Source organism: Eublepharis macularius, chromosome 13 (assembly GCF_028583425.1).
Source record: "Eublepharis macularius isolate TG4126 chromosome 13, MPM_Emac_v1.0, whole genome shotgun sequence".
In the NCBI taxonomy this organism is placed as follows: domain Eukaryota; kingdom Metazoa; phylum Chordata; class Lepidosauria; order Squamata; family Eublepharidae; genus Eublepharis; species Eublepharis macularius.
The window spans coordinates 59,378,643-59,955,358 of NC_072802.1; the positions used below are offsets into that span (position 1 = coordinate 59,378,643).

Below are 576,716 nucleotides of genomic sequence, written 5' to 3' on the forward strand. Positions count from 1 at the left end.
AATGAGACAGAGGGCAGCTCATATGGCAGCCAGCTGGCAGATTAGTGGCTGCTGTAACTTGGTGCCCCTGATAATAATAATAATAATAACCTTGTGCTTATATATCGCCCTTCAGGCCCACAGTTTACAAAGTGTTTTGTTATTACCCCCACAACAATCACCCAGTGAGGTGGGTGGGGCTGAGAGAGCTCCGAGAGAGCTGTGACTGACCCAAGGTCACCCAGCTGGTTTCAAGCAGAGGAGTGGGGAATCATACCTGGCTCTCCAGATTAGAGTCCTGCTGCGGTTAACCACTACAGCAAACTGGCTCAGGGGACAGGGAACCCAACGCTATTACTGGATGGTATCAGGAGGCCGTGATGGAAACATGTGGGCTGTGGAAGTGAGCCATGACCTCTCTGGTTTGCACCAAGCACGGCTAGCCTCTTAGCAGCTGTGTGCTTGCACATTGCCTCCTGCTAGTCAAACAACACTCAGCTGGTGGACTTCCAGCAACCTGTACTTGGCCCAAAGCCCTGAACCCTCGCCTGCTTGGGCAACCCTTCAGAATACACTAGCCTTCCACTTGAAGAACTTTGGAATTACCCATGTTCCCCTCTTCTCTTCCACCTAGAAGGTGTGTACATCGGGACATGTGCCTGCTGGGGCAGCGCACTTACTACATTTTTGACACATGGGCACTCTCCTCGTATCCTCAGAGGAATCTTATTTTCCTTCCGATTTGGTACAGATGCTGACCAGCAAGTCTTTGGGTTAGCTGCGAGTGAAACTGCTCTCCCTAATCAGAAAACCCTTTTCTCCCATTTCTTGGGATCGTTATTAAAGCCTTAAAAAGCGAGTTGTTAGAAGCATGAAATGCAGGGGCATGTGCTTGGAGGCAGGGGAAGAGATGTTAATGAGCGACCCACCTGAAGCCAGGGAGGGAGGGAGGGCTTTGTGCCGGAGCTAGAGTCTGCATTGGGGTCCTTTGCAAGAAATGAAGACGGGGGAAGCATCGCCCCCATCCCTGCAACGGAAGAACCCACCTTTGTCACGCTTAAGATGGCTGCCTCTGCCATTGTAGCCTCTCCAAGGGAGGGTCCTTAGTGGAAGAAAAGGAAGGGGGTGGCCTGTGTCTCCCCCAAAAGCCAGAGATGAGCTAGAAGCAGAGCTACACTGCCCAGCAGCCTTGAAAAGGTAGAGAAGAACAACGCCAGCCACTGTGCGTGCTTCACCCCCTCGTCCCCCAAAGTAGCTAGCCCCACACTTCAACAAGGTCCACACAGCGATGCCTGTGAGATTTGACAAGCAAGCTGCGTATCAGAAGAAAACATGGACCTTCATCGTTGCACAACAGCCAGCAGCTTCTCTGTACTGGAGCACCCGAACTCCATAAGCTGCTAAGACCCTGCCAGAAGTCTGTTTTCTGCAAAGCTCCTGTTGTGTCATTCTTAATCTCTCTGCCTGCTGTTCGGGATCAAGGTGTGCCGTGCTACTGAGGCACCATACAGCGCTTCCTGGATGATGGGTGAAAAATTGTGCCTTCTTGTCTATATATCCTTCTGCTTCGATTAGCTATTGGCACTTTGAAAGCTCTGCGCATAGTCATACCCCAGCGTCATGATGCCCACCCGGTGAGACACTCGGTCTACCCAAAGGTTATCTAGTCAAGCACTTGCTGAGTTCTCCCTGTCCAAAGATGACCTGTTTCAGAATAATAAATAAAAATAGTTCCTCCCCCCAAATATAATCGACTTGTGTATTGCAGAACTTGAATGATTGATGCCTGTCCTCATTGGTTCTCTGATTTCATTGTCAAAAACTCTGGTAGATTAAAATGCCACTTAGTGTTGCCAGTTGTTCTGGAACAGAAGTTTGCTATGCAAAGCTCAGTTGGTGAAGGCCTGTATCTTGGTATTAACAGCACCCGGTTTGCTTGCAGAAGGCCCCAAGTTGAATCACTGGCATCTCCTGTTGAAAGATTCTCACGGTTATGGTAAGAAGACCTTTCTCTGCCTGAGACCCTGGAGAGTCACTGCCAGTCACAGTTGACAGTACCAGGCTAGAGGGACCGATGATCTGGCTCTGACTGGATGTAAAGCAACCTCATCTGTTCATGGTTAGAGATGGGCACGAACAGCAATACAAACAAAAAAAAGCCACAAACAGCCCAATCTGCTGTTCGCGAACAAGCTGTTCATGAGGCCCCATTCTAAATGAACAGGTGGTCGTTGCAAGCCTCGGTTGTTGCTGTTCGTGAAGCCAGACAGTCTGGCACCTGCAATCAGTTCCCTTGGCAACTGGAGGCAGAGACTGCCTGAACTCTGTCTGAACTCCTGCTGTTGCCCTGGAAACCCCAATCTAAGCCCAATTTAGCTTGATAGGCAGGTCTTCCTATCAAGTGTGGAGCTCCAAATTTGTTACAAGGGAGCAAAGAGCGGGGGGAAGGGGGCTCCTAGCTCTGGTTTTGCAGACAGTGGAGTGGGAGACAGCTGCTGTTGGCATTTTGATAGAGAGAGTACATTGGAGCTTGAATTTTGTGTGTGTTGGAATAGGGATCTACCCCTTCAAGTTCCAGGGCTGCTGCCAGACTCTGGGCCAAGCTATTATTTATTATTGTTACCTTTCCTGCTACCTGCTCAGGTAAGGTTTCTGGGAGTGGTGCAATAGGGATCTTGACTTGGATGATGGCTGGAGGAGAGCCTGCTGGCCCTCACGAACAGCCAACCACGAACATGTTCGTGAACAGGGCCCATGTTCATGGTGGTTCGTGAGTCCCTGTTTGTGGATGGCAACAAACAACGAACATCATGTTCGGTTTTTTTTTCTGTTTGTGCCCATGTCTATTCATGATCTCCTGCAAATTGCTGCAATCACATGCGCCAGCCTAAATGAAGACAAGGTAAGGTGAAAAAGACTCCATGTTTAGGGTCTGAACGTGCACACTCCCCCCCCCCAGGCGAAGAGCCGCACCACCATTTTCACAGCCCAGTTATCAAGAATCCATTCTAATGAGAGAAATATGTTAATTTTGTAAGTGGCAGTATGGGTTTCAGACAACGGATCCCCAATGATCCTAATTAAGATCAATTAACCAAATGAGAAATATTGGCCAGGCAGAGCTGGTAATGATCTGCTAGTGCAAGAGCGAGAAATAGAGGTCACTTGCAGATGTGTTTTTCTCATTTACTCAATAGAACCTTTTTGGATTTAATACACTGCACCAGAAAAATGCCAGGAGAAACAAGGAAGAGTAGACTCAATTGCAAGCACAGAAAGAAAGAAAGTAGGGGGAGCTGGATGCTTTTTTTTTCCCCGAGGCAAGGCACCTATCAATGTTTTAAGAATCTTAAATGCGCTTGATGCACATACGTGAAGGCAGGTTTTGCGGGGATGGTGATTACACATGGCCGTAAGAAGCTGCCCAATATTCCAGGGCCCCAGACAGAGATGGGTCTTTCCCAGCACCTGGTCCTTTCACGGGAGTTCGAACTTGGGGTCTCATGAGTGCAAACCTCATATCCTGCCACTGACTGTCAGCTCCTCCCCTTTTGAGTCACACAGTTCTTAAGTCAAAAAGAGTCCAGTAGCACCTTTAAGACTAACCAACTTTATTGTAGCATAAGCTTTCGAGAATCACAGTTCTCTTTGTCAGATGCATGGAGGGCAAGAAGAAACTGGTCAGATATATAGGTGGAGAGGGGAGGGAGACTTCCTTAACAGAAGCAAACTGATCTCCATATCAGAAGCTACTGTTTGCATCTACTCCTCCCCCCCCCCACCGATATATCTGACCAGTTTCTTCTTGCCCTCCATGCATCTGACAAAGAGAACTGTGATTCTCGAAAGCTTATGCTACAATAAAGTTGGTTAGTCTTAAAGGTGCTACTGGACTCTTTTTGATTTTGCTACTACAGACTAACACGGCTAACTCCTTTGCATCTATGACAGTTCTTAAGTAACTCTGCTGGGGATTCGGAAGACAAAATAGCTCTTTTTCTCCAGCCACCATATGGTGAACAAAAGTAAGCCAAACAATCCCAGCCGCTGAAGTTTAAATCGCCTTAGGAAGGGGAATGTGCTCATTGGGGTTATGGTCATTAGTGGCTTTTCTTTCCAAACGCAAATGCCGGACTTTTACATAAGGTTGCCACACCTGCAGAAACCTTGGTAAATTTTTGAGTGATCCTTTTTGCTGCAGTGACTACCAGGAAGAGCGATAAGCAAACACTGTCCCCTGAAAGCTTGCTGTTCCGTGTGGCAAGCTAGAGCACCTCTGCATATGGAAGCCTTTTTGGGAGAAGGCCTGCCATTGCAAGTGGTGCGTTGTCTGTCACAGTGTCACTCAATCCCCTGGGCTTGGCTTTCAGTCTAAGAAGGCCTATACACTGCTGTGCCAAGTCAGAAGTAAAAACCAAACCAAACCCAGTGAAAGGTGCGAGTGGAGCTGTAGGGCAGCTATTCCTGGCCATGAAGCTCTCCCTTAAGAAATGCCCAAAGGACTTTTGCAGACTCCGCTGGAACCAACAAGCAACACAGTAGAGACCCCGTCATATTCCAACATAGGCAAAAGACTCTCGTGCTCAGGTTACCTTTTGACTGCCAGAACACCATTTTCTGATATAACCAGACTGTGATGAGCTCAAAGTCAACAGTTTGGACAGGTGTGGAAGGTCAGCTTGTGGAAATAACTCTGTGGTTTACAGGCAGCATTTGTGGTTTAAGGCTATGGTAGTGCATCTTGGGGGGGAAACAATGCAAGGCACCCTCTAATGTGGCAGAACACTGAAATGTCCAAATGGCAATAGGATAAGGCGCATAAGCACCACACCATCAGCATGCATGCACCACTTTTACAAGCTGTGAAAAAAATCACAGAAACAGACACTTAGAGCTCACCAAGAAAGTTCATCTGTACTGATCCAATTCTGAATGGCACCAAGGAGGCTTCCCTCATCCCTGGTGAAAACCATCTCTGAATTATCTGATTAATGCATGCATGTGATGAGAGCTGCTGTAGCACAGTGGTTAAGTGGTTCGGCTGCGAATCAGCACTCTACTGGTTCGAATCCCACGACTGCCACATGCTCAGTAGGTGGCCTTGGGTAAGCCACTCCTCTCAGTCCCAGCTTCCCAGCTGCATTGTGGGGATAACAACACTGACTTTGTTCCCCGCTCTGGGTAAGGCACTAATCTGTCTAGAAGAGCAGTATATAAGCGCAGTTATTATTATTATTATATTGGTAGAAACATTCTCAATTTAAGAAGGAAACTCTCTTTTAATCCACACAGACCACCCAAAATAATCCACACCACACGTATTTATTCCAGGCATTATTTATTGAAAACACACCAAAATGGTAACCTACACACCTGGTTGAAACAAGCAATTCTACTTGTCTGTGTTACGGAAAGTTCCTAGAATAATATTAATACATTCGGGTTATGTTAACATTGGTTCTCTGAAAGCATAATCCATCCCCCCCTCCCCTTTTGTCATAAAATCAAACCGGTCTGTTTATAGTACAGTGTAAATACAATGCAAAAGGAACCCCCACCACCCTCCCCAGTCTAAAACTACAGCGAGCATGTCAAGGAAGATTACAGAAACACACATTGTTGATTTCTTTTGTTTTAGGTTTTGGATTCCCACCCCCCACCATGAAAATTTTAAGGCACATGATTGTTACAAACACACTGGCTACTAATTCACCAGTAAGCTGCTGAAATCTAGGGCTTTTGTTTTTACACAATAAGATTCCCTCCACTGGATCCGATGGGCTTTGCAGTCCACACGCTCCGACTCTGCTGTCGTGTTCTTTGTATCTTACATCCACTCAACCCTGAGCCAGAACAGTTTCCCCCATTCATGCACTCAAATTGCGCTGCCTTGCGACATGCATTTTCAAAGACATGAGAGCACAAATTCGGCTGTGCCACCTTAAGAGACCAGCTGGTTTTACTGCGGCACAAGCTTTTGTGGTACATGCCCATTAGTGGCTTGAAGTGGATGGCAAAAAATGGTGGGCATACATCTGCTTAGCTGAGGCAGACTGCTAGTTCACTCACACACACACACACACACACACACACACACACACACACACACACACTTTTTCACTTGACAACAGACTGTGTGTGGGATCTGGTCCGCAAAAGCAGCCAATCGAGGTGGTTGGAGCCCTGGACTTTTGCATTTTTCAAATATTCTGCTTTGTAAAATGTAAAACAAATAGTAGACGGAAGGAGCAGCACAGCAGGCCACGTTACAACATTTCTTCCTAATGTACCAGGATATTTTTTTTCTTTTTACCAGCTTTACAACTTCTCTACTTGGTTCTGTGTGGTCATTGTCTCTTCATTCCCTCCGAGCTAGGATCTTTCTATTTGAAGTGCACATTTTTTTTAAATTCCAGGGAGTTTTTAAAGTGGGGCAGCCTCTCCCTGCCATCTGAAATAATGCCACTGACGCTAGTATGCCACCTACACCAGCACCAAAAGATTCTGCCTGCATAAGACCAAGCCCAGTAATACCTTGCTTGTGTGCAAGAACTGCCCCCCCACCACCACATGTCACAGGGAGAGTCTTGCTATAGCCACACCAGGCCCTCTACACATAAACTAAGGCTGTGAGACTTTATGTGAACAGACGTGATGCCCATACAAATGTGAACCGAATCATACTTAACAAGGGCAGAGCTGGAGGTAACAAGAATGGGATGCACACATTAGGAAGGGGTGGCGGTGGCTGGAAGCTCTCCCCATCAGCCTTGGAGATGAAAACACATGAAAAATGTCATCTGAACATAGTCAATATTGCACATTCAATTTTGAGCCATGGAAATGCATCACCTTCAGAACTACGTGTATGCTGTCTTCAACTTCTAAGATGCACCAATTGATTCCCAGGCCAATACTTCTCTCAAACTATCTCCAGGGTTTTTTTGCTGGGAAAAGAGGTGGTGGAACTCAGTGGCCTCAGAGAAAATGGTCACATGGCTGGTGGCCCCGCCCCCTGACCTCCAGACAGAGGGGAGTTTAGATTGCCCTCTGCACCGATCTCAACTTCCCTCTGTCTGGAGATCAGGGGGCGGGGCCACCAGCCATGTGACCATTTTCAAGAGATTCCAGAACTCCGTTCCACCACGTTCCAGCTGAAAAAAAGCCCTGACTATCTCAGAAATCCAGATATAGTTCCAGATTTTGAGGTACTTCTCCAGAAAACCCCGTAAGGGTTCAAGGAGCAGGCAAAGAAGGCACCCTTTCCTCTAACAGGCACACACGCCGAAACAGGGATTTCCTCTGAACCTGATCAGCAGAAAATAATAAAGCTATGATTATGGGTCCCAAACCCTTCCCTCCCGGCCAGTTCTGCACAGGTGGCTACAATTATGCCAGCCTCTCTTTGGCACCTAAGTTAGCTGGCACTGCCGGATGCTCCTTAGAAGCACCCAAGGGGGGAAAGATAGCATCCCTGATGTGCTCAGACCCACACTGAGGGTTTAGTGGAATGAGATGGAAACACTTTGCCAGGCAACAGTAGGCAGCCAGACATGGATGTTGCATGAGTGGGAATTAAATCTCAGTTCTCAGCTGTCTGTGCCTCCCTTGGTGCGGGGGGTGGGGGAGTGGGGCGACCAGGATTCTTCCAGGAGCTCCAAGCTGACTCCTTTGCAGAGTTTCAAAAGCACCAAGAAGGCAACAGCCCCCCCTCTCCTCCTAGTGGCAAGGGCAGGGGAGAGCATCCTTTAGGTGGGCGTTGTCTATCTTGAAGTAAACCTGACGATTTTGGGTGAAGATGTGATCACAGGCAATTGTGGGGCAGAGACTTTATGACCACGCAGAGTTGCTGAGTCTGACCTTCCTGCCATCTAGCAACATGGTGGCTGCTCTTTGGGGGTCTCAAGAGGTGAAGGCTATTTCCCACCTGAGACCCCAACTGGAGATCTTGGGTCCTGTACCTGGGGCCTCCTGCTTGCAAAGCAGGTGCTGTACCACCAAGTCATGAACTTTCTCCTAACCCACGAGGCTACCTTGTACTGAGACACACCGTCTAACTGACTGCTGGCTGCTCTGACCCTCTGCAGCTCTCCAGAGTCTCGGGCATGCAAAAAACTGTGATCGGAGACTCTTTAGTGGGAGATGCCAGGCGCTGAATCTGGGACTTTTGCATGCACCGCCCCTCTTGGGTTAGTCCAGATCTGGGGCTGAAGCAGCATTCCAAAAATTGCGTGACTAAGATGATGGCTTAAGGTTATTCAGCAGGCTGGCTGTGTGGGATAACAAAATAGCCAATAGACAGGGCCATGACCTAATAAATATTCTGTGACAAGAAAATCAAACTCTAATTTGCACACATTCCGGGTATGAAACAAGAATTCCTCTCTGCTTATTTTGCACAACTGTTTCTGCCTCTGCAATTCAGGGGGAAGGGGCGCTGAACTAGGCGCTGAAGCCCTGCCCCAGACCAACATCCCCTCTTCATCCCATCTGTAACTTCTGAGATTTTACCACACATTGACCTTAGAGTTCTGAGGGTTTTCTTCTTCTTTTCTCCAGCCATAGGGATAAAAACTAGGTCTGGGTTCTTCTCTTTTGTTTTAAAGATAGATGGAAATGTCAGGATGATGCTAGTAGATCATTCTTTTTCCTGTGCTTGCATGAATTATGATACAGGCACTGTTGCACTTTTGATTAGAGTAGATCCAGTTCCACTGGACATCCTTCCCACTCCTGTCCAAATACCATTCTACTTCTTCACTTGCTCTTAACACTCTAGAAATTTCCTAGAAACTCTATGGCAAAACCATAGAATTTTCAACAATTCCTGGAGAGCACTGGCATCATTTCCAAGTTTTTCCTGGAAGTGATGTCACACTATCATCAATGCTCTCCCTCCGTCTCTCATGAGACCTGGCAACCCTATCACGGGGGGATGTGCCCAAGCCTAGAGACCCATGTTGCTTTCTGCTCATAGCTGTTCTGGTGCAGATCAGACTGCTCCCTATTGCTCCCATCAACCCATTTGGAGTTCCCAGCAGTGGGGGAGACCCGATCTGGATGATAACAGTGGCAGAAGCTTCAGAGGTCTCAGCACAGACCCTGTTGCGGTCTATTGCCACCTGCTCCAGTGTGGATTGGGCCTTCCCACCACCCCACATTAAGTTTTCTTGAGCACAAGTATGTTGGGTCTGCCCCCGCCCACATGCGATCGCCAGCTTGTAACCACAGTGCCAGCATACAGAGGACACATAGATGTCATCCCCGTGATCAGGAATGCTGCTTTTCAAACCGTCCCAGAAATGTACTTCTTCTGCATGTAGACTCCACACTCAGGGCCAAGCTAGAAGTGACAAGTTACACTTGAATGGCAAGTGAACAGACTTGCATGTATTCCTCCCTGTTCACGTGCACTCCACGTGCACATAGTGATCGAGTGGAGTGCAAGTGGAGCACACGTGAACAGGGAGGAAGTGGAGTGCAAGCGGAGCGCAAGTGAACAGGGAGGAATACATGTGAGTCTGTTCACTTGCCATTCAAGTGTAACTCGTCACTTCTAGCTTGGCCCACATAGGCTGGTGAACAAACGTTGAGCGGTGGGTTAGGGTGGTCATTCAAACCACGGGTTGGGTACTAAAAGGAGTGTGCCCATGCTCAGTCAACTAACGAGAATTCCGTGACCCACAAAAGTCTGCAAATAAAATAAATTAGCATCCATCTGCATATTTTGTGTAACTTACTCTGCTTCTGCCGGTCAGGAGGAGAGTCAATGAATGCCTACCCCATTGCCTTTGGGAATTCTGTCCGCCCCCTCCTCCCAATAGAATTTGGAGATCTTATCAGACTAAGCCCATGCACTTTTGAGCTTAACATAAGATCTAGAAACTTGCTTTAGAAAAGACAATGAAGCCTGGGTTTCTCTGGATGAGGAATTCTGTGCCCAACATGAATTCCAGCACTTTGTCTAAGCTTGGTCAGAATAATGAAAAATATGCACACACACTCCCCCGGTATATTTCTGTAGGAACATTCCCTGTAGGGAAGTTGACCCACATTATCTCTGGAGAACTACTAGGGACCACTTTGGTTGGCTCAGACAATGATGATCAGAGGTGCTACATTTTTCAAATTAGAGCCACCCGCAAAATTCAAAATATAACCAAGCTAAGTTTTGCCATTGACCCACAAGAATTGCCTTATTGAATCAGACCCAAAGTCCATCAGACCTGGGCTCTGCTGCCAAGAGGGGCTAGCCTGAAACCTCCACAAGCTAGATAAATACGGCATTGCATACAATTGTCCCATACAATTGTCCCGTGCCTTCTGGTTTAGGGCACCTGAAAATATGGTCACTCTAAAGGCTGAGATTCCCTTTTAAGTCACCATGGCTAGTGGATGACTATTGAGAGACTGATCTAACCATAAGAATGGAAAGGCAAAAGAGCTGTGCTAAAACCCATGAAAAAAGCAGCTACTCATGCTTAGCTTGCCTGCCAGAGAGCTGTATCCCTTGCAGATACTGCACAAAGTAAATGTCTACGGTTTCTTTTCATGGGCTGCAGCATAGTCTAAACACATACTCAGGGCTTTTTTTCTGGGAAAAGAGGTGGTGGAACTCAGTGGGCTGCCCTCGGAGAAAATGGTCACATGGCTGGTGGCCCCGCCCCCTGATCTCCAGACAGAGGGGAGTTTAGATTGCCCTCCGTGCCACGGCGAGGAGGGCGATCTAAACTTCCCTCTGTCTGGAGATCAGGGGGCGGGGCCACCAGCCATGTGACCATTCTAAAGAGGTTCTGGAACTCCGTTCCACCGCGTTCCAGCTGAAAAAAAGCCCAGCACATACCTATCCAAAACGGCACAGGAAAGCTCTTTTGCCTTTGCCAGTGTTATGTTTAAACTGAGCCTCCGATCGGGCTTTTACCACCTGTAGGAGCCACATCCTGGCAGTACTTAATAAGTTCCCTGTGATTTATTTACACCCATGATGACTTACAGCTACGCACAGAAAGCTCTTCACTGGGCAGAGTTTGGAAGGAGCGGCTGCCTAGCTCCTTGTCCCTGTACTGGCACATGTTGCTAAGGATTTCCCCTTCCCCTTTTATACAGGACACAGAGATTACTAATATCAGTGGGATGCAGCGACAAGAAGCTCCAGCACACCACAGTGACATACGGAACCAGCAGTCACAAACACGAAGAACAAGCAGGGACAGGGGAGTCGAAAGAGCAAGTGATCCTCGCCGAGGGCAAGGCCATTGGGAGACTGAAGCTCCTCCGACATGTTAAGTATTACGGACAGACCGTCACTGCGGCCACTGCAGACGAGTCAATCAGTGGCACGTTTGCCTTTGGAACTGGGCCTCTTCTCCAAAGGGAGGACGTTTACACAACAGCTTTCAACAGGGGTCAGGAAAACCTGAAATGATGGTACCAAGAATCAAGATTACAAGAAACAAGTCAGATCAGACCCAGGGTCCGATCAGCCCAGATTTCAGCTGCCACTGGGAAACCACAAGCAGAGCCTAAAAGCAACTGTCTTCCCTTGTGGTTGCTTCCCAGCGGCTGATATTCAGAGGTACACTGCCTCTGAGCCTGGAGGTTCCATTTAGCAATCAGATCTAATAGCCACTGATATGTTTATTCATCAAGAATTCAAGTCCTCTGCTTTTAAAGCCGTCTATGCTAGAATTACGTAAGAAATCCGTAGATCATTTATCGTACAACAGCTCTCCTTAAGAAAGAGGCTGTGATCATTAAAACGGTCAAGGCAAGGCTGTGTATAATTGGCATATAAAAATGGCCAATGTGGCAGTTTAAACCGATTGTGCAAATTAAAGCAAGTCAAATTAAAGCTTGGGTTGTGTAAGTCGTTCCACTTCTGCTAGACGTTGGTCAGGGCCAATGAGTACTCAGAGCAGCCGTAAAGCTCCTTCCTTTGACCAAAGAAAATACAGCACAGCCCTTCCTCTCGTTTCAGAGCAGCATTCTGCAGGACACAAAGCCCTGGTGAGGCTTGCAAGGTCGCTATACCCACGCTCCAAACTCACTTATCCACTACTGTGCTCCACAGCCTGTGCACGTCTGTCCCTGGCAATCTTCCCCTTTTGTTTGCCATTTTCTCTTGCCTCCTGACCTCCCAGTGGTATTGATCTTTTGTTTGAACAACTGACCGATAGCAAGGTCTCAGGTAGGGCTTCTTCCTGCCCTGATGTCTGAAAGGTACAAAAGCTTCGGGACAGTCAGACGGAGATGGCAGCAGCATAATCAGAAATGCCACTGAACGTATGCCTCTAGATAGGTTGTTTTTCCAGAGGTGTTTTGGCTCCCAGTCCTTTGGTAAATAACAGAGAGCAACAGAACCAGCCATAGACTGATGCCGGGATGATCTAGACCTTTCCCTTGTAGCGGCCTAATAAACTACAAAGCGGACTCAGCTCGCTATTACTGGCAGACAAGCCTTTTTTTAAAAAAAAAATCCCTTTGTATACAAAAAGAATTACATAAGATTCTTAAAGATGGTATAAAAGTGTTTGGCATTAACAGCCCAGTTAAAAGGATCTTCACTGATCGATAGTAGAAGTATGAAAGAGCACCATAGTTAGAAGCTAGAGAAGGTTTGGATCTGGATTCAAACTCTTTGTTATTTAGATGCAAAGATGCCTCCAGTTAGAAGAATTCAAACAGAGCAACCTGCCTTCGGTTCTTTGGCCAGAGTTCTTTCGGCCAGCTCGGCCTCCCTCTTAGAGGTCACTGTGACCTTCCTTTGATTCGAAATTGCCTCTGCATTCTTAAAGACCCAGGGGGGTAACCTCAGTAGAATGACTGAGATGGGAAAGGGGGGAATGGGTTGTAGCTGCTTGTGTCTGTACCATTCACATTTCTGAATAGCTTCTGGCACCGGTCTTTCCCTGAATCGATGCAAAAAATGCTTTCCAGCCATAAACTTTACTTACATGGTTTTGGCAACCTATTTTCTGCACAACAATATATAGATATAGATATATATTTATATATGTAATTCATGTCAAATTTTATTTTCTTTATACTCCAGAAGATACAAAGCTCTTGATGCTTGCTTTTTTTAAAAAGGATTTTAAATTTTTTTTACAAAAAAGTTAGATGTTTAACTAATACAGTAATTTTTTGTTCTGTTTTATCTCCCCCCCCCCCCTTTATCATTTTAAATTACAAAGGAAACAGCAGGCACTGAAAAAAAAAACCCAAATTAAATTTTCTGGATTCAAAAACATGTGCTTTCCAGACACGCCATAAGTGACTGTGGCAACCAACCAATTTTAGTGAAAGAGAAACAGAGAGCGGGGGGGGGGGGCAGATGTTATCAATGGGTTTTAAAAAACTCAGAGTCCTGCTTTCATTTCCTGTCTACTCCAGACCAAACCCTAAATTAATATGGCGAAAGCACAAAGAATCACTGTATATTGTATGGGGGAAAGAAGGAATATGGTTAAATCCACCAATGGCCAAAGTCTTGCGCCAAGACTCGTACAGGAAAGAGACCTTCGAGAAAACTTTGCCCGTAAGTGGGATGTCTTTGTTTCGCAGTTGTGAAATCCTGATTACAGACTAAAGAACCCACACATGTGTGGCCTGAAGAAAAAAAACATGTTACAGTTCCCTTTGAAGCACAGTTTGTTAATATCTTAGCCAAAATCATAGAAGCAGTCCAGCAGTGGGCGATTATTTTCACATAAAAAAAAATCTGAAGCATACAGTTGAATTCTAAACAGATCTCCTTAAAGAAGGCCGCTTCCACTTCACTCAAACGTTATGTGAACAGACCTTACCCCTCCCCCAGCATTGGAAGTTCAATTGCTACTGATCCAGCACTGACATGCTGAAAATGAAGAAGGGAGGGGGGAAGTCCCCTTCTAACACATTATGAATGTCAGCAACAAGGAAACGTCAATGCGCTCCAGATTTGTCCAAGGTTTCTGAATGAGGACAGCAAAAAACCTTGGATGAACCATTTATATGTTTGGAAGTACAAAAAACAAGAGCCATTACAGAAGTCAAAAAGGCAGAACTGTACACCAAATTGTAATGATAACAGAGAGAGCACAGTGTGAGATCGCTTACTCCAAAAGCAGATTATACAGCCCACGTCAGTTTCGGCTACCACGTGCTGAGCCATTCAACCAAGATTTCCCCCCCACTCTCTTAATCCTTTCAATAAATCCCAACAAACAACTCAACAGTTCCTCACTTCCCAAAGAATAAAAACTCAATTATTAGGCCACAAAAAATAATTAGAATCACTATTTAAAAAACAAAACAAAAAACAATTCACAGTTCAAAAAGAAATGAAGAAAGAAAAAAGTGCTATTTCTCAGTCATGACTATACCTAAGATATACTTTTGAATTTTTTTTGCAGTTTCTCTTTCGCTCGTCTTTTGCTTTCCTTCTCCATCTCATGACCTTCGCCTCCTACTTGGCACCATCCACATAGAAGAGTCAGCTAAGAACCTAATCTGTTAGATGTAAGCGTGGATCCTGACTCCGCTTTCTCCCATGGGAAGGGGGCTGTCGAACGGGAATGTAACTGGTTCTCCAAAACCCAAATGGCCCTGCTTGTAAGGCTGCTCAAGGACTGACCGATGGAGGTCTCCCTGCCCCGCGCACACCCCGTGGAATCTATAGCCTGTTTGGTTCCACTGATGCAAAAAAAAACTGCAAGGCCTTCCGAATCTGAATGGCAGTGATGAGTAATGAGATCCTGTGTGTTGATTTCTTCTTTTAGTCGAGGAAAAAAATATAATAAAACAAGCGGCTGGACTTTAGCCCTGAAAGAAAGAAAAGTCATAGCCAATTAATACAGAGAGGGCGGGAGGGGCACAGCCTTTGCAACTGTGTAGCTCACGCTGAATTCCCCAGCCTTAACGGGAATGATGGCCACAAGTTGTCTTTTTCTCTCCTCCTGGAAGGAGTCCCTCCACTTAAGAGAGTTATCGTACACCTTCTGCATTTCTGCCTCCAAAGCTCCAAGAATGGTCATGCAGATGTTCCCTTGTGCTGCCTCTTGTTGAGGCTCGCTCTCTGTGTAAATTGAAAGCATGCCCTGTTGCTGTGCAGAGGTTCTGGGGCACACACACAGTTTGTGCCGGGAGGCCACCACACTGCTTCTCCTAGGATGTCACAGCCTCTCCTTCCAGCTGTGCTCGTTGGCCATCTTTGGACTGTGGCATTTTCCTGAAGCGGCAGGCCTCAGCTTCTGCTCCCAGAACCTCTTTACACGTTAAGAATGCTCACCAATGCAATTTTACAATTTCCTCTGTCACGGCAGCCTAAATATCTGAAAAGAACAGTTGACTTTGGCACAAGAAAATCTCCTTAACCATGTGGCAAAGTGCGCCGTTTGAATGGCTTAAGCAGGCGATAACTCTGCCATTCGGAGCCATTGAAAGTGGTCCTTAAGATGGCCCCTTCCAAAGTACTCTTAGAATCATCTGGGGAAGGGAATGAGAACCCCAAGGCTGATCCCAAGATTGCAACCAACTATCTTCTCCTGCCACAGTGGCTAGTGGCTGATGGCAAGTGTGGCACAGTGCTTAAAGCATTGGACTAAACCAAGGAACAGCCCGGTTCAAATCTCTGCTAGCTATGAAACTCGTTACTGACCTTGGGCTAGTCCTAAACCAAACTTACATTGCAGGGTTGTTGTGAGTATAAAATAGATAAAGGGAGAACCACATACGGTACCTTGAGTTCCCTAGAAGCAGAGTGGGTTAAAATTTACTAAATAAATGTGCATCTAAATAAATGTGCATCAAAACCATGCTGACCTCTCTCCTTCAGGGAGGAAGGCAAAAAACTTACCTAACATATTTCATACATTGCAGTGCTGCTGTGCTTTTAAATTCGTGTTTAGCCAAAAGGAAAAGGCAGTAAGAATACCTTAAGGTGGCAGCATGATGGAGAGGAAAAGAACATTTTACATGATGGATGGTGTTGGATGGGCAAGGTCGCAGAAGAGCAACAAGAACAGGCCAAGGACAGAGCTAAATGTGAGTCAGCTGCCGTCCATGCGATCACACACAGAAAGAGTTGGGAAGTCCTAATTTAACAACAGGAGTGTGCGGGAGAAGGGCACACACACACCCTTGGCCCCTGTCCAGTTACTTTTCTTTTGGGTTGCCAACTGCCTGGAGAAAAAAATGTCCCAAATGCAGTGTGATGTCATTTACCTCCATAAAACTGCCCATTTCCACTCCTTACATCTCTAATAAAGGGACAGGATAATTCCCCCCAGGTCTGTTGGCCACCCTACTTAATTTTGTTTTAATTATTCCTCAGCAAGAGTGCTTCTTTGAAAGGTTGAAAAAGTAATTCAAATGTGCACAGAGAGAAAAGTGGGAAGGTTTAAGGGAATGTGCTAGGGTTGCCAGCTCCAAGTTGGGAAATTCCTGGAGATCTGGGGAGTGAAACCTGGAGAAACCTGGAGAAAGTGGGGTTTGGGGAGGGAAAGGACTTTAGCATGGCATAATTCCACAGAATCCACCCTCAAAAGTAGCCATTTTCTCCAGGTGAACTGATCTCTGTGGCCTGGAGACTGGTTGTAATTCCAGGAGATCTCCAGCCACTACCTGGAGGCTGGCAACCCTAGAATGTGCTCTCCAATCCAGTCTGATTATAAGGCAACACTTAAGCAGTTGACTAATTTAGAACTCTCAATAAGAAGCAAATTTTGGAGGGGGAGCGTTTGCAATCGTGGTGCGATTTGTGATTTGAGAAAAGGGTCGTTCGCCCATCGCTAAAAAAAAGGGGAGGAAAGGAAACAAACACAGAGCAGTCACTTGGGCCCAGAGCAACCCCTGGCATTTCCCACAGCTGCGCACCACTACATCTGAGATCATAGCATGCATGGAACCAGCATGGTTTAATGGCCAAAGCATCAACTTGGCTGTGGAAATGTATGTTTAGATCCTATTATGAGAAGGAAGTGGTTACATCAAAGAGAATAGGACGACAGTGACAGAGCACAGCAGGTTCTAAACTGGGAGCCAGTTTGGCCCTGTTGTGGGAGTGGGCCACAGACCAGCAGGGGCTGCTTAAACATTTAGGAAATCAACAATGAATAAGAAATGACACACAACCAAAAAGGGGGAGGGGAAACTGGAAGTAAAGCTTGAATTGTCCGTTCATGGTTGAACAGGTGAGTAACTGCAGTGGGCAGTTAAGGGCCTTATGGGCAGTTTATCTGCACGGCTGCTGGGTCCGAAGTCTGATCAAATTCCTTGGGTTACCCCCCGTTTCTTAGATTACTACCTGCTGGAGCTGCTTGGGCTAACATGCTGCAGTGGTGTTGCGCACAGACTACAAAAAATGCAGCGTTCAAGAATCGTCATGGTCGAGGGGAAGGAGTGCTTAGAATGAGCACAGGGTTCATCTCTGACCCCCTGACAGATCAGTGCTATGCCAGTTTTGCTCTTAAGAAAAGCACGGGCATAGCTCTGCACCCCTATTTAGTTACCTATTTAAACATTTATATCCCGCCTTTCTTTATTGCTCAAGGAGGCTTCTGAACCATAATCAAAAACATCACCATTTAAAACCAACAAGCACAAAACTTCCAACAAACCCCCCCTCCCCCTAAAGATATCCGCAGTGGATGCCCTATTAAAAGCCCTGCATATCTAATGGAGTATTCAGCTTTTGTTATCACTTAAGACGGTCTTCAATCTGTGAATTAAAAGAAAAAGATCACGGACTTGATTCAATGCTCTGGTTTCACCAGTTGGAGTTCTTACGATATATACTTGATCTGTATTAATATATTTATTGTATTTATTATGTTTATTGTATTTATTGTATTGGCACTTAACATTTATGCACTTTGCACACTTAAAAAACTAAAAATTTGAAAAAATTCAATGATTGTTTAGTAATTGCTGTTGTTGTTCGCCCGGGTGTATTTCTATTAAAAGCCCTGGCAAACAAAAAGGCCTTGCATCACCTCCAGACGGTGTCTAAAGATGCTGCTGCTGTCACTGTACTCGGAAAGCCCATTCCACAGACCATAAGAAACAGTGGAGAAGGCATAGGCTCTGTCTGATGCCTGGAGGTGACCTTATATAGGAGTAGGTGGCAGGTAGGTGGCAGTCTGAGAACCACAGCTGGCTGATGGGGATGTATGGGAGGAGACAATCCTTTTGATTGACATGCAAAGCTGCCTTGCACTGCATCAGAACACTGGTCTATCAAGGTGAGTGTTGTTTACTCTGACCAGCAGTGGCTGTCCAGGACCTCAGGTAGAGCTCTTTCACATCATTAACAGCGCAGTCCTCAGAAGAGTTACTCCAGTCTAAGCCCATTGATTTCAAAGGGCTTAGACTAGAGTAACTCTGAACCTTTAACTGGAGATGCTTGAGACCTTCTGTGTGCAGAGTGGACGATCTGTCACTTAGGCACAGCCTCACTCCTCTGCTCCTCTTGGAAGGGCTGTTGCTGAATAGAAATGCATGGGCTTCGCCATGCAGATGGTCCCTGTCATCTTCTGTCAAAAGGATCATGGATAATTGGGCTAGCAGCTCTCTCTGCATGAGATCACGGAGAGCTGCAGCCAGTCAGAAGAGAAGATGCTGTGTTGGATGGACCAATGGTTGGCTCAGCATTAGCCACTTGCATATATTCGTCTTTTGCAGGAGAAAGCGCCCGGATTCTGGGGTGAAAGGGACAGCCGGGACTGATGAATCAGTGCTGCCATTCCTACATTGGTTGGTGGGAGAGGACTCTGAGGGCCAAGCTACAAGTGATGAATGACGCAGGTTGGACACTTGTCAGCTTCCCTCAAGTTTTGATGGGAAATGTAGGCATCCTGGTCTTGCAGCTTGACTCTCTGACTGCTGTCCAATGGACTTTTCGACTGTTACTTGTCCAACATTCCGCCAAGCTGCCTACATTTCCCATCAAAACTTGAGGGAAGCTGATAAGTGTCCAACCTGTGTCATTCGTCGCTTGTAGTTTGGCCCAGAGATCCAAGCTACAAGTGACGAATTACACTTGCCTGGCAAGTGAACAGACTCACGTGTATTCCTTCCTGTTCACTTGCGCTCCACTTGCGCTCCACTTGGTCACGTAGTGATCACGTGATCAAGTGGAGGGCAAGTGAACAGGGAGGAATGCACGCGAGTCTGTTCACTTGCCAGGCAAGTGTAATTCATCACTTGTAGCTTGGCTCTTAGTTTCATTAGAACATGGCTTTTTGACTAGCTAGGCTTGCAAACTACATAACAGGGCAAATAAGTAAAATCCCATCAATTGGTTCTCGTGGCTGAAGTGCAGCTGGTTTGAATTAAAGAAGGAAAATGAGAGAGAGAATCTTGATTGCATTGCTTTTATTTCTTGTGGTTTGAAGGTACATATTCCCAATACTTTCTTCTTTTTGAAAAAAAAGATGGGTATGGAATAATTTTGCACTGTCTCAGGTTCACCCATAAGTAGGCGAGGGGGGGGGAGAAGGGCAAAAAGGGCAGCTGCTACCACAGTGGGGGGAAGTGTCCTGTTTGATAGAGGTGTCCAGTTCTGCACATAAGGGGATCAGTTTTCACATGAGACGTTATATAGCCACCTGTCCCTCCAAGGGCTCAACTGCACATTATGAGGACAGATTCTCCAATGTATTTATTCCTTTAAAAGCTACTCTGCACTTGTGCGGGTACTGAATCGATGCTAAAACAATGGGGAGAGAGGGGTTTAACACTTCCCCCTTGTCACTGTTCCAGTATCAATCCCCACTCCACACCTGAGCCTTATTTAGCTTTGGTAAGTAGAAAAAGACAGGTACTCTAAAGATGCCTGTCTTTTTTACCCTATCAGCGCTAATAACAACTTAGAGGCAGGGGCTGGTTTCTAGTGGGAAAATGACATTGAGGGGAAAGGATCAGCTGCCTTTAGCCAAGAGGGGGGAAAGGGTATAAATGTTTAAATAAATAAATAGCCCCAGCATTCATCAGCACCCTAGCCCTGATTATTCAAATCATGCTCCCCTGGCTGTTTATTAATGTAAAAAAAAATACATTGTGGGACCCAGTTACAGATATGCAGGAGCTCATAAGTGTGACGCAGGGCTTGATGTAAAAGCCAAGCCCTGCGCCTAGAATGCTGTATTTTAATATTTATATCCGTCAACTGAGAAATTTTTATTGTATATGGAATAGTTTTGTTTATTTATAATGCTTTTATTGTTTATAAACTGTATGTTATGAATTGTATGTTGTCACACCGCCCTGAGCCCATCTGACGGGGAGGGCGGTCTAGAAATGCAATCATCATCATCAATCATCAATCATCATCATCATCATCATCTACATATGTGCAGTTGAACCTCAAAGACTTGTATTGATGGACAGGCCAGTTAGTCCTTAAGGGCACTCAAACGGCATCTCTGGCAAAAGCAAGGATGAGACATAGCATGGACCCGCCATATAGCCTTTTGCTTAGTATCCCTTCCCAGAAAATCTGGGCCAGGATTTCTGTTCCAAACAAGAAGCTCTGTTGTTCAGCCACTTACAGTGCCAACCAATGCAGAGTTGGTGGTAAAAGTGCTGTCAAGTCATACCTGACTTATGGCGACCTCTGGTGGTTTTCATGGCAAGAGACTAACAGAGGTGGTTTGACATTGCCTGCCTCTGCAACTCTGGTCTTCACAAGAGGTCTCTCATCCAATTGCTAACCAAGGCCAACCCTACTTAGCTTCCAAAATCTGATGAGATCGGACTTGCCTGGGCTATCCAGGTCATGGCAATGCAGAGTTACTCCCATCTAAAATCAATGGGCTTTGAGTAAACTAACTTTGCATAGAGTTGCACCGTCCATGCACTTCCATCTAAAAGGCAGAGTTTGTGAGGTCTATTTTTTTCCTAATGAAAATGAAGTGTGAGGGGCGCTAAACCCAACTCGTTCCTGCATTTTACTTCTGTGCTCCAGTAACTGAAACTATTTTCTCCCGAATCCCAGAAGTTAGCCTGAGAAAAACAGTAAGGAGAAAACAAGAGGTAGAGAGGGCAGAAAGGGTTGCATCAATGCTTAGTTCTTGTGGCCCCTTCTTACATGCCCAGGGTAATGAATGACGATCGCTACTTTGGGGTCAGAAAGCAATTTTCCACATGCCAGTTTGGCTAGGGAGTCTGACGGTGTTTTGCCATCTTCTGGGCATGGAGCAGGGGTCCTTGGGGGTACGGGGGGAGGTAGTTGTGAATTTCCTGCATTGTGCAGGGGGTTGGACTAGATGACCCTGGAGGTCCCTTCCAACCCTATGATTCTGTGATCCTATGTGGGAGGAGACAGGGTTTTACTCCCGTTATGTGCATATTCTGTTTTTTGTTAAAATGAATAGATACTCCTCATCCTCTGCTTTCAACATGAACATGGTAGATACACATATAAACACATGGATTGTCTGCCGCATCCACATCAGTCCTCACTCCGCTGGCTGTATTGTGCAGCATTTTATCCAAAGGAACTGAGGGAAATATACATTAAACAGCACACATATACACTCACACGCCGTTTTCTTCAGGTGTCAGCTTTGGCCTGCAAAGGAACCAGGCAGCAGGAGAAAGCCCCCAGCGATGCAGATCATGCACAAACAAGACAAGTTAATCACAAGCCCCAATTACCGTGAAAAGAACCTACCATGCATGCAAATTAGACCCAGGAGTCAACAGGCTGGGGTTTAGGGTCACGGACATCCACCAGAGTCACCGAAGCCCTGTTACTCCTGTTAATGGTTTTCCTATTTGTGTCATTCTGCAGCAAACAGGGCAGGCGTTAAAAAGGCAAAACAGCAGATTAATCAAACAGACAAACGGCAGTTCAAACGTGTTGCAAGGAAGCATTAGTGCAGAGAGAGAGAGAGAGAGAAAGAGAGAGAGAGATTCAGAAATGATGCTTCATTGCAGAGACCAACAACATCCAATCCAATCCAATTGTCGTTTATGAAAATGGTTTGGGGGGTGGGTGGGGATATAGCAGTTGAGCCAGAGGACTGCAAACTGCTTGGAAATCAACATACACTTCACTTCTTAATTCTGGGTATGGTTCACACTTTCAGAGCAGGGAGACCAGCTGTAGTATATATTGCTACCTTTTTCAGAGAGCAAAGTGTGACAGCCATAAATGTGGTCCAAGAGTATTACCTGGGAGGAACATGGGATAAAGGGACAGAGTGGGGAACAAAAAAGTTACCTCCCACAGGAAGTGATGTCAACTTAGGTAGATACCGAGTATTATAAATCCTGGGCTCTCATAGGCTGACTTACAGGCGACTTTCCCATAGTGACAGTTCTATTGGGATTTCTCGCTGCTGCAGCAGATGCCAATTAAGGACAATGGCGATGGATCTTCCAGGTAGCTGGTTTCCCCACATTTTCCATTCCAATTTCCCCCTGCCCCATGCCACTATGGGGCTTTTGGGGCTATAGAGATTTGTCAATTGCTGATTAACCCCTGCTCCAAAAAAGCTGTCTCGTGGCTCAGGTGAGGAATAGCTATCACGGGAACTGGGCCAGGGAAAATGACACCAATATGAAACTGGGAAAGACCTGGACTTCCGCCATCCACAGGGCAGCCACTCTAACTTTTCTGGGATCTTTCTAAAAAGCAGTTTAAGAAAGATTGTTGAAAAGTCTAGGGAAAGCTGGAAGGTGCAAAGAGCACCACAATGCTGTGGGAAAACGAGGAGGGGGATAGGATTGGCCCGTCCCCTGGACAGCTGCTTGAGTGCCAGTCCAGGACAGAGTGGGACAGTTTCACGATCGGCATTTGGAGCAAGGTCCTCCCTGCTCTTTTGTACTGGTGAGAAAAATGGCCAGCCGAGCTTCCCAGAAAATTAATCAAACTTCTGTGTTTTAGCTCTATGCCTGTGATTTCAATTGGCCCCAAATCACTTCCATCACGTCTGAATTCAGTTTTGGTTTTCCAGGGGAGGTGGGAGAGAAATAAGCCATTCCACACACAACATTTGTTTGAAGTGACACACATCACTCACTTTCTCTGCAGGAGGAAAGGGGCACTAAATTAGATCTCTGACAGAACTGAATGCCAATTTTGGCAATCAACTTGACATTTTCTTCTAAGGTTTGTGGCAAGTTCTAATAACCTAACAGGCATAGTCTGTTCTTTTCCCATCTTGTACCTCATCAATTCTCTGAGTTTTACAATCCTCCCTTCTCTTCTATCCTTTGCGTCGACCTCAATTCTTGCCACTCTCTGCTCCCATCAAGCCAAGATTAGATTTCCCCCTCCCCCAACAGCCCCTATTACAGTGTAAACTGGAGTAAAAAAATGTACCATTATTTGTCAGGCTCTCCTCAAAAGCCTGTTCAGACAAATGAAGTTCTGCTGTATGTGTGTAAGCATGCTAGCGAGGGCCACTAATTTATTTGTTATGCTGGTACGCTTCTCTCCCCAGACTAGTTTGCGAGTCTTCCATCCAAACAGAGCTCAGCGATGCTCGATAAGAGTTCTATAGCAGGTTTGTGTCGCGTTCCCCCAGACTAGGATTGTAAATGGCAAGGAACCACTAACCAAGTTTTTCACTACATATCCACGTACTGGGAAATTGCAACAGGCTCTATACTCCAAGGGCTTACACACAGTCGAAAAAAACCATGGGCAGTTCTGCATTACAGTCGACGCACAAGGCTTCGGGTTAATTCCTGTGCAAAAACATCTTCTGTGTGGGAATGGAGGTAAGATTTGAAGAGGCCCCAGTTCTTGTGGTAAAATTGCAGGGGGCCTTCACATAAATGCCGGCAGGAGAGACTCCACATATCGAGATGCCCAGCATTTCAAAAGCGTGGTCTGCTTCCACTCAAGGATTTTTTTCCCCATTTGGAAAGCACCAAATCCCCAGAGTAAAGAGGAACCTTCAAATGATGTGTTCTGCTTCAACGTTCTACCTTCAGCCCTCCTGGAAGGCAAATGCCATCACGGCCCACTCCCCCAGAGGCTCAGTCCGTGTCATACAGGGAAAGTAGAGTCTATTGAACATGTATTGTCGAAGGCTTTCACAGCCGGAGAACGATGGTTGTTGTGGGTTTTCCGGGCTGTATTGCCAAGATACAATGCCAAGACCACGGCAATACAGCCCGGAAAACCCACAACAACCATCTATTGAACATGTTCTTCTGCACTGTACTTTCTATCTCAATATAATGCTCCAACCTGGTCAACTTTACCAGGAAGATCTGAACAACTTTATGCCTCCTTCCTTCTGGCAGATTCTTTCCAGAGATAACTAACAAAGTTGCTAAATTTTGCCTTTGGGCACGTGGGATACATAAACAGCGGACTGAGCTTCAATAATGTTGGAGGAAGGTACTATCTCGCTGTCTCCCACCATTTGTGCTCATTGTTTTGGGCTTGCTACACTGTAGTACCTCCCCTATTTTATTTTTTTTACTTCTCCTTCATTTCTATTTTTACTATTACTGTTGATTCTCCGGAGCTGATTTTGTATCGAAATAAACTTTGATTGATGATGTGTTCATTTTCAGCATTCCCAGGGCTTTTGTCTTTAATATGGAGGGGGGAAAAGCAAACCAAACCAGCCCCCCCCTACTTTAAGGGGAATCTTGGGAGTAGCTGTGACCATGGGGACACTCTTTCAGTCCGCACTGTGGGGGAGAGGAGCTCTCTCTACTTTAAAAATGGCAGCGGGCAGATCGCTGCAGCCTGCTACTCTGCTTTTTAGCCTTTTAAAGAAAGGGCTTTTCTCCCTTTCCCTGTCAAGCCACACTGCAAAATTACAGCGCCACTTGGTACAGAATGGGAGAGTGAGGGGAAAGGGGGATACGAAGGCCACAGAGGAGATTGCTGTCATGCCTATGCAAGTCATGATGGGAGGAAAGGAGAAAAGCGGGGCTCGCGCAGTGCTGACAGCAGGGAACGGATTGTGCAGATGCTGTTCCTGCCTGCTTCCTTAGTGCTTGCAGCGGCTGCTGCTGTGGTGCAGACTCATTCTTACACCTCGAGTGAAAGCAGCCTCAGTCATTCAGAACCAAGATACATGACAGTCAGAAGCAGTCCAGATAACGTAGTGGAGGGCCGCGTGCACAGGACAAGCATCCCAAGAATTGGCCCTGTAGAGGACAACGTACAGCAGCAGCAAGATCTACAAGTTCTGTCTGCTTAGCACAGAGATGCCTCTTCTTTTCCCTATCATGAAACCCAGTTGCCTGTCTCTAGTGGAGAAAGGGGGCACAGACCCATGGATGGATACAGGTGGGTTATATTCAGGGCACAGACCAGGGTTACCAGCTCCAGGTTGGGAAATTCTGGGAGATTTTGGGAGTGGAGTCTGGAGAGAGTGGAGTCTGGGGAGGGGAGGGACCTTAGCGGGGCATAATGCCATGGAGTCCATCCTCCAAAGCTGCCATTTTCTCCAGGGGAAGTGATCTCTGTGGCCTGGAGATCAGCTGTAATTCTAGGAGATCTCCAGTTACCACCTGGAGGCTGGCAACCCTAGCACAGACTTTAGAGGCCAGTAGAAGATGGATTGTGGTAGGCTGGTGGATGGTTAGCCAATTTCCAGGGGTCCCCCTACTACCTGCTGGGATTCCGGCAAAGGAGGCTGGACTAGGAGGGTATTGGTTAAATACCCTTTTAACCTCTTTCATTGCTAACTCAGGGTCACCTAACAGATCAGTTATGCCTTCACTGTTAGGAGATTTATTCGTGCTTTCATGGTTTTTGAGTGCATTTAGTGTTGTTTTATCCTTGTGAGCCAGCTCGAGCAAGTCTGGCAAGAAGGCATTCATTTCCCAAATAATTCTGAGCACAGCTTGTAAATTTAAAGTACACAGACTGACTTGGGTGGGTAGGTGGGTAGAAAACAGTCAGTATAGCTTTGGTGGGGGGGGGGTAGGTAACGGAAGACCAAATCCAGCCCACCCCGGATTCACAGAATGTCTGTCTAGCTGCAGTCGTGCACTTAGAATAAGAAAAGGCGCCACCATAACAAAAGGCACCACTGTAACTTTCAATGAAACAAAATGAAGTTCTGTGCTTTGAAGGAGGGCTGGCATGGTCAGGGATCAGCATCTTCAGGCACCCATCAGGGACAGTGGCACAGCAGAAGGCTCACTGCCAACGCTCAGAACCCCTGGGGCTTGCTGCTGCTTTTCTTTGCTGCTTCTGACTGCTTGCTTGCTTGAGAGAAAGCTAAAGGTGGCAGGAGAGAAAGGGGCAGAAACTGCCCCTCATTGTTCCCAAAAGGAAGGATTTGGACCCAACAAGAGCGGGCAAGCAGGTGAGTGGTGATGAGGAGGAAATAGCCCCACAGAGGGAGGAGTCAACACGTCATACAACGGGCCTCTAAAATCCGCTGCAGGCCCTGCTGCAAGACTCTGACGTGGTTACCATTCTACTCTCCTGGACCAAAATGTAATGGCTATTAAGTCCCATTAAGAGCCATTCCCCAGGCACAGGCTTATGAGAGGCACAGACTTAAGCTGTCCTGGGCAGACGGGATTGAACAACATCTTCATTGTAGGGCCAGCCACATGGGTCATGGGGGTCTCATAGCTCAAGCTCATACGGCTCATAGCTCGAGCCATAATCCTTGCCCTTGTGCTTGACTGCGCATGCCCAGTCGGATTCCATGAGCCAACTGGAGCAGGGAGTAAAGAGGGCAGTGTGTTTCACGGTCATGGCACAGCTGCAAGATTTTTAGGGGCAGGCCTGTCTAAATACATCATCCGGCTTATTGGATTTGTCACTGCAGGGTGATTAAGAGACAATGGATTACATTAACAAGGCAGGCAGATTTTTTTAAAATTCTGAAAAGGAGCAGGGCTAAAACAATCCTTTCAGGTCAAAGACAAAGGGGGGGGGGATAATCTGCTTGGGGCCCCAAGTAAGGGCAGTAATTACAAAACTACAAGGACAGAAAGGATAATTGAGTCCAACCCTGCAGTCGAACAGGCAGGAAATAAAGCGTTTGGAGAGGGTGGAAGAAGATTTAAAGAGAGAGAATTCTCCTGGAAGAAATTGCGTGGATTGTTGAGATGAAAAGCCCACAATGGCACCAGCAAAAGAGTAATATTGCTTAATGTGGAGCTATTTGATCTAAGGGCACAGCAGGTGGGTTCTACATATTGGGTTGGGCTGGCTTGGTGATTTTTGCAGCCCATATGGGTGGGGTTCAACCAACACCAGCTTCTGACCAGTCTAAGTGGCTGACAGGGAGTGGTATGGGGCCACCAGATATTGTGACAGTCACACTGCTGATTGCCCAAGTTATGGGCAGAGATGTCCCAGGAGAAAGGAGAACGTGTTAGCCTTCCCATGTGCTTGATTGCACAACATGGATCATAGTCACAACAGTGAGAAGTTGCCGTGTGGGTATGCCGCAAGCTCTTGGTGTTCTGTTAGTGGACAAGTGGGCCTAAGGATTCCTAAGCTGGGTGGCACTGGTGGCAGACCATATTATTTTTTGGTCAGGGCTTTAAGCAAAGGAGACAAAGACAGAAAGTATGTAGAGAGAGAGAGGGAGGGGGAAAAGGATAAAAAGAAAAAAAATAATGCAAGAAGAGTAGGAAAGGGGGGAAAGGTGGAGGTTCAGTTCAGATGTAACGTGAAACAATGGTTTAATTAAGATTAATCTGTGATGTCAGGATTTGGTTAGCAGATAATCATTCAAATCCTGTTTTGCCTCAACCAGTACTGGTTGCATCGCCTTCACTCTTTCCACTGACTATTCCAGAAATGCTCACCAGGTATTCCAGTATGCATGACAGTACAAGGTTATTAAGCCAGCAGTCAGTTAAAGTGGTCAAACACGGTTAAGTCTCACTACGGTTAATAAACCAACTTCAAACATTGGTTTCAGATCCTGATTTGACCCATCCTAACTAACCATAGCTGGGCTTGCTTTCTGATGATCACACTGTGTGTAAAGTGCTGTCAAGCTGCAGCTGATTTATGGTGACCCCACAGGGTTTTCAAGGCAAGAGACGAGCAGAGGTCATTGCTGCCTCTATGTACTACCCTGGACTTCCTTGGTGGTGTCCATCCAACTACTAACCAGGGCCAACCACGCTTAGTTTCCAAAATCTGATGACAGCGGGCTAGCCTGATGTTGTTAACTACTACCATTACTGGTAGTGGGAGAGGGCCTTCAAGTCATAGCTGACTTATGACAACCCCTGGTAGAGTTTTCATGGCAAGAGGCTAACAGAGGTAATTTGCCACTGCCTGCCTCTACAATCCTGGTCTTCGTTGGAGGTCTCCCATCCAATTTCAATTCAATTCAATTCAAGTACCTTTAATGGCATACAAAGATCTAAGACAGCAAACAAGTCACTATAAAATTACATAAATTTCAGAAGTCAATATATTTATACAAAACTTGTATGAATCTTAAGCACACCCACTAAAAACTCTGCAACCACTTTAGGGTCTCCCATCCAATTACTAACCAAAGCTGACCCTGCTTAGCTTCTGAGATCTGATGAGATCAGGCTCACCTGGGCTATTACTACCATTACCATTACTAGTAACTACTAAATTACTACTAACTGTAGTTAATTGAATTAAACCATGGTTTCACATGACAGGTAAACTAACAGAGAAAAAAGGAGAAAATATATAGCGAAGAATAAAAATGGGAACCTGGGGAGAAAAACTAAGAAGCAGTTGCTCTGGCTTCAAGGACTTTGAAAAGGCTGAAGACTATCGCTCGAAGCCACTGGCTAAGTTTAAATACATCGTCCCAGATGTGTTGCACGTAGGGGGGCATGTGTGAATGATAAATATGTAGGGCAAAATATGTAGGGCTGCACACAGTTTGGCACAGACACTCGCACACGTTCCACTCTTCCTCACCATGGTAACCACAAAGAAGCAGAGGTGCTTGAAGAGACTATTCTCAGAACAAAGTCTCCTGCACAGCTATAGACTTGGGGTGTGGGGCTGGTTCTTAGAAGGAGGCGCTGAAAGCAACAGAACGAAAAAACAAAGACACAAACCTTTACATACAGACATCTGTTAGGAACTTCAGCACTACAAAGAGACTCTTGAAACGAATGGTACATCTCCAGTCATATGCACCAAGTCCTCAAGGCAAACCATATTTCCCCATTTACCCAAAAAAAGGGGAAATTACTTCCAGCTGGACCCTGAATGAGTAAAAGTCACCAAATCATCTTAATTAGCTGGTTGCTCTGGACCGCTAAGGATGAGTTGGTGGGAAAGTGACCAAAGTGCTAGGGACTAATCAAAATGTCTTTTTAGAATTTATTAAGGGAAAATAGAGTTCCCTTGAGAGAAAATCCGGGCACTAAGAAGGCATCTATCAGGAGCCCTTACTCTCCCTCCCTAGTTAAAAAAAAATCAGGAATCTCTGCTTTCCCACAGGAGAATGTGGGGCAAATTGCTGCTCAAAATCTCAGTTCCGGTTTTTTTATCAGGGCTTCCATTGCGAAGATACCGACCAGTTAGAAACTTCTGGATGCTTGTATGGAGGGGCTGGGAGAAAGTTAAGTGAAAGCATTTAATCCCTGAGGCTGGAAGGAGATGAATGGAGAGGAAGTAACACCCCATGGACCAAAAACAATGGCAGGGCAAGGTGATGGACAAGTAGAGTCTGGAGGAGTCATGACAGCGGAGTCCAGCCATTCAAGTAACTGGACAAGAAGTCCCAAGAGAGATCTCTGAGTCTCCAGAAGAAGGTTTAGGAAGCATATTGAAAACGCCTGCCTTACGAATTCCCAGCATCATTGTTGTAAAAGGCGAAGACACTAAGTGAAGGAAACAGGACTCCCTCTACCAGCTCCATCCAAACTTGCTTCTTCCCAAATGGTTGATAGCACACACCTGCCCCATTTACTGCACACCCTGAGCCATATCATTCAACAACAGCAAAAACAGAAAAAAAATGCCCGCTCAGGAGGACACCGCTTACTTTTAGAGGTTCTTTCTCTGACGCGTCCCCCATGTTGTCATTGGCTTTGTACTTCCGCTCCTTTTCCCGGTGATCGATGGTGGAGTAGCCATCTGTGAAGAAATGATGAATGACCTGTGAAGGAAGCTGCTGTCTCAACAATATGGCAGCATGAATGGACATTTGTTCTGCTTCGTTCCGTTACAAGAATGGAGATAATGCTTCACCACCCCAAAAAACAAGCCACACTTGGCTACACCACAGAAGGCTGATGGGAATATGTCTTTTCTCCAGGTACAATGTTTCCTCTCGCAGCCCCCGTGGCAGTGCCTGGAATCCCACTAAAGCAAGAGTCATATTTCTAGCGTCCAGCGTGTGCCTTCCTTGCTTCCAGGGGTGATAGAAAGGGCCAGGGCTTTTTTTCTGGCAAAAGAGGTGGTGGAACTCAGTGGGTTGCCCTCAGAGAAAATGGTCACATGGCTGGTGGCCCCACCCCCTGGTCTCCAGACAGAGGGGAGTTTTGATCGCCCTCAACTCCCCTCTGTCTGGAGACCAGGGGGCGGGGCCACCAGCCATGTGACCATTTTCAAGAGGTTCCGGAACTCCGTTCCCCCATGTTCCCCCTGAAAAAAAGCCCTGGAAAGGGCTATAGCAAGTTCAGACTGTAGGTGGGAAGAACAGCAAGATTTGAGTCCCTTCTTCCTCAAAGGGTTTGGTTCCCCAATGCTGGGAAACCTCCAGGACTCTCCTTCTAAAGAGGTTAGTGCTTGCAGGCAGATTCTCCCTCTGGTTATCCCTGTGGGCCTATGTCAAGACAGCCTCATCTCTGTAACTGAGATGTTCCTTTTCCTAGGGTTATTTTTTTAATCACCATGCCCCAAGTCCAGGGGTGACTTGGGGCATGGTGTGATGTGACACTCTCCAACCTTCTTTTTCTGAAACTTCATGCTGGCCTCATGCTGTATTTGGAAGATACCCCCCACCCCCAGAAATCCTTCTTCGACCCACAAAGTGCACCAAGCAATGGTGAACATTTTACTCTGAATACGTAAGCAATGTCTTCCATCCAAGGAACATTCGGGCAACAGTTTTTTGCTGTCAGGCTCAGCCACCCCGGAGAGTGATCTCATTTGAAACTGTTTTCTTCCAGCTGGGAGGATGTATGTTCCTGCCTTCCCTTAAGCAAAGTACATATCGGCAGCTTATTCATGCTGGCCCAGGCGTTTGAAGTATGTGCACAAGAAATGAAAGGCAATACATTAATTGGGAGGGGGGACTATTTTTACTGTTTTAGCAGCTAGTCTTGGCCTGTAAAAGGTATCTAACCTAGCTTTTCACTGTTGACCAAGTTGGATCCAATCTTTTTGGACAGATATTAATTCCAGGAGCAAAAAGACAGTATCTTGAGGTCAGCTTTTGCAGCCCCATAGTTGCAAGTTAAGTACATCAAGGCAACCTCTTCTCAGATCGCTCCATATGTTGGAGCAAGGTGCTACAAAAGATCAAGCTGTCACATCTCCTGGTTAAAAACGCGTGCTGTACTGACGTGTGTGTATGCGTGCGTGTATTAATACTATTGATCTTTGGGAAAGAAAAGTTCTGTTTAAATGTCAGCTCGTCCGCTTGAAAGAGTTTCTCTCTGGGAAAAGACTCAATTTCTTCATGAGTGACAGGGAGCACAATCGAGAAAGACAGAGGAGGTTTGATCCATTTGATCCATTGCATTTACCTGGCCCAAGTTCATCCATAGGAATCATGTCCCGACTTCCCGACTTTTCATTATCTACAAAAGAGGAGAAGTGAAACCATTGGTCCGTGTGATAAACTAGCCAGGCCTGAGCTTAATCATAATCTTTACAGAAAGAGAGGGAAACAATTCACTGAAGCGCATGTGCGCGCACGCACACACACACACACACACACAAGAGGACTGGTGACTCTAAAGTGGAAGACACAAATTAAATCTTCTAAGAATGTACTTTCTGCTCCCATATCTGCTTTCCGTAGATTGGAAATCTGTTCCAGAGGACTTCTCTAGGTGTTCCCATTTTCAGAAAACAGGTGTGTGGAGTACAACAGGGCCTCCATCAATGGCCGCACGGATGGAGTACCCTTCCCATACAGAAGCATGAAATATCAACATTATATTATTGTAGGCATCCAGTTAAAGCTCGTCTCATGTCATTGCCCAGCCAGCTCAATACAAACTTTCTGATACTAATGGGAATGGGGAAGGTCCATGTAGGCTGGCTGAGCCAGCAACCATGTACAGGGATCAACTAGTGTTAACTTGTGAGGGGGGGCAGTACTTCTACAGCCAAATCCCAGAACCAGCAGTCCAGAGTTCCCTATATGCAACTTCTTTCTCCCCTTCTCAGCTTGGAGGTCACCACCACAAAGCCTCAATCAAGCAGAAATACCAGAGAATCAGCGAGGGGGGGGTCACAGATTGCTGGAAACATATTTGAATCCAAGTGCATGCATGGACCCTTTAAGAGACATCCATTGCACAAGGAGGCTTGATCTTTCTGGGACTGCTCCAGTACATAATACCTCAGCCTGTATCTGGCAGCTGTTGAAATGGGCTGCGTCAGCTTTGGAGCTATCCAAGGTGCTGCAATTTGCATCCAACCCTACCTGGCTTCCCTGGATGGGACAGGTGGGTTGGGGCAGGAAAGGGCAGGGCAAGCAAACTCGTTTTGCTCCTTATCCTTGTTTTACAGCTCTATAAATGCTGAGGGTTTTTTATTGATTTACATATTTTATGTTTGTATATGTACAACAATTTCACTTGTGAGTTGTTTCAGATGAATTTTTTATTATGGAAAAGCGAGATTATCCATATTCAAATACCTAAATATAAGCTTAAGAGTACGAGGTGGGAAAGGTTTTCAAAAGGGGACCCCTGCCTCTTTATTTATTTATATGTATATATATGAAATTCGTATATTTGCATATTTGTCATTTTAATGATTAGATGTAGAGTTTTTAAAGTTTTTAGTGATATTTAATATGTTGAATTGTTGTCATCCGCCCTGAGCCTGCTGATGCGGGGAGGGCGGAATATAAATGTAATAAATTAAATTAAATTAAATTTGGGCTCTGCACTACCATCATAATTGGGGATGGAATGTTCCCTTTTCACACCAACATAGGCTGCCAATCTGTATCCAATTTCAATAGCTGTCTGTAAGTAGCTGGCTGAATCCCGAGAATGTACAGCATTCCAAGACGAGAAATCTCTCTCTGCAAAACTGCAAAGCTGCTCGGGGAGAGGCCACCTTTCAGGCAGGCACAGACCTTGACTTTTATCCACAAGTGGGAGAGTGCTATCATCATAGCCAGATTTGCAGGAAGTGCCTTTGGATCCTTTAGGAGTGGCAGATGCAGTCTGGAACAGGGGAAAAAAAGCCAGTCAACAGCTTGCAAGAGAACAGAGCAGAAAGCAAAATCCATTTTAAGAAGTTCTTCTAAGCCCGTTGTTCTATGAAGACTGATCAGCATCCTACTTCCTATTTTTAGAGCGGTGAGACTCAGCAACAAAACAGACATAACAAAACTTTTTTTCCAGGGTAATGGGATTTTTCCTGGGGTTTGAGCAGTGGGAGAAATTCCTGCCAAAAGAACTAACAGGTGAATATGCTATTTTTAAAATTAAAGCAGCTGCTCTTAGGACAATTGTTTTGCCATCGGGAACGGCATGCTTGGGCCCAGTAAAGCTCCATAGTCAGGTTACGTGCACCCTCCCATGTCCCTGGGAGCACAATTCAAGCTCTAACATCTCATTTTTAAAACCTTGCACTTTAAGGATTCAAGGGGTTTTTTTGTAGTTAAAAACACACATACACACATGTTGGTTCTGGACAAAGGATTTGAAACATCGCCGCAGGCCAAGTCCCGGATTGAGGCAGTTAGAATTTCCTTTCCTACACCCAGGGTTTAATCTGAGCAAGGATTCCCTAGAGGACTTTCTCCTAGAATGTGTGCCTGGGTAATGAAATATGTGCCTCTGAACACATGCAGAATGCTTCTCCACCACCACTTGAGTGCACACAGAAATCACAGATGCACACAAGTGGCATTAAGCAGAGCCTGTTTTCCTGACTCATTTGAGTTCTGGCATTATTAATGAAGCACTGCTAATCTCCTGCTCCTTTAAATAACCCTGCCCCTTTTCCCTTCCTGCCGTCTGTGCATGAAAATAATGTCCGGAAATGTATGTGGTGCCACTTCTCCCCCTTCTTTCAGATCCATCCCTGAATTCTCATGTAGTTTTTGACTTATCCCCTTATTTCCAACTGTAAATGAGCTTCAATTACATGTAACTTCATCTGCCAATGTTTGTCTCTCCCTCCCCTCTCCCTGTACTTCTCCTCATTTCATTAGATAACTCTTTCAGGGCAGTGATTCTTAGACCCAGCTATCTAACCCCAGTTTCCATAATATCTCCCACCACCTCGTATATGTATGAACATGGTGGTGGAAACTGCTGTCCAGTCATAGCCAATTTATGGTGATCCCTGCTGGGGTTTTCAAGGCAAGAGACCAAAAGAGGTGGTTTGCCATTGCCTGTCTCTGCATAGCAATGCTGGACTTCCTTGAAGGTCGCCCATCCAATTACTATCCAAGTTTGACCCTGCTTCGGTTCCAAGATCCAATTGGATCAGGCTTGCCTGGCTATCCAAGTCAGGGCATGTATGAACACATAGTAGAACAATTTGTTCTCTTTATGGAGTCAGTGGTTCCTTGTCCCAGAACTGAAAGTGTGTGCATGTGAGCAAAAAAAAATGTACTCTGGGTTAGATCTTTCTTCCTGAAGGATCCTTCCTCCGATGCAAGACACTCTTTGTGCAAGAAACCGGATCTCTGAGAGCCAACCCTTTGTCTTTACATACAAGCTGTTAACATCACAGAGGCCAAAATATAGTGAGCTTGCCCCGCCCCTGGCTCTGACTACCCTTCTCAACTAGGAAACCCTGCATTTCCGTCACCTGGAAATGGGATTTGGTCCAGCCCTCCTTCTGCAAAACACCCCGTAGTTCTTTGTAACTCCAGGTCATCTGAAGAACATGGGAGGCTGCCTTGGTTTCGCGGGAAGATTGGCTGATTTGGTGTGGTTGGGGGAAAAGAAAAACAAAGGTTAGAAGGCAAAGGACATTTAAGACTGTTGCCTATATACAGGGCATTTTTTCTGGGAACAAAGGTGGTGGAACTCAGTGGGTTTCCCTCGGAGAAAATGGTCACATGGCTGGTGGCCCCGCCCCCTGATCTCCAGACAGAGGAGAGTTTAGATTGCCCTCCATGCCGCAGTGCAGAGGGCAATCTAAACTCCCCTCTGGCTGGAGATCAGGGGGCGGGGTCACCAGCCATGTGACCATTTTCAAGAGGTTCCGGAACTCCTTTCCACCACGTTCCAGCTGAAAAAAAGCCCTGCCTATATAACTCATCACAAATGTACAAGCCTCTTCATCTATATCTGATTTTTTCCCTCTAGAAATCAGCCCCACAACCATGTCTGTCATATGTTAACTTTCAGTACCTGACAGAATTATCTAGGCAGTGTACAACATCCTTCCCAGTTGTGTGAATGGTGGCTGTGGACATTATCTAATGCCTGTATGACAGTCACAACCTCATATGCAATTGTATGAACTGGCCCTAAGAAAGAGTTACACAGATCAACCTTCTTAAACCTGCCACAACCCTAAACTTCATATTTCCAGATTTTCTGGGCTAAATCCACAGTTCTAGTGAATACCTGAAAGAGCACCTTCTCCTATATATCCCTTTCAACTCACTGAGGTCAGTTTCAAATGATTTGCTATTATTTCCTGAGAAGTAACCATGTTTGAGAAAGCATTTTCTATACTGGCCTCCTGATCATGGAATCAGGTTTGAGCTGCAGTTGGTTCAATGTGGGATTTTCGAGGTTACTTGGGGCCCTAAAAGAGCCATTTGCTCATTTAGGCCTTTCAGAGGCTGGTTCATTTTTTTTTTTACCATGGACTCTTTTTTTTCCTGTCACATAAAGATTTTAATTATATTGTTTCATTACATTTTATATCTTGCTTTGGGAACAATAAATAAATGTCTACATTGGATCCAATTTGTTTTGGCTATGCCCTAGCTGTTGCGTATATTGTATTTTCAGTTGCACTGCGTAATCTGCCTTGGATCTCAGTAGGAAAGGTGGACTAACAATAACAACAACAACAATAAAGTCTGCTAAGTGTGAAGTATGGCGCTAAGCTGATATTGGAGTGGCTGAATATCCGGCCTTTTGGGTAATTTACAAATGGCAGCTCCTCCCTAAAGCTGTTGTGGCTCCTAAAGGAAGGTGATTTGAGATATTATCACCTGCCTCCTTGAGATCACTCCAGTCGGCCACCATTTTGCTTGTTTTTGTTAACAGTCTTATCGTATAACGGAACGGTTGCAAGGGAGGACAAGCATTTCCCCCTTTGCCAATAAATGTCTGGATTCCTTTAAATGATGATGCCTGAGAAATGCACGCCCAGCGCTGAGGAATTGTGCAGGCAGCGAGGGAATCCGCCCCGAGATGATGGATTGTTTTTATTCTATTGATCTTATCTCTGAAGTCAACTCAACCTATTAAAGGCCCTGATTTACGATACACTGTTCTGACAAGTGCTTCAGGAGCTTCAACGTGGCACAGCTGAAAGGAGCAGAGGTGCATATACCACACTGCAAAGGTTTTAGGGTACACCTGGAGGGTACTCAACCTAATCCAGCAACCTTGCTGAAGTTCAAGAGTGCAGGGATCTCATCAGTGCCTGGTTGGGGAACCTCCTGGGATCTGCCTGAATTCCACAAAGAGGGAAACAATAACAACAGTGTACTGATGTGCCACCCTTCTGCACAGATTAATGCTCACTCAGAGCAGTGAACAAAACCAGTGTTGTTATTAGGGCTCATTTTGAGGGGGAACACACAGGAACGCAGTTCCAGCAGTTCCCCAAAGAGGTCACATGGCAGGTGGCCCCGCCCACCTGACTCTTGGCCATTTGGGCCCGTTTCGGCCTGGATTGGGGTCGAAACGGCCTGGATCGGGCCTCTAACGGGTGGTGGATCACTTTCCCGCTCAGCAGCGGCCCGACCCTGACTATTTTGGGCCCCTTTTTGACCCTTTTCAGCCCCTTTTTGCCATTTTGGGCCCAATTTCGGCCCTGAATGGCCAGGATTGGGTCCAAAACAGCCAGGACAGGTGAGGTCAGGGGGTGTGGCATATGCCAATCAGTTATGCTAATGACACACTTCTGGTGATGTCAAGGGGCATGGCATGTGCTAATGAGTTATACTAATGAGTTATGGTAATGAGTTCCTCCAGCTCTTTAACTATGAAATGGCCCCTGGTTGTTATTATTATTATCTGGGGCTGAGAGGGGTGGTTTACTCAAGGCCATCTGTGGAGCTCATGGCAGTAGTGGGAGTTGAACCAACAGAGCACTGATTTGCAGCCCAACCACTTAACCACTATGGTGGCAGCTCCCAGTCATCTAAGGTGCTTTGAACTGCATTCCTTTAAAGTTTGGTTCAGAAGTTGGTCTCTGGACCATTTCAGCTTTACTCTTTGTCCTGGCGGGGGGGGGGGGAGGATAATAATAGTGACTGTGCTTATATACCTTTCTTCTAGACAGATCAGTGCCCCACTTAGAGAAGTGAACATGATCAATGTTATCTGTACAATACAGCTGGGGAGCTGAGACTGAGAGGAGTGGCTGACCCAAGGCCACCTGCACAGCTCATGGCAGTAGTGGGATTTGAACCAGCAGAGCACTGACTTGCATCCCAACCACTTAACCACTGTGCTGCAGCAGGCTGTGATGCAATAAATAAATTACATAAATAATAGTATAGAAAAAGGCTGCTGCCCACTACAGGTTCTGCTCGGCTTTTCCTTTACTGAATGGGAGAAGTGCTAAAAACTAACCTCGATTTGCTGATAGCAACCAGCTTCTGGATGCCTTGCGTCTGGATCAGGGACCTGGCATTTTCCGAACTGTCAGTAATGATTTCATGGATGGTATTCAGAACTGCCACCACTGTATCTTCTTCCAGGTTTTTAGAAGATCGTTGCTGCCTGCTAGGCAAATTTCGCACCAGTTCGCCCATGGCATAGCTACCTGCAGGACAGAGAGTTCTCTGATTAGTCCCAATCGGATCTTTATGTGCGGAACAGCGCTGGCCCGGGATGTAGGAGCTCCTAGTTGCAGCCCCCAATATTTTTATTTAAAGGATGCCAGGGGGCAGGGCTTAGAAAACTTTGGGGGTATCAGAGTCACCAACAGGGGAACAGTCTCTAATTGAAGAAAAAAGCAAGGCAAAGCCACACAGACCGTTGTACTGCAAAATATAATATTTTTTACTTAATGTCATTTTCCTTGTTCAGGCACAATCACAAGAAACCGCAGTTGTGTTACAAACTGTTGTGTAAATGGTATATTTATTGTATGTATATATGGTTTCAGGCAAATTCACGAAGGCTTTTGAAGAAGCGGGTGTTCAGCGAAACGGGGAACCTAGCCTGGCAAACCCGTTGCCATTCTCCCGTCGGGAGCAGTCCCTAATGGTTGGGCGCTCCTTGACCCAATTAACTGGTTCCAGCATATTTACAACTGTGGTTTCTTGTGATTGTGCCTGAACAAGGAAAACGACATTAAGTAAAAAATTTACTTAGAAAACTTTGGCCTGCAGGCTTTGAAAGCTGTTAAGAGAGTAGGTGGTACTGGGCTAGGTGGACCAATAGCCTGGATCGGCAGAGGGACCAAACTAAAAAAGATGGTGCCAATTATGCTTGCTTAATCAACAATCTGTCCTGTACACACATAAAGCAAGGGATGAGCTCTGATTTTAACATCGAAAGGGACATGCAAGTGAAAGCAGCAGCCCCCTTCCTCAGTTTAACTCTTTGTAGTCTGTCACCCAAAACTGCTTTTGCTCTAACGTTGCCAGGTCCCCTTACCTCCCAGCAGGAGGGGGTAGACCTGGCACTCACCTTCTATTTGCTCCTTGCGTGCTCCTTGGCTGAAATCAGCCTGCTACGAAGTGTGGACGTGCTCTCGGGGTGGTGCGATGACATTACTCCTGGGTGACGTCGTTGCACTCCTGGGAGTACGCCCAGGAGGCCCGTTCTCCTGCTACCCCACAGCCAGGTGACTGGGAGGGGCAGAGGCTGGGAGTGGGGGATCCCCCACCCCAACAGGGGGACCTGGGATCCATATTTTGCTCCCATCTCAGTTTCTGCACTAGGAAGGAGCCAATGGAGACAAACTGGAAGAGGGCTCAGCTTCCCTCACTCCATGTCCCTTTTGATTCTAAAATCAGGCTCGTTTTGCACGTGAATGGGCTGGTCATGTGATGAAACAAACATGTCTGCCACCACTAACACATCTAGCTTGGGACTCAAGACAGCCCCTTATGCCTAACCCCAGTTATGGAATACCCTTTCTATTCATACGGCACTGGTGTTGAGGTATCCTGTTAAGTTGCTCTTATTTGCCTATGAGCCTGATGAACGGTTATCCTGCTGTCTTTGAAATACGCTGCTATGACTATTTTCACTGAACTACTATCTCAACATGATATTGGTGTTTTTTTTTATTTTTTAAAAACTTTTTTACACGTTGATTTTTAAACAGGTTTACAACAACAGAGCGTTGTGGAAGAACAGAGCAGGGCACATTTTATCCAGATGCAGTTCTAAATAAAGAAATATACTATAATACATATGTTATGTGCTGTCAAGTCACAAATGACTTACGAGGACCCCAGCAAGGGGCTGTCAAGGCATGTGAGAAGCAGAGGTGGTTTGCCATTGCCTTCCTCTACAGAGTCTTCCTTGGTGGTTCCCCATCTAGTACCGGCTCTGCTTAGCTTCTGAGATCTAAGAAAATTGGACTCTCTCATGCCACTGTCCGTCCCAATAAATACAACAGACAGTAGTAGTGAACACTGGCATTGTGTTTGTAAGCACTTGAGAACTCATCTCTGAGAACGAGTAGATTATGCAGAAAAGCAGACATTACGGGCATCAGGAAGAGTTTACATCCTTTACAGCAAATTTCACAGCCCTCATATATTACATTTTAAGGCCTTTGTCAAACAGGCACCAGGGAACTGTTACTGAGGCCACACATTAATACTAATGCATGCACACTCGAGGCAGCCTTGGAACAGTCCTGCAGGGCTGAAAAATGCTAACCTGCATCGCTTTGCTTTCCTCTGAACAGGGAACAATAAACAGCATTACCGACACCGCCAGGAAACAAAGGTCCTAACACTCCAAATGCAAAATTTCACTATTCGGCAGGAAAAAACTCTCAGCTGTTTCACAGTTTTGATTCTCAGGGACACCGAGACAAAACTTCTGTATGTGGAATGAGAGCTCATGGATATAGTGACCTCTTCTGAAATTAGGGTGCAACGTGCTTCCAGTTAAGATGTTTCCTGATGAGTTTGGTCTTGAACTTTGGACGAGAGGGATGTCAACTGCAGGGTTAGAAGGAACTATAAATAAACCAGACAGACCAACAAGGAAGACTCTTGAGGCTGCCTTATGTCAGACCAATGGGCTATCTAACACAGTAAGGTCTTTCTCAATAATCCGAGATGCTTTCCTCCCTCTCCGTCCTGGAGATGTCAAGATCTGAACCTGGGTCCTTCTGCATGCAAAGCACACGTTCTACCACTGGGCCACATCCCCCCTTTATCAAGCTTTTCCATTTCAATACTTATGGTATGAATAGGTCCCCAGCACATTGCCATCTCTCATTCGAGGGACCTGCTGATTTGCTTTGGACGATGTTCAGAAAATACCTATGAGATCTTTATTGCGGCGATCCATGGAGAGATTCCGCAGAGCAATGGACACCGCCCTCACCACTTTGTCTGAATCTGACTGAAGGAGTTCCACCAGGACAGGCAAGCCTCTCTCTTTCCGCACGGTTGCCCGGATGTATGTGGACCACTGACCAGGAGGAAGGAAAAAGCACACATTCAGAAAGCATCCAAGTGGAAAGTTAGAGTTTATAGAGTATGATTTTTAAAAGATCTTCAAGAGGCTAAACATATAGCACCTCCTCTTGGATAACAGAATCCCACACCTCTCACCTCCAAACTCCTCATATGGTTGCCAGTCTCCAGGTGGTGGCTGGAGATCTCCCAGAATTACTACTGGTCTCCAGGGGACAAAAATCAGTTCCCCTGGAGAAAATGGCTGTCTTGGAAGTTGGATTATTTGGCATTATACCCAGCTGAGGACCCCACCCTCTCCAGGCTCCACCCTCCCCAGGCTCCACCCCTCAAATCTCCAGGAATTTCCCAACAAGGACTTGGCAACCTTATTAAAATTCCCCAGTGTTATCATAGCAAAGTCCCTTCTGAGACCTTCGCACGGAAGATTCACACAAATTTTGGTAACAGCAGCCAATTTCTCTAACAACAAATTCTTCGGCCATTGTATGTAAAAGCAATGACATACAACCTTGCTTAGTGAGTAGTGTATTTCATGAAACAAGTTCTTTGCCTTCCACATTACCCATCCCACAACATCGTTCCTTTTGGGAAGGACGCCCCAGCCACATTGCGCTATCTAACAGCAAAGTGGTGGGTTGTGCTAATCACAACAGCAACAAGATCCAACCCAGTCAGGGACAATGTAAGGGCTTGTGAGATTTCCTGGGTACAAAGAAAAATATAACGTGGTGAATTAACCAGAAAGAAAAAGGTCCCTTCCAATGGCACGAACAAGATTCAGAAAGTATGGAATGTTAGTGTCACTTTCTGGGTCAGGGGGGAACATGGGGGCAGTTCCAAGGGAAGCAGCAGCTCAGTCAAGAGAAGGAAAAAGCAGGACCAAGCCTCAAGAGTGATTAGCCGTGAAATCCTAAGCAGAGTTACTCCAGTTTAAGCCCACTGAGACAGTAACTGGCATGAGGAGGAAGAGTTAGAGCCAAGCTACAAGTGACGCCTTACACAGGTTGGACGCTTGTCAGCTTCCCTCAAGTTTTGATGGGAAATGTAGGAGTCCTGGTTTTACAGTGTGGCTCTCCATTACAGCTGCAAGACCAGGATGCCTACATTTCCCATCAAAACTTGAGGGAAGCTGACAAGTGTCCAACCTGTGTCAGGCGTCACTTGTAGCTTGGCTCTTAGATAAAACATTGCAGCAGGAGAAACTGGGGAGTTAGATATGTGGCATAAGCAGGAAGGCCCTTTGGGCCTACCTGCTAGGCTGTTTCTGCAATCTGGAGGGACCAGATTCTCCCCAAAGCCAGGGAAGTAGCAGTCCTGGCTAGGAATACAGGAGGCGGCATCACTTAAGACACCAGCTGCCCAGCTCTTCTAGGGCTTAAAGTTGCAGTAAGAGTGAATTGGCTAGAGGCAACCTTAGGAAGGGCTAGGGTTGCCAGCCTCCAGGTAGTGACTAACCAAAGGGGGTCCCTCCGATATACAAACTGTAAAGCTCAAGACAACTCGGATGTAGTAATATCACGACATTGTCCCGTCGGCTCCTACCAACTGTGTGATGTGAATGTGAGAGGCTGGAAGAGATTACACACTGTGCCCATGAGGAAGTTCCAGCACAAAACGGGGATTGGAAATTGCTGGCTTAGACCTGTAGGGCTGTTCTTGGTGTGAGATTCAGCTCAAGGTCGTTTTCTATCTGACCAACTCCTGGTGGTCCTCGAAAAAAGTTCCAGTTCCAGGTTGCCTTCCATCGTCATTGCCTCTTCATATGTATTATGGACTCTTCACCAGTTGTGCTACTGCCTGTACAGACACTGTATGAAGTACTGTCTGAATAGACACTGCATGAACTACATAGATGGCTATATTGCTGCTAGCTCTGTGTATCTTAACTATTTTTGAATGTTATTCATGAGATGTGGCATATGAAATATTTATGATATTGTTTTAATCGATTGTGACACAACACGGTTGCACTTAGCACTTTATTAAATTCAACATATTTCTTATTTCATTTTGCAGTAATATTACTACCTCAGAGTTGTCTTGAGCTTTACAGCCTCCAGGTAGTGGCTGGAGATCTCCCGGAATTACAACTGGTCTCCAGGCCACAGAGATCAGTTCACCTGGAGAAAATGGCTACTTTTGGGGGTGGACTCTATGGAATTATGCCATGCCAAGGTCCTTTCCCTCCCCAAACCCCACTTTCTCCAGGTTTCTCCAGGTTTCACCCCCCCAGATCTCCAGGAATTTCCCAACTTGGAGCTGGCAACCCTAGGAAGGAACCTGGGAGAGGACTTGGGACCTTGGTTGAGGCAGGTGAAGGTGGCGACTGATGTGGGCTTCCTGCCTGAAATGTGGCTGTTAAACTCAAGAGTTTGCTGTGCAATTAAACCAGAATCTCAGCCATTTCCTAGTCTTGGAACGTCACAGGCGAGGCTGGTGGAAGACGGGATATCCTGATGATCTCAGAAGTTTGATAATCAGATAAAGGAAAGAGGGAAAGATAAAGAGAGTTGGGGAAATTAGTCCACTCAAGCTCTTGAGAATTTAGAAAACCCTAGAGGGAAAATCTGGGTAGGGGAGTGGAAGAAATCTCCAAATGTCTCCTTTCTATCACCACTCCATAATTTCTCATGAGCTTCTCCTCCCTGTTTCTAACTTCATTCAAACGGGACAAATGTTACTCACGGTCCAGTTTCCAGCGCTGAGGTTCTGCAACGCACCCGCTGCTGCTTCCAGAGTGTTGAAATTTTGACTTTCGGTGAGAATCGAGAGGTAAAGCCTCACCACCTCTGGCTGGTAGAGCAATTCAAAGCCTAAAAGTGGAAGGAAGGCGCAAATCACAATTAGACTATCTCAACGGTCTCTGTTTGCAGGGAAGGGTCCATATTTTCTGGTACGTATCCCTGGAAAAATCTATCCCTGTTTCGTTTTGCAGAGAGATGATGGGGATGCCTTTTAAAAATGTTGCTAACGGGTTGACATGTGCTGTTACAGGAAAGGAATAATTTCTTTAAAATACATACATACATACATACATACATACATACATACATACATACATACATACATACATACATACATACATACATACATACATACATACATACACACATACATACATACATACATACATACAAGAGTGGCTATAAAACAAAAGAAGCAGAGTGTTCAGCAATGAATAATACAATGAAAGTTTAAGGACTACGCAGAGATAAGACTACCCATGCTCTTATTTTCATCTGTAAATTGTTGGAGGGCAAGATGAACTCAAACATACCACATCCTGCATTGCTTTAATTCTGGCCCATTAGAAATTAGGCAGACTATTCATGCAGGCAGGGCTTTTTTTCAGCTGGAACGTGGTGGAATAGAGTTCTGGAACCTCTTGAAAATGGTCACATGGCTGGTGGCCCCGCCCCCCCGATCTCCAGACAGAGGGGAGTTGAGATTGCCCTCCGCTCCGCTCAGGGGTGGGGCCACCAGCCATGTGACCATTTTCGCCAAGGGTGATTTAAATTTTAAAAACTCCACCCTTGTTCCAGCTGACCCAAAGTGATGTCATTGGCCTTGGGAGCATGCGTGCACTTTGGGTGCGCACATGTGGTACCAGGGGCACCACCTCCCGCCAAGAGTTGCCTCCTGTGCTGGCAACCCCCTGAGCTCCACCACCTCTTTTCCCAGAAAAAAAGCCCTGCACGCAGGTATTCCCTTGGTTCTCTGAAAACACTAAGAGCTAGAAACTTAATTTAAAAAGCAATGAAATCTAGCAATCTGGACTAGCTGAACAAATGCTCTGAGCAGATACTGGGCAGATTTGCAATCCAGGAAACACCCAGGTTTTTCTAGCAGGATGACAAGCGTACACCAGTTCAATGTTAAAATGAAGACTTATTCAGAGTTCTTGGCTACTTCCACCTTCCACTCATTCATCTTCCTTGTTCTCAGCTTATTTAGAACCCTTTTGGACCTCTGTACCTAATTTATTCTTTCACACATGATTCTTGCTCTTTGTTACAGATATTTCTTTTGGTTTTGCCTGTTACCCAACATTTTTAGACACAGTAATTTTCTATTTGGCCTATCAAGTCTTTCTATGAGCTTCTCTTTCAGCCATGTATTAGAAACACAATACAAAACCCTCCTGGTATTTTCAAATTCTGTTGCTATTGTTGGCTTTCTGGCAGTTTTGAGACATAGCAGTGGAGCTTTCTCCCACGCTGAAAGTTAATTTTTCTTTTCTTTTTTTGTTTTCTTTTACTGTGCTCATTCATAGACAAACTTTATGGAAATGATATATACAAATGAGATTCATTTTTTTAATCTTTAGGAGAAGAGCGTTGTTTCCAGCCGTTTGCCAAGAGCCCAGTTTCCTCTTAATAAAAATAATAATAAATAAAGTCTTTTGAGTTTGTAGGCTCCCCCTTCCTCTCCTGATGCATGGTTGGGAAGTGAAAGATTCTGGCTCCAAACTGAGTGCAGTTCTTTGGGTCATCAAAATTGGATGAACTGATAAATATTGATAAGCCAGCACTGAAGTGTAGATTAGAATCCTGGTCTGTGTGATGTTCTGCACTTGGCATGCTTTGAATGAATCCTACTGAAGTCTGAGCTTGCAAGCTGTTTGCTCATTCTGGACCTCTTATTTACAAGTGCAGACTTGGCTCAGGCTGTGCTTAAGTTTCTTTGCTTAAACCAGCCTGAGTTCCTGAATATTGTCCAAGGTTCAATGGAGAAATAACCTTCTGCAGGCATAGGGTTGCCAACCAACCATTTGCAAGCAGCAGGAGTCCAGGTGGGTAGGGACATGGGGGGGGGGGGACTCAGAAGTGATATAACACCACTCTGGGAATTACTGGGAACTCTATGGTTTTACCATAAAGTTTCTGGTGATTTCTAGAGTGGCAAGACATCAGTTCTGGGTTTCCCTGGAAGTGACATCATGCCATTGGTGATTTTTATTTTTTGCCCTCCTGCTGACTTCTGGAGTACCAGCAGGCAACAGGAGATGGGAGCAGGAGATCTCCCACCTCCAGCAGGCAAATGGCGAACCAGTGCAGGAAAAGCACATTCTTTACTACTGTAATTAGTATATTTCAGTAATCTTTACTACTGAGCCAAGGTTGAGCCATGGCCCCTGACACAACCAAAAGGGCCATGATAGACCTCTGATCCATGAATTTGTTCATTCCTCTTTGAAAGCTAGGTAAGCTTTCTATCAATCTACTGGGAGAGGCATATTACAAAACGAAATGCAGAGTCCCTGCCTCATGCTTGCGCGCTCACTGCAAAACAAGGATAGTGTCAGCTGGTAAAGGATTAATGCGGGTGACATTTATGGGCTGTGCCTGAACAGAGACAGGCAGTCAACAATTCATAGAATTCTACCCATATCTGAGGATTGGGTCCCCAGGTGTGCCAATGCTCGCACTTTCCCCTGCAAACATTGTGCCACGTCCTCTGCAGAACCCAAATATCCATGCATTGTCTTGCCACTTCCCATGTCCTCCTAATCAATCCAGCTGCCCCATTTGCAGGAGGGGGTTTTATTTAATTATTGCAATGTTCTTCCAGCTGTGCATGGCACTGTCAAATCCTTCCTTGAAGTACCTTGAGAAACAGATTCCTGCAAAGCGCAGCTGTTCTGGCTCCCATTAAGCACCTGTTTCTCTTCTGAACCCATTTCCTTAATTTCAAAATCATCTTAATTATTTTTTCCTGCAGTACTTGCTGCTTTTGTGTAATATATAGATAATTGTCTGCACTACATTTTAAAATGGAATTTGAAAGAGACAAAAAGGTCAATCAAGGTTGTTAATGAGTGAATGAGACACACAATGCCCACCCCATCTCCACACAATGCTAATTGCTATTTTGCTTGTTCTCTTAAAGGGCATATGCAATTAATGCCCAGACTTGGCAAGAGTCAACTAAGATATGTTTGGTCTAATTTGTGGTTCTGCTCATTTTCACTTGGGAAGGGTTTCTCTGTGTAAACGCTTACCCCATGTTTGACCATTTTTAGAAAAAAAACTGGTTGAAAATCAACAGATCTCTGATGCTCACTCAAGGTACCTTCTCTGGGATCAGGTGTGTGGAATGAGTTGGATTCATGTGGGTTTCTGCATTCTGTAGGTATGAAGCCTCTGTTGAAGTATGGGATGCAAAAGTGTTCTAAGGACAGACTGCATCCTACTGTCTTTAAGGTGGTATAGACCTCCTGAACTCAGAAAGGAGATCAGGAGATTCAAAGAAAGGGTTTCCACTTAAGAGTCTCTCTACACGAGACACCTCGGCGCATGTTTGTCAAGTGTAGGTAGACGCAATGTTAGCTGGGAAGGGTAGTTTAAAAAGACAGAGCTAGCAGAGATCACTCCTCAGAAGGTTTGTTCATTTCATCCTCACCTCCCCAAAGACTCTGTCCATTTCACCTCTCCACTCTAAAACCGTGCAGGATGGCAACCAGAGGGCAACGAGGAATGGAAATGGGCTGGAGCTGCCTTCCAGACCCGGGCTTGGACCTGGAGGGGTTATAATAGGCTGAAGTTTCCCTTCTGGCATTGCACCACCCCTTCACACAGCCCCGGTGTACAGCAAAGCCTTTGCCCTGCCACTGGCTGTTCCCAGCTACCGTTGCATCTCCTGACGTGTTCTTCTCGTGTCAGATGTCTCGTGTAGAGAGATTCTAAGTAGAAAGGCTGGAAGAGTTCTTGGGAACAGACCATGACTGACAGAAGAAGGGGAGGGGACAAAAGGTACAACTGAAACATGTGGCATACAAACCATGATATAAGGTGAACGTGTAAAATTACTTAGATGTCTGCCTAACCATTTAACTTAACAAACTGTTCACTGGGAGGACCAATTTACAAGTGGTCTAATGTTTAAATGTACGTGATCAGCTGACTTCTAATAAATGTGGCAAATGGCATCCTACAATAGACCTGAGCCAAATATCACCAGAGCTGATTCCTTATCAGTATTGCCACTTTTCATTTCATTTGTTTATTTAGAAAACATTTATGCCCCCTCTCCAGGAATCTATTCTTCCGGACCACCTAGCTAGGATTAGACTTGGCAGGAGGACGCTGTTTAGCAATAGCTGTGTTCTTTCGGGGTGGAAAGGCAGCATTATGTATCCAGTGCACAATGGTATGGAAAATAAGACTATCAATGGTTATTAGCCACGTCGGCAAGAACAGGGAGCTTTTAAAGCCAGAGGCGTTATTTTTCTCCTGAGGGTCAGACGCAAGAGACAAGGAGAGGGTGATTCTTGCTCTCTCACTTGTGAACTTCCAAAAACTGGCTGGCCACTGAAGGAAACACAGTTCTGGACTGGATGAAACTTTGGTCTTCTCCAGCAAGGTAATTCAGTTGCTTTTAGTGCTCAGCAGGGGTCCGCCAATTTGTGCTGGCCTTTGGCATCCAGCCTAAATGTGTAGCTTCTGCCTGGAACACAACATTAGAAGCAAGAACCTTCCCTCTATGGACTCAGTAGTCTTATCTCCGATGTTGCAACCAGAGCTTCACTGGCGTCTTGCTGGCTCTGAAGCCCTTTGTCACCTTAGAGATGAATCCTGTTTCTTTCCACACCGATTTGGGTGCCACTGATCTTGACTGGACCAATACGGACCATTGTTTTCAGTCCAACAGGTGAGAACTCACAAGTATGAGAGCCAGTGTTGGACTAGGAGACCCAGGTTCGATTCCCTGCTCTGTTATGGAAGTTCACTGAGAGCCAAGCTACAAGTGACGCCTGACACAGGTTGGACACTTGTCAGCTTACTTCAAGTTTTGATGGGAAATGTAGGCATCCTGGTCTTACAGCTTGGCTGTCTATTTAATTGAAGTTTACAGACCCCCCCCCCCCCACACACACTCAGTGGAGGGGAAGAGGGGCGCCCGGTGAGAGTTCAATGCCTGCACTCTCCTCCCAACCGCATGTTCTCCCTCCCATAGACTGCCGCTCTGTTAACTTCAATGAAATGGAGAGCCAAGCTGCAAGACCAAGATGCCTACATTTCCCATCAAAACTTGAGGGAAGCTGAAAAGTGTCTGGCGTCACTTGTAGCTTGGCTCTCAGTGACCTTGGGCCAGTCACATACTCTTAGCCTATCTTATCACACAGGGTTGGTGTGAGAATAAAATGAAGGAGAGGAGAATAATGCAAGTGGTTTGGGGTCCTTGTTGAGAAGAAAGGCAGGGTACAAATGAAGTTTAAAAATGTATCGGACACCCCTTCCCTTCTGTGCAGACATGGGGGAAGAGTCCAAAGGGTCTGCAACCTTTAGTCCAGTTCTGCGGATCGAGAAAGACGAGCTTCCCTTTCCCGCAGTGTTAGCTTAAGGTTCGCCAAGCTGCAGAGGAGAAAGCGAGCCCTAAGCTCTACTTCAGGATTGTTTTCCTTCTGCCCAGCACCCGAGGAACTCTGAAGCAAGACCCACTTGAGACAAGACAGATGTCACATCCCAGTTCAACTTCAAAAGCAAATTCTCCTAGGTCCGCGAGGTGGGCAAATTCACGGAAGGTGGGTCTGTCAAGAGAATTAAGGAATGTCAGTTGCCTGGGGTGTAAACAGCAGGGGAGGGCTGTTGGCACCCCTGGCAACTTCAGGCTCTGCTGGGATGGTTCCACAGAGACATCTAGCAGTCTGCATAGGAAACAAGGATGCTGGACTAGATGGACATTTGGATTGGTCCAATAGGGCCGTTCTGATGTCCTCCTCCAAATCAAGAAAGGTTGATGCTTTCCCAGGTTAGGGAGGAAAGGGCTGATTGGGAGGCACAGGGGCTTGGCTCCAGCCAGCTTCTCCACTTAGTCTTGCCCGGTTCTCTTTTTGATTATGTACCTTTTGTGCATATAGGTCCCATGGTTCTCAACATAGCTTTGGGGTGTGTGTCCAAGGAGATCCCTCCTTCCTTTTTTAATAGCAAAAAAGTTTATTGAATCTAACCTATGATGTGGCCACCTTGCAGAAGTCAATCCGGATCTAGTTAGAGCCTGCATGGGAGAGCCCTGAGTTTCACAATGGAAAAAAAAGGAATAGAATTCATAATATTTATTTATTTCATTTTGACCCTCTCTGTCTCCCCAGTGGGAATCCAAAGCCGTATATGTAGTTCTCCTCTCTTCTGTTTTAACCTTACAACAACAACTTTGTGAAATAAGTTAGCCAGAGAGACAGTAGCCAGCCCAAAGTCACTCAGCAAGTTTCCATAGCATAGTAGAGATTCGAACCTGGATCTTCCAGTTCCTAGTCTGACACTTTAACCACCACACCACAAATGACAGAGGACTTTTATCTGACCTACCCCCTACCCCTAACCTCTTCTGTTACCAGTGCAGACATACAACATAGCAAAAGGCAGGTGTTGAGAAGGAATCCTTGTTACCCCCTGTCTAGATGGGTAGCCATGTTAGTCTGTATGCAGCAATAGAAAACAGTAAGACTCCAGTAGCACCTATAAGACTAACAAAATTTGTAGTAGGGTATGAGCTGAAGATGTGAGCTGTGACTCATGAAAGCTCATACCCTACTATAAATTGTGTTAAGTCTTATAGGTGCTCCTGGACTCTTGCTCTTTTCTGCCCCCTATACGGTTTCCTTTGGGGTGAGATCTGCATGGAGATAGAACGCACCCATAGTCATGATATCCTGGACATAACAATCACTGATACGGCACATACCTTATTCATCCTATGTGTGTGTATGTTATGTGCCATCAAGTCACCTCCAACCTATGGTAACCCTATGAATGAATGAAGCCATATACTATCATTAACAGACCTGCTCAGATCCTGCAAACTGGAAGACGTGGCTTCTTTTATTGAGTCCAGCCATCTCGTTTTAGGTCTTCCTCTTTTCCTGCTGCCCTCCACTTTTCCTAGCATTATTGACTTTTCCAGAGTCTTGTCTTCTCATGATGTGACTGAAGTACGATAGCCTCAAGTTTATCATTTTAGCTTCTAGGGAGAATTCAGGCTTGATTTGATCTAGCACTCACTTATTTGTCTTTTTGGCTGTCCATGGTATCCGCAGAACTTTCCTCCAGCACCACATTTCAAACGAATCAATTTTCTTCCTGTCAGCTTTTTTCACTGTCCAACTTTCACATCCATACATAGCAATGGGAAATACCATCGTTTGGATTATCTTGATCTTGGTTCCGAGAGAGACATCTTTTATCTTTAAGGATCTTTTCTAGCTCCCTCACAGCTGCTCTACCAAATCTCAATCATCTTGATTTCTTCATTTCAGTCTCCCTTTTGGTTGATGATTGAGCCAAGGAATAGAAAATCTTGGACCATTTCAATTTTCTCATTGTTAAGTTTAAAATTCTAAGATTCCTCAGTAGTCATTACTTTTGACTTCTTGGTGTTCAGCTGTAATTTTGCTTTGGTGCTTTATCCTATACCCTCTTAGTTACCCTTCCAAGACGGCCACATATCTGTGCTTTTCAGAGCTTTACTTTTAATGCTTTGATTCAAAGGGGGTGGGGGAATGGTCCCATTGGCCTTGAAGTTGGGGCTGGAATAACCATGACATCAATCATTCCCCAGAGAAAAGCCCCAGCCAAACTGGGGCTGCTGCTGCTATGACTCAATTATTTGGGAGATTACCAAAGTAAAGAGTGTGCCCACATTGCATTGTTAAAATTCTCCAGCATACAGAAAGTGATGGTGGTTCCCTTGTTTCTAGGCAACAAAGACAGAGCACAGCTTTCCGCTGCAGGAAATGTAGTGGTCAGACTGGCCAGCTGGTAGAACATCCTCTCCCCTGCGGAGGTTTTCTGGGGTAGGAGAGGAGAGGACGTGGTGGGAGGAAGAGCTGCATAAGACCACCATGAAAATACATCATTTCTAATAGATAAGGAAGTATAACTTGGGCCCAAAGCCCAGTACATCATTTTTAATAGGCTTCACTAAACGTTACCCATTTCATTTGTTTTTATATTCAATATATACAACTGATTCAACATAGCCAATCACTGTGTCTAAGCCTCTACACAGCAACTGAATGTGGAGTTCAGACTTTTGAACGAGTTACAAACTAAATGCCATCTAATGTTTTGTCATCAATACTATTCCATAAGTGCCAGATGTTTGTTAATATGGCTAAGAAATATTAGTGGAACTTCAAAAATATTCTAACAGGTCCTGCACAAAGAGCAGGGCTTTTTTTCAGCTGGAACGCGGTGGAACGGAGTTCTGGAACCTCTTGAAAATGGTCACATGGCTGGTGGCCCCGCCCCCTGATCTCCAGATAGAGGGGAGTCCAGACAGCGCGGAAGGCAATCTAAACTCCCCTCTGTCTGGAGATCAGGGGGCGGGGACACCATCCATGTGACCATTTTCTACAAGGGAAACCCACTGAGTTCTACCACCTCTCTTCCCAGAAAAAAGCCCTGACTAAAACCATTCCTCATCCCCTGGTCCTACTCAAGCCTTGATTGGAATATTCTCATACAGGTTGTTAGGAATGCCCTGAGCCTGCTGGATCCGCCCTGAGCCTGCTGGTGTGGGGAGGGCGGAAATTAAACCGAATAAAATAAATAAATAAATTGCTAGCTTGCAATCTCTAACCTGCAAACAGACCTTGTTTTTGCTTCAGCAAATGGTGCAGTTTTCAAGTATAGAGATTAGCAAACTTCCATGTAAAGCTACATACGGGCTTCTGAGATCCTGGACGATCCCCTAAAATGAAGCAACCTGACCATGATCCGTTACAGTTCTAGAGGGACAGTCATGGTAGTCTATTGTAGCAAAATAAAACATATGTCCAGAGGTCGTGTAAAGACTAATAACATTTATTCCAGCATGAACATCCATGAGTCAGAGCTCACTTCCTCGGATCCCTTGCTCCCGTGCAGCTGGTGACAGGGAGGAGTTGCATATCCAGGACGGCCACCAGGTGGCAATCTGGGAATCCGAATCTGGACTCACTGTTCCTCTGCAAGGTCATCTAAATAAAAAGCATGCTTTGTCCAGAAAAGCAAACTGTTCCTTAAGCAACTGCGGATAGCCAGAATTGCAAATAATTATTTCAGCAATGCAAAGCAACCCTTTTTGCAGTTCTATAAAAAGAGGAAAAGTTGGTTTGGGAGCCCTGCCTTACTCTAAGTGAAGCTCTAGTAACCATGTTAAGGATTATCATTTATTTATTTTTTTGCAAACTGAAAGAGTTGCAAATGATTGTTTTCAACAGGAACAGGGTGCTTACTGAAGGTGTGAGCAGCAAAGAGTACCACTACCCTGTCCCCTGCCCGCAAAAGCTCTTTATATTGTCCTTTAAGGATATGGCCTGCAAGCCAGAGGCTCATTTTATAAAACCAGCAGTGCTCCATTCTATTGGTATTCGGCACTTGAGCTCACCATCTGCAAGCAACCTGAATGTCAAGATAAAAACTGAAAGGGTGTCTTCAAAAATGAAGATTGTTTAAAAAGTAGTGCAAATGGAGTCAGACACAGCAAGTTAAGAGCCTGGCATGATAGATGGAAAACGCAGCTCCATGCTGATAAAGACAGAACTAAAATGTCAACAGAGTGGAAAGGTGGGAGCAGAGAGGTCTTCCGGGCAGCTGAAAAATATGAAGAATGAAAAAAAAGATCTGGTAATCCCACCTTGAAAGTGACAAAATCAAGGGCATTATCCTTCAAACCAGGCATGACATCAGACAGCTCTCATCTAGAGCTCCAATTCAACACAGATCCAGGGAACAGTTGAGTATAATGGTTAGAGAGTCAGACTTAAAGTCTCAGGTTCAAATCCCCACTCTGCCATGAAGTTCTTTGAGTGCCCTTATATTATCTTTGTGTCCTCCCCAGGTCCACCATGAGAATTCAGACATGCCCAGAGACTTGAGATCTATGCTAGAATGAGAGCTGCTGTAGCATGGTGGTTGAGTAGTTCGGCTGTGAATCAGCACTCTTCTGGTTCGAATCCCACTACTGCCACATGCTCAGTAGGTGGCGTTGGGTAAGCCGCTCCTCTCAGCCCCAGCTCCCCAGCTGTATTGTGGGGATAATAATAACAGTAACTTGTTCACCACTCATTAGCATATGCCATGCCCTTGTCATGACCGGAAGTGTGTCATTAGCATAACTGATTTGCATATGCCACACTTCCTGACATAGAATCATAGAATCATCACCTATCCTGGCTGTTTTGGACCCAATCCTAGCCATTCAGGGCTGAAATTGGTCCCAAAATGGCAAAAGGGAGCTGAAAATGGCCCAAAAGGGGCCCAAAATGGTCAGGATCGGGCTGCTGCTGAGCGGGAAAGTGATCCACCTCCCGTCAGAGGCCTGATCCAGGCCATTTTGGTCCCAATCCAGGCCGAAACGGGCCCAAAATGGCAGAGAGTCAGGTGGGCGGGGCCACCTGACATGTGACATGTGACATGTGACTGCTGGAACTGCGTTCCTGCACGTTCCCCCTCGAAATGAGCCCTGCTCCCTAAGGCTATTCCCAGTTAAGAAAATGGCACTGGTGGGGGTTGAAGCCCCCTCTCTTCATGCACTACGGCCCGCAGGTACCCCAAATCAGGCTTGCATTTGCATAGGAGTTGAGATCATTGGACTCACAAGGTACATCCAATTGAAAGTCCTTGTGGTAGAACTGGGGAGAATGCAAGCATAACGTAGCATATAGTTAGATTGTCAGCCAAACCTACTTTATAGGGCTGTGGTAAGGATAAAATGAGGAAGGGAAGAACAACCATCCTGAATGCCTTGGAGAGCAAGAATAAAAACGTGAATCTAGCAGAGGAAAGAGAATGCACCCCCACACACAGGTTCAAAGCCACGTACTGATAGCAGTTTGCACAGCCGAGTCAACTGCATCATAATGTTGGTTTCTGCAATGGTGCCAGACTGATGTCCAATAGGCCTTGGATAAGGGCTGGCACTAAGTGGAAGTTACCTCAACACCTACTTCTGCAGTGGAACGGTGGAAAGTTCAGACCGAGACTGGGAGCAGATTCCAAGGGAGAGAGTCAGCAAACAACCTGAAAACATACCCCTGCCCCCCCTTCTCAAAAGACGGCTGTGATTCGGCCTTCACTCCCTGCCTTCCAACCTCTCTGCAAAACCCACCTTTTAAATGAAGCCTGAAGCTTAACCCCCCCCCTCTTCCTCATCCCCTGCTGAAACAAAGTGTTTCTCTCAGCCGAATGTATCTTTCCCTCGTCACAATATCCTCATCTCCTGTTATATTCTTGCACTGGTTTTTACACTACAAGTAAAACACTATCTCCTTTTACTTTCCCTTTCTTTTTCAAGATGGATGTGAAAGGAACTTTGTGCTATTCCTAACAGTTCACCATGCTTGCTGCCCAGGAAACGTAACTTGCACTAGGCTCCAAAGCCCTTTGAATGGCTAAAATGAGCTATTCATGCAAATTGCTTTCTTCCTTAATGGTCTCCCCAAGGCACCTCTATATCCTTGGATTCTTTCATGTACAAAGTATGGCAGATGTTAATTGGCTAGTCGTAGGTATCCCAGTGCCTGTGTATGATGATCATATCAGGAGACGGGTTACTTATGAGAAGTGTGTGATTCACAGATTGCAAGATGGGGAGAGCCAGTGTAGTGTAGTAGTTGGCACTAGGATCTGGGGAACCCAAGTCGTCGTCCGCCACGTGGAAACTCACTGTTGGACCTTGGGCAACTCTCTCTTTCTCTCAGCCTAATCTACCTCGCAGGATTATTGTTGTGAAAATAAAATGGATGAGACGAGAACAATGTTGGAAGCTGCTTTATGTTTCCACTGGAGAGAAAAGCGGGGTAGACATATTGAAATAAATTAAGGTCTGAGCTGAAGTTGCTGTATTTTGCACTTCCTGACAGCATGATGCAGCATGATGGTTAGAGGGCTGGACTAGGATCTGAGAGAGGCAGGTTTGAATCCCAAGAGGAAGCTCACTGGCTGACTTTGGGCCGGTCACGCTCTCAGCCTAACCTACCCCACAGGGTTGTTGTAAGAATAAAAAGGAGGAGAGGAGAATGGCGTAAGCCACTTTGGGTCCTCATTGGGAAGAAAGGCAGAGCATAAATGAAGTAAACAAATAATAAATCAACATGATACCCGCCTCTGAGGCAGCCCCCTGCAATGCAGTGTTGCCCCAACCTTGCTAATTACTGTTCTTTCCCACCCCTCAAAGCTGGAGTTTCCTTTCAGCCCTTTTCAGCTTTGCAAAAGTTATCAGGCATCCTCAAAGGAAGCCTGCGTGCTTCTAAATCCCTCTTAGCTGCTCTGCTGCCACACGGCTGTCAAGCAAGCGATTCCGTGCTGCTCCCAAATAACAAGAACAACAACAACAAAACCCCACCCCAGATGCTCTCCAATGACAAGTTGCTGTCAGGTTGGCACGAAGGAAGGGGGAAGCTGCCTGCAGGCTCTCTGAACACAACAGGCATCTCAGGAGTTCCCCTTCAAAGCTCAGGGATCAAAGAGACGCGCCTGTGTGAGGGAGGCAGAGAGAGAGAGGCTTATGCAGCGAAGGAAACTTCACAGATTCAAGCTGTCTCATCTCGGGGTGAATACTGAAACACAGCGGCTTAATGCATCCGAAACTCCAGTCTTTCCTGCCAAACAGCCCCCTTTGTTTATTGCAATCTGGTAGGTCGATGTTTCCTGACAATCCTAACTTGGAGGCAAGAAAGGATTCTAGAAAGGGCTCTGTGTTTCTTCAGCAATTTCATGACAAGAATTATACAGCTTTTGTATATGCCTGGCACACTCAGAGGGTTTCATGTCATTTTCTTGTAATCTTTACAACATCCTTAGAAGGTAGGCTTTTATTATTTATCCTCGTATTGCAGATTGGGGTGGGTGGACGATAAGAGAATGTGGTTTGCCTAAGACCACCTAATAGGTTTATGACAAACCTACAAATTGAACTTGGGGCCATCCCGATTTGCAGCTTACAGTCCAATCCTAAGAAGAGTTACCCCAGTCTAAACCCACTGAAATCAACAGCCTTAGACTGGAGTAACTCTTCTTAGGATTGCACTGTTAGTGTCTTAGCCACTACGTCAGACCAGATCCTCAAGTGCAGAATTACCTTTCCGCTGCTCTCCTGTCTTGTTGTCAAAGAATTCTAAATGTGACATTCAGAAGGGCCCAAAGACAGCTTTCTCCCTACGGGTCGAATTAGACCAGATGGAGATAATAGATCAGTCTCTTAGAGCAAAATTACAGCGGTGTGGGGCCCCAATTCATACTGCAGCATTACTTGGCTGGGAGGCAGCTAGTGGCAATGAGCACCAAGAGGGAATGCCTGTTGCCTTCTGTGCCACTCATGGCCAGGACTGACAGAACCCCTCTAGCAGCACACACCGTTTTAAAACAGGCATTATCTTCTGCCTGAGACACCTCTTGCATTGATCAAAAGATTTTTTTAATCAACTGAGCTGATTAACTGATGACCAGATCCACAAAATTTAGCAGAAAATCCTGGAGATTGCAGCAATTCTATCAAATATATACGGCTGTTGGGCATAAGACTTCTGAGTCAGGGATCACTCCAGTAAAGCACTTAAGGCTGCGGTTGTGGCTGGAACTATGAAAGAGCTGGGAGCCCAGCAGTATAGCCAATCAGCTCCTGACATTTGATTAACTAAGTAGTCCAGCTGGAGAGCCCAGCAAGCTTGTTTAAAACCCCTTGACCTTTCGACAAATCAATGCACACGTTGGCGCAGACAAATAGCCAAGGGAGGAGATGTTCTGACTCACCACCTCAATTTGGATTTCAGAGCATGGGTGGGTGCGCAGTCAGAAAGAACCTGGCCAAGCAGCTGTTAAATTAAGCTAGAAAAATTGGAAGTCTAGCCACCGGAGCCGTGAATAAGTCACCGAGATCTCAAGCATCCACCTCTTCAACTTTTATTTACCAACAATATCCCAAAGGAAAACTCTCCCTCCCTGGATCCGGCCTGATTTAATTGAGCGTGGCTGATGAGGCTGCATGCTTGTAATAGGCCCTTTTGCTTGTGAAATCCCAGCTCAGGAAAAGCAACCCAACCGCCCATGTTTCCTTGGTACTAATCTCTGCTTGGAGCATCTGCTTGGTGGGCTTTTGCGGGCTCTGCAGCTGCTCACACAATATCCTCAGGGTCACAGAGGAACTGCGGCATATCCAAAAGAGGGGACGAGGAAATTTGCTTTGCAAGGAGTTAAAAGCCTGTATCCCCTGAGCGATTTGAGCAACCATCTTTAGCATGCCTCCACCATCTCTCCACCCTCCTGGTCTTCCCCCCTATTTTTCTTTCCGTGTCTGCTCAGATTTAGTGCAACACTCGAGGCTGTTGAAGATGCCCTTCTTCTTCATCCCATTTTCAAGCTCTCAGCAGGTCACTGTTGTAATTATATGCTTGATCAAGATCACGGCTTTGATGCTTGTGATTTCATGGCAATTGCGGAGGTCCCTGATTAGAATTCATAAGATAAAACATTCCCTGTGTGTCAGCATGAGAATACAGGGCTGGCATCTGAGTGTGTGTGTGTCTGTGTCATCAGCACTGGAGAAGGAAAGACCCAGACGCAGAACATGAGATGCTGCCCTGCAGTTTACCATTGAAAGGAAATGTGAGCCTTCTCATGTTTTGAGATCTGAGGCAGGGTGGGTGGGTGGGTGGGTGGAGAGTTTCCACTGGATGCACATGCTAGAATGGTCCCGATTTACCAGGGCAGTCCTGTGATTTTTCTGAAATCTGTTTCTTGTAAATCATCATTTTTGAAGCAAAATTCCAAACACACTACATAGATAGATTTGTGCTACAGTCTATTAGCAACAGTTAGGATGAGCCCTGGACAGGGTGAGGGTGAGCAGTTGTCACTGCACGAGGTGTTAGGGAGATTTTTTTTTTTTTTTACAATTTTCCCTGGGTTGGTAAAACCACCATCGGGTTTGGAATCCTCATCCCAGAGTTTCTACAAGTTAAATCTCTGAATGCAGCAATTTAAGAGAGTTTTCAAGACGGATTATACGGATTTGTGGAAATGAGGTCTCTCAAAGGCTGAGCATGATGGAACCTCCATGTTTTGAAGTTATACCAATTGCTGGAGGGGGCCAACAGGGGGAGCTGTTGGGATTTTTGCTCTGCTTGTAGGCTTTCCAGGATTTCTGACTGACCACTGAGAAAAACAGGATGCTGGGACTAGATGGGCCATGAATTTGAGGATCAGACCGGGCTCTTCTGATGTATCTTCTCTAGCTCACATCCATATGCATATGAACGCATGGATGCTAGGGTAATGCGCAATGCACAGCCTATCACTGAACATGCTGGTGATGCTCATTTTGAACCGTTGCTAATAGACTGTAGTACAAATCCATCTATGTAGTGCATCTGGAATTTTGCTTCAAAAAGACTATTCTTGCTCATACACACATTTAATTAATTGAATTGTATTATTAACCCTTTAACTGCCACCAATTGCAGAAACTTAACATGCAGACTCGCATTTCTCTTGCCCGTCTTTCTTCTTGCATCCTTTCAAGAAAACTCATTTGTTTACAGCCTAGAGTTTTAAAACAGGCAGATAAAAGCACCATCTCTGTTTCAGGAGCCGTTCTTTCCACCGCATAGAGAATCAGCTGGCTGTTTTCTCACTATAAACAGATCAAATGATCAAAAGCAAACTGGCTCCAAAGTAAACAGAAATTGGACTGATACTGAAATCCAAAGGGTGATAGCTGCAAAAAAAGGAATCCTTTATGCTGAAATCTTAATGAGCTGGTTTGGGTGTCTGTTTTACAAGACATAATGTAACATCTCTGTCTTTCCAAGTTCAAGGTCCCCCCCTCCCTTCTTTTGTTCAACTGACAAATCTGAACATAAGCCATTCTATTGTGATACAAGCCAGGGACACGTTCAAGCCTCTCTGGAAGTGTTTGGAATGACAGGAATGAATTTGGTTTATACAGACCTGGTATTAAATAGGTATCAGGGATAAGTGCAGATCAGAGAAGCTGCAACAAGCGCTTGACCTGCATTGTCTGCTTGACAAACATCTGGGAATCTATCAGGGCAGGGTTTCTGTGCTCAGCAGAGGTCTTAGTGATTCGGTGTAGATGGAGACTCCAGGAGTACTCGTGCCCCTTCACTAGGACCACCCTGGCCCCAAGCAAGGGGTAGCCTTTGCCCCAATGTGAGACAGGTGGGGGCGGCCACCCCTGCAAGCTGGCTGCATGAGCCTTGGACAGGGTGAGGGTGAGCAGTTGTCACTGCACGAGGATGGGGTATCAATCAGCTATACGGCTATGGGAGGGAGGCCCTTCAGCATCCTAGCTGCTGCCCTGAAACTACTGCTGCTCAACATAACTCCAAAGACAGCAGAGAAGCCATGGCAGCTGGGTGGTTGGGGGGCCTTCCAGTGCACCCCCGCAAGTACAAGGCCCAGAACAGCTGGCCTAGTTGCCTTATGCTTAAGACCACCCCTGACTGTGCTGGAAATGTGTTGCCATCCTCCTGATGGTGCCTGTTTTCCTTTACAGAACTGAAACTCCATCAGCGAGGGTTAAAGTTGGGACATGTGCAAGGTCATTTCAGATGGCTGGTGGGTTTTGTTACAGGACCAAGAAATGCTGTTCGTCTGGTGGACTGTGTCCCAGCCCCCTTCTTCTGTGTGCTTTTAAATTATATCATCATGTTTTAGATAACTGTCACCCAAGGTAGCTCACATCAAGAGACACAGATTAGGGGCCTGGATCTCCAGACACAGGGCTGGATCCAATCTCAATTTTCCGCTAATGATAGTGAAGAGGAAATTTCCACCAATTCCCCTTTCCTGCTGCAAACGCTGATTTGCCTCTCTTGCTGTTCCTGAGGATTCCTTGTGCCCCCCAGGGAGGTAAATAGGTTGCAGCAGGACGGGGGTGGGGAGGGAGGAAAGTTGTGCCCCCCTAACAGAAGTGTCTTGTGTTAGTGGGGGTGGGGGGAGAGGGAGAGATAATCAGACTGGACACGGTGAATGTCAGTATCCCATTGGGACCAACTGATCTTCCTTCACTGGGAGGGAAGGGGAACAAACACTCTGTGGTCCCCCAGAGAGAGGAGGATTGTTAGAGGGCCAGCAGAGGCCAGAAGCAGGCAGAGCCAAGTGACCTTTGTGCTGACAGTGCCACAGGGACAAGGGGTGCAGGGCAGCCCAGTAAAGCTTTGGTCCAAACTACATGACTCTTTTTTTAATGAGTCGGGTCAGGATTCCCCCAACCTGACTTACTTTCCCTGCAGCCACCAGGCAGCTGCGAGGAACTTCCCAGAGTGTTGCAAGATGTGATTCAGATCAGCAAATGGTGCCAGGGGAGGAGAGGCCTGGTGTGATAGTGAGGACTCCTCAGGTGGAGAGGAGCCTTGTGAAGCCAGCCCTGACTCAGCAGAGGCCAGTGATCGGGAAGAACAGAGGCCCCGACATCCTCCAGCTCCAACACCACAGGTGAAGCACAGCCAAGGACTCCTAAACCTCCAGATTCACCCAGAGAGTGCAGCAGACAAAGGTAACGTATGGGGTTGCAGGAGAGGTGGCGATGCGTACGCCTCCTGGGTCAACGCCAGCTGCTTGTGGATAGTGATGAGGAGTAACCACAGGATAGCTCACAAGCAGTTGGCTGCAAGCCCAGCTTCACTATAAAATCCAGCCATAGAAGACCGGGAGGCGTGGAAACGATATGTTGGAGTCCTACTCCGACCGCTCCCTTGAACGGTGCCTTGCTCCTGCAACTCTTGGACTGTGCCCTGTCTCTGCCTGCATCTAGACCTGACCTTACCGGTAACTGACCTATGGACCTCCTGACTTGGCTTTTGGACTCTGGACTCATTCCTGGCTTTGGACTCAGGCTCTGACTTTGGACTGGCACTTGACTATTCTCCTTTGGTTGGCCCAGCCTGTGACACCTCGGCTTCCCCCTTTGGGCTATTTTTCTAAACGGTTTTTGCTCTGTTGTGAGTGTGCCCATGCAGTATTCAGTCTTTTAAAAAGAAAAACCCGAAGTTCTAGGAAAACCTGTAATCACAGCCAGACAAACGGTTAATTAAAAGTCATTTAATTAATTAACTGAGATTTCTTTAATTAGGTGTCAACTCTATTGTTCATTTTAATAACTGGAGATGCATTATGAGGAACAATGTAATTTTTACAGTCAAGGAACCTTGTTCAGTTTTTTCCAAACCATCAGAAACCAAGAACAACACATCCCACCCCTAACCGGTGTCTCTGAAAGTCTCCATGTAAAATAGTTATACACCACTTATATTTTTATTTATTACTTAGATTTATATCCTGCTTTTTTGTCAAGAGCCTCCCCAAATGGCTTGCCTCAACAAAGAGACAGGCTTGGGTTGCCAGGTTCCCTTACCCTCCCTCCAACATTCTAATGACTCCACCACAACATACTGGCCTAGGACTCTCTTGACTCCCATTTGGAGGAAATCATCACAAATCAGCACTCCACTGGTTCGAATCCCACTACTGCCATGAGCTCAGCTGGTGGCCCTGGGTAAGCCACTCCTCTCAGCTCCAGCTCCCTGGCTGTATTGTGGGGATAATTATGACTGACTTTGTTCACCACTCTGAGTGGGGCACTAATTTGTCTAAGAGTGACATATGAGGGCAGTTGTTGTTGTTACAGCCAGAGCGGAGATGTCTAGCACTTCTTCTAGAACAGCTTGAAAAACATTCTCAGCAGCTGCACTAGGAAGAGTAGCCAGACATCTTTTTTTTTTTAATTTTGTTTTGACTCGTGGTTCGCAGCTGTCGCCTGTGGGACAGCTCTATGAGGTCCCTATTTTGTAGTGACAAGAAGAGCACTCACTCTGTGACCATAGCTAAGCTGCCATGAGAGTCCTTCTCCACTAGAACGGGAGAGGCAAAGGAGAAAACACCATTTCCATGAGACGCAGGGGCCCCAGGAAAAGCAGTATGCACGGTTCAGTTCAGAACTGAGAGATTTTTTTTAAAAGACAAAGGTTTATTAATTATTTTAATTATCATGCCTTCAGGTCTTCCTCTAAAAGAAATCAAAGTGGTTTACAGATGGTCCCCAGAAGAACTCTGAGCACATCTACAATACAGGCTTAAACTGGTTTGACAATTCATCTCCCCACCCCCCAGAGATCTCTGGGAAATGTAGTACTTGTGTGTACAGAGGGTCAGGAATGGCTAGAGAGGAAGATTAAGATATCACTGCAATTAGACAGACAAATGTTTCCTGCTGCAAGTGCCTGTAAGCTCCCTGGATGGGAGATTTCCTGAGAGTTATATATGAGACAAGAAAAAAGAATATAGTAGGGGTTTTTTTTAATTATCTGAAATCCTGACAGGAAACATAGATAACTGACCCCATACGAATGAATTTAATCAACTGTTCCTCTTCACTCAGCATTGGTTGTTATAACCAATTTAGGGCTTGACTTCTCAGAGGGAGGATGAGGTAAAAATTCTCAGCATCTCACCAAAAAATAATTCCCACGATTCCTTGAGAGAAGCCGTGGCAGTTATACAAAACCCGCTACATGCCAGCAGTGTATAATAGCTCATCTACACAGTCACCTGACAGGGCCAAATCTGCCTAGGACATGGCTCTGGAGTTTAGAAAGTAGCAATCTGGGGTCCTCCATAAGAGAAAAAAAGCATACACACAGAAAAAAGAGACTTTCTTTCCCATTGTTGTACCCATACCTCACTGTTTCACTACCTTTTTTCCTTTCCAAGTATGCACTGCTCCATCAAGTCATTCTACAGCTTTCTCTCTCTCCCACCCACCAGGAGCTCAAGTCAATGTGAAAAACAGTAGTCTTAAAAAAGAGTTCCATTCTTCAAATTCATTGACTTCAATGGGCCGAGAAGAGTGTAACTCAGCTCTGATAGCCCTCCAACTATCACTGCCCCTATTTCTGGTTTGAGGGGATGGCCCTATTAAAATTCTGCCAACACCGTCCAGAAATCATCTCGCTCAACTTATGGAACAATAATGGTGTTTCAAAACAGAGAAAAGAACTTGTTTCTTTATTGTTGTCAGTAGCTAAGAGAGCATTAGCTCAAAACTGGAAGACAGACAAGATCCCCATTGGTTGCGGAAGGCTTGGGACCTGTTGATAATGGAGAAAATAACTGATCAGATAACATCTATGAATAATCCCAATTGTCAGTCTTGGTATATAGAAAAATGGTCCCCATTTTTTGAATGTGTAACCAACAGTGCTGTAACTGACAACGCTGTACCAAAAAAAATAAGGATTTTCTTTTAAATTAATTGTATATGGTATATATCAGGTTGTTTAGCTCAATATCTTAAATGTTGTTATATAAATCACTCGTTTGGTGTTAAAAGTTTACATTTTGTTAATGTTGGGAAAAAATTATAAAATAAAAATAAAGAGTTATTAAAAAAATTATGTCAACCTGAGTTTGCCAGCGTTAGCGTTCAGTCCATTTTCCATGCTGTCTAGCAGTTAAACCTGAGTGGCGGTGGGGGCCCATCTAATTCCTTATATCTGTGTCATGGAGCACGCAGGGCATAGCTCGACAGGTCACATTCCATAGCTGTTGAGGTATTCTTTGCTCTGCTGATAACACATTGTAGGATAATTGTGCTTTCCAATGTTTTTTTTAGCCAAATAACAAAACTCTCAAAGCTTTCCAATCAGTTGAGGGTATGGCTAAGACATGTGAAATGAATGTAGTATACAGAACATGGAGTAGAGCCTTCTATGTTTCATGGAGGGAGAGGGAGATATTGGGCAATTACGAGAATGAAGATATTTACAAGCATGTCCTGTTTTCACCTCTGACATGTTGAAGGACACGTGCCTCTCCTCACGAGCCCTGCTCGCTGAAACTCCTGTTGGGAGGACACAAGAAGCAAGCCAAGTGGAACACCAGAGAATCTTGAACGCCTCCATCTGGGCAGCCCTAACGGAACAGAGTTTAGCGTCTGCCCCAGTCTTTTAAATAGCTTGGTCTGCAGAGAATTTTCACTTATCTGGCACAGAGACGCTAAGGCAACGCTGTGTCATTTCCCTGCCTCAGCTGTTCCGGAGGTTGTTGCCGTTCTCCAAACTTGACAAGCTTCTCTGTCAGCAAAATATGCACTGCAGTGATTTTGACAGACAGCCGAGCTGCCACTAATTCAGCGTGGCTTGCTTTTGCCACGTCAAGTTTTTCATGCAGTGACTCTGCACTACTAGGGTGCAACGATATACCAGCTGCTTGCGCCTGCTTAGTTTTTTGTTGTTGTATTTCTAACATGCTCAGGCATGTTAAAGATCTTGTGCTGGGATAAAGGAGTGCTCTGCAGAAGGGCGATATAATTTTGTGCTGCTGCTGCTGTTTAACTGAAATGGGAGAAAAATGGCATGGCAAGAATCCTTCATAATCCAGCCGTTCTAGATGGACGGGCAGAGCTGTTCGGTGCAGTGACTGAATCCCCAAGATTGAGCCAGCCGCAATGAAGCGGAAAAAGCACTTCCCGCTCCAACTCTTGTTCTCAGGCCTGGCACAAAGCTCGCTTTACAAACAACTCGGCAACTGCATCTTGTGTAATGAACTGGGCTCTATTAGAAGTCTATTCTTTTTTTTTTCTTTTCAGTTTTTGACAGAAACAATAACTGTTATAATTGCTTACAGAATTGAGCTACAAAATGAGACACATAAACACACACACACGCGCGCAAACTGATGAGAAGATGAAAGCTCAAAGCAACATTAACACTCTCACATTCACAGCAAAAGGCACAAGAGGAACACAGCAGGCAAACTGGCAGCTGCCGGTTGCCAATGGTATCTATTTGATGATCGCCCTTGATTATAACAAAAGTGGAGCTCAAACATTTTGAGTCCTCAAAGGAGAAGGAAATGTGAGCACACAACAGTGGCTCCCACTTCCAAAATTACATCTCCTGCCTTCTAATTGCTGGGTTGTTCCTTCTCCGTTAGCTAAGATTCAATATTCAACCTGGGCAGTCAAATCTTCCAAAAGATCTATAATTTTAGAGGCTTTCCAATGTTATGTAGATGTATATTTAATGGCGAGGCTCATAAATAAAACGGCAAGGGGCCTATCTGTAAAGATTTAGAAGACAAAAAGAGTTTGAAGCTTGGCCTATTAATCCATGTGTGCACATGAGAAGCACTTATATAAATAACACATTATCAAAGCAGTCCACGTACCGTAAACCACCCCAATCAATTCTCATAGCATTCCTGTACAGTTAGAGATGTTTCATCTGTGATGTGCAGCACCCAGGCTGGACCCAAATGTTTTGCTTCAGTTTTACAGCACCACTAAGGCTTATTTCAGTCTGAGACGAGGAGTTAGTTGGCAACAGGTTCTCTGTTTTCTGCCATGCCATCCAGGCTTGCCCAAAGTGGGATTAAATGGCACAAAAGTAAACAAACATCCAACTCTGCCGGCAATTCTGCAACAGCTCAAACTAACTGCAGGTGCTCTTTGCACACTTAGTCACTTTGCCCAAGGGTGGTCTGCAACTCAACAGCAAAGGGGACCAGTACAGGAAAGCTCAAAAGCCCACTGCAAAGCTTGCCTTTCCCTAATAATTTTACACAGCAGGAGAAAAGCCTGTCATGGGGGGTTTCGCAACCTGTTTTGTTACACAAATATATTTATGCTGCTCTAAATTGCAATTCTCAATTTGCATTAAAAAAACCCTCTACTTGTCGCATACTTGGAAAATTCAAATGTAGAAATGGCACAGAAATTTGTGGAAGAGGGGGACTAAGTGACCATACCACCAGGAATTTAGAGAGTGCAAAGATCCCACATTATTAGAAAGGATCAAAATTTCATATAAAAATGCAAAGTTGCCTTATACCAACTTGGAACATTGGTCCATCTAACCCAGTAGGGACACCTTTAATGGTAGAGGAGCAGGGCTGGCACGTCGACTGAGGCAGTGCTGGCAGCCACCTCGAGCGCTGACAGGGGCAGGGGTGCGCACCGTGGGGCTGGCGGCAGCAGCGCTGGCAGCTGAACAGGAGGGCTGGTAAGCTGCTCCTGTGTGCCACCCCAGCTGCCTGCCACTCCTGGCCTGCAGGTGCCCGGCCAGGAGTGTGTGCTGGCGGCGGCAGCATGGGGCAACTGAGCAGGCAGCCTCCCAGCCCTCCCACTCAGTTGCCCCGTGCTGCCACCACTGCCACCAGCAAACAGCTGCGGGCCAGCCAGGCATGGCAGGCGGCTGGGGTGGTGCGGGACAACTGAGCGGGAGGGTGGGAGGCCACCCGTGCACTGTCCCAGCTGCCTGCCTCACCAATGGGGTGGCCAGCTTGCAGCAGCATGCCCTCCATTATGACGTCACACGCAGTGATGTCATCACACAGTCTGGGTGTGCATTTGCATGCGAGCACGTGGAGGCAGCAACACCCCTGAAGCTGCCCCCAGGTGCAGGTATCTGGCCTCAGGCACCAGAAAACCTAGCACTGGCCCTGGAGGGCCACAAAGATGCCCCCCATTCCTGGATCAGCTTAGGGTTTCTCATTCTCCTTCTTGGTTCCTCCCTCCACATTCAGAGGAAATAGATGCCTCGATCCATTTTTTTATCCAACTGTTCCTCCAAAGAACTCAGTATGGTGTCGATGGCACTTCCCTTCTTTTATCCCCACAACAACCCTGTGAGGTTGATCAGGCTGAAGGTGAATGACAGCCCAAAACCATCCAAGGAGCTTCATCACTAAGTAGAAATTTGAGCCTGGGTCACCCAGGTCTACTCCATAACACCACACTGGCTCTCAATGCTTTCCATGTGTGTAAGGTTTTATTGGTTGGGTTTCTTTCTTTCTTTGTTGTTTTTGTTGCCTTTCAAATTTTCTCTCCACATCTTTTCTCGCAGGGCCATTTATTATATAATTCTAACTTCTGTATCACAAAATGCTTTCATATATTTTTTAAAAAAGAAATGTTTTGCATTTCACAAATGTTGAGAGCCACCTCAGGGACTCTGCTCAAAAGGGACAGATACAAATCATTAACACACACACAAACAAATACATATTTACCAAGACACTCTGAACAAGGAGAAATATGAAAGATATTAAATGGTTTAGAGTGAGTCAGACCTAGGGTTGCCAGGTGGTCTCACAAGAAGAAACAACCAGCCATGATAACCTAGCTAAGTACAATATATATCCACTATCAGCAATAAAGTATCAAGGTCAGTTTATACACTCAGTTTCTGTTTTTTTTTTAACCAACAAGACACCATATAATCACTGTGGTTTATACTGAGGACAACTGATATTTAAAAACATCAGAGTAAGGCAACTGGAAAGTATAAGTCACATGTACCATTCAAAGATCCATAACATATTAAAGTACACAGTGCTTATTGCTAAAGTAACCAACCAGTATCTGTATAATATCAATCTACTAGCAAGAAAGCCCATTGTGAGGAAAAATACAATGGGCTCTAGAAAGCCAAGGGTGGGCAGGCAGGTATTGCCTCCTCCTCCATGACTGATCCTGGCCGGATAAAGGCGAGAGGGCGAGCATGGCTATGTCCTCTGCGCCTGATCCCAGCTGGCTGAAACGAGGGCGCGCATTGCCACCTGCTCTGCTCCTGATCCCAGCTGGATGAAGGGCAGGTGGGCATTTCCACGTGCTCCCCTCCTGAACCTAGGTGGGGGAAGGTGGGGGAAGGGCATTGCCACCTGCTGCATCATGAAGGTGGGGCATGGGCATTGCTACTTGCTCTGCTCCTAATCCCAGCATGGGCTTCCTGCCATGGCACGCTCTCTGGAGATCTGGCTGCTTCATCTGGTCTTCCCCCCACTGCAGCACCCTCTGGTGGAGCACCAGGGTATGAAGTGAGTCATCTTGAATACGCTTAGCCTTTTATATAGTAGGTTAACACTCTGAAAATGATACAAAAGTACTGGTGCCTTTCTACTATATTAAAGTGACAGTGCTGCTCAGTGTCTTTAGAGCATATGCAACATACAAAATTTCAGATCCAAAATACAGTCATGAATATATACAAAACAGTTGCAGTCTTGATAAGAAGAGAGTCAAATCCTTCAAGGACATAATATATAAGAATTCTTAGTTATGATTGTGATCCAAAAAGTCGAAAAGTAGGGGTGCTTCTTCAAGACTTTTTGGATCATGGTAAGGACTTAGTTCTAGACAGCAGCCAATATTACTCAATCCCAACCAACACAGCCCCACTGGGTGGAAGACGGAAAGTAAGGTGGCCCAGTAGGTGAAAAAAGATGTGTGTTAATAGTACCTCCCACCCCCAACAGGAGACTGACAAGAAAGCTCACTCATATCCCAGCCTCAACGATATGCTTAGCAGAATATCTCTGTCTTACAGGCCCAGCAGAAAGATAACACATCTTGCTGGGCCCAAATTTCAGCAGAGTTCCACCAGGCTGGTACCAGCACTGAGAAGGCCCTGGCTCTGGTCAAGGCCGGGTGAGCATCTCTTGGGTCAGGAACCATCACCAGCTGTTTATTGGCAGATCAGAGCACCCTCCAGGGCACGTATGGTGATGCTGAACAGCCTTTAAAAGTTTCAGGTTGGTAATTGTATTGGTCTACACAGTAGAACAGCAGGGCCTTCAGTCCAGTGGCACCTTAGAGACCAACAAGCTTTTTAGTGTATAAACTTTTCCAAGTCAAAGCTTCCTTCTTGTATCTGAAGAAGGGAACTTTGCCTCTAGAAAGTTTAAACACTAAAAATCTTATGTTTGTTGTGGATTTTCCGGGCTGTATAGCCGTGGTCTTGGCAAGACCACGGCTATACAGCCCGGAAAATCCACAACAACCATCGTTCTCCAGCCGTGAAAACCTTCGACAATACACTAAAAATCTTAGTCTCTAAAGTGCCGCTGGAGTCAAATCCAACTTTTAATAGGAGATTCTGCCAGGAACAGAGCTGCCTTCTGCCTGATCTCTGCTCCTGTGTGTGGGTACTGGTTCCTAGGTACAAAAAATATGTTGACTGACTAGTAAGGACACAAAAAATAGTTTACTGCCCCAGAGGAGCCACTATTAACAAGACTAGAAAGGGCAGGTGGGATATTGAAGACTGCCAAGCTCTTTTTGTATTATGCAAGCTGGCAGCTGTGAAGGATCATGGGGAGGGAAAGGAATGAACTATTTGAAAATCCCTTCGTTTCTTATGCACTCAAACCTTTCCCTCTGGTATTCTACAAACTCTCAGAGGCATAAAGGCACCAAGTGGGTAAATCAGTATAACTCAGAACAATGGTCCATCCAATTCAGGCTTCTTTCCACTGTGGCTTCAGGCAGAGACGGATCTTTCCCACTATCTTCCAGGAGTACTTCTTAGCAGGGCCTTTTTTCTGAGAAAAGAGGTGGTGGAACTCAGTGGGTTGCCCTTGGAGAAAATGGTCACATGGCTGGTGGCCCCACCCCCTGATCTCCAGGCAGAGGGGAGTTTAGATTGCCCTCCGTGCCGCTCAGCGGCGTGGAGGTCAATCTAAACTCCCCTCTGTCTGGAGATCAGGGGTGGGGCCACCAGCCATGTGACCATTTTCAAGAGGTTCCGGAACTCCGTTCCACCGCGTTCCAGCTGAAAAAAGGCCCTGCTTCTTAGGCTGATCACTTACTTGGAGTGCTCCAATGAAGAAGGCACTGATGGATCACAGGGGCTCAGCACATGGCAACCATTAGCCAAAGAGGATGCACCTGCCATCTCCTTAACACCCGATTCCAAGCCATGCCCAGTGGTAATGCTACAAGGGCTTGGCTTGGACTCCGCTAGCAGTGATTGGTGTAGCTTGCATGAGGCAGCACAATACCTTGAATCAGCTCTGTGCATCTGAAATTCTTCTGCATTTAGATGCCAGGGATCGAACTGTCCTTCCATATACAAAGCACCTGCTTCAACATCAGAGCTATGGCCCATTGCTAAATGATAGGTCAATATGAAAGGTCAATATCTACTTGGGCTGGCAGTCTCTCTCTCTCTCTCTCTTTTTCAACTGGAACTCTCAGCAATCAAAGCTGGGACCTTCTGCATGCAAAGCAGAAGTGGCTCTACTGCTGAGCCACAGTCCCTTATTTTAAACATTTAGTTAAATTATGGATGTAATTATGCAAAAAAACCCAGGCTTCAACTGCATCCAGAAAGATCCTGGTGGCCCTTCAATGAAATCCAGACTGTGTACATAATTGAGTGAGTTCAGCACATTGCGCAAAAAACAAAAAGCCACCAGTCTTCACGGTCTGTCCCGAAAGCACAATCATCCCAGTACTGTTTTCACAAGATCACATGCATGAGAAGAAAAAGCTCTGAAATTCCTTTTCTTGGGAGCTTTGCCCCTCTAATAAGGTCTCCTGTTCTCAGGGCTTTTTTTCTGGGAAAACAGGTGGTGGAACTCAGTGGGCTGCCCTCGGAGAAAATGGTCACATGGCTGGTGACCCCGCCCCCTGATCTCCAGGCAGAGGGGAGTTTAGATAGCCCTCCGTGGCACATGGCGCGGAGAGCAATCTAAACTCCCCTCTGTCTGGAGATCAGGGGGCGGGGTCACCAGCAATGTGACCATTTTCAAGAGGTTCCGGAACTCCGTTCCACCGCATTCCTGCTGAAAAAAAGCCCTGCCTGTTCTCATACCTTCTAGCTGAGACACATCCAAGCATAAATGCAGAGGAGTTAGCTGTGTTAGTCTGTCTTCTCTCTCCTCCCCCCTCCTCTTCTATATTTGACCAGTTTCTGTACCATGCATCTGACGAAGAGAACTTGATTCTCGAAAGCTTATGCTACAATAAAATTGGTTAGTCTTAAAGGTGCTACTGGACTATTTTTTATTATCCAAGCATAAGGTTACATCACTATGGGAGGGTTGGGACTACATTCCTCACTGCTGAGCCCAGCAGAATTAAGGCTCCAGTTGGAACTTTTTGTGTTAGAAACACACAACATCACACTCATGGCACATCTGCCTGCAGAAAAGAAGCAAGGCTGCTGTCATGGCAACACCCATTCATCAGCACTCATTGGCAGAAGCCTCTACCTACCTGCTGCTAACGTTCCACATTTGGGGGAGGGGGGCTTGTAAAAAGGTGGGGGGGGAATGCCCCACTGTTTCTCCTTTCCAGGAAAGCAAAGTAATGGGGTAGGTAGCCAGCTCATTTTCAGCTTGTGAAATGAGTATGTGGGGGGGTTGTTTGTTTTATTGCTTATAGATAAGTTTATACAGGGCTCTTTTTCAGGGAAAAGAGGGGGTGGAACTCAGTGGGTTGCCCTCGGAAAAAATGGTCACATGGCTGGTGGCCCCGCCCCCTGATCTCCAGACAGAGGCCAATCTAAACTTTCCTCTGTCAGGAGATTGGGGGCGGGGCCACCAGCCATGTGACCATTTTCAAGAGGTGCCGGAACTCCATTCCACCGTGTTCTGCCTGAAAAAAGCCCTGATATGGTTTTCTTTAACAAGCACATATACGCACCATTGAACCCTGCTGCCAAATCTAGGAGGAAAATGGAAGTCATCCCAGGGTCACATGCGCTCCAAAGGGCAAACTGTTCAACATGTATTAGGTAAATAAAAGTGACAGCCAAAAAGCTGAGCCAATGATTTATATTGCTCAGCATCTGTGGAACAGCGAACCTGGCCCATTGAAGAAAGCCCAGCGGCCTTGGAGGAGGCATATCTTACTGGAAACCTTCCACAGAAACTGAGGCCTAAGGGCCTAATTACACGTGACATGCAAACATGTGCAACTAATTCCAGAAGAGCCACTTCTGGGGTGAGTGATTTGAAGTGGAGAAAGGCGGGGGGGGGGGAAGTGCTGTCAAGTTGCAGCCAACGTAATGGTGACCCTGTATGGGTTTTAAGGCCAGAGACAGAGGTGGTTTGCCATTGCTTGCCTTTACATAGCAACCCTGGCCTTCCTTGGTAGACTCTCATCCAGGGCTGACCCTGCTTAGTTTCCAAAATCTGACCAGCCTAGAACATCCAGGGCAGCACATGCTGTAGGTAGGATGTGTTTAACTCTATGCCTTCCCACCAGTTTTCACTCTACATCTACCACCAACACCCCATGGCTTTTCCTCCCAACTTTTTTGCTCTCCCAAATATGACTCTTGGATCCCAAAATGGAGGGAAAAGCAGATTTAGGGAGGGGGGAATTTAGAGCAGAGCGGTTGTAGATGGGTAAACCGTTAAGCATCCAAGAAGAGGGCAGGTAGCTTCCTGGCAAGGGCCAGCTAATGAGTACAGACCTCTTCCTAGAAAAAAGGAGGTGGCTTTCTGACTGACGAATGCACCTGCCAATCAGCATCAGGCAAATTTGGCTTGTACTGAAAACAGGTTTTCCTTGAGTTGGGCAGAGAAGCGAGTTTGTCTGCCTGAAATGAGGAGACTGTACATTCACAGTAGGCTCAGCATTGGAAGAACATCGGCCTGTAGATATCCTGGTCTTTTAAAACTTAGTTGTTTTAACTGTTTAAGTTTAAAAGCTTGTAAGATCTGGAAGCCTGCCATTTTTATTCAGCTAGAGGGCTCAAAGATACAGTAGCCATAGTTGCTTATTCTTTGATATCTACCTTAATTAGATATATTTAAGTAAATGAGAGTGTTACAAATATGTTACTCAATATGTTACAAATGTGTAACTCAAATGCAAGAGTAGGTTTTTTTCCAAGTAGGTCATAAAAAACAGGGAGTGGGAGATCTTAAATTTGCATACAAGTTACAGGTACGTCCCATCCTAAAAATGTCTTTTGTATAACGGGGGGGTGTGTGTGTGTCTTAAATTCAGGGCAGTCTTCCTTTCAAGTAAATACAGTATCTCTGAAAAGATTCCTCCAGGTGTATGCTTCACCACCCAAGTTTACTGGGCCGAGGAACAGCAAGCTCACTGCCGCTTTTCACCCCAGCAAAGGAACAGGTGGGACGGCATGAATGCCAAACGGTAATGAAAACAATGACTTCATTTCCAAGTTAGTTTTCAAAACATGATAGAAACCACACGGCCTGCTCCTGTATTGCATCCAAAGGCGAGGAGCAGCCAGCTGGTGCCCAGAGTCTGCATTCTTGATGAATGAGGAGAGGTGAGAATTTAATGTACTGAGTAGGGGAAGAAAAAAAGTTTGCCACATGAAAGATCCGCAAGAGAAAACCTCCCATCCAAGGTAATAAAGTTCCACCGACAGAAGACACTGCAAGACAGATGAGCAATCTTTAACTCCTTTGTAAATTATGACCGCCTCGAGGGATTACGATGAGCAATGTACTTAGCAAAGCAATGGAAATATGAGACTCTTAAGCAGCGCTGGTGGGAAGCCTCAAGACAGCATGCCAAATGCAGAGAGGACTTTAATGCACTAATACGGGATGTTTTATCGCACTGGGAGACCTTCTTCCGACTACCAACGGTGCAGGAGAGCGGTGTAGCAGGCAGCGTTAATGAGTCGCTTGGAGTCGCCAGATTTCACCACCAGTGTCAAGGCTAATTGCAAAGTGCAGCGGAGGGTATAAAAACAGTTGGGATAAAAGGAAAGGACGGCAAGAGAAGAGACTCACCGTCTCAGCAACAAGAAGAAGAGGGGCTGAGGTGAGGTTCCCAAAAGCACAGTCATGGAGAAATTTATGATTAAAAAAAAGAATCTTTTCCCTTGGCAGCTGAGCAGCTCTGATGAATCAGGAAGAAACTAGTCACGTTTTCAGATTTTTACACCAGCTCAGCTAAACTGGCTGATTTCAGTTACCTGGAGAAGAGATGGCATGAAGGTTTATTAGGAAAAACTGCTCGCATTTCTGCCGAAGAAACCCATTTTATGAGGATTAAGGGCAAAACAGAAAATCAACAGATACTGGGAGCTAACAAGGACAGCAGAAATTCATTTACTCTAAAATCCATATTAAAGAAAATTCTGCTCCCAGAACTGGGTTTTTGAAAAATATTCTTGATAGCTACCCTAGTTTAATGAATTGTCTTCTGGATAAATAGGTTTCATATAGGTTAACCTTTGCCTTGGCATCATATATTAAATTCAATATAAATTTGTCCAATTGGTTGCTGTACCTTGCCATGAAACCATTTAATATAATTATTCATATGGCGTTCACCTAAATCTAGTTTAATGAGGTCCCATTGTTGTCCCTTGGGTCACCCATTTCTTGCCTCTACACAGCATTTATTGTGAGGGTAAACACAGGACTTGGTTTAGACCTAATGGCAAACTAAGAGTTGCTATTGAGAGTCTCTCTACATGAGACATCTTACACGGGAATGCTCAAGTGTAGGGAGATGCAATGTTAGCCAGGAAACATAGTTTTAAAAGACAGAGCCAGAAGAGATTGCTCCTCAGAGGACTTGTTAATTTCATCTTCACCTCCCCCAAAGGGGAGGTGAAATTGACAGAGCTTTCTGAGAGGTGAAGATAGAATAAACAAACTCTCTGAAGAGCAATCTCCACCCAGTTTGGTGTAGTGGTTACGAGCGCGGGACTCTAATCTGGAGAGCCGGGCTTGATTCTCCACTCCTCCACTTGAAGCCAGCTGGGTGACCTCGGGCTAGTCACAGCTCTCTGGAGCTCTCTCAACCCCAACCACCTCACAGGGTGTTTTGTTGTGTGGATAATAATGACATACTTTGTAAACCGCTCTGAGTGGGCATTAAGTTGTCCTGAAGGGCGTTATATAAATTGAATGTTGTTGTTATCGTTATCATTATCATTATCATTATCATCATTATCATTATCAACATTCCATCTCTCTACACTTGAGCGTCCCCCATCTGAGATGTCTCATGTACAGAGACTCAAGTGAATACTTATGCTCCTTTCCCAAGTACAGTTTGCAGTGTGAGATACTTAACTGTTTCTCAGTTTTCAGCAAAGCACAGTTTGCCATTACATTTGAACTGATGTGTGGCTTGCACAGACTGTACAAACTGCGACTGCAAACTGGGAGCAAAGCATCCTGTCTTGCAACTGTGCGCTATTATTCTGCATAATCGGATGTGACAACAAACTGAAAACAGGGAAATAATTATTTATCTTATCACATTCATGAAGGGGCCTGTGAGCTGGAAAATCCCATGGGCAAACCATGGTTGCACCTGAACCAAACCACGATTGCACCTGAGCCATTCTGGAGAATCATCCCAAATTTGCTTGCTAGCTAGCAGCACTGAAATGGGAATGGATTCAGGCTGTCACTCAATTAAAGAAATCTCAGTCCATTAACTAAATTTAGCTAAATTTAATGAAAAGCAGCATGTCTGAAAAAAGGATACTTTGTTTGTAGATGAGACAGATATGTCACACAAGATCACCCGTCGCAGAAGAGGCATTCCCTACTGTGCAAAGAAGGGGAATGCTTCTCCTTTAACAGCCCATACTATCTGTGGGCTCTGTACCTATTTGTATCTTTTAAAATCTGCTCTACAATTTATCCAGTCTACCAAACAGATGGCTCAATGTTGCAGAAGAGGCATTCCCTACTGTGCAAAGAAGGGGAATGCTTCTCCTTTAATGGCCGATACTATCTGTGGGCTCTGTACCTATTTGTATCTTTTAAAATCTGCTCTACAATTTATCCAGTCTACCAAACAGATGGCTCAATGTTGCAGAAGAGGCATTCCCTACTGTGCAAAGAAGGGGAATGCTTCTCCTTTAATGGCCGATACTATCTGTGGGCTCTGTACCTATTTGGATCTTTTAAAATCTGCTCTACAATTTATCCAGTCTACCAAACAGATGGCTCAATGTTGCAGAAGAGGCATTCCCTACTGTGCAAAGAAGGGGAATGCTTCTCCTTTAATGGCCGATACTATCTGTGGGCTCTGTACCTATTTGGATCTTTTAAAATCTGCTCTACAATTTATCCAGTCTACCAAACAGATGGCTCAATGTTGCAGAAGAGGCATTCCCTACTGTGCAAAGAAGGGGAATGCTTCTCCTTTAATGGCCGATACTATCTGTGGGCTCTGTACCTATTTGGATCTTTTAAAATCTGCTCTACAATTTATCCAGTCTACCAAACAGATGGCTCAATGTTGCAGAAGAGGCATTCCCTACTGTGCAAAGAAGGGGAATGCTTCTCCTTTAATGGCCCATACTATCTGTGGGCTCTGTACCTATTTGTATCTTTTAAAATCTGCTCTACAATTTAACCAGTCTACCAAACGGATGGCTCAATGTGGCAGCCCAGCATGTGCTTTCCAGAGACTGCTTCCTGTTTCAGATATTGCTGAAGTAATGTGGAATGCAGCCACACAAGCGCAGCAATATCATGATCGGGCTGCACATTCTCTTGTTATTTAGCATATTTTGACGGCTGTTCCACCTGAAGGTTCTCAAGGTTGTCTTCAAACTCCTAAAATCAAGATTGAACCAATGTTCTTATGGTTTCAGAATAACCTAATAAATAATAATAATAATTTACCTTTTTACCTAACAATTTACCTTTACCTTTTAACCTAACAACAAAAACATTTGATTTATATACCACCCTTCAGGACAACTTAAAGCAGGGCCACTGAAGATTTAACCAATGTTCATATGGGAGTTGGCAATCTTTCAGAATAACCTAATAAATAATAATAATAATAATAATAATAATTTACCTTTTAATTTAATAATTTACCGTTACTGTTTAACCTAATAACAATAACAATAACAACAACAACAACGATGTATTGTCGAAGGCTTTCACGGCCGGAGAACGATGGTTGTTGGGGGTTTTCCGGGCTGTATTGCCGTGGTCTTGGCATTGTAGTTCCTGACGTTTCGCCAGCAGCTGTGGCTGGCATCTTCAGAGGTGTAGCACCTCTCGTGACACTGAGAGATCTCTGTCTTTTGGTGCTACACCTCTGAAGATGCCAGCCACAGCTGCTGGCGAAACGTCAGGAACTACAATGCCAAGACCACGGCAATACAGCCCGGAAAACCCCCAACAACCAACAACAACAACATTTGATTTATATACCACCCTTCAGGACACCTTAAAGCCCACTTAGAGTGATTTACAAAGCATGCTATTATTATCCCCACAACAATCACCCTGCGAGGTGGGTGGGGCTCAGAGAGCTCTGAGAGAGCTGTGACTGACTCAAGGTCACCCAGTTGGCTTCAAGGGGAGGAGTGAGGAATCAAACCCAGTTCTCCAGGTTAGAGTCCTGCCACTCTTACCCACTACACCAAACTAGCTCCTACTTCGTGCTGAAGGGTAAGGTGCTTCATCAACAATTATTTCCTTACACTATGAGAGTTTAGTGGACTTTTGTGTGGATCTGACCTCGTTTCAGTCAGCCGTCTCCTCACTAGCAGCTTTGCTTCAGTGGCGTCTGATCTCCGCTCACAGCACAGTTCCAGCCATCAGTTCCCTCTGCCAGATCTGTCATGTCTCCTTGAGGGGGAAGACGCTCGGCTTCCTCAGACATTTCCCACCATGACAGGAACATTCTAGATTCTGTCAGAGAGGATTGTGTTCTTTTCTGCCGGTCAGCTTGTGAAGAGGGAGTGTCACTCACCAAAGCCTGCGCATCACTAAGCAGCCTCCATACTGGAAGTGCTCAGGGCTTAATTTATAAAATAGAAAGTGCCAAGACTCCTAACTTGGGATGAAAGAGTCACTCTCTCCTGGAGAAAATTTGCTCTCTGGTCACAGATCCAAGTGGGAGAGCATCAAGGTAATTGAAGGTCAAACTACATAGGAAGAGGAAGTTACTTTGACCTAAGCTTGCCATTTCCCTGCCCCCACCTGCTGCCCCTGTCCCCACTCACCTGGCTGGTGGGGTGAGGCATGGGGGAGCGCATGCTACTTACCCCCTGCGCATCTGCAAAGTGTGCACTCCCATGCTCCTGCATCACACTAGAAAATGTCATCTTTTTTCAGTGCAAACGAGAAGCTGGAGGGTGCACTGAAGCTCAATTCGGTAAAAAAATCACCTGCTTGAAGGCAATTTTTACTGAACTGGGCTTCATCATGCCTTATGGCTTCTCATGCACACTTTTCAGGAGGTAAATTACCCGCTGCCCCTGCCCCCAGCTCCCCCTCTCGCTCTTTGGCCCCTGGCAACCCTACTTTGACCTGTGTGTTAAATGCAGACAACCTAAGGCTATCCAGAGAACTCATAGCTATATTTCCAGCTCACAGCTCATTCTCTTAACCACTAGATTAAGTTGTAAGCGCCGCCCAAGTCATCCCCCAAATATCATAGAGCACCACATGCTTAAAGAGCATCAGGCAACAAACCAGATCTCTCTGCCTTTGTCTTTTTCAAGTCACAGGGTTCATTTTTCGGTTTGTTTCGGATTCAGTGCCGGGAACAAACGGTGCTTTAAACTCAGGATTGTTTAAATAGCACATATTACTGCATATTAGACAAGAGGCCCTTATGTCATTGCATAGTAGACAAGAGGCCCTTGTGATTAAAGTCCCGCAGAGAGCTGTTTGACTTTCCAGGGAAACAGCCACGCACCATTTCCAGTTCCCCAAGGTCATCATGAACATTAGATCCATTCAACTTAACTACTGCTTTTTATGTGAGAATTTTATAAGAGACTCACGACTGGATTCTCTTAATGTGGCTGAGACACATCAAGGAACATGGGCTTAAGAAACGGCTGATCAAAATGCAGGGCATGTACATATTTTTCTTTTTGCAGGCGTACACATTTTTCTTCTTGCATACCGGCCAACTTCTTGCATACCTGCCAGGGGGCATTAAGGGAGGGAAGGCAGGGCACTGCTGCCAGTACACCCAACCCCATCTGCATGGTGTGGACCATATGCAATTTCATTTCAATTATTCCTTCAACCAACTCACAGGTTCCGCACCATCAGCAGCTAATTTATGGAACAAGGATGTAGAGGATACACATGCCAAAAGTACCAGCTATTAATGAAATGTATCCCTCCCAAGGAGCCCACAGTGTCATACATGAGTCCTACTGTCCAATTTTACCCTAACAACAACCTCTTAAGTGAGGCCAAGAGACCGAGAGGAGCTGGGGCTCAGAGGTTGAATGCAGAAGATCCCAGGTTCAATTCTCAGCACCTCCAATTAAAAGCATCAGGTAATGGGTGATGTGAAAGACCTCCACTTGAGAGCCCGGAGAGCTGCTGACAGTCTGAGTAGACAATACTGGCCTTGAAGGACTGATGGTTTGATTCGGTATGAGGCAACTTCGTATAGAGAATGGCGTAAGCTCAGCCACAGGATTTATTTATTTAAGCATTTATAGTCTCCTTTTCTCCCCAAAGAGACTCAACGTAGCTCACAAGAACCAAAAGAAGGTACAGTATCAACCAACCAACCAACTAACAATATGTCATGCATTGGTTGGGATTCAATAGTCAATTCCTCCAAGGGCACCAGGTGTGAACTATGGCCTACAAGCCCTCATTGTTATTCTACAAGCAAATGGGCCAATAGCACTTTGGCCCAAGAGAACAGCTCTGGCCACGCCCATGCTTTATAGTACTTGTAGAGAGAGGAGGAAAGTATCTTCGTGTAGACAGAATTCAGATGCTGCCAGCTTGCCGAATTCAGAAAGCCAGCACAAACTTCCTCATTCCCTCCCGTCTCCCTTCCTGGGTAAGTAGGAATTGCAACCCATAGTTCTATCCTGCCTTCCTACAATAATGCTACAATCCTAAAGAAGACTACACCTTTCTAATCTACTGATTTCTATGGATTTAGGAAGGACGTAACTTTGTTTAGGATTGCATCGTAAGCATCTAAAGGAGCTAACAAGAAAAGTTAAAACAATAAAATGGAGAATCTTAGCCTGAATGATCAAATAAACAAACTAAAACATTGGCGAGAGATGAGTAGTTAATGCACCGCATACCCCTCCCTCCCTGAATGCTTAAAATAAATATGACTGATATAACTTCTGCGCAGAAAAGAACAGGGAGTGGATGCCACACAGACCTTTTTATAGAAAGGTGCTCCAAAACTTGGAGATTGCCGTCCTTCTGGTTGCCAGCCATGTAATCTTTGATAGTGGGGAACACGTGGAGCAGGATCTCAGGAGAATATCAAGGACTTCTGGAGTTGCTAAAGGGACAAAATGCTGAGGCTCTGGTTGCTCTGTGGCTCAGGGTTTTGGAGTGATAAATTTAGTGACCCTTGTATTGGCACAAAGGGAAAAGGGAAGTGTGACCTGTATAAAGAAAATTACAGAAGCAGGATAGAGGGTGGGGGGCGGAGTGGGGCTGGAATAAATGTTGTCAGTCTTTAAGGCACCACTGGACTTCTGTTTGATCATGGTGCCATCTCCAAAAGGAAACAAACAGGAAGGAAGGACTGCTCATCAGGAACTGGTATGATGACCTCATAGCAAAGAATCCTGTTTAAGAACCTTGGTACCCACATTTTGAGCCTGCTGCCGTTTCCAAACCCTTTTCAAGGGCAGGAACACGGAGAATGGTTACAACTAACTAGGCTGCTTCTTCATTAAGATTCCCACTGCCTGGTTTCAAACTGCACCTGGCCGTTGCACTTTGCTGAGACGTGTTCCAATGTAATTAATGGCAGCCAGTTTCTATACAGACACGAGCCATTCTCTAACCTGACTGCAAGCCAGTCTCGGATTCTGAAGCCAGGGGCTGGCTGTAGTAACTGACACAAGAGAGAATGGGAACACCAGAGCCTAGCGTGGTGTCGTAATTCCCACTCTGCCATAAAGCTCACTGAGTGACTGTGGGCCTGTCCTTAACTCTCAGCCTAACCTACTTCACAGGGTTGTTGTGAAGAGAAAACAGAGAGAGGAGAACTGTGAGCCCCTTGACAGGTTGCTGACCACCTGGCCAATTGATAGGTTGCTGACCACCTGTTTTCATATGTTCCAAGGCTGAATTCCTAGCATTCAAACAGGTTGAGACTGGTTAGCCTTGACTCAAATTAAGGCTCGGAAAATAAGGCCCTTGCAACATCTGTGGCAGAGGAGGCAAATTGGCCCTTCTATCTGCCACAATAATAATAATAATCGCCATGTCTAGATTTGCAGAAACCCATTTTACCAGTTCCTGACATTGAATTTGCTAAAAAAATACAACTGTGTAATGTTAATGTTATGTTAAACATTACCATGTAATTTTTAATGTTAAAGAAAGACATCAATAATAATGGCCGATTTTAAAAAAAAAGCAATTTAGCATCTTTTTTTGCTGCCCTCCGAACAATGCTCTGCCTTCACTGAGACCTGATGTCACCAGAAGCAATTAAAGTTCCACGCCACAGGCTTAGGGCTGCCAACCCCCCGCCCGGGGTGGGAGATCCCCTGTTCCCACCTCCTCCTCCCAACCCCACTTACTGACCAGCGGGGGGCATGCCCCCTCGGCGGCACAGCCCCCCAGCCATGGCGCGCTCCCGTGCCCCGCAACGCACCTGTTTTGGGGCCGAATCAGGCCCACGGGGGGGGGACAATTCAGCCCTTTGGCGAGTGCGGGAGTGCACGCCAGGCTGCCCTTTGACCCACGTGATGACATCACTTCCTGGAAGTGACATCACCACACATGCCGGGAGCGTGTACTCTCTGCGCATGTGCAAGATGAGACACCACAGGGCACGAAGGGTGAGTGCCAGGTTCTCAGTCCCCCACCAGGGGACTCAAGGGACCTGGCAACCCTACACAGGCCCGTTCTGTGCTGTTTACCATTTGGAAACTGATATTTTTTCTCTTACTTCTCTACCTGAATAGTTCCAAAATGCCACCATCTCATCATAACCTCACTAGTGTCACCCTAAGCAGAGTTACAAACTTCTGGGTCCATTGCCTTCAGTATAGGGTTGCCAACCTGGCTTGGGAAATTCCTGGAGATTTGAGGGTGAAGCCTGGAGAAGTTTCAAGTTTGAGGAGGGGCTGGAGCTCAGCAGGTTATAATGCCATAGAGTCCACCCTCCAACACAACTATTTTCTACAGGGGAACTGATCTCTATAGTCTGAAGATGAGTTGTAATTCAAGGAGATGTCCACACCCCACCTGGAGGCTGGCAACCCTATTAGGATGGCAAGTAAATAACCATGTGTTAGGGAGCTGTTTGGCAATAAGCATTTCAAAGGCGAAAAATAGAACAAGTGCCCATATTTTCCCCCTTCTCAAAATATGTTCCAGAAAATGTTCTTTCACGCTACCTTGCCTCCATGCAAGACACATAATCCATTACAAAAAAAGGATTTTTTTTTATAACATCCAGCATATGATGTGTGTAAACTAGACTCACAGTTTATCTGTTTTGATTCTGTAAAGTATTCCTCAAAAGTATCAAAGAACACCAGTTCTATAGCACTTAATCAGTGCAATTCAGAACGGAGGCAATCTTCACAGGCAAAGTTGTGTTTCTGAGTGAGAAAAGCACTCGGAATATTGGTACTGTGGTTGTATTGTGCTGAGGTATCTCCTCTTTACCTGGGGTACTGTTTGCTAATCCCTGGGAGCTGGGCACTGGCAGATATGGCCCTACCACAACAGTCCATTTGTTTAAAGGTATGGAGAAAGCATTCAACAAAGTATGTGTGAGTGACTAATTGCTTACTACCTGCTCTACCTGTATAATTTGTAAACAGCTGGATTTACAAAAAGAATCAAACATTATTTAGTCAGTATTCAATCCACATTCAACCCTGCAGTCATGTTGCCGGTTTTGTCACAAGCTATCCCTGTTGTCTTCTACTACAAGGATAAATCTTGTATGCAAATTCTGCATCGTAAGTGAGAAATGGAATCAAAAGTGCATCATAAGCGCAAAATGCAAACAAAAATAAACTCTTCAAAATTGGAATGAATGGACACTGCAGACTCTTTTTTCCTGAAAATAAAATTTTCAGTGCCACACTAAGTAGAGTTATACCATCTAAGCCCATTGATTTCAGTGGACTTAGAAGGGAGTAACTGAGCTTAGGATGGCCCAGTAGGTTTGGGACTGGCCATGTTTGACCAAAATGCTTCATGTTCATTATCTTGATAGGTCTTGATAAAAAATTCAGCATTATTGAACCTGTTTTACAGAAAGGAGGCCTTCCAAGAACTTCATGGCATAGCTGAGTTTTGAACTTTCTTCTGTGAAATCCTATGTAGAATTCTGCACAGAACAGCACTGCTACGCTCCAAGCGCTTGGGTCTAAACCATGGTGCTATGCTATGATTTCAGAAGGCACAGCAAAAGGCTTTTGGAAAATACGGGTTGCCCTCCAATCTTCACAATGGTTGGCACTCTTTTCATTTACTTTATGATAACCCTTGGCTGGGGCCAAGGAGGAAACTTTGGTCTCCACCAGGAGGTCTTGGTACCTCTTCTACAAAGCTATGCCTCACTCTTTGAAAACATGAGGCCTTGACATTTCTAGCTTTTATAACTAAGCTTTAGTCTCCTCATTTAAAACAGAGCAAAAAACCCGAATATAACTGAAGAAGGCTGGGTGCATCTCATTGATCCCAGCAGGTGACTACAGAGAACAGAGAGATGGAGGCAGTTTTAAAACAGTGCACATACCAATGGCTGCCTCTCTGAGGCAAATCAAAGACTCCGCCTTCTGACTATGATGCAAATCAAAAGACTCCGCCGTCTGACCATGATGCAAATCAAAGACTCCGCCTTCTGACTATGCAATGAATCCAAACTCCCCCCCCCCTTTGCTAATCTTTCTAAGCACATCTGTGTGCATTGGTGCATTACCTTTTGCTGATTCAGACCTCTTTGGTAAATCCAGTGTATCAAAGTTCCTATCCACATCGCCATTCTTCTTTCCTGTGCATGAAACAGAACAGTGAGCAGTAGAAAGCTTCAGTACACAAATAAACCCAAATCCATCACTGTCACTTCAAAAAGACAAATACAAATGGAATACATATGTCCACATGACACATAACATGTATCATCACAAATGCATGCACTCACAATTGTGTTTGCGCAAACATCTGAGCAGGCATCTGAGCTACTTTATGGATTGAGATTGAAAATTAATAAATGCTTTTTGTTTGTGTAGCGGTTAAATGGGTTTGTTAGCTTCTAACACTCAGGTCTGATTTTTCTGGAGCGCTCAGTAAAAACAAATCAGTGCTCCTCAAAGTCAAAGGGTGGCAGAGTAAGGACCCGCTCTTCCAAGGGCCTACCAAAGATGTTTTTTGTGCCACTCTTCCAATAAAAAACAAGTGATGTGCAGGCAAAGGCACTCAAACGTCCTATTGTTACAAGTCTTGGGTTTATGCACCTGTGAACACCAGTTGCTGAAGAAGGCTGCTTCCCTCATTCCCTGATTGTAGACTTCTGGGGATACATCTGGTCAGTTAATATGGAAAAAAGGATGCCGGACCACATGGACCACTATCTTTGTCTTCCCACTTGACTAAACAAAGTTGTAAGTCTTCTTCCAGCTTAAAGAGCCTTCCTCCAACTTAAGTGGCTTTTCCCATTTCTGGAAGAACCACTTAAGGTGGAGAAAGGTTCCTTAGGATGGAGGAAGGCTCCTTGGAGGATGGCTGGATCCACCCCAATATGTTTTAAGAAGACACCAAAAACCCTTCAGTCACAAGCAACAGCAATAAGACTGATACAGAGGGAGAGGGGCCAGAAAGTTGGGGATTGATGGCATAAGCTGCAGAGGTGCTGGACTGGGGCCCAACACTGAGCTGAAACCCAATAACCATTAACTCCATGAACTAAAGGCCTCCAAGCTGAAATCCTGTAAGACAGCATCCTCGAGGAGCCGTCATTGCCAAGACAGTCCAGCCCCCACCAAACCCTGAAGCAACATACTGGTGAGAGCAGAATGAAATACAACTGAGTACTAGACTCCAGGACAGCCCACCCCCCGCCCCAAAGGACTGAAGTCTTGAAAGGGTAGTCTTAGCCAGGGTAGGATGAAAGACAGTATTTTCCAACCAGGGTGCTGTGGAACCCTGGGGTTTCCCAGACATCACCAGGGGCATTTTTTAAATACTATGAAAAATTCTAAATATTCCTCAAAATATCGCAGTTATGTAAGCTGAGGAGAGAGAGAGAGAGAGAGAGAGAGAGAGAGAGAGAGAGAGAGAGAGAGAGAGAGAGAGAGAGCTCTTTTCAAATAAATGTTCTTGACAATAATTTAGCAATAACTGAGCTTCACTCCCCACCACCACCTTTTTCTGAATTGTAAATGTTTTCACAGGCAGAAATTCCTTGACAACTGAAAAATTTAGGGTTTCCTCCACAGACAAGAAGTTTGGGAAACTCATAGAAACCCTCATAGAAACAAGCAGTCTGTTCCCAGAGAACTGTCCATGGTGCTGAAGAGCTTGTCTAGTTCTGTACCATGTGACCAATCATTACTCCCTGATCTAGAACTAGATTCAACTCCACTAGCTGTTTATAGGCTACTCTTTGTCAATGACCCAAGAACGGTTGCTGCTTCTGGTCCATCCTACCTTTCCTTCAGCCTGGCCTCACCAGGACTGAAAAATAAGCTGTCTGGTCACATTTCTTAAATCAATTAATGAAAGTGATTCTGCAAGGCAATACTCATCTAAAAACATTTGCCAGTATAAAAATGCATCCAAGCATAGGTGCTGTCATTTTTGTCTTCTCGTAGGATGAACTAAGCTTTGTATCAAACGTTGTTTTGATAAAAGCAAGTATGTCTCTCAGTAATTCAAAGACTCGTGTTCATGAATGACTCTCTCCCTCCCCTCAATTAATGTTGGTCTCCCTCTTCCCATGTCTTGTGGGCTGTCTTCTTTTTAAAAAAATTAACTGCTCCACGCTCTTTGATTCAACTTAATGTCCATTAAGCACTTAAGAAAAAGACTACAATCAATTTTTAAAATGTACAGCTGCTCTGGGGATGGGAGGATAAAGAAGGAACTCTTGATGTCACAGCCACTGGGCAATCACTACTACGAACAGCCAGCTCTGTTGCAATATTAAACATACCTGCCAACAATACAGAGAGCATGTTTTCACAGCACAACAACTGCAGTTTCTTTACACATATTTGTACAAGCTCTTAGTGTTAGATCATAGAAGGTCCTTAATAAGTAGTCATGGAAGGACATTTTTTAAACAGTGATGGATAAACTTCAATGCTTTCTAGGTCAAGTTTGGACTAATTATACCTGAATAAAAGCAAGCAGAGGACAAGAAGAATTTCCTCTTGAAGACTTAAGGGCACTATATAAGTATAAACCAGTTTTAAACATGTTCAACTGTCATTTCCTCAAACATGTGGAATGATAGAGGGTGCTAAGAATTTCAGCAAAAATCTCTATTCCTACTCTATTCCCTACTTTCATATCTGAAGAGAATTTGGCATGAAATCTGAAGCTGTATCCAGTAACTACATTTAAGTGCCAGCAGGGGTCATTTCATAGAAAAAGCTGGAGGAACTCATTAGCATAATTCATCAGTATAACTCATTAGCATATGTCACGCCCCTTGCCACCGCCGGAAGTGGTTCATTAGCATAACTGATTTGCATGTGCCACACCCCCTGGCATCACCTATCCTGGCTGTTTTGGACCCAATCCTGGCCATTCTGGGCCGAAATTGGGCCCAAAATGGCCGAACGGGGCTGAAAATGGCCGAAAAGGGACCCAAAATGGTGAGGACTGGGCCACTGCTGAGTGGGAGAGTGATCCACCACCCGTCAGAGGCCCAATCCGGGCCGTTTCAGCCCCAATCCAGGCTGAAACGAACCCAAAATGGCCGAGAGTCAGGTGGGTGGGGCCACCTGATGTGACCTCTTTGGGGAACTGCCGGAACTGCGTTCCTGTGTGTTCCCCTCGAAATGAGCCCTGAGTGCCAGATTTTTTCTTTGACTGTTTTAGAAAGCTTTTTTTAAAAAAACACACAAAAACACCCTACACATAATTAAACCATCTTTGGCAGCAAACCCCAAAGCCTTTACACCCACTACCATAACTATATATAACAACAACAATAATAATAACTGAAGAACTGAGGGGACGCTGTTATTTTTAAACAAGCCTGGTTACCCAAATCATAAGATACTATCTGGATTCCCCCATGGCTTGATAAGAGGCTCATCACAAATACTACCTCAGGCTTCAATGGATCCCAAGGTAAATTCAATAATCGGCTTTAGCTGGAGAACGGTATTTTTGTGTCATGCAATCCTCAACACCATCCAAAATCCTGCCTCACTTTGTTTATCTCTTCTGGCTCAAACCTTGTGAAAACGGATGAGAGAAATTTGTGAGAGCTTTCCACTGTTCTAACTCTTTGGCCACACAAGTAATCCCCTCCTTCAGAAAGCAAATCACACACACAGGGTAGGACTAGAAGTCAACCATGGCAGCAGGATGTCACATCTTGCGATGACGGTTGATTCCAACTGCTTAGCTAAAAAGCATACTTTGTTTGTCACTTCTTAGGACTGAGGAAATAACTAGATTTCACAACAGGAGGCAAGAAGGAAATGGAGAGAGAGCCAGCGAGTGCAGGCTTGCAAGAAACTAGTTTATGAAGCCGAGAAATCCTTACGCCCTTTTATCCATGGCAAGCTACTGGCTTAGTATTTTCATGTGTGCCCTTAAGTGCTTTTTCTTTATTTCTAAACCTGTTCAGTTTCAACGCTGGGCTACCCTCCTGTGGCATGGCTCTCCAAATCTTTCCAAGGAATGAGTTCCAGCTTATTTGGCCTCTATACAGGATAGCAGGGGCAACAACTGTGCATAAATAAGTTCATGTCCATCAACTCAGCCCTCTCCCCACAAATATTTCCTTAGTCCCTCAGCATCCAGCTTAATTACGCTCTCTTTTTACCCTGCAAGACAGACATTCTCAAACTCCTTAAACGGGTCTTTCAAAGAAATGCAAAATACAGGCAAGGAAATCAAATGCTAGCATCTCTGGATGCAATGAGAATATAAGAGATTGGATACAGTCAGCTGGTTCACTCAATCTCACCCAAGTCCGCTCCTAAGAACAAGCTGTGGGGCCTTTTGTCAGTGTTCAATACAGCAATTGTGTCGGTAACGAAAGGAAGCAATGCTGAGAAGGAGAAATCCATCTTCTTCTGAGCAAGATGGAAGAAACGCAGCAGAAGTCGATGCCTTGCAGTCCAAGATCAGTGATAAGATTTCCACAACATGGACACTGATAGAGAACCAGAACTAGCAGAGGTGGTATCAAAACTCACGCCTAGCATTCCGTAACATCTCACTTAACGGGATGTAAAACTCCCGTTACAGCTAGATGGGTTAGTTGCTGATGCTGGAGGAATTTGGAGGGCCCCGCCTCCTTTAGAGTTCATACACAAGAGTTTTTCAGTTCAACCATCCTGTTCTATTGTGTTTGCCATCTTCTGAGGGTCTATCTGAAGGTTCGGAACAGCTCCCCAATGAGATCTGCCTCCTGCCACCTTCATCGTTGGAAAAGAGAGTACTCCTTTACTGTGTAGATTCCTGAGGCACTTGGGAACTATGCTCAATTCTAAGAGTACATAAATGTGTTCATGTAGGTCAGTTACGCCTCTCCCCACTCTAGTCAAAGAGGCCTGTTCGATCATATCGAAGGACAGCTTTCTGTTTCCAAACATGGCTAGACAGACACTTTCAGGAAATTCACAAGTAGGGCATAAGCTGAGTAGAAATCAACAAGTTCCTCAAAAAGAAGAAAGAAAATCCAGATTTTTCCTGCCTTCTCCCTCAGTCTTGCAAACAGCAGCTTACAATCTCTCAAGCACTCAACAACGGCTAAAGGTTTCTACACACTAGATTTGTCTTTCTGCTACTTTCTTCTTCCCGCTAACTTTCTTCTTTTCAGCCCCTCAGCCCCAAACTGTGGCTAACAATACCCAGCCCTCCCTCTCAACAGGGAAGAAGGTGTCATCCGATGAGAGATTTTGCTCAAAAAGCCCTTGCTGGAAGAGAGACAGCTTTTAAGATGGCTGCTGACAGATCTGCTTTATGTGACTTGGCTATCAGAGCTGGCAAAGTCCTTGGGGAGAGGAAAAGCTGCCTGACAAGGAAAGTTGGTTGTGTAATAAACGATTTGCAGTCTCTCAGGCCGTGAAATTAAAAGCTTCTTTAACTCCATCTTTTCTCAAACAAGGTGCCATCAAACACATGAGACGCCCCGCATATCAACTATTCTCCTTCACTGGAAACAGTGGCTTTTTATGGACATTGGAAGAAGCCAGGAAGGCTTTAAGAAGCAACTGAAAGATTAGGAGTAAAATACTACACTTTTCAGTTTGTTTGACTCAAACTCGGGGTGGGGGGAGGACCCCTCCTTAGGAGGTTATAATTTATACCTCAAGGCTAAAATAACAGCTGCCATCTCCGCCATGGAACCTTCTGGAATGGTCTCATGTTTGGCTATAGATCCAAGGAGCGGCTGATGTGATTATACCACCTTATACATGAAAATGCCTTATAACAGATCATCAGTTCATCAAGGACAGTACTGTCTACTCAGACTGGCAGTGGGTCTCCAGGGTCATAGGAAGAGGTCTTTCGAATCACCTGCTACCTGAATCTTTTTCAAAATGGAAATGCCAGGGATTGAACCTGGGGCCTTCTGTGTGCCAAGCAAATTTGCTACCACTGACCCATGGCTCCTTCCTGTGAATAGATGGCAGGCGCTGGCATGGAAACTCTGTGAGGCTGGGGAATGTATGCGATAAGCAGCTCTCACGTGTAGTGGACTTGGTTGCCAGGTCAGGAGATGGAGCCTGGGAGCTATGAAATAGCGTCTGGGTAGGATCAAGCAGACCTAAACTGCTTATGATGGGGGCAAAGGATGGTGTCTGGCTGTGTTAGAAGGGCTGGGTGTGCAGCGAAGAGTCCAAGCTCCTATGAACAAAGCACAACATGGCCTGTCCCCTTCATTATGGCCTTTCACTTGGAGACTGTACCATTTCTCCTGGAGATCACAAAAAGAAGTCTGAACCCCTGAAACTTCAAGTCTAAGAGCCAAGCTACAAGAGACAAATTACACAAGGAGGAGCACGTGAAGGGAGTTGCAATGTTAGCTGGGAAGCTGAGTTTTAAAAGAGATCGGAAGGCGTTGTCAATTTCCCCTCTCTACAGAGCCAGGGGGATGCCTGCTCAGAGGGTTTGTTAATTTACTCTTTGCCTCTTAGAAGTGGAGGTGAAACTGACAGAGCCTTCTGGAGGCAAAGAGGAAATTAACAAACCCTCTGAGCAGCATCTCCCTGGCTCTGCAGAGAGAGGAAATTAACAAAGCCTTCTGATCTCTTTTAAAACTCAGCTTCCCGACTAAGATTGCGACTCCCTTCATGTGCTCCTCCTCGAATAATTCGTCTCTTGTAGCTTAGCTCTAACTCTGAGAGCTGGCAACCTTCGTAACAACCACTATGTGGAGCAGGATTGGGTTGAAGCTTCCTGTATTAATACAGTATGATGCTTTCAACGGTTTCAGGGTAGCATGGGAAGCTTCTATGCGTGCCCATGCAGAAGGCAGGCACCAACATCAGACTAGCCTGCCAGATCCACAATAGCGCCCACCGGGCTCCCATAAGCCCAAATTCTAGCCCAGTTCTGCTGAAGCCTCAGACGTGAGACTGAATTCCACTTTGGAGGCTGACATCTCTACATGCCAAAGATCTATCACAGTCTACAAAAGGCTGTGTGTTGCTTCCTCAACCTCACAAGGAAGGGCTTTGTTGGTCTGCCACCATGCTTTATAACTAGGGCTGCAACCATTAATCACTCTGTTAGCATATTTAAAACCTTTTCGATGGATGAATAAGGACTCCCCAATCTAAATGGGCAACAGATTAAAATAATCAAACTTTCTGTACCAAAAATGCCCATGAAAACCACCGTATGACAGGCATCCTTTTAGAAGAGGCATTTCATGCATTTTACTCTCTCCCTCCTACAATAAGGAATGTATTTTTTTTAAACCCAATATCCTGCCTCTCAACATGTTTCTGGGAAGGAAAAGACTGTTTTGAGAGGCTGGAACACATGCCTCATCTGAAAAACAGCCAAATTATTATTTTGCTCTTCAGAAGTATTAGTCTATTCATAGGCAGATTAAATAAAATTTAATTGATCAATGAGCAGAGACAAATCATACAATTAATTGACCAAGTTTTCTTTAATCAGGTGGCAAGCCTCATGCTAATGAATCATGTCTGTTCATTGGCAAAACACACTCCTGAGCATTTACCCACAACCTGAAGTGCTGGCGCAGAGAAGATTGCACAAACTTGTACTGGAAACATCTGTGTACACAAAATAAAACATAAAGACGCTGCATGCATCCTCCCACATTACTGTCTCCTTCTGTGCGCATGCATCCCGTTTCAAATACCAATTTGCTATCTGTTTCTATACTCATACACATTGCAATACTGAGGATAGACAGTAATATACATGTCTGCATTTGATGACTGCTTGGAAACTACAGCTGGTGCAGATCATGACAGACCACCTTCTAGCTGTGTTGCACGGCTTAGAATGCCTTCAGTTGCCATGGCCCTCACTGTTCTTGACAGTTTTCCACTAATCCCCCCAAAGAAAACCTCAAAATGCCCCAGAGTTTTGACCTATTATGCTGTGCATATCTCAGGACCACCTCTTTCTTTCCATGCTACTGCGGAATCTAAAATCAGAAGAGAAAATCTGCCCAACCATAGTATCAGCGTTCCAATAACATGCGTCAAAGGCTCTTAAAGAGGTAGACTCGGTGGCTGCCCCACAATGATGGACTTGTTTTCGATAGTGACATACAATAAAATTTGGGCTCATCCTTTCTCTGCAGGCTGATCTTTAGTTTCTGTGGCTGAGTTGGTACAGGACAGTTCTGAATTATTATTTTTTTTTGCGAGAAAACAATATCTTATTTTTAGGATCCCAATTTCATTTGGTTTTTGTGCTGATTCCACCCAGGTTCCCCGAGCAACTTAAAAACCTTCGCACAAATGCTAGGCAGTGGCTTACTCAGAATGAGATGGGCACGTGCCTTGACCTTGCTCTAACATATGCTGAGGTTCCACTGGGAAAAAAACAGCAAGTGATACAAATGCCATTGGATTACAACTTTGGATAGCCAACACAATACAACACAATGTGACCACTGCCCCATACACTTTCCGTACACATTCTGCTGCCTTTTCCCTTAAGATAGGCCTCATAAACATTAACCTTGGCAGCAGTATCTGTTTCCTGTGAGCAGTTCCTACACAGCTGGAATAACATTGGAGGCAAGATTTGAACTGGAGACCTCAGGGTGGTGTATCTTATCTTCACATTTTACCCTCCGTTTTTTACTTTCACAACCACCCTGCAAGGTTGATTAGGGCTGTGAGTGACCTAAGCGGGTGTGGAGAGGCAGCATACAAACTGTATGAATGAATAACCCCATACGTTTTATGGGTGAGTGGGGATTGGAATCCAGATCTTCTCCTGTCTTAGTCTAACACTCTAACCACTGGATCACACACACACAGTGGTCCCTTTCTGTATCTGTTCCATGCCAGCTACCAATCTGGAATGCTCACTCTCTTAAGCAAGCTGCACTTTATCCTCTTCACTTTTGGCGTGATATGTGGAGGAGGATCTCAAGGAAACATGCATGACTTATCGGTACTTCAGGGTGACATGTAAAGCTGTTCTGAGAAGACACCCCCAAACAGACTGGAAAATTCACCCAGATATACCTGAATTAATCACAACCATTTTCATCAATCAACAGAAATGAAATGGAGCAAGCATGGATGGGCATAAGTTACAGAAACAATACATGTTGGGATGCAGAAAGGGGCAGATCTCTGTGGCAAGATCTCATCCTTCAATATGGGGAGGCAGGGAAGTATAGCAATACCAGGAAAGAAACGTGGAAAAGAACATTCTAGAAGGACTCACCTTGATTGAACCACTCTTCTAACAACCAGAAAAGCAGTAAAGGGGGAAAAAAAGACAAACGTTTTTCAGGAGAAAGAAAAGAAAGATAAACAATCACACCAGAAGCAGAATATTTGCAGAGTGCATTCAAAACTGGAGAGCAACAGGTGAAGAAGCAACTTTGAGTTTGCCAAGGGAACATCTGTGCCTTCCCCCCGTTGCCAAAAGAACAGTCCATCTGTGTAGGTTCTGCTCTCTGTTTCATTTTCCATAAACACACTGAAGCTTACCAAAGAAAAAACAGACTGGCTACTATGCTAACAGGATTTGAAAGGATATAAAGACCACGAAAGAAAAGGAGTTAGAAATCAGACTTTATCATCCTCTCAACAGCCATGTAGTAATATAGTCTAGTATTATTATTGGGGAGGGCTTAGAGGATCTTTAACAAAACTATCAAAGGGAGCCCTTTAAAAAGAGAGAAAGGAATAGGAGAGAAAAGAATGCATTGCTATCAGATATAGATACATCAGTTCTGTTATTATCCAAACAATAAGATCTCCAGCAAGCCTGTGTAAACTTGATGGCATTTCAGACAAAGTCATTCTAGATGTGCATTCAAATCAGATCCCTTTTTGATCTGTTTGTCTGGTCACCAGTTTTGATAGGTGAGCAAACGTTCCTGAATTCTGGATTAACCTCTGCCCACTTTACCTTACCTCCATGTCTAGTTACTAGTTTCTGTGTCCAGAACAAATGAGAACACTGTGTGGGATGGACAATTAAACACTCGCAACTGTCTGTGCCCCCCACCCCACCGATCTCCTCCATGTTCTTTTCCAGTAAGGAAAAGTTTCCTTTCCTAGGGGGTCGTTCAATATGTTTTGATGTACCTACATCACGGACTGCTCACTTTGTTGGAAGAGCCATAACAAAGACATTTTTAAAAAAGACTAGCTAGACGAGCTAGGACAATATATTCACGCGTGTACTGTATTTCCTTGCAGTTTCTTATACACTAAAGCAGAGAACCAATTATTTCCTGAATATATTCCAGCACTTCCAGCGTATTATTCAACAAGTAATTCAATGAACTGTGGAAATTCACTGCCAGTGGAAAGAATCATGGCCATAAGAATAGATGAGGTTAGGGAGATTCATGGAGAAAGTTCCACCAATGGCTCCCAGCCACGGTGAGACAGCAAACCTCTGAACACCGGGGCTGGGAGGCAGCAACAGGAGACGGCCTCGTCCTCTATGCCCTTTTTGTTTTGTTCTCTAGGGCAGCTGGTTGGTTACTGTCAGGGCTTTTTTTCTGGGAAAAGAGGTGGTGGAACTCAGTGGGTTGTCCTCGGAGAAAATGGTCACATGGCTGGTAGCCCCGCCCCCTGATCTCCAGACAGAGGGGAGTTGAGATTGCCCTCCGAGGGCAATCTCAACTCCCCTCTGTCTGGAGATCAGGGGGCGGGGCGGGGCCACCAGCCATGTGACCATTTTCAAGAGGCTCCGGAACTCTGTTCCACCACGTTCCTGCTGAAAAAAAGCCCTGGTTACTGTGTGAAATAGGATGCTGGACTGATCCAGCAAAATGTACTTAAATTCTTACGTTTGATGATGCAGAGTATCTGACCTAGATCCATGTTTCTTTCAGTTCTTAGCCACTTGGATAATATTTATATGGTTTCTTTCGGGGGGGACAGAAATCTGTTTATAAGGTTATAAACATGCCACCATTGTGTGCAATTCCGAGAATGTTCTCTTGCAGGCAGCCTCTACCTATGAAAAACCTGTTGCCCTTTTTGGCAGGATCTAGAGACGCTTGGACTGTGAAAGCGATCGGCACGTTGGAGGAAGCCTTCCTGGATAGCAAAACAGCAGCAAATTTCCCGAGCTTCAGAGGCTTGAAGAATGGAGGCACTTAGCAATTTGCTCTGTCTTTGAGTTTTCTAGCAATCTGGGCCAGAAGTGTGCGCTGGCAAGAATATCCCCAGAAAGCAATAAATCATGGCCAGCTACACATTATGCAGGAGATTCAGCACCAGTTCTCCTCTCATGGAGGGAGCCATGGTGGTAGGAGAGTGGGGCTCAGGCCCTTTCCACTTTGCTGTTATGCCAAAGGAAATCACCCCCTGAAGGTGTTACTAGCCATGATAGGGCTAGTAACACTAGCCCATCTCTAGACACACTTGTCTAGAGATGGGGACACAAAGACTGAAAGCCAAGACACACTCAACAGAACTTTGCAGTGCTGCTCTTGACTGTACTATCTCAAGCAGAGGCAATCATACGTTTGAATCCTGCCCACCAAGAGAATACAGCCTCCACAGAGAGGGCAGGACAAAATACACCTAGCATGAGATAGAAAACTTAACAGAACACTTGTAAGACTTTACCATTTGAGCTGGCATCCAATAGCTAGAGCTGGGCACATTTCGGATAATTATAGATTAATCGGTAATTCTTATTGGGATGTTTTATTCACTCTGTAAACAGCTATTACCTATCATACGTGACAACTCTACCCCTAAAATGAAGTTGCAAGCCTATACATACTTGCCAGAAAGGAGGTCTTATTTAACAGTGTGGGGGGTAACACTTTGGTAAGCATACAGAGGACCAGGTTGTGATCCGCCAAAGAGCACCACAGCGGATTTGCAAAGAGAGAATGAGGTCTCGTCTGCACATGCTGCATAATGAGGTGGTAGAATGCAGAGCAGATAGAACGTAAGGCATCACTGAAGACTGAAAGTGGAGGGTTACATTTTGGAATGCTCCCTAGGGATCCCAGGTTGACTGGTGGGGGCAGGGGATCCCATGCTCCTAACCTCCACCTCCCACCACCACTCACTTGGCCGGTGGAAGGGGGGAAGGCAGGGGAACAGGCCTCCCAGGGTGGCGCAACGATGTCACTCCCGGGAGTGACGTCATCACACCACCCCAAGAGCACTCCCATGCATTGCAGCAGGCCGGTTTAGGCCCCAAAGAGGCCGAATTGTGCCTGTTTGGGGTCCAAATCTGCCCACCACGATGTGAGCACATGCTTCCCAGAAGTGATGTCATCATGCAGGTGAGTGTGCATGCGCTTTGTGCACACACAAGGAGCAAAAACAAGGTGAGTGCCAGGGCCCCTCCTCCTGCCAGGAGAGTAAGGGGACCTGACAACCCCAATGCTCCCCTAGGGAAAGAGAAGGGGTTAGGGTTGCCAACTCCAGGTTGGGAAACTGCTTGAGATTTGATGAGGAGAAGCCTGGAGAGGGTGGAGGGGAGGGACTTCAGCCAGGTATAATGCCAGAGAGTCCGCCTTCCAAAATAGCCATTTTCTCCACGCATCTGACAAAGAAAGCTGTGGCTCTCGAAAGCTTAGGCTACAATAAAGTTGGTTAGTCTTAAAGGTGCTACTGGATTCTTTCCTATTTTGCTGCTACAGACTGATCTCTGTGGCCTGGAGATGAGATGAATTCTGGGAGATCTGCGGCCACCTCCTGAACGTTGGCAACTTTAGAGAGGTCAGAACCTTTCTCTCTGTTCTGCTAGTCTCTCCTTTTCATATGAGGACGCACTGAAAGTGGAATCAAAGTGATGCAGTCCTTTCAAGGCTTCTAGTTCTCCACTGGAGGTGGGGGGGGGAATCCCTAGCACCCAGCTCCTTTTTTCCAATGCCGCTCCTCCAACCAGCAGGAGAAGAATAATGCTCTGCTGAAAAATAATGGGCGGAGGAGCCAGCAGTGACAGCATGATGGCGCTTCTGGGGGAAACAAGAAGCTTTCCCAGGAAGTGATGTCAGCATTGCCGTCCTCTCTAGTCCCTTGCCCTGGCTCCTGCCAGTTGCCTGCTAATGGTGGACTTGGTGAACTTATGGAGAAGTTGGGCTTAGCTCACCACAAAGTTTTTGCATTCAATAATGTGTTATTCAGTTGAACTCAGAGAGACCGTCTGTTGTAAGTTTCTGTTCACTGTTAAGTTTTAACTATAAAAAACTTTGTTGCATTATTCTGCATAGAGAGCCAGTTTGGTGTAGTGGTTAAGAGTGGCAGGACTCTAATCTGGAGAACTGGGTTTGATTCCCTACTCCTCCACTTGAAGCCAGCCAGGTGACTGTGGGTCAGTCACAGCTCTTCCAGAGCTCTCGCAGCCCCACCCACCTCACTAGGTGTCTCTTTGCGGGGATAATAATGACATTGACTTTGGAAACCACTCTGAGTTTGGCACTAATCTGTCCAGAAGAGGAGTATAAGCACAAAGTTGTTGTTATTGTTGTTGTTATAGTAGATTTTGAGTTAAAGACATCTTTATTTTAAATTAATATGCCTTGCAAGGTCTGTTCCTGAGTTAACTCAATAGAATCTGCACAGGCCGAGGTGATACTAGCAGAGCTAGTATGTTCTCCACAAGCTATGTTGGAGAACATATTGTTTATGATTACTGTGCAAAGTGCCGTCACCTCCATGTAGATCTCAGGAAGCGCCACCAGCCTCTGCCCTTTTAACAGATCAGGAGATGTGCTGTTTGTAGAAGGCCTGTAGAATTCCAAACGCCTCCTCGGTGACACCGAACAGAAGTTCTTAGCCACCCACCAAGACAGTAATTAACAAGCGACATCAGATCGCATGCCCTAATTAAATGTGCAAGATAAATCACGGAGTGGTGTGCAGAGCATCCTCCTTATCTCTGTGACTATGAAGCTCTATGTAGCCAACAAGGAAAAGATCAAAGTACATAAGCGGTGCAGTACCACCTGGACCTACATCGATCCGGTATGGCTCAGTTCACTGCCCTCATTCTGCAAGTGCCTTGGTGCGACACCTCCGATCCACCCTGCCTTCCTCTTACTGTGCACTGTGGTCCTGACTGCGTAGGCTTCTTTCTAGGAGACTAGTTATGTGAGGTTAGATTTAATGGCATTCTGGTCCTTTTGTGTTTCTATACCCACGCGTTTGTGTGATGGCTCAAACACATAGGCATGTGGGCGGAATTAGCTTGTATACTGTGCGCACCCCATCATCTGTAATGCCCAGTGGGGTGTGTGGTTAGAAGAATGCTGGAGAGTGCAAAGGACATGGGTTCTAGGGCCACAGATCAGTGGCAGAACACATGCTTTGCACGTAGAAGGTCCTTGCTCCAATCTGGGTCACAGTCAGCCACAGCATTCTCAGGTGGCAGGTGCTAGGAAAGACAATCCGAGAACCTGGAAATTTGCTGCCAGTCAGCACAGACAGCACTGGCTTTGAGAGACCAACGATATAAGGCAGCTTCACCTTGGGACTCTTGCCATTTCTACTCACTGTGTGAACCTGCGCATATAATCAAGTTATTTTCAGAGGCCCTGCTAAATGCCCCCCTGATTGAAGGGAAAGGGGCTTCCAAATATATACAGTGTAGGGAAATAGCATCTGTCACACGTTATGACACACACAACAAGTGTTAACAGTAACAGCAGCAGTTTAAAACCATCCTGCAAGGTAGACCAGCATTGTTATCGCATTACTGCAAAGGAAGGGAATGATGCTAAGAGACAAGTGCGCTGTGTCCATCTGGTTGAAGGGAAATTAATTTTTGCACCAGGGATTTCTTGGCTCAAAGATCACACTTTTACCACTAGTACTTAGTAGATGCGTGTGATGTGACACTAACTGTAATGTGTGAAGCTTGCATTTTAGTGTTCAGATAGATAGTCTAATTAGAGGTAAGCAACAAGGGGAGGGTATCACAACATTTCTTCCATGTGACTCTTTTCCTGTTATGTTCGACACACACACCCCTCCAACACTTACTACATGACTGGGTGGCAGATATATAGAGGGAGCAACCTTTTGTCTCCCTATCTATCTATTTTTTCAATATTTATTCAAAACATTTATTAGCCGCCTTTCCCCCAAAGGTGCTCAAGGCGGCATACAAGAAAAAATATAAACAGCATAAATATATCAAAAAACAACAGGAAGTGTGGGGTTATACAGTGTCCACCGGCCGGCTGCCCAACATATGGGTACAGCACGGGGCTAAGTAGTGCCCATTTGTTTGCTGACCCACGTATGGGTTGCAGTACATTATCTTCCCTCCCCCTGTATGCTGATGGGCAGGAATCTGGAATTGACCCCCATCTTGGGACAGTTATTATCTGTTTGTTGATTTTATGATGAACTGTTGTTTTATGAATTGTTTTAATATTTGTATTATATTTTTATAACTGCTGTACCTCGCCCTGAGCCCGCTTGCGGGAAAGGTGGGTTAGAAATGTAAATAATAATAATAATAATAATAATAATAATAATAATAATAATAATAATAATAATAATATAAACAGAGTTAAACCACAGTTAAAAACAAGAGTTGAAACAGTTCCTATACAGCCCACATTTTAAAAAACTGTCCTGTCTAGCACTTTTTATCCCACCCTTCTTCAAAGGAGATCACACCAGTGTACCTGGTTCTCCTTCCATGTTTGATGAAGCATGGGGATTTGAATCCAGGTCTCCCAGGTCCCAGTCTAACACTCTAATCAGTTCCCCATTCTGGCTCTCATAGTTGTAAGAGACTGGGATTCTCTCTATACGAGACGCCTCAGCTTGTGTTCGTCAAGTGTAGGGAAACGCAACATTAGCCAGGAAGCGTAGTTTAAAAAGACATAGCAGGTAGAAATTGCGCCTCAGAGAGTTTGTTAATTTCATCTTTGCCTCCCCAAAGCCTCTGTCTATTTCATCTCACCAGTCTAAAACTGAGAGGGATCACAGCCAGAGGGCAGCGAGGAATGGAAATGGGCTGGAGCTGCCTTCCAGAGCTGGGCTTGGACCTGGATAGGTGATAATGGGCTGAAGTTTCCCTTCTGGCATTTCACAGCCCCTTCTCACAGCTCCAGTATATAGCAAAGCCTTTGCCCTGCCACCGGCTCTGTCTTTTTAAAACTACCTTTCTTGGCTAACATTTCATCTCCTGACATGTGTTCTTCATGTGTTAGATGTCTTGTGTAAAGAGACTCTAGATGGTGGCTAATAAAAAGAGGCTTAATCTAAACAAGACGGAAGCATTCATAGTCAGCAAGTAAGCACACAGCCCAATTTGGGATGGGGTCAAATTCCCTTCTAAGAATCCATCCCATATCTGGGCACTGATCATGGACCTAACATTGGTCCTGGATACTCCAGTGATGGCTATAGGCTGGGGATCATTTGATAGCTAAGCCTGGTGCATCAGCTGCAGTATGGGCCTTGGTAACATCAAGATTAGCAGGATTTGAGTCCAGGGGCACCTTAGAGACCAACAAGCGCTTGTGTCTGAATAAGGGAGCTCTGATTCTCAAAAGCTTACACTCTGAAAATCTTGTTGGTCTCTAAGGTGCTGCTGGACTCAAATCCTGCTGTTCTACTGCAGACCAACATGGCTACCCATCTAGATTATGCTACTGTTTTACATGGTGCTGCCTTCCAAGTTTGTGTAAACCAGCTGGCACAAAGCTTATCTCAAGTTCCTACCAGCATCTCGAGGATCTGCTCCCTATTCCGTTCTGGTGGGTGGAGATATGAGATAGAACTTTCCCAGCTGCTATGCCCAACCTTTGGGGAAGGGGGCTCGGCGGCAGAGCATCTGCTTGGCGTGCAGAAAGGCCCAGGTTCAATAAGGCAGCTTCATGCGCATGTCTGGAACTCTCACCCTGAAGGTCTCGTGGTCTCCTCCCCTCCCTGCCCACACAATTGTTCACCTTCACGCAACAGATGGAGACTCGCTTATCGCAGCAGCCTTTTAATGTGGTTAGCTTTTCCAACGGTCTCAATCATTTTGTCTCGAGAGTGTTCTTTTTGCAACTTTTAGGTCTGTTTGGTGATTAATGATAGACGGCTTTACTGGTTTGCAGTTTTACTTCTGTTTGCCACTTCGGGGTTTTACACAGAGGAATGTAAATATTAGAAAGGAACCAAGATATGCTGCTTGGACGTAATCATCATGGTTTGCAAGCAGATCTACCTTGTCCTGGTCCTGAAGAACAATCAACTTCAGACTCTTGGGAATCCAAAGCTGATGTCAAAGACACTCAACAAAATCTCAGGATCCAGGGGTGGAAGGGACTGGAAGCTGATTTTAAACTATCTGTTTGCTCTCACTTCTCACTTTGTTCTAAACAGATATACTTGTGTGTTGATTTTATTGTTAGTTTTACAGCAGTGCCGACCTTTGCGGGGCGTAAAATTTTTAGGCCATTATACCTTTTTTTTTAAAAACCTGCTGTTATTTTATTAAGAGTGTACTTATTGTTTTTTATGTTACCAACTGCCTTGAGAGCCATTGACGGAGAGCTGTGATTTCTAAATCTCCAAAGAAATGAAAATTGCCATCTCCAGAGAGGCTCACATCTAAAGAGTAGCACATTCTTGAGGGGATCTGAGGGGGCTGCGATTGTCCTCCGTGTTCTCCTCTGTGGTTCTGGCAAAGGCCTTAGATGCAGAGAGACAAGGAGGTTAACCGCGCCTCGTTTTTTCTCCTCTCTTCCCACGTCACTCCTCTGCATCCTAGAGAAGACCCAGAGCCTTCTCACTGGCCTGCCCTTTGACCCCTTATATGGGCGTGGCTTAATCACACACACACAACCAACCTACCCTGATCTCCCCCATCTGTTCCCTGTTTGCCCGATAGGCTGACTGGCCTGGCCCAGCCACAGCTACTGATGTGGAAGAGCTATGTGTCACCTGGCCAGGTGTTATTGGCCCACGTACAGTCGGGCAGCCATACAGCAGTTGACAGCCTGAAGGTAAGGACCAGACCACCTGCTGTGTCCTGGGTAAGTCTGGGAGAAGATTTGATCTTGGACAATTCTAACGCTCTCATTTCTCCTTTCTACACCTGCTAGCCCCTCACCAAGCAATCTGGTCCAAGCTGAACTGTCACTGTTTTTGAAAAATGAAAACCGCCAGCAACTTTGAGGCTGCTGCAGCACACACCTTTCGCCTTCTTCCCTCCAAAGCAGCCAGCATCGTCTTTTTTCTTCTTCTGAGTGCCTCCCAAACTTCCCAATTGGTTTGCTTCTAGTTCTTGAAACTTGTCCGCTCCTGGTACCTCTTTGTGGACGTGATAGGAGAGGTTCCGCATGATGCACACACAATTCTCCACTGACTGTGGCGAGACAGGTATGGGGGAAAGAAAGAAAAAAGTAACCACAGACTGTAATCCTGTGCTATGTAGGGGAAAGACCACCTCTACTACAGAAACCCCCGCTGTGGAAAGCCTGTGTGATTTTCCCGGCGGTTAGGTGCTGCAGCTCACAGAAAGACAGCACAATTTGTATGTACAAGATCGCTCAGGTTCAGTCTCCAGCTAATGAATCTCAGGTGGCAGAACTAGGAAAGACCACTGCCCAAGACTCACAGAGCAGCATCATTTATCAGGGGCTTGTCAAAGCAGGAAGCAAAGAACAAAAAAAGCTATCCAAGCTTTCACATGGTGCTTTTTACTAGGGGTGGCGGTGGAATCTTTCCCACTCTGTAGGCTTTGCTAGTTGGAAGAAAGCCAGTTTGGGGTAGTGGTTAAGAGCACGGGACTCTAATCTGGAGAGCCAGGTTTGATTCCCCGCTCCTCCACAAAGCCAGCTGGGTGACCTTGGGCTAGTCACAGTTCTCTGGAGCTCTCTCAGCCCCACCCACCTCACAGGGTGATTGTTGTGGAGTAATAATAACACTTCGTAAACCACTCTGAGTGGGCATTAAGTTGTCCTGAAGGGCAGTATATAAATCGAATGTTATTATTATTACTAAAGAACACCTCAGCAAAACTAGCAGCTGTGTTTCTTGGGATCAGTATTGTCAATTCCAAGCTCAATTGAGCTTTGGAATTGATAGACAGGATCCAAAGGACGGCACAACAAATCTCAGCCTTCCTCTAAAGAGCTTGGAAAGGTGCATGTGATTTTCTCAACTCCTGTTTTATCCTCACAACAACCCAGCTAGGCAAGTTAAGCTGAAAAAGTTAAGCAAGTTAAGATGAAAATCACCCAGTGAGTAGTAGAACAGGGACTCAAGCCCAGGCGCCCCCTCCCCCTCCCAGCTGTCCTAGTCCAATATTAAAACTAGAGTGTCCGTATGGGGTGGTGCTTGGAGTGTCGGACTAGGATATGGAAGACCCAGGTTCGAATCCCCGCTGTGCCATGGAAGCTTGCTGGGTGTCCTTGGGCTGATCACACATTCTCAGCCTAACCAACCTCACAGGGTTGTTGTGAGGATAAACTGGAGGAGAGAAGAATGATGTAAGCTGTTTTGGGTCCCCATTGAAGAGAAAGGCAAAGTATTAATGATGTAAAAAAAGTAAATAAATACAAACTACTACAGCATACTGGTTCAACAATCCAGTGGTGTGGAGGGGGTGGTGCTCTTTGGATATGTATTTCTCCAAAAGCAGCTCCCCACACTATACTATGCCACAGGAAAGCTGCTTTTGAAATGAACATGAAGTTCACAAAGCAGTTTTTACTTTGATATTTATATCCCACTTTTCTTCCTGATAGGGACTCCAAGCAGCTTATAACATGTTTGTGACATGGAAGTTACTGAGCCAACGTATGAATTTTGTGCACCGAAGAATCTATTTCAGTCCTGCTCCATTCCTATTGAGCAAGATGATTCCGCACACATTGGATAATGCACTTTCAATGCACTTTAGCTCTCGTTCGGAAGTGGATTTTTTGTTTCATACTCGAAAAATTCAGTTCCAAATGATCTCTAAAGAGGACTGGAAGTGCATTATCCAACGTGTGCGGAATCAGCCATAGTGAGAAACAGGACATTGGATCATACGGTTCTTTTTTTGTTTTGAATCTCTGTGCCACCTGCCTCACGGGTGCAAACACTAACTGCTTTTAATATTACTCATTCTTTAAGCATCTGCAAACATCTATCCAAAGTGAACAGAGATTTCCATCCCAACCCCTACTGAAATTAAGCTACATCCTGAAAATGCATCCTTTGTCTTTCACATCAGTGAATGCACAGCTTCACTTTCAATATCAAGGGTCTCCTCTACAAACAAGAAAGGTAAAGTTCAAAGGACAACCCCACAGCTGGTCACCTTGTTATCCGTGTCTTTCTTGCCAACTGCAGACTGCAGGGCGTGGAGGAGGGCATCCACTAAGCCATCGCACTCCCGCAGCCGCCTGCGCGCTTCGGCTCCATCCGAACTGACGTTCCTAGGAACAAGAAGCAGGGAGCGTTAAGGCTATCATTTTTACAACAAATTAAGCAAGCTTCCTTTGTGCTTCTGCACCATCGTTAAGGATCTAATTATCTTGAATTAACCAGCACACAAAAGAAATAATTTTTAGAACCAATGTGGTGCAACTGCTGAAGCACGGCAAGCAGGGGCTCGCTTTGCATGAGGGGTATGTAAAAAACCAAGTCAGTTCCCTGCCTCTAAATTTCCTGAGATCATCACCTGCCAGAGAGGTATAATAGCAAACTATTTAGGGGCGTTATTAGAATGTTAAGCACGAAAAAGCCTTCTTACTTCAGACATTGACTTGATTGAGCACATAGTGGTAGAGCCAGTAGATTCTGGAAAGTGTAAAGGTGGCAATGCAGAGAGGTGCATATAGAGGGCAAGTTCCCCAGGGGTTCCGTGCAGGTCTGCATTATGAAATGCTGCCACGGCATCAGGCAAACGGCAGTTATTGTGGATGCATACTTATGCACCAGGCCTTTTGCAGAGATCCAAACTGTGTTTGCTTAGCATTATTTATTCTGCGTGTTTTTAAAACTCTTGCAGAAGCTGCACTGTTAAACATGTCTAGAGCAAGATGCAATAAAACATAGAGCCAGGGCTGGATCTACAGTTGCTGGCACCCAGGGCAACTGAAGACCGGCCATTTGCGTGTGCTCCCGGCGCTGTGTGATGACGTCACTTCCGTGACATCATCATGCAGTGCGGTGTGTGCCACCCGCAGCAAGCTGGCGGTCCTGGCACACAGCTGGCGGCAGCAGCGCGAGTGGCTGGGAGGCTGCCCGTGCCATTCGCCTGCCACGCAGATCCTGTGGGGCAGGCGAATGGTGTGGGCGGCCTCCCAGCCACCCGCGCTGCCTTTTGCCTGCCCCTGTCCTGCCGCCTGTGCACACCCGGGGCTGGCAGCTGCACCCAGCGCCCCCTCTTTGGCGGCGCCAGGGGCAGACTACCCTCCTTGACCCCCCCGCGTCGATCCAGCCCTGCATACAGCACAAATCATCATAAAATGTTTTTAAAAACCTCAGAAAACCCTTCTCCAAAAACCTCAAGGTACCTTAGTTATAAAATAGCCAGATAAAGGAAATCAAAAGCAAGAACAAAAACAGAGGCAGTCAGTTTTAACCAAAGCTCTGTTTATTGCATCTTTCTTGATCACTTGTATTGAATGGAGCAATAATATTTTATTCACTCCATTTATACCTCTCCTGTCTCCCCAGTGGGGACCCAAAGCAGCTCACCTTGTTCTCCTCTCCTCCATTTTATCCTCACAACAACCCCGTGAGGTAGGTTAGGCTGTGAGAGAGTGGCGGGCTCAAGTTCAGCCAGCAAGCTTCCACAGCACAGTGGGGGTGTGAACCGGGGTCTCCCAGATCTTACACTGATGCTCTAACCACCACACAGATCTGGTATCCATTTCTAGAAATACTTCCTTGGGACATAGGCTTCAATAATAGGGCTGCCAAGTCCTCTTACCTCCCGAAAGGGGGGGGGGCAGCACTTGCCTCTGGATGTCCTCATGCTCCCAGCACAGTGCGATAACACCACTTCTGGGGGTAACGTCATCGCACAGGCCATGGAAGCGCTCCTGCAATTCTTAAAGAATCTGCCTGTTTGAGGCCCAAACTGGCCTGGCGCGTGGCATGGGAGCATGCCCGCGGGCAGCACGATGATGTCATTCTTGGGAGTGATGTCATCACACTGCGCTGGGGGCATGCCCTGTTCCCACCCTTTCCCTCCAGCCAGGTGAGTGCTGGCGGGGGATGGAGGCTGGGAGCAGGGGATCTCCACCCACCCACCAGGGTACCGGCAGCAACTCTACTAATTAATCTTGATGGAATTAACTTTAGGGTTGCATTCAGAGTGGGTTCTGGTTCTTACAACAGTACTGTGGAATGAACAATGGAAACCTCTAATTAACAGATGGGAAGCTGAGCCTGCCCCAAAATGTCTCAGGCTAGCACTGAGCTGGAATTTGAACTTGAATTGGATAATCTGCCATAGTGGCCTGCAGTTAAGCACCTCTGTGCTACACAGATCCACGTGGGACTTACTGCCAAATCTGTTGCTTTTGCCACAGAAAGGTCTGAGAAAGTACAGCATTCTTTTTTCAAGCAACTGGAAAACACCCCTTGCTAATATTTGTCAAGCAAATTGGATAGCTAATACTGTTGCCCATCCTAACTCAAAGATGAACAATATGTAGCCTGCAGGACTTTTGTGTGACACATTTGTGGTTTATTCTTATTACTGTTTATTTTTTATTTATATGCCACTTGTCTCCCAAATCAGGACACAAAGAGTCTTATCACATCATTCTCCTTTCCTCCATATTATCCTCACAACAACCCTGTGAGGTAGGCAATGCTGAGAGATTGCAATGGGCCCAGAGCCACCCGGTGAGCTTCTATGATGGAGCGGGAGTTTACATTTGGTTGTGCCAGATCCCAGGGCAACCACTCCAACCATTATGGAGGCGATCTCGGGATTTAGAGTGAGGTGTCACCAATATGTGGATGACACCTAACTTTATTTCTCCTGAACAGCTCAGCCAGGTGGGTCTGTGGAAGTCCTGAATGACTGGAGAAGGAACCAGGATGGATGAGAGCCAATAAACTGAAGCTGAATCCAGACAAGACTGAAGTGCTGTTAGTCAGCAGAGATGCTACTCAGGGATTGTGGAGCCAGCCTGTCTTAGAGGGGGTTGCACTTCCCCTGAAGGGGCAGGTTCATCCCTTGGGGGTGCTGCTGGTTCCTGGCCTCTGGCTGGAGGTTTAGGTCTTCTCTGTGGCATACATCAGTTCTAGCCAGTTTGCCAACTACAACCCATTCCTTGAAAAGCATCAGTGGGTGACAGTGATGCATACTGTGATTACAAAGGCACTCTACATGGGATTGCCTTTGAAAACAGTCCAGAAACGTCAATTGGTCTATTATGCAATGGACAGGCTACTGTCAGAGGCTGGTTACAGGGATCGTATTACCTCTGTGCTGAAAGATATCTGAACTGATTTCTGAGCACAATTCAAAGTTCTGGTCCTTACCTTTAAGTACTTAAAAGACCATCTCCTCCTGCAATATTCAGCCCACTGGTTAAAATCTGCCTCTCAATCTCTGCTGACCGTGCCTCTGCCTTCAGAGGCAGGGTGGGGGGGGGGAGTAGAGTTGCCAGTCCCCCGCTCCCACCCTCCCCTACTTAAGTGGCCAGCGGGGGAGGCACAGACCTCCTGGGGGCATGCTCCTGGGCAGTGCACTGCTGCAGGGCTGATCTGTGCCCTGTCTGATTCAGGTCCAAATCAGCCTGGATTTGGCTGGAGCAGGCTGCTGCAGAGCACAGGAACGCTCCTGTACTCCGCAGTGTCCCATTCTGGGCCAATTCAGGTGTGATATGGCCCAATTTGGGCTAAATCAAGCCTGATTTGGCCTCCCTGTGAAGCGTGGAAGTGCTCCCAGGGTGGCTGCGGCCCGCGCAATAACATCACTTCCCAGAAGTGACGTCATTGTGTTGGTATGGGAGCACGAGCATGTGAAAAACACCAGAGCAGGTAGGTGCCGGGTCCCCCAGCTCCCGCCAGGCGAACAGGGGGACCTGGCAACCCTAGGTGGGAGGCAACTAGAGACAGGGCATTTTCTGTGCTGGCACCTTGCCACTAGACCGCCCTCCCCCTTGATGCTCATCTGCCACCTACTTTCCTTTCTTTTAGGCGCCAGGCCAAAAGACATCTTTTAACCCAGGTGTTTAATTAGGGATTTTATCTTATCAGCTTTTTAATGGTCAACTTTGATTTTATGGGTAGTTTTTATACTGTTAGGTCCAATGGCTTGTTTTTATATTGTGATGCTGTTTTAGTTGTATGCTACCTTGAGCAGGACTCGGAAGAGGTGGTACAACCCCTCCCCACCCCAATAAACAAACAAACAAACAAATAAGCCATACTGGCATTCAAAAGTAGTTGCAAAAGTACTTTTGAGAATGAAATATATCCGCAGAGTATTACATTTTTTAAATTAGGACCACCCAAAATTCCACAAAGCAAACGGCAAACTTTGAAATCTTTGCTGCTTGTTCACTACTTTGTAACGTTTTGGTTGATATTATACTGCTGTTGGTTTTGGATTTCTTTGAATACCAACATGGCTACCTACGATCTTTGTCTGCCTGAGAATGGATTGACATTAATAAGGAGCCAAGGAAGCCAGCCAAGGGAGAAGATAAAAAAAAAATTAAGCTGTTGTTGGAGAAGCTGAGTTTCGGAGACAACGGAGCTGCTATTCAGTGCACTGCAAACAGGCCTACCCTCTTATTTTGCAAAACATAATTCCCACTTACCATCTGCATTTCCACAATGATATATGATGTAGACAGGAGGAAGTGGTTGACTGAGAAAGGGCCATGTGCCGTTCTGCTTAGATGCCACATTCTTGCAGGGGGTGGGATTTGTTTGCACAGATTTGGAAAGCACCCACCCACTTGAGTACCAACACCGGTACGTAGGGTTGCCAACTCTGGGCTGGGAAATTACTGGAGATTTAGAGGGTGGAATCTGGGGAAGGTGAGGTTTGGGGAAGGAAGGGATGTCAGTGTTGATATAATGCCATAGAATCCACCCTCCAAAGTGGCTATTGTCTCCAGGGGAACCAATTTCTGTCATCTGGAGATCAATCGTAATTCCAGGAGATCTCCAGGAGATCTCACCTGGAGTGGCAACCTTACTTGCAGCTTTCGGGTTATATCTCGATCTTCGTGTAGGTGAAAAAGTCATGCATGTCTCTTTAATTTCTTCAGATTTCTCTCTGTAGCAGAAAAATGCAGGGGCAAAGGGGGACCTTTAAAATAAACTGGGTAAACAATGGACCAGGAAAAAATAACCACTATGCCGAATGCAATACAGATGTCAGTGGCACATAGAAATGTATTAAAATGTGTGTAAAAATCTAACAAATAATATAGAGAAAGATCAAACTAGACTCACAAATTTGCACAACCTATAAGATAAAACGGAGAAGCCGAATTCCAACCACAATTGGAGAGGTAAGTTGAAATCCTCTCTAGCTTCTGGGCCAGCCAGCACAGAAAGATATGGAAATGTATTTGCAGTCTGCACATAGGAAAGAAACTGCAGCGCTGCTTTTTTATTTCTGTTTAATCTTTCAGCATGGCTGACACAACATGTAGAAAGTCACATTGTGCAGAAAAAAGCCTTTGCCGGTTAACTGAGACACTCCCGGAAGACCCAGCTAGCTATGAATCCAGATCTGCAATTCCCAAACTCTGTGAGGCAAGAGAGGCTGAAGAGAGGCCCGAAAATTTAAATCACCCTGCTGGATGCATCCCGCAGTCCATGCACCTGATTTCCCTTTCCTCTACCAATGGCATCACCTGGGAGCTTCTCTGGGCCGACATTACGCAAGTCACTCAAACTGGACTGCTACAACAAAGCACCTCCCCAGCCAATTTTGGATATGAATGGAGCAGACACATGAATCAAGATGGCTGTCCCTCATCATACTTAGTTTGGCCCCCCAAGTGCACTGAGAAATTGCAACTGGCCTCATTCATTTTGGAAACAATGCTCATCCTTAGATGGCCTGTCTCAGAAGGCACTTATCCATCATTTTCTCCCCCACTCCCTGCAATCCTCCTGCATCCATTATGGACAGGTTAATTGGACAGCTAGAAGCAAAGAGTTGCCAAGGGACCTCTCAAAAGTATCAACATACACTGTGTTGTAAATCATGGGTTGACAAGCACAGCATAACTGTTTCAGTTTTCAGGGAGGAGGGCAAGAGCAGTGGAGCAACCAAGAGGACAAGCTATGAGCTGCACACACTATACAAATCTCAGCCAATCTATGGACCCCTTGGGTTGCCTTAGGTAAGCCGCTATTCTCTCAGCCTCTCTTGCCATCTCTAAAATGAGCTAATAACAGAGGGGGGGAGGGGGACTATATGCTCTATTATTGTTTTCCCCCAAGCAGCTGTGGAGCTGAGATATGAAGGACGACATGGGAAGGAGGGGGCCTTATTTAGCTTTCTCCCTCATGTTGTTTTCTTGCTGAAAATGGCCACTTCCCAACCTGCTTTTATGTCTGCTGGAGAAAACAGATGGGGTATCCCTTTTGTCCCTGCCTGAGAGAAGGCAAAAGCAGTGGGTTTTCGGTTGTGCTGGTTTTCAGTAAGAAAATGGTTCAAATGGAATGAGTAAAATATGAGAAAGCATTTCCTCATGAACAGTGATAGTTTCAGAGAGGTAGTGCTATAGAGCCGAGGTTCCTTTCAATCAGAGAATCTAGGGATCTATAGGACGGGGTCTTTGTTATATTCACTTTTGTTTTACAAATGTAAAAGCAGAGCACAGGAAAAGCAGGCAGGCTTCCCGAGGAAGCAGATCCTCAAAGAGCAACCTGTGTGTGCTTCTCACCAGCGCCGGATCTAGGGTTGCCCGTGCCTGGGGCAACCCTTGGCTGACCACCTTGCGTGTGCGTGCAGCGTGCATGCGCTCCCCGCACTGCGTGATGACATCATCACACGAGGCATCTCGTGTAGAGAGACTCTGAGGTCAATAACTCAGCTTCAAACAACGGCTTCGAGACTGGATTTTACAAACCCTAACTAACCCTAACTAACCATTGTTAGTGGAGTGGCCTGCATACAGACCATCACCCCAACCATGGTTGATTTAATTCAACCATGACTTCATGTGGGAAGTGAATCTCCGGCCTGGTTTGCAAAGCCATAGTTTAGTACAAACATGGTGTGTTTGTGAAACTAGGATTTGGCTCACAAATGATCACTCAAATTTCAGTTTGCATAACACCAACATGTCTTCTTCATGGCAAGTTTCCCCATAATTTCCATGCCCCAGTGTTGAAGTAACTATTGGCAGCAACTGGGAGAACAACACATACCTGTCCCTGCGTAGAAAACATCACTTATTCTAATTAGTAAAGTATCTGCGTTCAGAAAACATACATGTTTGGCACACACACACCTTGCAGGAGATGTGCAAGTAGCCATAGCCACGATAAAGGTTAATGTTCTTCCATCAAAGCACTGACCACTCATGAATGGAGATCAAGCCCGCTAGACTCTCCACAATATAATGATACACAAACCGCTGATTAATAGAGAGAATACACCCATCATTTCTCTTTCCCGAACACAATCTCAGCTAATTGTTGCTAACAGGGGCCAACAGAAAGGTACTACATTAAATTTGGGAGACCCAGCTAAATAAGCAATTAAAACCTCAAGCCTTTATTAAATCAAATTAGGGGACCCAAACCTGATGATTCCTGGAAGCAATTGCTGTAATAATGGAAGGGACTGTGCACGTTTTAGCAAAATGGGGCATTTTTAGTTAAAGCTTGAAAGGTGATGCACAAATGCAATGGAAAAGAATCACCTGGAGCAACTTCTCATTAAAAAACCCCCTTCTATTAGAGCATTTTAATTCTCTTTCATTCTCAAGCGCCCTTCATTTAAGGGGAAACTGACAGAATTTTAATGAAGCACAATTCCAGCCTCCCCAATTTCCTCTCACCTATACAGAGCAGAATTTTAAGTGGCTCATTTTGGCTACTATACTTATAATAATGTCTGTTTTTTGCTGAAATTAACAGATGAGGGATGTGAAGAGACTGCTGTTCTAGAATTTTCTCCTATTAGTAAACATTAGTGTTAACATACTAATGGGCTGACAGGGACAAACATACTCAGTGCTTCTAGCAAAACTCCAATACGTTCCTTGTATCATGTACTGATTTTTGTCCAGGGGAAGGAATGGTTGGTTATAACATGAAGCCTTCTTTGAAAGACAGTGTGGTATAGTAGTTAGAATACTGGACTAGTTTCAGGAAGACCCAGGTTCAAGTCACTTCTCTTTAGGGTTGCCAAGTCCAGGCTGGGAAATTCCTTGAGATTTGGGGGGTGGAGCCTGGAAAGGGTGGGGTTTGAGGAGGGGAGGGGCCTCAGAATGGTATAATGCCATAGAGTCCACCCTCCAAAGCAGCCATTTTCTCCAGGGAAACAGATCTTTGTCGCCTGGAGATCAGCTGTAATCCCAAGAGATCTCCAGCCACCACCTGGAGGTGGGCAGCCTTATCTTTCTGCCATGGAAGCTTGCTGGGTGACCTTGGGCCAGTCACACACACTCTGCTGAACCTACCTCACAGGGCTGTTGTGAGGATAAAATGGAGGAGAGGAGAACAATGTGCGTTGTTTTGGGTTCCCACTGAGGAGAAAGGCAGGGAATAAATGAAGTACATAAAAAAAATCCATAGCTCTTTGAGGCAAATGGCTGCTTGTGAAGGAAACAAGTAGAAACCATCTCTTCAAGATGTACTAGAATGTATAGCAAACACCCATTTGTGTCAGTACATACGATATTCCCAAGTTACAGCAACACACCAGAATCAAAATCACTAAAAAATCAGGTTGGCATTTAGCTTGGAATCTGATTTTTCCTCCAGTTTCTGAGTATGGCACCAGGTGCCATTAGCTGGGCCACATTTTCTGATCTGACTTTATTTAAAAAATAGGACTATGGTGCCTATAGATTTAGGCATAAAGTAACACATGCAGGCAGTGTCCTGCCCAGTCTTTTTATGAGAAACACGCCCGCTTTTCCTTCAATAAATGAAGTCACAGATGTGCGTGCTACCCAGGGCTTTTTTTCTGGGGAAAGAGGTGGTGGAACTCAGTGGGTTGCCCTTGGAGAAAATGGTCACATGGCTGGTGGCCCCGCCCCGCCCCCTGGCCCCGCCCCCTGATCTCCAGACAGATTGCCCTCAACTCCCCTCTGTCTGGAGATCAGGGGGCGGGGCCACCAGCCATGTGACCATTTTCAAGAGGTTCCGGAACTCCGTTCCACTGCGTTCCTGCTGAAAAAAAGCCCTGGTGCTGCCTCTTACATGGCTTGGTCAGCTAAAAAGACGCTTCCTTTGACTCTCAGCCAACTTTCTGTGGTAGTATCCAGAAGCAGACACAAAGCGACAGGCACACAATGCAACTAAGACTGATTTGCATAATTAACAAATAATCTGCATAGTGTGCAAATTAGGCTGTCTGTATTGTACTGGAATAAGGCAACCTTACTCAAAGTTACATAATTACGTCAACTCTCAGCCCCACTGATAGAAATTAGCCTATACCAATTAATTAATTGATGTTTCAGTTGGCTGATGCGCCAATTAAAGCTTGCAGCCTCAGTTAATTGGTGGAGAATAATTCTAGGAAGTGGGGCTGAGAATATAAGAACTGTGGCATATCAGCCCATCTTCTTTAGCATCCTGTTTCATGTGATGTTCTCTGGAATGGGTCACAGCAACCATATAGGGTTGCCAGCTCCAAGTTGGAAAATTCCTGGCGATCTAGGGGGTGAAACCTGGAGAAACTTGGAGAAAGTGGGGTTTGGGGAGGGAAAGGACCTTGGCATGGCATAATTCCAGAGAGTCCACCCCCCAAAATATCCATTTTCTCCAGGTGAACTGATCTCTGTGGCCTGGAGACCAGTTGTAATTCTAGGAGATCTCTAGCCACTACCTGGAGGCTGGCAACCCTACAACCATATCAATCTAGCCTCGTTCCATCTGCATGTCATAACCCTACTATTCAATGGAGATTACTCCCAGGAAAGAGTTCTTAAGATTGCACTGGATAAGTTATAACTCAGTATAAGACAGCTTCATTAAAGGATGAGCTGTAGTTCAGTGGCAGAATGAACTGATGGAGCAGAGGTCCATCAGTGGCCATTAGCCACAAGGTATAGATGGAACTCTCTGTCTAGGGCAGCGATACTCTGTATTCTTGGTGTTTGGGGAAGCAATCAGTGGGAGGGTTTCTACTGTCCCTTCCCCACTGGCCGACCTCCTGAGGGCACCTGGTTTTTTGGCCACTGTGTGACACAGAGTGTTGGACTGGATGGGCCATTGGCCTGATCCAACATGGCTTCTCTTATGTTCTTAGTATCTGTTTAGTATGCATAAGCCCCAGGTTCCATCTCCAGTTTAAAAGGATCGGAGAACTGATGATATGAAAGACTTCCACCTGAGATCCCCAACAGCTGCTGCCATTCACAACAGACACTACCGATCTACACAGACTTATGGTCGGACTCACTATAAAGAAGTCAAGCCCAACTGAATGTCAGAGGAAAAATCTGACCAAGAAGCATAACTATAGCATGTTACATGATCAACGAGGGCATTATTTTCTTGTTTTCCTTTAAAACTGCTCTCACTTCTTTATTTCTCTTCTTTTACTGTGTTCTGGGCACCCAATGGAGATGAAAAGGCTCTCTTTGGAGACCCCTGCAATGCCGACAAGCTGCTCAGTTGCTCCTATGCACCTCCTCTCAAAAAACAGATGGTAGCTCTAAGACAGGCAGTGGCTCTCTCTCCGGGGTGTTTACATAGCAAGTTATGGCACCCTGGGTGCTCGGTTCCTGTGGTTGGGCTGGCTCTGACTCTATTACAATAGCTCTGCATACGGAACATGTTGGCAGGTCTATGCAAGGATTTATGCTTTCTCCATTCTACAATTTTGTCACCTCAGACTGCATGGCAAAAGCCTCTATTTAAGATAAACCAAGAAGGAAATACTAAAATAAAGTTACTATGCATCATGCAGAGATCCACAATTTCACTGCACTTGGGGAATCGGAGATAAGTCACTCTGCTGTCATTTAATTATGTTTGGTTCTCATGGCTGCAGGAAAAAAAGCTCCGCCTTAAACGTGAATTCAGAAATCAAGGAGGGACAGAGCAGGGGCTTTCAGTGTTAACCCCCCCCCACACACACACACCAAATTTCTTTTTCTTCTTGCCATCTGTTCTCTGAATTACTAAAACTCCAAACCATTTGAAGAGCCAAATAAATGATCCTAAATAAACAAATCCGCATGTATTTAATCTGCACAACATACTTCGAGAGGGTATTTATTTACTGCACACAGTACACACAGCCCCAATGAAAAGTAGATTTATTTAGTGTAAGTCCTTGTATCCTGCTTTTCTGGCGTGTGTTTGGATTAGCTCCCCCCATGAAAAGAAATTCTTACATACAGAAAACTAGCGTGTCAGAGAGAAGTATAAATTAGCTTGCTGCCTGATACGTTAGTTTTCAGTGTGCAGTGGTATTTCCCCCCCTCCCCCCGCCCCAAAAGGAACAGCATTCAGATGAGTAATCGCCCACAGTCTGTAGCAGTGCAATGAAGTCCAAGGCTTATATCACTCACAGAGGTGTAGGGCCACTGTGGCAGGGTTGGCCACTACTACTTTTGTTGCAACAATGGAAAACTGAGGTTGCCACACTGACCTTCCCAAGGCTCCCCTGCCGCTCTCCAGTTGAACCCAGGTCTAAGTCCAACCGCGTCTAACTGGAATACACCAATTCATATGAAGTTTCTACTAGAGCAGACCAAAGGTTCAGCTATTCGAGCGCCCCATTTCCACTCAGCTAAATAAATATCTCAAAAAAAACAACCCAAACCAACAACTCACAAGCAGGACATGGAGGCCTCTTTATGCCTCCAGCAACTGATAATCAGGATACATGGAGGTTCCACTTAGCTATCATGGCTAATAGCCACTGAGGGACATACCCTCAGTGGCTAAGGGGACTTGTCTAATCCCCTCTAAAAGCTATCTAAACCAACAAATACGGTCACATCTTGTGACAGTGAGTTGTACAAGTTAATTATGCCTTTGGTGAACAAGGACTTTATACCGAGTCTATAATCTATTTCTCAGACACACACAAGCTCCTTCCCCTCCACTTCCCAATGAGGCAAAAATTCAGGTGAAAAAGAACTATCTAAATTCCATCCTCAGATTTCCAACCTCCTTGCCAATCTGCAGGCAGAAATAATGCTAAGAGGATTCATACGGCGGGTGAAATATCTGCTTTCCTTAGGAAAACAAAACGCAGGAGCCCTGAGTAAATGTTAAAGAAAAGTAAATTCCTATCCCTGCAGAAACCCATCAGAAATGGGAATGTGATTTTGTTAGCACTGGGGAAGGGAGGGGAAGAGGGGGAGAGAAGAGATGTTACGAATCCATTCTTGATTTAAAATGAGGATTCAAGGACATCCGAACAAGCCAGGGAATCGTCTCAAGCAACTTCTATTCCCTCAGCAACAAAGAAGCCAAGGTGAACAGACGGATAGCAAAAACTGCTCACACAAATGGTCAAGGCCATACCAGACATCACCAACCAGGAGACATGCCAGGAAATTCCCGGGAGTTTTTCTTTTCACTTCTAAAGAAAGGACGCAAGAATCTCTGCTCACTGTACCTAGAAAATTTGAAAATTAGCCTACTCAAATTTCTACTAAATATCCATTTAAGTTAACCATTCGAGTCATTATATAAAGTAAAATGGAGTGCATATTTTGAGTTGTCTCATCTAGATCAAAGGCAACCTTAGAGGAACTGGCTGCAGGAGGGGCCGTGGCTCAGTGGGAGAGCATCCGCTTGGCTTGCAGAAGGTCCTAGGTTCAGTCCCCAGCATCTCCAGCTAAAAGGATCAGGTGGTAGGTGACGTGAAAGAGCTCAACCGGAGACCCTGGGGAGCTATTGCCAGTCTGAACAGTCTCGATTTTGATGGACCAGCGGTCTGATTTAGTATAAGGCAGCTTCAAATATTCATGGGATCCAATCTACAGTCCTTAACAAGGAAACTTTGATAATCATACACAAGACCCCACTTTAAAAGACCTCTTGTATTCATTTATTTGCAATTATTCATTTGAAGTGCATGTAGAACACATTCCCAGCAATTCAAATCAGTTAACAAACAGCAGTACTTTAAAGCAACCATATATCTGATGGGAAAAAAGAGAATATTTTATTATTTTTTTTCCAGAACCCCCAAAGAGGTGTAAACAGTTTCAGAACTATCGTTTGCGCAAGCCCTGCCTCCAGTTGCACCACTCATATAGCAAACCAGGCATGCGTGCCCTCATCTTAATCAGCACGCAGGCTAACATGAGAAGTGGTTCTTCAAGTTGGTAGTCCCGGACCATGTAAGCACTGAAAGGTTAAAGCCAGAATCCTGAATTGAGCCCAGAACTAAATTGCTAACTGGTGTTAACTAGTACAGAACAGACTGATCTTGAATATCTGGCAAGAGAAGTACTACAGCATTGTGGACTAGCAGACACTTCAAACAGTCTTCAAGGGCAGCCCAACAAAGAGCACATTGCAACCGTCAAGCCTGGCAGTTACAGAAACATGGATCAGCAAAACAAGCAGGTGTGTGCACTTCAAATAATGGTGTGTTAAATTTAGGATCCAGATTTTGAAGAGGACATGCTTTTTGTTATCTTGAAGTTTCCGGACCCTCATTACAGTTTCAAGCATTTTTCAGGCATTTTTCTCAGGGCCTGAAAAATTGAGACCATTTTACCAGTCTCTCCCATTTTCTCCTTCCAGAGGCAGCAGAAGTAGAGAGGGAAGTAGAAACTGGCCCTGCCAAAACAACTCTCCATTGGTGTCTCCTATCCCTTTAAATTTTAAAAGTATTCAAAACTTGTCTAACAGCTGATGCCGACTAACAGCAGTGGGGTGAACAGTGGGAAGATCTACTGGCTATTGAAAATAATGGGGCTATTACTCCCTATGGACTTTAGAGAGGTCAAGTTGAGACCCCAAAATGGCCCTATTATTTCCAATGACCAGTAAACCTGGTCTCTGTTCATCCCACTGTCTGCTACTAGTCAGGGACAACAGCTGACACAGTTAGGGGAAGGGAAATTTACCTGGCAGGCATCCAAAAATGGTGGGTGGGAGTACAGTAGCCCCTCCCTTCTGCAAATCTGGCAGGTACAGAAGTCTTGCAGGAGGGCAGAAGCCCACTAATTACTTCCATTTTCTGATGCTGGCCTGGTAAGTCCCCTTCCCAACTCAGTTTATAGTCTGGTAGATAGATGCAAGTTCCACTGGTCATCAGAAATAACGGGCCACTGTTTCCTATGGGTGGTAGAGAGGCCAGGTCTACCTATAGGAAACCATTGCTCCATTATTTTCTGTGGGCAAACCTGTCCTCTCCAGCATCCATAGGAAATAAGAGCCCCTATGTTTCCAGTGGCAGTAGACCTGGACTAACAGCTGTTGGGTGGGCCAACTTCCTCCCTCTTCCTCTCCACTTCTGCACCTGCCTGAAACACTCTCAAAATTCCAGGAGATAACTTTTCATTACTACCAGAATTTTGAGCGTGTTTTGGGTTATTTCAGATATTTCGGAACCAACCCAAAACAGCTAAATTTCAGGTTTAATTTCAGCCTGGGTATATTCAAATGCATACCCCCCCTACCAACCCAGCCTGTTCAATACTTTGGAGATGGTTGGGTGGTGGTAATTGGAGAAATCTGCTGCTGTGTGTTTTAAATATTTATGTGGTTTTATTGGTTTTAAAGTTATATGTATTGTAAATTACTATACCGATTGTAATCCGCCCTGCGCTTGCTGATGTGAGGAGGGCGGAATATAAATTGAATTAAATAAATAAATACTCCTAATAGTAAGGTCTGGCTTATCTGACAAGAAAAATAGATGCAAATAAAAGATGCCATTCTAACAATTCAATTTATTAAAAGATTCTAAATACACTACTAGATTATTCTTTACAGAACTATGCCAGTTTGCACACATTACAACAGTCACCATAAACATTTGACATAATCTGCCACTTTTATGAACAAATTCCTAATCAGTAAAAAAGTGTTAACAAAAAAAGATTTCTATCATTTTTACAAAGTGCGTTTTATAGAATATTGAATACGCTTTGCAATGCAAGCTCATGTTTACCTTTCAATATGCAAAGGCTCTTGATCATTAGCAGGGCTTTTTTCAGCTGTAATGTGATGGAACGGAGTTCCGGAACCTCATGAAAATGGACACATGGCTGGTGGCCCCGCCCCCTGATCTCCAGACAGAGGGGAGTTTAGATTGCCCTCTGCGCCGCTGGAGCAGCGCAGAGGGCAATCTAAACTCCCCTCTGTCTGGAGATCAGGGGGTGGGGCCATCAGCCACGTGACCATTTTCGCCGAGGGTGATTTAAACTTTTAAAAACTCCCCCCTTGTTCCAGCTGACCCAAAGTGACATTATTGTTCCTGGGAGCATGCACGCACTTTGCGTACACACATGTGGTACCAGGGGCACCACCTCCCACCGAGAGTTGCCCCCTGTGCTGGCAACCCACTGAGTTCCACCACCTCTTTTCCCAGAAAAAAAAGCCCGGCTCATTAGTAAAACATTGTCTGACCATTAAGCTCCTCCATGTTCAAGGACGAGTCTTATGCAATTTTGCCATTTCTGCTTGGTGCCAGTATTTCTATTTCGGTGGGCAACATTTGCCAGAGCTATTTAATTCAAATGCTTGGGCAGGCAGGAAAGTCCCTTTAAAAAAAAAAGTCAGATTTTTATTCCCATAATGGAGAAACATGGAACTCCGCCTGGTCTTGAAAACTGCCAACAGGATTCTTGATATGATTATATTCTGCTTCGGTCCTGACTGAGTTCTGGTTGGCAGTCCTTTCTTATTAAAGTTTTTGACTTGATGTCTACCCAAGGTGACCCATAAACATTAAGAACATCATCAGCCACGGGCTGAATTTCATTTTAGATATTTCCATGAAGTGCTGAAAGCTCCCAAATGCGAAGTGCCGCCTTCTGCACTGTAACTCAATTTCAATACCCCCCACCCCTTAATTCAAGCAGTGAGAGGGCGAGGAATTTCACTTTTCACTGAATCACAAAGTAGGCTGATTTCTGACATTCAGGGAGTATGAATGCTAATAATAGGGAGACAGGGAGGAGGTGTCTGTGATTGGAAACAGGAGTCTGAGACTCAAAGAGATTGTGGGAAGGGGCTGCCAACACTAGAGGGGGCCCTGATGCTGGGGAACTCCATCTGAAAGGACTGGGAGAGGAGCCAGTCACCATGAGGAAGGAAGTCAACAGGATTCCCCCCACCCCCATCTATCTGGGTTAACAGCAGTTTGGGATATGTATGATTTCATTTTATTTATTTATTTATTCATGCATGCATGCATCCATTCATTCAATTTTTAGACTGCTTCTCTGCAGTGAAGATCTCGAAGCGGTTCACCATGATTACAAAGGTTAAAAACAATACACAAATATAATATTCAATATAATCACAATAAAACAGCCTAATACAATAATTAAAAATCACTGTAGTCCCAACCTCAGCCTAAAAAAACCCAATGAATAATATAAAAATTGCAGGTAGATAAAAATGCAAAGCAATTTGCTCTGCCTCACAAAGAATATTAGATAGCAAAGGCGCATCAGAATTTTTACCGAGAAACCAATGTGCAGGGGGGAAGGCTTAAACTTCCCCTCCCCCCAAATCCCTCTCCAATGTTTAAGGGAGAAGAATATCTTGGGAGACTTCATCACAGATCTGCTATGCAATGTGAACTGAGCCCAAAGAAAGAGCCAAGGAGCATGTGCAGATTCCACACACTTACAGCATCCCCTTTGCAGATGTTACATGTGTGCACACTGGGAGCCTGCCCATTGTGAATAGCTCCTCCCGATTCACACAGTCACCATGCCACCTGAACAGGGGAACTGAGTTTACAGAAACCTCTTTGTTAACTAGCATTCATAGGGTATGAGGGGTTGCCAGTTTACTAAATATATCAGTTAACAAATTCAGTGGCAAGAGGGCAGCATAATCAAGCAGGCAGCAGCCATGCCCAGGATCCACCCAGGATCAACAGCCTGCCCCTGCTGCTTGCTCAGGACTGCTGCCCTCTCGCTGTTACCACTGGGCTGGGCTGAGTGGCAGAACATGACTTGCCCAACTTGCCCAGGGGCGGTCTCCCGCCACTCCTGGTCGCCAGATATGTTGGTTAACTGAATTCCAGTTAACAAAACACTTGCTGCATTTCACTTGTGTGTATGGTTTCTGTACATGCTAACCAGAACCCTGAAAAATCTCTAACCAAGGCTATATAGGCATGCAAAGATACTTGTATCTCCCTGCTTCAAACAACTTGGCAACTGCATGTTAGCACACACTCTTGATACAGACGGTTGCCAGGCTCTTGGTATGGGTGGATGTAATGTCTGAAATCTACCCAAGGATTAGAGTTAAAAACTTATGTGGCATAACAGGGGAGGCTACAGAGCCCTACAATTTCTCGTGTTTTTTAAATGCATGTACTCGTGAAACAGGCCTTAGTATTTATCAAGCCTACCTGTGTACTCCATTTAAGTCCTGCCTCTTGAGTAACTGTGCTGAGTTTGAGACAGATTGGAAGTCCAGATGTGTCCAGATGTGTCCAGATCAGAAGTCTTCAACCTTTTCCGACTCGGACCCATCAAAAGACACAACTTGCAATGAGAACCACTTCAGAAAAAACTTCTTCCTCCTCTCTCTCTCTCTCTCTCTCTCCCATCTTCCTAACTTCTCCATCTTTTTTCTTCCCCCTTTCCTACCCTCTCCTTATTTCTTTCTCCTTGACTTAGAACAGGCAAAAAAAAAACAACACAAAAAAGCCATGTGATACTACTAGTGTGAAAAATATTGGGGTCAGGGCACAGTCTGGTTGTGGGTCTTGACCCACCAGCAGAAGAGCAAGGTACTGGATGACATACTTTACACAGTCAAGTCCTTTGATTTTCAAAAAGTAAGGATGTAAACATCTTACTCTGTAGTCTTGCCAAGTTTACTCACAGCTGCTTCCCTGCCTGCCCTCTGCTATTTATTAGCTTTTGGCACATAAAACAGTTTTTAGTCCCATAAAAAAATCTTTTACAGCTATATCTGCAGGTCACCTTAAAGATGACCTTTCTGCAGGAGTCTTGCTTTGCACTCCCGTCATGTCCAGAGGTTCAAAGGACTGCTGCGAGACAGTAAGCGAATGCTCAGGGCTTGCTTAGCTTCCAAATCATAACTCTGCTCTCTGAGATGCTGTGCTTTAGATCTGTCGCAACGTGAAGACCACCTGAAGAAATTCTGAGTTGCCTGCTGGAAGACAGATACAATGTGGCAGGTATTTGTGTGTAAACAAACACACACATACCCACCTTACCTACTTGCTACCCTGCTAAAACTGAGGAGCAAATGAGAAATAGTGGAAATCACAGACAAATTATCATCTCTCAGGCCCTAGATTCAGACTGAAAGCATGTGGAGAGGGATATAGGAAGTTTAACCCATCTGCCCTAACAGTTTAGCTAATTGACTCCATTAACAGTCGTATTTGTCCTATTAACAGTCCTTTCAGGGGAAAAAGGGCATGACCTCTGTTGTAGTAATTAAGCTTTACTGGGTAGTTCCAACTTTCCAGCTTTTTTGTAGCATTGAGCTTGAGATCATAACTAGAGATGGGCATGAACAGCAATACGACCTAAAAAAACCCACAAACAGCCCAATCTGCTGTTCGCGAACAAGCTGTTCGTGAGGCCCCATTCTTGCAACGAACAATTGGTCGTTGCAAGCCTCGTTCGTTTTTGTTCGTCAAGCCAGTCTGGCACCTGCAATCAATTCCCATGGCAACTGAAGCAAGGATTGCCTGAACTCTGTCTGAACTCCTGCTGTTGTCCTGGAAACCCCAAACTAAGCCCAATTTAGCTTGATAGGCAGGTCTTCCTTCCAAGTGTGGACTGGAGCTCCAAATTTGTTATAAGAGGAAAAGACCAGGAGGGAGGGGGGCTCCCAGCTCTGGCTTTCAGGGAGAGACAGCTGCTGTTAGAGAGACAGGGTGAGTGCATTGGAGCTTGAATTTTCTTTGTATGGTGGGATAGGGATCTACCTCTTCAGGTTGCAGGGCTGCTGCCAGGCTCTGGGGCCAAGCTATTATTTATTTATTATTGGTACCTTTCCTGCTGCCTGCTCAGGTAGGGTTTCTGGGAGTGGTGCAGTAGGGATCTACCCCTTCAAGTTCCAGGCCTGCTGCCAGGCTCTGGGCCAAGCTATTATTTACTATTGTTACATTTCCTGCTGCCTGCTCAGGTAGGGTTTCTGGGAGTGGTGCAGTAGGGATCTTGATGGCTGGAGGGGAGCTTGCTGGCCCCCACGCAAAATGAACAACGAACATGTTTGTGACAGGATCATGTTCATCAGTGTTCATTGTTCGTGGATGGCAACGAACAACGAACACCATGTTTGGGTTTTTTTCTGTTCGTGCCCATGTCTAATCATAACCTCCTTGGACAGGGACTCATTTTTGCTTCTGTTACAATCTGGTGGTCTAGTGCCGCAAAAGATGAGCCTGAAATCCTGGAGTCTGCAGTTTGAACTTCACATCTGCCTTGAACTTGCTAGATGGCTTTTGGCAAGCCTAAACCATGCTTCCTCAAAGCCCGATCTGCAGTATAAAAATATTAATCCATGCCTTACAGGGCTGTTGTAAGGACTGCAAAGAGATAATATATGCAAGTGCTTTGAACACGAAAAGTTCTAGCTAAATGCTAAGTAGAGCATACAGATAATACAGATAATAACAATTTATTAAAAATTTATTCATTTCATCAATTTCATTTGCTCATTTTTTTAAACATCCTGCCTCTTTCCCTAATGGGAAAGAGGACCATAAAGGTCCAGACCAGTGAAGTGTTCCCAAAGGATCATGTGCCATTAGCATACAGCACTTTTGGGGCTGTGTGCAAACCTAAGGGGGGTGCTAATCTCTCTTGGTCACATGCACCAAAGGTTTCAGACAGGAGAATCCCCATCCCTAGATACTCAAATACATCATCTAGGTGTGGTCTGTCCCAGGTCATGAATTTTGTTCACCAAAGAGCTGCACACAAAATTGGTCTTTCTTACAACAAAAACGAGTCCATTACAATTACAGCAAAAACTGAGAGATTTGGGGGCGGTGCTTCGGGAGGGCAGCGTTTCCGGAAGCTATGACATCACTTCTGATGACTCTCTAGGAATTTCTCCTAATCTTTATGGTAAAGACCACAGAGACTGAGGAATATTCTTAGAGCTTCATCAGCCAAGCCATTTCCCTCAATTTTTTCTCCAGCTCCTGAAATTATTGAGGGTGGAGGACTGCCTCAGGCCTATTCAGGCCTACTCATCTCAGATCCATTTCTTATCATTCATTAGTGCATTCCACACTGAAAATACATTGACAGGATAGTCTTAAGAGCTCTTTCCTGGAGGTAAACCTCATTGAATAAAATGAGACTTACTTCTGAATAGACTCTCTTAAGATTGCTCCCCAGATGTTCTGAGGTAGAAGTTTCCCTCAGGGGAGGTACGTGTTTTCCTGATGAAAAGACCAATCTTCCCATCAGATGATGCGTATGAAGAGAAAGCACAAATCATTTATAATTCCTTTCCACTGAGCAGCTGAAGCTGTTCCAAGTCTCACAGGGGGTGGGAGTGGGGGGGGAGTGAGAGATATTTTACAATTTCTGAGGTTTTACTCGGTTGCAAAAAAACACAAAACGGGGGCTGGAGTCTTGGAGTACTTTAAATATTTATTTTTATTTGTTTGTTTATTTATTGAAATATTTATACCCTAACTTTCCTATGAAGCTCAAAGTGGCTTACTATTCCAAACTGAAAAGTATACAAAGTGAAAGGAATACAACAGCAGGCACAGACTTTGCCATTTTAAGCTAGCTTTGGATCAAATCCCAGGGTCACAGAGCCAAACACTCTTGCTTGGGAGGTACGGGACTCTCATTCGTTCCAACAGCGCACCCGCAGGCAATAGACCAGAGTACAACTTTTAATCTACACTTCGGAGATGAATGTGAAGCTCAAAAATGTTGCATGTAACTAAGCAATGACTTCTGCAGCTAAAAGCGGTGCATAATTTAGTGCTATTACAAGCTAAACATCAGGAGCTGTCGGGATGAACTGAAACACTTCAACACTGGTAGAAATTAAGCAGACTTGTTCAAGAAAGAAGCCTCGGGACAGCCATACGCTGTGATCTTGGCAAACAGGATTTGGAAGCTAATTAAGAATCTGCTTTAGCTAAGGCCTCCTTCTTATGCCTCCCTGAGAGCTGAGTTCAATGATCCTGGAAACTCAATGGGGAAAAGGAAGACGTCATCCTTTCCTCTCTCGTTGCAGCATCGTGACCTGAATAAAGCAGCTACTAAAGTCAAAATCAGGATTGAGAGGCAGTGAATTGTACAGAAGTCAAGGGTGGTAGTCCAGAATTATGGATCACATTCCCCAAAGAGAGTCACTTGGTTAATCAACCAGTCAGACCCGCCACTACTGTTTACATTCTGATTTGTCAATATTATCATTTTATTATTATGCCTAATTCCAAACCTGTTCTCCAATAAGCAGATCAAAAAATCCACACAATGAAGCCAGGTATGGAATTGGAATTCCAAAAGGTATGGAATTCCAAAAAGAAGGTGGAGGAAATAATATGAGGTTAAGAGCTTGGGGGTTATACTGGATCCGGAGAAGTTAATGCAGTTGCAAAAAATGCCTTCCACAAACTCAGTAACATTGAGACTTCACTACTGTAATGTGCTCTACATAGGTTTCCCCCTCAAAGTCAACTCAGAGACTCCAGTTGGTGCAGAATGCCACAGCTCAATGACTATCAAGAGCTAGGCAGAACATGCAAATTACTCCCATTCTTCAGTCACTCCATTGGCTGCCCATCAGTTACTGGGCTCAGTTCAAGGTTTTGGCTATCCAGACAAAGCCCTTCGTGGCCTTGGCCCTTCATCTCTGTGGGAGTGCCCCTCTTTCTATGCTCCACCACAGCAGCTCCACTCATCTGAACAGGGCCTTCTGTAGGTGCCACGAGGTAAAATCAACAGCTGCCCATAAATGTGCATTCTCTGTGCTGAAAAGATCAGGAAAGCTCCTGCTCTCCTGGCTTCCCACAAATGATGCAAAACTGAGTTATTCAGGAGGGCTTTCTTACAGTAGGGCTGTGATGTAAGGAAATGCTTCAAAGAGATGCATCAATAAAAGTATAAGGACTGTAGACTATATGATTGTGCACTGTCTGTTACTGTTGTTTACTACGTCGTGTCAAATGGCTTATGCTCCATTTTAACATTGTCTCAGCTCTGTAGCAGATTTCATCTTGTTTTCAAACTGTTCTGCAATCTATATCCTATTTGTATTGCTTATTGAATGCCCCAGCTGTAGATCGTATTGAATTACACTTTGTAATCTGTCTTGAGTCTCAGGGAGAAAGGCTAACTATAAATAATGTAAATAACTAAACTATCAACTGAGAGATGAAGAGGAAGAGTGAAAGGCATGAAGACTGAGAAGACAAGTAGATGAAGGGGCAAAGCAGAGCCAGGAGGGAAGAAAAATGGAGCAAAAGGGTGGGAAATGGGGACCAGAGGGAGGGAAGGAAATTCTTCCCTCATGATTCTCACAGGTCCCCCTCTTGTTTAATTAAAATATTTATGTCCTATCTTTCCTGTTGCCCAAGTCAGCTTACAAATATGTTCAAAGGCCAAATAATAGAAAAGGCAAAAAAAAGGTTTACTCTATCTTTAGTTTAAAACCTGCCCCTCGGGAAAAAGGTCTTCTGAATAATATTTAAAAATTTAAAATTTTTAATTACTAAATATAAAAATATTTAGTAATTTAAAAATCCCAGGACTGGACATAGGCAGGACATGGTACACATAGAATAGGGCCCACTAAGAAGGGCGGCAGCCGCCAAGAGAGAGGAGAGTATAATAATTATCATTAAATTGATCATTCTTTCTGCTGCTGTTTTCCACCTGGGAAATACTCTACTGAGAATCAAGTTTCAAAAACTTTCCAAATAAATAAGTGAATGAATGCCCTGTCCAAAAAGAGGCCTCTTTATGGGTGTCCGAGACCCGGCTCGGGGGCCTCGGACTCCACAGACCCCCACCCCCCCGCGACAGCCACTTCCACGCCTGGCCACCTACCTGGGGGTCGAGGAGGGCGCAGGGAGGGGGCAGCCGAGGAGACTCCAGGGGGCGGCGGGTGGCGGGGTTCGCACTCGCCCAAGGCGCTGGCCGCCGCCGCCGCTGCGGCGCAGACCGGAGCTCCGGGTCGGGCGCCGCCGGCCTCGGGGGCCCAGCGGGGCGGCGAACGGAGCGGCCCTCACCCTCCCGGGGCGCCAGCTGCCGCCGCGCTGCTCGCGGGCCCCTTGGTCCGGCCGCCAACGGCCCCCGCGGCGCCGCGGCGACTCCGGCGGCGGCCTGCAAGCCGGCGCAGGGAAAAGGCCGGAGGCGGGTTGCGCCCGGCCGGGCCGAGCAGGCGAGCGCTGACGCAGGCGCTCTCGGCCGGCCCGAGCACACTCCCACCCCAATGGAGCGGGGAGAGGGAGGGAGCCGACGGCGCCCAGCGGAACGCCGGGACAGAGGCGGGCCTGGCCACGCCGGGCCGGGAAAGGCCCCGCCAGCTGTCCATCAGGGAGGGAGAGGGCAGCCGAGGGAAGGGGGCGGGAAACCCTCACGGAGCCCACCAATGGCCTGGGGCCGGGTGGGGCCGGCGGGCGTGGCCACACCTGGCCCAGGTGGTAGGAATGGCCCTGGGTGGGGGCGCTTGGGATAGGGGGTGGAGCTAGAGGGAGAAAGGGTATTTAGGAAGGCTCCTCAGGATGGTCGAGGAGGAGAAGGAAGCCGGCTGCCCTGACGCTAAGGCGCAGTCGGCTGGGTGGAGCCACGTGCTGCCTGGATCCCCAGAGCAGACAAGGGCCGCCCATTTCTGAGGCCACCTGGGAAGGACCCTCCGGCCCTGGGCCTAGCCTTGGCGCCCCGACGCTTGCAGGACGGACCCGCCGAAGGAACCCCCCCCCGCGCCGCCGCCAATCCCACCAGGGGGCGCCACAGGACCTGACATTGTGGTGGAGAATGCAGGCATCGCGGATCCTGCCGTGAGGCGCCCGCGGCCGCACCTCCCAACCCCGCCCGGCTGGACGGGAACCCGAGCCTACCTGCGCCCCGCGACCTTTCGTCCCTCCACCCCGCTGCCCGGCTACACCCCGGCACCAGAGCCCGGCCCGACGATGGACCAGGCCGCCGCCGGGGCAACGGGCGGGGCCGGCCAGCCCACAGCCCCATCCGCGCCGGACCTTGGCCAGCTGGGCCAGTGGATGGCTGAGCAGCAAGTGCGACTCCTCCGCGACTTGACCGCACAGCAACAAGAGGCGCAGGCCACCCTCCTCCGCGGCCTCGCCCAGGCCCTTGGGGCCGGACCGGTGGGACCCGCCCCAGGACTTGGGCGGGGGGCCCCCTTTCAGCTGACCAAGCTGGGTGAAAATGACGAGATCGACGCCTATCTGGAGGCGTTCGAGCGAACGGCGGAGGCCGCCCAGTGGCCCCGAGGTCAATGGGCGTTTATCATCGGACCCTACCTGACGGGGGAAGCCCAGGCAGCTTTGAAGGCCCTGCCAAAGGAGGAGAGTGCAGACTACGCGTGCCTGAAAGCCGCCATTCTCGACCGGTACGAGGTGACTCCGGACTCCTACCGGCAGCGATTCCGGGCCATCACCTATAAGAAGGTCGAACGGCCCCGAGCCCTGGTCAATGCCCTCCGTGACACCGCCTACCGCTGGCTGCGACCGGGCACGGAAGGGGAGAAGAGGATTGTGGACCAGGTTATCCTGGAGCAGCTTCTCAACATCCTCCCCCCAAAGGCACGGCATTGGGTAGCGTGCAGCCGCCCGGGGAGCCTGAAGGAAGCCACAGCCCTCCTCGAAAATTTCGCTGCAGTGGCAGACCCGCGAGAGATGGCCCGAGACCCGGATCGAACGGACGGGCCAGCGGACCCTCACCACGGCCCCAGGAAACCTCCCGCTCGGGACGCGCCAGATCTGGGAACCGAGAGGGGCCGGGCTCGAGGGGTGGGCCGCCCCGACCCCCTCCCCCCGGGATAGGCCGGGAAGGGGGCTGGAACAGGCCAGCGCTGACCCCGGGACCGGAGGCAGGGCCCTGCATGGGACGGGAACCCAAAGAGAAGGGGCCTTGCTTCAAGTGTGGCCAGAGGGGGCATTTTATCCGGGACTGCCCCCTGATGGAGTGCGACGCCGGCTGGGAAGGATCGTACCCGGCGATGTCCCGTCCCCCACGACCGCCCCCGCTGCTGCTGATGGTCGAGGTGGCCGGCCGTCGTCTCTCCGCCTTTCTGGATAGCGGCAGTTCCGTTTCTATGATACGTACTCGCCTGCTGCCCCCAAACCTGCCGGTGCTGCGCTCGACGGCGGTCGCCTGCCTCCACGGCCACTCAGAGACGTACCCGGTGGTGAGGGTCTCCCTGACGTGCCGTGGCCAGACCTGGGAGGTGGAGCTGGCCCGGGTGCCGGCCCTACCTTACCCCATCCTGCTGGGACGCGACACCCCGAGCTTCCACCTGCACCTCCAAGCCGCCCGAGGCCCCGAAGAGGCCTTGCCGTTGGAAGCTACGGTCGGGGACGACACCACTCAGCCGGGACAAGCCCCTCCGCCGCAGGATTGGGCAACAGACACGGAGTTCGTCGCCCACCAGGCGGATGACCCCTCCCTCGGAGGCCTCCGTGATACGGTCGCGGTGAGTGAAGGGGTGGTGAGGGATGCGAGACGGGCGGGGCGAGTCCCCCGGATCATCCAGGACGGGGGCGTGTGGTTCCGCGTCACGACAACAAGGGGTAGCGAGGTCCAGCAGTTCCTGGTCCCTCAGAGGTATCGGCCGACGGTCCTGACCCACGCCCACGACCATAGCTGGGCCGGCCATCAGGGAGCCAGCAACACCCTGGCCCGGGTGCTAACTCGTTTCTTCTGGCCGTCGGTGGCCCAGGACGTGAAAGACCATTGCCGGACCTGTGACGTCTGCCAACGGACCTCCAGCCGTCCTCCACCACAGGCCCCGCTGTCCCCCTTGCCGGTAATCCACGCTCCCTTCGAAAGAGTGGCCATGGACTTGGTGGGTCCCCTGCCCCGGACTGCCAGGGGGTGCCGGTTCCTGCTTGTCCTGGTCGACTACGCCACCCGGTACCCCGAAGCGGTTCCCCTCAGGACCATGCAAGCGCCCGGGGTGGCCAGGACCCTGGTGCGGTTCTTTGCCCAGGTGAGCATACCTCGGAAACTAATCACCGACTGCGGCACCCCGTTTACGGCCTCCGTCACCCGCCAACTATGCCGCACGATGGGGGTGCGGCAGATCTTTACGTCAATATACCACCCCCAGACCGACGGCTTGGTTGAACGGTTCAACCAGACCCTCAAGCAGATGCTGCGACGACTAGCTCACGACCGCCCGGCCCAATGGGACCTCTTTGTCGACCCGCTCCTATTCGCCGTCCGGGAATCCCCCCAGGCGTCTACTGGTTACACGCCCTTCGAGTTGCTGTATGGGCGCAACCCTCGGGGAATCCTGGGGGTGATGGAAGGGCTGAGGGACACCCCGTCACCCCGGCCGAGACAGCCCGCCTCTGAATACGTCCGGGACTTGCGGGAGCGACTGGAGACAGCCCGAACCCTGGCCGTCCAAAACCTGGAGAGGGCACGAGTGGCGCAGAAAACCCGATACGACAGGGGCACCCGGTTAAGGACCTTCCAAGAAGGGGACCGGGTCCTAGTCAGTCGCCGTGTGTTCGGGCCCCACCACCCAGGTGACCCGTGGCAAGGCCCCTTCGTCATCAAGAGGACGCTTGGGCCCCAGTCCTATGAGGTCCAGTGTGGCCCGACCCCCCGCCAGGTCAAACGCCTGCACGTCAATGACCTAAAGGAATGGCGGGACCGCCCGCAGAGAGAATGCCAGCTGGCCGATGACCCCTTCGACCCACCCGCCGGCGACCTCCCCTGGACTGATCGTAGGCCGGAAGAGACCACACCTCGGCTCGATGAAGCTCTGGAACCCCAACAGCGTCAGCAGCTGCGCGACCTGCTGGCTAGTCAGCCCGGCTGCTTCTCCACTCGGCCGGGACGCACGGGGCTGATCGAACACGCCATCCCCACCGCCCCGGGCCAGGTAGCGCGGACAACTTGGAGGCCCCTGCCCCGGAAACAGTGGGAAGTCGTGGACCAAGAGGTGAAGGAGATGCTGAGGCTAGGGGTGATCCAGCCGTCCCACAGCGAGTGGCGAAGCCCCATCGTGCTGGTCCCAAAGCCGGACGGCTCCGTACGCTTTTGCGTCGACTATCGGGAGGTGAACAAAGTCGCGAAGTTTGACGCGTACCCAATGCCCCGGGCCGACGTGCTCATTGACCAGCTGGGAGCCGCCCGCTATCTCTCGGCTCTGGACTTGACCAAGGGGTACTGGCAAGTCCCGATGGCCCCCGGGGACCAGGAGAAGATGGCCTTCGCCACGCCGCAAGGGCTGTTCGAGTTCCGCGTCATGCCCTTTGGTCTGCACGGAGCAGCCGCAACGTTCCAACGGCTGGTCAACCGGGCCCTCGCGCAGTGCCAGGGGTTCGCTATGGCGTACATAGACGACATCCTCGTCTACAGCCCCGACTGGACGTCACACCTTCGCCACCTCCGGCAGGTGCTGCAGGCCCTCCGAGACGCGGGGTTAAGGGCCAACCCCGCCAAGAGCCGCCTGGGTTTCCAGGAACTGAAGTACCTCGGCTTCATGGTTGGCCGAGGGCAACTGCAGCCCCTCCCAGACAAGGTGGCCACGCTGGAAGCCTGCCCGCCACCGAGGACCAAGAAGCAGTTGCGAGGGTTCCTGGGGCTGGTAGGCTATTACAGCAAGTTCATCGCCGGGTACGCCAGCCGAGCCAGCCCCCTGACAGACTGCCTCCGGAAGGACCAGCCCAACCAGATCCAGTGGACCCCGAGGAGGCAAGAAGCCTTCGCAGATCTCAAGACAGCCTTGTCTGGGTCCCCGGTGCTCCGCAATCCCGACTTTGACAGACCCTTCATCCTCCAAACGGATGCCTCGGACGCCGGACTGGGGGCGGTCCTGTCACAAGAGTGGGACGGACAGGAGCATCCGGTCCTGTTCATCAGCCGCAAACTCCAGCCAGCCGAGCGCAACTACGCCATCATCGAGAAGGAAGCCCTCGCCGTTAAGTGGACCATTGGGGCCTTGCAGTATTACCTTGTTAACAACCCCTTCACCCTAGTGACGGACCACGCGCCCCTTGTCTGGATGTCCCGGCTGAAGGACCACAACGCCAGGGTCTTACGATGGTACCTGTCCCTCCTCCCTTTCAGCTTTTCGATCCGGCACCGCCCAGGGAAGCTGCACGCCAATGCCGACTTCCTGTCCCGAATGTTCACCGACGAGGGCCAGCCCGACGTCCCGAAAAGGGGGGGGTGTCCGAGACCCGGCTCGGGGGCCTCGGACTCCACAGACCCCCACCCCCCCACGACAGCCACTTCCACGCCCAGCCACCTACCTGGGGGTCGAGGAGGGCGCGGGGAGGGGGCAGCCGAGGAGACTCCAGGGGGCGGCGGGTGGCAGGGTTCGCACTCGCCCGAGGCGCCGGCCGCCGCCGCCGCTGCGCCGCAGACCGGAGCTCCGGGTCGGGCGCCGCCGGCCTCGGGGGCCCGGCGGGGCGGCGAACGGAGCGGCCCTCACCCTCCCGGGGCACCGGCCGCCGCCGCGCTGCTCGCGGGCCCCTCGGTCCGGCTGCCAACGGCCCCCGCGGCGCCGCGGCGACTCCGGCGGCGGCCTGCAAGCCGGCGCAGGGAAAAGGCCGGAGGCGGGTTGCGCCCGGCCGGGCCGAGCAGGCGAGCGCTGACGCAGGCGCTCTCGGCCGGCCCGAGCACACTCCCACCCCAATGGAGCGGGGAGAGGGAGGGAGCCGACGGCGCCCAGCGGAACGCCGGGACAGAGGCGGGCCCGGCCACGCCGGGCCGGGAAAGGCCCCGCCAGCTGTCCATCAGGGAGGGAGAGGGCAGCCGAGGGAAGGGGGCGGGAAACCCTCACGGAGCCCACCAATGGCCTGGGGCCGGGTGGGGCCGGCGGGCGTGGCCACACCTGGCCCAGGTGGTAGGAATGGCCCTGGGTGGGGGCGCTTGGGATAGGGGGTGGAGCTAGAGGGGGAAAGGGTATTTAGGAAGGCTCCTCAGGATGGTCGAGAATGAAAAGGAAGCCGGCTGCCCTGACGCTAAGGCGCAGTCGGCTGGGTGGAGCCACGTGCTGCCTGGATCCCCAGAGCAGACAAGGGCCGCTCATTTCTGAGGCCACCTGGGAAGGACCCTCTGGCCCTGGGCCTAGCCTTGGCGCCCCGACGCTTGCAGGACGGATCCGCCGAAGGAGCCCCCCCCGCGCCGCCGCCAATCCCACCAGGGGGCGCCACAGGACCTGACAATGGGCACAGCACTACAGTGCAACCTGAACACCCACCTGGACGCAGCCTCAATAGACTCCCTCTGACTCTCTTCTGGGGCTAGTCACCTGATCTTCTGCCCCACTTGTCATGAGGAAAATGAGACTTCCACTTGGTCTAGCAATTGGACAGGAGTTTGGGTGACAAGACCGGAAGCTGAGGAGGAAGGGGAGCGTGGAAAGATAATCCATGGCTGTCTCCTCTTTTTGTGACTGTCTAACCCAAATTGTTCCCCAGCAACCTTACAGACACAAGGACTAGCCATGTGTGTGGATCTTAAGGGAAAGACATCCATGACCAGTAACACAGGCCTTGTGAAATGTGCGACAGACTCCTTCTTGAAACTCAGCTGCTCGTTTTCAATGCCACTTAAAGAAGGTCCTTGTCATACCAAACATTTTCTCTCTGGTCTGCTTTGCTTCCACAGGCAAACACTGCCAGGATTGAAGAGGTTCACCCTATATACATCCCCCGTCCCCGACACCTTTTTTTTCAGGAGATAAGCTAATTTTGGAGATTCATAATAGTCTCCTTCACACACAAGCACACATTCTTTTCTTTTGTCAAAAAGAAAGATTTATGCCTTCCTTTGGCCTTGCGTGTGAAGGAGGATGTGCGTGCGTGTGTGTTTATAATTATTATAAGGGCTTTTTTTTCTGGGAAAAGAGGTGGTGGAACTCAGTGGTGGAACTCAGGACCGCACAATGACATCACTTTGAGTCAGCTGGAACAAGGAGGAGTTTTTAAAAGTTTAAATCGCCCTCGGCGAAAATGGTCACATGGCTGGTGGCCCCGCCCCTTGATCTCCAGACAGAGGGCAATCTAAACTCCCCTCTGTCTGGAGATCAGGGGGCGGGGCCACCGGCCATGTGTCCATTTTCAAGAGCTGCCGGAACTCCATTCCGCTGCGTTCCAGCTGAAAAAAAGCCCTGACTATAATAATAATATTATTATTATATATAATAAAACAATATATAACAATCTATTAGACATTATACATATTATATATATTGGTGGTGGAGAGTGCCCTCAAGTCAGAGTTGACTTATAGCAACCTCATGGCAAGAGACTAACAGAGGTAGTTGGGCATTGCCTGCCTCTGGAAGCCAGTCTTCGTTGGAGGTCTCCCACCCAATTACTAACCAAGGCTGACCCTGCTTAGCTTCGGAGAGCTGACAAGATCAGGTTCACCTGGGCTATCCAAGTCAGAGCATGTTATATATATTGCATATATAATACGTGTGTGTGTACGTATATGTATGTATATGTGTTTATATATAATACTATTGTTATTGTGTGCTATTATCATGCCTGAAAGATTGGATCTCAGCTAAAGGGTCTCAGAGAGCGGGTGTTAGGAAAAGATATTTCTTTGTTGGAGACTCTTCAGAGCAGCAGACAGAGTAAGAAATTAAGCTAAATGTCCTAACTTGGTATAACCCGAGGGGACAAACAGACGTTCCTTAAGTTCCTTAGTGCCAAGCTGAGTCTAAGAAATGGCTCCAAAAGCTGACAGTTAATTTACACTGTGTTGTGAAGAATTTGACAACTGCCAACCCCTCTCGGCGACTTGTTGGGTACATTTCATCAATATTGCAAAATAATAATAATAATCATAATTGAAGTGAACGCAGCTGTGACTATGTAACAGGCGTGCTGTGAACCGGCGGTGCTCAAATTCAAGTTATTTTAAAAGTGCTTATAAAACACAGACGATCCAAATGAATATTCTCTTCCTCCTCCACCTGGTCCCCTGCTTAATAGTAATAATTAAGAATCATTGTAGCTTCCCTTCTTGAGATCAGTCCTCCAAATGAGCATTGCTAAGCAGTTAAGCAGTTGCGCACATTACAAAGTGATACGGAACGTATTGTAAAACCGGCGGATAAAGGAGGTGGTGTTGTAATAATGGATCGAACTATGTATGTGGGAGAGGTGCTTAGACAACTCCGCGACGATACCAGTTATTTACGGTTATCTTCAGACCCAACGGATGATGTTAAACGTTTGATTAAAATTGTAGTTGATGAAGCACGTGAATTGGGTGATATTGATGAACATGTTCATAAGGCCCTCCTAGTCACTTCCCCTAGGATCCCTTTATTTTATATTCTTCCTAAAATTCATAAGCAGATTACACCTCCCCCGGGACGCCCAATAATTTCAGGATGCGGGTCTATTTTGGAACCCTTAGCTATTCTTTTGGATTCGGAGCTCCAGCCAGCCGTTTTTCAGGTCAGATCACTTCTGAAGGATACCCGGGATTTCATTGCACAGGTGGAGGGCAAAGAGTTGGATAAAGACACCGTTTTTTTGACTATGGATGTACGGTCCTTGTACACCATTATACCACATGAAACGGCTAGAAGGGTCATTGAAGACACGTTAAGATCCTTACACAATCTTTCTTATCCAGTTGAATTTTTGTTACAGCTAACAGATTTGATTTTAGAAAAGAATTATTTTCAGTTTGAGAACTCTTTCTTTTTGCAAATTAAAGGGGTCGCTATGGGTTGTTCAGCGGCCCCAAGTATTGCTAATTTATTTATGGGCCAATGGGAGGAGCAATATATTTTGCATGAATCTAACCCCTTCCACACATCTATTCTTTGGTATGGGAGATTTATTGATGATCTATACTTTTTGTTTCAGGGAAATGACAAGGTGGAATCTTTTTGTGAGTGGTTGGACACTAGGGATCAACATGTTAAATTCGAGTGGCACCATCATCCCCAAGAAATTAATTTTTTGGATGTTACTACCTACCGGAGTGTGAATAATAGAGTTCAAGTACGAACCTTTTTTAAACCCACGGATAGAAATTCTTATTTAGAATTTGGGTCATTTCACCCTTATTTTCTTAAAGCAAACATCCCCTATGGACAGCTGTTGCGCATTAAGCGGAATTCCACAACCATACAAGATTTTGAGAGGGACGGCAAGGCGCTCTGCCAGCAATTTATAAATAGACATTATCCATCGCGGGTGGTGCAGTCTGCGCTCTCACGTGCACGGGCTAAGGATAGGGCTTCTCTCTTTCAGACACAGGAACGAACTAACGATAACAGAATTAAGTGGGCATTAGAATTTTCCCCTTTAGCTAATGACATCAAAAAGATTGTTAATCGACATTGGCCGTTAGTCAGGGACATTGAGGGTTGTGCTTCACACCCTTTATGTGGCCTTCGACGTAATAAAAGCATAAGGGATTTCCTGGTTAGAGCGAAAGTAACTGAGATTACTATTGATAGGCATTTACCGGTGGGTATTTTTAAATGCGGACGTTGTGGGATATGCAAAAACATCTGGGAGGGTCATGAACTGGTTATTAAGGGCAAGAATATTTCAGTTAACCAATTTGTCACGTGCCAAACATCTAATGTGGTATATGTAATTGAATGTACCTGTCCTTTGTATTATGTGGGATGTACCACACGATCACTTAAGACACGGATTTTGGAACACATTTCCCGCATTAGGAACAAGGTAATGGAGGCTCCTATGACACAGCATTTTCTCTCCCACCAACACCCTGAAACGGATTTTCGGGTGGCGGTATTAAGTGTTTTGCAGAAAGGCGATTACAAAATGTTATTACAGAAGGAAGCATTTTGGATACACACTTTACAAACCAAGCATCCGTTGGGTCTGAATCTTGATTTATCCTTACAATGTTTTTTGTAATATGAGAAGTGGATGCGTTTCCCTTTAAGAGTTCAAGGAAGTATTGTATTTATACTGGTTCTTTTGAGTTGCTCTGGGTGTGCTAATGAAGATACCGCCGCCTGGTCCTTGGAGCATTTGTAAAAAGTGGTGAAGTGTATGAGAGGTTGATCGCAGAGGTCAGTACTATAAGTGTTCGGTTCTGGTTTTTGATGATGTTAAGATAAAAGAAAAAAAAGGGGGGGAAGTGTTGATTGCTTTGTATTACTTTACTATTTTTATTAGGCCACGCCCCTGAAGAAGATATTCACGAAATCCGAAGAACAGCCGGCCCCGGATTGGGCGCACGGCCCGGATTGCATCGCTCAACACTCCTATGATCAAGAGAATACATATTTGGGACCAATTGGACACAGGACTGCTTTTTTGAACAAGTCTGGGGACTTTGAGTTTTGTGTAAATTGCTATAGGAACTATAAGCATTGTGGACAATGAATAAGATATATAGTAAATAATATTTCAAGTATAAATTTGTGTGTAATAATTTTGACTCTCCCTGGGATATTCCCTCCATTTGTGTTAGCCATTTACGGGAGAGGCCATTCGTTTTTCTTTGTTCTTGTAATATGGCATCATTTAAGGATACACTAGCCTTTTCGGCAGAGGAACAAGAGCAGATTCTGGCAGGAATGACTTCTGTCATCACGGAGACGGGTTCTCCACCTAAGGATGAATGGGATACGCTTAAATTTCTCATGTCTAAGAAAATTAAGTTTGATTTACATGCTTCGACTTTATTTGATTATTTTTCTGCCCAACGCATACCCCGGGGTCTTCGTCTCCAGAAGCCACCGGGCATGTTTGGGTCAGATGATATGTTTAAAACTGATTGGGCTTCTATTTTAAATAAGTGCAGCTTTGATTTAATGCTTCTTATTATTAGAAGATGTAGAAAAGAAAGTGAGTCTTTGCAAGAGGAGATTCAAACTCATAAGGATGCTCTTAAGATACCCCTTTCTGCTTCGGATTACGATGTAAGGATTAATGAAATTGAGAAACAAGTCAAACAGTTTGAAATGCGCACTAAAGAAATTAAGGTACAAAAATTTAAAAGGGACACGTTGGATTATGCTAATAATAGAGTCTATTTTTGGTGGGATCAGACACATGTGCAAAGGGGTGGCCAAAGGAAGGTCTCTTGGGCTGAGCCTATTAGTTCTTTCTCAGATCTTGAAACGTCTGGTGTCTCGGATAGTTCTGGGGATGAGGGTCCAAGCAGTAGACACCTTAGGAGTAGGACTATAACTTCCACTCGAAGAGGTTCCCCATCCTCGTCTTCTTCTTCTTTTTTAGACAGAGGCAGACGGAGAGGCTTTTCAAGGGGCAGAATGAAAATTTAATTTTTAATTTGTCCTCCCGCCCATTAACCCAGGCGGAAATTTCAGTATTGAACAAGGGCTTGGGCTTTGTCCCGACCCCACAGTATAGATCCCTTCAGACACGGATAGATATCTTTAAGTTAATTAGACAACTTAAGCTTCGGGTTTTCTTTAAAGAGTCTGACAAAGGGACGGTGAGTGGGGTTGGAACACTACCCCAGCGGTTAAAGGGACAGTCACAGTTCGTCCCACCAGTAATGGATCATAGGATTGAGACTTTTGAGTACATGGTATTGAAAGACATTAAGGTATTGGAGGAACAGAAACAGACTAATTGGCATAATCTGTCCAAAGTAGAACAAATGGCTTTGCGCACATTACAAAGTGATACGGAACGTATTGTAAAACCGGCGGATAAAGGAGGTGGTGTTGTAATAATGGATCGAACTATGTATGTGGGAGAGGTGCTTAGACAACTCCGCGACGATACCAGTTATTTACGGTTATCTTCAGACCCAACGGATGATGTTAAACGTTTGATTAAAATTGTAGTTGATGAAGCACGTGAATTGGGTGATATTGATGAACATGTTCATAAGGCCCTCCTAGTCACTTCCCCTAGGATCCCTTTATTTTATATTCTTCCTAAAATTCATAAGCAGATTACACCTCCCCCGGGACGCCCAATAATTTCAGGATGCGGGTCTATTTTGGAACCCTTAGCTATTCTTTTGGATTCGGAGCTCCAGCCAGCCGTTTTTCAGGTCAGATCACTTCTGAAGGATACCCGGGATTTCATTGCACAGGTGGAGGGCAAAGAGTTGGATAAAGACACCGTTTTTTTGACTATGGATGTACGGTCCTTGTACACCATTATACCACATGAAACGGCTAGAAGGGTCATTGAAGACACGTTAAGATCCTTACACAATCTTTCTTATCCAGTTGAATTTTTGTTACAGCTAACAGATTTGATTTTAGAAAAGAATTATTTTCAGTTTGAGAACTCTTTCTTTTTGCAAATTAAAGGGGTCGCTATGGGTTGTTCAGCGGCCCCAAGTATTGCTAATTTATTTATGGGCCAATGGGAGGAGCAATATATTTTGCATGAATCTAACCCCTTCCACACATCTATTCTTTGGTATGGGAGATTTATTGATGATCTATACTTTTTGTTTCAGGGAAATGACAAGGTGGAATCTTTTTGTGAGTGGTTGGACACTAGGGATCAACATGTTAAATTCGAGTGGCACCATCATCCCCAAGAAATTAATTTTTTGGATGTTACTACCTACCGGAGTGTGAATAATAGAGTTCAAGTACGAACCTTTTTTAAACCCACGGATAGAAATTCTTATTTAGAATTTGGGTCATTTCACCCTTATTTTCTTAAAGCAAACATCCCCTATGGACAGCTGTTGCGCATTAAGCGGAATTCCACAACCATACAAGATTTTGAGAGGGACGGCAAGGCGCTCTGCCAGCAATTTATAAATAGACATTATCCATCGCGGGTGGTGCAGTCTGCGCTCTCACGTGCACGGGCTAAGGATAGGGCTTCTCTCTTTCAGACACAGGAACGAACTAACGATAACAGAATTAAGTGGGCATTAGAATTTTCCCCTTTAGCTAATGACATCAAAAAGATTGTTAATCGACATTGGCCGTTAGTCAGGGACATTGAGGGTTGTGCTTCACACCCTTTATGTGGCCTTCGACGTAATAAAAGCATAAGGGATTTCCTGGTTAGAGCGAAAGTAACTGAGATTACTATTGATAGGCATTTACCGGTGGGTATTTTTAAATGCGGACGTTGTGGGATATGCAAAAACATCTGGGAGGGTCATGAACTGGTTATTAAGGGCAAGAATATTTCAGTTAACCAATTTGTCACGTGCCAAACATCTAATGTGGTATATGTAATTGAATGTACCTGTCCTTTGTATTATGTGGGATGTACCACACGATCACTTAAGACACGGATTTTGGAACACATTTCCCGCATTAGGAACAAGGTAATGGAGGCTCCTATGACACAGCATTTTCTCTCCCACCAACACCCTGAAACGGATTTTCGGGTGGCGGTATTAAGTGTTTTGCAGAAAGGCGATTACAAAATGTTATTACAGAAGGAAGCATTTTGGATACACACTTTACAAACCAAGCATCCGTTGGGTCTGAATCTTGATTTATCCTTACAATGTTTTTTGTAATATGAGAAGTGGATGCGTTTCCCTTTAAGAGTTCAAGGAAGTATTGTATTTATACTGGTTCTTTTGAGTTGCTCTGGGTGTGCTAATGAAGATACCGCCGCCTGGTCCTTGGAGCATTTGTAAAAAGTGGTGAAGTGTATGAGAGGTTGATCGCAGAGGTCAGTACTATAAGTGTTCGGTTCTGGTTTTTGATGATGTTAAGATAAAAGAAAAAAAAGGGGGGGAAGTGTTGATTGCTTTGTATTACTTTACTATTTTTATTAGGCCACGCCCCTGAAGAAGATATTCACGAAATCCGAAGAACAGCCGGCCCCGGATTGGGCGCACGGCCCGGATTGCATCGCTCAACACTCCTATGATCAAGAGAATACATATTTGGGACCAATTGGACACAGGACTGCTTTTTTGAACAAGTCTGGGGACTTTGAGTTTTGTGTAAATTGCTATAGGAACTATAAGCATTGTGGACAATGAATAAGATATATAGTAAATAATATTTCAAGTATAAATTTGTGTGTAATAATTTTGACTCTCCCTGGGATATTCCCTCCATTTGTGTTAGCCATTTACGGGAGAGGCCATTCGTTTTTCTTTGTTCTTGTAATATGGCATCATTTAAGGATACACTAGCCTTTTCGGCAGAGGAACAAGAGCAGATTCTGGCAGGAATGACTTCTGTCATCACGGAGACGGGTTCTCCACCTAAGGATGAATGGGATACGCTTAAATTTCTCATGTCTAAGAAAATTAAGTTTGATTTACATGCTTCGACTTTATTTGATTATTTTTCTGCCCAACGCATACCCCGGGGTCTTCGTCTCCAGAAGCCACCGGGCATGTTTGGGTCAGATGATATGTTTAAAACTGATTGGGCTTCTATTTTAAATAAGTGCAGCTTTGATTTAATGCTTCTTATTATTAGAAGATGTAGAAAAGAAAGTGAGTCTTTGCAAGAGGAGATTCAAACTCATAAGGATGCTCTTAAGATACCCCTTTCTGCTTCGGATTACGATGTAAGGATTAATGAAATTGAGAAACAAGTCAAACAGTTTGAAATGCGCACTAAAGAAATTAAGGTACAAAAATTTAAAAGGGACACGTTGGATTATGCTAATAATAGAGTCTATTTTTGGTGGGATCAGACACATGTGCAAAGGGGTGGCCAAAGGAAGGTCTCTTGGGCTGAGCCTATTAGTTCTTTCTCAGATCTTGAAACGTCTGGTGTCTCGGATAGTTCTGGGGATGAGGGTCCAAGCAGTAGACACCTTAGGAGTAGGACTATAACTTCCACTCGAAGAGGTTCCCCATCCTCTTCTTCTTCTTTTTTAGACAGAGGCAGACGGAGAGGCTTTTCAAGGGGCAGAATGAAAATTTAATTTTTAATTTGTCCTCCCGCCCATTAACCCAGGCGGAAATTTCAGTATTGAACAAGGGCTTGGGCTTTGTCCCGACCCCACAGTATAGATCCCTTCAGACACGGATAGATATCTTTAAGTTAATTAGACAACTTAAGCTTCGGGTTTTCTTTAAAGAGTCTGACAAAGGGACGGTGAGTGGGGTTGGAACACTACCCCAGCGGTTAAAGGGACAGTCACAGTTCGTCCCACCAGTAATGGATCATAGGATTGAGACTTTTGAGTACATGGTATTGAAAGACATTAAGGTATTGGAGGAACAGAAACAGACTAATTGGCATAATCTGTCCAAAGTAGAACAAATGGCTTTGCGCACATTACAAAGTGATACGGAACGTATTGTAAAACCGGCGGATAAAGGAGGTGGTGTTGTAATAATGGATCGAACTATGTATGTGGGAGAGGTGCTTAGACAACTCCGCGACGATACCAGTTATTTACGGTTATCTTCAGACCCAACGGATGATGTTAAACGTTTGATTAAAATTGTAGTTGATGAAGCACGTGAATTGGGTGATATTGATGAACATGTTCATAAGGCCCTCCTAGTCACTTCCCCTAGGATCCCTTTATTTTATATTCTTCCTAAAATTCATAAGCAGATTACACCTCCCCCGGGACGCCCAATAATTTCAGGATGCGGGTCTATTTTGGAACCCTTAGCTATTCTTTTGGATTCGGAGCTCCAGCCAGCCGTTTTTCAGGTCAGATCACTTCTGAAGGATACCCGGGATTTCATTGCACAGGTGGAGGGCAAAGAGTTGGATAAAGACACCGTTTTTTTGACTATGGATGTACGGTCCTTGTACACCATTATACCACATGAAACGGCTAGAAGGGTCATTGAAGACACGTTAAGATCCTTACACAATCTTTCTTATCCAGTTGAATTTTTGTTACAGCTAACAGATTTGATTTTAGAAAAGAATTATTTTCAGTTTGAGAACTCTTTCTTTTTGCAAATTAAAGGGGTCGCTATGGGTTGTTCAGCGGCCCCAAGTATTGCTAATTTATTTATGGGCCAATGGGAGGAGCAATATATTTTGCATGAATCTAACCCCTTCCACACATCTATTCTTTGGTATGGGAGATTTATTGATGATCTATACTTTTTGTTTCAGGGAAATGACAAGGTGGAATCTTTTTGTGAGTGGTTGGACACTAGGGATCAACATGTTAAATTCGAGTGGCACCATCATCCCCAAGAAATTAATTTTTTGGATGTTACTACCTACCGGAGTGTGAATAATAGAGTTCAAGTACGAACCTTTTTTAAACCCACGGATAGAAATTCTTATTTAGAATTTGGGTCATTTCACCCTTATTTTCTTAAAGCAAACATCCCCTATGGACAGCTGTTGCGCATTAAGCGGAATTCCACAACCATACAAGATTTTGAGAGGGACGGCAAGGCGCTCTGCCAGCAATTTATAAATAGACATTATCCATCGCGGGTGGTGCAGTCTGCGCTCTCACGTGCACGGGCTAAGGATAGGGCTTCTCTCTTTCAGACACAGGAACGAACTAACGATAACAGAATTAAGTGGGCATTAGAATTTTCCCCTTTAGCTAATGACATCAAAAAGATTGTTAATCGACATTGGCCGTTAGTCAGGGACATTGAGGGTTGTGCTTCACACCCTTTATGTGGCCTTCGACGTAATAAAAGCATAAGGGATTTCCTGGTTAGAGCGAAAGTAACTGAGATTACTATTGATAGGCATTTACCGGTGGGTATTTTTAAATGTGGACGTTGTGGGATATGCAAAAACATCTGGGAGGGTCATGAACTGGTTATTAAGGGCAAGAATATTTCAGTTAACCAATTTGTCACGTGCCAAACATCTAATGTGGTATATGTAATTGAATGTACCTGTCCTTTGTATTATGTGGGATGTACCACACGATCACTTAAGACACGGATTTTGGAACACATTTCCCGCATTAGGAACAAGGTAATGGAGGCTCCTATGACACAGCATTTTCTCTCCCACCAACACCCTGAAACGGATTTTCGGGTGGCGGTATTAAGTGTTTTGCAGAAAGGCGATTACAAAATGTTATTACAGAAGGAAGCATTTTGGATACACACTTTACAAACCAAGCATCCGTTGGGTCTGAATCTTGATTTATCCTTACAATGTTTTTTGTAATATGAGAAGTGGATGCGTTTCCCTTTAAGAGTTCAAGGAAGTATTGTATTTATACTGGTTCTTTTGAGTTGCTCTGGGTGTGCTAATGAAGATACCGCCGCCTGGTCCTTGGAGCATTTGTAAAAAGTGGTGAAGTGTATGAGAGGTTGATCGCAGAGGTCAGTACTATAAGTGTTCGGTTCTGGTTTTTGATGATGTTAAGATAAAAGAAAAAAAAGGGGGGGAAGTGTTGATTGCTTTGTATTACTTTACTATTTTTATTAGGCCACGCCCCTGAAGAAGATATTCACGAAATCCGAAGAACAGCCGGCCCCGGATTGGGCGCACGGCCCGGATTGCATCGCTCAACACTCCTATGATCAAGAGAATACATATTTGGGACCAATTGGACACAGGACTGCTTTTTTGAACAAGTCTGGGGACTTTGAGTTTTGTGTAAATTGCTATAGGAACTATAAGCATTGTGGACAATGAATAAGATATATAGTAAATAATATTTCAAGTATAAATTTGTGTGTAATAATTTTGACTCTCCCTGGGATATTCCCTCCATTTGTGTTAGCCATTTACGGGAGAGGCCATTCGTTTTTCTTTAAGCAGTTAAGGAGGGCAGAAAGCTCAGCCTCAAAGGAGTACATTGAAAGTCAGGGATGCAATCAGCCTTCCTCACCAGGTGGGGGTGCCATTTTTCCATCTGGAGTTCCCCCCCAAAGGGAAAACCAGCAATGTCCTCATATCCAGTATAAACTTCTGGTCATCATATGAAAGAGTATTTTATTGTCAATGAATTGTTAGGGATGTAAGATGCTTTGGGTCCCAGGGGAGAGAAAAGCAGGGTATTCATTTCCTCACATCAATAACCATTTCCTTTAGTTACCTCTTACCTATTCTATGCAACTGTCAGGCTCACAGTCATAGCAGTTAAAGGAGAATTTGTTTCAAGATCACTCAGAGATTTTGGAATATCCAACCCCTGACCATGGCAGACACAAGAGGCCCGAAGCGCAGAGTGGTAAGCTGCAGTACTGCAGCCCAAGCTCTGCTCACGACCCGAGTTTGATCCCAGCGGAAGCCAGGTTCAGGTAACCGGCTCAAGGTTGACTCAGCCTTCCATCCTTCTAAGGTCGGTAAAATGAGTACCCAGTTTCCTGGGGGTAAAGTGTAGATGACTGGGAAAGGCAATGGCAAACCACCCCGTAAAAAGTCTGCCAAGAAAACATTGTGGTGCGACGCCCCCCCATGGGTCAGTAATGACTCGGTGCTTGCGCAATAATGACTTGGTGCTTGCACCTTTACCTTACCTTACTTGACCATGGCAGAAGTGGACAGAACACAGATCAGGTGGGTGCCATTTGGAGCATTGCCTGCAGGCAGTAGAGGGTACCAGTCGTTGCTTTTTATTTTAAGCTCAGACATTTTCCTGTTCTAAAAACAGGCTTCCATTCATTAAACAGAAGTTGTAAATTTTTAAGCCTGCTTTTTTTAAAAAAAAATTGTTAGGTGGGTCGAACTAGAGCTCTGGAGGAGGAGTTGCCCATTTGCCCACATCTGGCACTATAGCCCTGCAGAAGGCATATTGCTTGTCACATTAGAAAACACGCTTTATAATTTGCAGTTAGCGCTGTTCAGCTGAATTTCTAGATCCAGCTGCTGCATCAGCGAAGGCAAAAGAGGATCTAACATGGAAGCCAGTTAAACAGATGGCGGAAGAATTTATTCTCAGCTGGTGTTCACCATCTTGGTGATGCACTTAGCAGTACAGAGCAGCCCGTTTCATTTATTTATCACGGCAAGCACTCATCAGCTTCCACAGATCTAATAAACCCCAAGTTCTCGCAGGGCTTTCTTTCATGGTTGCCAACTCTGAGGAGTGATGGAATGCGAGGAGGGGAAGGAGTTCAGTAGTGATGTAATGCAAAGGAGTCCAAAGTTGCCATTTCCTCCTAGGAAACTGATAGGGTTTCCGGGTGGACAGGGAGGAACCTGGCACTTACCTCGTGCCAGCGGCAAGGTCTGCTTTGCACACGCTCCACTGCCTGCGCAATGATGTCACTTCTGGAAGTGATGTCATCGCACTAGCCACAGGAGCACGGGAGCACTCCATGCAGGGCTGATTCAGCCCATTTGGGGCCCAAATTGACCCCAAACAAAGCGCAGGGACACTCCCACGGCTGGCACGATAACATGCTTGTTGGGAGCATGCACGTGGCGCACGTTCCTGTGGGAGCTTGCCACCTCCTGCCGACCACTGGAGGGTTGGAGGGGAAGGTGACAAACCCCTGGGAGTTCATCCACCACCGGCAGGCACTCGGGAACCCTAGGAACGGATGTCTGTAATATGGAGATCAGCTTTACTTTGGGAGATCTCCAGGCCCAGAGGTGGGCATCCCTTCTTGCATTTCTTTTCCCACTCTTATGTGCAAAACAAATCAACAGGCCAGCTCCCAACAAAGGTTAAAACATCACATTTTAAAAAATGCACATGCTCCAACAAAAGCGCCAAACCCAGGCAAAAACCGAGTCTAGGTTTGCCAGGTGTCCAGTTTTTTTGTCCAATTGTCCAGGGGAAAAAAACAGACACCTGCTTGCCAGGCTGACAGCCTGCCCAGCCTGCTGTGGGCCCAGGGAGTAGCCTGCCCTACCTGTCCCATTCGCTCACCCGCTCGCCTGCCTACTCAGCTTGCTGCAGTCCGGGATCTCTTGCTCCTCTGGCCTCTTGCACTCGCATTGATGTCACTCCAGTGACATCATCATGCTGGGCCAGGAATGCACGCGTGCAAAGGAATACATTTAAGGTAGTTCCTCATCTGTGTTTCTGGAGAAGCCATCTAGCAACCCTAACAGAGTCATAGATGTGGTTGCTACCTTTCAAAGGGAGGGCTTGAAGGCTCAGACAAACAGAAGGCTTGGGTTTTCAAATTCCCTCCATTTTCTGTGTGTGTATGTGAGTGTGAGTGAGTGAGAGAGAGTGGGTGTCTCCCACTGCAAGTGATATCTCTGCCTCCTTCGTTGGACTAGTTTAGCTCCAGGACAATTTCCCAACTCTGCATTGGTAAATTCCTGCAGATCTGGAGCCTGAAGAAAAAAGAGAGGCCTCAGTGAAACAGAGACTTCCCAGGTCCCGATACCCTCCCGACAGAAGGTGGGGGACCCAGGACTTACCTGTTGGTGCTTCCTCATGCGCACGCTCCTGGAGATGTTTGATGATGTCACTTCTGGGAAGTGATGTCATCACACTGGCTGACAGCGTACTTCCATGCCTTGTGCAGGGCTTATTCTGACCTGTTTGGGGCCAAAATTAACTACAGCAAAGCCTGGGAGCATGACCACAGCTGGTGCAATGACATCACTTCAGGAAGTGATATCATCACACCCCAACGGCAGCGCACTTTCCTGGGTTGCCCGCCAGTGATGGGAGATCACTGGGGGGGGGTGGCCACCTCCCACCAATCACTATTTATCAGAGAGCAACCGGGCAAACCCCTGGGAGATTGCCCACCAAGCCTAGTGGGATATTATGTCATAAACAGAGATGGGCATGAACCAGTTAAAAAATTAACCGGGCAATTCGTGGTTCGTCACATTTCACGAACCACGAACTTTCACAAACCTGCCCTGGTTAACATAGTGACGATTGTGCAATATATTATTTATAGACAGGGCTCATTTCGAGGGGGAACGCACAGGAACGCAGTTCCGGCAGTTCCCCAAAGAGGTCACACGGCAGGTGGCCCCGCCCACCTGACTCATGGCCATTTTGGGCCTGTTTCAGCCTGGATTGGGGCCAAAACGGCCTGGATCAAGCTTCTGACGTTGATATTCTCACATGTAGTAAGGTCTTCAGGGTTATGTTCTTTGTATTTGTGGATCTCCTACTGTGATTCTTTCCTTTTGGTATTATACTATGACAGACCATAGGTCTATCTAGGTCACGACTGTCTACTCCAACTGGTAGTGGCTCTCCAGAATTTCACATAGTGGTCTTTCATAGAATCTACTACCGGATCCTTTTTACTGGAGATGCCTGGAGATGCTGTACCATTGAGCCATGGTCTGTTGCCCATGTGACATCCTACCTGTCAGGATTGTTGTAAAGACAAAATGGAGCAGTCAACCTTGCACTCCATGGAGGAAGTCAAAAACATGATAAATCTCTCCAACGTAAAATATTCGACATCTTCATTTGATACTGTCTTCTATTAATGCTGGGATGACTCATATATTTCAAGAAAACTAGTAGAATCTAAATCTTTCAAAGTACATGAATCTGATAATGTGAAATGTGACAAACAGGCATAAAAAGCTGGGACGACAATCCGTCCTTATAAACAAAAAGGCATGAAATACTACAGCCTAGGGAATATCATCTCCACTCAGCATCCCCAATGGAATTTATGATCCTGTAATCAGCAATTCTAATAATGTATTACAAATCTTTTCACTAAGATATAAATGTAAGGAAGGCCACATTTGGTCCCCACCTCCACCACACATAAGAATCCATGGCAGTGAAAAAGAATCCCATGTGATCAAGGAGCTACAAAGTAAAATACAGCCGGTCATGTATATATGCCTACTGAATTTCTAGCTATATAAGGAAGTACTCCCTTATCCATTCCAGACACACATCAAAACAGGAACGCTACATGGTGTCAGCAGTGGGATATTCTACTCCTCTTAAAATATATATATGGGAGTATCAGTTGCTAGTGTTCTGTAGGAGCTGACACATGGATACCATGTCTTTCTCAATCTATAACCTCCCATTTAAACAGAGCATGGGATTCTGAACAGCTTCACGGCTTCACATGAACTTATTTGATGCTACTTGTTCCTTCTGAAAACAAGCCTCCATATCTCATTGCAGACACTCACATCAAATTCAAGAGGTTGGAAGCAATTATCGCCGGTACAATGCACCCATATTAATTATGCTGAAGGAAATTGAGTCTCCTGTACTAAAGCCTCCATTCTCTCCTCCTTCGGTAAGGGTTGCCTCATTAAAGATAATCAAAGTTTTCTGGCAACAAAGGAGTCCTCCGCTTAGATCACTGCAAGGAAGGTACCTGCTGCTAATGGAAGAACTCCCAATTTAGATTAAACCTAATCTATTAATGATCAACTTAATGTCTGTAGTAGTTTGGAAATCTAATGTTCATTTTGATAAATCTTTTAAGCTGCACCATGTCTAATATTCTCATTCGGAAGCGAAGAGCACGTAAGGATAAATGATAGCGTCTGGATCCCATTCCAAAGGCCCTGTATCTCTTACAGGACTGCCGATAATTTCAATAAAAGGGCCTTTCGGAATGGTCTGCATTTATAAAAGCTATTCTTGGGAGAACAGCAAGCACAATTTAAACACTGCAAGCCCAAGGAATGGAAATGAACAAACCATTTTGGAGATACATATTAATCAGTAGAAAAGGGCTTGAAGTACACTCCAGTGCACTACAAGGTAGAATGCAGCTTCCTTTATTAGCTTTGTATGAACTATTAGCCCTCATCACAAAGCCTGAAGGATTCAAGAGAACTGCAAAAGGGGGGAGGAAATGCTTCACTTTGCACAGACTATATTGACAAAGGCCTTCCAAACCAAACACTCCTGAAAATGAAAGAGTTTTGCAGCCTGGAACATTGGCTCTTCTGTTGCTATGCACATTCTCTTGACTTGACCTCATCTTTGCTCATCTGTAGACATTTCAAGCAATCCTAGAACTCAAGGATCCTATTGCTGTGTCATCCAAGATGAAAGCACAGCAGGCAAAATTAAATTACAGCAAGCATTATATAGAATGCACCCACGCTTCTTTCTCTCCACTGCAACGTAGCTGGTGGAAGGTGGCCTTACATTGGGTTGAAATCCTTGTTCAAGTTGCGAAGCTCATTGGGTGACCTTGGGCCAATCGCTCTGTCTCACCCTAATGTACCGTCACAAGGTGAAAATAAAATGAGCCACTCCTCTTTTCATGCCCAGCTCCTTAGTGTAAGGGCAGCAACGTATAGGCAAGTAACAGGTTAGATCAAGCAATTTTTTTTAAAAAAAAATTCTTATCAAGTAGCATAACTGTTTAATCCATTACATGTTGAGACAATATTAGTCAGTTAAATCAACTTAATCTGGTTGATTAAAAAAGCACAGGTGTGTCTCGCCCCTGCCCTGCCCCACAACAAAACTGCATTATTATGTGCTTACACAATCACAAATATCCTAGAAGAGGCATTCCCAAATTTTGCTTCCACAATAAGGAATGCCTCTTCTAACACTATGCCAGTTGCAACATAAGTGAGTATAATCTAAAAAAAGATGAGTGCTTTTTTCAGAATTGTTTATTCAGTAAAAACATATGCAGAACTAATGAATACATTCATTCATCGATTATAGTTTCTTTAATCAGGCAATAGCCATATCTGTGAATCAGTTTGATTCAAGGTGAGCGTACATAAATGCATAAAACTGCCTTCCTGTGCTACAACAATATTGCCTGTATATACGCTGTACTATGCTGTAGCGTAGTGGTTAAACGGCTGGGCTCTGAATCAGTACTCTGCTGGTTTGAATCCCACGACTGCTATAGGTTCAGCAGGTGACCTTGGGCAAGCCATTCCTCTCAGCCCAGCTCCCTACCTGTATTGTGGGGATAATAATAACACTGACCTCGTTCACTGCTCTGAGTGGGGCACTAATCTGTCTAGAAGGGTAGTATACAGGGCTTTTTTCCTGGGAAAAGAGGTGGTGGAACTCAGGACCGCACAATGATGTCACTTTGGGTCATCTGGAACAAGGGGGGAGTTTTTTAAAGTTTAAATTGCCCTAAGCGAAAATGGTCACATGGCTGGTGGCCCCGCCCCCTAATTTCCAGACAGAGGGGAGTTGAGATTGCCCAGAGGTGCGGAGGACAATCTAAACTCCCCTCTGGAGATCAGGGGGTGGGGCCACCAGCCATGTGACCATTTTCAAGAGGTGCCGGAACTCTGTTCCACAGCATTCCTGCTGAAAAAAAAGCCCTGGTAGTATATAAGCACGCTGTTGTTGCTGTTGTTGTTGTTACATGCAGGAAACTACGTTTGGGATCGTTCAATTTTGCTCTTGTTCATGCTGAACCAAGAAAGAAACTGCAGCAGAATTAACTTCAGACTATCTGCAATCAGCCTCCTAGCTCAAATACATTTCCCTTGAAGTTTTATGCATACAAGAATATGATATCGTGGGTGCACAAGCTCTGAATTTGTTATAGCATTTTCCCACAATTCGATATACTTGCAATAAGCACACTTAGGAAGTTGTGACTTTTGCACCAGTACAATGCTAAATATGGGACATCCCCTTGGCAAAGCAAACCAAAAAATGAACCAAACAAACCGGCCGAAAGTTCGCGGCAGTTCATCAGAAATGGGCTCTGACAAACCGCTGGTTCGTGAACTGCAAACTGGCCCAGTTCTTGTTGAATTTTGGTTTGTATTTTGGTTCATGCCTGCCTCTATTCTACACTCCTCTGCTTAAAGGCAGCCGGGTGACCTTGGATTAGTCGCAGTTTCATGGAGCTCTCTCACCCACCTCACAGGGTGATTGTTGTGGGGATAACAATGACAGTGGGTATTAAGTTGTCCTGAAGGGAGGTATAGAAATTGAATGTTATTGTTGTTGTTGTTATTTGGATACAGCTGGAATTTGAAAACTAAAATTCTCCAACACTGGGGGGAAATGGCGTGGTGGTAGAGGGATGAAATGAAGCAACAGGGAAATGAATGAAGGTTGAACTTCAAGTTGTTGTTCACAATGGGTGCCAACATGATTTTTGACTGGAGAGTCTGGAGCTTTTCAATAAATCATGTACATTCTGTGAATCTATGGCAAATGAAATGTGCCGCATTGACTCCGAAAGCAGATTGGGGAGTTAAAAAACATAGGAAAAAAATTAAAGTCTACTTATCAATTCCTACCAAACTGGGGCCCTGCTAAGATATTATGATTATATCTGCCCAGGTGAGTTGCTTTTTCAGAGATTCATCTCTGTAGGAGAAGGAGAGGATAAAAATAACCATCTATTTGTTTCTTGCATGGCTGATCAATCACAAATTTGCTAGTGCTCTGTCAGCGTTTACAAACCATTATTATTAGAGGATGCCTCTAAGTGAGTTCTGGAAGCACAAGACAGAGATGCTCGATGATTCTTGGTCAGAAAAACAAGGTAAAAAAGAAGAGAATGTCTGAAAATGAGGTCAGTCATTACCTTTTGCTCAGGCACAGTACACTACTCGACATGCTCCCACAAACACTCCCCGCACAGATGAAGGAACACTTGTCTATTTCCTGCTTCCAGATAGCTGCCAGATACAATTCTCACATTTGGACTAATCCCCTACTAGAATTTTAATAGCTGCCTCCTAAACTAGCTTTCAACATTTCCAATGTAGCATTCAAGGAGCTGATTCTGCAGCTAATTGCAGTGACACAAACTGTAACACAGCAAAAAGCATTATCTATAAGTGCGATGCAGGTATAAACTCTTTCCACGCTATGGTTTCTGTTGCAGGAATACCTGGAAGAAGCACTTGTGTGAATGAGGCACACACCACATCAGGATTTGCCCTCAGACATTTCATGGCTATGGACAGAATGCATATTTGTATGTCCTCAACCACTTAGAACATTGCAACAAATAAATATTACTTCCTGGTCTCTGACCTTGAAGCTATAAAAACATCCTTCTCCTGTAACTCAAGATGACACATTGTGTGAGACAGATATCTGGAAGGGAGAGAAATAATGGGTTGGATCCAGCCAGCATTTTTATTCCAACCGAATCCCTCTCCTTCAATGGCAAACCACCTCTGCTTCTCATTCGCCTTGAAAGCACCTTACTGGGGTCGCCATAAATTAGTTGTGACTAGAGATGGGCACAAACGGAATTACGAACCAAAGCTCGTCACGAACTGGGCCAGTCCGTGGTTTGTGAACTGGCGGTTCATGGGAGCTCATTTCTCATGAACTGTGACAAATTTTAGCCCAGTTCATTTGGTTCATATTTTGGTTTGTCGCTGCAGACAGCCTGGTGCTGATCAATCAGTTTCCTAGGCAACAGGGGGATGGGCTCTCTGCAGACCTTCTGCTGACCTGGAAGTGACGTTTTCACGTACCAAACAAATCAGTTCGTGAAAGTTCGTGCTTCGTGAAACACGATGAACCACGAACTGCATGGATCGGAATTTTCCTGGTTTGTGCCCATCTCTAGTTGCGACTTACATAATTCCCCTCCTTATTACAGCTCTCATCCCATACTGCTTCTGCCCATGCAGGTCCCACAATTACCACCATACCTTCTTGATGGTCAAAGGAGACCATCCTCACACTTTTATACCAACCAAAACACTGGTTGGATCCAACCCAATGAGACGTATTTCCAAACATGTATGGGGGAAACCTGAAATAGTAGCAGGAGACAGGTACACGTGTGTGTGTATGTACACCAACGTTTTGAGCACAGAACATAGGACTTTGTGCACAAAATGGATCTCCCTACAATTTCCGACAATTTCCATGACACTTCTTCAGCACAGACTAAAATGTTGCAAACGCCAACCCCAATCTCACCTCAAACATCCTGACGTGTTCTTGAAGACGGTGGTCCACTCTGCGTCTCGAGGCTTCGAGTCTTCATTTGGCTCACTCTCCCAACCAGAATGGGGGATAATCACTTCGTTGGTCAGTGTCTGAAGGCCGTGGTTAATGATAACCATTTTGAGGGGTTCATAGGATGACAGGTTCCAAAGGGTACCTTTTAACAAGAGAAAATTGGAAAGAAGAAGAGTCAACATAGATGCTTTGTTTTTAATCAGAGCTGCTCAGAGCTACAACAGTATCTGGACAACCATCCCATCCCTAGGGTTTCCTGCAAAGCCTGTGATTGATCCAATCACGTGGGGGGATATTACATGACTTCCTGTCCCATGAGTGACTAGGCCTCCCAGAACGTTGTCCCTCTTTCCCTCCATATTAGCAGTCCTGACCACTCATGCAAAATATAATTTTCTGTAGATCAAAAATATGAAATGTTATTGTTCAAACGATGAGGTCATCACAAAACTCCATTCAAATATAATAGCAAAACTAGGACAGTATGACAGCTATTTAGTGTCTGTAATATTACAGATCTGACAAAGTAAGGAAGGACTAAAGGTTGTTACAACAAACTACTTTAACACGCACGCGGTCCTCGAACTGACACAGCAAATTCTGCAGCTCTGTCAGCAACAAAAGTGTTGCGATTGATCAAGAAATTAACGTGTTTATAACTATCAGAATTAACCTGCATATCTTTCAGCCGGGTCATTACACAAGGGACAATCACAAAGAGGATGACAAATATTTTTAGGTCATGAATCCCACAAATGATCTTTGATCTAATAGGGTTTTATGGTAATGGACTTCCAGGTACTAGAAGGCTATAGTTGGAGTAAAGGCTTGATCTACACATGCAGCTTTTAAAAAATATATATTTTTCTTTTCATCATGGCTGCAGAGACAGGGCTGAAGCTGGGTGTTTGGTGAACTCTCCACAGAACTCTTCCTGTTTATAATTGTTTATATTTTGTTAAAGGTTTTGGTTGGTTGTGCACTTTTTGTTAATGGTTTTGGTTGTATACTGATACACACACATACATATATAAAACACATAAGCAACATACAGTTAACATATATAAGTAACATGTAAATTACAGATGAAATCAGCACAATGTGTACCATGTAAAAAAGTGGATGCCCCCCCACAAAGATTAAGAGGTATACAACCAAAGCCCATACACACACAAAAGATACGATATGACACCAATATATGGCCACACAGATAATGCCTAAAAATAGATAGGAAGAGTTGGCTACAAGAAATCAGCATGAAAATAAAGATTCATGGGCTTGGGTCACCTAGGACAGAAGTGATACCAAAATGGAGATTTTTCAGGTTGAAACAGCAACGATGACAGCTACACATTCATCTCTTCCTGTACAGCAAGATAAAAGGATGCAGGAGAAAATGGTCCTTTTATCTGACCCAGCAAGGATTACCTTATTTTACAGTGGTTAGGAACTTCAAAATACCTCTTTCCTCCATGACTAGTGATTGCAAAATTACATCAAGCAATAACAATAAGCTTGATTCTCAAAAGTGTATGCCGCAATCCATAAAGCTAATGACAAGATGGTATTTGACACCTTCCAAACTACGTTCTATACATCCAGACAGTCCTCCATACTGCTGGAAGGGCTGTGGCAATAAAGGTACCCTCGTGCACTGTTTTTGGGAATGTCCCAGTATTTCTCAGTTTTGGTCTGAAGTAATCAAATACGTTGAACTAATGATTGGTTACCAAGTTCCTCTGAGACCAGAAATCATTTTGCTTAATAATTGGCAAGATGACACTATTCCGCTCCTGCGCAAGATCTCGATAGCAACTTTGCTTTCTACAGCCAAAACCACAATTGCCTCTCTATGGAGAGACAAGAGGTCTCCCTCAATCTCAATTTGGCTAACACACATTTGGGACTGCTTTATTATGCCCAAAATTACTGACCAAATAAAAATTTTAGAAAATCCAACTCTTAAATCAACATTTTTGGAGCAGTGGACTCCGGTCTTGGAGTATCTTTTAAGGAATGACCCAATTGTCAAGAAAGTTTCGTCAAAGCAGTACTTTATGTTTCTTATCCATCTTTAATCTTCAGGTTCATATGAAATGATTTGTCAGCTGTTTGCATTTATTGGCCATATCACTAATAGGGTAAACCATATGTTTTTTATGTATGCTTGTTGCCAAACCTGTGTATTTAGTTTATGATATTAATTCCATTACTCAACTGTTATCTTCTTCCTCTCACTACAATAATACAATTATTGTATTATATTACAATAAAAAACTCAAAAAAAAAGTGTATGCCCTGGGAAATCTCACAAGTCTTTAAGGTGCTACTGGTCTCGAATCTTGTCAAGGAATAACATATATACCATGTCTTTTCAGGTTACCAAGAAAATACAGCTTTTCTTGGTGTACAATCCAGGTTTGCTTGCTACAGAATTGCATTTGATATGTTGTTACTATCACTGGTTTGTAGAGAATAAAGTTTTTTAAAAGTTTTGAATGAGAAGCCTCCAGTAGTATCATCTGCAACAAATGTGGCTTCCTAGCAAAGACTGGAGTCACTGAGAAAGCAAGAGAATATGATTCTTGGGCAAGCCGCTATCTCGGTTCTACATCACTGAAATGGTAAAATAACAATCGCCTCCCCAGAATTACTGTCAGGATGAATGAGATTGAGAGGGAAAGCCATAATCCTTCCTTATATCCGATATAAATGCCAAGTGAAAGCCCCTAAGTGCAAACAATCGATGTGGATATCAGCTTTTCAATATGTTGCAAGGGTAACCCCTCCAACCCCGCCCCCATCATATACTCTTTTGCAAAAGCTCTCAGCAAAACAGCATATGTCAGAGTTAAGCAGACATCCTCTAGGAAATGCATCTAAAACTTTTTACAGACCAGTCAGGTAAATGAATGAGGCTGCCCCAATATCCTAGCAAAAAGTGACACTCTTCTCAAAAGATTCCACTTTCTGAGTTAGCGGCAGGGCTTTTTTTCAGCTGGAACATGGTGGAACGGAGTTCCGGAACCTCTTGAACATGGTCACATGGCTGGTGGCCCCGCCCCCTGATCTCCAGACAGAGGGGAGTTGAGATTGCCCTCCGCACCGCACCCAAAAGATTTTTTTGAGCAACTAAAACCAGGCATCCAAATTAATCAGGCAGAAGATTCCTTTTTTAAAGTAGTATTAGAATTCAGTGCTTGAACATTAATTCATTTTTAAAACATAGAGCTAAGCTACAAGAGACAAATTACAGGAGGAGGAGCACTGTGAAAGGAGTTGCAATGTTTGCCGGGAAGCTGAGTTTTAAAAGAGATTGTCAATTCCCCCTCTCTACAGAGCCAGGGAGATCATTGCTCAGAAGGTTTATTTCTTCTTTGCCTCTTAAAAGGGGAAGTGAAACTGACAGAGCCTTTGGGAGGAAATTAACAAACCCTCTGAGGAGCATTCTTCCCTGGCTCTGTAGAGAGGGGAAATTGACAAAGCCTTTCGATCTCTCTTAAAACTCGGATTCCCGGCTAACATTGTGACTTCCTTCATGTGCGCCTCCTCGTGTAATTCGTCTCTTGTAGCTTGGCTCATGGTTGACACCCAACCTGAACTCAGCATTAGGAGAGAAGCACATCCACATAAATCAGAGCTACGAAATGCACAGTGCCATTCTGATCACACTGACATCCTTGAAAATCCCCTTATCTATTTATTTACCATTTACATAGTTTATTTATTTATTTACAGGATGCTGTGACAACATGCTCGTATCCACCAAAAGCCTTCTTTTTTTCCTTTAGTAATATGCAAATGCCCCATAGCCCAGGCAAGCCCAATCTCGTCAAATCTCGGAAGCTAAGCAGGGTCAAGCCTTGGTTAGTAATTGGATGGGAGACCTCCAACAAAGATCAGGGTTGCAGAGGCAGGCAATGGCAAATCACCTCTGTTAGTCTCTTGCCATGAAAACTCCACCAGGGGTCGCCATAAGTCAGCTATGACTTGATGGCACTCTCCACCACCACCAATATGCAAATATTTGCAGATTTAATTGATTAGTTAAAAGAGATTAATAATTTCCTTTAAATAGGTGGCAGACCCAATATGGGTGTAGTGTTTACATATCTATATAGTTAGGTAAAGGTAGTCCCCTGTGCAAGCACCAAGTCATTACTGACCCATAGGGGGACGTCACATCATGACGTTTTCTTGGCAGACTTTTTACGGGGTGGTTTGCCATTGCCTTCCCCAGTCATCTACACTTTACGCCCAGGAAACTGGGTGCTCATTTTACCAACCTCGGAAGGATGGAAGGCTGAGTCAACCTTGAGCCGGCTACCTGAACACAGCTTCTGCCGGGATCGAACTCAGGTCGTGAACAGAGCTTGGATTGTAGTACTGCAGTTTACCACTCTGTGCGACGGGGCTCATCATCTATATAGTTACTGATATCTAAATATATATGCTGGGGTATAGCTGTCGGTATTGCTTAAGTAGTTAGTATGTTGCACTAGGATTTGGGAGAACTTGCTTTAAAAACCTCCAGCCACGAAGGTCATTAGGTGATTTTGGGCCAGTCTCTCCCTCCCCCCATCCCCCAGCTTAACCTTCCTCACAGGGTTGTTGTGAAGATAAGGTGGAAGAGTCTCTTGTGCACCTCTCTGAGCTTCCTGGATGAATGGCAGGATAAAAATAAGGCAATAGTGCACAAGAGGAGCTTTATTTCTGTAACGAAGAGGTTCAAATATATACATTTTTAAACTGTCACTATTCTCCAAGGAGCTGAGAAAGCCTTCCTTGTTTGTTCCTCACAAATGAGACGAGACGAGACAAAAACTAGAGTAACAGCTCCCAGGTCACTCAGTGATCTTCATGGCAGAATGGGAACGTAAACCCAGGTCTCCCGGATTCTAGGTCAACACTCAGAGCCAAGCTACAAGTGACGAATTATACTTGCCTGGCAAAGTGAATAGACTCACGTGTATTCCTCCCTATTCACTTGCCATTCACTTGTTCTCCACTTGATCAAGTGGAGAGCAAGTGAATGGCAAGTGAACAGGGAGGAATACATGTGAGTCTGTTCACTTGCCAGGCAGGTGTCATTCGTCACTTGTAGCTTGGCTCTCAGACCACTACACCAAACTGGTACTTAGAAAGATGTTGAAGAACAAGTGGCTTGGTACAGTGTTGAGGGATGTGGCTGTCATGGTATTTGAAGGAAAGTTGTTAAAGACCCCCTGAAGAGAGCTGCGGATGGATTTTCTGGCTCTCACATCAAACAATTGCACCTTACATTATTAAGGAATTGAGTGCTTTCCTTGCCTCCACTCTATACATTTCTATACAGTCAATATGTAACGCACACACACCAAAATCTTTGCTCAGTTCATAACAGTATCTGCTACCGCTTTGCTCCTCCAGGCAAGTTACTCTCAGAGCCATCTTTCAGACGTAGGCCAGCACACATCCAATCTTATTTAAACACAAGCGTGCTGCAAAAATATTACTACTGTTAGACTGGCCTGTTTGAAAGAACTGTATCCCATAAAATCAGATAACGAGCAAATCCTTGAGCTTGCCAAATCATGACATGCCAAGATAAGTAACACGCTGTCATTCATATAAGCAAAGGAAACATTCTTAGAATGTTACAAATTTTCTGCATACAATTGCTGGCTTTTCATAAACTCCCGTTTCGCTTGGGGTTTGATGGATCAGTGCTCTTGCTAAACATGCACAGGGATGAAGATTAATTCCAACTCTTTTTTTTTTTTTTGCAAATCAGTATCAAAAATCAGTGTGGCGAAACCCATTCAAGCTAACCAGACGTATCCTGTGAGTCAATAGGGAAAGGATGGGACCAAGTCATCCTTTATGTGGGCTGGAATTTATGCTCAATGCTTTTGTTGTCACAAAACTGATGGCCTCACACATCTACAGCGCAGCTGCCTTCAGGCTGTGATCCTTTTAGGGGCATTGTTAGGTACACAGTGTGTCAATGTCAGGAATTTTATCTCCAGCAGCCCAACACTTAAGCGGTACTTCAACTCTAACCCAAGAGACCAAGATGACTAACAGATCTCTGAAGAGGTGAGATGTTACCCTCTTTCCAATGACCTCTAAAAGAGGCCCAGAGAGCATCGCTCTGGATTTAGCTGAACCCATGGAAACGTGACAGCATTCACCCACCTAATGTTAGAACCTGGCTTTTCTCATAACCTTTTTTTAGGGTACAGAAGTTGTGACTATGAGAACTTCCAGATGGATGGTTTTGTAAATGTCAATTGCGCTGAATGCATAGCTGCCAGACATAGGCAAGCCATAAGGGGCTGACGACCCCTGTGACAAAAAGATAACAGAATTAGCATAAGTGGCAATGTATGCACTCATCGCAATGTGACATTCTGGCTGCATGGACTAGGTTCATTTGATTGCCAGCCAATGAGGACCATGCATGAACCCTACCTCCTATCCCCAGCACACACACTAGACAAATAAGGTATTGTAAACCATATTAAAAGGGAAACTGCTAGACAATTTCAGGTGGGTAGCTTGTAGAAGACGAAGGGAGCCTGGATCTCGAAAGCTTCTGTCTTGGAAATCTGGTCTTGAATATGCTACTGGACTCAAAATCTTGCTCTGCTGGTTGGTTCAAAGTCCGACCATGCGAAATAATCTAATCTCTAACGCATACCTGTGTTAATGCCTGCGCATGTACGCTCAGGTCACCATGCAATGCATAGCACTGCACGTGCTTTTTTGTACTGTTTAAAACTTAGTATAGGGCTGCTGACTCAGGGAGAACAAGTGGCTGTACAGTAAACAAATGCAGCTTGCAGAGTCCAGAGTAGAAATTTCTGCATCCTCTAACGGCAAGGGTGAGGAGGCCTTGAATGGGGATTCTTAGTACAAAAACAGGGGTCCTACAAGCATGGCCCCATTTTCCAGTCCTGAAATGATGGAAAATATGTCAAACACTGACAATTATTCAATGAAGAAGCTTTCCAGGCTCCAACCGAGATGAAGTCATCAATTAAAACCTGCCCTCTACCCCCTGCCCAAACTATTTTACCCTCCCACTATTCTTCTTCAGATAGTTACTGCCAAACAGGGACATTAATCATTATATTTATTTCATTGACGCACTTCACTTACTCCATTAGAGTTCATATGCATACTTAGCATGACAGTAATTATAGGACTATAGTTTTCTTTTTACCCCCTAAGGAAGCCATTCTAGCATTTAAACTAATCTGCACAACAGAAATCACAAGAATTAGCTCCTGAGAGCTACCCATTCAGGAGAAGAGAGAATGAGAAAGTAACTCCAAATCCACAGAAGTGGTGCTTGAAGTGTCCCCCATAGTCTGTATTTGTACATGCTCCCCCTCTTAAGAGTGTTTTACAATGCATCTAATTGCACACGATCTTAAGGATATGCAGGCTGCTCTTTAAAACTCATCTGTCTGGAAAGGTTATGGTCTTCAAGTGCCAGAAATGGGCGGCGGGGAGACAATCTGGGGAGGGATGGAATTGTTAGAAAAGGTGCCTTGCATTTGGAAGATCCCAGGTTCCGCCACCAGCTTAAAAAGGATCACAAGGCCAGGAAAGAACCTTTCGTGGACCAAGACTTTGATCCCTCCCTACCACAAGAAAGAGCCAAGGATGATGAGGAGCCTTGGGTCTACGAATCAGGCTGGGGTACAGTCACCAAGGCACTGACACTCCGAGACACAGGGGCACCTCTCTCTTCTGGGAAGGCAACCCTGCCCCCTTCGTCAGAGCCAGCTCCAGAACCACCTGCAGCATCAGAGAACATTTCCCTCCCAGAAGAGCCTCCTCCACCATTTAGCACAGTCGACTTCAGGGAGGCAGAGCATGAACCACTCACTTTTGCAAAGGTCTTTCATTGCCTCCAGGTCAACACTGGAGCACCAACCTGCTCACCACTGCTCTTGCATCCAGCCTTCATGGTGAGCTAGCCATGGTCCTAACCACTGCTCTGGACTCTTGACTAGCCAGGATCAACCAGCAACCTTCGGCGGTGCTAGGCGGAGCCCCCCTGGCCGGTTGATGAGGGATTGGGCCCTCCCCACCACCAATACCCCCATTTTTAAAAACTCTTTAATGCAGAGGTGCTCTGAAGTTGTTTTAAATTTGATCAGTGGAATTCTGTGCTGCTATGTTGATATTTATAATTGTATTTTAACTATGTAAATTGCATGTTTTTAGAATTAACTTGTGAGGATCCTCCCTCACTGGCACCCTCTCCTGATGGCCTGCCATCCTACCAGCTCTCCAGGCAGGTGTCCTCCGGCCTCAGATGGGCAGGGAAGGGGGTTGCACCACCTTGTTCCTTCTCCTGCCCTGGGAGTAGCAGCGTGCTCCAGCTGTCTCTCCCTGCAAAATCCTCCTCGGCCTTCACAGGAACCTGAATTTAAAGGCCTCCCCTGGCCCCACCTCCCTGGCTCTGGCCCCAATCATCACCCCGTCTCCCTGACTGGCCCTGCTCCCAGCCTATCTGATAGGAGGGCTGGGTAGACTCTGTAGTCTCCTAGCCCCACCCACTCCATCCCCGCCTAGGGTGGGGCATTTGATCTGCTCTCTGCCTGGCTCGCCCCTGCTGCTTCTGAACCCTCCCCAGTGGCTCCCTTGGCATCTTGGGGCCTGCGCCTGCCTGACTTGTGCTGATGGCAACCTCCTGGGAGCCTGGATGAAGTGGAGCCACCTGGGCAACTGCAAGAGACAGGTGAGTCTGCCGAGTGGCTGCAGGCTGCTCCCCAGAGTTGTGCCTGGGCGTCGGCTGCAACTGGCCTAAGGGTGGGAGAGGCCTGGAGGCCTGGAGGGGCTCCTGCAACTGAGGTACTGCCAGAGGCTGTGCTGCAGGGCCTGAAGGGGGTGCCTGCTGCTGCAGGGCTGGTGGTGGGGGTGGACAAAAGGCCGGCGTCACCGGACATAACTACAATAACTGTTCAATATATTTTAACCTTCATGTATTTTGTAATCCACCCTGAGCCTGCTGGAAATGTGGGGAGGGTGGAATAGAAATCAAAAATAAATAAATAAAATAAATAAATAAAAATAGAACTGGACAAACTTCTGCATAAAACCTTTAAAAGCCATTGCCAAAGGAGACAATAATACAGGGCAGGATAGAGTTAATGTTCTGACTCATGGCAAGAGATGGATGAATATGCTTTTATTTTTATTTTTTTTGGCTTCCATATTATATTGCCTTTATGGACAGCTTTAATCCACCCATTTTCATTGCTGGTATCCACAATTAAGCATATTTACACAACGTACAAGTATTTATTTTTTACAATGGACCTTATTTATAAGTGGGTTATGTGCTATATGCCATCAAGTCACCTCTGACTTTTGGAGACCCTATGAATGAAAGATCTCAAAAACTTGCTATCATTAACAGATTTGCTTAGACCTTGCAAACTGGAGGACGTGGCTTCTTTTATTGAGTCAAGCCATCTGGTTTTAGGTCTTCCTCTTTTCCTATTGTGTTCCACTTTTCCTAGTATTATTGACTTTTCCAGAGAATCTTGTCATCTTATAAGGTGACCAAAGTACGATAGCCTCAGTTTTGTCATTTTAGCTTTTAGGGAGAATTTGGACTTGATTTGATCTAGAACCCACTTATTTGTCTTTTTGGCCGCCCAAGTCTTCTCCTCCAGCACCCCATTTCTAATGAATCAATTTTCTTCTTGTCAGCTTTCTTCATTGTCCAACATTGTCCAACTTTCACATTGTTCAGCTTTCATGATCCATACATAGTAGTGGGGAATACCATAGTTTGGATTATCTTGATCATGATCCCAAGAGAGACAGCTTTATCTTTAAAGATCTTTTCTAATTCCCTCACAGCTGCTATTCCAATCTCAGTCTTTGGATTTCTTGGTTGTAGTTTCCCTTTGGGTTGATGACTGAGCCAAGGAAGAGAAAATCTTGAACAATTTCAATTTCCACATTGCCAACTTAAAACTGTGTAATTCCTTAGTAGTCATTACTTTTGTCTTCTTGATATTCAGATATAATCCTACTTTAGTGCTTTCTCCTTTAACCTTATCAGTATTCATTAACAAGTATTCACCATTTTCTGCCAAGTATCATGGTGTCATTGGCATATCTCAAATAGTTAATGTTCCTTCCACCAATTTTCACTCCATCTTCTTCCAGATCTAATCCAGCTTTCCTTATGATATGCTCTGCATAGAAGTTGATCAGGTGGGGAGATAATATGCATCCTTTTCTGACTCCTTTGCCAATTGGAAACCATTCTGTTTCCCCATATTCTGTCCTAACAGTAGCCTCTTGTCCAGAGTAGAGGTTGCCCATCAAAACAAGATGTGGCACTCCCATTGTTAGTAGCCAGATGCCTCTGAAAGGGCAGTTTATGAATATGGAATATTATAAACCCCTCTTCATGTGCCATAAGCACATGGCACCACTAAGCAAGGCAGGACAGTTGCCAGACTGGTAGATGCCAGAAAATTACCAAAATATGAGTCATAGGGGAATGACTAGCTGACGCCCCCATGCACCGGAGAGTGACACATACCTTGGTCAAAGAGGTTTCCCAAGAATTCCTGGCTAATCTCCAGAACATCCTACTTCTCTTCCTCAACCCCCCTACCCTAATCAAAGCTATTCAGTGAACCTGATAGCTCTCCCCATCTGACAATCGGTTGGACATCAAGCCCCATTCATACCTTTTTATGACCTCAGGTAGAACCACTGAGCCACTCCTAAACTTATTGTCCCAATATCTGGACAAGCCATCAAGCCATTGTCTCTGAAGCAGAGACATCAGTTTTGCCCCAGGACATGTTTTGCCTTATAATTAGACTCCCCCAGCCATGTATTCTGTGTGTGTGTGTTCTGGGACCCATCTCTACACCCTCAGATAACGTCTGAGCCCTCTCTTCCTCTTCCGTGAAACACTGGTCGTTTTGCTGCTCCTCCATGGACGTCCTTCTTCAAGAATGGTAACTATAGCCCTCCCTGAAACTGCCTTCTCCCCCTTTCCTGTTTTCTTAGTTAGCACTGTGTGAATGCTGTACGTTTGCCTTTTATTTCTCTGTTAATAAAAAAACCTTTCATGTCGAACATCCGTCTGTTCATTTGACAGATCTCTAAGGGAACAATCTCAATATATATTGGTGGAGATTCCAGTTGCCCCCTCTCGCTGCATCTCCTTGAATGCTCATTCCCTCAACTCGCAAGGAGACCCTCCATTAGGGCAATGCCATTTATTTTAACACTATCCATAGCTTTTCATGATCCACACAGTCAAAAGCTTTATTGTAATCTATAAAACACAGGCTCTTTTTCTTCTGAAATTCCCTGGTATATTCCATTAGCCATCATAAATTTTCAATGTGATCTCTAGTGCCTCATTTTCTGAATCCAGCTTGAACTTCTGGCATTTCTTGTTCCATCTATGGTAAGAGTCTTTGCTGTAGAATTTGACCATTACTTTGCTTGTATGGGGATATGGGAATATTTATAGGTATACAATGTATAATACTGCTTTAAGTAAGTAAAATATATGACATTTATATATTTGCATAGTTGTAATTTTAATTGATTATATGTAGTGTGTTAGATGTAATATTCTTAAAATTTTTAATGGCATTTGATATTTGTATTTCTGTTATCTGCCCTGAGCCTGCGAAAGCAGGGAGGGTGGAATATAAATGTAATAAATTAAATTAAAGTGCCCGTCAAGTCATGGCTGACTTGTGGCGACCCCTGCTGGGGATTTTAAGGCAAGAAACTAACAAGAGGTAGTTTGCTATTACCTGCATCTACAACCCAGGTCTTCTTTGGAGGTCTCTCATCCAATTACTAACCAAAGCCAACCCAGCTTAGCTTCTGAGATCTGATGAAATCAGGCTTGCCTGGGCTATCCAGGTCAGGGCAACCCTGATTTACTGGTGCATAAATAATATGAAAAATGAATACAGCATAGGAGGAAGAGTTTGGTGCATGAAAACCCTAAATCACGTGAAAATGAAGACTCGTGGCTCCCACAGCAGAGAAGCAAATTCAAAATGAGGACATTCAAACAGAACCAGCAAGTTTGTGAAATTGGATCACATCCCTAGTATAAGGAAGCTTCTTTGCTCTTCATTCTGCACCGATCTGGTGGAAGTGAATTTAAGCACGCCAACAGCTTTTGTCAGCTTCTAATGCAACACATGAGGATCTTACTAAAATAAGACTCAGGGCTCAATGCAGAATTTGAAAATGCCTGTTAGATATTGAAGAAATATTAAAAACAGAGCAGAAGCAGTTCCACAATGACGACTGAAAAATATTATCTTACCATTTTTTCCAAAAGCACCCTGAAAACAAACTCAGTGTGATAACATCATGTGTGTAGCAATTGATATTTTCCTGCCAATTGAAAGAAATTGTCACCTAATAGAATTTTCTGAGGATTGAATAGAGAAGGTATTTTCTTGCCTCGCAAGCATTATCTTGATCATGCATAATTTGTTAAGATACGCCAAAGGGCTTTGCGCACTGATCAGGGCAGCTTTTCTTGTTTCTTTCACCAACTGTTATCCCCAAAATCTAAAGATTTCCATCTCAAGACAATTTTAAATCTGCCATTGTAAACATCACACACCGGCAGCCACAATAAGATTTATTCTTTTCAGGGGAAATGTAACAATGGTCGTGCATTGTGAGAAAAAGGTCAGAATCTGAACAAAATCCTCATTTGGCAAATAATTAAAGCCACAGGCCCACCAGCGACAGGCTTAGTCCTCCCATTGGCTGCATACAAGAAACAGGTTTGTTTTGTTACCATTAAAAAAAATGGGTCATCAAAAATCACAGCCAGATGCCTTCTGAAAGCCAGATTGCCCATTTTGTTGGCCTGGAGGATAATTTTGACTGCATGTGTGAGAGATGTATAAAATGCAGTCAACCATCCTTTTTTTTTAAATGAAAGCCGCAGTCATATTTCCCAAGCTGCAAGTGGCCAATTACAAGAGTTGGGCAGAGCCTTATACACAAAAACCGGGGGCACTTGCTCTACAAAGGTCAATCACCATGTTGTTGTCACATATATAAGCTTGGGGGACTGAGAGTGTCTCTACACAAGACATCTTACATGGGGATACTCAAGTGTAGGGAAGCATAGTTTACAGGGGGTAGTTTTAAAAGACAGAGCAGCAGAGATCACTTCTCAGAGGGTTTGTTACTTTCATCTTCACCTCCCCAAAGGAGAGATGGAATTGACCCAGCCTTCAGGGAGGTGAAAATGAAATTAACCAACCCTCTGAGGAGTGATCTCTGCTGGTTCTGTCTTTTTAAACTAAACTCCCCGGCTGACATTGCATCTCCCTACACTTGCGTGTCCCCGTGGAAGATGGCTCATGTAGAGAGACTGAGTTTTGCTATTCTGAAGAGTCTGTGAAGAATGTTCTTTGGCTAGATACTTATGATATCATGAAACATCCTCCACCCCCTCCCCAGAACCAAGTGACAAGTTTTTTAAAAAAAATATGAAATTATGCACCTTCTGATAGTTTTAAGTGTATAAATCTATTAAAAATACTTCCAAATAGATACGTGGGGAGAGGTACCAAACTGGTGAGAACATGCATGGTTTCTGCAGAGGCAGGTACTAGAATCAGGACCTGATTAGACATGATCAAACTTCATGGTGAAATCTAATTCAGCAGTTTCACACTGGAATCTCATTTACCACTATTATTTATTCATTGCGAGTGTTATTTATTGAGTTGTTGTTAATATAGTAATTCAGGCAATCAAAACAGTACTTCTCACGTTCATGCTTCCCATTAGCCTGAATGAAATATAAATACTACACAGGTAATATAATATTTCAGATCTGGTTCATATCAGTTTCTTGTTACTAAATGAGGCATTTGTCTGGCTTCGGATACTAGACCCTCATGACCTCAATTCCACAGCATTTAAAAATAACCCAAAGACATTACATCAGGACGAGAGCCCAAAGAACAAAAAGCTCATTAAAAGCTCCTAACTTCTGATTGTCTGTCCAAGCGCCATAATAGAATCCCCTTGCTTAGAATCTCTGATGGGAACATTTGTTCATCATCAAGCCTTATCGCTCTTGATAAGGGAAAATCATTTGCTGCTTTTCCGAATCAGAACATATTATCAGAATGGCTCTCATTCTTCTCTATATCAAGAATCGACACGGGATCTGCTGGTACAACCTGTTCTGTTGTGTCCTGAGAGATTGTTTCTAACTCAAGTCAAGGGGGGGGAGAAGCACCACAGAAGATCTGTCACAGCTTTGTCTGTAGCACAGTTTGTGATGTGCTGCATAAATAGTGTGAGATTTCTAAGGCTGTTCCTGCAAGACTAGATTTTGTTTTTTAAGGTAAAGGGATGGAACTGTCACAGGAACATAAAAAATTCATTTTATTGCATATATGCAGGGCTCATTTCGAGGGGGAACGCGCACGAACGCAGTTCCGGCATTTCCCCAAAGATGTCACATGTCAGGTGGCCCCACCCACCTGACCCTGGCCATTTTAGGCCCGTTTTAGCCTGGATTGGGGCCAAAACAGTCCAGATTGGGCCTCTGACAAATGGGGGATCACTCTCCCATTCAGCAGCAGCCCGGTCCTGACCATTTTGGGTCCCTTTTCGGCCATTTTCAGCCCCTTTTTGCCATTTTTGGGCCCAATTTCGGCCCTGAATGGCCAGGATTGGGTTCAAAACAGCCAGGATAGGTGATGTCAGGGGGTATGGCATATGCCAATCAGTTATGCTAATGACACACTTCCGGTGATGTCAAGGGGTGTGGCATATGCTAATGAGGTATGCGGATGAGTTATGCTAATGAGTTCCTCCAGCTCTTTTTCTACGAAATGACCCCTGCATATATGTATAACTTATTCAGGCAGCACTCACTCATTCACTGCCCTGCTAAGTATACAAACAAGTTTCTGCCAACCAGGTTTAAACACACCAACCTTCTTCATGCCACTTCTTTCACCTTTAATATTTTATTTTTATAGTCTGGGGAGGGGGAAGATAATGTACTATCAGTAAATAGAAGGTAAAAGGAACATTATTTGCTTTTCAGAGCTATGCATCATGGGTAGAGCCCTATGGTTTGGGTACACATGCTCTGAGCATGAATTCTAGCTATAATACCACCCGGAACCCTGGCTTTTACTGTCAGGTGCTGTGGTAGCAATAACTAGCTATTAGCCACAACAACTAAATGGAACCTCCATGTTCAGAGACAGTACATCTTGGAATGTTGGGGACGGGAGCAACAGTAGGTGAAGTCTTTGACTTGTGTGTTCTGCTCATAAGCTTCCACAGACATCTGGCTGATCACTGTATTGGCAGAACTTGGTAAGAGTTAGTGAATTGGTTCGTGGTAGTAGATTCTTCACACAATGTATAATTAACTTGTGGAACTCACTGCCACAAGCTGTGGTGATGCTGGATTAGATGGAACTTTAGCCTGAGCCATCTGGGCTCTTCTTAAAGGGCGTGAAGGAGGCTTTATTTATTCCAGACACTAACATTTCTGGGATTGATCCCGTTTGACAGTACAACAGCCAAGGGCAAACTTAATTCATTAATTAAGATTCAAAGCCAACCTCCTTCAGGAATAAAAGGGCAAACGCCAGCTTGTTTTGGCTGCCTCAAAGAAGGCTGATTATCATTAATGGCATTCAGGGCAAATTATAGGCCAGCTTTTCTATTATTAAATCAAAAGAATTTTTTTCCGCAGCATTTGGAAAATCTGCTTTGAACAAACAGCTAACTTTTGCTACTGAAAAGAAAAGGGATTTCATTTCTTCCTTTTTTTATTTTAAGGGTGAATCCCCCAAATAAGTTAATAAATATTTCCTTATGACAAAGAATCAATGCAACAAACTAAAAACATGTTTAACGGGAAACAACTAAGCTATATGCAAGAAAAATAAAACAACCATTTGAACTGCACTCTGAAACTTTGATAAAGCAGCAGTCACTACTCTTCTAGGAAGGGGCTATGGCTCAGTGGTACAGCGTCTGCTTAGCATTAGAGATGGGCACAAACAGCAATACAAACCAAAAAAAGCCACAAACAGCCCAATCTGCTATTTGCGAAGAAGCTGTTCGTGAGGCCCCATTCTAAACAAACAGGTGGTCGTTGCAAGCCTCGTTTGTTGCTGTTCATCAAGCCAGACAGTCTGGCACCTGCAATCAATTCCCTTGGCAACTTAGGCAGGGATTGTCTGAACTCTGTCTGAACTCCTGCTGTTGCCCTGGAAACCCCAATCTAAGCCCAATTTAGCTTGATAGACAGGTCTTCCTTTCAAGTGTGGAGCTCCAAATTTGTTACAAGGGAGCAAAGACCAGGTGGGAGGGGGGCTCCCAGCTTTGGCTTAGTTTGTAGACAGTGGAGAGGGAGAGAGACAGCTGCTGTTGGCATTTTGATAAGAGAGAGTGCATTGGAGGTTGAATTTTTGTTGTGTGCGGTGGGATATGGATCTACCCCTTCAGGTTCCAGGGCTGCTGCCAGGCTCTGGGCCAAGCTATTATTTATTATTGGTACCTTTCCTGCTGCCTGCTCAGATCAGGTTTCTGGGAGTGGTGCAGTAGGGATCTTGACCAAACTTGGATGATGGCTGGAGGAGAGCCTGCTGGCCCCCACGAACATCCAACCACGAACATGTTCGTGAACAGGTCATGCTCGTAAGTGTTCGTGAGTCTCTGTTCATGGATGGCAATGAACAACGAACATCATATTCGGGTTTTTTCTGTTCATGCCCATCTCTACTTAGCATGCAGAAGGTCCCAGGTTCAATCCCCGGCATCTCCACTTAAAAAGGACCAGGCAGAAGGTGATGTGAAAGACCTTCACTCGAGGCACTAGGGAGCTGCTGCCAGCCCGAGCAGACAGTACTGACCAATGGTCTGTTTCAGCATAAGGCAGCTTCATGACAGGCTTCTGCCAGTTTTACAGGAAACTTTCAGAGCTGACTAGGCAAGAGGAAGGGCGATCCACGAAAGGATCTCCTATACTTTTAAAAACAGTCAAATAACTGTCAGAGAAGGTGTCAGATGGGGGGTGGGGGAGAAGTGTCCTCTTTTCCTTTGTGCTGTTTTCATGATCCCAAATGTCACTAATCTGCTGAGCAAGATTTAGCTCTAGTAGCATCTTAAAGACTAGCCCATGGGGCGGGGGGGGCAATTTGATGAAAATCAGTCCCGCACACTTGTTGCACCGGGAATGGCACAACAAGGAATTGCTCCAGAAAGCACTTCTATGCACTCTGGAGCTCTTGGGTCCATTTCCCACACTCCCCTCTCCACTGGCCAGGTGAGTGGTGGTGGGGAGCAGAGGCAGGAAACGAGTGATTTCTCACTCCCACCAGGGGAGTGGCAACCCTAAATGATAACCATTCAGGAAGATGCTGTGTAGGGATGAACCCTTCTGTTTTAATTGGGAGAGAAAGCCCCAAAATACACCTGTATCCAAATTTACACTTCTGTAACAGATTCATTTCCATTAATTGTTAACAGTCATCAAAGCTGCTCTCTCTCTCGTCTTATGACTTGGTTGACTATGGTTTCTGTGGCTTGCATGTGTGTGTGTTTGGAAGAGTTCATTGTTTTTATTTTATTTATTTGGAGAATATTATTCTGCCCTCCTTCTAAGAAGGTCCAGGCAGCATACGTGGCTCTCCCCTCCTTCCTTCCACTCTCACAACAACCCTGTGGGAAAGTTTAGGTCCAAGGCTAGATAGTAAGCTTCATGGCAGATGGGAATCTGAAGCCAGGTAAGACTCACCGGGAAAGACAATAATGCTAGGAAAAGTAGAAGGCAGTAGGAAAAGAGGAAGATCCAGCACAAGATGGATTGACTCAATAAAGGAAGCCTTCAGTTTGCAAGGATGAGCAAGACTGATAATGACAGGATATTTTGGAGGTCCTTCATTCACAGAGTCACCAAAAGTAAGAACTGGCATGGCAGAACATAATGCACACTCTTTCAATCTTACCACTGTTTTTATTGTTTTTATTGTTTTCATATTTTAAGTTGCTTTGAATATGTTTGTACAGAAAGGAAAGATATACATATTTTAAATAAATATTCAAACACAAATAGACCGATTTAGTAGGGGACTATACAAATTCATGAATTCGTATAATCCCCTACAAAACCTGTCTATGCTACTGGTCATCACCGAATCCCGTGGTAGTGAATTTCAAAAGATAATGATGCATTGTGAGAAGAAATGCTCCTTTCTGCCTCTGCTTAAACCAACTGCCAATCTGACCCCAAGATCTAATTTTATGAGAATGGGAGAAAAAAATTATCTCATTGCACTTTCTCTATACTGGGAAAAAGAAAGGATTTCTGCAGAAGAAAGTGCAAATACTGACCTGTAATGAGTTCCCGCACTTCCATGTCGTTTGTCTTCCGCAGTAACCTGATTAAAGCTGGGATCCCATCACAGTTCTTTATTGCCACCTTGTTCTCATTATCTTTTCCATAGGAGATATTTCTGAGAGCCCCACAAGCTTTGCGGTGCACCTCCGGCTTTGGGTGATCTAGCAGGCCAACCAGAATTGGAATCCCTTTGAGATGCCTCACGTCCTTCTTAATTTTATCATTCTCATAGCACAGGTGCTGAAGGTACGCTGCTGCGTTGGACTTGACTGGGTCGATTGGGTGACTAAGCATAGCAATAACTTCAGGAAGGTCAGGGTCCCGCCACCTGGGATCTTTGCGGATGCTGTCGATGGAAGGAGAGCGCTTGCCCAGGCGGTCAATGCTGGCCATGCTCCCCCTCTCAGGCTGTGCCAATGGTGCCGCGTAACTGCCATGCAGGTATGGGATCCTCTCGTCGACAATCTCAGTCTCAATTGGATCATCATAGCCTCTGCTGGGAGAGCAATAATGGAAACATTGGGTCATACCTTCACTTTTAAAAAAAGCTATATGTCATGAATGATCATACCATTAAATGGGCTAAGCCAGGAGAGCCAATCAGGAATGGCTGGAGGATTGCAGGCAATGTGGATGGCTGCCAAATGTTATTGTGTAAACTGTTTTTATGCTTTTAATGCTTTTAATGCTTATTTTATTGTAAATTTATTTATCTATGTTGTGATCCGCTCTGAGCCCGTTCATGGGGATAGCAGATAATAAATCCAATCAATCAGTCAGTCAATCAATCAAACAACCAATCAACCAATAAACCCTAATTATGTAAGGTAATATTATGATACCACCCTGACCAGCATAGCCCAGGAGAACCTGATCTTGTCAGATCTCAGAAGCTAAGCAGGATCGACCTTGGTTAGTAATTGGATGGGAGACCTCCAATGAAGACCAGGTTTGCATAGGCAGGCAATGGCAAACACCTCTGGAAGTCTCTTGTCATGAAAACCCCATCAGGGTTTCCATAAGTCAACTAGGACATGAGGACACAAATTCATTTTTTTCAATATTAGGATAATCCAGTATTGGAGGAGGGAAATAATTGTTTTATTGACTTTGTCAACAGTCTAGAATAATGGGAAGGTATTCATACCCCACCCTGACCTGGATAGCCCAGTCTAGCCCAATCTTGTCAGCTCACAGAAACCAAGTAGGGTGGGTGATGGTTAGTACTTGGACGGGAGAATCACCAAGGAAGTCCGGGGTCACTACGCAGAGGCAGGCAATGGCAAACTATCTCTGTCCGTCTCTTGCCTTGAAACCCCCAGCAGCGGTTGCAACAAGTGAGCTGTGGCGGCATTTCACACATTCATATCTCATGTCATACTGGCCATCTGAACTGTAGAACTAAACACAAGTACCAGAGCAAAACTTGGGTCCAATCAAGCCAAATTAACAGGGGACATGGGACACTTTTTAAGGGGCCTATGGAAAAGAAGGTAGGAGGTGATGGGCTGAAACGGACACATTTTCTAACCTGTACATGTGTTTAACAGGGGTGCTACTTAGGAGCAAGTGTCATGGTCCCTCCGCTTCAGATCATACAAGAGTGTTCCTCAGGAACCCCTTTCTTTTTATTTTCCTAAACAGGTATGATGACAGTCTATGAATGACTAACAGTGCAATCCTAAGAGTTACTTCGCCTAAACCCACTGAAATCAGTGGGCTTAGACTGGAGTAACTCTGCTTAGGATTGCATTGTAAGAACATCCTCAGCCACACTGTTATTTAAAGCAATAGGCTTTTGCGTTCCAAGTGATTTTGTTTTGCTAGAATCCACACTGTCATAGTTGATGTAACATCCTGATATTGTCATGACAAAATCATGGGTCCCTGAAGCCAATCAGATCAAGGCCATTTCCACACACGTTGAATAATGCACTTTCAATGCACTTTAGCAATCCTTTGTAAGTGGATTTTTTGTTCCACACATGGAAAAGCAATTACAAATGTTCACTAAAGAGTATTGAGATTGGATTATCCAATGTGTGTGGAAGCAGCCCAAACCAAAGCACAGGCAGACAAAATTGGAGAAGACAAAGGAGGAGGAGGAATACAGCAGCATGGAGAAAGACCTGCAACCCCACAAATGTGCTCACCATGAATGCCAAAAAATGCATATTCAACACTTATGAAAACAGTCACAAAATTTGGTTGGTAGTTCTGGCTCAGGTGAAATTCCTTCTTCCATACGGCAAGATCAAAAGATGGGATAAAAGGGTTACTCCTTGGAAAGCCCCACAACACCTAAGACCTCACAGCTGTTCCAACTCATGAGTTCTGCAATTTAAATTTTTTTTGCATGTCATGATATTACTGGTATAGAAACAGCAGAGAAAGAAAAGGTTGTTTTGCCAGTTTTGCTGTTCCTGCCGGTCTTGCTGGTTTTCTTTCTTGCCAGTTTTGCTGGTCAAGGTCATCATTTGAACCACAGAAACTAAAGTGACACAAACCATTCATTAAAAAGACAAAACAAGGGAAGACACTGAATGACTGCTATGAAATATTACCAAGGTCAGGCAGAGGGAAAGGCAGATCATGAATCAAGGCTGGTGCACTACTCCCCATTCCTACGCACTTAAGTGCCTGTCTGCATTGCCTCCAACAGTACAACTCCTGACATTAATGCCTGAAAAACGGAGTCTAATGTTGTTTTTATGGAAGCGCACTGTTAAACTGAGTGGTGGTGGAGGCAGAGAGGATGTGCGCAGAATAACAGGAAAGGGGGCAAGCCCTCTGGCCTCAATTTCTCTCTTGTTTCAATACCTGAAGTTCTTCATTTAAGGCTATCATCATCGATGAATTTGAGAGCTGCCTTATTGGGTCCGAATGCTGGTCCTTCTAACCCAGAATCTTCTGCTATGGCAGGCAGCCACCGCCAGGCAGACATCTTCCCAACCAATGTTGTCTAAGGGTCTTGGAGATGCTGAACCAGGGACCGTCTTTACGCAAAGCAGATATGCTGCTGTATCACTGGGCTGCTGCCCGTTCTCCTGATATTTTTAGCCACACTCCCATAACTCATTTTCATTGGTCAGTTTCTGGCCACTCTGAGCTTCTAGCAACTTTCAAACTTTATGCTTCTCTGCAATCTATGCCTTTCTCGTTTTGAGGCTAACTGTGAGTCCCCTTATTATCCGGGTATCTCTTCCCTTTGCATTCAACCTGCAACCTCCCTAGAGAGCTAGGGAGAAGTACTGGACATCCTTCCATCCCCCCCACCCTGCAGGTCTTCTGCAAATGCTGAACAGAACCAGGGCTACATTGTATTTAGTGGCAAGGCAGGGAGAGGTTCCATCACTTAGGGAAGGCCACCATTCCTTGATCTCTTTGTCTGTGTTTTTGGCCCTCTGTTTCTGGCTGTTGGTTTTATAGATTTATTTGCATTACATATGCTGGCTGTCCTATTTTAATACACAGCATATGCAATATTTATACATCGATGCATTTAATATAGAGAGCTTATTTCCTAATAATGTTGCGGGGGGAGCATTCATTTCACAGTGGAAAAAAAATCTGTGCAAAGAAACAAAAAAACTGTGCAAATGTACAGGGTTTGATCTGTGCGAGGGAGAGACAAAAGTGAAGCAAGCGTTTTGCAGGCTGAAACAGCAGGGGCGAGAGGAATTCGAAATCACCCCTAATGGATGAACCCATAAACCGGAAGCATGAAGAATGTGGGTCAGCTTTTTAAAAAAAGAAAGAAAGGGAGAAAAGAGATTCTTTTATTGATGCAGTTACTGAAATATGTATAATTCATTAAGTTTTTTTAGGGCTGCAATTTACAATGTCTCAACAGCCATTATGGCTGATTTTATGCCGGGGAGCTGTTTCCATTCTGCAGCATAAAGGAAGATAATAATGTTACATACCTATCAATATTTTCTTGTAAGACTCGAGGATAACGAGCATCTAAAGTGGTGCTTACAATTGCAGGATATTGCATCTCCCTCGTACCCAGAGTGAAAGGGTGTTTCACACTCAAGTCCACCACAGTCGCGTCTGCTCCAGGGTTGAGCAAGAGGCAGCCTCATGACCCCAACAGAAAGGACTCTGATGACCAGTGGGCGCTGCAGCAGAGGGAAGCCAGAAGCTAACCACTGGGCAGACTTCGGGGGCCCTCAGCAAGATGCTCTCTATCTAGTATATTCCATCTTGCCTTTCCTCCAAAGAGCCTTTCCATCTACCCCATTTTATTCTCACAACCCAGTGAGGTAGGTTAAGTTGAGAGAGTGCAACCAGTCCAAAGACACCCAGTATCATAGTAGTAGTGTGGTGTGGTGTCGTGGTTAAGAGCAGCAGGACTCTAATCTGGAGAGCCGGGTTTGATTCCCCACTCCTCCACCTGAAGCCAGCTGGGTGACCTTGGGCTAGTCACAGCTTCTCGGAGCTCTCTCAACCTCACCCACCTCAAGGGTAATTGTCCTGAGAATAATAATGACACACTTTGTAAACTGCTTTAAGTGAGTGTTAAGTTGTCCTGAATGGCGGTATATAAATCGAATGTTGTTGTTGAATCTACAACTTCCAGATCCGAGTTTGACATTCATTAATCCTGCACTGGCTGGCTGTCCTATAGGCCCCTTTCCCAGCCATGTAAATAGCACGATTGCTTCTTGCTCCTCTGTCCAGTTGAATGAGCAGCCACCAGCAGTTCCGCTTCTGTTGGTGTCTGTAGTCCTAAAGCAGTGGCATGACTTGCGTGGGCAGGTGTATGAACCATGGAATGCTGCTGCTGCCGCTGCCTCCTACCCTCTGACTACCTGGCACAGGAAGAGGGGAGGAAGAGGAGGAGCCACTACTTCCAACTGCAGTGCCTGCATGCCAGGGGAGAGAAGGGAGGGGCCTAATCCTTCCAAGGATAGCCAACATCACCTCCTGGAGGAGACAAGCTGTGATCAAACCTGATGCACAGAAGCATAAGGCCAAAAGACACAGCAGATGACCAAATCATTGGTCTGTTAAGGTCGATATTGCCTACTCTGTCCACCAGTGGCTCTCCAGGGTCTCAGGTATCATCTTCTACCTGATCCTATTAACTTTATTTCTTTACTTTATTTGGAGATGCTGGGGCTTGAACCCGGGACCTACTGCACACAAAGCAGGTCCTCTACTGCTGAGCCACATCCCATCTCTCAATAGGTACATTTTTTCAATCTGCTCCAGCACAGCTTGAACTTCTAACATGAGAGGACCCAGGGTTCAAACTTCCCCGGGTTTTGCCTCATTTCAAGACAAGTCTTAATCTTGGTATATAGCAGTAAGTGACAGCTATGCAGTGCTGAGTTTGAATCGAATCAAATACCTTTATTGGCATAACAGGACATACATAAGCACAGACAGCAAGGAGACAACAACAACAACAAAAATCTCTGAGTTTAAAGTGCTTGTCATATGCTCAGAGGGACTAGGCTTTCATAAATTTCAGGAATTATTTTTTTAACCTTGGAAAGAGTTTATGGGCAACATCTGAGCTCAAATTAAGACCTGTAGCAATTCTCTGCTGCCACACTTAATTGCCTATCATTAATCAATGTGGCAGACGGGAGGAAAAAGAGGGAGAAAAACGGTGTTGCTGATGCCATGACATTGATTTTGGGTGAAACCCCAAAAGTGACATCACAGGCTATTGTGATGCTCTAGGAATCTCACCAATTTCTATGATCTTTACCACAGAGACTGTCAGATTCCTAGGGCATCACAGGGGCTGCATCCCTCCTGTGTTTTCATGCAGAAATGACATTGGTGATGCTGTTTTTCCAGTAGTTGCCAGTAATGAGAAGGCAACCCTACCTGTCTCTCACCTAAGACAGAAAAGCAGGTGCAAGGATTTGGCAGGTAAAGAAAAACACAAGAAAACCCTGGTTTTTTTACCTACCAGAGACTTTGTTTGGGCCTCCAGATTTGACCTGGAAGGATCTGAGGACCACATAGGTGGATGTCCATCATCAAAAAGAGGAACAGAAAAACAACAAACTTCCAAGCAGGAAGGGATGTTGGCCAGGAGTGCCCAGAGTTACTAAAATTCAAAGCACCTTTATTGAATTGTGCCTGCAGCTGCTGTCGCCTGGACTTTGTTCCTACCAACCAAAGCCTCTGTGAATGAGCCCATTATTGCAAAACAAACAGGATTACTGACCTGCTGCCACCCCCTTCGCCCTTACAGGCACTTGCCTTCCAATGAGATTAACACTTTGGAAGATTTGCTAGGAAGCTATGCTACACAGCAACAAATGAAGCTGTTTCCGTCCTGTGCCTGAGCATCATTACCAGGGCTTTTTTTCAGCGGGAATGCAGTGGAACGGAGTTCCGGAACCTCTTGGACACATGGCTGGTGGCCCCGCCCCCTGATCTCCACCAGCCATGTGACCATTTTCTCCAGGGCAACCCACTGAGTTCCACCACCTCTTTTCCCAGAAAAAAAGCCCTGATCATTACCACCTCCTCTTTCCAAACGCTTAATCATTGCTGTGGTCTACGTGGATGTCAGTCACAGATGCTTTTAATGTGCAGGCAATAACAAAGAGAGCAATGCAAAAATATTTACCCAGTTCTCATAACTGTCTTCCAAAGTAGCATTTATGGGCTTTCCCCCCCATCTAATCAGATCTAAGCATTTTCCTATGGTAAAGCTTACCCAGTAAAGATAGGGGAATGTCCTGATTTCTGGTTTGATATAACAATATACTGTAGGACAGAATACTACAAGATTTTAAAGTAGATAGTTGAGTGTACCTAGAAAAGTGTACTTGGAAAAGTGTACCTGGAAAAGGGTGGCCAACACATTTTTGAATGTGGGGAAGATGGAATACATATTTTCATTCATTCTCCGCCATTCTTGTCAACCAAAACTGGATCCCGAAGCAGGCCACAGGAGAAAATAAAAATGGCAACTAAAATTACATGGAAACAGCAAAGAGACCTATGAGGAATCATGAGAGGTGGGGAACAACCTGGAAATTTCCCACTAAGGCATCGTATAATCACTTAGAGACCCAAACAGGATAATGTCCCCTTCTTTTAATGGACATATTCAATCCATATCAGAGCAGTTCTGGGGGGGGAGTTTCCTTTTCGTTAATTCACCAAATCATATTTTTCTGCATAAATGGGGGGGGGGCAGGGTATCCTCAAGTATGTAGAAACTCCTAGTTTGGCTGTGGACAGTTCCACAGTTTTGTTCTCAACTCCAGATTGGGAAATTTCTGACTAGGGGTGTGCAAGCCAAAAATTTTCGGCTATAGCCGAAAGTAGAAAGCCGAAAGAAAATTCTCTATCGTTAAAGCTGAAAGCCGAAACAAGAATCTCTTTCGGGATTCGGGATTCGGGATTCTTTCGGCATTATTTCGGCATTCTTTCGGCTTTTTTCTATGGGAAAATGCCTCCGTCTTCCAGGACGCCTGGAGGAGGCATTTTCCCACCGAATAAGCCCAAAATTGGTGGGGACCTTCCTCTAACCCTTCTCTAACAACCACCCAAGTTTCAGACAGATTGGACTTTGGGGGGCCATGTTATGGCCCCCCAAAGCAGGTCCCCCCATCCTCCCATAAAGGAGCATCTTCTTCATTATTTCCTATGGGGAAAAAATGAAGAAGCAGGCTTCCTTTGCCAGGGGTGGCATTTTGCATGCAAAATGCCCCCTTACCCTCAGGGGCCCTTCTCCCACCCCTCCTCCCACCCCCCACCAAGGCTCAGCCTGCTCCCACTTGGGGGGGCCATTTCATGGCCTCCCCAAGTAGGTGCTCTAATCTCTACCACTGACAGCTGGGGGAGGCTTGTGTTGCCAGGGGTGGCATTTTGCATGCAAAATGCCCCCCAACCCTCTGGGGCCCTTCTCCCACCCCTCCTCCCACCCCCCACCAAGGCTCAGCCTGCTCCCACTTGGGGGGGCCATTTCATGGCCTCCCCAAGTAGGTGCTCTAATCTCTACCACTGACAGCTGGGGGAGGCTTGTGTTGCCAGGGGTGGCATTTTGCATGCAAAATGCCCCCCAGCCCTCTGGGGCCCTTCTCCCACCCTTCCTCCCACCCCACACCAAGGCTCAGACTGCTCCCACTTGGGGGGGCCATTTCATGGCCTCCCCAAGTAGGTCCTCTCAGCCCCTAAAGTCCACCCCTTACAGCCCCACACAAACCCAATTCCCCCCCAGCTGCCGCACACAGACCCAAATCCCCACATTAGCCCCTCACAGACCCAAATCCACCCCCACCTGCCCCACACCCATAACCCCAGGAACAGGCTGGCAAAGGCCAGCCCTCTCCCTTTGTTCCCTATGCTGGGAACTTCTAAACTCTCTTTCCCTGGGCAATTCTGCACAGCCCAGGGGTGCCACAATGGTGGGCACACTTCTGAGTGCCAGCTGGTCCCTGTGAAAGAACACCTGAACCACAGACACCCTCCCTCAAATTCCCCCACCACCTACAGAGATAGCTGGCCAGCCAGCCCCATTGTTCCCTATGATGGGAACCAACTGCACAACAAAGAATAAAACAAGAACAACACAAAATAAAGTTTTTAAAAAATTATTTTCTCCCTTCCAAAGTACAAGTAGGCAAAGCATTATGACACATTACACCAGCAGTCCCCCCCACAGAAAAATAACACAACTCACTTAACATCAGAGAATCACAAAGCACGATTCCTGTCAAAAACACTTTATTTCTTGAACAGCTTTAGGTTACACAGCAGGGGGGAACACCAAAGGGCTTGGCAGCAGTATCTTACACAAAAATAACACAACTTACTTAACATCAGAGAATCACAAAAGCACAATTCCTGTCAAAAACACTTTATTTCTTGAACAGCTTTAGGCTACACAGCAGGGGGGGGACACCAAAGGGCATGGAAGCAGTATCTTACACAAAAATAACACAACTCACTTCACATTAAAGAATCACCCCAAAAAATTGCTGTCAAAAGCACTTTATTTCTGTAACTGCTTTAGGTTACACAGTAGGAAGGCACCACAGAGCAGGAAAGCAGTGTACTACACAAAAATAACACAACTCACTTCACATCAGAGAATCACACAAACACAATTGCTGTCAAAAACGGTGAAGTGGGTTGTATTATTTTTTGTAGTACATTGCTATCATGCCCTTTTGTGCCCTCCTACTGTGTAACCTAAAGCTGTTCAAGAAATAAAGTGTTTTTGCCAGGAATTGTGTTTTTGTGATTCTCTGATGTTAAGTGAGTTGTGTTATTTTTGTGTAAGATACTGCTTCCATGCCCTTTGGTGTTCCCCCCCTGCTGTGTAGCCTAAAGCTGTTCAAGAAATAAAGTTTTTTTGCCAGGAATTGTGTTTTTGTGATTCTCTGATGTTAAGTGAGTTGTGTTATTTTTGTGTAAGATACTGCTTCCATGCCCTTTGGTGTTCCCCCCCTGCTGTGTAGCCTAAAGCTGTTCAAGAAATAAAGTGTTTTTGACAGGAATTGTGCTTTTGTGATTCTCTGATGTTAAGTGAGTTGTGTTATTTTTGTGTAAGATACTGCTGCCATGCCCTTTGGTGTCCCCCCCCTGCTGTGTAGCCTAAAGCTGTTCAAGAAATAAAGTGTTTTTGACAGGAATCGTGCTTTGTGATTCTCTGATGTTAAGTGAGTTGTGTTATTTTTCTGTGTGGGGGACTGCTGGTGTTATGTGTCATAATGCTTTGCCTACTTGTACTTTGGAAGGGAGAAAATAATTTTTAAAAAACTTTATTTTGTGTTGTTCTTGTTTTATTCTTTGTTGTGCAGTTGGTTCCCATCATAGGGAACAATGGGGCTGGCTGGCCAGCCATCTCTGTAGGTGGTGGGGGAATTTGAGGGAGGGTGTCTGTGGTTCAGGTGCTCTTTCACAGGGACCAGCTGGCACTCAGAAGTGTGCCCACCATTGTGGCACCCCTGGGCTGTGCAGAATTGCCCAGGGAAAGAGAGTTTAGAAGTTCCCAGCATAGGGAACAAAGGGAGAGGGCTGGCCTTTGCCAGCCTGTTCCTGGGGTTATGGGTGTGGGGCAGGTGGGGGTGGATTTGGGTCTGTGAGGGGCTAATGTGGGGATTTGGGTCTGTGTGTGGCAGCTGGGGGGAATTGGGTTTGTGTGGAGCTGTAAGGGGTGGAATTTAGGGGCTGAGAGGACCTACTTGGGGAGGCCATGAAATGGCCCCCCCCAAGTGGGAGCAGGCTGAGCCTTGGTGGGGGGTGGGAGGAGGGGTGGGAGAAGGGCCCCAGAGGGTTGGGGGGCATTTTGCATGCAAAATGCCACCCCTGGCAACACAAGCCTCCCCCAGCTGTCAGTGGTAGAGATTAGAGCACCTACTTGGGGAGGCCATGAAATGGCCCCCCCAAGTGGGAGCAGGCTGAGCCTTGGTGGGGGGTGGGAGGAGGGGTGGGAGAAGGGCCCCTGAGGGTAAGGGGGCATTTTGCATGCAAAATGCCACCCCTGGCAAAGGAAGCCTGCTTCTTCATTTTTTCCCCATAGGAAATAATGAAGAAGATGCTCCTTTATGGGAGGATGGGGGGACCTGCTTTGGGGGGCCATAACATGGCCCCCCAAAGTCCAATCTGTCTGAAACTTGGGTGGTTGTTAGAGAAGGGTTAGAGGAAGGTCCCCACCAATTTTGGGCTTATTCGGTGGGAAGATGCCTCCCCCAGACGTCCGGGAAGACGGAGGCATTTTCCCATTGAAAAGCCGAATGAAAGACGAAAGAATCCCGAAACGTTTCGGCTTTTTTCTTTCGGCTACCCGAAACGTTTCGGGATTCCCCGAAACGTTTCGGCATTCCCTGAAAGAAGCCGAAACACTTTTGTTTCGGCATTCTTTCGGCATTCTGAATGCCGAAACGCACATCCCTATTTCTGACAATTGGGGGGGGGGAGCCAGAGGAAGTAGGGCTTGGGGGAGGGACTTCACCAGGGCATAATGCCATAGAGTCCACCCTCCAAAGCAGCCATCTTCTCCCGGGGAGCTGATCTCTGTTATCAAGAGATCAGTTGTACTTCTGAGAGATCTCTAGACCTCCCTTGGAGATGGGCAACCCGATTTCTTACTCATAATGAGGTATGAGAAGTGGCCATGTTCCAACTGAAGGAGATTCTTAGCTGCCTGCTGCCTGTGCCTGTCCTCTGGTGGGTCTCAACGACAGCAGTTGGAAACAGGAGGGGGGATTCCTGCCTGCAGCAGGCATGAAGGAGGGGTACCTGGCTGTCAGATACAGGGGGAAGCTGGGCTGTTTTTATACATCTTATCGGCTCCAGTATGTCCTGCAAAGCTCCCGCAAGGACAGCATCTTCCTGGTGTGATTTCCCGATTCTCGTGTGAAATCCCGCCAGGAAGACGCTGTCCTTGTAGGAACTTTGCATGACGTACCAGAGCCATTAAGACATGTGAAAATGGTCCTAGTTTGGTACAGAGGACTGCATGTTGAATTGCACCTAGAGAGATCAGACTTAAACCTCCCAAGTAAGACACAAAGCTCACTGTGAGACCTTCTCCCCTCTCTCAGACAAAGCTACCTCACAGGGTTGTTGTGGGAAAGGCATGCTATAGTGAGCTCCTTGGAGGAAGGGACAGAGAGCATCAAACACATGGATAAATAAAACAGATGGTTGGGAAGCTAACACAGAAAGATATAAGGCGGCATAAAACAAATTTATTGAAATAGTAGATTGGGTAGTTCAGCTAAGCAATTCCAGAAATATAGAGTTCAAGAGGATTCAGTGACCTTAAAGGGCAGTAAATTAATTGTTGAAACACTGTGGGAAAAAATGTGAAGCGGATTGATTGAAATGAAAATATGACTCTGAAAAAGCGGTGGCTGGGATGGGAGAGACAGACAAAAAGAAACCCCAACAGTTATTCATATTGAGACAAATGGTAAGACAGACTGTTAGTTTATTTTTAGCTTTGAGGAGTTAAAAGATTAGGAATATTGGGAGTAAGATGAATGGAGGGAAGGTTGAACAAATGGCCATTGTTGGCGGATGGGAGTGAGAAAGGATGAAGGATGGGTTAGCAAAGCTAAGGGTAAAATTAAGATATATGACATGGGAAAGGCATCCTTATAAACCCTCAATGTGAATTTGGCAGGAGGCAGGAAGGGCTGGCCAAGGGAGAAGGAAACTGGAGGACAAGTGAAACCGAAACACAGGGAAACAGTAAACGGAGAGGAGGAGAGAATCCTACCATCTCATAAACACCAAGCAAGATAAGGCAAGGATTATAGCTTGGCAGCTGAACACCACTGGCTAGTATGGTGTATAGAACTAGTGAAGAGTAGTGGTTAGAGTGCCCAGTGGGCTCGCCAGGGTTCATATCCATTAAATTCACTGGATGACTTTGGGCCAGTCTCTCTCTCTCTCTCTCTCTCTCTCTCTCTCTCTCTCTCTCTCTCTCTCTCTCTCTCTCTCTCTGCCTAACCTGCCTCCCAGCACAGTCGTAAGGATAAAATGGAGGAAGCAAGAATCACATATAAGTCCCTGAGCCCCTTAGGGGAAGAAAGGGATAAAAATGGATAGATGTTTTGCATGTAGGAAGTCCCTGACATCTCCAGTGAAAAATATCTCAGATTGCAGATGTTAGATGTTTGGACCTCTATCCGAGACCCTGGAGAGCTGCAGCCAGCAATACTGTGCTCGGCAGACCAACAGACTGACTCCATATAAGCTAGCCTCATAAATTAGGTAGGTCGGTGTTTTATTCTCAGAGGCATCTACCGAGACTGAAGGGAGAGATGAATGAATCAACTTTCCATATACGCTTCAGACAGAAAAAGATTAACCTTTTTGCTACTTCTCCCCACGTCTCAATTGTTTAAAGTTCAAACCATTGAATTATTATTACCTGAGTGACAGCAAAACCCGAGAAATACTGTCAAATGATACTGTAATCAAGCAAAGATTTTGATTTCCAAGGCTCGAGGGTGAGAGGAGTACAATGAAATTTCAGTGGGTTGTGATGGCAATGTGAGGGGGTTTGAAAATATATCTGACTCCCCCCCTATTCACACACAGAGACACACACAAACAGCCTAGAGTAGTGGGTAGACTTGACCAAAACAAATGCAGGCACACAGACATGTATGAGTGTGTGCAGAGAGAAACTGTGCCTGTGTATGCTCGTTTGTATATGAAGGCACTCTTCCTTCCGTCTTTCCAATCTAAATTCTAATGCAAGTTCTCTGAAACTGGGTCACCAGTGAGAGGAAAGAGAGAGCAGAGCACAGAGCCAGCGACCTGCCCAATGAGATATGTAAGGAAACCAGCAACTCACAATTAGCAAAGAGATTACAGGTTTAACCCATCTGCTGGAATTGCCCGCAAGTAAAATGAGATCACATAGGCACAGTCCGAAATGAGGAATAGGAAAAAAGAAGCAGGCAAACAGTTGCAAACAGAGATAAGGACAGGCTGACTGTTGGAAGCACAAGGATTTTCAGGATTCTTGTATTTTTTCCCCTAGCTTTATTAACAGAGCAGTATAGCGCTGTTAAAGGTAAAGGTAGTCCCCCTGTGCAAGCACTGAGTCATTACTGACCCATGGGGGGGACGTCACATCATGACGTTTTCTTGGCAGACTTTTTATGGGGTGGTTTGCCATTTCCTTCCCCAGTCATCTACACTTTACCCCCAGGAAACTAGGTACTCATTTTACCGACCTGGGAAGGATGGAAGGCTGAGTCAACCTTGAGCCGGCTGCCTGAACCTGGCTTCTGCCAGGATCGAACTCAAGTCGTGAGTAGAGCTTAGGCTGCAGTGCTGCCACTTATCACTCTGCGCCACGGGTGTTACGGCCAGGAATATAGGAGAACAGCTACTGACCTTGACTAAAAGTCATAGAGGATGCTTCTGTACTGTACTATACACAAATTGCATTGTACTGTACTGTTAAGAAGGCACAGCTCAACAGCCATGAATAGAACAACAGATGACAAGATGATTGTTCACGGCTGGCAAACAGTGGGTGTGTCACTAGTCATTGCCAAGGCTACTATTTCAACCATTACGCTGCCTTCTACCATTGGACCACTGGTCCAGCTAGCCCAGTATAGCGTAGTGGATAAGTGACTCAGCTGCAAGGCAGCACTTCGCTGGTTTCAATCTCACTACAGCCATCGCTCAGTAGGTGGCCTTGGGTAAAGCTCTGTTCTCAGCCTCAGGTCCCCAGCTGCATGGCGGAGATAACAACAACACTGACTTTGTTCACTGCTCTGAGTAGACACTAATCTGTCTAGAAGAGCAGTATACAAACAAATTATTATCATCTTCATCTCCTTCATCCACATCTTTTTCTTCATTTTCATCTTCTCTTTTCCCTCCAGGGTCTCAGGCAGAGAAGAAACTAAGCATTGGCTAAAGATGGCTGGATCTATCACATACCTGGATAAAAGGCATACATTATAGATCACAGCAGTTGAAGCCCATGAATGGGAAGACAGGGCTGTTTCCAGACTCTGAAAGACCTTAAGCCAGATACTGTCCAAAGGGCCTCCCTCTCAGGAATGACTGCCATAGCAGAGATAGAAGGCAGGCAAGCAAAATATTTTGGAGTACATTGTGGAATGTGCCAGTTGGAGTGTCACGGGCACCTATTGGATAAGGCCTGTGCCATCTCTGCAGACAAGTGACACAGCTCTTCCTCCCTCCACGCTCATGTGAATGGCAGGCTATGCCCTTTACAGTGCCTTAGTGTTCCTGTGAATGCATTTATGTGGACATTCACTAGAGACAAGATGCATTCACTCCCCATACGAAACTGAATTTTAAGTAGCTCAGGAGAGATAGATAAACCCTGAAGATAACTCTAGCAACTCACTCCGAAAAATTGTAAAAAGACTTCCTAACATCACTTCACCCCTGACTGGGATCGCCCAGGTGAGCCTGTTCTTCTCAGATCTCAGAAGCTAAGCAGGGTCAGCCTTGGTTAGTAATTGGATGGGAGACGTCCAGCAAAGATCAGGCAAGCAACAGCAAACCACTTCTGTTGGTCTCTTGCCATGAAAACTCCACCAAGGGTCACCATAAGTCAGCTATGACCTGAAGGCACTCTCCACCACCAACATCACTTCAAAAGGCCAACATCAGGATAGGGATTTGCTGTGGACAGGTTGCAGGAAAAAGAGATGGTTGGAGTGCATGCTGTTTTCTTTGACTTGACATTGAAGAACTATCCCCACAAGACAGGTCCACTTAAAATGCAGCAGGGCCAAGCTTTGAAGTGGTTGTCAGCATGCATCCACAGTAAAAGGAACAGAGAAGAAGGCAGAGCTCAATTTAAGCTTGGGTCAACATGGAATGCTTCTGCGTCACTCGTCCCATTATGCACACAATGATTTTCCTTCCGCACTATGCCACTGCAGTCACCATCCACACTTCTGGGATTAGAAGGCAGGGCTTCAACGTAAGGACTCCTAGCACATACAAAACCTGGCATAACCTTAAAGGGGGATGACTTTCCATTTAAGCAGCATGACATTGATGCTGAAAAGGATCAGGACTGAAAATTACGGAATGTGGTAGCATGATTAGAATGACAGTGGAGGGAGAGGAGAATCAGGGGCAGCACCAGGGTTTCTGGCGACCGAGGCTGGGGTCAGGTCCATTGCTGCCCCTGGACTGTGTGATAACATCACTTAATGTGACATCATCACGCAGCAAGCAAGCCCATTGGTGCAGCAGGCAGCTGGGATGGCGTGTGGAGGCTGCCCGCGCTCCCAGTCTGGCGCGGTGGGTGGCTGGGGAGGTACGCGTTTGTCCTCCTAGCCCTCCTGCTCTGTTGTTCCTCATGCCGCCCCGGACGCCTGCTGTGCCTGGCCTGTGGCTGCTGCACCTGGCCAGGGGCATGTGTTGGTGGCACCGGCAGCATGGGGTTACAGCCTGCCAGCCCTCCGGCGCCCCCTTTGGCACCTCAGTGCTCAAGGCGGGGGCTGGACCTGCCTCTATGGGCGCGCCAGCCCTGGGAAGAATTATTTCATAGAAGAAGCAATTGTAAAAAGACTGCCAAAGAGAAGAGCAACATGAAGGAAAGCGATTGGAGCAGAGAAGAGAAGAGGTGACCAGGACACAGACAGATGGCATAAATCTAAAAAGTGTCAAGACTCACACAAAGGGGAAAGTCTGCATTCTGCAGCATCATTACATGACAAAATCTCTCTTGCGAGAACTGCCTGTTGCCGGCTGAATTGTTTGTCCATTGGCCGAGTTTCATTTATCGTGAGGATTATTAACCTTTCAAGACTTATTGAAAATCGATGCCTTTCGCTCATTTCTAAGTGGGAGGAAAGCCGCTGGGCTCCCTTTTCATGTCCAGTCTCTGAAGGATAGTTGTTTATACCAGGGGGGAGAAAACGCTACAGTAAATCAGCACAACTTGTCACTAAATGGAGAAATGGATGACTGAACTGTGGTGATGTGGCGAGGGGCAGCAGCAACTTGATGTCTGAAGCAGCTCTGCTTTCAGGCAAGAGCCAGTTTTACATCATAATTGGTGCCCCGATTGTCAAAAGGCAAAAGTAAAAATGTTACTTATCTTAAAAGTGAGAAGCCCTTGGCATAGCTCCTTCTTGGCTGGAAGGAGGGTGTTTATTCCATAAACACCTGCCTGTTGTGCCAAGCTGAGGAGTGCACAGGAGACCAAGTTTAGACAGGCTACAGACTAGTCCAGTATATCAGGATAGTCAATAGTTAAAGTCTGGCAGCCATAGTGCCGATTAGTAAAGTGGCCACTTGGAGTGCTCGGCTGCAGTTTGGTGTCTGGAGAGCAAGGGAGTTTACAGTTTTGCTGTAAGCTAGAACTGGCCTACAAGACAGTTGCACAAGCATTGCTAAGCCCAGGGCTTTTTTTCAGGGGGAACGCGGGGGAACGGAGTTCTGGAACCTCTTGAAAATGGACACATGGCTGGTGGCCCCACCTCCTGATCCCCAGACAGAGGGGAGTTGAGAAACTTACACATTCTTTGGGATATATGTGCGTTTCCCCAACAGGCTGGTTTCAGGCTGGGAAAACGGCACGGGGAAGAGCGAGAAGTTGGAGCCAGTTTGGTGTAGTGGTTAAGAGCGGCAGGACTCTTAATTTGGAGAGCCAGGTTTGATTCCTCACTCCTCCGCTTGAAGCCAGCTGGGTGACCTTGGGTCAGTCACAGCTCTCTCAGAGCTCTCTCAGCCCCACCTACCTCACAGGGCGATTGTCATGAGAATAATAACAACACACTTTGTAAACCGCTCTGAGTGGGCATTAAGTTGTCCTGGAGGGAAGTATATAAATCAAATGTTGTTGTTGTTACATGCACTCCGCGATCCTCATCCTAATTGGGCATCATGCACACAGCAAATGAGGAGAATCAACAACTCCCATGTGATTGTGTTATATCCGACATAGGATGAAACACCAGATCCAACTCATTTACTTTGTAATGTGAGAAGAGGAACTGGAGAAAACAGGAACGGAACCATGAATTTTCTGAATGCCAAGCAGGTGCTCTGCCTCCCAGTCACAAAGAAGTAGGTGGCAAGCACCAGAGGAAGCAAGATTGAAGTAGAAATTTTCAACCCATTGACAGAGCTCCACTAGCAAACAAGTGACATCACCATCTTTATTCTGCCAGTCTCAAGTGTCACCAAATCTACTGCCTTTTACAAGCACAGACTTTGCTTTTTAAAAAAGTCTAAAAAACCAAAAAGCAACCCTGCAATCAAAGGCTAATTACTCGGGGTCTTCATCATTAAACAGAAAGCATTATTTGTTGTCACAGGCGTCTTGCAAATGAAAGACGAAGGCTAATTTATTCGTACAGAAATTGCTTTGAGTCTGCTGGAGAAGACGCTTGAAGTCATAGACCTCGCATACGCCTCTTTATGTTTCTACAAGCTGCATTCAAATTAAAATTCTTGTCGAAGTTCCTTGATCATATTTTTAAAATGGGGTGGGGAGACCAAAAGAAATGCAAAATAAGAAAGGGGAGAGGGAAAGCTCTTGTAAATAAGTTGGCCCTATGGAGATGCCACAGAATAATTAAATCAAAGGGATGTCTCCAGACCCTTAAAAATGCAAATTTATAGGTGCCGAGAGAGAAACCCAGTTGTTCAGTAAGCGTGTAGCTTTTGCAACATTGTAACAAATTTCTTAAACAGATTCAGTAACAGTTTGGTAAATCAATATTTCAGTACCCTCTAGCAGTCAGATTCTTTCCATCCCAGGATACGTAAATATATACATATGAGCTAGCTTATGCCATCCTGGGTAATTTCCAGAAGCTCTGAAATAACTTGAAGGGTATTGCTGAAATCCTCCTCCTCCAAATTCCACCCTGGATTTGGAAGTTCCAAGTGACCTAGTCTTGTTTATGAAATGGAGCCAACGTTCTAGGGACGTTCCATTGTTCTACTATGGATTTCTGTATTTCAGTACAGGGTGCTATAAATTCTTTGTTTGGCACAGGCTTTATTTAAATTGTGTTCTGACCCCAACCCACCCAAGGTCTCTAAGATACTTATTTCTATGTGTGCATTAGCAAAAGCAGAAAACACACTGGTAAAACACAGCAAAAAAAAGAGATGATACTGAGAGTCTTTTTTCTGTGATGCTCAGGAGCTTCAGTTAAACACCCCACATAAAAAGAATCTTGATGGCATAAATTCAAAAAGTGCAACCAAGTGCCCTGTGTAAGGATTAAGGTACAGTCACACTTCCTGGGAAGTGACCACTTAGATTGCTTGATTTTATCTTTTGGTAAAAGGAGACTTCTGCTCATTTAAGCCACAGGAAACCCAGGGCTAAGAGTCTCTCTACATGAGACGCCTCGGGGTGTGTTTGTCACGTGTAGGGAGATGCCGTGTTAGCTGGGAAGAGTAATTTAAAAAGATAGAGCCAGCAGAGATCACTCCTCAGAGGGTTTGTTAATTTAATCTTTGCCTCCCTGAAGACTGTCAATTTCACCTCTCCAATCTAAAACTGTGTGGGATTGCAACCAGAGGGCAGAAGGAATGGAAATGGGCTGGAGTTGCCTTCCAGAGCCAGACTTGGACCTGGAGAGGTTACAATGGGCTGAAGTTTCCCTTCTCGCATTTCACAGCCCCTTCACATAGCTCCAGTGTATAGCAAAGCCTTTGCCCTGCCACCGGCTCTGTCTTTTTAAACTACCCTTTCTGGCTACCATTGCATCTCCCAACATGTGTTCTTCACGTGTCAGATGTCTTGTGTAGAGAGACTCTGGTGCAAAAACGGTTTCTTATCATGCCTTGTGCTGATTCCCAGTGTTCCAGATAGAAAACAGGAATATATGTGCCCCAAATTACCTTTGGCTGGGGTTACCAAGGGACAGGGACAGGGAGTAGCTGTTAATAACAGCAGCAATGAGCAGAATTTTCACGGGCCTACATTGCCGTGTTGAAATGTAAGTTCTTAAAAGGGGAGGAGGTTACTTTATTTATAAAGTTTTATGCCACCTCTCAGAACATAAAGGCTTAGAACAAACACAGCAGTCTAAAATGATATTGATAAAACAGTTCACAGCCTTCGAGCAAAAACACAGGTAAAAAAAAAGATGGTTGTTGTGGGTTTTCCGGGCTGTATAGCTGTGGTCTTGGCATTGTAGTTCCTGACGTTTCGCCAGCAGCTGTGACTGGCATCTTCAGAGGTGTAGCACCAAAAGATAGAGATCTCTCAGTGCCACAGTGTGGAGAAGATATTGGCAGGTAATTTATATCTACTCAGGAAGGTGAGTTTGGGCTGAGTCATCCTGTAAGAGTTTCCCAGGATGTGGAATGCTAATGGAGGGAGGCTTCACTGTATCCTGAGGAGTCTAACTCAGCCTAACATAGCCTAACTCAAACAGGACACAGTATCCTATTCCAGGACACTAAAATACTGGACAACACTTCCAACTACTTCGTCAGATTGCACAGGGAAGCCACTGAAATTCCTAAGCATAAGCACAATTTCAACAGGAAAGAAGAGACTAAGAATGAATACAGCATGGTTTCCAGTCCTGAAAAACACCAGGCTAACAAAATACTCTACATCCTACAATAGCCCTGCAGAGAAGATTAGCATATCAAGCGCCAATACATATGCAAAAGAACCTCCTCAGGATACAGTGAAGGAAGACTCCTAGGACAGCACAAAGGTGAGTGCTGGGTCCCCCCTCCCACCGGGAGGGTAAGGGAAGCTGGCAGCCCTAGCCCTGGACAACAATTCTATCTGCTTCCCCTCCCAAGACCCTGATCCAAAACAAATCACTTGGCTTTCTGTTACTGTGAATATAATAATAATTGTTCATTGGTTAAGTAACCTTAATGGAAAAGCAGCAGGATTATTAAGATTTTACTTATGATTTACGCAGTGCACGTTGCAATGGGATATGGTGCCAAACAAACATACCAACAACAAACAACAAGTGTAAGCAGAATCAGGAAGACTCCCCAGCCAGGGACCTAGCTAGAACACTGAGGTGCACTATTAATTGAATGTAGGTGAGACACAATTTAGCTAGGAATTGAATTAAGGGAGACATCAGTCTCTCTTAAGAAATACTCAGCTGCAAACATGCTTCAAAAATGTTTGTACTAACCTGAAACAAAAACTTATAGCAACTTAAGGATGCTTAAGGGGAGAGGGGAGGAAAACTGGGGAGGATCTGAAAAGTCAGTTTTATCATCCAGGAAGAGGAGGCAGGTAAGCCAAAGAGTAACATTCCTGCTCCTGCACTAACTTTAGAAAGTGATTCTGGTGCCCAGATGCTGAAATCCTCCTCGCTCCAGTTCACCCTTCCGATTGCATTCCCTCCCCTCCTCTCTTACTGCTGCCTCCTTAAAGAGGAAAAAAGAAAACAGAAAAGCAGGGGCAAGTTGGGCAATTGAAATTACCCTGGAAATGGGATTGCCAGCCTCCAGGTGGTAGCTGGAGAGCTCCCAGAATTACAACTGATCTCCAGGCCATAGAGATCCATTTCCCTGGAAAAAATGGCTGCTTTGGAGGGTGGATTCTATGGCATTATACCTCACTGAAGTCCCTCCCCAAGCCCTGCCTTCTCTAGGCTCCACCCCCAAATTCTCCAGGAATTTCTCAACCAGAGCTGACAACCCTACAAGAAATAATAATTATTAATATAAGAAATAACTCTACAAGAAATGATGATGATGATGATGATATCCTGAATGGACCCTTCCATGTTCCTGACCAGTGGAAGTTACAGTTTTAAAAATGCGTTTACTGAATGCAAGAAGATTACAGCTCCAGGAGCCATTGAGAGCTGATAGGCCCAGGGAATTTTATTCCTCTAGCCCGCCTATCTCAGTGGCTCTGGGTATTCCAAGGGCAAGGTGCCACCACTGAAAAAGCCTTGTTTCTGGTCATCAGGACCTGCCTCATCTCTGTAGGCAGCGGGACAGAAAGCAGGGCTTACGAAGCGGATCTTAATTGCTGGGCTGGACAATAAGGGAGGAGGTACTCCTTCAAGTACAGATATGGATACTGTGTGAAAATTGCACAAAAGTAGTTCTCTGAAGTTAAAAAGCAGCAGACTCTCCCTCCACAAATATCCAATATCCTGTTTCTCACAGTAGCCAACCCGGTTCCCCTGGAAATCCCACTGTCCTGGCATAAATGCAACAGTATTCCTCCACAGTTACAACTAAGTTCTATTTATTTACCGTGACCAAATCCATGATAGGCCTCGCCTACATGAATTTATCCCCTCTCAAAACCATCCGTGCTAGCTGAAAAATGCCACTAATCCTTTTAGCAGTAAAACTAGCAGTAAAAAAGATCAGCATATTTTCAGTATCATCTTTTACCTTCCCTTGTGAGGCCTTCCTCTCTCAGGCATCCCAGCAGATGTTCTTCGGTTCACTGTCGAGTACTCTGGGTCCAGTTCGTACCCCTCATCATCAACCCCAAGGCTGCGATTATCATCCTCAAGCCCATACGGCTCTGGTTGGAATCGTTCTGGCTGGGAGCGGTTTAAGTCCACGTTGCTGCCTGTTGGCACCTGAGGTTGAGCAAGCGGGCCATAGTTATCCCTTCTGCTTGGCAAGGTAAAACTACCATCCTCCGGCCGGTAACTGTTCCCAGGGACATAGCCGTAACGTGGACGATAATTGACACCACGGGACAAGCTGCCATAGTTGTCGGGGAGGTCCCCATAACCATCGTGGCCCATGAAGGGACGATATTGGCCATCGTGGCCATCGGGATAAGTATCATTGTAGTTATTGTAAGCTCGTGTCAAGGTGGAAGAGGCTTGTGGTGTTACGTAACGTTCCCCGTTCTTCATGTGTCTTCTGTCTATTGAGTCGGTGTAACTACCCATGGGAGAGGAGCCATCCATCACAGGGAGGCCGTCAGGACCAAGAGGGACCTGGCGCACTGTTCTCGTTGTGACAGTTTTCACCATTTTTGTAACCTATGAAGCAGAGAGGGGGGGGGGAGAAAGAGAGAACGCTATCAATGGAGATCCTTTAAATACTGTACTGAGGCCCAATCCAAATGTCCTTTTAGTAGTATGGCAGCTGCCAACCATCACTTCCATACGGTCAGGGCTCAGAATGGCTTCAAGAATAGTCAGAGCCTCTATGGTTCCGCTATATCAAACGGACAATATCCAAGCTAATAAATACCCAGCCCAGTTCATTTATTTAGGAAATTTACATGCCACCTCTCCAGACCTGCTTGAGGTGGCTCACCATTAACACATGAAGAGATGAAGCTGCCTTAAACTGAGTGGGATCATTGGGCTATCAAGGTCAGCATTATTTACTCATACTGGCAGCAGCTCTCTAGGGTCTCAAACGGAGGTTTTTCACATCACCTCATCCTTTTAACTGGAGATGCCAGGGATTGAACTTGCCACATGATGTTAGATTTGTTGTGAATATACATCAGCAAATGAATGCCATTTTAGGGTGAAACCAGGGCTTTTTTCCAGCTGGAACGTGGTGGAACAGAGTTCCGGCACCTCTTGAAAATGGTCACATGGCTGGTGGCCCCGCCCCCTGATCTCCAGACAGAGGGGAGTTTAGATTGCCCTCTGCGCTGTGGTGTGGAGGGCAATCTAAACTCCCCTCTGTCTGGAGATCAGGGGATGGGGCCACTGGCGATGTGACCATTTTCACCCAGGGCGATTTAAACTTTTAAAAACCCCCCCCTTGTTCCAGCTGACCCAAAGTAATGTCATTGTGTGGTACTGAGTTCCACCACCTCTTTTCCCAGAAAAAAAGCTCTGGGTGAAACCATTTCAATATGACATTCTTAAGCAGAAAAAAATATATACATGCTCTTTAATACTGAGGTAGATGATTTGCTTCCAAGTCACACTGTGACTCTGTCCTATTTACTGCCGAAAACAATTTTTGCTGTCACCATGACTCAAACGTGTTGATTTCATGCACTAGAGTTCAAGTCCCATATTTTTTTTACAGACCCGTTAGCAAATTTATCAAGGACGCCAGCAGTAGCTTGAAGCTGACTGTTTGGTACACAAGCCAGGCGGACAGTTGGCAAAGCTTGTCATTAATCCCAGAAGATCACAAGCAACACTTCACCCTCTCTGTCAGTTTAAACCCACATCGGAGCTACTCAAATGCAACCCAGCACACATGCACAAGGAACAGCCTGGTGTAGGAGGACCAGGGATGTATGTCTCCAGTCAGCATGAGAAAAATCTTGCAAGGCAAATATGAATTCTGGATCACACCTCGCTCACTCATGATGTTGGGGAGAGGCAATATTTATTCATCTAAGTATATTTATGCCACATTCTCACTTCAAATAAATCTCCACCATACAATAAAAATCAAACTAAAACAACATAAGAAGAAAACATTAAAATAAGCAAGAAGTAAAACAGAGTATTAAAAAACTAAAAATAGTAACAGAATCGGGGGGGCAATCTGATAAAATCCAATGAAACAAAAGAAACAAACAAGACTAAAAGCCTTGGAGATATCATATCTATTGATCCTAATGATACTATCTACAATCTACTAAAGGCCATATTAGTCTGTAACTCCCTTGTTCCTTGCTCCTCTCCAAGGCTGTTTGTTCTGTTCTGTATCTCTGTCCCTATTTGGCATGTCTGAGGGCCAAATTAGACAACACCATATCCTTGAGTCTACCATAGGGATGGTTTGGCTCTTGCAAACAGTGCAGGGAGGAAAAAAGGAGCCCTTCATCCCTTTGTGCCATGGTCCCCAACAAGATCAGACTCCTACAGCATTTTTGAAAGCTAAAAATTCAGGCTGTAAAATGGTGCCATGGCCCCGTGGTGGACTTAGGGGTGCAGTATCACCTGGTATGGCCCTCAGTGTTTAGATGAGAGGCTAGGCCAGCTCTTATGCTGGCCTACGGAAGCATCCTCCATGATTTTTAGTTAATACCAACAACTGCTACTCTATATTCCTGGCCATATGTGTGGCACTCTCTCTTTGGTGGGATTGGTTGCCCTCCTCCTTACTGGTGCCAATAGACTGTATTTGTCTAAACACAGGAGTGGCCATTGTGGGCTCCAGGTCCATTATATATAGTCTAAAGGCATCTACCATCAGGGCCAAACTCACACAAGGCAAATGGATAATGTTGTTCAGGCAATTTTTCTGTACATAAAAGATTGCTTTCTCCTGTTTTACAACACTCATGGTTGTGTAAAAGAAATCAATTTGCATGTAAAAATTTTTCACAAATTATAAATAAAGTCTAAATTTTCTGGATAATTTATCACCACACATCCTCCCAGTTCAGGACAGACATACCATTTTATGGGAATACACTTGGTCCCCAGTGGCTATATAGCATCTTACTTCTCTTCCAAGGTCCATAGTTGCAACCAGAATATGAGAGTCTTGGCACTTCTTGGTATCTCAAGTATCCGAGGATGTTGTTCCAGCTTTCTGATCTTTGGCCATTTCTACAGGTCCTTAAAGGGACGGCCTACTCACCAAATGCTGGCGGCTTTCCCCCATGACTCCAGATGTCTCCATTTTCAAAATGCTTGCAGGCTGTTTGGCTTCTGTTTTTTCAGCACCTTTTCTGGGGATGCACTTTCCTGTGGTCCCTGAAAAGGCACCCCAAAAATGGAAGCCAAACAGCCTGCAACGATTTTGAAAACGTAGACGTCTGAAGTCAAAGGGGAAAGCCACCAACGTTCAATGAGTGGGCCGTCCCTTTAAGGATGTGTGGAAACGGCCTTTGTATTGCCGTCTTTTCCAGATTTTTTGTGGGGTGGGGATTATATGCAGAATGCTGCTGGTTAAAAATGTTCGGGGGCTCATATTAGACCCAGTCTGGAGATAGATTCCAGTCATACATTGGCTATCTAAAACTGGCCATTTCTTTGGTATGAAGGAAAAATCAAATTTCCACAGAAAGCCATTCCAGTTTACATTTCAGTTATTTCAGACCCTCTCACCAAAATATTTTCAGTGTAAAAACATATACAAACTACAGGAAGTAGATAGAAAATTTTAGATATTCAGTTTTGTTTCCTATTGAATTACAATGATTACACTCATAGCAGTGCTTTTGTTCACTCTGGGGCGCTGATGACATAGAAACCCTTTTCGTAACTTCAAAAGAAAGATAGGAGTTTTAGACGTATGTCAAAACATCATGACAATGGTTGTCATTTTAATTCAAGTCACAAAGCCATTGAAATTCTTATAGTTGATGCAATCCCTTCATGTGCTTTCCTTCCTTCTGGTTAAAGGCAATCATATGGAAATGCTGCCAACTCGACTTCAAAAGCGGTTACGGTCACCTGACTTACCCGGGCAGACGGTTTGCTGACTGAGGGGCGGCTGGACGGGGTGAGGAGACACAGCAGCCTCTGTGCTGCTTCCCAGGCTCCCCTGGGCTCGCCAGCGGCCAATCAAGTTCAAATCCTCCAGCTGGCCAATCAGCGACGGCGGAGTACGGTTGGGTAGGGGGCGGGACGCGGGCTGGACCTGGGAAGCCCAGTCTTCTCTCTGGTCTGGTGGGCTAGGATTTAAGCTTGGATGTCCAGGTCCCTGCTCAGTTGCGTCCCAGCGGGCGAAGTCCCACCCGCCTCTCCCTGTATTTTAGTTGAGGGGGCAGGCCCTGCTCGGAGGGTTGCCGGGAAAGACTCGCTCCTAGGTGGCAGGGGGACACAAAGGGGTGTACACCCACGTGTACCCTTCTAACTGCCATCCCTGGGTTTCCCCTCCCCAGCGGGGGTCTGTGGGGGCTGGAGGTCATCGCCTGACAGGTGGGTCAGCCGATGTGGGGATCCGATCCCTATGGGTGCCAATGCTCCTACTGTTGTAATCAATAAAGTTGTGTCCCTCTTTTCACTCCATTTACTGTGCCTGTGTTTTTTGTCACCGGGGTGCTTCCCCCCCCCTTCCTGCTGCCCATCGACGCTAGGCAGCAAATCCTTGCACCCATGGAGAAAAATTTGTTGGGATCCAACCCACAGCGAAGGCAGGTTGCTTAGATGGCTTTAGAGAGGAGAATGGGCACATTTATCTGCTGGTGGGCAAGTCCACCAGCAGATACCATAGTATAACATGATAGTGGAGTGGGACCTCCATGTTGGGAGGTAGCGTACCTTTGAATAACTTTTGTCAGAGGACAAGCAACTTGGATCACTGAGGGAAACCGGATGCTGGGCTAAATGGGCCTTTGCTCTGATCTAGCAGGGCTCCTTTAATGTTCATTTTTACTTCAGGCCAGATTTAATTATTATGTAATGGGTTGGAAGTGCCAGGAGGATCTTACACCTAATGCCACATCTGAAGCCAAAGCTTTAAATGCAGTTCTTCTCTCTTAGCTACTAAAAACAGAGCCATGGATGCACAGTATTTGGTATTTGGGGAATGCCTGTAAGGGAAAAATGTAGCCTCGATTTAAACTGAATAGAAAATTCAATTTGGGAGCAAAAGTCAGATCAATCCTAGATTCTGCTTCTCAGCAAAACGGAATGATCAGTGAGGTGACTGAGTGGGCATCAGGGCAAGGCGGGATTCAGAGGTAATGTTTTCCGATCAGTTGTAATTTATATTCAACAAAATAAACTTTTAATAATATATAAAGAAGAAACAAGAGTACGGATTCCTCTTTGACAAGCTCTGCTTCTACTCGTCTGACATGGGGAGCATGGCTTCTTAGACTGTTAAAGGAAGAGGAAAGAATTCTTGGATAACCGCCCCTCCCCCATGAGTTCACCAAACGCAATCCTCTGAGGGGAAAATATCCCCTCAGAAGAAAATATCCCCTATCTGGAAAATGTGTGTAAACAGGGCAGAAAATTTACTTTCAAATAATCCCTGCAGAAGTAACACCAAGATTGTACGTGTATCCCCTCCTTCATCAGTTTCTGGGGGTGCTGATTTCTGTCAGGGAAATGGCACAAGATGGAGAGCTAAGCCTCTTCACTGCCCAGCATTACAACTGTGATCTATACATCCCTTCCCTCATGGCTGCTTTTGAGGTTTAAATTACATTTTAGGGCATCCGTGCTCTTTGGGACTACTGTTTGCTGAGATTCAAATGAACTGTAGTACAGCAGCTAAGTGATTGGACTGTGAATAAGTACTCTTCTGGTTTGAATTCTGCTATTTCCATGAGCTCAGAAGGTGGCATTGGTAGGGCTGCCAGGTCTCCCGAAGCCCACCCTGAGGGACGAGGGGGGGTTCGTGGAGGGGCATTTGGGGGGACTTACCTCACACATGTGCTCTGGAGCTCTTCCTTGTCACGCCGGGAATTATGTCATTCCAGACACAACAAGGAAAGGAAGGCCCCCGCACTTTCCCCCCGCCAGCCAGGTGAGTGGGGGGGGCAGAGGCTGGGAGTAGTAACCCTAGGTCTTGGGTAAGCCACTCTTCTCCTCCCCAGCTGTATTGTGGGGACAATAATAACACTGACCTTGTTCACCACTCTGTGTGGGGTACTAATCTGTCAAAAAGAGTGGTATAGAAGCACAGTTGTTTGTTTGTTGTTGTTGTTACACACAAACAATGCTTAAATCATAACCTGACAAAGAGACCTGACAAACAGAAGTAACTATGGAAGAGGAAGTCTCCAGATCCAATCTCTCCTCTGCCCAGAGCAGCCCAGCTGGTGCTGAGGCACGCTGCAATGTCTTCGTCATTTCCCCACCCCAACTGCCACACAGGGACAATGACGTTTCAGCCCCATACCATCTGAAGTAAGGTGAGCAGTGGCCAAAGACAAAATTACCTCAATAGTGGTACCTTAAGTGTGTGGAGTGCACTCCCCACAGAGATTCACCTGCTACCTTTTAAACATTAGTCACCTAGTGAATTTTTTAAAAAAATCTACATGGGTTTTTGTTAAGGGGCTGGATGATCTTTGTCAGTACTCTTTTACTGCTGAAGGCAGTTTTCTGTTTTTAATTCCCTGTTCCTTGTGTTTTTATGCTGCTGCTATATCCCACTTTTATTAATAAAGTTTTATAGCCTTTCACTGTTCTTTTCATTTAAGTTGCTTTAATCTGTTTTAAGGGTGGGGGGGGGGACAGACAGCAGGCTTTATCAATTAATGCCAGCCCACCTTATTACAAGATGAAAATGTTTGTGGGCTACATTTCTAAGGCACCATATAAATGTAAAGTTTTGTCATAAACATTGTGAGCTAATAATAGAAACACCAAGTATTCTAAAAAGTACATTTAATAGATTTTGAAGATGAGCGGCGATCAGCAGCCCACAGTTACCGGATAATCAGCTCCTAGGGCAGATTCTTTCCCTCTGTTCCATTTCCAGAGATTGGCTTGGGTCCCAAACAGGCTTTACGCAACCACAACAAAATGCTTCATTGTGCCACCCAGGGTGGGAGAACGAAATTCCACAGAGACTTTGCAGAATTAACAAATACACACACACCAAATATGTAGCTGGTATGCATTCAATGATATGCCCATAAAAGGAGTGAAAGAGAGAGTGTTTTTCATTTTTGTTACGTCCAAAAGACTTGGGATGGGGGGGGGGGGTGTCCCAATATATTTGCTTTCACCAGCACAGAAGGACAACCACCACCACGTTTAGGACTGTTTAGAATGATCAGCAGGTGTTTGAAAAATGTCTGCCCATCTGTGGTCCGAACATAAAGCTAAAAGTGTAGAACTTTTATGCAGCGCAAAAAAACACTCCAGCTTCTTAATCTGCATATGACATGTTCAGTTGTTCAGAATTTTTTTTAACAAAAAGGAAGGAGAGAGTTTTTGACCAGCAGCAATGGATTGAAACACTATCGATCTGTCACCAGATTAGCCAAGCTACTGCAAAAACACGAAATAATTAGCACACATTGCTGCAAGCAACTCCAAACATATATGTCCTTTGGTCGAGTATATTGATAGAAAAACAAGAAATAAGAAAAATCCACCAAAAACAACAAGTATCTTTTTTCTGAGACATCTGTGAGTATATGCTAGCCTTCTGCCTAATGAGGTCCAGCGAATTTAGCAAAAACAGCACAACAGCCTCCCCATGAATGGAATAATTAAGCAACCTCTAGTGCAAAGTCATGAGGTGCCAGCTACCAGCACGAACTCCACAGTTCTTCCAAAGGCAGAGATCTCCCTGCATCCCAAGGGCTTCACTGGTAATTAACCGTTTCTTTTCAATATGAGAGAGCTGCTGCCAATCAAGGTAGACAAAACTGATCTCGAGACTTGACCTTCCTCGCCTGATGCTGCCAATCAGAGCAGGCAATCCTGACCTAAACAAACCTATGAACTGACTCCATGGTTGCCAACCTCCAGGTGTTAGCTGTAGATCTCTCAGAATTTTAACCGCTCTCCAGTTGACAATGATCAGTTCCCCTGGAGAAAATGGTTGCCTTGGAAGGTGGACTCTATGACATAACAACAACAACAACAACAACAACAACAACATTCGATTTATATACCGCCCTTCAGGACAACTTAATACCCACTCAGAGTATTTTCCAAAGTGTGTTATTATTATCCCCACAACAATCACTCTGTGAGGTAGGTGGGGCTGAGAGAGCTCTGGAAGAGCTGTGACTGACCCAAGGTCACCCAGCTGGCTTCAAGTAGAGGAGTGGAGACTGGAATCAAACCTGGTTCTCCAGATTAGAGTCCTGCCACTCTTTACCAAACTGACATTATACCCCACTGAGGCTCCTCCCTTTCCCAAACCCTTCCCTCTCCAGCCTCCACCTCCAAATTCCCTAGAAATTTCCCTACCTGGAGCTGGCAACTCTAGTTGATGTTTTTGTACACTAGAGGAAAAGAGAAGAACCATCCTAGTTTTTAAAAAATGGTATCATGGGCTCATTCCGCACACATTAGATAATGCACTTCCAATCCTCTTTAGAGATCACTTGGAACTGAATTTTTCATGTGTGAAACAAAAAATCCACTTCCAAATGATTGCTAATGTGCATTGAAAGAGCATTATCCAACGTGTGCGGAATCAGCCATGTGATCTCACATGAAGCAGCCTACTTTGGGACACCTGCAATGTCAAGGAAAGGATTTGGGGAACATAATAGATCCTTGCCTGTGGCACATCAGTAGGCACACACTTTGTGATCTCTCTCTGATAGGACAAGAACCACCTTCAAGAACGATGGTTACCAACTCCAGCTTGGGAAATGCCTGGAGATATGGGAGTGGAGCCTAGGGAGGGACTTCAGTTGAGTCTAATGCTATTTCCTCCAGTGGGACTGCTCTCTGTAGTCTGGAGGTAAATTGTAATTCCAGGAGATGTGCAGGCCCCATCTGGAGGTTGGCAACCCTCGCTAAGACAGATGAACGAATGGATCACTCCGCCTACTAAAACTGAGCACTGAAAGATTAGGTGTCATGGGCTGTCCACGGCACATCAACTTGCTGCCCACTGTTGAGTCCTCTTCAGAGGACGAGGAACTAGAGGAGCCAGCGGAGCCAGCCGTTATGCCAGAGGAGCCTGCGATGGAGACCGCTGTGGTGCCAGAAGAGCCCCTGAGGAAGCAGCCCGGGACTTCGGAGGAAGCAGCCAAGAGTGAGGGCTCGCGTGAGACAAAGGGGAAATCAGCACCAGAAAGGGCTGAGCCCCCCAAGCCAGCCTCAAAAGGGAGGAACCGGGAGGGGTGGCAGTTTGTGAGTGGCACAAGACTGCTCACTTGCAGACTTAGCACCGGCCAGGATTGAGCTCTGAGAACGAGGCACTGCAATCAACCATGAAGGAAACACCTGCACCGTAGCCTCTTAACTGGAGCAGAGGATAAAAGGAAGACCTAGCAATCTAGCTTGCCACTCCCTGCTACCTTGTGCCTGGAAGATCTTGACCCCACCTTGCACCTTGCTCCCCCTTGGACTAAACTCTTGACTTACAACTTCGGCTTGATTCCTGACTTCACAGCCATCTGCCTTATTATCGGACTGCTTTGCCTGTGTTTGGACTCAGACCATTGGACTTGCTCTTGGTCTGCCTTACTCATGTGTGAACTCAGACTACCTGACTGATCATAAGCTGTTTCGCCCGCCAGCTGTGCCAACTCTCAGTTTGTACCAGAACCTAGCCTCTGAGCGCGACACTATTCTTTGTTTATGAAGTCTTAATATGTTGCATGTGTTTTGTGTTGTTGTTTATATATATATACATTCATACATATAAAAAGGACAAAAATCAAGGCTCATAATCTTTGTGAGGAAGAAAGATATTCAGACTGAAACAGTTTTCAAAATTCAGACTCATCCTTGGACGAAGCATAGTTTCTGTGAACTTATGAAAGGCAGCCAGAGCCAGATCTATAGTTGCTGGCACCCAGGGCAACCTAAGACCGGCCACTCACGTGCACACATGCTCCTGGCACTGTGTGATGATGTCACTTCCGTGATGTGCCCCCTGTCCTGCTGCCCGCATGCTCCCAGGGCTGGCAGCTGTGCCCAGCGCCCCCTCTTTGGTGGTTCTGGGGGAAGACTACCCCCCCTGCCCCCCCATCGATCCAGCCCTGGAGGCAGCCCTGCATGAAGTGCATGGTGATAGTCTAATCTGGACATCACCAACGCATGTGTGGCAGGCAGCAACAACATAAAATTTACACAGTCACAGAGACCACTAGAATCTCAACAAATCCATCCCCAATAACAGACCAACCCACTGAAATAACAAGAAGTTCCATTGCTGCTTTAGTGGAGGCTAGTCCTTAAGAGGAAACAGTTCTACAAGAGCCACCAGTAAAGTCATCCAAGAGTCTGTCAACGTTTGCTCGTCTCACACTGAAGGCACCCTCTGAAGTGTGTGTGCACCAGCTGTTTTCCCTCAACACAGCCTGGGAACGGTTGGTGCCATTCAAATCTCATTCAAATGCTGCCCCTTGCTATGACTCCGTTTCTTGGTGAGTTTGGGGTGGGGAGGAGATTTGGCAAGAAAATGCATTTGTCAGTGAAAAAATATTCATTTTCCCACAATAATCCACACGATATGTGGACAGCATTGTGAGAAATACCATGCCCTTTTCTGTCAGTAGAACTTCTCACAAGGATAAAGGCTATGGCAATATGATATTAAGTAGGAACGAGCAAATGTTCCCTCATTCATTTGTTTTTAATATATTCAGTTTGGGTCAAAAGTTTTGGGTCTCTCACTTCTACTGTTGATTTGGTAGATTTATTTCTATTATATACTATATTTGTACTATACACGGAGGAGACTTTTAGTGATAACCATAGAATCCCCAAAAGACAAATAAATGGGTTCTAGATCAAATCAAGCCTGAATTCTCTTTAGAAGGGAAAAAACTACTGAAGCGATCATCCTTTGGTCACACCATGAGAAGACAAGACTCACTGGAAAAGACAATAATGCTAGAAAAAGCGGAAGGCAGTAGGGAAAAGAGGAAGACCCAACACAAAATGGTGTATCCACTCAATACAGGAAGCCACGATCTTCAATTGGCAAGACCTAAGCAAGGTTGTCACTGACAGGATGTTTTGGAGGTCATTCATAGGATTACCATAAGTTGTAAGCAACTTGACAACACAAAACACAAATATATGCACGTTGCATGGTTTTCATATGCAATTTGAGCAGTATATATTATACTTACAATATATGTCATGATGTATAATGCTGATTCATTGAAGCATGCATATTGGTGGGAAATGTACACATCTTACAGAAATATTCAGTATCAGGAATCAGTCAATGGTGCAAACATAAAGAGACAGGGATTCAATCTGAACCAGGGAGTTGCCAAATCCATATGGGGATTTTCAGGTCAAAACAGGGATACAAAATTGGAAATGACTCTCATAATAAGGGACAGTTTAACATGATTTCTGAAAGTTCTGTATTTTTAATTTGAATTAAATGGACATTTGGAGAGAGGTATTAACTAAACATGGGCATAAACCAGAAAAAAACTGAACCATGGGGTTCGTGGTTCATGGGGTTTCCATGAACCACGAACCATGAACTGGCATGGAACTGGGCCAGTTACGAACCAGTTGGTGGTTCGTGGGATTTAAATGCCCCTTTCCGGCAGGGAAAGTGGCATTTAATCATTTAAAGGGCCCTTTCCTGCCGCTTGCAAGGGGCAGGACCCTTTAAACTATCAGCTGGCAGGTGCAGGGGGGATTGCAGCTGATAGTTTAAAGGGACCTGCCGCTTGCAAGCGGCAGGGCCCTTTAAAAGGCCCAACCCCCCCCCCCTAGAAGTCAGAAGCAAGTTAAAAGAAAAGGTTAGTCTGATTCTCTGGTATGTGGAAATGTTTTTCCGCAGAAGAAAGACCATGAAAGCCCCCTGTTTACAACTGTGCAGAGCAAGAGAGAGAGATCAATTATGAATTTTTATCTCTGTAAAATTCAACACGATACCAAAATGATACCATCCTGATGTAACTTTTCTGGTATCTTACTGATAATACATGTTCATGTGCGGAGAAACACCCTTGTGGTTTCTGGAGTTACCTTTCTATGGGCTGCAGAGGGGAGGGGTGAGTTCTGGAGTGGAATGTGATTGGAGGGAGAGCGAGTCAGTGGCAGTTGGAAGTTGGCGGTTGGTGGCTGGAGAGTGGAGGGAGAGATGGCTCTGAGGGGAGAAGCAGATCTAGTGTAACCCCAGGTAGCAAAGGATTGGGCCTGCCCTACACAACATCTAATTAGGGCATGAGGGAGATAGAGTAGGGGTTTCTGTTTAAGTTTTATTAGTCCTTCCGTTCACTGTTTATTTACCTGTGTATAGTTAGCAGTTCAATAAATGAGTTTTGGAATTGATGACGGAGGAAAGCTCTTCTGTTCCACATAGTCCCCCAACTGCTTGGGCCCACTAGCAGAGGAGAGAGATTAGGAGGCTGTCCCACCTAACCAGGACCCCATACAGGGACAGTGGTGACAGCAAATACCCGGAGACAGGGAAGGGAGACTGCCCCTTCAGGTGCCTGGCCAGAGGCAGAAAGGGAGGGGTAGGCAGAGTGGGGTCTACTAGTGGGAGGAAAGGCCCCATTCCGCCACATCATGTATAATGAAATGAGAGCTAATATGCACCATATGAGACTGAGGGCCAAACTACAAGTGACGAATGACTTGGGCAACCCACTGAGTTCCACCACCTCTTTTCCCAGGATAAAATTAGCGGTGAAGGGGGGTGTCCATTGCTCCAAAATTCTCCTGGAATTAGTTTCCTCTCTAGAGGAAAGGCAGGATAAAAAGCTAATAAAGAAAAATCCAAAAGAATTTAACAATTAACACACCATTCCCTTTCAGTCCTACTTTTCTCTGTCCTATGCTCAGAGATGATTGAATGGATAGCCTCTTAAATCAATATTAATTCTTTCAAGTGCACGAAACACAAATATTAATATTGTACAAAGCTTTTCTCTGTTCAAACGTATCTGCCTGACTAAATAGTTCAGTACTCAAGTAGGCAAGATGGTTGCCCCCTCCCCTTTTCTACCTCAGATGAATTAAATATTTCATAAGAGCAGACAAAACTGGAAAGATTTTTGTCAGAATGGTGCCGTAAAACAGAAAATAGGTAAGGAGAAAACGCTCAAGGATAAAAGCATTTTGACATTTCTCAGTGCTTATTTTTGACATATAGACTGTAAAATTACCAGTCTGAGAAAAGGTACAAGCCATTACCTTGTTAACAGGAGACTATGAAAGAGCTGGCCCTTCACAGGCCTATGAAATGGAAGGTCACTCATCTCCTCTCCCTGATGTCTACTTAGGTTGAAAATGGCTGAGCTTTTCAAAAAGAACCTGAGGAATTGACCCCTTTCCTTCCCACTGAAGTCTAAAAGAAGAGGAGGTGGATTTCTGGCAGTACAAATTATCTGAGGACCGGAGTTCTTAAAAGATTGCCTACTACCACAAATACCTGCCCAGTTGTTTAGGTTGTCTGAGAAGGACTGTCTCTGCGTGCCCATCTTCAGGCATGAAGTTGGCAGCTGCTGTTGATACGGCCTTTCGGGTGGTGGTGCCTCTTTCTTTTTTTCCTTCCCACAGAGGTTTGCCTAGTACTTAGTCTACTGTGGTAAAAATATTTTTCTTTCCTCAAGTTGTTGTAATAGTCCAAGCAACCCCCACTAGCTGAGTTCTGATTTGTCATTTGCTAGTTTTATACTTTCTTAGATCTTAGAAATGTAATATTTTGAGATTCTGGTTTTTATTACCAGCACTGTCTTATTGAAGCTGTTTTATTACTATTTTACTGCCACCCCAGTGAGTACTTTATATTGTTTTAAAAATGCAGACGCTGTCTCAGGCGCTTTCTACACTAAATGCACAGGGTAATCATTCAATAAATAATAATATATAAATGAGACATATTGTAGGTTCTCCTTAATTCCAGCTCATGAGGTACTCAGTTAGGACCCTGTTACGGCACGTGTGAAAAAGGGGCTTCAGTGCCCCTGCCCCCACTGTGGCACCATTTTCCCAACTTAAAATAGTCCCAGCAGGGAGCTACTTGGGGAAACTCACTTGCTCCTCAGGATAAATGTGGGTTTCCCCAAGAGACTGCCCAGGACTGTTTCTGGATGGGGAAATTGCACAGGGGAGAAAGGCACCGGCCAGGTAGAACTCCCTTTCCGTTGAGACTAAGGGCCTATGGGACTTGTTACAGAGATGTTCTGCTTGGACAGAGATGTTCCACCTGGCCTATGGTAGTGGCCAGGGCTTTTTTTCTGGGAAAAGAGGTGGTAGAACTCAGTGGGTTGCCCTTGGAGAAAATGGTCACATGGCTGGTGGCCCCACCCCCTGATCTCTAGACAGAGGGGAGTTTAGATTGCCCTCCGCACTGCTCGGCGGCACGGAGGGCAATCTAAACTCCCCTCTGTCTGGAGATCAGGGGGTGGGGCCACCAGCCATGTGACCATTTTCAAGAGGTTCCGGAACTCCGTTCCACCGTGTTCCAGCCCTGGTAGTGGTTAAGGTTTAGGTGGGCTACTTGGTCAGCCTCTCTACTGTAGCCCTGGTCTGCTGTTTAGCTAAGACATCTGCAACCTGCCCTCCCTAATGAATTCCTGATGAGGTGTATTAACATCACACATTGCTGCTTGGATCTTGTTTTACTTTTATATTTTGTACTGCATTCTTGATTTTAAATTCTATTTTATGTCACTGTAATATTGTTAATGTTGTTACCTACTCTGAGCCTGCTTGCAGGGAGAGCAGGCTAGAAATGCAATAAATTAAATTAAATTAAATTAAAGGCCAAAATTCCTACATGCACTGTGGTCCTGATCCTAATCAGGCACCACGCACACAGAAACTGTGTCCATTTTCACATGCATGTGTAACCCTCCAGAAAATCACGCAAAACTCACAGCATGAAGCATCTTCTTAGCGCGATTTCCTGGCACGATCCCCTTTAATGGTGCGATGATGTCAGAAAACATGCCATTAAAGGGGATGGTGCCAGGAAATCGCGCTAGGAAGACGCTTCATGTTGTAAGTTTTGCACGGTTTTCCAGAGGGTTAGGGCATGTGACACACAAAGGAAAATGGAGTAACCAACTGCTTGGAGAAAAAAAAGTCATGTCCCTTTAATAATGGCGTAATGGGGTGTTATTTATCAGGAGATGTAATTTACCTCCATGACATGAAAAACATCAGCCGCCTATTTCCACACATTAAGTCTCTTTTAAAGGAACAGAATATTTTTCTCCAGGCCTGTTAGCAACCCTGTCGACTCTAATGTATGGAGAGGCAGTCGACATCTAGATCTGATGAAATACTTTAACAGGAGATACTAGAATGTGAACCTGGGAGCTCCTAATGCAAAGCAGGGACTCTTCTCCAGAGCTCCTGCCCCTCCCAAATTGGTTTGCAGTCATGAAATTCATAAGGAAATCTGGCTTTCAAAATGTGGTCCGCCTTGATTCCGCCAAGTTTTTTAAAAGTTATAAGCAAAGAGGTTTATGCAAATCGAGACAAACTCTTAACTTTCCTGGTGTGCCTTTTGAGTGAGCAGGATTAAGTGTTTCAGAGCAGGAAGATAAGAACTGTGATAAAGATCTGGAAGAGAAAGGAATGTAAGGAACTTATTAAAGAGCAGATTTCATCTGGCTTGTTTTATTAAAGAGATCCTTGACTGGTTTGGAAGGGGGGGGGGAGGTTCCTTTATTCCTCCGCAGTGTTCCTCTGCTAGAAACTTAAATGGCTTGGGCCTTCCTTGGCCAAGGTGACCTTCATTGTTTTAACATGCGAAACATTTGGTTTCCAAGAGTGATTGCTAAGCTGAGCAGCCAAGGCATCTGATACACTCTTTTGTGCTTTGAATGATATGCCAGAATCCAGCCAGCAAGGTACACAGATGAAAGAGCAAAACAGGATTTTGGAGAGCAATTATTCACAGAAGCTTCATTTGAAGAGGAAGGAAAAAACCAACCTACATAAAGGGAGCCTCTCGCTCTCTCTGGCACAAAATGGCAACTGTTCAGTTTATCCCAATCCTGTTCTTTTATATGTTGGTTCACTGCAATAGGTTCCTTCAAAAAGAGGAAGAAGAAAGGAAAGGCAACATGACAAGTTTCTGCAAGTGGAGGGCATTTGCTTTAATTAGGCCGCTCTGCGATCTTCTAACGGCAGGCAGGGGGAGAGAAGGCATGAGGGAGAAACTGCACAGCAATGTCCAGCATTTGCATTTTATAGGAGACTTCAGCCCTGGGTTTCAAAACCTGCAAGAATTGCGGTATTGTCAGAGTGGAATAGGAGAGGTTTTCAGGTTTAAGGAGGTTTAACTACCAGTATATTTTATGTTATTAGTTATATCTGACAAACAAGAGCAATTTGGGATCAACAGCTGTATTGCAAAACAAATAGACTATTGAAGAGGTCATAAATGCTGGGATCAGAAAAACAGAAGAGCTGCATTACAGAAAATCAAGTGGTGGTAAGCTCTCTACAGTGTCAGGGCAAAACCCAGATATACTCTGACCAAGACTGTCAGGCCAAGCCTGGCAGCCAGCAGGAGACTTGGCAATGGGGACATGCCCGTGTGCGTGTGCGCTTGTGTGACAATGGCTGCATCACTACGTCACTTCTGGGGGAAACCGGAAAGTGATGTAGGGTAGTTCTAGGAATCGCTAGAAACTTCTATGGTAAAATGGCAGCAGATACCATCATTTTAATTTTTCTTGGAGTGGAGGTGGGTAACTAGGGCTGCCAGTGGGTGGCATCGCACTATGGCAGCCCTAACACTGAGGCCCCAAACACACACACACAACACAAACCCTTAGATTCTTAGGTCTGGCTCAACAAACAAGAGGCAAAGTGGTCAATCTGTATCACTTCTGACTGCAGGTGGGATTTAGACAATGGCACGAACCTCCATGGGGTGGAGGTGGGGGGAATCCTTGCATGCAAGCAGAAAACTAGTATGTCAGGACAATGAGTTTACGCGTAGACTTCTATCTGACAGGCTCGTTTTCTAGGTGGAGAAATCTTTTTTATCCAAGAGGATGATTCTATTGATCAGGCTCTTCCCTGTCCTCTGTAGTATGTAGGTTAATCGCCTCATTTGCCGATCATAAAAGGCCTGAGTAACTTTTGATTCTGCTCCAAATTTTGCAAGGAAGCCAATGGTTTGTATCTAGCCATGCATTTCCTCCAACAGAATGGCATTTTTCTTAGCAGAAGACAAATCCCTTAGTTCCTTCTTCCAGTGTAGACCCTTATTTTGACCTCATGATTTTGAGCATCCGTGCCCCCCAGAAACTATGTCTGCGGGGAGGGAACTCAATGGGCTGCAACTGAAGGGGAATCACAGAGTTCTATTCTGCAAAGCCTGTGGATAGTTGGATGCCCGCCACTATGCCTGGTGTAACCAAACCACAGAGAACAGCATGAGTGAAGAAGCTGTCCAATAGCACCTTAAAGTCCAACTAGATTTCCAAGGTATGAGCTTTCAAGAGTCAAAGCTCCTTTCATCAGATACCAGAAAAAGGGAGCTTTGACTCTCAAAAGCTCATACCTTGGAAATCTAGTTGGTCTTTAAGGTACCATTGGACCCAGATCTTGCTCTTCGACTACAGACCAACACAGTTACCCACCTGAAGCTAAGAAGCTGCCCGTCAAACGCTATCCAGCTGCAAGCTCAGCCCCTATTTCCAACATTCCACTTTCCAGTTCGCAGTACAGAAAAAATAATACTATCCTACCTTGCAGTGTTATGGTAAGGATTACTTGTGCTTATTTGAACACTTGTGATGTACCACAGAAATAGTATTATTACCAACTGGGCATTTGTTCTGGCTTCAAATGAACACATCAAATCAACACAAGATAGGTACCCCTCTATTCAACAGGTACAATGGAGAATATGTGGCTGGAATATATCCCGGACCCTGACATCCCTCTTTCCCTAAAATATGCCAAGTTAACAGGGACAGGCTGCTCAGTCGTTTCCCAACTTCACTCTCTGAATCTTGCAAAAACAGAGGTGGTGTGGTGTAGCAGCATAGAAGCTAAGAGGAACAGAGCCAGGGCTTTTTTTCAGCTGGAACGTGGTGGAACGGAGTTCCGGAACCTCTTGAAAATGGTCTCATGGCTGGTGGCCCCGCCCCCTGATCTCCAGACAGAGGGGAGTTTAGATTGCCCTTTGCGCTGCAGCGCAGAGGGCAATCTGAACTCCCCTCTGTCTGGAGATCAGGGGGCGGGGCCACCAGTCATGTGACCATTTTCTTCGAGGGCAACCCACTGAGTTCTACCACCACTCCCCCCCCCAAAAGCCCTGAACAGAGCTATGATTTGGGATTTCCTTCAATCAAATTTCAACTCGACTTGATGGACACAGGAAAACCATGAATGGACACACGAAAACTGCCCTCTCCAAAGGTAGACCACTGGCCTGTCAAAGTCAGTCAAAGTCAGTCTGGCAGCTGGTTGGTCTTCAGGGTCTCGGAGTTCTTTCATATCATTTATTACCTCATCTTTTAAACTGGAATGCCGGGGATTAGAATCTGCGACCTTCCGCTTGCCAGGCAGATGTTCTACCACTGAGCCACAGCCTCTCCCCACTCCTTCTCAGCATCAGCTTTCCATTTGCAATAACAGGACAATAATACAGACCTGCTTAAAAGCACTGCTGGTAGAACAGCAACTGTATATATTAGGCACGAAGCACTTGGAATATACAGAAGCGCTCTGCCAATGCCAAGTAACTATTTACTGTTCCAACTGAAGACTGCTTTAAGGATGGCAAGCTAGCTTGGGAGTTTGGGAATAAACAGGCTACAGAACAGCTGGCAGGTGCCGCCTCAGAGAAAAAAGTGCCCAGCACATCCAGCGGGACAAAGAACAGGAGTTATGCCAGACTGGGACAGATGGCTTTTCTTACCTGAGGGATTGGGGGAAAGGTTAGACCGGGCAAAAATGCATTTTGTACAACATCGTTAGCAAGCCGGGAGAGAGAAAGAGTTGCCAGTTCAGAAAGGCCAAGGTAACAAGGATGCAGATATGATCACAGGATAATTAAACATATATTGTTTATTTGTTTAGAATAGTTGAATCTTGCCTTTCAGTTTAAAACTTCCAAAGTGGCTAACAAACAAGTACAATGTAAAATACGCCATTTGTATTTTAATGAGGTTTGTGTTATAAAAACAATTGCCATACTTTCTTGACCTAAGAGACTGAGGAAGCATGAGCAGGAGTGAGGGGGAAAGAGAGTATGCAGGGCTCATTTTGAGGGGGAACGCGCAGGAACACAGTTCCGGGAGTTCCCCAAAGAGGTCACATGTCAGGTGGCCCTGCCCACCTGACTCTCGGCCATTTGGGGCCCGTTTTGTCCTGGACTGGGGCCGAAACGTCCCAGATCGGGCCTCTGACGGGTGGTGGATCATTGTCCTGTTCAGCAGTGGCCCAATCCTGACCATTTTGGGCCCCTTTTCAGCCATTTTCAGCCCCTTTTTGCCATTTTGGGCCCAATTTCAGTCCTGAATGGCCAGGATTGGGTCCAAAACAGCCAGGATAGGTGATGTCAGGGGTGTGGCATATGCAAATCAGTTATGCTAATGTCACATTTCCGGTGTTGTCAGGGGGCATGGCATATGCTAATGAGTTATGCAAATGAGTTCCTCCAGCGCTTCTTCTACGAAATGACCCCTGAGAGTATGCAATTAGGTACTGCTGCTGGGCCATGGCAGTTTTGTGGCCCTTTAAACCCCCCCCCCTTTAAAATCTATTGCAGCAGACTTGGCCTCCAGAATCAGCAGGCCGGTAGACCTGGTGCCTGAAATTTTTCTTTCCCCTCTTCTCCCTTGCCACTCCTGCTACCTATGGGTAGGGAGGACACCGCAGGTTCCCAGCCCTTTGGTCCCTTTAAATTTTAAAGGGCCATCATTTTCAATGGAGTGCTAGACATGACCTCTAGACTCCTGAAGCCAGGTCTACCGTCCATTGAAACAGCGAGCCTTTTAAGTTTAACAAGCCAATGCACCACCTGGACAACTGTAGAAAGGCATCCCAATCCCATTCTGGATGTTTCCAATATTGGAGAGAAATATCTGATCGGCTAAATACTGGGAGTGCCTTTCATGGTATCAGATATTGCCGAACTGATCAGATATCAGAAACACCAAGCATTTTATTGGATTGGCAATACCCGATTGCACACCCTTAGTATTGACTACAGATTACTCAATTAGATGAGGCAGGCAGTCTTTGTGTAAACCAAAGCTTCCAGGATTCCCACTGCCAAAGAGGACTCAAGCGTATGTCCAAAGAATATATTGAAACAAGGCAGGGATCTACAACACATTGCACTGGCTAGAAGTAATGAGATAAAACAAGGAAAGAGATTTGTATTTCTCTGGGTTTGCTCCTCCCCTACGTCCTCCTGGAAGGCTCCCCTAGAGAGGCATCTGGCAAAGAAATGAAAGAGATGCGGCTGGCGGCACGAGCAGGCTGGCAACTCTGCATGCCCAGTGGGTTAACAGCAGCTGTTCCATTCGCTTTCCTTCCTCCAAGAAGAGGAGGGAGCAGAGAGTCGACCGTGGGGGCATCACCTGCCCTTTGGAGCAGTGTATGACTAGGTCCTCGGTAGTTCCCAGGGGACAGAGGCTGCGGCTGACAGAGGGGAGAAGGCTGCAGGGTCATCTTCTTCCTCCCTCCCCAAGCTTTTGTGCAGTGGAGCGTATGTGCAGCGGTCTGAGAATCAAGGAGAGTCCCAGTAGCTTCAGGCTGGTTTAAAGCAAAGCTGAACAACAACAAAAGAAAAACCTGTTCCTGTTTCCAGGAACAACTGGTGTCCTTAGGGAAAGTGTGTAAACTGATGGCTGTTTTGAAGGACCAAATGACACACTAAGAGTTCCAATCACAGAAGTTCAGCAGCATATAAAGTCTGGCTGTGTATACTGAATCTCTTATGCGCCTAGTAATTCCCACCGTTTTGTACTTATATCCCTCACTGTTTTCCTTCACCAAGAATGCTCCTCAGAGACTAATCAGTATTCTGGCACCGCCTTTGACTCAGCAACAATGGAGATGCCTTCTTTGTCTGTGAAGCTGTGAGAGCCCCGCCTCACCTCCTCCTTCCAATATTCTGGCCACTGGCCTGTAGGGAGGGCCCATCAAAGTATCACCCCCAGTCTCCGGTGGATAGTGGCTGGAGATCTTACAACTGGTCTCCAGGCCACGGAGATCAGTTCACATGGAGAAAATGGCTACTTTGGTGGGTGGACTCTATGGAATTATGCCATGCCAAGGTCCTTTCCCTCCCGAAACCCCACTTTCTCCAGGTTTCACCCCCCTAGATCTCCAGGAATTTCCCAACTTGGAGCTGGCAACTGTAGCAGTGGGCCCTGTGCTAACAACTATAAATTTGAGCAAGAAGTCACACAAGAGCACCTTGAGCTACTTATGGGATACATCACCCTCAGAGACAAACGAGAAAATGAACTGCCAGAGTCTCATACCACCAGGCAATAGTGTGCATAGACCCATAACATTTAAATTGCCTGTTCCAGTTCCTCCTTCCAGGAACCGGTTCACTCCTAAGTGACACAGGATAATGGACTAGAGGGACACCTGGACTGATCCAACAGGGCTCTTCTTATGTGCTTTCCACCACGCACAAATTTTTACAGTGCCCAAAGCAACTATTGTGCCCACAGCCTCTTTGCATTTCCTCCCAAAGCCCTTTCTGCTCCATGTATTGTCGAAGGCTTTCACGGCCGGAGAACGATGGTTGTTGGGGGTTTTCCGGGCTGTATTGCCGTGGTCTTGGCATTGTAGTTCCTGACGTTTCGCCAGCAGCTGTGGCTGGCATCTTCAGAGGTGTAGCACCAAAAGACAGAGATCTCTGTCTTTTGGTGCTACACCTCTGAAGATGCCAGCCACAGCTGCTGGCGAAACGTCAGGAACTACAATGCCAAGACCACGGCAATACAGCCCGGAAAACCCCCAACAACCACCCTTTCTGCTCCGTTTCCTATTTTAATAAAAATTCTGCATCAGTAGATTGCTATGGCTTTGACTCACTCACTTACCTTGTGTGCCTCCTTCCGTCGTGGAGGATGTATTATTCAAAGGGAAGGGTGGGTTTATCAAGTGGCCCATCCCAGTACATTCTCAGGTCCACCTCCCCCTCCTGGCGACAGGTGTTGAACTAGAGTTTTCTCTGCCATGTTCAGATAAACAGAGACTGAGGGTCATACCACATGAGACAAAATACACTTGAATTACACTCGAATACACTTGAATCACAAAATACTCTCGAATTACCCATGTAATTCAAATGTGTTTTGTCTCATGTGGTGAGACCCTGGGAGAAGGAGGATGAAAGGAAAACTTAAGAAGAAAGTCTGTCAATTCAACCCTAGGAAGAGCCTCTCTCTCCCACTTACTGCTACACCTTCAGTTTCTCATCCCTGTTCGAAAAGGTTTCTCAGTTCCTTTATTGGAGAAAAGATAGCAGATCCAATACACATTTCCCTTTTGATAACTATGACAGCAAACATATTGCTTATCAGCTGTATGACTATTCTGGGAAAACTCTATCATCCACACATGCGCCTGTCCTTTTATCTTGAATAGTGTAAGAGAGAGGCTGCTGCTATTTGCATGGAGCTCAGTGCCCTATAAGGCTCTGCCTTCCATTTTATCTCCTTGTAAGGTTCAAGCTACAGCATCAAAAAACAACATGCCGCAATTACTTTGCTTTTTCAAAAGAGAACATTGCCCTGTGTCTCCACCTCAAATCGTCCTGTTCCTCCCTGTATAATATCTATTTTGGTGTACCAAAACCGCTGAGCCTAATGCATATGATTATAGACGGAAAACCTTTCCACAGACATGTTGAGAATGGCCAAAAGAGCAAAAATACTTTATCTGAGCCACAAGCTGGCTAAGCCCTAAGGCTCTTCTCCTCAGAGAGGCTGCAACAAGCAAGGACCAATCTGAGATAGGGATGCTACTGAATTCTGCTGTTTCTCTGTTTCAATTCGAAAATCTCTGTTCCATTTTCGCTTTCCCCTTGGATGAATCAAACCCACCACTATTAATTTTAACACCATTTCTGCTTCCTCACACTGAATTTTCCCCATAAATAGTTCTTTATATTATTTTTGCATCAGTCACTGTATCTAATTCTAAACAATGACCTCAGATTATGGATGAAAAAATCTGCACAATGGGGCCACGTACAGATAGAACACATTTTTCTATACTCCTAGATGTGCAGGAAAATCTGAAATACAAAAATTACACTGTATGGTTAAGAAAACATCAAAGTATGGAAGTAATCTCTACTTTTTAAAAAAACGCTACTGAGATCTCTCAAGTGTGTTGAGACACACTTTGTCCCTGTAGAGCCATCATAATCCACTTTGAAACCAGATAAGGACTTACTGGATGAACACACGCACAAAGTTGCCTTATACCGAATCAGACCGTCAAGATCATTATTGTTTACTTGTTACTTCCTCAGTCTACTTATTTACTCAGACAGTCAACAACTCTCCAGGGTTTCAGGTAGAGGTCCTTCACACTACCTTTTACCTGATCCTTAACTGGAAATGCTAGGGATTGAAGCTGAGACCTTCTGTATGCCAAGCAGATACTCTAACACTGAGCCACAGTCACTTCCCAACTTTCCTAGCAGCATTTGTTTTATGCAATGTAGTTCTGTGAAAGGTGAGATTAGGTGGGCCCCCATCTGCTTGAGCCTGTGAGCACTTTTGGAACTCTGAGAATGGGTAATGACCGTTATCACAAAATGGATGCCCAAGGATGCCGGGCCAATCACAAAATGTTGTATCCTCTTACAAGCTGATGCCTCCTGAGTTTTTCTGAAGCAATTTTGCTCCAATGAGGTGGGGAAAAGCCAAAACTTTGTATAAGAGATGCTTTATCGGCTTTGGACAAGAGATGTTTTAAGGAAGAAGCCAATGGGTGCTAAGAATCCCACTGGTGAGTGCCATTTGACCATGGTGTCATGTTGAGAACCACTACCCCTAGACTTTTGGCAGAGATCTCAGCCAAAGAGCTTTAGAAAAGATTTAAAACTGAAGACAACCTTCGGGGGGGGGGGGTGGTACCATCACCTGATAAAAGCAGTATATTCATTTGCTTTATTGAGAACGTCACCCACCCATATTCCATGAAGTATATAAACTTTTTCTGCCCCTTACAAAAACCCTGAGAGTCAGATTCAGCTGAGAGGAATGGGTCAGACTGCACAGGAAGCATCACACACAAGCACGGATGTGAACCGGGACGCTATGTAAAGGTAAAGGTAAAGAAGGTAAAGGTAAAGAAGGCCACAACTTTATTGAGATTACAGCTCAGGGAGCAAAGGTGCGCATAGGGCATGGATCCGAGCATCGGCTGACCCGCCTGCCAAGCAGGTGACCCACACGGCCCCTCAGACCCCTGCTGAGGGGGGGAACCATGGGATGACAGTCAGTGGGATGCCACGTGGGTATACACCCCTGTGTGAAACATCCCCTGCCACCTGGGACTGAGGTGGACTGACAGCCCCCGACTGGGCACGCACCGGCCATTCCTCACTCCTCAGACACCTTATGGGGATCCCCATAATAGGGAAACAGCCTGAGAGCCCTGTTTCCCCTGAAACAGATTGGTGCCCAATGCCCAGTATGCAGCCTACTAACCCCAAAGTTGTGACAAAAGGGAGGGCTGGGAGGGATGCCGCCATGGGCCAAGTACTGAGGGGTGGAGGCCAACCGTAGACCAGGGGCCTGCACCAGATGAGCCTGGGCATTCTTCTCCGGCCCCTGGTCATTCCCCCGCTCACTATACAACATGGTGGCCGCCATGCTGTCTCCCCGCCCACTTCCCCCACATCGCCTGCAACCTGGCCCCCAGGTGAGTCTAGGAGCCATTGTTTCCAAGTCCAGTGTTCCAGTCACTACACCACACTTGTTCAAGTAACAATCCTAGGCCTATTCCTCACTCATACTGGCTGTTCAGCATCTGTCCAAAATAAAAAACGGAAAACCACACATTCATTCACCCTCCCCATTGCCCCATTTTATTAAATTTTTGCACACAAAGCTGCCCAACTGCCAAGGGAATGCACTGTGTGTGTGCCGGACAGTGCTTTCCTGTAGAAATAAGCTCCATATACCAAATTCCCTTCCCCCAAGTTATTTTTTTTCTTAGGCCAGTGAAAATTTTATATCTAGAAAGCTGCAGTACTGCATCCCAAGCTCTGCTCACGACCTGAGTTCGATCCTGGCGGAAGCCGGGTGCAGGTAGCTGGCTCGAGGTTGACTCAGCCTTCCATCCTTCCGAGGTCGGTAAAATGAGTCCCCAGGTTCCTGGGGGTAAAGTGTAGATGACTGGGGAAGGCAATGGCAAACCATCCCGTAACAAAAAGTCTGCCAAGAAAACGTCGTGATGCGACGTCCCCCCATGGGTCAGTAATGATTCGGTGCTTGCACGGGTGACTACCTTTACCTTTACCTTTACGTATGCTTTCTTTTCTTTTCTCCCTCTATTCACCCATGCACATTTTACTGCAGCTTTATCAAGCCATACAAAATACATAACCAGCATAAGACAGCAGATCAATAAAAATCAGAAGATAAAAGGTTACACAACACAGTAAAGTAAACATCAACAATTATTAAACAAAAAAGATATTGACAACAATTAACTCAGGAGTAATTATTTACCAAACAGATGAATCCAATGAACTCACAATCATAAACGTTTGGGGTTTATTTTAAAACACAGAAGGATTCTTCGTTTTTAAGCTAATAACAAAATTATCAATATCTTTGATAAAGGTTTTAAAAGATATATTCATTTTAAGTTTCTTCAAATATGTGTCTATATTGTTACACTTTTCATTATTTTGTTATTCCTTATTGCTCTGGTAGGTCTTCTATTAGATGCTCACTGACTTCTGCCTTCACACCATGCTTCCCAAAGTAATGCATGTTAAATGAAATTTCTCAAGTTTAAAAAAATGAGGAAAAAATGATTAACACAAACCAAACAATATTTGGATAGCTCCACGATGCACTTATCTGGGTGAGCTGCATGGGTTGTAAATCTATCTTCTGAGATTTAACAGGTTCTAATGCCCAGAGAGTTTTATCCCACCCTTTCTTGAAGAACCTTGGGGCAGCATAGGGAAGGTTTCTTGCTGGAGCAGTAGACCTGGCCTCCCTAAGTGTGGCAGGGGCTCACCTTAGCTATCACCACACAGTCAGTCGGGTGGGTTCAGAGGAGGTTCATTCACCCCAACAAGAGCCCAAAGTTGCCATTGCCAAACAGCTAGAGGGCATTTAGCATATAGCTGTAGCACAGTTGTAGCATTTAGCTGCTACAACTGTGCTATAGCTAAACTGGGCTCAGTGAAGCGGTGGGCCCGCTTGAGGCTCTTAGGCCTGAACTGTTACCCAACAATGGCCATTTTCACACGTCGTTAACGTTGTGCAACACTCACGGAATGCTAGCGTCTTTATGATGTCATCACACCACGAAAACGGAATCATGACAGTGTGACATCAGAAATTGTGCCTTGAAGATGCCATCAATGTTGCGCAATGTTAACAACATGTGGAAACAGCCAATGCCAACCCCTGACACTGGCCTTGCTAGAGAAGCTGATATTCATCCACATGAATGAGAACTACCATTCTCTTCTTATTATTTAAGTTATTTACTGTAATATTTGGACCTTATTTTCTCAACTAGGGTAAAAAGGTGGAGGACAGAACCATATATACCATCATGAATTCTTTGGGGGATAGGATGGAATAAAAATGTACTCAATAGCTGAAGTCACCTTTATAGTGAAACAGACCATTTGTCTCTGAAGGTTAGTACTGTCTATTCTGATTGGAAGCAGCAATCTGGGCAGAGATCATTCATAGCACCTACTACCTGATCCTTTTAACTAGAGATTCCAAGGATTGAACCTAGGACCTTCTGTAAGCTAAGTAGATGCACTACCACTGACCTATAGCTCCTTCTTGTGTGTATGTGTGTGTGCCATCAAGTTGCAGGTGACTCATAGTGATCCCAGCAAGGGGCTTTTAAGGCAAGAGAGGAGCAGAGGTGGTTTACTATTGCCTTCTTCTGCCGAGCAACCCCAGTCTTCCTTAGTGGTCTCCCATTCGAGAACCGACCCTGCTTAGCATCCGAGACCGGGCTATAGCATACCATTTCACCACCCATAACTCCTCCCTACTAAACAAATAATAACAAATAAAGGTACCAATGGCTTACATTGTCATTTAGAAACAATACAGAATGTCTTTTATGTTATCCTCAACAGGAAATAGTTTAATGAATGGACGCCTCTGGGCTTGGAGAACTCTTCCCAGCAACCGTTCACAAGAATTCATTCATCAACTCTGACCTGCCCCTCCCCACAACTGACCTAGTTCATCTCTCTTGTCAATACCCTCATTGTTGTTCCAATCCCTACAGAATAGTCACCAGGTTAAAAATCACCGAGCCAAGCTATTTAAACAAAAATAGTATTTCCGGTTGAAAGTTGGCACCTTTGAACTTGGAAGCTGATACAGTTTATGTTGCCAGAATTCTTGACTTTGATTCAGCAAAGGAGGAGCCTAGCAGATGATAAGGTAATATATGGAAAAGCGAAGGGGGGGTAGTGGTACATTGCTCACCGTGCAAGATGGGGTGGTTCCCCCAAGACTGGCACAGAATTTGGTGGCCTACTGCACAATGAAACATAACCAAATTTCCTCAAAAGAAATCCATATTGAACAAGATCGTACCAGCAAGAAGGATGAGCTCAATTTCACCAGTGAAAAGGCAAAGTTGGGAATCCTGGAACATCATGGGAAAAAGCCACGCAGGACAGAGATTGTTAAGCAGGGCAAAATACAACAGCAAAAGTGGTAGGATCCGATCCAATCCAATGTCTGCAACTTTTGAAGATGGGTGCCCTGCCATTCTTTGGTATCTTACTTGCTACTACCTTTTTTACAACTTAAATTGATTTACAAATACCTGCCCCTTGACCCAGGGATAATCCAAAGGGCTTTCCATTCTATCCTTTACAAGAAAGTGTTGTAATCTTAGACAAGTCAAAACAACTACAAGCAGTATAGACATGTTTGCTAATAAAGTTAACTGAGACCACAATCTTTGCACTATGTTTTGACAAAACTGCGATTGTACAAAGACGTTGCCAATTCAAACCGATCAACAGCGGTTGGCATCTATTATTGAAAGCTGCCTTGAACCATGAAGAAAGGTGGGGTAAAAATGTTTTAATAAAATAAATAAAAATCACTAGGGACTACTTAGATGAACACAGAACGGTAGGATTTGATGAAAATGCTGCAGTTATTTAAGACTGAGCTATATGATTTTTGGCTGATTTAACTGTCTGTTTAAACAATTGCCTGCTAAGTTATTCAGCAAAGATGGGGGTTTAACAATCAGGTTGTGTGAGAATGCAGATGCACAAAAAGTCAGTTGTGCTGTACTGCATGGTTAGGAAGGAATACAGCGAAGCCACCTGTCAAACGGCCACGAACAGGTCAACAAACAGTCGAGATGATAATTGAAACATCAGCTCCTTGTTTGCAACGGGCAAACAGGACATGAGCCAAACTGGCAGATGTGTGAGCATTCCTCCTCTTGCCTTGGGTATGGCAGCTTCACTCCGAGTCCTGGCCCCAGAAACCCCTGAGCCCTAGCATCCCTTGATACAACTGTCCTCTGTGCCTGCAGTCTTAAGAAAGACCAAACCTAGCAGTTCTTACCTTGGTTTCAGTCCTTCTTGTGGTCCCATCTTCTGAGGTCACAATCGAAACGTGAGACGTTGGGGTGCCCGGGTCTTCCTCTACAGTCACAGTCTCCTCGACCATTTCTTGGGGCTCCTGCATCATGGCTATGGAAGTCTGGTTGCTGGGGCTTTGCTCCTGAAGAAACAAAAATGAATTACGGCCCGGCAAAGGAAAGAAGAGGTCAAAATGACCCAAGGAGGCCAGGCTGTGGCGACCCCTGGAGTCCCAGAATAACATCAGTAAGCGGAGCTCATTTGAAGGTGCCATTTATTGTGCATTTGCAAGAGCTTATTTCTTCATATTTAAAAGGGATTTGCACTCTCTCTGTTCAGCGCACATGGAACAGAACGTGTAAACGCAGAACATCCTTCTTACATTTAGCTCTAAATCTAAGTTGCTAGTGGGTAGACTCAGACAGCCCATCCATTACCCACCCACCCAGTCCCACCTTACATGAATGATGCCCTTTTCAGGCTCCAAGTGGTGAGAGTCAGCTGAAACTGGTTTGGTTTGAATGGGCCTGCCCGACAAACAACAGACTTTGCAGCCACAATGCTTTGAGCAAACTGAAGAACTTTCATGAGCCAGCGTGGAATTGCCCTATCATGGCAGAAAAGCGATAATAGGAATACATGAAACTTAAAAAAAATCTAACTGGCTGGTACCAGAATCTGCTACTCATCAATCTGATTCTGTGCTTTAGCAAGCAGGTAACTGGTTTCCAGCTCTCCTGTTTAATGCATTGAGGTACATGGAGGGTTTCCAACTTTTAAACTGATCTCTGCAGATCTACCTTTAATAGCAAAGTGGATCCCTGTGCCAGGAAAAGCACCACTGGTTGGTTCCTGCAGTTTAAATGGCTTTTAATGGCCCAGTGGCAAGATTGACAGGGCTGAGAAATGCGGGGAAAGAGTCAGCTGGGAAAGTATACAGCAGCAGTTTTAGTTATACAAAATGGCCGACTGCACACTCCATAGTATGCCAGTGTGATGTAGTTGTTAGGCTAACAGAGAAAACGACTGGCCTTAAAGTAAACTTCATGGAAGAATAAAGAGTTAAATTTGGGACTCCCAAATCCTGACCTGTCACTCTAACCATTACGCTATATAGAAAATGTTAACAATACATCCTTTACAGGCAAAAGTAAGGACAGCAATGTTCCAGGCAGGGCTCATTTCAAGGGGGAATGCGCAGGAATGCAGTTCCAGCAGTTCCCCAAAGAGGTCACATGTCAGGTGGCCCCGCCCACCTGACTCTCGGCCATTTTGGGCCCGTTTCATCCTGGATTGGGGTCGAAACGGCCCGAATCGGGCCTCTGATGGGTGGTGGATCACTCTCTCACTCAGCAGCAGCTCGATCCTGACCATTTTGGGCCCCTTTTCGGCCATTTCCAGCCCCTTTTTGCCATTTTGGGCCCAATTTCGGCCTTCAATGGCCAGGATTGGGTCCAAAATGGCCAGGATAGGTGATATCAGGGGGTGTGGTGTATGCAAATCAGTTATGCTAATGAGACACTTCAGGTGCTGGTAAGGGCGTGGCATATGCTAATGAGTTATGCTAATGAGTTCCTCCAGCTCTTTTTCTACGAAATGACCCCTGGTTCTAGGCATGGGAACTAAAAAACAGGGACAGCTGGAATGTTTGGATCCCATGCCATTTGCCCACTTTCAGGTTGTGAATGGTTGTGTGAAGCCTGAGAAAAAGGATTCGAATCCTGACATGATTTTGCTGCATTACCAAAGACACAAGCCACTTTTAACCCTGCATACTAGCTTGTCTCTTCAGCAAAAGGAACAGCAGCACCGAAATCAGGAAGCAAAGCTCTGGTCACACATGCAGTTCTCTCCCAATTCTGGCCCTTCCTGGGATCCTGGCTGTTGTTTAGGATTATTGTCCACCACCTGCCCTTAGGATGGGGCAAGCCATCCATCTGTAAGAGATTCCACTTAGAATCTTCAGAACAAATACCTTTTTTCTTTTTCCATTAGAGAAACACTCCAAAAGACAGCAATAAAAGGACACTATAAACAGCCAAGTGAAAATGGCAGTCAAGACCATAACTGATTGTCTTAAGAATTAAGCTGCAGGCTAGTTAGCAGACTTTATTTTTCATTTCATTTGGAAACAAACTGATGGAAATGAAAATGTTTCTGCACAGGTGGAGAGCACGGCTGCAAGACGTATCATCGCTGAGAAGGTCCTACAACGTTTCAGTCAAGTTTCACTCATTTCAGCTTCAGAAAGAGCCCTGGGCCTGCTTAATTTAAAAGGCACACAGAATTCAAAATGGACACACAGGCTGCCATTCAGCGGAGCTCCTGTGCCAATCTATTGAAGCACAAAACAAACAGGAGTCATGAGGCACTTGAAAGACTAAGGGCAAATCCACATTACTCATTCTAAGTCGCATGTTCCCCGCATTCCCCACGCAATCCCGAGTGCCGGTCACATTACCTCATTAAACAGACGCATTTCATTCGCATTTCTCCCGAATATGTGGTCACAGGTTTTCAATGGGAGTTTCACGGTGGCCGTGAACGGGCCAATGCGCAATTTACGCGTTTTTTTAAAAAAACCACCCCCCTTCCTGTCTCTCCGGCCGTTCCGGGAGTTCCTATTGGCTGATTCAACTTGCAAGTGCTTCGTAGTCTGCAAAAGACTGTTTTTGACTTCATAGCATTGGATTTATTGATTATGCTGTTTCTGAATCAAATCTGGTAGTTTGAAAAATCATTTTGGGGTGAATCCATCCTCAGAACGGACTCGTGAAACTTCCTTTTTAACTGTTTTTTATTTTTTTTATTTTATATTACTGTAATATCAAAATTATGAAATATCAAAATAATGACACTCCAAGGAAGTGAAACTTCAGTAAAATTCAGGCACTGAACTGTCCTGCATAGGAAATGCCCACGAAAGCGTCCCACATGCTTCCAAATTTCCAAAAAAGAAACAGGAGAGAGCCATCAGTGCTGTCAGTGGGGGAAAGAGAGGCATCATTATCTTCAATGATGTTTCTTTATAAGGCAAGATCGAAATAACGGAAAAGTGAGCACAAAAAAATAAAAAAAATGGGCGGGAAAAAAAGGTCCCGCCCCAAAAAGCGGTTTTCGAGCGGCCGTGTGACCGGAGGGACGCGCGAGAAAGACGGATTGGAAGCAGGAATGTGAACAAAGAGGAAAAAAATGCAGATTGGAGGCAAACGGAAGATATCCGATATACATGCGGGTAATGGGTGAATGTGGATTTGACCTAACATTTTATTCTAGCATCCGCTTTCAAGGATTGAAAGCCCACCTTTTCACAAAATAATTTCAGTGGGAGGGTGAATATTGGCTCTACTTTCCTGTCACAACATTGTTGCTCATCTCAGGGTACCACTGTTCTTCAAGTTAAGAAGAGAGGGATTGGAATTGCACCCAGAGCCTCCTCCTCTCTTTGACCCCCTACATGTTTTGTCAGGAACAAGGGGACAGCATGTCTTTATCAGCCAGCTCCTATAACCATCCTCATAGGCTGAACAGGTACCATGTCAGCTCACAGCCACCCATGGGAAAAACCCTCTCCTCAGAGGACAGGGGCAGTTTTCCAGGTGCCTGCTGTGAAGTGCCTTGCCATTGGCCCCTCTCAGCTCCACCTGAGCCTAATGAAGGTAAGCCTACCCTACTGGGGTCCAGCGTATCTCCAAGGCCTGGTCTCCTGGAACTCCTTCCTCACAAGCTGCTGACCAGCTCAGTTCAGTCTTTAAAGGGACAGGGCTTCATGGCACAACTGGTTCCACCCCCTGCCCAGCTGCACAGGGAGACTCCAGTGTTACCACCACAGCTGCTGCCAATAAGGGGTGAGGGAGTGCTCACCCTCTGACAATTTAATTACACTTGGGCAGGACTTTTTTTCTGGGAAAAGAGGTGGTGGAACTCAGTGGGTTGCCCTCGGTGGTGCGGAGGGTGATCTCAACTCCCCTCTGTCTGGAGATCAGGGGGTGGGGCCACCAGCCATGTGACTGTTTTCAAGAGGTTCTGGAACTCCGTTCCACTGCGTTCCAGCTGAAAAAAAGCCCTGCACTTGGGAATTATTCACTATGCATGTGTAGCCTTCTGGTCATGCCTACAAATGTTCACTGGACTCAAGTGTTCCTTTCCAGGGTGTAAAATCTCCTGGAGGTACTTTTTTTAAAAAAATTCAGAAAGTTTAGTTTGTTACATTTAGATCCTGCCCTCCCCATAAGCAGGCTCAGGGCAGCTCACAACAGTGTTTGAATACAGAATTTAAAATATATACCTAGAAACACAATAAAACACATAAAACCAACCAGGGCTTTTTTTCAGTGGGAACGCGGTGGAACGAAGTTCCAGAATGTCTTGAAGATGGTCACATGGCTGGTGGCCCCGCCCCCTGATCTCCAGACAGAAGGGAGTTTAGATTGCCCTCCACACCTCTGAGCAGCACGGAGAGCAATCTAAACTCCCCTCTGTCTGGAGATCAGGGGGTGGGGCCACCGGCCATGTGACCATTTTCTCTGAGGGCAACCCACTGAGTTCCACCACCTCTTTTCCCAGAAAAAAAGCCCTGAAACCAACCAATAAATAAAACCAATCAATATTCACATAAGAGGCTGAAGTAAGACCACAAACAGCAAATAGTGAAAGGATGGAACAATCGCTCTTGAGGTGGCGTGGCAGGGGCACAGACAAAGGTCCCACAGAAAGCTTCAAACAATCTACAATTCATGTTAAGAGCTCATATAAACTTAGTTCCCACTAAAGTGTTAAAAACTTGTATCTGATTATGTTTTGCTTCAGTATCTCTACTATGTCTTGGATCCTTCCTAATGCTATGTCTTTAAACTTGTATATGTTTACCTTATGGTATTGTATTGAAATGCACTTACTTGATCCTGATTGTATTAACCTCATACTGTGTAATCCGCGTTAAATCTCAGTGAGAAAGGCGGACTATAAATGATGTAAATAAATAAATAAATATCTGGGCTGTACCCAGGGGTCATTTTATAGAAAAAGAGCTGGAGGAATTAATTAGCATGACTCATTAGCATATGCCATGCCCCTTGACATCACCAGAAGTGTGTCATTAGCATAGCTGATTTGCATACACCACACCCCCTGACATCACCTATCCTGGCTGTGTTGGACCCAATTCTGGCCATTCAGGGCCAAAATTGGGCTCAAAATGGCAAAAAGGGGCCCTAAATGACCGAAAGAGGCCATTTTGGGCCCTTTGTGGCCTGGTTCGGGGCCGAAATGGCCCAGATTGGGTCAGTGCTGGGCAGGGGAGGGTTCCTCCGCCCGGCACCGATCTCATCCAGGCTGTTTCGGCCCCAATCCAGGCCAAAATGGGCCCAAAATGGCCGAAAGCCAGGTGGGCGGGGCCACCTGACATGTGACCTCTTTGGAGATCTGCCGGAACTGTGTTCCGGCGCATTCCCCCTCAAAACGAGCCCTGGCTGTACCACTTCAGGGGGAAACTCACATGACAGCATACTCCCTGCACAAAAATACTCTTGCATGCAGCAAATGAGATGACAGGAAGAAACCTTCACTTCTTCCTGACACTCTTCTTAAGTTGCTATATGAATGGACTTTTTAAAAAAAACATGGAAGATGAGCCCCCTTGCCTGCAGCCTGAGGTAGGACAGCCTAGATACAGGTATTAGTGAGTACTAGGCCAAAGAGAGGCTTTACAGATAGCTCTCTTCCAATTTATGAAACTTCTTTCCCCTGGAGAATGGCTAGTGGCCTAGTTTGAGCATATACAAGAAGCAGCATAAGGCCCTAAATTTCGGCAGGCATTTTGTGGCTGTCATAAATAGAGGATTATTAACATTTCCTATGCTTGTTTCATGATACTTGTTCTCAGGGTTCATTTCAAGGGGGAACGCACAGGAACACAATTCCCTAAAGAGGTCACATGTCAGGTGGCCCTGCCCACCTGGCTCTCGGCCATTTTGGGCCCGTTTCAGCCTTGACTGGGGCCAAAATGGCCAAGATTGGGCAGCCCAGTCCTGATCATTTTGGGACCCTTTTCGGCCATTTTCAGCCCCTTTGCCATTTTGGGCCCAATTTCGGCCCTGAATGGCCAGGATTGGGTCCAAAACGGCCAGGATAGGTGATGTCAGGGGGTGTGGCACATGCAAATCAGTTATGCTAATGAGACACTTCTGCTGCCGGCAAGGGGCGTGGCATATGCTAATGAGTTATGCTAATGAGTTCCTCCAGCTCTTTTTCTACAAAATGACCCCTGCTTGTTCTGAGCCCGTGAAGGAGAAACTTAAACTCAAATAATTCAGGCATTTCATTATTTATGAGAGGCATACACGACATCTCTCACTTTTAGCCAATTTTGTCCTTCATTTCCCTCCCGGATGGTTTTCAACCCTCATTGTGAAGTCCATAGAGGAAGGGTGAACAGGTAAGCCACAAATATGTCTGTTGTTGAGCCAGAACTGATGAGACATTTGTGAAAATACCCTTTTTTGTGTGCAGCCAAACAGGATGGCTTTGAATGCCCTTTTTCAAAACCCCGCCTGGGAAGAAAACGCTTGCCTTAACCCTCACATGATCGGAAACCTCCTTTGAGTCAAACCAGCTGAGGTGCTCTTGTGAAATTTGGCTTTATTTACAGCTTTAGGCTGACATTTGGAAGAATACTCAGTGTTGCAATTAAGAGCTTAGTTTTTAACCCAGGGGCAAGTTTTGGCTTTTCAAGCAGTGAACACAATAAACCTTGGTACAATACATTTCTCCACAGGCAGCAGCATGTATGAATCAGGACAAATTCATTCCTCATTGTAATGAGATCTGTACTGGTTTTTTCCCACTGACTTGACAAATCAGGATGAAAAGTTGAATTGATGTAAGGATGGCTCCTTTGGATTAAGTATTTTTGGATTAAGTAGTTGAGATGTGATGCCTATAACGAGGGCTTTTTTTTGGAAAAAGAGGTGGTGGAACTCAGTGGGTTGCCCTTGGAGAAAATGGTCACATGGCTGGTGGCCCCGCCCCCTGATCTCCAGAGAAAGGGGAGTTTAGATTGCCCTCTGCTGGAGCGGCACAGAGGGCAATCTAAACTCCCCTCTGTCTGGAGATCAGGGGGCGGGGCCACCAGCCATGTGACCATTTTCAAGAGGTTCTGGAACTCCATTCCACCGCGTTCCAGCTGAAAAAAAAGCCCTGCCTATAACACCCACCAAGAGGAGCCATAAATGGGCCGATGCCCTTTTCACAACTTCCTGTCAGTTCCAGATTGTGACCTGCAACTAAATTGCATTTTGCTTCTGATACCATGTCAGCTGTATGGCCTCCTACCAGGAGTGATGGGCGAACATTTCCAGATGCAAAGTGGACCAAGCAATTTACCAGCAAACTTGTAAGTGAACTTTTAAAGAGAGTGGTAAAGAATTATATCCTGAAAATCCTACTATTCTTTATAATTTCTGAACCCTCTTCAAGAACCTCCAAATTTCTTTGCCTTAGCTGCTGAAGTGGAAGTATAATAATAATAATAATAATAATAATAATAATAATAATAATAATAAAAAAGTAATAATAATAATAAAAGTAAAAATAAAAGTAAAAATAAAAATAAAAATAAATGTTTATGTTCTGCTCTTCTGGACAGATTAGTGCAACACTCAGAGCAGTTAACAAGTCAGTGTGATTATCCCCACAACAGACACCCTGTGAGCTAGGTGGGGCTGAGAGAGCTCTGAGAGAGCTGTGACTGACCCAAGGTCACCCGGCTGGTTTCAGGCGGAGGAGTGGGGAATCACACCCAGCTCTCCAGATTAGAGTCCTGCTGCTCTTAAGCACTACACCAAACTGGCTCTCAAGGGGTACATTTCTCAGACTTCTGGGCACCCTGAATGCTGTGTTTCGCAAATCAATGGAAAAATTAGGGGGGAATCCTTGGGGGGAATTTGGTTCTTTCCCCCTTGAGCTTTCCCATTCTTTTTCTGGGCTTTCACATTTCAAGGCCCATGTGTGTCCCCCCCTTCCCTCCTTCAGTATCAGTGGCTCATGTTGCAAATCTCCCTGTGAATAATCAAAGGATTAGGTTGCCATCAAATGCACTAAAAGTAGTTGTGAATTTCCTGCATTGTGCAGGGGGTTGGAGTAGATGACTCTGGGGGTCCCTTCCAACCCTATGATTCTAAGCCCCAACAAATGCACACCTTGCTTTTTTCTATAGGATGTAAATATAAGAACTACAGGTGAAATTTACCCATAGGTACCCAATCTGTACATTTTTATAAGTATTTTCTAAGTATGGAGTTTATCTTATTTTTGTGAAATCTTAAGAACTCTGAATTCTTTATTCTGTTGTTGTAAATGCTAATTTCTTCCATATCAGGATTCAGTTTTAGGTCTACCAGACTGTATCTTCTTTCATCCTCTTTCTAAATTCTCATGCAGTAAAAGCTGTTTTGTGATGACAAACCTGAAGAGCAAAATAGGCGGGAAAAGGTATTTTATGTTCTTTTCATGTGCTTTTTGTGACTTTAAAAACAAGGCCGTGTGTTTAGAATAAAAATAAAACTCACTTTGTATTCAGGCACGCCTGTGGGCAAAGCAAAGCTTTGAAGCTCTGGCATTTACACATAAGCATATTGCAAACTGGATCATGCTGATTTTAAATTAGTTCTGGAGCCAGTTTTTTATCCAGAGACTGCTTTGAAAATGACAGTCCTGGGAGATGGCTGGGATGGATCTGCATTCCTAAAGTAGCATGCTATGAATTGGAAAAGACTGTCCCAGGAATTGGAAGACTAAAATGCTTGATTAGTTCTCAAGGCAGATTTCACACTCGAGGAAGCGGCTTCCTGGCTCGGTTTCCACAGTTGCTATCTTGCTGTGTATTCTACAATAAAGGCTATCCTGTCCTAGGCTAAGGGAACTTCCTAGGAGTCTCTCCTGGTGCTTATTTAATAGAGTATTAGGTGCCAAGTTGAAACTTATTTATTTAAGTTAACTAATGAATGTTTCCTACACTGCTTGCTGTTTTAGTGCCTTTTAATAGATGCTCATTACTGTTGTGGCTTTATGGGTGTTTGAATGGGGATAACTGGTTTGGGGTGATTTTTTTTAGCTCTATGGAGGTGTTTTGCTATATTTGATGTTTTTTCGGCAGCCTTGGAAATTGCTTGGTATCAAAAGGGGGCTAGAACCAGGGGCAGAGTGGCTATTAAGACCAATGTGAAAAATCTTGGTGGGTTGATGACCTAGGGTGTTGACCTCCCCTACCAAAGTAGTTCATGTAAAGTTTTATCGATGTTTTCTGGTATTATTCCCAACAACATGATCTGGGGTTTCATAGCAAAATTAACTCTTAAAATCTTCTGAATCTCAGCATGTATATCTTTCCAAAATTCACCAAACATTGACTAATAAACAATTAAATCCCTCGGCCACTCTGGCCCCAAGTGAGAGACAGGCCTCAACTTGTACAGCAGGGGTCCCCAATCTCTTCCATCCTGTGGGCATCTCTGGAATTCTGACACAAGGTGGTAGGCGTAACCACAAAATGGCCACTACAGGAAGTGGAGCCAATCACAAAATGGCCACCTGCCATGGGGAGCAGGACACCACCACAGGAGGCAGAGACAAACACAGAGGAAGACCAAGTGCAGGGGACAAGAGGTGTAATTTTAAAAATACACTTGAAAAGAGGAGTGGAGAGAGAATAAAACCAACACTGCAGCGACACGGCCACCAAACAATGTTATTTTAATCTGCATAGCCAATCAGGTCTCTGGTGGCCGATCAGAAGCTGTGTTGGGCAGGAGCCCCATCTGGCCCTAAAAACACTTGGCAGATGCCAGTGTAGCACCCACAGGTGCCACACTGGGACCACTGCTATACAGAAAAGGGGGTGTCCAGCCCCATAAAAGGTGGGGCTGTCTGTGTAGGCTCTTTCTCCCTCCCTTCATAATGGGGAGCAGGGCCAGGGGAAGGTTTAGGGTGGGGCCCTTTTCCAAGCTTCTTGGTTCCTCCTGGTCTGCCTCTGGCTAGGACCGTTTCACATAAATACAGAGGAGGGAGACCCTTCTTTCTCATATTCCTTCTCACTAGTTGAGAACTGCTGGGAATAACCTGCTGCTAGAATTGCCAACTCACACTTGGGAAATACCTTTGGGGGTGAAGCCTGGAGAGGGTGGGGTTTGGGAGCGAGAGGGTCCTCAGTGGGGTACAATGCTACTAGAGTCCATCCTCCAAAGCTGCCATTTTCTCCTGGTGCATCTGACGAAGAGAGCTGTGGTTCTCGAAAGCTTATGCTTCAATAAAGTTGGTTAGTCTTAAAGATGCTACTGGACTCTTTACTATTTTGCAGCTACAGACTAACATGGCTAACGTCTCTGAATTTGTGACCATTTTCTCCTGGGGAACTGATCTTTGTGGGCTGGAGATCAATCGGAACTCTGGGAGATCTCCTGGAGGCTGGCGACCCTACTTGCTGCTCTCCATCTCTCATCAGGCCACTGGCACTTTTGGAGCAAGCGAACTCTGTTGGGGCCTCCCGCATTCATGGAACCAGCCGCCTAGTGTGTTTCACGGGATTCAGGACCCTGCTGTGATTCAGAAGGCCTCAATGACTCTTTATTATTATTATTGTTATTATTATTATTATTATTATTATTCATTTCAACAATAACAGTACAACAATATTAAAGATAATTATAAAATAGAGATTATAAATTACAGTAAGGACTATAAAATTTGTTTAAACAATTACATTATCGGGCGTACGTTAAACAACCACATAACAAGATTTACAAAAAGCTAAGTAAACAGAGGGAATTACATTATCATTATATCTTATTAAATTAAAGTGAGAAATTGCAGATGTTTAGGAGGGTGTAGTTCAGTAACAATGAGATATTCAAAAAACGGAAACCATTTCGTTAAAAAATCACTTTCTTTCATATGATTTTGTGCTTGGTATAAATCATCCCATATTTTGGTCCCATATTTTGCTAATCCAACCTTCCACCGTTGGAGTTTTCGTAGATTTCCAGTTACATGCTATTAAAGATTTAGCTGCCATCAACAGACTTCATATTAATTCCTTTCTAATGTGAGGAATTATAACAGTATCCCATTGATCTAAAAAAATTAGTTTAGGGTCTAATGGAACAAAGTAGCCTGTAATCTCATGTATTTGTCTTAAAATTTCTTCCCAGAATTTTTTCAAACGAGAACATTCCCACCAGCAGTGGGCGAATGTACCAATGGTACCACAACCTTTCCAACAAAACGGGGAGTTAGACGGTGAAATTAATGAGAGTTTCCTTGGAGTTATATAACATCTGTGAAGTATTTTATATGATTGAACTTTAGTTGAACATATATGAATGGGCAGCCCAATCCTAAGAAGGGCACGGAAAGTGAACAGGAACCGAACTAAGGCTTGCGAGGGCGCATCTAGCCCGTACGCCCGCGTAAGTGGCCTTCCGCCCGCGCTGGGACGTGGCGCTGGCCCGCCGGCGGGCCAGCACCGGTGCAAGCCACAGGCGCCCGTGCGGCGGCGCAGAAGTGGCGTAGAGCCCTACGCCGACGCAGGGGGGGGGCGGGGAGCAAGGCGGGGTCAGAGTTAGTCCGCTCCCTAAGCTCCTCCAGAAGCGGGAACGCCCACAGCGGCGCAAAAAAGCTACGCCACGGAAAAAGAAGGCGTAGCCCATAGGCGTCCATGGAACGGCGAAAAATCAGCCCCCTCTCTGAGCGCCCCGCCCCGCCCCTATGGCCCGAAGGAGCATAGGATGAGAACTATCCCGGGGACCAATCAGCGTGCGCGCCCGGCGTGGACGAGCCCCCCTCTCTGCACCCAATCACCTGCGACCGCGCCCTACAAAACATCCGGCCAGCGCCGCCCAAACCCCCATGTAAGTGAGCACTCGGCCGGAGGCTCTGCCCGTCTGCTGAGTGGCATTGCCCCTTTGAAAACCGAAACGGGCTGAGGGCATTCACATTGGCAGGCGCAGAATGCACTCCGGGGACTTTGCGAAAAACTGGGGGAACTTCGCATAAAGGGGAAGAGGTGCAAATGTCTGCCTAACTCTCTTTCTACCGTGATAGAAAGAATGACTCCACAGCTAACTGATGCATGCTAGTTGCTTCTAACTAAGCACAAACAAACTAACCCTTCCGTGGCAGAAGGGAATGACACTTTGCAAATTAACCGCATGCTCTCCCGTTTCCTTGCAGGTGCCCTGACTCTGGTGCTCCCACCTGGTGATGACCGACGGAGCGCTGACAGGTAAGGAGGAGGTGGGGGGGCATTCCGCAGATTAGTGCAAACCGCCCATTCACCTGAACCCACCCGCTCACTTGCCGCTTTGGGTGAGGCCCAGCAGGGGTGGGGGGCAACCATGGCCGCCCCTGGCTGCCTCAGAGGCAGGCGCCTCGAAAACCACATGTGGCCAGGTGTTTGTTGTGACCAGCTCATTCTCTCCCTTAAAGGTAAAGGCTTGCCAAGGCCGAGTGCATCCTCACCAGACCGTCATGCATCAGCTGCTGCCCTCGACCATGTGCAACCCCCCCCCCGGATGGCGGAGTGTGGGGCTTGCCTTGCCAGTGGAATGAGGCAAAGCCCACACGTGTCTTTTTCCCCCACAGGCACGTCCAGGGCATGGCTGCTCCCCCGCGCCCCGCCCTCCCCAAACATCTCTGACGGATGGTTGGCGGCAGCCCAGGAAGCACCGTCGCGCCGCGGCCTGCATCCCAGCCCCGCCCCTCCGAGCGGGAAGGAGGGCTGTGTGGAATGCTCCGGCTCCCTCGCCAGCCTAAACGCAAGCCCGCTCTTTCCAGTGCAATAAAACGAGATGTACAACAACTGTTTTCTGTGTCTGCGAGTCTGACTTCGTCCTCCGCCCCTCCCCCAACACTCCCGTCACATCTCCCCACCTGCACATTGCCACAAATGTATCCGACACACCCCGTCTTGCCTCCCCGCCCCCTCCCTCCCTCCTCCCCTCCCTCCTCCTCTGTATTTGACCAGTGTCTGTACCACCCATCTGCCGAAGAGAACTTGATTCTCAGAAGCCTGTGCCACAATAAAATTGGATAGTTGTAAAGGTGCTACGGGACCCTTTTTGAATTCGCTACCACAGGCTAACACGGCTAACCCCCCTGTATCTATGGCCAGGTAGAGGGTTGGGGCGGGGCATGTGAGCGGGGATCCCCGGTGGGGAGAGTAGCTGGCACACGATAAGCCAGGGAGAGGGTGGTGCGAGCTGCAGCTGCAAGGGGGCGGGAGATGGCAGGGCAAATGGTCCGCTCGCTGGAACCCTAGCCCCCACCAATGGAGAATCCAGGGTGGTGGCAGGTGGATGCCATATCCCGGGCAGGAGGTCTCGCGCGCCTGGGGAGGGTCGCCCCCATCGCAGCCGCAGCCCCAGCAACACAGTCCCATGAGCGGCCGCCTCCCAGAGTGGGTCCAGCCCCTCGGGCGTCTGCAGCAGCCCCATTGGTCATTCCAACACCTTCCACCCCAGGGCGTCCTGCCTCGCATCCAATCCCGTGGAGCAGTTGCCAGCCTCCCACGCCAACAGGCCATGGTTGTTCGGAGGGGTGGGGTGTGCCTCTCAAGTCCGTGCCGAAGCCCTGCTCGGGCGGCTCGTCGCCATCCTCGACCCTCCGGCCCCGCCCGCTGCAGCAGCTCCACCCGCCCCAGAGGCACCCCTCCCTCGGGCCCAGTTGCGTGCGAGAGGCCGGGCCCGTGGACGGCCAAGGGGGTCCGGCCGCCGGCCTCGCCGGTGACCGCCGCTGCCGCCTTGGGGGTGGGGTGGGGTGTTTTGCTGCACAGACGGCTCTCCTACACGCCTCCCCTTCCTCACGTCTGCTGGGGGAGGTGGGATGATATAATAATAAAGGCTGATTTCTGTGCAATGGGTGTCTGTGTTCTTTGCCTTGGGATGGGGACGAGGGGGCAGGCCCGCTGTGTCTGCCTCTTGGTGGCGGCCTCAGGCCAGCCCTCCCCTTCGGCACCACTTGGGGGCTGTCCCCTGCTGCCAGAGACTGGCTGCTGCCCTGGATTCCTCATGGCAGGGCGCCTGCCAGTCCCATGCCAACCTCTCTGGACGCGGCCGCCAGGGACTTGGTGCTACATTGGGCAAACGGGGGAAAGGCTTCTCAGACTACGCCCACCCCTCTCCTTCCCGACTGCGAGCCCCGCCCGACACACGAGCCGAGGCAGTCTGCCAGCATGGGCGCGGTTTGCCTGCTGCTCTGGGGCCTGGCCGGGATCGCGTGCTGCCCATAGGCTGCGCCTTTCCTGGCCCCTCCCCCTGACGCTTGTCAGGAACAGCGCCCTTTGGCTGCGCCTGGCGGCGGCCGTGGATCAGACCCGCCCACAACACTTTCTGGTTCTCCAAAATTGCATCTCTGCGCCGCTGCGGGCGCCGCTGCGGCCACACTTTGCTGGCACAGGATCCGGCCCGGCGCCGCCGCCACACCACCAGTGCAGCCGCGTCGGCGTTGGGGCCGGCCATAGGATTGCGCTGTAAGTATATTAGAAGACCAAATTCTTTCCCATTGGGAAGCTGTATTTTCCAAATTAAAGTCTTGTTGCTCGATGACTCTTTGGTTTACTCCAGCTTATGGTATCCAAGAGAGTCGCTGCTGCTGATTATGGTTTGCCGGCTCTCGATCAGTTTTACCTCCCGTTTAAAACTTGTATTTTGATTTTATAGTTTTGTCGTGTTGCCGTTAACTCGACTCAAGAATTTTTATGTCGAAAAGCAAGTCACGAATCCTATAAGAACCATCACAATAAAGGAAATAAAACAGTCGAGTGGTTCCGGACAAACCCATCAATCCAGTTTCAGCACTAGACGATCAACTCGAACACTCAGATGGTGTAATCCTAAACACAGTTACGCCCTTCTAAGTCCATTGTAGTCATTGGCTTAGAAGGGTACAAATCTGCTTAGGATGGCACTTGGGAGTGACCAGAGGATGCAAAAATAAAAATAAAAAAGAGAGAGTTCCTGTATGTTTCAGGTGCAGTAGACATTTCAGAAGATGCAGGGTTTTTTTCACACTTGGGTACAACAAGCAAGCAAGCTCAACCTGCCAAATCTCTCCTGAACTGCTGTCGAATGAGTAGGAGCCCTTTCCCTCCTCTTCATTTGCAAACATTAGGAGAAGACCCTTCTTCTATTGCCTGGCACTCAGAAAAATGCATCAGCAGCCATAAGAGATAGACGGCTCTCCAATCTATTCCAATCCAGCAGTGTTTTTTTCACCGTTGGATTCTGACGGAAAACGTTTTGCGACGATCAAGACTCTACTTTTTCAAAGCACAACTGGACTGCCAGGATAAACAGAGGCTCTAGCCTTCGAGTGGCAGCACTTGATTCATTAATGATCCTTGCTATTTAAATAATTGGTTTGGCTTCTAATTTGGATACCAACGTGGATCTCATTTAAGCTGCTCTTCTCAAGCTCTCCAAAAAAGAAGCCAGTTGAGATGAGTATACAGAGTCGTGTTGACCTTAAACACGAACTCCTCTGGTCCAAGAGACAATTTGCACAGATTCCATCTTACGCCTCAACGACTCCATCATTCCCTGGCTAATACATGCTTGGCCATTCAACAAAAGAAGGGCTCTAAAATACATGACACATGTGCAATGTATATATGCCCACATACTCATTCATAACTTGGGATAAGAACATGAGCAGGCCTACTGAATCAGATGAACACTCCATCAATTCCAGGTAAAAAATTCTCACCAGTGGCAGACCAGCCATCAAGTCACTGGGAACAGCCCCGGAGGGCCAATGGCCCAAAGTGACCCAGTAGGAGGTAGGTACTACACCTATGTGCTGGTGGTCCCCATCTCACATCAGGCATGCAGCAGCTGCCACTGCCACCATCCCAGCCTCCCTGGAGCCAGTAGGTGCCACCGAGCACAAAGTGAAGGGGAGGTGCTACTGCTTCAACATAGATACAAGCAACCACTGTTGCAAGGCATATGCAGCCCCTGGATCATGGTAGCCAACAGCCTTCACCCGCATGCGAGCGGCTGTTGTGAGCCTCCCCCTGCCACATAATGCAGGAGGGTGCAAGCCGTGCAGGAACGACAAACCAGCGGCGTAGCGTGGGTTGCGAGCGCCCAGGGCAAATCCTGGCAGGAGGTGGGCCCTCGTGTGCTAACATCATTTCCAGGAAGTGACGGCATTGCAGAGGTGCGGCTGCCCCCACAATCGCTCCCAATTTGGGGCCGCTCACCTCCCCACCCCTCCACCACAGCCACTTGCCACAGCTGCCCGCACCACTGCTGCCTGCTCAGCGTGCTCCTTGGCCAGCAGCCACAAAAGGCCAGCTCAGTGTCCAGCAAGCCGGCTGCCCCATTGACATGGCAGGTAGCCAGGTGGCACGGGTGGCCTCCCGGCTCCCACGGACATAGCACAGGCTCTCCTCAGCGGCCGGTGCCCCCTAATAGTTTTGTGCTTGGGGTGGCTGCCCCTCTGCCCCCCTCCCATGCATTGCCACTGCCACAAACAGCCTGCCCTTCTCTCCTCCATTGGGGAGAATGTAGATGGAGCTGGGCCTCTTCCTCCTTCCCTCTGTTTGGGGGTGGGGGCAAACTGGGGCCTTTTCTCGGGGCCATTTTTGCCTCCCGGTTTTCCCTTTTCTCACATTGACCAACCAGATGCCTGCAGGGAAGTCATCATACCGAGCTCAATTAACAACTACGTCTGCGTCCAAAGCCATAGCAACAAGAGATCTCACCCAGACTTCTCCAGTGTCCCCCAGTATATTTAATATTTTAAGCTCTTTACATAACAAATGCTGGCATATAGCTGGTATAGCTGGTGTAGAAACAGAAAAACAATCAAGAGACATGCCAAATCAATAAAAAAACAATACAACCAATACAACCAGAAGTGAAAACAACAGCAACAATATTAAAACTATGGGATAAATCCTAAACTTTCATGTGCACAAGTGACACGTTTCTACGTTTGTTTGTTTGTTTGTTTTTCTGCCTTTCTCACTGAGACTCAAGGCAGATCACACAGCATAAGTCAATACTATCAATGGCTGGTATATTCCACAATGAATACAACAGGTTATGGATTGCAGAAATACGAAAATAAGCAGGGAACCAAATACAAATATGAAACACTGCAGAAACAAAACATAAGTAATTTGACATAAACATATTAAATGACCTGGAACATCCCAGTAGGAGCATATCTACACCAACAGACAGTACCTAGTAGTACAGTCTACAGGTCCTGTCCCTTTAACAAGACATCTCTCTGATCAATTTCTTACAGCCCAGGACTATTTCTTGAGAAAATGTCCTCCTGAATAATTCAGTCTTGCCCAGTTTGCAGAAAGCCAAAAGAGTAAGAGCTTTCTGACCTCTTCAGGCTGACCTTCCCATAAGGTGGGGGTCACCCCAGAAAACAAGCTGTTGATTTTGCCCGTTTGCGGTATCTGCAACTTTCTTGCCAATTTTGCATGTGCAAAATTTCTGCCAATTGCCCCTTCCATTGCAGAGTTCCATATTACATCTCACACTGTTCCCAAGTGTCCACCCCACCCACCTGCGAGGAGCTTCATTTCAGGGACTAGAGCAACCTGCAGTAAAGAGGGGGGAGACAGAAGAGACCTGTTTTATGAGTTCTGCAGCACTTCGGATCCAACCCACTAAAAAGCTAATAAAATTCAAAATGCCTCAATTTAGTTGAACATAAAATATAAAGATTAAAAAAATATGATTTAGCTTAGCAGCAATAAAACCCGAGATTTTAAACAAGGGAGGAAAAACAGTTGCATGCACATGAAAATTAAACTCCAAAAGTTCCGGAGAATATTTTTATTTAAATGGTACCTAACACTTGACAAAGATGGATTATGGCATGCAGAAAGGATGGGCTGGTAAAATTTTTTTAATGAGTTTGTAAATTGTTTCAGTGTCCTGAATATAATAAACGTCAATTTTTAAAATACAGTAACATGAAAGTGTGTTTGTTTCAGCAACGGATATACCAATAAAAGTTATTTTTTTAAAAAATTGTGTAATAAAAATCCACGACAGAGCCTAAGACATTAGAAAATAAAATGTTATATAACCAAGCTTTCAATCAATGATACGATCTTCCAGGATTTTTTCTTAAGATTTTGCAGCAGCCAAAGCAAATTAAGGTGTGTTTGAACAACTTACAGTGCAATCCTATGGTGCGCTACTCCAATTTAAGCCCATTGGAGTCAATTGTCTTAGACTGGAGTAATGCACCATAAGATTGCACTGTTAGCTGTTTGCAAGTAAAGTTTCCTAATTTTTTCTGGTTTGAGGGATTGGCGTACAAGTTTATGCATTGTTTGATTGATCGAATAATCAATCAACTGATTCTCCAACTTTCTTATTGAGATTCAACGCAGAAATCAAATACACAGGTAAGGGGGACATTTTTGCTTTTGGGGAGGGGGTTAGTACTGTGCCAAGAACTAACAAAAAAAGTCAATTGTATAGTTATTTTTTGGCAGCTGAAAGGACCAAGCAAACAATATACATATTACAGCTGGTGAAATCAACATCTGTGTGAACTGTGAAAGGGGGCAGGGGATAAAGCAGAATATGATTTTTAAAAATCAAGACAAAGAAAGGCGGGGAGGGGAGAAAGGCCACATGGGACTTCCCTGGGGATTTTGAGAGATTCTTTCCTCAGGTTGCTTTTTAGGGCTTTTTACACCTTTTCATAAGATACTGCTGCAGAACACAGAAAACTGCATGCACTTTCGTTCCATAGAAAATGGGGAGGCTGTTTGAGCTTAAAAGAGCCAGGCAGCCAACAGGGGACATAATAAGGAAGGGAGGGAGGAAGGGAGGGAGAGAGAGAGAAAGAAAGAGAAAGGAAGCAAGGAAACGAGAGAAAGGGAAAAGGAAGGAAGGGAGAGGAAGGAAGGAAACGATAGAAAGGGGGAAAGGAAGTAAGGAAAGAGGAAGAAAGGAAGGAAGCAAGGAAACGCGAGAAAGAAATGGGGAAGGAAGGAAAGGAAGGAAGGGGGAACGAAAGAGAAAGAAAGGAAGCAAGGAAACTAGAGAAAGACAGGGGAAAAGAAGGAAGGAGAGAGAGAAATGAAACTATCTGGGAGAGCCTCCCCGGCTGCGCTCAGCCATGCAGCAAGCGCCCATCAGAAGGCGGCAATCGACCCCGTCTCGCCAAGGGGGCAAAGAGGGCTTCTATGCCGTTTTAACCGTCTCAAGTGCCTCCGTTAATGGACGCGCGGGCAACGCCCCCCCCCTTCCCGGCGGCCTGGATCGGCGGCTGCCGCTAAGGGGAGAGGCGGGCGGACTCGACTTCACTCTCCAGCGCCTTTTCAAGAATGAGCGAGCTGGGAGGGAGGCAGGCGCCGCGCTGCTCCGCTGGGGAGAAGGAGAGCAGCCAGCAGGAGCGCTTCGGGAGAGGAGCGAAGAACCCGGCACCCGGCGCGGCCCCCTGCATGAGCGGAAGGCTAATGCTCGGCGCCCTGCCGAGCAGCCCCTTCGCATCGCCGCCGGACCTTCGTCGTCCCGCCCAGGCGGCCTCCCCGCGGGGCTCCTTCCACACCTCGCCTCCCGCCAGAGTTCGTCCGCCGTCCCGTCCCCGCCCGCGCTTGGCAGGCGAGGCGCGAGGGCGGCGTTCAAAGCGGGAGAAAAGAGACGCCGCGCCCGTTTATCAGCACCGCGCTGCGCTTCGGCGAAAGGGCAGCGCTCGAGGCGGCCTGCTGACTGGCGAGCGCCCGGTGGCCTTCAGAAGAGAGGCAGCCTGGCCCGTTGCTTTGGAGCCCGGGGAGGGCCAGGCCTCGAGGGCGGCTTATGGCATGTCCAGCCGCACTTGCAGGTCCTCGTCTGACGATGGGCCGAACAGACGGGCTGCCAGAACAGCCCCGAAGGAACAGCCCAAAGGGACCCGCCTGTCTGCCTTTTTGTCTCCCCCGCCCTTTCCAGCCATGCTGGCTGCCCTGACCTTCTCCCCCAGGTGAGATTGGGCTACATTAGCCAATTAACCGCACAGCAGCATTCCTCACTTTACTAGGACAAGACCAGGGAGTAATTGGCCAGGATTATTTATACAGCATAGAGTTGCCAACCTGCAGGTTGTGGCTGGAGATCTCCTGGAATTACAACTGATCTCCAAGCCTCAGAAATCAGTTATCTTGACGAAAAGGGCTATTTGGAAGGTGGCCTCTATGACATTATGCGCCATTGAGGTTCCTCATTTCCCCAAACTCAAACCCTCCCCAGTTCCACCCCCCAAATCTCCAGAAATTTCTCAATTTGGAGCCAGCAACCCTAAGCACCGTTGGGTACCCAGAACTTTATCCATTCCAATTTCATCCCATCTGATGAAAGAAGCTTCAATTGACTCTCAAAAGCTTATTTCCTGAAATATCTTTTTAATTAAGATGCCACTGGACTCAAAGCCTGCTGTTCTACTGCAGACCAACACAGCTACCTACCTGAAATTGTCCAGCCTTCCTTTAAGGAGCTCAGGGAAGCCAACATGATTCTCTCCTTCCTATTGTTTCAGGACTGATTCTGCTCTGTATGTGGATTTCTGTTTATATTCAAATTTCTGCAGTCCTTACCCTATTGCATTGTTATTGATATTGAACGCCCAAGCCACTGAACATATTGACTCATACTTGAGTCTCAGTGAGAAAGGTGGACTATACATAAATAAAGTTTTATCTTCCCAATGACACTGTGACATAGGTTAGGCTGAGAGAGAGAGAGAACAGTTCCAGCTAGAGATGGGCATGAATTGAAATACAAACCAAAGTTCGTCATGAACTGGGCTGTTGTTTGGTTTGTGAATTGGCGGTTCGTTGGAGGGCAATCTGCGACAAACCGCTATGATTTTTAGGCCGGTTAGTTTGTTTTGTTTTTTGGTTCGTCTCTGCAGACAGTCTGGCACCGATCAATCAGTTTCCTAGGCAATGGGGGGGATGGGCTTTCTGCAGACCTTCTGCTGCCCCGGAAGCGACATATTCATGAACCAAACGAATCGATTCGGGAACAGGGCAATTTTATGCTGGTTCGTGAAACACGACAAACTGCAACGAACCGCCATTTTCCCGATTCATGGCCATCTCTATTTCCAGCGAATCCAGAAAGCTTCATGTCTGATTGAGCATTTGAACTGGGGGCTTCCCTGGTCCTCGTCCAATGCTTTAACTGATATGCCACACTTACGCTCCAAGACAATATAAGCAAAACAGATTGTTGGTAATTGTAGCAGAGTGAAAAATGCTCAGCAGAAATAATCAGCATAGACACTTGGGTGTGTTTAGCTTCTATAAAAAGAGTTTGCTTCAAAATCAAGATAAAAGGGTACATGGATAGTAAAATAACAGATAGCCCATCTAAGCTCCATGTTGTTCCTTTTTTTTCTCTATTCTTACATCTCTGAAGTTCAAACTGCAACTGAACACTATAATTGATCCCTGCATACCTGCAAGAATCCTAATTGCCCCCCAATAAAATTGATCACCCGATAGTCAATCTTAGAGTCACCTCACTGAGAATAACACCACCTCCTTTCTGGCAGGATGATTGGCCCTAGCAAATGGGCTATCACTAGCTAAACACAAATGTCAGTTTAACTTTTTCATGACACTTGCTTAAAAAAACCAACCAGGTCCCTCTCTTGAGGATACAGATGCAGGAACAGTGGGGGGGGACAGAGAAAGGCAACAGATGAGGTACGAATGGAGGAGTGGGACGGCAAAGATACCAGTAAAATAATGCTACAAGCACATCTACACAGATGCATTCACGGATGAAGACTAAAGGAGGTGTTAAAGGAGACAAGGATTTCTTGACCTTGTAACATTTGGTTCAAAACAAAGTAGAGATATCACTAAAATTTCACAATCGTACTAATTAATTAATTAGTTACATCAGTCAGGCAACTGCAGTGGGGAGGAGGAAAAGAAAGAAACTACTCCTTCCTTTCTCTTCTTTGAGCAGATTAATTAATTAATTAATCAATTAACTTTGAATTTCTATTCCTCCCTCCCCACGAAGGGCTCAGGGCACATTACATTGAGTTAACACACATTAAAATTAGTTTATCCAATATAAAACCATAAATTTTAAAAGATTCACTTATAAAATATACACTAAATACAATAATATATAATAGCGAGATGGCAGCAATCAGTACAACAGCACATACAGCTCAACAAACTAAGGTGGTGGACAACCCTAATAGGGTTTAGGTCTTATATTCTCAGGCTAGCCCTATCTCAACAGATTTTGGAAGCTAAGCAGGTTCGGCCCTGGTTACTACTTGGATGGGAGACTACCAAGGCAAGTCCAGGGTCTCAACACAGAGGCAGGCAATGGCAAACCACCTCTGTTCATATCTCGCTTTGGAAACTCTGACTTGATGTCACTTTACATACGCCACAAGCTTCTACTGTACATCCTGAGAAGCAAATGTCATTTCATCAAGTTTATAATGGAACAAGGACAGATTTTCAATGTAAATCTACATTCTGTTCATTTCCTGGATCAAATTCATATGGTTGGAGCCTGCATGGTGTGGGAGCAAAGATTGTGGATCTTCCCTTTCTTCTCTCCCCGGATGCCTTTCTGAACTGGGAAAAGTTCATTGCCAAGGTTGATGGACTTGTATGAAACTGATAGCCACATTGGTCAGGCAGTTGCAGTGAGGAGGAGGAAAAGAAAGAAACTACTCCTTCCTTTCTCTTTGAGCAGAGCCCTGCTCACACAAGATTTAGAATGGGTAAGCTTGTTCCTTTTTCACTCCTTGCTATAGTTGCCTTACCAACACACATGAATTCCTCAACCCTTAACCCTCCTCAACCAGGGCTGGAAATGGATAAGGGAATGGAGGCGTAGAAGACGCCAGACTATCAGCTCTTTCCACAGGTGTTTGGCAGGATCCATGCCATATTTTATACACTGCCAAGCAAAAACTCTCATAGGGTGATTTTAAAATTCCAGTGACTGTGAGAAAGCCCTTGTGAGCTCTAAAAGCCTTCGGAGAAAGAAGCTGTGCGATCCTTGAGCTTGTCTGACCAAGCTCCAGGAAGATTTCCAACCTAGACAGCCAAAGGCTTAGCAAAAGCTTTGTTTTAATTAGATGTCAGCAGCAAGGGCAAAGCATTGCCCAGCACAATGACACCACATTCCATGCCATAGGCAATACAGGGACAAGGGGGCACAGTAGGGTTGCCAGCTCCAGGTTGAGAAATTCCTGGAGATTTTGGGGGCGAAACCTGGAGAGGGCAGGGTTTGGGGTGGGGTGGGAGACCTCTGCAGGGTATAATTCCATACCATTCTCCAAAGAAGCCATTTTCTCCAGGGGAACTGATCTCTATGGCTGGAGATCAGTTGTAATTCCGGGAGATCTCCAGCCACCACATGGAGGCTGGCAACCCATGGGCAGAGCCCTTAGGGGAATTCTTTCATTGGGGTGGTGGAAGTGTCTCTTTGATATGACTCAGCTGCCCCTTGGGGCAGGTTGGAGTCTTTGGAGCAAGACGATGTTCTGAAGCCACCCCCTGGAATCTACAACAGAAAGGGCGCCGCGTAGTACAACCAGGCAGAGGAACAATAACCTACAGCGGTAAATTTAAGGACACAGTACCAATTCTTAGAGCATATAATGTACAAAGGCTTAATCATGGTATGTGAGTGACACACAACAATACCCAACACAGTTCAGAAAACTCCAAAAGTTCAAAGTAAATGGAAACTCTTCCGTAAGTCTCTAAATGGATTCCAAAAAACAGGGAAGCAAGGAAACAGCTCCCTGAAGGTGAATCCCGTGGAGATGCTCGCCGTGCTGTAGAAAGCACCCAGCTATCAACAACTCAACAGGTCGTGCTGGACTCCTGTTTCGGTGTTGCTTTTTCAAGAGTGTTGACAACAAGCAAACATAATCATAATTTAATTTCCAAGACAAAACAGTCAGAACATAGTTCTCCTCTCTCTTCCCATATGGGTAATCCATATACCATTATTAAGCCTTTGTACATTATATGCTCTAAGAACGGGTACTGTGTCCTTAAATTTACCGCTGTAGGTTTTTGTTCCACCACCTGGAATCTGGCAACCAGAACCTCCCCAAAGCAGATACACAGCCGAATGCTTTCCCTCTCCCCAAGCACAGTCAGGTTTTGAAATTATGCTGGGGTGGTGGAGTGGTTACAGATCATACTCCGTTCAGAAAGGACTACAGCTGCCTGGAGACCGGAGGACAGGAAGAAGCTGGTAAGAAACCCTTCACTGTAACAGGTTTGTTCAAATAGGTTTGTCTCCATTTACTTTCCTAGTCGTTTAAAAAAGAACTTTCCAATACGACCCACACACCTAGTTTCTTGTAACAATTCGATGATGTTACATTCATTTCTGAATGTAAAAAAAAAGGCTAGCCCCACCATAAGCCCATAATTATAACAGTCATTGCAAAATTGCAAAACAGTCATTGCAAAATTATTTAAATGCACAGACACTAAGACAGTCACAGATTCAAACACTTGTTGACACACACGGCACTCTTGCCCTCTAGACCGTTCAAGAATCAATCCCAGCTCATGTGGACTTTAAAGAAATGGAGTAGGAGCTCTTAAAAAACATTCACCCACGGAGCAAAAAGAACAGGGTGCCTGTCTTGTCCTCAAGGGCTGGATAGGATCCAATTTTTTAAAATGAAAAATTCTGCACCAAAGGAAAAAACCAGTTCTGCAAACAGCATCCATTATGCAAATTAACCCAAGGGCCTAGTTAATTACCTGGGAGCACCTGCTGAAACTAAATTAATTGGTTGTGAATCTGATCTATTCTAGACAAAATGAGATACTCAGGTAAGTGGGAAGTCTCAAGAACTTTCAAAGGAAGGGAAAGACAACAGGATAATCCAATCTAGGATGGGAATTGTGGTGTTTTTTTTTAGAATTAAACTTACAAACCACCTAATTAACATTTTAGCATTTCATGAAAGATGATGATGATTCATTTGTAAACACAGCTTACTCTTACACTTTTTATGTCCCTGGAAAGTTGACATTTTATCCTACGCTAGATCAAGGTTACAAACAAGGTCACCGTCTCAGACTGGGGCTCGTTTCCCCAGAACTGAAAAGGGCAAGGAGTTGACATAAATTTAAAGCAAAATAAATCAGTCATTCCAGTTCTGAAATCTGTAAACCAAAGGAGTGAGTAGAATGAATGTTCAATTTTAAAATGGATCCCTTTTGCTTTCTGTCTTGCTTTCACAACAGGACTAAAAACACAATTCTTTGCATCAGCTGAGAAAATGCCCCGAGTCTTTCTGAATCGACAAAAAGCCCGACAAACTGCATACCAGTTTGGCTAACAAATTGAGACAATTCTTACCTGCTCCCTACGGAGTTGAACGAACACATCAAAAAAATAATAACTTTCTGTTCCCCAAACCGCCTTTGAAACAAATTAGCAGAGGAGACCACAGGAGACCTGTTGGGATTAGGAAACACCAACAGACTACTACAATCTCCTAACTCGGATTTTTCCACCTCTCTCCACCTGCCGCTTACATCACGCTTGCAAACAGACTTGCGGTAAAAATGGATGAGTCATTTGCAAATTCTTTCCCTTGTCAGACATGCCTTAGCCTTTGGCTCGTCTGGTCTTGGTTAGGAATTAAAAATTATAGCTTATGTGAGCATATTCCTCTCTCCAGGTTGAGGATTCCCTGTGCCCAACGCTGCCTCTTGCTACTTCTGAAACTGGCATTTGAGCCACACAATGCATTGTGAACGTTCAGTAGAACGGAAGAATTTTACATTGCAAGAGTCTGCTTTTAAACTGTTGATTGTTTTAAACCCCCATCTGTGTCCCAGATGCGATAAAAATCTTCCTTCCCACTTTTCAGGCTAGCAGAAATGAAGGTGCAGCTTAGTGAATAAGAGCATAAACTGTGGTCTGGAAGGTCACTGGTGAGAATCTCACTTCTGCCGTCAACTCATGAGGTGGTCTGAGGCAAGCCATCCTCCCCCAGTTCCATTCAGCATTTGCAAGACAGAGATAAGAGAACAGCTTGCCTACCCAAGAGGGTTGATGACACTGTGATACTGTATCATCTCAGTTTCTTTTTGTTCCAGTCCAATCACCATAACACAGAGATCCAACATCACAGAGCATAGAACATAAGCAAAGTATCCTCCTACAATAATCCAGAGGAGTTAGCCGTGTTAGTCTGTAGTAGCAAAATCAAAAAGAGTCCAGTAGCACCTTTAAGACTGACGAAGAGAACTGTGATTCTCGAAAGCTTATGCTACATTAAAGTTGGTTAGTCTTAAAGGTGCTACTGGACTCTTTTTGATTTTGCTACAATAATATACATGAATGCTTTGGAAAACTGGAATTGAAATGCTAAGTATTATCATTTTGATTGGGGGTGAGAGGATTAGTTCTAGGTTAGTCTGGTCAATTGTACGGGCTCCAAAATGCAGGCGTTGCAAGAGGATTTTATTTTATTTCTCTTTTGTAAGGACAAGAATGGCAAAGGGCCAAGAATGCAGTACACAGGGACACAAGGTCCTGTGAAGCCCAAAACAAAAAGGTATAGGAAATATTAGAAAATTTAATAGTGACTAGAAACATTCAAGTGCAAGTGCAAAAAGCTACAATTCCAAATTTATGCTAACAAGTTTCCTCTATACAATATTGTTACAGTACTAATATTTTTTACACAATGAAGTAAAAGAGCCCCAAATAGTTCTCCCAAACTTGTACAACTTTCTCAGGGAGAGTACAAAATTTCAAAATGATGTTACATCTGGAACCAATGCAGTTCATACAGTAGTCAGTCTTTGTCAGTTCATTTATAGTGTTATTTCTTTCCTAGGCAGAAGCCCATTGGAAAACCAGCTACGGGGAAAGGTGCTCCAGGACAGATGGCAACGGGAGTGCCAGAACCTTGTAACATCCCATTTCACTATTGCTTCTTCTTAAGCCAAACTTATTCACTTTCTGCTCTTTATGTCAATATATCACGCAATGGTCTTCTCTCTTCAAAGGCTCTTTGCCTGTCTTTTCCCTCCATTTCCATTCCTTCTCCTTTTCTTCCCCATTGGAGTCTTATGGGAAATGCAGACCTGAGGGCCAAACTACAGAAACATTTAATGGACAAAGAGGAACGTCATCGAGACTCAAGGATTCATCACTCTTTTCAGACCCCCGTCACTCCTGACCCATGCCGTGTTCATCGGAACCTCCGGATACAACCACCGTGCATACATACAACTTCCTGAAGAAGTAGGGATGCCAAATTATGTGGAAACAGTCTTACTCACATGCAGCTGTACATAAGTAGGATCCTTTGCGAGTCGTCCTCCACGTCAAGCAGCTCTTCCTGCAGCTGAAGAGCCACTTAAGTTGGAAGAAGATTCCAAACTTTGCTGAGTGGAGTGGTCGGATCCATGCTTCTGTTTTATTCTCTGTACCCATCAACATCTTCGAACTGAGCTCAGCAATTCATGGTCTTTAGTTCATGAAAGCTTTTGCCACCATAAATCTGTTAACCTTTAAGATGCCAACTCTCTTTTTTTATGCTTGAAGGAACAGACTAACACAGCAACCACACTGGAAAACATCTTGAATTTGCTTCTTTGGCATAGGCTTCTGAGTACATTGCCATTCCAAAAGTCCTTCTCTTCAATGGTCCACAAAAGCGTCCCCCTCAATCAGTCCGTTAGCGCTTCAGGATTGCTTTTTATGTACCAGACTCTGCTGCCTAACCTCCACACCACATGCCCAGGCGCAGCTTCCTATGGATTAATGCACAACACTATACAAACAACTACAAGACCAAAAGACTGCATTTTGCATGTAGAGTTTGAAACCGGCACATTTGAGGAGGGAAAGGCACATTCCTCCAAAGGCTTGCAAAATAATTAGAGGGCCCATGCAGCGTTTTCATTATGCGCCTTCCAATTCAAGCTTCAACGGAGTAGTTCATTTTGAACTCATTGTTTCTAGAGCACCGAAGATGCAGTTGGCCCCGGACAAAAAGGCTTTGACAGATAAGGTTAAGAATGGGAACAAGCTTGCGCCTAAGGAACCAATCTAAATTCTCTTCTTGAAATGCTACTCTGGGTCACTCAATATGTTCTTTCAGTATTAAACCAGACAGTAAAAGATAACAGCAAGAAACCACCGGGGGAATTAGGAGCCTGTGGTCGAAAAAATCCATCACCGAGTGTTCAGCCTAGTTGCTAGGGTGGAAATCATATACCTCTCTCAATTTGCTCACTGTTTCCTCCCTCCTTGGGAGGAAAGTAAACATTGGCAATATTCCACCAAAGCTTTTCAGACTGGGAAGCTGCACCAAGAAGCAGGAGTTTCCATCCCTGTAGGAGACCAGAGCCTTTTTGAGCAGGTGTTGAGGAGGTGATAAAGGGGGAATTTCAGCCTCCTCCAAACCCTGTTGCAATAATATTGGAACTAATAGGACATGGCTCTGATATACCACTCACCATGAGATATTTGTTCCACAGAGGGCACATGGGGAAGACAATTGGGCATTCATATAAAGCTGTTTCAGGCCACTGCTTCATCTAGTTTAGCATCATCTAGGCCAGTGGTACTCAGCCCACCAGCTGGGACAATCAGGAGGACACTGAATGCCTCCTGCTGGGTCATGTGAGCTCCAAATTGGGCTGCCGTGGAGCACGGGAGCGCTCTTGTGCTCCACAGCAGCTGGATTCGAGCTGATTCGGGCCAAATCAGGCCGCTGTGGAGTGATGCAGTGCTCTTGCGCTCTGCAGTGGCCAGATTTGGGCCGATTCAGGCCCGAATTGGGCTGAAACAGTCCAATTTGGCCCCCTGTGGACCGCAGGAATATTCTCAGTGACATCATTGCACAGGCCGGGAGCACATGCATGCTCTGTGCACGTGCAAGACGGACATCAAAAGGTAGGTTCCAGGCCTCTGGCCTCCTGCCAGGGGGGTAGGGGGACCTGGCAACCCTAAAAGTAACCCAGTTCCTCATCTATAAAATGACAATTAGCCAAAAGCACCGCTTTGTGTGAATCTCAAAGAAAATTCTAACCACCAGGTCCTTCTGTTAAGATTATAAACCAAAAGTGTGGAACAGGTGTGTGGCCAACTAAACCATTCAGCCTTGTGGAAATGCAGCCCATTAGAACCGGACAAACCTGTTCTCTGCAATCCAGCACACTCATTCCTGATCTGGCAGTTTAACAGTGCAATCCTACAAAGAGTAATCCCCGTCTAAAACCACTGAAATCAATGGGCTTAGACTGGAGTAACTCTTCTTAGGATTGAGCTGTAAATCTTGCAAGCATGTTTTGCTTGGGTTTGTTTGTTTTTTTGGACCCATAATTATTTTTGCAGCGTGCCGCAGCTCTGCCTGCTTCCTGGATGGAAAGATTTTTGCTGACTTCACATATCATTTCTATAGTGATCACAGGCTACTAATAATTTCCCTGGCTAAGGTGTTCTAAGACACAAGCGAGCTGCAAAAACATTTTACAAAAGCTGCATATTATGCATCTGATGTGTTCAGGTTTTACGCACAGCTATCTCGGCAAAATGAGAACATGCCTTTTGAGTTCAAATATACTGACCTGACAATCAAAGATGTTTCCTACAAATAGGAAATGTCATAACAAAATGCTGAAAATACTTTGCATATATTAGTCCAGAAAACTTTACAACAATGCTGTAAAGTAGGCCAGTGCTACTATCCCCCACAGATGCACATCTGTATTACAGATGTGCACGAGAAAGACCAAGCAAACCACTTAAAGAGCTTTTCAGCTCCTCTCCCAGTGTGGGTACATGTCAGTGCACAACAAAAGAAGGCACTTCTAAATGTGCTCATATCCATTTTCTGAACTGATGCATAACCACAAGCTAAAAGCAGTTTGCTTGCATTCAGACCAGTACCAACCTCAGAAGGCAGAGACAATCCAAATACTTCTGCTCCTTAAGTCCCACAGGTTACAACCATGCTCTCCTTACTGATTAAACATGGAACAAATGATGTGGGTAAAAGCTCATCTAACTCAGAAAGAAAGGTGGAATACTGTCCTCTCGTCAAGTGAGACAACTCTTGCAGATGATGCCTAGAGATGACACATACGTTGCTGACTTATATCATTTGGTTTTTTAATGACCTTGGGAGCAGAGAACGTCTAGTTGCCAGGATCAGCTCTGAGTAATGGGGGCTTGCAGGGGGCGGGGGGGGGGCTAGAATTTCTGCTCTGGGGCAACCAAAGAGCCTATGGATGGCAGAATTCGGGCATGCGTGTATGAGATTCCTGAAATCCAAACTGCAGCCAAACTTTACTTATTTTTATGTATTTATTTATGTCATTTATAGTCCGCCTTTCTCTCTGAGACTCAAGGTGGATTACATAGTTTGAGATCAGTACAATCAGGAGCAAGGACAAGGGTAGGCATTTCCATACAGTGTCAAGGACATTTCCATAAACAATGTCATAGGGTAGATGAATGCAAGTTTACAGAGACATAGCATTAGCAAGGATCCAATACAGGGCTGAAGGATTGCTGAAACAGAACATAATCCATTCTAGGATTGGCATTAGACAACATGAAGCACAAGCAGTATATACAAGTATATATTCAAAGCAGCAGATAATATGTAAAGCAACATCATGGTGGAGCCCATGGTTCCCAACTCACTGGCAAAACATCCGAGACCCCCTCCCTACAATACCGCCCTCCTATTGGAGTAAAAAAGCCTTTTTGAATAATTCAGTTTTGCATGTGGAGATGGCTCTTTCTTGGATATCTCATTTGCTTTTAATTCAGAATTAGCAATGCCTATGTTGGTCTGGAGGAACAGATTTCTTTTAGGATGCAGAGGAGAAAGAGATTCCTCATGTTGTTTGAACGTCCACCCTGCAACACGAATGGGATTAGGATTCTGAGGTATGCTTGGTTATCTTGGCCCCCATCAGGAAATGTGATAAACAAATACCAATGAGTTTGCAAATTACAAACCATGGCCTTAAGAGAAACATACTAGCGGTAAAACAATCCTTTCTCCCTTTACTTGAATAGGCACTTGAATAGCACCTGCATTTTTTATATCAGCCATTGAAGACATTCAAGCGGCCATTCGCATATAAAAGCTTTGTAATCCATTTCCGTAGGATCATTATGGAAAATACTTTTTTTTAAAAAAGCAATTAACTCTGAAGAACAGGCGGCACAGCATTTGCAGATCTGCCTTGTCAAATACTGTAAAACAGAATTTACAAGCTAGTTGATTATCCTCCTTTCGTAAGAATTACTTTCTTGCTAAGAGACAGGTGAAGGAGCAGGGAATTCACCACGATTCCCAAGGGCTGCCTATTCTTTTAATGCATTGGATGGCCCAGGCTAGCCCAATCTCATCAGCTCTCGGAAGCTAAGCAGGATCAACCCTGGTTAGTGCTTGGACAGGAGACCACCAAGGAAATCCGGTGTTACTAGGCAGAGCCAGGTAATGGCACAAACCACCCCTATTCACTTCTTGCCTGGAAGACCCTCTGGGGCTGCCATAAGTTCATGCCAATTTATGCATTGCATACATGTATACATGTGGTATAGCACAGGCCTTACGTACCTAAAGTTCAGTCCCTGGCATCTCCACTTGGAAGCATTTCAGGGAGCAGATATTGGGAAAGACCCCTCCAAGGGGTGGAAGTAACCTAATAGTGTAATCTTAAACAGAATGTCCTCCAAAATTTGTTGAACTCAATGGGTATAGAAGGGGGTAAGTCTGCTCAAGACTTTCCCTTGGTCAGCTCAAAGCAAAATATAAGAAGTTCAGTCTTTGGTTACTTTCTTACTGATATTCCGTACTAACCTGCATCCGCTTATTATTTTTTACCCCAGACCCTTCTCTGGCTATAATCCTGCCAGTTGGAAGAGACAATATTTAACTCTAAGGACCAATGGTCTGACTCAGTCCAGACCCAGCTGAAACACCGCTGGGGTGGGGGCGGAAATATTTCCCTCTTTTGGCTGCTCCACATGCAGTATTTTGTGCTCATGGAGCAGCCCAAAAGGCTGCCGCTGTGTGGCTGCGGAGAGAGAGAGTCAAGTGGGAATCTAGACTTGACTCTTCTAAAAATGTAAAGTCTAGTTTGGCCCTAAGGTGTTCACTCCAAACTGGTTAATTACTGTTGCTGTTACTGTTTTTGGAGGATATATCTAACATGTACATTTTTACTCTGCTCGTCCTCCAAGGAACTGAGGGCCTAGGGTTACCGACTCTAAAACTTCTTGAAATTTGGGGGCAGAGCCTAGGGAGGGCATGGGTTGGGGAGAGGAGGGACCCCAATGTGGCAGAATGCCATAGAATCCGTCCTCGAGAACAGCCATTTCCTCTGGGGAAACTGATCTCTGCTGTCTGGAGATCAGTTGTAATTTTGGGAGATCTCCAGGCTCCATCTTGAGATTGGCAACTCTAGTCCAGTAGCCCCTTAGGGACCACCAGAATTTATTCCACAATAAGCTGATATGAGTCAGAGCTCCTTTCATTGGATGCATAACGATGCTGTTGACAAAAAAGGCTCCGGCTTAATTGTCGGTACATCACTTCCAGGTATGCTTGCCAGGTCCCCTTACCCTCCCAGTGGCAGTGGTGGTGGGGAACTGATGCTCGCCTTCTCTTCACTCCTTGCATTCTCCTCGCACATGCCCCCATGCCTGCACAATGACATCACTTCCCAGAAGTGACATCATCATGCAGGCACGGAAGTGCACGTGCACTTCTCAGCAGGCTGATTTGAGTCCCAAACAGGCCAATTCAGCCCAGTCTGCTGCGAAGCATGATGGCATGATGATGTCACTCCTGGAAGTGGTTTGTGCCACCTCGGGAGCATGCCCAAGAGGCCTGTTTCCCTGCCTTTCCCCCCAGCTGACCAGGTGAATGTTGGCGGGGAGTGGAGGGTGGGAGCGGTAGATCCCCTGCCCCCACTGGGGGACCTGAGATCCCTACTTCCAGGTACAACCTGGAAACAACAACCAGTAAGCCTAGGAATCACAGGAATCTCTATGGTAAAACCAAAGAGTTGTAGTGATTCCTAGAGCTACCCACTGCCTCTTCCAAGTTGTGGTGATTCCTAGAACTACCCACTGCCTCTTCCAAGTTGTCAGGGCCGGATTGATGGGGGGGCAGGGGGTAGTCTGTCCCTGGCGCCGCCAAAGAGGGGGTGCCGGGCGCAGCTGCCACCCCAGAAGCATGTGGGCGGCAAGATGGGGTGCGCTTGCCACGTGCCCCCTATCCTGCAGAGCTGGTGGTGGCAGCGCGAGTGGCTGGGAGGCCACCCGCGCCATTCACCTGCCCGGCAGGACAAGGGGCGGCTGGCTTGCTGTGCGCCCCTTGTCCTGCGAAGCAGGCAAAAGGCAGCATGGGTGGCTGGGAGGCCGCTGCAAGCTCCGTGGCGCGCCGGGACAGTCGGTTTGTTGCAGGGCGGCACACACCACCAACGTAATGATGTCACAGAGCGACGTCATCACGCAGCACCAGGAGCCGCGCGCGCGCGCAAGTGGCCGGACTTCGGTTGCCCTGGGCACTGGCAACGGTAGATCCGGGCCTGCAAGTTGTACCTACACAGAACACCCTTTATCTTCCCTGCATTCCAAACAAGATTAAGTTAAAACATACTTTAAGAAGTTCAGACAGAACAACATACAAAAAATATGTCAAGATGCAACACTGGGGAAATGAAATGTTTGTAAAATGAAAGAGGAACGGTTCTCTTAGGCCACTGTCCTGCTTACAGGTAAAAAAGTGCAATCCTGAGCAGGTTGACTCAGAATCCTACTCCGTGAGCTTACTCCCAGGCAGTTCTTCTTAGGACTGCACCGGCTGCCCCCTAAACAACAGAGAGAGCTACTTATCAGTTCCTTCGAGACTCTACTTGCAGCCAAGCCGCCAAAGCTCCAAATCCCACTCTTCCGCAGCCTTGCCATGCAATTCAAGAGGAATATTTTGGGCTGGGTACGCGGTTGCACCTGGCAGAGCCAAAGGCCCTGACATAATTGCTCAGGCTATCAGTCTCATTCGGGGGAGGCCTTCTGAGTCATCCTGTATTAATAACATCAGCCGGCAGCTTGCTGGTCTGCCTGACGCGAGAGCTTTCCTGCATCGATCGAGCTGCGTCAGGCCAGGCAGGGTGTACAGAAAACTGCTGACTGGAGTTAACCTCCTCGCCAGGTTCATTCCCTGGAAAGGCAGACGCAAAATTAAAAATATAAAACACTGGTGATATTTGCTAACCACATGGGAGTTTAGGGTTTCTCTTCAATGCTTACTTTTTTGGTCTACCAGTCCATAAAAACTGCACTGCTGGATTAGACCAATGGTTCATCTACCCCAGTAGGCGGCTTCTCACAACAGCCAAATAGATGTCCCTAGAAGGCCTACAAACAGGGCACAAAGGCCATAACCTTCCCCTGTACTGGCACCCAGCTACTGGCATCCAGATATATGCTACCTCCAAACATGGAAGTTCCATTTATCTATCATGGCTAATAGCCATTGATGGATCTGTTTATCAGATATCAACTTGCTCAAATGCATGAAAATGTTAGTTGGAGATATATGGGTACAAAAAGAAGAGAAAGAGTTTGTGTGCATGTGCACGCACACACACAACAGGGTTGCACGTCCAGCCTGGAAACCAGCAGGAGACAGGCAAGGGGTAGGGACGTGGGAGGCAGCTGCCGGTGATGGCATGACATCACTTCCAGGAAAACCCCTGATGTCACAACTCTCTAGGAATTTCCAGAAACTCTATGGCAGTGCTAGCATGTGAGATACTACAAAATGATTCTAGAAGGAACAGCAATCCAAGAGACAGGTGTATTACTATGATAGCAGAACACCAAGAAGTTTTTGTCAATTTTATTGGAGTAGATATGGAGCACTCCCAGGTACGGTTGAACTGGCAAAGCAGAGATGAATAGCATATATAAACCTCTACAGAGGGGTGGGGCGAACACTTTCTGCTTACAACTCCTTGTCTCTATGGAGGCAAAGCCCATCCATGTCAAATCTGCAGAGAATTCCAACTCAGCCATTTCACCCTAAAGTCTCCTCCCGCGGTGTCTTTAACCCTTCTGCATTGCTTCCTGCATTCTTTCAAAGAGAAGCAGCTTCCATTAACATAAGCAGTTAAAACTGGCATATCTTGACAAGGTTCAGGTTCAGTAAGACCTCAGAAACCAGCTAGATGTCCAAGGTAAGAAATGCCGAGAGTCAAAGTTCCCTACATCTTGACAGTAGCTGTGACTTCAGCCTGGGACAATCTGGCTTCCCCAGTGTGCACGCCGAGCGGCGTGGAGGGCAATCTCAACTCCCCTCTGTCTGGAGATCAGGGGGCGGGGCCACCAGCCATGTGACTATTTTCAAGAGGTGCCAGAACTCCGTCCCACTGCGTTCCAGATGAAAAAAAGCCCTGCTTTTTTCAATATTTCCCAAAGACCCTTCACATTAAAGATTTTATCATGGGTCCATAACTTTAAATCCATTAAAGGATTCAAAGGTCAATTGAAAGTCTGCAACTATTTTGCAGTCCTGGCAACTTGGGATGCATTTTTTTCCAGTGCCTACCTTATGTATATCAGCTGCCTTTCTGTTAATCTACAGAGGCTCTTACAAAGGCACTCTCTAGCTGATCCTGCAACTTAGGACTTCAAAGGCCTATCCAGACTGCTTTGAGCTACCACTAGCTCTCAGGCAAAGGCTCCCTTTGGAACCACTACACAAACCCAACCCAAGCATTGTGTGAAAAGCTGTGAGTGACTTCCGGGACTCCATGTACCTGTGGGGAGAACAGATCCTCATAATTTTGTTCCCCTCCAAAAAAAACCCTCCCAGGATCCCTATTCCAGACTGAAACATTTATCCGAAACCTGCCAGATGATTTAAAAGAACATACACTTGGGGGAACACTTCAAAAGAAACGTAGATCAAAAACCAACTTGAAATGTGGCAAATGAGCTGCTATGGGGCTGCAGATCACCTGTTTATGCGGCACATTGGTTTACACTGACAGAGGTTAAGTGGACAGTATCTGAAGCTCACCAGCCTGCATCTGTAAACAAGGATTACAGCTGGTCTCCCCTCTAATTTTCATTTATTCACATATACTCTAACGTTAGCATTTCAGGGGCAGAAATTGTTCCCTTGCTAAATAAGCATATTGCATTCCAAGCTTTTGCTACCATTTTACTGCTATAATAACACGTTGTCAAAAGCAAGCTGCTCTGGCCCCAGAACAGATGTCTGACCACTTAGGTGGACCAGTGCCCGGACTTCAGCTCTTGTTTCTTTAGCATATGGCTGCTTTTAAGGTAGTAGAGCCATTTGCAGTCCAGTCCTAAGAAGGAACACCTTCTCCCACATCAAACTGTATGCCAATGGTCAACGTATTTGTTTATTTATTTAGTAATCCACCTTTCTGGAGGAGATTCGAGATGGATTACAAAAGTAGAAAACAATGCAATAAAAGGAACATAAACACATCCCGTAAACAATGCAAAAAAACAATAATGAGGACTTTTCCCCAGGATGACGTGTTACAGTCGGAAACAGGGCCTAGTTAGTGGTGTCACCCTGCTTATGGAGACATACTAACCTTCCACTTTCTCCATTAATGTTTGGTTACCAAATGATCTTCTTCTCCACCCCAACTTTGAGCCAATGGATGTTTTTATGCCGCTCTCCGATCTTTGTATACTGTTGCTATTTTAATTGTTGATTCTTGGAATGAATTTTATGGCTTGTTCCTGGGTTTTTATGGATAGTTGCTTTTATTACCAATAATTTGTTCATTGCCTTGGAAGTTCTCTTCAGGAAATAGCAGTGAAACCACATCCCAGTCGAGCTCCCACTATTTCCCAAGCTCCATCCTTCCCAGGCACCTCCTCCAAAACTCCAGGAATTTTCCAAGCTATAGTTGGTGGTCCTACTTGGGCATTAGGTTTAGAAAGGTCTTTCCCAACACCTGTTATCTAAGGTCCTTTAACTGGAAAAAGCCCAGGCTGTCAGTGGGAATTTGCAAAGCACGTGCTCTTCCACTGAGCCACAGCTCAAGATCTGCTCCATCAATGCAAAACTGAATGATTCAAAGGGCTTTTTACTCACACAGGAGGTGTATGGTAGAAAGGTGGTCTCAAAGAGATGCTTCACTAATGAGTTAGGGACCATAGACTTCACCACTGTTGCTGTAAGTATGTGCTCCTATGTACTACCTGTTGCTTTAAGTATGACCCTACTGGGTAGTTCTATGTTGTCTAATGCCAGTCCTATGGGTCTGTTTCAGCTTTTCTTCAGCTCGGCATCAGATTTTTGCTAATGTTATGTCTTTGTAACATTACGCATAACATAACATAACACAGAGCCCTGTGGTGCAGAGTGGTAAGCAGCAGTACTGCAGCCCAAGCTCTGCTCACGACCTGAGTTCGATCCTGGCGGAAGCCGGGTTCAGGTAGCCAGCTCAAGGTTGACTCAGCCTTCCATCCTTCCGAGAGCGGTAAAACGAGTACCCAGGTTCCTGGGGGTAAAGTGTAGATGACTGGGGAAGGCCATGGCAAACCACCCCATAACAAAAAGTCTGCCAAGAAAAGATTGTGATGCGACGTCCACCCATGGGTCAGTAATGACTCAGTGCTTGCACAGGGGACTAACTTTACCCTACCTATGTCTTTGTAAACTTGCATTTAACATCCCTGTGGCATAGTTTATTGAAATGTCCTTGACATTGACTGTGCTAATCTCACACTATGTAATCCGCCTTGAGTATCAGTGAGAAAAGGTGGATTATAAATGACATAAAATAAATAAATAAATAGTCACCCTCACAAAATGTCAAGGAACTCTTCTCTTATTTAAACAAAACTGTGGACATCAGAGATTGTTCCTCCATCAGCTGCTTCCTGGTGTCTCTTGAACTTTCCACAAAGGAATGCACGCACACGCACACGCACACGCAACAAAACCCTGTGATTATAGAAATGACAGCAAATGGGTCCTAAGACTGAAAGGAAAGAATCTTCTTAATAGGATCATTGTATCAGATGCTTCTAGAGCCCGTGATCCTTCAAGAGGTTTTTTTTTTTTTTTGTGCTGCAGGCGATCAGGTTGAAGAGCTCCAAAAATAAATGTATTTATTATGTAATGTGCTTGAAACAAGCTCCCCCACTGAGCAACGCGCAGCAGGTCGCAGCACACCAGATATGAAGGAGGGTGGCTCAAATTCACATTTCCAAGTCAAACTTGTTCAGCTAATCACAACTCTTTTCTTCACAGCAGATTTGATTTCACAAACATTCATTCCATCCTAGAGGGGGAAAAACAACGGTTGCCTATCATATTATCTGCATCTGTAGTTTCAGCAGAACTAATCTCTGCTTGCACTTTCGTCCCAGTAGTGTGTAGTTGTCATATATAAAGGCCCAGGTTTGAATTTCAAGTTAAAAATGAATCCAAAGGAAGATTTTTTTCTGCTCTGCCTAGGTTCCAAATGGCAACAGATTTTGCTGTTTGTTCTTGGCACATCCACATGACATTATCCTAAAATTATCCACTTTCCAGGTTTTCCCCATCTTAGTATCTTCTTTCTCAGACACGGTTTGGCACAATCTTTGAGGACAGTCCAAGAATATTAGCAAGACATTTAACTGGGAAGGTGCATATTTTCAAAGATCCCATCACGCACATCAGCACCATTCTCCTTGTGACAGCTCTTTCTGGCCAATGTTTTCCCACAGCACTGGAGGGCTTTTTGAGGATGTGATAATATAAGAGCTGAGGCACCTTTCCTCATATATCTCCGCAACAAAAAGGGTTAGACACTTAAAACAAAAGGTGTGGATTCAGAGGAACTAGTCAATCATAACAACAGATTGTTAGAATATTATTACGCTAACACAATAGCAATTACTGTTTTTTCAACAGGGAAATGAGGAATCCTTGCTTAGCTGTGAAGCATCTCTAAGACCAAAGAAGGATAATGGGTACACATGCAGATAACTTGTCTAACTCAGAACTGAGTCTGCTCTAATCGACAGCAACTCTCCAGGATCTCAGGCACACCTGCTATATGAGACCCAAACTAGATGTGACATTTTTAAACAGAACATTGCACACGCAGCTCCAAAATGGGGCAAATGACACCGGGGAAGGTATTTGGGCTGGGGAAAATAGCATGGGGCAGAAGGCAGAAGCCCTTCCTCCTCCTGAGCCACGGTCCTGATGCAAATCAGGTGCTTGTAGTGCTTGAAAAATTTATTCCCCACATCTGCTCCCTTTTGCCAAGGAGACTTAAAGATTGGACCTGGGATCTTGTGCGTGCAAAGCATGTGCCTGAGCCCTGAGCTCTTTCAGCTCTCTTATAAAAGTGAAAGAATTTTTAAGAGTCTAGAATCGCAGGTTAAGATCTAGCAGCAGAACCCAGGCAGACTAGTAGATACTCAACTGTAATTATCTAGCGATCTAGGGATAGTTCACATGCATGGAGGAGTGAGGAGCGGCCAGGACCAAATACCTGTCCATACAGCTGAACAGAGCTGCCTTTTCGGCACCAAATGCATCTGCTCCAGCTGCACAATGACCCTTCGGAGGGCTGTTGGCACGTTGCAACATTTTTTCTTCCCACCCCCAACTCCTTTTGTCTCCTTTGCTGCTGGCTGGATCTCAGGGGAGGAGAGATGTGGGACTTTTACAACCTGGACAATAAAGAAGATGAGAGGAAGGCGAAGAGCAGGAGGTGCCTGGAGGGAGGGGATCTAAATACCAGCAGACATGAAGGAATTCGGTTTGGGGGCACTTTTAAGTTTCATCCACAAATTGCTGTGGAGCAGCAACGAAAAGGGCTAGAGACTTGCTTCCCCCCCCCATGAAAGCTGCTAATTCATAGGATCTAGTAAACCACAGCAACAGAGTGCTATAACGTTGTTGTAATCCAGCAATTGCCAATTATTTAAGCAGTCTGCTGGGGAACAGGCAGCTGCAGGGGGCTGAAAAAAGGAAAGTAGAGGGAAACTCACCACGTGGAGGCTCTGTTGCCACTGGGGATCCCTCTGTATTTGCAGCAGCGAGAGCTACGTGGAAAATCATTTCTGCACGGAAGTTGCCTTAGTTGGCTAAGATGGAGCAGAATGTAAGAAGTTTCAATTTGCACAGCAGGCTTTCAAGATGAAGGCATAACCTGGCATTCTCCCTCTGAAGCTATAAAAGTCAGCCTCTCGACTCGCTTAACCCTGTCTGGGCATCTCCCTTTTTGCAGACTTAATTGCTGGGTGCCTGCTTGTAGGAGATTTTTGAAGGTAATATGAATCATAAGTGTAGCAGGTACTGAGCAGCATTTTTTTAAAAAAAGCAACGGTGGCCCAGTTTCTGTTTCCTGGGAAGAAAACCCTTGAAAGATTTGCAGCCTGGCAGATGGTGCCCGGTATGATGTTTTATCTTTCCAGGGGCAAGCAATGTTCTAGCTTTAACAGCAAACTGCTGCTCTTCAAGTCTTGGTCCCAACCAATGATTAAATCCAGGGCTATATCATTTTAGGGAAGAATTAAAACAGCACCCCTCTAAAGTTGAGAACCAACTGATGAGCATCTTCCTCAGGGGCTCACAGTGTTCACAGGCACCGACAACGCAAAAAAAGACTTTCTCAATAGGAATTTCTGTGCAGTAAAACCAGAGAGGCCCCAGCGTGACATCATCACCTGGAATCATCGACTGATTCTCTGCTCTTTGGGTAGAGACTTCCCAAGTACAATGTAGAGGAGCCATGGCTTAGAGGCAAAGCATCTGCTTTGCATGCAGAAGGTCTCAGGTTCGATCCCCCGCATCTAAGGTTTAATTAGGTAGGAGGGTGATGTGAAAGACCTCTGCCCGAGAACCCGGAGAGCTGCTGCCAATCAAGGTAGACAAAACTGATCTCGAGACTTGACCTTCCTCTGCCTGATGCTGCCAATCAGAGCAGGCAATCCTGACCTAAACAAACCTATGAACTGACTCCAGGGTTGCCAACCTCCAGGTGGTAGCTGGAGATCTTCCAGAATCACAGCTAATCTCCAGGTGACAGAGATCAGTTTCCCTGGAGAAAATGGCTGCCTTGGAAGATGGACTCTATGGCAGCTGAGGTCCCTCCCCTCCCCAAACCCAATCCTCCCCAGGCGTCACCCCCAAAATCTCCAGGAACTTTCCTACCCAGACCTGGCAACCCTACCTGACTTAGTAAAAGGCAGCTTAATTGCATGGATGATGGCCACTGAACTTCCTGGTGAACCCTCCCCACATGCTCACATCATGCGAGGCCAGTGGAGCACCGCATCAGATTCAAGGTTCTGGTATTGACCTATAAGGCCCTGGGCGGACTGGAACCAGCGTATCTATGGGACCGTCTCTCCCCTTATATTCCCCAGAGGACACTCCAATCGGGACAAACAGCTGTTGGTGGTCCCTGGCCCCAAGAGGGCCCGCCTAGCCTCAGCTAGAGCCAGGGCCTGGTGGAACGCTCTGTCTGCTGAGATCAGGGCCTGCAAGACACAGTTGTTCCGCCAGGCAAACCACCTCTGATAGTCTCTTGCCATGAAAACCCCACCAGGGGTCGCCATAAGTCAGCTACGACTTGAGGGCAAGGGCCACTAAGGTGGCTAGCATTTAAAAACTATTAAAACCAACTAAAAATCAATAAAACCAGGACTAATATACATACAAAGACATTATTTGGGCAGGAAGGAGGGATCTCTGAAAGAACTCCAAATGAAACAAAAAAGGTGTCCCTGCACTGGCAGAAGAGGGCAACAGAAGGGTACAGATGAATTTCGCTGGGGTTCCAGAGTTTTGGGGACACAACCAAGAAGGGATGGGGCAAGAGAGGAATGAAAAGGCAGATTTGATTATAGTTTAGGAAAAGAGCAACTGAATGGATAGCACACTAGAGCTCTACAAAATTATGCATGGTGTAAAGAAAGGGGGAGCCATTGCCAGTCAGAGTAGGCAAGACAAACCTTGAGTGACCAACTGTCTGACTCAGCATAAATCAGCCTTACATGTTTCAACACAATCTCTGTTGGTATGAGTTTTATTTCAGAAGCCAAGCAAATAAGTCATAAGTATGTAATCTGGGACGGAGGGACAGAAATCAAGCACACAGATAGCTACCAAGTTTCATTACTGCCCTCTCTTAAGCATTTTCTGAAATACAAGGAGTGCTAATCCAGCTGGAAATGGTTAGAGAACTTGCAGAAGCAAAATCTTGTGGTATTTTTCATTTTCTGCACAATCTCCGACTTTCCAAGGTTATAATGTAAGAAGTTGGGTTTTCATTTTCTTTTTAGTACAGAGTATTTTGGTTTACAGACACAGCAAAGTACAGACAAAAATCACAAGGGAAAGTTTTTTTTTTAATCGTTCCAAGGCTGTACTTTATACCTGCTTTAGAATAAAGAGAAAAATCCTTCTACCTCCTCCTGCCGCACTAGTAAAACAAGACCCTGAACCCCCATATTTGAATACTCGTCTCCTATCAGGAGTGGGTATGAAAATGAGCCAGGGTTGCCAGCCTCCAGGTTGTGGCTGGAGACCGCCCGATCTCCAGGCAACAGAGAATAGCTCCCCTGGAGAAACTGGCTGCTTTGGAGGGTGGACTCTATGGCATTAAACCCCCTTGAGGTCCCTCCCCTCTCCAAACCCCACTTTCTCTAGGCTTCCCTCCCCCAAATGTCCAGGAATTTCCCAACCTGGCAACCCTAAAAGGAGCCCAAATCTTCGTCGTCATCACAGCAGAATAATCATCCATGTGTGTAGCATTTCCCAGAGTACAAAAAGACCGTTCCCTGTCTCAAGGCCCTTACAAGCTAAAATTTGAAACAACATATAAGAAGAGGAAGGGCAGATGTTGGAATAAGGAGAAGAAGACAGAACTCAGAGTTCACTGAATGTCACAGAAAACAAGACTAATCCTTCCTGTTCCGGTCAGGACCCAGGCCAGAAGCAGGGCTTCCAATCGGGGCAGAAGTATTTCTGGAGCAAGTCCAAGGCCCACTTTGCTCTGGTATGTTTCCAGGCCCGTTCCAGAAATATCTGAGAGGCCCAGGGCATCCCAAGGGTGTGCTATGCCCATCTCATCCACACTTGGATACATGTAGAATTGCAACGGAACTAAGAAAGGACAGCCCAGTTCCCAGAGACTGGAATGAAAGAGTCTCTGCCTGGAGCTCTTAGGGTGGTTCCTTTCTCTCTCGCCTCCACTCCCCCATCGCTTGGAAGAGGCAGCTGGGGATAGCACCTTCACCTGCTTGAGGCATTGCATTAGCAGTCCAGACCCTCTTTCCTGAGGACTGCTGGGAAGCACCGTGATTGCCTGCCACGCTACAGCAGCTGGAGACAGGGATAAGCCTAAAAGAGAGCCAGCTACCGGGCAGCGAGATGTCAGTCTGCTGTGGCCGTGAGTGTCCACATGCTGACCTTGCTACCATCTTTAAAAACAAATGCTGCTGTGAGTGGAAATGTAGGATGCTCTTTACGTCGTTCTGAATCCCCCGTTCTAGAGTTGCTGCATGCCGGATTATGGACATTTTTTAATGCATGTGTGTGGGTCTTTCTAAGAAGACCCATATGGAGACTGCTCCCGCTGTCAAAGAACCGGGTTGGTAACCAAAAGCAATTTTTAAAAAACCTTTTAAAAAAACCCAACAACAGTTTTTTCAAAGATTGTTGTTGTTGTTATTGACTTATCTTTCTCACGGAGATCCCAGGCGGATTACACAGTACAAGGGAAAATACAGGATGCTCAACAGTTAGGGCATTCACTGAGCAGAGTGCAATACTGGACAACAGTTAGGACATTCAGAGGAACAGATATAATAGGTTATGGTAGCGAAAAAAATGAAAACAAGCATAAAGCCAAAGCCCAGAGATGGAATCTTTCTAAACCAAGCATAACTAATAGGCATGGCATGTTTAGCAATGCAGAAACATCCTAGTAGGTGCAATTCTACACCAGCAAACAGAGTCCCTACCAATGCCTTCCACTGAGCTACTTCTTACGACACAGCCCTATAATGCTATGCGATTCAAGCAACATACACATTGTGGTCACAATGTGACAAAGAGACCTGTGGCTCTCAAAAGCTTATGCTACAATAGAGTTGGTTAGTCTTAAAGGTGCTACTGGACTCTTTACTGTTGTGGTCACAGATATTAGACAAAACTGCTTGTTTAAGGATGCCATTTGCAGTCCTTGAAGTGCTGCCCCAATGCATCTTTGGCAACATCCAAAGGTGGCAATGGAGACACAATAAATCCAAGGATATGTGGAAGATGCATAGGCCAGCAGCCAAGAAACAACCTTGGTGCAGAGGTCAGTGTCAAATTAGGACTTGGAGAGCCAAGTTCAAATCCTCACTCTGTCATAAAGCTTGCAGTGTGACCATGAGTCATTCACTATCTAGCCTACCTTACAAGGTCGCTGAGAGAATAAAACCCATCCTCTCCCCAGAATTTTGGAATAAAATATAATCAATTAATAAAAACACCAAACCAGCCACAACTGATTTAAATACTCTCCCTTATTCCTTCCACAGCAGGATGGTAAGTTTAGCAGAGCGGCTGTAATCCCTCACACCAGTTTCAGTAGCCTCAATGGTGGTTGTATAGCCAATGGACCATATGCTTTTTAATCTACTTACAACTGGTAGAGAATGACTGTATTAGATCCTACATATTTACTTACAGTATGCTCCATTTTATCTTCACAACAATCCCGTGAGGTAGAGTACGCTGAGAAGGACTGGCTGGCCTAATCTAGACAGTTTCCATGGCAGATCAGGGATTCGAACCAGAGGCTCCTAGATCCTAGTATAGCCACTCTATCTATCGATCGATCAATCACCTTTCTCACTGAGGGCCAAGCTACAAGTGACGAATGACACTTGAACAGCAAGTGGATTGAGTGGAGCACAAGTGAACAGGGAGAAATACACTTGCCGTTCAAGTGTCATTCGTCACTTGTAGCTTTGCCCTGAGACTCAAGGCGGATTACACAGTATGAGATTAGTACAATCAGAATCAAGTACATTTTAATACAGTATCAAGGACATTTCCACAAACAATGCCATAGGATAAATAGATTCAAGTTTAAAAGACATAGCATTAGCAAGAATCCAATACAGTGTAAAAAAAAATACTGAAGCAGAACATAATCAATTCTAGGACTGACATTAGACAGCATAAAACACAGGTGGTACATAGGAGGACATATTCAAAGCAACAGATAATATGTAATGCAATATAGTGATGAAGTCTATGATCCGTAACTCATTAGCAACCCCATCCCTACAATACAGCCCTCCTATTGGAGTAAAAAACCTTTTTGAATAGTTCGTTTTTGCGTCGTTTGTGGAAAGCCAGGAGAGTGGGGGCTCTCCTGACCTCCTCAGGCAGGCCGTTGCACAGGGTAGGGGCCACCACAGAGAAAGGCCATGTATGGGCTGCTGTTGATTTCACCCGTGTGCAGCCTGGCACCTGCAGGAGACCCTGCTCAGATGAGATCTCTGGACTGGATCCTGTGTGACTGCGTTCTGTGCTGCTACTAGAACTTCCTTTGGAGGGCAAGGCCTCCTTGGAAACCATTGCTCTTGTGCCAATGAAAGCATAAGCGGCACAGGAAGCGAGTTGTTCTGTGGGCAGAGCAAAGTGAGTGTGAAATGCACAAGATCCAAGCCAATATCCGGAGAGGCTTTGCCTGCATTAGAATGTACAGTCATATTTTTTTTGACAGAGGAATCCGGTATAGGTGGGAGCTATTTCTGAATGATGCTCTGGAAAGCTGCTGCTAATTTGCATACGATTAGCACAGCTGCTTGTAACATTCCAAAACTCAACAGATGAGAAACTTTCTTTGGAAGACATGCCCCGCTTCTTCTGAAGTATTTGCAGGGTTTTTTTTAAAAAAAAAATAACAATGAATATAGTCACGAGAGCTAGAAACAATGTGATTTCAGCATTCGAACACCTAATCCCAAATCAAGATGGGTAGCCATGTTAGTCTGTCTGTAGCAGTAGAAACGAGCAAGAGTCCAGTAGCACCTATAAGACTAACAAAATTTGTGGTCGGGTATGAGCTTTCGTGAGCCACAGCTCACTTCTTCAGAGACAACTAGAATGTGAGTCCCGCTGTCCTCCTTCAAGATGTAAGGACAGACGGACTCACATTCTAGCTGTTTCTGAAGAAGTGAGCTGTGGCTCACGAAAGCTCATACCCTACCACAAATTTTGTTAGTCTTATAGGTGCTACTGGACTCTGGCTCTTTAATACTAATCCCAAATGAGTGGTAAACTTGAGTCTAGGCTGCACCACATCATGTAAGTCATAAGACTCAATGATCCTCCACATGAAAAAATACATATCCCATCTTTCTCCCCAGAGGGGATCTAAACCAGCTTATCATTCTCCTCTCTTCCACTTTAACCACACAATAACCCTGTGTGGTAGGTTAGGCCGAGAGAGTGGGACTGGCCCAAGATCACCCACTTCACTTCCACAGCAGAGTTGTGGATTTGAACCTGGATCTCCCAAGTCCTTGCCCAGGTGGATGAGCATCAGTCTGAAGAAGGGAGCTCTGACTCTAAAAAGCTTAAACTCTGAAAACCTGGTTGGTCTCTATGGTGCCACTGGACTCAAATCCTCCAGGTCCTAGTCTGATAATCTAACCCTTTTTATTTATTTATTTATTTATTTATTTTATTATATTATATTCATAGTCTTCTCTCCCCATGAAGAGAGAGGATCACATCGATAAGTACAATATAAAAGATAAAAACAGGTAGCATAACAATAAAATCTAGAACAATACAATTCAGTAAAAACACAGCACTGTACATGTTGCACAGATCCCTCAACATCAGTACTGGCTCTCATGGAGAAGGCTGGCTAGAGCTCTTCTCCCTAAAATTCATTTTCTAGGTGGAGAGCTCCCATGTGAGCCCCCACTTGCAGTCTAAAGTAACACAACTAGAGGTGGGCATGAACTGAAATACGAACCAAAGTTCATCATGAACTGGGACAGTTTGTGGTATGCAAACTCGCGGTTTGTGGGAGCTCATTTCTCACGAACTGTGATGAAGTTTATCCCCGTTTGTTTGGTTCGTATTTCAGTTCATCACTGCAGACAGCCTGGTGCCGATCAATCAGTTTCCTAGGCAAGGGCGGGGGGGGGGGGGTTCATGAAACACCATGGAATTTTCCCGGTTCGTGACCATCTCTAAACACAACTCAAATGCAGGCTTGTCACCTCAATGAGAACTAAGCCCATGAATGCATGAGCTGCAAGGAAGTGGAGGATGGCTTCTAGCCTTCTACATTCAAGATCGGTTCCAGTGCAAACTCAAACCATGGTTTGATGCTACCCAAACAAGCCCTGTGCCAATGTGCTCCATTCTCATGCTCATGTGGTCAGAGTCAATCATCACATTCCAAGTTACCCCAAACCGTAGTTTACCCTTGCATCCCAACTCACAAACTACAGCTTGAGCTTCCGTTCCTAACCAACACTTCCAACCACAATTTAAGGCTGGTTTGCAATCTTGAAGGGAAGCACAAACCAATGCTTACAAGTTGGGATGTAACATGAAACTATGGTTTAAGGCAGGAAAAACTACCTCCAAGCACACGAGGAAGGGGAAGAGAGAGGAGCTGAGCACTGTGCTCATTTGTGAAGTGCCCAGCTTCAGTTTGGTGTGATGTTTGCAACAACACTTCAAGGATGCTCACTGCCTGTCCAAGTTTAAGGGAGTTCCAGAGCTTCTGATGTAAATAGGATTTAATTCTGCCAAACAATGCTTTCAGTCCTCGGAATAAGCCACCGGAAAGTTAAAAGTATTGCAGAAAGGTACTTCCATCCACAACAGCAGCCATTGAGCTAGCGGTTATTAGAGATCCGCATCTAGCAAATGCTCCGATTAAAACAAAAATGCAATTGCTAACATCAATAAGCCCTCAGAAAGGCATGCAACGTTCCTTTCTTCGCAGCTAACGAATAACAGCTTACTCTTCTCAGTAATCAACTAGAACATTAAGAGAGCGATGATGTTTGTTTTAAATCCTCCACGTTTACTACTCTGAACAATTTACTCTCAGCACTTTATCGAACACCTGAGACGATGCGGATCGTTACCTCTAACAGGCACAAAGGATGTTAATGCCATGATTTATGGGTAAGGAGAGGGAAAGCTATAACAATAACTGCAGGAACAGCTTTGAGGCTGCCTGGCTATTAGAGAATGTATATGCAAAGGAACACGGAACCCTTGATGGGAGCTTGAAGAATGTACACAGAGACGATTTGCCCTCCTACCCACTGCGGCCAGCTGACACTAGCCCACTGATAGGCACCAAAGCAAGGCAGACACTGACCCTCCTAATGGATGCTTGGAGCCCCTATTCTGACCCACATCCCTGCCTAGGAAGACCCTTGTTCCCTTTCCCTCCATGGGTGTAGCTGCCACCTGAAGCCACATAGGTCAACGCTCATCATTTACCCTTTTTCTTCAGGTCAGATGGAAGGGCATTAGGTTTTGCTGGCAACCACAATGTGCTCTCCAGTCATCTTGGGGAGGTGCCAAAACACACCGAGAAACCAACACAGCCACAAGCCTCTATCCCCAAAACTTAATGAAGCTTATTGGATCTACCTACCTACCTACCTAGAAATGGCACCAGTCCCCTTTCCAAAAGCAACTGCAGCCCCTGCCCCTCCCCAGGCTGCTACTTGCTAACAGCGCAATCCTAAACAGAGCTATACCTTCTAAGCCAATTGACTTTAAAGGGGGTAACTCTGCTTAGGATTCCACCGTATACCACATGCAAAATTTCACGGATCAGGGAAAGGAAGGGTTTGGGGTTAGTGACCTATAAGAACCAATTAGTCCTTTCTGACCTGCTCTTTGGTCAGATTCAAGCGGTCACCGTGCCACCCCTTTCCCTTTCCCTTACTCCCACTCCGCTCCAGGCAGGTCCACGTGACCTACATTTCTGGCTAACCCACTTGCCAGTTAAGCAGCATTCATTGTTAGTGGCTGAGCTATTTCCAAGACCAGCATATGGCTCCTAAAAAGATATTTTAGGGTGTCCTTGTATTCAGGAGGGACAGTAAAGGAGGAAATATCCTTTACTCTTCTTGCTTCATTCGTGAAGCTGTTGAAACCTTTCTTCTTGAATCGCACCTCCAACCACAGTACTCAACACAGGTTGCAAATGTGAACACTGTCCCTACCTACAGATTTATTAAGATTACCTTTCAGAGAGCATTCAAGTGTTTAAGGTAGAGACACACAGTATATTCCTCATGAACCTATAGCTCACGAGGGATCATATTTGAATGCACGCCTGCCACCGAAATCTCAGTTCTCATGAAAGGAGATTTTTAAACAAGAGAATCTAGCATGTTTTTGATTCCCCCATGTGCATTTCAAAGTGGTATAATCCTGCAAGGCTTTACTAAAATGGGCTCTCAGAGTCATGATTCCACGTGCACAGGGCCGGATCTAGGGTTGCTGGAGCCCAGGGCAACCCAAGTCTGGCCCCTCACACGTCCGGCGCTGCATGATGATGTCACCATGACATCATCACGCAGGGCAGAGCGTGCCGCCTGTGCGGCAAGCCCGGTGCCCCGGTGCATCGCAGAGTTGGCGGAGGCAGTGCAGAGAGCTGGGAATCCACCCGCGCCATTCGCCTTCCCCACAGGACAGGCGAATGGCGCGGGCAGCCTCCCAGCCCCCTGCGCTGCCTTTTGCCTGCCCCGCAGGACAGGGGGCATGTGGCAAGCCGGCCGGCCCCTGTCCTGCGGGGCAGGCAAATGCCAGCACGCTGCCGCCCATAAGCTCCCAGCAGCTGGCAGCTGCAACCGGCGCAGACTACCCCCTGCCCCCCCCCTCGACCTGGCCCTGCACGTGCAGGCAGGGATGGGGAGAGCCTAGAAAGACAGCTGCAGAAACACATTTGAAGTGTTTAATTCCAGGTAGTTAGCTGGGTTCATCAGTAGCAACAAAGTCAAACAGAGTTGCCAACTCTGGGTAGGAGATTTGGAGGTGGAGCCTGAGGAAGGCAGGGTTTGGGGAGTAAGACTCAGAGGCTCTCTGCATGAAACATCTGGCATATAAAAAACACGTGTCGGGAGATACAATGGTAGCCGGGAATTGTAGTTTAAAAAGATAGAGCTGGTGGCAGGGCAAAGGGGCTGTGAAATGCCAGAAGGGAAACTTCAGCCCATTGTAACCTCTCCATGTCCAAGGCTGGCTCTGGAAGGCAGCTCCAGCCCATTTCCATTCCTGCTGCCCTCTGGTTGCAACTTGCGATCCCACACAGTTTTAGACTGGAGAGGTGAAATTGACAGAGCCTTCAGGAAGGCGAAGATGAAATTAACAATCTCAGCTGGCTCTTTTTAAACTACACTTCCTGGCTAACATTGCATTTCCCTACACTTGACAAACACGCGCCTTGGTGTCTCATGTAGAGGGACTCTTAGCCCTGAGTTTCCTGTGGCTTAAATGAGCAGAAGGTTCATTTTACCAAAAGATAAACTCAAGCAATCTAAAGGGTCACTTCCCAGGAAGTGTGACTGTACCTTAAAGCGTACATAGGGCACTTGACACTTTTTGAATTTATGCCATCAAGATTCTTTTTATGTGGGGCGGTTAACTGACATTCCTGAGCATCACAGAAAAAGAATCTCAGTATCATCATACCAAGATTTCCCTTTTTTTTGTACTGAATTTAAGAGGAAAATGTTACCAACCACAAAGTTTGGCCTTTACTTTGGTTTATTCCAAAATATTACAGGCAAGCTCTTTGGATATACAAAACTCTGCTCTATGTGTATCCAATCTAAAGTCAGAATTGGATTTAGAGTTTTTAATAGAGTTGCTAGGAGTGATGCATCCCGTTATAGTTTTAGATCCAGGTAACCGAGTCCACTCTGATTCTTTTACTAACAGTGCAATCCTAAGAAGAGTTACTCCAGTTTAAACCCATAGATTTCAATGGGCTTAGACTGGAGTAACTCTGCTTAGGATTGCACTGTAAGAGTGTTCAAACTGATTCTAGATTTTTTTGTTATTAAAAGATTGTTGAACTTTCTTAAGGAATGTGTTTGGGAGAGGAATTGGTAAAGTTCTAAAGAAAAAGATAAATTTAGGTAGAATAAATGATTTGATCAAATTCGTTTTCTCTAGCCATGAAAATTGTAGGTTATTCTAATGCTTAAAGAGGGATAATGTTGAATGATAGTAAGTCCAGAAAATTATGTTTAAACAAATCATTTAGATGCTCTACAATCAATGATGGAGGATGCAGAAAAATTCCTTCATTATATGAAGTTTGCAGGGGAAGATACGAAGGAGATTTACACCGAGTCATATCACTGACCCTCTAATTCGCCCTCTTGCTCTACTCTGAGTGGCAGCAGCTTTCCATGATTTCCAGCAGCGAAATGTCTTTCTTGAGACCAGCAAAGTGACAACCTTTAGCTGGAGATGCCAGCAATAGAACTTGAGATCCTCTGCATGCAAACCATGTACACATAAGTCCCATTATTCGCTGAAATATCTTTCAGAAAAAGCTCACTGTTAAGTTTGTTGATCACTACCGGCCAGATCTTCAAATAATTGATTTATTGGCAAATCCAAGCTTAGTAATTCATTTTGCATTTGCTACAGTCAAAAGCCATCCAAGTTTTTGTGATGCTTGTGATGTCGGCTGTAGATTGGATGGGCACGGTAACTATTAATTTTCCCACTGATGTTCTATTGCATCCATATTTTCATTGGTGATATTTTTATGCATAATGCAAAACGTGTATATCTCACGGGCAACACAAAATAAATACTTTTCTATTAAAAACACATACTGAATACTGGTTCCACTACCCACTTCCCTTAATTCTTATATCACCAAACAATTGCAAATATGCCAAGTGATAGCAGAGAGCTGCGAGCTTTTTACTGCCCCCAAATTCACATCCACTGAAATCTTTAAAATGTGAAACTGAAGTCTATTTCTCTTGGAGGCATGTAAACGAATTAGGTAGCATGAAACTTTGGTGGGCCAACAATAATCAAGAAGGTGAAAATTGCAGTTTTGATTGGATTAAACCTACGCTGGCTCTGTGTGTCACTCTCTATCATGCACTGCCTCAAATATTAAAACAGCCCCAAGCAATGACACTGTCACACTCCACATTTCAAAGAGGAGGTGTCTGATTTCACTCCTGGGCGTGCATTTTTTTACAGTATGGAGTCCTGCTCTTTAATATAATCCTTTCCCTTTTAAGTCAAAACATGTTTGATGCTCATCAAAGGCACCACAGATGAATAGCAGCTTCGGTGTCAAGCACTTAATGGAATGAGAGCTTGTACATTTCCGCACCTGCACATACTCCAAGTCACAGTGGTTATTTCTTGCCATGGTTACAGGTAAATCGGGGGCAGGAACCAAGGTGCCCAGGTACAATTCCACCCCAACTGTGTAAACAAGCCAAGAAAGCAAAAGAGAAAGGGAGGCGGGGGAAGGGGGCAAGGAAAACTTATTATGCAAGAGATCTATGCTCCTGATTCAATTGTTTGCATATTAAACCAAACAATATAGGGAGTGCCAGTTTGCTTGGAGCACCAATGAAGCCAGGGCATACTTGTATTTTTCCCCTGCAGGCTAAACAATATGTAGGGGGAAAGGTTGCCAATTCTGGGTTTGGAAATTGCTGGGAAGGTGGAGTTTGGAGAAGGGAGAGAGCTCGGCAGGGATGTGATGCCACAGAACCTACCTTCCAAAGCTGTGATTTTACCCAGAGGAACTGGAGGAGAAATCCATTCCCCACCTGGAGGTTGGCATCCCTGGGTGGGAATATTGATTGAGAAAATGGCAGAGGGGGCAAGGTTAAATGCCTTACCCACTGCTCGGAACAAATTGATAAATTCATCCTAGATCTCCTGCATATTGTGTAGATTGACTCAAAGGGACACTGCCTACAGGGGAAAGGGAGGTGCCCAAGGGCAACTGGGCCTGTCCACTCCTGACATCGGGTGACTCCGCACACGTTGGATAATGCACTTCCAATCCTCTTTATAGATCATTTGGAACGGATTTTTTTGTGTGCGGAACAAAAAATCCACCTCAAACGATTGATAAAGTGCATTGAAAGTGCATTATCCAACATGTGCGGAGAGTGGCCAATACCACTGCATAGTTTCCCAGGGAGACACTACCAAGGGGATGGAAGGGGGTAAAGGTGTCAGGAGGTAGATAAAAGCTGGTTGGCTGATGGGTGGTAAGGACAGAAAGAAGCATATGCTATTGGAACGCCTCATAAAATATTGGAATGTCCCCTTTTTACTTTTTTTAGGAATTGTTGGAGTTATTCTCTCTTTTATCTTATGCTCTGGTTACTAATTTTCAGGGGAGAGATTCTTCCCTATCTGATGCTAGATATTGATCCAAATACAACCTTGTGGGTGGCTAAATTTCTGTCTAGCATATTTTCCATAAGGAATTAATTTATTATCCTCGTAGTCATTGCTCAAAATCATTTGATCGTAGGAGCTCTGAAAAGGAAAGGAAGAAAGAAGCAGGAATAGAGGATGGGTTACATGGGTTTTCAGGGAAAAGAAAGAGGAAATAACGTGGGGTGTGATGAGATGCCCCAGCAAGTCCTGGCGGGTCCCCTGTTTGTTAAGCTATCATTCAAGTAGAGATGCTCAGTATAATCTTTGAGAGCCAACAGTAAATGGGGGATCAGTTTCCAATGCACCCCCAAACCAAAATCTCCATACATATGAAGGGAGATTTTAAAAGAGAGACTGAATTCTGTTGGGCTCCTCTACCCATGAAGCATCATGTTCCATTATATTCTCTGCCAGTTTCTATCCTGGCATGTCGTCCCTCCCCCCCCCCCCCCTGGCTGCCAACTTTCTAAGGAAGACAGAACTGGTGAAATCAAAACGTGGCAATCCAACTTTGACACCCTGCCAGTCTTGCAGTAATGTAATACTTATCAACAACATACGACGGTTAAAAGCTGACCACTGCCAAATACGCAATGGAAAATCTAACGAGAGGGCAGCTGAATATCCAGCATGTCTCAGGACTGTTCGAGAGAAACAGCAAGAAGAGGCCGCAGAGAAGTAGTGATCCTGTGCATGGAAGGGCAATCAGTTAGCCGCATCTGTCATGGATGGCGGGCTTGTGGGGGAAGAGGAGGATACCAAGGGGGTCAACTTCTTAAAAAAGACTGGCAGGAGATACAATTCTTAGAGGAGGCACAAGCAGCACAAAGGAAAGGTACAGCACCTGCCACAGGAGAGGGTTGCCAGCCTTCAGGGGGGGACTGGAGATATCTCCAGACTACAGACTACAGAGATCAGTTCCCCTGGTGGAAATGGCAGCTTCAGTGGGCAAACTCTATGGTATTATATCCCCACCGAGCTTCCTCCTCTCCCCAAACACTGCCCTTCCTAGGCTCCACCCCCAAATCTCCAGGAATTTCCTTAGCTAGAGTTGGTAACCCTACCACAGGAGGAAGAGGGAATACAGGGGAAGTCTAGGCCTCGATGCAGGAGAAGAAAAAAGAGAGTAAAACTTAGAGACGTGATCTGCACCCGAGTGTCCTAAGAAATCCACGATGCTGGATAACTGAGCATCCTCCCATGCCTAAGTTACATGCATTGCTACTCCAAATCCCTCCAAAAGGTGTCCACCCTAGGCTGAGAAGAAAGAGCAGGCCCTGGTGCACGGCTGGCTGGACCAGCAGGCTGGATTGCTGCTAGAGTTGCCTGGTCCCTACAGCCTGCTGGCAGGAAGAGGAAGGTCCAATACTCACCCAACCTCGGCAGAATGATGTCACTTCCAGAAGCGACATCATCACACCGACAGGGGGGAGTGCTCCCATTGGGGGCCAAAATCGGCTCCCATGAAGCGCAGGAACACTCCTACAGCCAGGGCGATGATGTCATTTCATGAAGCGACGTTGTTGTACCTTGCTGGCAGTGCGCCCACCACACGCTTGCCTGGGTTGCCTGCTGGTGGTGGGTAATCATAGGGCAGATTTCCACCTCCCGCCGATTGCCAGTGATTGCTGGGCAACGGGGCAATCTGTTGGGAGTTTGCCTGCCATCAGCAGGCACCTAGGATCCCTAGTTGCTGCTGACTTTTTCACTCTCCTTCCCTGGATATGTGTGTGTGGAGCCCCCTGCAGAGATTAATAACAACAACAACAACAACAACAACAACAACATTTGATTTATATACTGCCCTTCAGGACAACTTAACACCCAGTCAGAGTGGTTTACAAAGTATGTTATTATTATCCCCACAACAAGGTGGGGTGGGGTGGGGCTGAGAGAGCTCCTAGAAGCTGTGACTGACCCAAGGTCACCCAGCTGGCTTCAAGCGGAGGAGTGGGGGATCAAACCCGGTTCTCCAGATTAGAGTCCCGTGCTCACCTAACTAACAGGATCTTTCCCATTTCCTCCTCAAGCTAGCAATCTTGGCCCAGCCATGTTCTTGCCTAACTGGCCTAAATCTCCAGAGAGTGTATCTCCTTATCCTACAGCTTAAAATACACACAATGATCTGTAACCTGTCAACAATTAAAGTTGCATGTGTTAAAAAAGGAGGGGGAGAGAAAGCTATTATTTTGAGAAGGGATTTTTTTTTTAAAAAAAGAACATCCTAGAACAGGGAGAGAGGGGAGAATTAGAACAGCGTCCTGCTGGAACTCATTTGTAAGCAATTTCAGAAACGCTGAACACAGATGTTGGATATCACTTTATACGCCCTTTGTTCAAATGCAAAAATTTTGCTCAGCTTTCTTGTATCCTAGGGATTAGACACACAGGGATTTACATGCAAAACTGATTAAGTCTCACCATAATTTTCTTTGCCGAGGGACGGAAAAATCCCATCCATTGCTTCATCAGCCATTCCCTCCCAGGTGAGCCGAAGGCAACTTTCCCATTCCTGTTTTCCCTTGGCTTATCAGCAAGATGGCCCAGCCAGGTTTTTTGTTGGATAGTTTTCCTAGCACTCTCTGCTTTCCCCCTCTTTAGACAAAAACATCACCCTCAATTGCACCTAGATCGATTTCCTGAAAATCTCAATGCTAACAAGCAGCAACTTCAGCAGGACAGCTGTTTATCTCTTTAAACACTTTCAGGTCATTTTTGTTTGCAGGGCTCATTTCGAGGGGGAATGCACAGGAACGCAGTTCCAGCAGTTCCCTAACGAGGTCGCATGTCAGGTGGCCCCGCCCACTTGACTCTCGGCCATTTTGGGCCTGTTTCAGCCTGGATTGGGGCCGAAATAGCCCGGATTGGGCCTCTGACGGGTGGTGGATCACTGTCCCGCTCATCAGTGGCCTGATCCTGACCATTTTGGGCCCCTTTTCAGCCATTTTCAGCCCCTTTTTGCCATTTTGGGCCCAATTTCGTCCCTGAATGGCCAAGATTGGGTTCAAAACAGCCAGAATAGGTGATGTCAGGGAGTGTGCCATATGCAAATCAGTTATACTAATGACACACTTTCGGTGATGGCAAGAGGCATGGCATATGCTAATGAGTTATGCTAATGAGTTCCTCCAGCTCTTTTCCTATGAAATGACCCCTGCTTGTTTGCCTCTTTGCCAGGACCAACCTACTTTAGCATCTGAGGGCTAATGTCCAGCTTGTCCCATGATTTCCCAAACTTCCCACTTCACAGTTCTGTCACTGACAGCAGCAATCGTTTTCCTCCAGGTATAAAGTTCCCTTCTAGCACTATAAAGATGTAATTCACAGGAGTGCTTTTTAAGACTTTATTACCACCACCACCCCATGCAGTCTACACAGGCCAAAACAAAAGGGACGAAGATGCTTATCCCATATGTCCCATGCGCCAGTGGTAATTCTTTGGCTGCCACCTGCCAGATGTTCTCCTGCTAAGGGCAGCCCGTCTGGAATTAACCAGAAGGATAGCCTTAAGATTAGAATTGGGCCAGGGCACTATTAAAGCCAAAGCATGGCTGCATGCATATAAACATAGGCTAAAGATCCTTTTCTCCGTTAAGAAGGAAGCTCTGCTCTACGAGCTAAATCAAGATCAATTCTACTCCTGCTGGATGCAAGAAATAGACAAGAAACTATCCGGTCTCAGCCTAGAAAAGGAAGATATACTTGGGAAAAGTGAATCTTTACTAACCGTCAAGAAATGCATAAAAGACCTAGATTACTCTAGCCCAGTTATACGAGCTCGGAGAGTACGTTCTACCAAGTTTTTTGGGCATTCTTCCACCTCCTACCATTCCAGCCTACATTAAACACCTAACAATTCCTCATTATTGTAGAGCATTTATTTATGCTCACATGCCTGAAAGGTACCCCCTCAGCAGTCCTATAATAATAGTAACTGTGCTTATATACCTCTCTTGTAGACAGATTAGTGCCTCACCTAGAGTGGTGAACAAGTTAGTGTTATGATTATCCCCACAATACAGGTGGGGAGCTGGGGCCAAGAGGAGTGGCTTACTGCAGAGCTCATGGTAGTAGTGGGATTCAAACCAGTAGAGTGCTGATTCGCAGCCAAACCACTTAACCACTGTGCTACAGCAGCTCTCTGTATGGAAGATACTGTAACTTGCCTTACTCAGAGAGACTCTGCCGATGTGTTTTGAAAAAGGTTGACTCCTTATTCCATATATTGGAATGCCCTCATAAATTTTATCACAAATTGTGGTTTGCCCCTATTTTAACTAAATTATCTCCCATTGTATTAAAAGATAAATTAAAAGATAATATAGTTCCCTATCTATTGGTGGATAGAGACTCAAAGACAATATTGGCTGTGGCCAAATCTCTCTCTCTTAGCCCAAACCCACCTTCCTGAGTTGATATAAATTACCTGCCAACATCTTCTCCACACTGTGACACTGAGAGATCTCTGTCTTTTGGTGCTACACCTCTGAAGATGCCAGCCACAGCTGCTGGAGAAACGTCGGGAACTACAATGCCAAGCTATACAGTCTGGAAAATCCACAACAACCATCTCTCCACCACATTTTCCTTAAAGAAATAAAGACTCCTTATGCACTGCTCAAGATCATTGGATCAAAGGAGTTTGAAAAGAAAGGAAAGGAATTGACCAGAGCTTGTATTTCCCCATTGTAGCTCCAACTCTATGGAAAGGGGTCCTGAAGAGGCAGGATGCTGCCTCTACAAGCATTTAGTAGGCACTGCATGGCCATTTTACTTGCTACGGCTTTTAATGGAGTGTAAGATGCAGGCACAGGAGGAGATTATTTGGGGTTTTATTTTGTATGTTCTCAACTTTTATTTGTAAGATGCCTTGAGCCCTAGGGAAAGGCAGGGCATAAATATTTTAAATAAATATCCCAAGCTTTCGGGAGAAGACTCTTCTCGGGTGTCGGTTATGCCCATTCTGCAATACTGACACCAGAAGGGGACCTGTGATTACCCCTCTGCTGAATCAAACTGGACCCAGAACCAGGTGGAGCTGCACAAGTGAAATTACCCATAAGAGGGACAGTTCCAAAGCGCCCAACCCTTTCCACCTGAGATCACGGCCCTCAACAATCCAGGACCTGGAGTCAGAAAGTCTCTTTGACTAAAGCAGCAGCTGCTCACCTCTTCTTCAATGAGAGCTACTTCTGAGTAAAGAAAAGTATTCTGTGTGACTCTTTCCCCCCCCCCCCGCCAGCCCCTTCATGGCATGTTACCAAGTTTTGTTCTACCCTAGAAAGATCACTAAGAATGAAGCTATCTGCTCAGCCACACAGGGGGCCTAGATCATATAGCAATTGTTTCCTAGGTCTTCTAGGGGGTGCATGAACTACTCTGCAGGAGCTGGTGAGCTACTGGTAGCTCATAAGTTACCTGTTGGAGACCCCTGTTCTAAGAAAACTGGGGAAAGGGAGGACCTGGAGACACGTGGGTATGTTCTCCATTCATCATACTGGTGAATTTCCTTTGTGCATCCAGACACTGGTGACTGATCTCCAGAGAGTCCCAGCTGTTGCCATCTTGCCTTTGCTTCCACACAGCAAAGGTGGAGGCTGAGGAGGGGGCCATGGCTTGGTAATAAAACGTGTGCTTTGTTTGCAGGAGGTCATGGTTCCATTGAGAGCTGTTGTAGCACAGTGGCTAAGTGGTTCAGCTGTGAATCAGCACTCTACTGGTTCGAATCCCACTCCTGCCATGAGCTCAGCAGGTGGCCTTGGGTAAGCCACTCCTCTCAATCCCAGCTCCCCAGCTGTATTGTGGGGATAACACTAACTTATTCACCGCTCTGGATGGGGTACTAATCTGTCTAGAAGAGTGGTATATAAACACTACTATTATTATTAATATTGATATTAATACTGATGATGATGATATGGATACCGGACAGCAATTACCCAAGCAACATGCAATTTTTATCGTTAATTGAAAAGGCATGCTCAATGCCAACTGAACTCGATGGACCAAGGGTCTGACTTAGTATAAAGAGGCTTTGCATGGTCATACCATTTCCAGAGGCAAGAATGGGGCACATCTTGAATGCCCGAGTCAGGGTCAGATTTCTTCTTACAAATGTGTCACGTGAAAATGGCTCCCATAGGTAAATCAACATGGCATCCAAGAGGGAGGCACAGTGAAGTACCGGGGACAGGTCAAGATGGCGGGACTCTCCCTACTGACAACTTCTCTGAGTAACTTTTGGGCATGAGCTGTGTGAAAGAGTTGCATGAACCATTAACAAAAAAGTAGACAAATATCTAGAATTCCCTAGAAGAGGTGGTTGGTTTTTGAAGAGGAGTCAACAAAGTTGATGATGATTTGTTGAGACGGCGCGAGGGGGCAGGTCTTCTGCAAATTATGGTGAGAAAAATAAAACTGCAAAAAAGTTGAAGTGGGCAGGTTCACAGAAAGGTTATAGTTGGACATTTTTATAAACCACAGTACTTTCTTGCTCTGCTTTGCCCTGTCAGGTCCTGCTTTGGGGGAAAATAAAATTATTCACCGAAAGTCACTGTTGTTTTACGAAAAAGAGGAGCACCCCCCCACCACCACCACTGGAGAGGGACAAAAAGGAAGGAGCAGAAACATATTGATGGCACTGAAAGTAGAAGAAATACAAGCACTGCCTTTCCGTTCTAGTGGCAAGCAGCAACCCTGATCCCAGATCTGCCGCAACCTCTGGTGAATTGCCTCGAATGATTTCTCAAAGATTTTTGCAGATACCTGGAGACAAAACTAAACAATTGCCAGTTGATACATCCACTGAGGCTGACATTAAGGTTTACCCTTTGTATGCCTTTTCAATTAACAATAAAAATTGCATGCTGCTTGGGTAATTGCTGTCCAGTATCCATGTTTAACCTGTGGCAGGACTGGACTCTTATTCAAAAAGGTATGTGAATAGGTCTACAAAGCCCCCACTGTCCTGGCAAATGGGCAGCCTCCACCTCAAAGAAAAGAAATCTTGCACGCACCATTCCAAGCAGCCACAGGGACTCTCTAATCTCGTTCCTCCCAACTCTCAGCAATCAGAGCAGTGGGAGGTGGAGGAAGGGAAAGCATAAATCAGCAAGTCAAGGAGTTTAGAAATTAACTTAATTAAACTATACAAGAAAAATAACATGAAGGAGGGGGGGGGGGAATGAAAGATCTGACTACAACACATCAAAGCCCAAGTAATCTGTTTTAAGGGGGGGGGGGGAATCTGTACTTAATTTAACATATACCACATGTGAAGAGCTTTTCCCTCAGCTAGAAATAACTCCAATTTTAACCTGAAAAAGCAAGATGTATACTTTGGCCTAATGTTTTACTTTCTTTTTTGGAAAGTAAAGGTCAGCACGCCTGACCTTGATTCTGGGAAGCCGTCAGGGACAGTGCAGGTTCTTGCTCTGTGGAAGGAGGTGGGGTATACATCACCCTTGCTCCCTCTCAGTCCACTCACAGGTCGGCTCAACCTGATAGAGTCCTGGCTGCCTCCCCCTTCTCCTCACCTTTCACAGCCTCCACCCTCCTCACCTCCTCTGGGCTTGCTCTTCCTCCTGTTCTTCATCTCTCTCACTCCTACTTCTTCCAGCTTCACTCTCTCCGAACTCCACCATGTTCCTACACAACCCACCCACCCTGTGGGTGGACTTTCCTTTTATCCCTTCATCTTTTCCCTGCTCCAACTGCCAGCCATGCCCCCCTCCTGCACTCTATCCATGGCCCTGGCCAACTCAGGCAGTTGCACCTGGGCTTGCTCTGCTGGCTGATTGGGGCAGGTACACCTGTGACTCCTTGGCTGGCTGCCAAGCTTTTCCTGCAGATTGCCTCAGGTGGATTCACCTGGGATTATTTTGCTCCTGGCTTCTTCTGGACCAGGCTACTGCCTTTTAGCTGGCCTGCAGGCTGGGGCGTGGCTTTGTGCTGCTTTGGCTGCCTCTTCTCCCTGTCTGGTAAGGCTGCTGGCTGACTGCCTTTCCTTCCTGTGCCTCCTCCCTCAGGTCTACTCCCCTCCTGGGGGTCCTCACTGTCCCTGCCCGGCCCCCTGCCTTCTCACCAGAGGATGGGGCTAGCTGGCTTCCACCTGCCTCGCCTGACTCTCTGAGGCTTAGGTGCTTCTTTGCCCTCCTGTGGTGGGGATGCCTCCTTTCCCCCTTCTGTTGTTAGTCTGCTCTGATCCTGGGTGTCCGTTGGGGTGGCTGGGTGGCTGTCTCCCAACTGCCTCCAGTCTCCTTCTCCTGGTAAGTCCAGGGCTGAGCCTCAGTCCCTGGACAACACCACAGAACTTCCCCTGATGATTGTCTCAGAGCTCCCACTGGTTCTAAATGCTGCTTTATGAGAGTACAGGCTGAAGGGATACGTTTGAGGGCAGGACAATATAGCATGTCCTGGCTTTCTTTCACTATCCTAGCCACAATCCAAGATGGCAGACTTAATTTATGAAGCATCGAGCGGTATGACTCATCCTGCACCCTACATATTTTAGGCTACACTAACTTAATGGCTTCAGTGAGAAAGAAACAAATGGAGTGTCTCTGGAAATGCCTCATAACTCGGAAAAGTTTGCAAAAAACTAAGCATGGTTTAGTTTCAGGTGAGTCTGCCGTATAACAGCAAGATTTGAGTCCAGTAGACCAACAAGATTTTCAGATAGCTGACAAAGGGAGCTGTGACTCTTGAAAGCTTTTACCCTGTAAATCTTGTTAGCCTTTGAGGTGCTACTACTGGACTCAAATCTTGCTGTAAGTATGTTTTAATAAAGCATGCTGTACAATTTGGATAGTGCAAGCATGTTACATTTTACTGATATTATTGGGCTACTACTTGCTATTGGAAACAGCCTTATCCTCCTCCGATATCAGAGGAATTCTACCAAAAATGGGATGTATCAATTACGGCTGCTTCCACACACATTGGATAATGCACTTTCAATGCTCTTTAGTGATCATTTGGAACTGGGTTTTCGTGTGTGGAACACAAAATCCACTTCTAAAGGATAACTAAAGTGCGTTGAAAGTGCATTATTCAAAGTTTTGTTTTGTTTTTAAATAGAAAGTACATTATTCAAAGTGTGTGGAGACGGCCTACATCAAAGATGTCTTCCAATAGACAGCTTGGAGAAAGGAATGAGTTGAACTCATTTGTTGAATGAGTTGAACTCATTTGATACAAAAATATTAATGTTGTATCCAAATAAAACATGTTCAGGATATTTGTTTGGCCATATGCTTGTTATTTTCATTGATCTGATAATGGTATATATTATTCGTAATAATAATAAACAAGCAGTTATTTTATGGGGGGGTTGTAGCTTTGACACATATGTTTTGTCCATTTATAATTTATAAATTACATTTTAAGTTGCTCTTTGACAATGTTATACTACAGCTATATATTTTTTTCCAGTAGTTATTGAGTCAGTCTGGTCATCATAAGAATAAAGCAAAACATGGTAGATTTGAAAACAATTCCCTGGGGCTTCCGTTAATGGGAAACTTGTATTTCCCATTAATAAAATATGGTGTGTGTGTGTGTGTGTGTATGTGAGAGGGAGAGAGAGAGAGAGAGAATCAAAGTTCTCTCTCTGCCAAGAAAGTTTTGTCTTCTTGCCATATTCCAGTAAATCCCCTTCATTCTAACAAATGAGACACACAATGCCAGGTCTCAGTCCTGTGTGTCACTGGGAAATTCACAGCTGAGTAATTCTCATTCAGCTCTAGCCAAGAGCGTTAGATTGTCTATTAAGCCAACATTCTATTATACAGGAATAGCACCCCTGGCTAATCAATTTTAAACAATCAATGAAGTTTATTATGCAGACTCAGAAATACAATATTCAAGCCACATTGCTAACCTAATCAAGCTAGGGAGCGCTGGAAGGAAACTATCCACAGACTTCCCATGTTAAAAGTTTGGGCCTTTGGGGGGAGAGAGAAAAAGCTACCTGGCATTCCGGAATGAGTCAGAGATGAAATGTCACAAAGGATAGAAAGCACTTGTAGGCAATGTTTTCCATTTGCCACAGACAGGCAGTTTGATGGGAAGGTTCCCAGTAGCATTAACGGGTAACAAATCAACTTCGACCAGATTTCCAGGCAAGGATTCAATCCGCATCTTCCAGCTTATCTGCTTTGCGCCAACTGCTGGGCATGAAATTGACAGGAAGTGGTACAAACGCACTGAGCAGAAACAAAGACACGGAAAATTGCTCATATGACTCTTCACGTTTAACCCAACATGTGCTGACTCTTCCTGCTAGCCCTAGCTAAAGCGTGACAAAGCTTTGTACTCATTCGTGGCTTTATCTGTGCTAAGGTGACTTGACGTTCTTTGGAGCCTAACTTTGGTCAGCTCTGTACTGATTCAGATTTCATGTTTTTAATCATCTGCATGTCATACACATCTAACTCAAACCTGACATAAACACAGCAGAGAAATGAGGTGGCTTTTTGCAGGGTGGTCTTTTAGTTTTGGTACACTGGGGAGGGGGGATATTAAAATCATGCATGCACGTGATGTACACGCCAGCACACTATCTCATCCGTTCCACTTGGACTTTGAGATGGCTCGGCTCTTGGAGGCCTCTCTTTTACATGTACACAAGCATAATGCACGCACCAGAACATTACCTCACCCATCCCACCTTCTTATTGGCTAGTTGCCTTTCTGCACATGAGAGCACACCTCCCATAGTGTTGCAAGCCAGCTACCCCTGGTGGCAGCTCTATGCCCCCCCCAAAAAAACCCATTTCCTAGTAAACCTTGGCCTCGGATCCTGATGTGCTAGATAGTTCTGATACCTTGATAATGCAGTCAGATATTGATTGATGACTAAGACTTGGGAAGGGCTGTGGCTCAGTGACAGAGCATCTGCTTGGCATGCAGAAGGCCTCAGGTTCAATACCCAGCATCGCCAGTTAGGATCATGTCATAGGTAATGTGAAAGACCTCTGCCTGAGACCCTGGAGAGCTGCTGCCAGTCTGAGCAGACAATACAGCCCTTGATGGACCGATGGTCTGATTTAGTAAAAGGTAACTTCATGCATTCAAGACATTTAAGAGGCTGGAGCACTTTTCCTGTGAGGAAAGGCTATAGAATCTGGGACTTTTCAATTTAGGAAGATGGGAAACGTGATAGCATGGAGTGGAGAAAGTGTACAGATAATACTAGACTCTCACCTAGACAGCCCAGGAGAGCTTGATCACATCAGATCTCAGAAACTAAGCAGGGTTGACTTTGGTTAGTAATTGGATGAGAGACCTCCAACAAAGACCAGGGTTGCAGAGGCAGGCAATGGCAAACCACCTCTGTTAGTCTCTTGCCTTGAAAACCCACCAGGGGTTGCCATAAGTCAGCTATGACTTGAGGGCACTCTCCACCACCACATAATACTAGAACTCAGGAAAGAAGCTGATGGGCAATAGATTCAGGATGGCCAATAAAACCCCCTTCTTTACACATAGATCCAGAGGAATTAGTCTGTAATAGCAAAATAGTAAAGAGTCTGACAAAGAGAACTTTGGTTCTCCAAAGCTTATGCTATGGTAAAGTTGGTTAGTCTTAAAGGTGCTATTGGACTCTACTATTTTCTTCTTTACTCAATAAATAATTAAATTGTGGGATTCACTGCCAATGAAGGCAGTTATGGGCACAGGCTGGGATGGTTTTCAAAGGCAGTTAGAAAGATTCATGATAATGAACCCCCAAAGAAAATCCCTAAGGAGTCTGTCCAAGGGTAGACTGGGAAGGAAAGCCAGGGAAAAGGGCCCCAGCCCCAAAGGAGGGGGAGAGAGGGACCAGTGGGCTGTGAAAGCCACACTCTGCCTTTCTACAAGTAGGCTGACCTGGCCCAGGTTGGGGGAGAGTCCATCAGCCCACAAGAAAAGCCCCAGGAGCCATAAATGCTTGTTTGAGAAACCATCCACTGTTACAGTATCATGAATATTGAAAGCAAATGGCAGTTGTTACTGGCTGGGATGCTGGCGAGGACTTCTTGTTTCTTATACCCCCTCCCCAAAAAAACAAGAGAAATAAGATGGATGGACTAGCTCTTAGTAAGTAGGTTAAAAAGAGGACTGTAGAATGGGAGCAGGAACTGGTACCCAAGAGATTGAAGAAAGATATCTGAAGGGCACAAGGTGAGGCACACTTCAGATGGCAGCTGGGTGGGAATATGGGCTGAGTTAGGTCTTTTTTCCAGCTGGAACGCGGTGGAACGGAGTTCTGGAACTTCTTGAAAATGGACACATGGCTGGTGGCCCCGCCCTCTGATCTCCAGCCAGAGGGGAGTTTAGATTGCCTTCCGCGTGGAGGGCAATCTAAACTCCCCTCTGGCTGGAGATCAGGGGGCGGGGCTACCAGCCATGTGACCATTTTTGCAGAAGGTGATTTAAACATTTAAAAACTCCCCTCCTTGTTCCAGCTGACCCAAAGTGACGTCATTGATCCTGGAAGCATGTGAGCACTTTGTGTGCACACATGTGGTACCAGGGGCACCACCTCCTGCCAAGAGTTGCCCCCTGTGCTGGCAACCCACTGAGTTCCACCACTTCTTTTCCCAGAAAAAAAGCCCTGGGCTGAGGGAGAAGGAAAGGCAGAGGTGGCTGGTAAAGACTGATCTCAGTATGCTATAGTGGGGGAGAGCAAAGTGTTTCTAGGACCCCCAAACTGGCACAAAAGATTTGTTGTCTTTAAGCAGAGCTTCATCTGAAAGAACTACCAGCCCTGTGAGAAATAAGCCTTGCCTACATTACATTAAAAGTGCTACACTACATGCTACAAGGCAGCCACGAACGATGTGAGAGACAGAGAAGTCTATTTGTGATCTTGTTGATAAAACAAGAGCAAGAGCAAGAGCAAGGTTTTGTTAGACACACTTTTAGATATCTAGCAAAAAAAGCCAAGCGAGATGTTTCTCACACAAACAAAAACTTACCAACATCGTAAGGCCAGGGAACTTCACTTACTTCTTTTAAAGAAATGTTTTGCAACTATTTTGTTCGCTTCGAATATATAAAAAACAGAATTTGTCAAAACAGAATAAGGTACATTTTATATTTTGTCTTTAGGAAGGCCATGTCCATAAAGCTTGTTCCTTGAGGTGGGAAAGTCAACATAATTATCCTGAATTTTCGCCTACAAGGAATTCCAAAGTGTTTCAGAGCTAAGCTACAAGAGACAAATTACACAAGGATGTACACATGAAGGGAGTCGCAATGTTAGCCAGGAAGCTGAGTTTTAAAAGGGATTGGAAGAGATTTTTAGTTTTAAATGAGATTTTCCCCTCTCTTCAAATCCCTGCTCAGAAGGTTTATTTCCTCTTCGCCTCTTAGAAGAGGAGGTGAAACTGACAGAGCCTTCCAGAGGCAAAGAGGAAATTAACAAACCCTCTGAGCAGAGATCTCCCTGACTCTGTAGAGAGGGAAAATTAACAAAGCTTTCCATCTCTTTTAAAACTCAGCTTCCTGGCTAACATGGTGGCTCCCTTCATGTGTGCCTCTTTGTGTAATTCGTCTCTTGTAGCTTTAGCTCAGAGTTAAACACACTCTTGTCCACTCTCAAAGTCAAACTTCCTTTCCTAGAACCCAGTTCTGGGAGTCTGACTCTAGCAATGCCAAACAAATTATTATTTGTGGTCACCACCAGCCCTCTCTTTTCTTGTACTGCTGGCTGCCCCCAAAAGGGGTACAGTAATCTATCTGTCCGCTATTACCTCTCCTTTTTGTAAGCTGATGGGCAGGAGTGCAGGACTGACCATCTTGGAATGGTTTTATTGATTGCTGTTTTTATGCTGTGTTTATTGTTTTTATGCTGTATTTTAATCAATGTTGTAACTCGTCCTGAGCCCACTTGTGGGGAGGGCGGGTTAAAAATATAATAAATAATACCTACAAAGAGCATGGAGGAGAGGTGGGTTCTTATCCATTCCTCTTCCTGAAGACACCAATTTCTTCCTTTCCCCAAACCCCAGTGCAAACGAAGGATGGCAGAGTGTTTTCTTTTCATTTCCGAGGAACCAAAAAGCAGTCTGCCAATTTCTGAGATTAGGGCTTCCAAATCAGAATTTCATCCCAGGTACTCTTCTATTTAGAATTTAACCACTTCTGCATAACTTGTGTCCTACCTAGCTGAAAGCAATCCTCCAAAAATTATAGCGCATTGGGATGTGTGTGGGGGGGGGGGGAGGTTCCTTCTGGAAAGCATTTCAGGCCACATGTTTTCCACAATGAAAATGTTTGCACAGAAAAATTTGACCATTTTTTTTACTAATAGAAATGTGTTTTTTTACTAAAAGAAATGTGTTCCAGTGTAGAGCAAGAAGGAATTTTGACTTCTCGCTCAGGTATTTTATTTTACTTTATTTATATTATGCCTCCCCCCCCAAAGTGGCTTACATTATTCTCTTCTTCCCCATTTTATCCTCAGAACAACCCTGTGAGGTAGGTTAGGCCGAGAGTGTGTGATTGGCCCAAGGTCAACCAGGTAACAGGTGGGAAGGCGAGCAGCCCAAATCGTGGAAACGCTCCTGGGAGCACACGCACGCAAACATGTGGAGACAGAGGCACCACCTGCCAGGAGTTGCCCCAGATGCCTGCAACCCACACTACGCTGCTGCTTCTAAGCTCCATAGCAGCTGTAGCCTGTAGGTAAGATGCACTCAAAGCATCACGACTGTGTTTGAACTGAACCGTCATTGTGTTTTAACTTCCCACATCTTTTTCCAACTGTTCAGCAGGCCAGCAGAGGGGAATTGAACAGTGCTTCAGACCCAAAGCCAAGCAGCTCGGACATGCCAGTTATTCTGCCCACACTGGCTCACTTTGCCAAATATTTGTTCTTTTACTATGACAAGCTCTTCGGCACTTATTCTCTTCCCTCCGGCTGAAGGACAATGTTCCTGGTTCATATGCCCATTGGCTTTGCTTCCAGAGATGCAAAGAATCACCCTCCTCCATCCCTTTCCCGGTGAACCAAAGACTGAGAAACTAGACAGTGACCAATCCTCATTGAATTTCATTACAGCCACCTTGTAACCTAACCCACGCAACAGCATCGGGAAAGAAGAGGTCTTTACAATATCAACTCTGAGTCACTTTCAAGCATATTTTTCTTTTGCCATTTCTTCCAAAAGGGCAAACAAGAAAGGGGTCCACACGTTAGTCTGTTGAAGCAAACACAACAGAAGTTTCCAGCAATTTATCCAGAAAGCTTTAAAGACTAATAATACAATTGAACCAGAGGCTTTCTTGTTGGGTCTAATGGCCAAACTGTTAGAAGCGACTCATTGTACCCTTTTTTTTTTGTATGTGACAACAGCAGCAAGAATGTTACATGCTCAAAAATGGAAATCTGCAATTTTACCTACAACAGAGAAGATGATGGACTATGATGGGATGGCTAAACTTACATCTCTGATTAGGGAAAAGTACCTGGACAAATATATTCTTACTTGGAAGCCCCTTAATGACCTTTTGTGGGAAACAGAGAGAAATGAATTGAAGATTAAGAACTGACGAAATATGTTTTAGAGGGAAAGGAGAGGTAGTTACTTAGGGTTAACAGGGTTAAGGAATATTATTGAATATGTAGATGCATTTTCACATAGAAAATGGGTACTTATTTCTAATTTCTGTTGCTTTTTCTTTTCTGTTTTTTTTTCTTTTTCTTTTCTCCTTGATGTCTTTTATTAACTTGGAAAACCTTTTCAATAAAATTCTTTTAAAAAAAGAAGTTTCCAGCAACTTGGATTCATTGCAGCACATCCATTTGAGCACTAGAGCCCACTATCTCAGATGCATGAAGTGTTATCCTCAGTTAGTTAATAGAGAAACCAAAGAAAGGAGAAATTGTAACCACTAGAGCTGAAGGGCCATATGACTTCACCGTCTACTAAATCAAACCACTGGTCCATCAAGGTCAGTATTGCTAGTAGCTCCCCGGGGGTCTCAGGAAAAAGACTTTCACCTCATCTACCACCTGATCCTTTTAGCTGGAGATGATGGAGATTGAACCTGTGACCTTTTGCATGCTAAGCAGAGGCTATACTGCTGAGCCACACCTCCTCCTCATGTAATATAAGGGATAGAAGTAGGTTACATGGCATTAAGATGCAGGTCCCAGATTTATGAAAGGTTAAGAGTGGAGTAACCTATTCACAATGGTGCATAGGTTATCTTCCTAACTATTCCAAGCTACCTTAACACTTGTAATGAGAAAGAAGCTCAAAATCATGATTAAGTCTGAGTTAAGTCCAAATACTGCCTGTATTGCTGCTTTGGGTAAATATCTGAATCCACCAAAAATAATAACAACTGTGCTTATATACTGCTCTTCTAGGCAGATTAGTGCCCTACTCAGATGGGTAAACAAAGTCAGTGTTATTATTATTATCCCCACAATACAGCTGGGGTTGAGAGGAGTGGCTTACCCAAGACCACCTATTGAGTTCATGACACTAGGGGGATTTGAACCAGCAGAGTGCTGATTCGCAACCCAACCACTTAACCCCTAGTCAGTAGCATGTTAAAATCTTCTGTATTACTATTTCAAATTTTTAGGACCGAACCCTGGAACTTGAAGCAAACCCTAGGGCTGACCTTTGGATGCAATTAAGCCTTGATTATTTACAGAAAGAGAGACAGATGTTTTATTCTTGGAAATGCACCACCATTCCAATGAATGAATTTCTCCTGGCCGACCTTAGGTTGATCACACAGTGAGATATCTTACAAGGAAAAAAGATGACAACAGAAGAACTGCACAGAGATAGCACCTCCTAGCAAATACCGGTTGTATTAATGTGCTCTGGATCTTGGAAGCAAAGGCATTTCAAAGCGTTACAGAACGAGACCATGAACTGGGACACGTGAAATTCCGACAGCACATTTCCTTTATCACATTATCCATCTCACTAGCCTACATACTGCAAAAGCCTAGCCTTTGCCCCTCTACTTACCCTGCTCACATACACACAGAATGTGACTGTCAACAAAGTAACGATTCCTTCTGATTTTACCATTCCACAGAAAGCATAAGTGTTCCAGAGCTAATTCAAAGAGAAACAAAATCCATGGGCCAGGACGCTGACAGTTACACTCTTTTAGGGGAGGAAAGAATCAAATAAGCCAATCAACTGTAGCATGGGAACATCTCAAGCTAAACAGCACCCCAGAGAAGCTGAAAAGAGCTCACACAGATGTAGCTAACATGGCTGAAGCAGAAGCAAATCACAGCTGTTTTTACACATTCTTATTAGGGACGGCCCACTCATGGAATGCTGGTGGCTTTTCCCCACGATTTCAGATGTCTCTGTTTGCAAAACACTTGCAGGCTGCTTGGTTTCTGTTTTTTCGGCACCTTTTCTGGGACTGCACTTTCCCTGGTCTTTTCTTTTGCCACGGGCAGACGGAGTGCTTCTTCTGTGTTCTTGGGCACGTGAATGGTTAAAGCACTCTGAGGAATCATCTGATCATAGCCGAGCTCCTCTCCCGAAGCTCTCAGCATGCAATCGTGCATGTGCAGAGTAAAAATAAAAGTTGAAAGGGAGGTGGGCAACAAAGACGAAAGTGTCCGACCTCCCCTTCCAAACCGCAAGGTAAGCACTTTTGGGGAGTGTGTGTGGAGGCTGAGTTTTTGGGGTGACTCAGCAAAACACATACAAAAAGCAGGCAAAGGGTAGGAATGACTGGCTGTGTGGAAACAGCCCATATTTCATAGCTCTTATCGCAGGCATCTATTGGCTAGTGTCCACGACTAGTAATGCACACCCATCTATCATGCTTAGAGCAGTTTTGGGATTGTTTTTAACGCTGCTGGGAAATTATTTTAAAGTATATAGACAGATAAAATACTTGCCTGGATATCTGCACAGTAAGAGCAAAAGGGGGCACCATGGAGTATAGAACCAAGACAAGGACCTGCCATGGTATCCAAGGCAAAACAGAGGGGCATTCCCCAGGAAAAATGAACCAAATCAGCCAAAAGAATTCCCAAGGAATAGTGTGAAGACCCACAATCAAAAAACATAAATTTCAATTCATGTACTAAGGAATACTTCAATACAAAAGTGTTTATAGCTAATTGTGCACTTCTAAATATGAAAATTGACCAACAACCAATCAAGTACAACAACAATAAATTTCACATCCAACCGTAAAGCGAGTTAAAGTGGCAAAGTCCCAGTCTCTAGTACTGCCACATGAACATAACAATGAAGTCTTGGGAGTCGGAAAAAATCCTGAATCCACAAAATCCTCTTCTGGAGGTGGTTTCTTCGATTAGCAGAGAAGGGAGCTGAACCTCAGGAGCACGTCGTCCTCCTCCCCTCAGGTGAGTGAGAACTCGTATTCCAGACCAAAGTCTCCTCATAAATGCTTTGTCTCTCAATGTTCTCTTTCTCTCAATGAAAGGTGGAACCACAGGGATGTTATGAGGACCCTGGGGGGTCCCCTCGCTCTACAAGCAGCCCGCAAAGATGGCTTGTTTCATGTCTTATCCACTTCCTCAGGAGCCGGTTAGAAATCCACCAAATTAACAATTGTCAACAAACCAATACAATCTCTCACGTGCTCACAATTCAGTGCACTTACTATGATCGAGGACCGCAGCAGATCCTTGAATACCTGCACAAGCAAACAGAGGGACGGGCCATGGATGAGTGAAAAAAACATCTGTTTTGCATGCATAAGGTTCCAGGTTCAATCCTCAGCATCTCCAGTTAAGGATCAGATTGTAGTAGATGTGAAAGTCTTCTGCCTGAAACCTTTTGAGAGCTGCTGCCAGTCTGAATAGACAGTCTGCACCCTGATGGACCAATGGACCAATTCAGTAGAAGGCAGTTTCATGCGTTCAAGCATGCAGCCCTATGAATGGAAAAGGGAACATGCAAGGCAATGCTCTCCCATTCAAGAACGTTGTCTTCCTGGTAATTTTTTTTTTAATGTAGCTGTGAAATTAACTAAAGTAGAAGCTATTTGCACCTAATCTACTCTATCTGACCAAACTGTTGATTTTTATGAAACTAGGGGAGAAAGTTGATATCAGGACAACCCCCTGCAAAAGAGGTTCTTCCCTTCCCACTGGCCCTACATTAAGAATGTGCCATTATCAAACTAACAACACAGGACCTGGCCTAGTGTCAGAATATCAAGAAGTATATATACAAGAATGTTTACTGTTTGATTTTGTTATAGCTTTATTACAAGGAATATTGCTAACATTAGTCGTTAACTATAATAAATATGACTTTGTATGATTGAGATTCATTCACTCCGGGTCAGTTAAGGTGTTAAAGTGTATAATTGACACTGATATTATTCCAGGTTGTTTTCTTTGTTAGCTTTCATGGCTTTTGTATTTTTTGTGCGGCAGAATATCAAGAAGGTCAAGTTCTTCCTGTTGCTCATTAAAAAATATGAACCTTTATTACTCATCCTTAGTATACGGAGTGGAGATTTCAGACACAACTGGAAGAATGCTAACAGAAAAGGAGACTGTAGCTCTAATCATAGCCATATTCTAACAGCAAAAGTGCATTGACTCTGCATTGTAAGTGTGGAAAGCAGGCATACAAGTCCAATTTAGGGAAGATGAATCACTTACTAATTTGACTCTGATCCTGCTCGCCAGTTGGAACAGAAAGGCCAATTTTTCAACAGACTGTGCTTTGACACATTCACAGTTATTCAGCAAGTTGCTTCAAATGATTTCTTCCTAACAGTACAACACAGCATAATCAGCTTTTCACGCATGCGCATTCTCACACAACAAGAAGAAATCCTGCCCCTTGCTGCGTCGTTGCTCTGCTTGGCAGGCAATTGTTTAAACAAGCACTCAAATCTGTCCCAAATCATATAAATGAGTCATAACCAAAAATATGTGTTTTAAAAAGAACCTACCATTTGGAGCTCATCTAGTAGTAGTTAGCAATGTTGGTGGCTGCCAATTAGCATGTGCAGTTTTGCAAAAAAAGAAAAGATGAAAATCTGTTTGGCAGGTTTCAAATAATTCACTGCTGCTCGAATCAAACAGACCTGGTGATCAGTTCACGTCTGACTGACACAGTCAAATGTGGTAAGTCTGTGGCATCCTTCATCCAATGTAAAACTGGGATATTTCTGAATACAGCAGCACAGGATACCCACATTATTCCCAGGAACTGCAACCAGCATTTGGACAACAGTTTTCACAGTTTGGAAATCTTTAGGAGAAGATGTTCTTTTTTCCCTGCCACCCCAAACATGATCTTCCTACACTCAGCCAAGCAATTTGCTGCCCATCCCCAAAGCATCTGGAAGTTTTGCCAGGGTCTGCCTGCCATGGTTAAAAAGCTGGCAAGGGCTCAGCTGCCCTCTTGAACTACCGAAAACAGTCTTTGTTCTGTAATTGCCATCCAGCCACTCCTTCTCTCAAACATCTTTCAAACCTCCTCTTTCTTCTTCCTTCCCCTCTCAACCCCATTCATCCATTGGCATAGCTAGGATTGTTGGAACATTTTCAGTAGCTGCATTAAGATACTCTGGAACAAGATTACACAGCATTCAGAGTTGATTTTGCACATTACAAATCAATTTAAGACTCCCACGCATGTCAGAGGGACTTCTGCGGCTCATCTTAAAGATCTAAGGCCTACATATGTAGAAGTGCTAGAAGCGCCACACATTCCAATGTTTGTCATTCCATTAATTAGGGGGAAATCGAGTGAGACTTGGAGCCAATTAGCAAGACGAAACCTGGTGTGAGCACAAAGGTTGAGACTGAGGACACATACAATGCGGGGAGAAGCAGTTCTGCATCGCCTTCAAATGGCCTCAAAACTCACTGTCAGTAAATGACCCCATAAAGAAGAGAGCAAGAGTCCAGCTCACTTCTTCAGATACAGCTAGAATTTGAGTCCATCTGCCCTTATATCTTGGAGAAGGATAGGTGGACTCCCATTCTAGCTGTATCTGAAGACGTGAGCTGTGACTCACAAAAGCTCATACCCTGGCTGCCACAAATGTTGTTAGTCTTATAATACCTGAACTATCTGAAGAAGTGAGCTGTGTGACTCACAAAAGTTCATACCCTGCCACAAATTTGGTTAGTCTTATAGGTACTACTGGACTCTCGCTCTTTTCTACTGCTTCAGACAGACTAATATGGCTACCCATCTTGATCTGACTCCATAAAGGTGTATCTATAAACATTTTGTTTACTCGAACAAGTGTTTTAATTCAATCATTAAATAAATAATTTAATTATTTTTGAGGACTCCCCTTCCCACCCCTCCCCACATCACGATCTTACTTGATAAAAGGCTGGACACATAACCTGCTGGACATGTCCAAGTAATGTGGCAAGCATGTCAAACATGCCTTGCCATCACAAACTCCGCAAGAGTCAACCATTCCACTCAGAGTTATTTCAATAAGTGAGTAATAAAAGAATGATATAAAATAGCTGGGGATACAAAGATTACAGCAAAAATCATGACCCATTTATTGCTAGACATTAAAGGACACCCAAATCGCCCAATGGGTTGCTGTTAACATGACAAAAAGATGTAACGGTATAGACCTATTTTGGCTGCAACGTACAAGCTGCATAGGAGGTCACTCTCAGTGACTTGAAAGGGGCATGTAGTGCTGTAGCTCATTTAGATTAACCTAATTAAACCAGGGATGGCCAGTTTCTATATGCTTAAGGGATGCTCAGTCTTGTCATTTAGCCCTCACGGACAATCAGATGCTATAATCACATTAGCACCCTCAAGCAATAAAGGTTTCACGGGTGCAAAGCACAGGTTCTTGGGTTGTATAAGGTCTTGATTAGGATGTTGAGGAGTGATTGCTCAGTGGTAAAAAAAATGCATTCAGGGTCACATGTGCAATGCTCAGCATCTCAGTGAAGTTCTTCTTAAAACATCTCGTTAAAAGACAGGGTTGTGCAATCGTTAGAGCCCCAAGTTCAATCCCAACTCAACCATGGGGAAGACCTCAGGCCAGTCATCCAGTTTGATATACCTCAGAGGATTATTGTCAGGGCAAAATAAAGAAGGAGTGGTATATGTATGCTACTTGGAGCTTCTTGGGGGATATATAAGATAAAAACGTAACAAACAGGCTGACCAAAGCTGTTTGCCTTCCAGTGGCTGATCTTCACTTTGGGGTCAGGAAGGAATGTTCCTCCTGGCCAGACTGGCCGGGGATCCTTGAGGTTTTTGCCTTCCTCTGGGCATTGAGGAGTGGTCACTGGGGGAGGTGGAGGAGGGAGATAGTGATGAATTTCCTACATTTTGTAGGGGCCAGACTAGATGACCCTTGGGGGTGTCTTCCAGCTCTATGTTTCTGTGAAACATATAGGAAGTATCTTTTCTTCATTTGCTTACCAGTGAAACCGAGTGACTTGTTTTACTGCGACTTGCTAAACATGTGGTGGGACCTTGAGGGAAGGGAGGTCAGACAAAGTGGCTTTGGGTACCAGATCTGCCCCCACGGGCAGCCAGCCAGTCAGTCATATGTGATTTAAAACAACCCAAGAAGCAGAGTAAGCAATCACATCCATTCAAAGCAGCCCTTGTCAATTCTGACACAATTCCATCTCTTGGCAATTCAGTTCCAAGACTTTCAAATTGAATTAAAACCGAAAGAGCTCTACAATTTAGGCCAAATCAAGGGTCTGTCAAGGAGTTCAAGGCTGAACTCCAACTGACCTCGCTATCTAAAGAATCCACCCTGCCCTAGTGGAGCATAATAGCTCAAGCGAGGCCATGAAAAGATCCTGAGTTGATGGTCCATGAAATAACGGACACTTAAGCAGCAAAACAGGCTACTGGGAACAGACATCCAGAAGGCATGCCCAAACAACCTACATTTGAATTGCTGTCTGGCTTATTCCCCTCTTTCCAAGGCTGTTGAGACATCCTAGACAAAAGCTGTTTACAGCCATGCCTGGCCAAAAATCAAGGTCCAAAAAACCCATACTGCAATCCACATAATGCTTTTTATTAGAAACAACTAAAACGACCCAAAACAGTGTGCAAGCTTTCAAGTGCTCCAAAACTCTTCATTAGGGTGGGTGTTATAACATTTTTAAAAAGCACAGGGAGAAAAACAGATGTCTTCGGGTCATGATTTTAAGGCCTGGGCTGGCTGAGGTCCTAGGCATTCTACATTTAAAGAAAATATTCTTATAATATGAAAGTTGTTAGATGAATCACAGAAATCGCAAGCGGGGTTTAAAGATCAGTTGCTAAAGAGTTAAAATTTCTCTGCTTAAGTTCCCCAAAAAAGGCATGGTCAGAACCAGGGCTTTTTTTCTGGGAAAAGAGGTGGTGGAACTCAGTGGGTTGCCCTCGGAGAAAATGGTCACATGGCTGGTGGCCCTGCCCCCTGATCTCCAGACAGAGGGGAGTTTAGATTGCCCTCGGCACGGAGGGCAATCTCAACTCCCCTCTGTCTGGAGAGCAGGGGGCGGGGCCACCAGCCATGTGACCATTTTCAAGAGGTTCCGGAACTTCGTTCCACCGCGTTCCCCCTGAAAAAAAGCCCTGGTCAGAGCATTCCAGTTTCTTTTCAGAAACATCCAGCTGTCCCATGAAATAAAAACAGGGTCTCAGCAGTGCAAGAGGCAAGCACACTTACTGCTGCAGAAAAAAGAGACAAAACAGCATTCCCGGTTAGACTCTGAGCGCCAGAGTCATCTGAAATTTATCTTATTTATTTACTATTACATTTATCTTCCGTTATAGAGCCCAGTGGGTTCCCAGGTGGTCTCCCAGCCAAGCACCTCTAGACCCAAATCTGCTTAGCATTAGCAAGTTTCCTTTACTATGCGCCTTCCAGCCACACCCTGGGAGGAAAAAAAAGATAAAAAGAACGAACTAGAGCTATGCGGACTATTCTCTGCTTTCAATTTTTAGGCTGAAAATAGCAGTTGGATTGGGAAAGACATGTTTTTCCTTAAAAAAAAATAACCCACGGTTTTTGCATTTCACCTTTTTCCTGTTCTGTTAAGCTCAATTAAGTTAAGTTTATTAAACTTGTATCCTGCCCTCCCCGCACACAGGCTCAGGGCAGCTCACAACAAACATTTAAATACCAAGTTAAAAATACACATTAAAACAGATAAAAACCAATCAATAAATACATAAAGAAGGTGTCAGTATTCATATCAGAGGCTGTACAGAAAATCATAAAATGCATATCATACAAATGGAAACAGTCAGGGTGACATGGTGGGGGCACTAGCAGCCAGAGTGGGACTTCGTCAGGCCTCAACCATAGGCCCGGTGGAACATCGCTGTCTTGCAGGCCCTGAGAAACTATAATAAACCCTGCAGGGCCCGATCTCCATTGCGGAGTCCTCCACCAGGCCAGGGCCAGGGCACAAAAAAGCCCTGGCCCTAGTCGAGGGGCCAGGCGAATGTTCCTTCAGCCAGGGATCGCCAGCAGCCGCTGGTGTTTTCCTGGAGACTACTTTGGTGCGATCCTCTCTGCCCACAGCTAGCTACTGCTTTCTCCTGTCCCAATTATTCATATGGATGAGCGAGACTGAACACAAGAACCGGAGGAGTTAGCTGTGTTAGTCTGTAGTTGCAGAATGGTAAAGACTCCAGTAGCACCTTTAAGACTAACCAACTTTATTGTAGCATAAGCTTTCGAGAACTACAACTCTCTTCGTCAGATGCATCTGACAAAGAGAGTTGTGGTTCTCGAAAGCTTATGCTACAATAAAGTTGGTTAGTCTTAAAGGTGCTACTGGACTCTTTACTACTGAACACAAGAAGATACATTTATCTTGCCAACTCATACCACTGGTCAATCAAGATCAGTGTTGCCTACTGCCTGGCAATAATTCTCCAGAGCCTCAGATGGTTCTCCAGAGCCTAACCTCAACTGGAGAAGGCGGGGATTGAACCTGGATAATGACAGCATTGCTAAGGGCAAACAAGGAGGTAATGTTTACTGATTTGATTATATAGGTTTTCATACTCAAGTCAAGCCCTCCTTATACTGTGATCAAGATGGTATCATAGAGCTCAGCAGCCAATCAGATCTGACTAATGATGACATCAATAAGGGCAAGTGACGTCAACCAAGAGCAAGGGAAGAGAACATAAAAAACAAATGTTTTAGCAAGGAGCAGTAGGGTTGCCAGCCCCCAGGTATTTGCTGGAGATCTCCCGGAATTACAACTGGTCTCCAGGCCACAGAGATCAGTTCACCTGGAGAAAATGGCTACTTTGGGTGGGGGGGGGGACTCTATGGAATTATGCCATGCCAAGGTCTTTTCCCTCCCCAAACCCCACTTTCTCCAGGTTTCACTCCCCAGATCTCCAGGAATTTCCCAACTTGGAGCTGGCAACCCTATCAAGGAGTACCAACCAGATCACTGAAAAAGGGAAGCATCTTTTGTCAAAGCTGAACACGCTCACAAAATTGTGAGAGTCATTTTGGCACAGTCCTAAAAAGAATGAAAGTGGGGAGAGACTTCAAATGATTTAACTGAGTAGACTAGCAGCAAAGCAGACTCCTTATCAAATATACAGATCTATTTTATTTGTCACTTTAGAGTGAAGAATGTGGTAAGATGTCTATATATTTCATTTTTACTTATTCACATTTGCTTCTGGGAAGCCCAAAATGTTGCTGTTCAATGACAATTAGCATCTATCTCTTCGTCTGCTGGAATAGGAAGTAATTTCACATGCTCATAAAAATCTTAAGTAAAAAAAATTCTTCCTGCATTTCCCCAGTTTTAAAATCTCTGCACCAGACCACCAGGGATGCCCCCTGCCTCCCTCGCACACATTCTTTTCATATATGCTTTGCTTTCTTCCCTTATCAGATCAATTTCCCAACCCCTACAAAGAAACCCAATACAATCAGACCTTATTTGATATTTTCAGGCTAACAAGCTGTAGCACAAATTCCCATCTCTCACGACAGAAAATGCAAACATTAATTTGCAAAGAAACATGTAACAGTAACCAAGCTACCATCTCAGTACCAACTGAGTCAAATTATATTTTCCTGACCAAGTACAAAAACTCTTAGAGAGAATTTCAGAAGAAGATAACAGCAGCATGTCTGTTACTTATATGATTTATTTATTCAGAAAATTTCAATGCCACCTAAGGAGGCTTACAAAATAGATCATAATAAAAATACAGCACAATAAAATTTGCTTTCGATTAAAAATCCAGTATTAAAAACCAAGCCAGGGCATAAAAACAGCATAAAACAATGGGCATCTTAAGAGTCGCAAAAGAGTTCTCAGGCTAAAAAAGGAGACTAGAAGCAATGTTAAAAAGATCAATTGCTTAATTAAAAGCCTGGGTAGAAAGAATCGTTTTAGCCTGGCACTAGGGATGTTAGGTTGTGCCAGTGGGCAACCTCCTGCCTCTAGCTTCTGGCACCTGCTGCTGTTTGAGTGAGCAACTTTCAGACAAACACCCAGAACTGACATCACTGCGTTGTGCAATGCTCTAGGAATTCTGCCAGTTTCTGAGACTGGATAAATTCCTAGAGTGTTGTCCAACATAGTGAAGTCACTTCTAGGTACTTGCCCAGAAATGATGTTGCAGCATATTTTTGCCAGTCTCTGTCTCCCTATTCCCACAGGTTGCCAGTGAAGGTCTAGCAATTCTATATGGCCACCTAAAATAGAACAAGCAGCCCGATCCTGATCATTTTGGTCCCCTTTGCGGCCATTTTCAGCCCCTTTTTGCCATTTTGGGCCCAATTTCAGCCCTGAATGGCCAGGATTGGGTCCAAAACAGCTAGGATAGGTGATGTCAGGGGGTGTGGCACATGCAAATCAGTTATGCTAATGACACACTTCTGGTGATGGCAAGGGGTGTGGCATATGCTCATGAGTTATGCTAATGAGTTATGCTAATGAATTCCTCCAGCTCTTTTTCTACGAAATGACCCCTGAGAACCAGTACTCTGAACTGTTCCTGGAAACAGATGGATTGTAAAAAGAGGGTTTTTAAAATTTAAAACATTTTATTTCTTTAGACACATAATAATTCTGAAACTGCAATCTGGGCACTTATGCTATGATATAAAATTAAAGCACAAGCCAAACAAGGTCAGTGTGGTATAGAGGTTAGAGGACTCGAAAAAGAACTGGAAAACCAGGGTTCAAGTGACCTTTCAGCTACGCAAGTCACTGGGCCACAGCAGATTCACACCAAGCCTCTCTCAGCTCCAACTCCTCCTCTTTCTTTCTCTCCTCTCTGTCATCTTGGTTATAAAAAATCTCTAAAAGGATTTCCTTCCCATAGCATCTGAAGAAGTGAACTATGACTCACAAAAGCTCAAGCTGGTATAGACGTGCCCCCGGACTTCTGCTTTATTTCGCAACCACAGACTAACCCAGCTACCGAATGGATCTTGGGCTAGTCATCATGTTGTAGCCTAACCTATTTCACAAGGGCTGTTGTGGAGAGGAGGGGCGAACATTGTATTCCACTCTGGGTATCTTGAAGGGAATGTGTGAGTTACAAAAAATTATTTATTTATTTATTTTATCACATTTCTAGACTGCCCTCCCCATCAGACAGGCTCAGGGCGGTTTAACAACAGTTTAAAACAATAAAAACATTATAAAAACATTAAAACATTATATCATGAACAATTAAAATTGGTGGGTATAAAATACAGCATTTTCCTGCATGGGTGGTAGAAGGTCTTCAGTGATATGGCCGGCAAGAGGACAGCCTAGCCCCCACCAAATGCCTGGTGGAACATCTCCGTCTTGCAGGCCCGGTGGAAAGAGAACAAATCCTGCCGGGCCCTAGTTTCCTCAGACAGAGAGTTCCACCAGGTCGGAGCCAGGACCGAAAAGGCTCTGGTAGAGGCCAGGTGGACCTTGGTTTTCCAAAAATATCAGAGAAACCAAAATAAAGGAACCTGAGATGCCCGATACATATCCACCCGTGAACTATCTGTAGAACCACAGTTTCAAAACTCAAGCAAGGCTTTTTCATTACTGAAACCCAGGGCTTTTTTTCAGCAGGAACGCGGGGGAACGGAGTTCCGGAACCTCTTGAAAATGGTCACGTGGCCTGTGGCCCCGCCCCCTGATCTCCAGACAGAGGGGAGTTTAGATTGCCCTATGCGCCGCTGGAGCGGCACAGAGGGCAATCTAAACTCACCTCTGTCTGGAGATCAGGGGGCGGGGCCACCGTCCATGTGACCATTTTCTCCGAGGGCAACCCACTGAGTTCTGCCACCTCTTTTCCCAGAAAAAAAGCCCAGCTGAAACCCAAGGACAGATGTTCTCCCTTCCTCTTTGTCAAAAGTGGTGTCAACTTTTATCCAGCAATGTGACACTTTGATCACCATATATGACTCAGGGCTGCCAACGGATCACAGCTCCGAAGTGCGTTTTCAACGTCTTCCCAGTCGGAAGCAAGTTTCAGTCGCTCCAGAAACTCAGCATAGGTGAATTACTTGAATCACGTTTTCATATCCCCTGCCTCAGACCTCTGCTCTTTATGTGTCCGACTCCTGACTTCTCTCTCTCAGCAATCTCGATACAATTTTCCCTTTAACATTTAGTTAGTTTCGCTTGTGCCCTTTAAGGAGAGAACTGTGCATTAAACAGTGACCCTTTCCATTGCAAAAGATATCATAGGAAACACACACAAAACGTTATCACCAGCATTTCTTCAAGACACTCCAAATTAGCATCCAGGCAGGGAGGCTCATTAGATAGAATTCCGCACTTAGACAACTAGTGTTTTGTCTCACTTTGAAACTCTTTTGTTGGTAACCTTTCGATCAGCAACAGAGTGTCCCAGGAAACTAATATGGTCTCCAACTGGTTTCTAAATATTATCAGCCCCAACACATCATTGGATAGCTTGAGACTTATTAGTAAGGGTCAAGGAAAAAGCCAATATTCTGAAGCACCAGAATTAAACTTTAAGGCAACTTAGATGGCAGGGAGCTGCTATAACATAGTGGTTAAGTGGTCGGGCTGCAAATCAGCAGGGAAGCTGGAACTGAAAGGAGTGGCTTACCCAAGGCCACCTGATGGTCTCATGGCAGAAGAGGGATTCAAACCAGCAGAAGGTTGACTACTGCCCTGAGCTCAGCGGGTGGCCTTGGGTAAGCCACTCCTCTCTACCCTAGCTCTATAGCTGTATTGTGGGGATAATGATAACACTAACTTGTTCACCGTTCTGAGTGGGGTGCCAATCTGTCTGGAAGACTGGTGTATAAACATAGTTATTATTGATGGTTGTTGTGGATTTTCCGGGCTGTATTGCCATGGTCTTGGCATTGTAGTTCCTGACGTTTTGCCAGCAGCTGTGACTGGCATCTTCAGAGGTGTAGCCAGAGGCTACCCGGAAAATCCACAACAACCATCGTTCTCCAGCCATGAAAGCCTCGACAATAGTTATTATTATTTCAGGTTGATTCAGATATTCACCCAAAGTAGCAACACAGGCAGCAGAATTTCTCTTGCTTCTTCTGCCGCTACTTTTGAGTTTTGTACAACTTGCATATGTGGAGGAGGACAGGATACGTACCCCTGCAAAAAGGTACATGGATTGAATGTGCCTCTTGGCAAGGGGAGAAACATAAACATCTCACCCCCTTAGCTTTTATTTTATTTTATTTATGTCATTTATAGTCCACCTTTCTCAACGAGAGTCAAGGCTGATTACATAGTGTGAGATTAGTACAGTCAATATCAAGGACATTTTGAGATGCATAGAAAAAATAGGGGTTACAAGAGAGTCTTACTTTTTCTTCATCAGCCATTTGGACGTACTTCCCAAAACACCTATTGCTTCTCATCTCTAAAACAGTACTTATGACAAACTTGTTACTGGATTGCTGGTAGTATGGAAATAAACGGACCAGATAATAATCGTAAAGCACTCAGCATGTCGGAAATGCTATACACAAGGAAGAGTAATAAGGAATCCAATCTACAAAGTACGCTCAAAGCGGAGAGTGAAAACCCACGCAGCTTTCTCACTCTCTTGACTGTAAGTCAGCTAACTGCCAATTTACATCCCAAACCAACTCCCCCCCCACCCCCGCACACAGACACACAAACGCAAGGAAATCGATTACAAAAATAAAGTAAGCTCTCTCAAACCATGCATTGCCTTCGACCCACTCAAACCACCAAGGAAGAAGAATTATGAGCAACGATGCGTGTTTAGTACACACAACTCCACCGTGGGGAAACAAGTGGGGGAGAGAGAATGAACGAGAACATCATTGTTTCTTTAGACCTCCCAGGAGGACCTTTGTTTCCATGCCTTTCTCTGCGATTCTCTACAGGAAAGGCTAAGAATTTTTCAAATATTTTGTAAAACAGTGCTCGCGTACATGCACACCCTACACTGCTGACAAGAATAATATCAACAAACTTATCAAGCAACCCTAGCAAAGCCTCCACTTCTGGCTGGCTCCAAGCCTCCATGCAAAGGCCGACGGAGAACCTACTGTCTCTTTAAGCTAAGTTCTGTCGAAGCTCAAACAGAACATTGGAATCCACAAAACCCGCTCACAAAAAAAGAACCCTTGTAGAACCTTCTTTGGAGGTCTGTGTTGTTTCTATCAACCTTTTCTAGTCTGCCTTGGCTGTGATGCAGCAAACTCCAGAAAGGATACCTATAAAACCAGGAATGCTCAAACATGAGATGGCTCGGCTCTGAGACAGTTTCAGATGGTGCCTTCCGATATCAGTATCTGCATTGGTCTGTACTGTCAGTTCCGTAGACGGATTGCACATCTGCATGCACAATGGCTCCAGGGGACATAATGAGCCACTCTGCTGCACCTCAGTGCTCTGCCAAGGTTAAAATGTGCAAGTTTGTGTGCAAATGCGCCATTTGTCCAATGGAATGCAATATTGTCTGGCAACAGCCCTCAGTGCATGGTTGAGTTGAAATCCTAAAGCCCACCTTTTTACAATTAAGAGCCAGTTTGTATTTGTACTATTCACTGCTACAAACATATAAAGATATGTACTTGGAAGCTTTAGCCAACCATGGGAATTGCATTTAGTATAGAAACTAGCGACCCTCTAACAAAGGCATTTGGCTCTCGAAAGCTTATACTCTGAAAATCATGTTGCTACTGGATTCAAATCTTGCTTATCTATCCTTTTAGACTCTGCTAACTTGGCTATGCCTTTGTAACTTTGAGGCTAGACCACCGCAGTGCTATGTGGGGATGCCCTGGAAAATTACCCAGAAACCTCAACTAGTACAGAAGACAGCTGCTCACCTGTGGACTAGAGCCTGTAGGTTTGATTGTATCACTTTTATGTTAAGATTCCATTATATGCTTCCGGGCTCAGTTCAAAGCACAGGTTCTTAACTTTGAAGTTCTAAATGACCTGAGACCAATGATCCTGAAGGAATCTCTCTTTCTGGTTGCTCCTCCCCTAAATGGATTCAATCAGGTGGAGGCTTTAGTACACTCGTTCTTGGCAGTGGCGCCAGTCCCTTTGAGGTTAGGGGTCACCTACATTGGCTTGGTTTCAGAGGCACTGTAAAGCTACATGTTTAAGAAGGCCTTTGATGGAGGTTCAGACTTCTACCTGATGGAGACTTTTAGGAGAGTCATATATTGGGTTGATTTGGCTGTAATTGTACATTATGATCATAACATTGTAAACGTTTTGTGCAGTGTTTCTTTGCCGTTTGTAGATTGTAAGACATTCTGAGCCACCAGGAACAGCATGAAAGGGAGCATATAAATATTTTAAAATAAATAAAATAAGGAACCCCCCAATCCACTTCACCACAGTGAACAATGCAGTACACCCATGGTGCTGTGCAAAAGTGTGAAATGGGTCACAATCCACCTAGAGTGCTAGAATTCACAAGTACGTAGACCAACGTAAGTGGGTTCTTGCTTGGTTTGCCAGGGCCCCTCACCCTCAAGATGGGAGGCAGGAGACTTGGCACTTATTGGGTTGCTGTCTTTGTGTGTGCACGCTCATGGATTGTGCAATGACATCACTTCCAGGAAGTGATGTCATCACACAGAGCCTCATGTCGCTTCTGGGAGTGCTCCTGCACTCTGCAGCAGGCCCATTTCAACCCCAAGCAGGCCCAATTCGGTGCGCTGCAGAGTGTGGGAGTACGCCAGGAGGGCCCTGGAGAGCTCCTGCACTTCACAGGAGGCCAATTTAGGCCTTAAACAGGCCCGATTCAGCCCATTTGAGGCCCAAATTGGCTCACTGCAGAGTAGGGTTGCCAGCTCCAAGTTGGGAAATTCCTGGAGATCTGAGGGGTGAAACCTGGAGAAACCTGGAGAAAGTGGGAGGGAAAGGACCTTGGCATGGCATAATTCCATAGAGTCCACCCCCCAAAGTAGCCATATTCTCCAGGTGAACTGATCTCTGGGGCCTGGAGACCAGTTGTAATTCCGGGAGATCTCCAGCCACTACCTGGAGGCTGGCAACCCTACTGCAGAGCACAAGAGTACGCTGTGCCGCACCACAGCCAGGTAAGTGGGGGCGGGTGGTGGAGGGTGGTAGCAAGGGATCCCCCACCCTCAGCAGGGGACTGGCAAGCCTAATTCTTGCAATCTTCAAGTTCTACTCGAAAATTCTCTATTAATTCTTGTTTCCCCCGACGAATTATCCACACGTCTTTGCCTAACATATAATTTACAACAAAGCAGTCTTCAATTGCTATGAAGTATTCAGCTTTATGACTTGCTAAGCCATTTACACACATAACTCTATCTATTATGTTGATATTACACAGACAATACCTCTAAAACTTCTGAATTTAACCCCGAAGAAAACGTTGCGCCCATTTCTTCCAACTATAGTGACTTGGCTATCGACATCTCCAGGATTTCTTTCCATTACAAACATGAAAGGAAAATTCAGGAAAGCCAGCACAAATAAAAATACTATTTTACAATATCAACTTCAAAGGCTGCAGGGTAGCAATCAGAACGTATTATCTTTTGCTTCAGCTGTGACCCTTTCTTGCCCACAACTACACAAACACAACTCCTGTTTCTTAAATGAGGAGGACCTCATTCCCATTTTAAGTGAAGAGCAGCCAAAATGTATCCCCTCCCTCATTTTCGAGTCCTCCAATGCTTCTTTCATCCCAAGAATTCAACTGAATCCGGCTGAATCCTCCATGGCAGCTTCGCTCATCTGAACAGGGTCTCTTGCAGGTGCCACCAGGCTGTACATGGGCAAAATCAACAGCAGCCCATACACGGGCTTTCTCTGTGGTGGCCCCTACCCCATGGAACGACCTGCCCGAAGAGGTCAGGAGAGCCCCCACACTCCTGGCTTTCTGCAAACCATGCAAAACTGAATTATTCAAAAAGGCCTTTTTCTCAGCTAAGAGGGCGGTATTGTAGGAAAGGGGTCCCAGAAGTTTTGCTAATGAGTTAGGAACCATAGACTTCACCATTATGTTGCCTTATATATTATCTGTTGCTTTAAATACGTACTCCTATATACTACCTGTGCTTCATGTGGTTTAATGTAAGTCCTAGCATTGATTATGTTCTGTTTCAGCAATTCTTCAACCCAGTATTGGATCCTTGCTAATAATATGTCTTTGTAAACTTGTATTCATTGACCCTAGGACATTGTTTACGGAAATGTTCTTAACACTGTATGGAAATGCCTGCCGTCCTTGCCACTGATTGTACTATTCTCACACTATGTAATCCGCCTTGAGAAAGGCAGAATATAAATAAATAAATAAATAAATAAATAAATAAATAAATAAATAAATAAATAAATAAATAAATAAATAAGACCTTTCAGCTACAAAAAGATTGAAAAAAATTTATGGCAAAAAAGAATAACTGATCTCGAAAAGGAAAGTAAAAAGAAGCCCAATGGTGACTGTGTTTTGCAGTTCCACATTTAGGAATTTTCAAGGGATGATTCCCCTTTTCATATTTTGGTGCACCAAAATCACAACATCAAGCACTACAGTGCACAATCTAGAAATTGCCCCGATTTCTTGTTCTTTTCTCTACCAGGTAATAGAAAACGCAGGCTATCAGAGAGGCCGCTTTTTGAGCAAGCAACTCAAGTGACTGGGGGCAGCCAATCACATTATACTTATTTATGTTTTTATAGCCCGCCGTTCTCACTGGGGCTCAAGGCAGATCACACAGAATAGGTCAACACAGTCAACAGGAAGGACCATCCAAGAGACAATGCAATAGGATTAGACTTGTAGAAATCTGGAACCAGCCAGGGAACAGACACAGTGGGGAGGCAATAAGCATTAACATGACACATTAAATGATGCAAAAATTATGTAGTAAGAACCTACTTACAGCTAAGGTTGCTAGGTGCCCGCCAGTGGCAGGCAAACTCCTGCTGATTTGCCCTCTGTCCGCCGATCACTGGTGATCAGCAGGAGGAGGCAGACTGCCCGGTGGTCACTCACCACTGGCAAGCAGCCCAGGCAAAAGGGCATGCACACAATCTGATCCAAAGGCTTCAACTTCACCTGCCTTTCAGTGAAATCCATGGGCTTAGACTGGAGTACCTCTGCTTAGTATTTCACTGTTTGCCTTCTACTAGTCTTTCCAGAAGCCCACTTCAGTGGCCCAAAGCCTCATTCTACAAGATTCTCGGTTCTAAGTTATGCTTGTATAGTAGACAACTCAGTTTAGGAGGAGCTGTCCTCTCTGGCTCACGACTGATCTGGAATGCACTTGCAGCTCTCTCTCTTGGTGATTCGAAGGAGTTGCCAACACTGTTCTAAGACAGAAGAAACACCAGAAAGCAAACGCCTCCCCCAAAGCAGCTGGCCCTTCCTTCTGCAAGTTCAAGCAGGGAATGAAATAGCTTTCTTGCACGTCTTTGGAAAGGCTTCAGAGGTCCCTCTGAGAGGTAGAAAGTGCAAAGATATTCCAAAACAAGAGAGGTAATTCGGGGTCAGGAGTAGGAAATGTACCTAAAGCTCCACACCCACCTAAGACTTGGGAAAAGTTGACTGCAAGGAGCTCCTTGGTTTTGCTTCAAAATTGCTTTTTTTTCTTTTTGCCAATAAAAGCAACCTTATTTACAGGACTGTTCCTGCAAAGAATGTGAACTGACCAAGCCAAGGGCAGCGTACAAATTAAAGAACAGCAGTGAAGACAAGAGGAAAGCAATGCTGGATGCACTTTCGGGTCTCCTGCCCTAAGGAAAAGCACAGGCTGCACTTAGAAGAAATCACCCTACATAATACTGATAAGATCTAAGGAATCTAGGAGTGACCCTGGCCAGTGGGCCAAAGTGCACCTTCAAGAACTGTCTTCGTTGGTTTTGTTTTCCTTAAAGATAGAAAATCTGTATCGATTTTCCATATACATTCTGCCCGAGACATAAAACCCCACTAGTGTTCCCTTATGGTGGTAAAAATGTAACAATAAACTACATTACTTGCTGTCCTTTAAAGGTACCTCCCAAAATGGCTGCCTGATGCAAATTGGGCCATCCTTTACCTATACTGAAAGTTACCTTCTGTCTTTATTGACCCACCACCACTGGAAGTCTCAGTGATGTAACAACAACAACATTTGATTTATATACTGCCCTTCAGGACAACTTGATACCACACTCAGAGCAGTTTACAAAGTGTATTGTTGTTATCCTCACAACAATCACCCTGTGAGGTAGGTGGAGGTGAGAGAGCTGTGACTGACCCAAGGTCACCCAGCTGGCTTCAAGCAGAGGAGTGGGGAATCACACCCAGTTCTCCAGATTAGAGTCCTGCCACTCTTAACCACCACACCAAACTGAAAAAGTGTCCCATGGAGTTACAACCAACTCATGAAGCCCCATGGAATTCGGTCTCATGGGATTTCAAGGCAAGAGATGAGCAGTGATGGTTCACCTTTCTTTGTATAGCAGCCCCACTCTTCATAGAATCATAGAATCATAGAGTTGGAAGGGGCCATACAGACCATCTAGTCCAACCCCCTGCCCAGTGCAGGATCAGCCTAAAGCATCTCTGACAAGTATTCATTCAGCCTCTTCTTGAAAACTGTCAGTGAAGGGGAGCTCACCACCTCCCTAGGCAGCTGATTCCACTTTTGAACTACTCTGACCTCTTCCTTGGTGGCCCCCCATCCAAGCACCAAATCTGCTTAGCTTCCAAACTCTAACAAAATCAAGCTACTCCGGGCTACTAGGGCTGCTATCTCACTGATAGTTTCACAGGGCTCATTTTGAGGGGGAACGCACAGGAACACAGTTCTGGCAGTTCCCCCAAAGAGGTCACATGTCAGGTGGCCCCGCCCACCAGACTCTCGGCCACTTTGGGCCCGTTTCGGCCTGGATTGGGGCCGAAACAGCCCCGATCGGGCCTCTGATGGGTGATGGATCACTCTCCCGCTCAGCAGTGGCCCAATCCTGACCATTTTGGGCCCTTTTTTGGCCATTTTCAGCCCCCTTTTGCCATTTTGGGCCCAATTTTGATCCTGAATGGTCAGGATCGGGTCCAAAACAGCCAGGATAGGTGATGTCAGGGGGTGTGGCATATGCAAATCAGTTATGCTAATGATACATTTCCGGCGATGTTAGGGGGGTACGGCATATGCTAATGAGTTACGCTAATGAGTTACGCTAATGAGTTCCTCCAGTTCTTTTTCTACGAAATGACCCCTGTAGTTTCAGATATCTGAAGAAGGGAACTTTGACACTTGAAAGGTCATACCCTGAAAATCCAGTTGGTCTCTAAAGTGCTACTGGATTCAAATCTTCCTACCTCAGTGATATATCCATAATAAAACACTAGCAGACAACAGAACAATCCTAGGACTGCAATGGAGGCAACGCTGGGAGAGCTTCAAGTCAGAACGCGAGAGGAAATGATACGACTAGCAAGGCCCTCTTGATCCACCCTCCGCCACTGTTACTCAATCCCTTTGTACAGACTGGCTTTTTTCTTTTTGCCAATAAAAGCAACCTTATTTACAGGCCTGTTCCTCCAAACCTTATTTATAGGCTCTGTATTATAGGCTATAAATATAAGCAGGGATCTCTTTGCACTGTATTGATGCTCTTTTATGAATGCTGGGCTCTCCTCCTCTCCCTGTTTTCCCTCTTTCACCAACTGCAAGCGGCTGGGTTCCCACTGAGGAGAGAAGCAGGGGTATTAATATGTAAATAAAAATAGTTAAATAAACCATTTGTAGGAATGCAGAAATAAGAGGAAGGGCAGTCTAGCCTCTGCCACTGGACAGAAGTTCAAGGGCCACTGAAAAGTTTGCACCCGATCCTACTCTCCTAGGAAGATCACCAGCAATCGAAGACCAACATGGTCCCTAGATAGAAACGTTCATTTTTTTCTGACATCGTCAGACTGATTTTCCTCCATTCCTCTTCTGTTTTGTGTAAGCCTGAAAGCAGGAGTCTGTGCCTCTGGGTAGACATGATTCCATTTCAGAGACCACCATTAGCTAAAAAGTGGCTTATCCCTCATCGAAAAAAATTGAAAATGACCCATCCTTGAAAGGTAATGAGACTGAGGCCTAACTCATGCCATGCGAACCATATTTATATGTGGCTAACAGTTCAGTAATTGCTCGGTTTGGGGCCACTGAGGCACACATCCTTTATCTAATTAACGGATATGTCAAGCACATGAAAGACCTTCAGATTCAAGGTCCTGGTGCAGCTTTCCAGGAATACAGGCTGAAATAATACTCATTAGCAATATCTGGAGATCAGATGAAAGTAACCCTTTTGACCTGAATAGTCCAGACACGCTTGATCCCATCAGATCTCGGAAGCTAAGCAGGGTTGGCCTTGGACAGTAATTGGATGGGTGACCTTCACTATGCAGAGGCAGGCAGTGGAAAACCCCCATAAATATGACTTGACAGCACATGAGGTAAAATTCCTAGCATTTCCCCCCCCTCCCACCACCGCTCTGAGGGCTGCTTGACAATCTTAGTATGATGATACTACTGCTACGTAGCTGTATCAATAGGACCACATGGGTTGGGCCTTCCTCTTCTGAACAAACAGCAACGCAGGCTACAGCAGGGAAATTTGAGGTCTGTTCATCTCAACAGAATATTTAGGAAAACAGTGTTTCCCCAATAACATTACCTCATGTAGTTCTAAACAATAAGCCACAGATAACAATAAGCATTCTTTCCAGGCCTTTCAATTTAAGAGCTACTTTGGAAAGAAAACAAACCACCACACTTTCCCTTCTAAACTCACCGACCCCCCCTTACTCTCTAATGATCTGCACATGGCTTTCCAAAGGCATGCTTCATCATCCGCATTTCTTAAATCAGTTATTTCTCAGCTACATAATGCTACAAATTCAACTGGACTACATGAATTTCTCCTCCCCAAATTTATGCTCACTACAACCCTGTCAGGTGATTAGGCCGAGAGTGTCTGACCAATGTGCTTGCTGACTGAGTGGGAATTTAAACATGGGTAAGTTTAACAAGCCTCACAGCCAGCAGGAGACTGGGATGGTGGACATGGGGGAGTGCTGTCAGCAAAGTGTGACATCATTTCCAGGAAAACAATGGAAGTGACATTTTACCTCTCTCGGAATCACCAGAAAATCTATAGTAAAACTACAGAGTTTCCAGCAATTCCTAGAGAGGACTGATGTCACTTCTTGTTCTCCCAGGAGTGATGTCATGCGGTTGCCCAATGTTGGTTTTTTTAGATTGTCTCCCACCAGCCACAGAAGCAGCAACAATGAGAAATGGGGGCCAGGGAAAGGTGATTCTCCACCCCCAGTGGGGCTCACAGCCCTTAGCGCAGATCTCCCACGTCCAAATGTAACAACCTAAGCATTGGATGGTGGTGAATCAGGGGTATCCCTGAGGACAGCGTTCCAGAGGGAGAGTGTATCTACCAGCAGAAAACGATAATCAAGGAGGGAACCTGAAGGGTCTTTTCTGAGATCTCACATTATGGGAAGGATGCTACGGACAAGGCAGACAATCCCTTGGGTAACTTGGCCCAAATGCCTCCATCCCCTGCTTTAGCATTGCGAAGCAAACACAGGGCTGTGCTAGCCTCACAAAAGGTTATTCTGCCCTTAGAACAGTTCCTTCCCACACCACATGGCCCATAAAGCATGGACATATCTTTTAAGTACCCCTCCCCAGATTCATATGGACAACTTATTTAACCCCATGTTGTGAGAACGACTTGATAAGCCGGGTGCCTGTAGCTTCGTGCCAAGTGGCTAGGAGAACTTTATCCTGCACCCACACCGAAGTCAGATACCTGAGGAAACAGAGGAGGAGTTTGCAGAACTGAAGGATGTTGTTTTGGCCCCCCAGGTGGAGGCATAATTGGAGACTTCTCATTTCAAGGGGTTTCATTTTGAACGTCCTGCATTTTTTGGTCCATTACCAGAGCATGGAATCGCACAGTCACTCCCAGCATGGTGGTCATTTTCATCCTGTCCATCTGTCAATTCTAATCAGGCAGACAGCTGGTCATTTATCACTTCATTATCATGCCTCGCCCAATCCGGCTACGTCTCCAGATTTCTGGATGGCTGTTACTGTGGTAACAGTGTTTGCAGCAGGACGAGAGGCAATAAATACTAGTTACCTTGTGGAAGGTTTTTAAGTAGCCACACTGTGGTCTACCACAAGGCAAACGACTGTTCCAGCCCTACCTCTTGGCACTCCTTGGATACTTTCTGGCGTGCAAAGAATTTACTTGGAAAACAGTGTATTCAAAGAGAGTAGATCACTGGAATGCCCCAGCTAGGCTTTCTTTCTGGTTGATTTTAAAATGTGGTGTCGTGATTAGAGGGATGGACTAGAATCTGAGAGACCCAGGTCTGATTTCCTGCTCTGCCATGCAAGCTTGCTGGGGGACCTTGGGCCAGTCACATACCCTCAGTCTAACCTACCTCACAGGGTTGTTGGTAGGGGGGGAATGAAGGAGAAGAAAGAGATGTAAGCTGCTTTGGAGCCCCATTGGAGAGAAAAGCGGGATATAAATGAAGTAAGATTTTTTTTTTAAGTCATACTTATGAGGGATTGCCATAGACATCAGTGTTGGGCTCCTACGGGGGAAGTCCTTGGATCGAGACAAGATGAATGGCCAAAATGAAGGCATTTGTCGAGACCGTATTCATTCATCAAGAATAGGAAGATTCTCTCATGTATAGACCCCCAGGTGACATCAAGAGACTTTATACTTAGCTGGTACCCAATCTTAGAATATCTAAGAGAGCCAGTTTGGTGTAGTGTTTAAGAGCGTGGGACTCTAATCTGGAGAGCCAGGTTTGATTCCCCACTCCTCCACTTGAAGCCAGCTGGGTGACCTTGGGCTAGTCATGGCTCTCTGGAGCTCTCTCAGCCCCACCCACCTCACAGGGTGATTACTGTTGTAGGGATAATAATGACGTACTTTGTAAACCGCTCTGAGTGGGCATTAAGTCGTCCTGAACGGCGGTATATAAATCGAATGTTGTTGTATTATTATTGTTGTTGTTGTTGTTAATGAAACAGCAAGAAATCCCCAAAAGACTTAAAGATCCAGATATGTGGTAAATTATATCCCCACTACTAGTTATACCCATCCACTCCCACATGCTCAGATACAATAGCACATAATAGGATGGATATTCAATACAGTAATATATAATAATTTCTAAATGATTCTATATGAATTGCAAATATATGTTATTTATGATTGTATGAATGTATAATAATTTAGAAAACATATACCTAATATGATAACTGTTTATAGATACCTTTTCTTGTAAAAGTTATTTGTATTGTTGGTGATTTTGAAAACAAACAGAATTTGGAGGGAAAAAAGAATAGAAAAAGATTTTTCCATGCATCTTTCAAATTGAAGTCATTTCAGACCAATCTTTTATATGTTATTTATCTACTGTATTTATAGCTCCCCTTTTCTTCTCAATAGGGACCCAAAGCGTCTTACATTATTATCCTCTCCTCCATTTTATTCTCACAAGAACCCTGTGAGGTAGGTTAAGCAGAAAGAGTGTGACTGGCCCAAGGTCACCGAGCAAGCTTCCATGGCAGAGTGGGGTTTCGAACCTGGGTCTCCCAGATCTTAATCCAGCATTCTAATTGGCAGGCAAATGCACCAATTGGAGGGAAATTGCTCACCATAAGCAGGCACCGGGCAAGGGTGCCAGCTGTGGTTTGGGAAATTCCTGGAGATTTGGGGGGTGGAGTCTGGAGAGGGTGGAGTTCCGGGAAGGGAGGGATCTCAGCTGGGTATAATGCCATAGAGTCCACCCTCCAAAGCAGCCATTTTCTCCAAGGGAACTGATCTCTGTTGACTGGAGATCAGTTGTAATTCTGGGAGATCTCCAGCCACCACCTGGAGGCTGGCAACCCTAGGTATACCTGACATGTCTACTGGTGGGCCTTCTTTCCAAAAACCCAAAGCTTGGGTCAATAAGTTCCGTCTTCCTCTTTGCTTGTTCTGGATGGAGCAGACCACACTTATTCTAGAAGAAGTTGCCTGGGAGTCATTCCCTGCCATAGGGCACGAACGGACTGGCTACATTACAGTTTTGTTATTGTCTGGCTAGGCTGAGCTGAGGAGGGCAGCTGTTTCCAAGCGCTTTTGATTTCTGAGGCAATTGTTTCCATCGATTCCTTAAGGGGCCTGCCGACTTGCTGGATCTTGTTAGTGCTTGTTGATCATCCAGAAGCTGTCCTGAAAGTAGGACAACAAGTAAGCTAATTTTTGTAGGAAGCCAAGGAAAGGGCAAACGTACAGCTTTACTCCAAGGCTTTCAAGCCCTGGTGAGAGAAATGGGGGTTCCCCTGACAAAGAATAATGAGGTGGGGTGGCACGGCCTCCTAGCTTTCTCTAAAACCTCTTCCGAAAGCAAACACAGGTCTTAATTTATTTATCACTACTCAGCGGGAACATATAATTTATACTTCCTCAACAGCAGTGAGCGAGGAGTGTAATTATTAGGGTTGTCAACCTTCAGCTGACGGGATAGAGATCTCCTGGAATCACAAATAATCTCCAGACTACAAAGATCAGTTGCCCTGAAGAAAATGGCAGCTTTGGAAGGTGGACTGTACAGCATCACAGCCCTTATGATCTCTCTTCCCTCCCCAAACTGCACCCTCTCCCCCAAATCTCCAGGAATTTCCCATACCAGAGTTGGCAAACCTAGTGATGGTGTCAGATCAGAAAAGAGACATATCACAACAGGCAGCGAAGGCCATCATTGATACTCTCCTTTGGTTTGGGTGTCCCCCCGCTCCCAGATACTGCAGGTGAGAATCACAGAAATGGAAGAAAAACTGTGCAGACAGCATCTTCTATCTGACTGAACTAGGTGAAACAATGGAATTCGTAAGCGGCTGTAGATTTGTCAGGATACAACGTTAATACAGTGAGTAGTGAGGCAACAGCAGTTTATTTGAGAACAAATCCCATCTCTAAACTCTCTTGGACTAAAGAACTGTAAGGTGTTTAAGGATTAAGAAGCTAGAGTCAAGATTTACTTCAAAACAAATTATAAGCCAAAGAAGAAAAAAGTTACAAGAAAACTTACAGGATTCGTCTCTGCTGAAGATCTCTCTTGTTGGATGAGTAAACACAATTTAAATGAGTTGGCTGCCAAAGCATTTTTTTCTTACAGCTGAAATACACCTGTTCTAATAGGAGATGATGTACTGAAAGATGGGAAAAAATCAATTCAAGTTTTTATACAAAATAGTAAAAAAGAGGCCTAAACTAAATCTTAAATCTGTCCAGGATTCATGGGAGGGGGGAGGATGAACTGCGGCTAGAGACAGAACTCCCCCTTCGTGCGAGGATGTAGATGTGACTGATAAATTGGTATGATGATTTTTCCCCCTATCATTAGAGCAGTATCTTTGTAAAATACTACTGTGAATATTGCCTCAGATATCAAAGAAAAAGAAATGTGCATATTTCCAAAAGGAAAATCAATTGTGATTAAAGACACAGACGGGCTTTAAGAATAGTTATCATTTGGAGATATCCACCTCAGCATCTATAAAGTGTAACCCAGCATGTAATCTAGATAACCAATTAGGTAATTTTTTTTTAAGGCAAGAGCATTTTAGAAAGGACTGCAATATTGATCCGCACAATAATGGAATTATAAAAACCTTGTGAAGAGACACACACACAGATAGGAAACACGCTGATTCGGTTTTATCAATAACTACAACTCAGAGGCCACAAATTAGACGATGAACCATTTTTAGAAAGCTTACTCTATTTAAAAGTTGATTCAACTCTAAAGAAAAAGGAACTTTCTTTGTATTATATCACTTTGGAGTTTAACAGAATATGACTGAAACAGCATCAAACCTTACATGATTAACTGGCATAAAAAAAAAATTGGGATTTTATTACCAAACAGGCAACATTCACACTAAGAATGGCAAATTACTATAGCAAAGCGATCAAGTTCTCTGGATGAGTGCTACTTCCTATGCTGGCTATGGATGGTATTTAGGAGAAAATGCATTTAAATGACTAGATGCTGAGCACCTGATACTGAGTTGGATCCAGACTAATTTTTGCATCAGCAGAATGCAACTTTCCTGCCAGCCCAATGATCTCTATGAGATGCTGCTCATGGAGGTTATAAGGATCAACAAGAGGAGGATCTTCTGAGGGAAGGAGGAATCGGTGGACGCTGCTAGCCTGGTCTTGATCCAGTATCTTGAAGACAGTGGTGGTGGAAAGTGCCCTCAAGTCATAGCTGACTTACGGCACCCCCCCCCCGGGTGGGGTTTTCATGGCAAGAGACTAACAGAGGTGGTTTGCCGTTGCCGGCCCCTGCAACCCTGGTCTTCATTGGAGGTCTCCCATCCAATTACTAACCAAAGCCGACTCTGCTTAGCTTCTGAGATCTGACGAGATCAGGCTCACTTGGTCTATCCAGGTCAGGGCCTTGAAGACAGCACACTCTGAGAAAGGAAATCAAGGGCCAAGCTTTGTGGAACTGCAGCTAGGACTGCCCTGAGAAGATTCAGGGAAATGCGTACGAGATGCGAGAATATCATCAAGGAAGTTGGTAATCCCATAAGGAAATACGGTCTGACGAGACTGAGGAGGGTCACTTGAGTTTGGAACAGGGAAACTCAGACGATAAGGGAAAGGAAGGCGGTGGCCTCATGTGGCAGATCTGAGGAGGGCACACCCTGCTGCTGCCAGCTCCCACCCACCCACACCCACTGACCACAAACCAGCAGCAGCAGTGAGCCACAAGAATTCGGAATGCACAGTTGGGCATGCACAGCTTGCCGCATGGACTGTTAAAGGAATGTTGGCTGTTCCAACTCCTAGGCACAGTCAGGAATGGCGAGAATCAGTGCAGTGGGCAGATGGCAATAGGTGACAGAGGCCTCGGATGGCATCACTTTCTTGAGCCACCACTGCGCTGGCAGCACTTGATGCTGCTGCTGCACTGGTGAAGCTGCCCAGGTGAGCCTGATCTCATCAGATCTCAGAAGCTAAGCAGGGTCAACCTTGGTTAGTAATTGGATGGGAGCCCTCCAACAAAAACCAGAGGCAGGCAGTGGCAGGCAGTGGCAAACCCCCTCTGTTAGTCTCTTGCCATGAAAACCCCACCGGGGAGGGGTCGCCATAAATCAGCTATGACTTGAGGGCACTCTCCACCACCACCATTGTCTTCGAGAAACTGGACCAAGACCAGGGCAGAATCCACACTTACCGGCATAGTGCTAAACAGTCAGAATGATAGCGTCTTCCTGGCACGTTTTATGACATCATCATGCCACGATGCCGCTCTCGTGGCCCAATGATGTCAGAAAAAAGCGCCAGGAAGACGCTATCATTCCGACTGTTTAGCGCTATGCTGGTAAGTGTGGATTTGGCCCAGCCTGGCAGCGTCCACCAATTCCCCTCAGCAGATCCTGTTCTTGTTGTTCCTTATGATTGACCTCTGTGAGATCAGTGGACTGGCCGGAAAGTTCTTTCTGCTGATGGATGACTTGAGGGCAGCACTGGTGAAGCTAGCTCAAGTACTCCAATAAAGTTTTGAACTGTTTTGGTACTGCGATCTGTGGAATTATTACACCTTTGAACTGAAATACTAACCACAACTTACACATTGACTAGATGTCATACCAATTGACTGGGGTAGATAGCATTCCATCTTCTCTGCCTGTTTTGCTGGAAATTAAAATGAATGGCCACTGACAGTTTAAAACATGATTTGTAAGCCTGTTATACATGCTACTTCACTTTAATGTTGCTGCTAAGCCGAATATATTATTTTCCCCTAAAATCATAAGCAGTAAACATTTTAAAAATAAATCATCATAAAATGTTCAACTGTTGTCCCCTATTCACTTTGCATGGAGTTAAATAAGGAACACAAATATCCGCAAGGAAACTTTTAAGTACAAATAATGATACACAAAGGAGGGAGTGGGTAAAATTTTGGCCCTAGAAACATTACTTCAAGAAGAGAGATGCCATATTACAACGCAATTCCTGACAGTAATATAGAAAATAGATGCTATATAAATGAAATAGATGTACCAAAAGTCTGGACTCCATAAACAATTTTATCCAGAAGCAAAAATCTGAGATGCAAGCATTTTCTTCATGCACATTTTGCCCTGCCTCGTCTGCATTTTTGCTTCCACTAATGATTTCAATAGATTTTAAATCTCTTCTCGTCATTTTGAGCCCTTTTGGAGCCATAGTAGATAAAAAAGGTGAAAGTCATAGCCTCGATGTCTTAAACTTAGTAGGGTGCCAAATTAGTTTGAGTTCTGTGCCTTTAGCTATATCCTAAAATTTCAGAGAGTTCTTTTAGTGTTGCTCGGTGATGAGCACATCAGTATTATAGTTGCTAAGGGGCTCCCCTCTCAGACTGACTTCATAGTATATATGGCAAAAGCAGTCTCAATTTGTATAATGTTTTCCCTGCCTCCTGAGCCCTTAGAATTAGGTATATACAGGGCTTTTTTTCTGGGGAAAGAGGTGGTGGAACTCAGTGGGTTGTCCTCGGAGAAAATGGTCACATGGCTGGTGGCCCCGCCCCCTGATCTCCAGACAGAGGGGAGTTTAGATTCCCCTCCGTGCCACCGGCGCGGAGGGCAATCTCAACTCCCCTCTGTCTGGAGATTTAGGGGCGGGGCCACCAGCCATGTGACCATTTTCAAGAGGTTCCAGAACTCCATTCCACCACGTTCCAGCTGAAAAAAAGCCCTGGGTATATATAAGTGCAGTTTTACATAATTTGCAGCTATATCGTGGTACTTCCTGTCCTAGAATTTGGGTTGCCAACTCCCAGGTGGAGCCTAGATTTCTCCCGAAATATTCAGACCACAGAGATCAGTTCTCCTGGAGGAAATGGCACCGCATTCCGACATAAGATAGCTTCATAACTTTTGCTAGTTCATGGACGGCTTCTTCTCTTGATAGAGAGCAGTTTGCTCAGATACAATCATCTGCCATGAAGCCATTGTGTCAGACCCCTTTTCCACAAGGGCCCTTAATTATTTTTTATTTTTTTTCTCCTCACAGGATGCATCTGGAGGCCTTTCTCTTCCTCCTGAAAGCTGGAGACAAGCTACTTGCCATAATGTTAAACATCTCGAGTTGTTCTCTAACAGAAATGAAATTTTTAAAACACCCTTAATCTAAGGAAAAGATTTCAACAGCGCAAAGTAAGGAGCCCTCAGCCTGAGGTAAAAGTTTTGATTAAGCCCACTTCAGCGATGCCAGACCTGTTACTCCTCCACTTTGAATTTATTTTAAGCACCAAAGTGGGTGAACATGTAATGCTAATTTCAAAATGCTAAGACTCCAAGGCATCAAGTATTTTTCCTCACTGCGGCCATGAGTAACTTATAGATATGAATGGCCTGTTAGGCAATCTTGTGAAATAAAAACTGTTTTCATTTCTTCCTCCATGGAGAACATGATATCCTACAGGATTACCAACTGGTCACCTCTCATTTTATTTTTACAACCACCATAAGAAGCTGAGGGATTGTGTGATTGCTCAGAACTACTTCACAGGCTGTATGATCTGCACCTGGGCTTCATGGGCGCGAGACAAACATACTAATCATTATACCACATGAACTCTCAACAGAAATGTTGCTTAATAAGAATACATTAAACAGGGTAACATAAAATGATTTTTATTCAGGATGGCCTGAGCATGAATCTCTCTAGGGTCTTACTGTGTGTATTGCATCTCTTGGGGGTAAGTAGAATTATCCATCCCCCGGTGGTAGCGGAGGATCTTCTGCTCTCACCCTCCACCCCCTGCCACCTGGCAGTGAGGGGAAGGCATGGAATGGGCCTCCCAGGCGTGCTCCTGGGGTGGTGTGACAACATCACTTCCTGGGAGTAACATCATCACGCTGCCCCAAGAGCACTCTCACGCTCCACAGGGGGCCGATTTTACCCCAAACACCCCGCTCTGAAGTACCTGCGCATTCTTGTATTTGTGCGATGACATCGCCTGGAAGTGATGTCACCAGAAGTTCCATCAATGTGCAGAAGTGGGACACAGAGAAGGTGAGTACCGGGTACTCTAAGGGATACCCACCTGACCACTAGGAGGGTAAGGGGATCTGGCAATCCTAGGGGTAAGCCAGTGGCTGGCAACTAGTAGGATTTGGGGTGTGTGGGGACATAGAGGCACCACTGGGAGACAGCATTCTGTCTCTTCCAGGGGGGAACCTGGAAGTGACGTCATGCTTCTCTACTGTAGGAATCTCTGGAAACTCTATGATAAAACCATAGAGATTCCTAGAGAGGTATGGTGTCACTTCTGGGTTTTCCCCAAAGTGATGTTATTCCATCGCCTGACTGATTTTTTTCCTCCTGCTGGCAGCCAGAATGTCAGCAGGCAATGGAAGCTGGAGCAAATGACAAGCCACTTCAGGGACCAGAACTTTTAGCACTAATAAGTGTTATTAACACATGAAGAAAAAGAATTACATTGTAAGTGTGGACAATTTATTATAACACATCAGATGCTGGAGCCCTACAAGGAAAGGCTGAGGGCCTTGGGAATGTTTAGTTTGGAGAAGAGGAGATTGAGGGGGGACATGATTGCTTTAAGTATTTGAAAGGCTGTCATTTGGAGGAGGGCAGGGAGCTGTTCCAGTTCGCAGCAGAGGGTAGGACCTGAAAAAATGGGCTTAAATTACATGCACAAAGGTACTGGCTGGATATTAGGAAGAACTTTTTCACGGTCAGAGTAGTTCAAAAGTGGAATCAGCTGCCTAGGGAGGTGGTGAGCTCTCCTTCACTGGCTGTTTTCAAGAAGAGGCTGGATGAATATTTATCAGGGATGCTTTAGGCTGATCCTGCACTGGGCAGGGGGTTGGACTAGATGGTCTGTATGGCCCCTTCCAGCTCTATGATTCTATGGTTATATGCTGTCAATGCTGGTCTATATCTTCAATGGAACACTATTTAATCTAGTTATGTTGAGTTCTCTAAGCCCAGAGTTATTTCATGAACTCAGGGAAAGATCCCACATAGCAGCAAGTCATCTATTGACCAAATGGTTTATCCTGCCTCAGCTTCTCTTTTTTATAGCCAACCAAGGAATGACCCAGGCACCCACAGCCGGATTGTGATCCACTAGGGTTGCCATGCCAACCTCCAGGTGGGGTGTGGCATTCTCCTGGAATTACAACTAACCTCCAAACTACAAAGATCAGTTCCTTTGGAGGAAATGTCAGTTTTGGATGATGGGATCTGTGGTATCACACCCCCACTTAACCCCCTCCCCTCCCTAAATTCTGGCTTCCCTGACACCTACTCTCCCAACTGTCCAAGAATTTCCCAAGCCAGAGTTGGCAACCCTAGCCTCAAAAGCACTGGGCCAACATTTGATCTACCCATCTATATAGTGTATTTTTCTTCTGCGCTTCCTCCAAAGAGCTTGGGGAGGCATTCATCATTCATTTTATCCTCACATGACACTTCCTAGCCCACAAACAACCGAACTTAAGCAGCACGCCAGCCATTTTGTGTGCAGTCAATAGAAAAAGAGAACTTACATTATCGAAGAATGGGAACAACCAAGGATCTGACATACACTTTAAAACTTCACCCTCCATAAATATCACAACAATCCTTCAGCTGTAATAATAGTTGCCCATCACTGTGACACCCAGGAAACAGAATGCTCTCTCCTTTCCAGCCTCATATCTAATTTTGTCCACTACTGTGACGCTGTTTACAAGAATTCATCCTCCCACAGGAATAAATGACACCTAGCTGCTTAAATAGGAAAAAGGTGGGCCCTTGCACAGATTCTTCTACTGGGATATAGCAGGAACCTAAATCTGTGCCTCACTAGGGTTGCCAGCTCCTGGTTGGGAAATTCCTGGAGATTTGGGGGTGGAGCCTGGGGAGGGAGAGGGACTTCAGCTGGCTATAATGCCATAGAGCCCACCTTCCAAGACAGCCATTTTCTCCAGGGGAACTGATCTCTGTCACCTGGAGATCAGTTGTAATTCCCAGAGATCTCCACCCACCACCCTATGCCACACCCTTATGCCCCCACAATAGGGATTGTCCAGAGCTGGGATTCAATAATAGCTAGTCTCTCTTTTTGTCATGTTCTAGTCAAAAGCAGCTGAAACAGTGGGGGCTTAGATTCGGGCTACAGCACTGGGGTGTTTTTAAACTGTTCTCCTGTGCCACTTTCTTGAACTGTATCACACTTGTCCTTTTTTTGTCTGCCCATATCAACTTGACAGCTATGTACAACATGAGTCAGCCTAGGGCCAGGGACTTTGGGGCAGCAGCAGCACACTGGGGGATCCCTGACTCTCAAAACCGTGGCACTATTGCTCAGTTACATGAAGCAGGGCTGGCATCAGAGATGGGCATGGTTGAACATCTGCCCCAAACTCAATGCTATCCGCTTGATTCTTTCCTAGTGTTGTGTCTAAACTGGTTGGAGGCAGTACACACTATTTCCAAGAAGTTTAGGCTCCAGAACTAGGGTGGCCAACTCTGGCTTGGGTAATTCCTGGAGATTTGTGGGTAGTCCCTGGAGATGGACTTCAGTTTCTCCTAAACTTCATGGTATACCATAGAGTATGCCTTCCAAAGCTGCCATTTTCTCCAGGGGAATTGATCTCTGTAGTCTGAAGATCAGTTATAATTCCAGGAGATCTCCAAGCCCTACATGGAGGCTGGCAACTCTACTCAGAACCGAGACAAGACAACACATCTCTGAAGTTCACCATTTAACCCAGGGCATTCTTTTCCATTCCCCACTGGCTGTGCCTCTGTGTCTTCCCACACCCAGCTACATAAGGACCCTGACAAACCGGGGGCCTAAAAAGCTGGTCTAGAAATAAAACATGAACCTTGGATGACGCTGAGATATGGAATACAAAATAGCAGGCAAACTTAATATCTCTTTGTGTCCCAAAATGCATCTTAACAAGGGAAAATATTCAGATCTTAAATTATACACTGTTTATACCCACTGGGAACATAATTCCAACTCCATTTCCTTAAAACAACAACAAAATCTTGGCTCACTTACTTGAAGGAAGAGCTCAACCCCCTTATACATTCTCTTTTAAAAACAGGAAAAAGAGAGATAAGTTATACTTTAAACTTGCAGGAATCTTTTGTTTTGCAAAGGCAGCGGACAGAAAGCTGTCCACATAACATAGTTTGGCTATGTTTCTTGACTAGCAAGATATTGTGAGCTGTAATTTTGAAAATTTACCTGCGGTTTAAAATATACATATATTCCATGCAGACTCAAGCATTTAAGCCACTGCAGACACAGGTCTTTCTTTGACTATCCTGTTGTAAAAGACAGATGTTGATTTTATCAATGTTTCTTTTTCTGGAACCGCTTTGGACAATAGCCAAGCTCTTGGGGGGTTTCATTTGATATTTGCTAGGCTTCTGGTACAGAATTAAAGTGTGTGTGTGTGGTGGGGGGGGGGGTTACATTTTAGCTGGGCCTTTTACTACTTTGTTGGCTTTTGACTAAAGTTTTTCCTCCCTTTTAAATCCAGCTAGGTTAAATAAGAAAAGCAACTACAGAGGAAGAAAAAAGTGAAGCCACAGGAGAAAAGAAAAATATAAGTAATGTTATCTTGGCTGCCGAGATTAGAATCCTCCAATCAAAACCTACCAGATGAAAGGCATGCAGCAGTACCTTTGAAGTGGTTTAGGACTGGATTTCCAAGACAGCCGCCTTGCCACTGAGCACAGAATTAAAGAAATTGAAGGCTCTAGTCCAACCTAATGCCTAAAGGAGGAGTCGTTCACCCACCAAGTCTGTTCCCCAACCCCCAATCAGGCCATGCAGATGTAATAAATATCCGATTCAACATCAAACTAGAGGAGACAGTGATCATAACTCTCCCAACAACTTTTTAAGCTAGTTCAAGGCTTGTGGCCCTCAGATTTCCCGCATAGCTGCACAGAGAGGGGAGAGGGTGTCTAACCTTTCCACCTCTGCATACCTATTGAAACTTTTTCCCTCTGCACTTTTCTATTTGTGGAAGGAAACAAAAAGGGGTGCTCATCTTTTTTTGCCTTACAATGTTAACTGGTAATGACTAGTAAAACCGCGCAGAGCTATAAACTTTCCCCCGTGCACACCCAGACTCAAACTGCCTGAACTTTTCAAGATACTGGAAGAACTGTTATCCTCCAATTTGCTTGGCTTGGTTATAAAAGCCTAATTAGATGTGACTCCATCAGAACCCTTTGTCTATTATTCTTCCTTTCCAACGTCAACAACAATGTAAGGATCGGGCTTTCAGCTCTGGTTTAGGAAATTCCTGAAGATCTGGGGGTAGTGCTTCAGGAAGTCATCTCCCAGGAAACCCCATCATTGCCTGCTAGGGTTGCCAGCCTCCAGGTAGCGGCTGGAGATCTCCTGGAATTACAACTGGTCTCTAGGCCACAGAGATCAGTTCACCTGGAGAAAATGGCTACTGTGGGGGGTGGACTCTATGGAATTATGCCATGCCAAGGTCTTTTCCCTCCCCAAACCCCACTTTCTTCAGGTTTCACCCCCCAGATCTCTAGGAACATCCCAACTTGGAGCTGGCAACCCTATTGCCTGCCTGTGTCTGAAAGGCCAACAGGAGAAAAATGGAGGTAAATGGGGGAGGGGCAGGTTGGTTTGTGCGCTGATATCATACCAGCACGCGACATCACTTCTGGCAAAAAACAGAAGTGACCTCATGATGTTGGGGAGAGGGTGTTCTAGGATTTGCCAAAAAGCTCTATGGTTTAAAAATAGAGGTTTTTTTGTGAAGATCAGAGCGTCCCCTAAACATTACGGCATTACTTGCAGTTTTTGCCAGAAGTGATATTGTGTGATATGCTTGTCCCTACCCCCAAAATGCTCCCAGGGGTTTTAGACAATGCCACACAGTCTCTCCTCTGAGGCTGCCATTTCTCTGTAGTATGGAGATTTGCTGTAATTCCAGAACTCCAGGCCCTACCTGGAGGTTGGCAAACTTACCTGAGGGGGTTGTGAAACCTGTTGTCCTGGAACCTTCCACAAATTGCACCATCTAAACCAAAGACTTTTCAGTTTGTAGCATGTACAATTCAAATGCAATGAATCGATTTTTCTCAGAAGACAAGAACCGTATGCTCTTTTCTTTCGCTTAAAAAGAAATGTTAAAAGAATATTTTCTCTACTTGCATGATGGGTCACAGACAAATGAAATACACATAGGAGAGGCAGGGCTGTCACTAGAAGATGCCAAAATATGAGAATAGACTTTGCAGGAACATAACAAAACTGACCAACAGAAAAATAATTCCATTTCTGTCGCTGCATGTTAAAGATATTGCAACATCTTTAGACAGGGAACAATGATCCAAGATGCAAGACATCTTCCTTCTGTTTCTACCAAGGTGACGGAATACACTAAATAATGTTTATGGCTATTAAAATAATGGGATTCTAAACCATGGACACTATAACTACAGATGTGAAGGTCATTTCCTGACACTTAATAAATAACAGAAAACTGCATTGCTTTCTGCCTCCTTTTAATCTTACAATAAAGAGAGGAGGACTTTAAAATGTCACATCTTATTTTCTTCATCTGTACTTCTGCCATTCACAGAGGCTTCTTTCTAGCCACATCTTCCCTGAAGTGGGGGGGAGAGAAAAGAATGATGGACGCTGGGGGGGTTTCAAAGTAATTTTAAAATGTCTTCCCCCTCCAGAAACAACCTGTTGGAAAAATGTAGTATCTTTGAAAGGTAGCATAATACTTTTTAAAAAGCTGGAAGCTGTACTCAGCAGACATCCCTGACATTATATAGCTGTTGGCTAGTGTCTGGGCTGTCGTTGATGGATGAAAAGTTGAACAAAAGGGGAAAAATAGCACAGAGTCAGCAAAGTGAGAAAATCACATCATAAAACACAAGGTAACTAGTTGGACTTGACTGATGTAAACGGACCCTACAGAACGGGACAGCTATAGGTAAAATCAAACTGCTGCAGTTAAATACTGAAAGCAATCATGCCCTTCGGATATGTATACGTATTAAGTAAGCAACACCTAGCAAATGCAACTTTGCATGATGCTCCAGCTAAACTGCTCTAACCACCTAATGTTGGCATGTGGCTGCAGAAACTGACATATGCCCAATAACAGCACACATGGCACTGACAGTACAGTCAATGTCCCTTAGGAAAGTTAAGATGCTGATCCAAGACTAATATCCTATTTGCACAAAGGTGATTGGGCTTTGGAAGATGCAGAACAAGACAACTATAATATTCCATCCAACTAAAGTATATGACCTGTCTTCCAAGCCCAACTCTGCTACAGACACTCAACCTCTGTTGGACCAGCTGTAAAACGGTGACCATGTCCTACTGCAGACAATTCTTGCAAGGACAAACAAAATCTGTATCCTGACCATTTAAAACACTACATAAAACCAGAGGCAGCAACACATGGCTTGAGAGTAAATATTAGACACATGCAAAAACAAGTAGGCACGGCTTAAGGTGAGTGGATGCCAGCTACGACACAAAACGCTCTGGCATTGTGTCGGTCAATATTATCACAGTACCCTGTTTAGTACAGCTCACCAAATAGGAGCAGCAGTGGCCAACGTAGCACGTATGATTAGGGTTGCCAGGTCCAGGCTGGGAAATTCCTGGAGATTTTGGGGCTGGAGCCTGGAAAGGGCAGGGTTTGGGGAGGGGAGGGGCTTCAGAATGGTATAATGCCATAGAATCTTACCCCTCCAAAGCAGCCATTTTCTCCAGGTGAACTGATTTCAGTCACCTGGAGATCACTTTTAATTCTGGGAGATCTCCAGCCACCACCTGGAGGCTAGCAACCCTACATATGGTTAATACTTGGACATTTATTACCTCCAGGGAGGTCATGCATATGGGGCCCTCCCCCCATTTTATCTTCACAACTACGCTGTGAAGTAGATTAGGTGGAGAGATAGTGACTGGGTCAAGGCCATCTGCTAAATTTTGTGGAAACAAGAGGATTTGAACCCTGTCCTATCTGGTACTAGTCCTACTACGACAACATACTGCTATAGCCTCCCCCATACCCCTCAAAAACCTGCAGTGACCTAATGATAAACATTTCCCTTTTATCCTATAAGGGCCTGTTCTCACAACCATTTCAGCCCAGGGCAGCCATCTTGTTTCTGACATTCTTGGAGGGTCTTGTGTAGCTTCTGTTATGCCCACAATTCAGCTTTTGGTGCACCACTGCAAATCCATCAAAAAGACAGGTTGAGATGTGTTGCCCTCAGCTGGCTTAGCTGCCAATTTATTTTATTTTATTATTTACTTTAGACTTTTATTCCACCCTCCACACAAGCGGACCCAGGGGGGATTACATCAGATAAAAAACTTTCATACACTTTCATCATAAAAGCAGTAAAACAGTATAAAAATTCAGACATTCAAACAAACAGGGCTTTTTTTCAGCCGGAATCTGGGGGAACCAAGTTCCGGAACCTCTTGAAAATGGTCACATGGCTGGTGGCCCCGCCCCCTGATCTCCAGACAGAGGGGAGTTGAGATTGCCCTCCACGCGGCACGGAGGGCAATCTCAACTCCCCTCTGTCTGGAGATCAGGGGGCGGGGCCACCAGCCATGTGACCATTTTCCCCAAGGGCAACCCACTGAGATCCACCACCTCTTTTCCCAGAAAAAAAGCCCTGCAAACAAACATCACAAGGGTGCACTATACAAGACAGCAGCAATCAGTTTGCTAAAAACTAATGGTGGATGACTCTGAAGGGAGGGCTTAGATCTTCTCTTCTCCTCTGTCCAGGCCGGTGGAGGCCTAGCCCAGCCTCAACCAAAGGCCTGGCAGAACATTTCTGTCTTACAGGCCCAGCAGAAAGATAGTAAGTCCTGCCGGGTCCTGGTCTCACTAGACAAAGAGTTCCACCAGGTCGGAGCCAGGACTGAAAAAGCCCCGGCTCTGGTCAAGGTCAGGCGGACCTGTAATGTACAGGCTGACTTGGCTAGAAACCAACATGGAGGAATACTTTCCCCTGCCTCTGCTCTGTGTGGCGCAATGGGACAGAAGATGTGCCTTAAGCCCAGGGGGGAGAAATTTCATTGGCCTGTGGACCCTGGGAAGTTTTATTCACATTTCTGTATTGTATCTACCAATGAAGCTCAAGAAGACACTAAGAAAGATTAATAGTCTGGGTTAAGATGCAACATTGGTTGTTATTAAATATCTACCAACATATCTGTCAAAGGGTACTGAATATTTCAGAAGTACAAAGCAAAATAATAATAAGATGAAAATCTTCCAACCCAAGACAATTTTGCATAATCTTATGAGATTTCTTTTCAAAACGCATCCAGGAAACATCTGCAACATTTTGTTTTATGTGTTAATGAGGTGCCAACAGAACGGCACCAAGCAAAGATCCCCAATATATCCTGAACTGGTGGGAGCATACGCCTTCTAGAATGTTTTGCTGGAGTAGAGAGAACACGTGTGCAGGACGAGCAAAGAGATTCTCCCTCCCGGAAAGAATTCTCCTTGAAAGCCGGCATTCAGACAAATAATGGTCGCCCTCTACGGATTTGCATAAAGCCACCACGTCTGCGGCCTAGCCAAGCTGAGGGTTCCACTTGACAGCTACCAAAAGGCAAAGCCCAAATGCATAGACTTAAGTGTGAACGTGACATTCTGCTGCAGACAACAGGGAAGTCCCAATAGGATGCCACTGTGGTCCATTTTGTTATGTTCTGAATGAATATTTACTTAGTTAACATGAAGGCAGTTCAAGTCATCCATTAATGTGCCACTCTCTCCTCTGGTAGCTATTGGGAGAGAAGGGGGAACAGGATACTACGTTAGGATAATGTCATTCCACCCACAGTCATTCAAAAGAGGAGCCTCTCCATTTTCTGCTTAATCAGACTTGGATGTCCTCTTTGACATTCTGTACAGAGCAACGCCAGGCACTCCAGGAGGCCACAGGGTTCTGAGCGACTGGGATGCTGCCGTAGCAGAGAGGAGGAAGAAGGGGAGCGGGATTCCTCCCTGTTGCCTCTCACAGCTGCTGCTACAACAGTCAGGTAAGGCCAGAGGGTGTCGGTGGTACAGCAATTCCAAATGAATTTATAACCCTTGGAATGCAACTTTTTGGAGCATTTTCTAATGCGGCTCATAATTGCCGGCTCCATTCCAAATCGAGCCAGGGGGAGTCCATTCATCACTAGTTGAGCGTAATTATCCAATCATTAGTCGGGCTGATTTCAAATTTCTCATCCCTGCTGCTTTGACCTGAAAATCCCCTTTCAGTGTTGCTTCTCTCTTGTTCAAACGGAAGCTGCGATTCTTTATTTTTATGCTGTTTTCTGTTTCCCCACACCTATTTATTTGCCGTAAAGTCTGCACATTTTCCAGGGTTGTATTCGTGTGTCAGTACATTAGAATTAGACATGGATGCACGATCCATGCACATTGTATGCATAAATCTGGTATACGTTCCATATAAAAACTTACAACATATGCGTACAATATGAACAGATCTGCAGCACCAACAGCAATAGGCAGAGAGGCTGAAGTCACTGACAATAATATAACAAAAGAAAGAAAGCAGAGAACATTCACTCCTCCCTAAATGCTGACGCCCCTTGCAAACCTTCCCTACCCCCCATGCTGTGCAGATGACGGTGGACTATGCTGCTGTCTTCTCCATTGTGCACATTGCTGATGCAGTGGTTTCTTTCTGGGGCCTCTCCGTGCACGCTTGCAAACTTTTGCAAAATGATTAGGCTTCAAGCAGATAAGGCAGGTCTTTCCAAAGGTTGAACTCCACCTGGTTCTGCATGTACATCTGAAACGACTTCTCACTTACAATCATGAATCAGCAAGCAGAGTCACCAGCACAGGTACCAGCCCCTGCAACAGACCCAGATGCCAGCTCTGCCCTTATATCTACCCAGGAAATACAATTACAGGCCCCAATGGCACCAACTACACTGTCTCTGGCTCTTACAACTGCTCATCCTCCAATGTGATATATGTCCTCATGTGCCAACAATGTCCATCTGCTCTGTACATTGGACAAACCAGCCAACCTTTGCGCAAAAAAATAAATGGACACAAATCTGACATTAAAAATGGCAACATCCAGAAACCAGTGGGAGAACACTTCAATCTACCAGGACATTCCATCAAGGACTTAAAGGTCAATGTAGTTCAACAGAAACCTTTCAAAAACAAAATCCAACGGGAAGCTGCTGAATTGGAATTCATATGTAAATGACTCAGTCAGGCTGGGATTGAAAAGAGACTATGAATGGTTATCTCATTATCAGAAGTAACTGACTTCCTTAACAGAAGCAAACTGATCTCCATATCAGAAGCTACTGTTTGCATCTACTCCGCCCTCCCCTCTCCACCTATATATCTGACCAGTTTCTTCTTGCCCTCCATGCATCTGATGAAGAGAATTGTGATTCTCGAAAGCTTATGCTACAATAAAGTTGGTTAGTCTTAAAGGTGCTACTGGACTCTTTTTGATCTTTCAACTATTTATTCCTACTGTTCTAATCCTTGGGCCACTTTAAGCACTAATGGATTTAATGTAGCATACGTATTCCTGAGCCAGAATCATTGTTTTTATAGTTCGTAGCAGTCTGTCCTGTGCTGCATTTGAATGCTCTTTTGCTTTTTGGTCTACCCGATCTAGTTCAACTCTGCATTTCCCCTCAACCCAAACTTGCATTCTTGCCTGACTCAGCTTAGATGCTTGGCCCTCTCATTCTCTACCAGGTCAGCTAGGGAAAGGGTCTTTGATACCGATTGGGATTTTCTTGCACTTTGCACTTTCACTGACATATTAATTCATACTTTATATACAGTGGTCTCTTAGGACCATGTCTTTGTATGGGGTTCTCCGTGTAAACTTGAACTGATCTCTGTCACCTGGAGATGAGTTGAAATTCCGGGAGATCTTCAGCCCGCACCTGGAGGCTGGCAACCCTAGCTGACACAGACCCTGGGTGCAGGAGCTAGTGCTGGACAGTAGGAGCTGGATGGTCCACTGAGGATAAGGCTGCCAGGATGCTGCCTGGCACCTCTGGGAGCTTTAAGGGCAGGCAAGGGATGGAGGTGATATTGCATGTCAGCATCACATCTGGGCAAAAACCTGGGTGTCAACTGATGCTCTGGAAACTCTACGGAACACTGGAGCAGGGTATGACTTGTGCTTCCTCCCTCCAGCCCCAGAAACAGGAGGGCAGAAGGGGGAGAATGCCCACCCAAAGTGGGCAACTGGCATCCCTGAATAAGAAGGTCTCTGGTCTGCTTGTCCCAGGAGCACTTAAATGGGAGTCTGCCCAAACAGAGGGTCTGGACCGGACTACAGGGAGCCTCAGAGCGGGACCACAAGTGACGCCTGACACAGGTTGGACACTAGTCAGCTTCCCTCAAGTTTTGATGGGAAATGTAGGCATCCTGGTCTTGAAGCTTGACTCTCTGACTGCTGTCCAATGGACTTTTCAACTGTCACTTGTCCAACATTCCGCCAAGCTGCCTACATTTCCCATCAAAACTCGAGGGAAGCTGACAAGTGTCCAACCTGTGTCAGGCGTCACTTGTGGTCCCGCTCTCAGGTATAGCCTGGGGGGCTCTCAGGCCTTAAGGAGTATTTCTGTTCATCGGAGGACTCTTCCTCCCAACAGAGCTGGCCAGGGCAGACCATGTCAGCTTTGTTGATTGACAAATTCTTATCCTGTTCTCCCCGCCCAGTTCAAACCAGGCCTTCAAGGAATATTGTTCTTAGGCCTGAGTCCTTGATCAGATTCGCAAACCCAACTTGATCTTCAGCAAGCACATCAGGAAGTCATTCAAAACTGCATGTCTGGATTAACAGTCTCAAAACTGTAATAAAGGATTCCCAAGTTTCTTCCTTCTCTATACGTTCCATGCCGAGCAGATCTTCCTCAAAGGTTTCATTTTCTTTAGGGGTGCCTGAAGCTTCTGTATTGCAATCTCATCATTTAGCTGGCTGTTTTTCATTTGATTGCAAACGGTTTGAAATTCTAATGGTTCTGGCTCAGCAATATTTTAATAGTGTGTTTCTTTGTAACTCCACTTGCTTTCATAAAGGATTGTCAAATTCTTCTCTACAGCTTCTCTTTATTGCATTTCCGGACACATTGAGCAGTACAGAGAGTTGCTCTTTTTTGTCAATATTTTCTTCTGTTATTTGCAATAACACCCGTCTTCCCTTGATGCACAGGGCAGCTGCTCCAATATGCAATGAACATACATCAACCTTGGCTTCTTTTACTAACAACTCTTGAGAATCTGTTGCAGTTAGCCAATAACATTTTTATTCACAACAAAAGGCTAATTATAACCATTCACACAGCTATGGAGCAATTATGAGAGAGAAAGAGAGAGAGAAAGAGAGAGAGAGCACTTCTTATGCCAGGTTACACTTAGAGCGGAACTACAAGTGACAAAAGGCACAGATTGGACACTTGCCAGCTTCCCTCAAGTTTTGATGGGAAATGTAGGCAGCTTGGTGGAATGTTGGACAAGTGACAGTTGAAAACTCCATCGGACAGCAGTCAGAGAGCCTAGCTGCAAGACCAGAATGCCTACATTTCCCATCAAAACTTGAGGGAAGCTAACAGGTGTCCAATCTGTGCCTTTTGTCACTTATAGTTCCGCTCTTAAGTAGAAAACTCTTAAGCAGTGTTCCCTCAAAGACAACAGCTTGGTTCAAACAGAATCTATGGCTTATCATTTCTACATACAGCTTGCAGAACTAGTGTTCAGTTCACAGGTGTTTAACCAAATTCCAGTTTGCCTTGGCAAATGCTAGTTTTATCACTGTTGCTTCCACCCAGCACCTCTGCAAAGCTCTGGCTGTTATCCCTGCCCATATTGTGGCAAGATCAGCACCAGGGAACAAGCAAGGATTAATTCAGGATATCTATAAGTCAGAAGCGACTTAACAGCACATAAGACACACGCACACACTCAACCACCATGCAAAACCATGGACCCTGGTTAGTAAACTACACATCACAATATAATCTGAAACCACTGCTTAATTTTGTTTTATTAAGCAATCACAGTGAGCAGAATGTCCAACAATTGGTTGCAGCCACCATGTTCGTCTGTGGTAGTATAGCAGGCCGCAGGTACAGTGTGGTGCAGTGGTTAGAGTGTCAGAGTAGCATCTGGGAGATCCTGGTTTGACTCCCTGCTCAGCTGCAGAAGCTTATTGGGTCACCTTGGCCCAGTCACACACACTCAACCTAACCTACCTCACAGGGTTGTTGTGAGGATAAAAGGGGAGAGAAGAGAATACTGTAAGCTACTCTCGGTCTCCATTGGGGAGAAAGGTGGAGAATAAATAAATAACCAATCCAGATATCCATGAGACCTTGGAGGACTGCGGCAAGGCGATGGCACTGGGCTCAAACACAATACACAATACAAGGAAAAGAAGAAACTGGATCATCACATGGTTATGTTACAAAAACTGTGGAACTCACCAGCGTTGTTTCTCCAGTGACAATTTATTGATAATAATTGGGACGTTGTCTGATTGTGAATACTGATATTAGGTGTATTGTCGAAGGCTTTCACAGCCGGAGAACGATGGTTGTTGTGGGTTTTCCGCTTGTGGGCATGCCAAGACCACGGCAATACAGCCCGGAAAACCCAGAACAACCATCACTGATATTAGGCATTGGTTAAATAATTGTCAGAGAGCTTGGAATATTATTAAGAGCTATAATATTTAATGGGATTTTTTGCACTTTCACTGACATATTAAATTTATACTTCATATACAGTGGTCTCTTAGGACTGTCTTTGAATGGGGTCCTCTGTGTACACTTGCAGCATAAACGAACCTGGCGATTTAAGTTTCATTTTTTTTAACAAGGTCTGCATAGTACCAGTATTTACCAACAAGAATGTATTTCTCTGCATTTGGAATACCTTGCGCTAGGCTGAAATATTGAGCTCCCAAGATAAAAAAGAGGAGCTACTGTTTTCCTTATTAGAAATGCTGTTTGCATAGTAAGCGGATTCACGGGTTATCTGTAAAAGGGTTGATATAATAAGGAAGTCTAGAGATAATCAAATCATTGTTCATAAAGAGATTCAGAAATGGGGAAAGGTCACAGAGGCAGCCTTCACCCACATCCGAAAACTCGTGATCAGATTTGCCAAGCTGTTGAGTGAATGCAAACACTGAAGCCAATAACATAAAGAAAGGTTACGCTTATCGGGGTGTTTCAGAAAATAAAAGCAAATGGGCTGCTCACATGGTATATTGGAAATTCTACTAGGTGGGTCTACATGAGGTCTCTGGATCTTGGCCATTATACATGAAGCAAAGCTCCAGGAATTTCTTCCTCTGCTCTTGAACATCATGCTTCATTTCAGTGGGGCCTGAGCAGGAGATCGATGGATTGGGCTAAATATAGATCAGCTTTTGACACCAGAATAATTGAAGATTTAATCTTATTTACTATATTTACGTTCTGCCTTTCAATATCAGATTTTTCTCTCCAGCCACTATCATGTTCTTCTGTTGCAAGGATGTGTGGATGAGTATGGCAAACTCCTATGGGACAGCAGCGCCTATAGACTTGCTAGCTGAATACAAACTCAGTTTTGTCATGTTAGCTTCTAGGGAGAATTCAGGCTTGATTTGATGTAGTACCCACTTATTTGTCTTTTTGGCCATCCATGGTATCCACAAAACTCTCCTCCAGCACCACATTTTAAATGAATCAATGTTCTTCCAGTCAGCTTTCTTCACCGTCCAACAATGGCAAGACCATGTAGTACGTTTTCATTGATATTTGTGATTTAAAAATTATCTTCCATTATTAAAGACTCTGGATGCCGTCACTGGTAGAGAATTGACTTTCAGTTGGACTTTCTATTACCATTGCTCCAAATAATGATACTTCGGGGGCTGATAGTATCATTATTTGGAGCAACGGCAATAGAAAGTACAGCTGAAAGTCAATTCTCCACCAGTGACAAAATCCAGAGTCTTTAATAATGGAAGATCATTTTTAAACCACAAATATCAATGAAAATGTACTACATGGGTTAAGTCTTACCATTGTATCAAGGCCTGCTCTGCCAGCACACCGTCAAATGATTTAACCTAAGTGTTTGTGTGTGTGTTTGGACTATTTCTGAAAGAAAGTAGAAAGTTCAGAAAGTACAGTGCAACTGACACAGCAGGTCTGAAATATTTCCACGCACAAGTGTTAAATAATTCCTGAGCACTGTGCAAGACGTTTCTCAGACCCCTGGGGATTATTAACATGGGTTCTCAGTTTCTTTCTCAACATTTTTTCCCCCTTCAAATGTGCTAGCAAATTTTTCCTACTAAAGGTATTCAGATTTGCCGTAATGGTACGTTAACTTTTCTTGTATCCAACATACAGAAGACAAGCAAAACACTCCTATTAGGGTGGGAGTGGTATTTGGAAGTGAGGCTTTCTGTTGCAAAGAGCCTAGAGTCTGCAAATAAAAACATCATCTCTCCCCGCAGACCTCTACCAGCCAATGCCAGGTGACCTTCACTGAAGTCCTAAATAGAGTGATGTCCTTCTAAGACCATTTACTTCACTGAGGTTGGAAGAGTGTACCTCTGTTTAGAATTGCTCTGCTGATGTCAGGATTTCGAATACTTTCAACATTCTCATGTGAGTTTCTCCCTGGATTTTGGAGTTCTAAGGCAATTGATCTTCTTTGGGAGTGGCTTTTGGCCATTCTTGGCATATAAAAATAGTACATAAAAGACATAAATCAATAAGAATAAGCTTTACACTATGGGACTGGTACACCAGTTAGGCTGCAGGGAACATCTCATTTTTATTTTATGTTATTTTATTTTTGCTGGTTAGGTTGAAAGTTGATTTTTTGTCACGAACCCAGTTTTTGTTTTAACCCTGAATCTGCCCAAAGAGAAAAAAGTAGATTAGATGCCATGCAAAATGTGGCCGACAGAAAGGGTTTCCATCAGTGGAGTGGGACTTCCCTGCCTCCTCCCACTACAGCCCCCAATGCCCCGTGAAAATGCTGTTCCTGTAGGACTGCCCCCCCGAATAGCATGAGGGAAGTCAAAGGTCTGTCATGAAAGGGAGGAACGAGCAAAAATCCCCTCCCTCTTCCATCAGTGCAAATTTCCACAGATCCATATTTATTATTTAGAAAACGCATACGCCATTTTCACACTTTAAAAAAAGCTGACAAAGTAGTATATATTAAAATATAGGTTAAAGAAAACAAGTAAAAGCAATGCATGAAAAACTAGGTTGCCTGGAAAGGTCCTTTTAGTTTCACAAGTTTGTCTGGGAGAAAACTTCCAAGGACACTGGTTTCATTTCATTGCTGCCTTTAAGGAAGGGATACAGCAAAATGAAATCTGAGTATATGCAAGGGAATGCACACATCTGTACACACATGCAAGACAGAGGCTCTGTACACCTGTTCATACTTGCATGATTGGAGTGTACATGCATTGTGTGATGGAACATTAGAAAGCACCTCTGAAGATTTTTGGCAACACGGTTGCCAGGGGAAAAAAAGTTCCCCATCTTCATGAAAGAGCTGAATGCCATTTTTCTTTTGGCATGCCCAAGTATAGATGACAATGATTATTTTACAGTATTTATTCGTTGTTGAGCAACATTTGGCAGAAAGACCTGCAACCACATTTCTCACTATGAGCCAAACTACACAAGCTGCTAGACACGTGTTCTTCACATGGTGGGTCCCGCAAGGTTCCCTGGGTAATGTAGTCTTACAAAGAACAGTCACTCAATGTGATTCTCCACCAGGGGAAGAGCAATGGGAGGGATTCTCTTTCTCTCTCTCTCTCTTCCAACAAGCCTTGGCTTGATTTTTAATCCAGGAGCTCGAGGGGGGGGGGTCATAACAGGAGGCTGGGAATCCAGGGTGGTTTTTTTCAAGAGAGAGAGAATCCCTCCCACCACTCTTCTCCCTGGCAGAGAACTGCATCGCGGATTTCCTGCCTCCTGTTACGCACCACCCCCCTAGGCTCCTGGAGGAAAACCCAATACCTCCCATCATTCTTCCCGTTAGAGAATCACATCAAGTGGCTGTTTTTTGTAAGACTATACTACCCAGGGAACCTCGCAGGACCCAACACACGCCCAAATGTCCCATGTAGTTTCCCTCTATGTTAAGCATTTTTTAAAGAAATCCTCCATGATATAGAAGCAAAGAACTACTTTTGTAATCTAGCAAATGAATATCAGTGTTTGGACTTGCACCGTAATTCTCACCATAAAGGTCTGCAGCTGGGAGACTCCTGCCATGGTTTTACATCTGACAGATGTACTAATGCTGAAGGAAGCAATGAAAAAATGTTCAGCCCTAGCACTACTTAGGCTGTCAATGACAGTTCAGACATCATAACTAACTGTGGTTTAGGAAGTTTAACTGTGGTTTGGATGTTTGGATGGAGAAGCCATATCTTGTCGCAAACTAGAATCAGAAACCATGCATTGATGTGCATTGCAAAGCTCAATTTATGCTAACTCCAGTTCAGCATGACATATGAATGTAAAAACCATGATGCCACATGCAATACATCTGGCAATGGGCCACCCCACTCAACAAGATCTTTTGATGTTGAGGGATATGTACAATATGTATACTGCTGTGTTTTACTGATTGTATTATTGTGGAATTTATTGTTGTTACCTGTTTTATACTGTATTTACTGCTGTGATCGGCTTTGAGCCTGTTTACAGGGAAAGCAGACTATAAACAAACAAACAAACAAACAAACAAACAAATAAATAAATAAAGGTTGTCTCGTCAACTTCTGGGGACAGCTCTGAATAGATGGGAACAAAAGCAGATACCTCTAAATAATTGTTTGCTTCTATGAGACCTCAGACTGTCGTTTGGGTTTCACACTAGGGTTGCTTGGTTTTGATGTGATATCAGAATTTTGTAAAACACCATATGGAATCATGCTTTCAGAAGTTTGCCTGTGGTGCGACAGACTGCCTGAAAAGGCAAACCGTGGTTTGTGACTGGTTGGCAAATCGGGATCAGAAAGCATAATCAGAATCAGGTTTGTAAACCATGGTTTTCTAAATTATGGTTTGATATGAATAGACATTGCTTTCCTACAGGCAACCATGGCACAGCAGGATGCTTGAAAATTCCTGTAAATGGCCATCAGGACTGAGATTTTGATGGGAATGGGTAATATAACAGTGGATAGGAAGCAAATGGAAAATGGGGTTTTATTACTTTGGGATTTGGCTTTTCTGCTGGTGTTTATTGCTCAGTTGCTTTTATTTGTTTGTAAGTAGCTGCAATGAGCCTTTAGTCTTGGCTCTAAAATCCTTTTAAAAAATTGATATCTTTTAGCCTGTTTATAAAGCATCATTGACCTGCAAATCTTCTTCCTGACATAGTTATTGAAGAAATTTGCTTTTGTAGCACAAGGGCCTCCTTGTTTTTTTGGATGCTGATACACAAGATTGCATGGGCGTGAAGTAAATTGGTGGCAGTAGACAGAGTGTTAGCGTTACAAACCTAAAAGAAATAGAATTATACAGCTAAGGAACTCAATAAAGGGCAGAGATATTATGTTTTGTGTTTTGAAGGAGCTTCTGATGGGCAAGCTGATATAGTAAACGGTCGCTTGTACTTCCCAGTATATTGAGTTACATCACTTACTGTACATACTGATTTACACAAAAGCCATGGAAGGCAAACAAAACTTGCTTTTGATCCAGGTGGCTTGCATATAACCAGCTTAGCCAGGTGGGTGCCCCCCCACCCCTGCTTGCTTCTCTTTTGAGCAAAAGTACTTTAATTCCATGCTAAACTCTACCTAGACAGCCTTGATCCTTCTGGAACAAAAAGGTCAACCATGCAATGCTGGCTATAATTTGACAAAGTGTGTATTACTCAGAAAGGTATGGTCTCCCACTTCTTTCCAGATACAGGTGGGTTCAGTTACTCTCAGATGTTTGCCTTCCTTAGCAACCCCTGAGCTTTGATTTGTGATATGAAAAGAACTTGCCTGCACATTCTGCTGGGGAACATTCTCTGGTTCTAGGATGGTTTCTCTATCTTAATGAAAGGAAAGTTACTGCCAACATCCTGTGGTTTCCAGGATGAACATCACTCTGGATGGACTGCAAGCGTACTGAGACTGCGCCATGTGCTAAAGAAAAAGCCCTTCTTCTGTATAGCCAACGTGGTGCAGCAGTTAGAGTGTCAGACTAGGACCTGGGAGAACCCGGTTCGAATCCCTGCTCTGCTATGGAAGCTTGCTGGGTGACCTTGGGCCCAGTCACTCTCAATATAACCTACCTCAAAGGATTGTTGTGAAGATAAAACAGAGGAGAGAAGAATAATGTAAGCCACCTTGGATGCCCACTGAGGAGAAAAGGGGATATGAATAAATTAAATAAAATAATTATTATTATTGGCCACTGTATACACTTGAAGAGAGGCGTGAGTCAAGAAGATAACGTACCCCTAGCCTTACACTCTGAAAACTTCTGCCTTTGCACAATACATTATTTTTGACAGCATAGACTTCTGGAGTCACCAAGGTCTTTGTAAGGAAGGCCTCCGTTACATTCACACAATGTTCTGAACTCAGGAGGAATCCACACTTTAAAAAGAAATGCTTCAATTCATTTAGTTTCAATGTGCCACCCAAAAAGAGGACAGGAAGCAAAGCAGACATCTGCCTCCTCCTAAATGCCTAAAGGACCATTTAAAACTGAAGCTATAATGCTAATTTCTCTTAGCTTGACCCTGAAAATAAAAGTGGCATGGGAAAACTGACAATCGCTCCACAGTGTATACATTTCCTTGTCATCGGCCCCTTCGCCCCCCAAAATAAGAATGTTAAAACAATGGCCGTGGTGTGCTTGTTAGCATTCCGCTCCTGACTTCCAAGGCCCTTTTCTTTCCAAGCAGAAAATATCCAAAGGGACAGCTTCCTGATGCTAACTTTGTGGATATCAATATCTGGCAGCATGCAAAGAGACAGAGGCAGCCGTTTTAGGTCAAGCAGCACAAAAAGGCAGCGAGAAAGATGTTTGTGTTTTGCAGCATCTACAGGTGGCATGCACCATGTAGAATACAAACCAGAACACACGAGGAAAAGGGGGTTAGGGATTTTTTAAAAAATAACAGATGCAAGAGTCTGACACCCCCATTATGAAGTCTATACACCCCTCAATATAAGCAGGATGAAGGATTTTTGTAAAAAGCAGACTGTGTCATACAGGAAATAGGTGCATTCCTAACAGTTCGCAACAGAGCTGAAGGTCACCCTCACTAGCCCCTTCCTCCAGACAAGATCTTCATACATAAACATGCTTTAGTCCACCCAGAATCCCACCGACAGAAGGTGTTACAAATGTAAGAAACAGGAGAATCACTAAAAGTCACCTTTAAAGAACAATCACTCTGATTTCAAACCTCACTTGACCTTCTGCTGCCAAGTTGTCCATCTCGCTTTTAAGATCAAAGCAATTCAAGCACCCTTCCTCCCTGGACTCAAGATCATATAAAAGACTTTAAAAGTCAGCAAACAACTTTTATTGGCCTTGCCTCGGGGAAGAAAAACAAGGGGACATTGTCCCCTCCCCCCTGACCAAGGGCAGGCAGGAAAACCTAAAGCACAACACCTCTGATTTGCCACTCAAGTTCTACTTTGCTTTTGGAGTAGCTTCACAAAATGCTGTCGGTAAAGATAACTAAGCAAAAGCTTGGCAAGGAGTACAATTTCCCCAGACATTTATGTCTTTCAAACCTACCCAGCAATACACAATCGGAGAAACATCTTTAAGCATCTTTAATGTAGCGCCATGATCCTGTGTTTGGCACAGAGCTGGGCAAACAACCGTCTTTAAGCCAACTTGTCTCCTGCTGTAAAGACCAAGAAAAATACAACATGGCAATAAAAAAAAAGAGGCAGACCCAGCCATACCAAGAGAGACAAAACTCCTTTTGGAAAGGAAGAGCCCTGGTTTCGCTGGTCCAGAGAGGTTAGCCATGTTAGTCTGTAGTAGCAAAATAGTAAAGAGTCCAGTAGCACCTTTAAGACTAACCAACTTTACTGTAGCATCTGATGAAGAGAGCTGTGGTTCTCGAAAGCTTATGCTACGGTAAAGTTGGTTAGTCTTAAAGGTGCTACTGGACTCTTTACTCTTTTGCTGGATTTACCGAGCAGTGGGTGGAAGGTCAAAAGAAACAACAGCCGGCTTTCTCTCTCGGTTGCAACTGTTAACATGGCCAAGACAAAAAAAGCAAATCTCTCCCCCTCGCTAAGAGCTGGCCGAAGGTAAGCTGCCTGCGCCCCCCCCCCCGTTACTCAGAGCAGCAAACAGCCGCCCTCTCCCTTCCTTCAACCCTTACCAAAGCCCACCAAAACGCACCAGGGACCATGAAACGAAACCCCACCACGCTCACACACCTGTGGCGCACACCCATGCAACAAAAAGAGAAGGGCTGGGTCAAGTCGACCGGCTACTAACCTGTTTGAGTTCTGCAGGCATTGATGCGAGGTGCCAGGTTTGCAGTCCCTACTGGGCAAAAGAATCACAACAAATCTTATATGTGTATATTTGGGAGGGGGGGATCGTACGTCCCGAATCAGTCCAGGAGGGAGGAGGGGATCCGGCTCTCTGTTTTGACAGCCGGGCGCGAGTCTGCTCCTCCGTGCCCGCTCGGTGTTTGGAGAGCCCCCTCGGAACCGAGCTGGGCGGAGGCAGAACCGATCCGGGGCGGAGGCGACGCCAGGCGCCCCTTCCCTCCAGCCGGGGCGTCTTCCGAAGAAGGTGTGCGGGGAGGAGACGGGGGGGGGGACTCACATGCTTTCCCCTCCCGGCCCCCTCCTCGTCGCGGGCGGCTCTCTGCTCCGTGCAAACTCGCCCGCTTCGCTTCGGGGGCGGAAATTGACAGTCGCAACTGGAAGCGCTGAGAGAGCCGCCTCAGGCCACACCCAGCCGGGCAGCGGCGGCGGCTCCGGGGGGCTGGGCTGGGCTGGGCGCCCTTCCCTCCGAGCAGACCCCGCCGGGGCCTCAGCACAAGCCCCCAGTGCAAAGGCTGGGGGGACGGGTTGGTGGGTTGGTTCCCCTTCCCTTTCTCCGGAGAGGCAAAAGGCTAGCTCGAGAGGAAGCCATCCCAGCTCGCAGTTAGGGCAGGTGCCCACACCCCAGCTGAGGGTTGCCAACTCCAGACTGGGACATTCCTGGGGAGAGAATAGGGAAGGGGGGGTATGGTACCATACACTCCAGCCTCCAAAGCAGCCCTTTTCTCCAGGGGAATTGATCTCTGTCAGCTGGAAATCAGTTGTAACTCTGGGGGGGGGGTGTCCCCAGCCACCCCCTGGAGGTTGGCAAGCCTACTCCAACCCTCTCTGCAACCTCTCTTGTCCCATGAGGATCATTTTAGGTGGGCAGACGTGTTGGTCTGCAGTAGAACAGCAGGACTGAAATCCAGTGGCACCTTAGAGAACAACAGGATTTTCAGGGTTTATATGCTCAGGAGTACCCTCCTTCAGGTCTTAAGAGGGGAGCTCTGACTCTTGAAAGTTTACACCCTGGACATTTTGTTGGTCTCTAAGGTGCCGCAGGACTCAAATCTTGCTGCATTCCCAACTCGGTTCTTCTTTGAGCACTTCCCAGGTTGTTTCACCGGCATCAAGTTTCCTATGTGGGTACTCTTTCCTTTCATCATTCAATCTTATGATGTCTCATACATTAAGCCCAGATCTAGGATAAGCTGTCATGGGAACACGGGCAGGGTTAATTCTGGCAGTAGCTGATTCACACGTTATGGATTACGCAAGTTGGGTCTAGGGACCACCCCCCTTGTAATAGGCATGAGTTGCGGATTCTTCCCAATTCTTACACACAGAGTGCCAGATTCAGACCACTTTGCATATGGAGAAGGGGCTTCAGCCACCCCTCTTGCACTGTTAATTGGCCTGCTGTAGAAACCCACGGGCATCCCAGCCCCTGCTCCCCTGACCACTTTCCCCAGATCTGGAATGCACAAGAGTTAAGGTTTGAGTACCATCCTTCACTCATGCTTTCCTGACACAGGCTGCTCTCTTTCAACAAGCATTCATTTATTTTTAAATTTTCTAACGTGCCTAGTTAACAGCCATTCCAAGTGGTTTGCAATGATAACCAAAGATCGTCATAGAAAACTTCAAAGGTGTTATAACGATCCTGCTAAAAATCCATTCAAACCAGCGCAATATCAGCAGAAAGCAAACAGTCCCAACCAAGGTGAATGTAAACAGGAAGGGTTCTCCAGAATAGAGGCAGGAGAGTTTATCCTCTTCAGCTCCTCTGGAAGGTGATTCCAGAGAGTGGGCACGTTTGCAAACTGGGCTTTTATTTCTGGCCTGTGCTGATTTTATCTGCCTGTTGGCTCGTTTTTAATCGGTGCTGAAGTTCTTGCAAAGCCTCTTCGTCACCCTCCAATTCATAGCTTGATCAGGCAAACAGATCAGAGAGAAAAATCAAAAAGAGTCCAGTAGCACCTTTAAGACTAACCAATTTTATTGTAGCATAAGCTTTCGAGAATCAAGTTCTCTTCATCAGATGCATGGTACAGACCAGTTTCTGTACCATGCATCTGACGAAGAGAACTTGATTCTCGAAAGCTCATGCTACAATAAAATTGGTTAGTCTTAAAGGTGCTACTGGACTCTTTTTGATTTTGCTACTACAGACTAACACGGCTAACTCCTCAGCAGATCAGAGAGAGAGAGAGGGAGGGAGGGAGGGAGGGAGGGAGAGGGAGGTCTTGCATGAAAGCCGGGAGTCCTCACAATGCAAGTGTCTCTTTATGACACTGAAACAAATACAGCACCTTTAAGGATTGTCATGGCAAGAGGGAAACCCTTCTTTCCAGACTAGAAGCAAAATGCCAGTCACCAAAGGCTGGTGAACGAATACCAAAATCGTACTCATTCAGTGCCAACCTGGCACAACCTTTGCAAAGCTTTTGTTTCTCTGGTGCCAGACGCATGCAGCAGACCCAACTCTGCTCACGATTTATTTGATTATTAAGATACTTTAAACAAGATGATGCTCCGGGCAAGGAACAGCAAATGAAACAAACCCACTTGCCCCCCCACCCAAAAAAACACAACGCACCAGAATCATAGCAAAACTATCAGAATGAAACGACGTAAGGAAAATGACAGACGAACTTGCCAGATGAAATAGGCAAGTTTCTACAGCCCGTTTGGAAGGGGCAAGACACTGAATCGGGAACATCTTGGCAGGAAAGTGGTTGCATACTTTGGGGGCCACTACTGAGGAATTTCTTCGTAACAGTCACCAACCTAATACCCGACTGGAATGTCAAAACTTTTCTGTATCACATCTCACTGAACAGGGCACTCAGCACACCAACTGCACAACAGAAAACGGAACAACCAGGGAAGTCGGACTTCCGTTTGGCATCACTTCATGTGGCTTTGGAGAAGCACAACTGCCAGCAGCAGAGGGAAGGACCCACACGGAGTTATTATACATATCAGATTATACTGACTGGTCCAGACGCAGTTCGTAGGCATTTCTGACAAAATAAAAAATTTTGCTTGCTTGCAACTGCTTTACGCCATCTGATTTAGGCCTTCAGCACACCAATCAGAAAGCTGGACACGAAACAAATCAAGCAAGCAATGGATTTTGTGCACCACAATCCAAGCATTGTGTCATGGAGAACAAAAAAAAAATTGGCTTTGGACTGGAGGGACCTGGGTTCCGATCCTGACTGAAGTAGGATGTTCACCCAGCTATCACTCAACAATACATTTTAATTAGGATATAAACAGGAGATATCTGCTAAGGGAAGGGGGTTGTTGGGAATTTGTTTTTGTTGGTTAAAATGGTGGTTTTTAATTATTTGTAAGCCACCTTATGTATGTATGTATGTATGTATGTCATTTATAGTCCACCTTTCTCACTGAGACTCAAGGCGGATTACACAGTGTGAGATTAGTACAGTCAATTTCAAGGACATTTCCATAAACAATGCCATAGGGTAAATAATCACAATTTTACAAAGTCATAGCATTAGCAAGAATCCAATACAGAGTTGAAGAAACGCTGAAACAGAACATGAGCAATTCTAGGGCTGACATTAGACCACATGAAGTGCAAGTAGCTCATAGGAGCACGTATTTAAGACAACAGGTAGTATGTAAGGCAACATAGTGGGGAAGTCTATGGTCCTTAATTCATTAGCGAAGCATCTGGGAGCCCCTCCCTACAATACAAAAGCCTTTTTGAATAATTCAGTTTTGCATGATTTGCGGAAAGCTAAGAGAGTGGGGGTTCTCCTGACCTCCTCAGGCACGCCGTTCCACAGGGAAGGGGCCACCACAGAGAAAGCCCGTATACAGGCTGCTGTTGATTTCGCCCATGTGCAGGGTGGCACCTGCAGGAGATCCTGTTCAGATGAGCGAAGCTGCCGTGGAGGAACATAGGAAGGGAGGTGGTCCCATAGGCATGCTGGGCCAAGGCCATGAAGAGCTTTGTAAGTGAAAACCAATACCTTGAACTGAGCATAGTAACTGATAGGTAGCCAATGGAGTGACTGCAGAATGGGGGTGATTTTCATTCTCCTGCTCGCTCCTGATAGCAGTCGCGCTGCAGCAATTTGCACCCGTTAGAGTCTCCTAGTTAATTTGGATGGGAGACCTCTGTATAGTGCATTACAGTAGTCAAGTCGTGACGTTACCATAGCATGGATCCAGGTCTCCAGGTCGGCCAGGTCGAGGTAAGAAGCCATCTTCCAGGCTAGAGTGAGGTTGTAAAAGCCACAAGGCGACGCAGGATATAAATGTTGTAACAAAAAATGTAAACAAAATTTTAAAAACCGAGCGGCGCAGAGGGCAATCTAAACTCCCCTCTGTATGGAGATCAGGGGGGCGGGGCCACCAGCCATGTGACTATTTTCTCCGAGGACAACCCACTGAGTTCCACCACCTCTTTTCTCAGAAAAAAGCCCTGCTTACTACTTCATCCTTTTGACTGGAGATGCTAAGGACTGAACCTTCTACATGCAAAGCAGATGCTCTACCGCTGAGCCATTGCCCTTCACCCACACAGGAGGGATGGAAATGTGATAAAGATACAATTGAATTCTGTGCGCTGGGAACTAGAGATTAGTTCAGTGTGTGAATTCTCCCTTGCTAAAAGAGGGGGGCGTGTACATCCCAGAGCCAATGACATGAATTTGGTTCCTGTTTTTAAAGGAGGGGTTTGCATATGGCAAGCTCCCTTTTTCATGTTTCTTCCTTTCTCTGTCTTCCCTCTCTCCACTCCCCCCTATTTCTCCTGTGTCTCCACCTCTCTTAGAAAACATTTCCACTGTTTAGGGATATCATTTGCTGATTGCATCAATCAATCAAAGAGCATCCAGGGGAGGAAGAAGCATTTGGAGGCTGTGAATCTCGACTTTTTGCTTCCCTATAAAACACTGATGAGGGATGCATTTGGACCATAGGACTTCCAGGGGAGGTTTTCAGCCATTCCACAACCAGCAAGCTAAGCATCCTTATTATAATGATCATTTGGGGATGACGGTTTATACTCTTCTACTATTTCTCTCCTTGCAACATCAAGGTTCTCCTAAGGCACTTTTTAATTCAGTTTTTAAAATCTTAGCCGTTTGGATTTTTTGAAAAGTATACTAGTAATATAATAATAGTTTGGCACAGGAGGTATTTCCAGCTAGACAGGAATTAACAAATGACATCCCGAAATAGAAAGATGGGGGAATACATTCATCCAATGAAAACAAGACTCTTGTGAAAAATGCAGAGTGTGCAAGGCAGCCAAGCTGCTCCAGCAGGAGATTGACACTTCCTGAACCAAAACAAATTCCAGGTTTTGGAGGATGCTGAGCACACCCTCCCCATCTCACATGCACTCATTTTTCCTCCTGGGAAGGCCCGGATCTCATAGTCTTTGCTGCAGCCCAGACAACATGGCTGGTGGGAAGGGCCGCATTCTGCCACTGCATAATAGCAAATATTAGGGTTTCACGCTCTTGGAGCCACAGCAGTTGCCCAGCCACATCAGTTCCTGATATTGGTAGTGCCAGGGCTGTAGGCAGGGGAAGAGCTGTGGCTCAGAGGCAGAACATTTGCTTTGGCAGCAGGAGGTCACAGGTTCAATCCCCAGCATCTCCATTTAAAAGGATCAGGTAGTAAATGATGTGAGGGGTCTCTGCTCCAAACCCTAGAGAGTCAGAGTAGACAGCCCTGACCTTGATACACCAAGGGTCTGATTCAATATAAGGCAGTCATTTATTATTACAGCAAAAGCTAGTAAAACAAAACAAAATAAGTTATTACACCAGGGCATAACAATAAGATCAGAGCATTAGAGATAGAAGAATTGATGAAATAAAAACAATGAAGATAAAAGAGACTAAAGGGAAAAAATTGCAAAAGCAATTATACCACATTTTCAGCTAAAAGGAGTCTGTGTTTCCTAATGGCTAAAGAACAAAATCTGCCCACGCCATAAGTCACTGAGCTCTGAGTGTCTTCTAAAAGGAAATTGTGCAAGATTTCTGGTCTAAAGTCGAGATAGGACTGCAAGAGGTTAAATTTAGACAAGAGAGGCAGTATAAGACAAGCCCTTTCCTCTCGATATAGTTCGCAGAATAAGAGAACATGAGTGACCAATTCCACCATGTTGGTCATGCATGGGCAAAGGCGTTCATGCATTGGCACATGAGCAAATTTACCCTGCAATACAGCAGAAGGAAGTGCCTCAAATCGGGCTCTGGAGAACGCCCATCTCTAAGGCTCATGAGTGATATTGGAAAGGTAAGGAGCAGCAGTAAAACAGGGGCTGGATTTTAGATATTTGAGGTTCTTGGGCAGCAGCGCTTCTTCATTTTGTAATTCAATATCAAGAAGTCTCTACGTTTTGGAAGTTCTTGCCATTTGTAGGCTTCCATGAAAGAGATCTTCTGGGACTAAACCAATCTGTTTAATCTTATTAAGAATTTGTGTAGACCAAATGGGATAGGGGTCAGAGGCCAGAAGGAGGGGTATTAGGCCCTTCGGCTTGTAGTGAATTTTTAGCCAGAGTGATATTGCTTGTTCCCAAACTTTTGTTTCTACTCTGGGTAGACTGGCTTCTTGCCTGAGTATTACATTGGAAATGCATTTAGGTACACCAAATAGGGATCTAAGAAATTTAGATTGGATGATTTAAAGGGGCTTTAGGTTGACAAAGGGACCAATCTGAGAGCCATATAGAAGTTGGGCCAATGGTTTTGCTTTATTCAAAATAAGGCAATTTTATGTGTTCATAGGCACCAATGCACCTTGCTTAAGAATTTTATGAATTCACCATAACCAGATTCATAATGATAACATGTCAGCTTCCCTTTAAAGAATGAGAACTTGTTTGTGGAATAGGAACATTTCTGGTTTTAAAAAAAATTAGCATTCTAGGATGCCTTCTCCAAAATGGTAGCACGACAGTCTCTACCCGCATGCTTTCTCCCTGCACCAGTGCCTCTCAGAGACCTCTCCCATGCCACTGCGTGTACAACAGGGGTTGCTAGCCTTTTCATTAATGAGAGAGAATTCTGAGTAATGAAAAATATCTTGTGTTACTCAACCTCCCCCATGCATATATATTGTTACGTCATAGACACTTTGCAGAAAAGAGTCACAGGCTAGGAAAAGCACCAGAAATGAAGCTATTGGCTAAATCCTATGAAATAAATGCTTAACTGAAATCCTAGAGGTCTTTTTAAAATCTTTTCTTGGGTCTTCTAGGGGGCTCACAAGGTAATCTGCCGCAGTCGATGAGATACTTGTTGGAGACCCCTACTATGGAGCCAGAGAGAACCAGGATCCCTATTGCTCTAGGGAACTAAAAGTGGAGCCTTCCCAAAGCAACCTTCCTAAATTCAGCCAGACAGATGGTCCATCTACCGTAATCCTGTCTACTCTGATGGGTAGTGCCTCTCCAGGGTTTCAGGTAAAGAAGATCTTCCTTGCCATCTGTACCTGAAATTCTTTAATTTGAGATGTCAGGGACAGAAGCTGGGACCTTCTTTGGGGAAAGCATGTGCTGTGCCATCAAGCCATGTTCTCCAGATTCAAAAGTTACCAGGCAATCGTTTTTTAGATCTTATTAAGGACATGACTTGTACGGGCATTCTTATGATTAAAAACCCAGTTGCACTGGGTTACTTAGAAAGAGATTGGTTTAACATTAGACTCGCATACAAAATTAAATACTGTCTTCAACTGGAAGAAACCACTTGCTCTTAATATTTATTTGCTTGTTTCATTTGTACCACTTCCTTTTTCCTCAGTGGGGAACCCAAAGTGGCTTATATCACTCTTCCCTAGAGTGATATAAGCCCAAAGTGGCTTAGATCACCCTTATGCTCACAACAACCCTGTGAGGAAGATTAGGCGGAGAGAGAGTGACTGGCCCAAGGCCATCCAGCAAGCTTTCTTGGCAGAGCGGGGATTTGAACCTGGGTGTCCCAAATCCTAGTTTAGCTACTGCACCACAGTGGCTCACTAAGTGCTTAAAAATGAGAGAGGGGGATTCTGGGAGCTCCATTCATGGACCTCCCAGCATCTCATGTTGTTCAGCCCTAAGACCTTTCTCTGCTCCCTGTAAATGGGAGATGGACCAGTGGTTTGACTTGGTCTATGTAAGCTTCATATGTGCCTTAAAATAGCAATTGATGTGATTTTGAGTAAGAGGATGGGGCTCAGTGGAAGAGCGCACACTTTGTAAATAATAGAAAAGAGTCCAGTAGCACCTTTAAGACTAACCAACTTTACTGTAGCATAAGCTTTCGAGAATCACGGTTCTCTTGCATCTGATGAAGAGAGCTGTGATTCTCGAAAGCTTATGCTACAGTAAAGTTGGTTAGTCTTAAAGGTGCTACTGGACTCTTTGCTATTTTGCTACTACAGACTAACATGGCTAACTCCTCTGGATTTATAAATAATAGATCTGATGTTCACTTCCAGGCATCGCCAGTTTAAGGATCACAGATATCAGGCAATGGGAAAGACCCTTCTTGGCAAAAGACCCCAGAGAGCCAGCCAGAGTAGACAACACCAAGCTAGAGGGCCCACTGTTCCAATATCGTAGAAGGCAGCTTTGTATTTTCACATCTATATAAACATCTACATGTTCAAACTGAGATTTTTTTACTGGTATGTTTTGGAAACGAACTAGATGAACCGTGCATACAAAAATATACATCATCTGGCTGAAGAGCACATAGGAGCACCATTTGAATACTTGTGGTGCATAGATTAGTTATTTAAAAATTTATACCCCCTGTCTTTTTGCCTATTCAGTTACAGCAATAATAGAAACATCACAAATCCATCAAGGGGGAAAAAAGAGAGATACCGAACAGCCTAGTGAAATGCTTCTCGGCCAAGCTGTAAAGATACTTCTAAAATGGGAAGGTCTTTGCAAGCCTCCTCAAAATCTGGAAGGATGTTAGCCAGATGCGGCTTCTCTGGAGGGCGTTCCAGTGGCTTGGCACTACTACTAAAAAGGTCAGAGATCTTACAGCTGCCAAACATACTAATATTTCTGAGCACTGGGAATCTCAGAAATACGGGGGCGCCAAGGCCAGGAGTTTTCAACTGCCAATGAACACTGGGCCATTTTATTGTCTCCTGGATCCGTTAAGGCATCGAAGAAGAAGGTGTAGAAGAAGCACACTTGAGTAAGGATGTAAAAAGTTGCCTTTTTAAATTCATGTTTGTTTTCGCATATGGTCGTTGTATGCTTTTTTGGTTTTGCCCACTTTCCATTCCTAGCGTTTGCAATGTGTTTGTTTCTTTTATGCCATTTGTTTGTTAGATGCAGTTTTTATGTAGTGAGGTGTAGTGGTTAGAGTAGGATCTGCGAGAAGCCCAGTGTCAGTCAGTGTAGCTCCCACAAGATAGGCATTGTGTGACTTCCACGCAGAATGCATTGTAGCCCTTCAGCTCTGAGTCATGATGAGATTCTTACAGCTTAGGGTAGGGCATTGTTCCTAGTTGCTAGCATGAGCAAGCACATTTCAAATGACTAAGCATTTTAAGAACAACGGACTTGGGGTAAGCTCTCTTCCCCCCTTTGACAAATGAGCACTATACAACAAGCAGGCAACACACTTTGTCCTGAGGTTGTCATTTTGCCTCTATTTTTATCTATGCCTTTGTCTTCTCAATCTTGGCAATGATTTTCAAGATTCTGTTTCCTTTATGCTAGGAACAAGCAAGCGTACAGAATCCATTTTTCCCCATCAGAAATTCAAGGTGAGGAACGTACAAGATGGTTAAACTCTGTCCACTGCCAGCTTCTCCTACATCCTTGAAAAACATTTAACAACCGAGTGTCACGTCATTAGATAATCCTGCTGATATTCTGTCTAACAGTTGCGATCCTAAACAAAGTGACTCCAGTCTAAGCCCTTTGAAATCAATGGGTCCCATTGGTCCACCCTGTTAGTCTTGTAAACCACTCCATAAAGCCACAATATTGGATGTGTCTGCTGCATTGCAAAAATCTAATGGTTTATGATATACTCTGACCGATCATTTCCATTGGTCCAGCAATAACGGATCAAAAATGAGGGCTTCCATCAATGCCAGAAGCAGCATCCTTCTAACAGTACTTAGCGAAACAGAGCCCAGCCTCCGGAACAAAGGCATCCAACATGCAGCCCACAAGCCAAAGACAACCCACTTATCGCCCACCTGAGATTTTCATCAGAACTTTTTTTGAGCTGCTCCAGTTTATTTCCACTACAATGAAACTGGAGCATTATGAAGAATTACGAACAAAAGGAAAATAGGTCTGAATAAAGCCTCCCTCACATTTGAGCCACATCCAACACTTGTATACCAAGCATGGACCTGTTTGATGTTCAGTGATGATGCTGGTGCATCGATGTGGCTGAGTGGCTAAAACTGGGGACAGCTGCAGGATGCAAAACTTCATAGATCATGTATCCCACTGCTGAAAACCCTTGGACACCCTTCCTTTGTAATAAACACAGTGATCGAGTACAGAGAACAAGCCTCAAATGAGTTTCTGTTGTGAATTAACGTGAAAACCAGACCATGGAGAGCCTCCACATTTTACTCTTTTTGGGATAGTCCCATAAGTTCCAACACATAGGCAATAACATAAAAGAGGAACTGCATGTAACTGGGTGGGGATGGAGTTACTGCTGTCCCTAAAGAACCCTGAAATACTAGAAGAGGATGGGTGCTGGGAGACACGTACACAGAGGCTTGACTCATATTGCAAACTATGGGTTGGCCCTTCATGTTGAGCATGCTCCCCTTCTTCTTCCTCTCATGCACTTCACCCCCCTACACACACGCACGCACGCACGCACACACACACACACACACACACATCCAAACCAGGCATAATTCAATGCAGACCAACCTATAAGTTGCTTGCAAACCAGAACTGGAAACCGTAGTTTGAAGTGGGTTTCCAGTTCTGGAAACCATACTTGGCCCAAAGTGAAACCGTCAGCAACATTTTGACCATGCTGAATATGATTTTGTAGGACTACCAGGAGCCAAAGGAAATTGCTTTATCCAACAGACTGAGCACACAGGCTTTCAATCGGCCATCCCTGTGGCATGTTATTCTGGAATAAGCAATGAAGCTAAAGAAGATTGAAGAAATAAAGTCGTGTTAATAAAAATTATGAAAAGGAGCACTGAGAGCCACTGAGAAGCTCTGTTACTACCATTGTTTTCCCCATTCTATATAACAGATCCCACCGCCTCAAATGTAACTTTAAAATACAGGGTTGGGGCCTATGACACTCACCGAGGTTTCCTCCAACACAGAACAGCTTGCTTCAATAAAGGAAGTTATTTTTTTCCATCAAAGGAATCCTTCCTCTATCAGGAAAGTCATTCTCTACTGAAGGGAGTCTTTCTGCCTGGAAAGAAGACCTTGAAGAAGAGGCATAGGAACGGAGTTGCAACCCATAATTAATTCTGAACTCTTTTAAAGCAATCTCACCATACCTGCTGTGTAGCCCCATTCCTGCTTACATGGGAGTAAGCCCCGCTATACTTCGTCTCAGGTAAAGATGCACAGGATTCCAGCTTTGGACAGCTAACTTTAGTGAAAAACCTCCCTAATAAACTGCCTAGGCATCACAGCGTGGGTCTTCTCTGGGTGTGGGGATCTCGAACGCAAAAGATTCACAAGCTGAAAACAGTTTTCTGCAGCCACACAACACCCAGTGCTGACACGTACAAGCCCAGAGCACCTCACACACATTAGCAGGCTGATCCGTAGCTGCCCTTAGCCCCGCAAGGCGTGAGACCCTATGAGCCTACGTTTTTGCTTCAGGAAACACCCAACACATCTTTAAATTTAGGTCACCGTTTGGCTTACGGGGAAAACACTGGCCACTGAAACAGAAATAAAAAGTACAGTTGCATTCCCCGTTCCCCCAACGCAATGGGAAATTGAGAGCAGAGTTGCAAGGTCAGCCTCCACTGGAGGCCTGTCTTCATCAAACAATTAAAAAGAGAGAGAGAGGATTCCTTTTTAACTATACAAAGCGAAGGCAGAACGATACGGGTGCGACAGCCGCAGAGGTGATTCTCACCCCAAGGCTGAATCGATGCAAGTTCCAGATGCTCAAACATGGACTGCCAAAGGCCACCGTAGCCCAGCCTCTGGTCTCCCCAGCTAAAGACAAACAGTGATAATTGTCTACAGAATTAAATGCCGTAGCGGACAGGCTTTCTTCTCATTTGCTCCTGACACTGCAATCTTTTATTACACAATGCTAAATTGGTTTTCTGCCTTGGTCTGGTCTTATAGCCGTACACTGTTTTGTGTAGAGCACCTTACCTACGGTCCGTTCCTTAGGTTGCACTCTGTACCAAGACTGATAAATCAAATGCAGATCTTGAATCAGGGCCCCTCATGTCCCAAGGGCAGGCACCAAGCAGGCAGGACTTTCCATTCACTTACCTGGATTCAAGCGGCTTTGTCTTCTCTCTAGGTTGACAATGGAGAGTCAACCTAGAGAGAAGAGTCCCCAAAAAGACTTCTTCGGGAAGAACATTTTTGTGACCGGATCCAGCTGTGGGGGGCTACACCCCCACCTTATTCTTTCCATGCTCTCTCTCTCAAAGAAAAGAGAAACAACTGTTCCCAATACACAATTTAACTTGTGAACTCACTGCCACAGAAGACATAGCAATGGCTGCTAGCTTCAATGGCTTCAAGATATCCTCTGTCGTGGAGGATAGAGCCCATCCGTAGCACCTCTATGTTCTGAGGCAGTATAGTTGTTGGAGGGACTGTCACGGGGGAGGCTTTGGCATTGGTGCTCTGAGAGCTAAGCTACAAGTGACGCCTGACATAGGTTGGGCACTTGTCAGCTTCCCTCTGTCAGGTTCAGAATGCTTCCCTATGTATTGTAACCAAAAGAGACTCCATTTTAATTCTTTTAGTGTTCTGAGTGCTTTCTTCACAGGTGCCAAGATGTTCCCTAGCAGCTATCTCTCTCAAGAGGAATGTTTTGACTACAGCTTTTCCAGTCATGGGAAACTTTCACTTTCTCAGCTTCAAAGGGATTGTTTTGAGAACTATGGGGGGAGGCTGGGCCTACTGAGTCTTAATACTTTGTACTGTATTCTTTGCCTTTCATTCGTAACAATACACGTGTACCAGCCCAGATATTGCATCTGGGCCAGTGGACTATAATGGTTGCTTCTTTCAGTAAATCTTTTGAAAACAACGGACTCTTGTCTGATTGCAGAAGGTAGTCTGGATACAACTATTATTTAGCCACAGTTCTGACACCCTCAAGTTTTGATGGGAATTGTAGGCATCCTGGTCTTGCAGCTGTAATGGAGAGCCAAGCTACAAGACCAGGACGCCTACATTTCCCATCAAAACTTGAGGTTAGCCGACAAGTGTCCAACCTGTGTAAGGCGTCCCTTGTAGCTTGGCTCTGATTGTGGCTTTTGAAGGCAGCTGGTTGACTGCTGTGGGGGAAAGGATGCTTCTCTGATCAGCTTTTAGCCCCTAATGCTGTGAAAACAGGATGGCAAAATTGTAGGATGTGCTTGATGAAATCTCAGGAACCAGGAAGGGCCGGGCTGGGCATCCAATGGTCTGGGGCAGGGCTGTATAGGACCTTTGTCACTCCCCACAGCTTGCACGAACATCACATTATGAAGAAGACTCACATATATATACACACACACACATGCACAATTGTGAATAATTTCAGTAATTTACCGAGGCTGCAGATTGCAGATTTTTTAACACAAAAATATAAAAGGCGTTAACATATTCTGTGCCAAGTATATCCGGTTCCGGAGATTTTCTTCCGTTGGGAATCCCATCAGAGAGTTTTAAGCGAAGAAATGAGCACTGAGAAACAAAACCTCCACTCTGCTCTGCATTCAAGACTACAGACTCAGTTGTCAATTTCAATTCAGCCCACACCTGGACAGATCCATCCAATAAGGATACCAAAATCTGGAAGCACTGTTTATCCTCAGTGACAAATCTAGGACTTTGTAGAACAATGAGCAACTCCTTTTTTATGACTGTTATCAAAAAAATAAAGCCTTGGGAAACAGAACAGAGACAAAAGACACCCTAAGCCCCAAGAATCCACAGCCTTCACCAATTCGCATTCGCACAGCGTGCAAGATTCAGTCTGATTCTAGACACCCAGGAACACTATTTCACTAAGCCACACATCAGTATGTAATGCCACATTGATCACTAACACCCAGCAGGGCGTTCTGTAACATGAAAAGGGACAGCTACGTAGGCTGCCCAAAGTTCTTTGGTGAAAAGGTGGGATAATGTATGAGAAATCAATCCAGAGGACAGGTGGCCTTTCAGGCGATGCGCAACATGGAAGGACAAATAAGATGCGCAGGCAGTTTACCTGCAGGACTAGCTGCTGCCAGGCGGTTGCCAGGGGCTGGCCATTGCCAATGTTGCACGCGCTCACTCGGTCGGAGGGCTGATTGGCGCGTTCGAGTTGCAGGGAGACATTGCGCCGTTCCTCTTCAAGGGCCCGGGTGAGCCGCTCAAAGCGAGCCTCTTGCTCCTTAACCGAGGCTAAAATGCTGGCAGCGGACCTGATATCATAGTCCTCCATGACTGGTTTGAAATTCTTGTGCCTGTTAACTGATAACGGGCAAATGACAAGGGTTCGGTGAAGGGTAAGGGGAGGAATCACAGGTCAGAGGTCAGGGATAAAAAGAAAAGTGCATGTTAATTATGCTTCTACGTAACAGGCCAAGAAGCAATTTTGTCCTGCTTTTATGAAAACAACCCTCTTCCTCCAGGCCCTCTTCCGATGAAGAAAGGCCGTTTTCACACTACTAACCTGCTTCTGTAACGTTGCGAAACGTCACGCAAAAAACGCGGAAGATAACGTCTTCTCGTGAGAGTTTTGCGCAACATCGCGCAAAACTCTCGCGAGAAGACGCTATCTTTCGCGTTTTTTGCGCGACGTTTCGCAACGTTACGGAAGCAGGTTAGTAGTGTGAAAACGGCCAAAGTCTTTCTTCAGTTTCTCAGTTAGAAAATACCTCTTCCTATTAACAGGAAATCTTTCTCTATCAAAACGAGATGCAGTCACAGCTGTAGGAGCCAATGCCTCATTCCCAGACATTTATTTCACTTTATGACATCAATTTCTTCCTTAAAAAAAAAAGGCACCTCTTGAATTTTTTTAACATTTCCTTCCGACAAGAAATGTTCATGCTTTTCAAGAAAGTAATTTCACTGTGCAAACAACAATGTACTTTGGAGAAGATATTAGTTTCTCATTTCTGTCTTTTCTGGCAGATCAATTATTTCTACAACTTTATTCACATCTGCTTTTAATAGCGCAGATAGACGTTAACTCTCCAAGGAGTACGGGCTCCTTGTCAGAGGCTCTTCTGCCTGACCTACAAAGCAATCCTACAGAGAGTTACAGCCATCTAAGGCCATTGATATCAATGGACTCCGTTGGATGTAATTTTGCTAAGGACCGCATTGCTAATTTAGGAAAGGAAAATCCAAACGGTTTAGCAGCCCAGTCCTGCTGTGACATCACAGGAGTGCTGGAAAGGGGAGCAAACAGATGGAGCAATACAAATGGTCAATCCAATGCAGATAGACAAATGAAAGCTTTGCCTGCACAGAGAGCATTTCCATATAGGAAGTCTGTACTCAGACTTGGACATTTGGACATGGATGTGCATGAAGACACAAACGTTTTTTGCACCCATCACTCTGATGCTCAAATGCATCAGAAATGCAGAACTGAAGAACTTTCTTATATATAAGTAAGAAAATGGACTCTATTATGGTGGGTGCGATGCATTGATGTAGCATTCTTGTAGCCCTCAGGAAGCTAGGGAGAGCAAGGCCTTACTACTTGACACACAAGACCACCCTGTCCGACAAGATCATCCATGAAGCCTCGACTCTTTGGGCCTACCGCTTGATGTCAAGTGAGTGGCCACCAGAGACCTACATGCCCTGGACAGAGCAACTCATTTCCTCAAGCCATTTACTCAGCACCATCTCAATTTTCTTTTGGCTCAGCTTTTGCTTTGTTCCCATGACTTAGCCCCCTAGACCGGCCATTTAACACCATCCACTGTCCTCTTCTTCACTCTTCTGTCACTCTTACTGCTGTACTTTGTCTGTTTTCAGGTTTTATTCCAGAATGTTTCAAATTGATTACTCCTAGGGCTGGATCCAACCAGTTTTTCTGCGGGTGAAAAGGGGAGGGGGGGAGATCCCCTTTGACCACCATGAACGCTGTGTCTGAGGAACATGGGACCTGCCTGGAAAAAAGCAATTTGGGACGGGTGCTGTAGTTGGGAGAAGGATTAGACAAGACTGAGTGCTTAACTGAGTTTTAGTCAATGAAAATTCTGTTTCTCATGGTTCTCAAGGTTTTGGTATTAACCTATAATGCCCTGTGCGGACTGGGACCGGCGTATCTGCAGGACCGCCTCTCCCCATATGAACCCCAGAGGACTCTTTGCTCCAATGGTAAACATCTGTTGAAGGTCCCTGGCTCTAGGGAGGCCCGCCTGGCATCGACCAGGGCCAGGGCTTTTTCGGTCCTGGCCCCAGCCTGGTGGAATGCTCTGTCTAATGAGACCAGGGCCCGGTAGGACTTATCTTTCTGCCAGGCCTGTAAGACGAAGCTGTTCGGCCAGGCATATGGTTGATGCTAGGCACAGCCCCCCTATCTGGTTGAGTATGGACTGTGCCCTCCCCACTGCTGACATCTCCATCTGTTGAATACTTCCAAATGCTCTGGTGCTGACTAAAGGGTTATGCCCTGTGCCTATGTATAGTATATTTTACTGTGCTGCTGTATGATGTTTTTAATTTATGGTTTTAAATGGTATCTGATGTAATTTTATCTTTGCATGCAAATTGTGATCTGCCCTGAGCCTGCTGCCATGGGGAGGGCAGAATACAAATTTAATAAATTAAATTCTGGGAGCTGTAAATTTTGGTTTGTTGTGTTTATAAAGTTCTGTCAAGTCACAGCCGACTTATGGCGACCCTCCCCCATAGGACATTCAAGGCAAGAGACATTCAGTGGCGGTTTGCCATTGTTTGCCTCTGTGCCATGACTCTGGACTTCCTTGGTGGTCTCCCATCCAAGTACTACCCCAGGACTGACCCTACTTAGCTTCCAAGATCTGATGAGAACGGGCTAGCTCAGGCCATCCACAGGCTGACCAGAGCGATATTCTGGGATCTTACTTTTTTCAAATTTCTAGCAAGGCACCTAGAATTCCTAGAAATGAGTGGTCAACAAGGACTAAATAAATGTCTGGTTGATGTCCATGCAACAACTAACTAACATGGTTGCAAATATTTTCTAGAAGAGCCCTGAACCAAGGAAGAGCCACTGAGCCTAATGCAAGCCCACCAACCACGCCTTTCTGTTTTCAGCCCTGCTACTGCTCTTGCATACTTCTAGTTTTTCAGGTGCTAGAATTTATTTAAGCAGTTTGATTATTTTAATGTGTTTCAGGATACCGGTTTTTAATTCAAGCTGCTTTGAATGCTAAGAAAAGCAATGTTGGTATTTTAAATAAATATACTGTGGTCCACGGGATACTTGAGAATTTTTCCTCCTGTTTAGCAGTCTCAGGCACTTTGCAAAACCAAGAGGTCCTGAAGCTGCCGTGTATGCCTGTCAAACTATATTTGACTTGGGTTAGAACTTCTGCAGTCCTCTGTGAGAGAATGAATGCCACCATCTCTCCCTCCTAACACAGACTTTTTTTTTTTAAGGATACTCATTACAGGAAGGAAATAAAATCTCCGAAAATGTCCACGCTGTGATGGCAAGCTTGGCACCGATCAGCTAGCATTTATTTGTGGGACTAAATAGCATAAAAGCTGTCTAGCGCTTCAAATGAAATGGAATATGATAGATAGACTGCAGAAATGCCAAATAAGCTTCTATACAGGCCCCAATACCAAAAGAAACAAGTCCAATCAAACAGATTGCTTTCCCTGCTGATAGAGCTGCATGCATTTTGCAATTCTGCATAAACAGAGTTTGGGCACCCAGTTCAGTTCTCTAAGAGTCTCCCCTCTCATTGCTTTTTCCCTTGTGTGTGTTATGTGCCATCAAGTCACCTCCGACCTATGGCAACCCTATGAATGAAAGAAAACAAAATCAATCAAATTTCTAGACTGCAGAGTTGCTGGTCAGCGATCTCCATGGGAGACCACCCAGCAGGATAAGAAACGTTTTTTTAAAAAAAAACCAAGATTCTAAATCTTGAGGTTATCCTTACGGGGCAAACAGACTTTTAATGGCCCAATAGCCTTGCATTCCTGCCCCCAGTAGAAGCAGAATGCATTATGCAAAATAGGAACCACTGCAGCATCAGTTATGCCAAATCAGAGGCATTTATCCTAATTTGAACCGTTTGCACAGGTTGCAGAATTCTGGCTTTCTGGTTCCAGAATTTGGATTTCCCCCCACCAGAGGTCAGATGACACACAGCCTTGTCTATTATTATGAAGAAAAGGCAAACTCTGCTACAGAACTGTTTTCTCTTTCTTTAAAAAAAATATCTACATGGCACAATGATAGGTTTCATTTGATACAGGTTAGCATGGTTTCAGCAAGGTCTCTGACATTATACTACCAAGCCATTTGCAGATAAGAGCTAGTCAGAAAGGATTGTCACCCGCTGCGGGAGATGGTTGTTCATGCAGCCGTTTGCAACCAGCACAGATAAGCAGGAGATCCCAGCTGCCAGCACCTTCTACGGAAAATGAAAGGGCTGTTTAGCACCACATATCTGGATTGGAGCAAGACAGTGAGTCATACAAGCTGCATATTGTGATCTCTCTTCGAAGGATTGTCAGGGGGACCTTAGAAGGGAACAATGCATAATCACCTCTAGTATATATGAGCTGGTGGAAATTAATTTCCCGTTGACCTTGCAAATGCACAAAGTTTGCAAAGCAAAAAAATTCCCACCAAACTATGATACTTTAGTGCAGAGATTTCGGGCCGTTTGCATTGTTGTTATTTTTTTAAACTTGCTGTGAAGAAGAAAAGGGCAATCTCTGGGATTCTGCAGGTTCAGTGAGCCTTACGGGATTCTCAAGGAAACTCATACAGGTCCATAAGAAGACTTTCTGCACTTTCTTCCACAAATCACATCTGAGTGTACAGTGGCGACTCACCACCGTATATAGATCAAGATGGGTAGCCATGTTAGTCTCTCTGTAGCAGTAGGAAAGAGCAAGAGCCCAGTAGCACCTATAAGACTAACAAAATTTGCAGTAGGGTATGAGCTTTCATGACTCACAGCTCTGAAGAAGTGAGCTGTGACTCATAAAAGCTCATACCTTACCACAGTAGCATAGACGCTACTGGACTCTCACCCTTTTCTATTACCACATATAAAGAGCACCTCTGCAGATGCATTCTGAAGGACAATTCACACATTATGAAGTCTATCTGTCCTCTACTTTGGAAGTTAGCACTCACGGTGATACACAAGTGTCCAGAATGGAGCAAATCGTGGCTCACTGGGGCACTTACATGTCAAGTCAATGGTGTGTGTGGGGGGGGGGGGGTGAAGGCCCATTTCTTTATGTGTCATGGTCCCAATCCAAACTGGAACTCCAGCTGGGAACTCCAAGTGCACGTTGTACCCAAAGTCCCTGTAGCGACCACTTGTCCTCCATGTAACATGGACTTGGGACCATGCAAATCAGCCCTGAGAGCAGCGGAGAAACAGATCAGCAGTTTGTGTATGCATTTCTAGGAGCAACTAAGGTGCCCAGCGAGTGGTATAGTCTGCACAGAACTGCAGCGTGTAGCTCTATGCATTCTTTCAAAGCCCAGGAAGCTTCTGCTGAAGAATTTGATGTGAGCTTCAAATGGCTGGCATTCTTCCCTTGGATCAATTAAGTTTCTAGACCTCATGCTTGCCAAACATAGAGCTGTCTGATATAGGTTCTTTCCTAGATCTCATGTCTATACATATATTGGCTTCTGTGTACCATCTTGCAAATAAGTGCACATGTGTGAATAGTCTAACCACCGAAATGTCTGTTGGTTGTACCATTTACACATTATAATAGAGCTCACTAGGGGAATTGCTCCCAATGGGTAGAGAAATTCCACATAACAGGAAAGTTTAGAGTGAGCTTCAAAGCCACCACCAGGAAAGTTTATAATGGGCAACAGAGGCAAATATATCTGAGAAATGGAGCTACCTGTTGCAGGAAATAGCTGCCGTGCAAAGGTTGTTAGCAGGTGATGGCACACCTCTTTTAAGATGCCAAAGAAACATCAGTGCCTTTATCACCGGGGTTATGAAACCACCTTGCCTCATAATAACATCCCTTCAGCAGTTACCACCAAGGCTGGTTTGACTGCACAACCCCAAATAAAATTTCTGCAACCAGGAAACCAAATTATGCAAACCGAACAAAATCTTAAGATTCACATAGATCCTTAATCTGGCATGCTCAGTTCTGCTTGTGCATTGAAATCCTAAGCAGGGCTTTTTTTCTGGGAAAAGAGGTGGTGGAACTCAGTGGGTTGCCAGCACAGGGGGCAACTCTTGGCAGGAGGTGGTGCCCCTGGTACCACGTGTGCATGCAAAATGCATTCATGCTCCCAGGGCCAATAACGTCACTTTGGGTCAGCTGGAACAAGGGGGGAGTTTTTAAAAGTTTAAATTGCCCTCGGCTAAAATGGTCACATGGCTGGTGGCCCCGCCCCCTGATCTCCAGACAGAGGGAGCGGTGCGGAGGGCAATCTAAACTCTCCTCTGTCTGGAGATCAGGGGGCGGGGCCACCAGCCATGTGACCATTTTCAAGAGGTGCCGGAACTTCCAGCTGGAAAAAAGCCCTGATCCTAAGCGAAGTTACACCCTCCTAAATTCATTGAGTCAGTAGGCTTTATGAGGGTGTAACTGCTTAGGATGGCACTGTTAGTTTTTCAAATAATTTAGAACAGTTTTGTCAAACAAAAGAGGAAGGTAATGATGTGAACAGGAGAAGGCAGAGACGTTTCCAAGCTTGGATGGTGCTGAGGACTGGAAGCTTGTTGTTTTTTTTAAAAAAAAAATAAAGGAAAGAATTCTGAAAATGTCGATTTTCAGTATCAAAGTCGATACCAGTAGCAGTCGAGAGTACTGGGCTACCGAGATCAAAGGACTGATAAAATAGCTTTATGTGCGAAGTAGCAGAAGTGTTCCTGGCACCCCCAATTAAAGGATCTTGAGCAGCAAGCATCAGGGAAGATGCTCCTCTGCTTGGAAGCCATTGCCATTCGACGCAGACAATGCAGAGCTAGCTGGACCAATTATTTGGCCTGGTCTGAGGCAGCCTTACATATCTTCATGGCTCAGCAGAAGACCAGAAGGTTCCAGGTTCCCTGCAATCTCCCATGAAAAGATCTCAGGTGCCAGAGCTCAGGAGAGCTCCTTTTGTACCTGAGGCTTTGATGCCAGTCACGTGGACAAAATACTGATGGAATACTGATCTGGTTTGGCTTCATGTACAATTTTAGGCATCCTCCCGAGAGAGAGCTGAGTCAGTCTTGCAAATTCCTGGATGGCTGCAGCATCAAACGGCAACTAAATGCCCAGGATAATTACTGCTGTGTGTGTCTCTGATGACTGCACACAACAACTGCAGGGTTTGACTGAGTCTGGCAGAAGTCCAGAAGTGCTCTGGCCTTGATAAAACCACCATAAGGATCCCACCTTGCAAGTGAGGCTCCACTGGGCCTCTGTAACCTTGGCGTTATTGAACTCCACTGCCCTTAAAGAGCCACAATGGTGGCCAAACGGTCCTCCCTGTGAAAAAGGGACATCCAGTTGCCAACAATCACTAAAGCGCACTGAAAGTGCATTCTCCAACATGTGAAAGCACCTCTCGTTTCCGCCTCTTGCATCGCTGGCATCAAAGAATACTTACCTGCTCCAGTCTTCAGCCTGCAGTTTTTTGCTCTTCCATCAGAAAAATAAAAATGTGACTTCCAGGCCTCGAAAGCTCAGACATTTAAACTCTTCAAGAAGCAGCCCAGATACTTGCTGTCTGCAGTTTATTTTTTTTAAAAAAAGGTCCTTGGAGAGGAATTATAAGATTCTCTTCCTTCTCTCTGTAAGAAAATCTCTCGCATCCCTAGATAGGGATGGGGGGGGGGGGCTTTGCTTTTTGCTCTGTCTCCACCAACACAGAGTTGGATTGTGGGTATTTTCCCCCTCTTCTTTTTCAACATTTCACAACAAGACCCAAGATGCTGCTTTACAGATTCTGCACGGAGGGCGTTTTCAAGTCTGCATAGCTCTGTAGCTGTGAGGCATGGAGAGACCTGGGTTGTGGCTGGCTATCGTAGAGGAATCCCAGACATTCCTGCTCCATCAGCCTTTTAAAAGACCCCACCCCACGTCTCAGTCCCCAGCCATCCTCCATAGCCAATAGGAAGCGAAGCCCTCTATCCTTGTGCATCAAGTGTGTTAAACATATTGTGGCAGCCTCCGTCCTAAGCATGTTCAGAATGAGAGGCAGGGGGAGAGGGAAGCTCCCCTCCTCCACCCAGAACAAATATTTTTCAAATACCAGGGTAACCATCAGAAAGCTCCATATAGAGAGGAAGACAGGATGATAATCCCCGTTTTGAAGAAGGAAAAAACAAGAGTGCCGGCCCCTTTCTTGCTCTCCTGTGCTCCCCACCCCCATCTTAAATGGAAATTCAGAAGCAGAGATTAAGCCCATGTGTCTAGACAATAAGGTTTTGTTCAATGCAAGAGAGTCCATTCCAGATGTTTATTTCCCTGTGGCATGGAGATGCAGCAGAGAGCAAAACAGGGCTTGCAAAGTGCAGGGGGGGGCACTGTGCATCTGTGAGCCAAGCTACAAGTGACAAATGACACTTGCCTGGCAAGTGAACAGACTCACGTGTATTCTTCCCCGTTCACTTGCCATTCACTTGTGCTCCACTTGATCAAGTGGAGAGCAAGTGAATGGCAAGTGAACAGGGAGGGATACACGTGAGTCTGTTCACTTGCCAGGCAAGTGTCATTTGTCACTTGTAGCTTGGCTCTGTGTGTTCTGACCACTCTCCCTGCTTTTCACATGAAAAACACTACCTTCCTTGCAAGATACCCGACAGGGAGAGTCAGCGTATTGGGGTTTACAGCTGAGAGTTAATAAGACTGAACAGTCCTCTCTCCCCCTCCCCCTTTCTCTCTATCAAATCCCCTTGCCAAGGAAAACTAGCATGTCTTTCTGACAACCCAGTGCGAGGATTTGAGGACACCCACCTTCTCCCTGGCAACCCACTAGTACAATCAAGGGGGACACGAACTTGTGCTCCGGCACCATGCTAGAACATGATGTCACTTCCGGCAAACCCCAGAAATGATGTCATGATGACACTTCCAGTTTTTGCTGGAAATGACTTCCCCCCGACCAGCCTTTGATGTGCTGGTGGTAAAGAGGAGGAATTACCAAGCTACCCCCCTACTTGTAGTCTAGCCCTGACATGCTACTTTTCTGTGCGCAGAGGATGGCTTGTTTGCTTGTTTATTCATAGGAATGGGGGAATTTACAGTCACGTGAGTCATCACCTGTAATCTGAAGTGACACAACCCAGACACAGGTTTGTGGGCCGTAGTATCAAGAGTGGAGGACAGCTTTTGGTCTCACTGCAAGCATGCCTGCAAGAGCACTGCCTTCCTTTTCTCTAGAGGAGTGAATGATATAACAACAACAACAACAACATTTGATTTATAAATCGCACTTCAGGACAACTTAACAGCCATTCAGAGCAGTTTACAAAGTCAATGTCATTGTTATTCCAACAACAATCTCCCTGTGAGGCGGGTGGGGCTGAGAGAGCTCCTAGAAGCTGTGACTGACCCAAGGTCACCCAGCTGGCTTCAAGCGGAGGAGTGGGGAATCAAACCTGGCTCTCCAGATTAGAGTCCTGCCGCTCTTAACCACTACGCCAAACTGATAAGTCATATGTTGGAAAAGTAAAGGCACACAAGCTTGAAGCTAACTTTGGGATGTGTACTCCCAGCACTTTTTCCTAGCTACATCAGCTCTTCCTATTGTTTCTCCAATTATTTATCCAGCATTTTAATCATTTATGCTGAAGCAGGCATGAGAAGGGAGCTGCTGACCCCAAAATCTAATACCATAGGCCACCACTTGCTTATCAAAAAATGCTTAGTATTTGTATAGCGCTTCCAAACATTCAAAATGTTTCACGTATATAATTTTGTCATAACCCTGACAATAGCTCTCTAAGGTTATTATCCCTTACATTGCAGACTGGGCCAAGATTGAGAGAAAGGGGCTTCTCAAAGACCACCTAATAAGTTTGTCACAGAGGCAAGAGTCAAACTGATGACCTTCTAATTTGTCATTGGGCCTCTTAGCTACTACACTACACCAGCTTGTGAATGTATCACTGTCGGGAATAAACTGAAATGGATGGAAAATTCTACAGTACTAGAACTATACTTAATTATAGCCAGGTACAAATCTGCTTTAAAAAAATCAAAAGGGACATTTGATGAAAATATGAAGCAAGCTAATTTATTATTTTATTCGTTTATTATATTAGCTATTTAGCCCGCCCTCGCCACAAGCAGGCTCTGGGCGGGTTACAACCAGATCAAGCAATACAGAATAAATAACAATCAAATATCATACAAAAGCACAATAAAAACTCAACATGGCATCGGATTAGCTTACAATGCAGCAACCCTAACCAAACCAGTTCTGATATACTTCTTTTCAGTTTTATCTCTGCCTCTGCTGTAGAGAGTCTCTAGGAGTAAAACCTAGCATTTCTCTCCAATAATGATTAGAGATATACTTAGAAGAGCCAAATGTCTAATGAATCCAAACTCTCTGGACCAAAACAAGAATTCTGTGCTAGAAATTTGAGAAAACATACAGCAAGAACATTTATAGCATGTGCAATTGTGTAGACTAGGGTGCAGCTGTGTAGTCTTGGAGGGGAAGAACAGGACAAATTTGCTTCCAATTGACAGTATACAGAGCAGGTTAGAGGGCGCTGCTATTGCACAATCTTCAAGCAGGGCTCAAGTGCATGCTGTTACCGACGCAATTCTGGAAAGCATGCATGGGGGGGGGAGTTTAAAATCAGGAAATACACACCTAGTAGCTAAAGAGATTCTCTGTGTTAGAGATGTTGGGACATCACACATTAAACGTTAGAGGAAAGCAGGCCAGCCTCAAACTGAATCAGCTGCAACAGAAAGAAGGAAGAGAAGAAAAGTTAGTTCGTGAGAGGTTAGTAGATGCAATCAGCCAGACTCTAAAGAACCTACTTTCGGCATGCACAGGAAGACTTAAAATACAATATTTGACATAGTTAGGTGGGTAGCCATGTCGGTCTGCTGTGGAACAGTAAGATTTTTGTCCTGTGGCCCCTTACGAGACCAGCAAGATTTTCAGAGTGTCTTCTAAGAGATATTCCCGAAGAGTTTTGGTCCTAAAATTCATAAAATATTACAAAGGCTTAAATCTAATGAGAAGTGAAATAATCAATTGAGTTCTTTCTTCTTGGTAAAACTCACAGTGCAGCAGGATGTGTACAGCTGACTCAACCACGTTTTCAGAGCAGGGACAACAACGCTGCTGTAATGGTAGGTGACAGAACCTGCCATAAAAGACTGCAGAGGGAAGTGCATCAAAACGCACTCTCGAAAAAGGCCCATCAGTACCCCTCATATATGATATCCGACAGGTATGATGGCACTGCATAATATGGCTGCCTTTTTAGGATAGTATACTTTATACTTGAGAGTGGTGTAGTGTAGTGGTTTGGTGTAGTGGTTAAGAGCGCGGGACTCTAATCTGGAGAACTGGGTTTGATTCCCCACTCCTCCACTTGAAGCCAGCTGGGTGACCTTGGGTCAGTCACAGCTTCTAGCTCTCTCAGCCCCACCCACCTCACAGGGTGTTTTGTTGTGAGGATAATAATAACATACTTTGTAAACCACTCTGAGTGGGTGTTAAGTCGTCCTGAAGGAGGGCATATAAATCGAATGTTGTTGTTGTTATTCAAATTATCCGAAACACAATCAACAATAAGCAGAGGTCACATGTTATTATTGATTGTCCTTGCTAAGCTGATACAAGTTTCCACCAGAGACCTAAGTATCAATCAGAAATCAGCATAATATGTAAAGCTGTTCCAAGTAGTTCTGTCTTTTGCAGTTCTGTAGGTGTTACGTCAGAAAGCTGCAGTTTTTCCATATGCATTGCAAAGTTTTTTGAGAACGTTCAAAGTGCCCTAATGACAATGGGGACTACTGTTGCATTCTTCTTCCATAGTCAAGTATCATCATCATCATCATCATTATTATAGGAAGCATTACTTCATTATTTTAGAACTCTATATCAGTCAGGCGTTGTGAGATTCTTTGTTCTTTATAAGGGCTAATAGCAGCTTGGGGCAGAGGCTTTTCTCTTGGATTAAGTCACTCTCCCTCCCAACATTATGGCCCCAATCCAAATCACTCCTTCTACAAATGCTTTTTAACATTAAAATACACATTAGGACACCTTATCTTGGATCTTCTGCATAATACACAGCTGAATTGATATAACTGAGCATCAGTATACCATCCAGTGTTCTACAAAGAAACGATATATTTTATTTTACATCAAGAAATTAAAGAATCAGAGGATGACAGGAAGCACACCAAAAGCTACTTTCATGAACCACACCAAAGATTTTATAAAACATTCTCCTCAAATCACATATAAACAAACAGAATCTTGACACATGGATACAGCATCAGTTTTATCCTCTTCTGTCATGGTTCTCCAAAATCAGGCATTTCAGAACGTAAAACAGAATGATGCAATATGAGAAATGTCCATTTTTCTCCTGAGCATCCCCATCTTACAGCTCCTTCTGCAGAAAACAAGCTTTATTTATTTTCAGACCCTAATTGCCGGGAGTGGGGACGGATCTGTCAATCATAGGGTTTAACTAGACATTGCCATTCACAGTTTTCTATTTGCAGAAGCCAGATCCAGGCTACAACGTTGGGATGGGTAGAGCATGTGGGTCTTCAGCCTTCCCCACCCCTGCCCCATGCGGTTTCTAGTTATCCTCCCATGCATGGTACCTTAATGGACCATGAACCATTGGACTTTAATGGACTGTGAATGGGTTGAAATGAAATCAAACGAGTTTTGGCTAAACATTAGGAAGAACTTCCTGACAGAATGGGCCCTCAGTGGAATAGGCTTCCTCAGGAGGTGGTGGGCTCTCCTTCTTTGGAGGTTTTTAAGCAGAGGCTAGATGGCCATCTGACAGCGATGCTGATTCTGTGAAGCTACGCAGATCATGAGAGGGAAGGCAGGAAAGGTTACATCAGAGCTTAGTTCCCGTGGCCCCTTCTTACATGCCCAGGGTAATGCCGATTGTCACTTTGGGGTCAGGAAGCCATTTTCCCCAGGCCAGTTTGGCTGGGGATCCTGACGGTGTTTTGCCATCTTCTGGACATGGAGCAGGGGTCACTGGGGGTGGGGGGAGGTAGTTGTGAATTTCCTGCTTCGTGCAGGGGGTTTGACTAGATGACCCTGGAGGTCCCTTCCAACCCTACGAGCCAAAACACACGTTAAGAAAAACCTAGGTTCAGCACGTGTTCTCTTACCTCAAGGTTTGCCTGGATCTGTAGGAGTCCTGGAAGCTTAAAGATCTGTAGGGGTCCTGGAAGCTTAAAGTCCTGGAAGCTTAAAGGATCTGTAAGCGTCCTGGAAGCTTAAAGGCGTCCTGGAAGCTTAAAGCTTAAAATACAGGCGCCTGTATTTCCCTTTCCCTTTTTGCTGCTCTGTAAATGCTAAACTTTAAGCTTCCAGGACGCCTACAGATCCCAGCAAACCTTGAGGTAAGAGAACACGTGCTGAACCTAGGTTTTTCTTAACGTGTGTTTTGGCTCTACGATTCTACGATTTATGTACCATTTATTTACATGTGCCACATGGTGCATTTATGCTTTCCCGACTGAGTCAACAGCAAAAAAAATCATGAAAACAGTGTGGGAACCAGAGCCATGATCCAAATCGGAATGCTGTCTGCTTTTTAAAAACAGCAGGAGATCCTCTCATAGGTTTCAGTGTCACATCAAGTTAAGCTCTGTGTGTGTGTGTGTGTGTGTGCTAGTTTTAAACACATAGGGACTTTCCCCCTCTTAATGTTACAACAGCATTTCCCCCTATCTACCACCAAAACTCGTACAGTCCAACAAGAAGGAACTTTACACAGCATTGTTGATCATGAAGTCTACGATCCAAACAGCCCACGGATGATAACTGTAAAGCCCACTGGACAGCTAAACATGCTATCCAAACCAATTGCACACCCAGCCCACTTCCAATTTTTGAAGGAGAAACAGCCTCTTCCACCCAATGGCCATAACTTTGGTTGACCGACTTCTTCTTCAGCCCATGGGCAATAATCCCACACTAATGAATAGCAATGTACAAAGAGACTGGTTTCAATATAGGCAGAGACAGACAGACGTAGTTTGTCGGTTTCGAAAGGAACACAAAGATGTTGGTTAAGGGGTTTTTGTTTTACGCAGACAAAAAAAGCACTCCGTGGAACAAAGAGTTCAACTGAGGAATGAATTGAGAGTTGAGGAAGTGCCATTAAAAATAAACCCGCCTCCCTCCCTAATGAAGGAACTCTGGAGCTATTTAAAGATTCAACAGCCTGGGTAGGTCAATGGAAGTTATGCCTCAGCAGAAAAAAAAAAGAATAACATTTCAATACAAGATTATAACTGCTGATTTGAGAAATTAGGGAGCCTCACAGGAGTTTTTGGTGATTCAGTCAGCTGGAATTTAATATTCACAAGTCTAAGAGAACTGAGTATTCCATTGTGTTTTCAGATTAACGATTCCACTAATAGACCACACTTCACTGCAATGAAATAATCTGTGAATCATGAAAAAAAAGTTACACTGGCTAAACGAACAGGGGTAATTAGGGATGGGTCAAAAGAGTCCCTTTATTTCTGCAGAGCTCGCCAGGATTTAGATCTTAGATGCTGTCTGCACAAAGGGTAGTGAAACTGGCAAGGATTCTACAGGCTCTGTCACATAGTATATTCAGAAGGGGTGGTGGAATTGACAAATCCTTTCAAGCACCTTGTCAATTTCACATCAGCAGCGATTGGGGTTTCTTCAAACTCATTTCAGAGACAGAGAGAAAACACTGCTGGTTTTACGGCTGCTCTTGGCAGCCTTTTCTCATACAGTCGTCCAAGATGGTAGCATCTTCTATCGTTTCTCAACTTGTGGGACAGCAAATGGCTGACGGTGACCATTCACCAGGAGGGGAGCGGCATTTGAATTCTCTGCAAACATTTGGAAATAACTATTTTAATGGCGGATTTGAGCTGGAAGAGGATAGATAGGGCTGCAAATCTTGGGAACAGATTAAGGCTCATAATTACCCATGTTGCTAAATTTTTTTAAAAAAATGGGACTCTGCCTGCTTCTGAAAATTCTGTTCAATGCCTCCCCTCCCACAGCCACCAGCAGCACTTTGATAAGTCCCGAAGAAAGTGCCGGCCAAATTTAATGCCTGCATTTGTCAAAGGCAATCTTCCCGAAGCTGCTGCATCTCCAGCAAATGCCAACATTTAGGGCTCTTTCAAAGCCGCATTAAAATTACATTTTGCTACAGTGAACTTCATTCCCCCCCCTCTCTGCCCACACTTTGTAACAATTTTATAGCCTTCAGCGTTATTTTTCATGTCATTGGTGTTTACAGCATCTCGCCATTTAGAGCCCATCCAAAATATGTTTGCTTGTCTCCATTTCTAAGCCATCAAGAACTGGGTGGAATAAGAATAAATCAAGCAGAGCTCTGCTAATCCTCTCCCGACCCGCTGAATGCTGTCAAAGTGCCAATATCCTTTGCTTTAAAGTCACTAGACCAGCTCTCCGTCAGGGTGGCGATGCTCTCGCCTAATCCAAATGTAATTATTTTTATTTTGGAATCAGACTCAAGACATTGTATTGTAGGCTGTGCTCAAGATGGAATGCACTTTACATCTTCTGGGAATGTCTTTGTTCCTTCATTTTGTCATTCTCGTTTTCCAAAAAAAAAAAAAAAAGGAATTAAGCGGCTTTAGTGTCATTTGTTCATTATTATTGTTGTTATTATTGCTCAATGGCCCATTATTCCCTTGAAAATTGAGTGCTTTTTTCCTTTGTTGTATGGTTGGTCTGTCTCTCTCTCTCTCAAATAAATAAATAACAGATTTGGCTGGGCCATTTCCACACATTAAAAAAAGGTCTTTCAGTCACAATAATCTAATATTATTCTTGGTGGTGGAGAGTGCCCTCAAGTCAAAGCTGACTTCTGGCAATCTCTGGTGGGGTTTTCATGGCAAAAGACTAACAGAGGTGGTTTGCCATTGCCTTCCTCTGCAACTCTGTTCTTCTTTGGAGGTCTCCCATCCAATTACTAACCCAAACTGACCCTGCTTAGCTTCTGAGCTCTTACACAAACGGAGAGCATCACGATATAATAATCAACAGAGAAGATAGCAAATCGTGATGACTTACTAAAAAACAACTAAACTGCAATCAAAGACCATTCAACAAGATTGTTGTATCAAAACAGTAAATATCTCTTGTGTGTATTGCATTAACATACAGAATAAAGTTACCTACAACCGCATTGCATTCACAAAATGTTTTTCAACTTATTCCATGCTCATAACGTTTACAATATATTTGACCAACTTATTTCATACTCATAAAGTGCTAGTGCTTATTTCCATATATTCCCCATTTCATAAATACATCATACAATAAATAATCACATACACATTGCACTAGACCCCAAATCATAACTTTATCAGCTCACCGAATTACATTCCTGATGGAAGCTTTTGAGTTACACATCGCCTTTTCTCAAACAGGTGGCACCAAGATATTTTAAAAGGAAAGGGGTGGGGTGGGGGTCTAAATGAGAGAGTGGCATTGTGCCTTTGACCGCAGGTTCTTCCAGCATAATGAAGTTCCTGCACTTTTCACCGGTCAGGGCTCTTCCGTACATTAAGATCCCAGGTCACCAGAGATGTTGTTCCTTAGCAGCAGGGCAACTGCTCTGCATACTGAAGTACCAGGTTCAATCCCAAACATCTCCAGCTAAAAAGATGAGATCGTAGACAACGTGATAGACCTTGACCTTAGACCTTGGAGAAGAAAAGATCCTGATAGCTGAATGGACCGGCTCAGTATAAGGCAGCATCATATGACCAAACCAGGGCAAAACTGGCCAGAGAAATAACAGACCTTCCTTTGAACAAATGAATGAACGAATGAACGAATGAACGAATGAACCAACCAACCAACCAACCAACCACAGACAGACAGACAGACAGAAATGACATTTTTATTTTATTTATTTATTTATTTATATTTCAATTTGTATACCGCCCATCCCCAGGGGCTCTGGGCGGTGAACAGTTAAAATCGATAAAAAGAAGAACTAAAATCAATATACAATAAAACAAATTAACAAAGTGCAGTGGTGGGGAGAACCCTCCCCCACCCCAAAGGTGAGAGGCCGACATGGCACCGCCCCCTTCAACCACTGAACGCCTGGCAGAACAGCTCTGTCTTACAGGCCTGGCGGAACGATAATATGTCCTGCTGGGCCCGGGTTTCCATTGACAGAGTGTTCCACCAGGCTGGGGCCAGGACTGAAAAGGCCCTGGCCCTGGTTGAAGCGAGGCAGGCTTCCTTAGGGCCGGGGGTCACAAGTAAATATTTATTCGCTGATTGAAGCGATCTCCGGGGAACGTACAGGGGATTTTACCACATCTGTCCCTAGCAGAAGTCATTCACAGGCATGGAGGAAACACAGATCAATGAAAACAGTGTTCCATTTATTTGCAAAGCTGTAAAATAATATTAGAAAGCAGATCACATGCTAGCTTCAAAGGTGGGATAGCGGTGGTATTACCTGGCAGCTGGAGGACTAAATCCTGTTCACACACATTCATTTGATCAATTCCATTTTTATCCAACCCTTCTTCAGAGGGGCATCCATGGTTTCCCTTCTCCTATTTATCCCCACAACAACCCAGTGAAAAAAGTTTGAGAGAGTAATTAATTCAAAAACATTCCGTGAAGGTTCACAGCTAAGTATTCTCCCTTGCCTACGACCACAGCGACATGCTGGATTCCAACAGTTCTGTCTTATTCCAGTTATACACAAGATATATTGGGGGATTTTCTTAAAACCTCGGAACAAAATTCAGTTCCTCTTATCGTTCATTAGCCCAGCCCGGTCTTCTGCATGTAGCCTGGGGAGACACAGTCTGCTCCTCTCATTGTGACGGAACAGCTCAGTTTAGGATTAAGGAATGCGGACTTCATTTTGGAAGCTGTCGTTTCCAAGTACATTTGGGGCCTAATGCCTGTCTTTTTGAAATAAAAACATGAACTTACATCGATACCTAAGATTGCGTCAGGCCAGAGCACAGCTTGGGTGTAGTAACTGATGTTACTGATCTAAGAATCTCTCCTCAGCTATGAAGCTTGTTAAACCAGGCATACACACTCAGCCTAACCTATTTCATAGTTAGGTTCAGGGCTCATTTCAAGGGGGAACACGCAGGAACACAATTCCAGCAGTTCCCCAAAGAGGTCACATGTCAGGTGGCCCGGATCGGGCCTGACGGGTGGTGGATCACTCTCTCACTCAGCAGCGGCCCAATCCTGACCATTTTGGGCCCCTTTTCGGCCATTTTCAGCCCCCTTTTGCCATTTTGGGCCCAATTTCGGCCCTGAATGGCCAGGATTGGGTCCAAAACAGCCAGGATAAGTGATGTCAGGGGATGTGGCATATGCAAATCAGTTGTGCTAATGACACGCTTCTGGTGATGTTGAGGGGTGTGGCATATGCTAATTAGTTATGCTAATGAGTTCCTCCTGCTCTTTTTCTACGAAATGACCCCTGGTTAGGTTAATGTGAGGATGGAAATGGAGGGAGGAGAAAACAATGAACTCCTTGGGGGAAGGACAAAGGAAAATGTAACTGGATCTCTGCAACTCCTGTTTTATCTACCCTGACAGACAGTGTCTTTCCAAGGTCCCAAGCAGAGACCTTGTCCAATCCAGCTATCAGTGATCCTTTTAATGGGAGACACCGGTGATTGAATCTGGGGCCTTTGGCAGAGCAAGAATTTGCCCCGGAACTGAGCTCTAGCTCTTCCCCTGATGCATAGCCAAGAAAAAATGGGGAAACAGATAAACCATTAATACTATTTTTTTTTAAAAAAAACAGCAAATCTTATACTGATCACAGTTTACTGGTGAAACACAATTGCGCTTAAGCCGTTCAAGTGGTTGGATCCTGCCAGCTTTTCTGCTGGAGAAAAGGGAAGATGTTATGGATCAAGGGACCGGCATGGACACGGACACACGCACGCATGCACAAAATGGGACCGGGATGGATAGGGTTGCCAACCTCTAGTTAGGCCCTGGCATTCTTCCAGAATTACAACTGATCTTCAGACTACAGAGATCAGCTCCCCTGGAGAAAATGGAAGCACTGAAGGGTAAACTCTATAGCATTATACCCCACTGAGGTTCCTTCCCTCCCCCTCCCCAGGCTCCATCCCCAAATCTGCAGGAATTCCTAACCCAGATTTGGCAATCATAAATATGGAGGAGAATTGAGCAAGATTGAGAGCCAAGCTACAAGAGACGAGTTACACAAAGAGGAGCATGTGAAGGGAGTTGCAATGTTAGCTGGGAAGCTGAGTTTTAAAAGAGATTGGAAGGCTTTGTCAATTTCCCCTCTCTGCAGAGCCAGGGAGATTGCTGCTCAAAGGGTTTGTTAATTTCCTCTTTGCCTCTCCAAGGCTCCGCCAGTTTCACCTCCCCTTCTAAGAGGCAAAGAGGAAATAAACAAAGCAACATCTCCCTGGCTCTGTAGAGAGGAGAAATTGACAAAGCCTTCTGATCTCTTTTAAAACTCAGCTTCCTGGCTAACCATGCAACTCCCTTCACATGCTCCTCCTTGTGTAATTCGTTTCTTGTAGCTTAACTGTCAGTGAGAAAGTGACAGGATCCAACCCAAGGTGTTCCAAAACAGTGACTCTGCTGGAATTCCAGAAGTGACCAGTGTGGCAGTCCCAACAACACAGTTCGGGTTCTTTGTTGTTACTTCTCAGATACCAGGACTAAGCCTGGAGCCTTGGGAAGGCGAAAAACAACTGATCCTTGAGTCTAATAAGTCTAATAAGTCTAAGTCTGTGGACAAAATCAAGAGGGTGCAGAGGAGAGTGACGAGGATGATCAGGTGTCCGGAGACTGAGCCCTACGAGGAAAGGCTGAGGGCCTTGGGAATGTTTAGTTTGGAGAAGAGGGGGCTGAGGGGGGACATGATTGCTCTCTTTAAGTATTTGAAAGGCTGTCATTTGGAGGAGGGCAGGGAGCTGTTCCAGTTGGCAGCAGAGGGTAGGACCCGAAACAATTGGCTTAAATTACATGCACAAAGGTACCGGCTGGATATTAGGAAGAACTTTTTCATGGTCAGAGTAGTTCAAAAGTGGAATCAGCTGCCTAGGGAGGTGGTGAGCTCCCCTTCACTGACAGTTTTCAAGAAGAGGCTGGATGAATATTTGTCAGAGATGCTTTAGGCTGATCCTGCACTGGGCAGGGGGTTGGACTAGATGGTCTGTATGGCCCCTTCCAACTCTATGATTCTATGATTCTAATAAAGCCCTGAATGAAACAAGGGGGGAGAGAGCACACACCCAAGGATTTGTGTGGGCTCCGTAACAGATGCGTCAAGCAACATATTCCAAAGATGAGGAGTTAATTGATGCTATAAATAGTACTACACAGGCACTGAAGAACACAAAGCCGCTTCATTCTCCTGTCTAAACCTCCGTGTCTAGCTCAGCTGTTGATCCCTTACATTTATTTGACTTCAGGGAGAAGATCCAGTGACGGAGGGGTGGAGAGAAGAGGCTGGTTATTGTACAAGTAGATTAGGCCAGTCAGATAATTTGATTCCAGGCTATCAGGAGGCTTCCTCGCTTTCACGTTTGCCAAAGCGCCACGCCACATGCGGATAAATTAGGTCTAGTGAGCGAGAAAAGCTTGTTCTGATTTTTGCAAACAAACAAAAAAAAATATGCATGACACAACTGTGTCACCCCATTTCTGCAGCTACAGGGAAATGCGCTGCTAGGGCGATGCTCCTTCTTGGTTGGATTGATGAGTGCAGCTTCCCCCAATGCTGCTTTGGGGAGCAATGCAAACACACATGGCCGCAAGCTGAATAGATGCGCCCGAACCAGACCATTAATATCTGACATGTGGTTTTTGCTTCCTCCACGGCAAACAAATTCCTATTGCTAAGGGAAGGGAAAGGAATACACATCCTACAGAGTTCAAAAGAAGCTTCTTTCTCTCTCATCGCTTGGAGGGGAAGCACATCCTTCGGTCTGCGACTGCACGCGCAGCCTCTTTTCTTCTCTCCTGCCCCTAACTCTCCCTCTTCTTTTGTGCTTCTAGAGGCCTGATCAATGACTAGTTTTATTAGAAGGGGCCTGTAAGGAAGGAGTAGCAGGGAGCAGAGCCGAGATCCCGCTCATCTGCAGAAGTGGCTGGCTGGCTAGACCCCGTTGGCTTGAAGCGCCGTATTCCACAACGCCCTCCACAAAGTATAATTAACTTGTGGAACTCTTTGGCCCAGGACACAGCAAAGGCCACTAGGTTAGGGTTGCCAGATCCAAGTTGGGAAATTCCTGGAGATTTGGGGGGGGGGTGAAGCCTGGAGAGGGTGGGGTTGAGGCAGGGAGGGGCCTCAGAATAGTATCATGCCATACAGTCCACCCTCCAAAGCAGCCATTTTCTCCCAGGGAACTGATCTTGGTCACCTGGAGATCAGCTGTAATTCCGAGAGATCGCCAGCCACCACCTGGAGGCTGGCAACCCTACCACTAGCTCAGATCTGCTTTAAAGGAGGATTAGGCAAATTCAGGAAGGACGGGGTTCCATTAATGGCCGTTTTATCATGATGGATAACTGGGACTTCCATGTTCACATACGGTAGAAAGGCAGCACCTAATGGAGGCTTTAGCCTCTGCCCCTCTGCTATGAGTAGGGTTGCCAGCCTCCAGGTGGTAGCTGGAGATCTCCCGGAATTACAACTGATCTCCAGGCAACAGAGATGAGTTCCCCTGGAGAAAATGGCTAATGTGAAAGATGAACTCTCCGGCATCCTACCCCACTGAATCCCCTCCCCAGGGCCGGCTCCAGCATCACTGGCACCTGAGGCAGCTTAAGGGCTGCCGCTGTGCGCACGTGCACCAGGCTGCGTTATGATGTCACTGTGTGTGATGTCATCACACAGGGCTGGGTGCGCACACGGGGGGGGCGGTTTCCAGCCCTCCTGTTCAGTTGCTCTGTGGGCCAGGCACAGCTGGCCGCCCTGGCCGCCGGCTGTGCCTGGCCTGCAGAGCAACTGAACGGGAGGCTGCCCCACGCTGTTGCCACCAGCATGAGCTCCTAGCCAGCGGAGCAGCCGCGGGCCAGGCACAGCAGGCCGCCAGGGCGGCACGTGGTGGTGTGCATCCTCCCAGCCCTCCAGTTCAGATGCTCTGTGTACCACCCCAGCTGCCTGCCGCACCTGGCCCGCAGCTGTGTGCTGGCGGCAGTGGCGGCAGCAGCACAGAACAACTGGGCGGGAGGGCTGGGAGGCTGCCTGCTCAGTGGCCCCGCGCTGCCACCACCAGCACACCCTCCTGGCCGGGCGCAGCAGCACGCCCCTGCCCCCAGTCCGGCGCCCCCTCCGGTGCCTTAGCTCCTGAGGCAGCTGCCGGGCCAGCCTAAATGGGTGAGCCAGCCCTGCCCCTCCCTTCCCCAAACTCCACCCTCCAAATCTCCGGGAATTTTTGAACCTAGACCTGGCAACCCTAGCTGTCAGTCTTCCAGGGCATCTTGCTGACCTCTGTGGGAAACGGCATGCTGGACTAGGTGGACACTTGGTCTAAACCAGCAGGATAAATTCAATGCTCTTCTCTTGTTACATCTGAGATGGCTACTGGAAGGCCAGAGAACATCCCCTGGGCCAGGCCAGTGTTCTTGTCCAATCTTGGCCCCTTCTCTAGGAACATTTTGCCCCAGACTCAAACTAGCACTAGCCATCTGTCTTTCAAATGCCTCCTGGAGCATGAGCCATGCCTTCTCTCTACACAAAAGTGCCTTTTTTTAACAAGCAAACATCACTTTTTTGAACATTTACATTGAGAATCACAGCCTGATATACCGCGGTAGAAAAGCGATATATGTAGATATATGTAGACTGGGGCTTTTTAGTCTCTTTCCCCTGCCACCTGTGCTATTATGTGCAAAATTCTAAGAAGTTCCACTTCCCTATCGATTGAAACACATCCACTCTGCCCTCAGACTCTGAATATTGGTCTTCCGCGTTCGGTGTGCAAAAAAAAAAAAACGGCACCGGAGGGAAGTTCTCTCTCTTGAGTAACATTGCAGATTGTTTTAAAGCAAGGCGAACTGTCTGGGAGTCCTAATAAACAATATCTGTGAGAAGCAAATGTACTGAATCTTGGTAGATGTCGGGAATAATCAGTCTCTTCATGCACGGGAATTCAAAGGCAGGAAAAACAGATACATTTTAATGACAGTCTCACAGAGGCCCGTCAATTCAACGTGATGGATTCTGGCACGGAAACGTCTCGGTAACGTCGCCAAACAGAACAGCCTTTGTTCCATCCTGCTTCAGAGTGTAGCCGCCTGACTAAGAGGCGGCAGCGGTGTCGTGAACCCTGCCAATTAACTTCTCGACTCCTGGGTGTGAGATACCAGCCTCTCCCGGTAAGGCTCCGAACAGTCCTTTTCTTGAACACGGGCCTGGAATAGCAGATTCCAAGCCCTGTACAGATACACCAATTTAAGACAACTGAAGTGAACGTAGGAAAGGTAATTGTGATGGCTTGTCTAGGGTAACCCAGCCAATGTGTGATGGAAGGCTCTGCCAAACCTACTCCAGGTTATAAAAATGCCCGCACCTGCTGGAAAGCCGCATACAGCAGGTGTTCGAGAGAAAGACAGATAGCTTTGCTGCCTACGCACTCTAGTCTGTCATACCAGAGATGTTTATTTAAGCAGAAACAAGTTTTATACGACTTGTGCATTCAAACCAGCTTGCTTTATTTCAAGCTTTGGGCGGGGGGGTGGGGTTTGTCATCATTTGGATTCCCGTGCACCTGCAGGTTGTAAGACTGTTCAGTGCAGGAGGCGTTTGGGCAGAAAAGGCGATCGCCTGCTACGTTTCAGCTTTCAAAAGAGAATAGGGAAGTGTTATGCTTCTACCCTCGTGCTGAGATCGGCCTCTTGGGCCAACAGTTTTCCTCTCCAATCTCACCAGGGTCTTCTCCATACTTGCCTCTTCCCTTCTTCACTGCCAAGTTCCTGACTGCCAGATTTAAAATATCAGGTGGTCAAGCAACACAGCTGCATACACCAAGAAGCAAAGGGAAGGAAAATGTTTCCCCGTGCTGCAGGAGACCTTTACGGAAGGCTGCCCTGCGGAGAGCAACTTGGGGTCACCAAGAGATGAGGCTGGCCTTGGAGACAAGTTTTCCAATTAGTAGTGCATCCTTCAAAAAAATAGCAAAAATCTGGTGGCTTTATAGGGGCCCAGCAGGAGGGCAGTATCAACAGGCAGTAAAACAGTAAAAGAACTTCCACGCAGCGAGAAACAAGGAAAAACAAAAAGCGAAAGGCTGAGCTGGAGCCTTTCTAATTCCCTGATGTGCTAGTTATCTACTTGCAAGTAGTTCATTTTACATAGCAAAGTGGCAGTTCCCCATGTGAAACAAATGCTGTCCATTCTCTCCGCTCGGCATTCTACTGCTTCATTCTCACTGCCAGGGGTCATTTCGTAGAAAAAGAGCTGGAGGAACTCATTAGCATAACTCATTAGCATATGCCACGCCTCTTGCCATCACCAGAAGTGTGTCATTGGTATAACTGATTTGCATATGCCACACCCCCTGACATCACCTATTCTGGCTCTTTTGGACCCAATCCTGGCCATTCAGGGCCAAAATTGGGCTCAAAATGGCAAAAAGGGGCTGAAAATGGCCGAAAAGGGGCCCAAAACGGTCAGGATCAGGCTGCTGATGAGAGGGAGAGTGATCCACCACTCGTCAGAAGCCCGATCCAGGCCATTTCGGCCCCAATCCAGGCTGAAACGGGCCCAAAATGGCCGAGAGTCAGGTGGGTGGGGCCACCTGAAATGGGACCTCTTTGGGGAACTGCCAGAACTGCATTCCTGTGCGTTCCCCCTCGAAATGAGCCCTGCTCACTGCACAGGTAACAGACTTTGTAATCAAACGCCAATGTCACTACTGGGCATAAACTGGAAAGTGTATCAGATTTTCCTAAGTGGAGGGAAATTTGGTGTGACAATGTCCAAAGAATCTAGGTTTGCAGATGGCCATCCCTGACTAAAGAAGAACAAAGAAAAAGCTATATTGTTGCTTATTGCTTAGAAACAGGAAAAGTTTTATAGCTTACTTTTATTGTCTAGCCTCTTAAAACATTTAATAATAAATCTCCCTGACTCGTAAACCCCAAACCCTGGGTTGTTCAAATCAGTATGGCTTTAAAATGTAATAAACTCATTTTTATTAAGTTTACATAAGCAATAGATGCAACAGAATCTATGCTCTCAGGACAAGATAAATACACACAGAGAGAGAAATGCTTGGCAGAGTTTTGTGAAAATCAAGAATCAGCATAAGGCAACAGTGGAGGTTCAATTTAAAATATTCCAGAAGGGCAAAACATTATTTCCTGAACTGCAGCAGAACATGAGAATGGTTTTCCATTATGAGACTGATATCATCCAACAAAATAAGCATTTAAGAAATAAAACGGGATGAAACAGAACAAAAAGGACAGAGGAGCACGAAGAAATGCACCGAAGAAATGCACACAAGAGACAAAATTCAGACCACGGGGAAAGGATGGGTTCAAAATAAACTTTTGCACCAACTACACAGAGCCTGCCAGGTCTGGCACCAAATCAAAGACATCCACATGGCAATAATGGGGATAGTTGTCGCAACACAGTACGAAATCTGGTTTGTGTTGTTCCAAAAATCAGGAAAACTATTTCAGGGCATCAGAAATAAATGGCTGGAAACTGCTGAAGTAAGACTGAAAACCACCTGCTCACAGACACTGAATGCGGCACACGGAGAGCGGGCCTTTTTCAGGAAAGCAAGAAAGAACGCCTTTAATATTTGATCGGATGCTGGCCTCCCAAAATACCATTATGCAGCCACTGAGTACTTGGGGTGACTGCCGGTGAAAGGAAATCACCGCAGCTAAGAGTCACGTTCAGGGGCCTGCTTTCATTAGCTTGTCAGGCAGAGGACATGGCTTTTTGCTCCGACGTTTGTAATTGTTTCCACTCGTGCTAATTAATGGTGACTATGGAATTACTGAGGATGACGCTGGTCCAGAGTGCCAGGCGCTGTCATGTTGCCGGATGCAGAATGTCCCCAGACTCCAGGGCAACCCTGACATGGGGAAGAGTCCCTGTTGCAATTATGGGGAGGGGCCGTGGCTCAGCGGCGGAAACCAAGCTTTGGAGGCTCCAAACCCAGCATATCAGATAGCAGAGCTGGGAAGGGGACCATGGCTCTGCTTAGTATGCAGAGAGGCTGTGGCTCAGTGGTAGAGCATTTGCTTTGCGTGCAGAAGGTCCCAGGTTCAATCCCTGGCACCTCCAGTTGAAAGGACCAGGTAGTAAGTGATATGAAAGACTATCGCCCGAGACCCTGGAGGGATCTGAGTAGACAACAGTGACCTCAGTGGACCTATGGTCTGATTCAGTATAAGGCAGCTTCATGTGTGTTCATGTGAAGGTCACCAGTTCTATCCACAGCATCTCCAGTTAAAAGAATGGGGCACTGGGTGATGTGAAAGGTCAGAGATGCTGGAAAGCTGCAGCTAGTCAGAGCAGATGATACAGACTTCGAAAAAGCAGAAGCCTGCTTCAGTATAAGACAATTTCATGTGTTCATGTGAAAGATCCATACTGGACCTTGGAAAGCTACTGCAAGTCAAAGAAAGCAGGGCCAGGTTTGACAGACCAGTGGTTTCACACCATGTAAAACTGCTTCATATACATGCACAGGCTTTCTTTGAAGGGGAGCGGTCTTGGCTCAGTGGTACAGTACCTGAGTGCATTTTGAAGGTCTCGGATTCTAAACTCTCCAGTTAAAGGATCTCAAGAAAGGCCTCTTTCTGCCTGTTATCTTGGACAACAGTGAGCCCTCCAGGACTGTGAGCCCTCCAGGACTGTGCAAAAATGGAACATCAATCTGTTTAAGGCAGTTTCATATGTCCACAATGTTTTCAGGCATCATGGGATGCCTTAACATTGTAGAGGCACTCATACTGCTCAGGCACATACACAGAATCTGTTTTCAGTGCTAAGGTTCAGGCCCTATAACAGGAGAAGAATGTTGATACTATCCTCTTTGAGAACGGTCAGAGACCATTTTCTTTAGCAGGAGATAACCACATCACTCCCATGAAGGCATGGAATTAGGGGGAATTTGGCATCTCTCGTTTTAAAATCAAGCATAGTGCCAACCAGATTACTCTAAATCCCATACCAAGGCTGGCCAACAGACAGTAGAATATTTGGCTTTGGCACTGACTCATTGTCATCTACTTACTTCAACACATTAACTTTCTAATGTGCTTTATACTGAGCCAGACCTTCAATCTCTCATGGTCATTTTAATATAAATATGATAAAATAAATAAATAAATAAATTTATCTACTCTGACTGGCAGTAGCTGTCCAGGGTCTCAAGTGAATGTCTTTCACATCACCTACTGCCTGGTCCTTTTAACTGGAGGTGCCGGGGATCAAACTTGGGACCTTCTGCAAGCAAAGCAGATACTCCACCACTGAGCCACAGCCCTGCCCCAAGTGCCTTCACACCAGCTTGCCCATATGAGTGGTGTTAACAACAAAAAAGCAGTGGAATTAAATCTGCATCTCACAATGAATGCAAACCCCCAGCTACATAAAAACACAGTAAGCTTTGATTGAGATGATTAAAAGCCATGGGACGAAACCTGTGGGGTCGCTTCCACAAGCAGGGATGAATTCCAACAGCACAACCTCATGAATGGGACGGGATAGCAGACACACTAGTTGGAGAACAACTGCTCTTGTCTTGGGGGATACCTTTGCCTTGCTTTTCCATTCCAGTTACATCCCTGATTTTAGCACCGATTCTCTGGCATGGGTGGAAAAGCTGAAGTTCATGCAAGTCTTGAAGCACCTCATTGCTGCTCTTCAGTTCCCCTGCCCCTCCTGTGAGCCCCACCCTCCATCCACAATGAGGATTCATCACCAGCAGCACACATCACACACTCTGGAGGGCTTGCTTGTAGTAAAATGGGGATCAGGTTAATTCAAACAAGAAATGATTAATCTTAACACAGAAAGCAGTAAGGGCTTCCATGCGTTAAAATGCTTTATGTAATATCAAAGCAACAGAATGCACAAGAGGAACAGAATTCATAATCAGGGGAAGGAATTCAATACCGTTTTGTGTAGGCCTCTGCTTGTAGTTCTTCTAAAGCCAAAGCCTCTTCCTTGAGATGAAGCCCAGGGAATTCCTAGCTTGATGGAAGCTGTCAAAGAAGAGAAAGACACTCAATAATATACCATTGCAAAGGGGAATAAATCAGTTTATAAAAATGGGCAGAATTTCCATATCAAAGCTCCAATGCAAATTCTGCACACACACACAAAAAGGCAACTCTATGCTATCAGATAATGTTACCTGTGGTAACAAAAGGCATTAACAGGTGGCAACTGAAGCTCAGAGCACTGTTTATTAACTTCAATCGGCAGCACACCAGTTGTGGTCCCTCTTGGAAAAGGGTGATCCTGACACAATTATATAGTAACAGCAAGGCTACATTATCATAACACTCTCTACGTGAGGCTCCCAATAAAGAGTCTTTGGAAACACCAACAAGGCACAGAATATATTGGCTAGGTCACCAATGGGGACTCACTGCAGTAAGAATATTTCGCTAGAGTTCAAAGGTAGACACTTGCTTTCACGTTGCTTCAGGCACAAATCAAAATGGCAGGGCTGATATTGAAAGCTGAAACAGTGTGATACCAGGGAATCAGAAGAACTGCCCTCTTCCATATGAACCTGTCCATCAATAAAAGGGTGGGGGCCAGTTTGGTGTAGCGGTTAAGAGTGCGACTCTTTTATCTGGAGAACTGGGTTTGATTCCCCTCTCCTCCGCTTGAAGCCAGCTGGGTGACCTTGGGTCAGTCACTTAAGAGCAGCAGGACTCTAGATTGGAGAGCCAGGTTTGATTCTCCACTCCTCCGCTTGAAGCCAGCTGGGTGACCTTGGGTCAGTCACAGCTCTCTCAGAGCTTTCTCAGTCCCACCCACCTCACAGGGTGATTGTTGTGGGGATAATAATAACACCTTTTGTAAACCGCTCTGAGTGGGCGTTAAGTTGTCCTGAAGGACAGTATATAAATCAAATGTTGTTATGTTGTTGTTGTTGTTGTTGTTGTTGTTGTTGTTGTTGTTGTTGTTGTTGTCATCGTTGTCAGCTGGGATCATCATCAGATGCCCATCTCTGGATACCATGAACTTTGGAATTTCGCCAGGTAGTTTAAGCTTTTGAAACCTTAGCAGGATTTTTACACTTGCATGAGGATCAATGCAAGGTAAGCTCACAGCGATATATAAAGTTGGGCCTACCAAAGCTGTGAGAGGACCGCAGGTGCCTCAAATTCTACGCAGTCGATGCTGAGCACCGCTCAGCCCCGAACAAAGATCTCTCACACCACTCTCAAAACACTGAAAGCCCCATCATGCACATTTACAAGTCTCTAGACCTCATGGGTTGTGGACAAGTTGGAGCATAAGTGAGCAGTTGTCCTCAAAAGGCTCAGGCGCACGGCAGGCAGTGAAACGGGACGAAGAATCTGAATGGTAAGTTGCGGCAGGTTTTGGTCCAGCGCTTATCTTCACAAAGGTTTATGCATCACGGTAAGCAGGGCTTTTTTTCTGGGAAAAGAGGTGGTGGAACTCAGTGGGTTGCCCTCGAAGAAAATGGTCACATGGCTGGTGGCCCCGCCCCCTGATCTCCAGACAGAGGGGAGTTTAGATTGCCCTCCGCGCCGCAGCGGTGCGGAGGGCCATCTAAACTCCCCTCTGTCTGGAGATCGGGGGCGGGGCCACCAGCCATGTGACCATTTTCAAGAGGTTCCGGAACTCTGTTCCCCTGCGTTCCCCCTGAAAAAAAGCCCTGATGGTAAGTTGTTTTTATTTATAGTTTTGTTGTGATTTCTGTTGTTAGGCTTTTGCTTTATTTTACTTCATGAGATTTATCTGCTTCTCCACCCCCCCCCCCTTTACTGTAAACTGTTTTGTGTGACAATCTGTTCAGCGAATACATCTTAAAATAAATTCATAAATTTGGAGGCTAAATTTGGGGAATCTGCTTTCCTTCTGTTTTCTTATTTCTTCACACTGCTGTTGGATCCTTACTTTATGTTTTTAGAGCTCTGGACTCCTGGCCTCTATGCAGGCTGGACTTGATGCAGGGATCTGCCTGCCAGACAGGTAATTTCCAGGGACTCTTTACCTGGCCCCTTGAAACCAAATACACCAACCTTCTGTTACTGTTCTAGTCTCTGCTGGATTTCCAAAGTCATTTCGGAGTAGTAGGTATTTTTAAACCACAAAGGCACATATCCTCTGTAACATTAAAAATATGAGAGCAAAATTCAGGCCCAGTAGCACCTTAAAGACTAATTAGATTTTTGGGTTATGAGCTTTCGAGAGTCTGACGAAGGGAGCTCTGACCCTCAAAAGCTCCTACCCTGGAAATCTAGCCAGTCTTTAAGGTGCTACTGGACCCAAATTGGCTCTTCTACTATAGGCCAACATAGGGTTGCCAGCTCCAGGTTGGGAAATTCCTGGAGATCTGGGAGATGAAACCAGGATAAACCTGGAGAAAGTGGGGTTTGGGGAGGGAAAGGACCTTGGCATGGCATAATTCCATAGACTCCACCCCCCAAAGTAGCCATTTTCTCCAGGGGAATGGATCTCCAAGGCCTGGAGACAAGTTGTAATTCCAGGAGATCTCCAGCCACCACCTGGAGGCTGGCAACCCTAGGCCAACGTGGCTACCCACCTGAAACTAAATTAAAAACATGGGCCATGGAGTTGTCATCAACAGTCACTGAGCATTCATAGAGAGTGCCTTTTTAAACACAGAAAATAGGGGGCTGTTGCTGATCCCTCTCTGTTACATGTATGCCTGATTGCATACCTGCCATTAGTGTGTATTTCCTTTTCTGTGCTGATCTCTGTTGTACACCATACTGGGTTTCTGAGAGTGTGTAAAATGTTGAACTGCAATGTACTGAGCCAAAGGGGGGGGGGTTGTCTCCTATCTGCTAAAGGTATTTACTTTCATTTCTACAGCAAATGTCCTTGACGGCAAGCTACAGCCAGCTCGGAATGTATCTTTTCCCAGAGAATGATTTCATCCTGTACTATGTCTAGTCTAAACTAATCAGTTCCCATGAAACTCTTTGGGGTTTTTGCGCCAGAATGCCAATGGACACTATCCTGGGATGGGAAGGTTCCCTATAATTAACACTGACCTTTTTTGAATAGTCACTTCTGCCAATGCATTTGTACATATCACTTGGACTGTATAGATCTCTAATAAAAGTTACTTCAACCAATGCACCCGAGTGCTTGCTGTGCGGGACTTGAGGATCTACCTTCCAAGGACTGACATCATTTTAAGCCAACTTTGCCAATAAGCCTGCAAAAGTTACTGGCTGTATGACAAATGTGATTAGTTGACCACTGTTTATTTGACCATGGTCAAGATACCAAAATTGCACCACTCACTACTAGTTTGCAGCTTTCCCTCCCCCACCCCAGCTATGGTATAATTCGTTAGGAAAAGTAGGATTGACAGTTGCTTGGCCTTTATCCTTGCAGAAGTTTCAGGCAAACCCCCAACACAGCAAAGCTTCTCTCGCTGGTCACCTGCTAGAACCACAGATATCTCCAAACAGCAACACATGCAGGCACCGGAGGAGAAAATGTCTCCCCTCGGGACCACCCACATTAAAACTTGTAATAACTCACTCCTTTTAAAAGAGACACAATAATGACTTGATAATTAGCATAAGTCTCAAACATGTTGTTAACTAAATATTTTAAATTGTACATAAACAGTCAATGCTTTAAAATAGCCGGTGCAATATTTTACCAAAATTTGTCCAGTTAGTTGACCAGATCTGATTCGACTGATTAAATGCCCCACAACTTACAAAGAAAAACCAGGCACACCTATGTAAGACCCAACAGACCGACTGCCCAGAATATTTTTAAAATGAAATGAATGCCCCATTTACTCCCCCTGTTTGATGGCCTCGACACAGTTCTTAGTGACTAAATAGCTTTTAAAGATATTGCCAAATACTAGGGCCATAAACTTCAGCTGACATGACTGGAGACCCATTAGAGATCCTTGAGCAGCGTCTGGGAGGGTCAGGTATTTAAATGTCTTCTCATCATTGCTGACAATGTACAGAGTAACAAAATGCGGAGAATCACGAGGAAGCAATTAGATATAATGGTCGTGAATTTCGAACGAAAAAAAGACTTGGAAAAATCACAAAATTATTCTTGCTGTTATTTCATAATTCAAATTGCCATTCAATACATATCAGTACACACAGTCTTCATATACAGACCTATACATAAAAGTGCTAGTGCACGCAGCCTTCCTCGGGAGCAGCATCCGATGTTTTCTTTAGTGGAGTTTGAATGGGAGTTTTTGAATACTGAAAATTACGTCGGTGAGATAATCATCTTTGAAAAAGACTCGGGAATGGGACACACACACACACACACACACCCAATGAACAGGTCTACCCGTCAGATGGTCTAATCCAACCTGCATGTATTCAGACCTATACTTGAAATTTGACCCTATGAACTTTTTGAGTAAATTCCAAGAATATTGATGGACTTTAGAAGTATTAATTGTTCATAGGCAATACCATCATTGTTTTGCACTAGCACGTTATGTACAGGTCTGTATATGAAGACTGTGTGTACTGATATGTATTGGATGGCAACGTGAATTATGAAATAACAGCAAGAATAATTTTGTAATTTTTCTAAGTTTTTATTTCGTGACAATGAACAGAGAGCATAAGAACATATGAAGAGCTGTGCTGAACCAGACCAGTGTCCATGGAGTCCAGCATCCCATCTCACACAGAGGCCAAGCAGTTACTATTGAGGGCCATAAACAGGGCATAGAGGCCACGGCCTTCTTCTTAGGTTGCCTCCTGGCATTGGTATTCAAAGATTTACTGCCTCTGAATGCGGAGTTTCCCCTTAGCCACTGATAGATCTATCCTCCATGAATTGTCTAACCCCCTAAGTAGGCTTCTGTGTAGCTCCTTACCCCACTGTCCATCACCCTCCATCCTTGCTCCGACATTTTTGCCCTCCCATGCTCCGGAATCCCTTTCCATACTGAAATGCGGAGAACGAAAAATGACTTTTTAAAGAAATTGAAGTTAGGCGGCCTCAGCGAATCTCTTTGCACATCGCTATACTTGTATAAAGTATTCTGGTTGCAGGGTCCAGAGTGCTTCCTTAATGAGGAATTCCAGTTTCCCTTAGGCCATGACAAACATAACTAGTCAAAGCCAGCTCTCACTTTGTCCCTTAACTACGCTGGCTTGCCGTCACGTCATTGAGAAATGGAGAAGAGGTTGCTTATAGTTTAATAAGACGGTGTAATTGACACATATTACCAGCTAAAGGCATAAACGATCTTGATGGCCTGTCTGAGGAACATGTCCAGCCATCAGGCTGTCTCCTCTACTAGGATCCGCTCGGAAAAGCTTCTGCATAATTTGTAGCAAGAGAAGAGTACTCTGATGCTGGGATCTCTTTGGAGAGAATGCTTATTAGCTTTCAGATTCACTTAATGTTTTATTTGATTCCATTCATCTGTCTCTGTCTTTTGTCCCTATACCTCAACAGGACAGGTGTATTCTGTGCGTCCTCAAATAATTGCATAAATGCTACCTTTTGTACAAAATCGGGACGCTCTTTTTGAGGGGGGCGGGAATCTATATAGATATGGATCCAGAGGAGTTAGCCCCGTTAGTCTGTAGTAGCAAAATAGTAAAGAGTCCAGTAGCACCTTTAAGACTAACCAACTTTATTGCAGCATAAGCTTTTGAGAGCCACAGCTCTCTTCATCAGAGGCATCTGACAAAGAGAGCTGTGGTTTGTGTCTGACAAAGAGAGCTGTGGCTCTCGAAAGCTTATGCTACAATAAAGTTGGTTAGTCTTAAAGGTGCTACTGGACTCTTTACTATTTTTATAGATATGCTGTGCCTATGGAAGACCTGGAAACCCAATAGAGCTTTTGGCAGAGTTATTTCAACAGGGTCTACATACTAGGACCTCTACAAACTAGGACCCATGAGGAAGCACAGGGGAGAAGAGGAAACAGTCTGGAAACTCACCGACACAAACACTGAAATCCCCTCTCCTCCAGAATTGTATAAACTCGTGAGTCCAGCAGCCTGTTTCCCACCGCGGCCAACTAGATGTCTCTAAGAATCCCACAAGGCCGGCCTGACTTTAGTCTGTGTTTCCCCGAGCAAAAGGTATTCAGAAAGGTAAAGCGAAATCAATGCACCCTTTTTGTAACTTCAGCCATTGCAGTTGTTCAGTGTTATGCACCACAGTGTGGTGCTCTCGCAGGGGGACAGGAAGATTTGGAAAGAGACTACCAGCCTCTGAGCATCTAAAGAGTAAAATTCTAAAATTCCACAGGAACTCTCTCTCTTTGAAACTCTCTGTGCTCCAAATGAAACTGATAAGAAACACACTGTTGGGATTTTCTGATCCAGCCATCCATTTCTTTTCCTCTTTTTAAGAATCTGGGTTCTTCAAAGAAAAACCAAAGGGAAATTAAAGAGAAATCCCTCGTTTGAAAGAGAAAAAAAAGGCAAATAAGAGGAATCACAATGGCTATATCTAAAAAAGTATATTTTGGAAACAGAAATTCCCATCCCCATAAGAACACTAAATCAGAGAGCAGAACCACAAGTGACAAAAGGCACAGACTGGACACTTGTCAGCTTCCCTCAAGTTTTGATGGGAAATGTAGGCAGCTTGGTGGAATGTTGGACAAGTGACAGTTGAAAAGTCCTTTGGACAGCAGTCAGAGAGTCAAGCTGCAAGACCAGGATGCCTACATTTCCCATCAAAACTTGAGGGAAGCAGACAAGTGTCCAACCTGTGCCTTTTGTCACTTGTGGTTCTGCTCAGAGACTGACAATGCAATCTGTGCAGAGTTACCCCCAGTCTAATTCCACTGATTTCCAGTGGACATAAACTGGAGAAAGTCTGTACAGGATTGTGCTCTGAATCTCTCAAATGTATTTTATTTGTACTTTGAAGCAGCAATAAGAGAAAATGGCTGCAATTTTGACCGAATCAGTGACACTGGCACAGGGGACTTGGGGAGTAACATTTCCGCTTCTCCATGCTTCTCCCTCCATTTCCTGTATTTTTTTCCTTGTAGGGTTAAAGGCGAAGGTTTAAGGAGAAAGCGACAAAGCAGGATTACAGCTGAACATCAAGAAGACTGATGACAATGAGGAAATTGAAATTGTTCCAAGATTTTCTATTCCCTTGGCTCAATCATCAACCATAAGGGAGACCTCAATGAAGAAATCAGAAGAAGATTGAGACTTGGAAGAGCAGCTGTGAGAGAGCTAGAGAAGATCCTTAAAGATAAGGATGTCTCTCTGGGGACCAAGATCAAGATAATCCAAACGATGGTATTCCCCATTGCTATGTATGGATATGAAAGTTGGATGGTGAAGAAAGCGGACAGGAAGAAAATTGATTCATTTGAAATTAATCCATTGAAATGTGCTGGAGGAGAGTTTTGTAGGTACCATGGATGGACAAAAAGACAAATAAGTGAGTTCTAAATCAAGCCTGAATTCTCCCTAGAAGCTAAAATGACAAAACTGAGGCTATCGTACTTTGGTCACATTATGAGAAGACAAGATTCTCTGAAAAAGTCAATAATGCTAGGAGAAGTGGAAGGCAGTGGGAAAAGAGGAAGACCTAAAACAAGATGGCTTGACCCAATAAAAGAAGCCATGCCCTTCAGTTTGCAGGATATGAGCAAGTCTGTTAATGATAGGATGTTTTGGAGGTCTTTCGTTCATAGGGTCATCATAGGTCAGAGCTGACTTGACATCATATAACACACAGAGGGCTTAAAGTAATAGGAAATAGCATCCCATCTCCAAAGATCAGATTGAGGAGAGTCTAGCAGAAGGCAGGCAATGTTAGAGAATACACTGGGGGCGGGGTTTAGTATTTTTTTACAAACTCACCACATGAGACCCCAACTGCAAGGAAAGTTGTCTTGGGTGAGTGGGAAGAGGGAGTTCTTCTGTGGCTTGGATTCTCTATCCAAGCCAGAGAAGAATTCACAATGATTATGCTCACCTTTATGTTGAAGGGATAGGGTTGCCAGCTCCCAGGTAGTGGCTGGAGATCTCCCAGAATTACAACTGGCCTCCAGGCCACAGAGATCAGTTCACCTGGAGAAAATGGCTACTTTTGGGGGTGGACTCTATGGAATTATACAATGCCAAGGTCCTTTCTCTCTCCAAACTCCACTTTCTCCAGGTTTCTCCAGGTTTCACCCATCAGATCTCCAGGAATTTCCCAACTTGGAGCTGGCAAACCTATGAAGGGAAGTCATACAGGCTATTAAAGCCCAGAGAAGAAAGGTTTCTAATCAACAGCTTCAGAGGGTGGGGTCAATTTAGATTTGGAAAATATTGCAGGTAGAACAAGTTGATGCTAGCACTACTGGGATCGGATTTTGTTCCTCTAACAATCTCTGCATCTAGAGAATTATGGGGCATAATATCATGACAATATCAATTTGACCCATTCTTTTCACAGGCTAAACCAACATTGTGGTCATATCCAGATTTAAAAATGAGAAAGAAAGGCTTGGACAGATAAAGGAATTTTTACCTTACATCAATTGACAGGTAATAATGACGAGTTCTTGACATTTTTTCAACTTGTGGTCCAAATATAATTTGCCAGCTTCTGCTGAATGGCAATATTTACAATTGCAACATTTGTTGGTGTCCAAATATGGTCTGGCAGCTTTGAGAGGTTCATAATCTCCCCCACTTTTGGAGATTCTTATTGAATTAATACAGAAAACAAAATCAACAATATTTATATATGAATATTTGAGATCAGTTAATAAATAGGATATACGCCGTCTTAGAGATGAATGGAATAACAATCTGGAGCATCCAATTTTGCTAAAGCAATGGGATAAGGCATTTGCTGCTATGTATCTTAAATTATTTATGACTTATTCAGCAAAAAAAATATGTTTAGAGTATATTGGACACCACAGCACCTTTTCACTAAATGTTTAAGCACAGTGTCTAACTGTTGGCAGTGTAATTCACAAGACACATCTCTTAAGCATATACTTTGGACATGTTCGGGCATTCAGCCCTTTTAGAAGGAAGTTATTAGTCATATTAATTTTGTATTTAAAAACTCATTTATTTTTGAGGCTGATAATGTACTGTTAAACTATTTGCCTGTCTCTTGGAACATAACTTATGGTTAATGGAAATAGACCCTCCGTGCCCTTACAATTGCTAAAAGACTTAATACTACAACACTGGGAAGACAAAAGCCCACTTCTTGTCATCCGCTCTATTGAAAACCTTATAAATGTACCAACATTTGAACGAATCGCATATAGAAGGCAATTGAATATGGACTTATTTTTAGATATTTGGAAACCTTTTATACATACCGATGTATAGATTTGCTAATAGTATTTTTGTACCCAACACTGTTACCTTTTTTCTTTTTTTTCTGTTTTGTACTAATAAAATAATAAAACGTTTAAATAATTAAAAGTTTTTTTCAAAAAAAAGATTTGTTTTCCTAAGTTAGTGGCTTTAAAATGAAAAATAAACCACTGGGAGATCCAATCACAGACTTTTTGACCTGGACAATAATTTGGTCTCCCCGCCCTGTTCACACACACACACACACACACACACACACACACACACACACACACACACACCACTCAACTTACATGTTCAGTATGTCAATTTGCACAAGTCCTCCCTCCCTCCCGGTTTGCTGCTTTGCCAGAAAAAGTCTCCTACGAAAGCGTGTCAGACAGTCTCTTCGTTCACAGTCACCATTCTACCAACGACATGGAAACGGTTCTTGATTTATGCCAATGTAGAAGAAGGGGGGGAGATAAAAGGGGCTCACAGAGCTTGCCAGCTTCAAGCTTATTGTGCTGTTTCCAAGTTCCCATTCTCAGCTCTTGGCCAGGGTCCATTTTGACGACATGATCCACAGAAGAGGAAAAAAATAGGGAGGGGGGAATGCAGAGAGTCCAAGATATAATAAACGCAAGCTGTACTTCATTATAAAACACTGTTCCCTTTCCAATGATATACTTTTATCGTGGATTTTAATCAAATATCTTACAGCTCTCAGATGAGAAAGGTGGTGGTGGGGAAACGTAATGGCTTTTCTAATTGCTTGTTCTCTGTCACTTGTAACTAATTACCCCACTCACACTGTTGCAAAGTCTGTGGATTTTTTTTTGAGTGCTTATTCAACTGAAGACACCTCCAGTATTAAAAAAGGGTGTGGGGGAGAGAGCAACACAATTAAACCATCCTTTTGACAACTGTCTCTAGCAACTAGCGTGGGTAAATATTTTCAGTCAATAGATTAGTGATGGATCAAAATTCCTCAAACAGAAAGAAAAAAAAGATGAGCAAAATAAGGCATCCAACCTTGCCTTGAATGTGATATCTGCTATATAGCTTATTGCTAGCCATGGCTATTTGCTGGCACTTGTCTGAGAAGATGGCCAAATCTCAGCAACTTTCAAGAGCGTATTTTGGAAGCCAAGACAGTAATAAAGAACATGCTGATTTCTCTTAGGATAGCTCCATATATCATAGCACTGTACCCAAAACCTATTTCTGCATATCCTCGCGCAGATACTTTGCCATTTAAGGGCTTGTCACAGAGATTGGAGCCATCAAATAAAAAGTTTCCATGTCAATATTAGTATGGAGGTTGTTTGTGCAATAATATCAGCCCTTATTTGTTACTGCATCTATTTGGAAGTGCCAACATGCAGAAGTATTTTCCAATGGCAGCCATAATCATGCTACAACATAAAAATGATCCTAGCAAACTCTGGAATACACCTTTGACTTCTCCCTTTGTAGAGATTCAAGAAAAGCTCTATTTCCTAATGAAACCTAGGGCCAAACTACAAGTGACGAATGACACTTGAACGGCAAGTGTATTCCTTCCTGTTCACTTGCCCTCCACTTGCTCTCCACTTGATCCACTTGCCGTTCAAGTGTCATTCGTCACTTGTAGCTTGGCCCCTAGTCTTATGTTGAACCCACAAGTAAATTCCTGAACCCGCTGTGTTCCCAGTTTACAGCAACAGATTTCCATGAATAAGCTGGTTAAATTAAAATTCATTGTTCATTGTTTTCTCAACTGTTTGATGCCATGCATGTGTTTTCTTTCTGCAGTCACCTATATCATAGGTTTTGTAGTCTTAGTGCTTACACAAACTTTGCACATACAGATTTCCTAACATCAAACAGTATCATGAGAGTAGATAAGAGTAAATTAATCTTGGTGTGAAAGATCATTTTTGGGACAGGGTAAGATTATAGGAAATGGGTGTCAATAAAAGAAAATAGTACTTTTGATGTAAGCATGAAAGCAATTAAAACTTCCTGGTCTGAGTGAACTCACACTGAATTTGCCTCCACCAGAACAGCAGACTTTAGTTTATATAGTATTTTTTTGCTATTTCTTTTCTTTTCTTTTTTTGTTTGTCTTGTCTGTATGTTTTGTTATTTTGGTTTGTTAGCTGATTTATTTGGTTCGGTTCGTTGTGCAATTGTATCTTTTATGTTTCGTCTTTTAAAAAACAAACAAACTCTATTTTAAAAAAGAATGTTTAAAAAAAGCCCTGTTGGATCAGGTCCAATGGCCCATCTAGTCCAGCATCCTCTCGCACACAGTGGGCTAACCAGATGTCTTGGATGTCCCATAATAAGCAGTGAAAGGAAGACCAAGCATCCCCTAACTGTTGTTCTTCAGATGTTGCGAGTCGACTGTCACACAGAGGAACACTACCTTTGAACACACCACCTGGCACTTTATAGCATTTGTCATGTGTTTCAGGTTTTCAACCTTTGCCCTGCAAATATCACAATCCATAAACACAAAGAGAAAACAAGTCAACAGAATCAGATTAGTTAGAACCTAAGAAGCACTTTATTGATCCAGAAAAATAAAACAGGGCAATGCATTTTATTTTATTTATTGGACGTACGATGTGGCTAGAAGTGAAAATGAGTTGAATGTCACTTGACGTAGAGATGGCTGCTAGCCTAGGTGGCTTTAAAGGGGAATTAAACAAATTCATGGCGGATAACGGCCATCAGTGCCTTTTAACCATGATGGCTAAATGGAAATCTCCTGGTTTTGAGGCAGCATCCTTCTGCGTGGAAGTTGTCTGGAAGAGGGGGCAATAGCAAGGAAGGCTCTGTCCTTTGTGACTTACTTACGGGTCTTCCAAAGACATCTCCTTGGAAATGGGATGCTGCATTAGATGAATCGTATGTCCCATCCAACAAGACTCTTCTTCTATTCTTAATGATGACAGAAGAGATACAAAATATCCCTCTAACATATTTAGGGTGGCTCTAGCATTTTTCATATAATATTACCACCTCCCAAATGATAATAACACAGTTGTGGTCCCATCCTCTGATCACTGTGGCTCAGTCTATTCGACTTGGAGAAGGGCATGGTTAATGTGCTTTAATGATTGCCAATGTCCCCCCAATGGGCCCTGAATAGCAGAAAAAGGCTTGGTTAGAGTGCTCATCAGGGTTCCAGCTGAAGGGAAGGGGTAGAGGTGCATTCTGTGTAAAAATGAAAACGGCAATTTAGATTCTGGATGAGCAAGAAACAGAGAGCTTCTACGGTTTGGCTGAAGCACTTTGGAGATGCAGCCAAAGATATTTTTTGTCATATATACTTTATAGATCCTCAGTACTCTCTCTTCCAATGGGAACCAACCTTGGAGAACACTGCTCCATAGAATTCCCACTGCCTGGAGAAGCAGGGAATGCCAGACAATACCACTCAGAATTTAAACAGAACATATCAGAATTTCAAAGCACTTTGCAACCTTTACAAGAGCCATGAGGGCAAGCCAATATGACCCAAGATTGAAAAGGGAAGACATGGAGACCGAGAAGTTTCACTAAGGACACCAAATCAAGTTCATGGACAAAGTGAGATTTAAATTAGTTTCACAGGTCACAGTGCTGATCCAACCACTTTACTACTAATGACAAAGGGAGGGAACTTATCCCAAAGGCTATATCGGGATTCATGGGTTCTACTTGGAAAAATCTACACAGGACCCAGGTTCTAACATGGAGAGGAATGAGGAGGAATGTTTTATCATTAACCGCCTTGCTCAGATCTTGCAAACTGGAGAACGTGCCTCCTTTATTGAGTCAATCCATCTCACTTTGGGTCTTCCTCTTTTCCTACTGCCTTCCACCTTTTGTAGCATTAATGTCTTTTCCTGTGAGTCTTGTCTTCTCATGTGACCAAAGTATGATAGCCTCAGTTTAGTCACTTTAACTTCTAAGGAGAATTCAGGCTTGATTTTATCTAGAACTCACTGATTTGTCCTTTTGGCAGTCCATTGTATCCATAAAACTCTCCCTCAACACTAGATTTCAAATGAATTGATTTTCTTCCTGTCAGCTTTCTTCACTGCCTCACATTTATACTCACGTTCACATTCCATACTTCATTTCCTCACGTTCATACTTCATTGCCCCACATTCATATAAAGTAATGGGGAATACTATAGTATGAATTATCTTGAACTTGGTCCCCAGTGGTCCTTGGTCCTTATCTTTAAGGATTTTTTCTAGTTTCTTCATGAGGAAAGACTGAATGAGGTAAGAGTGAGTAAAAAACCTGGCTGGATCCAACCTCAGCCACACTCTTATGTAAGATGGCAGCAGTGGGATTGGAACCAGCAGAGTGCTGCACTGCAACCCAACCATGATGCTACAGAAGCTCTAGCAACAAATCACACCAATTTGTGAGCCAGACATGAATGCCCCGGGGGAAATGATTTGGGTCTCTAATGCTCTAAGCATTAAAATCAATGTAGTCCCAAGAACTTCAGTCCATCAGAAGCCAGCAGCTCACCTTCCACCACCACCACCCTGAGTAGTGCTTAAGCATCTTATTGCAAAGGATTACAAATTTGTTTCTAACACATCGATTCAAACATTAAGCCCAATTCCAAAACGCTTTTGCAAATGGATACTTGCAGTTGATCACGTATATTCACATATTATCATGAAAAAGACTTCCACAAATTAAATAAACTAAAAGGGGGAAAGGTTATTCAGCCCAGTAAAGACAAAATGCCTAGAAAATTACTGGAAAGCCAAACAGCAGTTCCTTCATCGGTTAAAGAAGCCTGCTAAATAGATAGGTCCTCATTCAGAAAGAGACGCTACAGATGACAGCAGCCATTACCAGTAAACTGTGTATAAATATTACATAAGAAGAAAACAAAAGCGCATCATTGCACACATATGCCATAAACAAGAAGTGTGGCTTTTCAAAATGCCAGGCCTTTAAAAAAAAACGCACTGCGGGCTATAAAATGTCACCCAAGTCATTACAAGGCAGCAGTGCCATAAATTATTTAATAAGAGCTGACTGTGAATTAGCACTAGGAAATTAAACCCATCTATTGGTGCCATAGCAGGTTTAAAGTATAGTCCACTGGCCCCATTCAGCTAAATCTACAGTCTTATGAAATTCTGATGCATTTCAACAGATTTTTTTGTGCGAGGAAATCTTGGTAGATTATGTTCAAAATCCACCAAGGGATAAAATAGCAGGATCAGGGCTGCAAACCCATGTGCTTGGGAATAAGTCACAGGGAACTTACTTGGACTTGTGTGTGTGTAGTGCTATCAAGTCACAGCCAATTCACGGCAACCCCACAGGGCTTTCAAGGCAAGAGACAAACAGTCGTGGTAGTGACCCTAGACTTTCTTGGTGGTCTCCCATCCAAGTACTAACCAGGGCCGACCCTGCTTAGATTCCAAGATCTGATTGAGCTAGCTTTGGCCATCCAGGTAAGGGCAAAAGTCAGGTTCCCTACTAATTTTTTTTTAACAATGACATTCAATTTATATACCATTCTTCAGGACAACACCACACTCAGAGCGGCTTACAAAGTGTGTTATTATTATCCTCATGATAATAATAACCCCTATGGTGTGGGGCTGAGAGAGCTCCGAAGAGCTGTGACTGACCCAAGATCTCCCAGCTGGCTTCAAGCAGAGTGGGGAATCAAACCTGGTTCTCCAGATTACAGTCCTGCTGCTCTTAACTACTACACCAAACTGACAAACTTGTCTTCATTCCTACCCTTCAATACAGTTCTCCTTGGATCCAGGATAATACCACATCTCCTCCTTTATTAATGCTCCCCTCATCCTCAAAAAGTCCAAGACGACTTTACCATTATTGCCTGGGAGGCAAGGAGGGGAGGATGGCTGCTACCAGGAGAAAAGCTGCTCTGAAAAGGGTCATCAAGCTGCAGATGATTTATGGACACCCCTATAAGGTTTTCAATGCACAAACAGAGATGAACACTATGCTCCAATGCAGCAGCTTCACTCATCTAAAAAGGGCCTTCTGTAGATAATGCCCTGAAAATGGGCAAAACCAACAGCGGACCGTTCCTGCTCATTATTGGTGGTAGCTCTTGTTTTGTGGAATGGCCTACCTGATGAGGTTATGGGGACTCCCTCTCACTTGGCTTTCCACATACTATTCAAAACTGAACTATTCAGGGGGGACTTTTTACTCAGGGACTGTAAGAAACAGCTCTGAGAGCTGTTTCTGGTAGAGGGACAGGGACTGTACAATATATACTACTGCATACTGTTGGTCAGGGGTCATTTCGTAGAAAAAGAGCTGCAGGAACTCAGTAGCATGACTCATTAGCATATGTCACGCCCCTTGCCACCACCGGATGTGTGTCATTAGCATAACTGATTTGCATATACCATACCCCCTGACATCACCTATCCTGGCTGTTTTGGACCCAATCTTGGCCGTTCAGGGCCGAAACTGGGCCCAAAATGTCAAAAAGGGGCTGAAAATGGCCGAAAAGGGGCCCAAAATGGTCAGAATTGGGCTGCTGCTGAGCAGGAGAGTGATCCACTACCTGTCAGAGGCCCGATCCTGGCCGTTTGGGGGCCAATCCTGGCTGTTTTGGACCCGATCCTAGCTATTTTGGGCCCATTCCAGGCTGAAAGAGGCCCAAAATGGCCGAGAGTCAGGTAGGCAGGGCCACCTGACAAGTGACCTCTTTAGAGAACTACCGGAACTGTGTTCCTGCGCGTTCCCCCTCAAAATGAGCTCTGCTGTTGGTGCAGATATGCTCCAACTGGGAGTTTTCATATCATTCAATATATCATGTCAATTTACTTATAATAATAGCATTTGATTTATATACCGCCCTTCAGAACAACTTAATGCCCACTCAAAGCAGTTTACAAAGTGTGTTATTATATTCTCACAACAATCTCCCTATGAGATGGGTGGAGCTGAGAGAGCTCTGAGAGAGCTGGGACTGACCCAAGGTCACCCAGCTGGCTTCAAGCGGAGGAGTGGGGAATCAAACCCAGTTCTCCAGATTAGTGTCCTGCCGCTCTTAACCACTACACCAAACTGGCTCTCGGGGTTCTCATATGTTTTGTTTCTGCGATGTTTTAATTCTGTATTGGACTTGTTCTTGTTTTCAAATTTCTTGAGTCTCAATGAGAAAGGCAGGCTATAAATAAAAATAAATAAATAACATGTATCTGTGTAACAACAACCCTGGACTTCCCTGGTGGTCTCCATCCAAGTACCAAAAAGAGCTGACTCTGCTTAGCTCCCAAGATCTGATGAGCTCAGGCTAGCCTGGGCCATCCAGGTCAGATTTCAATAGCGCTTACTTCCAAATTAAACACAGTTTCAATCACTGTGTTAATTTACCTATATTGATTCATTCATCTGGCAAAGCATCAAAAACTAAGTGAATGATTAGCACACATTCCTACCCTTTAATATGAAAAAATATTAAGTTAGAAAGATAAAGAAATCTATGACAGCAGACACAAGGCATCTGCTTTGAGTTTAAATGCAACAGAAAATAAGAATTTAAATTAATTCAAGACACTAAAGAGGAGGTCCGAGATTTTTGCCCATTATTTAATTGTCACTTATAAAAACTTGAGAAATTAGCCCAAGATTCAAGATTTTTTTTTTGAACTCCTGAAGGAAAAGTCATCACAACTGGTAATTTGTGTAAACCCGCATAAAGTAGCAGCATGACTAAAATTTGTTTTCCAATGAACCTTACAAATTAACAGCTGTACACAACCAAGAAATTTGCAAAATCCACTAAACACCCATGAATTATACATTTCTGACTATTTAAAGCTAATGTACCATAATACTTCTGTGAAGACACTGCAGAGAGGCTGAGATCATTACCTTTTGTAAGGTTACTGATTGCAAATAAAAGACATTTAGAAACTTTTTTTAAAAAAAGTATTTCCTATGTTACGCTTATGGAACATAACAATATGTTAATGAGTAGGTAGAAATAATTGCATACAAAACCAAAATCCTTCTGCACCAGCAACAGTACTTTCCTCAGAATTGATTTAGCAATGAAACCACAGTTGAACCCCGTAATTTAAATTTTTACTACCCGATATGCATGAGGGTTCATTAGATCCAATTAGATTGAAATGCAACACTCAATCACCCTTTATGCAAATTTTTAAAGGGAGCTTATTACATTATATTATATTATATGCTGATGTTGAGTTCCATGTCTTTTAGATGATTGATTACCCACATCGAGATGCCCAGACCATTAAATATGCCCCAAGCCAAGCTGATAAGTTTTCCCTTTTTCTGGCAGGAATCAGAGATGTGGGGACAAAAGCATTACTGCTTTTTAGACTGCTTGCCTCCACTTCACTTGTCAGGCTCATTCTAAATTCAAGCTCTTTTCAGTTGTAGCAAAAATGGACACACATGGGGAGTGAGTAGAATCGCAGTGGCAAAGTCAGCTCCTAACCCACGTGAGTTCTTTGGAATGTATGTACACAGCCTACAACAGGGCAGTCTCTGCACATCTGAGAATCCAGCAAGTTTCTTGTTCATGCAAAAAGAAGTATGTGCTTAAGCACTACACAAGCAGTCCAAGGGACACATCTTGGTGGAAGACGGAGCTTGCTACCTCAGTCTCGTTCCCCTCCCCTTACGTATATCTGTAAAGGAGGCCACAATAACAGATGCCTCTATGATCATGGTAAAGGCTCTTGCTGTTATATTCCACATGAACTAGTGAACTGAGGTTAAGGTAAATTATGGATTTTAATAGGGGTGCATTCCTCCTCTCTTCATTCCTACCCTCTTGGGGCTAACTGGTTACTCTAGGAATGGAAATGATCAGCTTATCCATATGCAAAGTTCCCACTTGAGCTCTCGCATCGTTTTTCTAATGTTGTCATGATCCCTAATGTATAGGGGGTTAGATCCAGTGCAAAATTTCCACTTGCATTACAGCTCTTCCGTAAGTGGAAACGCAAGATAAAGATAGTGGTAGGTGCTTATGCTTAGTCAAACGTATCCCCACTTGTGTTTCTCCTTCTGAAAGATCTCATGCAACCAATTTCTGGGCTCTGTACTATAGAGGGAAGAAAAGACTTGGTGTTACACAAGAGCTTGTGCAAACAGAACGGGGCGAAGTCCGTTTATGTTTCTATATGCACATAGCTGGACCCAAGCTCTTGTGATTTCTATTCATCTGTGAACTGATCTGGATATTCTTTTCGATTTAAAATATTTTAATCCATATAAATATAAATAACAGGAGAGAAATGGAAAATGTGCGTCCAGGAAGAAGTGACACCTCCCCACCCCTCAACTGTAACTACAAATCGTTTCCATGAGTTTCAGCATTCACAATGACCTGCAAATGTCTCATGCCGCAACCACTGCTTCTGAGTGGCTGCCAGACACAACCTGCAACACGCTTGAATTGAGTCCATGGTCTAGTTTGGTGAACAGGGTTAACAACTTGAAGTTATCCTGGAATTACAACTGATCTCCAGAGAGATCAGTCCCTCCAGAGGAAACGGATGCTTCAGAGAGTAGATTCTATGGCACTGTATGCTGCCAAGGTCCTTCCCCTTCCCAAACCCTCCCCTCTCCAGTCATCATCCCAACCCTGCATTGCCAACCCTAGTAGTGAGCTTCTTAGGAATGTGAAGTCAGACTTCAAAGTCATCACCAGATGCAGATGGAGGAGTAAAATTCAGACTCAGCAACAAACCACGGCTTGTCATTAGGAGAACAAACACAGAAATCCTCGGACTTGTGCACTTGCTCTTTCCCCTCCTTGAGCATGCACAGCTTGGAAATCGAAAAGTTGTTTATATCCAATAACCATAGCTTGCTATTTTGCCCGAATCAGCCAAAAACCAAACCAAAAAACAGGTCAGAAGCCTTATTAGCAGGCAAGAGAACAAACCACAGTTTTTCATTTCATCTGTTTTGGGGGGGGGAAACTATGTTACATTATAAAAGATCTAATTGATCTAATTCAAGACATGATAGATAGCAATGCTCTAGAACCTTAGGTCATGGAGTTAACTTGGATTTGATGCTCAGTAGTAACCAGGTTCTGGTGCAGGAGGTAAAAGTGGATGAACAGCTAGAGAACAGCAACCCTGGGGCAGTGAATTCACGTGTGCAGTGAATTCCTTGGAAAGTCCAACACAACCACATGTAACTTTAAAAGGGGCAACTTTTCAAAGATAGGTATTAGATAGAGAGAAATTGAAAGGGAAGGTCAGATCTCTTCTGGATAATAATAATAGCAGATGTTCAGGTAGAATGCAGAAAACTGATTAGGAAGAATGCCAAGAAGAAGCTGTCAAGGTTCACAAGCGGAGCCAAGGAAGCTGGAAATCACAGAAAGTGGAAGTCTAGTGCAAAATATAAAGTGATAAGGACTGTAAGTGATGCTACTGTGCATTGTTTGTTGTTGTAATTACATTCCTATTAGATAGTTTCTCTGCATTGTTTAATATGGCATGTCAATTTGCCTATGTTTAGCTTCACCATTGTTTCAGCTCTGTATCAGATTCTACTTGCTTTCAAATTTATGTTGTGTGGTTTATTGAATGTATTGTTCATTAAATGTCCCACCTCTTGGTCATATTGACTACCACTGCTTAATCCGCCTTGAGTTTCAGTGAGAAGGATGGACTATAAATAACATAAATAAGTAAATTATGGATAAGATGAACAAATTCTTTGCATCTGCCTTCACCGCTTGAAGACGTTGGGCAAATTCCTCTTTCTAAACCAAATTTTTCTGGAAGGATGTGTCAAGAATGGAGTCAAACCGAGGCAGGTGTCCAAAGAAGTTCTAGGACAGGCAGAAAAATTAAAACCTACTAAATCAATGGGTCTGAACAGGGCACGAAAGTGAAGAAAATGGCAACCAAAATGATTATGGGGTTGGACTGCCTGCTTAGAAAGAAAGTCGACTGCTTAGAAAGAAAGTTGAAAGTTGACTGCTTAGAAAGAAAGTCAACTGAGTGTTGGCGGGGCAGAACGTATAACATTCTACAAACTTAAGGATAATTTGGGGAGCAGAGGAAGTGGGTAGAGAAACTTCTCCCACTCCCATAATACTAGAACTCAGAGTAACCTTATGAAAATGATTGGACTATCGTTGGTACATGACACCAAAGAAGATTGCGCTAGGGAATTTGAATACTTCTAATAAATGCTGGAAATGTAAGAAGCATGAGGGCTCCCTCTATCATATGTGGTGGTCGTGTGAGGTAGCCAGGCAGTACTGGGGGGAAATAATAAGAGAAATGAGTGAAATTTTACAATTTCAAATTAATAAGAACCCAGAACTCCTGCTACTGAACTTGGGAATGGAGGGAATTCCAGCCCAACACAGGACGTTGATATTTTATATGACAGCAGCAGCTAGACTTTTGTATGCGCAAAAATGGAAAGTACAAGAAGTGCCAACTATTGAAGATTGGACTTACAAATTGCTGTATATGGCTGAAATGGACAAGATGACAAGAAAACTGAGAGATCTGGACTCAGGGCAGTTCAACACAGACTGGGAGAAGCTGAAACAATACCTGGAGAAGAAATGGGAGGTGGGAGGAAAACTGTGGCAGTTTGAGAACTACTGAAGTATTGAAGTAGAGGGGGGAGACTTTACCGGGGGGAGAAGAGATAAATGTGAATTAATAAGCAGTCAGATTAATAGATTGATATATATATAGATATATATAGGTTAACAAACAGAACATAGAGAAAATAATTAATTATAAGGACTAAATATAAGGAGCGATTAACTAACAATATTTTCTTTTTTTCTGATAAGTTTTGTACCAAACTGAATGTCTGAAGTATAGATGGGTCAAATTGATTGACTACGTGAGGAGAGATATATAGAACTATTATAAAAAGATAGAATGAGTAATATATATAGAGAATAAGTCAAATTGTTTGATATAAACGAATGTATGATCTATATGGTTTATGATATATAGAAATATCTGAAATTGAAAAATTGGGATAAATTGTTTATCTAAGATGGAAACAAAGACTTACAGTTTGGGCATATAATGTTAAAAATAGTTAAGGATGTACTGCTTAGAATAATGGAGAATATATATTTGTTTTAGATAGAGGAAGCTAATAAAAGTAAGGGAAAGGGGACAAAGGGTTGGAAAGCTGTTGGAAGTCAACAAAAAGGGGGGGGAAGGGAGGGGGTTAGAGATGAAAAAATTGGGGAAAATTGAATGTAAATGTGGAAATAATGGATTCTAACCCAATAAAAATTTTTCAAAAAAAAAAAAGAAAAGAAAATGATTGGTAATAGATTCAAGACAGACAAAAGGAAGGACTATATCACACAATAATGGACAATTCATCTGTAGAAGAACTCACTTCCGTGAGACATGATATAACGTTCCCTCATCCTTAAAGGAATCTTGACAACAGGCTCTAGCTCCACAATCGGAGACTCCAACGACAAGTGTCACATATTACACAGTTGTGTTTTGAACAGAAGTTGCATTTCGGGAGGCAAGACATACCAGGTTAAACTTTTTAATACATATAAATGATAGCGGCCCAAAACAACCAGCAGTGGAAAATCAATTTCTCATTCAAATAACATTCTCAAAAGACTGTCACATTCAATAAAGTTTTGTTGGGAAAGTTAGTCAGTCAATAGGATTAATTCATCGCTAGTGAGATTAGACTATAAATGTTTAATTCCCCCCCCTTCTTTTTTACATTTTTCTTCATGCAGAGCCTTACTGTTTGAAACAGCTTGATGTGATCTCATCACTGTGCAGAGCTGGAAGCCAGGGAGGTTAATTTGCATTTCAGCTTTATGAATTAATGTTAATGTGGTTACAGTAGGAATAACTGCAAGCAGGGATGCAATGTTTGCAGCTGATTTATCAATTAGATCAACTGATTAAAAACATTTTAATCAACTAAAAAAAGGAGTCACCAAAAGAAACAGTTGATAGATTAATGGCTTTTAATAAAAGTAAAATATGCAGGCAGCAGGCACAATCCTAGAAGAAATGCTCTCTTCAATATTCTCATGCAGTACACCTCTTCTGAGACATTAACTCAGTTCACACGTTACAATGAATGGGTGCACATACTCATAAAGCATGATCACTTTAAAAATAAAGCCAGAGATCAGTACCTGGACAAACGCCCAGTTTAAATTGCATGTTCAAATGTACATGTTTTGAAGGTAATGTAAGAATCATCAATGCACATACAAAGAAAAATCAAGCGTACTCTGTATACAAATTATATTCTCATTTGCTGTAATGTTCATGCCGGGCTACAATGTCTCCATTACTTCTTCAAATCCATGTAAGAAGATGTTTCCAAAACTACTAATTTCCAGTTGACTGTAGTCGGGCTCTGACCTGTGATCAGCATGCTTGTTGGGGAGTGGGGGGACAACAAGAAAAAGGAACAAATGCATGTCACTGCCAGGCTAGATGATACCATTTCCAGAGACATGCCCCAGGGCTTCTGCCACCATTTTATTGTTAAATGTTAAGGAAAAAATTCTTTAAAAGTATTCTGCGTTCAGATTACATTTCCCCACAGCCATCACCCACAATTAACAAAGACACCAAAAGTGATCCATAAAGAATTAATGAGCTTTATTTACAATAAAACCCAGATGCAGTGCCATGTTCCGACACATGCATAAAGATCAGCCATAGCAGAGAATCTTATATACTTTCCAGTGTTAACTGTTTGCAGAAAAGAGATAAAATTGTTATACAAAACTAGATACAAACAATTTTTCAGGATCAAATTCTTCAGGAGACATGACACAAAACAAGTCTGATTGACAAGACAGTAGACGCTCTCTGTAATGTAAACATGTTACATGTCTGATGCCACAAACGAATCTTGGGTGTCTTCCTGAGAGAGTGTTTACTGTTTACTGTTTATCCAAGCTAAATCCTTGAGTACAAAGTCAAAATGAGATACTGGCCTTTTCACACTGCTTACCTTGACTCGCAACGACGAGGAACATCGCGCTAAAAACGCAGAACGTCGTTTCTCGCGCAAGAAAACGCGACGTTCCGCGTTTTTAGCGTGATGTTCCGTGTCGTTGCGAGTCAAGGTAAGCAGTGTGAAAAGGGCCACTGTCCTTGCAATAGGGCTTTCTAACCCTACTTAACCACAGCACGAGAAAGGAATCTGCTTACAAATAATAACTTCTGCCTTCTGTGCAACAGGTCAACTCCAATAAATGCTCATACATAGGTCTTTTAGAATAGGGGTCACAGAAATTCCCTAACATTAAAATTTCTTCATTTCACAAACAAAGCCTCTTGAAAACACTGGAGGGAGAGACAGGAGTCCCACCTTCACCTGTGTCGCAGTCCCAAGCAGGATTGAGCCCAGCAGAAAATTGCAGCACTGGACCCCAGGATGCTGTATCATTCAGCTGAACTTGAGTCAGACCCTTCGTCTATCAAGATCAGCATTGCCTGCTCTGGCTGGCAGCAGCTCTGCAGGGTTTCAGAACTTTTGCATCAACTCCTACCTCATCTTTTATATTGGAGATGCCAAGGATTGGATTGGGGCCTTCTTCAGGCAAAATTAATGGTCTATCACCAAGCCATAACCACAGCACCTACCCTGGGAGAGTTTCTGCCAATACTGAGGACAAGTCTACCCAGGATCTCTGGTGGATTTTTCTTCCACATTAACCCTAAATGAAAAATAGAACAGGAATGACATGATACCAAAAAAATAAAATAAATCCAACTCTTGTGCAATGGGAGCAGCAAACACAATCTGTGTTCAATAAGGAATTACCTTCAGGGTACCATGCATGGATAGGGGCAATTTTTCTCCAAAAAGGGGGGAATCCCTAGGTTTGCAGCAGGGCCAGATCAAGGGGGACAGGGGGGTAGTCTGCCCCCATCGATGCCAGGGAGGGGGCGCCGGGAGCAGCTGCCAGCTGCCAGGAGCACGCGGGTGGCAGCACGGGCAGCCTTGCAGCCTCCCGCGCTGCCTTTCACCTGCCCTGCAGGACAGGGGGCGGCTGGCTTGGCAGGCACCCCTTGTCCTGCAGGGCATGCAAAAGGCAGCACGGCCGCCCACGCCATTCGTCTGCCCCACAGGACAGGCAAAAGGCAGCGCGGCTGCCCGCACCATCCACCTACCCCGCAGGACAGGGGGCGGCTGGGCGCCCCCTGTCCTGCGGGGCAGGCGAATGGCATGGGCGGCCTCACAGCCCCCGCACTGCCTCCGCCGCTCCATGCCTGCGTGATGATGTCACCAAATGATGTCATCATGCAGCGCCAAGAGCACACGTGCGCACCAAGCGGTCGAACTAAGGTTGCCCTGGGTGCCGGCAACCCTAGATCTGGCCCTGGTTTGCAGAAAAGTCTGAACAGTATAAAAAGAAAACAGCAAAGGCGATTTAAAACCTCGAAAGATTTTTTTTAAGAATCTCATGATACTACATCACAAGAGCTCATCTGCCATTTGTGGGGGTTGTCTAGCATCTCCCATAAACAATGACATAATGTGCAGTGGTGGCAGCTGCCAGGGAGGCGGTGGTGGGGAAAGGAGATGGCGGAAAGAGAGACAGCAAAAGTAGGGGAGAGAGAGAGAGAGTGGAAGAGAGAAAGAGAGGAGGCAACTGTAGTGGGGGAAGAAGAAAGAGAGGAGGGGGTAGAGAGGAGACAGGAAGTTAGAGAGGAGGTGGCCATGGGGACTGGAAGGCAGCAGGCAGACAGGGGTGGAAGAAAGGCGGAGGAAGAAGGAGACATGGAAACAAAAGAAGGGAAGAAGCAGAAGCCAGGAGGGAGATGGGATTTTTCTCAACCCCTGAGAGTTACTGATGTGTCCCTTGCTTGTTTCATTATAGAAACTATGTGGAAGATCCAAGGCACAACTTAAGACTAATGTAACTAAATAACAAAACATTTATCTTATCCCAGCTCATCTTTGGGGACACTATCTTTTGGGAACATATAAACAAAACCAGCAATGGATGCCTGCCTAAAAAGCAGTGAGCGTATCACTAAACCACAGTGCCAAAGAACTGCTAGAACTCGGTAGAGCTGGCTAGAACCATAACAGTGCTGGTTAAAAAAAAATCCAGTTAAAACACAACACCAAGAGCATTTCTTATGGAGGAGGAAAGAGGGAATCTGATTCTTGGGAAAATATAACTTTAAATCGAATTTGCCTTAGACATGAACCAACTGGGAGATACCTAGCAGTTGTACAAATCAGAGCTGTAGTAATCTGTGGGAGAAATAGGACCACTTCAGCTGGCAACATTCAGTGCAGTGCTAGGCTGCAGTACGTCATTCTAGACCAATATCTCGCCCCGGCTGCTTCATTGTCACTAGCAGCCCTAGTTTCCCCTGCACTTCTAAACCAGATAGATTAGGCTGTCTACCAACATATGTTGGGAAAATATCTGGAAGGAGGAGTTCTTGCTGTGATGAATGATGAAAAATTCACCTTGTTTTTAGGTCATAAATATGCAAGAAAACAGAGAGAGAGACTTCCATCTCAGATACTCCTGAAGCAAGCTTGTCTTCTTCATAAGCAACAGTGTCATCCTGACAGCCAGGGCTTTTATTCAGGGGGAACGCGGTGGACCGGAGTTCCGGAACCGCTTGAAAATGGTCACATGGGTGGTGGCCCCGCCCCCTGATCTCCAGACAGAGGGGAGTTTAGATTGCTCTCCGTGCCACTGAGCAGCACGGAGGGCAATCTAAACTCCCCTCTGTCTGGAGATCAGGGGGCGGGACCACCACCCATGTGACCATTTTCTCCAAGGGCAACCCACTGAGTTCCACCACCTCTTTTTTCCAGAAAAAAAGCCCTGCTGACAGCTATTCCCTTTTACAGACAGGAATAGAAAAGGCCCAAGGTATTTGAGGTGTGTGTGTGTGTGTGTTTTTCCCTTGTGCTTTTATCACTATAAGGGAGAAATAAGCAAGGAGACTAGACTCTGTCACTCTGTACCACACACACACACACACACACACAAAACCAGGCATCTTGTCAAAGCAATCTGAACATATCAAGAGGAGGTCTCCAAGAAGCAAATCTATGTCAACACGTTCAGTTCACAAAGAAATCCAGTATTCCCAAATCACTCCTGATTGTATTCCTACAAACACAGATTAGTCCCTATAAAAACACACAAACAATACTGCAACAATTTGGTTATAATTGCAATAACCAGAAGCACTCCGCAGTCAAACGCTGTCAAATGGTTCTGTGCTTAGCAGACATTCTCCTCGAATTTTAATTATGTAGTACAATGGTAAGCTGCCAGTGGCCAGAATCCATTGGCTGAGCAATTAAGTTGGCAAGGGCTCAACTTGGAAAACAAAACAGGGGGAAAAAGAAAAAGAGGGAGAGAACGAGAAAGGCGAAATGTTGCTACTAGTTATTGAGCTGAATGCAGGACTCCTTTCCTAACATATGTACATTGCAAAGCCTTCTTTTCATTGGCGAGGGGAGCCCCAAAAGGAGGTGAAGAAAACACAGGACAAGTGGGCAATTAAAGGCATTTTATCCAAAAAAAAGTGTGCAAAGAATGCAGAATGAGAGCAGCGGCTTCCAGATGGAGCAGGAATGAAGAGCACTTCTTAAGCATCGAATGACGTTGTTCATACATTCGCTGATTGGCAACCAAGAACTGCGCCATGAACATGAACAGCAGCCAAAGACAAGACCTCCACCATCATTCAGCAAGACCCCCAATATATGTGGAACATATGAGGCTGCCTTACACTGAGTAGAACCACTGGGCATCTAGATTGGTATTACATTCTTATTCCATGCGACCTCCAAGGAGATCCCATGCCGTTACCTGCAACAAGGAAGTGCCCTATTCTCTCTGTGCCACCTGATGATGTTTTTAAAAAACCCATATTCTCCCTTTCTTACGTAAACCAAACAAACATCCACTGGAAAACTGATTCTAGCCAAGCCTTCTTTAGGACAAGCTCTTTTTAATATGTACAGGGATAGGGGTGGGGTGGTGGTGAGAAATTGGAAAAGTCACATGAGGCCTCAAGCGGTGCAGCCCAATTGCTCCAATACAAGCTTACTAACAACTGAGTCTTCCAGGGCTTTTTCCAGCCGGAACGCAGTGGAACGCAGTTCTGGCACTCCTCAAAAGTAATCACATGTCTGGTGGCCTCATTTCCCTGATCCTGTTTCCTCCCCGCGTGCAGCCCAAGGTGCCCAGCTCTTTCGTGGCACGCTGAGTCTCAGCAGTGGCAAAACAGAAGTAGGCCCCATGCCCCAGGTTGCTGGGGAGGGGATAATAATATAATAATAACATTTGATTTATATACCACCCTTCAGGACAACTTAATGCCCACTCAGAGCAGTTTACAAAGTATGTCATTATTATCCCCACAACAAAACACCCTGTGAGGTGGGTGGGGCTGAGAGAGCTCTGAGAGAGCTGTGACTAGCCCAAGGTCACCCAGCTGGCTTCAAGTGGAGGAGTGGGGAATCAAACCCGGCTCTCCAGATTAGAGTCCCGCGCTCTTAACCGCTACACCAAACTGGCTCTACTGCTGCTTCCTTGAGTGCTTCCCCCTGGCCAGAGGCAAAAGGGAGCCTCCCTGCCCGTGAGAGCACACTGGGTGATGAAGCAGCAGGAATGGCCAGTTGGCGCAGGAGATTTCCTGTCCTGGGCACAGAGACCTGGCGCTGGTGCTTCCCCTTCCTGGTGCTCCTCTGCTCCAGCCCTGTGCCTAGGAAACCCGAGCTCATGGGCTTGCTCGGGTTCCACCACCTCTTTTCCCAGAAAAAAAGCCCCAGACAAACCTATATATTTCCAACAAGCTGAGTATTTTAAACTCTCAAATATTGTTCCAACATTCAAAACACAATCTAGACCACCAAAACCCAATAAGGCAAAAACGGTATTGTTGGAAGGCATGCTCCCAGAAATAGCTCGAAGAGATACCTTGCTAAGAGACAGGGTGTGTAGACTAGGCTACTGGGTACTTACTGTCTGCTGATGTACATACGATGTTGTTAAAGATGTTCTGTTAACTATTCACACATTAATTCAGAAAGGTTACATCTATGTGTTCAGCTCTATGCTAGTTTTCAAATGTGCGGCTACCATACCCTATTGTATCTATTTTAATTGACTATCCCAATTGTTGATCATATTGTATTTTAGCAGTAAGTGCCCTAGCTATTGATTATATTGTTTTAAGTTACAGTATGTAATCCTCTTTGGATCTCAGTGAGAAAAAGGTGGACTATAAATAAACTAGGTTTACCATCTCTGGGTTGGGAAATTCCTAGAGATTTGGGTGGTAGAGCCTGGAGGGGCCGGTGCTTGGGAAGAGAGGAGCTTCAGCAAACCAGGGGTATAATGCCATAGAGTCCACCCTCCAAAGCAGCCATTTTCTCTGGATAAACTGATCTCGGTCAGCTGGAGACCAATTGTAATTCCAGGAGATCTCCAGCCACCACCTGGAGAGCCATAAAATAAACAATATTACTAATAAAGTCTGAGTGTGGCAAACTGAGAAACATCCACACAGGGCCAGCGACAGCACCTCCTGAGGTGGGGCAGCTGCTGGGGGCCCAGGGGTTCGGGTGAGGCCCACTACCATTGACCTCCCCACATACCCTTCACTAGCCCCCCCCCCCACTCGTGAGAGGTCTGCTGGCTGCATGCACTGCCAAGCGCAGTTGGAGAAGGGTTTATGCAGGCAAGTGAGCCCAGAAACGAGGGCTTGCAAGTGGGTAGGAGGAGAATGTACAAGCAGTGGCAGACAAATGGCAGACAAGTGGATGAGTGGGAAGGGAGGCACAAGTGGTGGTCCTGGTGGTGGGCAGAGGAGGGAGAGACCTGGACATTTCTGCCTGGTGGCCCCTCCCCAAATTTGGACCCAGCTCTGCATTCACATAAGAAAATAAGTCTGGATCTATAAAGAAAAGGAAGGGTGGGCTGCACCAAGGCAAAAACAAAAAAGGAACAGCAAATGGTGCAAAAGAAGAGGTCACTCTTCTGGATACATAAAGCTAGGATCTCAGGAACAATGTTTCTTGCCCAGCCTGCTCCCTGGCATGCCCGGTTTCTACCTGGAAGACACTTTTTTATTATAATAATAAAATTCTATTTATATACTGCCCTTCAGGACAACTTAACACCCACTCAGAGTGGTTTACAAAGTACATCATTATTATCCCCACAACAATCACCCTGTGAGGTGGGTGGGGCTGAGAGAGCTCTGAGAGAGCCGGGACTGACCCAAGGTCACCCAGCTGGCTTCAAGCGGAGGAGTGGGGAATCAAACCCGGTTCTCCAGATTAGAGTCCTGCCGCTCTTAACCACTACATCAAACTAGCTTTCATTTGTAAGGGGACATTGTGCCATTTGCTATTCCTTCTTTGTTATAAAGATACTCAGATGAGTAACAGCAGGACTTCTAGAGATGCCTTCTATAAAAATACGTGAGATAAACATAGTATTTGGAATGCCAGATAGGTACAACATTCACATCAGAACACAAAACCCATGTGAATGTTGCATTCGGAGGTAATGTTCTTTTTACCTACTCATGGATATTACTGTCCCAGGTGGAGCAAAAATGCTATTTTGTAATGGATCTTGAAACAGGTGAGGAGTGTGTGTGTGGGCGACGTGCCATCAAACTGCAGCAACTTATGGCAATCACATAGGGTTTTCAAGGCAAGAGACGAATGAGGAGGGAGTGCGTCCAAGCTCAAGAAACAAACAGGTTGATACTCATCACAAACACATCTGAATACAGTCATACTGAAATCCATTTCCAAAATTGCCTGCCATTGTGTATCACTCATTCCCCAACAGGGAAAGATCTCCTTTCCCCCAGAATTCCCAGCAAGTATGTGAAAGAACTGTCTTCTAAAAATAGCAAGAAGAAGATTACATTTGCTGTGTTTATTCAACACTGAAAACACCTTTGTATTCATCACTGCTGCGAAAAAATCCTTTCCATGGTCAGCTCCTTCGCCCAAAATAATTTCCATTATGGAGAGCAACATTTATCTATATTGATCTGAAGGGCAAGGTGAAGTTCAAGCACAAAAGAAAGACCATCTCGCACTCTTGCACTTCTAGACTTCTGCAGAATAGCATTACGTTTGCATAGATTATGATAGCTAAATACGAATGCACCCAGAGGGAAGGGGGGAAATAAAGGAGCAGGGTTGTGGCATTCTGACTTGGAAGAAAAAAATATATATAACTGCAAAAAGAGAGACAGAGGAGATATAAATAGCAACCAGGCTGTAACCTGGTAGACCTGGGTAGACTTGCCAGAAAGAATTAATAATGTATAGTTTCTTTGGGTCTACATTTAGGAATCCTTATGGGCTGAAAAAAACCCTGCAATACAACAGCTCATGATAGGAAAAGACCAGTGGACATAACCGTGTTGCGTGATCTGTCGCAGCCAGATTAAGAAAAGGGGATATGAATCAGGAAGTGTGAGTGTTGCCCCTGCCATGAGCTTATAAGATATACCAAAACAAGCGAATAATTTTTCATTCAAATATTCCCCTTAGGTTCACATGCCCTTCCTCCTCCTCCAGCATTCTAATGAAAGGCTTGGCATCATAGCAAGCCATAGGCTGTTGTTACGTCCAAACAACATCCTGGGGTATTTTGGATTCTTCCGTACAAACCTTCTGGTTGGTATAGAAGAGCGCAAACCTGGTTAATAAGGAAGAGCTTAGCCCACATTTTGTGGTTCAGATGTAATAAAATTCTTTTTAAGATCACCAAAGGGAAAGAAGAGGATTGCACAGGCTTGTTTCTGTAACAAATCATAGATGGGTGGCTGGTTGGGTTCAGGAAAGGATCATTGGGTCCCTTCCAAAACTTCAGAAAACAGCCTAGAAAATTTGGCTGAGTTTGCACATGGATCGACTCTGTAAGACCCAGGCTCCTCCCCCTCACATGCTAGGATTCACTCCTTCTCTGCTCCTCTGTTTCTTGGCAAAAGGTTGTTTGTTGACGTATATGAACTTGGCTTGAGCAAATCACAGTTTGCCTGTAAATCAGAAGCCATGTTTTGATTCTGAAATAAAGCTCGTGATTTCTGGTCAAACGGTTTGTAAAGAAATGGGGAATGGAAGCATGCAAGGAGAAGGAAAAGAGTTTCTGAACCCACAGCACTTTCCTCATCCTTCAAGCCAGGCCTGAAACGGCTTCTGTGGGTCTGGAAAATATGCATTTAGAACATGTCTGGGGCCAACGGCCAGCCTGGACTTAGCATGCGGGAGCCTACCATCTCAATCTACCCCTCCACCCCCAAGCAGCCAATGGGCAAACAACCTTCTCTGACTTCCACGATCTGGCCCTGGGAAAGGCTTCCAGTGGGACAGGAAAATAGCAGCAGGGAGGAGATGGGCTCAGTAGCCAATGGCAAGCCTCCCCCATGCTTGCTGGTTCTGCAGGCAGCCAGATGCAGAGGAATGATGTCATTACCCAGCACTGCAGAAGCAAAGAAGCCTATGCCCCATTAGAGAACCACCCCAGAGCCTACACCCCATCAAAGAATCACCTAGAGCTGACATCCCACCAGATATTCACCCCAGAGCCTACATCCAACCAGGGAATCACCCCTGGTTATTCCAGAGAATAGCCCCAGACAACTGCCCCAGAGTCAACACACCACCAGAGAATCACCTGCCCACCAGCCAACAAGGGGATGGAGGGAGGCAGGTAGGGGTGGGCCACAGGGCTGTGACAGGTGATGCTACAATCCTTGGCCCAAGCAGGAGGGCATGTAGTTGGGGTGGGGTCCATAGGGTGGGGGTGGAGCTGACAACCCAGAGGGAGGGAGGAGCATAAAAGGAAAGCCCTGGAACTATGTTGAGGAGGAGACAGAGACATTGGCCCTGACTCTGAAGGATATTCCCCCAGGGAAAAGAGGGAAACTAGGTGTGATGCACCCCAGTCCCTTTGCCCCCATATGAGAGCTGGGGAGACCCCTGTGGGCACCTCACTAAGACAGTGGAAGGTGTGGAGGCAGCCCCCATCTGAGAGGACCCTCAAAGAGCTCTGGATTTAGAACAGGGACATCTGAGCACAAGTCCTCACTCAGCCAGGAAGCTAACCTTGGTCTCTCTCTATCTAAACCACCTCACTGGACTGTAGTGAGGAAAAAACGGGGATGGTGGAGATTACAAACGCCATCCTGAGCTCCATGGAAAGGTACTCTAAATGAGTAAAACCTATTTTATTAAATAAAATAACCGCAGAGCGACAGATATAAATATCAAATAAATAAATGTTCTTAAATGTGCTTGTTGGTGCTTCCTCTTCAGACACAACTCTGTGGACCCCCATCCTTAGGAAGGGAAAAAAAGATTACTGAAGGACATTGAGGTTATTATCAAATTAGTTACTAATTAGTTACCAGTAACCATTCAAAACATCAGTTAAGAGACTTCATTATATCCATTAGTGATAGATTTTTAATGAGGATTAATCGGAGCTGCCACCAGAGAAAAGGAGTTCGATGCCGGCAGCTCAGTTACAAATAATCCATCCTCCTCCACGAGAGATCTGCTGGTACCTACCGCCGGAGATGGACTGCACCCAATCTCTTCATTCAGGTGATGCATTTACAAGCGCCCATTTTCCAAATCATAAATCATTTGCCTGTGATATTTAGTTGTCAGAAACAGTTATCGTCATTAAATATCACATCTGCATTAAGATGACGTAGCGCCTATTTAAAGCAGTTATTTACTGATCACATCCATCTATCCCCTAAGGAGCTCGACGTGGCTTATTTTTAACATTTTTTTTAAAAAAAAAACAGCATCTGCAGAATGCAAGTTTTCATCAGAGATGGAGATGCGTTCAAGAGCACTCAGTGAGGCCCACAGCTAAGCAGTATTGTGAATTTCCCCATGTTCAAATTCAATTGGTTCCAAATATGAGCCATTTTATTGGTTTGTCTGGGTACGTATTGGTTTGTCTGGGAAAACTGCCATTCTGAACACATGAAGCTATCTTATACCGAGCCAGGACATTGGTCCCTAAGGGACGCTACCAGTTTCTACAGAGAGCCAGTTTGGTGTAGCCAGTTTGGTGTAGTGGTTAAGAGCAGGGACTCAAATCTGGGTCTCCCAGCTCTTAGTCTAACACTCTAACAACTACACCACATGATCAGTTCACCTGGAGAAAATGGCTGCTTTGGGTAGTACCTGAGATTCCTCCCATCCTTAAGCCCCTCCCTCCCCAAGCTCCACCCTCCAAGATCCAGGAATTTCCAAGCTTGGAGTCGGCAACCCTCTACGCTGAACACCTTTGAGGAAAGGGGTGAGTGAGTATAGACTGACAGACAGACAGACACTGTGAGCATTTTGAACTGTATGGCACTTGAATGAAGTAGCATTCACAGAAATGTAGCAAATAAATAATAAAAGTGTGGATACAAGCAGACACTTTTGTAAACATGCATGTCGTATAGTTAAGCTCAACAGGGAGCCAGGTTTGTACTGATAGGACAAGATGGCATCAAACCCAGGTAGGCGAAACACACCCATTGAAGCACAACAAAATCCTATTACAACACACACACACAATATGTCCAGGTTCAGATAATAAATATGTGGGAGATTGCTTGATATCATCTGGTGATTGAACAACAATATTGATGGGGGAGGGAACCCCAAAGACGGTTTTTCAAGCAGATTTTTTCAGTTCAGGGAGGTCATTCGCTATAGAATTCTGTCCATCTGTCAGATTGCTGCCTTCCTCTAAACGTCAAAACGAACACAGAATCCTAATTACTAATTGAAAGATCAAAGCAACGAGACTCTCTTTACCATATGTGGATAAGCTGTAGGAACTGGGAAAGAACTTGTAAAGTAACAGCATTTGCTGAATTCTCTGCTTCCCAGCGTGGGTAAAATTTTGACAGAAACTGCACTGACACCGATACCGTTATGGTCTGTCTAGAACCATCATACACTGGCGGAAGAACAGCTCTCTCTCTGGAGCTCTAGCTTTGCTGGCTGGGACTGTCTGGTTAATCGGAGCAATTCAGGTTGATTAAGTGGACATAAAAATGGCAGCAGGGGGCTTTTTACAAGCTTTGAAAGTTGTAAAGGACAGTCCAGCCTAATGGAATGAGATAAAGCTTTCCTGGAATTCAGAAGCAGCGCTGCAGTACGAGAGCTTTGCTGACTCTGGGAAGAGCAGCAGCCCTGCAGCCAATTGAATTCCGGGGTGCTGTTTTGGGATGGGCTGAAGGCAGCGTCTCTACCACCAAATGTGCAAGCCAACTTTCTTTGTTGGAGAAAGTCTTCAGCGGCTCCCTCTGCCTTTTTCCCAAGAAAAGCCCAGCCTATAAAGGCTATCCAGAGTTCCCCAGCAATCAAATGTATGCAAGGTCACTGGGGCTCCATGTCAGATATAGCAAACAGTATCAATATGTATGGTCATTCATCCCTGAAAGCAACTGACAGGTCCGTTCTGACCCCAACTGTATAGGTGAACATCGGAACCTGCTCATAATGAATCAGAGCTTTGGTCCAACTGTCTCTGACTGGCAGAGTCTTTCCCAACCACTGACACCTGAGATCATATTTTAAAAAGGAGGTGCCAGGAATTGAACTTGGGACCTTCTCTTTACAAAGCGTGCACTCTACGAATGAGCCACAGCCCTTCACTTCCAGGGAAGCTGTTTCAGCAACCCGTTGTCCTTGGCTTGCTCAAGTTCTTACTGGGCCTACTTCTGATGTGCTGCTCTCTTTTGAAAAGCATGAACCCCATGCTTGTGTCCCATCCCTGCCGCTCTTTACCTTCCTACACCCATCGTTGTCCTTCTTGCCAGCGACTGTATACACCTCTGTCAGATCAACCTTGGCAGATTCCTTAGTGAGCAACCTTGGTTTGCACTCTGTTAGCCCTTGATTGCTTCTGTGTCATGGCTCGTTCAGAGTTGTTTGCATTCCTCATCCATGGCATAGACTTTTGTGATGCTGATCCTCAATTGCATGATCTCCTGCCAATGACCCATGATCTTGCATCCACCTAGCTCAGGCTATGAGCCAAAGGGGCCCGTGGCACACTCACAAGGATGTAAGGTGCTGAATGGGTGGATGTGTCTTGAACTTGGGTTCCTGTTGATATAATGACCCTTTAACTGGAGTAGCCTCCCAGCACAGCTGTAAAGTATTTATTGCTTTAGTATTTTCCTGGCAGCTAAATGTCGGTATTTCCGGAGCTTGGGAGTAGCTCTCATTTTGGAGGCTTCTAGAGATGCCAATAAACTGAGTTGCTTATTGCCTGGGACGTCTGAGTGACTTGATGAATATTTTTCATACCATAGTCTGATAGGACGGCATTACAGCTCCTATCGACCTTACCTCTTTGTACTACCAGGAGTTGCGTTTCTCATGGGCAGCGTCACCTAGGTTGCAATGCAAGTCCCGTTATTTGATTCAACAGTCAGCTGACCTCAAGGTGGTCTCTGGCCCCAGGAAGGTTTGACTGGCCTCAACCATAGCCAGGGCCTTTTTGGTCCTGGCCCCAACCTGGTGGAACTCTCTTTGTGGATATTTGGGCCTGCCAAGACCTTCTATCCTTTCGGTGGGCCTGAAAGACAGAGATGTTCCACCAGGCATACGGTTGAGGCTGTTGTGTATGTCATCTGATGAGCCTCCCTACCAGTCTCCTGTCTGGGGGGGCTTTGCCTGAGTGCCAGCCAGTGTCCTCCTTCCATCTAAGACCACCGTTTTTTCTGGGGCTGCCATCGGCCATCTGCTATGCCCATATACGGACTCCCAATATTTGTTTAAATAGCATGCTCCTGGACTATTTTAATTACTTTTTAAAAATTATTATTGATTTTATGGTTTTGTGACTTTTAATATATTTTTTTAATGTTGTTAGCTGCCCTGAGCTCATCTGTGGGGAGGACGGGGTATAAATCAAATCAAATCAAATCAATAAATAAAAGAAATAAATTGCCTTGTTATCTTGCCCCCCCCCCTGATCTGAATCAATATTGATTAAAAATGCTGCTCCTGCCCTTCCTACCAATATGTTGTTGGGGGGGTTGTTTTTTTATCTTGCCCCCATTTAAATTTAAATTAATCCTGATTAAAATGTTGTATTAAGTATGGAGATTTCAGCTCAAAGAGACATCTTTATTGAGAACTGGAAGCAGACAGACAACATACGCTCAACAGGAGCCAAATATATACACACAAACCACGCCCCCATGCCAACCAACAACCAATAGGCACATGAAGATAGAATCCTTAGTTTGCATTAACTATATACAAAGTAACTTATTTACAGTGCTGTGATTGGACTTTATTGTGCAGTGTGGATTGGATGCAGCCAGCAGGAAAGCAGCCAATAGCAACGAGGACTTCAGGAGCCTTGGCTCAGACAGAACCTAAGCCAGTACATAATATGTTGCTCCCACCTCCCCTGTGTACTATCAACAGGGATGGATGTTGGACTTGGACCAATCTTGGGAATTGTGGCTGGAAATTTTTAAACTGTATTGATGAACTGAAATGATGTTTATTGTTGGTTTTAAATTCTGATGATCTTACTGTGGTTTTAAATTGCATCCTTGCTTGATGTAACCCGCCCTGAGCCTGCTTGCAGGGAGGGTGGGGCTAGAAATGGAATAATAAAAAAAGAACCAATCTTGCTTCACTGAGCCCTATAAAGAAAAGCTTTGAAGCTTCAGTTGGAACCTCTTGCTATATCTGTGAAAGCATCCTGCCAACTGAAGTGGCTACTACCTTCGCCCCAAGCAGCTGCCCTTGGAACTCTTACCTGGCCTGAATTATTTTACTCACTTTTGACTGATACTTCCAAGGCCTTGCTAGCTCATGCAGGAGAGTGCAGAGGTGGTAGAATGGGTTGCACCAGAAAGCAGGTGGTGGATTCCAGCTTTGAATGTCCATTCGCATAATAACATTCCATGGGTGCACAGAATCATCATGGCAGCAGTTTTTAACATAGAGGAGCACTCCCATATGTGATTTGTGTCCAGGGTCCACAGCCCAGCCCCTGGACTTACCTGGAGAAGAGGACGGGAGACCTCGGAGCTTGAAGCTTGAAGCTCGGAGCAGAGGAGGCTTGGCAGCTAGCCAAGAAAGCACAGCTGTAACTGCCCAAAGCAGCCAGACTAGCTACCCCAGGTGCAGCTGCTTGAGGCAGCCAAGGCCAGGGTTAGAGGGCAAACAAGGGGTGTGGCTGGCAGGTGGAGCCAGGAATAAGGGAGACGATATAAGGGATGTTAACCCACAGAGTGGGGTGGGTTGTGTAGGAGGAGTGGAGTAGGAGTGGTTGAAGGTTGAATGAAGAGAATGAGCAAGCGAGGAAAGAAGACAGCGAAGGAGATGAAGGAGGAAGGTGGACATAGGAGCAGGGCTAGGTTGAGCGGGCTTGTTGGTGGCTTGAGAGGGTGCATGGGTGATGTATACCTCCCCTCCTTCCACGAAGCAGGACCCTGCATAATCCCTAGTGGCGTCCTGGTGCTGAAACCAGGTGACCTGGTGCCCGACGCAGCAGTGCCCAGGAGAAAACCTGACAATTTAGACCTTCTCCACCTGCAATTAGAAGTGGTGCTATACATTCTCCCACCTTGTTACTCCTGTATATGTGACTGTAAATGGGTCTCACTACTGTTTACTGTTTTTGATTCTGACACTTTCTCACCCAGGGAAAAGCTTCACACTGAGAAACAACTTCTTCCTCCTAACCAGAACAATATACACAAAAACAGAAAACCTGATCACTTCTAACCTGACTTCTGATGAACCCCAATAGAAATTATTTGATAGAAAGGATGAGAACACGAGTTTTTTATATGATAGCTGAGCAGATAAATCACAAACCAGTGAGATTACACAGATTTGATCCTGTGTGAATGGTTTCAGCATCTTACGGCTCCTCTGTTTTTAGTGTTGTATTGCATTTTGTACCTCACATGAAGACGTTATTGAGAAATGGGTTCTGGAAGAGGGTCACAGACAATCACCAGAGGAAAAACTGAGGAGCCTTCCAACCAGGTCATCAAAACCGGGGCAATGTAATAAACAAGGTAAAGTTCACTCTGAGAATAGAACCAGGAGGAAAAAATGTTCAACCAACAGAAGAGCCACAGAGTAAAGATTAAACCTCAATACCATGAACACGAAAACTACTTAGCTCAGTTTTTACAGAGAAAGTTCCTCTTGATGCAATTGCTGCATTGGTCAAAGAAGAACTGAGAGACAAGGTCAAAGTTAACTCCTCAGCATAGCTCTAGAAGGATCCAATCATGACTCTCTGCACAGGGCTTTTTTTCTGGGAAAAGGGGTGGTGGAACTCAGGACCGCACTTTGGGTCAGCTGGAAGAAGGAGGAAGTCTTTAAAAGTTTAACTTGCTCTTGGCAACAAAAATGGTCACATGGCTGGTGGCCCCATCCCCTGATCTTCAGACAGAGGGGAGTTTAGATTGCCCTCCGTGCAGCGCAGAGGGCAATCTAAACTCCCCTCTGTCTGGCGTTCAGGGGGCGGGGCCTCAGGCCATGTGACCATTTTGAAGAGGTGCCGGAACTCCGTTCCACCACGTTCCAGCTGGAAAAAAGCCCTGACTCTGCACATGATCAAGTTCCTACATGTGTGATGCATAGAAATCACAAGAAAAAAGGAGAACTCTATGATGTTGCACAGGTTTGAACCTGTTTGAATGGTTTTACTGTTTTATGGGATGGCAACTTTTTAGTACCCAACCACTTCCATTCTTAACACTACCTATTTCCCCTCTCTGCACTGGCCCCACAGATTGAGTTTCAGGAAATCTCACCCAAGATGCAGAAATTCTTCACATCTCCAAAAGACAGACACCAAAAACCGTCATGCAGGCAAAGGGAAAGAAGACTGCAGCAGAAACTGGCAAGGAGACAAACCTAAAGGGACCCACATTTTCTTCTCTGTCAACACAAGCAGCCGCGCCAAGCGAGAATTGGCAAAGCGAGGAAGGTGCCAATGAGGATTTGGAACTAAAAACAGAAACCGTGTCAATAAAAGGCCTGAATCATCATGCTGCCGTGTTTATCTCTCTGAGTGCATTTCTATTGTGCACGGCTGTTACGAGAACCTATCTAGAAAAAAGGATATTAAGGTTGAAAAGCTGGGTTGGAATTTGTAATGTTCTGAGGGAGCACTTCAGCCCTTGGGGGTTTTCTCAAGCAATGCCAGAGTGCGCCTCCCTAAGCGGGGGCAGGGGCTATCCTGGATGTAACAAAGTCATAACAAAGACTGACAGCTCGGCAGACAGGGCTCACTGGACTTCGGGAAAGCAGCACTGAGGGAAAGCTGTAGAGCCATATGCTCCCTATCCACCTAACTCAGGGGAAATTCTTTACTGACCTTTCAGAAAGAAAGGAAAGGATCTTTCCTTTCCTTTCCGGTCAGGAAAGGGGCAGCCTAGGGGCTGCCAAGTTAGCCCCTAAGGTTGCTAGTCCCCTGCTGGGGCAGGGGATTCCTCGTTCCCACTCTCCACCCTCCACCCCCTGCCCTTCCTTACCTGATTGGCGGAGGGGGGAAGCGCCTTCCAAGGTGCACTCCTAGACAGCGCAGCACACTCCCGACAGACTCCTAAAGGTAAGTGCTGCTGGGTCTCCAACCTCCTGCCCAGGGGGTTGGGGGACCTGGCAACCCTATTAGCCCCTCATCATTAAAAAACAATGGAGTCCATGAAGATGCCTTTACACTGAATCAGACCACTGGCACATCTACCTTAGCAGCATCTGCACCAATTGGCAGCAGCTCTTCAAAGTCACAGGTTTTTCCTAAATATGCTACTTGAGCAATCAAAACATGAATCCCATATTTCAAAGTTTCACATGATGGACAAGTGTGCCTAAAGTTCACCACATTCTTCCCTCTTGTACCATTTCCCCAACCTGAAGTGGCTCTGGGGAACTATGAGCCGAAACAAACGTGATGAAATACCTAGATTCAACTCATGTTCTCTTACCTCAAGGTTTGTCGGGAAGTGTAGGCGTCCTTGCAGCTTAAAGTTTAGCATTTACAGAGCAGCAGAGAGGGATGTTCGGGGGTCCTTGCAGCTTAAAGTCTCCCGGTGCAGCCAGGTGTCGCTCTGCAGGGCCAGGCCGGGTGAGGGGAAGGGAAAATGCCGTGATGCACCTTGAGAGTGGGAGGAAAGGCGCCCCACACCTGCACTTCCCTCTCTGCTGCTTTAGGTTAGGTTCTCTAACCTTTAGGTTAGAGAACACGAGTTGAATCTAGGTATTTTGTCACGTCTGTTTTGAGTCTTAGTGTAGCATGAGCACATGTTAAGTTACCCCAATGGGATAACAGCAGCTCCTAGGGGCTGCTTCAGGTCAAGAGAAAGACATGCCTGGGGGGGAGAGGGGGAGAAAACGAAAGCACCTTCTCCTCATGTGTCATGGTCCCAATCTGAACCAGGCTCCCACGCATCTGTGAATTAAGATCCCATCTTGGAATTTGCAGTATGTGTCTGTAGAAAGTCCACACGGGTGACTCATGGATTTTGATCATGTGAATTGGCTCTGAAAACGTAAGGGATTGAACACTGTTATTTTCCCCTTATGATTATAGGAAGTTTGGTTGGTTGGTTGGTTGTTGGTTGTTTATAGTTCACCTTTCTCACAGAGATGCAAGGCGGATTACACAGTGGAAGTCAATACGACCAACATCTCGGACCTTCAATGAACAAATACATTATGACCAATAGCTAGGACCCTCAATGAAAAAAACAGGTTGCAGAAATTTGAAACCAAGCATAAATTCGAACACAGAGATGAAACATTGATGAAGTGAAGCATAAGCCTTAGGATCAGCAGCTGTGAGGGAGCTAGATAAGATCCTTAAAGATAAAGATGTCTCTCTGGGAACCAAGATCAAGATAATCCAAACTATAGTATTCCCCATTGCTATGTATGGATGTGAAAGCTAGACAGTGAAGAAAGCTGAAGAAAATTGATTCATTTGAAATGTGGTGCTGGAGGAGAGTTTTGCGGATACCATGGACAGCCAAAAAGACAAGAAAGTGGGTACTAGATCAAATCAAGCCTGAATTCTCCCTAGAAACTAAAATGACAAAACTAAGGCTTGATCACATCATGAGAAGACAAGATTCTCTGGAAAAGTCAATAATGCTAGGAAAAGTGGAAGGCAGTAGGAAAAGAGGAAGACCCAAAACGAGATGGCTTGACTCAGTAAAGGAAGCCATGCCCTCCAGTTTGCAGGATCTGAGTAAGTCTGTTAATGATAGAATGTTTCGGAGGTCTTTCCTTCTTAAGGTCTCCATAGGTCAGAGGCAACTTGATGGCACATAGCACACAGACAATTAAGCATGCCATCTTTAATGAATCAGCAACTACCTAGCAGAAACAAATCTCCATCAACAGACAGTACCCAGTAGAATAGTCTACAGTCCCTGTCCTTACCAAGGCATCTCCCTGGGCCATTTACAGCACAGCTCTGTTATCTGAGTTGTCATACTGAGTCATACCACTAGTCACCTAGCTCACGACCATCTACCCTTAACTGCCAGTGGTTCTCTGGGGTCTTCAGCAGAGAAAGATTTTCTTCAGCACCTGAGATCCTTTTGGTCTGGAGATGCTGAGGATCAAAGCAGGGGCATCTTGCAAAATAGGAGCTCACCCACCTAAACCATCACCACCCCTCTTATTTTGATAGTTCACACAAGTTAGAAACGCAATCATTTTTAAAAGAATTTAAAATGGTCAGAGTGAAAGTTCATCTCCCCTGATGTGGTACACACACACACACATCCTGTTTGTCCCACTTCCACTCTGATAAAACAGTTTTGCAGGGTTTTGATACCAAAAAAAAATTATTGGCCAGAAAAACATGACATGCCCAACCTATCACAATGGTGGTGGAAAGTACCGTCAAGTCATAGTTGATTTTTGGCGACCCCTGGTGGGGGGTTTCATGGTGAGAGACTTACAGACATAGTTTGCCATTGCCTGCCACTGCAATCCTGGTCTTCGTGGGAGGTCTCCCATCCAATTACTAACCAAGGCCAACTCTGCTTAGCAGCTGAGATCTGACAAGATCAGACTCACCTGGGCTATCCAGGTCAGGGTACCTATCACAATGCTGCATGTTATATAGAGGATATCTTTTTAATCAGTCCAAAGGTTTCCAATTAACTCAATCAATTAGACATTGCAGCACTGAGTGGAAAAAGAAGTCTTTGAAAAATCTCATTGCAATAATTATGGCAGCCAGACCAAGGGGGAAAATAAACCCCGAGCAGTCGGCATTAGTAAACAGCTACAGTAGCCTTGCAGCCACTCTTACTGACATAAAACACACAGAGTAAAAATGGATATCATCACTGTGAACACAACAGCATAATGAGGTTAATAAAACCCCAGCAAAAGTTACCACGGAACTTTAGCACCCCCAGGCACTAAATCTAACTCACCTGCTCTTAGCTTTTTCATTACCATCCGTCATCGTGGCAAATTATATTTTAACTTGCCTGTCAAAAAAAATGTTAATCACTCCCCAAAGTGAGGGGGCAGGTAGGGCTGCGCAGGCTTAGAAGGCCCCCGTGGTGCTGTCAGAATGAAACAATTTGCACTCCACTTCTCTCTGGCCATCAATCTACTTCTTTCACAAATAACCAAGGTGGGGTGGGGTGGGGAGGGGAGGGAGGTTGGCAGCATGGATGCAGAAGGACAAAAAGGGCTTTCAGCAAAACAAAAAGAGCAAGCTGGGGTGGTGTAATGGACAGAGTGCTAGACTTGGACTGGTGAGACCTGGATTTAATCCCCCAACTACCTGGGGGATTTGGGGCCAGCCACTATCTCTCAAAGTCAAAACACGCCTGACACCGGGGTTTCCCCATGTATGGAGCTCCCAAGCAACTTTTCCCCTTTTACCCAGCATGTGGTACCCTGATTTGACTTGGGAATGCAGGGAGACATGGTTCTTAAGCTCTGCTGCCCCCCACCCCCCAGTATCTTTTCCTGACCTGAAATGACAGAGAAAGATGCTATTTGCTCTGTTGGGGTAACTAAGCAAGAACAGTACATATTTGCCCCAATGAGACCACAGTAGCTCCAAGGGAAGAATCCTTGGTGCCACATAGGGTTGCCAACTCTGGGTTGGGAAATTCCTGGAGATTTGGCAGTTGAGCCTGAGGAGGGCAAGGTCTGAGATGGAGAGAGACCTCAGTGAGTAATGCCATAGAGTCCACCTTCCAAAGCAGCCATTGTGTCCAGGGGAATTGATATCTGTATTCTGGAGATCAGTTGTAATTTTACTTCATTTAAAGTGCTAATGCCAGTAAATCCATTCATCAATAAGTTTCAAAAAACATTTGCAAAGTCCTGCTATTTTAGAAATAATACAAAGGGTCCAGGAATCAAATGAGGAAGGACTAGTTAGGGTGTTCAGCTCCAAATTGGGAAATTTCTGGAGATCTGGGGGGTGAAACCTGGAGAAACCTGGAGAAAGTGGGGTTTGGGGAGGGAAAGGACCTTGGCATGGAATAATTCCATAGAGTTCACCTCCCAAAGTAGCCATTTTCTCCAGGTGAACTGATCTCTGTGGCCTGGAGACCAGTTGTAATTCCGGGAGATCTCCAGTCACTGCCTGGAGGCTGGCAACCCTAGGCCTAGTCCATCTGTGACTAAGGCAGGAATCCAACTGTAGTCCAGAGATCTTTTTCAGAGTAGTCAAGAGACAATGGATTATCTCATGGAAGGAATGAATTTGAACATGAGATAATCCATGGTCTTTAAGTAAAATCTCCTGCTATAGTAGGATTATCTATAGGGGCTTGAGATTCTCTGCTATTTAGCATTGATTTTTTGTACCTATCTTCTACTGTGAGACTTGTGGAATTGTGAATTATGACTTATGAAATTGTTGTTCAAAAACCATACATATTTACTTAAATCAAATATATTTATTCTTCCTTGCACATTACCAAATAAAAGAAACATTAATATAAATATTCTTGACAACTCTTTGATTGTTTGTAACTAGTTGTAGTTAGTTCTGTTAACTATATAGCCCACCTGAAGGTTGGCAAACCTAGTCCCATGGTTCTGATCCAAATCAGGATCCTAAGTGCCAGTTATCTTAAAGGGAAAAAATATGTGGGCAAACATGAAATGTGCAGATTTTTATTTGGTTTGGCCCAATACCTAAACTACCTCACAGGAACATTGTGAGGTTTACTAGTGGAGCGATAGGAGTAAAATGTGAAACAAAGCTAGAAGGAAATTCTATTTGGGCTTTGGTGTTATAGGGCTTTACCTCATTACAGATGTTGATTACCTCCCAATTCCCTCCAGCAATTCTCCTTGGGAGAAATCAGCAGCTTCCACTTGATAAAGCAGAAGATTTAAAATAATCTTTAAAAGAAGATTTAAGCCACAAAATCAGGATTTTTTTTTTAAAAAAACATACAAGTTTGAACACTCACAGAAGAGAGTTTGCTCGGTTGTCTTAACTTGACAATTCTCTTGTCGGCTGAACAGACTGGAGGGGTTTTCTTGGTTCAGCAAACAACCAAGGAAGAGCTACAGCTGCAGTCAATAAACCCCATTTCTACTTGACTGTCAAGGAAACCCAAAGTCATTCCAAACTCCCAGCATTTTCACTGAAAACCTTCATACTCAAAAGGAAAGTTTTCTTTCTTTCTTTTTTAATTCATGCAATTTATTGAAAAGTGCCAAGTTTGCATAACTTAAAGTGATTGAAATCACAGTAACGTCCCTGTTGCTTGAAGCGGTGTGTTCTGCCAGGATTTTTAATAGATTTAAATATGAAGAGTCTTCCTTTAAAAAAAAAAAGAAGAGCAAGTGCCCTTCATTAACTAGCAGGAAACAGGATGTGCCCAGTTTCCATTACAATCTTGAGTTGTCATTTTGCATTCAAAAGGATCAACTTCACCCAGGGACATAACAAACTGTATTGACTTCACTGGGCAAACTTGAAACATCAGCAGAGTTCATTCAGGCTGACCACAATCTGTTGGAATTAGGGATCCAAAAGAGGAAGATTCATCTTCAAAATGTTCATTGGATTCTTTAAGAGCAACTGAAGAAGTCTATATATCTTTTACCATCCAACAATAGGAATCATTTATACCTCTGTTAGAGCCCTAAATAATATTTCTTCTGGAAACTGGAAAGGGAGGGTGCAAATTAGGAGCAAAATAATAATGCAGAAAAAGGTGCTGCTTAATACTGTGATTAATACATAAATCTAGGTATGATTATGCAAGGTAATCCCACCTATGTGGATTTTTACACCGGTGGGAGAATAGGTAATTCTGCTAGGGTTGCAATCCCAGTTTTTTAAACACATCCATACAAAGTAGCAAACCCAAATGTTGCAAAGGTAGAAATGTTTACAGATACTATCTATGTATTAAAGGTAAAGGTAAAGGTAGTCCCCTGTGAAAACACCGAGTCATTACTGACCCATGGGGGTCAGTAATCACGATGTTTTCTTGGCAGACTTTTTATGGGGTGGTTTGCCATTGCCTTCCCCAGTCATCTACACTTTACCCCCAGGAAACTGGGTACTCATTTTACCGACATCGGAAGGATGGAAGGCTGAGTCAACCTTGAGCCGGCTACCTGAACCCAGCTTCCGGTGGGATCGAACTCAGGTCATGAGCAGAGCTTGGGCTGCAGTACTGCAGTTTACCACTCTGCGCCACGGGGCTCTTATCTATGTATTATGAATCTGTAAAAAAAACTTTTTAAATGTACTGGTAAAAATGAACAGCTGCTTACTCAAATACTGCAAAATTGTGACTGCTTCCACCCTTGTTTGTTCAGACTCACTACGGTTCTTCTCGTCAACCACTTCCAGTCTCCTCCCTCCTCCCCCAGGACCCGTTTTTCTTAACAAATGACCCAATCCCTGTTTTTTGAACCACAGCCCTGGAGGTCAGAGGTAAAAAAAAGCTTCCTCTGTTAAGTGGCTCCGTCTCAGCACAATCCTAAGCAGAGTTACTCTAGTCTAAGCTCATTGTTTTCAATGGGCTTAGATTGGCGTAACTCTGTTTAGGATTGCACTGTTTGTGTCTGAAAACTGCTGCTAAGAACACAAAGACAGAACTGAGAAGAAGAAAAAAGGACTCGGTGCTAAGCGCCTGTCTCCATCCCACCATCTGACTTCTCACTACCCTCCAAGCTTGTATTGGCCATACAAACCTGTTATGACGTGGCATCCCACCACAAGGCTGCCCGTGAGCTCTCTCTGCTTGTACCATCCAGCTATGAAACATCTCTTTTCCAGGTACAATTGCCAGCTCCAAGTTGAGAAATTCCTGGAGATCTGGGGAGTGAAACCTGGAGAAAGTGGGGTTTGGGGAGGGAAAGGACCTTGGCATGGCATAATTCCATAAAGTCCACCCCGCAAAGTAGCCATTTTCTCCAGGTGAACTGATCTCTGTGGCCTGGAGACCAGTTGTAATTCCGGGAGATCTCCAGCCACTACCTGGAGGCTGGCAACCCTGTTTCCAGGGTGAAGAGCTCATAGAGAAAATACTACTGTAATACACTGCTTGAACTTCTGGTATTCAACTGAAAGCGACCATTGGCCATGGTCCTCAATGGACGTAGAATGGTGTTGCTCCCTCTTGGCATCTCTATGAAGAAAACATTATCTACTTCAAATTGCTAGTGGGAAATCAGTTCAGAAATGATAATAAGGACTGCAGTATTGCAGGTCTTTAGTAGGAACGTATGGGAAAGCATTTTCCACTACTTTTAATTTTCATACATGGTCGAGAAAAGACCATTTTCCTGTTCACAAGATGAAAAATGCTCTTCTCTCATTGCATAAAGAGATCTAACTCCAAACTACATGTGATTCAGGAGTTCAATATCTGGAATTCCAAACATGCTGCCTGAATCTAACAAAATGGATCAGGAAAATGGTGTAGGGAAAATGGATCTTTCCTGTGTATCCTGAGAGACAGTTTGGTGTAGTGCTTAGAAGCAGTGGGACTCTAATCAGGAGAACTGGGTTTGATTCCCCACTCTTCCACTTGAAGCCAGCTGGGTGACCTTGGGTCAGCCACAGTTCTCTCAGAGCTCTCTCAATCCCACCCACCTCACAGGGTGATTGTTTTGGGGATAATAATAACATACTTTGTAAACCAATCTGAGCAGGCGTTAAGTTATCCTGGGCGGCATATAAATCGAAGGTTGATGTTGTCATTTCTCTGACTGAAAATGGCTCTCCCATTTTTTCTAGTAAGGAAAAAAGACAGGCACTTATATTGCACCTGTCTTTTTTCCCAGCTGGGACTTAAAACAACTGATGAGGTGCCACTTTGAATCAGTGGAAATGGCATGTGCGGAGGAGGGAAGGTTGAACTACTTCTTTCCCAGCACTGCAGACCCAATCCCTATCAGCCGCCCTTAATTATTTGTTTTATTAAAAGTCAATAATGCATCACAAGTAGTTTGATCCTCGTATGACTAAGATAAATTAAGGAAAATGGATAAACAATGACATAACTGGGCAGTAAACAGACAGGCAGTGTGAAAAGGAAGAGGCTGAATATAGGCTTCACTGAGGTGATAAATGTACATCTGGGGCTGTACCACTTCAGACTGCTTGACTGCTCCTCACACAGAAAAATTCCCATAAGAAGAAAACTAACAGTCAGAGGGCTAGAATCCTTGTCCTTGACACACAATTTCCCTGTTTTGAGGGATTTCTTTTTAATATGGAGCAGTCAGTCATGCGAGCCCTTCCCATGCACGGTGAAGAGGCCTATGTCGATCCCCTCAGGACTCAAACATTCATGAGGCTGTGATATCCCCAAACAGACCTTTCTGGTATTTTTAAAAGGTCTATGGCAGCCACACAGAATTTCAAGTAAGATTTGGGATACAGCATGTGGAAGGCAAGGGTTATATCTCCCATCTATGCACAATTTTGCTAAGCAAAACTTCCCCACTCCAAAATTAACCCTGGAAGAAGGAAAAATTGCAGCACCCCTTTTTGACCGTTTTCTTTTCCAGGGCTAACAACAACATTGTGCAGTTAAATCAGTGAAACACGGGGAAGAAGAATTAAACCCTGCTGAACTATACACACATACAATAGGCCTGATGAAAATGTCTCATGTAGTTACTGTCCTTTTTTAAAAAATGGGAATAATTCTGCACAGGTCTCCCGGCACTACATCTATATTGACCCTCAGCCAAGCCAAAGCTACAAGGCACTTTAAGGTGCTTAGAGTGGAGAGAAAAATTATACTCTGTATAAGGGAAGCAGATGGCTGGGAGGTAAATGGGGGTGGTGTGTGTCTGGTACTGTTTGATGGCCCTGTCAAGATATATGCTTGCATTGCCAGTCCACACCTCACACTTCGGGAATCATTCCTTCCCTGAGTTCCTTCATTCCTTCGCTGACTGCCACAAGAGTCATTTTGTTTTAGTTATTTTAAGAAGCCTCCTCAATGCAATCTGCCGCAGAGTTTTGTTCCAGCCAAATTACAAAACAAACAGAAACAGATTCCAGGATGTGGCATAATAAGCATTTGCAAAGTGGGCTATTCTACTGCTACACATATAAGTACATGGAAGAGATTTTGTGCTTTTCTGCAACCTGAATTTTTAACTTAACCCATAAAGCCGTTCCTCTCTTATGCTGTTCCCTTCATATTCTGTTATGTTTTGTGCCAAAACTCAGAGCAATCTAGATGTAACAGTGACAGGCCTATCTCTTGAAACATGGGTCTGTTACAGGGCTTTATTTCAACCGGAACGTGGCGGAACGGTGTTCCGGGACCTTTTATAAATGACCATGTGACTGGGGCCCCCACCCTCTGGTCTCCAGGCAGAGGTCAGTTCCCATGGAGGAAATTTTGAGCTGAAATTAAGACACTATAAAAAAGATTGGAGAAACCAGGAAGACCCACCGATCTCATTCCTGTGCACAAGAAGAGCGCACAAGCCCAAGAATGGATTTGTGAGAGTCTGCAATCTCACCGAGAGCCAAGCTACAAGTGACGCCTGACACAGGTTGGACACTTGTCAGCTTCCCTCAAGTTTTGATGGGAAATGTAGGCATCCTGGTCTTGCAGCTATAATGGAGAGCCAAGCTGTAAAACCAGGATGCCTACATTTCCCATCAAAACTTGAGAGAAGCTGACAAGTGTCCAACCTGTGTCAGGCGTCACTTGTAGCTTAGCTCTGAGGCTGGCCCTGGCCAAGGCACACTCCGTAGCTGGTCCTCAGGGGGCCTTGATAGCCTCAGCCCAGAGAAGGGAAAGGTTACCTGGTCCCTCCTCTGCTCTGCCCAATGCTCCCCTCCTATCCCTCTGATTGCTGGAGGGAGCTAAACCTCATCCTCCTTAACAACTCTCCTTGGTCCTTATGAGGCCAGACTCCCTGGGTGTGCCTGACCTCTTTCCTTCCCCTGCCTCCTATGAGGGCAGTATCTCTCACAAGAGGTGAAAGGAGAGAGTGGTTTCCTCTTAAGATTGGCCACTGTTAGGGCTGTCCTGATGTGGAGGCAGCTGCCTCCATTGGTGGTCCAGCCCTCTTAGCATCATCTCTAAGAGAGCCAAGCATATCTGGGACTTGGCTGCCACCCAGACTGTGTAAGCTCAAGGGCAGGTAAGCTCAAGGGCACTGGGGTTCCCCCAGAAAGGACCTGGCACTTTCTCCTCGTGAACAAATTCTGCCTTGTTTGTGATGTTGGAATGCAGCCATTGGCGTTCATCAGCTGGTTGCCCCTTTGCAAAGTAGCCAAATTGGGGGGGGGAGTTCTTTCCCCCTGGACGGCCTACATCAGTTTGTATTTTTTGTTTCTTGTTAGCTGTCTCGAACTATTAAAATAATGAATAATATAATAAATGATAATGAAATAAGTCCTTATGTTAATTCTTTATTATTACTTGCTTACAAACATTTCTGACATGTTTTTCAACAATCGTGTTCCCAAAATGAGAGGCATAAACACAGTCAGCAAAGACAAAGGCTGTAAAAAAAGAAACAAACCAATGAATAACTCAATCTCCAAATTCCAGAATGGACATATAATCCTTTAACGCCTTTGTTTGAAGATAATTGCTGAAAATCCATATTTGGCAGTAGCCACCAGCCAAATATAGGGTCGGACAAGCAGGAAGTTATTGGGAGTAGGTCTTGGTGATTAAGGAGGATCATATGGGAGAAGGTGCTGCCTGGGCCAAAAGCAGTAGCAAACAAAATTTAGCCCCAAGGTTATTTTTGCTCTTGGCTACTAATACGAGAAATCAGTTTGGCTACGGAGTTCTGGGCCAACTGCAACTTCCAGGCCACATTAAACATACATACATAGAACATTAGGGTTTCCAGTTCAAGGTTGGGAAATTGCTCACGATTTTGGGGTAGAACCTGGGGAAGATGTAGTTTGAGGAGGGGAGAAACCTCAGCGGGGTATTCCATAGAGTCCGTCCTCCAAAGCAGCCCTTTTCTCCAGGGGAACTGATCTCTGTGGCCTGGAGATCAGCTGTAATTCCAGGAGATCTCCAGCTACTATCTGGGGGTTGGCAAACCTGTAAGAACATAGATTATATGCTCCTCTAACTGGGAGGTTGTTATAAGGGCTTGGATCTAGGAGTACTTCTGAACTACAGAAATGTACGTGTGTGTGATTGTGTTACCCTGTTCAAGGCAGGCACTAGTTCACCAAACCTTGGATATCATTTTCATTGTTTATGGGCATTATATATAAATAACTAACAGTGAATTCTATGCAAAGTCACTCTAAGCCAGTTGAAATCAGTGGGCTTAGTCTGGAATTACATTGCATATGATTATATTTAGATCGCCATTTACCTGCCTGTGGCAAGTAAATCCCTACCCTCAGCCCCAATCCCCTGTTCTTGAGAAACTGGATACAGCTAACAGCAGTTGCCTGGTTTTAATCAAAGAAACTGAGCAGAGCTTGAAAGCTGAAATGCTCTCTTCCTTTTCTGTACAGCCACAATGCAAATCATTAGAGACGGGCACGAACCGCAATACGAACTAAAGTTCATCATAAATCAGGCCGGCTCACGCTTCACGAACCAGCAGTTCATGGAAGCCTGTTTTCCATGAACTTCCATGAACTGGTCTGCCAGTTCGGTTGGTTCGTGGTAAACCCCAATACCCCTTTCCGTGCTGCTGCTAAGCGGCAGGGAAAGGGGTATTTCCACCCCTGGATCAGCTGCTTGTCAGGGATCTTCCCGACAAGCAGCTGATGCAAGTGTGGGGGTGAAATGCCCCCTTCCATGCTGCTGTGAAGCGGCTGGGAAACGGGCATTTCAAGCCCCGGATCAGCTGCTTGTTGGGGATCTCCCCGCCAAGCAGCCAATCCAAGCCAGCAGGGGTGACACGCCCCTTTACGTGCCGCTTCACAGCAGCATGGAAATCGGCATTCAAACCTCACGAACCACAAACCGGTTCGCAAACTGGGGCAAGTTCGTGAAAGTTCATGAAACAGGACGAACCATGAACCACACGATTTGTTTTTTTCCCGGTTTGTGCCCACCTCTACAAATCATAGCTTGCATGGGCACACAATTTACTTTTTAAAGACGTATGGAGATCCATCATCTCCATCACGTCTATTTTGGCCTTTAGAACAGGCAAGTCTCAAGTGGCTGCCTTTCACATTTCACCTCTGGAGAGGCTGAAATTGGAGCATGTTCCTGCTTAATGAGTCATCATCATTAGTGGATGATGTGTGGAGAGAAGGCAAAGGGAAAGAAGCAGAGATGTGGCCAGAGGAAGCACTATCAGTTGCGGAATGCAGCTGTAGCAGCCATTTTCTGTTAGTCTGTGCTTCCTTCTCTGAATGCAGGAGGCTACCAGTGCTGTCCTAAAGAAAGTTACACCCTTCTAACTCAACTGAAGTCAATGGGCTTAGAAGGGTGCCACTCTGTTTAGGATTACCCTGTAAAACTGCTGGTGCTACTGAACAAAATGGGATTTTTGCATTCAAACAGCACAACAAACCTCAGTCAGTACAAAATATGGTTACAAAACAGGTGCATATCATGTTTAGAATAGAATAACATTTATTGCTTGCGTCCAAAGGCCATTACAGTTGAGAGAATAAAACACGTAAATAAAACAAATAGTATATTTTTAAACCTATAATGATAAAAACACATAAAAGTACATTAAACATTAGCACCTTTGTTATACACAGGTGGAGGAGTCTCAATTGTTAAGAGCAGCTTGAGCCTGAATTTTCTTAGCTACCAGGGTGAGCTATGCTACTCTATAAGAGATGTACAGGTCCAAATCAGAAAGAGGGAGGGTTCGTTTTTCCACCACAGGAGAGCACTCAATGCCTTTTTAAGATTTCCCCAAGAAATTTATTTCTGGACTCTGTATACAAAGAGCAGGACAAAAGATAATATGGATGGTGTTTGCACACTGAAGCTTCACAAATACAAAAAAAGGGGAAACAATTGGTATTTATGTGTAAACACTGCCTAGAGCAGCTGAGGGCATGGTTCAAAACTTCAGAGAAGTTAAAGCCATTCTAAGATTAGAAAAGGTGATTTTTATCAAGTAAAAGGCTCTGCCATGGTCCCTCTTGAACAACTTGAAGCAGGAAGAAACAGAGAATTGTATTTCTGTCCAATGCAGCATCGATCTTAAAGAGCCAGTCTCATATATAGAGACCAGGCAAGGGGACACTCTAAAAGTCATACACCAGAGAATATGACGGCTTAGAATCTCACTTTAGCCCTGCGGGTGTAGTGGTTAGTGTTAAACTAGAATATGGAAATCCCAAGTTCAAATAACCACTCTGTTGTAGAAGTCACTGAGTGACTTTAGACCAGTCATGGTCTCTCAGACTACCCTACCTCGCAGGGTTGTTGTGACATTAAAATGGAGGAGAGGGAGAAATATGTTATAATCTGCTTTTGGGTCCCCAACTGGGGAGAAAACTGGGGTATAAATATCTTTTTAAAAACCAGGCAGCCTGCATTCAAGCATTGCACTAAACCAGAGTTTAATCAAACCACGGTTTATATACAGTGTTTAATTGTGACAATTGAATGAAATATCTTCTCATGTTGTAATGGCTTTTAATGGCTTGTCTTTTATCCATTTTAATTTTTTTCCCCATGTGGCTTTTGATAATCAATTCATTCTTAGGAATTTTTGTTCCTAAGCAGCTTTGGGAAGTATTGTTAAAAGCAAAAAAGGGATTGGGTGTGGGGGGGTGTTCCTGTATATTCTCAAATAAATCAAGAGGTTATGAGTGTCTATGTCACGTTTGCTGCTCACATGTCACCGCTGTTAATTATTATAGATTATATTTTAAAACCAACCTTCTGCCACTCCTGGGAAGTGTACATTTGCCTTGCCTTGCCACACACCACCAAGCTGTGCTGTTCGTAGAGTTTAATGGCACAACGCTCACCCTTTAGCGCTTGGCTTTCTGTCAGTAACCTAGCTGGCATTGGGAGGGGGAGCCCAAGAAAGAACTCAGACAGCTAATTATTCCCTTGACCTGCCAAGCTCAGAACATTAGCTAGATGCCAATTGACATTAGCAGATACATCGGCTCAGGTGTGAACTGTCTGATGGACTACCTGCCAATGCAAAAGCACTCCTAGAGGATATGGTAATTTTTAAAAAAAAGCTTTAAGGTAAGACAAAGGACCATTTCTCATATGTAAATATCACTCTAGGTAGAAAACTGAATACTCTGCATGTACGTCAGAGGTACTGCGATCTTGGAGTTGCCCAGTTCGAATTTCACCTTTGTTATGAATCCACTACGCGACTTCGAGCAGCCTAGAATCTCTCAGTGTGAACTGCCCCCACCCCTCAATCTGCAAAATGGGGCTAAGTATATTTGTTATTTATTTATTTCATTTATACCCCACCTTTCTTCCTGCTGGCGACCCAAAGCGGCTTACATCATTCTCTTTGAGCCAAGCTACAAGTGACGAATGACACTTGAACGGCAAGTGAACAGACTCACGTGTATTCCTCCCTGTTCACTTGCGCTCCACTCGATCACGGGGTCTCCCAGATCCTAGTCTGACAGTCTAGCCAACTACACCACACTAGCTCTGATCTCCCTTACTGGGTTGTAAGGTAGATCACTTCACTGTAAACATCACACTATGGTTATGTATGTGAAGCCGCTTAACACTCACAAGTGTTGTATAAATCAATGCTGTGAATTATTATTACATTGCCGCCAGGGCTTTTTTTCAGCTGGAACGCGGTGGAACGGAGTTCCGGAACCTCTTGAAAATGGTCACATGGCTGGTGGCCCCGCCCCCTGATCTCCAGACAGAGGGGAGTTGAGATTGCCCTCCGCGCCCCTCAGTCCCTTGAGCAGAGAACTGGCTTGCTTGAGAAAATGATCTGCCCTGCTGCTGTTCAGCAGACGTTCCAAAGTCTGAGAGCCACTGGGTAAGAGGATTGCATGGAGCAAGTGTTGGGAAAGACATTTCCCTCCCTGAGACAGATGGATCAATAGTCTGGTCTGGTTTTACATATGAACACACAACAACAACAACAACAACAAGAACAACAACAACAACAACAACAACAACAACAACAACAACAACGACATTCGATTTATATATTGCCCTTCAGGACAATTTAATGCCCACTCAGAGCGGTTTACAAAGTATGTCATTATTATCCCCACAACAACAATCACCCTGTGAGGTGGGTGGGGCTAAGAGAGCTCCGAGACAGCTATGACTGACCCAAGGTCACCCAGCTGGCTTCAAGTGGAGGAGCGGGGAAGCAAACCTGACTCTCCAGATTAGAGTCCCGCGCTCTTAACCACTACACCAAACTGAAGCTGCCTTATATTATAGCAGATCATCAGTCTATTAAGGTCCGCATTGTCTACTCAGACAGCTCTCCGGGGTCTTAGGTGGAGGTTTTCCACATCACCTACTACCTGATCCTTTTAATGGGAAATGCCAGGAGTCGGGGACTGAAACTGGGACCTTCTGCGTGGCTCTCCCACTGAGCCACAGCCCCTCCCCCAAATATAATCATATATGTTGTTGTGAAGATCAGATCGTGGAGGGAAAGACAATGCATGCTTCTCAGAGTGATAGATCAATAAACAAGAGATTGCATCTGCCTGAATTTGACATTGGGAAAGAAAGCGTTCCATACAAAGGAAACACCCAAGTAATTACATTGAAAGGCATTTGCAAACGTTATTGTGCACTTTTGTGGATGATGTTCCATGTGCGCTACCAGAAATACATGAATAATAGTAACAACAACAACAACATTTGATTTATATACTACCCTTCAGGACAACTTAACACCCATTCAGAATGGTTTACAAAGTATGCTACTGTTATCCCTACAACAATCACCCTGTGTGGTGGGTGGGGCTGAGAGAGTTCTGAGAAGCTGTGACTCACCCAAGGTCACCCAGCTGCTTCCAGTGGAGGAGTGGGGAATCAAACCTGGTCGTCCAGATTAGAGTCCCACGCTTTTAACCACTACACCAAACTGGGTCTTCTGAACAAAGAAGTATGTAGTTTTGGTAACGATTTTACAGGCGTCTCTGAAAAAAAAAATTAGCTCAGGCACCCAGAATGTGTTTGGAGACAATGTTTTCAGAGAAGCAGAAGAAGCAGCCAATTTCCCCGTATTTTATTATTATCTCTGAATAAACTAGTTATATAGTACATAATGTTGCATTAGTTTCATTAGATAAATATATATGCAATAGTGTTTTCAATTTGCAGTGGCACCATGCTAAAATTCATTAGCATTTTTAGGGCTACAGGAGGACAGAGATGGGTCCCACTTCCTCAATATCTTACAATATCCCACTCTCACACACAAAAAATATCTTTTGTAATTTATATGTATGCTCATACAATTCTCAAGCCAAAAGAAATTAACAAAATCACATAATCTGATTCTCTTCCGAAATTAGATTTTCTTCCTTGTATCTAAACAAATAAATCAGGCTATAGAAAAACATCCATACAAAATCAGAAGAGCTGATGGGGAGTGAGGGGTGGGGGGAGAGACAGGAAGAGCTTGTTAATTGGAGGAGCAGAACATGTTTTTAATAGAGAGGAAGAAATACATTTTAATCCAGTGAAGATAAGCATAAGAAAAATGTATCAGACCGAGCAGTATCAGCTTTTCTTCAAGAGTAAAGTGAACCAGAAATTGGGTAGAGGTGAATTAAACTACTTGGGAGAAATTTTGTGAAGTGAGACATCCTTGTAATAAGGGTTGCCAACTTCAAGTAGAGAAATTCTGGGTAGAGATTTGGGGGGTGGAGCCTGGGGAGGGCACAGTTTGGGGAGGGGAGGGACCTCAGCGGAGTATAATTAGGGCTGCCAGCCTCCAGATAGTGGCTGGAGATCTCCCGGAATTACAACTGGTCTCCAGGCCGCAGAGATCAGTTCAACTGGAGAAAATGGCTACTTTGGGGGGTGGACTCTATAGAATTATGCCATGCCAAGGTCCTTTCCCTCCTCAAACCCCAGATCTCCAGGAATTTCCCAACTTGGAGCTGGCAACCCTAAGTATAATGCTATAGAATTCACCCTCCAAAGCAACCTTTTTCTCTAGGGGAATTGATCTGAGTTGCCTGGAGATCAGTTATAATTCCAGGAGATCTCTGGTCACCACCTGGAGGTTGGCAATCCTATCTGTAATTTTCCCATGCTTATTTGTTCTTATATGCCCATCATAGGATAGCTCTCTCCCCCGCCCCTGCCCAGAAAAAGCACAACAGAATTTCTTCTCCTGAAAATTATTCATTTAACATGGTTTGACCCCACTCTTTGGTCACAGGATGCTCAAAGTAGCTTATGTAATACACTTAATCTAACATACATTATAATGCATAATGGTGACTCAATAAAACAGAGAAAATCCAGAAGATTGAATAGAATAGAAGCAAATAAAACAAGACTTCCAGTGAAACCAGCAGAGGTATAAAACACGGATCTGACCCCCCAAAACAGCATAAATCCTAAAGGCCTCCTGAATGGCATTGCTGTAACCAGGGCTTTTTTTCAGCTGGAACACAGTGGAACAGGGTTCCGAAACCTCTTGAAAATGGTCATGTGGCTGATGGCCCCGCCCCCTGATCTCCAGACAGAGGGGAGTTGAGATTGCCCTCCGCGCCGCTGAGTGGCGCGGAGGGCAATCTCAACTCCCCTCTGTCTGGAGATCAGGGGGTGGGGCCACCAGCCACGTGACCATTTTCACCAAGGGCGATTTAAACTTTTAAAAACTCCCCCCTTGTTCTAGCTGACCCAAAGTGATGTCATTGGCCCTGGGACCATGTGTGCAGTTTGTGCGCACACATGTGGTACCAGGGGCACCACCTCCCACCAAGAGTTTCCCCCTGTGCTGGCAATCCACCTAACCAATTAACAAGATCAACCAGCAGCAGGGCTACTCTAGCCCCTCCTGTTTTTCTACTCCCCAAAGCCCCTATTAAGAGATGGACATTTAGCAGGACAAAACTTCTGCTTTGGCCCTGCTGTTTACCACAGCAGTTTTCCTGGCTGGAAGAAGAGGTTTCTGAATAGCATCTCTCTTAGTGAAGGGGGCAGCATTCTGACCTTCCACATGGGGAATTTACCCATTGCACCTTGGGGCTTGCAAACACAGGCCCGAGATGTACCAGAGAAAATTCCTGGTAGTGTGTATGTCAGAAGACATTGCTCTGCCTGGAAATGGTTGGTGTTCACTTCTGAACTCCTTTGATTGGTTACATAAGTGGTAATAAAGCCAGGCACCGTCATGGAGCAGACCAAGTAGCTCCGGTAAAGAACCATTATTTATTTATTTCAAACATTTTATGCTGTCTTTCCTCCCAAAGAGGTGAACATAAAAACATTAAAACCTGTGAACATTAAAACAGCATTTAAAATAGTATAGAAAATGATCCAATAAAAATATATAAAGACATTATAAAAAATATATAAAATATATAAACACAAACACCAAAATCAGGGAGGAGGTCCAATAACAGTTATTGGGGGGCATGCCCCCAGTGGGGGTAGGGGATCCCCTGCTTCCACCCTCTGCCCCACGTCACCATTTATGTAGCCAGCGGGGGGAGGGGAGATGTAGTGACGGGCCTCCCAGGTGCACTCCCAGGGTGGCATGATGACGTCACTTTCCCAGAGACATGTCATCGTGCCATTCCGAGAGTGCTCCCGTGCTTCGCAGCAGGCCAATTTGGGCCCCCGAGGCCTGTTTAGGGCCCAAATTGGTCCATTGCAAAGTGCACATGTGCCCCCACACCTGTACAATGATGTCACTTCTTGGAAGTGACATCATCACACAGGCGCAAGTGTGCATGCAGAACACACTGGGAATTGCAAGAAGATGGGTTTCCCCCCACCTCCTCACAGGAGGTAAGGGGATCTGGCAACCCTACTGTGATGCAAAGCTGGCTTATTAAATACATGTTCATCTTAACTATATATGAATATGCACATCTTGGCTTGCCTCCTGGCCCTGCCCTTGCCAAGCCCCCACCTATAGAGACGAATGTGAGGAAACCATCCTCTGTTGAAGCATAACAGGCTCTGAATGCCTGTCTGAGAGATAAACTAACCACAGTTTGAAAACAAATCACGGTTTCAACATTATGCCTGAACACCACCAAAGGAAAAACATCTGTATGGACCAATTACTCAGCACATGACAATGCATATAAAAGTGTTTTAGTATGTTCAGAGTGTACACCTTAACTTGTTGCAATCCTTCAGAATTTTTAGTCACACAAACAGCCACAAGGACATTACTCAAACCCTGTTATTTCACCAGAGTTAAATATCGGCAAATTTCCCATTAAACCAAGAAAGCCTCTATGGAGAAGGCAACTTAATCGTTCTACGCCATTGCTGCTGCTTTTGTTAGCAAAAGGTACTCTCCATCCTGCAGGGTTTGTGGACAAACATAACAGAACAATAAAGCTTCTCCTTCTCGCCAGTTTCTAAAACAACAGGCATCTCAGAACAGGAAGAACAGGCCAGTGGGCTGTGTAGCACAACTGGGGAATATTCCTCCACCTTGGCATAGATGTTTTCTCATGATCTCCTCCATTCCTGCATCCTCTTCTGGAAAGACCAGGCCTGAGGAAATCATTTCATACTCTTGTCCTTTTTCACTCCACCCTCTCAACCTGCACAGCCATTTCTTTTTTTTATTATTATATTATTTTTATTTTATTACAACTGATGACAAGCAAAAATCCACATGAAGAAACAAGAACATAAACATGAAAAACAAAAAAAAAAAGAATGAATGAAAAAGAGCATCGAGGGAGACATACCATTTTGGACATTTTACAAAATGTCTTTAATCAATAACTCTTCCGTAATACCCATATCTTTAACTTAGACTTTACTGCGAAGATATCCGCATTTTTTCCCATATTTCAGCCTATTATTTATTGCCTGCCTTACAAATCTAATTTTCGAATCCGCAAATCATTAACTCTGACTTCTCTTTTACATACAGGAAGTCCATGAAAGGTTTCCAGGCCTTCCCAAAGTTGGCTGCCATTTTATCCCTCAGCAACTCCGTTAGTTTTGCCATTTCCGCAATCTCCAACATTTTCATTAACCACTGCACAACCATTTCTCTGTGTGGGTTCCAGATGCCTGTAAATGATCTTTCTGAGGGGCAGAACGGGCTTCAGGAAGAGAGAGGGAGGCAGGAAAATTCCACACTCGGTGTACACACCAGTGGCAGGAAAATCCCATGTTCCATGCACATACGAGTGACTTTAAAATTGGAAGTAGTTGCCATGTAGGGATCTCATTCCCCCAGTGGGGAATCGCCTGCTTCTATTCTCCGCCCCGTGCCACCTCTTACCTGGCCATTGGGGGGTGCGTGTGTGTGCAGGAATGAGACAGTTTGGTGTAGTGGTTAAGAGCAGCAGGGCTCTCATCTGGAGAACCGGGTTTGATTCCCCACTCCTCCGCTTCAAGCCAGCTGGGTGACCTTGGGTTAGTCACAGCTTCTCGGAGCTCTCTCAGCCCCACCCACCTCACAGGGTGATTTTTGTGAGGATAAACCGCTCTGAGTGGGCGTTACGTTTTCCAGAAGGGCGGTATATAAATCGAATGTTGTTGTTATTTCCTCTCTTCATTAAAAAAAAAAAAACTCCTCTGGTGTTCCAGGATAAAAACTCAGCGAATGAGTCACATTTATAGAATTTCACAACTGATAAAAGTTATAACCCAAATTCAGTTCAAATTAACTTTTTTTAAAAAATCACTGATTTGTGACAGCAGGGTGGTGGTGGTGATTTGTGATCAGCATATTATCATATCTGTTGATCTTTGCTGTTACGGCTCTAATAATGCTTGAAAAATACTTGGACAAGGGTTGACCATATTTCACCAGTCAATTGGCCCAAGCTTTTTTGACTGGGCTAATGGCCAACCCTGCCGGTAACTAACACCTCCCGATGCAATGTTGGCATTAAATCACCCTGGTGCATTGGTCTGCTTCCAACGGGCAAAGCGACCACATAGGCACGCACGCCCAAGTATTCACAATACAAAATACATGTCTGCCAGAACGGTAGGATTTCCTCTTTTGTGCTCAAAAGGGTTTTCTTCACGAAGCTTGTCTTGCCGGCAACCAAGTTAAATGAATGTGTTTTGGATGCAGGCCAGCATAGGAAACAAATTGGCAGTTGCAACTCTCTAGATATACCTTGGAAGGTAATGAGGCAAAGGAAACACAGGTGTTTAAAAAGAAAAAAGTAAAAACAACAACCCCAAACACCCTCAATGTAATTTGAAAAGTGCCCCTTGATACATCGCGAGGAATACTGCTTGGTGTCTTTCACTAAAAGCCCAACTGTCTCTGTGCTTCAGTAAACAGAGAGTACAGCTTCACATCCTGGCAAGTAATACGTTAGCCAAGTCCCGTGTTAAGGCAGCACTAAGCAATTAGCAGACCATGGGCCATATCTGATGTAGTCTACAAATTGACATTACCTGATTGACAGCCCTGACTGTGATGTGACTATTTCCACTCACAGAGATCCTGAGAGCACCTTCTGAGGATGCAGGGTGGGTCAGCACCTACCAGTCTGATTCTCTTTCTTTCTCTCCCCTTACTGGAACAACTCCCCCTCATTTTAGATATGGGAAGTTGCAAGAGACAACGTGTCCATAGCTTGGGCTAGAAGAGTTTCAACCAGGGCTGGGCCAACATGACTCAACTCTGCGATAGATAAACCTCTCCAATTTGACCTTCTGGGCCATGTCCCATGAAGCCTCTGCTCTCTGCTGTTAGGACCTCCCAGGGAACCACCTGTATTATCTTTTCTCTATTTACTCTTGTGCTCTCAAAGCTGTAACCTCTTTGCTCTGGCATGTCACACGTTCTCAAGATCAAAAATGCGTAAGTTGTGCCAGGTGCAAAGGGCACGTCTGCATTTTTTTGCCATTTGGCCCATTAAAATGCACACAAGTAAGGGGTTCAATCCTGTCATTCAAAAGGATGAGTCCTGTAAAATATACACATGTGGTTCACATCTCTTGCAACATGAATGTATTTTATATTTGGGCATTCATGTCCTCAAGTACAAAAGGGGGAATGGCCAAGACCAGTGTTAGGGTCACCTAGAGTGATGCTACCAGAAACAGCTAAACCAGGGAGAGTTTACACACTTTCACAAAGACACCAAAACACACACAGATAGAGAAATATACATCAAATCTAGAACATATTCACAAACACATTGGATAATCATGGAGCCTACTGGCAAGAGCATAAGAAAAAATCTCTACCTAATGATTTACAAGGATTTATTCACCCATGTTTGTGTAAAACACTCATCCTGCTACTCGGGGACTGTCTGATGAGCATGGAATGACAGGTGATAAAAAGCTTTGTCTGTGGTGCTTTACATGTAGTCTGTTTTACACGTGCAAATGATCACCTGAGGTTCCATTCACAAATCGATGAACCGGCGTGGATGAACTCATGCTCAAATGAAGATCAGCGCATGCACCTCAAAATAACAAAAAGTGCACGTTGCTGGGAGTTTCGATCGTGGAATTCTAGTAGCAGGGACCTGGTACCTTATTTATTTTTATTTATTTATTAACTTACTTTATTTATTGTATGCCTTTCTCGATGAGACTCAAAGCAGATTACAAAATTAATCCTTAACCTTTGCACTATCATGGCCGCTCTGGGGACTGCTGGCCTGGTTTCTTCTGCACTGCACTGTAAACATTGCAGATGGCCAGAAGGCTGTCCTGCAACTCCCAGTCCACCAGGGATTGTGTGCTGCAAGAAGCCAATGTTGTTGTTTTTTGGACCTATAAAGATGCTCACCAGTCCCAGATCCTGGACTTCAGATCCAGTTGCTGGGTAGCCAAATCAAAGCAGGTAAGATGCTTGCAGAGGTACAAGAAAAGATGGAATAAATTACAGAAACGTGATTATGGAAACCAAGTATGAAAATATTCCTCACCTCTCAAAATGTGGAACTACTGAGAAGTACAGGCGAAGACCTAATTTTGTTCTATCCTGCACTCCTAATCTTCTGTGGGCTTGTCGCAGTTCCAGCAGAGAGAGGTGCACAAGGGAGTAAAAGGCACCGCAAGGATCACCCAGGGATTATCTCCATGTTTCTTCTTATAATGAGGCTCCTGGGACAAGCCCCACTTGCATCTAATCAATAGTCAACCTGTACATTTATTCGGCAAATTACACAGTCCCTGGCTCTGAGATAGACTCTCCACATTGTATCATGAATAGCAAACATTCCAAGGGACAGAATAGTTCCTAGCTCAAGAGAAGCAGACGAGACTCACAGATGAAGTAAAACTCATGGTTAGATCCTGATGTCAGAAAGGTAGACAAAACAAGTGAGCCCCTGAAGTCCACAAGGGAAGCCACAGAGCAGTTGACCAGACCTTCTCTATAACCCTATGCATTTCCCTATAGCTCTTTGCCTAAGTCACCAAAAGATCCGCACGGAGGTTACCTAGGACTGCAAGGTTCTGGGGTCAGGGCTAACTCCCTTTAAGCTTGTCCACTGAGGAGGTGGAGCTTGGCATACATGAGGGCCATCTTCCAGACTTCAGCTGTCCTGAAATTTTCTTCCCAGCTTTTGACTATCTGCTCTCAAAAACAACGGCTAATGTTCCATCGACAAGAATAACCAGGCTTTGAGCAGAACCACAAGTGACAAAAGGCACAGATTGGACACTTGTCAGCTTCCCTCAAGTTTTGATGGGAAATGTAGGCATCCTGGTCTTGCAGCTTGGCTCTCTGACTGCTGTCCAATGGACTTTTCAACTGTCACTTGTCCAACATTCCGCCAAACTGCCTACATTTCCCATCAATACTTGAGGGAAGCTGACAAGTGTCCAATCTGTGCCTTTTGTCACTTGTGGTTCTGCTCTTTGATGGCTATGCCCAATACCTCTAGGGCCCAACTGATCCAAATAAAAGTATGCTCTATATTTAGAGAATACTAACTAATATCAACCCTGTTCCCCCAGCTCAGGGATTTCACATAAACATCCACCAGCACAGATTAGCATTGTATCCCTGGCGGCTCCTGAAAGAGACCTATCCATGCTGTAGTGCATTCAAGAGCCATACTTCTCTCTTCAGCAATTCGATATAACTTCAGCAATTCAATATAACATGCAATTAAGAATTTGTTATTAATACCAGGGCTTCTGTCAAGCTGTTAACCTCACGACACAGAGAAAAATGCCACATGCCCAGTTAATGCAGAGATGTGGTTTTTACTTTGTTTTGCATCCAGTTGTTGCTAATTCTTTTTAACACTGAGTGCTCAGGCATCCATTAAGAATGTCAGCTCTTTGCAGCAGCCCGCTGAGCTCTCACTGTGGAGTCTCAGGAACAACTGGACTAAATTCCTTACTTTGCTTTAGTTCTAATGAATGAGGCGGCACCATTACCGGCGTAAACGACATCTCAAATAGGATGAAGAGCAGGAGGGGAAGAAGGGGGGCACAGGAAAAAGACAAGCAAGACCTGTCACCTGCTGCAGGCTGTATGGAGGTTATAGGCTTAAGAATATCAATATGAAGGTTCGATGCCACCAGACTGACAATGGGAAGCTTGTTAGATTACTAGAGAACAAGAGAACTAGACCGTTCCAATTATATTGCTAAAACTAGTGAACTCCCCGCCTCTCAAATTGCAGAAGACTTGACAACAGTGAGCAGCATCGGCAAACACTTTTTTTTAAAAAAGAGGACTAAATATATCAAGAGCTCTAATATAAGACAATGATAAGCCCACCTTTCTCCCAGATCAAGAACTGTAACAATCACAAAAAATTTGAAAGCATCCAACGATTACAACTGCCAGCAAAAAAACTTTAAAATTAACATCTATAAGAAGGAGCAGAATGCACAGGCTTTGCATAGACTTCAGAGCTCATAAGTCAACCCCAAGTAGAGGAGGAGCAGACATGAAGATCTGTATGGCAGAAAGGATGAGTATCTGGCTATCAGGGAACGAGCAGCAGAAAAACTCAGGAATTCAGTCAAGTAGCTCCACACTGAATGCATGCAGTACTTTGCTCAGAACAATTGTCCAAGTAGGTTTAGGAGATTAAGAAAGGGTGTGCAAAATGATATCTGGAATGCTTGAACACCCACCAGTTCAGCTCACCTCTTGTTCACTAGTTATGAACAGGGAGCTGGATTTTCAATCATCAGTTCAACTATCATGGAATCATTCATGGCCATTCGTTCGTTCGTTCGTTCGTTCGTTCGTTCGTTCGTTCCTTCCTTCCTTCCTTCCTTCCTTCCTTCCTTCCTTCCTTCCTTCCTTCCTTCCTTCCTTCCTTCCTTCCTGTTCATTGACCCACTCATGGCCGTTCAGCACAACGCTTCACTATATTCCTTCCTGAATTCCTATTCTCTCCTTTCTGTCCAATGACCTGTTTGTGGCTGTTCAACGGGATGCTTCACTATATTCCTTCCTAGCTACACAGTAGAACACAATTGGCTTTTTGCACATGTATATTTTCACACAGCCCACCTGAGTTCCACTACCCTTTGTCCTTAATTGCATAATTGCTCCACTGAGCAGACAATTGTTTAAACAGACAATTAAATCCGTCACAAATCATATTAATCAGTCATTAGTAAATGCTGTAGTTTAATAAAACCCTACATCTAAGTAGTTCCCAGTGATGATTTATGGCAACGGATCGTTGTGAATCGCCAACATCTTCCAAAAACCTGGTGCAAACCTGTTCGATTGGGATTCGCAGCTGTTCAGCATGAAATTAACAGACTGGGTGATCGGCTTGCATCTGATTGATGCTTTCAAACACCGTAAGTTCAACTGTCAAACATGTTTATGGCGAAATCTGCACTCGGTGCCATTCAATCACTGCCTCAGCAGAAGCAATCACTGCTCTACAATATCTAGTCAGCTTATAAAGCCTATAGTTCCCTCTCCGCTCCCCGCACCCCGTCAGGATTTATACATGGAGGGGCAACCAATGATGCCACAACAGTATGTTTCCAACCACATTTTGTTACATGCTGACCTCACTGACGTCAAACAAAACTGGCTTAGAAGGGATCCAGTCAGCGATCACCTAATAAATTTCATTCACAGGAATGCTTCTCTGTATAGGATCAGTACTTAACAGACGTTGCGAAGCATTTATAGAAAGGGAGTAAAATTTGTACAGCCTCCCCTAGAGAAGCCAGCCTCCAGGTGGTAGCTGGAGTTCTCCTGGAATTACAACTGATCTCCAGGTGACAGAGATCTGTTCTCCTGGAGAAAATGGCTGCTTTGGAGGGTGGACTGTATGGCATTATACCCCACTGAGGCCCCTCCCCACCCCAAAACCTGCCCTCTTCAGGCTGGACTCCTAAAATCTCCAGGAATCTCCCAACACAGACTTGGCAACCCTAGTCTCCCCTCTTCTCCAAACATGCATTAATAATATTCATGCGTTTGTAAAAATTACCGGCAAGCCAATGATACAAGAGGGAATATGTAGCATGTGATCTGTAGAGCAAGCCAAGAGATAGGCCAGAGCAGAAAGTTAGCAAGGATTTATATCTGAAAGCACATGGAACTATCTGGATACTCCCCAAAGGAGCAAGGACACAGGAGTTACTAGGTGAGTGTCTTTGCTTCCAATATTTTAAATTAAGCACTGGAGTCATTCCAGAGGGCTCATCTCTCCCTTCGTGCCAGAGGGATCGTTTCCATCATCTCATTTTCTGCTTTGCTCCAGGCACTCCCTGATAACCTAAAGAGCTGGCTTTTTGCTCTGTAGCTTTTTGTGCCACCACTGTGCATGCAAGCCTAACAGTAAAAAAAAAAGGAGCCAGCGAGGAACGAAAAGCCACCACGTAATATAAAATGCTTTACAGGCTTATCAATTAATGTCTTAAAGTAGTTCTACTGAGAGACCCGGTACATCAAAGCAGGGCAGCTTGAAAATTACAGGCAAAGCAATTAACATGCAAAGGAGGAATAAAAGGTGCTTCACTTTTCCCTTGCTTCCATGCATATTAAAAAAAAAACCAGTTTGCTTTAGCCAATATTTCACAAATGCGCACTGACAGGGTTTTTAAAAAAATGTTTCTTATTTTATTTCATTTTAATCACACCATTCCCCAGTAAGAACTCAGGGTTCTCTCTTGCTCTTCTGGTAGAATCACTACCCCCCCCCCGAGGTATTTATTTGTTTGTTTGTTTATGTCATTTATAGTCCACCTTTCTCACTGAGACTCAAGGCGGATTACATAGTGCGAGATTTGTACAATCAGTAGGTTAGATTGGGCAATAATAACTTTGAAGGTGAGTATTAGGGTCACATGTCGATTTAAACACAGGTATTTGTGTAATGCAATGCTACAGCTACCACACTTCAATGATTCTTCTTCATATGAGCAACATAGTTCTACATTCCTGGATCTGAGCTAAAAACAGCAAACCAACTCAGGAGGACTTGATATGATGGGACTTTGGAAGTTCATACAGGAGCCCAGGGCTTTTTTTTAGGGGGAACGCGGGGGAACAGAGTTCCGGAACCTCTTGAAAATGGTCACATGGCTGGTGGCCCCGCCCCCTGATCTCCAGACAGAGGGGAGTTGAGGCGGCACGGAGGGCAATCTAAACTCCCCTCTGCCTGGAGATCAGGGGGCGGGGCCACCAGCCATGTGACCATTTTCAAGAGGTTCCGGAACTCCATTCCACCGCGTTCCAGCTGGAAAAAAGCCCTGACCTGCACACATGCCCAACAGGTGTCAGAATGGCTGAGTATCTGCTGAAGCCCATGGTCTGGTAAAGGGCCAGTGGCAGTGAATGAAGCGAAGCTCTGGTCTGAAAAATCACTCGTGAGTTTAAAAGCAGCAGAAAAGCGTCCTGCTCCACTACCTCCTCATGGCACACCTCCAGTCAGAGCATGCGAGGTCACCTCCAAAGCCCCTGTGATATCACAGGAGGCTCTATGAGTAACTTTAAGTAACAGAACTTTTGATGCTTTTTGCACTTAAGACCTGTAGAGATCACTGATCTTGAGAAGAATGCTACAGGGTGATGCTTCCCTCTCTCCAAGCTGTCTGTAACGGGAGAGGAGTCACAACTGTGTGGTGTGGATGAATGAGGCTAGGAAAGGGGGAACCCAACAGCCAATAAAAAATTAAGGTTAGCCCTATGGCAGGCATACTCTTGCCAGTGGAGAAATCGTTATCACGTTTTTTCACATGCAGGCATCACACCTGCAGCTGGGACTGGTTGTGTCTATTGTATTTCATTAAAAATAACGTTTATAAATTTTAACTTAAGCATATCAGATGGCTTTTTATTTAAATCTTTTCTATTAGATACTAAACTGCAATGGTTTTAGGTGGGTAGCCATTTAGGTCTGCACTAGAACAGCAAGATTCGAGCCCAGCACACTGAAGACTGAGAAGATTTTCGGGGTATAAGCTTTGGCCTTTAAGGTACTACTGAACTCGAAACTCACCTGATGAAGAGTGCTTTGACTGCCAAAAGCTTATACCCTGAAAATTTTATTGGTCTTCAAGGTGCTACTGGACTTGCATCTTGCTGAATTACAGTGGTCTCTAATTTAACAATATCCCTCACCCCGTCATAAAATGTTTGGCTATGGGTCAAGTTCCCTGAGATTTAGCATCTAACAGACAGGAAGTCTGCGAGACTCACAGGGGGGAATACCATCCTTTCCCCCTCACCTGGTTGCAGCAGCTCCCACTGCCCCTCTCCTGCCTACCTGTCTGCCTGCCCGCCATCTCTATTCACCTGGCTCACACAGCAGCAGCTCTGGCTCATCCTCCCCTGCACGGCTGCCTGCCGGAGAGAGAGCTGCAGCAATGGTTTTTGCTTCTTCTCCCCAACCTGCCTTCCTCAAAATAGCAGCCAAGATGTTGCAAAATAGTTTTGTGAGATCTTGGTCTTTCCCCCCAAACATTACATTTTTAGTCTGTGTGTGTGTGTGTGTGTGTGTGTGTGCGCGCGTGCACACGCGCGCAAACCTAGAAGGACCTCCAGATCTGTAGAAAAATTCCCCCTATCTGTACTTGGCCTCATTTTGTGGGATTTTTGATCTGCATGAGGCCCAGGTTCAGAATGAGGTATGTGATAAGTATATTGCTGAAGTAGTGCTAACAGAAAGACTCTAGCTTGAATGACCCTCTCAAATGAACAGATGTGGAAATTTAGCTATATAGTTCATCTGGGATTACAACATACGGTAGCTAGTGCTATTATCTATGACCGAGCACTCCTTTTTCGCTTGGTCATTTTCTTTGTGCCTTCTACCACTTTAGGACCATGGTCCAAGGTTATGATTCAAACCCTAGTGTACTGTAAAACTGAAAATTTGGCTATAATCCAATCCCAGGCACTTCGATGCCCCTGTTGAAATATTACCATTTGCTGTCACTAGGGTAATCTTCTAATTTTGGAAGTTTTATTCATGGTAGAACTCAAAGTCCCCACCTCACAAGCTGATTGTCCTGAAGATGTGTGTGTGTGTGTGTGTGTGTGTGTGTGTGTGTGTGTGTGTGTGTGTGTGTGTGTGTGTGTGTGTGTGTGTGTGTGTGTGTGTGTGTGTGTGTGTCCGGGGTCTGAGCCCCAGCCCCCAGACTTGACAAGAGGGAACAGCAGGGGACAAAAGGGTGGCAGCAACTCCACCCCCCAAGCCGGCAACCAGGGCCAGAACCTACCTACTCCATGGGGAAGGGGCAAAAGGCCAGTACCTCAGAGGGGTGGAGGGGGCAAGGAGAAACCAGCCAGCCCCACCCTCCAGGGGGAAGAGAGGGGGCTAAGCAGGCCGGAGGGAAAGGGACACAGCAGGGAGAAGGTGGGTCCAGCAGCAGCAGCAGCAACCCAAGCAGAGCCCTTACCTGGCAGGGAGAGGACGACGCCGCTGCAGCCCAGAGCCACACCATGGCTAGAAGACAGCAGCCTGGCTCAGGAGTTGCTAGAAGCCAAGCCTCTCCAGGGGGGGCTGCCACAGGCATTCTGGGGGAGGAGATGGGTAACCCCGCCCAGCATTGCTGAGCAGGCAGCGCAGAAGCTGGCTAAGGCAGCTCCTCGTGAGCAGGGCCAGGCAAGCCCAATAGCACAGAGGCTGGCTGGGGCAGCTCCTCGTGAGCAAGGCCAGGCAAGCTCAATAGCACAAGGGCTGGCTGGGGCAGCTCCTCATGAGCAGGGCCAGGCAAGCTCAGTAGCTCAGAGGCTGGCTGGGGCAGCTCCTCGGGAGCAAGGCCAGGCAAGCCCAATAGCACAGAGGCTGGCCGGGGCAGCTCCTCGGGAGCAAGGCCAAGGAGCCCTCAGCTGGGGATGGCTCGCACTCAACCCCACCCTGCCGGCATGGCAAAAGGGCCCAGGAGGGATTAGTGGTTGGAGGGAAACACCTGGAGGAATGCACAGCTGGGCCCAGTCAGGAGAGGGAACAAGCCTGGAAGGAGGGTGGGGTGGAGAAAGGAAACCCTATAAAGGGTGGCTGGGAAGAGCTCTGCGGTGGTGGGTGTGAGTGAGGAGTGATGATGTGGAGTGAGAGCAGTAGGATGCAAGGGTGGAGGCTTGGAGGAGAGTTCTGGAAGGAGGAGATGGAGGACACAGAGGGTAAGCAGGCCAGGTTGAGCAGGCCAGCGAGTGGACTGAGAGGGAGTCTGGGTGAGGTATACCGCCCCTCCTTCCACAGAGCAGGGTCCTGCAGAGTCCCTGGCCCCCCTGTGACGTCAGGAGCAGACCGCCCAGTGCCACGCCCAGCGGCAGCTGCGGCAAGCCCTGACATGTTACATGCCATCAAGTCGCCTCCGACCTATGGTGACCCTATGCGTGAAAGACCTCCAAGACGTCCTATCATTAACAGACTTGCATATTGGAGGATGTGTCTTCCTTTACTGAGTCAAGCAATGATCAAGAGTAACAAACTGACCACCAGTGGTAATTGCTTACATGTAAGGTACTGCACTGTAGCATCTCTCTTCTTTCTGTGTGTGTGTGTACGTGCGCCCATGCATGCGTGCATAGATCGTTGTTAAGGGTGCAACACTTTCCTGATATTGGTCTCCTTGGGGAGAGAGAACACTGGAGTCTATGACTGTAAAGAAAAAATGTTTAAGAGTATAGGAAGCCCTTTTGAGAGCTAGGTTGGAGGCTTCCTTGGCTGGAGAAATTCCCTCCCCCCTTTTGGAGAGGCTTTTCACTTTTGCTAGCAGTAAGTTATGTATGCTCTGTCCTTGAGTCAAGATAAGCTGTTCTTACTAGCTAATTGGTAATTAACTTCACACCTGTAGTTTGGGGTCGTGTGCCAAGAGCTGCAGACCTTCCACACGTCCCTTTGCGTACTTGTCAGGTGATGTGGTCAGGTTGGGAGCGGGTGTGGTTAGGCCTGCCTCACTTTGGTTCCAGCTTGAACCAATATAAACCGGCTGTTAACCAACATGGAGAAGTTTATGTTGAGTGTCTACCTTAGACCTCTGCCTATGTTCTCTTGCTTTGTTTTTGGCTCTATTTGTTGAGAAGGACTGAAGCTCCATCTTTTGCCTTGCTGTTTTGTGGGACTTTTGCTTGCTACAATTGAGAAACCAACTTGCTTTGCCTCCTAAGAATTTACTGTGGTATGTAGAGCTTACTGCTGTAGGTTTTTGTTTGTTTGTACTCACTTTTTGTCTCGTGTGTGATAACCCTGCACCTGGAATTAATAAACCTTTATATTTTTATCTTGTGTGGGTTATTAAGACTCTGAAGCCTCACTGCTATAAAACCTTTGTTGAACTCACCCTATGTGTGCTTGAGATCCACCTACCAAACAACTATTCTTTTGCTGTGAACTCTGCCTGTAAGTTTATCCTTGCAAGGTAGACTTTGCTTTGGCTAAATTCCCTAATAGGCTCTGGAGCTTTGCTCCCTAACTCCTTAGCCTAGGGATAGACTGGGGAGCTGGTGGCAGCTTACTTGGTTTGCTATTTGCAACAGGACCTTCCAGGCAGCCTGTGTCCCTTCCCTGTGCTGGGCTGGGCCCCAGGGGTCTGGAACTCCTTGACAATGACGATTTTTTACTATTTATTAACAACTATACAAGTAGAACATACATGGAGGCCCCTAAAGGGCAGCAGATCCATTACCCCACATCAGATTCCCAACAAAGAGACCCAGTGCCCCAAGCTGCTTTACCTTTTGGTAAAGAGTAGCAGGACTCTAATCTGGAGAACAGGGTTTGATTCCCCACTCCTCTGCTTGAAGCCGGCTGGGTGACCTTGGGTCAGTCACAGCTTCTCGGAGCCCTCTCAGCCTGACCCACCTCACAAGCTGATTGTCCTGAAGATAATAACACTTTGTAAACTGCTCTGAGTGGATGTTAAGATGTCTTGAAGGGTAGTGTATAAATCAAATGTTATTATGTTTTTTTTTGCTTCTTTCTGTTTGCTTTCCAATTCAAATCCACTGCTGTTTACTCACACACACATACCTACCTCTTCCCTGCCCTTCAGCTGGGAGGCACTACGTTCTCAAAGCTCTGATGGGTACCAAAACAGAGTTGGGGGAGAGACTTATCTCTGAACAATGAGTCCAATTGAGAGATCATCCATTATTGTTAAGAACCATTAATATTCTTTTGTTGTGTGTCTTAGATCTAGGCCCTTCACGTTATTCAGACATCAAGCCCACAACAGAGAAAGAGAGACACTTTATACACAGGCATTACCATATAGCATTACATAAGAACATAAGAGTGGCCGTGCTGGATTAGACCAGTGGTCCATCCGGTCCAGCATCTTGTTTCCAACTGAGGCCAACAAGAAATCCAAAAGCAGGGTCCATCTGAGAACTGCTCCCCAGCGCCGGATGATCAGAGGTGGATGCCTCGGACTTGTAAGGTCTCATTCAGTTGTCATGGCTAGCAGACAACAACAACAACATTCAATTTATAAACCACTCTTCAAGATGCCTTAACACCCACTCAGAGCGGTTTAAAAAGTATGTCATTATTATCCCCATAACAATCACCCTGTGAGGTGGGTGGGGCTGAGAGAGCTTCCAAGAAGCTGTGACTGACCCAAGGTCACCCAGCAGGCTTCAAGTGGAGGAGTGGGGAATCAAACCTGGTTCTCCAGATCAGAGTCCTGCCACTACTACACCAAAACTGGCTCTCAAACAAGGACAGACCTATCCACTGCAAATATAAGAATACTATTACCCACATATATACACACACATGCACATTTTATATGAAACATCATACATATTTTTACTGTATCTGTACCCTACAGATAATAACATTTCTACTAGTGGAGTGGGAAAAACTAATCTATAGCCCACACCCTCCTGAAATAACATAAAATAAAAACAAAGTGCTGGGAGATGGTCCAAAAAGAACCCTTGTTGGGTAGGAGTCCCTGGCCCCAGAACCTGTTAATCCATCCCTGCTTGTAGGTATTTATCAGGAATTACTATCCTGCAAACTGTTAGGAGAATGCTCAAAAAGGACACCTGGAATACTAGGAGAAAGAGCAAGTTTATGAATGGTTGCATGTGGCTTGGATAGCTCAGGATAGCCTGATCTTGTCAGATCTCAGAAGCTAAGCAGGCTTCTTCTTGGTTAGTGATTGGATGGGAGACCTCCAATGAAGACAAGCACTGCAAAGGCAGGCAATGGCAAACCACCTCTGTTAGTCTCTTGCCATGAAAACCTCACCAGGGCTCTCCATAAGTCAATTAGGACTTGAGGGTAGGATTTCATTTTTCATGTGGACCCTCTCACACAGATTTGAGACAACTACCAACTGACCCACAGCATGGTTTACAGCAGCTTAAGTGGCCATGGATTTGCAAACAAGGTTTACGGAATGCAATTAAAATATGCATGTTCGCTGAACCCTGTTGTTCCAAATACTGCTTCAAGGGCTGGATCTCCTGCTCCTCCCCAGTTCTACGCCTAACACATTTACAATTCTAATCTAAATTATTAATGCAAACCTAAATAGTTAATGGCAGCACAGCTTTGCTTCTTTTTAATCCATCACCCCTGCTAGTTAGAATTCTTGTGTCTGGTCTCGTAAACGCTTGTGACCTGGAAAAGCTCCCCCACCCCTTTTAAAAATACATTTATCATCTTCATATTTTATTTTTTTTAAAAAATCTCCTCCTTTTGCTTTGCCAAACTTACTGGGATTATCCCAGCCTGGCAGCCGCGCTGCAAATCTGTTATTTGCCACTCGTGCAGAATCAAGCAGCCAAAAGGGCTTGCCGAAGCCAAGAGCGCAGATGTATTTGAACTTTTAAACAGGCCAGATATCAATTGTTTTGATCTATAAGCCCCTGTAGGCCAACTCAATCATGGAGGCAGCAGGTTAAGCTTTGAGACATGCCGAAGGTGGAAAATATATTACATTAGCAGGCAGGAAAAAATATGTAATTGTTTCCATTGAGCAAAATGGCACAACTCTCTCTAATCCTCACCAAATCTCTGTTCAGCTACCTGGTCCCTCTATAATTCGATTTTAAGACACACACACACACATCCCACAAGGATGGCTGGATCCAGTTCTACAAAGGAGGAATTAATCTCACAGCATGTTGGAAGGTTATAGGCAGGTAGAACTGTGGTTCTTTTTTTTTTTTTTAATAAATTTTTTATTTTTCATAGCTACAAAACAAGAACTGTGGTTCTTTAAAGCGTATGCTACAGTAAAGTTGGTTAGTCTTAATCGTGCTACTGGACTCTTTACTATTTTGCTACTACAGACTAACATGGCTAACTCCTCTGGATCTCTTCCTTTCTCACTGAGAATCCAGGTCGATTACACAAAATAAGCCAATACAACCAATATGAGGAGACATCTAATAAGGAGTGTAAAAGGACTAGGATTGCAGCAGTCTGAAACAAAGCATAAAGGATTAGACATGGTATGTTAAAAATGCAGAAAATGGCATTACATATAAAATTGAAGCTGAGAGAGTAGGATAATACATACAGCAAACAGGTAATACATACTACAGTGGTATAGTTTACACACAGTCCTGTTCCTTTTATAAACATGCCTTCCAGAACCATTTTTTATAATATAGCCCTAGTACCTTTATTAAAATACCCTCTTGAATAATTCTACTTGATGTAGTTTGCAGAATGACCGAATTGTGGAAGGTCATTCCACAAGGTGGAAGCCACAACAGAGAATGCACATGTAAAGGCAGTTGTCCTTCTTCCCCATTTGAAGGGCAACACCCCCAGAAAGGCCTGCTCAAATGAAGGAAGCAATCATGGCAGGACACAGCAGAAGAGGTGGACAGACCCTGTAGATATGAGGGTCCAAGGCTGTGGAACGCATTGTATGTGAATTACACATACTTCACATATGTGAATTACACATACTGATAGGCAGCCAGTCGAATGACCGACTAATGGCTGTAACGTGCATGCTCCATTTCCTCATCCTATGCATGCTGAAGCGCTCTGTACCAACTTGAATTTCCAAGTGGACTTCAAGGGAAGACCCATGTGAAGTAGACTATAATAGTCTATTCGTTAACCGTGTCATGGATCCAGATAGTCAAGATCAAGAGAGGGGGCCATTTTCCAGGCTACATGAAGTTGGAAGTGTTTGTGCAGCTGGCTAATTTGCTTCTCCGGTAGTAATACTGGATCCAGTATAATCCCTAGGCCAATTGTACTCACTCTGTGGATCACGGAGAGCCACATTCACAGTCGCCACCAACCAAAATAGCCAGCTGAATACTGCAGGCACTGCACACCACCCTAAATGCACACAATAATGTGAGCTGCTGTAGGATAGGGCTTAAGTGGTTGGATTGTGAACCAGTACTCTGCTGGTTCGAATTCCACTATTGCCCTAAACTCAGTCAGTGGCCTCGGAGAAGACACTCCTCTCTGCCCCAGCTCCCCAGCTGTATTGCAGAGATAATAATAATATTGACTGTTCACTGCTCCGAGTGAGGGACTAATCTGTCTAGAAGAGCGGTATATAAGTCCAGTTGTTGTTGTTGTTAAGATTTGAGTGCAGTGGCACCTTAAAGACCAAAAAGATTTCCAGGGTATAAGCTTTCATCAGACACAAGGTAGCTGACAAAGGAAGTTTTGACTCTCATAAGCTTATAGCCTGGAAATCTTTTTGGTCTTTAAGTTGCTACGGCACTCAAATCTTGCTCTTCTACTGCAGACCAACGTGGCTTCCCACTTGAAACAAACAAGAATATATAATAGAAGCCTTTTAACTACCAGAGAATCTCTAAGCATCTAGAGTTTCCATGTTAATGGGAATGTTTTTACATGGGCTAGCATTCAGCAGTGGTATGATAGACACATTCCACCACATTATTCTTCTGTATGTGTTGACCCAGTCTCAAACACAAAACCCCTAGGACTGCACAACACTGGTATAATCATCATAACAATGGTATAATCATCATGAGCAAGTTGTGCTTGTTTTAAAAATAAAACGCTTTTATCTTGGGCCCACAGTAATGATAAATTTATTTCAATTTCTAAAGAAGTTGACCACTTTTTCTGGAACATGGGGCAGGTGTCACAGGAAAACAGTGTTTGGAAGAGCCGCACTGAGTGAGCATCGCTGCCCTAGGCTCTTAACCGAGTCAGTCAACAGAACCCCATCAAAGGAGGAAAAGGGCAATGTCCTTCAAGACTCAGCTTTCCCAGCCAGTTACCTCTGTCTTGCAGGGGTTCAATTTATTTGCTCGCAGCCATTTAACCACGGCTGAAACCGTTGCTCATATTCTCTCCCATTGTAAGTTGTATTCCGAAGAGAGACAGCAGTTAGTATATCCATTACTCTCCAAGTTTAAACCTTTGGATAATCATCTGAAATTTATAGATTCTGTGCTACTGAAATATTTGTTGGAAGATACTAAGAAGACTGTATCCTCGACAGTAGAAAAATATTGTTTTTTGGTCATAAACAAGCGGAAGTTTTTAACAAAAGGAGAGATTGAAGAGTTTTATTTTTTAGGATTGATTATCTGCAGAGTATGATAACAAACTGTGGTTTGTATAGGTGATCTTTTTCTTGCTGGTCATTTGACTGTAATAAATCTGAAATCTTAACCACAGCAGTCAGGCAGTGTCTCAAGATCTTTACTGTCTCAATAGGAGATGTGGGTAGTGAGATATAGAACTGGGTACTGTCAGCATAAGGAGAGATGGATAGAAAGGCTAACACTCTGGCAGCTTCATACATTCCTATTCAGGTGTTTCAACACATCAGAGAGCATCTCATCCTCCTTGTAAGATGATAGGTTAGGGCTCATTCACTCTTCTCTCTTTCATCCTCTGGTAACGTGATTGTATATGCCTGCTATCACCTCTGATAGACCCAATTCAGGAAGAGAAGAGGAATTGACCTGTGAATGAACCAGGGCAGCTTTCAAGGGGTTATAAATGCACAATCCTGAAATTCTTTTTCAAGCAGGGATTATCATCTCAAAATAACAATCCTGGGATAACGACCTCTTACTCTTGATAAGAAAGGTCAGAAAAATCAATTTGACTCTCTTCTTCACCTATTGAACTGCCTTAGGCCCATATAGTAGAAGGAGGTAGATGGAATGCACTATTCTGCTTCAAATTTCAGGTGAGAGAACCCCTCCTTATATTTAAAAAATAAAACCCTGCAAGTAAAAACTAGTGTGACAGGAAGCACGAGAATCCACAGGTAAGATCTGAAAGGGAGGAAGGTGAGCTAGGAGGGAATTGGAAACAAATGTACATTGCACCATATTCTATGTCAAGTCCGTTTTTTTAAAAAAATAGGAATTTGGCTAATAGATCCATGATGCATTTATTTGCCTACAAGTGGATTTTAGTTAACGGGAATTCACAAACCACCTCCACCCCTTGATAAATCTATCCAGGCAGGATATATACAGGCACACCTGTTGGAGGACAGGGCATACTAGGCAGCCATACATTCACAACTTTAAGTCCTCCATATTTTCCAATGGAAGTTCTGCAGTGCAAAACAGGAATTCAGCTCTGCAGAAATAGAAATATCACATATGGGGGATTATTCAAAATGGCATCCTTCCTCATTGTTCGAAATGGTACAGTCTGTTACTGCCACACTTTGTTCTACTGCGCCTATGTACAGACCCTGCTTCAATCAAAGTTGAATCCTGGGATGTGATCACACAAACAGATAGCCTCTCTACTGGTTGAGAGGGAGACGCCCTCTCTCTTCAGAAGCACCCATTTCTATGAACTCTCTGTTAATCTTTTAGGACTCCTGTGAAGAACAGAAGGCATCCCTACGCAGAGCACAGCTACACGTTGCTGCATTTCAAAGAACTGGCTAGCAGATGTCAGAAAGATGGAGACCTGGGTCCGCTTGAGCAAAACAGGTCTGTTTTGTTACATGATTGCTGCATATGCTCTATTATTGTATTGTTCCAAATAAGATGTTTTCTTTTCCAAGTTTGTTCATTGTTATTGTTTTATAAATGCAAGTGTCACAAGGTGGGATCACACTGTCATAGACACTATGAGCAGAACCACAAGTGACAAAAGGCACAGATTGGACACTTGTCTGCTTCCCTCAAGTTTTGATGGGAAATGTAGGCAGCTTGGCGGAATGTTGGACAAGTGACAGTTGAAAAGTCCATTGGACAGCAGTCGGAGAGCCAAGCTGCGAGACCAGGATGCCTACATTTCCCATCAAAAGTTGAGGGAAGCAGACAAGTGTCCAATCTGTGCCTTTTGTCACTTGTGGTTCTGCTCGAACTCTCCCAGTTCTCAAATTAGATATATTTATTTATTTGATGTTCCTTGAACAAAACAGGCTACAGAAATATTTTGGCATCTGAACAGGGGCAGTGCTGCCTTGTGATTTCAGCATTTATATATTTTACTATTCTTAAGCAACTTGTAGCTGTGCTCTGCGTAGGGATGCCTTCTGTTCTTCACAGGAGTCCTAAAAGATTAACAGAGAGTTCGTGAAAAGAGTGTTTCTGAGGGGAGAGTGCTTGTCCCTGCAGTTTCAGGCCCTCCAGTCTCTCAAGGAAAATTGCGCCTTTTTTTCCTTATAAGGAATACCCCAACTCTTTATCTCCCTCTAGTGGGCAAGGGTTATATATGCATGGAGCAAGTGTCGACATGCATGCTCCTGACCCGTGATTCTTGACAATGCTTTCTGAATTGGTGGCACTACTTTCTGAATATTCAGGATCACAGAGAGGGAGCATATGGGAACCTGTGGTATGCAAACCTACCTCTAGGAATGTCTGATGTGCAAAAGCATTATTAGAGCATTAGCGTCCAATTTTCCTCCACTGCACAGGGGCTCAATTCCTGTTCAAATGAGAAGACTAGAATTTGAATTTGCATTTTGCCTACATCAGATGCTTCTCGCAATGCCACAGCACATCTGGAGGACAATCTGCAGCCCTGCTGTGAAATTTCAGCGGGGCTAATGCAAGTAAGGATTTAGTTGCACAAACAATGTTGATTAGGGACGGCTGATTAGCACCTGGACTCCTGAGATACCTACATTATAATCTTCTGCAAAGCATCTTATTTAATTTTTTTTAAAAAAAACTGCATCCCAGAATTAAAAGATTCTACAGCATCCCCCTTATTCAGCGTCCTCATTATACTTCTGAGACAGCATCATCCATGAATCAATTCAATGGGCAAGAGAAAAAGCTGATTCAGAGAACAACGCCCCCCTTCATCGGAGAGGGAAGGAAACCATCTTTGAAAGCTGGATTAATACAGAGCCAGAAGCAAAAGAACACAACAACAGATGATTAAGTGAGAGATCAAAAAGGCTCACAGTTTTTTTCCCCCCTGTTGTTATTTGGGAGACACAGAACCTCTCCTCACATTCATACTTTTTCATGAAACACCACACGGTGCCCTGGAAAGTGGTTTTGTCAACACTGGCTTGTGTATCCCAAAGAACTGCATTTGGACTTCAGTGTCTTGTTGACAGGTTTGGGGGAAAGACTGCGGCACAACAGCAGAACATCCATTTTAGATGAGAAGCATCCGGAAAGTGTCTCTGCCAGAGACACTACGGATCTGCTGTCCAAGTAGACAATACCAAGGTAGAAAGAACACCAGCCCGACTCAGTATAGCAATGACCATGCTCCTGTCTGACCAACTCAAGCTAAAACCTTACCTTCAAATCTCTCCATAGACTCCCCTTTTCTTTTTTTCTACTCTTACAGCCTGGCACACCCTGGCGGTGGCCTTCACTCCTCCAGCACTCATCACTGTATTCAATGTCTCCTGCTCCCACAAAAATCTGTCCTCTCTCCCACTTGGGCTTGCAAATGCCCCCCAGAAAATGAGTGACTCTACCCCTCTTGATTTCTGCAGATCCTTCCATGAAACTCACATTTCCCATAAAATATAACCCCCTTATTACCTATCCCTGACACACAACCATAATGAATGCCTATTCTCACCCAAATCTATCCCCATTCCACCTCTCCCCCCTTTCTGGTTGCCTTCTGTGTGTCCCATTTTAGGATGTAAACTCTTTGAGGGTAGGGAACCTGTCTTCTTACACATGTGCACAAGTGAAGCATCAACTTTCTTTCCTGTGATTGCAGCTGCCACACATCTTGCCCCCATGATGAGGCACTGGTTCTCACAAATAAGTGCTACTCCAGTCACAGGACAGCAGCAGCTCCCGCGTGCGAGTGAGGCATTTGTATGGAGACTATTGCAAATGTGAAGTGGGCCCAAGTCATCCAAGGAAATTGACTGGCAGGTACTACAGGAAAAACATGGACTTCCTGGTTGTCGGATATAAGGATAGTCACTGCCACAGATTTCTTTTTTTAAAAAAAAGGATTAGAAATGCAAGGAAGGCAAGACTCTATCAACAGATAAAAAGGAAGCCTCTGTGTTTAAGGGCAGTATACCTCGGATGACAAGATGCAGGGCGTGACTGACACTATTATGCCTTGCTTCTGAGCTTCCCAGTAGAGATGGGCATGAACTGGGGGGGGAACGAACCGTGCGGTTCGTGGTTCGTCAAATTTCACGAACCATGAACTTTTCACAAACCTGCCCCTGGTTCGCGGACCGGTTCATTTGGTTTGTGAAAACAGCACATCCAGGTCAGAAAATCGCCACTTCCGGGTCAGCAGAAGGTCACATCCGGGTCAGTAGACGGTCTGCAGGAAGTCCATCCCCTGTTGCCTAGGAAACTGATTGATTGGCACCAGGCTGTCTGCAGTCACAAACCAAATGAACCAGCCTAAAGTTCATGGCAGTTCGTCAGAAATGGGATCTGACAAACCGTGTCTTGCGAACCACGAACCGGCCTGGTTCGTGCTTAATTTTGATTCGTATTTGGGTTTGTGCCCATCTCTACTTCCCAGAAGTTTTTGTTTGGTACTACTGGGGAAGAGAAAGCACTTTGCCGAGTGAGACTTTCATTCTGATCCAGCAAGTCAGATTTTTAACACTCCTGTGAAAAGAAGGGAAAGAATGGCAGGGATCCACCACACCTTTTGTCTCCTCAGTCTCCTGTACAAGCATGCACACTCACCTGAAGAGCCCTTTATGCTTTTTCAATGGCATGACCAGGTGTGGCTTTTGCAAGGAAAGCAGGGCTCCAATAGCTGTTCACTGTATGCTTCATGCATTCTGAGAGCCCTCAGTAGGTTCAGGCTACTACATACACCCCAGCATAGCCAAATCTATAAGAATAAATTAAGTTTTAAAACTACAGAGCGGTGGATTAGACCAAACTGGGGGCAGGGTGAATCCATTAACATTACACACAATACCTACAGTTGCATTTGTAAAAAGCTCATATCCTACTAGGTAGTTTCCATATCATTTACTACTTCATATCCAATTGCTTAAGTTTCGTTTCAACACTGCATCTGTATTCTGATTTATGCTATCCGTACATGCTATCCATTGTTTATTGAGTGTCCCAGGTGTTGATAGTATTAATCCTGTGCTGTGTAATCTGCTTTGAGTGTCAGTAAGGGAGGTGGACTATAACTAAAACAAACAAATAAATAAAATCATGTATCATGAGAATGTCCTAGGGTACATATTTTGCAAACCTAGTATTGCTTTCATCTGTGACTGCACAGTGAAGAGCCTGTACCATTTGCAACCACTGCACGTTCGCACTGTGTATGAATCACAGGCAGCGGCCTGCTCTTCCTTCTCCGGAGTGCCCAGAAAAGGTGATGACTCCAAGCAGATGGAGATTTGCAAGGCCCCCTGGAAGATCAATGGGAATAAGAGGAGGAAGTCAAGGGAGCAACCCTAGCACAGAGGTGGTGGTGGGATATCAGACTGATGCTCACCCACCCCAGAGCTCCCTAATCCCGTTTCAAACAGCAACAGTTCCAAAATTCTCCACGCAGTTTTTTACCGACGTGCATTAGTAACGCAGGACAAAAATACACAAACGAGCTGAAGAAGAAAGCAACAGCAAACCATGCATTCTCCAAACCTTGAATTAATGTTGTTTGTTATTTATAGTCCACCTTTAGAATTCGAGAGGAGATAAATTTCTGACCCCCCCCCACAATATAAAACCCACAGGAAAAAAACTGTCTCCCTCCTATCCCGTCCATGAATTCAGAATTAATTTTACATTCCTACTGCAGCGGGGGGGGGGGAATCCTAAAACAATAAAAGGAACAGGGAAGGAGAAATTTGTGCACCTCAACACCGAGGCTGCATTATCTGCTACTCTTCTCTCAGGCTCGCGGACAGCCCACCTCATTCTATGATACGTGTCCACCACCCCCATGCTTTTTCACAGGTCATTTTAGCAGCAACTTCGCCCCAGTGCTCATAGCACACATCTTAATATACAATTGACAACATGCAATTATCATTTAAGCTAGTTCCAGGACTTGCCAATGCCTTTGGCAAATTCCAATTTTAACTCAGGGAATTTCTCTTTTTTTAAAAAAAGGAATCAGAGCCCAGGCCATTTGTGGCATTTTTAAGGTCTTTTAGTCTTATGTATCTTGGGAGAGGAGGGAAGGTGGAACGGTATAGACCAATGTTCTTGGAAGCTAAGCAGGGTCAGTAGTTCTTAGATGGGAGACCACCAAATAAGACTCTGCAGAAGAAGGCAATAGCAAACCACCTCTGCTTCTCTTATGCCTGACAGCCTCTAGCTGGGGTCACCATGAGTCAGTTGTGACTTGATGGGACTTTACACACACATCTTGGGAGGCCTTCTCGGCTGCGGCACCAACATGTCTGCCTGTTATCTTTGCTAGCAGTGTTCAGATGCCACACAAAGGGCCATTCTGATTCTTGGTGTCAAATTCGTCTAGGCTGTTTAGTTCATAAAATCATAGGGTTGGAAGGTACCTCTACAGTAATATGATCCAACCCCTGCACATTGCAGGAAATTCACAACTACCCCACCCCCAGTGACCCCTCCTCCATGCCCAGAAGGTAACCAAAAAAATCAGGATCCCTAGCCAAACTGGTCTGGGGAAAATTGCTTCCTGGCCCCAAAGTGGTGATTGACATTGCCCTGGGCATGTAAGAAGGGGCCACGAGAACTAAGCCACTGTTGCTGTATATTTGTTTGCTTTTAAATGAGTTTCTCTTAAATGACGGCTGTCTCATTTTGGTTGTTCATTGCTTTGGACTAATTTTTATATTGGGAAAAAATGGGAGGCAAATACTTTAATAGATAAATACCTACATTGTACTTAAGGGTTGGGATTGTGTATAATTTGAGGTTCAGAATAATTAGCCCCGCCCCTCCCCCCATGCCAAACACTCCATTCCTTGTTTTTCAAGGATGCACGGAATCTTGCAAAGAGCTTCCTGCTGCTTTGTGGAGGCACAAATGAAGTGCCCTTTCACACTGCAGCAGGGCCCACAAATTCTTACCCTGCCCCTGCAAACTGTGTTGAAAAGAATTCCCAGGGCATCCCAGAGGATGTTGTGCCTTGGAAGAAACTCTCTAATAGTTCTTATATTCCATTCCTTAGTTCAATGATCAGGTACATTGTTGATGCCCGGAACAAACAGAAGAGATGCCACCGTCCCTCCCTATTAACTCCCTTTCTGTTCTGGTCAATTTATCAAAACAAATTTCTGTGGCCGGGGTCATTAGGAGATTAACTTCTAGAGTCAGCCGATAAGTGCCAAGGAACAAGAGCGAAAACAAGCCTTCATCCACACCCTGCAGTGCTGCGCCTTTGTGAACAAATGCAGGAACCATCCAATTTGACCTCATTTCTCTTTTGTTTTTGATACACTTGTGCTGAGAAGGGCCAGCATCATATTCGCCAAGGCAAACCTATGGTACAGTACAGTACAGGAAATCTCCTCACTCTAATAGTGTGGGGGATGCTGCAAAGAAGGGCAATAAGTCATTTTGCTGCCGTTATCATCAATCAGGCATGAAGGTTCAGCTATTCTGCAGTCTGAATTCTTTATCTAACTGATTAGTCATACCATCCTACGGTACTACTCTACTCTCTCCACTCCTGGAACTGGGCTGGCACATTTATTATGCCACTTTAAGAAGAGTTACATCCTTCCAAGTCTATTGAAGGGTTGCCAGGTCCAGGTTGGGAAATTCCTGGAGATTTAGGGGGTGGAGCTTAGAGAGGGAGGGGTTTGGGGAGGGGAGGAGTCTCAGTGGGGTATAATTCCATGGAGTTCTCCAGGGGAACTGGTCTCTGTTGCCTGGAGATCAGTTGTAATTCCGGGAGATCTCCAACTACCACCTGGAGGTTTAGCAGCAATGACCACGTACTAGCCTTGCTAACAGTCACAATGTATTAACTAATACATTACCACCTGGAGGCTGGCAACCCCAGCTTAGAAGGGCATAATTCTACTTAGGAGGGTACTGTTAAACTATTAACCACCACCTTCCAAAAGAAGAACCCCTAAAGCTGATGAGCTCTGTTTGGCATAGAACAGCCAGGTTGATTAAACAAGCATAAAAAGACACTATGTTTTATTTAAAGGGAAGGCCAGTGGGAACCTGGTCAATTATAAAATAAAGGACTCCAAAAAAGAGGAGGGAACACTCCGCAACAGGGCAACATGAAGACTACTCCAAATACACTCTCATGGATGGATCAATTGATTACTATACAGCCACAATAAATATTATTTTAAAGACTTAAAATATTTTTCTACAAATTCCCGTGTAAATATACTAAAGTACTAAGTGCTCCAAGTGTTCACATCCCTTCCTATGATCAATAATACTGTATTATTATTACAGAGACAAAATACAAGACCTAATTAACAATAACAACCTTAAAGTCCACAATGGCCGTGAAAGACCTCTTGGAGGCACCGTTCCTATTAAAATGTAGTCATTATTTATTGTTGTTTTCTCTATTTCAGGTGCATCCAGTCAGATGGATCTTCGCAAGACTGTATATGCTGAAGGTATGTATTTACAAGAAGCAATACATGCCAACTTGGTGGTCATTTAGTTTGTCCTTTTGTTTCTTCAAATCGGCACATTGGAAAACACCAGAGAACTGGTCATAGATCCAGAGGAGTTAGCCATGTTAGTCTGTAGTAGCAAAATCGAAAAGAGTCCAGTAGCACCTTTAAGACTAACCAACTTTACTGTAGCATAAGCTTTTGAGAATCACAGTTCTCTTCGTCAGATGCGTCTGATGAAGAGAACTGTGATTCTCGAAAGCTTACGCTACAGTAAAGTTGGTTAGTCTTAAAGGTGCTACTGGACTCTTTTCGATTTTACCAGAGAACTGGACACTTGCTGTGGCCCCGCCCAACGATGAACTCAATGCTAACAATGGCTATCATTTTGCGTACAGCTTTGTCAAGGGCAAACAATGTTGAATTTTTTTGATCTCTTTTTTGATCTCTTACTTCCTTTGACCCGTATACAGACTCTTCACCTCTTGGTGGCCAACAAAAAAAATGCAGTTTTCAATTGATCCATTCATGAGAGTTTATTAGGAGTAGACTTCACATTGTTGCCCTGTCGAGGAGTGTTCCCTCCCTTTTTTTTGGAGTCCTGGTTCTCAGGATAGCCTCTTTTTATGTTTCAAATTATAAAATAAAACCAATGCCTCTTATGTGCTTCTTAAAACAACATCAAGGAAACACCAGCACAAGAATGGTTGCAAAGATATTTCAACGTACAGAGCAGGTCGCCCGTACAAAGGAACAAAGTGTCACCGGACAACAGCTTTTTCAAAGAAGATAAAAGAAACAGTAATCTGTGCAACGATTGCTTAGAATACGAAGACATCATTTGTTGGCAACTATCATTCCACGTTGGGGAGGGAGGGAGGCATGGTATACACCCCGATCTCGTTGGACCTCAGAAGCTAAGCAAGGTTGGTACTTGGATGGGAGACCGCCGAAGAAGACTCTGCAGAAGACGACAATGGCACACCACCTCTGCTTCTCACTTGCCTTGAAAGCCCCAACAAGGGTTGCCATAGGTCAGTTGTGACTTGACGGCACTTCACACAAACATCATTCCACGTTATGAGATCACTTCTGCTGCTAAAAGGATGCACCATTAATTTTTTTTTAGTCCACTCTTCCTCCAAGGATCTCACGGTGATGGACATTCCTCCTTTATATCCTAACAACCCTGTGAGGTAGAGAGAGCCTTCGGAGAGAGCCTTCAAGAGATGATCCAGTCATGAAGGCAATCAAAAGACATACAGTGGACTGGGCATGAATGCCTGCTTATGAACATGACGCCCACATGTGGAGAAAGTCTATACACATAGACTCCTTCCCTGCAATCTGGAGTGTATGGAAAGACACATTGCCAATCACAGGGACAATTCCTACATGCATACACTTCCTCCATGCCCACGCAGTGCTCACAAGCCAGAGCTTGTAATAGGGACAGGGGGATCGGACCAGCACATTCATGCCTGCTCTTGCTGCATGTATCTTGATTGTAGGCACAAATGATTATCTGTACAGGCCCCACAGTCACCCAACAAGATTCTTTTTAGATATGAAGCCAATTCTAGATGATAAGGCTAGCTTCTCCCTTTGGCAACTGCAGGCGGGCACTTGTCTTAGAGTAGCCCTCCACAAAGATGTATTTATTACCTTTTATTTTTAAAAGCTTTACCAGAACTGCACAAGACTCAGTCAGGAGTCCACAGAATAACAAAGCAAACCTAGTCAAAACAATGAACCTTTAAAAAAAACCCTAAATGTACAAATACCTTGTTGAAGGCTTTCACGGCCAGAGAACGATGGTTGTTGTGGATTTTCCGGGCTGTATAGCTGTGGTCTTGGCATTGTAGTTCCTGACGTTTCGCCAGCAGCTGTGACTGGCATCTTCAGAGGTGTAGCACCAAAAGACAGAGATCTCTCAGTGTCACAGTGTGGAGAAGATGTTGGCAGGTCCATATGCAAAAGAACCTCCTCAGGATACAGTGAAGCCTCCCTCCATTAGCATTCCACACCCTGGAAACTCTTACAGGATGACTCAGCCCATCCCTACCTTCCTGAGTAGATATAAATTACCTGCCAACATCTTCTCCACACTGTGACACTGAGAGATCTCTGTCTTTCGGTGCTACATCTCTGAAGATGCCAATCACAGCTGCTGGTGAAACGTCAGGAACTACAATGCCAAGACCACGGCGATACAGCCCGGAAAATCCACAACAATCATCGTACAAATATCTGTTTAAAAATCTGCATCAAATAATCAAACCAAAACAGAACTTTTACCTGCAAGTTATGTTGCAATATGGAGGAGACCTGTTATGAACATGACCATAGTTTGATATAATCTATAGTTGTCCCAACTGAAAATATACACTTTGTGTACCCTGTGGTTTTTTTTATCAGTCAATGGAGTTCTGTTACAGGGAGGAGGGAAGCAACTTTAGAAATTTTGTAATGGGCATTTTGAGTGGAAAGCAAGCTGGAGAGAAAAGGGCATAGGTCAGTCCGCAACAAAAGATGGTAACCAGCCTCCCAATGCTATTTTTAGTGGTTTAAACAGAGAAAAGATATACATGTGTCACCCATCGCATCCACTTGCAGTCCTACGTGCATGGTGAAATGCTAGGTTCAAGCCCAATTAAACCTAGCAGAACTTGCTTCTGCAAAAACATGCCTAGCATTGGGCAGTAAGACCGCATTTGAAATTTCTGCACTCATTATTGACATGAAAAACGGTACCTTGATTAAAACATACATTTGATTTTACGACGATTCTTCCATGTCTGTATCTTGCTTAACCACATTCAGAAACGGCATATTATAGACAAGAAGTTGTCCTTAGCAGCACTTGTGAAAACATGCCAAGACCTTGTTTGCTCCCTCTTTCCACTCCAGACATTTCCCATATGGCAAGTTGTTACTTGGAAATGGCAGTCAAAGCTTGCCACTGGAAAGGATTCAAGGCCAATTCTCTCAAACAGGGTGGATATGATCACTCTTGCATGCTCAGATATCATAAAAAGTGTATCATTAATGCACTACAAAGCTCTTCGCCTCCTCCCACCGCTCACACAATTAATCAAAGACGTACAAATCTGTTTCATTTACATAATGTGCAAAAAGTTGCCTATTTCAACAGTCTCGGCAGGATCATCTTTAACCTGGTGCAAAAAAAGTGTTTTGTTTTTGTTCAGATCATACAAAGTACCAAGTTGTGCGTGCGTACGTACCGATATACACACACTCTTTTCCACTCGCTTCTTCTGCTTGATTTAAAATTATTTGGTCCCCACCACACCTGATGGTTTCTATATTCAAGAGTTAAAGCATCGCTGAGCTGGCGCCCACTGGGATTTCAAAGCAGAAACAGACGAATTACTCAGGAGTGGAGGGGAAAGGAATCTGCGTCAATGACAATGAAGTCCTGCTATCGCATCACGTTGCCTTCACCATCGCAACCCCTCTGCTTGGGGAGTACGTTTTTTAAACCAGGGAACATTTGCATAGTCATCCTCTTTCATTTTTCTGGAAGTTCTCTGGGGGTGCACTTTAAGAATGGGTGGAAGAAGTATTTAGAACACAGCAGAAGGTTAGATAAAGAAAATACCCATACCATCTGCTTATAAACGGAGGGAAAATAAGATAAAGGTGCCCCGTGTATTTGAGTAATTCCAATCCTGTCTTCTTTCATTTATTTCTGTCAGGGCAGAAGGCAGGAGAGGCACAGAAATAGTCATATCCTTGTATCATATCTGTCAAGCTTTAATGGAGGTTGAGATGAGAAGGGGGGCTGCAACCCACCATATCTGGATCTAACTATTCCCAGGTCATAAGTTTTCTGCACAAAGTGAGTTGCAATTACATTCATTTGTGCAGGACCCAGCACAAGAGCCTCAGTCCCAGCTGGACTGGAGTCCAGTGGCCCCTTAGAGACCAACAAGATTTCCAGGGTGTAAGCTTTCAAGAGTCATAGCTCCCTTCTTCAGATGCTCATGTTTGAAGAAGGGAGCTCTAGTTCATGAAAGCTTACACACTGGAAATCTTGTTGGTCTCTAAAGGGCCACTGGACTCAAATACTGTTCTACTGCAAACCAAAATGGACAGCCACCTAAAACTATCACTCCAAGCTGCAGTTCTGTGATCAGAAGACATCAGCTGGGGTCTTTACAACCATTACATACATGTGTGACAGGACATGTATGTGTGACATATATGGGTGACAGGATATGGCAGGCAGACCCCTGTACCGTTGCAACAAGAAGTCCAGGCTCTTGGTTAAATGGTTTTAATCAGAAATCAAATCATTTCCATATATATGTCCATAGGATTACTCAGAAGCAAGGAAAGCATCTAAGCAGTAAAAGCAAGAATTGACAGGAATGGAAATCTGTGGAAAAAACCTTCCTCTTAACACATACATTTGCTTCTTCCCCCTCCCAACAATAAACATGATTTTAGCGGACATTTTATGTGAGAAAATCTTGCATATTTGTACTACCCGGTAGAGTCACTGAGAAAGCAAAAGATCAAAGTTGAGACATAGCAATGCCTGGGAGGAGGGGTCATTTCATAGAAAAAGAGCTGGAGGAATTCATTAGCATAACTCATTAGCATATGCCACACCCTTTGCCATTGCCAGAAGTGTGTCATTAGCATAACTACATATGCCACACCCCTGACATCATTTATCCTGGCTGTTTTGGACCCAATGCTGGCCATTCAGGGCTGAAATTGGGCCCAAAATGGCAAAAAGGGGATGAAAATGGCCAAAAAGGAGCCCAAAATGGTCAGGACCAGGACACTGCTGAGTGGGAGAGTGATCCACCACCTGTCAGATGCCCGATCTAGGCCATTTCGGCCCCAATCCAGGCCGAAACGGGCCCAAAATGGCTGAGTCAGGTGGGTGGAGCCACCTGACATGTGACCTCTTTGGGGAACTGCTGGAACTGCGTTCCTGTGCGTTCCCCCTCCAAATGAGCCCTGCCTGGGAGTGAGTAGTCTACAAGGTCATGAACACTGAATGTTTCTACAGTCCATTAGATAAGCACCTGCACGAAGTTTGTGAAAGAAACAGTTATGTCATTGACAATATGACATTAAGTTACAGTATGCAACATTGGTTCAGTGTTAGCATTGGCATGGATGGGGCTCAGACATGACAACATGTGTACGTGTATGTGTGTGCATGTGTGTGCACATATGTCTGTTTATTTGGACAATATTAAGATACTTTGGTGTTCATGTCTTAGTCACTGAAGTATCCCTTCCTCTGCCAAGCATTGCTCTCAAGGACTGAAAACAGGGAACCAATAAAGAATTTCCATCCTTTTGTTCCATCCTTTTGCCCCCTTCACACCTCCCACTGAACACAAGACATTTTCTGCATTATTTGTTATTGTTGCCAAACGAAGGTTAGACCTTGATGCTCAAAGAAAGCAACAGCACTCAAATCTGACTCAAGATTTAACCCACAGGCACTGTGTCAGAGCACTATTTTACACAGATTTGTATTAAGACTTGCATTCATATTTTTGCACGAGAAGTTACCCTCGCCCTTGCAAAACAAACTCAAAGCCTGGGGTTCAACTTTTCATCAATCGCAACTGGAAAGGTGGTACAGGTTAAAGGAAACTATACTTTTGCTGAAGAAAAATAAGCTGGCATCTGCTCAAGCTCCCTTTGCTATTCCTATTTTCGGCCTCCTGTTGAGCGTGGGAGATTGATTCCTTCGCAAGAGCTACATGAAAACCCCCTGGCTTCAGCAAGAGAGCCCTTAATTCTCACCGTAGGCTGGCTTATTTCAAGGAAAGGTAGACTTGTTAGTTACCAAGATGGAATGTGTGGCTAAATATCAAGTGCAGTGCAACTGGACAGCCTCTCTCTCTCACACACACACACACACTCACACACACACACTTTTCATGCACATGATCATTATCATAATTTACCATTTCAAAAGTTTAGGCAATGTTTCTAATGTTGTACACAAACTTATTTAAACATAGGTCTCTGCTTGGAAGGAGCTTCCCGGCTTAGCTGCACAAGAAGGAGGGCAGACAGAGGCAAGAGAGAGACAGCTGTCGATTGCACATCATCGCAAACAAGGCAAGGGCCAAACTACATTGAACGATTCATACATTTGTTCATTCTTTATTTAAAAGACTGGTTCGCCGCTCAGTGGCAGAGCATCGGCTTTGAATGTAGAAGGTCCCAGATTCAATCTACGAAATCTCCAATGAAAACAAAGGATCAGGATGTAGGGGATGAGAGGCCTGTACTTGACACCCTGGAGAGCCGTTGCCAACCAGTAACAACCTCAACGGACCTCCATGTAGGGTTGCCAGCTCAAGGCTGGAAAATTCCTGGAGATTTTGGAGGTGGAGCCTGCAAGGGGCAGGGTTTGGGAAGGGGAGGGACCTCAGCAGGGGAGAATGTCATAGAGTCCACTCTCCAAAGCAGCCATTTTCTCCATGGAGAATAATCTCTGTGGCGTGGAGATCAGCTGTAATTCCAGGAGATCTCCAGCCACCACATGGAGGCTGGCAACCCTACCCCCATGTAAGGCAGCATCAATAGCAGCCGTTTTCAGGTTTGTTTGCATTATTTATAGTCCGCCTTTCTCACTGAGACTTAAGGTGGATTACACAGTGTGGCTCAGTACAGTCAATTTTAAAATTTTGGAATACCAATAGGGCCTGGCCTGCAGGCTCATGAAGGTTGGAGGCTCCTAATTTAGACCCCCCCCCCAAATCTGCACAAACCTCAAAACAGTCTCCTGCCACTTTGGTCTTATTTTCTGGGCTTTAAAAAGTGCTCACGGCTGACAGGTGTGCATGACTAAGGACTTCAGGAAACTCCTGTAGATTTGGGGGGAAGCATGGGGAAAGAAGGGCTAAGGAAGGAGAAGAATCTCAACAGGGTAAAATGCCACAGAGTCCACCATCCTCGCCCTTTTCTATGTGGCAGCCCTTCAGGTGTTTGCAAAGAGCCATTATGTCCCTCCCCCTTAGCAGGGGCTCTTTCTCATACTTTATTCAAGAGAAGAGGAGCAGTCCATGGGGGCTTTATTCAGAAGCTGGGAACCAACAGCTTTCATCATTCCGGCTTAAGCCTGAGCCTGAAAATTTTAACTAATCTTTAGATGCTGGCTTTCATTCTCAGTTTATTGTAGTGGTTAAGAGCACGGAACTCTAATCTGGAGAGCCGGGTTTGATTCCCCACTCCTCCACTTGAAGCCAGCTGGGTGACCTTGGGTCAGTTTAGTTATAGCTCTCTCGGAGTTCTCTCAGCCCACCCACCTCACAGGGTGTTTGTTGTTGTGAGGATAATAATGACATACATTGTAAAGGTGTTAAGACATCCTGAAGGGCGGTATAGAAATCAAATGTTATTATAATAGTATTATTATTCACAGCTGGGGCAGAGAATGCAGAAACGCTGAAGTTCAGTGGCAGGGCATCTGCTTGGAAAGCAAACGGATCCAGGTTCAATTCCTGCCCCGTCTACTTAAAAGATCTCAGGAAGCAGCTGTCAGAAAAGACTTTTCTCTGCCTGAAACCCTGGAGAGAAGCTACTAGTCAGGATACAGTGCCAGAGAACCAATGGCCAACAGAGTGTAAGGCGGCTGCATCAATTCATATATTCAGGCCCTCTCCAACTTCTGCATGCACGGGTATAGAGATGGAACAGAACAGCAGAGGTAGACTGGCGATGTAACTGAAAGGAAAATTGCCCAGAGAACCGCTGTCCTAAGGATCATTGGAGCAAGCAGACCCACGTCCCAGAAACTCTTGCAGCACTTGGTCCAGACTCGTCATGGCTGCTTGTGTCAGTTCACAAATTGCCTCCTCCTGCACTGCTTCCAGCTGGCGGATGCAATGTGTGAGCTAATGCCTGCAGCCCTGCAGTGCTGGCTTGTAGCACAGCAGGGGGGGGGGGCTGCTCAGCAACACTTGTTCCAGGGATATTTTCTCTTCCCTGTCCCCTCCTGTATAGCAGGACCTCACATTGTGTTGCCTTCATTTACTCCATTTACATTTTAAACAATATATTAATGAAAAAAACAACAGGTGCTAAAATTGCATTTTGCAGTGCAATTCCTGAATACAGAGCTACTGCACCCAGGGAGAAAATCTGACATTCTGAGAAACTTCTTCAAAGTTGGCAGAATTTGAATGAGAACGACCGGAATTCAGAGATTAAAATGAACATCCCATTTACCACCTTAATGATGTGATGTAAGGCAAAGATGGTCACTATTTTTTGTTTTTGTCTTTTTTTAGTGCAAAAAGAGGTCTGGGTGCTCTGCCTAGAACTTCCTTTGATGGCGAACACAGAAACTTCATTCTGTTCAGGTCCATTAGCATCTTAATGACCAACCACATTTCCGGGGTATGAGCTTTCTAGAGTCAGAAGGGAACTCTGACTCTCGAAAGCTCATACCCTGGAAATCAAGTTGGTCTTTAAGGTGCTACTAGACCCAAATCTGGCTCTTCTGCTACAGACCAATGCATCTACCCACATGAAACTATCTTCAGTACATGAGGCTTGAACAAGAATAGCAGCCTGCCATTAAGTTAAGCAAAAGCCTTCACCCACTGCAAATCACTTCTCCTGCCCATTGTGAAATCATGGCATTCATCATCTATTTACTCTGATTTGTATCTGAAGAATTGCAGATACACCATCATGGCTTGCAAACCAACTTTAAACCATGGTTTCTGATTCTAGTCGACCAGTGGATTGCAAACTACAGTTTGTTAACACACACACAGCTAAACTCTAGGTAAGCTTTCTTAATTGCGGTTTGAAGTGATATCAAAATTCGGTTCAATTTATCAATCTACCATTGGTTCATGGCACTGATTGATGGCCAGTCTACCCTGGCCAGAAGACAGGCAGGGGTTTTCTTTGATGTTTGATTTTTAGATTCAGCTACCGATAGACAGCATGTTATTTAACTGAGAACATTGCAGGTATTTTTCAGTTTTCCCCACCTTTCAAAATATATAGAATACTTTACATATCACTGGTTAGCCTCTCCAATTTAAGTGTCAGTATCTCCAAAGCTCTCTCCCATCTTCCAACAATGTCATAAGATATAAAAAAATGTTCTTCAGTGAGGCTTGCTAAACCATTGTTTGATATTGCAGAAGAATTCTAATCTCCAGCTAGTAATATTTTTGTGGCTGCCAGTAAATTAGTAATAAAATATTTATGTCTCTATGTAACAACTCCTTCCAGGTAGCCATGGAGAATTACAAGAAGGTTATAACTGGTATCTTCACCGGTGTACAGAATATCGTTAACATTACAGAATATTAGCAATTCCAAACTTCTATAAATGTTCTAGATTTTGTGCAAGGTCTAAGATGATGTGCGAGAGCATGGATTTTCACAATGTTTTACCAAAACCGAGGAAAGCAGAAGGACTGTTGGTCTCTGTCCTAGAATGAACAGAATTTTCATTGTTTTCAATCTACCAGTGAACCCCTTCCCTTGGCATCAAGCCTGTGTATTGTCCCATGCGCATGTATCTGAGGAAAGTAACATTTCTGGGACATGGTACATGTTGCTTTCAGGCAATTGTTCCCAGTTTTCCATCAGGTCAAGAACTGGTTTTTGAGCAAGCTGACTTGGGGACAGAGCTTCCCTCTCTTCACCCTGTATTAGAGGCGTGTTATTCCACTGCAGTAGCTGAGAGCTCTCTTTCACAAATCAGAAAATGGTTTCAGAGACGAACAATCTCACAGGCTTCCTGCTGTTTCTATGTCTCTTTCAGCTTTGGACTACCTGGAGTGTAAGAATTACGTCCGGAGATGGGCAACTGCAAAACAATGTATAAAAGCATTCCTCTTGCATGAACACGCCTGCATCCAGCCCTGATGCTTTAGTTACCCATAGCCAGCTTTCTCACTCACAGAATGGATGCAATTGTGATGTCGATTACAAGTAGCCTATCTGTGTTCAGTTAGGCACCAAATGTTGAAATGTTTAAAGGCCAATTACCTGCTTTGGAAATTTGTTGTTTAAAGTAAAATCACAGGGGGCAAAAATGAGATAACAAACATTAATGCCAATCATTTGCAAAAAGGAAAACTTCTCATCTCGTACAGCTTTATTTCTTCTTACTTGCAACCAGATAGAATTAAGATGGAAAGAATTTGATTTAATAGAAGAGTTTCTACGAATTCTATTTTTAAAAATCTTGCAAGTTGATTTCTGGATTTAGTTGTGCTCTTTCCAAAGTATGGAGTGCAATATTTATTCTATTTATTACAGTTGTAGTCCCATCTTTGGTAGAACAAACAGCTCAACTTAGCTTGGACACCTGCCCATTGGCCACAGTCAGGGCTTTTTTTCAGGGGGAATGTGGGGGAACAGAGTTCCGGAACCTCTTGAAAATGGTCACATGGCTGGTGGCCCCGCCCCCCGATCTCCAGACAGAGGGGAGTTTAGATTGCCCTCCGTGCCGCCAAGCGGCAAAACAAACTCCCCTCTGTCTGGAGATCGGGGGCGGGGCCACCAGCCATGTGACCATTTTCTCCAAGGGCAGACCACTGAGTTCCACCACCTCTTTTCCCAGAAAAAAAGCCCTGGCCACAGTCAATAGTTGAATGGGAAATCACAGAGGAAGACTGGGTTTGCTATACAGAGGAAGGCAATGGCAAACCACCCCTGCTCATCTCTGGAATGCCCTATGGATGGGGTCAACATTGGTTGCAATTCAATGGCACCTTTGTCATCCCACCTTTCCATCAATGTATTTAAGGTGATTATTTAAAAAAATCAAAGTTTTACAGAAATTACAGGCTTTCAGAACTTTCCAAACCACCTAGTATAACCAATATAATTTAAAGAAACAAAACAAACAAAACCTATCTTGGGTGGGTTTTGAATCACTGGGCTGGCTATTGTAGGCCCTGGCTGTGTGTCAACAGCTGTTAGGGTCTTGCCTTTGACCTGCACTTCTGGGCCCAAACTACATACCTACAGAGAGAAAAACTCAGCCCAGCTGGAACTTAGGCTAATGAGCTAGCAGGATCTTCCAAGCTTCCTCCTCTGCTAGTACAACACACTGAAAATCCATTTATATGTTTAGAAATTTATACTCCACTTTTCTCCACAACCGCTTACAACACCAATTTTCTCCACTTTTCTCCACAGCCGCTTACAACACCATTCTCCCCTTCTCCATTTTATTCTCACAAAAACCCTGTCAAGAAATTGAGGTTGTGAAAACATCACCTTTACATTTTAAAATGGGAAAACTGAGAAAAGTTTGCAAATGTCTCCATGTCCCTTTTGTCCCATTCTACTTTGTCGTCTTTCCTCCAGTACATCAGAGAGAAGCCAGTGGTACTGTACTGAGATCTTGCACTAAACTTGTCCTGTCATTCTCTGCGCTCGTAACTGCCAACTGCTCACTCATTTCCCACCAAGCGCTTCTCTCCTGTGCTGTTCTCCATAGGTTGCTCCCTCTGATATGGTTCAGCCACCAATACCACCAACTGCCAACTTTCTCCAGGACCGCAGTGGCCTCTAGTGGCTTTGAAGTGCAAATGTTGGATCAAGATGACTTGAAAGAATGGACAAGATTTTGCACATACAGATAAGGATATGGGACAGCCCAAAGAATGGAGCCAACAGGCAGGTGCCTTACAGAGAAGAATATCAGACAAGCATATATAGGCACACACAACAGACTCTCATTCGCCTGGGAGGCAGTCCACTTTTTATTAGACAAACAAATTGCATCAGTTTTCTCCAGTCCGCAGCAGCCCAAAAGCAAGATATTCGAGTCTCGGGTTTCTTGATCTTCAGCATTCAAATCTATTCCCTCATACTCTCCAATCTTTAAAAAAAAATCATTTCCTACACATTCATAATGGAATGCTAGGAAGAAGGCTAGATCAGAAGATTTTCCTGGGTGCTAGTTTTGTATGTGCAGGAAGGTTTTAAAGTGGGTGATGAAGATGATGTTCTGGAGCCGATTCTAGGATTAGAGTCCACTACTTTATGAAGTTACCATCAGCCAAGTCAAACCAATAGCACATCTAGATCGATGCTGTCTACTCAGAGAGGAAGCAGAAGAGAGAAAACCTGAGACCTCGGGCAGGCAATTCATGGGGTCTACCTCTTAGCCGCACCACCAGAATACTATTGTGGCACTGTGGCGAAATAGGGCCTTTCCTTCCACTGGTAGACCCTGCTCTGCCCACCCCTCCCTTTTTGCCTCTGGCCAGGCACCTGAAGGGGCTGTCTCCCTTCCCTGTCTCCGGGTATTTGCTGCCACCACTGTCCCTGTATGGGGTCCTGGTTAGGCGGGACAGCCTCCTAACCTCTCTCCTCTGCTAGTGGGCCCAAGCAGTTGGGGGACTATGTGGAACAGAAGAGCTTTCTTCCTTCATAAATTCCAAAACTCATTTATTTAACTTCTAACTATTCGCAGGCAAATATACAGTGAACGGAAGGACTAATAAAGCATAAACAGAACCCCCTACTCTATCTCCCTCATGCCCTAATTAGATGTTGTGTAGGGCAGGCCCAATCCTTTGGTACCTGGGGTTACACTAGATCTCCCTCTCCCCTCAGAGCCATCTCTCCCTCCACTCCCCAGCCGCCAACTGTCAACTTCCAACTCCCCTCCACCAACTGACTCGCTCTCCCTCCAATCACATTCCACTCCAGAACTGGCCCCTCCCCTCTGCAGCCCATAGAAAGGTAACTCCAGAAACAGAATGGCGTTTCTCCACAGGCACATTATTAGTGGAGCAAAGGTATCATCTGTAAGAGCTTATGCTATTTTAGTTACGTTTGTAAGCTATCCAGTTCTAAAGTTAAACAAGATTGGCAAAACTTATATATATATATTTTAAAGGAAACACTCTGAAATCCTCTAGGGCATTTTAGTACCTCTTCCCGCAAGAGATTTCTCTTCCTAGGAAGGCCATACATATGAATCAACTGGATTGTTCTGTTTCCCATGCAGGGACACACATGCCCTTCTGCAAACAGTTATCATGTTTAAAAACAGCATTTCTGGAATGCTTATCTACCCTTTTTTTACAGTTTCTAAAATATATTTAAAACTGTATATTGCTTTTCATCATAATAGTCCTTAAAACAGTTTAAATGCTGTAGGAAAGGTGGGGGAAGATTCAACTTTAAACAACAGGGTAAAGAAAAGCCTTCAGTCAGCTTCAGGTCAACTCTTAACTCCTAGATTTTAATCATCATTTGTTTTTTTTTAAAGACTGCACAATGGAGACCCATTTCTTTGGGGCATTAGTTATGATTTCTCCATCTGTCTCCACACCAGAATAGCAATTACTTTAACAAATGGATTGAGGCTTTAATTCTACGATTGCTACTGTAAGTACTTTTTAAAAATCACTTTTCATAAATGCTGCTTTGTAAGTGTCTGTCATTCAAAATTCTAGGCAGAAAAAGGGGAAATGTTAAAACAAAAAAAGACAGAACCTGGTATTGACTATTGGATTCCATTTCCAGTTTTACTGCCAATCTTTCTATGGACTATTAAAGCTCGTCTTATTTTATTATACAGATTGTTTTATCCTGCTTTTCAGCCCAACTTGGAATGGTTCACAGGAATAAAACCAAACAAAGCAAAAGAACACAACTGACATTAAATTTCAATACCAGAGTTCCTCTGGAAGGGGATGCCTCGCTGGTGCTGGATTAAGGTGCGAATGACGCAACTCGAGCTCCTTCCTGCCCTCCTGTTAATAGTCCTATTGTTGGTAGCTGGAGGCTGGAGAACTCTCAGCTGGTGCAGGATCCAGGCATGAAACCAAATGGGAGTTCCTTTCTTCCTTCTCAAGGACATCACGCCTAGGCCTTCCACATTTTGACAGTGAAAAGGATCTGTGGTAGTGATAGCAAGTGCAATCTACTGGATCATTTATTCAGAGGGGGCTTCATCGACAGTATCATATGCCAAAAGCAGGGTTGCAGACCAAAGAGCATATTGCATAAGAAAAGGCTTGGGCGTGGAAAAGGACATTTTGTAGGGGGGCACAGGTGAGAGTCAAAGGTGGGAAGGGGCCATAGCTCAGTGCAAGAGCATCTGCTCGGCATGCAGATAGTCCCAGGTTCGATCAACAGCATCTCCAGTTAAAAGAATCAGATGGTAGGTCATGTGCCACAACCAGTCTGAGTAGACAGTGCTGACCTTGAGGGACCAAGGGTCTGATTCTGTATAAGGCAGCTGCATGTGTCTTTGCTCGCATCTCAAAAGGAGCCATCAAACAGCTTGATTTGGCGGGGGGGGGGGCAGCCCAAAGAGAGGCAGAAATGGATCTTGCTATACCCAAGAGAATTTCCACATTAAACATTCTAAAAGTAGTGCTGGAAGAATTCTCCCCAGTTAAGTCCAGTCTCCATGGGAGCTACATCTCCGTCTTCATCCTCAGCATGAGGGGATCTGCAGAAGAGATGATAAACCTGACTTGGGGCTGCATCGCTTCAGACAGCAAGTGGGGAGCTCAAGTGACTGTCTGCTCCTTCCATGTCAACCATTTCTCCCCATGTAGAAAAAGAATGTGTCAGTTGGATAATGAGGCAAGAACCCTTCTCCTTGACATCTTGTTTTCTGTGTGCAAGGATATTTTTAAAAAGGAATAGCAGTACTTAGGCAAGTGAGCTTCAGTGTGCATTCTAAACTAGGAAAATATATTAACACCCACCGCCCCCTGCAAATTAAGTAGAAAAAGCCAAACATAGGCTTGCTGTCTCATATGGGAGAACAAGGATGCAGAACCAAACCTCGATTGCACGCCCTCCAATATCACATAGATGCAAACAAGGACATAGTTGCAACATCCCATTCAAAGAACACTACCCCGTACCACAACTGAATCTGCAGAAAGCTCCGTGCATCTTCCATTGTTTGTCCTGAACTGAATTGGAACGGGTGCAGAGGGGAACAAGGATGATCAGGGGCCTGGAGACAAAACCCTATAAGGAAAGACTGAGGGACCTGGGAATGTTCAGTTTGGAGGAGGTTGAGGGCAGACATGATTGCTCACTTTAAGTATTGAAATGGATATCCCTTGGAGGAGGAAAGGAAGCTGTTCCTGTTAGCAGCAGAGGACAGGAATTGAAACAATGGGTTTAAACTACAGGTGGGAAGATACCAGCTGGACGTTAGGAAAAACGTCTTCATGTTAAGAGTAATTCAGCAGTGTAAGTAGCTGCCTAGGGATGTGATGGGTTCCTCCTTATTGGTAGTCTTTAAGGAGCGGCTAGACGAATACTTGTTGGGGATGCTTTAGGCTGTTTCTGCATTGGGCAAGGGGTTGGACTAGATGGTCTGTAAGGCCCCTTCCAAACCTATGATTCTATGATTTAAAAGCCAAAAGGGTGTTTTGTTTTGGTTTTAACTTACAGATATACCAGAAAAATATAATAATCTTACACTGTGATCTCAATAATGCAAACAGGTCTTAGCATCTACAGTGTGTATAATAGCCAGGTGCCCCTTGTGTGGCACATTAGTGATCAGGTACATGAATTTGCCCAGAGACATATCGAAACAAGTACACTGAGTGATTTGACTTCTAGTGTCCAGAAAGGGGGACTGAACCCTGAAGAAGTCCAACAACCTTTCCCCAAAATGGCCAAAAATAGGTACCGAACACTATTGACAGATTGACTCTGGTACACAGAGACTATTGGAACATACATGAATTCTTTAAACAGCTCATCCCCCACAATCGATAAAGTTCAACTTCTGAATATACCACAAGCCAATGATATTCTTTGTCCACAAACCATTGTCACTGTTTGCCTTGGGGGAAAGGTGCAGAAATGGCCTTATCTCCGATGCAATCAATAATTAATGAACTGAGCATAAATGGTACAGAATATGTTATTTGCAAGCTTGTAGATAAGGGCAGACAATAGGGAAGGAAAATAAGTAATTACCCGATATGTAATTAGTCACACAGGGTTTGGGTCGTTTTGATCTCGATTTGAACAATCACAGAGGCCAGTACATGATAACAAGACATTTTTTTACATCTTAGTGAGGAGACGAGGAAATTATCCTGAGCCTGGGATCAAATTACAACATATCACATCAGAATTATTTTTTGTTCCCCTTTCTCTCCAATCAATATGAACAATGCAAACGAAAACACAAGAAGACAATGCAGTATGGATCTGGGAAAAATGTCAAGAGCTCTCATTATGTTTTTAGCACATAATTAATGCCGAGTTGAACTTCTCCTACAGCTGGAATACATTGCAACAACTCCAAAGAGGTCATCATGGGGACTGAATCTCTTATTAAGCCTATTTAAGGAGTATCCTAATGAAACAAGTTAACCTAGAAGCAGTAAGGCTTGGACTCTGAATTAAAATATCACTATGTACTTAGGGTTTGAGTAAAATTTAAAAACAACAGACTTGGGTCTCTATCAAACTATGGGACACCATCTTTCCCGGGTGCATGGGGGGCTTTAAAGCTCTGCAGCAGTCATATGGAAAGGAGTTCTTCCATAAGAGTACCTCATTCCTCTAAGGGGATCCGTTCGGCAGGATATGAGGCAGCCCCAAGGTGTCCTTTTCAGCTCTTGAGGAATAGATTAGGTTATGAAGGCCTCGTGGGGGTTAATAACTGGTTCTCAATAATAACAACATATGGTTCTTTGGAAACCAGCTCCCAGGGGCCTTGAGCAAAGTAGCTCTGTTTGAATACTCTAATACCCTCACAGAAATAGAAACCTGGTGGCATCTGGCTGAGGGAAAGCATTCGTGAAAAAACTGCTTAAATGGGATGGTTCTATGGAAAGTTTTCTGAGGTGATTTTTTTTTAAAGATTCATTATTAATAATGTAAAACTGGCTCTTTGCTCTTGAATTTCTTTCCTGTCCACACAACACTGTTCTTCAAAACAAGTGAAAATGTCATGTGCAGAGTTCAGTTCCTCTGATTACTTTGCGTGGCTACCACAGCCAGAGTTAAGTATCGAAAAATAGATGAGGGAATTAAGCAGCTCAAGCTCCTAAGAGCTTACAGAATCTTGAAGAGAAGATCCAAATGCCAAAGGAGGAGATCCCAACCCCACACCAAAGGTTTTTTGTGGGCCTCCAGCTTCTTTCTTCTACCATCAGACTTCATAGCTGAGCCCTCATCAGGCCATTGTGTTGAGGCAGAATCTTTTCCTTTTGGTTAATTTTAATTTTCTGCATACCCAGGAAGGCTCCTGAAGTATGTCTGCTGGGGGCCTGGCTATGCTGCTTTCAGGACTGGTACAAGCCGCCCACTCTACTATTAGCCACAGTAACAACCAGAGGGAAAGTTTATTCCAGGGAAACTGATATGAGTTCTCTGCGTGGTTCCCATAGCCTTGCTCTGTTTTGTCACCAGTTCCCAGAGTTCAGCTTTTTTTTCTGTAACAGGTTTTCTAAATGAATTGGGAGGGAGGGAAAAAGAAATCAATAAGGGTCATCCAAGCACTGACATGTCCAGGAAGAAGTATCATACTCCCTCTGCAGCGGGTTTCATACCAATTAGCTTAAGCAGTAAAATCTCGTCTTGTTAACTATACTTTACAATCGGTACCCAAGGTCTTTTCCCCCTCCGGTTCACTCCCCGCCAACAAACTCGTTTTATGTGGGTGAATCTCATTGTGGAAATTTGGCTCTGGGACAGAATGTTAATGACAGCTTCATACATTGATAAGGATTAATGCTGGGCCTGAAATCAATGCTAGTAAATTGCTGACAGCTTGAAGAGAGCGAAGGGAGATTGTGAAACAGGCTCAAACTACTAAATAAATTCCACTCTAACTCAGATATGCTGCCAACCTCCCATGCTCAGCTATCAGTGGAGGGCTCGACCCTTAGACACAGAAAAAACAGCAGCAGCCTACTTTACTCCCTTTTACCATTTGTATCCAAAAATAACTGAGCATCGCAGCAACTGTTCATAAAAGGGGCTATGGGATCAGGCCAAGAGTTTTAAGCAAATGCCCCCAGGAAGTCCACAAGCAGAGGATGGAAGCAACTGCATTCCCTGCCCCTGTCCTCCCCCACAACAGGTGCACTGACCCAGGGACAGAACAACTATCAGCCATCATTACCTTTTACAGATGGGGTAAAGGGATATCTTTCTATGTGCCATATTTGAATGGCCAGGGCACACAGACACACACTTGGGTGCTCCACAGGTTCCCAATACTGCCTCGGCAAATTCTGTGAGATTTTGGGGTGGTGCATAGGGAGGTGGAATTTGGGGAGGCTGTGATGTCACTTCCAGGTGATGTTCTAGAGTTCCTCCCCTAGTCTCTAGTCTTTACCACAGAAACTAGAGGAAATTCCTAGAGCATCACTATGTGGAGGCCTTTCCCCCACTCCTTACTTCCTTGGGAAATGGGAAATTGGGGCTGGGGGTGGTAAATCCCCACCCTCAGGCAGGTAAAAGGGAAGCCAATACAGATTTGGAGTTCTCATCTTTCAAAAGGTGAAAGAGAAACCAAGGTCTACTCATACACTGGGCACAAGGTGGATGGACTGGTGAAGGGGACCTGAAACTTTTTCAAGTGACAGTTCCCACCCCATGGAAAGCTAGCCACATGCACTTGAGGTCCTGCACAAGACTGAATGTTCAACACACATTTCCAGTGCAATCCTAAGAACACTTTCCTGGGAGTAAGCCCCATTTAACAGATCTAAGTAGGGTTCTGAATAGACCTGCTTAGGATTGCTCTCTTAGACTCTGAATTCTATGACCGTTTTACTCCCGTTCCCCTTTCTTCAAATGTGAAGTTACAGCCTGGTGGACTCCCTCCTGAGCTGGCAACATTTGACTTCTGTTCCCAAAACAACCCTTGATTTTCTAACACATACTGAAATCTTACTCCTGCACAAGGATTTGGGTACACTCAACCCCATCTTCAGATACAGGAAGCCCCCATGTAAACATTTTCCCCACAGCCATCATGTCACTAGATCCTAAAATAGCAGTATAAGACATTTCTATCTGACCTAGGGGTGCCATTCCCCCACTGCGGGCAGGGGAGGAAAGGTGGGGGAACACCACCCTGGGGGCACTCTCAGGGCCACGAGACGATGTCACCTCCGGAAGTGACATCATCGCACCATCTCTGAGAGCGGTTCTGTGCTTCTCAGCGGGCTGATTTTGGCTCCAAACAGGCTGAATCAGGCCCGTTTGGGGCCCAAATTGGCCCTCTGAGAAGCACACAAGTGCGCCCCCACACTTACATGATGACATCACTTCCTGGAAGTGACATCACGTAGCCACATGAGGAGCACCCAGGAATGACAGAGGTTAGCACTGGATCCACGCTCTCTTGCAGGGAGAGTCAGGGGACTTGGCATCCGTAATCCAATCATAGAATAAAATAACCATGACACAGAACATCAGTGCTAGGAAGAAAGGTAGTTGCCAAGCCAATCCTTCATATGCTAGTTTTCTTTTATTCAGAGATTTTGCTTCATGAAGAAGCTTTCGATCACGAGTCCTCACTTGCACTATGAAGTGGTACAGCCCAAACACACAGCTGTACCACTTCAGTGGGCTCCAGATAGTAATTTTTTATTATTTGGAGGGCTCTGATTTGCAGGATTAGTACTTTTCCAGTCAAAGTCCTCAAAGAAATGAATGAATGATACTCTTATTACAGACAAATTTATGAGTCTGAAAGGGGGTGGGGGGAATAGGGCTGCTGACTGTCTCCGACAGAGACTAATTTATTGGCTCCAGGAACTGTGTGTTTATGTGTACTACAGAACTGTGTAATGATCTTTTAACAGAGTAGTGTTGAAATTATATTCATGATTCAAAATGATTGTGTTTCCAACAGGGAGAAAAGAAAGAAGGACGGAAGAAAATGCACAGCCATAAGATTAATAGCTTGTAGGAGTCTTTTTTAAAAAATATTATTTCTTGTCAAAAACATAAAGGCCAAAAGATCCAGACTGCTTATTCTCTCCTCCTCAGCAGCCATCTGTACACACATATGGACATGTCCGTAAAGTACATCACACATTTTAAAAGTTTATTAACCCCACTGCCACCACAACATCACAACTTGTTGCATTAATGAAGGCATAAATGTATATTCGGACAGGGTGTAACATTCTTGGCATTTATTTCTAATGTTCACAGAACACCAACTCCATTTTCAGGATGTGCAAAAAGCTCCATGTTATTAACAGGGAAAATTACCTACATGAGTGGGAGCTCACATGAAATAATAATAAGGAATAAAAACAACAGTAAAAACAAAGATGAAAAAACAACAATTAAAACAAATAAACAATTAAAAGCCCCAAACGGTATGGGTTTGAAGCACTTAATGCAGAAGTCTTCAACCTTCCCAGAATTGGGACTTACAGAGATACAAATACGTGATGAGAAGTCAGAACATCCTAGCCATGTTACAGGAAAGGGCCAAAGTCATTACCTCACCAGTGTCAAGAACAAGGCTGTGAGCAGCAGATGAAGAGAGCCAGGGGAAGGAAACACAAATGGAGGACCAGTAAGCATATGATACTGAGCAGCAAGACAAGGGTCAGAGGTCAAGGGTCAGAAGGGTTCAAAGTCATAGGAGAATCCTCTCCATGCTTGAGCAGCCTGGCTTGGCCCTCCCAATGTTCCTCTTACAGTGAGTTCAAAAGCAAGGCAGGATATTTGGTGGCCTTGTTCTCTATACATTTGGGTTGCCAATTCTGAGTTGGAACATTCCTGGAGATTTGAGGGCAAAGGCACCTTGGAACAGGAGTGAGCTTAGCAGAGATGCAATTTCATAGAGTCTACCCGCCAAAACTGCCATTTTCTCCAGGGTAACTGTAATCTGGAGATCACTGGTAATTCTGGGAGAACTCCAGGCCTCACATGAAGGTGCCAGAGGTCCTGTCAAAAGGCATCAAAAATGGTGCTCTGTGACCAGACTGCAGCAATTGTAGTGAATGATGAACTGACCAAGAAATTGAGGATTAGTAAAGGAACAAGACAAGGCTGCCCGTTATCTCCATTGTTGTTCATTTTAGTATTGGAGATTCTGATGATACAAATCCGACAAGATGAGGAAATACGAGGAATAAAAATAAAGGACTATTCATATAAGGTCAGAGCATTTGCAGACGACATAATGTTAATCGTAGAAGACCCACTGGAGAACATGCCAAAAGTGATAGACAAGATCAAGGAGTTTGGAGACTTGGCTGGTTTCTTCATTAACAAAAAGAAGTCAAAGATACTATGCAAAAACATGACTAAGCAGAAACAACAATTGTTAATGGAAACAACGGACTGTGATGTAACTAGTAAGGTGAAATACTTGGGAGTTGAGCTGACTGCAAAAAATATAGATTTATTCAAGAATAATTATGAAAAATTATGGACTCAGATAGAGAGAGACTTGATTAAATGGAATGGATTGAACCTGTCATGGCTGGGCAGGATTGCAGCAGTTAAGATGAATGTGTTACCAAGAGTAATGTTTCTGTTACAGACAATACCAATCATCAGAGACTCTAAACAATTTGAAAAATGGCAGAGGAAAATATCAGATTTTGTTTGGGCAGGCAAGAAGCCTCGAGTGAAAGTAAAAGTCTTACAAGATGCAAAAGAGAGAGGCGGAATGCAACTGCCCAATCTGAGACTTTACCACGATGCAATCTGCCTAGTTTGGCTAAAAGAGTGGATGATACTAAAGAATAAGAAACTATTAGCCCTAGAGGGATATAAAAAAATTTTTGGATGGCACGCATACCTATGGCACGACAAAGTAAAGGTCAACTCGATGTTCCTACATCATTTTGTAAGGAGAAGTTTATATACAATCTGGAAGAAGTACAGAATTTACTTACAAGAAGGAACCCCTTTGTGGGTGGTTCCATATGAGGTGATAGATCCGAGAGCTGTTGATAACGAGCAACAATGTTTAACATACAAAGAAATAACTAAAATTGAAGTATCTAAACTTAGAATAAAGACGCAAGAGGAACTATCACCTAACTACGATTGGTTCCAGTACAGACAGATTAGAGATTTATACAATTCGGACTCTGCAAGAGGGGGCATACGAACAGAGAACTCGGAACTAGAGCAGACCCTTCTTAAAGAAGACAAGAAAAGAATATCCAAGGTATACCAAGTACTGTTGAAATGGTATACTGAGGATGAGATAGTTAAAACACAGATGGTGAAATGGGCTATAAATTTCAATAAAGAAATAACAATGGAGGCATGGGAATACTTGTGGAAAACTACAATGAAGATAACGACATGTATCAATGTTAAAGAGAACATTTTCAAAATGATTTATCGTTGGTACATGACACCAAAGAAGATTGCGCTAGGGAACATGAATACTTCTAATAAATGCTGGAAATGTAAGAAACATGAGGGCTCCCTCTATCATATGTGGTGGTCGTGTGAGGTAGCTAGGCAGTTCTGGGGGGAAATAATAAAAGAAATGAGTGAAATTCTACAGTTTCAAATAAATAAGAACCCAGAACTCCTGCTGCTAAACTTGGGAATGGAGGGAATTCCAGCCCATCATAGGACGTTGATTTTTTATATGACTGCAGCAGCTAGACTTTTGTATGCGCAGAAATGGAAAGTACAAGAAGTGCCAACCATTGAAGATTGGATCTACAAATTGCTGTATATGGCTGAAATGGATAAGATGACAAGAAAACTGAGAGATCTGGACTCAGGGCAGTTTAACACAGACTGGGAGAAGCTGAAACAATATCTGGAGAAGAAATGGGAGGTGGGAGGAAAACTGTGGCAGTTTGAGAACTACTGAAGTATAATAAAAGTATAAAAGAGAGGGGTGACTTTACCGGGGGAGGAAGAGAAATGGGAATTTATAAGCAGTAAGATTAATAGATTGATATATATATAAACATGTATAGGTTAACTGATAGAACATTGATAGAGAATAATTAATGATAAGGTTTAAATATGAGGATTGAGTAACTAACAATGTTTTCTTTCTTTGATAAGATTTATATACGCCAAACTGAATGTATAGAAGAGTTAAATTGATTGATTATGTGAGGAGTTATATAGAATTACCATAAAAAGTTGAAATGAGTAATATATAGAGAACAAATCAAATTGTTTGATTTAAATGTGGGAAATTTTTATGGTATATGATATATAGGTTAATATAGAAATATTCAAAACTGGAAAATGGGATAAATTGTTTATCTAAAGACGTATAATTTGGGTGTATAATAAGTAAAGGAGTTATAGATGTACTGCTTAATATAATGGAGAATGTATATCTGTTTTAGACAGAGGAACTTAATAGAAGTAAGGGAAAAGGGACAGAGGGTGGGAAAGCTGTTGGAAGTCAACAAAAGGGGGGGAAAGGGAGGGGGTTAGAAACGAAAAATTAGGGGAAAATTGATTGTAATGTGAAAATAAAAATGTTCTAACCCAATAAAAAAAATTTTTTTAAAAAAAAATGGTGCTCTGTAAGACCTCACAACTCAGAATATGGGGCTCCCCTTACCAGTCTAAAGATCCCAACACATGGACCAGTATTACTCCCTCTCCCCTGGCTGAATTCAATTCTGTAGACAAGGTCAGGATGTCACTTTCTGTAGACTAGCCAAAAAAAAAGCCAAAAAGGCAGAGAGCAATACCAACAAATATGAAAAAGTAATAAAGGTGTATTATAATGATTTAAAGTGCAAGGTGCTACAGGACCATATAAGAAATCTCATACAGTCATATATCAAGCCAAAGAATACAACTTATACATAAATGCTCATCGTCTGCGGCTAAGAAACAATACAAATATAATTCTTTATGACAGGTGCTATAAACAGGAGCAACGATGAAGAGGTAACATCACAACAACAGGTCAGTACAGCAATTGAACAATAATCAAATTAATCTTTTTTCTTTGTCTTGTTGTTTCTTTTCACAGGTGTAATAAAAAAGAGAGGGTGCAAGGACCCGGCAACTCGACAAGGAGCCAGCAAGTGACTTGTTTCATGGAACCTTCCTCAGGAGTCACACCAACAACTACACCTAAAAAGAAAGTCGACTACTCTGGGATTCTTGTGGTACACCAGGCACCTGAAGATGTCAGTACGTTCTGTAGACTCAGAGGAGTTAGCCGTGTTAGTCTGTAGTAGCAAAATCAAAAAGAGTCCAGTAGCACCTTTAAGACTAACCAATTTTATTGTAGCATAAGCTTTCGAGAATCACGTTCTCTTCGTCAGATGCATGGAGGGCATCTGTAGACAGGCATCCGCTAGAAGCACAGCCTTCCCAGCAGTTCTGTGAAATGCTTCCCTTAGGACTTATGTGCAGCAACATCATTTGTCTCCTTTCTCAGACCATTTAAGAGGTTTTTAGGCTTTAATAAGCCAAACCTTGGGTTTCTTGTAATTTAACTGAACTGAAGCAGGCCTGGCCCAAGGGTCTTTGACGCCCTAGGCTAGCCGCTAGCTGGGCACTCTCCACTAACTCGGCACGGCCCATGCCATGGCACACACAGAGCTGTTGTACTCGTAGCCAAGCCTCTGGTCACTTGAGAAAGAGGACAGTGGGAGAGAAGGATCTGCCCTGCTGCAAGCCAAGTGGGCGGGGAGCCCGGTAGCAGTGTCAGAGCTCACAGCCGCCTGCTTTTCCTTCCTTGCTCCCTCCTTCAAAGGGGCAGGGGCAGGCAGGCCCAGCAGCAGCAGCACTGGGGCTGGACGCGCTGCTCAGGGTTGCTGCTTGTCACTCCCAGTGCTCCCTCACCTCTGGCACCCTAGTCAACTGCTGTTGATCTGGAGCTCTGTTGCTGCTATTTTTTAGTGCCGAGGACAAGAAGACACTGGGGCACAGTTGGATTGCATCCCTTGTGCTCATTTTATCATTCTTCACTTGCTCCCACCGGGCTATGATGACTTCTCATGGCCTTTTGTCCCGTAAGAACATTCCAGACCTTTACCCACAAAGCCTTGCACACATTCTGGGGTCAACCTCTTGAGAGCCAGCCAGCCAGAGGCCACCATACAGAGTCCCTCTCCCTTCAAATGTGGAGACTCCAGAGAGCCTTTTGCCTGTGCAAATAACTGCATGCTCTGCCCCTCTGGAAGTGCATGTGGATCAAGCACCTGCCCTTGGAACTTGAAACCATTCTATCTCAAAACGAAAACCCAGTTATCGAGGCAGATCTCTAAAAACAAATATCTGTTTTAGTGTTTGTATTTGCAGCACATCTATGATTTGCATTTAATGTCTGTATATAGTGAAACAACTGGTATCTGCGTGTAATCCCAAACTGGCAGGGAACAGAAACATCTCTAAGCAACCTCAATACCAAGATATTCCAGGCAGTAAGAGATGTATTTAACAATTTACATTAGGAAGTGGGTAGGGGGGAAGAGAGCCTACCAGAGGCGCACGCTCAGTAACTATAGCAACAAGCTTAACTTCTCTAGAGAAAAAAAGATTTTTCCCCCACTGGTTCACAGAAAATAACCCTGCCTTTTTAAAAAAAATGCACGCAAATCACTGTTCACTACAAACATTGAGTTAAAAAGGCACAGGTTACAATTGTGAGATCTTATTCTTTTCATTGATAAACATACACCTTTCAAACACATTAGAAACGCTGCCTGGCTGATAGGGCTGGAAAATGTTTTATTTTATTTTTTAAAATTTCACTTCCAAATGTTGCTTTTGATCGTGGGAAGCATTTATCTTAAAATTTTGTAGTTGTGTCTTTTCATAACTCAAGCTTTACGGGAATTTCTACCCCCCCCCCCCCCAGTCTTCCTATTCTTTTTCAAAATTCAAAGGTAGCATCTGTTCAAAGGATCAGGAGAGAACCTTTTCCTCATCTTTAGACAAAGAGAATAAAACTAAAAATAAATTCCTAAAATCACAGGATATCAAAATGTAGTTTTTGTTCACCAGAACAACTTGCTTCATGATTGCTGCTGTGCGCTTGCACTGTTGCCATTGCCCTATCACACACACAAACAGAGAGAGCTACACAAAAAACAAAAACTTCAACCACATTGTTGTCACGGGCATATATAGCCTTGGCGATATTATTGCATGTGAGAAAGATACATGGTTGGGGTTCCTAGGTGGGGTTTCAGTAATCAGCATTTCCCAAAGCCACATTCTTCCCCCAGAATCTGCCTGACTTCTCCATCACCAGCCGTTGAACTTGGATAAACAGGAATAGTGAATGCATAAGCAAAGGTAATCCTCTCTTTCCCCCCACACTGTATCTTCCATCCTAGCCTGCACCTGCAATCCCCAGAAGATTGGGGGGGGGGCTGCATCATACCCCAAAGTAACATTATTTTTGGTTGACACTCTAGGACCCCCTCCCCAGTCTCAGTGTTTTTTATTATAGAGATTGGGAGAATTCCTAGAGACTTGACCAAATGAGACACCCAGGGCTGGTGCCACCATTGAGGCAGTGAGGCGGACACTGCGGAGCCGGAAGGGGCACTGGGAGCAGAGGTGCGCACCACGGAACTGGCATGCCTGGCCCGCAGCTCGTGCAGCCGGCCAGCCCCGCACCACCGCCGCTGCCACATGCCCCCAGCTGGGCGCAGCAGCTGAGGGCCAGGCACGGCAGGCGGCCGGGGCGGCGTGCGGAGCGTGGGCAGCCTCCGCACACTGCCCCAGCCACCCACCGGCCAATGGGCCCGGCTTTAGTGCGTGATGACATCATCACACAGTCTGGGGGTGCACACACACTGTGCGCGGGAGGGTGGCCGCGGGGGCTAGAAACCCTGGCACCAGCGGTGGAGACACCACTTCCAGGATTGGATGCCAGTAGCGTTGCCAGCCTCCAAGTGGTGGCTGGAGATCTCCCAGAATTACAACTGATTTCCAAGCCACAGAGATCAGTTCCCCTGGAGAAAATGGCTGCTTTGGAGGGTAGACTCTATGGCAGTATACCCCATTGAGGCCCCTTCTCTCCCCAAACTCCACTCTTTCCAGGCTCCACCCCCCAAATCTCCAGGAATTTCCCAACCTGGACCTGGCAACCCTAGATGCCAATCTCCTCCCCCTTTTTCTCCTGCCACAATCATCAATGACAGTGGGTGGGTGAACACAGTGGTGGGTAAATGACTGCTCGGGCAGGCAGTTGGCAAACCTACCCTATCCTCTGGGATATTTCAAGAAACACAGAGAGGAGGAGAGCCAATCAGAGGGCACATTCCCATACAGCAGCTTTCTTCTTCCCAAAAAGATCTGTTCAGTCTATGGTATGTTCTATAATGGTCTGCTTTTTCAGGCGCTTCTCCAATGTCTCTGGAAAGGCCTCCTGGAGGCGGTTCTACTCTCTGGGATCACCAATGAGGCTTCAAAACAGAATTATTCTGTTTGGGACTACTTGAGCCTGGACAAAGGGGGAATGCCCTGCTGTTGAGGGGGATAAGATATTTTTAGGTTGGGGTTTCAACGTATCTGTTCATATCTGTTAACATTTACTGTTTTTCAAACTGTTTTATATGGTTTTTATATTGTTGTTTACTGCTTTGGTTCCTGAGGTACTCAGCAGAAGTGTGGATTTAAAAATATTTTAAAGAAAAGAAGAAGAGAAGCCAAAGTCAAAGGGTTTATTATGGTCACAAGACCAGCCAAGAAGAAAAGCCAAAGCAGAGACCCAACTTCCCAGCAGATTAACTTGTGCAGATAGAAGCTTGTCACTCAAGTCCCTCATCCCAAAATGGCTGACCAGAAGAATCTGTTGCCAACTCAAATCCTAGGCAATCTACAGTGCAGTTACACCCTACCTTAAACCATCTCTGGTGATGCACAGCGCCTGGTTCCTCTCTGCTTTGGTTAACGGGGCATTAAAAGAGATCAACTGTCCTGAGGGATAGCACCCTTTGTGCAGTTCCTGAAGGATGAGGCCTAAGGGAGTCGAATCTTGAAAATATAGGCTTTGGCATTCAGAGGATAACAGCATAGGATCTCTTCAATCAGTGACAAAATGCTGAGGGAGGGACTGTGAGATGTTGAAGAGGATTGATCGGAACAGTGCCCCAAAGCAAGGGTTTTAGAAACAGGTGGTTTCTCAGGTTTCCCACTGACAATGGCAACCCCTGTTTTCCACCATGGCTTCTTTGGCTGGTGAAGGAAAAAGTAATTTTAAAAGCCCCCATTTGTGCAACATCACTTCTGGAGGAAACCTCTAAGTGACACGCTGCTGTCATGCTGAAGGCATGAGAATTTGAGAATGGGTGAGAATTTTTTTTATTAAATTATTGTTTTAAAATATTATGTATGGGAGGGGAGGTCACTTGGGCCTGCTGGCTGAAAAATGGTTTTCTTTTTTAAGAAGATGCTCTGCTGTACTCCACAACCAAGAGCCAAGGAAAAATGGCCGCCCCAAGCTTTGCCGCTCAGAATTCCATTTCAGAAATGGCCCCAGGTATAGCCAGCTTCTCTCCAATTACGTATAAATTCAGGAACCTGCTAGCTAAGGAAAATTATCCATTCACTTGCAAGGGTTTTTTTAAGAGTATCGTGGCAAGCTGTCTCTGCAATACATTTTTTTTTTACCCTTCCTCATCAGCTTCACATTCAGCAAGGAACAAGTCCAACCACTTCCCCAAAGAACTGTAGAATTTATTCTAGCTTGATGACGGACACCTTTTGTGCAGTGAGGATGACGTTTTTGTGCACTTGGGTAGGTGGAGTTTGGGCCTTAAAAATAAACAGATGAGAACAAAGAACGGGATAAAGAAATAGAAAACTGGAAATAAAAGCTGCCTCGTTTGTTTTCCCTTCATTCCTTTTCCTCTATCACTATCCCTTCCTTTCCGTCCTCTCCCTTTCCTTCCTTCCTATTTGGTTTTTAAAAAGTTCTGCTGTCTCCCCTCATAAATTGGGAGTGGGTGCACTAGATACTTGTTCAGTGGGGGTGGGGCTGGCCTATGACATATCAATCTGGCATTTTTGAACAGAGAATTGTCCAAGCCAGTTGAAAACATTTCAGCCTTTACCCCGCCGACTCCTCAAGCCTCACTTCATGAATCTCATTTCGATTAAAACTAGTCATTTAGCAGATTATAAAACTACATTAATCAAACTCGCATTACTCGGAAAACCATATAGACAAAAAAGCATGTGTGGGAAGGTTTAGCCTTATTTAGGAAAGTGGTCTCTAGTGTGACTATTGGACTAATAGCGAACCTACTCACTTGACAGGTTAGTTTGCTTCCGTGCTGGTTTTTGTTTGCTTTAAAGCGTATTCTGAAAGTTTGTCAAGGAGTAATATACATTAGCAATGATCATACAGACATAAAAGCACACTCACAATTGAAGAAATATTCGCAGCTGCTCACCCTGAATCCCGCTGTTTTCAACATAGCAAGTATACGGTGCAAAGGATAGGGTGCAAAGGATCCAATATGGAACTGAAATACACGATATCAATTTGCCATTACTGGGGGATGCCTGGCTAGAAACAGAAGGGTTATGGCAGCAGTTTTGTGAAACCACTTAAGAAGTTTCAGTGTTTTAGCTGTGGCTTTCACGCACGTAGGAAAATGAGGTGGTACAATGGACAGCAGCGCTACAGACTGCAGTTGCGAGGATCACATTATCACACGTCCCTCTATGTTGCAAACAAAAACTCCCTGCAAACAGGAAACCAGCACTGAAAGAAAAGAGAGGCAATAGGCAAGAGGCCTGAAACCTAATACTACCAATATGAGGTTGAATCCTATCAGATTTCCCCCTGGTTCAAGAGGGAAGAAGGGGTAACCTTGCCTGACCCACGCTCATCCCATCATTCCTAGCATAGCCTTTTTCAGGGGTGAGAAAAGTGGAAAAGCTGATAAGATTCAACCCGTTATTTTAAAAAAAATAACAACATGGACACAGAAAAGCCTAATCTAATGGAAAGAATGCCAGTCAGAATGAAACACCTTGATCTTGAAGGACTTGGTTTCTGTTTACCCTTTCCACTCCCTGGAAATCAATGACCTTTTGCTGTTTGTCAGCAATAATCTCCTAAGGAACATGGTTTGGCAACATTTATCTCTCTTGTTGCTAACCAGAGACATTCAAGAATAATAAAAAGCTGAGGTTCCCACATACAGCCCATTCTCTTACATTTTTCTTAAAAATGGTTCTTTGGTAGCTGTCGCCTGAACTGCTACTTGACCATATGTGGATAGACACCAGTAACCAATAACGAGGATAGTTATGGATTACTACTCAGTGAAAATCTCCCCCCTCCTACTTTAGGATAAACCATGAGTTTCTTCATTTTTACTCAAATGGAACCACATCTTTTTTTCTGCAATGTCTGCCCCTTTTTACCTTTCTACTCGGCATTTCAGCTGACAAGACCAAGTCTGCCAGCTCCTGGTATGCAAAGCTGGATAAAAGAGATACCAGTTAAACAGCAAGTGAGGGTTAATGGTTTCATTTCCTGCTTATTGGTTTCCTGGAGGTATCTGAGTGGCCAGTGTCTGAGACAGGCTGCTGGACTATATGGCACTTTGATCTGTTCCAGCAGGGCTCTTCTTATGGTTTTACGAGATAAGCCTGTGCAGCCTGCTTCTCCTTCCATTCCCAACATCAGAATGGTGTATCTTTTCTCCCAGCCCAACCCCAGACCCCTGTGCCCCACAATCTCACAGTACTGTCGCTACAGACAACACATCCTTCAGTTTGGCTCCCTTGGTTCTAGCAGGCAGCGGACAAGATAGGAAGAGGCTACGAAAGAGTCTCTTTTGCACCTCTCACATATATGGACACAGACAGCATTCTTTGTTGGATGCCCTGGAGCAGGCACAGCAGTAGAGCATCCGCTTTACATGCAGAAGGTCCCAGGTTCAGTCCCCAACTTTTCCAATTAAAACAATCAAGTAAGTAGGTTCTGTCAAAGACCTCTTGCAGAGATCCTGGACAGCCACTGACTGTCAGAGCAGACTACGGACCAATGGTCTGATACCAACGGTATAAGGCAACTTCATGTATCTCCGAGTACTTCTTGGGCTGACCTTTATTGCACTGTTACAATTTTGTAATTCACCTTGAACCTCATTGAACAAGGTGAACAATAAAAGAAGTTTAAATAAATAAATAATACAGCCCCAGCTTCTCTCCCTCACCCCGGCCATCTTTGGAATCATCCTTCAAACACTGTTGCTGATTCACAGAAGAGGAATACTACATGACATTTATCCTTTTTGTGGGAAGGAACCTGGGAAATCCCGGTTCGAATGTATGTTCTGCCATGAAGCTTTCTGGTGGACTTTGGGCCAGTCACACACACACTCAGCCATAACCAGGGCTCATTTCAAGGGGGGACGCACAGGAACGCAGTTCTGGCAGTTCCCCAAAGAGGTCACATGTCAGGTGGCCCCACCCACCTGACTCTCGGCCATTTTGGGCTCGTTTTAGTCTGGATTGGAGCCAAAACGGCCCGGATTGGGCCTCTGACGGGTGGTGGATCACTCTCCCACTCAGCAGTGGCCCAATCCTGACCATTTTGAGCCCCTCTTCGGCCATTTTCAGCCCCTTTTTGCCATTTTGGGCCCAATTTTGGCCCTGAATGGCCAGGATTGGGTCCAAAACAGCCAGGATAGGTGATGTCAGGGAGTGTGGCATATGCGAATCAGTTATGCTAATGAACCACTTCCAGTAATGGTAAGGGCGTGGCATATGCTAATTAGTTATGCTAATGAGTTCCTCCAGCTCTTTTTCTACGAAATGACCCCTGACCATAACTACCTCAAAGGGTTGTTGTGAGGATGAAATGGTGAAGGGGAGGAACACTTTAACCACTGTGGGTCCCCCTTGGGGAGAAAAGAGGGGCATAAATACAGTAAAATAAATAAATGAAGCCCAGGATATCCAGAGAATGACAATAATCTCTAAACACGTAACCGTCAAAGAGCCCTCTGAGCAGAGGCTATTTGTTCTTTCAAAGCTGCCTGAACTCACCAGCTGGAGCAAATTCCTTTTTTTTTCCCCCAAAGCAAAGTTCAACACATTTTTGGAAGACAAAAAAAGAGGTCACAAGCAATCAGGAAGATGCAAGGAGTGCTGATTGATTTGTCCTTGCGCTGCTAAGAGAAAGAGACGGGGGCCTACCGATCATCCTACCATCAACTTTCTCAGAGTCCTCCATTGCCAGATTCTTCTTTTTGGAGAGAGAGGAAGGTGGGGGAGCTGTCAATTCCCTTTCACAATTCCCGTGATCTTCCACTTCAACTTTTCAGCTTTGGGAGCAACAAAAGGCCATCCCTGAGAGAAAGGGTGGCTCCTCATAAACACAGTGCTGCTATGGCATGGCCAATGCTGGAGGGCAGAGGGGGAGCAACCTACCTGCGGGTGGTTCTTAGCCTTGGCCCAGGGAATCTGGATCTGTCCCGGGATATGCTTGTTTGGGGTTTGTGCTGTGTATTTAAACTGGATTGTGTAAATTGTCTATTACATATTTTGGAAATTTGGGGACGAAAGCAGAATAGAAACTCCCTGCTACATAAACATTGTGACTATGATTATTTTACAAAATCTGCCGTGGCCATGTGGAGCTGCCCCCCCCCCAATTACTGCAGGCACGATGCCATGAGGTTTACACATTTCTGGATCTGTAGAAAACTGTCCAGATAGACACAGAGGAGAGCAGGCGAAAGGCAAATACAACGGAGAAACTGACTTCCCGTCGATGAATGTTTTTGGGTTTCCCCCAGGAACTTCAAAGTGAACCCAAAATAGTGATTAACTTTTACACTGTGGGAAAGAAATGACTAATTCAGAATCCCTGCCGTACTGATTAGCGTAGCCTCGAATATGGCCCAAGCTAATTATAAATCAATAGGAGGTAAAAACAAATCGGGAGCAGTATAATGAGACTGATAGGATTCCCTTTGAAATCCGCGTTATTCTAATTAAGGTTTCGTCTCCTTTTTTCTTTTCTTTTTTTTTTTTAAAAAAGGGGAGAAAGGGAGGAGGCCTGCACTTGCAGTTTTGGGGGCCAATAAGAAGTTATTTGCCTGTGATTTTATGCCAGATGATTCTTCATCCTTTTTATTTGTTCCTATGATCAAATATCAGCTCTTAGGAGGTGGACAGACCAATCCATTAAAAATGAGGCAGGCGCTCTCTGCACCTGAAATATGCAGGCAAGCAGAGAGCATGACTGTTGGGAGAGGCTGTAATTCAGTGGCTGAGTACCTGCTTTGCATGTAGGAGGTTTCAGGTTCAATCCCCACCATCTCCACCAAAGTTATCTCAGATAGCAGGTGTTGGGAAAGCCCTTTCAATATATATAGGAAGCTGCCTTATATCACCTGGCACCGACCTGGTAGAACTCTCTGTCTGGGAAAACTCGGGCCCAGCAAGCCTTGCTATCTTTTCGCCAGGCCTGTAAGACAGAGATGTTCCACCAGGCATATGGCAGTTGAGGCAGGTGAGCCATCCAAGCAGTCTCCTGCCATGGGAGGGGCATTGCCCCCTGGTCTGCAATATATCTGGCAGCTGGCCACCCCGCCCTACAGGTTTTTGATGTTGATGGATCTGTGAAATATGTGTGCTGCTCTATTTTTACTGAATGGTATCATTTGTAGATTTTATTGTCATGCTACCTGTTTTTAGTTTTTATATTGTGCTCATTGAAGTGATCTGCTCTGAGTGGACCTAATAATAATAATAATAATAATAATAATAATAATAATAATAATAATAATAATAATAATAATAATGAGGAGGAGGAGGAGGAGGAGGAGGAGGAGGAGAAATAGTAGTAGTAGTCAGATAAATGGTTTGTAAAGCCCAGCTTTGCCAATTCTGGCTGGCAGAAATGCTCCAGACTCTTTACCAACATCAGCTACCTGAGATCATTAAACTAGAGATACCTGGACTTTGTGCAAAGAAAGTTCTCTACTATTGAGCTACATGCCCCCCATCTCAGCCCACAGTCCTGGAGAGCCACTGTAGCAATAATAATAGTATTCATTTATTTACAAAATTTATATGCCATCTTTCTGCCTTCATCAGGGCTACTGAGGCAGCCATCAGTTAAAAGCACATCATAAAAAACAATTAAAACCAAAACTAAAATACATATACAAAAACCCAGAAAGTGGGGGCACTTGAAGCAGGACCTCAGAAGATGACCACAGTGGTCAGGAGTAGGTGATACTAGGGTTCAGAAATTTCTGGAGATTCTAAGGGTGGAGCCAAGAGAGGGCGGGGTTTGGGGAGGGGAGGGATCTCAGTGAAGTATAATGCCATACAGTCCACCCTCTAAAGCAGCCATTTTCTCCAGGGGAATTGATCTCTGTCGCCTGGAGATCAGTTGTAATTCTGGGAGATCTCCAGCTACCACCTGGAGGCCAGCAGCTGTAGGTGATAGTGATTTAATACAGGAGGGGCCATGGTTCAGTGGAAGAGTATCCAATACTCCAAATCTCCAGCTAAAGAACCTCAGACAGAAGATGCTGGTGCCTCCTCTGACTGACACTTTGGAGAAGCACTATCAGTCAAAGTAGGCAGTATCAATGGTTGGAGCTTAGCACAAACCAAGCATACCTTAAATATTTTACATTATGTCCATATCCAGCCTCTCCCAAAGCAGCTCATATTAATTGAGAAAGAAGTTCTGTCCTCAAGCTTACAATCTAAAAAGGGAAGGGAAGGAAAAGGCTAAGCAGCTTTCCTTCCCTGTACACACCATTCTGCACATTAACTAGCTATATATGGCCCCAATCTGATATGGCCCCATTGGGACCCATATCTGTGTTGTATTCGCTGTGCAAAGAATAGCTAGGTGCCCATGTTATGGCAGCTTCCAGTGCCCTTTAACCCCTTTAACTTACTGGAGAAGAAAGCAAAGGGGGAGGGGAGATAAGGGATGGTAATGGGACTGGTAAAGCAGCTGTCCCATTACCCTTCACTTTATAGAGGTGGAATTCCAGAAGAAACAATCTAGACTTCTGGCAATGCATCTGACAAAGAGAGATGTGGCTCTCGAAAGCTTATGCTACAATAAAGTAGAAGGTCACTTCCGGGCCAGCAAAAGGTCACTTCCGGGCCAGCAAAAGGTCACTTCTGGGCCAGCAGACGGTCACTTCTGGGCCAGCAGAAGGTCTTCAGGAAGTCCATCCCGTTGCTTAGGAAACTGATTGATTGGCACCAGGCGGTCTGCAGTGACAAACCAAAAAATGAACCAAACGAACCAGCCTAAAAGTTCATGGCGGTTCGTCAGAAATGGGATCTGACGAACCATGGTTCACGAACCATGAACCGTCCTGGTTCATGCTTAATTTTGGTTTGTATTTCGGTTCATGCCCATCTCTAGTGAATACAATATCGTTAATAGCTAGGGCATTCACAGAGCAAAAATACAATATGATCAGGACATTCAATGAAAGCAGATACAATAGGGCTTGATAATGTGGCATTGACACCAACACAGGGTTTTCCTGTCCCTGGTAGTAAAAAGTCACGTGGGAAAGAGCTCACTTTCCATTGTTAGAACAGAATTGCAGGACAAGTTGCAATGAAATAGACTGCTGATGAGGAACAAGGCCCAGAATTATCAAAATACCTTTTTCTGAAGAAGGATTCTAATTGAACATTTACTCTGATTAGTTTTCTAAGCACAAGAAAGGGATTCTTCTACCTCCTCACAAACATGCAGTCCTTCCCCTGCATTCTGAAAAGGTATCCTCCCAGCAGGACTGTACCACGTGCCTCTGCTGAACACACAGATCAGTTCTCTTTCCTTAGCATTCCACCCCAACACTTTAACAAATCTAAGGGAGAGCTGTCCAAGAATGGCAGTCTTCCCGGTTTCACAGACACTCGACATTGAATGTTTTAACAAAAAGAAGGACAATATTGAGACAGAAAGCATATGCTGCAAGTGAGCTCAGTTCCCCGGTCACTTACAAAACATATTTGTGATATGCAATATTTGTGATATGCAATTTCTTGAGGAGGTCAATGCTGCGTAATTAAATAAGAGGAGGGTTTTTTCCCCCTCTTGCCAGACTTCACACTTGTTTCTTGGCCCCAATCTGCCCCTTACCCCAACAGACTTGTCAGATAATCAGAGCATATAGCTTTCCAATCTTCACAAATACTTTTTCACAGCCAGTTAAAGACAAATTATCTGCTGAGACGCAAGAACAGATTCATGCCAGGGTAATTGGTGTAAAACCAGCTCCGTTTTATTATGTTGTGCGCTTATACATCTTATTATTCAGACAATGGCAAATTCATATTTAGGGCTTCTGGCTTTCTTTGTTAATAGAAATCTCAGCAGCACAACGGAAGACTTATTTTTTTTTAAAGGATGCAAATAGGACAGTCACTTTTGCTCCGTCCTTAATGAGCCAATTCATTCACTCAGGACTATTTTGAGGAGTTCTGTATTGCTAGCTTGCTGTCTACGATACCACTGCTGATGTGTGCACTAAAGTGAGGTGCACAAGATAAGTTTCAAAGCATCTTACTGGAATTCTGAAAACCTGGGTCCATGCCTCTGATCCAGTCCTTTTCCTCCAGGGGTTTGGGGACGACTCTTGGGCTGAAGGTTCCTGGCTGGGCTTCTGGTAGTGGCTCCAGGTCAGACAGAGGCATCAACAGGGAGTTGGTCTTCTCAGGCGTTTCCTGGTCAGTTGAACCCTTAAAGAGGGGGACTGGGCCTGGCTGTTGGGAAAGGACCACAAGGTCTGCCTGTGAAGCTTTCACAGGGGCCTCTGCCGTAGAAATCTCGGGGCCTGAGAGGGGCCCTACTTCAAGTCAGCAGCGCTGGGGCCAGTCATGACAAATGCTGAGCTTCCAGCTTTGTGGTTCTCTTTAAAATATTTGCCTGTGATCTCAAAGGGAATGGAAGGATGCATGAAGGAACTGGGCAAGCAGTTCATAGGCAAGCAATGTAATGTTCAGTTTGGTCCTGAGAAGCTGAGAGATGAAAGACAGAGGAAAGAGGCAGAAGGCTGGGGTGGGAGGGGGGAGAGGTAGGATTGGGAGAACAAAAGATGAGAGTCAAATAAGTTCAGGGAATCTTCTCCCCCAGACCCTATGGACTAGATGGGCTGTTGCGCGGTTAGCAAGGAGGGGCCACAGGTGTCTGGGGAAGGGAAGAGAGAAAATATTAGGAGGCTGGGGAGGTGAAGGAGATGTGGAGGAGACTCAATGTCTTATTGATTTGGAATGTGCTGCGGGAAGCTTTGGCTGCAACTGTCAGGGCAAAGCATTAATGTCAAGGCTGCTATTCAAAGAGGCTGGAAGGAGGAGGCTCTTCACCATCCTGCAGCTTCAGGTGACAAATTTTTAATTGTTGCTTTCACCTGTTTAATATTCAACCCTGACTACCCTCCAGAGAGTTAATCTATTCTGTAATGACTGGTCAAATATCCCCGAGATGCTGACACTGCACAGACGCCTGTCAAAGCCGTCCTGCTGTGTTAGCTGACGGGGACATTAAGCTCAAAGCATGAATAATAAAAACTAGAGCTGACTGTCGTGTACAGCAGAGGAACCCATGTAAATCCAGAGAAAAGCCTGCCAAAGCCCCACCCCACTTCTCAAAGTCAACTGACATGTACCTGCAGAGCAAAGGCAGTTTGGCATTCCATTGCAGGTAAATAAAGACCTATTTATAGCATCTTCTTTTCACCTGTATCAGCTCTTTTCTTTGCAACAGGGAAAGGAAACTGCAGCATTCAGTGCCTTATGGAGGCTGGGCGAGCACATGGTGTGGAAAACAGGGACAGAGAGGACTTCTTCCTCTCCCCGAATGCTAGAACTGGGGGCACTCAACGAAACTGACTGGCTGTTGATTCGGGACGATGGATGCTCTTCTTCCCACTATATCGTTAACTTATAGAACTCACTGCCGTAGGATGAAGAGAGAAGCATTAGAGCAAATAGTTTTAGAAGGGAATCAGACAAATTCATGGAGGATTAGGTCCATCCATCGATATCAGCAATGATGACTCAATGGAACATCCATGTTCAGAAGCAGCACACTTTTGAAGAATAGTCACCGAGGGGCAACAATAAAGGGAAGACTTGGCATATATGCCCTGCTTGCAGGCCTTCCCAGTATGAGAAACAGGATATTTATTTAGATGGCCACCGGTCTAATCCAGTGGCACTCAAGGACACATTAATTATTATGCTACATATAAAAAAGTTGACAGCTTCCATCCTCAAATTATCAGGGAGTACTACCTTGTAGAAAGTATGCCCGTGGTGTTCCCATTTCTTTTAAAATTCACTGCCCCAAACATCTGGGAATTATTCATTTAAAACGGGAGCAGATATGTTTATGCATCTCCTATCTAGTTTGGCCTTAAGAAGAAAGCAAATCCTGGCGTGAACCCCATGGTCAGGAACAAAGACGTTTCCTCCAATCCGTTCCCAATCTTCGTGGCAGCCGCCAGGAGCAGACACAAAGGAACCAGCAGACAATGCAGCAATTAATATGCTCGATTAGCACAATTAAGAAACCGTTTGCATAATATACAAATTAGGTGGTCTGGATATGAGGGATGTTGGGCAACCCTTCCCGAACTTGCAGCCTGAAATGTTAGAGAACAAATGCAGATTTATCGCCTGTACGAGAACCAGGTCCATGTGTCCATTCTGAAGTCATTCTGTGTGAACATGGTATTGTGGAGTGGGAAGGGAACCCCAGGGCTGAGAGAAGCTCTGGAGAGAACTCGAGCATCCAATGCAAATGTTTTCTGTATTAGGAGAATCAGCCAACTGATCTACCTTAATGAGCAGGAAGGAGTTTACAAAATGCCCGATTGTATTCCAGAGGTTCATTTAAAGGCCTTTGCAAAACTTCTTGAACCTTTCAGCATGGGTAGATTGAGGGCCCTGTTACTACTTAAAAGTGAAGAATACCATCACCTGTTTTAAGGAACACCGACTCTGTCACGAGGTATCTACCATCCAAGTTCCTTTTCATGTAAAAAAATACCTCTTCAGATTCTGAAGGCAGCGTGCATATGTACGTAAGATACGGTGCTGGCAATATGGATCTGAAGTTTTTAAATATTCATGAGATGCCTCACTTTTATCTCCTACTCATGCTTCCTTGAAGGCTGAGACTTTAAAAAAAAATACACCTCCACAGCTTTTTCTTAGAACTTTCTACTGGAATGTCTTTTAAGCATTGGACAGGTGTCCTCCAAAAGACAGAAGATTTACAGTTTCCCCTTTCAACATCTTTGCCTCTTCTCAGAATACTTATTACTCTCTCATTTTTATCCTGAGGAGTTGGCCGTGTTAGTCTGTAGTAGCAAAATCTAAAAGAGTCCAGTAGCACCTTTAAGACTAAACAACTTTACTGTAGCATAAGCTTTCGAGAATCACAGTTCTCTTTGTCAGATGCGTTTGCATCTGAAGAAGAGAACTGTGATTCTCGAAAGTTTATGCTACAGTAAAGTTGGGTAGTCTTAAAGGTGCTACTGGACTCTTTTCGATTTCATTTTTATCCTGTCCTCCTTCCAAGGAGCTTACAGTACTGTACACGAGCCTTCCTCCATTTCATCCTTACAGTAATCCTGTGAGGTTAGAGTTGTCAGTCCTCCAGTTGGGGCAGGAGATCCCCCACTTCCAGCCTCCACCACCCACCACTACTCACCTAGATGGGAGAGGGAAAAGTGGGGGAACAAGCCCTCTGGAGGATGCTCCCAGAGCTGCGCAACAATGTCACTTCCTGGAGTGACATCATCGCGTTGGCCCAGGGAGCACTCTCACACTTTGCACCAGGCCAATTTGATTCCCAAATGGGCCAATTCTTTGAGTGCTCAGTCCCACTTACCCACCCACCCACTCCCGCCAGGAAGGTAAGGGGATTTGGCAACCCTGTGTGAGATAGATTAGGCTGAGAAATAGTAAGGTGGATCCTGCAGATCCAACCTACTTAACAAGAGGTATAAATCATTGACATCACAGCCATGTGACAGGAAGAGGAGGAGACATAGAGCAAAACTACAAGTGACAAAAGGCACAGGTTGGACACTTGTCAGCTTCCCTCAAGTTTTGATGGGAAATGTAGGCAGCTTGGCGGAATGTTGGACAAGTGACAGTTGAAAAGTCCATTGGACAGCAGTCGGAGAGCCAAGCTGCAAGATCAGGACGCCTACATTTCCCATCAAAACTTGAGGGAAACTAACAAGTGTCCAACCTGTGCCTTTTGTCACTTGTAGTTCCGCTCATAGTCTCTGATGTTGGCTGGGATAAGTTGGAATCCTCTCCACCATTGAGTGGCCTCACCTCACTGTTCTGCTGCTTCTCTAAGAGTGCATATAAAGAGAAGGAGGCGACGGGGAGCCTTTGCCCTCTGTACATGCCCATAAGAAGCAGGTCCTTCCAAAAAGCAGCCGCAACGTTGCAGCTATACAGGGGCTCGCAGCCCTCTGGAGTGTACCAACCCTTGGGGTAAAGATCTGGACTAAGTTCAGAAATAGTGACGGGCCCAAGATTACTTGGTGAGGTTCATGGCAGGTACCGTTTCCGGGGTGGGGGTGGGGTCTAGAGAATCACATGTTCAGGCCTTATGTTGAACAGAGTCCAGTACTGGGCACCAGACTGGGGGTTGGGGGTTGTTTGGGAAGTTCCTTGGACAAGGCCTTTACCCCACAAAAGGAGGGCCATGCAAACTGGTATTTTTATCCCCTTGCCTCTGACCCTCATTGCTGTTCCTTTTTTTGTACACTCTCTCCAGATGTCCAACCATGCCACCCTCTGGACCCAGCCATGCACAAGTTCATCCGTGTAGCATGGGCAAGACATCTGATAGCCTGCAGGCAGCTATTATTTTACTATAAGCAATCAGGAGGGCACTAAACCACATCACAATGTTTTGATGATGGGACACGTGTATATTTGGTATTCCTGTGTATGAATCTTGGTACATACAGCCAAGCGGAAACTGGATCAGAGAAGAAGTGGTCAAAGAGCCAAGAGGAGAACTAGGAAAAGACAGCACAAGCAATTAAACTCTGAACATGTCACCGCATAAATGTGCTACTAAAGAGATAAGCTTCTACTGTGTGGCTAGCCACTCACAGGTCCATGCCAAAAAACAGTATTGAATTTCGCTGTCAGATTGTTCTGCCTCCATTTAGAAGTGGGAACACATTCACCTTTTCTGGGATCAGAAGCTGGAGATAAGTTTTAAGAAAGGTTGGTCTCCAGTAACTCCTTATCACACTTGCTTAAACAAAGCACAAATCAAATAACTAGGAAATGTCAGAAAGGCATTGATACCCACTGTTCTCTCCAAGCGTTATTTAATTATTCTGATTTATGTCGGCTGTCAGCTATCAAGCCAAAATGATAAACACACTAAACATTTTTGTTCCTGTAATAATATTTTGTTCTCTACCTATTCATGGCACATAAACTATTAATAGCTACAGTGCTATATGCAGACCGGTAGTTCATGCAAATGTGATTTATCAAAAGCCCTTTAATACCTTGGGAAGGGAAAACAGCTAGGTGGATTCCCCCCATCCCCTTCCCAATACAAACAACTCTTCCCAGGTTGTCATTTCCAAATAGGAAAAGTGGTATACAGGGCTTTTTTTCTGGGAAAAGAGGTGGTGGAACTCAGTGGTTTGCCAGCACAGGGGGCAACTCTTGGTGGGAGGTGGTACCACATGTGTGCACACAAAATGTGTGCACACTCCAGGACCAATGACATCACTTTGGGTCAGCTGGAACAAGGGGGGAGTTTTTAAAGTTTAAATCACCCTCAGTGAAAACGGTCACATGGCTGGTGGCCCCACCCCCTGATCTCCAGACAGAGGGGAGTTTAGATTGCCCTCCATACCATGGCGCAGAGGGCAATCTAAATTCCCCTCTGTCTGGAGATCAGGGGGCAAGGCCACCAGCCATGTGGCCATTTTCAAGAGGTTTTCAGAACTCTGTTCCACCATGTTCCAGCTGAAAAAAAGCCCTGGTGGTATACATGAATAATGTCTGTCATTGGGCCAGCAACGGTCAATGTAGAAATGTGTAGGGTGAAGAATCACATAAAGGACCAATTGGTTATTCCAAAGGATCCTTCTACACCATCTAAGATGGACCATTTTGGATTGATCTGCAGTTATTTTCTTGGTGAAGCACACACGTGAGAAATATGGTAATATGGTTGCTGTGGGTTTTCCGGGCTGTATTGCCGTGGTCTTGGCATTGTAGTTCCTGACGTTTCGCCAGCAGCTGTGGCTGGCATCTTCAGAGGTGTAGCACCAAAAGACAGAGATCTCTCAGTGTCACAGTGTCACAGAGATCTCCCTGTGACACTGAGAGATCTCTGTCTTTTGGTGCTACACCTCTGAAGATGCCAGCCACAGCTGCTGGCGAAACGTCAGGAACTACAATGCCAAGACCACGGCAATACAGCCTGGAAAACCCACAACCATCGTTCTCCGGCCGTGAAAGCCTTCGACAATATGGTAATATGTTTTTTCAGATTTTGGATGGGAAACCTTGGAATGCAAATCAGCAAGAATCTAGACCCCCTGTACTGTAATCTTCTCTGAAACAAGCTCAGGGATGAGAAGAAGGTAACGAGCGGATGAATGGTTAAATTTCAAATGGACCACTTAGTGTGGCAAAGTAGGAATCTTGCCAAACAAAAAATACTAGACAGAACAGACACAGCCTGATCCATCTAGCCCCAAAGAAGAACAGGTAACAGTAATATGTCAAAGAAATGGAGGAGTTAGCCGTGTTAGTCTGTAGTCACAAAACAGTAAAGAATCCAGTAGCACCTTTAAGACTAACCAACTTTATAGTAGCATAAGCTTTCAAGAACCACAGTTCTCTTCGTCAGTTTGTCAGTTCAGATGCATCTGACAAAAAGAACTGGATCTCGAAAGCTTACGCTACTATAAAGTTGGTTCGTCTTAAAGATTCCAAAGAAAGTTATGTAAGAATCAGAGCTACTTCAGAGCCAGATATATTATAAACACAGGTGTGTCCACGATTTATGGCTGCTAAAGAAAACAGGCTACAGACCACTGAAATGATCCAGAGTCCTGGCCCCTCAGGTATCTAGTGGGCTTCCATTGAGATGTAAAGTTTCCATAAATGTTGAAGCCACAGACACCCGCACCAAAAATTTTGGAGAAATTGAAATATATGCTGTACTTACTTTCCTATCAAACTGAAGCTTCTTTCATTAATTTAAAAACATATGCATCATTTATAATTTAGCATATAAAATTGGACTCATTGGCATATTTATGGAATTTAAAAGTATAAATAGGTTGCCAGGGTTAAGCCTTCTTGCAAACATACACAGTAACAGCCAAGCATAAAGCACCTTCCAGGTCTGACAACGTATACTATCTATAATGAAGTGGGAAGGAAGGGAGTATCAGGCTTATAAAGCAAGTAAGATTTGTATCCAGTAGTGCTTTAAAGACCAACAAAATTTCCAAGGTATAAGCTTTCGAGAGTCAAAGCTCCCTTCATCAGATACTTTGCATCTGATGAAGGGAGATTTGACTCTCGAAAGCTCATATCCTGGAAATCTTGTTGGTTTTCAAGGTGCTACTGGACTTGAATCTTCTTCTTCTATTGCAGACCAGCATGGTGACCCACCTGAAACTCATAAACTGAATAAACTTTTGTTTGTTACCCCTGACTCCAATTTCACCATCAGTGCTTATAAACCACAGTGGTTCTTTGGATCCACATTAAAGTTTCTGATGTGTATAACATCTGTTCTCTGTATTAAGGATCAGGTACACCAGAAAGGGGGGAAAGCAAAAAAAAAAGAAGAAGAAAAGAAAAATCCACTTGGTCTCACACTCCTAACCTTGAAAGGGAAGCTTTAAGGGCAAAGGAGCGGTGGGTTGTGGATTGATAGACAACTCTCCCGCCTGAGTGACTCAATTAATATGTCAGTTAAATATAAAAAGTGAAAGGCCTGGACCAGTGATTGTGACATGAATCCTTCCCATCCAAGCCATTCAGGCTGAAGACTGCTAATCTGAAGGCCATTATACAGCTCAGAGCCAAGCTCTCCCATCAGCAGAACCTCACACTACGTGGGGCAACATTCAAGTCCAGTAGGTCCTTAGAGACCAACAAGATTTCCAGGATGTGAGCTTTTGAGAGTCAAAGTTCTCTTCATCTAGGGCCCAAATATTGCTCTTCTACTACAGACCAACATGGCCACCGGAAACACTATTTGGGAGGTCCCATGCTAAGGTGCCCTTATCAAAAACACTATCTGCATATAAAATCTGCTTTTTCTAAGTAGAATACAATCACCCTGAACGTGTATGCAGTCTTCTTAGGGGATAGCAATCGAACATTTGATCTTTTCTTGCTGTCTGAAGCAGAACACTCCACCAACGGTTCTGCTGACTGGATCTGCTGATTGTGTACTACTATGATGCTCAGAGATCCATGAGCCCCGCATCATGAACGGCATTTCTTTAGGGCTTTCAGTTTTATCCATTGTGGCTTCTTTGAAACCTGTCAATACTATTGCCTTATTTTTCTCCTGAGAGAGAAAAAAATTACCAGGGAAGATTATGTTATCACCAGTTCCAGCTGCTGTGAACGGTCAGCCGTGCTTATCTCATATACTTTCGAGTTTTGCATGAGAAACAGCAGGATTACATAATATAAGAAGAGCCCTGCTAAATCAGACAATTTTTCCATCTAGTCCAGCGTCCTGTTTCATACAGTGGCCAACCTGTTGCCCTGTAGAGACAACAAACAGAGCACAGAAACAAAGGCCTTCCCTGATGCGGCCTCTGAGCACCGATCGGTGTTCAGTGCTTCTAGGAAGGGTCCTTGTAGCCCCAATGGCTAGCAGCTATTAATGAGCCCAGCCTCATCAAATCTATCTAATTCCCTCTTACATTATATTTCTTGCACTCCCCCCTCCAGCATTTCATGGCGTTTAAAACCCCAGAATTCATGACCTTTTTCTCATTGCATCTGTGAACATGAGAGTATAGGTTGTATTCATACATGATCATAAATATCACACACAAACTTACTGAGGAGTCAAGCTGATTAAACGCGATCCTAAAATATAGAAGCTTAAAAATATATTAAACCTTTTGTTGTTGTTTTTCTCCCTAGATTCCCCCCAACCCGCTTTCTCTAACTTGCCAGTCCCAATATTCTTTCCACATCAGCTCTGCACAACTAATATATAGCCCTTCTAAAGACTAAGATGGAGAAGAAATGTTCTTTCTTAATAACAACAACAACAACAACAACATTCAATTTATATACTGCCCCCTTTCAGGACAACTTAAAATCCACTCAGAGCGGTTTACAAAGTATGTTATTATTATCCCCACAACAACAATCACCCTGTGAGGTGGGTGGGGCTGAGAGAGCCCTGAGAGAGCTGTGACTGACCCAAGGTCACCCAGCTGGCTTCAAGCGGAGGAGTGGGGAATCAAACCTGGCTCTCCAGACTAGAGTCCTGCTGTTCTTGACACTCTTAACCACTACACCACACTGGCTCTCAAACAGCAGGACAAGAATTAATAGAAATGGAAATTGCAAGGGAATACATTTCTAGGAGAAACTTCCTAAAAGTAAGGACTGTTCAACAGTGGAGCAGATTATCTCAAGAGGCAGAAGATGTGTCTTCACTAGAGATCTTCTAGGAGAAGCAGGATGGCCCAGGATAGTAACAACAACAACAGTGTGCTTGTACAGTGCTCTTTTAGACAGATTAGTGCCCACTCAGAGCAGTGAACAAGTCAGTGTCATAATTATCCACACAACACAGCTGGGGAGCTGGGGCTGAGAGGAGGGGCTTACCCAAGCCCACCTCCTGAGCTCATGTAAGTCATCATTTGTACACGTTTGTAACCTGCTTCCTCAATGACATAAATTTTCTTTCCTAGTGACAGGCATTGCACATTAGCCTTGCATTTTGCTGTTGAAAGTTTTGCTATTATGCAGGGTGTTTTTTCTGGGGAAAGAGGTGGTGGAACTCAGGACCGCACAATGACATTACTTTGGGTCAGCTGGAACAAGGGGGGAGTTTTTTAAAGTTTAAAACGCCCTTGGCAAAAATGGTCACATGGCCGGTGGCTCCACCCCCTGATCTCCAGACAGAGGGGAGTTTAGATTGCCTTCCACACCGCACCATGTGACCATTTTCAAGAGGTGCCAGAACTCCGTTCCACTGCGTTCCAGCTGAAAAAAAGCCTGGCTATTATGTAAACTAACTTGAACTTCTCTGTCATGAGAAGATAATTTTCCAGGTAGAAGCAGCTACAGTTAGCAGAGCTCCTGGCACATAACAGAAGCCCAACTTGGCTTTGTAGCTAATTCCCTTAATACAGTTTGCAAAAGAAACAAACTTTTTAAAATAGGAAAATGAAAAGTCTTTGGCAAAGTATGCTAGAGTTGTTTTAAATGTTGCAGACCCTGCTCAGTTCAGATCACAATAAAAATTAAATTTTCAATTGCGGCAGGAGAGGTTGGTTTATAAAAAAACTGAACAGAAGCTTCAAGATGGGTAGCCAAGTTAGTCTGTCTGTAGCAGTAGAAAAAAGCAAGAGCCGAGCAGCACCTATAAGACTAACAAAATTTGTGGTAGGGTATGAGCTTTCGTGAGCCACAGCTCACTTCTTCAGATACAGAACAAGGCCTTGTTTTCTGCAATGCACACATTACTTTGAGTTCTATTTATCAGTAAGAATTCATGAAAAGGCTTGGCACTCACTTATCTTGAAAAATGGGAAATGAAGGTGTTCTACCCCTCCTTATACAGCCAAGAAACATCAGAAGCCTGTAACCATGCCGTAGCACCTTACTTATTTATTATTAACTTATAGCCCACCTTTTCCCCATCCTCTACTGTGGGGCTCCCAGGAAGCCCACAAGCACTGGAACAGCTCAGATCTGCTTAGCTTCGGCAAGTTGGCTGCGTTGTAGACCTGCATTTTACACCACAGGTCTGCCCCACAATCGTGTCAGTCCTCAAGAAACTGACTAAAGCTGTCATGGAAAAGAGAAGCCACACTGTGGTCTCCTCCCACACTGTGTGGTTCTAGGTTTCACACATTACTCAGTACTATCTACCTGTCATCTTTTAACTGGAGGTGCTAGATATTGAACTTAGGACTTTCTGTGCTCTACTCCTGAGCTACCGTTCCTCCTCCAAAGGTATGAACAGATGAACTTTATGTATATTGAATCAGACTACAGTCCACTCTAGCCTAGCATTTATTTATGGTGGTTTGCCATTGCCTGCCTCTGCAACCCTGGTCTTCACTGGAGGTCTCCCATCTAATTACTAACCAAGGCCAACCCTGCTTAGCTTCTGAGATATGACAAGATCAGTCTCTCCTGGGCTATCCAGGTCAGGGCTATTTTTTAAAATCAATATCTCCTTTTTTTCTTCCTAATCAGGACTCAAAGCAGCTTTTCACAATGCTCTCTCCTCCTCCACTCTATCCTCACAACAACTAGTTGATCTTGAAAGTGCTACTGGACTTGCACCTTGCTCTTTTGCTGCAGACCAACACAGATACCCACCTGAAACTATCAACAAGAACTTTGTGAGATAGGTTAAGTTTGATTCTTATAATAGGCCCAGGGTCACCTAGCAAGCTTCTATGACACAGTGGAGATTCAAGCTTGGTCTTCCTAGGACCCAGTCTGATAACCACCACACCATGCCAGCTCTCAACGCCAACCGGCAGGGACTCATCAAGGTCTCAAGCTGACATCCCCTCCTCATCCTTAACATCCCATAACTGGAGATTCCAGGCCCTGAACTTTGGAGCTTATAAATACACACAGCCTGTGTTTGTCTAATGAACTATGACTAATGTATTGATGCTGTTTTTATGAACTTTTTGCTGCTCTTCTGATACACTGTCTCAAACCAATGCTGACTTTAGAGTTCATGTTTATGTACCTGCATATTTTTATGTTGCAAACTGCCTTCCCTATTATTTTAAAGGTAGAAAGGTCAGGGCTTTTTTTCTGGGAAAAGAGGTGGTGGAACTCCAAGGTGGGTTGCCCTTGGAGAAAATGGTCACATGGCTGGTGGCCCCTGCCCCCTGATCTTCAGACAGAGGGGAGTTTAGATTGCCCTCCGCACCTAGGGCAATCTCAACTCCCCTCTGTCTGGAGATCAGGGGGCGGGGCCACCAGCCATGTGACCATTTTCAAGAGGTTCTGGAACTCCGTTCCACTGTGTTCCAGCTGAAAAAAAGCCCTGAGAAAGTTAGAATATAAAGTTAAATAAACTGTGGCAGTTCATTCATACCCAAAAGAACAATCCCTACTGGATGCTTCTGAAAATAACAGTGCTCTGGGAATCTGCATAGTTAAGAGGGCTAGAAAGAAAAAGGAGCGCCCAGAAACTCAAAAAAGACTGTAAACATCCATCGCACTGGCAAACATACCAGTAAAGTACAATAAAGTGCTTCAACAGATATTTGCTGGGGTGGGGGGAAGCATATGTAATCTTACACCAACACTAGCCCCATCTCTTCACTCCCCCCACTGCATTTTTCAAAACCAAGCCTCCAAGGGGAATTGCCCAAAAATTCTTCTGCTGGAAATTCCTGCGGTGTACTTATGCCTGGTTGGGCACCATTAAGAATTCTGCCAAGCTAAGCAAAAAGAATCCCGGTCATTCGGACAAGATGCTTAACAGAATCATAAACACCAAGGGTATTTTTTTAAAAAAAATTGCTGCCCTAAAGGGATTTGGAAATACCCGGCAGCATTCCACTGCAATGAGCTACATAATATAGAATGAGCAAAGGAGGCGGGGATGGAAGCTGGGAGGGGGTGGGTGGGAAATGTTCCCAGCCACTTTCAGAATATAGCTACAGACACAAAATACACCTCTCAGTTAAAGTGCTCTCCGTAAATTGAGTTCTCAATATATTTAAAATAGCAACATTGATGGCTTTTGCTAATTGCATGAAAGTAGAAAATCTGGCAGTGCCATCCTAAACAGAGTTACTCCCTTCTAAGCCCATTGACTTCAATGGGTTTAGAAAGATGCGGAGCTCTGTTTAAGATTCCACTGTGGGCTAATCACAGACAAGACAGGAGCTTCTACTTTTTTTCTTTCTTTCAAGGGAGCTTCTACATACTCCTTGGAAAACTCTCCAGGTAGACAAGAAAATATGACTTTGTACATTAACAAAAAAGAGAAAACACCCAAAAATGAAATGGAAAAAAAACACACACACACACCCAAAACACAGCCTGATGAGGGTTGAATATGTTTTACGGGCTGTGGAATGCTGACTGCAAAAGTCCATTTTCACAGATGACTTCTCAAAACCCTTGAAAGCCAAGAGAATTGTAGAGGCAGAATTTTGGAGTCAGGGAGGGACTTTCCAAACGGGTCCTCCTACACAATTGTACCATGTACCATCCCATTTTAAAGCTGCAAGAACACAATCTTTCTCTTTTACTGAGGTTCCCTCTTTCACTGTACCTTTGGGAAACTTGGGGCAAATCCTAAACACAGAGACTAAGTGCTTTTCTTCTTCTTCTTCTTCTGGGACGCTTCACATCTTACACATGATACATCAATTACAACCAGGCTAGGAACTTAATTTGCACCATGAGACAATAAGCAGTTTCATTTAATTAGACCATTTTGACATGATTGCGCGTGGCAGTAAAGCATATGGGATTACAGAGGAATTCCTGGCCTGGAGTTCATCCAATAATAGCAGGCCAAGGATTAGATCTTAAATAGATGCCAGACTTATTTGTATTAGAAAGGCAAATAGAACCCAATGCCAATTTTTCATCAACCTCTGCCTCCTACCTGTTTTCACAGATTAAATGTGCTACAATCAAACAATTCCAAATTAAATCCACACTCTAAACCTAAGGCAGGATAGCTTTTTTTAAAAAAATGTATCCAATTCAGCTATTTTTAGCAGCAGCCAGAAATTGCTTTTAATTTCAAAGAAGAGAAGAGAAGAGAAGAGAAGAGAAGAGAAGAGAAGAGAAGAGAAGAGAAGAGAAGAGAAGAGAAGAGAAGAGAAGAGAAGAGAAGAGAAGAGAAGAGAAGAGAAGAGAAGCAAGGCCAAAACCAGATTAAAGATTAGGGTGAAACCAGTACAGAGCCTTCAAAAAACACATTTGCACAATGTTTGCAGTTCAAAATGTCCAAGTTATACTGTGTATTCATTTAGCTCACATTGCCTGCCATGCATTTCTCTTTTCTCTGATTTAGGATGTTTCACATGTTTAAAGTAACACTTTGCAAAAGAATGTTTGGCACGCTATGTGACTAGATCTCATCAAAACAACTAGCCAATTTGGATTGCTCGCTGTCCTTCAGAGTTAAAAACGATCACAATGAAAACTTTTGTTTAACACTATATGGGCAATTTTCCTCTGTCAGATTCTGAAAGGGTGGTGCCGGAAGTTTTTCTTTTAAATAAATACAAGTGATTTCCCCTCACCAGCTGTCTCAAGTGTACAAATCCAGCCAAAGCAGCACACGACTCAGCGGATTGTGTAGTTCATCTCTTAGGGCCAAACTAAACAAGAATTTGGAAGGCCTGAGAGTCCAACTGGATTTCTAGCATGTTTTTCACTGTGCCACAGGAACCATGGCATAAGGGAGGTTTAACAGAAATCTCTACACTGTTCCCCCAATTGTAAATGGCCTCCCTAGAGCCAGGGCTGGTGCCAGAGTTTCTGGCACCTGAGGCCGGGGGCAGCTTCAGGGCTGTTGCCACGTGCATGTGCACACTCGCACCCGGACTGCATGATGACGTCACTGCATGTGACATCATCACGCAGCATGCTGCTGCGAGCCGGCCCCATTGGCGCAGCAGGCAGCTGGGACGGCGCGTGGGAGGCCTCCCAGCCCTCCTGCTCAGTTGCCCCACGCCGCCCCAGCCGCCTGCTGCACCTGGCCCAAAGCTGTGTGCAGGCGGCGGCAGCACGGGGCAACTGAGCTGAAGGGCTGGGAGGCTGCCCGCTCAGACTGCCCTGTGCTGCCACCGTTGGCATGCACTCCCGGCCTGGCGCAGCAACTGCAGGCCAGGCACAGCAGGCAGCCGGGGCGGTGCACAGGCAGCTTCCCAGCCCTTCCATTCAGCTGCCCGTGCTGATGCTGCTAGCTCCGCGGCGCACACCTCGGCGCCCCCTCTGGTGCCTCAGCACTCGAGGTGGCTGCCGGACCCGCCTCCATGGACACGCCGGCTCTGCCTAGAGCTGTTATTGTTACGTTGGATAAAACATGCAGGCAACATACTGGTATCCTGTTTAATCAGAGATGCTAGTTTACAATCAGGATTTGAAATCTTTTGCTGTTGTCCTTTGGTTTTTTGTATCTAAATTTTATCTGCTGTTTTTATGGATTACCGTTGAAGTGTGTTTTGGGGGAGGTGCATTTTAATTTGGGATTGAAGTTATTTTACAGCTGGTTCTATGGCTGTAAAACCATCTGTATGGTTTTTTTTTAAAAGAAGAACTCAAGAGATCCCCTAAAAGATCTCTCAGCATCCCATCCAGTTTGGTCCTGAGAACAGAAGGGCAAAACACGTGCTGTATTTCTAGATGTTGGGAAAACTATCAAAGTGTAATACTGAAGTCTCGGTATTTCTATGTGTAGCAGTCTGTTAGGTAATAAATATCCATGGAACAGTAATGTTGGCTGTAGTTTTGGAAAAATCTGTCTTTCCAAACCTTGGGGCCAAACTGGATGGGACGCTGAGAGATATCTGAGGGGATAGTTTTTGTTAAAATGGCAAATACATGTATGAATAAGGTTGCCAGCCTCCAGGTGGTAGCTAGAGATCTCCCGGAATTACAACTGATCTCCAGGCAATAGAGACCAGTTCCCCTGGAGAAAATGGCTGCTCTGAAAGGTCAACTCTATGGCATCATACCCAACTGAGGCCCCTCCCCTCCCCAAACTCTGCCCTCTCCAGGCTCCACCCTCCAAATCACCAGGAATTTCCAAACCTGGACCAGGCAAGCCTATGTAGGAAGCTGCCCTATGCTGAATCAGACTCTTGGTCCATCGAAGTCAGCATTCTGTACTCACATCGGCAGCAGCTTTTCAAGGTCTCAAGTGGAAGTCTTTCAAAACTACAGCCAACCTCACCGTTCCGTGGATATTTATTACCCAACAGATTGCCATGTGTAAAACATACTGAGACTTCGGTTCTACACACTGATGGCTTTTCCAACATCTAGAAATAAAGCATGGGTTCTGCCCTTCTGTCCCTCTTCCTGACTTCACAGTAAAGGCCAAAACGTACTGCTTTTGTATGGGCTAGCGGAGACCTTTTCCCTTGCCTAGTTTGGATCGGGTGATACTGTGACAACGTTTTAGATGAAAATGAATGGTGAGCTAAGGTAGAGTCGTAACACATAATGCCAAGACCGTAATGCTGCCTTCGATAACAGCACAAGCACTATAAAATTTGGTCTCATGAATCACCTTGTGGCTTACTGGCCGATCATACCGTCATGCATCAAACCCATATAATATAATAAATCCTGGATCCATAACTTAAATACCGCAGGAAGACCTTCCTGCCAGCTTGCAGTATGACCTTCATAACAAGGTTAGAAAATCATCAGCCAAGACAAACAAGCCAATTTCTCCAGCAGGTCACAACAAGCAAAGGATCCGTAAATCTAGATAATATAGATAGAGCTTTTGTGCCCCAGCAAGGAGGAGAAGAGTTCCTTTTTTGCTCCCACAAGGCAAATTTACTGCAACACGTTTTGATTTTAATAGAAGCCCCCTTCCTTTCTTCCAGAAAAATAGAAGTCTCAGGGCACTGAAGGAAGTTCTGGAATAATGCTCCAATATTTCAGATGTCAGAGATTTTCAAGGAACATCCTACAAGGCTAGAAAATCCTGATTTCTAGGGACTGTAGGTACTAATTCTCCCCATGGTGATACTCCCAAGAATGAAAGGCTATAATGGAACCTCGTCAGGGGTTCAAACCTATAGCTGGCAACCCTTAATTTCTAAGGGGTTATTATCAAGCCTGCCTATTAGACTGAGAGCTGTATGCTGATATCCTAAAACTGCTACAGATGTTCTCCTTCAGCTCCTTCACTGTGGTTCTTAACAGTCACATATCGGAGCGGGGAATGAATGCTCGTGCATGTGAATGCATACCCACAAACCCTAAGAAGTAGGCACAGTTTGCCAGTCTGCGCATTGCATTTGCGGAGGTATATTTTGAACCATTAATAACATATTGCTGTGCAATTATTTTCCATTTTTTTTGTTCTTTTAAACAATCTTTCTTTGTTCTTTCAAACAATCTCTTGACATTTAAATCGATGTAGCGCAGCCTGTTGGCAATGAGTATCTAGATAGAGTCGGGCAGTGGTCCTTGGTATGAGGAGAAGGTGTTACAAGCATGTATGTTTCCATCCACGAAATGTTGGGAAGTACTGAGCTTGCTGTACCAGCTTACTGTATATCTACCACCACCCTCCACTTGTGGACTAGTCTGTGGATATTTTTGCTAGCTTCCCATTCCTGCTCGGCTTCCTGACTTGTAGCCGACCAGGGCCGATTCCAGATGACTAACCTTAAGGCGCTTCATGCTGTCCTCTTCCGGATCGCGACAGGGAAAATGCAAAACATCGCATTTCGTCGCGCAAAACTCACGCGAGCAAACGCAATTTTTCGCATTTTCCCCATCGCAATCCGGAAGAGGACGGCATGAAGCGCCTTAAGGTTAGTCATCTGGAATCGGCCCTGATCCTACATAACAGACAGACTTGGGCAAAATCCCTCTGTTACAAACTCCTGCTTGGGTATTAACTTGCCCTATAGACTTCTTAGAATTGGTACTACATACAGCCTTCAACCCTCTTGCTTACCAATCCCTGCATGACTTCCTGAACTGCACCATCAATTTCTTAGATTTGATTCTAGTTTCAACTTTCTACCCACAAGTCCGACAAGCTCCCAACACCAGTCCTATTTATCCATAAATTATTGGTTCTACCAGATCACTAACAAGCTGTATTCAGTGTTTTGCCAAGGCCCCGCAGCGACAGAGAAGGCCACCAAGCCAGCGCGGCCCTCCGGAGGCCTCCTTGGGTGAGCTGCTTCTCCAGGCTTATCCTGGTGCAGGCACAGTGTTGCTGATGACTCACTGCATCTGCACCAGGATAAAAAGCGAGTCATTGGCAACACGGGTTGCGTTTTATATATTAGGATGATATCTCAGATTATTGTGATCACATCACTCAGCATATAGCAAAAAAAAGTTATATGCAGCAAAATGCGAAACAGATACACACCATGATGTGTCAGAGTGGATAGATAAGATCTATGGATATGCATCAATGGCCAAGTTAACTACTTATGTACATAGTAGACCAATAGCTGAATTTTGGAGGAAATGGAAGTATTTGTTTGACTACTTACACCAAAATTAAGATTAATTAAGGTAACTCGATGCAAAGATAAGAAGATAAAACACAGGGAAATTATTAATTAAAATAGTTGAAATCAAAGTTTTGGTATAAGTAACCAAGGAGAGGGAAGGAGAGTTATTATACAATTAAGCTGTGTTGCTATATATTCTGATTGTATTTCTTTATCTGTTTTATCTAATTCCAAATGTATTGCTTGTATAAGTTTTTATGCACTCTCTTCTTTTATACCTTTTCTTTTAAAATAAAATTTCTATATACAAAAAAAAGACAATGAGTGATTTCTGAAAAATAAAGGAAAAATGATAACTATGGAACAGCTCTGCAAAATTAAATCAAAACATATTTCTGAAAGTAGGCTCCTTCAGGGGGGGGAAAAGATATGACCATTAAATTGCAGATTTAATTTCCAAGCAGCAAGAGGCTACACAAAAAAACCCCTCTTTCTAATCCAAGAATGCAAGGTATCTTGCAGTACTCCCCCTCTAGACCTACACAGTTTATTTTTATGCAAATAGCAAGCTAGGAGACCACTAAAAGGGGAGAGTGTAATGAGGACCAGAGCCAGAACTGAGATGCTCAGAAGGAATGTCACCAGAGGGGATGGATACCAAGTTTGTTTTGGCCAGCAATCTAGTATGCAGAGCAATAAAACAATTCTGACATGGGAGTTCACAATTTATGCTTTTCCTCATAAACCATTCATTACTCCAGATTATTTCACTGGAGGAAGAATATAAAAACTAATCACTACTTGTTCAAAACTGACAACCAAAAATTTTTACGACAGAGGGAGCTGCCTAATTATCCCATTATCTATGAACTCAATGCAGATGAGCTTTTCACACAAGCAAAGAGGAGGTTGCGTTTTGGGGGAACAGATTTCATAGCATCCGGAAGAAGCACCGAATTTGTACACACGGGGCATGCACAAAGCTATGAAACAAAAGGATGCTGAAGGCAAGTTCAACCCTAATCTGAAGCACTCAAAATAGGAAGCTGAAACAGAAGTGCTTGAAAGAAGAGGGGAGGGCTGGGTTGGGGAGGGGAGGTAGAAGAGAGAAAGAGCGTGCAGGCAGGTGAATTAGAGAGGGAGACAGTCTAAGAATACAGTGGTTGGTTTGGCCATTCAGTGTGAAAGGCAGTATTGTATAGTAGTCAGAGTGTTGGCCTTAGGGCTGTCAGCTTCCAGGTAGTGGCTGGAGATCTCTCGGAATTACAACTGGTCTCCAGGCCACAGAGATCAGTTCACCTGGAGAAAATGGCTACTTTTCGGGGTGGACTTTATGGAATTATGCCATGCCAAGGTCTTTTCCCTCCACAAACCCCACTTTCTCCAGGTTTCAACCCCTAGATCTCCAGGAATTTCCCAACTTGGAGCTGGCAACCCTAGTTGGCCTAGGAGTATTGGATTTGGGGGATCCAGGTTTGAATTCCCACTCTGCCATGGAACCTCACTGGGTGACCTTGGGTCTGTTACTCTCCTTTCAGGGCTGTTGTGAGGATAAAATAGAAGAGAGGAGAATGTCTAAGTTGCTTTGGAGGAGGAATGGGGGTATAAATCAAGTAGGTAGAATAAATCAACCATGCAGATCCTGCTAATGACTGAACCAGGAGAAATCAGCAGGGGAATTAGCACAACTGGTATGCAAATAGTGAGTGTGTGGAATGCCAGCTACATTCCACACTCAAATGACATCCATCTGCAAGCAGCCGGAAATCCTGCATGATTTTGCAACTTGAAAACCATAGCTAACTATGTATGGGTTAGAGTGCCAGGGAGACGCAGGCTCAAGTTTCCTTTCTGACACCAGGCTTGCTGGGTGACCTTGGGCTCCTCATTGCCTCTCAAATAAACTATCATAGATGGTAGCTAAGACAGGGGGAGGGCCAATGTATCTTGCTATGAATTCCTTTGTGGGAAGGGATGGATAAATAAATATTGGGGAGTATCCTGCTCTTCATAGATCAGGCTTCCACCTCCTGCTGCAGTCCACTGAACCCTCTGAATTTTTTTGTGCAGGGAGTTAATAGACCCTTAGCAACAGCATCAGGAAGGGGGAAATGCTGGAAATTGCTGTCCTCTCTTCTGAAGGCTTAAGCGCCAGGAAATCTTTGAAACCTCAGTGCTAGCTACCTTTCAATGGCAAATACTGCAAAACCAGTATATGTTGGGAGGGGACTAGCACCATGGGAAGATGTTCATCTTTCGCTGATCTTGACTCAGCCCCTCTTTGCTTTCTCTTCTTCCTCTTACAGCTATCACTGCTCTTCCCAGCCAGCAACCTTGCTTGTCCAAAAGGAGGAGTGAACCTAGGAAGGACAGCAAGTAGATAAAGCAAGCACCTGTTTTCTAAGCACCACTCCTAGGACAGCAGTGTCAAGACCCACAAATGGTGGCAGCTCAGTCACCACTCCAGGGCCAAGGTCACCTCTTAGCCTCAACAGCAGACTGTCCGTGCTCATAATAACTCAACAGCTACAAGACGCTGTCTCTTCTTTGACAGCAAAAAGACCCTAGCAAGTAGAAGAAATGGATGGCATTCGTGCAGCGGAAGGAAGTAAAACATCTTAAGAACTACTGTATTTACACTTCAGTATTTCGGATTTATTCTTGCTGAAGATAGGGACAGCCAACCTGTCAAACGGGATGGATCATGCAACACATTTCATGGCATTTTAAAGAATCTCACACAACAGGAGTTCTTTAAAATTATAAACGTTCCAGAAACTGATGGAGAAGTTCCTTAGAAACAAGCTAATTCTCTATATCCCAAGATTAAATGGCTGTTTTCCTTCACCCTTTTTACTGTCCTTTATCATCAGTATTTACAGCACAGAATAAAATCTGCTGTTGAAGCCAGCACAAGAGGAAACGGTCTTCTCTCTCTCTCTCTCTCTCTCTCTCTCTCTCTCTTGTTCTGACAATTTGCATGTCAAAGGCCATACTAAAGACACAGTTACCACTTTTTTTTGTAGGTCCTTGAATCTTGTTGTCATAGTTACAAGGCTGGTAAATCAGAAATACTTGAGCAGCATTCTAAGTTATGCTAATTGACAGAACAATCTTCAACTTTCAATGGATGACCTCATGTTCTTGCCCTCGAACTTGAGTAACTTCCTTTCTGATTGAAAAACAAAGGCAAGATTACTTTTTCTCATCCGATCCAGCCTGTTCAACATACTTTGAAGGGGAACGACAATAGGCACCATTTTCCCTCACAAAAAAAGGTAATACAGCATCAGCGTAAATTGTCTGCGAAAGACCAGATGAAAAGTTTGACCTGTACATTTCATGAAAAGCTACGGATAGCTTTGTCCTTTACTTTTTAAGGTAGATACAAAGCTACCTGTACGTTGAAACAAAACTATACATAAAAATCTGGACTTCTCTGACAGAATTCACACCACAATGCAAGTATATATCTATGGCACTGTGGAAAAGAATGATTTCCCCCCCTCCCAGCCATAAAATTTGGCTCAGACCTACCAAGGAGTTTCTGTAGATGGAACGATTCCCTCCCATGGAGCAGTCCTTCTTGCCTCCCCCCCCCCATTTTACTGAAGCCCAAAATACTGAAATTTTGGCCCTTGTGCAGGGCCGGCGCGCCCATTGAGGCCAGATAGGCGGTTGCTTCAGGGCGCAGGGCACCGGAGGGGGTGCTGGGGGCGGGAGTGCGTGCCACGGAGCTGCAACCTCCCAGCCCTTCTGCCCCGCGCTGCTGCCACCACCAGCACGTGCCCCCAGCCGGGCGCAGCAGCTGCGGGCAGGTGTCTGGCGCAGCGCAGGGCAACCGAGCGGGAGAGCTGGGAGGCCACCCATGCGCCGTCACAGCCGCCCGCCGCAGCAATCTGGCCAGCTCGTGCGCACGCCCATGATGACGTCACATGTGATGTCATCATGCAGGCTGGTGTGTGTGCCCAGCCAGCTGTGGGCGCCAGAAACCCTGGCACCGCTCCTGCCCTTGTGGCCCCCTGTCATTCTGGCACAGCCTTTCAGGGTGATATTCAGGGATGCAGCAGGAAGAGGAGACAAAATCACAATCCAAGAGCGGCAGTCCCTCCATCTGGAGATTCTGGTGAATTCCATCTCATATCAAGTATGTACAAGTATATGCTGTAGCGTAGTGGTTAAGTAGCTGGACTGTGAATCAGCACTCTGCTAGTTTGACTCCCACTACTGCTGTGAGCTCAGCAGGTAGGCTTGGGAAAGCCACTCCTCTCAGCCCCAGCTCCCCAGCTGTATTGTGGGGATAATATTAACACTGACTTTGCTTATCGCTGAGTGTGGCACTAATTTGTCCAGAAGGGCAGTATATAAGCACACTGTTGTTGTTGTTATTCCTATATTCAGCACTATATACATCATTCTTCCATGACTGTTCCTTTGGGAACCAGGATTGTGCATATCAAGGATGTGCCCCCAGCATGCATTAGGAAAACAAACACGTGCACACACATACAGGAAGGTACTCTTGGGGTTACGATCCTGCTGCCCCATTTCACATTCAGTATGCACACTTTGATGAACTTTGATGAACTGGCCCTGAGCCACAATTAAGTCATTAACTAAGCCTACAAGTTGCCAGACTACAAGCAACAGGGAACACGGGTCCATCCCATGACTGCCGGTGCCATTTAAAAAGCAGTCGTCGTTCTTTAAAAATTGTCACAGGGCCTCAATTTGGATATTTTGTGCAGCACGGTAGCCCCAGGAGGTCAATGTTTGCCATCCCATGCATTTTCAGATGCCAAAACAGCCCACCCCCCTTTGCTGTTTTGGCACCTGAGAGGAACGGGGGGGGGAGAGAACTTGTGGGGCTGCCACACTGCATGTAAGATCAAAATCTGGCCATGCAGCAATTTTTAAAGAACTATAACTGGTTTTGAAATGGCATCAACAACCACGGGATGGACCTGTGGCTGCTGTCACTTGTAATTTGGCCGTAAACCTGATGCATGCTCAGGCTTCCAATCTGCATTCCGCTATAAACTACAGAGAAGGGTGGATTCACTATGACCACACGGGTCGTGCATTATGTATTATTATTACAGTAGAGTTATGTAGCAAAGATGTTTTTCATGCAATCGGCTGTCACAGAAGTAAACACGGAATTTAATACTCCTCCTAGAAAAGCAGCCAGTCGTTTAACACATTTTAATTCATTTCATATCTAGCAATATTATTATCATCTACCAATTTATAAAAATCTACCAATTGACTAACGTTGAGGCTAACATAAGGGACAAACCTAGTCAGGAGGTATTAAAAAGAAATGCCACCCCAGTTTAAAATAAACATGTTGGCTCTGTTTTCTCCACAATTTGTTCATGAGGTAAATGGGCCTCAAATCTCTGGAACACAATTCTTACCTCCTCTCCTGACAAAAATGAACATGCAACTGTGTATATAATTTTGGTGTTGGTCACAGCTATCAAGTCACAGCTGACTTATGGCGACCCCTGGTGGGGTTTTCAAGGCAAGAGACTAACAGAGGTGGTTTGCCCTTGCCAGCCTCTGCAACTCTGGTCTTCACTGGATGTCTCCCATCCAGTTACTAACCAAGGCCAATCTTGCTTAGCTTCTGATTTCTGAAAAGCTCAGGCTTACATGAGCTATCCAAGTCAGGGAATATTATTTTAGTGCAGTTGCAGAATTTACCCCTTCTTGAATGGTGATGTGCTCTATTCCTGTCTTCAGTGCTGGATCAAATTATACAGGAGGAACTATATTCAGGCATCCAGAGACTTCGCCACATATACAAATCACAGAACAAGGAAGGGAAAGAAGGCAGCCAAATCCCACACTGTGTCCCAAACCATAAAGCTTAGAGATCACTCATCTGTCCATTAAGCCTGAAGCCTTAAACTCACATAAATGTTTCATGAATTACTGAGAATAATATGTAAAGAACTTTCAGCTTTTGAAATAGGCTATGTCACATATTTATCCACACATTTTTATTCCAAGAATGTCAGGGCAGCTTACACCATTCTCTCCTCCCTTGTCTATCCTCACAACCAGGGCTTTTTTTCTGGGGAAAGAGGTGGTGGAACTCAGTGGGTTGCCCTAGGAGAAAATGGTCACATGGCTGGTGGCCCCGCCCCCTGATCTCCAGATCTCAACTCCCCTCTGTCTGGAGATCAGGGGGCGGGGCCACCAGCCATGTGACCATTTTCAAGAGGTTCCGGAACACCGTTCCACCACATTCCAGCTGGAAAAAGCCCTGCTCACAACACAAGAGCTTGGTGAGGTGGTTCAGATGAACAGGCCTATTTCTAGGGTTCTCCCCCTCCCCCTCATCTGCCCCTGCTGGCCCAAGGTCATCAGTGAACTTCAGGATTTGAACCCAGGTACTAGTAAAATACTCTAATCACTCTGCCTTATATGCTCTGTGAAGTATTAAATCACTAGCAACCAATTATGAACAGAATTGTTAAGAGAAACAAAGCCCCCTTAAATCTTCTTCCCTGTCTGAGGAAAGAAAGGAACAGTACTCAGTCCCATCTTCTTACTAATGTCCATTTAACGGCTTTATAGTTCAGAGCCTCTCAAATTTAGTACTCTGTATAATAGGCCTCTTTTAATATCCAGCGGTTACCCAATTAAAAGATAAAAACCCCAGGCACTTTCCCAAATCACCAAAGTTAACGGAAGAACCACGAGTACTGTATAAAAGCATGATGTATGTGTCTCCTTTGCAAATTAAGAGGTGGTATGGTGTCAGGGGGAGAGAAATTATGGGTACTATCATGCTAAATTACTCTGAGTGAAAAGTACACTTCTGGATCATTTTAGAACAAAGGATTCCTTGAGCTTGTGGTGATTACTGAAAATGGTTGGTGCGCAGGCCAGGGAATATGCTTGGTTTTTTTCATTTTCTTCTAAGGCATTGGATCCAAACTTGGAATTCAGCAAATCAGATAGCTGAAAAATAGACGCTGGGTTCTTCCCCCCTCCCCATCTCCACACCTCAAGGAGCAAATGTCAAAGCCCATAAGCCATTGTCATGTATGGAAGCATCCATGCCATTGTTGTGTTCTGCATTGTTATGTTCTGCATTGTTGTGTTCTGCAAGCACCAATGCCATTGTTGTGTTCTGCATCTTATACTGAGAGTGATATAAGCATCCATGCCATTATTGTGTTCTGCATCTTACACTGCATCTTAAACTCATACTGATATAATGCCAAAGTTAAATACCATATCTTATGCATTTTTTATGAGTCACCTGAGGGTGTCTAGACTGCTAATACTAATTTCCAAAGGAGCCAGTGGCCCCTTCGTTACCTCTAAGAAATATGCGCTTTCACTTCTGAGTGTCCTTGGACCGGAGCTGCAGCTGTGTACTGAAATGTATCTTTTTCACAGGAGGGAATGATTCCACTCTGTACTTTGTCTAGACTAAACTACTTTGTTCCCATGTATCTTTTTGGGTTTTCGTGCCTGAATGCAAATGGGCCAGTGGGCCGGAGAACATCCCCTATAATCAGTAGTCCTATTGTTTGAATAATCACTTCTGCCAACTTCTACCTATGAGTGCACACCTGAACTGAATAGATCTCTAAATAAAGTTTCTTCAGCCAATGCACCTGCCTGCTTGCTGTGAGGAGCTTGGGGATCTAACTGCCAGGGACCACCACCCTAGGACTGACAGCCATCAATGCCACAAACCAATATGGGCTACTAAATCAGATTCCAGAACATGAGATGCACGTTACCTTGACAAAGTATTAGGGCCACTGTACATGTGTGCTACACTCAAGTTTCATTGGTGGAAACCCCAACTTATGTTTAACGTAAGTTTTAAAATTGGTAAAGGGGACACAAATTGGCTCCTGTGCATGTGCAGAAGAAAAAGGAACATCTTCATTCCCTCCTTTCCAGCCTATGCACTGTATGGGCAGAGAAGAACTGTGGTGGGAGGGATATTTGTCTTACACCCAATTCCACACATCTGCCCAAGATCTGCCCATATAATCTAATCTCATCTGGGGCGATGTGTGAAACCAGCAGTAAGACCGTATTTTAAAACGAAGCTTCAGGTCACACGTTGAGCACAAGTTGAGTTGAGGTTTCTCCTAACTTATATTTAGTGCGCAGGTAAAGAGCCCCACAGTCTTAAAACTATGTGTTTCTCACAACAAATATCAAGGTCTTCATATGCAACTCTACACAATATGCCCAGTTCCAAGTCAGATTTATGTTGCACTAATGAAAAATGTGTGCAGAGGTGAAACAGTAGCCAAACCAAGAAAGAGGAGAAGAAATATTTATTGGCTTTATATACCCCTTCCTTTCTCCTGACAGACAGGACTCAAGGTGAGTAAAAATAAATACTATACAAAAATAATAATCTATTAAAAACACTAACACATATCATTAAGATAAATTAAATGGATACGGCAGAGCTCACGTCTGTAACCTCCAATCTACTCAGCTCTGTTTCACAGCTCTGTTTTACAATCTCACTGGAAGGTCCCAAGGGAAGGTGCCTTCCTCAAGCCATCCAAGATGCTGTTCCGCAGCAATCGAAGGGGCAGCAACCAAAAGGGGCAGCAGAGGAAGGGGTAGCAATAACAAACTGTACAAAGCAAGGAGACGGCTGTGAGACCCTGTTGCATGGAGTCCAACTTATGCTCTCTCTTCTTGAGCGACTACAACCTTCAATATATCTCTGCCTTCATTTTGGGATTAATGCTGGCCTTCAGAGAACGGCTCTGTTTGTTTCATAGAGAGGTGGGAAAAGAAAAGATAGGCACCTGTCTCGTCTCTTTTTCCGTCCCTGAGATGACAGAGAACGTTAAATATCCCCCACACACAGCACTGCAGCACCAATCTGTTTGGAGAGCATCCGCAGCTGGGGTTTTTTTTGTTTTTTTGGCAGCTAAATTGCACTGTTTGGAAATCCCCAGAACCGTATGTGGCTTTTACAGTGATGTGTTCATTTTTAAATTTTAGTTGTAAATGGACTTGGAAGCTAAGATTACGTGAAAAGGTGAAATGCAAGTGCTTTAATCAATCAATGTTTGCTGCGTAGGCTTTCAATTATGTTGTACCTTCAATTGTTTCTGATCAGGGCTAAACAGAAAGGTTGACAAAATGCCAGTGGCATTCAGCTTCCTAATCCCATAGGCCAAGGAAAGGAAAAGAATGCAGTCGCGTGTGATGAAAGAAATCCAGTCAGCTGTTGTGCTCAGATGACAGAACTCGTTCAGTCAAGAGAGGCAACAGGATCCCCAGAAGAGGACCAAAGACATCTTGGTTCAAATCCCTCTTTGCAAAAAACCACTTCCTGGGTAACTCTTCAGACTAACTTACCTCACAGGGGTGTGATATGAATAAAACCGTGGCAGAAAGAACCATGTACACCACTAGGGTTGCCTGTCCCCTGCTGAGGGTGGAGGATCCCCCACTTCTACCCTCCCCCCTGCCCCTGCTTACCTGGCAAGTGGGGGGAAAGGCAGGGGAACACACCTGCCAGGGCGCACTCCCAGAGGGCGCAGCAAGCCCCCGCAATCCGCAGTGGACCTGCTTGGGGCCTAAATTGGCCTGCTGTGAAGCACAGGAGCACTCCACCGCCCCAACAGTACTCTTGTGCTCAATTCGGCCCACTGCATAACGCCCACTGCAGAACGCAGGAGCACTGCCAAGGGGGCCCTGGAGCGCTCCTGCGCTTCACAGTGGGCCAATTTAGGCCCCAAATGGGCCAGATTCAGTCCCAAACGGTTTGAAATCAGCCTGCTTCAGAGCGCAAGCGTGCTCCCAGGGATGGCACGAATCCTCGAACGATGACATCACTCCCTAAAATGATGTCATCATATGGCTTCAGGAGCACGCTCCACAAAGGTGAGTGCCAGGCCTCCAGCCTCCATGGCAGGTGGGGGATTTGAATTTATGTCATCTAGATCCTAATCCAACAGTGTAACCATGCCACAGTCCCTGCTAACTAGTACAGGTCCCTTATCAATATTATTCCCACTTTATCCCTCTTTTTGCCTTTGGGAAGAACTGCCCTGAAGATTCCCCCCACCCCAAATGTTGGGATAAAGGTACTGCAATTAATAAGTCCATAAAGCAACCCTATAATCCCACGGTGGGATTAAAATGTAATAAATAAATAGTAAATTAACTTGACCTCCCTCATTTCTTGTCTTTTGCTGTCTGATCAAAAACAAAAAGAGTCCAGTAGCACCTTTAAGACTAACCAATTTTATTTTAGCATAAGCTTTCGAGAATCAAGTTCTCTTCTTCAGATGCCTGATACAGAGACTGGTCAAACACAGATGTTTTGATTGCTCCCTCCCCCTCCCCTCCTAATTGCCTCTTCCCTCTGCTCTTCTGTGTTTGACCAGTCTCTGTATCAGGCATCTGAAGAAGAGAACTTGATTCTCGAAAGCTTATGCTAAAATAAAATTGGTTAGTCTTAAAGGTGCTACTGGACTCTTTTTGATTTTGCTACCACAGACTAACACGGCTAACTTCTCTGCATCTATGATCAAAAACATTTTCCGTTCAGAAACCATTTGCAGGCCAGTTAACAATGCCATCCTAAACAGAGTTATAACCTTCTAATCCCACTGATGTTGCTGGACTTGGCATGGTCTAACTCTGTTTAGGATGGCACTGTACTTTTATATATAAGTGTTACGACCTTTACTTTCCTTGGGGTAGATTTTTCTTTTAATCTATCCCTTAACCCTCTGGGTAGTCTGCTGCCACCAGGAATATTTTATTCCAAGATATTTTATTTAAATTTTCCCTTTGGTAACGTTCCCAAAGCGTCAGGCTCCTTCGTGGTTCTATGTGGCCCTGAGGATAGGAATGGAATATACCAATGACAGCTACACTGGGATAAAATAAAACAAAATAAACTTTTATTTAGTTAAGAAGCGAATTGGTTTCATAAAAGTAGTTCTCGGTTCTTAAAGTTACTTCATTTACTCTCATTCATACAGATCTCTTCCAAGGCTTCACACACAGTTAGCCTCTTTTTCTCTAACTCAATACTTGTCTCATAGAAATGCTTAAAACTCCTCAGGCAGCACACAGCCGGCCTCTCTTTCCCTGACTGAGTGTCCTTTCACAAACATGCTCAGTTCAGGTTCCACACAGGTTATATTTCTCTCATAAAACACTTCAACATATTCAGGCAGCACACAGCTAGCCTGCTTTCTTCTGACTGAAAACTTTCTCTCTCCCTGCCCTGTCAGTCTCAAACTGCATTCACTCCGCCCACACTCTCAGTCATCAACCAATCATATCTCTCATTCATCCCTCTCTCACCCCCCCCCCACTCTTCACCTAGCTCAAACCAAGCATTTAAAGACACACACACCCATTTACTTGGAATCATTACAATAAAGTTGCACTGATTTCCACCAATTCCACTCTCAGGACCTGGGAGAGCCTCACCAAATGTGCCACCACAAAAAGCCCTGACCGTAAGTCTCTTTTATTCCTCATGTTCCCAGCTGACCAAACTTAGTGGGGGGGGAAATGGGTATCCATTTTCTAAATAGGAAAAATAAAAACTGCACTTTGCATCCATTGGAAGCAGGGGGTACAAAAGGACACGCTTGGTGGCCTGGTATATGGTGAGCCATCAACGGGAAGGGTGGAGATTCATTCAGCTGGCAGCGCAAGAGAGGCCTTGAGTACAACCCCGGTGGAAGCAATTGAAGCAGAGCATGTTTTGTGGAGGAAGGACTTGCATAAATCCTTGGCTGCCTGGCTCCTCTGAGCAATCAGTTTATGGCTGGCTTGACAGAACATTATTCTGACATCTTTGGGCTTCGAATAAGCAGCTTGCAAAGACTGTGCCTACGAAAGAGACCGGCTGTTTTGAAAAAAAATATATATTCCACTAAAATAGCAAGAAAAGAGTCATTGCTTGATTAATATACAAAGAGTTCAACCTTATCTAAGAGTCATGTTTTTTAAACCTGAAACTCCACTCCCTAATCCCCTTTGCTGGGGGAAGGAAGAGGCTGCAGTTTTGTCATAACAAAGGAAATAAGCCTTTACGCTCTCAGAGACACTCTCCTTATCTTTTCTCCACATCCTTAACATGTAAGATACATACCCAGATTCTGGCATTTGCTTGTGCTTTTTTCTTATTCTGTATTTACCAACCGTTTATCTACCAGGCTCCTTCCTTCCTTCTTTTCACTCAGCCCTTTATTTTCCTCCTTGCTTGTTGTTTTCCTATCATTCCTACCCAACTCCTTCAAATGGACCTCTCAGCATGGATTTTGGCCTGCAATCAGCTCTGCCTCTGGACTGATCCTTCTGAACTACCTAGAACTGTCATTCACCTAATGGGAGTGGGCGATCTCCCACTCCCAATGGCCCACCACCCCTCTGGCAGCCAGTGGGAGAAAAATATAGTGAAAAATAGACTTTGGCTCAACAGCGTTACATCACTTCCTGGAAAAACCCAAAATGATGTCATCCTTTTTCCAGAAAATGACATAATGCACTTATGGCGCCTTCCCCATGGTCATGACCATCCAGACATCACAGGATGTCATTGTCCCACTATATAGCACATTGGTCAGGTCCCACCTGGACTACTGTGTGCAGTTCTGGAGGCTTTATTTCAAAAAAGGATGGAACAGGTGCACAGGGCAGCAACCAGGATGATCAGGGGCCTAGAGACCAAGCCCTATGAGGAAAGACTGAAGGGACTGGGGAATGTTCAGTTTGGAGAAGAGGGCCATTTTGGGCCCGTTTTGGCCCGGATCACAGACAAAACAGCCCAGATCAGGTCAAACCGACCCGATCCGCGCTGTTTTGGCCCAGATTCAGGCCATTTTGGCCCCATTCGAGATCTAAACGGCTCTAAAGTCAGGTGAGCAGGGCCACCTGACTTGGGGGAACTGCCGGAACACTGTTCCGGTGCGTTCCTCCTCAAAATGAGCCCTGCCCTTATGTGTATCCAACCACACATTCTGGAAACTTAAGGGCACTTAAGTTTCCAGAAAATATGGTGGAGACTGGCCAATTTTCCTTTCACATTGTACTCAACTGAGTCCCCCTCCCATTTTGTTCCTGCAGTTTATCCGACCCTCAAGAACAACATAAACAGCAAAATGGTGAGTCTGCAGTGGGAAGGGGGAACCCGTAGAAATCTCCACCCTCTTTTCTAAAAATGGAAGTGCCTTTAAAACCTTCAGAATGCGTGGATAGATATAGAGCACTGTCTCAAAATTGGAAATATTTCTTCAGTTCTGCAAAAGTCTGTCTCTCTCCATAAGTCCCTATGTGCCAGCAACACTTTTCTAGTTACCACCTTCTAGTTGTTCCCTGTTTAAGGTGCCTAACTTGACATTTGCTAGAGCCTGTTTCTTCTCTCTAGCCACTCTCCACTTTTAGAACAAGCTGCTTGAGGAGATATGGGGGACACCATCTTAAGAACATTTTAAGAGGTGCTGTAAAGGCTATCTTACTTGTGAGAAGCTTGAATGGGATTTAAGCTTCAGGAATTTCCGGGAAGACGGTGGTTAATGGAGTTTTACTGTAGTTTCCAATTCATTTTGGAAATGTAAACCATCTTCAGACGGAAGGGGAAAGTGTGAAATAAATAATAAATACAATAAAGGAACGGTGTTTCAGCATTTGATGCTGGTTGTTAGGAATCTGATTTTTTCCTTTCCATTAGCACTGTGAAATTTAGTAATATATTTACATTCATCAAAGCAGTACTTACACAGTCTTCCAAGTTACATTTGCATGCAGACATTGGTCCAATTTAGTTTTCTTTTTTTTAATTACCCATTGTGCATCTTTTAGAAGCGAAACAAAGCAAGGCAGGGAAATGCAAAGGAAATCAGATAGAAGATAGGGGTGGGTGGGTAGGAGAGAACTGAAGGAACTCTGCACAAATAAACCAGGCAGCAAAAGGAATTCACAAGCCAAGCCTGCCATGGGAACAAGCACAGGTAAAACACACGTGACAGGCAGAAAGGACACCAGGGAAAGGAAAGGTCCCAAACAAATCCATCAAAAACAGAAGAGCTTCGAGCTTAAAAGCAATAAAGTCACCGCCTGCTCCATGAATCATAATTCACAAATCCACCACTGCTGCTTAACATGGAATCTCTCCAACTGTGCCCGGCTTCAAACGGCAGACTGACTCCTAACCTAAATACCTTGAAGCCACTGTACTTTAGGGGCAATAAATGCTAGCAAGACATATACTGGCCTGAGATAATACCATAAAAGCAATAAAAATGATTTAGTTCTCCTGATGGGTCATCGTAAGGAGACATGTAGACAACTACTCAACCCTTCCCCAGCTGAAGGATTGCCTCTGTTCCAACCAAGCGTGTTCGCAACACAGGACTTCCATTTTGCCTGTCTGCCAGACAAAGGCGGTATTACTTTGAGTCTGCACTTAGCAAGAATATACTTTCAGAGCTTTAGTTGCTAGATGCAGCTGGAGACAGCAGAGAAAATTAATACTCTGAAGCTTACCATAATTTTATGATGTGTATTCGGGGGGGGGGCACATTAATCTGCTGCAGCCACTTTAAAAGCTAACTATTGCAGCACAAGCTTGCATGAACTACAGCCTACTTCAGCAGATGCATGAAGCGTTATGTTCCATTAACAGAGAGATGTATCCCAAGAGATACAAACTAGTAGAAGGGGTGAGGAAATTATTGTAAAGAATGGTCAGAATGCCCTCCTTCTCAGACTCCAGTGTTCAAATTCACGGAAAACAGGTCCATCAATGGCTATTCGCCACAATGACCAAGTAGAATCTCCAAGTGGAATGTTCAGAGTCTATAACCCTTGAATATGAGTCCTGGGAGGCAACAACAGGAGGCAGCTTAGGCCTCGATGCCCTGACTGTAGGCCTTCGGGGGCATCTGGTTGGCCATTATGTGAAACAGGTAAAAACATAGAGTTTCAGAAGAATCCTAGAGTGTCGTATCAAGCCAATGATGTTACTTCCAGGTTTGCACCGGAAGTGATATCATAGCATCAGTTCAACAACTATTACATGACCCTGTTCTCCAGAGCTTCCACTGGATGCCAGCAATGGGTTCGCAACCTAGGTTCCTGTTGAGCCCAAGTCAGACACTACCTACTCAGCAGGTTCTCACAGAATCGCATTCATTTTTTTAAAATTAACACTCACTGAAGTTAATTAACAGACTTGTGAAACACTAAAGCAAATCTTGCCATGTTGGGTCCCGATTTCATTTTCTACATTAGGAATGTTTGGAATTTGACAAGAAATAACATGGTGTGATAGTTCTTTTTAAATATAGAAAGGTTTGACATGCACGCATTTAAATGAAACTTGCAGTTCTGCACCCTCAGAGCATTGCTTCAGGAAAGGCCCAAAAATCCAAGGGCAAGAGGCATCTGAATTCCCAACAACACATCCTCCCAACAACACATCTGAATTCCCAACTACACATCTCATGAGAAGTTTAGCTGTTATCGGCCCTCCTCCCTATTCTTGGGGTTGTGGGGGATGTGTGTGCGTGCGTGCGTGAGTGCAGAATCTTTCTGCAAAACTTATAAAATGATTCTACACACACTTTCCACCAGGAAAACCCACCCGATCTGCTCTGGAAAATTCCTCACCGCAGGCTGATAGGACCTGATTAATTGTCTTCATGGAGAAGATAATTACTCTCTGTGTTTATTGAATTATTTTTATACTACTTCAAGTGCTGTTTTAAATTTAAATGTTTAAAACGTTTTAAATTTTTTCATATTTTAATGTTGGCCACCTTGGGGACCCTATTTTGGTCCAAAGGTAGCATACAAATGTTTTAAATAACTAACTAAATAAGTAAATTAGCTTGCTCTGGGCTGGAACACTGTTGTAAGATGAACTTTACTCCCAAGTTTTAATAGCCAGAGACATAAAATCCCTATTTTCAGAAATTAATAGTAGGCAGTTTGCTTTATTCAGTCCTATCCTTGTTAATTTGCCCCATAAAACAAAATGGAATCCATTGAGTCTATTTGTATTTGCCTAGCTCCACCCCTTCATTTGCATAATATCTGCTAAGGTTTCTTAGTTCATGGCCATGCAAGAGTGTGACAGAATGCTGGGAAACAGCTTTCATGGTTGTAACAGGTCATTACCCACCCTAAACACGTTCGAGTAAATAGCTAATTTTGCTGGGTAATGAGAGTATTAATCATGTCTGCAAAACCTGTGACACCGCTAAGCCCAACACAGGCCACCAGCCACGTATGGCATCCCAGTAGGAGTTTAGAAAATCTCTTCCTTTATTGGCCTGACTGGCAATGACAAAAACGGGGGAGTGGCAGACACCCGGTACAATGCAATACACAATTACATTCAGCTTTCATGGGTTGTAAGATGGGCATACCAGATTCGCTGCATTCCAGAAAATACCCTGGCTAAAAACAGAACTCGTACTTCCCCATCAAAACACTGCAGTATGTTTAAAAAAGAAATAATAATAATAATAGATTTATATACCGCCCTTCAGGATGACTTAACACTTACTCAGATCAGTTTACAAAGTATGTCATTATTATCCCCACAACAGAACACTCTGTGAGATGGGTGGAAAGGTAATACTTAGGTTCATTGGCACTGAAGAATCCTCTATACACCATGGTGGAACCTTCTAGAAGACTGACCAAATTCTCCCTGAGCTGGTAAGACTCTGTGTGGGCTCTACCACTACGAACTACTTGTATGCGTGGAGGATGGAAGCTTTATGATGGAATGCTCCTTCATACACAAAATAACATGCATGCAAAAAGAACGAGGGCTGCTTTTCATACGGGGGCAAGCAAACATAACCATGGCAGCAGTAGCAAGGAGTGCAAGAAGAGGCAAGAATGGCATCCATGCACACTTCGTTCCTGTGTAGAGATTGGCACGAACCAGAATAAAAACGAACCATGCAGTTCGTGGTTCGTTGCATTTCATGAACCACAAACCTGCCCTGGTTCATGAACCAGTTCATTTGGTTCGTGAAAACGGCACATCCAGGTCAGCAAATCATCACTTCTGGATCAGCAGAAGGCCACTTCCAGGTCAGCAGAAGGTCTGCAGGAAGTCCATCCCCTGTTGCCTAGGAAACTGATTAATTGGCGCCAGGCTGTCTGCAGTGACGAACCAAAAAACGAACCAAACGAACCAGCCTAAAGTTCATGGCGGTTCGTCAGAAATGGGCTCTGATGAACCGCTGGTTTGTGAACCACAAACTGCCCTGGTTCGTCACAAACTTTGGGTCGTATTTCGGTTTGTGCCCATCTCTATTCCTGTGCTGCTTGTTGCTGTAGACTCCTCATGCCAGATCCTCCTTCTGTTTCCCATTATGCCTGTGCAAAAGCCCAAAGCCTGGAAACCCCCTGGTCCTTTCCTCTCACTCTCTCTTTCCCTGCCAAGCCACACTGCAGCAGCACTAAAAGGGAATGGAGAATGGAGAGCAGCAACTAGGTGCCATGTGTCACTTTAAACACAGAGCTTATGCTTAGCTCTGCTCCTCTTCCCAAAGGGAGAGTTATATGAACATTTCCCCAAAGCCACTCCACAGATTTCCCTTTCAGCCAGAGAAAAATCAGGTTTATTTTAAGCTTAAAATTAGCAACAGTGTTTCAGCACAGAGCATGCTAAAAACATACTACATCAAGATGGTTTGAGCTTTTGTGAGCCACAGCTGACTTCTTCAGATGCTAACGCTCATACCCTACCACAAATTTTGTTAGTCTTATAGGCGCTACTGGACTCTTGTTCTTTTCTACAAAAAAATACTAGTTTTATTTTTTCATGAGAAAGTCTCAGAGTCAGGAATGCTGTGAAAAGAGCATGATACCATGTGGATATTCCTCTTAAATACTGGGCCATCCTACTTTTTACATGGGGGAAATTCCCAGGTGGATGCAGCCCACGTGTCAGAGAGAAGGCTAGAGTAAGATCCTTCAACCCTGACAACTAGTTTTCTATGTTTGGGGAAATATATTTTATGGAGGAGGCATACTGTGTATGAAGCAGTATAGCCCAAATACAGGTTTACTGCCTCAGTGAGACCTAGCCTCTGTGCACCCCAAAGTTGAAATAGTATAATGGTTAAGGGGTTGGGCTGTGAATCAACACTGTACTGGTTCAAATCCCACTGCTGCAATGACCTCAGCAGGTGGCCTTGGGTAAGCCACTCCTCAAAGCTCAGCTCCCCAGCTGTATTGTGGGAATAATAACACTGTGCACCACTCTTGAGTGAGGCACTAATCTGTCTAGAAGAACAGTATATAAGCACAGTTATTATTATTAATAAAGTTCTTATGGATACTTTCAGATCCCTTATCATGCAGTTGAGGAACTCCACCTCTGTTTGCCCATCACAAACGAATCAACTGATGCATATTTTATCGTCACCGCCTGCCAATGACACCAAAACCAGAAAGCAGCGCCAGCTCTTTAATCATGTGCAACTCACACTGAAGATCAATACTGATCCACTGGCCTAGCCAGAAGGAAAACAATCTGACATAAATATACTTTCCTTCCTCTTCTCAAGAGACTATAACACAGGCCAGGGGAGACTAAAACGTGGGACTCAGTCGGGAGTTTGGGAAGTCCAAAGGACAATTTACTTGCAAGAAAATTAACCTAGAATTGGAATACAGTCTTGGGGTGCTCACATGCCCTTCAGAGGAAGCAGAAAGCGTGCACACAATGCTAATTATTTGAGATAATTTGCGGCAAGACACATGACAAAAAGCCAAACAGGAAACCAGGGTCATCACAGACTCAAGCTATCGGAGCCTGCACTGTTTGCAATCCTCTCCAGTCCCTTGGAGGAAACCTGTCTTGAATTACACAACCAGAAACACACACAGCTCATCCTACAATACCACCTTCTCTTTAAACTGGGCAGAGCAAGTTTGTACAAATATGCGTAGAAGAAGCAGGCTTCATTGTACTTCACCATGTCTGAAGACATGGTCTTATTTTTGCCATCATTAAATGTAAGTAGGGTTGTCAGCCCTAGGGGATGAATGGGATTACTAGCCAGGTGAGGGGCCCCGATCCATCTTCCTTGCACACACGCCCTGGAAGCCCTGGTGATGGCATTCCCGATTGAAAAATGGAAGCTACAGCAGGGATCAAAATTGGCCCCAAACACAAGAGTTTTCGTGGAGACCCCATAGCTTCTGGTTTTCAACAGGAAATGTCTCATCAGGGCCTCTGGAGCACATACCACTTCACTGCATGCTCTAGGGGCTCTTGGACTGCTTCCCCATTCCCCCACCAGTCAGGTGAGCAGGGGCAGTAACATACACTAAATCTCTTACCTTATCAAGATTTCTAACTTGAGATTAGCTGCGTGCGATGCCAGGAAAGAGAACTCTGGAATGAGAAATAAAAATATTGTTAGCCTAAACCAAAGATGGCGATGTTTGTGTTCATGCTCGTGTTCTTTAAGGTATTCAAAATGCTTCACAGACATTATCTCAGTAATCTTTACAACCCTGTAAAGCAGGCCAGTTGTTTATTTTTAATAAATAAAATTAAATAAATATTTAGATGTATGAATATATTTATACCCTGCATTTCCTCTTGGCTTAAGGGGGCTCAGGTATGATTTTCCCTATAAAATTAAGGGTTACAAGAAACTATAGGATAATGCGTAAATCTCCCTTTCTCAACTGCTTTCAACATTTTATGTCCTCTGGGCATACTCAGACCTCACCTGTATACTCTCTGCAATTGTGTGGTTGTTCTTTTGGTTTATTTATAAAGAAATATATTTCTGCATACCTTTGGAGCCCCCTCAAATATGAAGAAGCCCATATTCTTGCCTTCATAGAGTTTCAAAGAGACACAGTGACATCACTTCCAGGTTTGTAACAGAAGTGACATCATGCAATTGGTTCAACTATTCCTCCCTCCCCCCATTTTTCCCCTGCCACCCTTCCAAGTGGTAGTGAGAATAACAGGTGGAGGGGGGGAGGTTTCTTGCCACAGCAGGAGATCTGGTAAGTCAAGGTTTACTTCTTTCATTATCATAAAGGGGGTCAACCACTTTACCATAAGGCCCAATCTACACAGGCAACAGAATGAAGTGGTAATGAGGTGACAGAAGGCTGAGGTGGTAGAATGGACCACGCTTCTTTGGACTGCAGGGGAGGGACTTCATTTTTCAAAGTTCCTTAATAATTCTCTTAAAATGGAAAATCAGGACAGCAAACGAGGGGCTACGCTAGAACATTTCTTCTTGCTGTATTTTTTGTTTGTTTGTTTGTTTTAATGTACAGGGAGTTTTTCCATGGAAAAAGAAAATGTAACTCCTCTGCAATGGTACAACCTCAGGAGTCTGCAGCCTCTTTCTGCTGCATGTTGTAGGCCAGGATTAAGAAACAGCTGCTTATTGAGTTAGTGGATAAGTGAAATTCAAACTAGGGATTTCTCAGCACATACTTTCAGGCTCAGTTCAGGTATCATGCCAAGCCACAATGAGAGATGGGCATGAATGAAATTACAACCCCAAAAAACACACGAACCAGGCTGGTTCGTGGTTCGCGAACCAGTGGTTCGTGGATGCTCATTTCCATGAACTTCCACAAACTGGTCCACTGGTTCGTTTGGGTCATAAAGGGGCAGTTTAAATGGCTAATTCTCCAGGGTGGGAAGGCCATTTTGGCCTCTTCTGCCACTGCGTGGGCCCACAGGGTAGTGGAGGAGGCCGAAAACGACCTTCCCGCTCCTCAAATGGCCACCGCAGGGGCCATTTCAGGAGCAGGGAGGCCGTTTTCAGTGGCGGAGGAAGCCCTGTGGGCCCACACAGAAGCAGAAGAGGCCAGAAGAGGGGAGGACGCTGCAGGCCCACAGAGCAAGGTAAGTGTGGGGCTGGGGCTGGGGCTCGGGGCTGGGGTTTGGACAGTTTAAAGGGCCCTGCCGCTTGCAAGGGATTCCCCCCTCGCCACCTGCCAGCTGATAGTTTAAAGGGACCAGCCACTTGCAAGGCAGGAAAGGGCCCTTTAAACTGTCAAATGCCCCTTTCCCTGCCACTGCTAAGTGGTCGGAAAGGGGCATTTAAACCCCACAAACCACAAATTGGTTTATAAACTTGCCCCCGTTTGTGCCAGTTTGTGGTTCCTGGTTCGTGCCCTTCAGGACAACTTAATGCCCACTCAGAGCAGTTTACAAAGTATGTTACTATTATCGCCACAACAATCACCCTGTGAGGTGGGTGGGGCTGAGAGAGGTCTGAAAGATCAGTGATTGATCCAAGGTCACCCAGTTGGCTTCAAGTGGAGGAGTGGGGAATCAAACCCAGTTCTCCAGATTAGAGTCCTGCCGCTCTTAACCACTACACCAAACTGGCTCTCGAATCATGGTTTAAGATCAACCTGAATGAGAAAATGTGGTTTGAAGTGGATTTGCAAACTATGGTCATCTTCTTGGGATCTGTGATCTAGTAGCTAATGAGATTTAGCTACATAGTGACATCACCTCAGTGATGTCATAACATAGTTAAATTTAATCAGCTTCCTGATAACACCATTGTTTCCAAGGAGATAAGTTTTGAAAAGAAAATGGAATCAATGAAACAGTCAATGAATGAGAGCTGTAAACACCAGAGTAATGGTGAAATACAGGTGGCATTTGGGAAAGGATCAGGGAATACCCCGCATGCTCCCAAAAACCTTCTTCTGCACAAAAAAATTCACTCTTGAACATTTGGGTCAATCTTAACCTCAGTCCAAATGCTACTCAGACCATCTTCTTATGGCATTGTCTGTTCATGACACAATACATAGGTTAATTGGTAAAATACCACAACATTTTCTGTTCTAGCAGACCTAACAGGGAGACTTCTCTGGAATTTGTCAAATGTGTGCAGCATGTCCACTGACTGGTGTTTGGCATCTGCCAGGCCTGCGAAAATGACATGCAGATTTAGTTAATGACTTGCAACTAAAACATGCAAATCAGCGGCAGCCGCAGGGCTTGTGATCTATTCCTGCTGAGGCCCTCGGCACTGAACAAATTGCTCACCCTTGGGACGGAAGATCCTCTGTTGGGAATGGGTTTCACTTAACAAGGAGGCCAAAAAGCATTCCTTGCTAAGAAAAAAACAAGCATTTTTGTGTTTGTGTGTGAGCTAACAACTCTTGATTTCCAAACAGCCAAGAAAACAGAAGCCGTTTAAAATAAGTTGACATATACACAGCTCCAAGGTTAGAGACAGAGGCCGGGTGGGAAGAGGTATTTTTTTGTAACCAGGCGAAGCATTATGACAAGATCAAAGCATTTTTGCCACCATCTGGAGTAAGCAAAATTTAAGAGAAAAGAAGAAGGCTCCAGTCAAGGGAAGGGGGCTCATATTTAAAATTCCTTCCATTCTGCAGGAACAGTCTGCAGGCATTCAAGACATCCTTCAGACGCTAGACGATGGTTCAAACTAAAATCCCCAAAGGAATTAAAACAAACAGGGAGGGGAACCAGCCAGGCGAAGACGAGAGCTAGCTCCACGTACCAAACATTCTCTTCTATAATTCATGAGGCATAAAATTGCTTCAATACATTATTTGGCTTCAGACCAAAAACAACCCTCATTTACCAGTTCAAGAGCTAAACAAATCTAAGTATGCAAAACTGACATGTCTAATGCGTGCATTTCATGGATTTTAGGATTAAAAACACTTGTTTACTTTCCCTCTCTTTCTTTTTAGCCTTTTAAATTATTACGTAGCCTTATGGAAGGCCTGTAATGGTTTTAGACGGCACCTTGTTTCATTCATGTCCCCAGAACAAAAGAAATCAACTTTATTTTTCATGGCCATAGCTATCTCTGCATGCTGCCCACATGGAACTCCTCTATTTCCAGATTAGCTTTGTGTCGAGAAAGGTATTTGAACCAAGGTCTGTGAAAGAAAATGTCAGACATGGTACCAGGCCTACAGGTTGCTAGGCAACCACAACCTTACGCACTATCATCAGGTGCCTTAAGCCCTGTAGGTCAAATATGCTCAGCCTAGCACCAAAAAGCTTCCTGAGAAAACATGTTAGGTCAGGTGACCCGGAACAGGATCATGATTGGTGCTAGTGAATATTTAACCTCACCTGCTAACTTTCCTTCTTAATAATTGCTGTCCAGACTTAAAACAAAAAGGAGGATTTCGGGCCCAAAATAAATTGCAGGAGATAAACTACTTGGCAATTGCCTGTTTGAGCAGCACAACACACAGACAGCCCTGTAATATCTCATGCTAATTTCTCAAACTCTCTCTGTCATCTTTTATTTTACTAAACCAAACTACTCTCAACATATTATGCCTCTTAGAGGGTAGTCAGTCCTCATCATTGTGTTGTGCAAGTGTGTATGTGTTGGTTTCCTCTTTATTTGAATAGTCATACTCTTCTGTCTATCAGAAGAATTCTCCAAGTTAGCAAAGACTCCTTCCTTATTCGAACTGCAGATTACCACCTGTTAAATATTCTAGCAGGTAATGAATGACTGAAGGATCAAGGAAAGGGCTGCTACATATATTTCAGGAGCTTTGAAAATTCATGCCAAGGTTCTGATGCCTCTTGGTTATCTTGAATGTTAATTATTTAAAAAAATCATCATCATTTATTCTGCTTATATGGCCATAGACCTTAAGCATAATTTAATACAGTTAAAATCAAGTACAAATAGATGATGACCAAATAACAATAGTTTACAAGATCTATAAAATGGAGAATATATGGTAAATAGGATACTTTATAAAATAAATAAAAATGGACCATACAATTAAAATCCAGCATTTAATATAAGAATAAAAACTTGACAATACTTAAGTGCAGATGACAGTCCAGAGTTTCACCTAAAACTCATTTGAGGCTGATTTTGCATTTCAGTGAAATTATTATTGCCAAAATTTTTGTCACCAAGACCGTTATTTCTGAAACCACGTCTACCAATAAATTAGAAATCATCTCCAGCTCCAGTGGAAGAAGGTATTTTGATAAAATGGAAAGTATCCAACAGGACCCAACAACAGTCCATTGAGGGCAAAACAATAACAAGTGGGCTAAAGTAGTTTCAAAAGGGACGCTTACCTAAAGCCATTGCTTATTCTCAGAGTTTCAGCTTCCTATTTGCTGAAGAAAACACAAACAAACCAAATGATTTAAACTCATCCAAGTTAATTGTTCTATGAGGGATCTGGGCTCAGAGCACATGCTCTGCATGCAGGAGATCCCAGGTTGAGTCCTGGGCACTCCCAGCTAAAGGATTTCAGGTAGCAGGTGTTTGGAGAGACCATTCCCTACTTGGGAGCCTGGAGAGCTTCTTCCAGAGCAGGCTGAACGCTAAACGGACCAATGATCTCGCCTGGTACAAAACAGCTTCCATACGTAAAAATACTCGGCACGAGAGACTGAGCTAGCCTGTTCTAACCACGCCTTCAATGTGACCCCACAGACAAACAGCTGTGGCCCAAAATTGCATTCTTATAGTTCCTTAGGGACCCATCAAGACAAGATTGAACAGATGGTCTCTTCTTTTTGTAAAAAAAATATATGTTTTATTAATTTTAATACCTATTTGTCAATGACATTACACAATTTACCAGGTGCGTGCACATTTTCGTCCCTCTTTAGTCGCCCAGTTCCCAACCACCCTCGTCTTCAATGTAAGTCTTCCAGACCTTCCGTAATACGTCATCCCGACTGGATTTCTTTTTCATATTCAGCCATCAAATCCTATCTCCATAAATACAATAAAGATGTGGTCCAATACGTAACCTCTCTATTTGCTAGGGGGCAACAAATAAGATCGGATTTTAATCTCGTTACATAATTTTGCAAACTGTTTCTTAAGAGAAGGGACAGAATTCAGAACCATGTTACTTTCAACATTTCCCACAGGACAACAGAGATCCTATATCTCAACATCCTTTCTGCTTCATTAGGCTTTGCTGGTGGCTCTTGCCTGCTTGTTGCATGCTAAAATCATTTGCTCTGCAATAGAGATGAGCACGAACTGGAAAAAACCGAACTGTGCAGTTCATGGTTCGTCACATTTCATGAACCACAAACTTTCATGAACCTGCCCCAATTCATGAACCAGTCCGTTTGGTTTGTGATAGCGTCACATCCAGGTCAGCAAATCATTACTTCCAGGTCAGCAGAAAGTCACTTCTGGGCCAGCAGAAGGCCACTTCCAGGTCAGCAGAAGGTCTGCAGGAAGTCCAACCCCTGTTGCCTTTGAAACTGATTGATCAGCGCCAGGCTGTCTGCAGTAATGAACCAAAAATGAACAAGATGAACCAGCCTAAAGTTCGTGGCAGTTCATCAGAAATGGGCTCTGACGAACCGCTGGTTCATGATACACAAACCAGCCTGGTTTATCACAAACTTTGGTTCATATTTCAGTTCGTGCTCATCTCTACTCTGCAATAATCTGTCATGAGAAGCAGAATTGCCATAAAGTCACAAAGCTGGAAGAGGCTGCATAGGAAAAACTAGTCCAATATCTTGCTCAATGCAAGAAATCCAAAACTACAGCATCCCTGATAGACGGGCTGTCCAAAGGAAAGGTCACTGTCCCTTTAGATAACTGGTTAGACTGTCAAGCCACTTAGATCATTACGAATTTCCTCCTAATGTTGAGCCTAGATCTGCCCTCTTATAACAAACTTTGCCCTAGTAAACCATGAATAAAACTGACTATAACATTAAAAATCCTGTAAAACGTTCAACTGAATGAATGTTTGCAGTGCATGTCTATTTTGAAATGTGTGTCGGATTCATGTAAAACAAAGAGATGTCAACTCCCTTCTCTCCCATCCCAGGATAAGTCACCATGTCTGCAATCTTATGTATGTTGGCATAAATTCTCAATGGACTGACTTCACCCCAAAAGGCAACAAATAAGGGCATTGGTATGCCAGGGACAGATACTAGGAAACCGAGTTTGTCCCTGGTGAATCGAGACAGTGGAGCGGGTACAAAACCATCCTTAGGAAACAAATACCATAGAAGTACAGGCAGGAAGGCACTCTAACTCCTAAAGAACAGATGGAGGAATAAAGCTGCCTTTAGTTTGCTAACAACAAAGCACCAGTATAAAGCTCATAGTAACATCATACAGAATTCTAGACCAGAATAGAGTCCTTGAATTTTTTTTTTCTTCCCTAAACTGGAAAGATGCCCATGTTGTTTCTGAGAATTTGCAAAAGCGTATGACTTCCTTGCAGAACTCAGTTTGCAAGCGCAAGAGGTGAGGGTGGTGATGAAATACATACATCCTTGTCTTTGCCAAGGGGATATGCAACTTTTGTAAGCCAGTTCTTCAAGGACATTGGGGCAGAAAATGCCAGTAATTTAGGCCTTGGTTCAAAATGTGTCAAGATAAAATCAAACCTACAAGCTCTGAGTCAGTCTCTTAAAGAGAGGTTATGGAACTAGAAAGGGTGGCTTCTGCATTTGGGAAGCCTGGGGGGGATGCTCTACACTGAATAGCCCCACTGCACCAAGCACGTCTTTTCCTTATCTTTCTCCTCTCTATCTCCCCCCTCCCCCCATACATGCATGCTCACATACATGCTACAGATGAGGCCAGGGCAGGTGGAGTTAGAGAGAGCTGTTATTCTGCCCTCTGCAGTCAGGACACGGGAGCTTGCTGCAGATACCCATCCCATATTGTCCATCTCCCATTTCTTGAGGGAGGAGCACTGAAGCAGAGCCTTGGCAATGAAGCCCAGCCCACAATCCTGAGCATCACACACCCCACACTCCTGAGCATAACACACCCCATCCTCCCCTTAGGAAAAGGAACCATGTCCCAAAGGCCCATGCCATCGCTGGAGCTGCAAGGGTGATGTCCCATTTCCTAGTAGGAGCTGCCAACCTTCTCCGGATCACAGCAGGCCCTCCGCTGGGCTGTGGGCCATAGCAGGTGCCTGGCCATGCTAACTGCTGCCACTAGGGCAGGGTTATGGAGTCTGGCTACAGCTACTCAGACACCAAGTGTAAGAGCTCACCAATACTCAGAATATGCTCTTCTCTAACCATTCTACAGACGAAGAGAAAAGTGCATTTTTGAGGTTTGGCACATGTTCTCAATCGGAAACAGAAGCCCAAATTCAACCCTAGCGAGCCTCCGCTGAAGCATACTTTGAAGTCAGATCCATTTCCATCTGCCAGATTTTGGTAAGCATGCCCCACTCTGATTGACGTTCTATCCTCCAGTGCTGGAGACCTGGCATTTTATTTGACAAGAACAAATGTATGTGTTTACTCGCCCGATTCTCAGATTAATCAACAGACCCAGCAATTTCGGGTGGCGGTGGGTGATTCCATCCCATGGTCCATCTGTCAGGAAAAGGCAGCTCACCAAGTCCCAACAACCTTTGATTCTTTACTTCTGCCCTTCCAGCTTTCAGCAACATGAACTGAGGTTTTGCTGGCACAGCTACAGCTCTAGTGGTTTTGCATGCATGTTTTTTCAAACTTTGGAAGATGGTAAAAAAAGTAGCTTCATTGTACAAACCATGTTTTCTTGCAGCTGGCAGTAAAGTTCTACAAGGGCGTTGGAAGACAGAGTGAGGTTTTGCAAGTAGGCTGATTCAGCACACCTGAGATTCACAAACCACACAGCAAAGGATTTTGAGCCTCAGCTGATCACTGCTGGACCAAATGGGTCCAGCAGGGTTGGCGCTGCCAGCCAAGCATCTCTTCTGGGTTTCCCTAGAGGGGACATGGATGGACAGACACCTGTACACACAAATGGCACAGTGGATAAAGTGTTCGGCTGCGACTTGGAGGATCTGGGTTCAAAAAGGCCTCCTTGCCATAAAAAGCACTGGGTGACCTTGGGCCAGTCACTCACTCTCAGCCCAAGCTACCTCACAAGGTTGTTGTGAGGATAAAGTGGAAAAAGGGAAAGAATCACGTACTCGGCCCTGAACTCCAAGAAGGAAGGGCAGGATAAAAACATGCAAATGAATGAATGCAAGAATGTATAAAATACTCAAAATATCCAAGAGGTGTAAGTTTCTCCGCAGCTTTGTCTTACACATAAAAGCTATTGTTCCATACCTTCACTGGAGATGCCAAAATGATCAGAACAAATCTGAAACTAAGCAGAACAAAAGCAACTTAAATCAGGCAACAGATAAGATTTTTAAAAGGCAGGAAGACATAAAGACTTTTTCTGAAAGAAACCCAATCAAGGTATAATTTATTTATTCAAGATTTTTATGCCCCGCTATTACCCCCAAAAGCCCTGATGTGAATAGCCTAGGCAAGCCCAATCTTGTCCAATCTCAGAAGCTAAGCAAGATCAGCCATGGTGAGTAATTGGATGGGAGACCTCTAGGGTTACCAGGTGCCCGCAAGTAGTGGGCAAACTCCCAGGGATTTGCCCCCTTATCTGCTGATCACTGAGCGATCAGCAGGAGGGGGCAAACTCCCGGAGTGTGCCCACCACTGGCATGCTCTCACCCCTCGTGCTGGCTGCGGGAGCATCCCTGTGCTCCAATTTGGCCCCCAAACCGGCCAAAGTGTAGGGCAGGAGAACTCCCACAGCTGGTGTGACAAAGTCATTTACAGAAGTGACGTCGCCATGCACTTGCCGTGGTGACGTCACTTCCGGAAATGATGTCATCATGCCACCACTGGAGCATGTGTGCACTGACGCGCGCGTGAGGGTAAGTTCCAGACCCCTATCCTCCCGCTTTTAGAGGGAACTGGCAACACTAGAGACCTCCTAAGAAGATCAGGGTTGCAGAGGCAGGCAATGGCAAACGACCTCTGTTAGTCTCTTGCCTTGAAAACACCAGCAGGGGGCGCCATAAGTCAGCTATGACTTGATGGCACGTTCCACCACCATTGTCCACCAAGTGAAGCCACTTTCAACACTATTCTTCCTTCCTTCATATATCCTCACACAACAAGCATACTATGAGGTAGGCTAGGCTGAGAGAAAGAATGGCTGGTCCAAGCTCACCCAGTGAGATTCCATGGCAGAGCGTGGATTCTAACCTGGGTGTCCCAGATCCCAGCCCAACATTCTAACCTCTATACCACACTGGCTGTTCATAGCCTACCAGCAAAAGACGCCACTGATGACTGAAACTCACATTCTGCCGGGTAGGGATTTCTCTTGAATGCCCTATTAATTTCTTTCTTTCTTTTTTCCAATTCTCGGTGGCACCCTTGCCAACACTTAAGACTTATGGAACACATCAAAGACATAATGTGAAACCGAACACTTCAAAGTCCAGCTTCATAATTTTAAGCACTCTACTTGCCAGTTTTAAAAACTCAGTACATAAAGGACACGCTGCAAAACTGTAAAGGACACAAGGATTATTAAGTCTGAGATAAATGCCAGCTCAGTCCACCAAAGGTGTATTTTGACTTTTTTCAAGTACTCTGCAGTTCTCAAAAGCTCTCCGGCGTTCCGTCCACCTTATAGTCCTGTTACGATGTGTTATAGTCCCGTTAGGAGGTGCAGGCAGAAATGTAGCCATTATCTTAAGCTTCCTCCTTATCTACACCATATGCAGCAACAAGGTTCAAATCTCCCCTCTGCTATGGAAGCTCGCTGGGTGACCTTCGACCAGTCACTGCCACTCAGCCTAACCTAACTGTTCTAATAACAGCAGAAACAACACTCAGTTTATATACCACCCTTCAGGACAACCTAATGCCACACTCAGAGTGATTTACAAAGTGTGTTGTTATGATCCTCATGACAATCACCCTGTGAGGTGGGTGGGACTGAGAGAGTTCTGAGAGAGCTGTGACTGACCCAAGGTTACCCAGCGGGCTTCAAGCAGAGAAGTAGGGAATCAAACCCGAGTCTCCAGATTAGAGTCCCGTGCTCTTAACCACTACACCAAACTGGCTCTAGAATCATGGTTTAAGATCAACCAAAATGAGAAAATGTGGCTTGAAGTGGATTTGCAAACCATGGCCATCTTCTTGGGAACTGTGATCTAGTGGCTAATGAGATTTAGCTACACAGTGACAACACAAGCACTTTATTTATCCTCAGTGATGTCATAACATAGTTAAATTTAACTGGCTTTCTGATAACACCATAAAAGTTTTATCCTAAAGCTCTGTGGAAAAGGACAGGCCCAAATGTAATAAATACATTATCTGGACACTGTATGCCCTTGTTCATTTAAGCACTTAAGCATTTAAGAGGTCACCAGAGGTCAGAGGCAACTTGACAGCACATAATATGCGTATTATGTGCCGTCAAGTCTCCTCCGACCTCTGGTGACCCTACGAAGGAAAGACCTCCAAGACATCCTATCATTAACAGACTCATTTAAGCACTATTTATTTACTTACTTCACTTATGCCCCATCTCTCTCCCCAATGAGAACCCAAGGCAGTTTACCTCTTTCTCCTCTCCTCCATTTTATCCTCGCAATGACCCTTTGAGGTCAAGTGAAGCTGAGAGTCACCCAGTGAGCAATTCTGGGTATCATGGTCTCTGCCGGTGCTGATCTGCATTATTATTTTTATTAACTTGCTTTCATATTTTAGTGTTAATTTTGGGACACACACACAAAGCTGCCTTATACTCGGCTTTTTTTCTGGGAAAAGAGGTGGTGGAACTCAGTTGGGTTGCCCTTGGAGAAAATGGTCACATGGCTGGTGGCCCCGCCCCCGATCGCCAGACAGAGGGGAGTTTAGAGTGCCCTCCGCGCCGCTCAGCGGCACTCTAAACTCCCCTCTGTCTGGAGATCAGGGGGCGGGGCCACCAGCCATGTGACCATTTTCAAGAGGTTCCGGAACTCCGTTCCACTGCGTTCCTGCTTTTATTTTTATATTTCAATTTATATACTGCCCATCCTCAGAGGCTCTGGGTGGTGAACAAGTTAAAATCAATAAAAACAAGAAAACAACAATACTAAAATCAACATACAAAACAATAATGAAATAAATTAACCAAGTGCAATGGTGGGGAAAAACCCCACCCCACCCCCCAAATGTGGGAGGCCGACATGGCACTGCCCCCTTCAACCACCGAATGCCTGGCGGAACAGCTCTGTCTTACAGGCCCGGCGGAACGATAATATGTCCCGCTGGGCCCGGGTCTCCATTGACAGAGCGTTCCACCAGGCTGGGGCCAGGACTGAAAAGGCCCTGGCCCTGGTTGAAGCGAGGCAGGCTTCCTTAGGGCTGGGGACCACCAGTAAACATTTATCTGCTGATCGAAGCGGTCTCCGGGGAACATACAGGGAGAAGCGGTCCCAAAGATATGCCAGTCCCAACCCGCTCAGGGCTTTAAAGGTAAGAACCAATACCTTGAACCTGATTTGGAATTCAACCAGAAGCCAGTGCAGCTGGCCGCAGAACAGGTGTGATACGTGACTGGTAGGATATACCAGTCAGGACCCGCGCCACTGCATTCTGGACCAGTTGTAGTTTCTGGATCAGGCCCAGGGGTAGCCCAGTGTAGAGTGAGTTACAGTAATCTAGCCTGGAGGTGACCGTTGCATGGGTCACTGTAGCCAGGTCCTGGGGCGTCCGGTAGGGGGCAAGTTGCCTGATCTGACGAAGATGGAAAAATGCAGACTTGGCAATCGCCGTGACCTGGGCCTCCATCGACAGGGAGGCATCCAGGAGCACGCCCAGACTCTTCACCACTGGCAAAGTTGCAGGACCTCCGTCTTCACTGGGTTCAGTTTCGCCTGCTCTGTTCCACCCATGCCGTCACAGCCTCCAGAGCTCTGGCCAGATTGTCTGGGGCCGTGTCTGGCCGGCCGTCCATCAACTGAAAAAAAGCCCTGCTTATACTGAATCAGACCACCAGTCCATCAAGGTTGCTAATGTCTACCCAGGCAGCAGCAGCTCTCCAGGGTCTCAGGCAGAGGTCTTGCACATTACCTACTGCCTGGACCTTTTAACTGAAGATGCTGGAGATAGAACTTTCTGTATCCCAAGTGGAGGCTCTTCCACTGAGCCACATCCTCTGCCCCAATTTTTGCAAGCCACTGTGAACACTGGCAAGGCAGAGTACTCGTGTGTAAAATTAACAAACTATAAATACGCGAGGAAAGACTTCATAAAGCACAAAGTCACGCAGCCCTCACAGAGGTGAGCCAGATCCGAGGGAAGACCTCGAGATCAGAGCCCTGACCGTGCCAAAACCAGTTTGCAGAAATGCTCTCTGCCCTTTGCCCGTCTGCAATCAAGTTACAGAACCAGGCTCTTCGAAGACAACGCTGTGGAATTAAGACTCCAGTGGTCCTAGGAAGGCTCCACATTTAATCACAGCTCCCAACAACGGAAGATCATTTTGCAGGCACGTTTTAGGGCAGCAGGAAACAAAGAAGCGACCTCCAGCCTGGTCCCCCAGCATGTATTGCACCCATTCCCCCTCGACAGCGAGCAACATGCGGAGAGCCAATAATACAGCTGCCTCAGGGTCCGGCGTCTGCTGCACGGCTTCCTCCCACTCTGCGTGCAGCAAGCGTGTCACTGCAGAGCAGAGAACACAAGAAGGTCTGCTTTGTCCTGAGCATCGAAATAAGCATTCTCAGCACTGTAGGGGATGTGGAAGGGAGGTGGCAGCGGGTGGGGAGCATCCGTACAGGAGACAAGACCGGAGCATCGCTAGAGGAGAAGCAGACGATGCTCATAGAAAGGCATATGGTCAAAGACACCCTTACATGCCATACAAAGAGCCTTCTCCTTTAAAGAACCTAGGCTAGAACAGTGAAGGGCAAAGCTCAATTGCTTGGAGCGAGTGTGGTTAAGTTATAATTCAGGATTCAAATGTGCTCCTTGAAGATCTCAAACGGGCAACCTGAGAATGATTGCAAAGGTCGACAAGGATAAAAGACATGTTTTAACCAATTCAAAGCCTGCATACTGCCTGCCAGTCAGTGATACTATTAATAGTTTATGACCTATCCCAGGGTTCCCCAACACGGTGCCCATGGGCACCGTGGCATCCACAGACACCTTTCCTGGTGACCACCAAGTGTCTTCAGAAAGTAGGCAAAGCCAGGTGGGTCTTACGGCAAGCAGGCCTTTTAATAGGCCATTGGAGATCTGATTGGCTGTGCAGATTTTAAAGAAGTTGTTTCAGCAGCAGCTACCTTCACAGTGCAAGGATCTTCACTGTATGACCGAAGATAAGCTGTGTGTATGCAAGAAAATTTGTATGCAAGAAAATTAAACAATACGTTCATTTAAAAACAGAGCTTCTGCCTGAAATATTGAAGAGTTTCTATTAGAGGTCTGAATGACCTCTCTCCCTAAGAATTTGTGGTTGGCTTCACTTTTTGTGGTTGCATCCACCATCCAGTGTCAGAATTCCAAGGGGGCCCGCAGGCTTAAAAAGACTGGAGACTTCTGACCTACCCCCACAATACCAGATGGTTCATGATGTTTCTATCAAGGGCTAGTAATCATGGTGGTTGTAAGCCACCAACCGATCAAGATCTCTAGATGGAATTTGCCAAAGAAATTCCAGCTAACCATATCCTTTTTATTCATTAGATTTCACAAAATCTGGGAGGTGAGCTAGGCTGAGAGGAAGTAACTAATCCAAATTCACCCAGTGTGGATTTGACCTCTAGTCTCCCCAGCCACCATCCAAAACGCTAACCACTACACTACACTGCTCTCATCTTCCTTTCACATTTGTAGGTCAGAAATGTTGCAAGACCTGGGCCTAACGAGGGGAAATCTTGCAACTAGCATGTCCAAAACCAGAATGAAAATGGCACATTTGTACTCTCCTATTTGACACACACGGGTCTGGGCCATTGTCTTGTTCACAAAGCCAAGCCCTCGAAGCACAAAGGGGTTAAATTAGGATTTTTCAAACAGCCCAGGCTAGAGTAAAGGCCACCAACTGGAGTTAATCGGGCCAGATGGTTAGAAGCCACTGGACCAACAGTGCTCTTGTGTCTGCCCACAACCATGAGTCAGGTTCACTGGTGTGGCAGCTTGCAAGATCCGGTCATTTCTGTCCTTTGAAAGTGGCCAACTCCGCAGTTATGGGGAAATGGCAACACAGACAATTTCTGACAATTCCCCAACAAAAGCGAGACCGACTGCTAAGAACAAATGCTTTGCTGCAGCCCCAGTTACATGGGGAGAGAAAAGAAAAATGCAAAGTACAGCAATTACGTTCAAAAGAGAATGAATGCCATAATTATACCTTTAGAGGTATGTGAAAATATTTTGAAAAGTAACAGTTCAAGGAAAGCAGTGGCACACAAGCGGCAGGAGTCCCCTCTGCTTCCAGGCTTGGTGGGTTTCACAACAGAAGCAGAAATGTTTTGGCTTTTTGTGCACGGCAGGAAGGATGTGGTGGTCTTCGCCAATACACGGCATGTCCTCCGAGATGCTCTCATGGTTACAGCCCAACACTCGGACAGCACCAAACAGTGCTTAACATCATCACGCAAGAAGTTTCCACCACATTTTTATCCCACTCCAAGATGCTCATTTGATGCTTTAGGTCACTGCAAAGAAGTCTTTAAAGAAATACAAGCCAGCCATAGTCCAATGAGACATTCACATTTTATTTCAAGTATTTCTGATATGTGTAGTGTGGTGGTTAAATTTGCAGTCTAGGATCTGGGAGACCCAGGTTTTCATTTCTACTCCACCACTGAAGCTTGCTAAGTTACATTGGGCTGGTCTCACAATCATCCTCCCCTACCTCACAGGGCTGTTGTGAGGTACAGAGGCCAGGCTGCTCACTATGGCAGGCAGTCTCCCACCTCCAGGAACAAAAATAAGGGGGTGAACCAGCATTGCACAATGTCACTTCTGGGCACATACCTGGAAGTGACATCACAGCACCAAGCAACACTGTAGAAATTTTTCAAATCCTCATGGTTTTTACCATGGAGATTTGGGAAATTCCTAGAGTGCCTCACAGTGCTGTGACAGCATTAGCCTACTGCTACATCAAACATGTTAAACACAGATTTTTTTAAAAGTACAGATTCTATGTATATCTGTTTTATCCACAAGAAAAAAAATACTGACATTGGGATAGAGCAAAAAGTGGGGTACAAATGAAAATTCTGTCCTATGATTCTCAGCATGTTATAAAAGTCCAGATCTTCTAGCTTTACATTGGTGTTTTAGACAGCTGATATACACACCAGTCCCAAGAAGAGCTACTCCAGACTAAGCCCGTTGAAGTCAGTGGGTTTAGACTGGAGTAACTGCTTAGAATTGCACTTATGCGCAGGGCCAGGTTTTCTGGCACCTGAGGCCAGATACCTGCACCTGGGGGCAGCTTCAGGGCTGTTGCTGCCTACACGTGCATGTGTGCAAAGCGCACGTGTGCATCTGGACTGCGTGATGACATCACTACGTGTGACATCATCACGCAGGGTGTGCCGCTGCGAGCTGGCTGCCCCATTGGTGAGGCAGGCAGCTGGGACGGCACATGGGTGGCCTCCCACCCTCCCGCTCTGTTGCCCCGCACCATCCCAGCCACCTGCCACACCTGGCTGGCCCACAGCTGTGTGTTGGCAGTGGCAGCAGCAGAGGCAGCAGCAGCACGGGGCAACTGATTGGGAGGGCTGGAAGGCTGCCTGCTCAGTTGCCCAGGACTGCTGCCGCCAGCACACGCTCCTGGCCAGGCAACTGCAGACTAGGCGCAGCAGGCGGCCGAAGCAGCACACAGGAGCGGCTTCCCAGCCCTCCCGTTCAGCCGCCAGCACTGCTGCTGCCAGCTCCGTGGCGCGTGCCCCCCCGCCCCCGGTCAGCGCTCAAGGCAGCTGCTGCCACCGCCTCAATGGACACACCGGCCCTGCTTACGCGCATCTAGCAACATAATCCTAAGAACATTTTCCTGGGAGTAGGCCCCAATGAACAGACCTGCTTAGAATTGTTGTCTAGAACTCTCCCAGCCCCATGATTCTGCCCTCTTTGTCCATGTTCTCACTCAGGGCTCGTTTCGAGGGGGAATGTGCCGGAACGCCGTTCCGGCAGTTCCCCAAAGAGGTCACATGTCAGGTGGCCCTGCCCACCTGACTCTCAGCCATTTGGGGCCCATTTAAGCCTGGATTGAGGCCGAAATGGCCCGGATCGGGCCTCTGATGGGTGGTGGATCACTCTCCCACACAGCAGCGGCCCAATCCTGACCATTTTAGGCCCCTTTTTGGCCATTTTCAGCCTCTTTTTGCCATTTTGGGCCTAATTTCGGCCCTGAACAGCCAGGCTTGGGTCCAAAACAGCCAGGATAGGTGATGTCAGGGGGTGTGATGTATGCAAATCGGTTATGCTAATGACACACTTCCGGTGATGTCAAGGGGTGTGGCATATGCTAATGAGCTATGCTAATGAGTTCCTCCAGCTCTTTTTCTGCGAAATGATCCCTGCTCTCACTGTTCTCTCTCGTGTTCCCCTCCATTCCAAACAGCACAGAACTGGGCCAACTTCAGCACAATGTGTCTGCACTGCATAATTCATACATATTTTCACCACATTAGAATTTCAACAGCAAACACTCCCTAGATGATCAAATTCATTTCCCACACATTACTGAAAAAAGAAAAACCCCTAAAATAAAGATCTAAAAACTTTGTGATGCCTGCTTGGACCATCAGAACGAAGCACTGCTCCCACAGTATCCACAATAATTTTTTTTTTTAATATATTAGGGCAGCTTTAAAAAAAACATCCAATGTTGCATATACAATGATAGGCAGGGGGATAATTCTTTTAATCTCCGCGAACTGAAGGCAGGGTGTAAAAGAAGTCACGGGAGACCAACGGCATCTCCCCATAGCTGTGATATTCATGAGGAAGAAGATTAATAGCAGGTTCTTTTTGATTTGTTTTTAAACACATTTCACTGTATGGTAATAAGGGGGAAACGGATGATTAAACTGCATGCTGAATTCTGAATCTTGATCACCAACCCAGAGCTCCATCGCCGTGAAGGGACCGAGTGACAAGTACAGCATTTTCATAATATTTATCCTCACCAGCATATATTTCATGATGCGAGATCTCAGAGGGGCTGTGGCTGAGTGGAAGAGCTGCTGCTTTGCATGCAGAAGGTCCCAGGTTCAGTTCTCAATATCTCCAGTTAAAAGGACCATGCAGTAGGGATAGGAAAGGCCTCAGACTGGACAGTAGGGATGTCCCTTGGTGGAGGCAGGAGATTCCCTGCTCCCAGCCTCTGCCGCCGCCACCGCTCACCTGGCAGCAAGGGGGAAAAAGACCTGGAAAATGGGCCCGGGAGGCAAAAAATGTCCCAGGCCAGTACGTAGCAGACATGCTCCCGCTGGGCACAACGACATCACTTTCTCAAGTGATGTCATCATGCCTGGTGGTAGGCCTGCTCCTATAGTTCATAAGGGCCCAAATGAGACATTACTGACCTTGACGGACCAATGGACTGATTCAAATCCATGCTAACTGTGAAACCAACTGGGTGATCTTGGACCAGTCCTCCTCTCTCAGCTTAATCTACCTCTATAATCTACCTAAATAAATAAAAGGAGTGCCAGTATTATAACAAAAGTGGCTAAAAATGTCCCATCTAGTCCCTCGGTGTGGGAATATGGTGTTTTGCTGCCGGTGCCACATCTCTTTCTGTATTTTAAAAAAACTAAGTTGAACTCCATTAAATCATACAACTGCCTTCCTGTGAAGATGTGCTCAAGTTTGAGCTTAAAACATCTTTTGGAAACCTCAGAGATTTTTAGAGCTGAGATTTAGCATCTGTTCAGAGGCAGCCGAAGCCATTTTGTTGCATGAGGCAGAAAATCCAAAATGGCAGCCTCCTCTCCCTCCACAATGGTAAAAAAATAATAATAGACATAAATAGTTGACCATTCACTATCTTTTTATAATATCCCCCAAGTCAGCAATTTAATAACAAAAACAACTGTGTTTATATACCACTTTTAAGAAGTCCCTCATTCTATTTATTATGACAGCGCTGTCTTTCCAAATGTTTTACCTAAATTGGTTTTAACTTAATTTTAACACGGTATTTTATATTTGTTCTTTTTTATTGATCTGCTCCACACCTTTGGGACTAGTCTGGCTACAAATTCAAATAAAGTATAACGCCAATCAATTTGCAAGACAATGTATTTTTAGCTATCAATAAATCTACTTGCTTTTACAGTTGAAACCATTTCTTGTGTTGCAAAGTTGCTGTGGGATGTTCTTCCCTTTTTGACATGCCAGACCCAATAGAGGTTCATAAAAATATACATGGTGTGGAGAAAACAAAGGGGGGAACTCCTTTCCCCCACCTTTCTCACATATAGGGTTCCCCCAACACTACCCAGGCAAATGTCAGGAGATTTGGCGGGAAGTGCCTGAGGAGGGTGGAGCTTGGGGGGCTGTGCTATCACTAATGCTCTAGAAATTTCCCCATGTCCCAATTACAGACTCACACAGGCAGCAGTCAGGGGAAAGTTCCCAAGTTGTCAGAGCAGGACAAATCACAGTTCCAAGGTTCAGACACAGGCTAGACAACACTCACAGCTTTGAGTCCAAAGGGGGTATTCTAGAATCAAGTCCACAATACCAGGCCAAGATCAGAGACAAGGGACTCCATTGAAAACACAAGCAGCAATGTCAGTAGTAAGAAGACATGTTGCTTCCACACAGCCACTCCTCTGCTGTTTTTAAGCCTCACCTGCTCAGCCTCTTGTGCTGCATCCTGCACCTGCCAGCTGCCTCAGCCCTGCTCCTGCAAGCACTCATCATCACTGTTGATGCTGTGCTGGTGCTGTGCTGCTAGCCTGGCACTGCACCTTCTGGCTTGGAGACTGGCAGAGACTGGCAGAGACAGCCTCCTCCTGCAGTGCCTCTGCCACTGGCCGTGGATCTGGGTCAGGTTCGCCAGCTGCCTCTTCCTCAGAAGAGTCCTTTGTGTCTCTCTCTGCTCTGCTGGGCTGGCCCGGCCCACGACTCCCCAATATCTACAGTAAAGGCTACAGAGACTAGGGGAAATTCCTAGAGTATCCCTACGGACATTTTTTTTCTCCTCAGTTTCTTGAGAGTGGGAGATTGAAGCTGTGGGTGGGGGATTCCCAGCTGAGCTGGGCAGATGGGAAGCCTACTCTCACTTCAAATTAGAATATGGGACACACTATGTTGGGCAATAGACTCAGGATGGACCAAGCAAGGCTACTTCTTCACACAATACATAATTAATTGTGGAATTCACTGCCATAAAATGTAGTAATGGGCAGGCTGCTAAGTAAAAAAAGCTTTTAAAAGGGGATGAGACATCTTCATGAAGGATGGATTCATCAGTGGCTATTTAGCCAAAATGGCTAAATGGAACCTCCATGATCAGAGGCAGTGTACTTTTGAATACACATTGCTGAGTGGAACAACAGGAAAAGAATGTGCCCTCCATACACTTCTTATAGATTTTCTAGGGACATCTCTGACAACTGCGGGAAACTGAATATTGAATTAAATGAGCCACTTGTCTGACCCAAGGGGATTGCTCTAATAATTCAAATGGCACACCGCAACATTATTTACCCCCATGAGTACATTTATGTACACAAGAAGCTGCCTTAGAATGGCTCACACCATTGGTCTCTCAGGATCAGAACTGTCTGTTCTGACTGGCAGTAGCTCTCCTGAGTAGAGAGATCTTTCATTACCTGAGTCTTAACCTGCCAGGGATCGAACCTGAGATCTTCTGCATGCCTCTGAGTCAACCCCACCCCCGCCATCTTCTTCCTCTTTTGCTACTGTTCTCCACATGGCCTATTGCAGAATGTAAGCTCCTTCGGGGTTAGGGCTGAGACCTGTTTATTTTCACTTAAGTAAGTAGCCATGTACAATAATAGCAGTATCTACCAAGTCGGACTACTTTTGTCTACTCTGACAACAACTCTCCAGTATCTTGGATAAAAGTCTTCCCCATCACCTACCCCCAATCTTTTAAAGTGGAAATGCTGGGGATTCGATCCGGGATCTTCTGCATGCCAAGCAGGGCTTCTACCACTGAGCCATGACCCCAATTCTAATAGTCCACCTCTGTTTCCTGAGAGGACAGTGTCACACTGTCACCTCTGCATCTCTGACAAGGATTCAGCCAGTAATGAGGCACCCCTCCCCCCTCTTTAAGTGATTGGGGCAAGCCATGGGTGCCTGGAAAGATTTGTCATGCATCTGTGGTGTAGTGGCTAGAGCGCTGTTAAACTGCGATCTGCATTTGAATCCCCATTCTGCCATGGAAGCTTGCTGGAGCACTGTCAGCCTAAGCTACCCCGGAAATAGGGCTGCCAGGTCCCCCAGTTGTCACGGCGGGAGGTGGGGGACACAGCACCTACCTGCCTTGTTGTCCTGCATGTGCGCTCCTGGGCCCACACAATAACATCACTTCCAGGAAGTGACACCATTGCATGGGCTGCGGTTGCGCCGGGAATGTCCCCATGCTCCACGGGGGGGGGGGGGCTGAGCTAGGCCCAAATCAGGCCGGATCCGGGACAATTTGGGCCCAGATCAGGCCCAGATCATGCCGCTGCGGAGTGGGCTGGATCAGGCCCGCAGGAGCATGCCACCTGGGAGTGCACCCCAGGAGGCCCATGTCTCCCCCACCAGCCAGGTAAGCGGGGGCAGAGGTGGAGGGTGAGAGCAGGGGATCCCCCACCCCCAGTGGGGGGACTGACAACCCTATCTGGAAATATAGCAAGTTTTGAATGCTTCTGGACCCAAATCTTGCTCTTCTACCACAGACCAACAAAGCTACCCACCTGAAACTACCCCAAAGTGTTGTAAGGATAAAACGGAGGAAAGGAGAATGATGTAATCTACCTTGGGTCCCCGTTGGGGGAGAAAAGTGGGCTATAAAGGAAGTAAATAAATATGGAATTGTGATCTCTGAAATACAGAAAGGATATGGAGCTTTCCCCCACAACTACACACACTCACACCCAAAAAACCCAAGCAGCCACACCAACTTTAATCCAGCAAAACCAGCTTTTTTGTCAACTCAACTTGTTTCAAAATACCCACCTGCTATATAGAGCAAACTGTGCACACATCACTGCAAAAATGAAAGAGAAAAAAAATACATCTTACACATAACTGGACTCTGCTTTCTGGGAGGTTTTTTTTTTAACCAAAATCCAATTATATTTCAACTTCAGTGGACCAAGGTAAAATAATTGCTATCTACCTTTAAAGCCTAAACACCTTTTTAAAAAAAATCTTTAAAAATAAAATCACACCACCGTTGTTTAAAAACAAAATGAATTATCAAGTTCTAAAAGTTGCTGTCATATTTCATTATCACATTTTTATCTGATGCTTCTGATCAGGTTAAATCTTCAATTAATAACATCAGAACTTTCTTGAGCAAGTCAATGGGAGGGGAAAGGAAGAGGAAGGAAACTCTACCATGCCTGTAGCGTTGAAACATTACAGTTTCCTCTAAGCCCCAAAGAAGTGCCTAATGTGCAGAATTTAAAAGTGTTTACATATCAAATTTTGATTAGCTTTGGGACTTAACTGCAAGGATTAATCTGAGCACATTGTTATCTAACAAAAAAGAGGGAGAGAGCGGGCACAAGCAAAGCCAACCATTTGCTGGCGTGTTCTTCTTCAAAATTACTTTCCTTGGATGACCTTTCTTCCATTTAAATGGCACACAATGGAAAAATTAAACCTCTCATACTCCTATAAATTAGAAGTTCCTATCAAGCACAGCCAAACTGTCTCCAAGCCACTAAGTCTAGAGTGGTCCTGACTAGAGATGGGCACGAATCCAATTACGACCCAAAAAAACACACAAACCAGGCCAGTTTGTGGTTCGCGAACCACCGTTTGTGGAAGCTCCTTTCTACGAACTTCCACGAACTGGTTACTGGTTCGGGTTCGTTTGGGTCATATTGGGAAAGGGACCGTTTAAATGGCCATTTCCCCGAGGAACTTTTTCCTAAACTTTTCCCTACAGCTTGCGAGCAGCAGGGCCCTTTAAACTATCAGCTCGCAGGTGGCAGGGGGGTCGCCCCCTTGCTGTCTGCCAGCTGATAGTTTAAAGGGATCTGCCGCTTGCAAGGCAGGAAAGGGCCCTTTAAACTGTTAAACGCCCCTTTCCCTGCCACTGCTAAGTGGTCGGAAATAGGTATTTAAACCCCATGAACCACAAACCACGAACTGGTTCATAACTGGCCCCAGTTCCATGCCAGTTTATGGTTCCTGGTTCGTGAAAATCCATGAACCTCATGGTTTGGGGGTTTTTTGGTTTGTGCCCATGTCTAGTCCTGAAAGCTCTGGCAGGCAGAGGAGGTAATGCCAAGATTGGTGACTGAGGCTAGGAATCAGAGACCTGCACAGCCAGTTTCCACACATTCAATGGTTCACTTGGCAGCTGCCCAGTCCACACCGCAAATAACTGGGAACCCAGTCCAAGAGCAGCCAAAGGCTCACTGAATCTGCCACATTTTTATCTTGCCTTTCCTCCAAAGAGTGGCACACGTGGTTCGCTTGTCCTCCATTTTGATCTCAAAACAACCCAGTGAAGTAGGCAAGGCTAAGAATGATCCAAGATCTCCAATGAGCCTCAGGGCCAGGTGGGGGTTTGGTTCTCCCAAATTCTAGTCCAAACCACTACCTAGTTCTCCCAAGTTCTAGTCCAAAACCACTACACCAGGGGTCCCCAATGTGGTGCCCATGGTCATCATGACACCTGCCTATACTTTTCTTGGTGCCTGCTAAATAGGGTTGCCAGCCTCCAGGTGGTGACTGTAGATCTCTTGGAATTACAACTGATCTCCAGCTGACAGAGACCAGTTCCCCTGGAAAAATGGCTGCTTTGGAGGTGGAATCAATGGCATTATACCCTTCTGAAGTCCCTCTTTTCCCCAAATTCCGCCATCTCAAGGCTCCATACACACACACCCAAATCTCAAGGAATTTCCCAATCCAGAGCTGGCCACCCTACCACCAAGTGTTTTTAGAAAGTGGGCATGGCCAAGATTTTTTTAAAAAAACAATCTGTCAATTTTAAACAGAATCCTCCTAAACAGAGTTTCTGCCTGAAATGCTGAAGAGCTACTATCAGAATTATGCATAACCTCATTCCCTGACATTTTGATTGGCTCCACCTTCTGCAACAGTAATTTTATTGTTGGCTCCACCTCCCACAACAGCCATTTTGTGGTTGCACCCACCGCCCTCTGTCTGAATTCCAAATGTGCCCATACGCTCAAAAAGGCTGGGGACGCATACAACACTTCATGCTTGATCTCAAAGACTATCATGAGGGAGATACCTTTGGCCAAAAGGGCATTCTAGTACTTCAGATGTCTCTCACCACTAGAGATGGGCACAGAACGAAAAAAACCCGAACCACTTGGTTCGTGGTTTGTTAATTTCCACAGAACACGAACTTAACAAACTCACTCAATTTCCGAACCAGTTCAAGGTTCGGGGGTGCCCAGGACAGCCCCCTTCATGCTCAGAGAAAAAAGCACCCTTTCCCCAAACACCTCCCCAGTTCCGAATCAGTAAGAAAAACAAGAAATCAAGAGAAAAGAGCCTTTTCAGCCCCTTTTCCAGCAGCCAGAAGTGCAGGCCAAAGATCCAAGTTCCAATCCCAACACCACAGCCAGCCACCAAGCCACCAAACTCTCCTCCCTCTCCCACTCTAGAGAAACTGAAACCAGGAATCACATGGCTTCCCCTATTTATGGAAAAAGCCAAGAGATTGAATAACACAGGAACACTCTGGTTGGCAGAAAAACCTGCCTAACATGGTTTTGGAAGGAAGAGATTGGTGTTACCATGGTTGCTGAAGGCCCATCTCCTCAGTTGCCTTGAAGATTCTAACCCTCTTCCCCCTTTTCCTGGCTAGATAGGCCAGAGTGCGAGCTCGCTAGTTGGCAGGGACAGCTGCCAATCAAGCCTGGAGGCCTCAGATTGGAAGCAAGCTAAAGACTGCCACCGTTGCCAGGGCAAGGGAGTGTTTGGTGCCAAAAGCATCCGAACCAGCAACGGAACGATAAGAAAAGTTCATTTGGTTCGGAAAAACACGGTCGCACGGAACGTGTGGTTCTTTGACTACAAACCGGCCATTCCATACGGAATTTTGTTCCATAGTTCATTTTGTGCCCATCTCTACTCACCACTTAGCCACTTTTATTCTGCCAAAGCAGAAGAAGACTACCAATGACAATGAAACTTGAACCAAGGACATCCACCTTAAAACCTTGCTGCTGCTGCTGCTGCTTCTGGGCTACCAAAATTCCAAATATTTACTTCAGCCTGTTAGGTGCTACTTCTCAGGAATAGCACCACCTGGCTGCCTACTGAATCATGTTAACTGAGGGATAGAGTTGCCAGGTCCCCTTACACTCTGGGCAAGAGATAGGAGACCTGGCACTTACCTTAGTGCTGCCCTCACATGCATGCTCCTAGCCTGTGCGAGAATGTCACTTCCAGGAAGTGAAATCATCATGCAGACCATGTGTGGCACCTGGGACTGCTCCAGCACTTTGCAGCGGGCTGAATTGGACTGCTGAAGCGTGTGGGAGCAGTGCCAGGGCGGCGTAACGGGCCTTGGAGTGCTCCTGTGTTCTGCAGTGGCCCTAATTGGCTGAATCAGGCTGCTATGGAGCACGCAGTGGGGGACTGGCAACCCTACTGAGGGCTAACGCCTTCAGTTGGAGCTCTTAACCCTTTACCAGGAAGGCTGAATCACTGGGAGGAAATAATCTTGTAGCTGCTTGCAGTTATGGAAGCATGGTGCCAATGTGCTTGTAGCTAGAATAGATCACCGGACATCATTCCCTACTCCTCTTTGGGGATTCTTATGTGCTGGGACTACAGCCTCTTACTGAAGGAAGTATTCAGTGAAAGAACAATTTTACTTTTTCATTCCCTGTAGTGGTAAGCCGCCCTGACTTGGATAGCTCAGGCAAGCCCGATCTCATCAGATCTCGGAAACTAAGGAAAGAGGGCCTTGGTTAGTAATTACATGGGAGACCTCCAAAGAAGTCCAGGGTTGCTCTGCAGAGGCAGGCAATGGCAAACCACCACTGTCAGTCTCTTGCCTTGAAAACTCCAGCAAGGGGTCGCCATAAGTCGGCTGTGACGATGACACTTTCTACCACCAGTGGTAAGCCACTAGAATCCAAATCACCCAAATAACTGTTTAAAATTCACCACTCCAGTTATAGCCCACAGATTTGAAGTACTGCACCTCCCCTTGCTTGATGCCATGAGCCAACTAATAGCCTGCCAATTACGGGTTTTGATGGATCTATATTTCCATCGGGTCAAATCAAAACGTGTCACTTCAAAAGCCTTATCTACCACCCTCTGGAATTCCCTTCTCTTGCCCATTTTCATAGCGAGTGCAAGACTTTTCTTTTTAGGCTGACTCTTGTCATTGAACTGTTGTTACGCATTCTGTTGCAGTTTTTCCTCGAGGCAGATTGCTGGTATCGTTTTATGGTTTTAAGATTTTTACCAACAGAATTTTAATCTTCGTGGATTGTTATTTTTTGTAATGTTTCTAAACTTTAAAAAAGGTAGTATGTAAATGCCTAACTTAAAAAAAACATTATGAAAAAAAGCTTCCATTGACTGATGTACCAATTAATTGGCACTCTGGGTGAAGCTAATTAACCTCACGAGTAAATGCTGGCATGGGTGCCACAAGCCCTGGGCTGCCAGTGTCTCTGTTTGGAGGTTCGTGGACGTTTGTACGTGTCAATAATCCCAATGGCATCTGTTGCCAAAGAAGGATTGTTTCACAAATTCCTCTCTGGCTAAATTGCTTTCTCACTGCAGTTTCCAGTTGGCACGTACTCCCCACTTCCTTACCCACAAAACGTTGCACGGCCCTGCTGTGAGTTAATTACTACCTTCCATTCCATCATGATCCTTACTTATTGTTGCACAGCAGTTTAAACTTGTACAGCAAACTGGAACCTACTGATTGAAATGGTAGGAAAATAAATTTGATAGGTAAAGTCTCACTCTCCGTGTTAAATCTTGCCGTTTTTCTACTGTGTCCCTTCTCCAACAGTCTCCACCACCATCTTCAGCAAGAAGGAGACATTTTCTTCCTTTCACACACAAGCTGCATTCAGACGTTTAAGATAAACCAAGATTCAATATACCTTGGTTTGATCAAACCCCAAACAATCGTGACATAGGAGTGCTGGCAGTTCAACAAAGCGGGATTTGTTAGCTGGCAACAAACCAAGATTTCAAAGTAAGGGCTTTAACTAGTTTGTAGCACCATCCCTCAAGGCCACCTGGCCACAGAGATGGCAGGAAAAAATGTTCTTCTTCTTATCGGAAGAGGAAAAGAATGGACAAACTGGGATTTTCACACAAGCCAAGATGTGTAACTGCTATATCGTGGCAAGTTGTGAATTTGGTGATGTTCCCTTATTGAACTGTTTTCCCTTACTAAACTGTTTAGTTATTTTCCCCTGATCCCTTGGGGCTGAAAAGCCTGTGCTATAATTTGGTTTCACTTTCCCTTCTGGTTGTGGCCCTGCTTTGGTCCAAATAAAACTTTCAATACTTCAGACATGGTGTGGTTATGGAATTATTACAGTTACTTATACCTGGTAGGCTAATGAGAGTTTGTTGTACAAACCACAGCTTGTACAACAAACAGCTCATTGTGATTAGACATGGGCACGAACAGAAAAAAAACAAATGTGTTCATTGTTCGTTGCCATCCACAAACAACAAACACTGACGAACATGTTCATTGTTCGTGGGGGCCAGCAGGCTCTCCTCCAGCCATCAAGATCCCTACCACACCACTCCCAGAAACCTTACCTGAGCAGGCAGCAGGAAATGTACCAATAATAAATAATAGCTTGGCCCACAGCCTGGCAGCAGCCCTGGAACTTGAAGACATAGTTCCCTATCCCACCACACACAAAGAAAATTCAAGCTCCAATGCACTCTCCCTGTCTCTCTCTCTCAAAATGCCAACAGCAACTGTCTCTCCCTCACTGTCTGCAAAACCAGAGCTGGGAGCCCCCCTCCCCCCTGCTCTTTGCTTCCTTGTAACAAATTTGGAGCTCCACACTTGAAAGGAAGACCTGCCTATCAATCTAAATTGGGCTTAGATTGGGGTTTCCATAGCAACAGCAGGGTTCAGACAGAATTCAGGCAGTCCCTGCCTCCGGTTGCCAAGGGAATTGATTGCAGGTGCCAGAGTGTCTGGCTTGACAAACAGCAATGAACAGCAACAAGGCTTGCAACGACCACCTGTTCGTTTAGAATGGGGCCTCACAAAGAGCTTGTTCACGAACAGCTGATTGGGCTGTTTATGGCTTCTTTTTAGTTTGTATTGCTGTTGGTGCCCATCTCTAATTGTGATGTCTGAATGCAGCTTGAATATTCTTCTAGAGGACATGAACACATGATTCTGAGTCAGACTCTGACTAGCAGCAGCTCTCCAGGGTCTCAGGTAGAGGTCTTTCCAACCACCTACTACCTGAGCTTTTTAACTGGAGATGCCACGGACAGAACTTGGGACCTTCTGCCTGCAAAGCCACAGCCTCCTCACCTACACCCAAAGCGGATGCAAGGAACCTCATGTTTCACATAGAATTCAATATTCTGGCACATGAGAAGATGCAATGCTGGCGCATGAAACCCCATGATACATTATCCCATCAAGTCTCCTCCTCAGCTTCATGCACTTTCATTTGAACACTAATGGGCACAAAATATTTCTCCTTCAACGTCTTGAGTACTATATGTGCAAGGTTGTTTTTTTTTTACCATAAAGCAGGTCGACATTTAATGCACACGTTAACAACAGCTAGACGATTTCCCACTCATCCTGTCTTCCTCAATGCACAGAAATAGCTTCCCCCTCAGATCTGAATGTACCTGCACAACCAAGACCCCTTCTCTGTTCACTGCCTCCCAAGGGACAGTGTTCCAGGCTACCAAGTTTAGAAGAAAGAGAAGGGGAAGACACATGCCTCCAGTGGATGGAAGGCAGTACCAGCACAATGTGTTTTCAGGGTGAAGTTATGGCTCACTGGCAGAACCTCTGTTTGGCAAGATCTCAGGTTCCATTCTTGGTTAAAAGGTTCAGGGAGTCAGTGATGCGGAAGACTCTACACTGAAGAGTCAGAA

General features: G+C 45.0%; 1 protein-coding gene and 1 non-coding gene across 4 annotated transcripts; one reads left to right on the forward strand and one right to left on the reverse strand.

Moving 5' to 3' along the window:
- Window positions 1-12,972: 12,972 nt before the first annotated feature.
- Window positions 12,973-389,004, reverse strand: ARVCF (ARVCF delta catenin family member). 3 transcript variants are annotated; one of them, XM_054996345.1, is made up of 17 exons: window positions 360,651-360,866; window positions 223,600-223,758; window positions 194,745-195,352; window positions 172,919-173,418; window positions 154,469-154,652; window positions 104,678-104,795; window positions 102,562-102,733; window positions 84,495-84,566; window positions 43,563-43,690; window positions 40,719-40,869; window positions 37,834-38,026; window positions 34,874-34,985; window positions 33,183-33,273; window positions 31,612-31,665; window positions 29,904-29,995; window positions 21,632-21,745; window positions 12,973-14,781 (listed from the first exon to the last, which is right to left on the reverse strand). In XM_054996345.1, exons 1-16 carry the CDS (start codon window positions 360,864-360,866, stop codon window positions 21,644-21,646), a joined length of 2,952 nt encoding a protein of 983 aa, XP_054852320.1. In that variant the 3' UTR covers window positions 12,973-14,781; window positions 21,632-21,643. The 3 variants fall into 3 exon arrangements, with proteins under 3 accessions (XP_054852320.1, XP_054852319.1, XP_054852318.1); XM_054996344.1 differs by lacking the exons at window positions 21,632-21,745; window positions 360,651-360,866 and adding an exon at window positions 388,933-389,004 and having other exon boundaries at window positions 172,919-173,421; XM_054996343.1 differs by lacking the exons at window positions 21,632-21,745; window positions 360,651-360,866 and adding an exon at window positions 346,193-346,365 and having other exon boundaries at window positions 172,919-173,421.
- TRNAA-UGC (transfer RNA alanine (anticodon UGC)) lies at window positions 387,021-387,093 on the forward strand. Its single transcript has one exon. It is a non-coding gene; the product is annotated as a tRNA-Ala (tRNA).
- Window positions 389,005-576,716: the final 187,712 nt, after the last annotated feature.

Bases quoted from the DNA above. Each gene is read 5' to 3' on its own strand.
- ARVCF (XM_054996345.1), bottom strand. From the start codon at position 360,866: ATGGAGGACTATGATATCAGGTCCGCTGCCAGCATTTTAGCCTCGGTT. The intron at 40,870-43,562 runs GTGAGTAACATT...CCTCCTGGTCAG, and splicing joins TCAGCGCTGGAAACTGGACC to TGGTCCACATACATCCGGGC. The intron at 33,274-34,873 runs GTGACGGAAATG...CCCCTGTTCCAG, and splicing joins GGACCAAATCCCATTTCCAG to ACTGCATCTGCCACTCCTAA.